Consider the following 485538-nt stretch of genomic DNA (forward strand, 5'->3'; position numbering starts at 1 on the left):
GGAGGCGGCGGGCACAGGGCCTGGCAGGCCCGGGGGGAGCCCTGGGGCGCGTTACCTCAGGGCGGGCGGTGGCGGCATCCCGGCCTCTGACCCCGGGGGATCCCACCCGTGAGCTGTGGGGTCGCTTATGTTATTATTTGTTAAGGCTGCTACTGGTGTATGTACAGCATTCAGAGTTATACAGGAGCCAGAGGTCTGGGCAGGCAATTGACTTCCTTCTGCTGACCACCCGAGAAGGACACGCTGAGGAGACTGCAGCTGGTTTCTTTCCCCTCCAGCTCGGTGTGTCCTGAGGGCATCTGCTTTTCTGTCATGCCTGCCTGAGAAGATGTGTGTTTCCTTCATAAAACTCCCCTGAAAGAGAAACAGAAGAAGTTAGGTCAGTTCGTGTCCTTCAGCCAGCTGCGTTTAGCCAGGCGGTTTCCTGTCCTGACCAGCAGCTTTTCCGGATTTACCCCTCTGGCAAAGCAGTAACCAGCATTGTCCCGCTCTTTGTCCTAATTGCTTCTGCAGGTTTTTATTTTTTTGTGAACTGTGGCTCAGTGGCCGAAATCAATCTTATCCTCCTTAACGTCATTAAAATACATTTATGTGAAAAATAAAGTTAATAGTAGGTGGCTTGATAAAATGTTGGTTTTATGGGGGGAAAAAGGGCCAAGAATATATTGTATGTTTTTAAATGGAACTGCTTTTGCTTCTAATGCAGTAAAATAAAAGATGGTCATTTAGTGAATTTAATAATCGTGCCAACTGTTTGTGTTTGTTTATACCATGACAGAACATTAAATGCATTAGACTTCAAATGGCCCAGCTGAATAAATTGCGCTAGTGGGTGGAGCAGAGCAGAGAACTGTAAAAGTGTGAAAAAAGAAAATAGTGAAAAAAGAGGAAAGGAGAAAGTTTGAAGAAACAGAGCTGCAGATGTTATTATAGGAACTACATTAAAGAGAAACTCTGCTTGGAGAAAGTAAGTACTAAGCAGATTTCTTAACCTTTGGGGGATTTTTGTAAAGTTCTCACAAGTAAGATGTTTGGTGATACCATGTGGATAGCAAAAACTTTGTCTTTCTCATTTCTTTTCATAAACCTGTGTCTATGTAAGTTTATTGTATTAAATAAGCATCTTGGCTACAATTATAATTCCTTAATAGTAATATTTGACAATAAATTTATAATAAATCAAAATTATAAAAATAAATAGACATACATTGTGTAGCTATATTAATATTATATGTGAATATATCATTAAATATAAATATACTTCAAGTTATAACTAGTAAATAAATTATATCATTATGAAGTAATAAGATATTAACTATTTAAAAATTCGGAAATGGCAGCATTAAGTCAGCACAAGTTTTGTTTGAACCCTCTTGCGAGTGCTTTTTGGTGTTACCTTTAGTGATTATTTTTCCCCAGGATCCTTCCTTCATTCAGAGGACAGAGTAGTAGCACAACAAGCATTCTAGGAGGAGCCTAGTCAGGAGTTGTTAGGAAGTGATACAGTTGTTTGTAGGGTGTAAGATATATGCAAATTGAGGTTTAGTAAAATAAGGGTTTGCATAAGGGCACATCAGGTCTTTGTAACTACAGGATGGGAAGGGCTGAGGAGCTTTGCAGAGAGGAGAGGGTAGAAACTGTCCAGTACTACATGCTGTGAAAGGAAAACGGATAGAATGATTTAACAGCTGGGATGGAGGGCAGGGAGTAGATATTTATCCTGGACATACTTCTGTCACCTCCAGCTGTGCTGGCTGTAGTTTATTTTGGAGCAAAATCCAGTATAATACAATGGCAGATTTCCAATCCTCTTATAGAACAGACAACATTGCAGTAAAAGGACTTCAATCATTTTTGCTATTAAAATGTTTTAAGATGTGTGTTCCTGTATGCAGCTGTATTTGCTTCATCTTAACTATGCCATTGCTGAGAATGTTTCATCAGAAACTGCTGTCTTTTATTTTTCACATTTTGTTGGCCCAGATTTTTTAAAAAAGTAATGAATGTGTAAATCTCAGCTTGGCACAGGTGGTACAGCCACTTGGTTGATGAATAGAAAAAATACACAGAATTTTAAACTACCTTAATGAAAGAAACTGAGCAGCTGAATTTGAGTCTGATTAATCAGTATGAAACATTTTGAGATATGCGTAATCTAGTTTGTCAGTTTAAATGTGAGAGATGTACTAAAGAGACCTCAACCAGTGGCATCAATGACAAAGCTAAAATCAAAAGTGATTTTAACTAATTGACAGTGCTTGTTGGGATTATCATATGTTGGGACTGCTTGTCACAATTGTTTCTTAGGTCGGTGACATCAGGTGTCCATTACATATGTCATGCTGAGTATTGGGTTTTTTGAGAATACAAATTGTAGAGAGCCACAAGGATAAAACTGTAGTCTTAGGAGTCCTACAGCACTAGGCCGTTTATTGCACCTTGCCAAAGGCATGTCCTATGTTCAAACACATGGTAAAAGAGTATAAAGATATATAAAGATATGAAGTAGAAAGAACTGCCAGGACTGCATCTTCAAAGGTAGGACACACAAGCCTCTATCTGTATCTTCAGACAGCTTTGGTTATAATTTAGTTAGGATCTTACCAAATCTATTCTAACAGCCTACCTATTTTATAGTGTTTATGTCTATCAATAATTTTGAATTAAGAGAAGCAAAATAGTCATTTCAGAGAAAGTTTGCGATAAAAAAGACAGTGTGATCTGGTAATCAGAAGTCAGTTGAGGGGGGCAGTCAGTTTCCCCCATAGAGCTCTATAAAAATGAGTTGCGCAAGAAAAATTCAGTCTTCAAAATGTTTTCATTGAGACACACTGTAAATGTGTAATTACACAAAATGTAAATTATTTTAATTTGTTCAGTTTGCAGAAATTTATAAAAAGAAAGAGATTTTTATTAAAAAAAGCAAACATGAAGCTAGTTATTTGGACAGTATATCCTCTTTATAAAAGCCTTATAGTGCTATAACAAAAGTGAATTTAATGTTAGAAGAAATGAGGTCTGTTTTGAAAAAAAAAATCTTTTCATTAAAAAGTAAAGCAACTACATCTCCTTCTGTGCTCTCTATTGAAAACACAGTGACTGACAGATACAGAGACCATGGAAAATTCTAAGCCTTTTTTAATTCTCTGTAAAATACAGAGATTAATGAAAGGATACAAATATCTCTGTGACATTTTGTGGTAAGTACCTGCGTATGCAAAGCTGTTAAAAATTCTGAAAACTCAGCAGTAACAAATCCCATCCTTTCAGGGGGTATTCACTGGGAACTGAGGTTGTTTAACCCGGAGAAAAGGAGGCTGAGCGGAGATCTTATCGGTCTCTTCTCCCAAATAACAACTGATAGGACAAGAGGAAACAGCCTCAAGTACAGAGAACATTTAGATTGGATATTAGGAAAAAATTCTTCACAGAAAGGGTTATCAAGCATTGGAACAGGCTGTCCAGGGAAGTGGTTGAGTCGCCACTCCGGACGTATTTAAAAGATGTGTAGATGTGGCGCTTAGGGACATGGGTTAGTGGTGAACTTGGCAGTGCTGTGTTAACGGTTGGACTCGATGATCTTAAAGGTCTTTTCCAAAGTAAATGATTCTATGACCTATTAGTATGTTTAGTAAAAAGGTGCATTTCTCTAGATTTAACATAACAGATCTAGCAGCAGCTCCAATCAGCCCCTTTACTGCAGGTGTCTTCATGGCAGGGGCCAGCGGAGGGTGCTGTTGTTACTTTTCTGTACCCGAGCAGCATGGAAAAAAACTGACAGTAACGTTGTAGTGGGAAAAGTACAGTGTGCCAGCATGGGGTCCTGCGGTCCCCCTCCCAGCATGGCCTGTGCAAACTCCCGCCCACCACAGCCTTGAAAACCTACGAAGCAGCTAATAACGGTTGACAGTGAGCACCATCTCCAGTCTGAAAGACAGGGTGTCTTAGCTACAGTGTGTCGGGGAGAGGTGGGGGAGCAGGAAGGGAACAGCTTCCCTTGAGAAAGAGTCTGCAAAAAGCTGAGTGGTAGGAGTCAGTTGTTTGTCTCACTTTCAATGTGTAAGGCTTGACACATGGGCAGGCAAGAGATTCTCATCAGTCACTGGATTCAGTCTGCCATGCTAAGTGTTTGAGTTTGTCTGGGCTTTGTTTCAATTTTGAAATTTCTCTGTGGAGCTGCACAACGTGTTTACCTCCTTTAGGATAACTTTTGGCTGCATAGGTACATCCTTTGTGGTGAGCCTTTGCTTCCCTTGTGATATCGTAGCTTCTTGGCTGTTTTCAAGATGCCAACTTGGAAAAGTCACCTTTTCATAGAATCATAGGGTTGGAAGGGACCTCTGGAGATCATCTAGTCCAACCCCCCTGCCAGAGCAGGGTCACCTAGAGCAGGTTGCACAGGAACGCGTTCAGGTGGGTTTTGAATGTCTCCAGAGTTGGAGACTCCACCACCTCTCTGGGCAGCCTGTTCCAGTGCTCTGCCACCCTCAAAGTAAAGAAGTTCTTCCTCAGTGTTTAGGTGAGGTTGCAAGTGTGTGCAATATTAAAAGTATTGTGTGTGAGGTTGCAAGGTGTGCGATATTAAAAGTATCACATACTGTGGCCTGTGCATGTTGAATAGCATATGCTTGGAACCTTTGCTGGTTGACTTCACAGGTGTGGGACCTCTGACAGGGGAAAATCTGCTGGGGCCCTCAGCTTCTGCTTCATTGTATTTTCAGTTTGCCAGATATCCTAAAGAGAAAGCCTTCAATGCCAAGAACTCTTTAACATGCACTGAATGGAGTCTAAAGACAGAAATTAGACATAGGAAGCAGGAGTCAATCTCAACAAGAAATAACTTACAAATACACTGTTTAAGCCTCTTGGTGCCTACTGTGTGCTGCTCTGTCTTTTTGGTTTGCACTAACTTCACCCAATTTTTGCTCTTTGGACAAGTACCAGTGCCTTTCTTGTGCCTAGCGAGTCAGGCGTGCCTTCCTTATTACTGAGTGGCAGCATTTCTCCTTTATTCAAACGCAGCAGGCACTCATTTAGAGAATTCACTCATCTCAGCTGGGAATTACTGAAGATAAGTGAGACCGTCAGTCAAAGAAGAGATCCATTTTTTCATGCAGGGTGCCAAGACCAGCAGGATCAGCAGACCTTGGGTGTCATTTGGTAGGGCTGGGAGTGCATGCATGGTTAGGCAGCAGTCTACTTCTTGCTTCTTTGCCTGCAGGATTGGATAGCCCAAGTTGTTTTCTTCTACTTGCTGTTACTATGTGATCAACCACCTTAAAGTGAATGGGACAATTTGCATGCACAACTGTCAGCAACGTCAGGGCTTATATTTGTATCCTCTGACTTAAAAAACTCAGGTTCTTTCTCTTTCCCACCATCCTTCTCTCTTCTGACTCCTTTTTGAAATCCAGTTTTCCCCCTCCCTGATTTATTCCTTCTCAATTGGAAAAAAGACATCCCAAAGTAAGGAGTGAGGTTACTGAAGCCAGTGGATGTTCAGCAGTTCTCAGTTCTGGGTCTGGCTCCAGTGCAGCCAGGAGCAGCTGAAAGCAGCTGGTTTGGGTGCTGGGGCAGTAACTGACTTGTTACTCTGCTGAAGCAACACAGGCAATAAATGTTTATATCTGGTACCAAGAGGGATAAAGCATGTTTGGTGAAGATGGGCTCTTTGGAGACGACAAAGGTCTCGTCCTTAGGCAAGGCTGAGCAATTTGGGGGGATTTCTGTTTAAGTCATTCTGAAAAGCCTGAGAAAACATTAGTGCACTGGAGGGAACATTCAGAAATCATAGAAACTAGAAAAATTGTGAGAGCTAGTGGCAGTGAAATAATAAGGGTAATGTATTTATAAGTTCTTCTGTATGTATAATATATATGATACTAAATACAAGTCCCAAGGTTGCAAATGCTCAGGCAGGAATGTTCCCAAGTTTTTGAGAATGCTTAGATGTATGAAATGTGCAGGGTATGCTGCTGAATATGTGAAAGTGAGCATCAGCAAACAGGAAAATTAAGGTAGTCTTTATCATAGTTTGCCATGTAAAATGGACATGATGCTGTGGAAACTTTAAAGGTAAGGTGTTATTCAGGCTAGAATCATTCCAGGCAGAAGTTCCTCTCTAATTCTCCTATCTTTGTACTTTGCTGTCTTTGGATAGAGGGTTATTTGAAAAATACTGCACAGTCAGGGGTGATTTGCTGCTGCTGTTGTGTTTAATTGGCCTGTTTGTTTTCCTTTACTCTGAAGCATACATCCTGTTTTCAAAGTGATGGCACAATTTATGGAGATCAGAAACAGCCTGCAGATATTTAAGACCAACCTTTTAGTTCCTCCACCACACAGATTGGAAGTGGTTGCAAAAGTTTTGTATGTTTCTCTGCTTGCTAAATTGTAATTTGTCAGTCCTAAGCCCCCCAGTAAGGCTGAATTTGGCAGCCAGCAACAGAATTCTTCTTTACGTATTCAACTTAGAAGAATGACTCTAAGTTTTCCTTTTGATTTTTCATTAATTTCTGCCATGTGGTAATCCCCTGAATATCTGAAGTTGGTGAGCTTTCTTGAGGCTTGTGAACGTTACGAGTAACTATACAGCTTCACATTCTGGATACCCACAGAGACAGTTATTACTTGAAACTGGCATTTGCCTTAGGAAGAAACATGATCTGGTCCACTTCAGAAAGCTACTTCTGGTTGTCAGGAAATCTCCACTGAGTTTCCCGTGTGTCTTCTGATTTGCCAGGTGGACAACCCATATTTCTTTGGTCCCTTAATTTTTCTATTTGTAAAGTGGAATAATAGTAAATGTTTCTTAAATCAACAAGAAAGGTTTTGAGATTTGACAGAGTAGTAGTGGAAAGTGTTGTTGAGACTACTATACATTGACTGCTGTATGAAAATCTGCTTTATGCTTCAGCACTACTGCAGGGAATAAGCTGCATAAAATAATTACATTTTCGATGAGGCGAAGTCCTGTGCTGAGTACTTAAATAACTGAATTGTATTTACTAATATGGAAGAAACAGAGGGCAGCAGATTTCCCTCAGGAAGAACACAATGCTCTCGTTTGTACAAATGTTGTGGCTCATTCTTCAGAAGTCAGATTCCTTCCTCAAATGATAAAAATGTAAATATCAGTAGATCCACAAAAATCAATTATCTTGTTAAAAGTGTAGGTCCAATGTAATACACATTTCCCCCCATTGTTTGTTGCCAATAATTGTACCTCCAACACATGGTGAATAGAGGTCTCTAAATGGCAATTTCATATTGTATTTAATGGCTCTAAAGATGGGTGGGATTGCTGGATCAGATCCTTGTTTTTAGGGACAACTGCATTAAATACATAAAATCTATAAATAAGAATTATTATATTTCAAGAAAAAATAGACACTTAAGGAACAGATTTAGGTGGTCTTATTTTGGAATATACTTTTTCTTTGTTAAGTCATTTCCTTAAGTTTAGTGGCCTTACTTGAAAATAAGAATAACCCATGCTGCCAGAACTGTGCTTTGAAAGATCTGTGCTGCTGGAAAACACTCAAATGTTTTTCATGCAGGAATTTTGAGAGAATCATAAAAGATTTGCAATTAAAGGAAAACAGACGTGAGTTTCTCTGAGAAAGAACTCAAGGAATGAGAACCGGTCAATGAGCCGTAAAGCGGGTCAGCCCTGAGATCCCAAAAGGTTAATAAAAAGCCTCTTCTGGAAAAAGACAAGGAAGGAAACTAGGAAGGACATAACCAGTACAGAGTTAAAGGCACTTGTGGGGAAAAGGTAAAGGAGAAGGATGTTAACGGTGAGTTCAGAGAGCTCAAGGGAGAGAAGACGTGATAAGAAAGATCATTTAGGTAGAAGTCCAATAGTGACTGTAGAGCAAGACCAAATAGTTACTTGAAAAGCGTTTTGGTAACTTTTCATTTCCAAGTGTAACTTTTCCAGTTGTAACACTCTTGCTGTCTCTCCCCCTTGAAAAACTTATAAATACACCTCTGACTGCAGATACACAATACGCATCTGTATTGCTAAATGAGGGAGGGACAGGGATCTCTCTCATGCACTGGACCCCTGAATATCCAAACTGCTTATGTGTTTAAGTGTTTAACTGCTTAAGATTTCCTGGCTGCCCCAAACAGGTCTTTCCAAGACAAAGCACAGGAGCGGTCTGGGGACAGTTTGCTCCAAGGACCACACTCTAAAGGCAGTCACAAGCTAGGACCAGCCTTTGTTCTTGGCCCTATCTAATCTTCCAAACCTAGCCCAAAGGCTTTGCAACTTCAAATACCTGCACATACCCTTGTGTCACAGGCTGTGGCAAGTGACATGTACCCTTAGTCTTGTGCTGTAACTAAAACACTGCTAGACTGCTTAACGGTTCACTTTATTTCAGACACTGTGAACTAGGGGGGGAAAAAACCCCACATTCCTGTCCTCGGGCTACAATAACCCAGCAGAGATCATGGGCTAAATGCTATGCAGTGCGGATACGGCCAGTGAGATCTAGGGGTTAGAAGTTTGGACGCAATCCAGTCCTTGCTACTTGGCCTCAGGGATCACACCCTGTCCCTCTTTTAATTGGGAGTGTAGACTACACACAGGGTTTGTTCTCAGCAGCCTCTTGCAGAAAAAAAAGAGAGTTCCTGCTTTTCTTGCTCCTACACTGTCACTTCTCCAATGAATAAGTTATTGCATCAGTCCTAGTGTTTGAAAATAATGCCTCTTTTTCCCAGGGGCAACATGATTGTTTCTGTGCAAGTTGCTTTAGTGCAGGTCTTCATGTTTTATTGTTACTCTGTGACAAAACTGCAGTGTTACATCTGAGGCTAAAACACTAAACTGTGTTTGGGAAGAAATGAGTGGGCTACTGTTTACATTAGTCTGCAGATTCCAAGTGGAGGGAACAGCAATACAAGTCCTTGGGTCAGGAAGAATAAATAGCTGTAATTCATTGAATTACTCCTGTTTTTTTGGATCTGGACTGTTTCAGGCCAAGGGAAAGTTCACAGTCTTTACACAGTTTTTAAAAAAGCAGGAGAGAAAAATCTTCTTTCAGCATTATAGATGCATGGTGTGTTACAGCCAACTAGATGCATTATTTCCAACTAATTTTAAACATAATTTATCTCCAAGTACATAAATTAGGCCTTTGGATTGAAAATGTACAATAGGTTCTTGAACTTATGCATGTCTAATCTAAGAATAAATTATTATATTTATAGCACTTCATAGCTACAGTTTCAACTCAAGGTACTAGAAATCTTGTGAAAAAAAAATAATAAAAAAATGTTGAAAATACTGAATTGTTACCCACCAGTTTTTAATAGCATTTTGTGTGGAATGATCAGCAGAATTATCACTCCAAAAATTTGCTTGTTGACAATGTTCTTGGAGTCTAAGTTTATGATTCAGGCAAACTTTTGAAAAAAAAAACATTTTAGTCTTTGAGCACACGTTTATATCCATCCCACTCAGCAAATTATCTTAAGCTCGCAAATAAATTTCAGTAACTCGTAGGAACTTTTGGTGTGTGCTGAATAGATTCCTGAAGGCAGAAAGCCTTTGAAGAGTTGACCAGGAGACATCAGGAAATACATCTTCTTTGTTTGGATGGGCGAATTTTCTTTCTGTCCTTCCAACAGGACTGGACAACCAGTAATTAAAATTCTTGGCCTTTGCTGCACCACAGCATCATCTACCCTGAATGAAAATCAGTTTTACCCACAGCTGCTCAAGGTAATGATATATTCTCCTGGGTAAATTTCACTAGCTTAGGCAATAGATTCCATTTCTGAAAATCAGTTTCAGAAATAAGTCTTTTTCCTTGTAAAAAAGATCATCCAATCATGATGGGGAAAAAAGAGTTAAATGTCTTCTCTAAATTTTCATGATTATTTAGACTCATCTGAGAAATCACATACTCTTTTTCTGAATGATGATTATTGCAAGTTGTATTATTCTATCAGACAGAGAATCTAGGCAGGGCCAAGCTCCACTAGGCTGGGTGCTCTATAGGCACAAGAAGCAGGTGTGAGATAGTAGCTTGGCTGTCACAGGAGATACTGTGCCAATGTTTCAGGCTTGATTAGCCCTTTTGAATGTTTGTAGAAAAGTTGAGGGGGAGCTTCTCTCGTAATCATTTGTTACGGAATTTCTAGCCACCGCTAACATCAGACCAGTGCTTGGCCTCTATTTTCTTATTGATTGTCATCTAGGAGCTTTGTTGCCGGGAGCCAATGCAACATCTTTTTTGTGTGTTCCGTGTACAACTGAAATTCACAGTTATTGCAGTCAAAGTCTGGATCCCGAGTAAAACAGAATACAAAATTTAGCAGTACTTTTGTTTGGGGTGCACATTCCGTCTGAAGTGATGATTTAACTTGAGATGCATTAAATACCATCTCATCACCAGACTGCAAGGGGTTGTGTTTTCCCTGTGTCTATTATTTCTGTTCTGAAAGCTGACACAGTAAGATATCAGTGGGTCAGAGTAGTTATTTCTTTAGTCTCAGGGTGGATAGGAGGTAAAAGATACCTTTTCCATATCTGCCTTCCTGTCCCATTCAAATTGCTTTTCCACATGCCATTCCCATTGTTTAAAAAACAATGTTTCTTCATATTGTAATTGTTTTTTGCATATACGAGAAACTGGTCATACATTCCTGACTCCTGTATGTTTTTTAAAAGTCTGAAGTCAGTTATTATTGTCTGTTTGGAGGCTTTTGTTGCACAAAGCTAAAACTTTTACATAATAACAAAACAGTAAGACTTGGAGTAGGTGTAGTAGTGCTGTGCTGAATATTTAAAGAGAAGATTTATCATATAACTTCTTGCCCTACTACAACTCTCTTACTGCAGAGAAGTCCTAGTATTCTTACTGGGTTAGACACTCTATTCTTAAGAGAACAAGCATTAGGATTTAAGAAGGATATTTTGATAAAATATAAAAAAGATAAAAAGCGACATGTTTTTCTTGTGACTGCATGGCAGATGAGAGGATTGTAAGGCTGCTTTATTTATCTAGCCAGTTTCCGTGATGCTGATATTTTTCTGTTCCATTTTCCGTTGCATTTTTCTTAAGTTATAAACTGGGGTGAAGAAGTGTTCATGCCTCTGTATAAGCATAACTTTACTGCGTAACTTCCTCCATGGTTATTTCTTTTCTGCCACTTATTAATATAGTCATCAGTTCTAATAATGAGACTTAGAAATAGATGAAGGTAACCCTAGAAATGTAAACAGTCCGTCCTTGCACCAGATGTAGGAAGGGCCTGAGAGATACTGTCTCTCCCATGCTGCTTGCCCTGCTCCAGGCAGTTACTAATCTGTTACTGCTGTGCACCATTTTATTGCAGCAGTGTATCTCTTCCATACCGAGCAGGTCATTGGCCAAGTGTTAACACATCCCCATTCTTGCCCGGCTGTTATCCAGAACAGGATATGAGTTCCCAAGGAGCTTGTCCTTTAGTTGCCCTGTAAGTTCTCCAAATGAGAGAAAAAGAAGGGATTCCATAGTCTTCTGTACCCTGCACTAATGCAGAGGGCGAGGTACAATATTGCCCTTCATGTGCATGTCTTTGCAAGAACATCTAAATGCTTTAAAATTAGTCTGTTTCTGTAGAGTTCTGCCGCAAACTTATGCTTTTTTGAAGTTGTTCCTGAGTCTTGTAACTTCCAAGTGATACAGGCTCATGTAGAGTTACAGAGGGAATCTCATCATGTTTCACTCTAATGAACAATGAACATTAAGTTCCAAGACAGAGTGATTTAAATTTATGATGCTCACTCCATGATCTTCCTGCAAGCCTTGCTTTTGCTTGTGACCCTCTGATTCCCATGACCTTGTCCCTCTAAAAAATGCGCTCCTTCTCAGCAGACCTCAGTCCTATTCTTTCCTGTCATTATCCCAAATGCTCAATTCTTTCCAGTTTGTTACCACATGGTTACTCTGTCGTTTGATGATCCATCCACTAGAATGCTTTGTCATCTTTGGACAGCAGATGATCATGAGGGGCCCAGGGCATTACTTTCCTTCCTCCAGTAATGCCAGCAAAGGGACACTAGCTCCCTGTTCCCTGTTCATAGAACCTCAGCAGGAGCTTGAGAAGGTCAGGAGAGTCACAGTATCTGCAATCCCCTTTTCCAAATCTCATGACATGTAGGCCGTAGAAGTTTTCAAATATATGTGTAACTGTGAGCTATTTTAGTACCATATAAACATAGAAACTCAGGTCAAAATCTGTTGGGCTGTCTTGTCCTATGATCAAATACAGAATTATTCCTTAAGGTCTGTTGTTTAGTAATCTGACCAACCTAGTGTTGGACTACCCAAAGCTTTCTGTCGTTCTGCTTCCACTATGCCTAATCTGTGATTTCTCTGAAAATAGACTCCATGCTAAGGAAGCATTTTCTGATACTTGGTTTCATGGCTTCTTTTAGTTGCTTTGATCTCCTACTTACCTGTACTCCTCAAGCTCACCCATATAATTCCTCATCTGTTTGGTAGCACTCATCAGATATTTGGATTGAAGGTACTTTGACGGAAGATGTTAATCAAATCTCCTCCCCATTATAATTTAGCCAAGTACACATGTTCTGTTCTTTAACAGTTCCTTATACATCACTCCCTCTGGTCCTCTGATCTTTTTTTTTTGTGTTTCACTCTGAATTGTCTCCAGTGGTGAATTTTCTGTGAGATGGCTGATCTCACAAGCAATTTCTGGAAAAGCAGTGTCATTAAATCCCTTTAGAAAATGTCACTACCTCCTTGTAACACAATAAAACCTGCTCATTTGTTGTACAGTGTCTCAGTGGCTGCTCTGGGGATGCTGATGCTTTGTAAAACGCTGTCATATCTGATATATGATCCATTGAAAATGTGATGTTCTTCTTGGCATTTACTAGCAATGTTCTGGAAGATTTTTCTCAATGGTGTGTTAGCTGGTGATATTCCAATTTGCATCTGAATGCATTTCTTCCCTTCCTAAGTCTTGCTGAAGAGTTTTGCGTTCTCCATTCTGGTTGGTGTTAGCAATTAAAGTCTCACAATTAATTACATTGTATGTAAGCATGCTTTTCCATTCCTTTTTCAGGACATTATTGAAAATGTTAGAAAGGACAACTAGAAATATTTTTTTAGTCTTACAACTAACAGTTCTCATTACTCCTCAACGTGGAGCTGCATACAAGGTAAACTTACTCAACTACAACAGAAACACTGCAATCCTCTTAAGGTAAAATAGACTAAACAATCACAATATACTGACTAATGGACAAAGGATTTACCATAACACAGCTATTACTCTGTGTTTTAAACATGCAGATGTAGATACTTAACTCTTAAGCCTTCAAATAGATTTCAGATTTCCTACAGCAATTTTCTGGTTTCCCAGTGGTCCTCATCCTCCAAATTCTGGACATAATACTAGGAAGACATGTGGATCTGACAGGAAAATATTATCCTCTCGGAGCTTTCTTCTTGTTGTGCTTGTATCTTCCTCTGGTTGAGGTTGACTTTTGTATTGAGGGAAAATGTGACCGTGGAAAACTTCAAGCCTAACAAAAATGAAATTTTTATGTTGTGAATGTGTATTTCTGGAGTGTGAATGTGGTTGTGGAGGTGTTATGGGGTTTAATGTAGGCTTTCTCTTGGTTGTGGAGCTGCATTGCACAAGCACATGTTGCCTTTAGGTTCTGCAGGTTTGGAAATAGGCTTATGCTGGAGAGGGGAGGTTGTAATGGGAGGATGATTTTGTTGTTGGTAGTACACCAATGTACACAATGTGGGGAAGAAGTTATGGTTTGCTTAACTGCTTGTAGTTTAAGTATCCATTTGTCAAACAAGGAGAAAGATATCTCAGCTGCGTACCTTGAGGCATCTTTGTGGACATGGCTGTGCTCAGATATGGTGGTGATCCAGCCAAGAGGCTACTTTTGTAGCAGTGGTTAGCCAGATATACCTGAATCCACCAGTTACTATTTGACAGGCTCTGAAAATATGGAAAGAAGTTGCAGGTGAAAATACAGCGAGATCTGAGTTGTGTGGAGAGAAGACTTGTCTTCCTCCCAGACCACCACCTCTCAGCGGCTGTTTTCACTGAAATATAGAAGTCAATTGTAAATAGTTGCTAGTGATAATAATCTAAAGGGGGCCTACAGGAAAGATGGGGAGGGACTCTTTATCAGGGAATGTAGTGATAGGATGAGGGGTAATGGTTTTAAACTGGAAGAGGGTAGATTAAATTAGGTATTAGGAAGAAATTATTTACAGTAAGGGTGGTGAGGCACTGGAACAGGTTGCCCAGGGAAGTTGTGGATGCCCCATCCCTGGAAGTGTTCAAGGCCAGGCTGGATGGGGCTTTGAGCAGCCTGGTCCAGTGGGAGGTGTCCCTGCCCAGGGCAGGGGTTGGGACTAAATGATCTTTAAGGTCCCTTCTAACCTAAACCATTCTATGATTCTATGAAGGGTGATTAGATATACAGATGTGTTTCTCTCTTTTTGATAGGCATGGTTATAGCTCTACCCCAGAATGTCTTGTGCACTTGCAATTTGCCAAATGCAAAATTATGTTTTCTTACCAAAAAAATGAGCTGGTGTTTAAAGAAAAGTAAAAGGCCATGTAAAAAGCATGTGGGTAGCATTTCAGCTGCCTTCCCTCAGATGATTTTCTGCCATATAAACATTCTGTGGAAATATCACAGCATACACTTTACTGGTCAAGATTTAATCCTTAAACACTGCTGTCTTCACTTGGAAGCTTTAGGAAAAATGTATGAAATATATCACTTGCTTCTGAGTGTTTCTTGGGAGCAGGACTAGGCTATAAAACAAGACATAGTCAGAAAGAATGTATCTGGCTATCCCATATTTCTTTTCTATGTATCTCATATAATCAGTAAGTTTTCATTTTACAGATTTGGTGGTTGTTTTTTTGGTTTTGGGGTTTTTTTTGTTGTTGTTGGTTTTTTGTTTGTTTGTTTTATTTTACAATCAAATGCAGCTCTGACATTGATGGTGTTAATTTATGAGAAACATTCAGATGTATTTCTTCATTTCCCCCCGGTAATAAGCACCTAGTGTCAAAATGATTTCAGAAGACAGCACAGAGATTCGTATTTTTGTTTCACATTGATTTTGGTACTTCGTTTCAGCACGTTACCCGTTGCCACGATGGCGGAAGATACTGCGTGGAAGAGTGCACATTTCCCAATGCCAGAAACCCCACCGCTCCTGGGAGGGAGCCGTACCTTTGAAAACATCTCTCGGACGCCTGCAGCCCCGCACCGATTTCGCTTCCCCGGATCCTCACCCCACAAGCGGTACGCTCTGATGCCCGAGGCGGATGGGTCTCCGGACAGCCCCCTGCGCCGCAGCTAACCCCGCTTCGCTCCCGGAGGCGGCGGGCCAAACCCCGAGCCGACATGGACACCCCCACCCCACCCCCCCCGCGGCTCCGGGCTGTGGGAGCGGGCCCCGGGGGTCCCGGCGGCGGGCGGGCGGGTTGGGGCGGAGCCGTGCCGGGGTCGCCCCGCCGTGGGGCGGCGGGTCCCGCTCGCCCCCCGCGCAGCCATTGGCCCGGCCCGGCCCGGCCGGCCCCGCTGCCCGTGTTTATAGCGGCGGGACGGCGCCGCCGTGGGGTCGGGAGCTGCCGGGATGCCCGCCGCGCAGAGCTGCCCGCGCTGGGTGCTGCTAGCCCTAGCACTGCCCCTGGCGCTGCCCGCCGAGCGGCTGTCGCTGCTGCCCCACGGGGAGGAGAGCGGCGACGCCGCGCTGGAAGCCGGGGACGATGCGCGCTCGGCGGCGCTGGAACTGAGCACGGCGCTGCACTTCTACGGCGCCGCCGTCCGCTCCCTCTACGTGAGTGCGGGACCGGGGAGGGCGCGGTGACCCGCTCCGGGCTGCAGGAGAGTCGGAAAGGCGGTTGTTGGGGGCTCACCGCGGGGGCTTGTCGCCTGTCGCCGCGGTGCTGCCTGGGTTTAGGTTGATGCGCTATGGTGCTTGTTGGGTTTCACGTCAGTTGTGTGAGCGCCGTGGTCAGAGGTCGGTCCAAAGCCCGTAATTGTTCCAGTTGCGTTCAGTCAGATATCGGGCCGTGTTAGTTCCTCTCTCACACTGTGGCTGTTGCTGTTTCTTTGCAATGCACGCAGTCTGAGGAGGCAATGCAACAGGCAGCAGGAGGGTAAAGAGAATATAATCGATTATCCAGAGTGAACACCATCCCCAGCCGTTTTCTGTGCTCCCGCATAGGGCGTATGTCCAGCTAAGAAACATCCTGGTCGTGGTTTATGTTTTGTGTGCTTCAGCATGCCAAAGTCACAAAACTGAAACTATGCATGTCTAGCCAGCAGCCTGACATGTCCAAGACTTGCACCTCTTAGCACTGAGAGGGCTATTCTGACCCTTAATGTCTTGGGCATTCTCAGATGCTCATTGCTGAAAGGTCTCTTGGGCAGGGGAAATCAGCCTCCAGAGCAATTGCAGGCTTTGAGCTCCAGGCAGACTGTGTGTGCGTGTCTCATAGCAGAATCTGCATCCCGGAGTTGCGCATGCATGTTTATAGCTAATGGAGGACGTTTGGTATATGAAGGTGGGATTGAAAACAGATTGTCTGTAGCAGAGCTGCTCAAAAGCAGACAGAAAAAATGTTTAAATGGCAGCATGTCTTCAGAATGCTGCAAGAGTACTGGCTGTTTTATCATTGCCTCTTTTCCCCTGAAGCCTCATCTACCCTGGCAGTTGAAGGCGCTAACTAGCGTATTTAGAAAGGTCTTAGTAGGGAAGGTGCAGCGTATTTAGTTTAGTATATTAATCTGATCGAATTAAAACCCACCTCCATGTCCAAATAAATCAATGTGCACCACGCATCTCACAAGCAACTTTGGGAACTAATCTACATGGAGACACTTGGGAAACTAGACCCCATGTGGCTGCAGTCATTCAAAATCTGATGTAGTTTCCATGTACTTGAGTTTGTTTTATGAGTATTCACTGAAGATTTGACATGCTTGCATTACACTGAATTATATTAGTTCTGCCACTTAAGTTGTGCTCTTTTTCATTGTCCACACTGCCCCTACCTAGATAAATCTTGAAATCACATCTGCAATCCAAAATTTTGAGGGATTCAGGTTATGCCTGGGTGTTGTTAACTTAGGCTGGCAATAAAGATTAAGTAATTCACAAGTACTAAGTGGAGTTCAGACTTCAGTTTGACCCTTAGTTCATTGTCTTGTCTTCCACACTCAAAGTTTGGTCACTGATTAGCCAACCCAAGTAAAAAATACACTTCTTGAAGCACAGACATATTCTCCAAAGTTAGCGGCCTGTGTATCTAGTCACTGAGAAGCAAAGATAACAAGTAACGTGTCAGATAAGTGACAGAAAGGGAACAGAGTTTTCAAGGAGCAGTAAATTGGTTAACAACACTAGGTTTCTTTAATTTAATGATCTTGTTACTTGCCCGTGCCATAAAACAGGAACGCTTCTAGTTAGTTTTCATCTGGAAGAATACTCACATAGAGGCTATTCAAGAATCGCTTTTAGAGCTGTTGCAGCATAATTACTCAGTACTATGGATGGGCAATTTTAATATAGGCGAAATCTGATAATGAATGGTATTTCAGTATCAGTCTACATAATATGCAGAGGCTTTTAACTTGCATTTAATCTGCCACAAGTATTGCAAAACAGAAGCACAGTACGAACTGTATGGGAGTAGTGAAAGGAGAAGTATACTTGTTAAGGAAAGGTATTGAGCAGTTTTAATGGCACTTTCAGAATACACAGTATTATTGTATATTGGCAGTGAGTCCTTATTAAGCTCTATGATGTTATTCAGTAAGCAGAATTTACCAAAGTATTGCTAGTTGATAGTAAATATTGTCAAGCTGATACTATTAACATGTGGTATCGGTGGAAATACATCATAATACTTCAAGGAATTCCTGGATCAGGTTTTGAGTTGTGATGAAATACATCTTTCTGTATGGTTCATCAGGATAATGTGATAAACTTATCTTAATTTGTGGGTATTTGATTTTTGCAAGTTTTGCCTTCAATCAGCTGAAGGCTGCCCAGGGAGGTGGTTGAATCACCATCCCTGAATGTGTTTAAGAGTTGTTTAGATGTGGTGTTGGGGGATATGGTGTAGGGGAGATTTTGTAGAGGGGGGTAGATGGTTGGACTCGATGATCCCAAGGGTCTTTTCCAACCTGAATGATTCTATGATTCTATGAAAATTTACATGAGTTCTCTATTTTTTACAACAGTTGAGAAGCTGAGTTGTTTGAGTTAGCTTTACACATGAATAAAAAGGCAAGGAGTTCTGAAGAACAATTGTTTAGTATCAACTTGTCATAAAATCCCTGGCAACAGAACATTTTTTTTTTCATAGACAGAAGAGAGAACTTTTATTTACTATAAGTGGAAACAGACTTCACATACTGTAATCTTCAATATGGTGTTTTCCTATGCAAGTTTTGTGACATTGAATCCTGTCATTAACCCATACTGATATATTTGTTTTAATAGCACACTTTTATTAAGTTTTTTTCAGTTTACACTAGGGCTCACAGATGTGGAAAATCTAAAGGATTAGGGGTTACTTCCTTTTAGGGAAGAATCAGAGTCCTTTAAGAGCTTGGATCAATTTGTTAATTGTTACTTTTATTAACTTCCTAAATTAATAGTTGATCATGTTTATATTAGAAAATTTTACTGCTTTAAGTCTAACTGGCACTTCATTATACAAATAAATTCAATTTTTCTAAACTCTCTTACTCAGAAATATTCAAGTCCTCAAAATGCCTAGTAATTGAACAGGGGAAAATACCTAATTTGTTGGAAACTTTAATTTTTGTTATACACAGCTACGCTTTTTCTTTCAATAGAAGTACTTTGTACTTCCTTCTCCTCACTTGTTTTTTCAGGGTGGACCCGTAATAGAGCATGTGTGATTTGTTCTGCTACAAGCCACAAATGTATGTTAACTATGTGTGTAATCCAGAAGTTTAACATGCTAAAAATACATTTGTGTTAGTTCCTGTCAAGTTAAATACTATTATACCCTAAAAGGAAAGATGTACAGTACAGCTGGTCTTTAGACAACGCCCACCTGAGGCTTTTTTTTTTTTTTTCTCTTTCCCTTTTGACAGGAACGATACTTTAATGACACCCAGTACTCACCCTAAATTACTTCTCCTTATTTTGGCTGTGTGACCTTAAAAAGAACAGGGTGAAGTTAAATCGTACTATTCACCATCTTTGTCAATATAAATGTATTCTTAAATCTGAAAATTAAACCCATTTTTTCTGTTTATGTTCTTTCTCTACACTAAAAATCTCTTCACAAAGTGAGCAGTTTGTGTATTTATTTTCATTTAATGGCTTGCAAATGTTTTCTGGGTGATAGAGTACTTGCAATCAAACAGTCTCTTAAGATTTAAAATTGAACTATCTATCTCATTTATAAACTACAAACAAATTAAAATGGGTTTGGCATTTTTGCATCTCCTTAATCAAAATATTTGTTGCATTTAAGCTTTTAGAAAGATAGGAAATTAATAGTCAGAAGCGTGCCCCTAATAGGTGAAAAGAGGAAGGCCAAATGGTAGGTCATTTCTCCTGGTATCTACTTTGTTCTGTAGTATTAACTAGTCCTGATTGTATTTTCTCTTAATGTTATTTTAATCTCCGCCATAAATGGCGGACCATGCAGCCGCAAAGTCTGCACACACCAAATCTGATGAAGAGCATGGAATTTGTTTAAAATACTTCAAACACCAGTCATCTCTCACAAGAGGATTTGGAGTGGGAGTAGGGGTGCTTGTGTACAAAATGCATAAGCAAGGAGAAGGAAGGGCAAACCTTTTAATTTACTCTAAATCTATTACTTGAAAGGTAGAGCACGTCTCCTTGCTAAAATGTCTTAATGCCCACCATACTCCCTACTGAAATCCAGTGGTGTAGTATAATTGGTGGCTTTTCATTTTTAGGGTAAATTTTAGCTTTGCTTTAGAGGAATATGAGGCATTTTCTAGTGTACAGATGTTATAGAAGTTCTGGGAACCTTTCTGGATGAGATCTCTGTTGCACATCTGCCTGCAACTGCAGGGTCTACACTGGGCTAACCCATGCTATCTTTTTAGTCCTGTGTTCCTAAAATTCATAGTTCACCTTAAGATCTGTAGCCACTGTTAAGTTAAAAATGATTAAAGGAAAAAAAAATCACAATATGCAGCTTCTCCCACCCTTTCTAACATGACCTGAATTCCCATCATGCTTGTGCAGATTATATACTGCTTATATATCTTAGATATATGTTCATGCATAAAGCCAACTTCCCATTTTTTACATGATCTTAACTTTTTTACTGTTTTTCAGCTGTAGCAGCTAATGAAATTATACATCTGCAGACAATACAGTCAGCATATGTCAAGCCATTTTTAAAGTAAATTCTGATATACTGTATGTACTATTTGTTAAGTTCAGCTAATGGTTCCTGCTAACCATTATCCAGTTATATACCAAGCTGACTGCCCACTAGCCTGTGGCAGGGGGCACGCTCTGACCCCCTGGGTAGCCAAAGGAGGGTTCAAGGTATAGGTGTGTGCTGTATGAAGGAGTGATTTGTAGTACAAGTTCCCATACTACACTTTTTCTGATTTGGTCTACATAGTGGTAGTAATGGTGGTCCAGAGTTTAAAGGATGTTGCCAAGATGTATGTAGCCAACACCCCTGGCAGGCTTGCACAGCCCACAGTTTCTTTGTGTCTTGAAGAATATACGTAGTACTGGCCTCCTTGTTTCCAAATGTATATAGTAGAAAAGCGGAATTAAAATTTGGAGAAGAGGAGAATGACCAGAGACAGGGAACAGCCCTTATACAGGGAGTACATGAATAGGCTTGGGGTCTTCATTCTGGAGAAGAAATTGCATAGGGGGAGAGAGCGGGCAGGATTTGACTGTACATCTCAAATACAAAAACTAGGGGCCATCAAATGAAGCTGAGAGCCAGACTGAAAACAAACAAAAGTAGGGGAGACCTCAGAGTATGAGTCACAGATCTGTGGATTTCCTTTTTAAGGGATTTTGTGGATGCATAAAGTTTATATGTGTTGAAGGGAAGACTTAACAAATATGTGAAGGAGATCCACTGAGGATGAATAAACAGTCAAACCACAGGGAGTCCCTCGAGCTGAATGTGGTTGGAGGCTGGTTGGAAGAGTACATGCAAGTCCTTCTCTTGTTCTGCTGAATCTGTAAGCTACCAGGTATGGTTGGGGACTGGCAACTGGGCTAGATGGCCTTGTGGTCTGAGTCACGGTGGCCATTCTGACCCTCTTCCAAACGTTCATAGATGTTCTGTAACGTTGTGAACACCTTGCCCATATGAAAAGATCCAGCAGCAGTTTGTTCTTCTTGGACTTGCAAGAATCCCTGTGAGTGAGATAAATCTCTGAGAGATTGTAGTTTTAGTTTCATAGCTTGTGGTGCCAGTTTTGGGACCTCTGTCCCTTTCTGAGTCATCTGCCTGTGTGGCAGCAACTCCAGAGTGGTGAGTGCCTGGCTGCCTGCAGGTAGTCAGATGTGTCCTGTTATCAGGTAGTCAAACTCTTGGAAATACACTTGTATGTGTCTGATTCATACAGTGACATACACGTCTGGAAGAAGGGCTCAGGACAAAAAGCTGTGTGTGGGCAGTTTATGTGTTCCCTCAAGACCTGACACGTATAGTCTTGCTTGCTGCTTCTGTGTGTGTGTGTGAGTCGGCTCCAGTTTGCCAAGGGAGTTTGGCTGTCACACTTGGATATGCCCTGGCATCTACCTGCATGTATCCATTTATGTCATTTTTAGTCAAAGGTGGTTGGCAGTGACTCACTGACCAGTTATATCTTGCTGAGCCAGTATATATGCATTTTCAGACCAAGAGATTCACCTATATGTTAACGCTTACTAATTACTTTTCAAGTAACAAAGCCAGTTTTCCGTAGGACTGTGTCAGGGCACTCAGCTGCAAGGGAATTTACAGGGTGGCCTATATCTACTGTAGAAATTCTGTCTCCTTGCCTTTATAGCCTGCGGTACAGGAGCTGTGCTCACAGCATATCTTAAGAGTGAGCAGCAGCTTGTTGCAGTCAACCTTGCACAGTAGCAGAGAAGTTACTAGGAGAATGGTTGTAGTGAAGTGAAAATTAGAGCAGTCCTGGCCAGGCAGAGAGAAATCTGTACATCTTCACAGAAGACTTTCACTCAAGCTATTAAAATATTTAAGCACAGAGCAGGTTTTTGTGGGGGCATCTATGTGTGGATTAGTTTGTTGCTCAGAAGTTCTATCAGCTTCAGGGGCGCTGCTGTAGTAGCAAGGAAAGCTCAACTGACCCGCTTGCATCCTGACGCCCTAACCAGGTTTTCATGGGAATGACATAGCCTGTTGTGTTGTGAGTGGCATGTGTCTGTGGCACAAGAGAGAGCTGTTCAGTTTCTCCTCCCTTCCGCGCTTCCCTCCCCCCCCCCCATTTTTTTTTCATCGACAGCAGTCTTTCTTAGGAATGGGCAGCTTTCTAAACTGTCCAGATTAAGCATCCTCCTCTGCCTTCATGGTAGAAGTCCATATTCCCAGGGGGTGTGCTATGACTTTGATACAACTTCTCCGTAATGCACTCTGCTTTAGACGTGGTAAGAATCTAGCTCACTGGTTAACTGAAAAAGTAACTGTTGCAAATACTTGTTTCATCCTTCCCATCCCCAGTCATGCTGTTGCAAAACTGGACTTTGTGAGAGTAACAGGTAAAAGAGAGAAGGGCTTTTTGGTCATCTGGGAGGGTCTGTACGCAATTCTTCACAGAACTCACAGAGGGGTTGTGCTGGTTCTTGGTCTAAGAAAGACTTGGAAACCTGTGAAATGTGGTAGTTATGTATATCTTTGTTAGAAGAGGCACTAAGCATCTGAAAATTAAATAGCTAAAATCTTTATCTAGGGAAAAAAGGTTGGTCTATCCATAAAGTAGTCCTCTGGTTTTGGGCAACGGAAATCCCAGGACTCCTGACATTGGATACAAAACAAAAACTTGGAAAAACTCAGTTACTTTACAAATAGAAGGCTGACTTTTGACTCAATTTCTTTTGGAAATGCAATGAAAATACTGTGATTTAGAGCACATAGGTGTGGGAGACAGCCATATGAACAGTATCTATTTTACAACTTTCACCTTTTTATTAGGTTGCCACTAATGGGATTATTGCAGTGAATGAACCTTCAAGTGAAGAAAAATATCTTGGTCAGTTCCCAGTCAGTTTTGGAGCTATTGCTCCTTTTATGGCTGACCTGGACACAACTGGTGGACGTGGAAATGTGTATTACAGAGAAGATTCATCCTCAGATGTCTTGCAACTTGCATCAGACTATATCAAAAGAGGTTTTCCCGGGACTACTTTTGATCCCAGCAGTGTTGTCATTGTTACCTGGAAGCTCGTGGGTCCTTACCAGGCACCGGGAGAACATCAAGCTTTGGAAGAAAAGGTGAATGTTAATCAGATCTTTAAGACATCTTAGACACATGTTCAGCTGAAATGTAACATCAGAACCTGTTGTTTTGAAGGCTTGAATTCCTTTGTGTTTAAGTGAGTCCTGTACAGTTAAGAACATATTTTGTTGTTGAAAAGGCTATGCAAAATAGGAGTTTCCAGAATTGTTACTTGGTTTTTATTTTACAGTATTTTATTCATTCAAAAGAAAATGCTTTAATCCACATAGATGATTTCTTTGTATTCCCTGACAACTCTTACTTTGAATGTTACGTGTGATGTGGCAGTAACTGAAATAATAGGGTATCTTGTCCTCTGTATAATATAATCCAGTTGGCTTGCATTTTTCTACAGATTCTTAAGTCATTTTGACATCAAACTATGCCTATCCCAAAATCTGGTAGGTCTATGGACTAATAGGAACTTCAGACCGTGAATCCCTTTTGGACAGATGACTTTGCATTCACAAAAGGGTCATGCTTTGTAGCTAGTATTGAATGAAGAAGCAGTTAGAGGTTATTTTTTTATATTGCTTGCAAACTATTTTTCCCTTTTTAAACCATGTTAGGTACTAACCTGCAAAGATATGTAATTTTATGCACCATAATTATCCCAGCTGATGAGCCTGCTCACAGAATATTAAACTTGAGAACATTACCACAACTTAGTAAATCTTATTTTGTCAAAGATTAATTTCTTATGCCTAAATTGACACAACTATTGTGTTCACAGTAATGATTCTGCACTCTGGTAGCAACGAATAGCTGATGTCTTGTTGTTTCCTACAGTATGTAGGAGTGTTGCTACAGGAAAAGACACTTGCAGTAACGTGAAACTTGAACTATTCTTTAAATATTCTGTTTACAGATTTTTTTTTCTGTGTAGTCTAGCATATCAGTCTTTTTATTTTAAGGAGATGATATAGCATCCTATGCATGTTACAGAACTCAGAATAGTTATGTTTTAGGCAGCTGCTCTGGCTATTTCCTAACAGATTAACTTACCATTGATAATGCTTGCTTTTTTAGTGTTTATGCATGCTAAAGTTAAAAATTCTGTAGCAAGACATAAGCTTGCATAATACTGATTTCTCCTAGGAAGTACATTATGCATTTTGTGTGATGGAAATGTGGATTTTGACTTTGTGTTTAAAAAAACGTTATTCAGTTGTCTATCTTGATTATTTTTCCATGAGTAAATGGATGTTAAATTTTTTCCACAGAGGAACACATTCCAGGCTGTTTTAGCCTCTTCTGACTCCAGTTCCTATGCTATTTTCCTTTATCCAGAAGATAGTTTGCAGTTTTATAGTACATACTCCAAGAATGATGATGGAAGGATCCCTGCTATGGTTGGCTTTAGTCAAGCCTCTACAAATTACTACTTTTGGGAAAAGCCAGGATCCTACAATGTCATTGCTAATGACGAAGACAGCATTAGAAACCTGCACAGGTATGCTTTTTAGTTTGTATAAACTCCTCAAGAAAACAACAAGGAGTTCCATGGTTTTTTTTTTAATTGTGGCATGAGTCAATGGGAAAAAATAAGATCCCTTTAGCCATTGCATGAGAAATATTTGTCAAAAGTCCATAGTTCCATTGTCACTGGTATGAGCTGCTGTATACTTAGCCCTTCTAAAAATAGGACCACTTAAGACTTTAACTGTTTTTATTTTGAAAGAAAAAGTGAAAAAGGAGGAAAGGGAATGACTTAGAAGGTTCTAGTAAGTGTTCACAAGATCTTTGTGGTTCAAAGATCTCCTTTTGTTCCCATCAGTTTGGAGACAAGAAGGCTAGAAACTCTCAAGAAGAGAGCTCTGGGTGTGGAGAAAAAATGCTATCCAAACTGTCAGGGGTGTTTATAGCTGAATAAACTGTACCTGTAGATAATTATGTAGATAAGATAATTTGACAGTTTTGTCTTGATATTTCTCAGTGAAGGGTAACATTTTGTGTAGGGTAGCAATACCACACAATTTGTCCTTGATCATTTTGATTTGGTGTGTGCTTCTCTTTGACAGAAGCAGCAATGCTGGGATACAGGGTGTCTGGGTGTTTGAGATTGGTAGCTCATCTGACAGTATTGTGCCTGCCAAGATCAACAATGTTTTGGAGAGCCTGGAGTCCAACGAACAAGACCAGGAGATGACTTCAAAACCATTTATGTCAGACTATGGCTCCACTGAAATAAGACAGCAGTATGTCACCAGTAGTACAGACAGCACAGAAGAGGATGAGCACCACGTTACGTACAGTGTTCCTCAGGTAGCTGCAGAAGACTTTCTGACTTCATACCAAGACGTAACAGGAACACCTTCGACTGAGTCTTTTTACAGTCATCAAGATTTCCCGACAGCAAAAGCTCCACCTCGCCAGTTCCATGTCCAGCAGTTCCCCCCACAGCAACCCCAAGTCATAGATGTGGAAGAATTTGATGAAACTGGTATAGGTAAGGTCTTTTGTACAGCTTGGATGCTTCTAAGATGAATAAGCTGCAAAAAAAGAGAGGTGTGCAAGAAATCGAACTACTAAAGGAATAATCTGTTCTGTTCTCACTACCTTCATATGTAAAAATCTGGACACGTGTAATAAATTTGTGTTATTCATCAAGGTAGTTAACTTGGATGTCACCTCAGATTCGGATCTCGCCAGTCTAGTAAACTGGTGCTCCAGTCAAGCTCACAGTAGAGCACATTTACTCTGTGTCTGTGGAACCTGAATCTCTCCTAAGGAGAGATTCCTATCGGGATAATTGTGTTCCTAAAGCTGATACATTCTTAGCAGCAACAGATTTCCCCCTCTCTTTTGTCCAGGACTACTGCTAAAGGTATGATCTTAAGTTTAGTAGCTGCATTAAGTGACTGCTCCTGGTAAGGATTTTATGATCAGTTCTACTGAAACCTAGCTTATTTCCTTTCATAGATACGTTACTGAATACAGGTGATTTAACAAAGGTTGGGAATAGTAACTGCTGTAAAAATTGTTGGCTAGGGTTTCATGGCCTTAAGTTTTACAAGGGTGGGATTAGGGATTCTAACTTCTGAGGAAGTGTTTGTAGAAAAGTCAGTGTGACTGACTTCCCAGATGTTAATTGTTCCTTGAAGCAGATGTGAGAATTGCTGTCTCCATGAAATTTAGGGTAAGCCACTTAGGATGACAGGGTGCATCAATCGGTGCATGGTCCTGGGTACTGTACTGATGAGTTTTGTTCTGAGATTGGAAAGGCTCTGTTTTGCTTTGGTTTGGAAACAAAGACAGGTTACAATTATTGTGTATTTGGTTTCACCAAGAGAGTTTAACTGATCTGTATTAACACAAATCTGCTGAAATCAGTAGAATTGAACAGTTTTCTAACATCTGAAGCCCTGATGTTTTCTGCAAAATAGTAGACTGTTACTTGCATATTGCAAGGTTAGCAAAAATCAGCTGCAATTGTTTGTTTTCCTTAAAGAGAAAATGAAAAAAACCTAATCAAGTTAGTCTAGAGATATTTTTAAACAAAACCAGGGATATGTGGATACTATAGTAGTTACACAAAGTGTTAAGCATCTGATCTTATTTTCTGCAGTGTTCCGCTACCACACAGATGTCCAAGAGACCTGTGCTAACAACCGCCACCAGTGCTCTGTTCATGCTATTTGCAAAGATTATCCCAACGGATTTTGTTGCAGTTGTATTCCGGGTTACAAAGGAAATGGCAAACAATGCGTAGCAGAAGGTAACTTTTTTGAAAATTTGGTACATATGCAGCAGTTACTCATTCTTGAATGAGGCAACGTGGTTAAATACTTCTTGCAAGATTCACCTTTCAATACATTGCAGTGATATTTAGAGCTATACTTTCTAAAGTGGTGTGGGTTTTTTGAATGAAGTAAACTGTTTTAGGTGGTCACTTGTAGGCATTATGCATTTTAACATGACTACCAGTGTTTATTGCTAGAATTAGTCATGAACATGTTATAATCTGACTTGGTCCCCACTCTAGAAATGGACAGTTCAAAGGGGAGGAACAAATTAACTTTGATCATCAAACTAAAGAGCTTGGCTCCTCTTTGTCTGACTCTTAACCTTCTTCACTATAGGGCTAATATGCCAGATTTTTGTTAGATACCCATTTAAACTTCGTTCCTGTGTAAAATCTATAAAGGAATTTCTTATGTATACATTTGTAATCCTCATAGTGACTTGACTCAAGAGTATAGATGCATTTCAACAACTAAAATAGCTGACTGCAGACTTCGTGTTTTATGAGGCAGGAAAGCAAAATTCACTACATAGCTTTCAGTTCATAAACTTGAATTTTCTAGAGAAAGAAAAAAAGGATCTAATGACAATGGAATTTGAATTTACACATGGGAAACTACATACAGAAGAAAACTAGCAATCCAAAGTAGCCACTTCTGTAAAACATGGACAGTCTTAAAATGGTCAATTGTTTTGAGTCAAGAAATAGAATAATTGACTTCTTATTCTAACCTATTCTAACACCTAATGGTATTAGCCTTCTAATAGGGGATGAACAAATTTACATCCAGTAGGTATTGGTATGAAGCGTGATCTTCAAAAGAAGTTTCTGTGTGCCACTTATTGTCAGAGAGACTGTAACATCTCAGTCTGTTTATGGAGTTATCCATGCAGACAAAATTGTTACTTAGGATAAAGGGCATCTCTTCAGGCAATCTTGGCCACTTAGTCATCTGTATAATGAAAACACACACACATGCACGCACATATGTATGTACGTAAGCAAATTAATACACTGTTTGTAGGCAGTTTCCTGTCCCTTGAATTCTGTGAGCATTTGTTTGCCATTTATTTCAACACTAGTATCTTTGAACACAGCGAACTCTCTGAACACGTTCCTTGGAGAGTATGTGAGAACAGTCATTTTGTTCTGATGCATTGTATTGATTTGCCAGGTTCTCCTCAGAGAGTCAACGGGAAGGTCAAAGGAAGAATCTTTGTAGGAAATAACCCCATTCCAGTTATATTTGAGAACACTGATCTCCACTCCTATGTTGTGATGAACCAAGGGCGTGCCTACACTGCTATCAGCACAATCCCAGAGACTTTGGGGTATTCCTTACTGCCTCTTGCCTCGATTGGAGGTATCATAGGATGGATGTTTGCTGTGGAACAGCAAGGATATAAAAATGGATTCAGCATTACTGGTAACTTTTAAATTAAAATAATGTTCAAATCCTCTGTCCTGAGAGAAAATAATTGTGTATTTAGAAGAAATATAGGATGAAAATATTCTGAGCTGGAAATTGTTTCTTTGTAATCAAACTTCTCACGATTTTTCTTGTTTACAATGTATAGATATTTGGCTTTTTAATTTACTGTTGGTGCACAAGCACGTAAGTCTGTTAGAAAGAAGAATGGCTGGCCAGTTCCTGTGCAAGAAAGAGATTATTAAAAATGATCTGATTTTTTGGTACTAGAGTGTACAGAGCTACTGAGAAAAGCTGCCCCTACATCTACAAGAGGTCTAACATGTTAATGGTACAAAAGATAAATGAAATCCTGATCTCATGAAGGTCTGAAATTCTTAACAGAAGCAATGAGACACAAATGATTCTGTTAACTTATTTGAGGGAAACCCCAGTTCACAGTTACAGCTTCTCATGAGAGTCTGAGGCCAAATCTGGTTGGTTGTGCACATGAATTCAAGCTGTAGATCCAATCTGTTCTAGGAGAACATATGTTTCTTTTTAAAATTTTATCTTTTACAGCCCTGTACTATGAATTTAGTTGAACATAACTTTTTTGGTTTGGGGTTTTCTTGGATTTGATGTGTTTGAAGTTTGTTCTGGAATTTACAAAGTATGTTTCACGTGATTTTGATTTGGAAACACGCATACTTGATTTTTTTTTTTAATTTTTTTTTTTAACTCACTGTATTCCTAATGGAGGTTTCCTCCATTAATGTGGAGGAATTAATGTGTGTGCATCTCCTTTGCATCTCCTAAGGAGATGTGCATCTCCTTTGCCATTTTAATAGGCAGGATAAGGCCTACTATTATTAGCTTTGTTGGAACTTTGTTTTTTTAATTAAAAAAAACCTTACTTCTTCAGACTTACTTGCAGTTTAGTGTGTTCAGTGCTTAATAAAAGATAGCTTCCTTGCAGTATCTAAGGATATTATCAGCATACCTCTGAAAGTCATTTCTGTAGAAATCCAAAACAGTAGCAATTATGCTGCATCAAAGCTTGCAGAAAATAGTAATTTATATTTTATCTACTAGAAGCAATACTTTGAATAGAAGGATTCAGAAATCACTGTTAAGTGGTTTAACTAATAACTGTTTCTTTAGGTGGCGAGTTTACACGTCAAACTGAAGTAACTTTTCTTGGCAACAATGAGAAGCTGGCTATAAAGCAGAAATTCAGTGGAATTGATGAGCATGGTCACCTTACCATCAGCACGGAAATGGAAGGCAGAATACCTGAGATTCCGTCTGGCGCATCAGTCCATATAGAACCATACACTGAACTCTATCACACTTCTAGTTCTGGTAAGGTTCCCGGAGAACGAAATGATAAGAAAGTATGCATTTCTCAGAGCAGAGAGTAGGACAATTTGAAAAATGTTATTTTATTCCCTTCTTAGTGAGAGTACTTAGGACCCTTTGATTTATAGAAAGTTGCTTTTTGCCTCTTAGGAACAGGTCCCAAAAGAAGGTGGATTTTGAGTGGGACAATTCAAATATTTGTAATCTTTTTTTTGAAAACAAAATGAGTTTATCTTTCTCTGAACTGATGTTTGCAAAAGGCTCTCAATTTCCCTTTCCATTGGCTGCCTTTACACTGCTGATGGCAGTCACACAAGTCTCTTGGTAGGAGCTGTACTGGTGTATACGTTTTTGTGGTTATGTCATGAAGTGGGCTTTCATCTTGTCCGATGAAACTGTGCAAACCATTTATTTACCAGCATGTATCATGTAAACTGCATTGCAATGACTGTGCCTTGTGTTAGTAACAAGAATTTGTCAGTATTATTTGAGCTGAATTTGAACAACTGACCAGAAAATTAGGAGCCTTTTAATTCCCTTATCCGTTTCTCCATTGTCTCTTCAGTACTTCTTTCCTCTCTCTCTCTCTCTCCCTTATCTCAGACTCTGAGATTTGGTAGAGAGTTGTTCTCCATTTCACTATTTACAGGGGAAACTTCTTTTGCTTTCCTGGATAAAACTGTGGGTGTTTCAACACAGCAAAACCAAAGTGAGGTTGAAGTGTTGCTGCTGGCCAGCCAGCCCAGCTGTAAAAGAGCAACAAAGAGGAAGCAGCCTGGGGTGCACCCAGGTGCACATGAATACTAGAGAGAGTACACTTTGCTCCAAGGGCGCACTTTGATTGCTAAAGATAGCTGAAAATGGTGTAGTTGCATCATCACTAACTTATATCTGCTAAGGTCTCGCTTTCGTAGCCAGTGATGAACCCTTCTTTCTGCTTTGCCTCTTGTTATGGACTGTGAGGAGATGGAGCTGGAAGCAGCAGGAAACTTCTGCTTTGTGCTGAAAAACTTCAGAGTTTTGGAGGAGTTGTTTGGGCAGTGTGTGCTCTGCAGAACACCTGCCTTCTCAGCAGAAATGCTGTACCCATGGAGGAAAAGTCAGGGGCTGGAAGGAGGCATCCTTCAGGCTGGATTTGATTTACCAGTACTCAAATAGTTATTCTTCTGCTGTCTTATGGCATATGTGATACACCATTACTTAGCAGAAATCCAGCTTTTGCCAACTGTTGCAAGTAGATTGGTACAGCTTTGTTCTGGTGTCCATATGAAGAATAGTGGAGTTCTAAGGAGCTTTCTGTTGGTGGGAGGAACTGCAAGCCCAGATCTGCTTTGAAGAGTTTTGGTCACAATTTTTCACAATGTAGAAAACTGTTGTGAAGCATATAAAAGCTCTCAGACATGCATCTTCTTCAGGACTCTGTCAAAATCCAAGGCCAATAGACTACAATGAACTAAAAGCGCATGTAGTTTGGTGCTGGTGAGGTGGCTCTTGCCCTTCTTAGCTTATAGATCTGTTATGTAAATTCATCTAAAGAAACTTATGAGTTTTTTGAGTTGAATTTCCCTTTCTTTACCTGGTGACCCACAAAGTAAAGTTAAATTTTTAAAATATGTCAAGAGAAATTACATGACTCATTCCTCAAGGCGATGATATCTGAGAACAGAGTAAGCCTAGTCAAATGCCTGGAAATACATCCACTTTTATAGCTTCTTGCCTTTGAAATTTCTACACTACTCAGCTTGTATCCCAAGTCTACAGAAAACATTGAGCAGCGTATTTTTGCTCTCTGTTCTGATCAGCGTGTTTGTTGCCATGTTGCAGTGATCACTTCATCGTCCACCAGGGAGTACACAGTGACAGAGCCAGAAAGGGATGGGGTTGCTTCCACGTACACGGGCGCCTATCAGTGGCGACAGACCATCTCGTTTGATGAATGTATTCATGATGACTCTCACCATGCTGCTTCTGCTACTCAGCAGCTCTCAGTGGACAGTGTGTTTGTCCTGTACAACCGAGATGAGCAGATTCTGCGATACGCTATGAGTAATTCCATTGGCCCCATCAGTGGTATGTATGAATTGGAAATCTTTCTTTTTCACTTTTGTGAGTAATTTAGAGCAGGCTTCTATATGGTTTTAGCCTGCCCTAGCTGGGTTAAATTAATGAGTTATATTAATTCATTGCATTAGTCAGTAGAAGTCCAGGTCCATCAATTAAGAAGAGAAATGGGACTGTTGAAATTTTTTTTTTTCACTTGGGGAGGAGTATTTAAGTTATTATCTCCTTTTGAAATTCAGTGGAGTTTGTGTCTAATTCCTTGAAATAATCTCCATACCGCCTTGAATCTATTGCTACTGAGATACGTGGAGTGTATCATTTATCTTTACCTAATTTATTGTTCCTCTATTAATGATTTTTTTTGTAATGTCAGAACAAAGGGCAAAAGAGGCGAATCAGATTTGCCATTGAAACAGCTAGTTTCTGTAATTTATCTTGAAACATGGCATTTTGTCTTTGGAAGGTTGGCAGCCTATGAAGTATATTTTTTTGGATCAGCTGTCCAACTTTGTCTGCTTGCACTAAAATAAAAAAAAGCAAAGGATCAATTTGAAAATGCACACCAGATGAGTACAAGAAAAGACTGCTCACTTTTGTTTGTTACAGAGATAAAGTTTTACTACTTAAAATGAACAAACCAAGCTGTTAAGAATTGCATTTTGAGTCTAATGTCAGTGGCTGGAAGTTGCATTATCTTTGTCAGTCTTGCTCTTTAGACAGTTTTTTGTGGCTTGTCTGTTTTTTAACTCATCAGTCCTTTGCACAAGTAACAAGGAATACACGTGCTATTGCCATGTCTGAGATTCATGTCCTCCATATCACCTGCAAGTCCCCTTCTTCCTGGTGCAGAAAGCATTCTCTTTCTTTGTTTCATGTGCACTAAAAGCAACCTCCTTCTGGGCCTTATCTGAATGCCATTACTTGGATAGAGTTGTCATGGCTAAATATGGTTTCTCTTGTCAGATGGTTCTGCTGATATTAATCGGAATCCTTGCTACACTGGAACCCATAACTGTGACACCAATGCAATATGTCGTGCAGGATCTGGAAATCGTTTCTTGTGTGAATGTTCGATTGGCTTCCGTGGAGATGGAAACGTTTGTTATGGTATCAGAAAACTTTCATTACAAAATGCCAGCTAATGTAGAATTTGTTTTGATTGGAATGTATTGACCTGCAGGACTAGCCATTCCAGCGAAACGAACTGTCCTGAGGCTGGTTTTGGGAAAGATAGGTTAAAGGGATGCTGGGGTAGCTGACATATCTCAATAATCAAAGTAAACAAGTTTGACTGTCTTGAAGGGTCAAATTTGGGTATGCTTTGCTAGCTTACAAAGCATCTTTCCTACTCAGTTCATCTTTTCATAAAACCTGTGGGGAATTTAGCTGTGAGAAATTTACTATAATGCAAGTTCTGGTTAAAATGAGTCAACTAGGTTAAAAGTTCTTGAGGGAGATGAGGAATGGCATATGCACGTGCATACAGAGCAGCGATACGTGGAACCCATTGAAATCATAAATTTTTTCAAGATCTGCTTTGAAAATCCCTTCTGTTCAAGGAAATTTTTATTTCCCAGCTCTGTATTCTTAGTGTGTTTGGGCACAAATACTTGTTTTCAAGAGGTGAAGGTCTGTATTAATGAAATATGCATCATCCCTATTAGTTAACTGAGTTGGTTTTTTAATAAAAAAAACCCAAACAAAACAAAACAGAACCCTCTTCCCACTCCAACCCTTAAATCAACTTCCAAATGAAACCAGCATCACACTGTTCCTCCCAGTCCTCTGGTGCTGTGAGTTGAGCGGCAGTGGATTAAAGATGTATATGGATAAGGAAATAGGAAGTCTTTCCTAAAGTTCATACTCCCCCAGTAGTCATGACTGCTTCTCATCAACTTGTAGGTTGCCTTTTCCTTTTCTCAGTGGCTCCTCCTTCCTCTCTGATTTCCTGTCGCTTCCCCTTATTACTCCATTATAGAACCTGTTCTGGGTTTTTTTTGGCGCAGATTAGCTGTGGACACAGTTACCTGAAAGCTTATTTTCAGGTTACTGTGATCCCTTAAGAGGTATGGTGTATCCAAGATTGTTTAAATATGCAAGCATGCTATTATTCAACAGCTGCAGTGTTTCTGTTTTTCTGACATCAGTATTAAAAGCATCTTTCTAAAAACTGAAATCCTTATAATATTCTAGATGTTGATGAATGTTCAGAGCAACCAGCTCTATGTGGCAGCAATGCAGTCTGCAATAACCAGCCGGGAACCTACCGCTGTGAGTGTGTTGAAGGATACCAGTTTGCAGCAGATGGGCGGACTTGTGTTGGTGAGTTTCATATTTCTTAAAAGCGCTGACCACCAGCTTTCAGGCTGGGATTCATCTCAGAGACAGAAAACAAAGCTCCTAGGATCTGCACTGACTTCTAATATGAATTGAATGTAGGAGTTCATGCTGCAGTTATTGATTACAATCCACTAGGTAACAGAAGAAGGTGCCTGAAGTACTTTCTTTTCATCTCATAAAATCTTCCCGTTCAGAATGTTTCCAAATAGAAAGTGGAAATAATTATTGAATGTTTCTGTCCTTTCTGTACCATTATTTAGCTGTAGATTTCACATGGAAGTAAAATTCAAATTTGTAAAAGAAGAAAAAATAAAGTGAGTAGTTATTAATTTGTTGTTATTTCACAGCCTCTCACTTTCAAGATGAAGTAGGATTTTTTCTGCATTTTCTGTAATCCTGTGCTTTTGGCTTTTGGGGGTTTTAGGTTTTGTTTCTTCATTATATTTAGTCCAGAATTAGATTTAACAGATTAGATTGTAGGTACAAATTCATCACTTGGACAAGGTGGTGCACAGATCTAAACCAGTGTGTCTTAGCTATTGCAGACTTATCCTTAAGTGATAGTTAATCATGCTGAAAAAGAGTTGTAGATAGAAATCATTTCACTGATAAAATCTTCGAGATTTGCAGGAAATCTACCTCATTTGTTAATGGACCATTAAAACTTCAATTTCAGTAGTTGTCACTGAATTAGTTATTTTTATGTAATTTAAAAACTGTTTTCTGAAGGACGCCTGACTTAATCTGTACTTGCCCTACTGAGGGTTATTTTTTCCTGCTTGTTCTGTTTTTCACTAAAGTTGTAGAAATTCTATTTGGTAGCTGGCAAAATTGATTGTGTGGGATGTGTATTGAAAATGAATTTTCCATTTAGAAAGAAAAACTATGAGCTTTAACCTTGAGAACATTAAGTTGATTCTTTTGGATGTCACTTATATTGCAAATATCAAAAGCTAAATAAAAAAATCTACAAATGGCAGACAGAAAAGGGGTAATTACTGCTATAGCTGCAACCGTCAGGATAGGATATAGGTTTAAGTATTAATATTTTTTTGGTTTTTTGATTTTTTTTTTTTAATTTTTAGAATTTTTTTCTTTGTTTGCAACCTAACAGTAATTCTGTACTGACAAAACCTGTACACACTCTTCCAGTACGGTTGGACCAGTTACTGTTTCTTTTAGAAATAACTGATAACAGCTGAGGATTACGTTTGCTTCTGTTGTGGCTGCTTTGTGGTGGAAGCTTAGTCACCCTGTGATCAGCTAATGTATTCAGGTCTTTCCTCAATATAGCCAAGACAGCTATTCAGCTAAGAACTGAGGAGCCTTCATCTTACAGCAGGAAGTTGCGTTACTTCCCTTAAGAGTGTGACTTTGCATGCTGTGTATAACATTCCATCATGAGCCCCATTTCTCTCCTCCAGTAAGAATTACTATTCATGTCTGCTCACAGTGCACCCCAAGTCTCCCCTTTGTTGCAGAACAGTTGGGAAAAAGCAACTACTTCTATCAGGACACTGAAAGGAATAGGGTGAGATGTAGAAGCGCAGCTTTATGTTCTTCCCATTATATCCACCACTGCCCTTATATCACTTGGACCTGAAAGGGAATGTTCTTCCCTCCAGCCATGACCTCTCTGGCTTCGCTCTACCAGTTTCCCATGAAGCTGATGTGTCGCACTTCTAACAAATGCTAAGTAATTTCTTGCTCAGCTTGAAGGACTTCATTTTGATCCCTTCCTTTAATCAAAATCAAACTTTGCATCCATAAGACTGAAGAGAGTGAAGATGAACTCTAGTTTCCCAATAAATGTCATGGTAATCTTGTTCCCCTTTCCACAGTGGAGGGTTTTATTACCCACAGGCAACCTGGACCCCAGAAAGGGCAACAGCTATCCTCTTCGTGATTTTACAGCTTGCTCTGTGATACCAGCTCTGACTCAGCTTTTCTGGAACTGCAGCTTTTTCATACCAGCTCTGTGACTCACTGGATAGCTTTAGAAGAGAGATGTAAATAAATCCTGTTCTCCTATTTCTAGGCTGAGGAATAGGAGGACTTGGGGACTCCCTTTGAGCTCCAACTCCAAATCTTATGCATTTATAAACCGGTTCTGAATAGGTTCTTTTGTAATCTAAAACTTCATCAAGCAGAACAGATATAAATGATCCTAACAATGATGTCATGTCCTCCAGAGAAATGGAAAAAACGGCTGTTTTCAGATCTGGCTCTGATGGCAGATTTTTATTATTTCTCTGCTGATACTCTGGTAGTTTCCATCTGTGTACTATGGTGAAAGGAACATTGTAGAGTCTCATCTTGGTCACCTGTCAACTCCTCGTAAGAACTGCATAAAGAAAGCCTCAGTGGACTCTCTGTTACAGCAGCTGGAAGCCTGTTCCTACTTGTACACACTGCAAACTCATCTGTTTTGAGGCACAGCATTTTTGTAGTATTTTGCCTCTTCCGATTTTAAATACCTGTCTTCTCTGACGTAACAGGTAAGCATAGGCAGGGATCCAACGACTGCCTGAAACAATTTGTGTGTGAAGCAGTGCAATGCCTTTGGAGTCACTGCTGTCAACAATGAGAAAGTTATGAAAAACTGCAGGACTGGTCCCAGCTTCCACAGTTGGTCAAAAATCTCTCCAATAGTTGACAAATGTGTTTATCTTACAATTGAGTCACAGCTCCTATCTGTTGCCAAGTGGCGACAGCCCTGGGTCAGTGCTAGGCTAGCGCAGCGGGATATCTAATAATTCCCAGTGCAGTGAACTGGCCACTTAGCTAGCATGTGAGATACCTCTGTGAGATGCCTTACATTCCTTCATCCAGGACCTCTTTTTATAAATAAAACTGTCATGGCTATTAGAATCTGTCACTGTGGTAGCCTTTCTGCCCTGTTCTATATTAACAAACATTTGTGAGGTGCTGAGAACAATCAGTTCCTTGTAAAACATTAAGAAGAAGATATAACACCAGTGAAAAGGGAGGTCTTGGCAAAAAAAACCAACCCCCAAAATGAAAAACTCAATTTCCTTGTTTCTTTCTCTTCTGTATGCTTTCACAGCTGTCTTTCTCTTCCTATAAACTTATTATGAGCTTTAGACTTTGCAGAGAAAAATTCAAATTTTCATCACCTCTGTTGTACATCTAACCTGCAGCTGTTGAGTACGTCGTAAACCATTGCCAGACAGGCACACACAACTGTGACATTCCTCAGCGTGCTCAGTGTGTGTACACTGGAGGGTCTGCCTACATCTGCACATGCCTCCCTGGCTTCTCTGGAGACGGGCGTGCCTGTGAGGGTGGGTAACACCACTTCTTGTGGGGTTTTTATACTCTTTATTGCACAACTTCGCTGATCATTGCAATGTCCTGTAGTTACTTGTGATTTAAAGTAGGAAATGGCATAGTTTAGGTCCCTCAGGCAGGCATTGCATTAAGCTTTTGTCTGTTCCTCCCCTCACTTTTGAATTCGCTCTTCAATATTTGAGCTACAGAAGGTCCAAGATGAGGTAAATGCAAAAATTGCAGTAGTTGTAATTAGCAGACCAGATCTTCATTTGCTGGAACTGTTTGCACTGTATTGATTTATATTTCTAAGGCGGTGACACATGATGCTCAGACTATGTAAAAAAAGTTATATTCCGTTTCATGTCATTTGGAGCACAGTGGGGAGCAACTTTACCTAACTACATGTTAGAAACCTTGCTGGCCAAATCCTTCTTCTCTTGATGTGTTAAGTCTTTTCCTTGAGAAACATAGGCATATATTTCTAAAATACTGTGCGAGTTAACAATGCTGGTTACCCATCGGAATAGCAGATTTGCTGGGAGTCAGAACCTAAAATACACGCATGCTTTTTTTTTCCCATTGCATTTCTGTATAGATGTTCTTCCAAAAGTCTCTAATTCTAATCAGATATCCCAAAATAGGTGCCCAAAAGTAATATAGTGGGTTTGCATTGTAATTCATCACTCTGATTTGTCTGTCAGGAGGAACACTTACCTGAGATTGATCTTTTCTTTTACAGATGTAGATGAATGTCAACAGGGCCACTGTCATCCAGATGCTTTCTGCTACAACACCCCTGGGTCGTTCAGCTGCCAGTGTAAGGCAGGTTATCGTGGTGACGGTTTCCGGTGTGTGTTAGGAGGTAAAATTTTATAGTTCTTGAAAGTTGCACCAGAAACATAATTTAGGAATTGGAGAATATGTGTTAACTTGGTTTCTCTCTGTAATAGGTTGTGTATTGTCTTATTAGGGTCTTTATTCTTTCTCAAGTCTTTCAAGTTTCGACCCTCACCAAGCTTGTATCAAAGTCTGTATCTTGACTGTTATCACTTTTCCGTGATATCCTGTTCAATGTCCTGTTTTATGTTTTGTTTGTTCTATCCTCAGCAGTTCTCAGCCTCAAGCTGATACTGTCTTTTGAAGTTTCTTTATGTAAAGGTTTGACCACAGATTGATTTGGTTTGCATAAACACTAGTCATTTATCATAAAACATCTGGAACTGGTGTCAATGTGAATGATTACAGGATTACAATTACAGGAGAAAAGTGAAGCATGAGACCACAGTACCTTCACTGCTGTCTTTGGTGAGATCTAGATACCTACATGCCACGTATAGCTGGCAAGAGTCCAGAAAGACTAATCCCTGTTTCTAACTAGCTCTTAGTTGTTTCTGTATTTACCCAGTTTGTTCTCTATTTAGCAGAAAGCTCTTCGCCCTCCCCCACTTCTTTTCTTTGATTGTAGTTTTGCCCTTGAAGTATGAAACTCCTGATCTTGAAGGTATGCTTGAAAAAAAGAAAGTAAGGAACACTGACACACAAAGTAGCATTGTTACAGTTACTTTAATTCAAAAGCATGTCAAACCTACGGGACAGCACTCAGGTTTTGCAGAATGGTGAATGCTTTCATCCAGGAAATAAAGCCTAACTTCTGAGTATATTCAAACCCAATTCTCCTGCTTCTAAGATTCTTGCTGTTGTGCAAAAGACCCTGCACCTCTCAACAAACAGAAACAAACTGTGCAGCCAAGACTAGGAAAGGTGTAGGGCCAAAGGAAAAGAAAGCAAGAAGCAATATGACTGAGGAGGGAGGCGGTCTTTATAATTCCGCTTCTGCACTGTGGTCTTAATGATGTCCAAAGTATTTGATGATTCAAAATTGGGGTGTTTTAGGTTTTTTTAATAGTGGATGTGCTGGCTTAAAAATGCTTGCCTACATGGCACAATATCACTACCTGATGCTTTGCTGAAACTTAATATTTTTCTTTTGCCACTATATTCCCTAATTCCGAAGTTCTGACTTTTTTCTTTTTTTTTCACAATTGGACGCTCACGTCTTAAAGTAAAAAGGCAAAGGACCTTTTACAGGAAAAGCATAAAAAAATCACAAGGTTTTTTCTGGTTTTAGATCATATTTACATGATTCTTCATCATGTGCTCAACAACATGTGTTATGTCAGATCAGCCAGTGCTTGTAGACTTTTCTATCACAGGTAAATTGTAGGAGGTTTTGCAGTGTTTAATTCTGAAGCCCTAGCTTTTGGCACTTTGTCAGTCTTTCAATACTATTTTTAACTGATTTTCCTTGCATGACTGCCCATGTATATTGTCATTTCAATGTCAGATGAATGAAGAACTACCTAGTGTTTCTGACCTGTGTCAAAATATTTAGATAACCAACCAGCTGATAAAACCAGGACTATTCCTCCTAAGGGATAAACTTGATGTGAATAACTTGCAGCAAAATCGAACCTTAAAGCTTACAGTTCTTCAGGAATAGTTAGCAGAAATATTGCTGTCATGTCTGGCACATCCCCTGTGTAGCTGAAACAGGTAGTCTGTTAGACTGATACTTGAATTCAACTTTGTTAGCAGGACGCAATTAATTTCTTTGGAGTATATGCGATAGCATATCTAAGTGGGGTTCTTTTGTTGAAAGCAACACCTTTTCACATTGTCATGATATAACCCCAGCTGGCAACTAAGCATCACACAGCTGCTCACTCACTCTCCCTCAGCAGGATAGGGCAGAGAATCAGAAGAGAAAAAGTGAGAAAACTCATGGATTGAGATAAAGACAGTTTACTAGATAAAGCAAAAGCTGCGCATGCAAGAAAAGCAAAACAAGGAATTCATTCACCACTTCTCATCAGCAGACAGGTGTTCAGCCATCTCCAGGAAATCAGGGCTCCATCATACCTAATGGTTACTTGGGAAGACAAATGCCATGACTCTGACCGTTCTCCCTCATCCTCCTTCCTCCCCCAGCTTTATATGCTGAGCATGACATCATATGGTATGGAATATCCTTTTGGTCAGTTGGGTAAACTGTTCCAGCTGTGTCCCCTCCCAACTTCTTGTGCACCCCCAGCCTACTCACTGGTAGGGTGGTGTGAGAAGCAGAAAAGGCCTTGACTCTGTGTAAGAACTGCTCAGCAATAACAAGAACATCCCTGTGTTATCAACACTGTTTTCAGCACAAATGCAAAATGTACCCTCATACAAGCTACTATGAAAAAATTAACTCTGTCCCAGCCAAAACCAGCACGCACATGCAGTGGTTAGTGTGTATACTAAACTGCTAAGCACAGTGTACTATTTCATTGTAGCTTTATGTCATTTTTTGCTGCTTATCCGGTACACTTCTTGACTTTCCATACTCAATACAATTGTATCTTGAATGGGGATCTTTCCATGTCACAGCTTTAACGGTAGTAACAAAATACTTTGGAGAGTTTTGTTGTATCTGCTGTTTTAGCAGGTGGGGATTTGCTGGGTTTTGTGAATCTTCATGTATGCCTCTCTGATTTATTTTTTTTTCATGCTCTTTTGTATTATCGGTAGAAAGACGTGCTTTAGAAACAATTGTAGCATTTGGTTCTGCTTGTGAAATGCTCTGAGCAGAAAAAAAAATCTGTGTAGGTAAGTCTCACTTTTGCTGAATCCTGACTGAAGTACAGAGTATATGTAATGCTCTGCTAGTCTGCAGCAATGGCAGCATTTACAACAAACTTAGCTACTCCTCCCTTCTTAAGGGAGTTAATAGAACAATAGCTGCCCTTGGGTTGTCATCTGTTGCTAAAGCTTTAGTACTTTTAAAATGGATATATCCAACAGTTAATCATTGCCAGGAGATAGAATCAAAATACGCTTTCTGAAGCCTAGTAAAAAGCAACTTAGTTTACTTTAGCACCCAATCTGTAAAGTAAGTTGCTTCAGAATGGAGGTTCCAGATGAGGCTGTATTGTATTCAGTTGTAATTAGAGACCCTTTCTTCCCCTTTTTACCCACTAAGGTTTTGATCTAATTAGCCTCAGTCAAGTCACTGAAGTCTTTCCTGGTTGATAATAGCATGGAAAATTTCATTCATCCAAATACTCAGTTCTTTTTGCTGTACCCTTTTCCAATCCATGTGCACAATTGCTTACTTGTTTCGTGTCTTTACTATTATATAAAACCTACTGTTGAATCTTACCACTGCTGAATGGCAACTCTTGAAACCAGTCGACTATCAAGTACGATGGATTTGAGTTACATACAAGGGAATGTCTGTAGGAGTGAACCAGCAGGCTAATGAAAGAGTTAATGATGCTGGAATGTCCCACTGCTCCCAGCTATTAAGAAAAGTCTGTACTTCATTATTTCCTCACGCTTCATTTTTCCATTTCAAAAAACCAGATGTCTGAGCGTTTCAACCCCTGCAGACCCCAGACGCTGTTTACTAAACAGAAACAAATCTAGATTCTTGGAACTAGGGATCTGACTGTTAAGAGCCCTTCTCTGGTCCTCTGTATACAATTTGTTTCACATGAGAAATGCACTTAACAGGGCAACACTGTAAGTGAAGTATTACAAAGGAAAATGAGGGGACAAAGGGAAGTGTTATTTTGTTTTGTGTTTTTTCCTCTTCTTTTTTGGCAATGTCTGAGAACAGCAATTAAAAATGTCGGTATAACTCCTTGTGATATGTGGAGAATAAAGTGATCCTCATAGGAAATTAAAAAGCACTCTCTGATTACATACTGATTCCGGACAGAGTTTTAAATCACTTCTGTCTTTAGCTTGTGAATGAAAACCTGTTTGAGTAGATCTTTAAAAATTTGTGAATGCTATGGCAGAACTAATTGAATTTGGTTTAGTGTATCAGACTGTAATCCCCCCTGCAAAATGGATGGGAAGAAGTCCATGTTTCTCATCCTGTTTTCTCAGCCTCCATCTTCTTTTGGAAAAGTCCGTAAATTATTTTCTGCAGTACTGCTGCAAGAACTTTCCTTTATGAGCAAAAAAGACTTTGAATGTTTGTATATGGCTTTAGGTTGTTTGTTTGTTTTTATTTTGTTTTGTTGTTTCTTTGTTTGTTTTTCCCTATTCTGTTTGTTTCTTTGCTTATGTGGGAAATGTGTATGTGTATGTTTTTCATCTGGCCCGCTTTCCATATCCATCCTATTTCCATTTCATTTTTTCAAGTTCCATGATATATTTCAGTGACTTTTAAATTCCAGATTGCTACTGGTAGTTTATGAAACACGTGAAAAAAAATATGTTTAAAACATCAAATACAAATTTATTTTTTCTGAGGAAGGGTATACATTTAGTTTGAGTTCAGGATGCATCATTCTATCTAGTCTGATTTGTGTGTACTGTGGTCCATGGAACATGAATTCTTCATCAGGCCTTTAATCTCTGCTCTGCACTACAGCTTCTCTCTTAGGACCTCTTTTCTGTACACTGGTTCAATTTTTCACTATCCTTTTGAACTGTGGTTACTGGAGTTGGACCCAGTATTCTCTGAATAATCTCCCCAATCCCACATTGCTTCTCTATACCTGTGTGATGTTCCTTGTGCATGTGCTGAATTCTTATTTATAACCCCTCACAATCCCTACAGCACTGAGCTGGGTGTTGGCAGCTTATCTGCTCGCAGTTATCTGCCGATATCTATGATCTGCTGATAGCTTTTTTTTGGTTTTTTTTGGGTTTTTTTGTGTTTTTTTTTTTTTTTTTGTTCTGGTTTCTAAGATGAGTCTATCTTTAGAGGCTGGTCTACACAGTGTATTCCAAGAAGCATAACTTTCCATTTGACTGTGTGAATCTACTTGTTGACTTTAATGAGCTCAGTTTACCTAGTGATGAGGTCCTGTCTTTCTCGTGTTTTGTGGTCTGTTTCTCTTCACAAATGATGCAACCTGTGGTTGTATATTTTCCTCAGGAATCCTAACGAAGGAATTAAATTTCTTAATAAGGACATTTACAACTAAGTAATATGGGAACTTAATAGAAATACTACTACTTCATGATGTTTGCCCACCGACTCATGTAATTCAGGTTTTAATCATTTATCAAATTAAGGTAGCCCACAGTATGGTGCTTTGTTTTGAAAGTAATAATGTCCCGTGGGCACAAGTGGAGTGCCCAGGGAAACACAAAGTTACTTGATCAATGTGTTACCTTCATCAGCCAAACATCAACTGCATCAAAACTCACTGAAAATGGATTTTTACTCAGTTTTATAACAAATGCTAATCAGTAATGTTTAAACATCGATACAGAAAAATACTGAAACTTGATCTTGCTGTTAATAAAAGGCTGTTGCCAAGTCCACTTTCCTGCACCACTGAAGATTACCCAGGTCTTGCTCTCACTGTTTGTTCCCTCTCTGACAGTATGAACTAATGCTAGTGCATGCCATTTTTCTCATCATTGAACTGATCATTTGACTTGACTTTCAAATGTGAGTTTCAAGAATAGTAAGTACCTCTGAAAATCAGGGCTGGTAACCCCTGGAAATGGAGCCTTGAAATAAGCAAGACTTATTTTCTATTTGCTATGATCAAGTATAGACGTATAGATGTAACAGCACTGTTACACCAGATAAGTCTTACTTGCTCTTAGCTCCACCCGTTGTAGTTAATGGTAGTTTTCTTGATACCAGTCAAGAGATCAGAGAACTCTACTAACGTAATTGTTCTGTATCTTTGAAGAGTCTTGACTGGATGAAATATTACTGTATTTGTATTAAAGGAAGAGCACTAAGAAACCTCACTTAGGCTGTTGTACTGAAGGAAAGGAAAGTTACAAGCCATAAAGTTTATGTCTGGAAGCTGGTTTACAAACTAGCCCGTGTACTACCTAAACGTGTGCTAATTCTTGTTATATGTTTTGTATAGCTTGTGCTGTTAGCTCATCAAGGCAGGGAATGTGCTTTATTTACTGTGTCAGTCTCATCTTTCACAGTCTGTCATAGCTAGCCTGTATGAAATGACAGTTAATTAATGCAATTTAAAACTTGCAAAATCAGGGCATCTTCTCTTAAGCACACTAAGTAAAATGTATGACTGTATAAGCAGTATAAACAGATTGTTTATCCCAACCAAATGTCATCTCTATCTAAGATTATTGTGCTTTCATTGCTGCATAGACTATGACACTGGACTGGGATTCATCTCACGTTTCTTTAGGTGTCTCTAAACTGTAAGCATATAGTAATCCTGCTTATGATTTGGAGATAAGGAGAGAAAAAATTCAGTATGGGTTCCAAGTGACTGGTTTGGACTCTCATAACTATTTTAGGGGCTCGTTTTGGTTTATAAATTTTAATATTGGCTAAATTCATGTTACTAAGTTGAAATGAGTTTAACGTTGAAAGAGAGGTTAAAATCATTGAATCAGCACAGATGAACATGGTAACACTGATTTTATTTCTTTTCAGAATGTTTCTCTAACATAGATTACTTATCACACTTGAGACTGTTAAAAAAGTTTGTCACAAATATAAGAGACTTTCACGAGCACAGAAGCAGTGAAATGCATACTTATTCCCAAAAGTGAGTGGCAATAGGGTATTTGACATCTTTTTATGCAACTGAAAAATCAGTGTTGATATAACATTTTTTAGAAAGAACAAATCATATTCTCTGCCTTCTAGAAACTGAGTACTAATTTTGAAAATTAATTTGTTTGACTAGCCTCTCGACTTTAGGGGGGCTAACGGCATAAGCAGGCCATTTGTGAGATTGGTCTTATCATTGCAATATAGGTACTCTTCAAAAATTCCATCAGTACTCCTGTATAAAATCTGCAGCTATAAATGTAAACATTGTTTTGAAATTAGAACTAGAAGTTAGTATTTTAAGTTACCAATAATACTGATATATTTTATGTATAACAGCTGGGTCTTTTCTGGGAGTCTGTATACACTCCTTTGTATAATTCGTATTTGCTAACTCATTTGCATAAAGTTGATCTAGTCTGTTGATTTAAAAAATTGTAAGCTGTTGGATACTCTCTAATTCTGGGAGTTTCAGGTGGGAAGGAAAAACAACCAGTTTCTACGTTTGTTTTAATATCCCACTGAGGAGGAGCTAATAGTGTCTCTCAAAGATGACATGAATGCAATGAAGATTTTGTTCTGCAATGAACAAAAGAAGAGTGGGTCAGTTTACCAATATTCTGTATTCCCCCTGCTTTCTCTCATGAGCAGTGCATATAATTAGAGCTTAAAAAAAAAAAAGTGTGGCAAAACTGTTCGGTTACTGGAATGAACATTTATTTTACCAGCATACTGCATAGTGCGTTGAATACATGCAAACAAAATTTGAGATAGATAACAGAGGCTTTCCTTCAGGGTCTGGTTTTGTAGGTTGATTCAAGACTCTCCACCACCCACATTAAAGCTGATGCCAAATATTTCAGTTGTTTAGAGTGAACTGTTCTCCAGACATTTATATTTCTCTAATTGTGTCCAGGTGCATGAAACATGTCCAAAGCTTTTGCTTACATAACTAGTTTAAGTAATAATAAAAAACTACCCTTCTTTTTTGTATTTGTGTGATTTACACCACAGTAGTCTGTGGGCGCGTGGGATTAGCTTTTTGCTCAGCTGGGCTGAGTCTAGTCTGAGCCACACATAGCTAATGCTGTCCACCAGGCAATCTAAAAACAAGGAAGAAATAAATGGCAGTGTAATGTTAAAGCTTCTTTAGCAGGCATTTTGTGATAAGTATTTCTAACTGTCTGTAGAAATCATTAACAGGGAAAAGATACTCCCTCATAATTAGAGTTCTTTCTCTCCCAATGCACAGAACCCTTCAGGAATCTCAAGTGTAAAGTAAAACTAAGGTGGATTTCTTTGTCTAGAGAAGGAAAAAGATTATTTTTATTTCATTCTTTTAATTTCATTATGTTGCTTTGCATCTAGAAGGATATATTGATTCAGATGATATTCCCTATTACATGACAGACAATGCCACAAGAAGATGTTAATTTTAGTCCAGACTACTTTGTAAAATTGAAACCAGAAGAACCAAATCCCTGATATCCTGATAATCTGGAAAATTAGTTTTTCCTCTGTAATCTCTACAGTAATACACATGCACATGGTGTACCATTGTACATTATATGTTTCTCTGCATGCATAGTAGTATTCCTGTTTTCTGTTTAGCCTTACTTATACGCTTTACCAGGGACTGGACAATCTGTCCCTGCAATTCCTTTCTTAGGTCTAAAAGTATCAAATGAGTGCTCAAACTTGATAACTGAACCCTAAAAACCTAACATACATCAAAGCAATTAGTTTTTTCACTTCCGAGGCTCTATAGAGAACTCAGCATCTGCCTCATGTTGTGTTTTTCTCTAGTGGCTCTGAAGGGAAACTCAACTTTTAGAATTACAAAAAAACTTTTATCCACTGTATGGCCTAGCTAATTAGTCACATTTTAAGGCCCATGAATAACTGCCAAATGAGTAGACATCCGTTCACAAGTCAGACAGAATGTTCTTGCTAATGTGCCTCGAGGAGAAAGACAGTGTTTTCCAGCTTCTGTTTAGGACGTTTCAGTGTAAGAAGCTGCAAGGGGGCTGTTTGTTCTGTTTTAAACTAGGCAGTGAAAGATAAAATGACATTAATTTAAGGCAAATGTATCATAGTTACACAGGGCAGACAGTTCCCGAAGGTGCACTGAAGGCATATGCCTTCAAGGTTTGTAACAGCGCCGTGTTCCTCCAGCAGTAAGAATTCTTGCATTGTACGTGGTCAGCATACACAAACTGTTAATGAAACATAGCAATTAATTAAAACAGAAATATTCACTGATCTGTTGGGTTTTTTGTTTTGTTTTGTTTTTCACAGAAGTCGAGAAGACCAAATGCCAGCGTGAACGAGAAGTAGCTCTTGGAAGTGGAGGCACTTTTTTCCCAAGGGACATAAGAGTTGTTCACTTCATTCCCCAGTGTGATGAGCATGGGAATTACCTACCCACTCAGTGCCATTCTAGCACTGGGTATTGTTGGTGCGTAGATAGGGATGGAAATGAGATTGACGGCACCAGAAGTGGCCCAGGAGTTCGACCACCATGTAAGTGGCTGAAGCGCTTGTGTCTTCTGGGTGTCTCTCCACCCAAGTGCACTGTTTCCCAAAGTGGGGCTTAGTCACGGCCCTGAGACACAGCACTGACTTGGAGCAATGCAGATCTTTGCTGTCCCAGTGATGATATGCCTCGTGCTGCAGCCCTTCGGTAACTCCAGCATACAATTTTCATTCAGCCAGGGCATCTGAACAACTGTGGTGAGCCTCTGAATAAGAATATGGTTTTCTAACTTCTTCCCTGCCTTGAAATTGTGAGGGGCCCCTATAGTTTCTGCCCTCTGGGAGGTGTGGCAAATCTGAATGTGTGGTAGCTGACTTTGCCTCAGGAAATGAAGGACGTTCCTTCCTACATCTTCCTCACTTCATCTGCAAAATAAGATAGGTTTTTCTAAACATTTGAAAGAAAGAGCAATTACAGAGCTGAACATGAAAAGACCTATTGTGTCAATTGCTCCTTCTCTGTCAGCCAAGGGGAAAAATTCAGGAACTTTCTGCATCTGATTATAGTTATTAGTGTCAGCTTATAGGGCTGTTTCCTTCTAAGAAGTCTGACTGTAATTGTGTCTCTGCAAATAACAAGGAGCCTTGTTATGCCGTACAAGCTGATTTTTTCCCCATCTGTTTCCTTCTCCATTAACAAGGTCTGAGCACAGCAGCTCCTCCTGTTGTTATTGGGCCCTCTGTTCGACCAGATACAGTACCTCTACCGCCAGGAACACACTTGCTCTTTGCCCAGAGTGGTAAAATTGAACATGTTCCACTAGAGGGAAACAATATGAAGAAAAATGGTGCAAAAGCATTATTGCATATTCCAGTAAGTAGCCTACTATACTAAGTCCATGTGTTTTTAGAAGACTTGTGACAAAGATGAGTGTTTACCTATGTAATTTGATAATTTACGTTCCAAACTCAATTTTTACTCTTGATTAAGATTTCAGCATCCCATCACTTTGTCACTGAAAATTCCTGATCTGACTAGTCAAAAAGCCTGAAACTGAGCTATAGAAAAAATTATTTGCCTTTAAAGGGTAGCTCATAAGACAAAAATCTAATATTTGTGATCTGACATGCCTCCAACAGCTCATCATATAAACTTTCCTGTACTCACACCTCCATTGGCTTTCTGACTGATATAAAAGTCTAGGAAACCTAGAAGAGCAATATGTGGAGAGACCTCTTTTTTTTCTCTCTTACTCCCTCAAAGTTTTTTCCTAAGTCTTGATCTCTTCCTGTTTTTCGGTCATTTATCTGCACTTCTTGCCTACAGATATATAGAGATTTTATTTTTTTAATTCTTTTTTGCTTCCTTCTCCCTGTGCAGGCCCAGTGGGTGGTAAATCTTTTTCCCACACCTCTTACTACTGTCTTGAGAATTTTTTTTCCTTGAAAATGAATCCCTGATGCTGAGAACCTATCTATCTCTTCCATCACCTGTGACACGCCAACTCTTCTTATTTTCAGTTGCATCACATTCGTTTTGCCCTAAGCCTGGGTTTTCTGTTTTCATTCCAGTGTTACTGTATTTATAATAGATAGCAATACCAGGCAGCATGCTGGCCTCTCTTTTACATTATGATGAATATTTGCTAGACCAAGCACTGACTAAATTACACAGATTCAGTTCAGTAAATAGTACCACAAACTGCTGTGATGCAAGGGCAAAATCAAGCTTTTGTCTCTTGTCTAAACTACTGCTGCAATAACATAAAAATGAAGTAAAATACTGGGTGCAAGATGGGGTAGTTCGGCCAATAGAGGCGTGATTCTGAATCCTTGTCAGCTAGTCTCATTGTTTACTTGATCTAGCTTAAATTAGAAGTATCTCCAGGAAAGAGCTTCCAAGAGGTAAAATGCAATGCTTCATTAAAACTTTCGGTTACAATGAAACTTTCAGTCTCTGCTAACAGTGTTGTCTCTGTGTTGTGTATTTGCAAAGTGACAGTGTTTAGCAGCACAGAGGTGTTCAGATTGTTTTGTAATTTACAGCATTAATGTATGCTGATGAATAAGTGCATCTGTTTTAATGCATGGCTTTGGACTATCTTTCTAAGAAGCTGCAAGTTACAAAAGCAGAAAGGCGATAGATCTGGGAATCCATATGAAATTATCATTTTACCCAGAAAGTCTCTTTAATTTGACTGGAAGAAAGAGTTTCAACTCTAAGTTCAAACACTAGTCTTGTCTTCTTCTGCCTGGAAAATTGCATATATATGTTCCTTGTCCCTGAGCGTGTTCTTTCCAGCAGAATGATTTATGGAGTATTTGTTTAAGATTTTTAAAAAAAAAAAAAACCAAAACTTACTTTGCTAGAACTTTTTTGAGTCACATGACTCTATGTAGGTAGCACTGCTGAAATGCAGACGTCATGCATGGGTTGATGAATATGCAGAACACAAGTCAGATTTGATAGAAGTTGTTATTCCTCCTTGAAGGGAAAGAATGAGAGAAAAAAGCACAGGAGGAATAACACAGTAAAATAAAAACATGAGCTTTCCTTAAAGAGATATGCAGGTGAAGTTGCAGAATTGAGACAAACTGTTCAGTAGTAATATCTACAGTGCTTCTTTGAAATAAGATAATTGGAAATGGTGTCTGCTAGTTAAAAGGGACTTATAATTGAAAGTATTTTTTGAAGCTATTCTACAATGATTGCTGCCCAATCATTTTCTCTGTCTGTCTTCCCCATCTCCCACCTTTTTTCAAGAATTTTGTTTTTTCAGGATTGAGTCTTAGATCCATAAGATAGTGCTGCTGGCAAATAATTGTTGTTTAGCATAAGCTGATGTAACTTGCTTGTTGACCAACAGGACAAAGTTGTTATTGGAGTTGCTTATGATTGCACGGACAAGATGGTATATTGGACAGACATCAGTGGCCCTTCGATCAGCAGGGCTAGCCTGCATGGTGGGGAGCCAACAACCATCATCAAAACAGGTAACGGCAAAAAATTCTTCCTCTTGCTACTCCCTAGGAATGGCATTAGAGACTTGAATTTAGTAATATATACTTCCCAGGTTTTGCCTGAACTTTAGCATCAAAAGTTGGTGTTATTTGGATAAAAATAACCAAAAAGTCTGAATAACATAAAATGGAAATAAAGATCTGTTCCCTATGCAATAGCCCGTCATTGCCTTTCCACTGCTGAGATAGGCAAAAAGTCATTTCTCTTTAAATAAAATAAGTTTAAGGCCAGAAGTGGGAGCAGTATGTCAGTGAGATGTTTCTGTCCTTACTTACAGTTGCAGGATACTGTATCTGTCTAACCATTGAATATCTTGTGAACATTGCTGGGGACATTTTAATTGAAGGCTGAGGGATTTGAAAAATGAATCAAGCTTCTGTGGTGCTTCTAAAGCATATCTCAAGGCACTAATGGATGCAGGGTTCAGAGCTTCACAGTCAGGGCCGTGTGTCTCAGCTCCTCTCAGAAATGTTTAGAGGATTTCTGTACCCAGTTACAGTCCTAGGCTGTGATTATATTCTTGCTGTGTTTAACAAAGGAAAAAAAACCCTCTTTGGATGCTATATCACTTCTGGGGAGGAATCTTGAGGTAGGCTTGAGGCCTTTACTGCTCTCTACCTGTGGTGGCATCCTTAGGGCTGCCACTATAGTGGGGCAGCACAGGTAGTACTGTCAGGGCAAATTCACAGGTCATGACATCCCAGATTTTTAAAGTGCACTCAAAACCTCACTTTCCTATGATGAGGATTGGCTGTGCTATGTTTTGCCCATCTTGGCAGCCTTTGTGTAGCCTACCTCTTTTAGACTTGTGTCTTGTCAACCATACTGATCAGAAAGGGTGGTTCAGCATCCTTCCTGAAAAGGTCTCATGTCCCTGGCCATGAGGAATGGAACACATAAGCAGGCTAAGCTCAGACTACTATAGATAGACATTATTCATGCAATGTCATGATGCAATGACTACAAGATGTAAATATGTGAGGAAGGACGGTTATCATTAAAACCTAGGTCATGTGCTGAGGTAGACCCACCATAGTTCAATGTATGTATGATCTGAAAATGGGATGATGGATTGTCAATTTGCTGTTGAATGGATATGGAACACAATCACAACTAAAGCAGACTGAAGAGTTGCATTTATATGTTCACATGGAATATCATCTGTGAGTGTCACTCCTTGATTTTTTTGTTCTCGCAAGCAAGGTAGGTAATCCACTGGCTAGCTGAGATTTGGTTATGTGTAGTCTTTTTCTCTCCTGTTTCTCTGCCTGTTAGCTGCCCGCTCTGCTGAGAAAGGACTGGTGAGCAGGGAGGTTGGAGAGGAGAATCCTTGCTCTCTGTTCCTGGTCTTGGGGATTAAACAGCTGAAAGGTGGTTAGGAGCTGTTTCAGCTGTGACTTTCCATGTCTCCCACTCAAGTTGTAAAATAAAAGTGAGTACAGCCACCTTGCTCAGTTTTTCACCCTTGCAATTGCTCAAGGTTTCAAGAATTGGACTAGAGGGTATTGTGGGGTTAGGGCTTTTACAGTTTATGTCCTGTTCCTGTACTCTTTCCCCCAAGACTCTGCTGCTCGCTGCAGTCCATGTTCAATTTAATTAGAAGGGTAACTGTCAGCCCATGCATCTTAGATATTAAAACCTTTTTTAAATGGAAAGGGTTAAAGGGAAGGACAGGTTTGGAGAACAGAGTGAATGTGGGGGCATTAAAAAGACAACAACAAAAGTAGCTGGAGGCACTTTTTGAATACTAGTGTCCTCAGGATCCTAGAACACCTGTGAAGTCAAGATACTGGAGGAGGTTGCCCTTGCTTTGGATCCTTTGCAGCTGTTGTCACAGAAACTTAGGAAATTATTTTAGCAAAATGATCAACAGGTTTTAAAACTTTGCAATAAACTTGCTTTAGTTTTCTTTGGATGTGTTGTGTATCTCTACCTGGAGTTTGTGCTTCAGAATAGCCACTTTGCTGGGACTCCATTCAGGCTCTTAGGGGCAGCAAAAAGATGGGGGTGGCTTGGATCCTACCATTGTCCTGGAAAGGGAAAAGGCAGCGCTTAAGGCCATCCCTAACCATTACAGCAATTATGGAGCTTCATATTTCTGTACAACTTAATGGCTGAGACATTTGTAAGACTTCTTTTTCATCCCAACATGTTTAATCTAAAAGTGACTCTAACCTGTGGTGGGCCCATACAAGCATATGCCTATACAACTACAAATTCTGTGGGGAAGTGACTTCCAATTTCTAATATTAAAGTATTTTCTTAGATTCTGCACTTTAGAAAGTGAGGCAAATTACTATTGCTAAAAATTTTATATGGCTATGAGTGTGTGTGTGCACATTAAAAATCCAGCAGTGTATAAAATATTTTACAGATATTTGTGAAGGCTTTCAACTGAATTTGATTATCCTAGGTAATTCAAGATGCTTCAATGCCACATGGAAACCTCATAATAAAAACATTATATGTGTAAAGGCATCTCATTTCTGCTGTCCTGTTCTTTGCATAGGCAATGAATGCCATTCCTGAAGAGATGTTGAGTGATGTTGCACTTTACTTTCTGTATATTAATTGCCTCTTTAATAAGGAGTCAGAACAAAATAAGGTTGAGTATTCAGTATTTGAATGGATGTCCTCTATGTTGGCCGAAACTGAAACTTTAAAATTTCAGGAAATAGGAATATGCCTCCCTCTCAGAAGACTCATGAGAATTCTTTGTTTTGTTTTGATCTTTGCCTTTTTCCTCCTGTGAGCTGCAGCTGTTTTCTTCAGTTCACATGTATTTTTGTGGAATGCACTCCTTTTTTATTTGCTAAAACTCTTGTGATCCAAGTTGCGTTGCTTTGCAGAAACATGTTATATTGTGGAGCCCTATCCAGTTTCATCTTTCCCTGCAGCTGTGTAGCCTGTGGAGGCTTTTCTGAGCTCTGCAGCTGTGGAGGCAGGTTGGGAAGGAGAGCTTTCCTCTTTGCTGTAGTTGTTTAAGTCATACCAGCCGTACATGTCTGTACGAGCCACTCCCCCCCCCCCCCCCCCCCGCCCAGGGACAGAGCCTATGACTTTATCAGGCCTGATGACAATATATCAGGAACACATTTGTGCCTTTGGAGAGGCTGGTGGTACATGAAGCCTATATATTCCCTTACCCCTCCATGGGGGTTAGTTTCTTCTGGCTCAATGTCAACCAGACAGGAAAGACACTTATTTTAGACTTCTTTAAATCTCCTGGCATATAGCTGAAGCAAGGAAACTAGTCAGGGAACAGGGGCTCCTGGGAATCAGTGGCAGCAGATCTTTTGCCTGCTACCTTCCTCTTTTTCCTAAAAGAGGCTGGGAGTTCCTCCACCACCATTTGGTCTGTGATTTTCTGATCCCAGAGACTGGCGATTGTCACCACCGTCACCTCAAAATGAGGCCAGGCTCAGCAGCCTCTGCAAGAAACGAAGTAGGAACATTTGAGGGTCTGAGCTAAATGTGAGGTTATTTCTTGCAGATGGCAGGTTTGTAGGCACTTGGAGAAATACAAATAGTAATATGAAGTCAGTGTAACTAAGTTAAAGTATGACCAAGTGCCCATGGGGGGAGTAAAAAGGTAACTGATTCACATTTACTTTCTCCCCCCCAACCTTCCCCCGTGTATGAGCTGTGAGTCAGAAGCAGTGAGATATATCTTAATTGTTCTTTACTGCCTCTGCATCAATGAATAGACATCCAAAATGTCACATGTCCAGGTTTAGTGTGGTAACGGTAATCCACCTGTGTGAGAGAGCAAAGGCTGTTTAGGCTGTTGTGCAACTATTATTCATAGAAAAGTCAGAGTAGCAAATTTTAGACAGCCCTACCCAGCGTTCCAGACCAAATGCCTTTTCTCCAGAAAGGTTGTTTTGTGTCACATACTGTTTGTTTAATGCCTATCAGTAAATAAACTTGAGAATTAATAGAAGGCTAGTGGGCCACATTCTGTCATTCTTGGATGTTTATGTGATGTGTGGATCTGCACTTGGAAGGTGTTTTTTTTCAACAGCTGACTGGTATGAAGAGTCACTTCACCTCTTTTTGGTAGTGACCACATACAATTCTTTCTTTTTCTTTTGGAACTTAAATTGGGCTAAAATTGATTTGTACCTGTCTTCAGCTTCACTGCATCCCACGCAGCCTGCCTGCTCTTTTTCAATGGATGTATGAACCTTGACGAGTATAGAGTGGTTTTTCATAGTGACTGAATTAAACCTTGGAGTGCTATATATTTATTCCTCATCCTTTATCTGAGTTAGAAATTACTAATGCTAAAGCAGTAAGGTCATTATCTGCTATTTCCTGTTGCTTTTGGAACAACTAACTGTCCAAGAAAAACTGTGCACATACAGTACTAAAACATGTTCCAAAAAGGATTGCTCTGCAAAAACAAAGAACTGGATTTAAATTCCATCAGTTAGCTAATGTCATTATCTCTAGTGCTTTGGAGCTTGATTATCTTTAAGCATTGCATTGGCTAAACTTAGCATAAATCCAGTCTTCAGAGGGGTGCCACATATGCCAATACCAATGAAGGGAAAATATTAAGGATTATAAAATCCATTCTAGATCTTGGCCTGCTAAGGAGAGTAGAATAAGATTCTGATAATCTCTACTGTTTATTTGTCTACTATCAACTCTTTTTCAGTGTCTACCGCCCAAGGAAAGCTTACATGCATGATGAGTTGTTTCCTCATAGAATTTGTCATTCTATGTATTTATGAAAGTTCTGTGCATTTAAATTTCATAAGGCAAAATGCATATTCCCCTTTCAACTGAGATGAAGTAGCTTTTGTTGGACCACAGCCAGAAAACTGAAGAAAATTTATCTCAGTTAAGAGTTATGCTTATAAGGCTGACATTATGTATTGGGAATAAATATAAATGCCTAGGCATGTTTTTCTCTCTTCTGCAGACTTGGGAAGCCCTGAAGGGATAGCTGTAGATCACCTAGGTCGCAATATCTTCTGGACTGACTCTCAACTGGATAGAATAGAAGTGGCTAGGCTGGATGGGCGCCAGCGTCGCATCCTTTTTGACACTGGTCTGGTGAACCCCAGAGCAATTGTTGCGGATCCTATGAGAGGGTATGGATATGTTGTCAAGAGATATGTGCCAAGCCTGATATTTATTTATTTATTTGTTTGTTTATTTATTTATTTATTTGACATAAGAGTATACTCTGAGTCCATGTTTTTAGGCTGTCTGTAGACAATAATAGAGTGATCTTTTCCTAAAACTAACAAACAGAAATGGAACAATCTACTTGTGTGCTGTGTCTGAGTGGTAGACGAGAAATAAAACTTGTAAAATGCCTGCTAGGTAATACTGTGATATTATGTTGAGAGGTTTGTCAAATTCTTACTTGTACCTTGCTTTCACTACACTGTTTGCAGAATGACAAGCGTCACCCTTACCTAATTTTTCTTTTTTGTTTGCAAGATTACTGGCCTGAAATATTAGAATAAGCAATCTTGTATTTTCATTTCTATCATGACAGTCCTTCTTCCTGTATGGTGTTCCTTCTTTGAAAACTCCCATGGTGTGTCTTCTGTCATCATTTTCACTTCTGTCATTCAGTTGCCTGAGAAGGTCCTATTGGGTTTCTATTTGAAGATGCAGACAACTACATGCTTTAAAAATGGAGCCTGTAAGCTGCCGTCACAGAAATAGCTAAGCAGAGTGTCAGCAGGAAAGCACAGACGTTTTGAAATTAAGGTTTCAGCCTGCAAAAACAGAAGTATATACATGCTTTTATGTAGTCTCTGATCTGTTGACGTTTTTTTCTCTCTGAATATTGGAAGAAATACAAGGAAAACTATATCTACTACAGAGTCCGTGGTAGTACTGCATGTCTATTCGTTAATGTCTGAACTTGCCTGCTATTGTCCTGGTGCAACTTTCTGTAGCATGGCCACTGCTGAGAGGAGAAGTGTCAGTTAAAATACTCAGAAGCACAGAAGCCAAGAGGCTTTATTTTCAGTCTTGAATTGTTGGAAAGCTCTACTAAATGCTTGCTTAATTGATATAATAGATATTTGGAATGCTCTTATGTGAGAAATCATTTATGAAACAAATTGCCATATTGCTCAGGGAGAGTTTTTTGGAAGATGCATCCTCATTCCAGATGTTTGCAAACAAGGCTTTTTAGTGAGAAAAGAATGCATGTGATCCATGAAAATTTGAGTGATAGAAAATTAAATTAAAAACTAATGGTATTGACTTCTCTAATTCCTTTAACATAAAATAAACTTTTACATAATAGTGGCATAATACTGGTGTCAAAACATCTGTGGATGTACATCAAGTAACAGCATCATAAGGAAAAACAAATGCATTTTATGGTGTGGGAGAGTGGGAGAGGCACAAGCGTAATCAGATTGAGGAGAGACCTCTGTTCCATGCAGAACCCCACTGATGGAGAACGGCTCTGTGTTCAGGTCAAGCAGCACAAACTTCTGCCTCTTGGTAGATTTTGTCTGTGTGCGCTAAGGAGTAAACAACAAAGGTGCTCGTGTTGAGGGGCCTTGAAAATTCTCAGCCATGGAAAGTGTATCCAGGGAAAAAGAACACCGCTAACAAATGACCGTTAATAATAAAGCATCAGGGAATTAATGGCCCTCTCTGGGGTTCTCCCCTGACCATAAACTACTCTGATTCCATTGTAAGTTGCTTACTTGCTGCACTGAAAAGAAAAATTTAGTTTTGAATGAATCCCACAAATGTATGCCAAATGCTCCTGCTGCTTAGCCTGAGCAGACGTGATGGGCAGTGAGGAGGAGAACTGTAGATGTACATTTTGAATGGTCCTCAGAACTGTTAAAATAGAGGTCTTTTTGCCTGCCATCTTGCACATAACCTAAATAAGGCAGAGAAAGCATTTCTTGTGTGTGCTTGCTCTTTTTGTTTTTAATGGAAGTGTAACATTTGCTACATCTTTACTATGCTTTTGTTACTTCTTTATCAGAGTGATGTGGTCCTTCTTATTTATTTAAATTGTTTAGGGTGTGTGCCATGTTACCCTGATGTCCTTAGCATTTTCCTTAATTACAGCAGTCCCTTGAGATCAGTCACTCTCTTAATTCTTGCCTTTTTCTTCCTCTTAAGAAACTTGTACTGGACTGACTGGAACAGAGAAGCTCCTAAAATTGAAACCTCATATATGGATGGCACAAACAGAAGAATTCTTGTTAAAGATGATCTTGGGTTACCAAATGGACTGACATTCGATCCTTATTCCTCAATGCTGTGCTGGGTAGATGCAGGTAAGGAGGTGCTAAAATCTTTCTTCATAATAGTAGTAGAATAAGTATGTCCAATCCTGAAATTATGCATAACCAATTAATAATGTTCATAGCTCTTTGGACTGCATTTTAGACTGCATGCCTTTCTTTTTGCTTTAATAATCTCTTAATTTATTTGTTGTTACTACCACTGTAGCATTCACATGAGACTGTGTTCACGCTGAAAGATTTCAATTCTGATCACAATACTTTCTAGGGGTGCAACAGGCTTTAGATTCACACTAGATTTAAAGATCAAGAAATGAAGGCTCTGCCACCAACCCATTGTTAGTTTTGTGTTAGTGTCTTACCAGTAAAAAAAAAAAAAAAAAAGAAAAAAGTGTGCTTTTAATTCTCATTTGAACTTTTTTTTTTTTTTTTAATCTTGCTATCTTTCTTGCTGTAGACTCTGCCAGAGACCTCCTCCTGTGGAGGTGCTTTTACTCTTCAAGTCACCTTTCAAGTTCTTGATAAATTAAAAAGATCAAGCTCCCTTTTTCACTGTAAGACACTTTCTGCAACCTTCAAATGTATCTCCTTGTGCTATCTTTCTTTACTTTTTCTTTCCTCCTCTCTTGTTCTCACATTTGTCTCTTTTCCTTTTTCCCTAATTTTGAAACCCACTATTTAAGAGAAACCTACAGGTGTTTACATTCACTAGCAGCATTCCCAATGTGTGTAGTAGCTTTATAGCTAGAACTTTTTACCCCCTATTTGCATCTACAAGATCAATGTTCTTCCTGCAGTCTTGCCTTCATGGGCCAACCCAGCAAGCATTTCAGGAACATACTCACCAAACTAACTTTGCAAAAATGTCCTCTAGAGAAGATGAAACTGGTTATTGGTTGAAGTATCCCTCCAAAATGGAGGAGACCACCTCTCAGCTTCGACACTAGCCTGAGGATGCTCGTTTCTGTAGCAGGAATTTCAGCTTGTGAGCAATGGCCATGGCTGCACTAGACATCCGTGTTCCTGTAAATTGGGTGGTGTATTGATTAGCATTAGTACCAAAGTACTTTTCCATCCAATCTTTGGCACACAGAGAGGTGTGGCGTGGGGAGGGCTTTGGTGAAGCAGCATACTGAAAGACTTCCAGGAAGTTTTACTCTGTTCATGTTTGCATGCTTCTGGTTGTCCGTCATCCCTCATGAGAACTCTCTTGCTCTGGTTCGAAGACTTAATTGTTTCACTACACCCAGGTACCAAGCGACTGGAATGCATGAACCCTAATCAGCTTGGTCGACGAAAGATTGTTGAAGGAATTCAGTATCCTTTTAGTGTTACAAGCTATGGGAAGAATTTATACTACACAGACTGGAGAAGGTATGTTATCTGCTAAGAAAGTTATGGAGTGCTTTAATTTGTTTTTCTCCCTGGTAGAAATTGAATTATATACTTCATTTCTCATGTCTGACCTCTCACACATTCCTGGTTTTTTGCTTTCCTGGCAATAGCTGATGCAGGGTGGAGTGTATCTGTAGAGTTGACCTATTCATGTTGCCAGTTAACTGAGTTTTCATTTTCAGCATACTGATTTGTCCGCTAAGAAAATGTTTTTAACACTGAACATTTTTGGGAAAGGAGTGGGAACTAACATGTTTCCCTTATGGCTGTACTTGCTGCATTGTAGAGGGCAGAAATTAGTCACTCATGGCTTTCTATGCCTTATAGTATCTGAATGTTCAACCATAAATAAAAAAAAATTTTTTTACAGTGTTGGTGACACTTTCTTTGTTGCAAAAGATCTAAAACACTGACATATTATCTAGCCTTTAGGGTTTACTATGTTTTCTAGAAAAAAATCTGTTTTTAAATATTTATTTTTCCTTGGCATAAATGGTTATGTGGGCTCTATCTGCAAACTCTTACTCAAATGACTCCATCAATTGCAGCAGGAAGAGCTATGATGTATGTAAAGATTTCCAAGATAGAACTTAACAGCTGTGAAATGCTATTCTAGAATAGGCTTGTATAAATGGGAAACAGTGTGTTACAGGTCTGTCAGTTGACTGGCCTTTTATTTTTAGGAAGAAAATATTGCTTATGACTAGCTGCATTCCTTCAGGCTTCACCTGAGATACAATATTGTCCATAATCATTATCCATAATAGCTGTAATGTCAGCTATACCACAGAAAACATCAGACAGGCAGAATATGGAGAATGTGTCAAAACTACTAGCAGATGTGTTCCTGCAGAGGGACATTGCCCTGTGTTGGAAGTACCTTCAAAATTAGTAAAATGGCTCCCTGCTAAATTTCTAAGCTGCCTAGAATTAAGTTTATGACACTTTTCAGTTTTTGAGGAAAGATGAGATCTTGGAGGATTTTGCTTCTGGCATTGCTTCCTAATTGTAAAAAAGAGGCAACTTCAGATTTCTTCTCTTGTTTGTTTTTTTTGTTTTGTTATGTTTTCCCTTGTACTTTCACCTTCATCTCACTTATGTATATTCTTTTCTGCATATGGCAGGGACGCTGTGGTAGCAGTGGATCGCACAATTTCAATAGAAAATGATAATTTCCAGCCTCACAAACGCTCCCGTCTCTATGGAATCACTACAGCCTTTGCTCAGTGCCCAGGAGGTAATCCAGATGATTCTCAAGTTTTTACAGCTGTGCAACACCTTAGTGTATAAACTAACTCAGTAGCAGCTCCCATTGGCAGTCTGCCAACTGATCTAGGTAGTTAGTAAAGAACTGGTTAGTGCTTAGATTTCTGTTTACTAAGAAGTTAAAAACCATTTAAATTTTTTTTACTAAAAGCAGTTGTTGTGGTTGCCATATGAAACCAGAATGGGGAGGGAAGAACGGGCTTGTTCTATCCTTTATGAAAGGACAAGCGTATGATCAAGATGAGGATCTGACATGGCAGAAGCTGCTATGTTGTCATCTTCTAAAATGAATGCTATATTAATGGCTAGGGCCTTATTTTTAAATTTAAACTACAGAAATATCATGGTCTTCCAGATGTCCTTAATGAGATCCAGTGTTTTTTAAAAAGCGAATGTTCAGAAGACAGCAGGTGGTAGGGTCGCTGGGCTGGTCTTTCTGCTCCATTGAATCTTAAGTTTTTCAGATGAGTTATTGAAAAGCCCCTTGTGATGCTTAGAAGAGAGGAAGTTGATACCCTTGAAATAACAATATCACTGTTCAGTTATGTTGATCTTAGCAAATCACAGTTAAGAGAAGAGTTCACTTTTTATTATTATAACGTGGATGGAATTATAGGAGTTGTGGTGTTTTTACTTTAGGCCTAAAAATACACAAACATAGTTTCTTTTCAAAGTATTCAATATATATAGAAAAAAAACATAACATAATTTAATTGAAAGCTTGGTTTAGAGCTTAAAAATGCATATAAATGTCATAATTAAGAAATCAGTTATGTTGTTATTACTAGTTAATTTACAGTTCTATTTTGGTAGGCAGGGTAAAACAACATTGTGTGCTCTGAGTAAATGCTTATGTTTATGGTATGCAGAACCTTGGTATCATTTCTTTCTCATCATATGTCTATTTCAAGTGTTCTTCTGGGACTGATGCCTCTCCCCTCAGATCCACTGCTTCTGAAATTGTATTCTCTTTCATTTTACCCTTCAACATTAACATGCTCCTCTCCACCCACACGATTTTTTTGTTTTCATGGGTCATTCCTCCATGTTTTTGTAATGGGCGGTATCCAGAGATGTTATTCTATAGCATTTTGGACTTTGTCCCCACGTGCTGTGCTTTCTGTATTTCCTCACTTACTGTCTCTTCATTCTAATGTCTGTGACTGCTTGGCCGATTTATGAAGGGCACTTCAGGAACAGCCCAGTTTTTTCATGTCGCCTCTGTCTGTCTTGACAACTTGATCTTTCTTTGAGGTGAATATCAGAAGCTGACACAAGGGATATGATGACTCTCATCTTCCCAAAGCATAGTTTTGTTTCACTCTCGATCTCGTTATGGCTTGTTTCTTTAGTATAGTCTTGAAATCTGCACTTCTCTTGTATCTATGTGTTTTGGATTTTATTGTGGTTTTCCTTTTGTTTTTCTTTAACATGTTACATCTCTGTTCTTTTCCAGGACATAACTACTGTGCAGTGAATAATGGCGGTTGTACTCACCTCTGCTTGGCTACCCCAGGAGGCCGTTCTTGCCGCTGCCCTGACAACACAGTTGGAGTGGATTGTATAGAAAGAAACTGAGCACTAAAATAAGCTTTAGAGCAGCAGACACCTTTTGAAAATGTGCTGTAAACAATTCACTCCTATCAACACAATCAGGTCCTAAAGATAAGTGCTCCATGCTGCTGACAGCAAGCCACAATGCGCATATGCAGACGCGCACACACACACACACACACACACACACACAGAGGCAATGACTGTTTTGTAGCAGTTAGGCAAGGCAGAGCTCCCCATATGGGGTCCAACTGCATCTTGTTCCTTGTAATATTATCTCCTTGCTTTTAAAGGTAAATGTAGGGGCTTTAGTTGCACCTGTGCTGGGCTAGGAAGAAGTGTCTCTTGGCAAAACTGAAGTAACAAATACCAAACTGAGTAAAGAGGATGGCATGACTCAGGTCCTGAGACTGGGTTGTACCTTGGAGCATGCAGCAGTTATCTGCAGAGTGGCATGCTTAGCCCGCGATATATGCAGCTAGGCCATACCTTTAACTGAGAAGCAACCAGGAGGTCCCAAGGATGAGTAGATGTGGGTGAGAACAACCAGTAATATCACAAATTTAATTCCTAACTGTATTCCTTTCCACTACCAGTCCTTCCACTTGCAAAACTTGAATTTCAACTTTTGACTCTTGTATTGTGGAAATACTTTATTCATGTGCTGTGAGGGTAGTTCTTGCCGCCCTGGCTCATGTGATCCTTTCCCACAGCATGTGATTTTTTTTTATAGATAATCAGCACTGCATAGTGGATGTATTTGAAGTTTTTGTGGGATTTTAAGAGATTTATTTTTCTTCTGTCTGAGGTGGATTCCTGGGTAGTTTCCTAAAATCCACTAAACGAACTTTAGCTATAGATATGAATTGCTGATAGTTCATCAAAGAATGGATGTTGATTCATTTGGAGGTGTTTGTTTGGTTTTAAGGAGACACACAGTCACCTCTGTTTCCTGAGGGCTTTTAAAATAATGTTTCTGTGTTTGATTCTGTAAGCCTGAAAGTGGTCTTTGAATCCTATCCTAGCCATCTTTCTTCTTTAGCAAACCATGCCGTGCCTTTTGTTAGACCACAAGAAACCATGGCAGTTGAAAATCTGATTTCCAGAAAGGTCACCTGTGTCTTGGTGCTTAAAAGAAACAAGATGGTGATGCCCTATTTGTGTGCCAGTGTTCAGTGTCCACGCAAAAAGGCGTGCTGAAAATCAAAGCAGAAAGTTTGGAATGGGGAGGGAAAATCAAAATGCATATTCTTATATGAAACTAGCAGTACAAACCTAGGAATGAAGTTTGGCTTCCGCACTGTGTGTTGGGAAGGAAGCTTATCCGCAAGCCAACCTGCAGCTGCAGAACAAAACAGGGCTTGTGAGCCTTCTGCCAGAACACATTTCACAATGTCGTGATCAGAGCAGTAAGCTAACATCCCCATTTCCTCACTCCCTCTTCAGACACTATAGTAACAGTTTTAAACAGAGCCAATTCTGAGTCTGTGTGACATTTTCCTCTTTAATTATATATTTATCATAAAATAACAAACAATATAAACATTTTAAAGATTTTTTTTAATAACTTTTTATAACTTTTAATTCATTTTATTCATACACTTAATCAGGTATGTCTTACTGTAAATATCAAAAATGTGTTGAAATGAAGGTGCTTGATAACTCTTTCTCCAGAATTATTCACTTATCTGGTGAAATATTAAAGTTTACACTCTGTACAGGTATCTACAGTACAGTCAATAAAATTTTTTGGTTTTTATTTTCTATAAAAAAAAAATTCATGCGTGCAGAACGAAGTGGCACATGGTGTCTCAAATCTCTCTTCCTGTTGACTCCTGGGTTTTCACTAACTGTCGTATCTAGTGATGGTATTTCTCTTCTAAGATGCAACACTGTACGGGAAGAACTGCTGTTGGAGCTTTCGTATTTTGAAACCAGTAGGACAATTTCATTCAAAACAAATAGGTGAGAGTGCTTGAGAGTGCTTGCTTCCTCTGTTTTGACACAGGCTTTTCACTGGTTGTTAACTCTTGTCTAACTTCGTCAGGTAAGCATAGTTCAGTTATACTTCAGACTTCTACATTGGTGGAAATACAGGGCAAGGACTCTACTACGCAGGGGACAGAATTTATCCCTCTGCTTGAAGATGCCCTGGTGCTGAGTTTTTAGGTGACAGGGTTCTTTGCTGCCTGGTACTACAGCACACAGGCTCTGTGTGGCTGCAGGTGTGCTGTGGCTGTAGGGCAAATTGCAAGCTAAGTGTGGCCTGTTGAAGGTGGGTGATGCTGAGATTTAAATTCAACTTCTACAGCTACAGCATGTCAGTGCCTCGGGGAGGGGGGTGGCAAAAGGCTCTGCAGTACTGTGTAGATGAATAGCTGGAGAACAGCATGCCTGTCAAGTGAGCCATTGGAAAAGTGGACGGTGGGGCAGCAAGGAGAGCTACTGGGATCTAAACGGTGGTGTGTGGAGTTACAGGAGGAGATTGGTGTTGATCCATGCTGTGGACTACACATGGAATTGGAAGGAATTTGGCCTTTACTTTGTCCTTTACTGTATGCTTTGATTTTATTTTTTTTTTATTCTGATCCTTTAAAATTGATGATTTACTGCTTTGTATTTGGACCAACACAATATTCCTCTTTGTGGATTGTGACAATTACTAATTATTGTCAATTACATTATGACAATTACTAATTTACTATACCCCAGTCAGCTAATTCTGTGCTAAGCAATGAGCAATGACAAAGATGTCAAGGAAAATATACTTCGGCAGAACTTCTAGTGTTAATGCGTGAGCTCCTATGTAGTCTGTAAGGCAAAGAGAGAAACTATATTGCTATGCACTGAGATATTAGACTGAGTGTCTCTCTGTTAACTCTGCCATCACGTCTGACAGTAGTTAGCACTAGATTAGGGGGAGCTTCAGCAGATCTGTGACAGCAGCGTAGGTGCGACAGTTTGCACAACTTTGAAGAAACCTTCAGCATTCCAGTCCCTAAAAATGAGGACAATGAGCTCAAACGTCAGGTTTTGTTTCTTAGCTAGCTTCAGCCGTTGTAACTTTACGTCAGAGTGCAGCAAGGGCAAAGCAGTTCCCTCAGGGAAAGGAGGCCAGCAGAAGCAGTGGCTTTGCCAGCAAGAGACGAGTCCTACCGTACCCCAAGTGAGGCAGGCAGTGCCAATAGTGACAGGTTAGGTGTTGTGGCACAGCTCGGGCAAGGACCGGGGTGAGAGCCTCAGCCTTTAAAGCAGCCTTGAGGGGAAAGAGGGTTCCTTTCACTGAGACCTCCCAACAGAGCTGTTTGAGGATGACCCTTTGCTGAAGTTCCTTCAAGTTTTCTTCATATCTTCTGTCAGCCGGCTGGCCTTGAACAGCCAGCCGGCTAAGCTGCTAGTGGTTGGAGTGTGCTGCAGGTCCTGACACTCTGGAGTCCTTTATTCCTGTACATGTTTGCTTTCTCATTGAATCTTGCTAAATCTTTGGCTCCTAAAATGATCTGTGGTGTTGAGTTCCTTATTTTATTCACAGTCTGGGCAGCAGTCTCATCCTTTAATGAGATTTGTCATTAGTCATTCCAGGATATCTGTCCTGTGTCTATCATATTTTTTCAGTTAAATGTTCACAAGTATTTTGAATGATAAAAATGTGAATTTTCTGTTTCCTTCTTCTAACCCTGGAGAGTCAGTGGCATATTTTTATAACATATGGTTTTCTCATGCAGATCTGTGTCTAATTCATCTACCCAATCCTTTCCCTCACTGTTGCTTGTTAGTGTCTGACTGTTTTAGTCTTGCTCGGGAGCCAGTAAATTTCAGATATATTTTTACATTGTGTTTTGGGTTAAAAAGTTAATGGAAAATGGCATGTGTTTTATTTCATTATTAACATTAATTTATTATTATTATAATAGGTTAGGCCTGATAATCATGTCAGTCTCTGGTTGAAGAAAAGATTCACCTTTTTTTGCTACAAGAAATAGTAGATTCCCAGGTTTTCGAGGAAAGGAGAACAATTGCTTCAATGGTTAAACAAAAGACAAAATACTTAGATTTATTCCAGAGGTAACTTAAATGTTTTCTTAAATGCTTCCATTCAGATCTTTCAGCACACACAAAAATATTTAATGGTAAGACCATTAGTGGTGTTTATCAATGATGTAAGAAGTTGCAAAAAAGTGAAATCTACTGAAAGTAGTGCTGGCTTCCTGATGACTTAATGGGGTGATTCAGCTACCTTTCAATCTGAAGGGTGTTTGAAACCCCCAACTTTACTTACTTTTTAAGAACTCTCTCCTCATAGCGAAAATGCAGTGTGGCTTTCTGAAACCAATGTCCTGTCCAGTGTTGTTCCAAGTTGGCAAACTGCTTACTCTGCAGTTCTCCAATTGCAGTTTTGTCACAACATATTAGATTTTTAACTTGCAGGCATATAATTGAGAATGACAGATGATTACTAGAGGATAATGGCCCCTCAATGGCAGTGTCACAATGCATCAGTTTAACCTATGGTTAAATGCAAACTATTTTTTGTGTAGTATTTCATAGCTTATTGCTTTGAGATCTTGATGGAGAAAAAAAAAACAGGATGTGAAACACACGTGGTTATAGAGAATATAGTTATGAGAAGCCCCCTGCTTGGCCTGTCTGTAAGAACTAAGTATTACCTCCAGAACCTGAGTCCCCAGCTGGGGATCTGGCAGCAGTTTGTTCATTAAGTGACTGAATCACCTCCTTTGTTTAAATTCTACTCCACTTGAAATCTGTTCTTTATCTTATAAATAAGTTTAGGACAGCATGTCAATAAAATAGGTGAAAGGTCAGTACATTGCATCCTACAAATGTACATATTGATGACTTTGTAGCTTTGCTTGACTAACAAAAGGCTCAGCGGCCAGTGGAATGCAGTGAGTGGGCTTCCCTGCTGCTTTGTGGCGAAGCAGATGGGGCTGCAGTAACTTAATGCTCTTCTTTTTTTTTTTTTTTTTTTTTTCCAGAAGGATTCTGGAGTTGATGAATAGGGACAGACAGCCCTTCCCACAAGGAGCCAAGATGGTGTATTTCAGCCTTTGGCTTCTTTCTTTTAATTATTCACCAAAGCCCATTCAGTTTGCGGTGGTATTGCTTGCTCTGGGCAGGCAGTGTTTCCTACCCGCTGGGGTGTCTAGAACACACAGGAAGCACACAGAGGAGCTGCATAGCGCAGGGCCTTCAATATGAGGAAAATGGCCTGCTGTACAGATGTTGGTGGGGCATGCCAAGTGGCGGCTGTGCATCTGACCCAGTAACTTGCACAGGAGCATGGGGTCTGCAGGAGCAGTGGAAATCTTCACAGCAGCTTAATGTAGGGTTATGGAGAAAGAGGAATTGTGGTGGAAGGCAACTGAAGAGGAAGAAGATGTGTGTGAAGTTTGGGAGGTGATGGGAGCAATTGGCATGATTGTTGCTGTACTGTGCTGTGGTCTTCAATTAGTTCAGTGTATGCTGCTGGGGATAGGGTGAGGGGGGACTAAGGTGCAGAGTTGCCCAGTTATAGTGGATTTTGGAAACCCATTCAGTCTCTTCCCTTCCCATTAGAACCAGAATATCTGATTGACCAGAGCACTCTCTTCAGGCACTGTGGGATAAACTGTGGGATCCCAGATCCAATTCTGTTTGAGGACAAAGCCCAAGAGCATGAGGTTTTGTTATTCCCACCCCTCTTTCCTGCTTTATGCAGGTAAGAAACCTAAGCAGATAAGCCAGAAGAGAGTATTAGTACGTTCCATCTGTCTTCCTACCAGAGGGAGGGCATGCTGCCGAGCATGACCATGCTGAGTGTGCCAGCATTTCATGGCACAGCTACTCTCCCAAGTTGGTACTCCCCAAACGGTTTCTCATCCCCACCTGCACCACCTTTTCCAGGATTAGATCCTCTTGCTATGACTTGCTGTGCACGTTAACTGCGCACCAAGTGTGTCACAGGGCTTTCTTTAATAATAAACAGTGACAAAGCACTAGCCTGCTAACAAGCTGCTAAACCTATCCAGCAGCTTGAATCCAAAGGTCCCTGATGACACATTTGTAAGCATGAGATTTTTTTTCCCTTGCAGTGTATTACAGGCCATGTTACTGGTTATTAACCTTTAAGCAGATGTATCTTGTGTATTTTTAAGTGATTGCATTGTAATTAATCATTTATCTCAGCAGCCTGTTGTCCTTTCAAACATATACGTATGGGGAAATGGCAAACCACACAGCTAATTTCATTCTCTTCCAGGCAGCATTATCCTTCTAGGCCCTTGGGTCCCAAGTGACAGTGCAACCATGACAGTGATTTCTTCAAAACAGTAAAAGTTCTGTGCTTATATGCCTTGTAATTCAACTGTCATGCTGACATGCCACACTGACATTTTTAGCTGACCTTAACCCGCAGAACCGATGGGTTTTTCTTTACAATTATTTCAGCCTAAACCCTGGCATGTCTGCTAGAACCTGTACTGTGTTACATCCAACTACTAAGGCAGAGCATGAAGTCTGATATGGCCTCTGTATCAATTAAATAAAATGTATTTGGTCCTGGGCAAAAAAATTCGGCATGATCTATCTTCTCCAGATAGATGTGTCCATGCTCTCTCAGGGCAGGAGCAACTTTCAGCAATGACAGATGCTGTGGTCTTCATGTGCTTTACCCTAGCTGTCGGTGACTTACACTCCTCTATCTCATAGATATTACTGACTAATTTTATAAACTTGAGAATCTGGACTTCACCAGTAAAGATGTTTTTAATGTTAGCCATTGATTAAGACAGAGAGGAGGAAATTGTTTCTCTTAGGGGAGGTGCTGCCACAGATTTATGTGCTCCCTGTGAAGGCTCAGTCCTCACTGGGTGTTCCCTGGAATCCAAACATTTCAAGAACAAGTTGGCAGTACTCATATTTGTCTGATTGTTTCTTGATTTGTCTGCTAGATTGGCTGCCTGTGAGAAATGACATTAGGGTCTGAAAACCTCTGTAAATTATACATTTGTTCTGATACAATATTTTATTGCTAGTGAAGCAAGAAAATTTAGCTTCATTTTTGTTCTGCAGTGCTGTGACAAATTTATGTTCCTGCAATTACGCAGTTTTATTTTTTTTTTATTTTCAGCTTGATTTTTACTTGAATGAAGAATTACAAAGGGAAGATGAGCATGTTCTTATATAAAAAACTCCTTAAGACATTGTTTTAATGATCAACAAGTGTACAACAGTTAAGGAACACACAATAAGAGTTTGTTCACAGATTTTTATTGAGAATAATATTTTCTTGTAAAGCCTCAGCTCTTATACACCACCCCCAATAATCTTGACTCCAAAAGTCAAATAAAAAGACCAACACCCATGATACTATTTTTTTCCCGAATGTATGTTAACTATATGCAGCCTTAGAAAATTCATACAGAAATTTAGATTGGAAGGAACCTCTGGCGTGTGTCAAGTCCAATGCCCTGCTCAAAGCTGGGACAACTTCCACGTAAGAACAGATTGCTCAGGACCTTGTCCACTAAACTTCTGAAATCTCCAACGATGGAGACGCTACAGCCTCTGCGGACAACACCTCAGTATGGAAACACTTTGGTGTTGAAGTCCTCAAGTCCAATGGGAACTTCCTTTGATGCAACTAGTGACCATTGCTTCTCAAACTTTCCTTGTGCACTGATGCAAAGGGTTTGGCTCTAGGTACTTTCTCCAGGTAGCAGAAGACAGCAGTTGTGTCATCCTTTCCTCAAATGCCATGTACTCCAGCCCTCTAGCCATCTTAGGCGTCTTCAGTGGACCTTCTCTGGTTTGTGAATATCTTTTTGCCCTGAATATCTTTTGGGGTCCTGTCACAATGCAGCTAAAAGACTTTTGGATATAGAAGGGCAGGAGCACTTGGAGAGACCTTCACTGGGAAGGGTGATATGAGACGGGCAAGGAAATATCTCATCTGAAGTTCTGCTGGGGCGTAAGCATTGGGAAGGGTCACGCTATAGAGCTGGGTACGCACCTGCTGAAATTTGGACTGTGTAGAAGGGGATGTGAGGGTTTCAATGCCACATCTATGATGAGTAGGACCGCTTCTGGGTCTGCTTCTCATGCCTTTTATGTGATTCACCCAACAATGATGGCTACTGGTGTCCTTCAGTGTTAAGGGGCCCTGTGCCAAATTACCACCTGCTTATAAGTATTTGGCATAAGGTGCTATCAGCAGCTTCAAAGTCACTAGTGGGATGTGAAAATTTCCAAACTTTAGGTGGTTAAAAGCAATATTATTAACATAAGAATCAGGTCAGCAACTCTGCTACCTGTCAGGCTGTAGTCTTAAACCATGAAGTTCAGGAGCACAGCCCGCAGGCTTCTCTGCAAAGATACATGTGCTGCAAATGAAGGCGGGGGGCCTAAGCATTTTCTCAAAAGATCAGTAGGGCAAGAAGGACCTGTATCTAACTGATTTATATTGTATTTAAGCGAAGTCAGGATTGATGCCATCACAGGAAAGGGAGCCTTGTGAAGCATGTTTAAATTAAAGATTCTGTCACTTCAATTGCTAACAAGGCAGAATGCAAACTAAATAATGATTCTAATACAGCAACTTGAAATATAAGAATGGGTTTGGAGAATGTGTAATTAGTCATGTGTCACAGAAGGCTATGTCAGAGGTGAGATCTTTCATTTTCTCTATCTGTCCGTATTTCAGATTCTGTGTTTGTTCCACTCTGAATTGCCATTGGTCTCGTGAATTCATGAGAAGTTTAAAAGACAGTCAGTCCAGTCACAAGATGTTGAAACATGCAGCAAAATACAGCTGAGTGCAATACACCTTCAGGCAAGTCAGAGTTTAATCCTTGATGTTAAGGTGTATCATCAAGTTGCATAACACAAACAATGCTTTAAAATATAAGTACTGTATTAGGTTCATCAGTTAAATAGCCACCTAACTACACAGTTTATCATCCTTGAGTTAGCCATAGTGTTCTATATAGATCGGGCATCATTTTCTTAACACAAATTTGCCCAATATCACTTAAGTTGTAGTGATTTCTGATTCAGTGTTTCAGGTGGCTGGGTAAATTAATAATTCCAAAGGGAGAGTATTCAAGTACAGTTTCCTTAGGCACTTGTCCATTTTCATGGTTTGAGAGGCTTCCCAGAGTTGTGCAAGAGAACAATCTTTTGTTCTTTGTATCTTGGATCAGTGTGCTGCCTGGAAGTCCAAGATGCATCCAGCTGCAGCTGCCTCAAATGGAAAATAGATTGGGCATTAGAGAAGGTTTTGGGTTGGGTTTTTTTTAGGCTTCTTGTAATTGTCTGGATCCCACAGCCCTGGAACTTTGCTGTGCAGTCCCCTTACAGCAGCTCAAATGGCTGTAATTCTAGTGTTTAATAGAAAAAAAGAAGAAAAATGAAAAAGAAGGTAATTCTGTAGAAAATGTGAGTTACTTTGAGTTAATCTGATTGTCAGGCAGCTGTTGAATGGTTTAGAGTAAGCTAGCAGTTACAAGCCCCAGGTCTGTAGGAGAAAGACTACATGTAACCTGACTGACATCAGTGAAATGCAGTGGGTGCACTGATTTGTAATACGCTTACAGAATAAGAATCTAATTTGTGCTTGTATGTGTAGGTATCGCTCTGAGGAAAAGCTGAAAGAGAACTCTCCAAAATTACAGCTAAACTCCCAAAGTCGTGAGTTTCGTCACTGACTTGACTTCTTTCCTAAACAGCATAGGTAGCTTTAAACACCTCTCATTACATATCACTAGAGCTGATCAAAAGGTCTCAAACGAATTCTTTTTTTATTCAGTTTTAAATCACTCCATCCCCCATTGTGATGCTGGTAAGTAAGGGTGTTTTGTTGTTTTTCCAACATGAAACTGTGCTTTCAGAGGTTTGCCATACAAACAGTAAAACTGAGTTCACGTCACATTTTCTAGTCATTTTACTGAAAATTTCTGCATAGATGAGCTTTAATGTTCCTTTTGTATTGCTCCTTCCTCGTTTGCCTTGCAGGCGTTGTTTTTACTTCTGCTAAATGAAGATTTTGAAGTGTATTAATTCAGCAAGTAAAGAGTTAATGTGCCCTGTTTTTCTTGCTAGTGAACGACTGAGGCCCCCTGGTGCCTTATTTGTTAGCAGAGCTGGGAACAGAGTGAAGCAGCGCAGCAATGGACTTTTCCGTTTGCCCTTGTGTTTAATTATACGGGTAAAAGGGGGAGTAAAGTCGAAGGAGAAAATGCTTTTTTCCAGTACACATTCGTGTCTAGATCCACATTTCTGTAATGTTCTCGCACCCTTTCTTTTTCTTGCAGTTTTCCTCACAACAGTATGGCTCTACGTTAGCTCTCAAATGAGAGGTAAAGGACAACATACCAAGCTCTGCAAAACACAGGAAGGGTTTAATTTTTTTCGGACTGGCTTTTATAATCTTTTTTGCTTGCTCGGTTGGACAGCGGTGGTGGTATTTGCTCTCTGGACTCTCCTTTGCATTTTTCGTTTCCCCCTTACTTTTAGAAAGAATATTTTGCAGTATTTCAACTCTGGCTCAGCAGTTAGGTGCTCTGTAGTTCGTTGCTTCTGTTTATGCAAGAATCCACATCAAAGGCTTCATCGTTCCCCATTTAAAAGACCATGCAGAGATCAAAAGTAAGACTTGAAAAGCCAAATCTCCCTGGAAAATAGCTTACCCAAAACGTCAGCAAAAGCTGTAAGAGCAAGCATTCAGCAATTCTGAATGTTATTTTTTGATTAGTGCAGGTGTTGGTTGCAGCTCATGTGACTGGACACCATCTAGTAGCAGAAGGTCAAAAATAATCAGATTACAATCATGTGTTGGTCCATTCTCTGGGGTTTATTCAAATGCTTATGGTGGGCAATATATTGCTGAAGCTTTTTCTGTGGTCACAGATCAAAGATCTATTTGTTGTAGTGATTCACAAACTCAGGAAATTAAGTCAGTTTCTTGTCAAATCATCTATTAATTGTTTGCAACCATCACCAGTGGTGGTGAGGCACTGGAACAGGTTGCCCAGGGAAGTTGTGGATGCCCCATCCCTGGAAGTGTTCAAGGCCAGGCTGGATGGGGCTTTGAGCAGCCTGGTCTAGTGGGAGGTGTCCCTGCCCAGGGCAGGGGGGTTGGAACTAGATTTTTAAGGTCCCTTCCAACCAGAACCATTCTGTGACCTATTATTTGAAATTTTTTTCCGACTATGATCAATCAGTATGTTGTTTAGGAGTAGTCTGATGTGTAGAATTAAGTAATGCATTTGAAATCAGTTGGTTCCTAGGTGTGCATGGGTTTTTTGTTTGAGTTGAGTTGGGGTTTGGGTTTTTTTATGCTCCAATTTAAAAGCATGAAGTATTTGAGTGCAGTGCTTAAAAACAACTTTGCAAGGAAAGTACTGCTTAGTATTTGCAATATGTGTTTTGCCTGGTATTTGCTTAAAACTTCAGTTTTTGGCATTCAGTTGTTCTGAGGTTGTTGAAGAGTACAGTGTCAAAAAAATGCAAAAGACAATTCAGTGTTTGGTTTGCATGTTGTTTATAAAAACAAACATTTGTTAAGGCTTTAGTGCCCTTTGCCCATTTTTTGTAAATAAGGTATTACTCTTTTTTTACTTATGTGCTGCAAACAGGGTGTTGTGTAACTTGTGTCGGCTAGCACAGCATGATGGGTGAGTTGTGGACGCTCTTAGCTGATAGTATGGATGTGTATTCCTTGTGTTGCTCTCTTCTTAGCAGGATAAAGCCAAATTTAAAATATTTGTCAAAAGAAGGTAAAACTGAAGAATAGTAAATTTGAAACTCGTCCCCTTCTCTAAAATGCATATTTCTTTCAAGCACAGGAAGCTGATACAGAGTTTACATTGTGCTCACTGGAGCTGTCTCTCAACACAAATAGATGTCACCTGTTAGCAATGTATTTCAATTTCTCTACTTCATTTTATGACAATCATTCATTCTTCAATAGTGAAGTGAAAGACAAGGTCACTGTTTTCAAGCCCAAATATCTTAAATTGGTATCTAATATCAGAGCTGCTGAGAACAAAAACGATCCGTCCCGAAGAACAGACCAGCTGTTAATTTACAGCATCCAAATAGGAAAGCGGAGTTTAGGAACTGTGAACTCTAGTCCAAACTCCAAGTTTGGAGAGGGTCTGAAATTCAAAACTTCACAGCTGGGTCTTACTCTCTTTTATGAAGAGACCCTTATATACTTTACCAGAGCCTTAGGCTATGTGCAGAAAACTTGAGACATGAACCTCTGTCTTGAAGTAAACGTGAGAAATCCCAGGAGATGTAGTCCTGCTTTATCCAGCATCTGTAATGAACCACATGAAAAGTAGAGATCCACATAACTACTGGAGTAAAATTAAAACCTTTACTTAGTATAGCTCAAGCATATTTTTACTAAAGAACTCTTAAAATATAGCCTCTACATTCTTTGGTAGGGGAAACGCAAATAGGTTACTTTAAATCCTGCTATTAATCAGTCCTATCACCACCAGGAAAAAATATCTGAAGCATCAAGTAGCAAAGAGCCCAATGCTGATACCATGCTCCCTTACTTTTTCCTTAGAGGCACCCACGAAAACCCATCCTCAGCCGGTCCTTGTGGGACCGACGAGCAGCCACTTCAACACTGCGCCCAGACTTGCTGCCAGCACTTCGAATTACCTTTTCTACCTTCTTCGGAAATGAGCATCAATACACCATCAGCCTTACACAGTCCCAACAGCTGCAGGTTTTCACCCACCCAGCAACCATCAGCTCTCTCTCCCTGGCCTGACATCAGGAAACTTGCCCCAGCCCCCTCCACCCTTCATCATCTCGCTGGCAGCTCGCCTGGTTTTGTGCAGCTCCGGCAAGTTGTCTTTGATGCTGCCTTCAGCTGAGGAACACGGTGAACAGACTGATCTGATAGAGAAATGAAATCACTGGTGTCCCTGTTGTTTGAAAGAAGTCAGATTAGTGGGAAGCTGTGATTTATTAGAGCAAACAGCTGGGGGGAAATAGTTTTAAGGCACAGGTGTGAAATAGAAGTAACCTACTTCAACTACAGATTAGAAGCAGCTGCTCTGAATTTAAAAGAGTATTTGGCACCTACTGAGCTGAGGTTGTTAGAGAGGAGAAAGGTGAGAGGTTTGGTGGTTAGTGCCTGTTAGGATGAGAGGTCAGGGTGTCACTGAGTTGGTTGAAGTTTTGTAGCGTTTGCTGGGGGTTGGCATAGGGGCCTGTCTGGTTTCTCTGCTTTGCTCTGTGGTCTTCTGTAAGTGCCTGTTCTGCTTGAATGCTGTGCATGGTAGAACTTTTACAGGCCTGAGAAGACATAATTGGCCATTTCAGAAATATTACGTGTCTTAGTGTAAGTCAAGTGTGGAAGAGAGCGCTGAGCAACCCATGTTCAAAGCTTGACCACAGGGCTCTGTGTTCAAACCTTTTCTGTTGGCAGTTTTGTGGCAGGAAGATAATGTGACTTGCTCAGTTCTTTTGCTTTAAAATCAGGGTGATAATAACTTCTCATCGTGTGGGTTTGCTGCCAGGATCAACTTTAGATCATGAGTATGAGAAAGCTTACAGAATTGCCTTTTGACAGAACCAGAGCAGATGCAGCCTCCGTCTAATGTGAGAATGTGGATGAGGAGGAAGGCTACGTAGGTCTGACCGCATTTGTTGCTCCACTGACAGGGGCAGCAGTGAGCCACAGCTCTGCTGGCCATTCAGTAATTCTGTCTGTTCCTCACGTCGCAGTGCAAGACCTTTACTCCTGTGTGCGCGCTGTTCACTAAGATATCCTAGGTTTGGGGGGTAAGGCCGGATTCATGGAGATGAAGGAGGGGCAGATGATGGAAATTTTGGGCCCTTTCGCATTTTTAAGTAAGTGGAACTCTTCACAACCCTTCTCTAAAGTAAAGATTGGAAAAATGCTTTGTCAGCATATCTTTACTACCTGTAAAAAAGGTTATCAAACTTAAGGCAATGAGGAGCTTTTTCTGATTTGGTTTAATTTAAGTTCTACCTCATGTGTATATGCATGTGGGAGAAAACAAATGCATCAGGAAAATGGCATGCCCATCCATGGAGGGTTACAGGATGAAACAAAATGTGTGATAGGTAGGTGAGCCCAAAGAGTGGGCTGAATCTGGGGCAAATTGGCAGAAACAGCCAGGTAAAAATTGTGTCCATAGGCCTTACTGCTTACCTCTATTATTGGGTTGGAGTTACCAGGGTGTGTTAGTGAAGGGCGTGCTTTTGAAGAGGAACTCCGTGGTGCACCAGTGGTGGGTTTTGTGACTTACAAGAGAAAGGTTTCTCTGGGGTAACATGGGAGGCAATGTGAAAGTGCAGGAAGAGAAGTAGAAAATCAGCCTTTTGCTAAGGTAGAACTACGCTGTGAAAGTTTTTGAGAAGAAAGGACAAGAAATCAGTAGCAGAGACAACAGGGAAGGGTTAAAGTTAAGGATGATGAGAGGAAAAATCAAGGAGACAATGCTTGACAGTTTGGACAACCCAGAAGAAGAGTCATCTGGATCAGCAAGGAGCAGATGAGTTGCCAAAGCAGGGCGTTAACAGGTTCAGATGACAAGTTTAGCAGCACCAATTATGGCCTTAAATGGTGACATAGCTGTCTGGAAGGAGTTTGACTGGACAGAAAAAAAAGGGGAGGTTTCAGAAGGAAGGTTGGGTCTTGTCTTCTGACCCTGTAGGACCCTGTGAAGGGGCTTAACAACTTCTCCGTAACTGATGTTTTGCTTTTTGTGTGAAGGTCTGCAGACATGGTTTTTGTAGTAGACAAGGTTACGTATTGTGGGATTACCTGAGTGCAACAGTAAAAATCACCTAAGCATCACTAAAGGAACTTAATGGAGTAGTCATACAAGTGGAGGAACAAAAGGCTCAAAAGACAACATACATAGTGGCCATGGGACAAAGGTGTAAGTAATAGGTCAGTCTAGAATCTTAAGTAATTTGTTTGCCATAATCCAGTATAAGTGACAGAGAAAGCTATCTGTTAATGTGCTTAGAATGCATTGTAATTAAAGTCAGTACAGCATTTCAAATGTGAAGTGCTGTTTCTTTTCTCCCCCGCTCCTGTGCAACCACTCTCTGGGAATTTGAAAAGGATTCACCTTTATAAAGGACGCCACAACTGGAAACCTTCCTACACAGTGTATGCAAAAGGCACTTCGTCAGTTTTAGAAGTACTTTACATAAAGAACTGCTAAACAATAATTGTCCCACGCTTCAGTACAATCCCCAAGTAGTGGGCTGTGATCCTTGGATGAAGGATGAAGAAAAATTGCCAAGTTGCAGAATCAGCTGAAACAAAATGTCAAGCGCATTTGCAAAGAATTCTCTACTTTCCTTTCAAGGAATGTTGAGGTTAGAGCTCTGTGCTATTGCATGTTTTCACCACATATTTCAGCTGGCGGGGGAGTTCACTAGCAAACAAAAAGCAAAGAGGATGAATTTTAGTCAAAGAGGAAATATTTAAGGCCAATACTCGCATGTCTCATCTCAGTAGTAAATGTGAGTGCTCTGCAGCTGTCTACTCACACTGATAAATCAGGGGAGCAGAATCTGATCTAATGTTTTGTGTTATTGTGACACTTATTTTTTGTGGGATGTTCTTCATTTCTGTATTTTGGGGTGGGGGGGCATTTTCATGCACCCCCTATTCTCTGGTTTCTCAGGGTCTGCACAGAATCAGAGTAATGGTTTGTAATGGTTAAAGTGTTACAGTGTCTTTAGCTTAACATGTCTAGAGATATAAAGGTGAATCCTTTTCAACAAAGAAGGAGCCCTTCTTCATTTCCTAGGTGCTTCCTAGTGTCTGCATTTGGCTTCTGAAGCTGGGTGTGTCGGTTTTGCAGACAGGGGCTGAAGAGTCCTGTTCCTGAGGGCAGGCACAGGTTGTCTGCCTGTGAAGCTGGTGGCCTCAGGTGTTCTGAAAGAACCAGAGTCACTTTGAAAGGTTGGATCTATCTTTCAGATCAACGGCCCAGCTGCCTGCTCAATCCTGGGAAGGGTGAGCTGAGCTCCAGACAGCAACACTTTCTACTGAGGCGGTACTTAAACACCTCTGCTCAAGCACAGATTTAGCCCTGTCTGCTCCAGGTCTATAACAGAAGGACTGATGGCTTGGGCAGAGCTCTCTGCGGGGCGGACAGCCAATTTGCAAAAAAGTGATGCTGCGAATCGATGCTCTTGTTCACGATGGCCTACTGAAAGAGCACTATCAGCAACAAAGCAGCATCCCGAAGGTGCTGCATGAGCAATGCCCGGCCACAGAATGAGCAATGATATTTCTCAGGACTTCGCCCTGAAACCTTGAGACAAATTTCAGGAGTCTGAGAACTCAGCATGCTACAGGGAATTTGTCCCATGGAAGCCTGGGTGAGAGCAGTACTTACCACTAGGTGGTAGTGTATCAACACCGCATGTCCTTTCCCCCCGGCCGTAAACTTGTCAAACATGAAGCGGGGCTGCCAGGGTGGGCTTGGGGCAGGGAGAGGCTGGGCAGGGTATGGACCTGCAGATCTTCCGCTGTCATGTCTAGACTACAAAGGAATATAACTTTGCAAGTTCTCTGCAAAGCCTATGGTGGCTGGGGATTTGAACGGTAGCACCAGGAAGTGCAGAAGGTTCAGAAAGTAAAATGTTAGTAGAAAATGGAACAGAAAAGATGAGCCGCCAGCCCTGGGAGTGGAACCCTTTTCCTCCCATTAAAAACAAAGGAGCAGAACAAACAGAGATGAGCTGTAGTCTGGCCAAACACGGAGAGGCTAACCCCTTGGGATGGCACTGTGCCAAACAGTCTTTCTGGGTTACTAGAAAACAGCTATTCTAAGGAAGTTGCTATCGTTTTATTAGATTATCTTAGAGCTCTTAGCTGCTATCATGCTGCTGAGATGACTCTGCATTAAGGCATCCAGGCCCTATGCAATCTTTAGTTTATGGGTCCCTGGACAAGTACTATGCTTCACAGCAAATCTCCCCAAAAGCTGCACTGAAATAAAGTTCATTTCTATCAGTAATATGTATCTCAGTAATTGCTGTCATTTTTCTTGAACAAAGGCATTGTGACTGCCAATGTTCAGGTTCAATTTGAGAGACTCAATCAGTGCAGGCAGAGAGAAGCTCAGACCTGCGAAATAACCTTAGTTCTGCTCTGTACTGGGGCTAGTCAGTGATCTTGTCATTAAACAATTCTCCATGGAAACAAAGCTCCAACAAAGCAACTTGTTGTGACAATGTTAATTCCAGTAACACATACAACAAACCCCAACAGGTTGATTTTTCTTCTAGCACACTCTTGGGCCTGTCAGTCAGACCATCTGCTTGCAATACAACTGGGACCAGCTGCCATGCCAGGCCGCCAGCGTCCTGGGTTATCACCATGCCCTACAGTCTTGATCAAGCAGAGACTACCCGGCCACTGGCCACCCCAGAGCACAGTGGAGCCATTGGAACAGACTGTGGGAAAAGGTCCAGATCTGTGACTCATTTGACATTGAATCTTTGCAAAAGGTACTTTTCACATGTAAAACCTCCTACCTCCAATTTTTTGTTCCAGTTCTGAAAAAAAAAAAAAAAAATTAAAATCCAAGACCTTCCTCAGGAGAGCAATTATGGTGCCTGTACAGGACTGACCAGCATGCTTATCAGGAAGCTGTTGTAATGAATACTCTCCCACCTTACATGGCCTTGGCTTTACAAGTCTCCCAAGATCTTCAGACGCGTTCCTCTATCAGGCAGGGATTGTAAGGCTATTGAAGTAGCTCAGCCAACTGAATGGGAATGTAGTTAAAGAAAATCAAAATTTGAAACTGTCTCTTTCTTCTAGAGAATCACCACTGGTCCTTGAGCCAGGGGCTGAGCAACACTGAGATAGCTGACCTATCTGTTTTTTCACTCCAGCATTTCAGGGAAAGGTTCCAAATTCTGAGTGTAGTACACTACCCCTGATTTAAAAGATATTTCCTATCGAGTAGTTCTGGGCATTACTGCATGCTTTATTAATTAAAGAATAAATAGACACATTCGTAGAAAAGGTTTTAAATGTTTTCTATTAAACCCACAAAATAATGATGGTAGTTACTATCACCTTGCCAAATAATAATGGAAGGATAAACTACAATAATAGGGTCATCTAAGTATCTGAAAATAAGGGAAGATACAAATGGAGAAAATCTGAGCTAATTCTGTCTCAACACTAATGTGCCATTCAATTTTCTTGTCTATGCTGAAGGCCTTTTATATATGTTGCTTTGAAAGGTCAATGTTTTTAAGCCAAGACATGAATTCAGTATACATTTCTGGGCCAAATACTGCATAGAGTTTAGTGGACTCAACATACTGTTTAGCAAGCATTCATAGCATGAGAAACTACTGACATATTTGTCTGGGAACTTAGTGCTTGGAGGGATCTTCTAGAACAGGGAGTCCGGTTGTCTGCGATTGCAGGCAGCCTTGTCCTATTATCCCTTTATCAGATTTATCAAGCTTCACCTTAAAACTGATTAGGCCTCTTGCAGCCACTGCTCCTGCCTGGAAGTCTTTTCCAGAGAATTACTTTATTGATGGGTAGAAATAGTCATCTAAATCAAGTCTAAATTTTTATGTGGCTGGTTCACAGCCATGTGTTCTTGTGCCAACATTATCCCGTTGCTTAAACTGCTCTTTCCCTTTCTGTTGTTTCTTTCCAGCTGTTTCAGTCTCCTCTTGTAAGATAGTTTTAGGTTCCCAACATCTCTCTCTGCATCCCTTCCAACATGAATTCCTTTTTTACTGAACATGGGCAGTCATGATGCTGCGCATTTTTCTGGAAAAACCTCATCCAGGCAATGCCTCACACCGTGGCAATCATGCACAGGGCTTTTCTGTGAGATTGCTGCAGTGCATGTGAGCTTTTGGAAACCAGTCCCATCATCCACCATCCCAGGCATGCCCAGCCCAGCTCAGCTGAGTGTCCTATGTCATTACATCCCTTCTGCTGAGAAAGCAAGCTGGAGGCAAAAAGGAGGAAAAAAAAAAAAAAAGAAATAAAAGAAATTAAAATTAAAAGAACTGGGACTGAAGGGGAAATTCAGATATAGGCATCTTCCCTTAGATGCCACATCAGACAATCCTTCGAGCAGTGTGAGTATGGACTCCATAATTTCTGAATTGGTCAAGCCATAATAAGAGGGTGTTTTTTCCTTTATTAAATGCTTCCATATCCCTGTTCTATAAATACAGTCACAAAATACTAGGTGCGGCCAGTGCTATATGTTTGATAGGACTTGGAGTTCTTCCAGTTTGGCTGGATAATGTCTGATGCCAATGCTTTTCCAGGTAATTTTGAGGCACGTGGATTGGGTAAGCAGTAACAAATATAACAAAGGTCTTACATCCCTGCTATCGAGTGCAGAATGAAATTTTCATTCTGGAATCCTTTTAAATTAGGACATTTTAGGCCTATTAATGCTATTTAAAGGAGAAAGCCAGATCTGAATTGTACCCAAACCTGCTCTAACCAGTGAGTTTCCTGGAACTGGGAAAAAACTTTTCTGTATTTGCTGAATTCTGAGTCTGTGACAAGATGGAAGTAGAGTGGAACTCTTACCCATGAACGGTGTTTGGAAGGACACCATAGTTCCTGTGTTAGAGATACTCTAAAGGTATATACAGCTACTGCTTTTTTGAATTTAATTCTGGTTTTGCCTATTCCAGTAAATATCCATTGATTTCTTTCGAGTAATTTCTCATTTACGCTAGTACATGGTCAGAATATAGGGATATAGGAAAGACTCCAAAGAGTCTTTGGACAAAACAAAAAAGAAATAGTGTATTTTGTTCAGTGCAGTGTTTTTTCAAGCTAACGTGGCTCAGTCTAAAGTGACCATCAGTAGAAGGTGGTATCCACAGCCATCTTGGTCCTTGACTGTATTTTCTGTTCCATTTAGGTACCAATTTCCAGTTTTGCTGCATTTCTTTCTTGAATTGTTTTGCTAATGTGTATAAGTCAATGAAGTGTTAAAAAGATAAAACTGTCCAGATGTTGAAGCTCATGATGACTAAATAGATCAGCTTGATTTTTTTTTTTTAATAGGTATTAAGCCAGTCAATCTGTTCTGTTGCCTTGCTCTGCTGAACGAGGACCACTTTGCATGTGTTAGGCTATACTTCCTAAAAGGCAAACTGTACAGGGGACAGGTACGTAGCTGCATCTTCCTCTGACACATTTTAAGGAAAGTAGATAAAAGGAGAGTCTGCCCAGAACAACTGACAGACTCAGAGAAATATTGTCAGCCTGGGAAAAATCATATAATCCCTATTCCCTTTTTAATTTTTTTTTGTTTAATATTTATTTGTAGTATTATTATTTATCCCCCATTGTCTGATACAAGATAATGAAGACAAGTGCAGGCATTTAACACAAGCATATTTTTCAGTAGGCTATAACTAGTGAGAGATGTGATTAATGTGATTACTTTGGTATGTTGCAAACCATATGGAGACAAGCAATTTCACATGACACCTTCTCACTCACCCAAGGAAAGTCCCTCAGGAGAAGGGACTTTTTGAGTATGAGGTACATAAATAACCACTAATGCAGAAAAATTCTGCTGCCAATCCCACAGTTTTGTTTTGGGATTAGGTGTTCTGCTTGAGATTTCCCCCCTCATTTTCTATCTCCCTGATTTCTGAAGTCCTTTTCCTTTTGCCTGCCTCTAGCTTCTCAATCCTTCTCCCGGAATAAGAAAATAAGAACAACCTTTTGTGTCTGTTCTATGTCCCTACTTCATAGGAGGAGAAAGTGCAAAAGAAGAGAAAATTTGGTGCCCTTCACTGCAGTTCCTTGAGGAAAGAGCTAAATGCTCCTAATTGTCATAGATCCTCTACCATTGCTAATGCTGGGACAGAAATCTCAGTTGCCTCATATATGAGGCACATGTTCAATATTTGATCAATAAAAGGATTTGATCACTCAACTTGATTAAATGACAAACAGACTCATGCTTTAAAGGTCCCAAATATGAACAAAAATACAAATAAGTCTTTGCAGACAGGACAGTTTGTAGTCATAAACTTGCTTTCCAGCCATGTTCAATTTTAGACCAATATACTTTTTAGTCTATAGAGTGCAACACACTAGCATTATCCTTAATAAAACCTCCTTTCTGTTCTACTGGCTTTATACAATCAAATTTTGTATTTCTCACCCGATTGAGTTCTGCTGAACAATTAGCTCTGGTGGAGTGTTTTGTTTTACGCAAGTCCAAGAGTGAAACCAGGCACCCTACAAGAGGTCCTAACTACGGCATAGTCCTATGGGGCACTGGAGATAAAATTAGCATAATTTTTAAAATACACATTTTACCTGAAAATAAGGTTGAAACCAAAGGTGCTTTAAGGACTTGCTCTCTTGCTCTTCACTTCTTTATTTTCACAATTAGTAGAAAATACCAAACCATGTCATTTAGGCTGACAGCTGTTCTGTTTCCTGAACTGGAGATAATGAAACAGTGGCAGGTGTTTATAAAACCTCTTCTGCAAGCTCGTTATGATATATGCAATAATTAGCTCTCCTGGGGATGTACTTCCCAGAAGCCTGCATGAGTGACTCACACTGACTTCAGTGGGAGCTCCATGCAGGGAACTGGGTCCCTTTATATAATCATGGGAAAGAAAAGCTCTGCCATCTTTACTTAAGGAATCTGTAGGTAGGCTATTTTTATGTCCTCCTCCCATTTTACTGACTGCCATTGAATTCTGCCTACTCCTAATATTCTGTCAGAGATTCTTTCCTCTCACCTCTCTCATGGTGTTTGATTTCCTCAGGCACCATAGCCCATGTTTTTCCTTTTAGGCGCATCACCCCACCCATGATGGTAGTACCACCCCAGAGATACAAAACCAAAACTGGTTCCTCTGACTCTGAGAGAGTCCTCTTGTTCTCTCCTAACGTCATACCAGTAAAAGGTATCAGTTCAGAATTTTTTCGCCCTCTTGCCTACTCCTGCTATACATTCCTGCAGCTGCGATAGTTTCAGCAGATCAAATCCTGGCATATGTTGGTGTGAGCAAGCTGACTGCCGCTTTGTGTTTTGTTTAAGCCTTACTGCCATGCCTGCACAGTGCAGCTTGTGAGCCTGACATTTTGTGCATTGTATAAGCTACGGATGAGTCACAGAGTCAAAGTATCATGGGAATCTTTCCATTAACTTCAGTGGGCTTTGACTCAAGCCTCCAGCACACCCTTGACTGAAGCAGATGGTGTGTCTGCAGGAAAGCAGGCAGCCCGATGGATGTCACTTACGGCTGTATGATGTCATTGACACGAATTTACGCCATTTGTTACTGAAACAATACTTCATACGTGTGCAAAGTCTTTCCTGAGAGTTGCCATACTGAAGCCAATCCTGTCGACCCCTTATTCTATTGTTCCACCCCTGACAGCGGGGGCTGTAGATGAAGAAGCAGCAATAGATAGTTGTGGCTTAGCCCATCTGTACTACAGTCTTCTCTCTTAAGCATTGGGAACTGGGATTAGTGTAGTCCTGGATGCACGTGGGGCTTTTTGACCTTTTCACATTTTAGCATTTAGTTTTAAAACATTCAATTTAAAGGGGGTGAAGTACTTTGCTAGAAATTGTCCACCTGTCAGTTCTACAGAGACAAATGGAAATGCTAACATTGACTTCGAAGGCAGTACAGTAAAAGTCTGTTTACCCACAGAACAACTTTTCTGAAGTCATCCTGTGGTAGAGGGCAGCAGCCTAAAATGTATACTTTGGGATACTGGAAAACCTTTAACAGTTGTGGAAGTATCACCAGATATTTCCTGTCTGTGTAGAAGTGAAACAACTCCTGTTATTAAAGTCTCATTCTAAGAGCTGAGGGAAGGTAAGTCACACAGCAATCTCTTTTGTTCTGAAGCATAAAGGAAGGGTACATCCTGTAAGGACCTATATCTCTAGGCAGTCTACAAGATACAGTTGCTGATTATCTTGGAAGAGACATGCCATGATCACTTCCTTTTTGCTGTCTTATTCTAATTGCATCTTTTCCAGTAAAATTCTGGAAAGGGTGATAAATTTCATCACTTCTTAGTCTGGACAGTGGAGGGTTCCCCTTGTTCTGGCTTTGTTGGCTTTGTCTGATGGAGCTACTGACACCCAGGGCAACATGATAGCAAATTCTCAGGAAGAAAATCCCAGAACATTTTTATTCCTACCACCTGGCAAGGATCAGAAAGCTCTTCTATTCCACCTTCTAAACTGTGGTGTTGTAGATAATTTATTGAGCTTGTAATTTTCAGCGAGAATGAAACTGGAGAACTTTCAGACCAAAAAATACAAGCAGCTGTTGGTCAAGATGTGGAAATGCAAGAGTGAAAACATAAATCTCTATATTTAAGTTTCTAAAAGTGAATGGAGGTATCAAACTAAAACTAAAACTGGTACTGAGCACCAAAAGGTAAGGTCTAGTTTAATGAAACGTTCATTGTGATCAACAACTTTCATATGGTTTCTTTTCTTCTTAAAACAACCACTTGCACGAGGAACTCCATCAGGCTCATGTTTTAGTTTTCCTCCTGGGGCAAAAAGTGGGGGAGAATCCTTCTTGTCAAGAGTACAAACTTAATCTCCAAATCAACAGAGATTCCATGACTCATCAGCTTTCTCCTCTAGTCAGGTCAGCCGCTGACAACAGCTTCCTCTCCTCCGCTTACAGCCTGCTCCACTGCAGCTAGGAGCGTGGACTGTTCATGTTGCAACCCACTGTCATGCTAACGATGAAAGAAGACAGAGAACTGTAAGATGTGATGAAAAAATTCAGAATTGCAGTCAACATCAGCTGTAGAAAGATAAGTTTTCAGAGATTCTTACATACTTTTAATATTTAAAAGAAATCAGATAACTTTTGCCCTGTACTCCCCCAAATATTAATAGATTGCTTATTATTTTTAGGGAGGAAAACAGTTAATGGTTTTTATTGGCTTTGGATGATTTTAACTAACTAGAGCTATTTAGAATTGGAGTTCACAACAAGTATCATATTTTTTCTATTTATTTTTCTTAGGGAAAGCAAGGAAATTGAACAGAAAACATTGGGTTTGAACAATACATATAACACATCTGTCTGCATATACCCTGTCAGATATGTTATATACGTGATAATGATGTACTGAATTGTACCAGGTTCTTTCCTTCATCTGTGTACGTCATTACAAATTTGGCTCAGTACCTTATGGGAAAACTTCGTTCTTGAATAGTATTGTGTTTTGCCAATTACAGAAGTTTTAGAATTCCCATACATTGCTTCAAATTTGGTTTATTGCTTCTGATCTAAAAAGTTACATTTCCTAAGATACTCATCTGAAACCTCAATTTTGAAATTGCTCTGCGTGCAAATCTACTTGCAGATAGCCAGGAAATGTCAGTGGTGTTATACACAGTTATGGGGCAAACAGAGAGAGGAAGAGTCACGCTATGTGAGCTCACACCTCTTCATTTCAAAAATGATGTTGGGTGATTTCTTCAGAAATACACTCTTATCTCAAGGCACAGTTTGCTTATAGTGGGTGGTAGGAGTTGGCTATATATATGTTCCCTCTTCCTGCTTTAGAGTGTAAGATCGTTTCTTCTGCTTCCTCTTGCGTCTGAAAACAAGCTGGCTCACGGATAGTCCAACTCTGCATTCCCACTAGTAGAGATAAAGGGTGAAAAGAAGTGGACTATTATCTGCTTCTTGCTGTTCAATGACATAAAACGAGTTAGTGGTTAATGTGCAGTTGTGCACACCACAGAAACTTTATGGCCAGAAGAAAACTACACAATAAACTCTACTTGAGCTGTTGCAGGCTTGTTGCTTGCCAGCAGAGGAGACCCTTGGCATCCCTTGAGGGGAGTTCTGCTGCAGCGTTCCTCTCTGCAAGAGACACTACGCTGCTCATCCTTTCTCTTGCTGTCTTGTGACTCTGCATTTGTAAAAGAAGGACTTTAGTGTCCAACTTCAGCAGGGATAGTTGGGCCAAGCTCTGTATGAAAAAACACAAAAGTGGCACCTTGCTGAAAAGTGCTTATTTCAGTCAACATCTAAGCAGTAATTAAGGCATGTGAAGCTCCACCTGCCAAATCATTAAGTCCCATGGCTTTTGCAGGGGACTCACAAGTGCAGCTGAGACCTTTGTAACCCACCTTTTTCTGCACACATGGCTGTCTCCCAGGTAACTGGAAGCAATCTGACCATCAGCTGGCAGAACTGCTGAGCAGCACAGCAAGACTTTTGGCACACAGAAACCTGAAGTGCCCTGGAAGGTGCCCTTGCATGCCATGCTCAGCTTCACTGTCTCTGTTGCATGGGTTAAAAGACTTACTGGGTCCAGGCAGGGATGGAGCACTGTCCTCTGGCTGTACTTCTCAATTTGGGCACCCCTAGCTAAGACCAGACAAATAACGGCCTCTTTAGCCCTTGAGACCTGTTCAGACCCTTCAGATTTCCTCTCCAGCTTCACTAGACCTTCTCACAGAAGTCCAGCTAAGTGGTACTCTGGGGTTATGTTTACGGGTATAACACATCACACATGTGGAAGCAGTGCCTTCTGAGCATTTCAAGGCTTCATTCATATTTTTTCAGCATTTTTGATTTTTTTTTTTTCTGTGTACATTGTAATGTATGGTAGAGAAGCTTGAAGAAGCTTTCTCTTGTTCTTCACTTGAGCCACGGCCCCTGTGTGCTTTCACCAGAGTAGAGAAACACTGATTTGGAATGGCCTGACTTTTGTCTAGTTGAGAAGAGACAGAAGGCAACTCTTAGGAGCCAGTGGTGGATTTCATGTATACTAAGGCTGTCTGGGTGATGATTTCACATGCCGTTCATAAATGAGCCATGCATAGAACCTATTCATTTTAGATGCAGGTCATGTTCTCCTATGCATGACAAGTTATATATGGTGCCATAGGTCATATATCATGATACTTTTCTCTTTTGCAACAATATGTATAATATTTTTAGTTCCAGTACATCTTGCAAAGAGATTCTTTTATAAAGTAGGAGTACAAAACTGCAGCCACTTCATACATAAAGGAAATTGAGCGATTAGCAGAATTGGGTTATTATTCTACTCCTTAAATGTTGTAACTACATAACTCCATTTATAGTGATCAGTCTGTGTCGAATAGTTTAATAGCATCAGCTACCATGAGCATTTAAGCAGGTGTTTTTTTCTGAAATCTTTGTAATTTGATTTAACAACGCTCAGGCTGTTAGGTGTAACTCATTTAATAGTATCATCTGTTGTGTAAAACCTGAAGAGTTAGTAGCCCACAGTAAAAAAAATAGAGCCCAAAGCCTGTGGATAAAGAAAATACTTTCCATAGAATACAGGAAGAGAATGAAGGAGTCTTAAGCTTTAATAAAATATGTGTACTCCTCACAGTGTACTTCATGCTCAAGAATGAAAGCTCAGTGATAGCACTGGAGTGCTTGCTTTCATTGCAGCACTAATTCAAATAAACTGCTGCACAAGCAAACTCATCTTGACTTAGCTTGACAAGTGTGAGTGTCAACACAATAAGACTCTAGAGCTGCGCAGAGTTACACTGCAGAGTAGCTAAGATTGTACTCTTATGTTACGAACACGTGGTGACAAATCTGCCTTAAAACATTCTCTCTCTCCCTGCTGCAGCTGATTCAACTGTTTGTGTGATTGGACTCTGAACTGTGTCTGAGAGAACCTGTATTGGTGACACAGCTTCACCTTCTAGAGGAGAGGAAGGGATGACTGTCTGGGTGTAGGAACCTCTTCAGCTGGGTCTCCTGGTGATGGAGTAGTACCATGGCACTACTGCCTGGTGCTTCAGTGAGGACAAAAATTTCTCACACCAGTTAATGCATACTGGGTTTTTTTTTTTGTTTGACTGCAAAATGTTTTCTTTCCTTGCAGAATATCCTATTTTGTGGACCGGGCTGGCAATTGGAAGCAAATGTGTTTCTAAAACAAACCCTAAACTCTGCTGAGTTTGTAACAGAAGCAAGTTCTATCAGAGCACATGAAAGAACTGTAATAACCCTGAGTCCTTCACAACAGAAAGTAGCAACAGTTTATGAAGCATTTTAGTTTAGTTTATTTCCCTTTTGAATAGAATGTAGGTCTCCTTCCTCTGCACTATTAACAAAAAATAATGGGACTGGAGATGAAGCAGTTGTTCTAGACAGTTTCAGGATCAGGACAGTCATCTACAGGGAGCCGGTCTATGGCTTTTCCCCATACAGAACAGGTGTATCTCAGGGTGTTTAATTTCAAGTAAACTGAAAATCCAGAATTGAAAACTCCAAGCAAATATGAAAGGCAGCGAAGTCCTAATTAGCTACTTTCCATTTTACAAAAACAGACTTGCAGATTTCATACAGTATCAGTGAAGACACCCAACATCATTACCTATAGAGCAACAGAAGGTAAAAGAGATCAAAACTGAATATTTATTTGCATTATTAGATCGGGATGCTAAATCTGTCAGGAACAGAATGTATAATAATGCTCACAGGTATTTCTGTTTTCTGTTTGAAAAGAATGGTATACTCAGCTCTTATAGCTTCATTACAAAATTTTTATACTAAAAACTACTACTTAAATATTTTTCAGCCTGTAGAATGAGTAATTTACAATGAAGAGTTAAAAAAAACCCCACAAATTGACAAGCTCTCTGAGCCTCTGATGTCAGTATAAAACAAATTAGATAATATCAGTAAATGTCAAACTCTTTCACAAGCTTGGTTTTAAAAGCTGGAGTTCCTAACTTTGGGGACAAAACATTATTCTTTTGATGCCAAAACACAGTTCTTTCTACCTTCTCTGTGATGAATGAGGAATGAATGGACATGTCTTCCCTGTGAAAGTTGTCACAGAAGTCAGGTCAGTGGTTAGGGTTGTGATTTTGGAACTTATTTTAGTTTCTAATGTGTTTACTGTATTCCAACCCTGCTTGTTAATTGAAGATGCTTGGAGTGAATGTGACTCATGGGTTGTATGGTCTTGCCTGAAGAGATTGGATTTCAGAATTTTTCAGCGGTTGATCTCCGGTTACAACTAAGGGGTGACATGAAAAAGATTTCCTGGAAACTGTGATCATGTGAAGGGAGGGAAGGTAGACTTGGATCTTATTATAGTGACTCATGTTCCCTCTGGAATAGACATAAGGACAATCTACGAGGAACTGCCTCCTGCACCAGCTAAGACATGAATGCCAGTATAGCATGAACAGACCACTTTTAAAATTACGTTAAAAGCAGCATACAATATCAGCATTGTGTGATTTACACTAGCTGGCTGTTGTTTTTTGACTGAAGTTACCACTTCCTCAACCGCAGTGTATGAAGGAATTGAATCAGTCACCCTCTATTCAAGGGAAAATGAAGTACGTTGTCCTTCAGAGGACCTCAGGTTTGAAACTTTCTTGGTTAAAAAGTCCTCCCAATCTAGGCAGTAGCACAGGTCTTAGAACCGGTCCTGTAGAGGTAGTAGCGGCATGAGAGCTGGTGTCTTAAGACAAAAAGGGAAATTGCAGTCAGTGGTATTAGTGGCTGTCTTCACTAGGAGCAGGAAGAAAGGCACAGTTAAAGATGTGCTATTTTCCTGTACAATTTTAACTAAGTAACTAGAGCCTAAGGTGGCATGTTCTTGCATGAATGTATTTGCTATGGATGGAAAAGCTACTGACACTTGCGTCTCCTTGAAATCAATAACATGGCTCCTGTTGTCTTCGGGGGGAACAGAGGCCAAAGCTGCAAATCCTGACGGATAATTATAAATGAAACAAAGAGTTGCAGTATGCAGTAAAACCCTGCATGGCTGTGGTCCAGGAAAGCACTCAGTGTTCTTTGTCAGGGTAGTAAATCATGTAGCAGCAGGAAATATTTTCGATGTTTTAAATGCTCCTCAGGAAAACTAAACGCAATTTTGACTGTGCAGGTTTATTTTTGTACTCCATACCTTCATGAAATTTTTCCACCTTTGAGGTTTTTTTGTTGGTTTGTTTTGGTTTTTTTTTTATCACAGAAAAGGTTCTTCCTTCTTTAATATGTTCCAATGTGCATTTGTTTACACAGCTGATCACTGAAACCCCAAGAAGGCAACAGCTGTTGTGAATGTATAATCAGATTGCCCAGCTAATTAGTGGTTTTAAATAGACTTGGGTGTGGTTTTTCCCCCTCTCCTTGTGATTTCAGTGTCAGTGACACTGTTAATAAAATCTAAATGAGGAAAAATGTTATATAAATGTTGGGTAAACTAGGTCTTTTTTTATATTTGAAGCATAGCACACAATTAAAATGTACCATGGATAGAATCATAGCTTCATTTAACTCATCTCAACCTACCCACTCAGCGCTGAAATGAATATATGCTGCTTTTCATTTGATGTGTCCTGTTGTGTTAAATGTACCATGCTGATCTAAAAGTGGCAAATTCTGTGGGTGCCCAGGGTAGTTATCAGAGCCAGATGCTGCACGCTTGCAAGACATGCCTCCACACAGCTCCTCTATTTAGAAGGAAAAGAAATGTGTAAAATGATCTCACTTGTCCTTTCAAAATGGATTTCTAATCCATTTTCTTGCAATGGAACCATTAAAAATACAATTTTCCCATTGAAGTCGATAATCTATTACTAATTTTTTCTGGAATGCTTCCTGGTTTGTTCATGGTATGATCACAGTTAATCAGGGAATAGTGGGGCAATCTGTAAGGAATTTTAAGAATTAGTTGTAAATCACGACTTTTAAAAAATGTTATTCAGGATCACTTCTCATCATTAATTTTCAAAGCATACTGATTTTTTTCAAGGATTTTCCCCCCAGATTGTGCAATTTTTAAAGAGGGAGTTATTTAAGAATCGCTAACCAGACCTTGAAATCTTCTGAAAGCATTCCTCTGATAACCTCTGCCAAGCAGTGCTGGCAAGTAGGGGGAAAAAAAATAGTAAAAGAAAATGGAAACCCTGGAGATTGTTAAAGCACAACTAAATGTTTAATAGTTTGAAGTGTAAATGAACTTAATTTTTTTCAGTAATGATGTGGAATTTTTAAGGAAATATATGTCTATGGTAAATTCTCATTTTTTAGAAAATGGGCATGTGTCATCAGCTCTCTTTCTGGTAAAAAGACTCCTGCTGTATTATGTGTGATGTTAACTGGCCTCAGAAAACAGAGAATTCTTTAGCTCCTGTCTACTGCTGGGGGAGGAGGGCTACGTAAGCTTCTGCTTATCATACCAGAGCCCCACAAGCCATGAATCGGTCTCCCTATAGAAAATAATTATATTCGCTTTAGAATTCATAATGTTTCTGAAGATACTAAATATTAATTTATTTTTTAGCCCTCTGTTTCCTGAGACTTTAGCACTTTCATTTTCCGTGCTTTGACCTTTAACTCTGAGGATGTGAGTAAATTTTAAAGGGGAAGTGGAGTTTCTTCAGTGACCACATAAATGCAAGAGCTGGGCTTTTATGAAAGATAATCCAATATTATGAAACTAATGGTGAACCCATCAGACTTGGCATGGCTGAGAGGACAGCCTTAGAGCATGAGAAGTACCAGGTGCTAATGAACAGAGTGAAGGGAAAATAAATAATTCTGAGCTCTGACATTGCATCCCAACAGCCAAGTACCCAGAGTTCAGCTTAATTGTTCCTTTTCCTTGCAGGCACCAAGCAAATGTTTTCCTACGTGCACCTTTTAAATATGGTCGGCTTGTCTATATTGCTGAGCAGAGATTTAGCTTATTTACCTAAGATGAGTCTACCTGATGATTTCTATCCACTTACCACCTCTACCCCCCTCGAAACTTTTCTTTTTATGGTCTTTTAGATAAATATTTGGTATTTATGTGTCTCTAACTCTAAGGTTGTATTTTCTTTACATATGCTGGTGGTGTGACAACGTGCTAAGTATATGCAGTAAAAAAGGTACATGCACTTCTGACCTATATGCAGGGGCCAGAGTTGTGGATCAGAAAGTTCCTTTCTTTTGGAAGTGATATCCCAACTGTTATCATTGCAAATGTTGGAGCAGTGCCTCTACGACTCAGTGGGTAATCCCTGCCAATCTATTAGCTAACTTATTTAGCATGGACTTTGATTAACTTTTGTTCAAATTTAACTTTCTCTTGGAAAAGCTAGCTGTTTGTTTTCTGTTGTTGCTACAGTTGTGGCTGATGTCTTGGGATCTACATTATAAAAATGAATAAATAAATTATTGTATTGATATGGATTTTTGTTTGGCATCAGCAAGCTATATTCATGACTGCCAACAGCTGAAGCAGCCAGATGTGTGTATACGTGCGTGGTTTTTCAACCACATGGGCTTTTGCACAATAAATCCATTAGTGCTGATTGCTTCCCTTTTTCTAAAAGGCCCTGCTTTTTCACTTCATTTTGCTATCTCTAACTCTAATTCAGCAAATAGCTTTTAGTAAAATCCTAAAGAGTAGGACATTCGTGAATTATAATTTAATGCATTAGTCACAAAATAGCAGATGAACTTGTTAAGGGTGAGTCATGACTTTATTGCCTGCATCTTCTAGATGTAAAATGGATCTTTGTGGCATTTTTTTTGCCTCCAACCTTCTTTATTCTGTTCTGAATGACAAATGCCTCGTCTGTTTTATGGCTAGGAAGTCATACTGTGTGAAAAAGGCACCTGCTTTCTCTCTGGGTTTAGTCTGCATTTTTAATTGTATTTGCTCATTACTACCTGTGAAACCAACCCTCTCTGTTTTTTTCTGAGCAAGTTATAAATCTGGCTTCCATATACATTATGTTTAACGCAAGAAGAGTCTTTTTTGGCATTTTTCAGCAGGTCTCACCTTGCAAAGTAGAGTGGGGGGTGCAGCTGCTGCTGGCGGCGCGTCAGAGCAGAGCTGGGGCTGGAAAGCATGTGTGGTATGGTCTCTCGGTGTCAGAACGCTTTTGTCTCTTGAAGGCATAATTTCAGTTTCTAAATTATAAGTCATTTTATGGAGGTTTATCACTTTGGGCTTGAAATGGAGCCCACAGCTTGAAAGTCAACCTTTTCTCACAACAACTCAATATGCTACTTTGGAGTGTGGCAGCCGAAGGCAGCTAGAGGGAGAAGTGATTTCCCTGTGACCCCGACTATTTATTTCATACATTTACCGATGTGTTTGTACTTTTCTCAGTACCCAAAGCTGCACGTTGTGACTAAGCTGTTACAACACCTCCCTGCCAGCAGAAAGAGAGGTCTTCCTTCCTCTCCACATCCCTCCCACTGCCCAGTCCCCAGCGCTCCCTTCCACCCACTGCTACTTATGGGACCAGTCAGGGAGCTGGGGCAGCCCCATGGCTTGGAAGCACAGGGCCAGAAGAGGATGACGGGAGAGAAGGCCGGGGCAGGGGAGAAGATACCATTCCCTTTTGATGGTTCTGAGATCAGCTCGTGCCAAAGCCATAAGGCATGTAGCTCCCCAAATAAGTTTCCCATCCCATGGGTGGTTAAGTGATGAGCCTTTCACATTGCCACACAATACAGAAAAACATTTTTTGAAGACTTGGGAAATGCAACTGGATGATAATGCGATTTGAGGGCATATGATAGGTTCCTCCTCAGGGAAGAAGTTGTCGCAATTTCTTCCCAAGATCCCAGCCTTTTTTACAGTCTCTCCAAATATACCCTAAAGCAAGGGCAACGTAGATTCTTCATGGAGTGGGTCCACCAGATCCCTCAAGACAAGGTCCATGAGTCAAGCTCTTACTCATTTCCATGGACATGCCAAGGAGGCTGTTTTTTAAGGCACATACCTTCCAGGCAAGTAGTGCTATCAGAAATAATTGTAGTGATGCAGCTCCCTCTTCAAAACAAGCCAGCATTTGTTAGTTTACTGAACATAGTTGGCAGAGTCCTTTGATTAAAGGGCTGAGTCAAAATTCAGATTATGCCTACAGATGCAGGAGTAGTCACGCAACAGGCTTTGCTTTTTGCAGGAAACATCTTGCTACTTTCTCTCCCTCTGTGTGCCCCTTCTTATGTATCTTTGCCTACTATGGCTGTGTCCTTTTAAAATTTTAATTACTGAAATTACTCCTCAGTTATCAAACCTTCTGTTATCTCCACCATGGTGCTCTTCCTTCAGGAAAACAGCTCATTCAGCTCTTGACAGATCGTTTCATACCAGCCTGCCCTGGCTACTGTTTGCCCACATTTCACTTTCAACAGTCAAGGCTAGTGATTAACTATTTTCTCACCTCTCCCCGGTCCAGCAGCATGCAGGAAGCTGGAGAAGCCCAAACATAGTTCATAAAAATAATATCTAAAGCCCCTTGTTCCTCACTGAGAGCTTATGTAGGGGTACAGAAGAGTTGTCCCAGGGCTCTTGAAGTTTTGCATAAAGCAAGGAGTTAAATATTTCCAGTTCACATGTGCAAATGGAACAACATTTCAGGAGTCTGCAACTCATCACCTGCATCCTTGAAGACCAGAGCCTGGTGTGCTGAGGGGAGGAAAGTTGCCCCGTGTGCTTGCATACACTTTATGGACTTTGTGAGGACTTTGTGAAAAGGGTGATTCTGTTAATGGTTAACCAAGTCAATAACAAGACTGGGAAAACTGTTAATGATATATGTCCCTGAGAGTTCAGCTAGAGCAATTTGTAAAATGATGCGTGATATCCACATGCATACACAGACATATCCCAAGCAGAAGTGGGCAGAGTATCACAAGCGGCGTGCAAGTCCTCCTGACTCGCTGCACAAATAATACAGTCAGGGGAGCATCACTTGGAATGATTCCTTCCAAAAAACAGTGTTATATAAGGACAAAATTCACTCCAGTTGTGGTAGGTCTGATTTCATCCTTGTCTGCCCACACTCGGGCTGAGAGCAGTAACTTGCGCCAGAGAGTCCTTGACTCAGGAACATCCAAGTCCCTGCGTGTTGTTGTGTTGACTGGACACTTTTGTTATGCAAACACTAAATCATGTGGAGTATAGGCAAAGAAAAGAACTGGTTTGCATTGGGATGTGGCCCTATGGCGTTCAGTCATTATCCCCATTTCAGCCCCACCTCTGAAGAAGGTGGCTGCTTTGCTTATGGCCACTGCCTAAATGCCAGTGGCTGTGTATTAATGCCCACTTTATTCCCTGTTTTGCATCAGAGAGGCAGATCAGCTTCTCAGAGACAGTCTCACTGTCTGTGCTGTGTTTGTGCTAGCCCTGCCACACTCTGTACATTACAGCAGTATTTCTGCTAGTCAGCAGGGCACGGTTTTGAGAGACCTCTGAATCACCGTGGGCATCCTCTTCTGCAGGCTGGGGAAGGGCTGCCGCTCTCTCCCATCTTTCACCGACTGTCTGTGGGCCCTGCTCAGCAACAGCAGCTGATGCTCTGTTCAAAGGGAGCTTTCACATCTGTCTGTAACCATAGTGACCGTCTTCATCCCAGTGTTTCAGGTTTCCAGGAGCTGGAAATGCAAGTGCATGTGTAATGTTTCTCTTCTGTGGCACCTTCCCCCTTTCCTGAAAATACCTGCACATTCTCCTCATACAATGGAGCAGTATGTGGATTTATGGAAAGTAGTTCCCCTTGTTATTTTTTAAATACTTTTAGAGCCTTTTTTTTTATTTCCAGAGGAGAATCACTTGGCTTATATTTTTAAAACAACATGACTTCTGTGACCATCTTTTATCCACTGGATTTATATCAATAGATTCAGTAAAAAAAATACACAAAGGATTACTAATACAATGCAAATCATCATCTTAAAAGGTATCTGTCTCTTCCTCCTTCTTGTATTACAAACAGGGGATTTGCTGGATAGTTTCCCTTTGCATTAAGGAGACTCAGTATTGCTGCTTGGCTTTCTGCCACTTTTCATTGCTTAACTCCTTTTGACAATTAGCAGCTCTTCTGTTTATTAGGTTTGTATCAGTTTAATGAGGCATCTCCATTGGGCACTGTTAAATCTGTCTCTCTTGAGCAGCACTCCTCATGCTTAGCGACTAGTTTCTCCTGTCTCTGCGATTCCATTTAGTGAAATCCCAAACATCTCAGCCTGAAGTGTAGCGCACAGTCAGTGTTACAACCAACCTAGAGAGAATTCTGTGATTCCATGCAATAGTGCAAGGAAGAGGAATGTCCTAGTCAGAGGTTGGCCCCACAGCCCACTACTTCCATACGTGAGTCCAGATCCCACAGTGTCACCTGTGCAGGTAAATGCTCATCCCAGCCACTGGAGGCTTTCCACACCCCTGGGGATCTGCAGGCATGGCAGCACACAAGTGAGCCCCAGCCTGAGACACACACTGACAAGAACCTTTTGAAGAGAAGCAACATAAAAGCACCAACTTCTTTGTAAACTATTTGCATAACAAAGTTAGAAAGTTACCAAGTATCGGAGTGACCAAAGGAGGTGATGTAAGTTCTGCTGGAGCCTGGAGAATTATTTTTGCTGCCTTTCGTGGTCTGTTTGGACTGTTAGGCTGACTATACCTAGTCTGTCATGTACACAGCTGCTGCAGGAGCACGTATGTAAATATTCACTAAAATAAATGCACCAGCTTTGATAAATGCACCTTTTCTTAATGAACACGACCCATTAGCACAAATCAGTGCAGATATTAAAGGCAGAGATAATAAGTAGAAATTTCTCCTTGTGTGTGTACAGTAGATGCCAGTAAACGTGTCACCTTTGCCATGATAGTGATATCTATACCGTAAGTGGTCTACAGGCAAACACACTGCCTGCACTGTGGAGATATAGGCAAGGAGGGCTTTCCTCAGGACAGTTAGACTTAAAAATGAGAATTTAATCCTTAAACAAGACAGACACGGCCTTGGATGTATTCAGTAATATTTCAGAGGCTAGAGTGCCTGGCACCTCCATTTATCTGCCATAGAAAGACAACGGGCTGCGGGAGTCATGGCCAGAGGCGTGTGTACCCAGTGCGTAGCTGTCACACAGGCAAAGCTCCTGCAGTCCTTGCAGTCCTGGGGCTCTGCAGCTCCTCGCTCCTTTCTCTCTCTAAGGCTTGGTATTACAAAGTGATGGAGCTATTCTGGCCATGCTGAAATCTCTCAGCTTCCATGGAAATTAACTGAAGTGGAAAGTGCTAAACACTTTCCAAGAGTTACTTGACACTCTGCAAGCTGAAGCTGTAGCAGTTTGTCATTTATTTATCTTTCATTTGCATGTTGGTCATCTTGCTGCATGGACCCTGGTGCGCACTTACACTAAGGCCTCTCTGAATTACTCCAGCATTAAGATGAGGTGATGACACCTCAGTCTAAATCAAGGTGCACCTGAGTAGTGGGCATATGGTCTGCAAAGCCCAAATTACTTTTTCTCGTTCTGAAAGGCTGGGGTCAAACCATCACATGCTGCACCTTTGCTGGAAGCTGTCAAATAATGCTGCACATGAAGTGACAAGCTAGAATTTACAATAAAATCTGATAAATGTAGGAAGGAGGCAAAAAAGAGCAAGCAACCTAATTACCTGCATACTGTAATTGGTCACTGGCATTCTTATGTTCCCTTCAGACAACTGAATCCTTTTAAAAGAAGATGTAAGGCTTATGATATCTGATGCTTGCCACAAACTGGAAAGTTTGGAAACTGAATCTCGGGGCCTGTGCCTACTGAAGTCTGACTAATGCTTTGTGTCTTTGTTACATTTACTTGATCCACGGTTCAAATTACAGCACAGAAACAGACCACATAATGTGATAAAAGAGAAGTTTATCTGTATCAGACAAAACCGTTGCATATCTTGTGCCTAGACTCTCTCTGGGTGAATCGGCATGGCTTGACAAGATGTGAATGAAAAAGGAAAGACACAATTTCCAAATCTTTTACCCATCCAAGAGACATCTTTGCTCAAACTTACCCTACTTCTTTTCCTTTTATTTTCTACCAACATTTGCAAAAGGGGTTTTCTTTTACTCACATTTCAAGGAGCTTTCTTTCACAGACCAGTTTTAGATAAACTCACAAGCAGGCTAGTGCATAGCAGAAATAACACATATGATTTAACCAATGAGTCACATGCAACAAATAATGAATTATGGATAGTAGAAGTCCAAAGAGGAGTCACAAGGCAAACGCAGCATTTAAATCCTGTTTACAACTTCAAATGAGGGCACTTAGATTCAGTTCTTTGCATATTTGCCTACAAATTGGCAACCTTTTGTGTTTCCATGAGACAGAAAGGAATGTCACTGATTTCCCTTTGCTAGTTCTTGCTCTCCATACCTTGCTCTCCAGCTTATGTAAAAAAGAAAAGAAAAACAGGAAGGCATAAGAGACAAAAAATCAATAAATGTCCTTTAGCTGAAACTTTAAAAAGAGCAGCCATTGGCCAACGCATGCTGTGGAGGCACTGCCAGAGCTGCCAGCAATTGTCACGTTTGCTGAAAGACTGGGCGCAGAGAAGAAGCAACATGTGCCTGTGAGCGGCAAACTGCTGCAGCACCTCCGCCCCCATGCTCCATGGCCCCCCGTAGCTAAGCGAGGCACACTAAAGGCCCTGCTTACACTGTGTCTTGTGGTTAAACGCACGGCTTTAGTTTCCAAAAGCCTCGCTTTGGTATTTCTCACAAGTCATCACACATAATAAATTCATATGTGGGCAAAAGTAGAAGAAACACAAAGTACATTTTGATTAGTTGCAGAAGAGTCTGAGGCTTGGAATAAAAGTATCACCACAGAATGAGTTATAATGCCACTTTGGGACCAAGATTGTCTCTTTTATATATAGCAATCAGCCAAAATACGTAGCTGTTTGCTTTGCACCTTCTGGCACAGAAATTGGTGTGATATTGATCTAACACAATCTTTCTCTTCAGGGTCATGCTGCTCAACATGTGCTCTGCACATACCAGCCTCTGTCTCTCTGCCACCAGAGGCAGAGCTGGCTGATGCAGGGAGTTCATTTAAGAAAAAGCAGGGAGGCAAAACAGGCTGACGTTGTGCTTGGACTGTGCTGTGTCCCTGGCTACCTGCTCTGCGGATCGGCTATCAAGCCAAACTCTCTGCCATCACTTCCTCCCAGTCCCTTCCCTTCCAGGCAGCTTCATTGCCTGTTCTTCCACTTGTCCTTTGTCCATGGTTTACCATCTTCAGCCTTTGTTTCCCGCTGTACTTCCTTTCCTCCCCCAGATAAAATTGCGATGGTCTGTTGTCTCCTCTCTCCTTCATCTTTTTATGAGCAGAGCTATCTGCAGCACAAGCCCGTTGGAACAAAGACTGACTTACTGTGAGTTTGCGCAGCCCCCACCACATGAAGTTCCCAATGCAATCTGAGCCCCCTTGGTGCTGCTGAACCAGACCAGCTCCCGTATAGGGCCAGCACTGCCCTCCCTCCCGCGTGGATGGAACAAGGTGATTTTGGCCCCTGCTGCAGATGCTGCCTCTGAAGGCCCAGCTGAAATCACAGTTCATACAGGAGCTGCCTGATGATGAGCATTCCCTTCAAGCAGTAATTAATTCTGTGACAACTCCCTTAAGTCTTCACCTCTCTCTTTTACCTGACCTCTGCTCTCCTGCAGCTCCATGGCTTTTTCATACCATACCTCCAAGAGCCAGTGGAGCAAGGCACTCTGTTTTCTTGCCCAAGCCTTTACGGGCTCGGTGGCAGCCCCAGGCATAATTTCCTGACATTCCTAGGACTGGTGATGCCAAAGTGGCATGGGAGGAGCAGGGAAGAGCCACCCTGTTTCTCACAAGCGAGCAGAGCTGTCCCAGGCTGGTGGCCTCTTTCTGCTCCAGCTCGTGAGGCTGTTGCCTGCTGCCTCCTCCCCTGCCAGAGGCGAGGGAGCCGCCTGCCTCCTTCAACAGCCCCGGCTGGCCCAGCCTGCCAGAGCAGGCTGCTGCTCATCGTCTGTCTGCAGGCTTCTGGGGCAAGACACAGGCTCGAGTGAGACTGATGTCAGCTGGTGCCAAGGGGATTTGGAGGCAGCCCCACGGCTGAAGAGACACTGAGCCACACTGTTGTGAGCAGAGCAGGGTCTCATTCACCCAGGCTCAGGAAGACAAAGCAGAGCAGTGTTTGGTGTCCATATAAATCTAAGCAAGATACAGTTTTCCTGCTAATACTCTGCTTATGTGCTGGGGCTTGGGGGGGGGGGCCTTACGGCAAAGAAAAATGCTGGGGATGGGTCCGTGAGAAATGGTCCCAGAAGGCTGATGTTCATGGAGAAGAGGCAGAAGGATGTCTCCTTCCCCGAGGTCCTTTCCAAAGCACCTTCCAGAGCACCTTGGTCCCTCCAAACATTTGCAGGGACCTTGCACCGACTTGTCATCCTGCCCCTGTAAGCAGCTGCCTAGCTTTTGCTGTTACCCTAGGATCTCCATCACTTCCCCTCCCTCAGTGTTGGGAGATCTGGGGTTTTTGAGGGGCGCTGGCACCTGTGTTTGCAAAAGCAACTCCTCCTGCCCTCTGCTCCGGACCAGCCAGCAACCAGAGGTAGCAAAGTTGTTCCCTTGTTGTAATGTGAGCCCTCTGCCTGTCTTGCACCTCTGCCACATGGTTGATTTTAATGATTCTGTACCTTTGTGGGGCAGAGAGTCTTGTCCCTGAGCTGCCCGTGCAGTCTGCTTGAACCCCTGGCTGAGAGCCACCCATCAAGGCACCTGCTTACAGAAATGCCATAGGAAAGTGAGGCTGTGTACCGCTCAGAAAGGCAGGCATTGCTGTAAGCAAACCATGCTTTATTTGTAGCGTTTGCTTTTACTCATGACATAACGTCACTCAGCCTGTGGCCTTCTTGGGTAGTTTAGGAAAATTAATACTTTTGGTCAGTACCAGCCAGCTGATCCATTCCTATTTGGAGGCAGATTTCATGCTGGAAAATGCGTGTGTGGTTACCTGACAGAAAGGGAACAGAGGCAAAGCTTTTTTATATTACACAGAACGATTTTGTTATTTAAAATGATGCAATTATAATGAGCCTGATTCATTAGCTCTCTCTAAAAAGTCATACACCTTCAGAGATAACGATTTTTTAAATTTTAATTCCGTTTCTAAGTGACTTGGTTTGGCCTGTTTTGCTAGAAATAGTAATCCTGCTCATGAATACCATCTGCCCATTCAGACTGCTCGCGTACCAAATAATATCTTCAAGGCTGGAGCTTACGGCTTTAACTATCACATGATACACAGTCCCATGGTTCTTAATCAGAGCATCAAGTGATTTGTTCAATGTGCTTTTTTATTTCCTGCCACAGCCTGCCCTCTCAGAAGTTTCCAACAGCTCGAGGCAGCCAGAATTCACTCTCAGGGCTGTCTCCGTTCTGACTGGCAATGCTTTTATAAGGAGCAGCCCTTTCCGCTTTAGCTTTCTGTATTTCTCTCCTTGTAAACTTCCCCCAAAATGGTGAACATTGTCAGATGGAGCATGTAATTCTGCAACGAATGCAGCAAGATCTCCCCTGCCTCCAAACATTGCAACCTGCTCCAAGGAAGGAGGTCGTTTATTTGTACCACACCTGGCACAATGGGACCCGGGACAGGCTAGCCTTTAGGCAGTACCGCAGTGGAAATGTTAATAGATTGACAAGATTGCATGAGTGAAACTACTTGGTGTTTCCATGTCACATTGCTATGGAAAAGCTCAGCCTGTAATGTATTTGGGAACTGGCACTGTTGTATTTACATGGCCATGACCTAAGAATGGCACCTCATAGGTGAGCATGTGTCAATCGGTATGACACTGAGTGCTTACTCCAAGCTTGCTTGCAAGATGAGCAGCCAGGGTGATTTAGATGCATACAGAGCATTCATTCAGTCAAGTTTTTTGCTGGAAATGTAACTAGACCTAGTTACCCAAAATTTGATCCAATCGCCAGACTTTAAATCCAGCATTTTTGATATCAAAAGTGCTCCTGACTTTTTGCAGCTCTACTGAAAGAACAATTCAAAAATCTATTCAAAGAAGAATTCGGCCAACGATGGAGGAATATTACAGAAAGTAGGGAAAAGCCAGAATGCTAGATCCCTAATTTTAAATGTTTGTTTTGTGTAGGACAGTGTGCAGTGACTTCTTACTTCACATCAGCTGTAGTTAAGGTTGATGCGCCAGACCCGCCTTTTAAGTGAAATTGCTGTTTGAGGGCAGCGCAGACTCACTGTGCGTACAGCAAGGGACCAGGCAGGGGTGGACAAGAGAGGATCCTGCATGATGGTGTATACGTTTCTTTGTAAGTTTGTGAACGAAACCTTGGAGGACAAGGGCATGTAGTGAAGGTAGAGCACTAACCCCAGTTCTGCCTTCTTCTAGGCATGAAGGACAGACAATGTCCAGTGAAGAGGACACCATGCCATGTTCCCATGGGAAACACGTGTCTCCAAACACATGGCAGGTCTTGGCTTAAGTGATCAGATTGACAACAGGCAATGACATTACACCACACTGACTCTAATGGTCTTCTGGATAGGTCCTGTATATAAACTGCATTTCCCTAGTGTTGATCACATCATGGCCTGTCTTCATCACCTCTGACACCAATTCTGGTGGTAGAATCACCAATGACTTTTCCACCAACTAATTCTTCTGGAACATCTGTGCCACAGTCAAAGAAAGACAGGCTTTCTTTTTCCCTTGAATCACTAACATACACAATTCTGCCTTTCATTTCTATGTTATATGCCTGCCTTTTCAGACCAAGGTGGTTTGTTTGTGAAAATTTTGCTTGTGAAATCAAGGGCCTTGCCACATTAAAGACTTGACATTGTGGACAGAGACTTTGAAAGCATTTTTTCGCATCTTAAAAGTTCTTACAATCCTGTAAGCTAAGGAAGCAGGTCATCCACTCTTTCCTAGGGCGAACAGAGACCAAAGCTATAAGGAACATTTTGAAAAGCTGAACGTTGATCTCCTGACTCGTAGCTTGCGACTATAATCACAAGACCATCCTTCCTCCCATTTTAGTAATAAAATGCAGCAACCAAAACCAGTATGAAATCAGACAAAAATGTCTCTCTCTCATTGGAAAATGCTTTAATAGTAAGATTAAGGATGTGGGTTGCTGATTGTTTTTAACTTAGGTCAGGGTGAAGTTAAGGAAGAGAACTTTCTTAGCATCTCCTTTCAAAATGGATATCTCCCTGAATGCACACGCTTTGATTCTGGCCATTTTATTGAAATTACAGCCTCCATCTGTGGCTGAGTTGCATTGTGTTTCTCTTACAGTCCTATGAGCAGAATATAGGAGCTGTTACCCTGTAGACAGGGTCAGGAGGGAGGCTGTTGCAAGAGCAGTGGAGTGTACAGCCAGGGATACCACCCCCAGCCTTAAATGTTGTTCTGCATTTATGTGTTTTAGGAGGAACGTCACGTTGGCACCGAAGAAGCAGAGCCCTCCGGGATGAGTCATTTGTGTATCCTGTGAGTGTGGTTTTGTTTATCAGCGTGCCAAGACAAAGATTAGCATCCTTCGAAGGATGACTAAAAATTGTCGTATGTTGCAGCTAAATCAGCATCAGCTGTCTATGTTAGTATTATCTTATAATTTTTGTAATCTCCCTCGTCCATCTCTTAGAGATTTTGAGTTAACAGAAACAAACATCTAGCTTTCTTAAAGGGCCTAGCATTACTATGAGTGGCCAGGACAGCATGAGTGATACTGAGGTGACACTTGTAACATCCAAAGTGTTAGAGCATGATTTCCTAAGTGTGTTCAGTACAAGTAGGACGTGCTAAAGCAGCTGGCATGCAGAATGCATGGCACAGTGGAGAGCATCTGGTCTCCAGTGTTGCCTTGTGAAAATATATATTCAAGAACTAACCTGGCAAGTCAGCACCGACGTAAGCAAAACTGACCTCGCTTATGCACTGCGACCACATTATTTCAGATGCAAGAGTCTTCCTTCTGTCTCCACAATGTTCATATGAATTCTGTCCATAGTCACGGTGACTTGGACACCAGTCCCAGCTACCTGAAGCAGTAGCTTCTTGTAAGTTTTCAAACGGGAGCCCTGTTGTAGTGTGGGAGAGGATGGAGTTCTATTATAATCTGCTGGGCTACTCCACTCAGTCCCTCCGTGCCAGCACCAGTTTAAAGCCCTTTTCTCAGAAGACAGATGAAGGCGAATGACCAGCTTTCATTTCCTGCTGGTCATGAATAGTTGAGAGATAACTGAGTTGATTTCAGGACGCACCAAAACTGTGTCAAGAGAGCCAGAGACTCAAAGAAAGATGGTTCCTGAAATTCATGATGCCTTTGTGAGAAACCTTCAAGTGGCAGCCTGAGGGGATGGCTCCAGCCTGCACCTGAAACAGATCTTTGCAACCTCTTTTAGATCCAGACTCTGACCATAAACTGATGTTCCTGAGTCACAAAATGAAGAATAGCAACCGCAGAACTACAGAATGGGGAAATGAGCGTATCTGTGTCCCCATCAGGAGCTTGGCACTACTGTACCACAGCTCTGCTGGTTTGAAAAGGAGCACAGTGATGGCCTCCTGGAAACTTCTATTTTCCCCGTGGCAGTATTGCTCAAACAGTGGCTTGCAGCTGGGAGATCTGCAGCGGACACTGCTGCAGCATTTGGAGGCAAAGGTGAGTGGAACAGCAGCGCTCCTGGGGAATGCAGGTAGGTGAGCTCCCAAGAAACCTCAACAGGAACTTAAAGAACCTGTTTGATCCTTTTCTCCTACAAACTCTGGAGAACCATAACTTATATCAATAAGTGATGGAGATGCAGATGCCAGAGGGCTATTGTGGAAAGGGCTAAGACATGAATATCACATGACTGGACACACTGCATACAATAACGGTCCATATTCTCTTTTTCCACTGAACTACACTGGAGCTTTTGTTTCCATCTTGCTGAGCATCTGACTGAGCATATACAACAAACGTTGATGAGAATTACTTTTGACCACTTGTGTAACGATGTATAATTTTACTTGTATTTTCAACTAACTCTCTTACCAGGATGAAAATTAGTAGAAAGTGCTGAAGTACATGGCTGAGTAAATCTTTGTAACGGACAATTGGTATCTGATACCAAGTTTTCCTCAGGAAAGGAGCTGGAATGCATGAGCTAAGTAAAAGTTACTTAGAACTATAATCACAAAAAGTGTAATGCCACACTCAGGAAATCAGTAGAGAGAATTCAGCAGCTTCTTAGGTAATGATAATTGTGTAGTGTGATATTTACAATTAATGCATTTAAAGGCAAATATTAATGGACTCCTCTGATAAAAGATCAACTTTATTTTTCAGTCAAAGCATAGACTTAGAAGCAGCATGAACCAAAATTATTTGTAGGTGTAATTAAGACACTTGTGGGAAACCCAAGAATTTTCTGTAATAAAGCTAGCCAACAAAATACCTAGTGGAACAAAAACTGATGAGCTATGTGATATTGTATAGTTCATTAATTTTTGGTAGATAGTCGTAGCTTCATTCAAAATGAGTAATATGCACTTTGTTTTCTATTTGTTGCCAGTGTAAAATACTTCAAAAGAAAATCCGGAATACCCTGGGCTGTGAAGTACGCACAGTGCGAAACTGAGCTAATGAGAACATCCTGCAACTAAAAAAAGAAAGAACAGTCTTCTGCACATCAGGAATAACAAAAGGAGCGAGAGCTATGATCATTATATTAAGCTATGCAGCCACTTACTAAGTGCTAATCAATAGAGACAGATTTAGAAACAAATTTAAGTCATTTCCAGTAACAGAAGTAAGCAGAGGGCTCGGAAATAGCATAGCAACAAACCTGCTCTGCCTGGAGGAAGCCATTTCCATCACTCAGGCTCCACTGCCGTCAGCGGTGACACACACAAGCCGTGGAGATGATACCGTTTCAGTGCTGAGTGCATGCCGTATTTAGGCTTTTCTGTTCCCAGATTACACATACTTGCAATCTGGTCTGAGCAGAAGTGTCTGTTTGAAATTGTACTCATGGTAAGATTTATGTCCTACCTGGACTGGAGCCAGCAAGTGACAAACTGACTTTGTACACCAGGCATACAGACTTGAAAGCCTGATGCCCTCACTCCCTGCCAGAAGAGCGTTTCCAGACTTTAAGGTACTGCAGACTGCCGGACCTTCATCAGGTGGTTGTGCTTTTCTCCCAGCTTCTTGGGCACACCTTCAGGCTGAGCAGGGTCTTAATTGCCCTGGCTTTGGACGTCTGCACTCCTGCTCAGTGTGTGGTTCCTTTGCCTGCAATAGTCACCTACCTGAGAGAGGAGACTACCCTTCCCACCCCGGTACAACTGCATGGGCCCTGGGACTTCCTGGTGGCCTAAGTACACCTTATCCCAGATCTCCAACCCTATGGACGCTCTGGTTTCCCATTCCATAGGCAAACAATAGATCCAGAAGTTAGAAGAAAGTAGGCTTGCACAAGTTTCTGTCAGGCCTGCGCGTAGCTTAGACAGCACCTGACACACACAGCTCTAGATTACCCTCACAGAGCACTTCAACCTCATGAATCTGGGTTTTCTTTGGTTCATATCACTCCTTTAGTGAGCCCAGGGGAGTTCTTTTCCTTCTTCAGTTTAAGGCAGTTGCCTTGGCTTCTTCTATCATCAGTGGAGAGAGAGGGAGAGGGGCATTTTCAGGGGCCAGTTCACCCCACTTATGCAGCATACCTGTATTAGGATGGACTGTTTTATCTTCTAGAGGTTCCTATTGCTCCCCACTGACCAGATAAGAATTTTGGTTTAGACTGTGTGTCTAATTTATTAGAAGTTAGATGAGACAAGATTCATGCCTCATCTGCCTATTGCAGATGACCAACTTCCAAGCAAAACTCTAAAGAGCCATCACAATTTTTATACATGCCTAGGCAGATGTACAAGCAGATTTCCTGATCATTTTATGACAGGGAAATACTACAGCTCCAATGCGGGAATTGTTTTAAGTTTCTGTGTCAGACAGAAAATTCCACTATAGTATTTCATAGCCTCCTGTGCCAGGCTTTGTCTCCTTGAAATTGAGAAGCAGCTTTCTCTTGGTATAAGAATAGGAAGGACTTTTACGTCTAGAGAATTTCCAAGAGCATAACAAAACTGAGAAGTCAAATTAAATAGTGATTACGTGTTTTCAGCAACATTGCACTGGCGATGGCCTGTATCTTATTCCTTCACACAAGCTGCTCCTTGCACAGAGATTGCCTGAATTACCCCTCAGACAACTCTCAATTTGGAGCAAATCCTCTGAAGTTAAGGTGCTGGAAGTCTGGTGACCATAAATGCAGAGTCAAGCACAGTACAACTGTGCTTAGCCAGCACCTGCGTTGTTCTGTGAGTGTATAGTAAACTTTGCCTTAATGGAGAGGCTTAAGAGACTGACATGCAGACTGAAATCAAAATGGATGGTGCTGCCCTTCATCTTGCAGGTGCATGTCCCCCTCCTCCCTTGTGTTGGCACAGTACTCGTGACTATGCCATCAAACAGGTCAGCAAGACGATCTGGTTGAAAACCTGCCCTAGAAAAATAGCAGATTGTTTTTCAGCTGGGTCAATGGGCTGATCCAGCTGACTGCAAGATCAGACAAGCACAAGCACTCCCTTTCCAGCACTTGGCCTTAGTGAAACTGTGCCCTGAGATGTAGCTGTGACTATGCAGAAAGTAAAAAATGAACTTAACCAACAAATATTTGAGGCAAATCCCAAGACCATGTTGTACTGACAGGAGAAGCCATAAAAGGTAATTCAGTATATTAAGACTAATGGGTAAATTGGCATAGTGATACTTGTCAGGGAAGCTCAAAGAAGCAGTCTAAACCAGCAATTCTTCATGAGAAACACAAAAATTGCTCAGTGCTCAGAGATGCGCATTGAGAGTGACTTCTCAGTTCTAGCTGTGCTTTTGGCACCTGGCTGAAGCCAGTACATTCACAGTGAAAGGCAGATCACTGTCTTAAAGGGTTCATGGTTCTGTATCTCTTCCCTTTTAGCTGAAACCAGCACACCAGCACTAGACATGAGAAAGTTTGTGTCTATGCAGCTGGGATCACTCACATTTAAGTCAAGTAATTTGGTCTTTTAGAACAAATACGATTTCTTTATTGTGACTAGACTAAGGAGATCCTGGCCTTGCTGTCCTTGCAGATGGAAATTCAAAGGAGGCATCTAAAATTGCAGGCTCAGAGATGTATGTGCAGATTTTGAATTGCATGGTTTGATCACCCTTTTGTTTTTCTATTGTGCTTAGAGAAATAACAACAATTGGAGACCAGAAACATTTTATTTTTAAATCAGCTCAGATTTGCTCATTGAAAGGGTTTTTTTTGGCAGCACAGGACAGAGTTTTGAGTTCTTCACAGAGTCATCTTAGTTCATGAATGTGGCCCTAAGGCTGAACTGTTCCCTTTTTACATGCCTACATACAATACCCAAGCAAACACAATGGAATGGCATATTGGAAAGCCTTTAGCCTCTTGCACCACTTAACGCAATCTCTTTAGCTGTCTGCATTGTTTACTCATCCTCCTGCACCACTGACAGTAAAAGCCTGCATGAGTTTCTTGTTGTCTTTCTTTCTTCCCCTTCCTTTTTTTCTTTTTTCTTCCCTCCGCCCGCCCCCCCCCCCCCCCCAGCAGCACTGCAGACACAGTAGCATAACTGACTCAAAGAAAAACAAACTAAAGCAACCTCCAATTTCCACATCTCTGCAGGACAGGCTGCTTGTGTGAAGCTGAAAAGGAGCCAGAGCATACCAGCAAGGAAGCTGTGATTTCATCCAGCAGCCTGACAGAAACTCTGAGACTTTACTGCAGCAGTTTGTGCAGACGCAGCAGCATCCCTCTGACTGGGTCCGTGTCAAACGCTAGCAGAGGAGTTCCCAGGAGGAGGATGCCCATGTAATTCTGTGTCACTACCCCCTTGCTTTTTAGTTGCAACTCTCTGAGGAAACCAGGTATGGTCCACAGGCTTTTAAATGTTTTTTATTCCTTAGGATGATGCCTAATTTCCAATGGAAGTGTAAGCTGCATGGAAATGGGGAAGATTGATGAGAGAAAGAAAGGTCCCCAAGGAGGGTCACTCCCCTCACCATGGAGTGGTGGTATTCAGGTTTCTTCCGGGAGGAGGTGCAGGAAAATTAGCCTGAATGGAGGTGGCTGGGCATTTGCCTGGGGTGCAGGCTGGCAGGGAGGTTTCTGGCGAGGTCTACAGCCCAGTGGTGGGGATCCTGAGAGGCTCCACTTTTGGCATAAGGGCATGAGGGCTCAGGGGTGAGTAGCAGCTGTCACACATGTTTTGGTGCTTGTCTGGGGACCGATCAGAACTGGGGACTGGTATTTGTGCTTTGGTATCCGTGCGTCAGGCTTGTGTGCCAGGTCATCAGGCAGTAGAGCGCTGCTGGCCAGGTTGGGGAGAAGGTTTAGGGCAGCGTGTGCTGGGTTGGGGAAACACTGACAATCATAGCAAACTCATCTGCACCAGTGAGACTCTGGGGTGGCACTGCTGAAAGCAATAGAGTGATGCAGACAAAACCGTGAATGGGATTTGGCCTTATAATGAGAAAATGAGAGGCTTTGGCAGAGGGCCTGGAGGGGTGCTGGGAGCTAGTCTCTGAATGTATAAATGCATGTGTTTCTAAAAAATTCTGTGCTGGTTGCTGGATAGATGTCTGAAGCCCTCCGAGCATGCATCACCTTTCATGGGAAACAAACAGGCTGTTGCATTTCAGACAGCCTCCCCACTGAATTATTCAATGCAACTAAATAGCTACGGAGCTCCACTGAGTTACATAAAACTGCAAAACTGGCTCCCTCCCTTGCCTTGAATCAGTGCTATTTTCTCTTTCCGAATGCTACGTTATAGCATCAAATGGGTGGCTTGGAGCAATGCTCAAGACACTTGGAAAAAGAACAGAAAACATAGTAAGGTGAGCATGAAGGGGAACTGATAAAGGTTCAGACTGAAGCCCAGACTGCTGCTGGTTGTGGGGAAATGGCAGCATCTGAAAGAGAGTGTGCTTTGTGCCCCGTTGTCTTTTCAGAGCTAGTGCCTGTCCAAAAATGCTAATCTGGGGACATGCTAATTTGGGGACAGCACCACCTAAAGAAAAGCAGAAAAGCACAAAGGCTGAGTGTTGTTACAGTGACTACTTCATGTGCTGGGTTTACCCCAAAGCAGGCGATGCAAACCCCGCATACCATCCACGTTGGCTCTCTTGCACCCTTTCATTTGCTCAGCCTCATCATTCTTCTTGTCAGAATCCGCCCACTGTGCCAGAGCTGAGGCTGGTATAGGTACCAACAGGGAACCAAATGTCTCTAAATTCCCATTCTCCGGAGCTGCCTGGGTGGAGGGGAGCAGTTTGTCCCCATTAGAGCAGCCCTAAGGAAATGTCCCATTTGCAATGCTGACACGAGCTCCCGGGAACCCCGTGACAGGTGGGACACATGCACTGAACCAGCCCCTCACCTCCCCCTGACAGCAGGCCAGTACAGGAGTATGGGGACACAGGCAGCCAGGAGCCCCCCAGCGCCGGGGGAGTGTTTGAGAGCAGCCCCATGATTGCTCGGTGTCTGCTCTATCAGCAGCTAAGGAGCACCCTGAATGTTCCTTAGCATTCCATGCATGGAGGTGGGTTACTGCTTCTGAAGACGGAGACATACAGTGCTCTAATCAGATAAAAAGCATTTGCAAACATTGAACATTTACCTTGGTTGAATTACGTTTCCTTTTCCAGCAAAGATAATTCACTAAGAAATCCATGGCTGGACTGGGAACAAAACTATTAGATTGCTAATCAGAAATCACAGGGAGAAACGCAATATGAGTCCCATGCAGGAGCAGTAATTTTTTAAACAGGTTGGTTTGTTTGTTGTTATGTAGAGTTAATATATTTGTAAAAATCATGGTCAGTTTGCCAGAAAATGATTCTGTTTATCTCATAATTTATTCACAGTGTTGTGACTAACAACTTTGTGTTGTTGGTCTGGCTTATATATTTTCCTTTTTTAAAAAAAAACAAAACAACAAAAAAACCCACAAAAAAACAAACACCAAAACCAGCAAAACCTAATCTGTACAGAGTGCCTTTTTTTTTTTTTGTTAAAGACAATGTTTTGCTGCTGAATCTTTCTAATGCTGCATTGACTATAACAAAACTCATGAAATTTACAAAGGCCAGGTTTTAAAAAAAAAAAGAAATACAGATTATCACAACAAAAGTTTTATGTTTATATTTTGATATCTGACCTGGAGTGATCATAAAGTATTGCAGAAACATTGAACAAATTGCTAGAAACTATAGTAGGTGATGTGATTAGCAAGAACAAATGTGATATAATGTGGAAAAATCAGTATAGCTTTTGCAGAAAAAAGTATCTGACAGCTCTACTGGAGTTTTTTGGGAGGAAGGAGGAGAAGGGAGTCGCCAGTGAAGTCTCAGAAATCTGTCCCTGGGCTTGTGTTGTTTGACATAGAAGTTATCTGGAAAAAGAAGTGCAGTTTGAGGTGAAAGAGTTTCCTGATGGTAAGTTACTCTAGGTAGCAAAAATGAAAGTCAGCTGGGAAAAGGATTTCAAGTTAGGAGTTATTGGGTTAAAATAGCAGAAAAAAATCAATGTTGACAACAGCAAAGGAATGCACCCCAGTCAAACAACCCTAACTTTGCACCCAGAGAGAGCAGTGCTGAATTTTCTCCTTGTGCTTTGGTAGAAGAGATCCCTGAGTGACAACACATAGTTTTATGAAGTTGTCAGCCCAGTGCTCAGTGATGGAAGAGGAAAGTGAGTATAACACTAGGAATTATTAATGAAAGAACAGAGAAGAAAACATAAGCATAGTAGCAGAAAATTTATGGAACTCACATCTTGAATATTGTCTGCAGCTCTATTTCTCTTATGCTAAAAAGGACAAGAAAAGATTCAAAGAAGGGTAAGAAAGCCAAAGCAACTGGTACACAGCAAATGATTAAATAGTCCAGGGCTCTTCAGAGCGGAACAAGAGGAGCAGTGGGGAGATTTGACAATGAATTTTGAAATCATGAGCAGCACAGAGAGAGGGACTAGAGAAACCAAGAGAAATGGGCAGGTAAAAGGTTCAAAACAAACAAAAAGAAGTACTTTTTAGCTAGCTGTGTAACTGAACTTTGGAACTTTGTGGGTGCCAAAGGCTTATGTGGACTCACACAGCTACTGGCCAAATCAGTGGAAGAAAAATTAATCAAATCAGGAGGGTGGCACATCTATCCCAGGAGGTTATTGAGCTGCAGACCACTGTGAGATGGAAGAGGTACTAAGTGTCACTGTACACTTGTCCTGGTTGTGTATCTTGACCTGGTTGTGGCCAGCAACCACAATGGATGCTGGGCTGAACGGCTCTGTGGTCCGACCCAGTCTGGCCATTTTTAAGACATGACTGGAATCCAGCAGGAAACTGAAACAGTGAAAAAGTCATGGAGGTATCCGCACTGAAACAAAACCATAAAGTGTCCCCTGTCAAACTAAATATCCATGAAGAAAGGTTAGCTGTCATAAGAATAATGAGAAGTATCAGACTGTTTCAACTGTGTCCAGGCAAAATGAGTAAAATGAGCTTGTTTTCTTGGAAAAGGGAAAAGGAGAGATATGCCAGGAGTGAGAGGAACAGGGTGAAAGGATTCAACAGGAAAGCTTGCCTAAGCTTTATCCACACAAATACAAACGACCATCTACCTACCACACAGTCAATGCCCTTTGGACGTGCAGCTCCCAGACCTACCACTCTGATGATATTCTCCTTTAAAAGGTAGATTGTTATCCTGAAAAATTTTTGGGGATAACCTTTAGTATGGTATGAATTGATGAGCAAGTTATGACAAAAACATGCATACAGCAACAAGGTCATTTTCAGGGGCTTTTGTTCTTTTGGGAACTGCCTGATTTTGGTTTTGCTTTCTCTTTATAAAATATCTACTGAATCTAAACTTTTTAGTCCAATTTTAATTTAATATTTTAAGAAGAGCAGGGCAAAAATTCAGAAATGGTGCATAAGAGGTGAAAATGAAAATCTACTAAGACTTTTCCTATGAAACAGTATTAATATGAAATTAAAAAAAAATACTTCTTTCTGTGAGTTAGCTTATTTCACAGTGTTTATCAGAAAAACATAAAGTATTTGTTATTGTGAACTGCAGATATGCTTTTTGCAGGGGATTAGGAAGATAGGGAGGTCTAGTATTTTCGCATGGGTAGTAGATCCAGCTAAAGACAATGACGGAACTAATAAGGAGACATGAAAACTGCAGCTTGACATGCCTTTATTGAGATTTCACCTCAGCTTCACCTCTTGAACTGACTCAGTTCAAGAGCACATCCTTTGCCTGATTATTTACTGTGGAACAGGGACAAACCTTTAGACATTGTTACAGACACATGACAATGTGTAACTGTAAGAGATTATGATCTGGTGCAATTCATACATTTGAAAGCCAGGAGAAGGTGGAAATTAAAGCTCAAAGTCCTGCATATAGGTTTTTATACCATTTGCATTTCTCGTTAGGCTTTTCTTATTCTTTGTAGTGGGAATTATTCTAGCTTCAATCATTTCTATAGAAATTGGTTTCAATCAAGTTTTGTTACCTCATCTAAACTCACTGCGCTAAAGGCAATTTAATTCTAGTTCAGCATACAGTGCAACCAGTGATTTACCTCAACTGGTTTTGAGGTAAATTCATCCATTTAAACTGGATGAATTCCTTCTAAATGGGAAAGCCAAGGCTGGTCAAAGTAGACTCACTGATTCAAAACTAGTAATGCGAGTCTTTTTGAATTCTTTCATCTAGATTTGCACAAATTTAGGGGCCATACAATGTGTGGCAGCCAGGCTATCCAGCTACCTGCTCTTCTGTTCTGGAAATGGGAACTAGAATCATCAGTAAATACTTCCTTACATCAGAGTGTGCTGACCAGGAATTACTGCAATGAAAAATCAAACGTCACTGGGAATCAAGCCCTGCTTGCAGTAGGCAAGCCTAAACAAGGATTACAAACAACTAGGGAAGGTTTCCCACAACTCTTGTGCTTTAAGCTCCATTTGGAAGCACTTAACCTCATTTAATTCCCTTTGCGTTATACCCACTACACTGAATGACGTTTTCCTTTTCTCTCTGGTCTTTCTGTACCACTGTAGTCAACTAGTCAAACATGAAGAACCCAGACATGAAATGTGGCCAGCCTGGATTTGTTTGTCCTTGAATTTGTTCAACAGTTATCTCCTCCAACATTGATCTGGAAGTGTAGCTGTTCACAGACTGTTTCTTCTCATGATATAGACAGACCCACATCACAACTAGCACATTAATTTAATGAATCCCTCAGACCATTCATTGATTCCCTAAGCGCAAAACTATTTCGCTATTTTACCCGCTCTTTCAGATGTTTTACAGTAGCATAGGGGAAAAAATGGAGTAATGTGCTTCCTTGGGAAAACAGACTGTTATTCATTCCCTGCTGAAAGACTGCTCATCTCAGCTGACAAAAGATGTCCTTTCCATGAACCTCTCCGATTTAAGACTGTGGATTCAAGACAGCTCAGATATTATATGTATTACTCCACAGTTTTTATTACTGACTTTATTATACCATTAAAACATAGGTAAATTTTCCTAGACAGGTAAATACTCATTTGAAAGGAGAGAGAGAGAATGAGACTGTAGAAATGGCCCACAAAATCTAAGACTTATGTTATCTTTGTAATGCTTTCATCTGAAACTTTGATGATAAGAGTAAGACAGTGCCTTACGAAAAATGTGTAGTGGGCACTTAAGAAGTTCTGGGAACGGACAGTGGCCCATTGACCCCTAAAATCTTGGAACCATTGATCTAAATCTACTGTCTGTGAATGTTAACACCACATACTGAAGAATTAGAGTACTGATGCAACCTGTGCAGGTCTCGGTGCTGAGGGCTTGTTCTCCTGGCCTAGAAAACAGTAGGGAAATGCCACTCATATTCTTTTCCATCTTATTACCTTCTGCATGTTGAACAGAGAATTATAGTAGAAATTCAGGAAGACTTCTGCTGAAAACCTTTATAAATTTCAAGTGAGATTCAGGTGCTGTTTGTAGAATTAGAGGGAGTTATCAATGAACCAAGAAAGAACCAGACTTGATTTAAAGTTATGCTGGCATGAACTGGTGTAATTCTACTCACTTTAGTGGAGCTGCTGCAAATTTATGTTGACATACATGAATTAATCATAGAATCATAGAATTGTTAGGGTTGGAAGGGACCTTAAAGATCATCTAGTTCCAACCCCCCTGCCATGGGCAGGGACACCTCCCACTAGATCAGGTTGCTCAGAGCCCCATCCAGCCTGGCCTTAAAAACTTCCAGGGATGGGGCTTACACCACCTCTCTGGGCAACCTGTTCCAGTGTCTCACCACCCTCATGGTGAAGAACTTCTTCCCGACGTCCAGTCTGAATCGACCCATCTCTAGTTTTGATCCATTCCCTCTGGTCCTACCATTACCCAACATCCTAAAAAGTCCCTCGCCAGCTTTCTTGTAGGCCTCCCTTAAGATACTGGTAGGCCACTAGAACATCTCCTCAGAGCCTTCTTTTCTCCAGACCAAACAACCCCAACTCCCTCAGTCTGTCCTCATAGGAGAGGTGCTCCAGTCCTCTGATCGTCCTCGTGGCCCTTCTCTGGGCGCGTTCCAGCACGTCCATATCTCTCTTGTAGTAGGGGCTCCAGAATTAGACGCAGTACTCCAGGTGGGGTCTCACGAGAGTGGAGTAGAGGGGGAGAATCACCTCCCTCGACCTGCTGGCCACACTTCTCCTGATGCAGCCCAGGACACGATTGGCTTTCTGGGCTGCTAGTGCACACTGACGGCTCAAGTTGAGCCTCTCGTCTACCAGCACCCCCAAGTCCTTTTCTTCAGGGCTGCTCTCAAATTCAGAAAGCATAGTACTTTACTGAAAAACTCAGATTTAAAACTGGACAACAGGCATGCTGTCATGTCTGTAGCAGGAGCTTTAATTACTATAATTAAAGAAAATCTGCATGAGCTGAAAGATAGGTTCCACTTTGAAACATTCAAGGGAGAACATTGCCATTCTGTTAAAATCTCTAATTGCACCTACTTACCTTTTGCAACCATTTTTTCAGTCTAAACAGTTTATAATCTTTTTTTAGCACACACATGACAACTGCTTCAGCGCATTTCAATTTAGGCTATGGCTAACTTCCAAAGATTTTAATAGATGCCTTGCAAAAATTCACTCAGATGTTTGTATGTGGTAGCCAATTCTCATCTGAAAACTCTAAGTTTCAGTAAAATTTACGTTCTCAATCTGAAACGCACCTATTCTTTGCCCTTTAAAAGTGAATATTCCAAGAGTGAGTTGATGTACTGATGGCCATTGACTTCGTTTTCATTGCTGCTGTTTCGGTTCTGCCATACAACTACACAAGGAAATGTACGGGCTACTTAGTTTCACTGGGCTCCTTGAGAAAAACATAGGCAATGTGTGAACATCAACCACCATGCTGGCTCTGCCCTACATCTGCTGCTGAGGAAAACTGGGCAACAGCTGACATATCAGCAAAGAGCCTTGGAGTTATTGGCAGGCAGGAGTTTCATGTCCCATGAGGCCAGTAGAAACCTCTGTCCTCCTGCCATGGCCAGCACTGAGGAGGGACACGTACATGTGGTCATCCTCCAGCAGCTGGAAGATCTGAAAGAATGATAAAATAGCACTTATCTCTTCCTTTTGGTAAACAGGAAGCCCTGGTTCGAGGTAAAAGAGACTTCTCTTTCTTCTCGGCTACAGGAAGTGGAGCAGCTTCATGCAAGTGTTAGGGAGTTTGCTTCAGAGCAAGAACTCCCCGAGCCCAGGGGTGGGGTGGGAATCTTGACTTACTTCCCTCTACAGTAGCTGAAGTGCCAGCTGGGATAGGCTGGACCAAATCCTACTACATTATCCACCAGTTTAAATTAAACTGGCTTAAAAGTAGGATTTAGTCTGCCTGAATTAGCAACTAACTGGCATCTAAACTCCAGGGCACCGAGTCTTCCCAAAGTCCCTAAGTTCTCTCTGTGGTCACTGAAGAGAGCTGGGTGCCCTTGAAGGCCACTTGTCTCTCTGAGCTGAGATCTGGCCTTCCCAAGGGTGGGCAACTAATGAGGGGCACGTGGTGCCACCAGGGCTCCCATGCCTGCTGCTCCATGGCTGTGCTGCGTAACCTCCTTCGGCAGCAGAGCAGTGCATTAGGCTCCTTGCCCTTCCTGGTTTTAGTGAAATACCGGCGTCAGTTGTCTAGGACTTTTTTTCAGGGATTTAAGACATTTCCAAGTGCAGAAGTGTTATCTAGGTGCCTACTTTCTAGAAAAAGGCTCTTTCTTGGGGTTTTCAAAGTGGGCCCTTGCAGGGAAGTTGCTCTCTTGGCTTGGACCAGAGGCTCTTTAGCCCAATACCCGTCTAACAGGGACAGGTTGCATGAGGACCATCACAAAAAACAGCCAAAAGTAAGTGCCGAGGGAAAAAAAATATGAAATATGGCCATAAACAGATGCCATGGGAAAGAGTACGAGAAGCAGGGTATACACGGGGAATACCCAGACAGATCGAAGTTTATATTTGCAAATGACTTAACTGCTGTTACCTCGTGTGTATCTAAACTTATTTTGGCAGGTGGGTCCTGGGATCCTGCTGCCTGAAGCATTCCCAAGATCTGGCTCCGTCCAGCCGTATAATCCTTGCAGGCAGCCTGGCTTAAGTTTTACAAACCCAGTATGCCACTGAGGTAGCCAGCAGGCTCTGGGATGGTGACTGAAAGGCAGTCACAGGGCTGAAGCAAGTCCTCCCCGGGAAAGGCAGCGGAGGTCAGGGAGCAGGAGGCCAATGGTCCGGAGAGAGGCGTAGGGATGTGAGAAGGATGCACCAAGGTAAGGACGCTTTGTGCACCCTGTGGACCTTTTTCTGTTTTCAAGAATCAGGAAGGCTATGCCAAACCTAGGCGTGTTATAACTGTATGAAGTGTGCGCTTTTTAACATGGCCTGTAATGTACTGCTGCCACTTTCAAAATATTAATAAGTGCCCTGGCTGCGCGAGGTGAACTCCTGGAGAGGGCGAGAGCAGTGGCAGGGAGTCAGGGCACATGACTGATTTATTTGCACGTGTGAACCTGCTCTGAGAGGGAGCATTCAGGGCAATCCTTTCTTCCAGGCCTCTCAGCCGAGTGCCAAAGCCCAGCTCCGGCAGCCCTGAATCTGCTCCAAGAATTTACTCGGAGCAAATACCAAAAGCAGAGCGCAACCTCTCCCGCTGCTTGCAAAGCCGTGAAATCCCCTCACCGTGAAACGAGTAACGCCATACAGCATCGCTCGGGAACGGGGTTGCAGGGGCCAGGCGGCACCGAGGTGCGCACTGGGTAGAAATACGCGACACCTACGTTAAGAGCCTTTTTAAATATTGAGGTTAAAGCTGGGGGGACTGGCGGTGGTGTGAAGGGGCCGAGCCCTCAGGTGGGGAGCACTCAGCCGGCGGGCTGCGGGCAGGCGGGCGGCCTGGCTGCCCATGTGGCACCCGGCGGGCGCAGGCGCTGTCACGACCCGACCCCAGGCACACCGCGGCCCTTCCCGCAGCGCCCTGCCGCCGCCGCCGCCGCCCCGGCCAGCCCGCTGCGGCAGCCGAGGGCCACCGTGAGACCGCCCGCAGCCCACCCACCCGCCGGTGCCGGTGGCGGCGGGAACGGCGGAGTCAGGCGGGGCGAGAGGCGGGGCTGGGGCGGGCGCTGCGTTGCCCGGGCGACGGGGGGCGGGCGGGCGCGGCGGGGCCGGGCCGGGCCGGGCCCTCCCGCCATGGGCTGCCGGGACGCTGTCAGCGGGATAAGAGCGGAGCGGAGCGGCCGGGCGCGCCGGCTCCGGTGGGGCGAGGAGCGGGTAAGGGCGGGGCGGCCACCGGGTTGCGGGAGAGGGCCCGCCTGGCGGTGCGGGGTCGGGTGGCAGGCAAGCAGGCAGCTCGGCGGGCACAGGCCCTGCTGCGGGATTCGGCGAGGGGGAGCCCCGCCGCGGGCGGAGGCGGGAGCCGCGGTGCGTGGGCCGGGGCGGGCTGTCACCCGGCAGCGTGAAGATGCCCGCTGAGGTAGGCTGAGGGCAGCCTGGCGGCCGCGGCGGCCAGAGCTGAGGGAGGCGGAAGGAGCGGCCACCGGTGGCGCAGGCGGGGCCCTGCCCGCCCCGGGGCTCCCCGGGGTAGGGGCCGGGCCGCGGCGGCGGGAGGGGCGGCTGCGCCCTCAGGGCCCGCGTGTTTCTGCGGGGCCGGCTCTGTGCGTTGGGTGGGTTTGCGTGAGGCCGTTTGTGGCCCGCAGCGCTTCTTGCGAGCCTGCGGCCGCCGCCTCTTACCGGGAGGCGGCACCGAGTGCTCCGTGTGCGCGTACCGGGTCGTTTTCCGCCCCTTCCCCCTTGCCGGCGGGGTGCTGCGGGCCCCGCGTTCCGGCGGGCCGGGCTTTGCCGGGCGTTTGTGCGGGGCTGGAGCGCAACGCCTGGTTGGCGACAAGGCGTGTGTTGATGATAGGAGATAACGAGCGAAGAAAAGCAAATGTGGGCCGTTCACGGAAACGCGATAACGTCGATGGATGTGGAATACAACAGTCGCAGCGCTTCGGCACCTGAACTGTGCTTGGTTTTTTTTATCCACTAAAAAGAGTGGACAGAGGAGAAATGAGAACTCTTCTGTATATTCCCTGAGTGTGGGCAGAATGTGTGAAGATGCTCTTCTGAGGGGAGGAAAAAAAAATCCCATAAATCTAAGAATTGGACATTACCTGGTATCCCCAAATGAACTAAAGAGCTGCCTTTTACTTACCTATACAGTGAGAGAGGAGGCAGGGGAAGCAGGTGCATCACTGGAAGTGAGAATAAAACTTCTTGTATAAGAGAAAGCAGAGCAATTGAAGAAACTCATAAGGAGGATCAGGTGATGGAATGTGGTGGCCTAGGAGTCAGAAAAGCATCTAATGTGGTTATAAACAGGAACTGGCTAGAGAAGAAAATCTGCATGGGAGACTTTTTTTTTCCTTTTTAGTTGTAGTGCCATATGTAAGACTTCAATATAAGAATCTAGGGACACTTGGAGTTAGTGACACAATCTTGTGTCAGTAACAGAATCATACCGTTGCCTGTGAGGTGGTGGGACAATCTTTGGCAGAAAAACCATCAAGGAGATTCGTTTTAGTCATGTGTATCATAATCTTGTGCTATGTACCAGAAAAGAAATGTCTGGAACACTTAACCCTTCCTGAAGGAAGGATCTGAATTTGCATGCTTGGTCAAGAGAGTGTGTCTGCATGGAGCTTTTATCATTATGGGGCTACAGTGTGGTAAGGAGTCAGGAAAATACTCCCGAGTCCCCTTTTTGCCTTTAACTGTAGGCTCACAGACCAATAGTGCAAAGAAGAAAGTATCCTCTCAGATACCTTAGAAAAATCTGTGGCTTAGTGGCTCTCACTTTCTGTTGAATGTTTAAAATACAGTGAATGAAGAATGAGAATGCTTTCATATATTGCTGTAGATAAGAAAAAAAGATGAGCTATTTCTCAAGTATTTTAATTTTATTCTTCTTTCTTTCTCATTGGACAGAGAATCTCGGAAGCTAAGAGCAAGTAGCTTTAATGCCTTGCTTCTAAAACCAGAGTTAGTAAATGAGACCTCAGGAAGTTAGTCATCAGTTGGTTTGTAAGATTGTATACGGATTTCTTAAGAGGAGCTTTTTTTTAACATCACTCCTTTCCTGCTTTCCCTCTCTCCTTCCCCCATTCGTTTTTTTACTGTACTCAAAGACAGCTTTCCATTAAAAATGTTTAATTCATTGTGAGAAGTTTTTCTGTTAGGTCGGTAACAGTTTAATTAAGATTCTTCTTAAATGCTTCTTTTGCTTCTTCCTTTCTCTTAGCCCCTGGTAGGTTTTTCCAAGTGCCTCCACATCAGTTTTTAGTGCAGTTTAAGACAATAAGAAAAGAGACTGTAAGCAGCTTGAACAATAGCATAGGATCTGTTGAAAAGTGAGACACTGAATATGTAAGCATTAGAAAAGAGAAACTATATTCTTAATACTTACTAAAAGTAAGTTGCTGCTCATACATAGTTCTCTTTACAGTTAAGCTCAAAGAATGTAAGCAAATCCTATGAAATATGAACAAACACTTCAGGAAGTTCTGTATTTTAATTGTCAGTGATTTCTTCAATAGACCATGGTGCATCCTTATTACTATACAGTTGTATGCCCTTGCAGCTTGTGTCTAATTCCCTTCATGTTTGAAGAATATTGCCATTGTTATGGTGGTCCCGTTTCAAATAAGGTAGTGTTGCACGTAGAGGATTTCTGAAGCAAAACTGGTTTTGATGCTTGTCTTTTGTGGGCAGAAGGGAGCAGAGGGAACGTAGGGTGAAATGATTATTTTGTAAGAGGATTCTGGCACGCCAGGAAGTGCTTGCTGTCCAGAACACACTTGCTTATCCTCTGCAGGTGAATTTAAGCGCTTTGGAGTGAACAACTATCATCTACAAGACCTTGCTAATATCTATTTTATTCTTTTTGAGGAGATGTCAGGCTCTGTGGGCTTCCTTAGTGAAGAACTGTAGTGTCTGTTGCCTGAGGTGTCACTATGTCAGATTGTTGATTCAACTTTAAGGTCATCTTTTATGTTTGGAAAACTGAATTACAATGTTGGAGAAGGACTGTAATATGCAGTGGAGGGAGGGCTCTATGTATATATGTCTGGCATTGCTTTGATTCTTTCTTTCTTTTCCAGTTCAGAGACAGTTGTCAGAATGTCATTTACTCTGGCAAATTATTGCTTGATGAAGATTCATAGGCCTTTAGATAGTATCAAGTAATTGAGCTGGTGTCATCAGAGCTATCAGCTCTTGCGATAGCACTGATCTAGAGATGATATGCCTTTTTTTAGACTGGTATCAGGTAGGAGAGACCTGTGGTTCCTTCTGTTCTGTCACCTGGATTGATTTGTCTGAGCTGGCTAAGCTGATCAAGCAGCTTGTTGCTGCAGAAGAGGGAGATCTCTTCCCTTTGCTGGCAGTGACAACTGCCTGATTCCTCAACATGGCAGTTCAACAATAACAAAAAAATCCAGCTGAAAAAACCTAATTTTCTACAAACCTGTGGAGATGAGTCACATCAAGAAGGAACTGGATGAACGCAATGCTGAAGGAAGAGAAAGGGAAGAATTGCTGGGGAGGAACAGAAACACCTTCTTGCTAGTCATGAGTTGTCAGGTGGGCTGAGCTGTCTTGTTTAACTGTACCCTAGCTGCTCCTCAGGAGGTGGGGGCTTTTGCTTCGACTCAACAGGGTGTCTGCTTCAGTTGTCATGGTCATTTCAGAACTAATAAAGCAGCACGGTAGGTACTAGATCCAGATTTTCTTTTCCTCTGCTCAGATTCAGGTCTTGCATTTGAACCTGTCTTTCAGTGACCTGTTGAGATTAGTGCATGGGAATGTCTTGCCTCCAGATAAAGCACTCTGTACAGAGGTGATACTGGAGTCTGTGAAGGGGAAGGGAAAGGAGAAAAAGATGCTATGTACAGTCTTGAGATTTTTCTTGTTACAAGCTATTAGCTCTTTATGGTTCATGTTTGCAGCCTGGGGTCTGATTAAAATCCCATTTTTCTGGGAAGTTGGGGTTTTTTGGTACTAAATATCAGAGTAGAAGCATGAGTCTTGCTAGTGTGATTTTTTCAGTAACTGTGTTTTGCTGTGTGTGAGGATATAGGTTAAATCTGATGCAGAGTGTGAGAGCAAGACAGAACAAAGTTAAACACAGGGTGGTGGACTAGGTGATCTCCAAAGGTCCCTTCCAACCCCTACCATTCTGTGTAATTCATTAGCTTACATATGTTGAAGAAGGGATGGGTATGTAATGCTGTGATTGATGTAGTGAAGTCCTGGAATGGTGCTATATCTTGGTACCTGTAAATGCTGAAACTTCTGTTGTATCTTTGTTACAGATACCTCTCTTAAGTTCCACTAGCTTTTTTAGTCACCACTGCACGTTTCATCTTTCATATTCTGTAACTGAGGTATTTTGTGGTTTTGGTGTGTTACAGAAGAGCAGGGCTTCCACTCTTCTGCTTCTCAGACTTTATTTCTTAGCCCTCTTCTCCATAAATAACTCACTACTGCTGGCTGTTACGGTGTGTGGGATTTTGCAGTGGCCACACAGTGGATAAGCACTGAAAGGGTTGTCTCCTGCACGTCTGAGCCTGTGTAGTTCACTGCAGGCATCTGGGGCTTGCCCAGTGGCACTTGAGTTTGTATGGGGGTTTTGAGCCATGTGAAGGTGAGGCACTGTGAGAATTACTCTTACATTGTGAAAGAGATTTTCTGCAATTTCTGGATAATTTGAAACGTGGGAAGTGGAGGGCGAAAGTGATGAATGATGGTTTGCGAAAGGTGGTGGAAGACTAGTGCCCATTAGACTGTGCCTGTGTTAGAGTGGTTGAGCAACTGTTTGACAATCTCAGCTAATCCTCACGTTTAGGCATTCTTTGCCCTCTTTTCTTAAAGAAAGTTGAGCTCCTTGATTTCAGTTGAAAGCATCACCATGCTCCATGGAAAAGTATGGGAGCATGAAGTACTAATTGTGAGGTGGGAGGAAGAGAGTTCCTGGTTCTTCGAACATGTGACAGTAGAGGAAAAACCTGCTTTCCCAAGAGAAAACTGGGAAGGTGAAATACCAGAAGGAATTACTGTCAGGTAGTGCCAAATGCAAGGCTTCTTTGGAAGCACTAAAACTGATGTTAACTTTGTCCATTTTAATCTCGGTAAATGCCTGACTTCGTCTATTCCTCTTTAGTATTGTGGAGGCACTTATTGAAGATTTATGTTTTTTGGGGAGGGGATAAATAGCAAAAAGCATCCAACTAGATCTGTTAACCTCAGTAAGCAACTGATTTGGTTAGGCTTTAGTGTATTAACTAAAAGATAAGGAATGAGTAACAGAAACAGCAGCCTGAAGGGATGAATAGTTCTCAATGTCTGAATTCTGGAAAAGAGCGAATTAATAAGGAAAATATTTGAGACTTAAGGAAATATTCCTGATAGTTCATAATTGTATTGCAGGAACTGATAAAAGTTCAGCAATATACTTTCATTATAATATTTGAAGAGTCTAAATTTGTCCAGTTTTGATTCAGTAATTCAAACAGACACTGAAATAGTCTTAAAATTAACCAAAGAGTGCAAGTCGTTCACTTTCCTGTTCTCTTTCTATTGGAAGGCAAGAGTGTTTAACAGTGCTAATTTCCAAGAATCGAGAGCAAACATTCTTATGACTTGCTATAGAAAAAAAAAAAGCTCCAAACTGTAAAAGTTTGTGTGCTACCTGAGGTATATATTTATCTTTGTATTACTTGCATCTTTCAATTATAAGGGGAGATTTGAATCACTGAAGAGTGTGCAGTTTCACTCTTGATTTGTAAGTTTCAATTAACAAAAGATCAAAGGAATGCAGAATTTCCTTTATGTGTCTGATGTATAGATGAAATGCTCTGTGGGGCCTTTTCAACTCCAGAAGGCACTCCTAATTAGTCTAAAATTATTTTTAGAAGCCTGAATTAATCAAATTGGCTTTGTAACTGAAGTATTGGAGTCCTGCTAAATCCTTAGCATTTGCAGAAGAAGTTGTCATATGATGATTGGTTACTGAAAATACTACTTGGCTGTGTATGTAGCCTTCATCTGACACACTTCATTCATCTCCCCAGCTATCTCTCAGCAGTGTGAAGCCTTGTTTCTGTGTGCACATGTGATAGACATCTATAGTTTGGGGACTTGTTAAATGTAAATTTGGATATTTTTTACATTGTGCATGAATTTAGGGTTTTCTCCAGTGCTTCAGGATTTTCTTAAACATTTGCCTATGTAGTAATAGGTATACTGGGAAACTTCATACTCTTAGTCGTTATTATGTGAAATTAAGTATAATTATTGATTATACTGCTTGACTAATTTTGAGCACTGTTTAAACTTCAAGAATAAAATAAAAATCCTAGCTGTTCCTTATCTGCATTCCCACTGGATAAAAAGCTACCTGAAGTGAGATGCTATGTGAGTCATTTTGCCTGTAGTTCTCATCATTGTTAACTGGGTCTTCTGGGGCCGGCTCAGTGCAAGAGGGGTCAGCACAGCTGGAACAAACACCTCTTTGCTGTAAAGCCTGGGGGAAGTGCAGGGTCTGCTTCCCGAAGGCATCCAAGGCTGTTGGCACTTTGTAAAGAAGCCGGCAGACTGAGCTTAATAGGAATAACAGTGTATGAAACTCAGATGTTTAGGTAAATGATTTTTTTTAAATACCACCTTCAGAATTGCTACCTGCTGTCTGTTTACTAATAGAAAATATGGACTTCACTGACCAGTTTAAAGTCCCAGAAGCAGAATTAGTGTTCTGCCCATTGGTGACCTTTATTTTTTTAATCCCGATCACTGACCTTTCCCTCTTATTTAATTGCTCTTAGTGGGTACTTTAGACACAATGCCAAAATGTATCTTAAGCACTTTACTTTCTAGTTTTAATCCTCTAACCTACTAAGCTTTCAGTTTCATAAACAGCTTTTACTCATTCATATCCCTTCAGCAAGAGTGTCTCAAGAAACTGCTCAGCAACTCTTGCTTCTTCGATCTCTCTGAGTATTGGTGCAATCAAAATGTGTACTCTTGTAAATTACAAAAAGATTTGTATGGTCCTCCAGATCATGAGTGGAACACTTGTTGTTTAAAATGTTCTCCAGGTAGATGCAGTGTGTCTGCATACTTGTAGTGTGATCACAACCGCAGCATTTGTCCCAGTTGTACCGTGGACAACACTATCTGTCATGCTGCAGTTTAATTTAAGAGGGTGTTTGCAAAGCCTGCCTGGTCTTGCAGGGCTGGTCTGTGTAGGGTCATGACTGGAGAGGCCCTCAACTGCTGACTTACCTTCTGTAGTGGATTGCTGCTTTCCTTTCACTCTACAGAGCCTGTGGAGGTTAGTCTTGATCTTTAGATTTAGTCATTAGTCATTACTGTGCAACCATGGCTGTCAAGGCTTGCTTTGTAGTCTGTTTTGGGAGTAAGTATCAAACCTAAAGCTTTGAAGAAGGTATTTAGGAGTATTACCTGTAGATTTTAATTTGGGTAAGAACTTGTTAGCACTCTTTGAGTAGGGTTCAGAACAAGGCTCACTTGGGAGCTATGCCATTTCAGCCTTTTTACTGCTGAATGTTTCACAGATCTTCATCCTTCAGGTTTCTTTTGGAAGAACTTACTGCTCTTTCATAGCTTCTTTTCTACATAGATTCTGTCTTGTGGTGGAACATTTGTCAATTTCTTTCTCTGGTGCCATGTGTTTCTTACAGGTGGTGTTCTCTGGCACTTCAGATAAGTTCTGGAATGGATCCTTGTGTTCAACTCTGCTAACAAAGCTTTTTTCTGGCATTTTCACGGTAATGATATCGGCTTGGTATTCTTCAGTGAATTTTATCTGTTTTCCATGATAGCAAGCATTTTTGTTTCTAACACAGTTAATGTTGCAATGATTATCTTTGAAGGCCCCCAGTTTTCCCCGTGCCTATTCTAAGGAATATTTATTCTCTGTGCATGCATGCACTGGTCTGAAATATGCAAATTTTAAATGAACTGGAATGGATTTAATGTGGCTAACAACTATATTGTAGTTACTGATTTAGGATACTATAAGACCACAAGCTAAGCATAAACTTGAGTCTAGCATATGTACAGGGTTAATGCATTACTTGAGTGTGGGTGGTTGTTTGAGAGCCTGTCTTTCATTAGTGCTGTACTTTTTATCTGGTAGATGAATCATCTCTCATCTTTTAACTTGATTTCAGGTTCAACAAGAATGCATTCACAGGTGTTTCACATTGTATGACTAAATAAAATTCCATGTTAAGTTGAGAAGCTGTCCCAAAGCACTTGTGTAAAATGTAGCTAGCCTGTGGGGTTCTTCACCATTAACTCTGTCTCGATGATATTTCATCCAGACTCAAAAGGAGGAAATTGTTGATAATCTGCTAACTCTTAAAGGGGATACAGATCTTCATAGCTCAAGGCAGAACCTGATAACCTGCTGAATTTTAGCAAGAAAAACTTTCCTAGCGTTGATTACCTAATCTCTGGTGCCTTCTTTGTAGCACCAGTTGACATTTCATTGCTCTGTTCCATTAGGATAGTCATTATTACAGTGAACACTTCTTAAAACATTGCACTAAAGACTCATAAAGATCTTAATCTGATCTAATGTTTTCTCCAAATAAGGGTCAGATATGTCAAGTAGATACTTATATGTGGAAAACCTAGGATGGTGTAAAACTAAAATATTAAAACATGCTATTTTTCTGCCAACAGATTTTCCCTTCCCCTTTCTTACATGATGGTACATGTAGTCAAAGTTTTTGATTGTGTGCTGTACAAGTAGACAGTTGGCATTTAATTCTAGTCCCCAGGGTAATAGTACTTTCCAAGAAGTATTAAGCATGAATAGGGTTTGCTGGTGCTATACATGTTAAGTTTAACAAATTCACTTTTTAAGCATCCTGAAATTACAGCAACAAAATAAACTCGACTTGTAAATGTCCTGTCATGAATTAAACAGGTAACACAAATTAGTTTTTTGCAAGTGGACTTTAAAATGATGAAGAACAAATCATGATGTGAATACTTCACAATCAAGTGGGACAAGAAGCTGTAGTTGAAGTTAAATGCTGATTAAATGCTGTTTGTGTTTCACTGCTGTGGATGATTCAGTAGCTTATGATGCGTCATAAAGCTCTATCAAAAGTTACCAAATTGACCTTAATGAGACATTCTTAAAAATGGATCTCCTGACAAAGTAGACCAATTAACTAAATTAAGTAAAGTTGCTATACAGAATTAGGCTAGGGAATTCATGTAAGATATGGAAAGCTGTTGTCCATGTTGCAGAAGGTATTAACGTTACAGACGTGGTGTGAGTGAGGACAACTAACGCTCACGAGGAGCTAGGATAAGAGAGGGATGTTAGCCTTCTCAATCTCTGAAGTTTGCTAGGTTTGAGTAATGTGCAGTTTGGCCTCTACCATACTCTAGTACAAACTTTGCCATGCATTGTCTCCCTGAATTCTGAGGCCCTGATAGGCTAGGGCTGTTACTGAAATCCTAGGTTTTGCCAGTAGCTTCATGATTGGTGTCAGAAGTAGAATATTCATTGTAATCATAATGATTATGGCTCTAACCTTTGTAATTACAGACCTCTAGAACATCATACAAACTGCACGTGCTCCACTTTATTTATAGATCTCTGGTGCATTGCTTGTAAGTGGAAAGGTCTGCTGTTAGTTTGTGTGAGCACTGGCTTCCTTTAGGGGCACTCAGATCCTGCATCACTTGCTCTTTTCTTGCCAAGTTCTCTCTTCTGGTTTTGGTAGTCCCTGTTTGGTCAGCCTCTTTAATGCAGTCTATTATATCTTAACGTTGTTCTTGCCTTTGTTTCCAGCTGTGTGCTGCTACTAGTTACAGTCCTTTTATAGTCAGTGGCAGCTAACAAATTAGAAACTTGCTGTTTTGAGTTGATAGTCTCCATTGGCCTTGTAGGACAATCTTATGCACTTCAGGGCTATTAGTAGGTTTTATGTTTAAGAGACTGACATATCTTTATCAGGTACACAGAATAATGAAATGACAGTGCACAGTGGGAATGCTAGGGATATAAATTAGGGTTCATTTAGTGGAAGTAATGTCCTAAGATCACACTTCAGAAACTGTTGAACAGGAAAACTGAATTGTGGGTAAATGGGACTTTTTTTTTAGTTGTATGTAAACAAGAATATTGTATATATGTTAATCTGTTATACCTTTCTGAGTTGTCCTTCTATGATTTGTTCAGAGCTGTTACCAATAATTATGCTAGAGAAAAGTGAGATTCTAGAAATAGTCACGTTGGGGAGAGCAGACTTAAACACTTACAGGTCAGAATATATCACAGGAACCAGATTAAACTCTAGCAAATACGTTTTAAGTTACTTTTGAAAAAATACACTGTCCAAGTTTGGGTAGTGTAGTCTGGAATAAACTTTGTGCCCAAAGAAATTACCCATGAGTTTAATTTCTAACTGTCAAAAAAACACTGAGGCCTGAAAATACATGGCAAATGATAATTTGGAGGTAAGGAAGGGTTTGGGTTTTCTTTTCTTCACTTACCTCACATTCGGTGTGGTGCACCGCAGGTCTGGGTCTTGATCAGAAGAATGACATCTCTGAAACTCTCTGAAGTTGACCTGTCTGTACGTGTGCATCTCTTGGTGCTTGTAGCCTTGGATATGTTTGCTAATTACAGGTTTTCTGACTTGTTTATATCTAATAGGTATTTTGGAAAGTGCCCGTTTCTTTTATTTATCTAAATCTAGCATAGCATTTATCTGATCTTGTTTGATTTTTCCCTTGGCATTCCTATTCTGCAACAGGAGTGGCTGGTTTAGGCATCCACGTCAGTGTTTCCTGACCATACACAATATGAAAAGAATATTTTTATTTCTTTAAGGAATATTTTTTCAGAAAGCACAGATGATACAATTCCTTAAAATTCTGTCTTTCAGTGTAAGATACAATGCTTTCACATCCACTTAGAGATAGAAAGTTTCTAATTTTCAGGTTGTATAAACACTGAGCTTCATGGATTAATTTTTGTTTTAATACCTAAGCAGCAGAACATAAGTAGACTACATACTTATAGGAGGCTTAAGATACTTGTAGAAGCAGGACTCTCAGACCTTGTGTATTGCAAAATGAGTATCCCACCTAGGTGAGGTAGGAGTTAAATATACTTTGATTTTGCATAAAAGTGGCATTAGTAAGATTATACATACATAAACACACTTGTATATACAGCAACACCACTACTCTGAAGGTCTCAACATAATTTTCAGTGTTTATTGAAACAACACTTGTTTACCATTTTGTGAACTTGACACACTTTTCCCTGTTTAGCTAAAAGTACAGTGCATGTGTTCTTTATCCAAAAGTACTAAGCATTTTTACTTTACACTTTTTTTATTTTGTGGAGAGAGACTCTAAATTACTTGTTTGGAAATAATATTGATCTAGTGGATTACACAGAGGACTAGAAGCTAGCTACTGAACTCCTTGATGAAATCAAGGACTTTGTCAGAAGTAGAACTGTGCCAAGAAAATTGATGTCTACCTGCAGTCTTATGATAAATTCTGTATGTTAAGAGGTTGCTTTTCATGGGCAGCCTAATGGCTGGAGCAACACTCCCTTAGTGTGCCTTAATAGGTTGTCTGCTTCTTCAACCCCAAATAGTTAATAAATAATAGCAAAGGACAGAGCAGAAAGGGGTTGGAAATGAAGAGTAAGGAGGAGATCTTCTGTGGAGCTGGAGTGTTGTCTGGTATGTCTGTTTTGAGAGTGAACTAAACCTGAAGTGTCATGTTTTTGCTCTTGTTTGCTCTTGTTTTTTGAATATCAGAGCTGTTGGATGCTTAGCAAGTGTTCACTGCCTTTTATAAGCTATGCTTTTGGCTGATTGCCTTGCATTGGTAAAACAAGGCATCAAAGCATATCAAGCTTTCTGTTGATGCTCTACTTGAATTGCAGGTTCCTGTTTTCTTAAGGGCTTGTGTGTTGCACCTGCTGTGTAGCCTATTTTGGCAATGTCAGCTGGGTATTTTTTCTAGCCTGTTTAAAGTTTTGAATGATATCAAAGGGACAGAAAAGAAAGAATGCTGATTTTGGCGACATGTTAGTTTGAGACTTTACTTGCATTTCATCACCAAGTACAGGCCTCAAGGCAGCACTGTAGGATATGTTCCAGTTTTGTTCCAGGCCATGCTAGATACATATTTCTCTATTGCACTCTCCTGTGCTTTATGTTCTGCTCCTTACCCAGTTTGTGCAACGGAGTTAATTGTAGCATTCCCTTAGTTTTATTGTTAACAAATTTCTTTGAATAGAAGGCAGTCAAATTTGGTGTCTGCTACTAATAAGATAAATTTAGTTTCTGTAATAAACCCAGCAATCTGTGCTACAACTGAAAAAGCCTATTATGGAGTGCCTTAATGTTAATAATGTGCCAGTGCTCTTCATCATGCCTGTTGTCCTCTGCTAACAGAAGGTTGAGCTTAAATTGAAAGTTTAACCTCAAGGTAAATCTGATTAAAATCACAGTTGATATAATCATATTAATGTTAAAATCATTGAAGAGGTCACAAGTATGTTTTCCAGCGCATAAATACTAAGTACAAGCAATGAGGGAGGGACAAGTATTTGCTAAATGGAGTGAATACTGTATAAAGTAAATGTTGCATCTGTTGGCTGGTGGTGACTCATATTCCCATATACTTTATTCTAGAGAATGGGTAAAAGGGCTATAAGTTTTGAACAGAAATAACTAGATTGTACAATGGCTTATAGAAACTACATTTTTTCAAAGCGTTAAATTTAATACCTACTAAAAAAATGCAGCAAAAGGATGTGCAGCCATGCTACGCCTGGTCAATGTTTATCTCTTACCTTAAACAGAAAACTAGGGAAGGTAAATAAATTAACTTAATGTAGCTATACATTCTCTACTCCTCTTTGCATGATCTGTATAATAGCTTCTCATAAGTTTATTTTTCTTATGGGACTGGCTGTCACTCCTTTAGTGCAGTAAGATGCTCATATAATCTGGTAGACAAGACTGCTTTTATTGGAGATAACATAGTGAGCTCTAGGAAATTATGGCTTGTATGTGGCTCGTATGTGTCATGCGTACCTTCCTAGGTATATTATCACTTTGTTTTACTCAGGCAGTCAAGCCTGACTATGCACCTGTATGAACAGCACTTGGTAGCATGTTCATTTTAGACTGATAACCACTATTTACTAATGAGTAATTTGAAGAAATTTATTGACTTCTACTTCACAACAAATAGAGGTGGTTTAAGTAGTTCCTTTTTTGCTAGTACTACAAAATTAACATTAAAAAAAAAAGGTTGTGGGGAGGTAAGTTTATTAGAGCACTAATTTGGGCTGTTGTGTGAACTGGAGACCACCAGCAAACTTTCTCCTTCTTTTACTCTTGCTGTAGCTGTTGGACAACAGTTACTGAAAGCAGTAATTCACATTAGTATTATGGGATTTTGACTTCATTTGGCTAGTACTGTATTTTATTACAATGCTGCTTTACTAATATAGTGATTACTACTTTTTATTGCATTTCTGGGCATTCCAGGCCTTTCTGGGCAATGCAGTGCTGAAAGCATAACCAAGTAAAAGACCCAGTTCACTCTCATATACAGAGTACTAACCCTGACCCTAAGCTTTTGTTGCACTTTCTTCATTCTCCAAGTTGCACTTATGTTAGAGATAATACCATCTAATCATTAGTACTATATAAAGCTAGTGTATTCAAGACTGATAAATTGATCTTCTCTTAAGTTCCATTGTTTAAATTATTTAAAGAACAGTTTTGGAATTTTCTTTTAAAGGCTTAAAGTCCACTGAAGTAAGTACAAGGCATTCCTATACTTTTAAGATGCTCAGCTGATCAGCAACTTCATAAAAATGAAAAGAAGTCCAGAGAAAATGTAAGTTTCAAGTGCAGGAAACAGATTTATACCACAACAGCAAATAGAAACTAAGTCCCTGGAGAGCTGGTGCAGGAAGGGGCCAAAGCGCAGACATGACATGGATTGAATTATGAGGATGATAGAAAGATGGGCATGAAGAGGGCAGATCATATGTGAATGTCAGATCATTCATGGTTAAGTGATTTATTTTTAAAAAAAACAACTTGTGGCCTCTTTACTTTTAGAAATAAATACTATCTAGTAGTGGCAGTTTTTATGAAATATGATAATCATATTCTTCTAGAGGGTGAAATGGAATTTGAGAATGATTATTTTTTTTAAGGGCCAGCTAGGTGAACTTCTGACACATTGTGTGTTCCGAAACTGAGTGTCCCATTGGGACTGTACACAGCGATGGTGAACTGACATTCTGGTAGGTTTTTCTGCTCTCTTAGGGCTTGGTTCATTTGTGATGTTTTAGGTTTCAGAGTTTTACTCTAGTTAAGGTGACCTCTGAAGTCTAAAGAGAGGTGAAGGCACTCTACTTCAGTACAGGTGTTTTGTGTAGCATCTGCTTCCATATTACCTGGCACCACAGCAGTTAAAGATGTGTCACTTAAAACAAAAGAGAAATTCTGCAGTAGAGTAGTTCCTGCTCAAAGCAAATTGTCTGGCGTACTTTCTTGGACTAAGATGAAATGCTATGCTGAGTAGGGAGTAGTATCAGTATGCCACCATCTGCAATAGAAAGAGAAGGTGACAAGCAAGCTGAAACCTTAGTAGGGGTGGATTTGTTGCTTTTTAAAAACAAAGCAAACCTGAAAAACACACCTCTGCAGAGTGTTTTCTGTTAGAGCATCAGCAGGGCAAGTTGTTCACCGAGTTCTTCTTTGAAAAGCAATGTGCTTTAAGTGCTCAAATCGCTTGTTGGGAAACAAATATGAAAGGAAAGAAGGTTGTCAGCTTTTTTTTTTGGAAACTTCTTAATTATTTCTCAGTTCTCCTTGTATTGTTCTTTGCCTCTACCTTCAAGATGGGATGAATAATGAAGTTGTATCTGAAACTGTTTCCGAAGGCATGTTTGTGCTGTCAGTCTGTTTCAGAACTTAATTGCAGAAAAATAAATAGGTACAACTGAGAAGTAGCTATCACTTGTTGGAATGAGTCCTTCTAAAAGTGCTTCATTACCCAGCGTGGTACCTCTTTACAATTTTTTCTGCATTGTAGAATGAGAGCATTTTAATTTCTTACCAATTATATATTCCATTCTTGCATTAAGACGACATGCTTGATGTCTCTTTGCATTAGCATCAACAAAATAGTACTTTATCTTATCACTGGCACTGAGAATTCACCCTTTTTGCTAGAATATGGCAATATATGTTTAATCCATGTAACAGCGCAAGCAATGCGGGAAACATGGAGATGGAAGTTTCAGATGGAAGGACACTAAAACACAACAGCTTATTTTTGCATCTTTTAATAGTCTGGTACAACTGCAAAACCACTAGCTGCTTAAGCTATTCAATTGTGATGAATTGTGAATGTTAGCTGTATGGATAGGTCAGTTTTCTGTGAGACTGGATGTGTTGTTCCCAAGCACTGGAAGGGGAGCCAATATTAGGAGCTTGCCTGGGGAACCCACAGTGTAAGGATGTCTTTCATGTAATGTTCATGCTTATCACAATTTTAAGTTTAAAGTTGAAATTTGTGTTTACTTACCACCTGAGAATACTGAAATAATGAATTTAGAATTAATTTAGTCTTTTTCTTTCTCTTTTCCTATCACCATCTCCTACCCCCCCAAAATTAATTGTGGATATGATAAACGTCTTCTGAGCACTCACTTAGAGACCTTTATAGTTGAATGGTTTTGAGGCTTTTCTTGGTTACTACCCTTCGCATTCCCATTGGTAGCAAATGCATTTTTGTCTCTTTACCATGTCTCAAGAATAAGGTTTTAACATTTAGACTAGCTTGAAACTGCAGCACCCCAATTTGTGGATGCTTCAGTAAATGTGGGTGTGCATGGTTCATCTCTGTATATGCCTGATGTACCTGTGGATGTAACTTCGGAGAATTTTAGGGTTTTGTTAAAAACTGGACTCAATTAAAATGTACTCAATGGCAGCAAACACAAATATTCTAATGCTAGTTTGAAAAAACAGAATTAACTATAAGGAAGACTGTTAAGGAAACCTGTTACCAGTAAATGGCTAAGTAATGTGCGAACCTCATGAGGTTCAACCAGGCCAAGTGCAAGGTCCTATACCTGGGTCATGGCAATTCCAGGCACAAATACAGGTTGGGCCGGAGAATGGCTTGAGAGCAGCCCTGAGGAGAAGGACTTGGGGGTGCTGGTGGACGAGAAGCTCAACATGAGCAGGCAATGCGCAATTGCAGCCCAGAAAGCCAATCGTATCCTGGGCTGCATCAGCAGAAGCGTGGCCAGCAGGTCGAGGGAGGTGATTCTGCCCCTCTACTCCACTCTGGTGAGACCCCACCTGGAGCACTGGTCCAGCTCTGGAGTCCTCAGCACAAGAAGGACATGGACCAGTTGGAAAGGGTCCAGCGGAGGGACACAAAGATGATCCGAGGGCTGGAGCACCTCTCCTATGAGGACAGGCTGAGGGAGTTGGGGTTGTTCTGCCTGGAGAAGAGAAGGCTCCAGGGAGACCTTATAGCAGCCTTCCAGTACCTAAAGGGGGCCTACAGGAAGCATGGGGAGGGACTCTTCATCAGGGGGTGTAATGATAGGACACGGGGTAACGGCCTCAAACTGAAAGAGGGTAGATTTAGATTAGATATCAGGAAGAAATTCTTTCCTGTGAGGGTGGTGAGGCACTGGAACAGGTTGCCCAGGGAAGTTGTGGATGCCCCATCCCTGGAAGTGTTCAAGGCCAGGCTGGATGGGGCTTTGAGCAGCCTGGTCTAGTGGGAGGTGTCCCTGCCCAGGGCAGGAGGGTTGGAACTAGATGATCTTTAAGGTTCCTTCTAATCTGAACCATTCTGTGATTCTGTGTAATTAGCATTTGTTCAACATTTGAAAACGGTAGCAAAAAAATGCTGAGAGGTTGCAGAAATAAATATTGAAATTATTTCTCGCTCCCTTCTAGGAAACAGCAGAGAAAGTATTCAGCCAGTCAGATGAAACCATACATTAGGATTTAAAGCATATTTAAGGAGCTCTTCAATCTTGTTTAAGTAAATAAGAGCATTATGGGAGGATTAGAACAACTTTTTCCTTTTCTTAGATTGAATACACTCCAAAGATGCAAGAGGAAGTGTGTTAAGTAGAAACTTAACAGATTTTATGAAAAATTAATAAACCCTTCCACAGTTTAGCTTAGAGCAAGGGATATGGCATGTTGGGGCTTTATGAATCTCTATAGCAGTCATTTTTCTTTTTGCTCTTTGTGTAGAGCTCACAAATACAGGGCTGGTGTATATGTTGTTTTGTTTTGACTTTTTTTGCTAAAGTGCATACTAAGGGTAACTGTCTTGCTATTTCTGGCCATTCTGGAGCAAACTGGGAGATTGCTTCTTCCTGTTGTTATCTTAGTCCTTTTTGCATTATGAATTACAACTAAAGTGGGTAGTTTAAAATACTCCTCTTGGAGTGGGGGGAAGCAATGTCCTGATCTTCTGTTAGGACTGGAGGGTGTTAAAGGGATAGGAGAGAAGTGACTCTTAAATTGCTTTAGCCATTTGTCTGTACAGAGCAGATACAGTACTGTTCCTTTCCAATTTTATTAACTAAACCTTCCCCAGTGCTTAATGTAATAAAGATTGGTTATATGTCATGACAAAATAGAAGGGCAGGCTTAAAATGCATTTACATCAGCACCTGATTGCACAATTCAGTTTCTTTTACTATCTGGCACTTGTACCTAGAGTTAAAGTGCTTCAAGTATTACGTATGCAGGTAGCGATCACTAAAATTCATCCTATTTCTAGAGGGAAATGTTTAAACCTTTGTACCTAGCTCATTTTACATTCTAAAAACTAATAAACTTTATTATGTTAACTTGCCTTATGTGCACCATTTACTTTCTCTGTAATAGGATTTGGGTTGTGCACAATTGTAAGCTAAAAAGAAAACTAGAGCTTTAAAGATCAAAAAATTTCAAATAGCTATCATAAAGTGAGTTTTAAAAGCAAAGAAATTGCATATTAACCATGATGTATTTTTCTGTTTTTAAAAACAGGTGAACCAGGGGTGATATTTCCAGAATATATTTGCTTTTACTTCCAGATAGAAGATAAATGTGTTAAGCTGGCAAAGTAATTGTGGTAAGAATTTTACTTTTACTTCTACAGTGAATGTCATTATATGTATAAGTACTCAGTCTGGCCACTGTAAGGAGCTTTCTGTACCATTAGTGCTATCAAACTTGCTCTTTCTTACAAGGTCTTATTTTTTATGTAATAATCGCATGTAGGTGTTTCTTGATCAAGCAGTACTAATCCACCTGTTATATTCAAATGTTATATTGGAAGTTACTTGGCTCTCTTTTTGCATGTTCTATGCTTGGAAATGATAAAAATATTTGACTTGCAAAAATATTTACTTCAGCTGTTTATACAGAAATAAAAGGAGTTAAATATGCCAGAGTATTCATTAACTGGGTTTTATGCAGATTAAATGTTCTTGTTTCTATAGTTGCCATCACCGATTCTTGTTTTTGTTCTGCCTTCCTCAGTGATCCTCTTGAGTTTTCTACAGCAGAGTCTTGCATTTCTTGCCTTGTTTGATTTAATCTTCAGTTTAAATGTTTGAACATGTACTAGGGCTGACCAACCAAAGAATGCTGTGGCATAAGAGAGCAAAAATTGTTTTTATAAGATAGAGGGAATAGATGAAGTGTATGAGTGCCTTGGGTGCATTATCTGAAGTAAAATTAATCAGTTTGGGCATCAGTACCAATGCTTTTGGTATTTTTTCCTGAACATGTGCAGTAGACTTGTATCTCGAATTAAGTATACCATAGTAGTGACTGCCACCCACTCAGTCTTGCTTGAAGGAAAACACCGTGAGAGCTGGTAAATCTAAAGCATTTTAATTTTGAAACTCCCATATTTACCTTAAGTCATTTTTTTCTTTTTTCTCCTTAAAATTTTCTCCTTGAAACAATCTGCGTACTGTTGGAATACCTAATATGGTAGAGGATAATGTATTCAAATAAACTTTTAAAGAACATGTGTTCTGTACAATGCTGTGTAAGAGCTGCCTGTTTTCTCCTTATGCTTCAGGTCAAATATCTTTTAGAAGCAGAGGAAGATTGAAGCTCACATCTAGTTTAGAAAGAAAAGCTGCAGCAAAGTCATTACCTTTAATTTATGCAGTGGGAGGGAATGTTGTGTATCATGGGCTTTTATCTGATAGACTATAAAGTGAGTGTTTGGGTTGTGGGCTGTTAGCTAAAGTTTCACCGAAATAAATGAAATTATCTTCTTCTACCCTAAACTAGTATATTGACTTCTCAGTGCTACAGACATCCTTTGGGGGATGGGATACAGGGAAGAAACAGTCCTCTCTTCCCCTAGTCTTTTTTCCATAAGGAATGTTATTTTTCTGATGGATTTAACTTCTGTGCTTCCCTCTACTTACAGCTCAGACATGAGCAGTGCCAGTAACTCACTGGCACGGGAATTCTTGACGGATGTCAACAGGCTGTGCAGTGCAGTGGTACAGAGGGCAGAGGCCAAGGAAGATGAAGAAGAAGAAACTCATATGGCAGCACTGGGACAATACTTGGTTCAAGGCCGTGGGTTTATTTTGCTTACCACACTGAACTCAACTATTGATCAGGTAGTAGTTTTTTCTTACCTGATTATAATTTCTGTATTGAGCTTTGACTGTGTGGATTTGCCTGGCTCATGTTCTTCTTTGTGCTGGTTTTCTTGCCTTTTTATGATAGAGTGGATGAGTTAATTGTGAAGACTAGAAGTTCAAAAGGATATGTTGCAGTTGCATTCCGTCCTTCAGCAAGAACAGAAGAAGAAAAAAAAATAATCGTATACGTGTTTGCCAGCTGATATTGATGGTTGCTAAACTTTTGACTAGTTAAGGCATGTGTGGAGCTCAAGTGCAATAGCTGGGTGGAACGAGGCAATAGGTCAGGATTTTTATGAGAAATAAGTGTTTACTGAACCTGCAATACAAAATGACAGTTTTTAACTTGAGAAGGTCCTCCTGGTTTAAGGCAATAAAATTAAAATATACACCTTTTTATTTTGTTTGTGGGACATGAGATATACTTTTGCTCTAACTTGCTCTTGAATATAATAGAAAGTAAATATTTTGTAACTTTAGCTCAAAAGAGAAAACATTTTAGGAGGTGATCAGTTTATACTATCTTTTTAATATAAAAAGTCTAGCACACGTCCCAGTAGCTGCAGATATCCATTTTCTTATCTTCTTTCTCTTCTCATTTCTCTTCAACGCTATTGGATATGTACTAAGCAATGGGTAGGATGAGATGTGCATTAAGTCTTTGCTTTGAAACTGCAGATCCCAGTGTTCAAAAATAATGAAGGAAGTGAATCCTGGTTGAGTTTATTCAGCCCTTGTTTTAAGAGAGGTCAGCTGTTAGTGCTGGTCAAATTCATCTTGGAGGTTTGCCTTTCCTTCATGAGGTGACTTGTGCTAGACTCTGGTCAGGTCTGCTGGTGTGGTTCTGGATTCCTGTAGGTGCACTGGCTAAACAGTAAACCCACAAGACTACAATTATATATAATTGCTGAGAAGAATCCTTAACTGCTTCTAGAGCTGTGAGTTTTTTAGATGTCACTTGGGTTCTGCATAGTTGCTGCTAATAGAGGCTTCAGGACTAGAGCTGTTGGAGAAACAGCTGGCTTTCATGTAAGAAAAAAATGGGGGATTCCATGTGCCTCCCCTCCAACAAAAAGAAGCTGCTGAAGTAGAAGGGGGAAAAAAGGTTGTGGCATTCTTCATGCAACATCAGCAATTATTTCCCAAGGAAATATGTTTTTTAAGAAGGTGGGGGGAAGAAATTGATTAATTGAGGAAAGTAAAATTCTGGAAGTATACCACTGAAATTTTGAGAAATTAATATTTTGATTTTTTTTTCCAGTCTTATTCTGCTTTGAATGTTGTATTGCTCTTTCCCATTCCTAATTAATGTATCTTGCTGAGAATACCTTTAGTATCAGAAAAAAGTTGGGAGAATGACTTTGAAAAAGCTTAGTTTTCAGGTGTAATTGTATTGTATCAATAGTTTTAGCTAGTTATTTTAATTTTTAATTTAAATTGATAGTGTCATCAGACAAATATTAACTATTTTTTATATAGCTCTATAACTATATATATATAACTGTATATATTTGTTATATATATAATTATGTAGGTTGCTTATCTCCATATGTTTTAATTTCATTGCTACCTTGAACTGTTGGAGAAGGACATTGCTTCAGCTACATATCCCTGAATGATGTTAACTGCCAAAATGCTTGTCAGCTTCTTGTGTTTGAAAATTTTTGATCTCTAGGACTGAAACCATTCTGATAGTGCTGCATAGCACCCAGTAAAGGAATTGTTTGAATTCTGTGTCTTCTACTGTTCCTCTCTGCATTGAAATTCTTAGTGCATAAGTTCTTAGAATTCCAGTAGGAGTGAGGGATTTTTATGGTTATTCTGTTTTGTTTAATTAAGAGTAACCTTCCCTCTTTCCTCCAATAAAACTTCACCTTTCTGTTGTGAGTCAATAACATCACTTGATAAATGTAAGCTCTTTTCATTCGCTTAAAGGTGTCATTTTCTAGAAAATATAAAGTTTCCCATAAAGTTATCTGAAGTTATGTTTTTGGAGCTACAGAAGTTCCAGACTTGTCTTGGGCTTCATATTGGCTTTGTTTAAATCAAAAAGTTACTTGCTTTTGACGTTTCTTGTTTTGTTCTTTGGGTGAAGAGTTCCTTCAACAAGAGGGATTAGGAGACCTTCATATAGAAACAGTTGCAGAGGTGTAGTAAATATCTTAGATGCTTTCTGATTGGCTCTAGTTAATGATTATAGCACTCTTTGCAATTAGGTAATTTTTTCAGTGCATAAAACAGCAGAATGGTCTAGGGAACGGAATGTTACATAGCTTTGTAAAATAAATTAGGGTAATCTATTTTTTTACAAGTACATAAACTTTTGTTTCTATTTTGTTTCTAACATAGGAGCTGACATGTCGAGAAGAACTTTTGACCCTCCTCCTGTCACTTCTGCCGTTGGTGTGGAAAATCCCGGTCCAAGAAGAAAAAGCAATAGGTATGTTTTATCACTTATGGTATTAAGGACCTAAAAGAAGTGGTTTGTGTGTTACAACAGAGCCTAGAACTCCCAACTAAATAGTTCATTGTAATACATATCCTCTTAACACAGAATGAGTATGTGGCTTCTGCAGAGTTTTAAAATTCACAACTACCATTGTTCTGTCAGCATATGAGGAAGATCAAAATTGTACAGAGAAGGTAAAGGCTCTTGGTCAGTGTGAACGGCAATGCTCACGTTACTGTGTAGCTGAACTTTGGCGGTGAGGTTTTTTCTTCTTTTCAGGTGATTTAGGGGGGGAAAGATATTCGAAAGATTATATGATATTTTTGCTAATGTGAAGTGTTTCATGATGAGTAGAAGGGGGAAACATACTGATTCTTTTTAAAACCAAAAAAAAGTGGTACATGCTGACACTAGAAACAGAATGAGACAGGCTTTTCTTCTGAAATTGAAGAAATGGGAAGTAGAAAAAAAGCTTAAAGCCAAACAATGGGTAACAGAGTATGAAAGAAGTGCAATGTTATCAGGGAGACAGGGCCTGAAAAATAGAATAATACTGGACGATTATGGACAGAACCAGGCTGCATTCCTTAGAAAATATGATGTTCTGTGTCAGAAACTGGTGTGCTAATTGAGGAATCAAATCACAAGGGTTCAACTGATGAAGAGTCAGTTTAAAGTGAAGTAAAGAAATGAAAGGGATGACACAAAATAGATTCTGTGCAAAAATTGAACCAGGAAATGGTAGCAGTTTGTTTGGTGTGTGTGGTTTTTTTTTTTGTTTTGGGGTCTTGCATTTGTCAGATACATTCTTTTCCCTATTAAAGGATAAAACAAAGAGGATGAAACAAATGAAGTTACCTGTCTGTTTGAGAGAGTTCCTAAGGATTCTCACCTGAAGCTCTCCCAATGTTTTTTGCTATTTTAAACTTGTGCAAATTGAAGGCTTTTGTTAATGTTTGTAGACTTGGAGTATTTAAAGTGCCAGTTTCATAGAAATTCTATATAATAAACTTTCCTGCTTGCTCAGTTGCATCATTCTTTCATGCTTCCATAAGCATGATTGAATTAAATAAACATTTTGCTTATCTTATGAGACCTTAGTGACTCTTCCAGGGCTAGTTTAAAATGCTGTTGTGTGAAGAGGTTTTAACGTGTTCTGATTTTGCACTCTGCATAGAGTACAGTTTTTGCTTCTACAAATTTCCCTCTCATGGTACTGATGCAGTAAACATGATGTGTACCCAGCACGTGTGCACTAAGAACTCTGGTTTTTTTTTTCTTGGACTGAAATAAATCCACCTGTATTAGGCAGCTTTTTTCTTTCTGTGCAGGAAATATCCTTTGTTTGATAAAGTATTTCCGGTTAATTTCCTCCCTCCAAAGCAGATTATGTTTCTTCCTTAAGCATCACGATTATGACTTTCTGAAACAGCAAGGCACAGTCATGCTTGCACATGGAAGCATGTTTTTCAGCTTGATTAATGATGGTATCTATTGCGTGGGGGCTGAGGAGGCCTGTTATTGTTAACTGTCACATTTTTCTAAATACTAAACTTACTGGATGGCTTTTTTTATACTAGGTATTTTACTAGCCAAAGCAAGCAGGTACAGTTCTGTCACTACTTAAAAATGACGATGGATTTTATCCAAGAACATACAGACTTTCTTCTCTGCCTTCTTTTTCAACAGTTAATGATCTGAGCTTACCATTGCAAATTAGCTGGTGGTACTCTCATTTTGTTCTTCAAAATTTTGTTGCCCGTTGAATCAAATTTAAACTTTATATTTGCTATTTTATACTGCCTGCTTGAAAGTTGCATTTTTTGGCTTGGCTTTTGTGGGGATATTATACACATTAAACATTATTCTTTTCCATCTCCCTCTTGTCCCTGTCTTTTAAAATCTACTACTCTTATTTCTACTTTTTGTGTTTGGAAGAATTAAAGCTAAAGTAAAGACTGAGGTCTGTATACTTGAATATCTACACTGTTTCCAAGAAGAAAAATTTGCTTTTTCTGTTACCACTAGTACGCTAACAATTTCTTCCTCGTGCATTCTAAGGGCACTGAGTAAATGCACCCAGTTCCTATAGCAGCTGAGTTGTGAAAAGTGACAGTGGGTTATCAAGTTGAAAAAGACCTCTTTTCCTTCACTTCGTTTTTCTTCACTTGTGGGATAGGGCCATTTGGCAATGCTTATACTGAGACTTCAAATATATCAAATGGTATACACAGGGCAAATGTAGCTTGAGTAACTAGCTAAAACTGCTTCCATAGCTAAGTAATAAAGGAGATATCAGAGTAGGTATCCTGTTGAATAATATCTTGTTTCTACTGTGTTAGTGTGTTTAACTTATGCAAATTCAAATTGAATATATCTAGAGGCTTGTGGCTATATTGTTCCTTTGTATGCTATCTATAAGAGGCCAAAAGATTTTCATACTAAGCTTTCTTCCCTTTGTTTACCAAAAAGTCCTTTCATCTACTTGATAACATCTTTTCTTAAGAGAATGGAATAGCTATGCCTACAAAAAACTTTTAGGAAACCCTCTAGCAAATTTTTGTCTAGCAAATTTTTGTCTAACCCTAGTTAGAAAATGAACTTATTTGTGTAGGTTTTGAAAGTAGCCAGTGTGGTTCCTTAATGTGAATTGCTGGTGACTTTATTTTATCCTGAAAATGTCAAACACAGCTATACGCAAAACCATGACCTATTAAGGTACAAATTTCTTTCATATTTTTAAGCTGAAAGTATTAAACTATAAAATTAAGAAAAATGCTTTACATATTACAATGTTGCTGAATGTTCCTTTGTTATCTTCCTGTTTCAACAGATTTTAAAATACCCTTTGCAGTAGACCTATGCCTGACCAAAGAGAACAATTCAAGTTCTGTGAAATCTACTCAGGAAAAACTAGGCTTAGATGGAAGCACTCGTTCATCTCTTCAGACTTCTGTAAAACTAAACCCTCGATCTCGAAAAAGTGGACGTCTGCGCAAAACCACCCATCGCTATTCTGTGCGAGATGCGAGAAGATCTCAGCTCTCCACTTCTGATTCAGAAGGCAATTCTGATGACAAGACTACTGTAATAACGAAACACAGACGCTCCCAGTTACTGCAGCCTTTTTTAACATATCCAGTTAGGGACAGCTACTTTGTAGATAGAAGTGATTGCTTACCTGCTGAAGTGGTACCAAATTCTAATCCTGATGCCCCTAATCCAGAAAATTCCAGCCAAATTAATCTAGCACACGATCTAAACCCAGAGACTTTGAATGAGCCAGCTGCAGGAATTGCTGAGAGCAACACAGATAACTCTCCTTTTGATTTATGCCATGTCTTATTGTCACTCCTAGAGAAAGTGTGCAAATTTGATATTGCTTTGAATCACAGTTCTGCTCTTTCAGCTAGTGTGGTGCCCACATTGACTGAGTTCTTATCAGGATTTGGAGACTGTTACAGTGTAAGTAGTAACACAGAAAATGAAGTAGTTTCTGCAGGGTGGACCGAAGAACCTGTGGCTCTGATCCAAAGGATGCTCTTCCGGTCAGTGCTGCATCTTATGTCTTTAGACATCAGCAATACAGAAACAATGCCTGACAATTTACGAAGAAACTTAATAGACTTACTTAAAGCAGCATTAAAAATCAGAATTTGCTTGGAAAAGCAACCTGATCCTTTTGCTCCAGGATACAAGAAAACACTACAGCAGCCGGTTCAGGATGACTTTGTATTTTCTAGATATCATCACAGAGCCTTGCTTCTACCTGAGGTTATAGAAGGGGTTTTGCAGATTTTGATTTGCTGCCTACAAAGTGCAGCCTCCAATCCATTCTACTTTAGCCAAGCTATAGATCTGGTTCATGAGTTCATACAGCATCAGGGATTTAAGCTGTTTGAAGTAACAGTGCTTCAAATGGAATGGCTTTGTATGAAGAATGAGGGAGTAACTGGGGAAGCCTCAGAGCATCTAAAAGCCCTGATCAACAGCATCATGAAAATAATTAATACTGTCAAAAAAGTGAAATCAGAGCAGCTACATCAATCAATGTGCACAAGAAAGCGGCACAGACGATGTGAGTACTCCCACTTCATGCATCACCACAGAGATCTCTCTGGGCTCCCTGTATCTGCTTTTAAAAACCAAGCTTCCAAAAACCCCTTTGAAACTGCTGATGGAGAAGTTCATTATCCCGACAGATGCTGCTGCATTGCTGTTTGTGCGCACCAGTGTTTGCACTTGTTGCAACAAGTTTCTTTGAGCAGTACTTGTGTTCAAATTCTCTCGGGTGTACATAATGTAGGAATATGTTGTTGTATGGATCCAAAGTCTGTGATTGTCCCATTGCTTCATGCTTCCAAGTTACCAATATTAAAAAACTTTCAACAGCACATATTGAACATCCTTAACAAGTTTATATTGGACCAACTGGGTGGAGCAGAAGTTTCTCCAAAAATTATGCAGGCATCATGCAATATATGTACTGTTGACTGTGATCAACTTGCTCAGCTGGAAGATGCCTTGCAGGGCAATTCTAGTGATGCTGGTCTTGCTTCTAGTTCCTCTTGCAGAGTTCAGGGAATTCTGCCGAGCAGTGGATCTGAAGATATGTTGTTGAGATGGGATGCGTTGGAGGCTTATCAGGACATTGTTTTTGAAGAAGACAAACTACGTGGCATGCAGATTGCCAGCCATATTTGCCACTTAATTCAAAAGGGAAATGCAGTGGTCCAATGGAAACTATATAACTGTATTTATAATCCCGTACTTCAGAAAGGGGTTGAGCTAGCCTGCCATGCTCAACAACTCGGACTAACTACAGCTGATAAACACACACGCAGTTACCATAACCAGTGTTTGCCTTCTGAAGTACTTCAGATTTATTTGCAGACGCTCCCTGTGTTGCTTAACTCCAGGTTGGTTGATTTTCTGTTTATTAATGGAAAGCATGCTAGTTATGTACAGAGCTTTGTATATTTGTTACTGATCAGGATCTAAGTTTTATTTGTACTGTACGCTGCACTTGGATATTGTAGGGGTCGCAACAAGATAAATGCTTGAGTAACATAAGATTTAATCCTAGATTCATAAACCATAGAAAGTGAGGGCGCTCTACCAATGAGTTATGGTCTTTAACAAGCCAAAGTGTGTGGAAATAAATAAAACCTTTGTCCAATGTGATATGCTCTTTGCCTCTTCATTCCTTATGCTAAAGTGAGTCAGGAATGTTGAACAGATTGACATATCACTTTGTGGGAATTAGACTACTTAGTTTCCTGAGCTGTTTCCCTTTTCCTTCTAGAATGGGCTTCATAGAAACCACCTTTCAAAAATAAGGATTGAAAGGCTTACTTGTCCTGAAATAACTGTTTCATAATGTATAAAATCTTGTTAACTTAAACATAGTTTTAAAGAACAAACAAAAAAGAACCAAAAAAACTAACCTACAAACATTCTTCCAAGGTGGGAAAGAGAAACTTTCCTATTTATTGTTGAATTGTTGAAATAGTTGTTTAATACAATACATGGAAGCTTATTCAGAATATGAACGTTTCCTTTCATCCAGGAAAGATTCTGATCTTTTATGTTGGAGTCCTGATAGGCTGAAGTGAATTTAGTAGATTTGAGACAATCACACAGAATAGACAAGTATTCCAGTTTCTATAAAGGAATGTCAAGTACACTTTTAATTTTTATCCTAACCCAAACTGTATCAGAAGATATTCGCTTTTGAAATTTCACTTAGTGGCAAAGAGGCAAGAGAAGTAAAGTTTAGATTAAAAAAAGTTTAAGATACCATATTTCCTACTGGCTTAAAGATGGGTATATACAAGTATGTACATGATTCCTTTGATTGTAGCGTATGTAACTCAGTTATAGTAAAAGCTGATTGTGGGGGAAGTAGATGGGAGGGTAAGGAAGGTGGATGTATACAAGCAAACATAGTACACTAAGAAGCTTACAGATCCTAACCCCGCCCGAATTCTCTATGAACTCAATGTAATACTTGGAGTAGAAAGAAGGAAAAAATATACTTGGAAACAGATATACTGAAAGGTTTTTCAACACTGGACATCCTGGCATAACAATGGCACAAAAAGTTGTGCTTAAAAGGTATTCCTGAATTCTATCTGACATACGTAGTCCATGCAACTAATAGACATAGCTAGTAAAATGTCTTAACACTTCAAGTTTGAGGTGGAATATCTACTTTCTGGTGAAGTCACAGAACTGAGAGAAATAGATATTTACTAGCTCCAATTGCTAATAAAAAGGTAGGGGAGGAAGTACAACTGAAAAGCAAATGTCATAAATAAAATCAAATACTTCTAATGTTTCGAGCATCATACATCTTTGTGGTCTACATTTTAGAGGTTAATCAATATTTCCTACATTATATCTTACCAAAATAATTGAATTTTCTACTACTAGATGAATGATGCTTACTTGAGATTCTAGAGTACTGCAAGCAAGTTCCTCCTCTCTTTAATATACAGTTTAGAGCAACTTATAGTAATTACTGTAAACATGATCAGTCCTTAGTGTTACTCAGGTGTGTAGAACAGAGGGTTATTTTTGGATAAGATGTGTCACCTGAACTACATGAATTTGTGGCTTGTTTATAAGGTAACTCTTTTGCTTTTTCTTGCAGGGTAATTAGAGACTTGTTTCTGAGTGGTAATGGAGTGAATCAAATGATTGAGTTAAATTACTTGGATACTTTAAGAAGCCATTCTTTGAAAGTGTTAGAGACTTTGATACTCTGTCTTGGTGATCAGCAGAAAGACCAAGCAATGCCAGAGCTGGAAGGCCTGAACAGTGGACAAAAGGAGTCTACGTCTGACTTGCCTGCTTCTCTTTGTAGCCAACATGCTGTTTCAGAAGTTCCTCAAAGCCTGAGCAAATTTTATGCTGGCTTGAAAGAGGCTTACCCAAAAAAGAAAAAGTTTGTGAGCCAAGACATTCATGTCAACACAATAAACCTGTTCCTCTGTGTTGCTTTTTTATGCGTAAGTAAAGAAGCAGATGGTGATCTGGATTCAGCTAATGACTCTGAAGATACGTCAGGATATGATAGTACAGCTAGTGAGCCATTAGGCCACAAATTGCCATATCTGTCACTGGAAAGCCTTACTTTACCCTCTGTGGAACATATTCACAGGGCTGCAGATATTTGGTCCATGTGTTGTTGCATATATTTGTATAGTTCAGTTTTTCAGAGACAGTTCCATAGACTTGGAGGCTTTGAAGCATGCCATAGATTACTAATCCTGATAATTCAGAAACTTGCAAAAAATAAGGAAAAAGAGCAAGAAAAGAAGGAGAGATTACTTAGTGAAAGCAGCAGAAGTTCACATGAGAGTCCTCGTGGTGAGCTTCTCAACAAGGATGACTCTGTTCAGTTGGCTAAAAGCAAGGAGGTGACACAGTCGGAGCTCGATAGTTCAGACAGCCTTGCTGGTGCAGAACAGCTGGTGCCTGAATGGGCCTCCTGTGACAGCTCTTTGAGTAGGGAACACACTTCAGTTACTTCAGTTGCCAATCTTGAAGGGATAAAGACTTCTCTAAGAGAAGAGACTGACTGGGCATTTCAAGGTATCAGACTTCTAGAAGCTCTGCTGACAATCTGTCTACACAGTGCAAGCACCATGCAGCAGAAGATGGAAGTGGAGATGTTTCACCAGGTACTGTGCAACTGCCCTTAGCTTACTTTACTCATATTTGTTACATTCAATATTACTTTAACAGTAATTTAGTCAAAAGATCTTTTAGAGGTGAAAAAAAGCTCATGCTGTTGTTGTGGTACTATATTTTTTGTGTAGTACTGAAACTATAGAGTTAAATGATGTGCTTAGTAGTCAGGGGTAGTGGTCAGCAGGCATGAAAGAATGGGAGTGGGTGGATGAACAAACTGGTAGTTGCTGTTTCTGAGGAGGTATCTTCCACGTGTCAGCTTGTCACTTCATATTCAGTAAGATGCTGGTAAGGACCCTGTACCCCTTTGCTTATTCTCCAACATGATCCTTTGTTTCCACTCTTTTGGGTTGGATCCCTATTAGTGCCAATTGCTTCTTTGAGGGCTGGGAGAGAGCCTTATATGGCAGGTTGATCCAGGCTGGATGAGATTTTTACCTTGCTCACTCTTTTGTACTGTATTTCTGGTTTATTTTTCATGTACTTGTTACAGTTTGGGTGAGCGTGGTCAATATGGCTAAGGGCGGAACTCGACATCAAATGCTTTTTTCTGGGTCAATGTATCTCAAGTCCCAGGGAAGGCTGTGATCCTGGCAGATGAATATTTTGGTTTTCTTTTTCTGCATAAAATGGCTCTGACTAGAGGAAAGGGACAGTTTTCCCGGACTACAAAGGTAGTAGTGGGTATTGACAACTATGAGTTGCTGGCTTGACTATGGCTGTAGCTGTTTTTGGTTTTTTTTCTAGTCAGTTATGGCCTCCTCTCTCTGTTTTTTTTTTCCCATTTAGTCCTTCTGTCCAGTCCCACATTCTCCAGAGGCTATTTGAGCTGATGGGATTTGAATGGTGGGAGAGACTTGTGCTTGGTTTGTTGTGGGGTTTTTTTAATGGTTATTCAGTGGAGAATGTGTGACAGAGGTGGTTTTGAAGGAGAGCTGCATAGACTAGACCTGGGCATTATATATAGTGGCTTACATGTGGTATTTTTGATGCCTGTTCCGAGCAGAGCATGGCGCTTGAGAAAGAGGAATATTAGAGGGCACAGGTACTGAAAGGACACCAGTAGAAACTGTCACTTAAGCCTTAGAGGTGAACTAATTCAGTGTTCTACAAAGTTGTTAATTCACAGAAGACACCTTGACTGTGCTTTAATGTTTTAATCGCTACCTTGAATTTTATTTGGCAGTTTGTTACAAAAGTAGGAGGCATGAGGTACAGGGGAGAACTGGAAACTGGAATTCTGTCTGGATCACGTGCTATTTTTGTGAACTTGGATATGTCACCCTCTGTCTTGTTAACCTTTCTAGTAATATTGTGGTGTGATCTGAATGCACTGTGTATTGAAACTGTTTCAGAGATGTTTATTTTTGAAACAGAGCTTTCACTTGCAATGTTTGGGGAAACAGCAAGTTGCCAGAGTTTTTTCAGTGTGCAGATTGCTTAACCAACTAAATCTCTGTCATGACTAACAGGATGAATCTTCCTTATTGCAAGAGACTGGATGAAGTCTGATGGCTTTAGCTGACAAGTGTAGGTGGAAGGGGAAGTTCTTAAATGAAAGTACTAGACCAGTTCTGTTAGCCAAAACAGAATAACATGAATCAAAATGTTTGTCTCCCCCAAAACACAGAATACTTGTGTGGATGACATCTTACTTCAAATAAGAGAGCAGCTTGCTCAATCAAAAGTGATAGAAACTGACTTGGCAAAGCCTCTGTTTGATTCACTGCTTCGTGTTGCGTTGGGCACTTTTTCTAATGATCTGGATCATTCTGAAGAAAAAATTGAAAAGGTATGAAACACCAACTAGGTAATCTAATTCTAAATACCACAAGGTTTGCTCAGTCAGATTTATGTTGTTTGGGTCTATTTTAAACTTGATAGGACATATTTAAATGTGTTTGGTTGTTGTGGCTGTTGATAATTCTCTGATTCTCCTATGTAAGCATGTAAGTTGAATGCTGGTTATTGATACGCTCCACACATTTACAGCTCAGAAATGAGTCATGCCCTGAAAAGGAGCAAGCTGTGTTATGCTTTACAGACATACCTGAAATCTGACGTTCTCTTTGCTCTTTCATACCCCAACAGAGTGTGACCAACTCTCAAAGGGATAGCTTTAAACAGGGATGTTGGCTGACCTTAGTGGCTGCATACATATCACGTGACATGAGTAAATGTCAAGGTGCATGCTTACGATGATAGTGATTTTTGGAAACAGTTATTCTTAATGCACTGGGTACCTGCTTACCAAAGCTTTGGTCAGGTAGTTAGTAAGAAAAATCCATCTTTGCAGAACCCATTTTCTATGTAAGAATGAAGTTATTAATAAAAAGTATCTCAAGTTTCTTGAAAGCGTTATGATTAGTTTGTTTCTTTTGCCAATGAGCTTGGAGAAAATAAGCTTCTGGAAGGTTCTAATTTAAATGCTTTTCTGACCAAAGGTGGTAAATTTGTTTGTGTTACACAGATGCATTACACTGAAAAGGAGGCTGTGTCACAACCTGAAGATATTTCTGAAGAAACTGAAGAATCACAGTGCTGCAGTCTTAAACTTTTTGCTGAAGAGGAAGGATATGAAGCAGATAGTGAAAGTAACCCTGATGATAGTGAAACCAAGAATGAAGGTAAATGAACTTTCTGACTATACAAAGCAGTCTTTCTGACATAGCAAGGCTTCCTTGTCTTTTGAGATGTGCAAAAATAGGGCGAGCATCGGAGACCTTTAACAGATAGAAATAGTTTAACTTTTTTACTTCCAGTAGGATGCCATTACAGATGGAGATATAATGAATATTCTTACTGAGTGTTACAGGAACTGTTCTGTCTTTGTTTTCTTGGTTTATGTGACTCTTGCTCTAAAGTTATGTTACTCAAATGTATTATTGTGGTCTAGAAGCAGTTTTCTCCAGAGATGCTTCTCTGTTAGTTTGCTCATCAGTAGTTTGTCTGAAAATCAATACCCAATTTCTTAGTATTGTAACAATCTGGTAAAAATTAGATAGTCTAATTATATCTCTTTATAGTCATTCAATATCTCTTTATATTCATTCAATGAATGTGCACATCTCATGCTGTATTCTGTTTGTGCAATTAATTTTGAACATGAATATGCTTTAATTTTTTTCCTTTGTGCTGAACATCTGCATGCTTACATTCTTGTGTACTGACATACTGCTCATGTCAGCATGAGCAGTAACAGCCTTTAATAGAACTGGATTCAATTGTTGCTGTTTACCTGTGTGACTAGGCTTTATCAATAGATATACAACATTTTAAAAGCATTTCTGAATTAAAAATTTAACCTGAAATATTTCCATGAAGCATTTGCATAAAAAGTGTGTCTGTACCAAATATTTAAGTAATGTGTTTTAAAGTCTCTCCAAGATGTGAGAGGACTAGAGGTTGGGGGTTTTTGCTTTTTTTTTTGATTCTCATGGATATACCGTCATGTACTGTCATGTGCATTTTCTAAATTAAATTACTAAACAACTGCTTTCCTTAACCTTTTAACATGAAATAAAATCATTTAAACTTATGTCCTTTCTTGGCAGGCTGACTTCTGTATGGAAGCTTGGGGCTCTGTTACAATGATTTTACTGTCATGTTTCATGAATTGCATATTTCATCATTAGTATGTGTGTCCTGTTTGCAGGAAATGAAGGCACGTAGTTTAAGAGCATGTAATGGATGAAATTAATCCTTGCCGTTCTGTATTGGCAGGAAAATATGAAAATCTGAAGCAGAATAGAAGATTGTACTAACTTCTGAAAACTGCTTATAAGCTAGTGACTATTTTTGTTTTGTACCTGTGAGAAAGTCTGTCTTTGGATGTCCTGTTTAAATCATTAAAACTGTATTCAGCTGAGTAAGTTTCAGTAAGACAAGTGTTTTCTTTCAGGAGCAGACACAAAGGCAGAACCAGGATGTACTGGTCCTTCAGGTTATTTTAATGACCTAACTGAAAGCATCAATCAAGGAGAATTAATGTATCCTGAGATCTGCATGTTAGAATTAAACTTGCTCTCAGCTGGTAATGCAAGTTTAGATGTGCTTGCTCATGTATTCCAAAGCTGCCTGAAAATTGTTGTCCAGAAGGAGAGAAATGCCACTGTACTTATAGAACAGGTAAAAATGTTATTAAACAAAGGCAACAGCTTAGCAGTTATATATCTTATTTTCTTCAGTTTTACAGTACCAGTATACCTAATAGAGTGATCTCAGAAATACTCTCACTTGTTATGGTATTTGATAAGAACTGAAATTATGTAAATGACTGATATTGCCAGCTGCATTGTGTTTAAGTTATCAGAAACTGTAGAAACTATAGTTAACTAATATATTGAAAGATATTTGACATACAAAGCTTTTGAGTTTAACGATTGCCTTATTTTATGAAGACTGTTCAATCACTAGAGCTATAGATACAGAGTTAATGACTGTCAGGCCACTAGAAAAAAAAAAACCAAAAAAAACCCCAAAAAAGCCAATAGCTTCTTGTATATGTATATATGTAAACATTTTAACTATATATGTATTCAATATGTACATTTAGAAACTTTCAGTGAGGTGCTTAAATATTTAATGCTTTTATTCTTCATAAGTTTATATTAGATGCCCTCATGATCCTTTGGGATGTCTGATGGTTGCTTAGTTTTTTGCTTTTTAATAACTAAATTCAGTATGCTTCTCTTGCAAAAGAGGAAAACATGGCTAAGTAATCTAAGCTTAAAGTGCTTGTTTATATAATCATTTGACTAAGAAGCATAGTCAGTGCTTTACATCTTAAACCAAAAGCAGGAAAGGAAAACACTGTTTTACTTCCGTACTCCAGTTGCTTGTGTGAATGATTAGCTTTAAATCACTAGCAGACATGTATTTTTTCTCTTCCGAACTTCAATGCATGAAATTACTTGTAATACAAAATGATCTCATTTTCATTACTCTTCAATATCGTTTAGAAAGAGCAATCCATTGAACTAATCAATTTAGAGATTTTGAATATCTCTAATTAGAGATTTTTCAAATTACCTGCATTTGTGAAGGATGCTCATAAGTAAATGGCTTTTATTATTTTTTTAATTACTCTTTAAAGTAATCCTGCATAAAAAGCTTGGGGAAAGGTTAAATTTGCTTTCAGTATTGCATCACTATGTAACAACATGCTGTATTTTGTCACAACCTGTCAAATCTTGTAATTCTGTTACAGGGGAGAAGACAAGGGAGATCTCAGCTACTGACATGATAATGTCTCAGGTTTCTTTCTAGAATAATTTGGATTTCAAAGTCTCTCTTCTGCAACTGAACTGTACAGAATATGAAAAAATGTTCATTAGCAAATATAAAAAAAAATCCATAATTTAAAGCAACTGGAATTGTCTTTAAAATCAATAGTAGACAAGAATTGATTGAAAGAAATTATTTTGTAGTTCTTTGAGCTGGTGTATATTCTTCATATATCAATTTCCCCTGTATTTTTTAACAGGGAGCTGTTAAACATCTTTTGGGAGGATTTTTGAACATACTGACACAAACAGAGTCTAGTTTTCATGGTGAGTTCAAGGTCTAAGTAACTTAAATATTGCTTTTCACAACTTAATGTATACACACTCAAAATTTTAGTTCACAATGCAAGTTCTTTGGCATGTGTGAATTTAGGCAGCTGCTTTAACTTGTGACAAGTATCTAATTTATGTGTAAATACAGGGTTATTTTCGAGCTAGTGGAAATCTGTTATTTAAACACATGCTGGCAGATCTGAAAATGATAGCTGAAATCATAAACCTAGAGTGACAGTGTTAACAAACATTGGTCGGAAAAATAGCAGTTATCTTACTGATTGAATGACTCCATCACAACATAAGTTTTTATTTCAAATTTCTTTGTAACCCAGGTCTTAGTGATGTTGTGTTTGAGTTTTATTTCTAACTGGAAAACAGCTGGGTAATCTAAGACCGTGGAAGCAAATTAAATGCTTGCCCTAAGGTAGCTTCCCATAAGGGGGCTGCTCCACAGCAGGAGGTGATGTAAACCCATCCCAGGACTTTGATCTCTGGCTTTGTGGGGAGAGCCTTTGCAATGTAGATGCCAGGTTCCCAGACTTTCAGACTCCACTTCGCAAACCCAGGACTAGACTTGCTGTAGCCATCGAGATTCGTTCAATGACATTTTCAATGATAGTGTCAGGAAGCGCTGTTAGATCTCTTTAGAATTCATCTTGTAATTGTTACTGCTTTCTGAATTTGAAATTTCACAAAACACTATGAATTCCATGTTAATCTTTCCTCATAATAGTATGGAATATGAATTTTTAAAGCTTTTAAAAAAATTCTTTTCAAGACTATTATTTTGTCTCCTTTTTTTAGCATGTCAGATGGTGCTGGTAGACCTGTTAGTTTCCTTGATGAGTTCACAGACATGTTCAGAAGAGCTAACTCTTCTTCTGAGGATATTTTTGGAGAAGACACCTTGTACGGTATGTATGGAGAAGAACACAGCAAAATTCAGAGGCCTAATGAGAAAAACGAAGCAAAAAGAATATCTTTTCCTGCCCAAGTATTATGGGAAATAAGGAGATTGTAACAGCAATATTCTAACTGATCAGAGCAAATAAAATTTGGTTGTTGAAATAATTCTTTCTCAAAACTTGAAAAGGAAATGGGAGACAAGAAAAGACAGGGTTTTGAAGCGAGTGTTAGAGTCCTGGGAACTCTGTTTAGCACAAGAAAAGAAGTTTTCTCTTGAGGAGACTGACATTGTGGTTATGGATGACAGAACACTAATACTGTAAAATTTGAAGTCATTCCTTTAAAATTATAAAGCATGTAGCTATTTGAGGAATGCTTTAAGCAGCAGAAATTAGTTTCAAAATTGTCTTAAGTTGGTTTGTATAATGCTGGAATCTACTGCCTGTGTGGGATATACTGCTGAAATACCTATCTGTTGGTTTGTGTGGGAGTTTGTAGGAAAAAAAACAAGTGGAAGGAAACAAAAAAAAAAATACTGTGGAGTCTGAAATAGTACCAAACCAAACAAGGAGACACCAGTCAATTTTTCAAAGGTAGCTTGCAATAATTGGCTAAGTAACTAGAGAAATTTTTGGCTTAAGGGCTCAGCTAGTTTTATTACTGATTATGCAACAACAAAGTGATGGCCCGTGTGTGCATTCTTAACGAGCCTCAAAAATGGGGTAAAAGGTGTGGTCTTTTGTTGAGCTATAAATCAATCTGTTAGCACGGTAACAAATGTGAGATAAGGTTGTGCAATGGCCACCTGCTGTGGTTCAGCAGATTCCTGAGGATGGTAACTTGAAGGTTGATCTGCTCTAAATCCTCAGAACCGTTGGGCCATAGGTGTTTAAGTTGCTACTTGCTGCTTTGTAAATGTGTGTCAGTTTGGATATGGAAGTACTACCTCTGTTGGGAAGACATGAATCCAAATTTAAATGAAGAGTGAGGTTCTGTTTAGTTAGATGACACTTGACTACATGGTGTAAACAGTTTGGTTTTTTTTTTTCCTCATTTGTTTGGTTTATTTCTTCTAGGAGATACTACTCAAGGGTGTGTTGAAGATTATAGAAAATAATATTTATATGAACCCATTACAGTACCTTGCCTTCCCTTTGCTACATGGCACAAATTTGAGTAGTAGTTCTTCACAAAAATCTGCTACCACTTCCAACAGCAAAACTGCTGGACTATTAAAAAGAGCAAAACTTTCACAGAGTAAGAAAGAGGCAGATGGTGAAAATTTGAGTCACCAACTGCTTTCTTCCTGGCATGTAGCCCCGATTCACTTGCCTTTAGTTGGACAAAACTGTTGGCCACACATGTCTGAAGGCTTCAGTGTCTCACTGTGGTTTCATCTGGAGTGTGCTCACGAAATGGAAAATTTAACAGAAAAGGGGAAAAAAATCAAGAGAAGAAGCCGACTGGTAGCTGTAAGAGAGAACAGCTTTGACAGCACAGGTGAGGATACAGTAATTCCTGTTCCTATTTAGATAGCACTGAAGGATTCTGGTTATAAGTATTACTAATTGATGTGCCATATATAAAAGGTTGGATTTTTTTCTTGTGATGGATATTAAACAGGAGTGGTAGTCTTCCTGATTTTTTTTTCAGTACTGTATCATATACTTGAAGATAAAACATTTCCAGACTTAGTCCTTAAGTTAGATTAACGCCTGTTTCCTTAGAATTTTAGTATTCTGATTGAATTTGTAACTTCAGTAAAAAGTCTTTGTATTACTTCTTGTTATTCTGAAGAAAATATGCTGAAAGGTTATGGGAAAAGGCTGCTCTCAAGTTTATTTGGTCCTGTGTATTGATGAAGCAAGTGGCTTTTGTGTTCTTTGTCTTTAATAGACAGCTAGTAAATCTTTGTGGTTTAGGAATTAAATATTTGAACTCGTAACTAAAAGATGCTCTGAATCCATCGAGTCTGAGGCTGAGTCAGTATAAATCCTTTAACTTTCCTTGTGTGTGCCATTGTAAATGTCAATAGCTGTACAAAATTTCTCTGTTTATACTTTTGTAGAGACCTACCTGCTTCCAAACTCTTTTGAGCAGACTGTAGGAGGAAAAATTCCTTAAGTTATTTAAAATGCATCCCAGTCACAACACTTAGAATATCTTTTACTCTACTTTTTTCTTTTTTTTTATTGTATTTGAATAAAAGGGGGGGAACCCAACCTTGAATCTTGGGACTCCCTAGGGCTGCTTTTGTTAGAAGGTCTGTGCTTTTCCTTGGTAAAGTAAAAATTATTGAATGCAAGATTATGCTTAAAGGGGGGGTAGTATGATTTGGGGAAAAAACCTAAAGATTTCTTGGTGCACAGTAAGACTGCCAGTTCAACATAGGAATGTAATACGGTATGGCATGTTGAGAGCATCATTTCATTAGTGATTGCATTAGTGTATTCATGCTTAGTGGGTTTACATGATTACAAAAACATGTGAAGTGCTGAGTTAATGTCAGGCTCCTCTCTTTCAGTATAAGACCTGGGTCTCTGAAGAGAATTGCACACATTAGTCAGCTCACTTTAAATAATAAAAAAAACCACCCCAAAAAAACCCCAACTAAATGAAAAACAATTTTTTAGTACCTGAACTATTTTTTCACACTTGATAGCTGGCAAGACGGGCATTGTTGTTTGTTATGTTGTATTGTAATTGTGTATAAACATGCTTATATTTCTAGAAGAAACTAAGTCCATAGGAATGGAGTACCTAAGCCTGGGAGATAAACTTGTTGAAGATGGCTGTATTCATATAATTTCACTGGGTTCCAAAGCACTGATGATACAAGTCTGGGCAGACTTGAACACCGGAGCATTCATATTTCGGTATGGTGTATTGGTCCAAAAGCAGTCTTGTGAACATGTGTATTGTTACTTCCAGTAGCAGCTTGCAGAGAACCAATTTCTATAGTAGAGTAATCTTGCACACTGATGGCAACATCAAGTTTATTGCACACAGATCTATAGGATTACTTGCTTAAAATGTTAGTGTCTGGTCTTGCATGTTTCATGTCATATATAAATAATTGCCCAAAGTAAGATGCAAGATCAGTCATAAGCATAATGTAATGCAAGGTAGCAGTTCAAGTATTAATGAAATGACACAATAAGTGTGTGAAGATAAGCAAAAGCTTTTGTAGCTGTAGATTTTCACACCTTAGGTGTCAAAATTGCTGTTACTTAATACTTACCACGGCAATCTTGGTCTTAATCATCTGAACACATTTTAGCCCTAATTCAGTTCTCATAAGTAATGCATCCTTAGAATGGGTCTAAAGCCGCAAATTTAGAACCCTTTATTTCACAGCATTCAAAGCACCTGCATTTTTTTCAATAAACTGAACTTAACTTGTCTGTAAACCAGAGATAATATTCTTATCTTAAATGTAAGCAGATGCGTGCAAACAGGTTAAGTAAGTTGAAACTGTAAAGTGAGGATTTTCCTAGCTTATGTTGGGCACTCTAAATATAGCATTGTGATAAGATTAAAAAAAAATTGTGTGAAAGTTAAGGAATGCAGTCTCACAGTAACTGAGGCCAAAAAATTCCAGATTTGGGGCTTAAAATGCAAATTTGGAAACAAACACACACACTTGTTTTTCCTTTTCTGTTGTTTTCATAGTATGTGCATGGATCCAAACGATGAGATGAAAGCTGGTCTGCTGGCACAGGCTGAATCTCCAGAGAATGTTTTCCATGTGGGCAGGTGGCAGCATTTGGCAATAACATATCTGCAGCAGCCAGAAGGCAAGAAAAATATCCATGGAAAGCTCTCACTGTGGGTTTCTGGTCAGAGGTAAAGTATACATTAGTTGCACTTAGATATTTGTCTTCTTAAAAAGATGTTCTCTGATAGGAAAACATCTGCACTATTCTGGTGCAAGCTGAAGTTATGGCTGAGTATTCTTCTGGGGGTAAGAGAGGGGTGGGGTGTCTTACAATGCTAGGAATTCCCTAGGAATATCCAGAATGATCTTGATTGCTCTGAGAATCTTCAGTTCCTAACACAGACCAATGCGGACATCAATGTTTTTCTTCATCATGAATAAGTGAAAGACTACACAATTTTGAGTAAGATCCAAAAAAAAGCTATGGCATGAAGTTAGCAGTAGGCTTAATGTCTTCTAGTTAAGAATCTGAATTAAGGAGGTATATTTCAGGTACTGGCAATATCGTTGAAAGTAGGAATGAAGAGGAGGTGGAGAATGTAGTCATTTTGCTCCACTGAGAGTAATGGAGAGGCGAGGAGTTAAAAAAGAAAAAAATAAAAAAAATACCACAAACTTCAGACAAGCTCTTAAATGGAAGTGGGAAGTATTACTTTTTCCCCTAAAAATTTAAGGTCCGTGCTCCTAAATGAGATACCTGACGCTAGGTTGGGTGTGCCTGCATCTGCATGAAATATTGGTTAAAGAAAAAGGAATTTATTAAATATCACAGTTTTTATCCTTTCTTCCTACACTTCAGACTATGAAGACTTTCTTTGTGTCCCAAATATGAAGCAGGTAGTCAAAAGGCTATCTTGTAAAACTGTTCGATGTATCACAAAAATTCTTTACTATTCCTCTAGAATTTGGTCAGTAAACAAGCAACATTATTAAAGACATTCTTAAAAATGTATCTAGGAAAAAAGCTGTTGCATGGGTTTTTCTTCCTGCAGTTAAACCTGGCATTGTAAAGTATAACACTTGTTTCACTTTGTTCTTGAACTACATGGAGTTAACTTTTAAATTTTAATTCCCCCCCCCTCATTGTTCAGTCTGCATGCTGATATGCAGTAAAGTCCAAATATGGAGATATAGAGGAAACTAAAAATACTACGATGTTCTGCTCGTGTGCAGTTAATGAGGTCACTCTATATATAGAGTTAGTTGCCAATTTGCTAATGGTTAGGCTCTTCCAGGAAGCTTCAGATGACCTTTACAGTCCAATTGGTCTGTTTATGTAAATGCATATAAGGTTAATTGGATGCTTTCTGAAAGCATCAGGCGTTTTGCCTGTGGCTGTACAGCACGCTAACTCTGGCAACGTTCCCTGGTATACGCAAATCCTCAATATGATATTTTCCAGCATATGTGAAGCACAGTTTTCATGATGTGCGTTAGCATATTCAAAGGCCTTGACTTTTTAGGAATAGTAGAAATTCTTGAAAAATTGTGATATTTTGTAAGTGCGTATAGTGTTATGCACAGTTTCTTCTTTGAGGTCAGAAGGAAAGAGGAAGGAAATTCAGACCTAGAAAATCTTGCCTGTATGGCAAGCCCAGCTGGGACTGTGTTCCTCTGTTCTGTGCAGTATTTGAATACATACATCATTATACCTTAGATAGCAACTATGATCACTTCTTAATATTTAAACTTGTTTCTTTATATGTATTTTTAGGAAATGTGAGATTAATTTAGATTACGCACTACCAAGGAAATCAAGCTTATCATCTGACAGTAATAAAACATTTTGTATGATTGGACATTGTACATCATCTCAAGAAGAATTGCTTCGATTGTCGGGTAGATGGGATCTTGGAAATCTGCTTCTATTTAATGGTACTTCTGTATGCTTTTTACTTGAATAAGTCTTTCCTCTTTCCTCTCCAAGATCAAAGGCTTTATTTGATATTTTTTTAACATGCCAAGCTTTTTCAGTAAAAGCAAAAATACATTCTTTACCAGTGTGACATATCAGGGAGAAAGCAGGAAAATATTTCAGTATTGGGTACTTCCTAATGTGTCCTTCTGCCACTATTCTCTTGCTTTCTTTTTAGTGCGTAGTTGGTAAATCCAGAATTCCATGTTTCTTTAAATTTCTTTAATTAATACCTTGGGGTAGGGGATGGAGAGATGGTGGTACTTGCTCTGTGTCTTTTTCGTAAAGCACTTAGGCTCTCCTAATGGAAAATTGATTTCTCTTACCTGCTTCTAAACTATTAGTTTCAAATTACTTAAAGCATATTAAAAAGTGAACAAAATCTGAACCACCAAATACTGAGTTATGCTTATTTCTGAAACTGTTGATGTTGCTTTGGGGTTCTCTTAGAGGTATAATTCTCCTTCCTTCTTGGAAAGTTTTGTCCAGGACTTCTGGGTCTTGGCTTAGTGCTGAAGGCTGTAATCCTGCTGGTCGTCATCTGGCATTTCTTCATGTGTGGTGGCCCAGTCAGCACTGCTACACAAGTGAAATCAGTTTGCCAGGGTGTGTGGTGTGTGCAGGTGTTGTGTGTGTAGATATAGTGTATCTGTGTGGGCCACAGGTGAGATGCTTGTCATAAATGTAAGCTCCACCTGGTGAATCTGCATGGTCTGATTGTTGTGTGGCTCCAGCCAGCATAATTGATATATCCAGAGAGCACTGAATTTACTGCTATACAGTTGTCATGCACTCGTACATCACAGACTTGGGCCCTTCTTGGATGCCTCTTCTGAATTTGCATTCTCACAAACAGATGACCTGAGATGTGCTGTACAGAAAGGGGAGGGATGTCCATCTGGCCTTCTACTTCCTGCGTATTTTTATTTTCCTCCCTGTCAGTCGTAGTGAGCTTTTATTGTTGTTGCATTCTTCTCAGTTGCTCTACCCAACTCTCCGTGATATTGTAGCATGTTGTTGCTATCTGTAATCTTGCTATGCTTTGAAAACTTTGAGGAGGCTTGGATAGATGACTCTTCAATGTAAAAAACTGTAATAGATTATTCAGAGCTGTTGGTCCTCAGTTCATGCAGATCATTTTCCTGACTTGGTTTCAGTTGCCTTTGCCACTGAATTGATCTGGTCTGTGATGTGTCAGAAGTCACTGATCTACCGTAGCTAATAGCAAGCATTGGACTGTACTGATTGGTCTTCTTCAGCAGGGCCTACAAAAAAACAGCCAGTGATCTTCGTTGTAAAGTCTCTGATGCAGCCAATGTATGAATTTTGTTTTATTGTATACTGAAGAGTTAACAGCTGCTTTTCCGGATTTTAGGTGCAAAGATTGGACCGGAGGAAGCATTTTACTTGTACACATGTGGGCCAGACTTCACGTCTGTAATGCCTTGTAAATATGGCAAAACATTGACTGATTGCTCTAAGTACATAAGTAAAGAGATTCTACAATGTGAACAAATTAAGGAGCTCTTCATGGCAAAAAAGGAGGTGGATGTTGGGCCTTTAATTGTAAGTTTCTACTTAAAAATGGTTTTTAATATCTTAGAACTGATTAAGAAACTGGGAACACATTTCCTGCTGTCTCCCAAAGTGCTTCGCTTTCTCAAAGCAGGCAGGAGCAAATCCAATTCTCATTAAAGTCACTGCAGGGTTCTTCCCAGTTATTTCAATGGCAGTTGAACTCCACACAGGGTGGCCATTTCATCTTGCTTTAGGTTCGATCCTGACAACACGTAGATGTTCCAGCATCTATAATACTGCATATTTAATCTATAAGATAAGCAGGCACCTCCAAATGCCCTAGGATGAATATGTAGCTCTTCTCTTCATTAGTGTGAAGGAAGCCAAGGAGAGCTTAGTTAACGTTTAACATTAAAACTGACAGGAGAGAAGAAAGGAGGATTTATCTGGCTTTAACAGGAGGCAAGACTTCATCCCAATTCTTTGAGGGTTTTGAGGGAGCAAGTTTGCATCAAGTTTTGCTGAAAAGTAATTTTCCATTTGGCAGATCTTAGCTTTTCTCATCTTTCCTGACTAAAACAGCCATGACAGGTGCAGGTGTAAATATAGTTACACTAGAAAAAGAATAAAATAAAACTTTCTTATCAGTGGAGCATGCTATATTTGGCAATTGCCTTCATGCACTTGTAATTCCTGCTGTATAAATTGTTTCCACTAGGGGGATTTTTCTGATCTTGTTCTACAGCAGCTCCGTAGCTGTTGGCAAAGGGTCTTTCTGTCTGGATGTGATCCTTGTAAACAACAGTACTAAATTTTGAATAGGTTAAGAAGGAATGAATGGAATAAGTAAAAAGCCTAACGAAATCAGTCATGCAACTTTTAAGCTTATTTTGCCTCACAAAACACTAAGTAACCAGAGAGAACTATGTGCTCAAGTGATGAATTCACCTCTGCGCTTTTGCGTAGAATGCAAGTGCCTTAAATGTAATTATTTGTCTATTTTAAATAACCTCACAAATATGACCATTTTACATTTTCTGTGAACATGAGTCGGTTACTTTCCATAGGAGCTTTGGTTTTGGTCTAAGTCTCTTCATCAGTAATGAAAAAACTTCTATTAAGATCCTTTTATAGCAAAGCTGATTAAAGGCTAGATGTGAAACAAAAAACTGGAGAAATTTTGAAAATAAATAGCAGGTAACTTTCTATTTTGGGCTCGCCACTTTAGAATGGGAAGCAATTTGCCCAATACCTCTGTATGCTCATTTTCTTTTAAATTTGTCAGTAACTGTGTTTTTATGCAAAATAGTTGTAATTCTTCTTCTGGTGATAAGAGGAGTATCCTTGGTGGATTTTTTTAGCTTTCTCTGCTGTAGCTATTGTGTACATTTGTGGAAATTTAGGAATCTTGTTGCTGCTTAGTGCACATGCATCCACTCGAAACTTAGAGTATGCTAATGGTAAAGTAGAAATGAACTGCCAAAGTTGCTGCTACTTGCTGTTACGTGGCTTTTGTGTGTGGCTTTTTGTGTTCTGGGGTGTTGGTTTTTTTTAACTTTCTCAAAAAAAATAAAATTATAAACTTCTCTTGTTTCAGGAGAGTCTTGCTGTTGTTTATACTACATGCTGCCCTGGTCAGTACACCATATATGAACCTGTTATTAGACTGAAAGGTCAAGTGAAAACTGTACCTTCTCAGAGACCTTTCAGTTCGAAAGAAGTTCAGAGCAATGTATTGGACTCACATCACCTGAAAACTCTTCAGCCTGTTGAATATAAAACTCTTCAGGGCATACTACATGAAATTGGAGGAACTGGTGCATTTGTTTTCCTCTTTGCTAGGGTAAGGGGGCTGGAGGAGGAGGGTGCGTGTATGTAATCTCCCCTATAAAATTTTCCTTGGATCTTGGGTAGAAAATCACATATTCAGCTGTCTTGCTTTAGTCTGCATGTGATTTCTTTTTTCTTAAAGAAAATTTGTGGAAAATACCTGTGGCATAACGCAGACTGCATCATGCAGGTTGTCTTAAGTTGGAAACTTAATTTTAATTCTATAATGTAATGTTTTTATAATATTGCTAGTATGTAAAATGCGGTGTTACGTTTGGATTTTAGAGAAGCTTCTAACTGACAAAAGAGATTATTTTTAAGAGTGTTGTAGAACTGATAGTATTTTTTGGTCTCTGATTTTTAAAGGCACTTAAACTAATTGCATATCTTTAACACTTTAAACAGAGGATATTCACAGTGCAAGTATGAGTACATGTAAAACTACATAGTGTGCAGAGCTTTAATTTTATCTAACAAATTGTGAGAGCTTTTTTCAGATAACTGTTCAACTGTGTTCAAAGGCTAAGAAAAATTGTCATTTCAAAAACATTAAGGCTATGAGCCTTACTACTTAACTGTGACCTTTACACGGAGGCTAATATTTGTGCTAGGAGTCCCTGAAGTACTACAGTTAATTCAAAATACTAATGTAGACCTAAAAGTTGTTTGTTTTATATGCCTCTGGTAATGGTAGTGTTCTTAAAGGTTCGTGGAGAGTAACCAATGCACATTAGACTACAGACAACCAGATGTTCAGATTTCTGGTTATGAAGACACTGCCTGCTGTAATTTTAACATTGATAGTCAAATCTGAGGAGAAAATCCTTGTTCATGTTATTTTATTGTGCAAATTCATGCTAAGTATGTGCTACAGATCCTACTGTAGACTCATCTGCATCAGTAAAGCAAGCAAACAATACATCAGCTGCCAGACAATACAAGTATACTTGTGTATAACTGTAAGTACAGCAGAATTAATGGGTATGCAGCAAGGGAACCTATAGGAACTGAAATTCTATTAATGTGAGACTTCTTTCTTGTACATTTTTGGTAAAAATACTATTTGCTCTTCCTTGGGATTCAAGAATTGTAGGAATCAAAGAGTGAAGAATGGTCCATGGTCTTCATCTATCAAATTGCTTGTCTCTTTATGGACAAAATAAAAGTTTAATGTTTGACATATCCAGGTAGAGATAGTCTAGAGCTTCAGAAACTTTAACTTAAAGCTTTCCTTAAAAGTTTATGAAACATACTTTTCCAGGGCAAATAACAGCATTTATTCTTATTAGTGGCTTATGTATTTCATGACCTCGTGGCTTTGTAGTATAGCAACAATAAATTGATGCTTAAATTTTATGTAGAACAGGTGGGTTTTTTCCTTAAAAAGGGATTCTTGTAATAGGACTTGTATTTTCTTAGCAGATCATAACTTACCACAGTAGGAATTATTACTTCAAATATAATATTTGAATGTATACACGTAGACAAAAATGAAGGTCAGGTACATAACCTCAAAATCCTTAAAACAGATTTAATCCAGAAGTTATGATTTAAGATTGCAACAAGGCATTTTTAAGACTTTCTTCTAAATGTTTCTCACTTGAACTATTTTATTAAATTTGCCTTTTCTTCAGGTTGTAGAGATTAGCAGCTGTGAAGACACTCAAGCTTTAGCACTACAACTTATATTATCTTTAACGAAATACAATCAACAGAGAATACAGGAGATGGACAACTGTAATGGTTATTCTATGATTCATCGAGTGTTGATAAAACCAAAATGCATTGTTGGATTTTGCATTCTGAAGGTAGAGTGGTCTTTAAACCTGATATTTTGTTCAATGTTAGTGCAAATTTATAAACTTCTTAATTCTACATTTGAAGCTGTCTTCACAAAGGTGGAACAGTGGTTTGAAGCAAGTTCGGTCTGGGAATGTTTTGCCTTGAACTAGAAACTCCTGATAGGTAAGGGGAGAAAAAGGAAGTGTTGAAAGACCCTGATTTCGGAGGAGAAGCGGGGGATCACGAAAAGCAATTTTGTTTCTCTGAGCAAAGATCTTTAAACTTAAACTCATAAGCAATTAATAAAAATATTTGAGTGCACTTAAATTTTTTTTTTTAATTTTGTACTGGCGTTATAAGAATTAAGCCCTTTAAATGCCTTCAGTGGGGTTACTAACTATTTTCAAAGTTTACCAGGTAGATACATACCTTCCCTATCAAGAGTTTGATGTATCTTTAAAGACTTTTTTGATAAATTGGATAGGACAACTGTACTGCTTGTGCTTATGACATTCAAAAAAATTTTCCCCCTCTTTAAGACCCTCCTTGAAGGATGCTGCAGTGATGAAATTCTCTATGTAAATGAAAATGGGCAATTCATGCTTGACACAGATTCTTCTGCAGTTATCCAAGATGTTCAATTGTTAGAAAAGCTGCTGCTTGACTGGAAGATATGGTCTAAAGCAAAGGTAATTACTTTCATTTTGGAAAGATTTTAAGTCTAAAAGTCACTCTTTTAAAAAAAGGCAATAAAATATTATGAGGTCTGAAATTAATTTCTCCAGTTAGATGTCAGTAAGTATTAAAATTTTCTAAAATTAATGGTCCTTATTTTCCTCTGAATAGCTAGTAGTAGCATCAAGCTCCCATGATCAATGATACAGGTAGCCTTAGTGTATTAAATTCTGTAAATGTAATATATGTAAATGACTTCTTATTGAATGGATTAATTCTATAGGGAATTTATGACTGAGGAAGGCCTGCTTCCCTCTGGAATTAAACTGTTGAAAATAACCATCCAGTGTTAATATAGCAAAGAGTATACAAAACTAGTTTTAAACAATAAATAACTTTTTGTAGCTTAATCATTAAAATATGCTTAATTTCGTATGAGCATAGCTTTTCTGATAGTTTTTAGTTCTTACCTGACCATTTGCAGTCATTCAGTCTTTTTCTTAGGTGCAAAACTAACTTGACTTGATTATGTTCCTAAACTGTTTAGTTCTTTTTATTCTCAGTGTGTAGACTCAGAAATGTAATTTTGAAGCCATGTTCCTGTTTTGTTTTGTTTTTTTCAGCAAGGTGTTTGGGAAACTCTATTAGCAGCTCTAGAAATCCTTATCAGAGCTAACCATCACCAACAGATGTTTAACATTAAACAGCTGTTGAAAGCGCAAGTGGTACATCACTTCCTGTTAACTTGTCAGGTTCTGCAGGTACTTTCTCTCTGAAATCCTACTTGGTGCTTGGTGAATACTCAGTTTTACTTGGGATGGTGGGGGGAGCAGGCAAAGAGACTAAATACTATGGGGAGGAAAAAAAACCTACTTCAGTAGACTGTCCTCTGTGCTTCCAGACCACTTTCATCTTCTTCAACAGGCATTGTTACTATAAACTCGTATAGTTCCCTACTGGGTGCTCTATTTACTGCTGGACAGGGCAAGACAGAAAGGACAAGAGATTTTTAACCATCTGGTACGATTTGAAAACCTGGGCACTAGGTTACTTGCACAACCCCTACATGAGTAGGAGCTGAAATGATCTGTGCCCCTTTTAAAAAGAGGGTCTGGGCTGTCTCTTACTAATTCAAGTCTTCATTACTGAAAAACAAAGATACTTGTGCAGGTAGCAGAAACTGTCTATCCTGTATTTCACTGAAGCTAATAGGGCAACCGGCCTGTAGCACTCAGTCTAAGCACTCCTCTCAACATTTTGATCCAGTAGTAGCTTCCTCCATGTCTAAAAAGGACTTTGGGGAAGTGCTTCAGCCCTTTGATAGACATTTCTTAGGAACATGATTTTGAAATGGTTTCCTGCTTATAGTACGTACCTGTTTGTTGAAAATATGTAGTGCAATTGCTTTTTTTCTACATTGTATTTTCTGTCTTACATTCCTCTTTATTCTGAGTTTCTCAGTCTAACACGTGAAATGCATTTATTGCTTTTCCCTCTTAATGATTTTTTAATGGCTTATAATCACTTTCATTGCTGTAAATTTTGAATTTCTTCATTTTTATGTGATATTCCTTACTTTTGGCACTTGTTTGTGGTATAGTTAACTTCTAACATTGCATATTAATGCAAATGCCTAGATACAGAACACTGCATAGTATTTTCTGTTTTGCACATGAGTACAAACACTAATGTACACTCCTCCTGGGGGAACAAATAATTTCTTAGTTTAAAAAAAACTATTCAAATTGTCCAGCAATGATTTGGCAATTTGTGGGGGAATGATGGAATGGAAGATAAAGCTATATGAACCATTCTCTTCGAAAACCTCACTTAACTTCATTTAGTATTCTCATACAGCAGTCTCAGTTAAGGTGCTTGGGTACCAAAAAGAGTTGAAATTTAGAGAAGTTAAAAACCATACTCGCCATACTCACATTACAGGGAGGTCTCCCACAAGTTTCTGAAGTCCTGTTCTAAAATCATTGTTCAGTTAATAGATAGGTTTTTTCAAATAGCCATTTTCAAACTATATAGAATGCTTGATCAAGCAGAAATTATAAATATAATTATCAATGAAATATCAAATGTGTATGTTTATAAAAATGGCTATTGAGGTGGAAATACAGAGGACCCAGTGTGGCACTGTTCAGAAAATTCTTAATATGTTTGAAAACTTAGTATCAGCAACTACTTTAATTTCTCTACAAATATGTAATACAATCACAGTAAACTACACTTTCAACGTCCTAAGGCTCCAGCATTTCAAGTCACAGCAGTACAGTATGCAGATGATGTTCATTTTCTAAAAATAAACTTGCATAATATCCTCAATATTTTGTTTGTGCCTAAGTTTTGAGTGCGCTGGGCTGGAGTAATATTGAGTAGGTACAGTAGCTCCTCTCAAAGTAAAGAATACAGGCTTTATTACTTAGCTTTTTTCTTGTCTGTTCTATCACAGCATGACTATTTTAAAAAAAAAAACCAAACAAACCACAAACCAGACAATTTCTGTCAAATTAAAAATACAAATAACTTACAGTTGTACTTTTCCTTTCTAGGAGCATAAAGAAGGGCACCTTGCATCCCTGCCTCGAGAGGTTTGCAGGTCATTTGTCAAAATAATTGAAGAAGTACTTGGATCTCCCCCAGACCTGGAATTGCTGACACTGGTCTTCAATTTCCTCTTGGCAGTTCACCCTCCCACTAATACATACGTTTGTCACAATCCCACCAACTTCTACTTTTCCCTGCACATAGGTAGATATAGTTTATTTCTGGTTAAATGTGACATAAGATAAAAATCTAGTCATAAATTAATATCTGAAGAAACCCTCTTTCACTCTTACATACTATTCTATGACTATATTCTTTGATTGCTATGTTGTAATAACTATGTATTAAAAAATGATTGAACTGTTGTGACTTACTGTAAACTACTTCTACTTTACTATTGAGAGACATTATACTAAGCTTTGTTTGCTAGGCTTACTTGGAGAACTTTCTTCTGTCTACAGCCATAGATAATCTCTCTGGTGGTTGTCTTTAACTTTCTTTAAGGTTTGATGCTGCTAAATGGAGTTCATAGCATTAGCTGCCCGTGTGGACACATTTGCCTGTGGGCAAACCTTAGAGGAAAAACGTTTAGAAATGTGTATATAGGCCTGTCTCCATATCTACTTTCTTGTTTCTTGTTCCTGAATTCCCAGAAAAATAAAAGTCCTGAGGACCATTTTTAGCAAATGATCAGTTTCACTCCAAGATGTTATTGGCAGGCACCATCAGCGCATTGCATACAAGTTACTGAAAGTACCTATGTGCTTTGAGGGATGCAGATCTAGGACAACAGCTGTCTTTAATATATCTGTACTGTGATGATCACTTTGGCAAAATGAGTGATAAGAGCTTTAAAAATTCTTTCTTGTTCTTTTAAAAAATGATGTATAGCAGATGTACAGTTCATGCTTTAATAGTAGCATTGTACAATCTTAACCATAACTTATGTAAACATGGAAAGCATCATCTGAGTTTGATGCTTTTCTCCTCTTGCAGATTCCTTGTGTACCTCCAGTTTTAGTCATCAGTTTCAAAGGCGATACAGTTGTGTTTATCTGTATCTGTCCTCTAATACTAATATATACAATTCTAAGTAAGAGTAGAATGTACTTTTTGATACTTTGCACCTTATTAGATGAATCTGCTCGAGAACAGTCACCTGGTTTTGACATGGCAAAAAGTAATTACTGCTTGTATGCCTGCAGGGACCATATTTAAATATAGTTACTTTTGAACATGATATTTTCAGTGTTCTGAAGTAAATTTTACAGATATATCACTAAAACGAAAAATTACTCTCAAATGCTTTTTCTGATTCTCGTGAGTCGAGCACTTCTCATTAGCCTCCAGTGATCAGCTTGAAATATAACCTGGCTACTATGAGTCTAAATATATCAAGAATGCAAACTTAAAAAGCTTTTATGGAACTCTTCTCCTTTTGTTTCTAGATGGCAAAATTTTTCAGGAGAAAGTTGAATCACTTATGTACCTGAGAAATTCCAGCAGTGGTGGGAAGTCAATAGACAGTTCTGCATTTGTGATTACAACTCCAACTGGATTTACAGCTTTACCACTGGAAGGTAAAACAATGCTGAAAAAACAAGGACATTAAGACACACTCGTTTTGCAAATGACCAGAGTTACTTAAAGAGTAACTTAGAGTTACTCTTCCACAGATATTTTTCACAAAGCTCCCCTTGCCCCTTGAAGCTTGATGCCTGAACAGCAGAGTAAGGAGGATTGAATTGAACATGCTACCAAAACTTCTCTTCATTGTCAAGTTGAGGCAAATTGCCACATTGATTGCTCAGGCAGTGATGTGGGCCAAACAGCTGAACAATTTCATTTGCTAAACGGACTTACTAGAGATGTATGAGAATGCCTTAATTAGGCAATAGGTGAAATAGTGAGCCATAAGCAGCTATCCGATCTGTGCAAAAAGGATTAAGCTGATACTTTTCTTTATTTGTGCATAATTCTTAACATCCATCTAAATATAGTATTAAAGTATTGGCATTTAGTTATACTGCAGGTCCACTTACTGTTCCTACATGATAGAGGATGGGAAAGTATATCTTATAAAGAACAACTTATATACCTTGGTTATATAAGTTAAAAATGAATAGAATTATGCCGTTAAATAAAATATGCAGTGATTTGTTATAAAAATTGAAGTAAAGCTTTAGTGCAAAATCGTTGGTGAATAGTATTTACATGTCCACTGAAACATGTTGGTAGATTGGACCTCTTCCACAAGAGCTCCAAATGCAGCAACCTGCTCTATTTGACCCTGCTTTGAGCAAGGAGGTTGGGCTAGACAATCTCCAGAGGTGCCTTCCACCCTCAGTGGTGGTTCCATGATTCTGTACAAATTCCCACTGAGGGTTAGTTGGGAGGTTCGTAATGTAAATCCAGAAACTCCAGTATATATGCAAAAATTATTTTTCATTTTGTGTCTCAGATTTGTGACTTGCTACGTATATGGCTGTGTAATAGCTTACTATCTCTACTTGATAGGCCAAATCTGAGCTATGCCTGGTGTTGAATCAGTTATACCACATAAAATTAGCCTGGGTCATCACTGTGTTAAATGTATGTGGAGCGTAACATCGACAGAAAAGCTTGTTTCTGGTGTAAAATGAATACTAAAGATATCCTTATTTCTCTAGAGAACACTTCCAAGGCTAGCGTGCAGCAGAAGATAAGCTCTCAGGCACCTAAAAGGCTTTGCAAAAGCTTACCAGCATCTCCTAATTCCTCACCTCAAGTTCATCGAAGAAGGCTAACTGAAAGAATGGGAAGGAGCATTGATGACCTGCAGATTATTGGCAAGCCTGACCACATTGATTTCCAGGGTAAAACTGGCTTTGTAGGAAGTTCTGAAACCATAAAGAGAGTACAAGAAGAACTCTTTCTTAGCAGCTGTGAATCTGCAAAAACAGTTTGTGACTCAGAGTTAACATCTGCTGAAACGTTTGAAGATATTGCAAAAGAAGAGTTATCTGAAAACACATTTGAGAGTAAAGAAGTAGATACGGACCTGAAATGTAATGAAGGTGGTGGTGCTGCAGCTGAGCCATTGCTACGTCGTCCAGACAATCTGAAAGGATTGCCTTCATTTCAGAAAAGTCAGAGTAATTTTGCAGGGTTGGGCTTAGCGTTTTCTGTTCATGGAGGATCATCAGCCATTGCTCGCTGGCCAAGCTTTGCTGACAAAAGTATACTTCCTGAAGACTGGGAGGGTCTTGCTTTTTCTTCAGCTAATGAGAATACCCAAAAAACATCTGAAAGCCCTGATGACAGGTAAGCAGATAAACAAAATAATAAATTAGCAGTAGCTCAGTTATATGAACTTTAATTTCACAGTCCTTGGTCTTGACGACTATTCTATAAAAATTAGAAGCCTGAAAATTGAGGGAATGTTTTCAATGGCTGTCGTAAACCAATTCATTAAGCTTTTAGTCTAGAATTGCATTGGTTCAATTTTTGCATTTTTAATATAGCAAACTTAAAAATCAGGAATTTTGCTATTTACAGTAAGCTTGGGAACTTATTATGCTAACTCACAAAAAATTCTCAAGCACGGTGTTCTGGTGAGATTATCTTTTTGCTTTCTGCCATCCAAAATTAAAATGTTAATGAAGAGTGGTAACAGGAGTATTGGAGAAACATTTGCCAGAGTTCTTCCTCTTCCTGCCCCCCAAGAGTGGCTAACAACTTTGTATTTTTAATGTTTCTTGTTGTAGACAAACTGTGGTAAAACATATTGTTCTGTTTTCAGATGTACAGAAGACTGTCTTGTGCTTATCTGTTGTGGATTATATGATCTCTTGCGTGGAGTTCTCCTAATCCTACCAGATATCATGCTAGAAGATGTGATGGACAAACTTATCCAACCTGATTATCTTATAGTTCTTGTGAACCACCCATCTCCTCTCATACAACAAGGAGTCATTAAAGTAGGCCTATATAAAATGCTTTCAGCTAAAATGTTGTGAGCTAGCGTAGTTAACATGTTGGAAACATAAAGCTTTGTTAATACTTCTTATTTTGTATTCTTCAATTTTCCAGACTTCTGAGTTTTAAGATATGCTTCTACCCCCACAAATTTAAAAAAAAAAAAAACCAAAACAACACAAACATAGAATCTTTCAATACATAGTCTATGATATAAGCCAGAGGCCTTAAGACCATATGACAGCATTACTGATGTAAATGGAAGCAACAATGCAGAAAGTTGGTGACCTTCTCTTCCATTTTAAACACATGATGCACTACATTAAATTAAGGTGCAAGCAAAGTTTTGACTTCTAACACTGTTGACTTTCAGTTATTCTGGAGAGTCATCCTACATATTTGTGGCCTTGAACATTTGAGGCTTCAAAATGTCTTCAGAGATTTCTATAGTGTTGACAAGGACAATGTTCCTGGATGGTGACGTTATGTAGATGAAAAGTCCTTGAGTAGACTTGTATTTTAATTTGAAGAAGAATAAGATTATATGGCTTCATTAAAAAAATGATCCAAAAAATCATATGTGCACTTGCATACACACTGAAGTGCAGGATTTAACAAGTATTAAAAGTTTGGATGTATTTATGTATGCATTCTATAACTGTTATGTTTGTGATTTCACCTCCCCCAAACTTGACTGGAAAACCTAAGAGTCTTCAGGTTAAAAGGATAGGTCAGCTGTTGGTTGTAACAAGGGCAGCGTAGGTTGCAGTTGCAATAATGCAATTGATGTTTTTAATCTGGAATTTTAAATTTTTCATTTCAAACTGTTCAAATCACAGACAATAACTTAGCTTTCAAGGGAGTTATATTAAATGTTTAAATCTTACATTGTAATTATGCATTTATTTTTAGCTGTTGGATGCATATTTCAACAGAGCAAGGAGGGAGCAGAAGGAGAAATTCTTAAAGAATCGTGGCTTCTCCTTGCTAGCCAACCAGCTGTACCTTCACCAGGGGACTCAGGAAGTTATAGAGTGCTTTTTGGAAATGCTCTTTGGACGCTCTGTTGGCTTGGATGAAGAGTAAGAAAGATTTAATCCTTTTAATTTTTGTGTCCTGTAACTTAATACTTGAACTACAAGCATCACACTTCGGAGGCAAGGATGTGATAGGTTTATAATTCCTATTCTCTTCCTAGTAGTCAACAATTATAAAAAAAAACAAACTTCAAAACTGTTTTGAAATGTTTTGCTTGTAGCTTTAACATTTAAATGCATTAAACTTCTTATGACTATTGTATGGCCCTTAAGCTGTTTGTAAGCAACTTCATCTGATAGGTGCTATCAACTGGGATCTTCTAAACCCTTACTGTTTCTGAGGGCCTCAGAGGCCTTTGCACTTTAAATGTCCTGTAATCAGTTTAACTCTTCCTGTTCTTTCTGATCCTACATGAAACTCTGATTTATATCCTCAGAAGTTTTTAGTAGTCACTAGACTTCTGATACTGGGTTTTGGTAGGTGATTAAGGAAAAAGCTTGATGCCCCTGCTGCCTCCCTGGCATGTCCCCAAATTTTAATCCGTATTTCCTTTAGGGAAAATCCCACAGATACACCGTTTCCTTGAACCAAAGAGCCACCTCATATTGACAGGAAAGGAGATTACCTTTTAGCAGAAAATAATCTAAGTAAATGATATTTTTTAGAATTAGTCTGACTACTTAATGATTGTACAGGGAGAACATGCATCTAAGTGTAGTCAGCAGCGCAAAAATCTTGCAAAAAGCTCCTTGGCAGGATTTGTAGCCAAGTTATTTCTGCCTGTTGGCCTGATCTTCACACCCCCCCGCCCCACCCCAAAAATATTCCTGTTTAACTGCAAACCTTTAACCGGGCTGCTTAACAGTTCTTTGCGTTGGGTTTAGTTATTTCCTTGGGATTGAATATGGGGCTGGAAAGGTGATTCTAATGACTCAGGCTTTTAGGATTGTATATAATAGTCATGTGATGGGCTGATAATCTTAAAATAGCAATCCAGTTTCTTCATGCACAAGTAATACAAGGTCTGAAGCACTGGTCTGACTTCTATGATTGCAATAAGCCAGCAGCTGCCAAACTGAATTAAACTTCAGCAGTAACGGATGTAGGATATCAAACCTGCTGTCAGTCAGTATATTATTATATTGATGCCAAGCTGTATCTGGTTTCTTGATAGCATCTGTGCCAGTTGTAATATTTATTACTGGAAAGATGGTGCATCTTTTTTTTCCTATGCTGATTAAAAAAACTCCTCTGTTTTCAGGAAATCTATATTGTAGACAGTTGGCAGTTAGCTGAAGCTTCGGATAGCCTTTTTCCTTATGGCTCCGAAGTGTTTATTTTGCTCTCATGTCATTTAGTAGACAGACATTGTTACTGCAGTGAAATGTAGGAAATTGCCATTGACATCTTTGCCAAAATACTGGCATGGATTGGTATTACAGTTGCATATACTACTTGTATATACCAGGTTGCTGCTTTAAGGATGTCACTCACTTATATTTATTTTAATAGATTTGATCTGGAGGATGTCAAGAATGTTGGACTCTTTCAAAAATGGTGTGTGATTCCTGTGCTGGGTCTTATAGAGAACTCTCTGTATGATAATGTTCTGCTGCATAACTGCTTCTGTCTCCTGCTGCAAATCATAAATTCCTGCTCAAAAGTTGCAGACCTACTGCTTGATAATGGTTTGCTCTACGTGTTGTGTAATACGCTGGCTGCTCTCAATGGACTGGAAACAAAGTGAGTATTGTATCAGTTGCTATAAAATAGTCCAGGTACAACCTTAAGCCTAGCAAAAATTACTGCATTGTATTTGTTCTACTTCCTCAAATGGTCAGAGAGCTTGTATACAAGTAACACTGGTTTAGAGGTTTTCAGCTTCAATTATACCTGTAAGTGAAAGTTAATCTTTAGATACCCAGTTCAAACAATGGAATATAAACTTTCAAGTGAAATGACATTTTAAAATGCAAGTTTGTCACACTGTGTCCACTTTGAATGCTTTTCCTAATAAAACTCACCTGAACAGTATGATAAAGGCCCAGGAGTTGGTAGTGTTCTATTGTACCTATAGCCAATGTCAAAACTTCAGGAAAACTCTCTCCTGTGTTGCCTGTGATTTAATATTTGAGATTTTGAGTAACTTAAATGACTTCATTTATTACAAACATTCTGTACTTTCAGAAAAGTTATACAGTGAAAGAAGGAGAGGTGAGGCTTTGTTAATTTATTTCATTAGTTTGTATGCTGAAGAAATAGACAGATTTCCTTTTTACTCCAGTGTAGTTTGTTCTGCATGGCTACAAATTGAGATATTATCCTGAATTTTTTTTGAGAAATACAGGATTTCAGACCTGTTCTTTAACTTAGAAAACTGATAATAATACATCATTGCTTTTCCAATAAAACTTTGTTACAATTATAACGTTAGAATGTCTCAAAGGTTTGCAGGCTTCCACAGGTTTGTTACTTCCTTCGGCAGTAACATTTCTATATGAAGTACAATATATTATTAGGTATGGTTGGCAGAAATAGCAAGGGGAATAGTAATGGGTCTTGTTATGGGTTACAATCTACTAGAATTGTCATGTTTCTGGTAACTCCAACTTTGTTTGCAGCATTCCCTTGAATGACTACAAGTTACTTGCATGCGATATACAACAGCTGCTGGTAGCAGTTGCAATTCATGCCTGCAGCTCCTCAGGTTCTCAATATTTTCGTGTTATTGAAGATCTCATTGTGCTGCTGGGTCATCTTCAAAATAGTAAAAATGCAAGGATGCAAAGTAAGTTACCTGCTTATTTTTGGGGTCATGGGACTGGAGAAGTAAATCCCTTCCCCATTGATTTTTTTTTTGTTGTTGTTGTTTAAATTAATATTCCTACTGAGGGAGAAGGGGGAGTTTTCTGGTGATGGATCTTCTTTCTCTTCTAAGTGGTTCTCAAAGTAGTAGTTTTCCTCAGGAGCCTGCCTTGTGGTAAAGAATTGTGTACTGCTAATCTGAACAAATGGCAACCGTAAAAGTTCATTAAGGGTATTTAAATGAAAATGTTCCATACAGTTTCATTTAGCTTATTTCAGAGTAATCAAATTCAATGGCTTTTCCATGAGAGCTCACTTGTGCACTGTCTGTATCTGTGGAATAGTGAGGTGGCTTTCTATGTGACTCTGTGGAATCAAGAGTTTTTTTACAGCTCTTGACACATTTTGTGTTCTTTTACTTTTTACAAGCATCTGGTAAAAATTCTTGAAGACGTGTAAAGAATGTCATATGTTCTTTGCATACCTCTCTCTGTAGATATGGCAGTTGTTCTGCAGTTAAGAGTTCTTCAAGCAGCTATTGAATTAATAAAAACTACAGCAAACCAAGATGCTCAGGAGCAGACTGCTTCAGTCCCATCGCCGTCTGCACCACATCGGGCAATGTTTCAAAAGCGTAAAGGCATTGCTGGTGAGTAGCAAAAGCGTAGTATTCTTGTATCTTCTCCTATATCTACTTTCAAAATGTAATTTCAGTGATACAACAAATGAGTCCTGTTGCTTTGCTTTTTCTGTGGATTTGCTTTATAAGTCAATATGTATATTTTTAGAATAGTGTAGCCTGTACCCATTTTGAACTTGTGGGGTTCTTACATTAGGAGGAGGGAGGGGGGAACAAAAATGAAACCTGGGACACCTTATTCTCACTGCAGTATCTAAAGCCAGATTTTACTTTCTTCTGGGATTCTCTTCAATTCACAAGTCGCTTAGTAAAGATGTTTTTAAAGTAATTCCTAGTGGTTTTTAATAGCCATCTTCACAGTAAGGAAATACCAAAGTAAGTTAGTGCTTGTAACTTTAACACAGCTGTGACATGGGAATTGCATTGTTGCACTACTTTTAATTAGTGATCATCCTGAAGTAAATACCCTGGCACTCCAAATTTATAGGTGGGAATTTGAGATTCCTAGATTCCACTGTGGATGTGCTTGTAAAATGTGCAGTTCTAGGTTTAACAGTGATACTTTCTCTGTATCTGATGGATTGTGATCACTCTGTTAAGGTGTTGGGGTCCTCTGGCTGGAAATGGATTTTGTATATCTCTCAAATAAAACTGCATTTAAGACTTTGTAGAAGATATAACTTAAAAACTGGACATGTATTTGAGGGTTTAAAAAAAAAAAACCAAACAACCAAAACAACAAAACAAACCACTATTACTCCTGTTTATTATGGGGAATGTTTCTCTTGATGTGGTCAGCTTTCGAGGTCCCTCTCCATCAGCCTAGTAAATATAGTGAAAATGTTTTTATATTAGAGAATCTGGTAAGGCACTAAAGATAAATAAAATAAAAGAAGTAGTTATTTCTGAAAGAAGCAGGTACAGTCAAGGCCCACCAGTTCATTTCAATAAAATTTTAAGGAATATTCCTATAAGTTAGAAATAGTACTTCTATCAAAGTTAGCGGAATTAGTGGCAATGGGTATGGTATGTGTTTGTTTATAAGCTGTTAATATAACTGATTCCTCATTTGTGCTGATAAAGCTACTTTTTAATATGCAATAATTTTTTGTTGTATCATTGATTTTTTTAATCCTTTATCCTAATTCTACAGTAAAAACAGGAATAAATAACTTTTTTTAGAATCTGCTTTACACAAAAATATGCAAGTTGTACAATAAATCAGATCTTGAGATTAACTCATTTCATGATACCACTTCTTGAATTTTATGTATTTATTTTCAAATAGAAAAGCTTTTAAAAGACAAACACCCAAATGACACCTATGTTCCCTTCAGTATTAATGTATTCCAAATCTTTTGTTTCCTCAAAAGATGTGAACTCTTTGGATGAAAGCAGTTGCTAAGTGATTAATTTCTTGTGCGTTTTAGTAGGATGCTATTAATGCTTCTCTACTTTAAGGCTCCAGAAAGTTTTCACTTGCTCAGTCTGATGCTCTGCTGATGAAAATGCGTTCACTAGCAACTGAGGAATTCAACATGATGATGCAGCGGAGAATGAGCCAAGAAAATCCTATCCAAGCCACTGAGACGGAGTTTGTGCAAAGGTTGCAGAGGCTGACTGTTCTAGCTGTTAACAGACTCATTTATTTAGGTAGGATTTCTTTTTTGTTCGTTTCTGTTTTGACAGAGCCAATGTAGTGCTATATGAAAAATGGGTTCTTGCTTTTGAAGTGTTGAAGTGTTTGAGAGGGAAGTAATACCATTGATGCTAGTTTAATGGATTTAAACATAAAACATCATTCTCTCAGTGATTTGTCTCACAGTATTATGTAACTGACAATCTGGATACAGTTTTTATCTGAATGAATGGAGCAAGTTATTTTAATTCTACATTAGTCCATTCATGTGTTAACTGCCTGAATTATTACCTGAAGATTTAACTCTGCCAAAGGGAGCATCTGTTCTCTTAAAATGCATCAGTTTGCATGTTTCTATGAAATGGCCACATTTATTAGCAAGACTTGATGACTTTGGGGGCTAGTTCAAATTCCACAGAAGCAAGAGAAAGAGTTTAGCATGTGGGACAAATAATTGAATGTCTCTGTGATCAACTGTAAATGCTGAATAAATTGGTTCATAGGGGAATTGAAATAAGGAATAGTTTTTGATATTTAAAAGTATGTTAAGTGTAGTAGTAAAGACAATGTTTGCTTTAATGCTAACTAAAGGATCATAGGATTTTCTTGCTTGAGATGGTACTGATCAATATGTGCCTTTTAAATTTGAAGCATCTACTGAAGAATGCCTTGATGTACTGGGTATAACGGAAACCGCAAGTCAAAGCAGACTTCCAGCATCCCAGCTGGAAGTTCCTGAAGAGGAAAGCCAGCAAGAACTACCTAACAGAACAAATCCTTTTCTTAAAGAAACGTTCAAAATGTTGGTGGAAGGAATCAAAGTATCCATTGTAAGTAATTAGGTGTTGTCCACACTAGAGTATATTCCATAAGTTTCCTTTATTAGGAACTTCTTATGCATGATGTCTTCTGCCCATAAATCCTTTCCTTACTGCCTCTCTCAATTCAGCTGTGGCATTAAAAACTCAGTTCAGCTTCCCAGTTATTCTGCAATTGTAAAATAATAAATGTATCTGCTCTGATTTTTACCTTGACACTTAGCAAACCTCTGCTTCTTGAACAAGCAGACAAAGGTTAAATAGATTTGTGTAGTCTGCAATTTTGCATTGTCTCTTAAACCTGTGTTTAAGTTTGCTGGAGCCTGTAAAGCAAGATCTGTTGTGCACCCACAGATGATGGAGAGTTTCTGAGCAATTTTTGTCTGTAATATATTTTAGAGTTGGTGATCTAATTGGGGGGGAAGGGGAACTTTCTCTTTTTTTAATTGTTGCCAAAGGGCTGAGAGGTTTCTCTTCTAGCATACAGGTGTTAGTTTGTCAACTTTTCCAAGGTGATCAGGTTTTGCTTGGGTGATTTGAAATGGCGTTATTGGAAAGCTTAACTTACTGCTTCTTACCTCTTTATTTCTCTTAGGCCATCTTTATAAAAAGTAATGCAACCTAATTTTCTCTCTAGCTCTGGAAAATTAATTTTGTTAGGTGTCTTATCTTTCCATCGTGCCATACTTATAGTACTTTTCAAAGATGGCAAGTTTATTCTTGTGAGTACAGGCACCTCAATCCAATGCCTGGTTTCTAATCTTTTGAGGTAATCCATTCATAAACTAGTGATTAATGAAGAAGGGCTATTCATTTAAAAAAAGCAAACAAAAAAAATTGACTTTTTTTTAAACCCTCTACATCACAATTCTCACTTCTTGGATTTCTGTGTAGTCTCTCTAACTGAATATCCAGTTTAGCTAGGACCTGCATTCCTAATATTGGCAGATTGAGAGGAAAAATGCTTATTTTACTAGAATGAACAAACCCTTCTTTCATTTTTAATAGAACGCCTTTTAACTCATAATAATAATCAGTAAACTAAAACACTACTTAGGTTGAAAAATCTTTATTGTCTTACATCTTGATCATATGAACTGTGTTTGCTTTGTAATGTGAAAACTTGGTAAAAGGAAGGCCTAACCCTGTAATATTAAAAAAATTGTCTCTCGTAGGGCACCAGCAGAATGAACGCACCGAAGCAGCAGTGGAAGAGAATCCTATTGTCATGTAAGGACACGTTCCGTACACAACTTGGCAGGCTTCTTGTGCACAACCTGTCTCCATCGAGGCCACTGCAAGAGAGAAAGCAGGCTTTGGAGATGGTACATGAAGTAAACCATCAAGAGATTATGCGTGACTGTCTTAGCCCAACTTTGCAAGTAAGCTTGAGAGAGAAGCTTGTAAAACCTGTATTCAATTTTTTTGTTTAAATTTTACCATTATTTAGAACTATACGTGGCTAAAGCTGTTCATTGTTGTTTTAGCACTGTTTGGTGCAATGACAAAGTCACGTCATACAAAATGCCTGTGTGTAGCTCTGCAATTGCGGTATTATCCTGAGGGTAGATAGTTTTGTAAGAGGCAAGACAGGATTACATCCCAGTGTGTTGACTCTGTAGCACATCAAACATCACATATCCTCTGTAGTGCAGAAACAAAAGGTAGTGCTAGTTTTAACATGAAGAATTTTACTGAGGATGCTTGAAATTAAGGTACCCTGAAAAAGCAGATTAATGAAGGAATTACCCTTGCCTTGGAACTCTAGCTATAGACTTCCTGAAATTTGTAAGAACTGATTGCCACGGTATTTCAAGAGGCAGACAGTCCTCAATCAAAGCAGTACTCTATACCTTCTTATTTAGCCTTTACTAATTCTTAAAGTGGGATTGTGTATTCTACATTCTTACCTCAAATAGCTGAACAGTTTCTCCCTGCTTTTCTGGGTTTGTCAGAAAAAAGCTTTTTTGATTGTACTCTGTTAGTGCAAGCTTGAGAGAAAGATTTTCTTAGAGCCATGGTCAGGAATCAGGTAGAAATGTGGCTGTTAGAGATCTTCAGGAGCTGCAAGAATGAAATAAATTATATAAGACATGCCACAGAGTCACTGTATACTAAGGAGAGAAAGTATGTATTAGATGAACCTATGACACTTCTGCATTTCTGCTCATGTGTACGTTATTTAATTAAGCTAATGCTTTCACCTGTAAGAAAAGAGATGATACATTAGCAGTGGCTTCTTTGGGGGAGTGTCATGTTGAGTGCATTTATGGCCTATGTCTGATTAACTTCATTATCTGTCAGCTCTAATTTGGTTAATCAAACAAGGTGTAGCATTCTTGGCATGTGAAATTAGGAGTCTCTGGCACATGTTTCCTGAAGTATAAACAAGGCTACGGGAGCTGAGTATTTGGAAAAGAAACTTAGCTTTTCTGTAAGCCATTTGAAAAGTCACAAGATGGTAGGGGAAGTTTTATCATGTGGAGGATGAAATTCAGCATGTTCTTTCTAGTTTTATAAAAGTTCGTCTTCAAATCTTAAAGCAGCCATTTTCTTTAAATCACAGAAAAATTAGAAGAAACCTGTTCAGGATAATAAGGGGAATAAAGTTGGAGGAAAACATTGTTGGCTGTTGTGTTGCAGAAATGAGAATGACCATACTTTTTTTTACTCTTCCTACCTTCTTTTCATCTTTTAGCATGGACCTAAATTAGTGCTCTATTTATTTGAGTTAATGCACAATCACAGCGATGAAATGACCAAAGAACAACAAAGAACAGCAGGAGACTTTGTGAATACTTTAAAATGTTGTGGCTATAAATGCATTCCCCTGAGCCCACGACCAAAACCAGATGTAATAAAAGCTTTGAAAGAGGTTTGTGAATAAAAACTTTACTCAAAACCTGGGTATATTTGAGACAATTGTCTATTGTGTGGGGTCAGAGTTTTACTGCAGACAGCTGTTTTGTTTGCTTGATGCACGGCTTATGCTTTTGGGGATTCTCTTTAAGTTCTGAATATTTCTGATACATATACTTGGCACTTCACAGCAAGCTCACATGTTAATGCTTCTTAGTTAAGCGTATTACTTAACCAAGCAAAAGTGAGAGCTCATAATAAGTTACTAGTATCTCTCACTGTCAGGGGAAAAAAAATAATTTTTATGGGTCCTTGCAAAAAAAAAAATAACACTATATCTAAATATAATAAGACTGTAGTAACTGAAATGAAGTTGTGATGGTTTTAAATGCTGTGAAGATATCAGCTGAACAGTTTTGTCAGTCTTCCTTTTTAAACTGGCATATCCTTTAGCCTCGGCATCCTTATTTTGTCCCTCTGAAGAAAAAAAAAAGTAACATATAAAACTTCCACTCAGGATCAGAAGAAATATGAGATGGAAGAAGGTGTAAACAAAGCTGCTTGGGAGAAGACAATGGCTAATAATCGGCAAAAGTAAGTGCCTTCTAAAAAGGGGGCTGCAAGAACTCCGTAAGAATATTCTCTGTTCAGCGTACCCCATTGCAAAATTGCCTATATGGTTATTATAGGTGCCTTTTTCACATTAACAGTACTGCTGGCTTTTAATTTTACAACAATTCAATTCTATACCTACGATTGTAGGTATATGCATTTTGATAGGCTGTATAATAAATGGCACTGTGTGAACTTCAGAATACTACATTATTTTTTGCACATTTGGCATTCCAGCCTTAGTTTTACAGCTGTTGTTTCTGTCCAGTCACCTCTCTTGTTGCCGTGATCTGTACAATTAAATGTAAGGCAAATGTCCCTGCAACTAACTCTGATTTTGAACAAATAAAATATAATTACATTCAGCATGGTGTTCATAAAAAGAACACTTGTGAGCTACAGAGACTGCTGCTAATTGGCGTACTGTAAACTTAGGTATTTTGTGGTAGATTAAGAGGTTCTTTCCATTAATTTATATTTCAGGCTCTGCCATAAAAATTAAATCTGAGATGCACACACAACATGCTTTAATGCAGGCAACTATAGCAGCTGTAAAGGTCAGCTTAGTCAAGTCTGTCTAGATAAGTGATAAGACTTTACCATGTTGAATAACTTAGAGATTTGAGCAGTGGTAAATTGCTGTTCTTCAAACGTTTATTGCAATGAGTATAGGTTAGCGAAGCATGCTGATATATAGCCATTGGTCTTCTGATTGGCTTGTCTTGTAATAGCTTTTTTTGAAGGCTTAGAAGCAGAAGGTATTCACAAATCTTGTGGAAAATTTTGTAGGCTAAGTTACTCTGCATCTGCTGTAAAAAGAACTATGGATATCTCCTGCGAAACTGATTGTATTTTATAAGTGGTTTTAGTGTTTTCCCTTCCCTTTTCAGTGTGTCTGTTTGACGTTTTAAAGCACATCTCTTGTTCCTCAGTCTCTTTCAACGTCTGGATACAAAATCTAAAGACATTTCTAAAATAGCTGGAGACATCACACAAGCTGTGTCTCTGTCACAAGGAATGGAAAGGAAGAAAGTGATCCAGCACATCAGGGGGATGTATAAGGCAGAGCTAAGTGCCAGCAGACATTGGCAGGAACTTGTTCAGCAGCTTACCCACGATCGGTAAGTTGTTCTCTTGTCTTGGTGGAAAAGCCAGAAAGGCTCAATGCCTGACATGCGCTTTTCACTCTGAGAGGCACATGAAATGTAGATGATATTATGATATTCAAATTAGAATTACTTTTCTAATCATCTGATGGTTAAAGATTTGTAAAATACTTGATTTGTTCTCCTGTTTTTTTAGAGTGAATAGCCAAGTAGTATTTCTGTGCCATTTAGACAGTTTGTTGTCAGATACATTTTGCTGTGCCTAATACAATGAAGAATGTAATAAAGTTTTCGTATCTCACATTACATTGATGACGTAACAAAACATGTTTTGGGTAATGTTATTAACATTAGCATCCAGATACTGTGTTTGCTAATCTGCATAGAGCAAAAGATGTTAAGTCTTGACAGGAAACCAAGCAATAGTATTTTTGCCACTGCAAAACTAGTGTTTTATCACATTTGCAGCAGCTGAGTTTTCAAAATACAGTATTGGGCACATTGTATTGCTGTTTTCATCACAATTAGTGACTTCAAGAGCAGTCTTAGAGTAGCTTATAAGTAGTCAGTGAGATAGCTCATGAAAATAAACTACAGAATTCAGTCTTTTGATACTCTTTCAGAAATAATTGCCCACTGTACTACTGGGAAACTTCTGCCGTTCTACTCGTTAAAAGAACAACAGAATGAATAAGCATATATACTGCCTCTGCTGTCAAACTCTAACATACTTCGGTTTTTTCAGAGCACTCTGGTATGACCCAGTCTATTACCCAACCTCTTGGCAACTGGATCCAACGGAGGGCCCAAACAGAGAGAGGCGCCGCTTGCAGAGGTGCTACCTAACTATTCCAAACAAGTACCTTCTCCCAGACAGGCAGAAGCAGGAAGGTAATTATAACATCTTCTAGGAGTATATCTGAATTGTAATGACTACTAGTGCTTTATTATTTGTGGGTTTTTTATAGGTGTGATAAAAACTCCATTATCTTATCTATTTGAAGACAAAACACATTCTTCTCACTCTTCTACTGTAAAGGACAAAGCTGCAAGTGAACATATAAGGTAAGGTTTGTGTAACATTCACCTCCCTTTCCCACCTTCTCCCATTCCAAAGAAACAGTCCTCCTCACTTTTTTGTCAAAATAAACGTTAAAAAAAAAACCCACAAGTGACATAAGTGTGTGCCAAAAGGTACATAAATCCATAAGCAATAATACACTTTAAATATTTCAGAGTTAATCGAAGATGTATAAGCGTAGCACCTTCTAGAGAGACTGCTGGTGAACTGTTGCTAGGTAAGTAGTATTTTTAGTCCTAAAACATCCTTTTTGTCTAAGATTCTGCTGTATGTATAAACATGGCTGACTTTTTTTATAAAGTAATTGAGCTGTTGCCTGACTTCTTATGGATTATATACATCAGTTTTGCCTTTCTTCCCTACTGTTAGCATGAGTGCTATTTGGACTGTAGTTAAGTTTAAAGTTGCAGACCACTGGCTAAAAGATGTGGAATGCTAAGTTCTGTTTTTGTCAACTGCTGTCTTGCCCAGGTAGTATTCTTAGTGTTCTTAACATCTGGACACTGTTCATATAACATTAAGATGCATTATACAAACAGTAATATCATGTACCTTTTTGTAACTATTTTTTCCTGCAGGAAAATGTGGCATGTATTTTGTTGAAGACAATGCTTCAGACACAATTGAAAATTCGGTAAGTATTACAGCATATTGTCCAGCTTTAATTTTTCCAAACTATGACCATGAGTAGCTTTTGCCTACTGTCACTGAGATTGCTGGAGTACTAGAGTTAGGCGTCTCTGGACTAGGCCAGCCAAATTGATTAGTTTGGATTCAGTGTTGCTTCTGTTGCCCCCGGCTGTGGAATCAGTGGTGACAGCAGAAAACAGGAAAGACGTGGGTCTGGGGCTGAGAGGAATGAGGGGGTGATGTGGGGAGGCTTCTGTGCCTTGCTGTCCATTGCTCTGAGTTCATCAGCATAAGCGTGCAGAGCTTGCTTTGGTCTACACCTTGCCTTACTGGAAGCTGGAGCACTAGGAAGTACAGAAACTCACAAGTGCATGAATTGTGCTGTACTCTAGTTCTTGAATTTTCCATTATATAGGATGTTCTAGCTCCCCCCTTATCCTATACAAGAGAGGACTGTTTCATGGAGGAAACAGGAACTGACCTAATCCTTCTGAGATATACAAAGGCTCTGTTGTATTAAGTTTATACATCCAACAGACATTTAAAAAAAAGATAATCAAGATGTGGGTTATACTGCTGAAAGTCTTAAATTATTTTATGGGAGCTCTTCCTTGCACCCACTAAGCACCCAGCTCCTGTGGTTTAAGATGTTACCAGCTATTTTGCTGCTTTGTCCTTCGTGGAACCGTCAGATTTATGGATTCATGGCAAAGCTTTGCTCGCTCTGGTTGGCTGTCCGATATTTTATCTTAAGAGCCAGTGAAAGCATGGCATTATGTGCTAGTGTTGGATAAGGAACTGGAGCAGCTGAGGGAAGCATGCATGATGTTCTGCCCGCTGCCTTGAGGATAGTGGAGGATGGGAAACATACATGAAGAAAATCACAACAATGTCTTAAAGCATCACAGCAAAATGATATGCTGTATGGTTATAAACTGGCCCCGTTGAAGGGTTTCTTGTTTGGAAAATCCACTACTTAAAATAATTTTTTTCAATCACAAATTCTGCAGAGTTTTCATGGAGAAACTGAACCAGCATCATTTTCTTGGACCTATGAGGAAATCAAGGAAGTTCATAAGCGCTGGTGGCAGTTAAGAGACAATGCTGTGGAAATATTCCTAACAAATGGCAGAACTTTACTCCTGGCTTTTGATAATACAAAGGTAATGTCACACTGATAGATAATAATAGATCAAAGCATTTTGCTGTGTCTTCATAACACTTACATTCATGCATTAGTTTTTAAGGAGACCTATTGCATGGACTAATTAAATTCTGCTTAATATCTTTGAAAAGACTTTGCTCAGCTAGACTTCTAGACAAACACAATCATGTTGTAAAACACATCTCTGATGTATTAAGACATTAAAGAATCTTAGTAATACTAAACATTATTCTATTACAGCAGAAATTTGTAAATTGAGAGAAACTAAGTAAGTCTTGGTAGTTTGAAGCTTTTTAAATCATACGATTAAATCTGTGGTATTTTCTTCTAGGTCCGTGATGATGTGTACCACAACATCTTAACTAACAATTTGCCTAACCTTTTGGAATACGGAAATATCACTGCTTTGACCCACCTGTGGTGCACAGGACAGATTACTAACTTTGAATATTTGACTCATTTAAACAAACATGCGGGCCGTTCCTTCAATGATCTCATGCAATATCCAGTATTTCCTTTTATACTTTCTGACTACACCAATGAAACGCTGGACCTAAATGATCCATCAGTATATAGGTAATATGAAATGCTCGGAACTGGTTATTTTCAAATACTTGAACTGATTGTCCAGTATAGCTTTTTAACTTTATTGTACTAAACTGCACACATATGTGGATGGAACTATTCAGGGACAAGCCTCATCCATAATAACTAGGGCTTTTTACAATAAGTGGCTGCTTCACCTCGGACATTTAAATCAAATGCATAGTATTATGAGCGCGTATATTCAAAGGATGCTATGAATTGGACTTCTATACTGTTGTAATACAATACGGACAGTCCACAGATTTAAATAAAAGCTGTATGTTAAAATTCATGTGATTAAAGACTTGCAGGCCAATTACCAACAATTAAATAAAAAGGAAATAATATTGTAAATTATTTGGCCAGTTACAAATCATGTTATCTTAATTGTGAATAGATTGAATTGTCCCACCCTAGTAAACTTCTGTTAAGCCAACTTCACATTCGTGTGCACAAAGTCTTTGCCTTCATATGATGCCTCTGATTTGAGAAGTGTTTTGCATTTGCTTGCCTGTTACTATGCTATAGGGTAGCCTGTAGATCTGAGTTTGCCTTTAGCACTAAATAAAAGTGGTCTTTTTATTTTCTGAACTCTCTTGTAAAGTGCTATTAAGTTTTGCTTGTCCTTTTATGATACTAAGGTGTTATTCTTAATAATGCATTATTGAATGGTGTGAACCAGCACCTTTATAAAAATGACAAGATATCAGTACTACTTCTGTTACAGAAATCTGGTCAAACCAATAGCTGTGCAGTCTAAAGAAAAAGAGGATCGTTATGTGGATACTTATAAGGTAATCTGGATAACTTTTGCTTCTTGCCTTTTTCTGGTGTATAAACGGTATGGATGCTCTAGTTTTCTTAACATATATTGATGAGGGGAAAAGAAACCACAAATCCAATATTTTATGTCTGGAATTTTCATTTCCAGTATGCTGCGTTTCCTGGGAATTGTTTTATAACATGCTTGGAACCTGCCTTTGTCTGTTCCCGTACCTGAAATCATAAATCAATTTAATCTTTCCAGGTGATACTGCTGAGGAGGTTAAATTGATATATTTTTACATATAAACATACATATATTTAAAGATTTCTAAAGATCAGGAAGATAGCTTAGTGCTGTTTATTTGAAATTACTCCAGTGGAACTTGTGGCTGTTCTTTCTTTTTGATAACAGAAAACCTGTTTTCCATCAAGTACTCGATTTTAAATGCTTTACTGTGATTACAATGCTTTTTAATTTTTGCCCTTTAGAATATTTTAAAGGCTGTAGGAAATAACATGCTGGGGATGGAAAGCATCTGTAGCTGGACCTTTAAGCTTACGTCTGTATCATCATGGTCTAGTGTATTCTTTGCAAATATGTTTTTTCCATTTAGTATTGAAAAGCCTGTATTTATTTTTATATATAAATATATATATATAACACTCTGCAGTGTTAGAAAACAAGAGGCAGGAGAGGAAAACCAAAAGTAATAAATAATGGAAAACAGGTCATTTATAGTGGCTTAAGACTTTCATACCAAACTGGATTGTGAAAGCAATCGCATGTCTTTAGACACTTTAAATGTATTTGATTCCAAATCACTTTTAAATGTTGCTCTAAAAGTTTAAGTTTTATTCCTAAACAATGCAGACAAGTTATTGTAAGGCAGACTAAGTCGGAGGCTTATGACTTATTTTTGTACTACTTTTCTAGTATTTGGAAGAAGAGTACCGTAAAGGAGCACGAGAAGATGATCCGATGCCCCCTGTACAACCATATCACTATGGATCTCATTATTCCAATAGTGGAACTGTGCTTCATTTCCTAGTTAGGCTGCCACCTTTTACTAAAATGTTTTTAGCCTATCAAGGTAAGGTTACTTCTGCTTGCACTTGTATATTTCACATCCGGGCCTTGTCCCAGTGATCCAGGAATGCTGTGTTACTCTGTTTAGCGTAGTTTATCAATTCCAAGTAGCTGAGTTCAGTAAAACTAAATCTGGTATGCTTTCACAGTAGGCCCATTTTGAAATTATCAAGCTAGACCATAAAGCATGTATGTAGAATAAAAAGGTCAACTATATTTGACTTGCAGTCCATGTGTAACACATAGTAATTGAGATAGAATTCTAAATGTTCTCAGCTAACTGGAGAGCAGTTAACTTGAAGTTGCAGATGTGCAACTGTTATTGTGTCCATCATCGATGTAACAAATTCAGTTTGGATTTCTTTACAGATCAAAGTTTTGACATCCCAGACAGAACTTTTCACTCTACCAATACAACTTGGCGACTCTCTTCGTATGAATCAATGACTGACGTAAAGGAACTTATCCCAGAATTTTTCTACCTTCCCGACTTTCTAGTTAACAGAGAAGGTATACTAAGAGGATACCAAAACTATATACCCAAAACAGCTGTATGGTTGAGCCTATGGGTTGAAACTGAGAACATTTATATCTCTTGACTGAGTATGCTAAGCAGTAGATATATGGGAGAAGCTTGCAGGATATGCTACAAGAGCTGTTCTGTAGGACTTAAGGGAAGTTTGTTTTTTTTATAACTGTCAGAGGTGCAAAGGAGTTTCCTGTTGTCTGATTTTTCCATTTGAATCAGTATGTACAGCTTGAATGTGTTTGGGGGGGACTTGTTAATGGTGCTGCTTTGTTGATCAGCAATCACTATGCTTAATAGTTAGCTTTAATAGAACCCTATGAAGACCTCCTCAAAGTTACTGTCAACTAAAATGCTGGAACACTTACTCCCCTGTTTCTAGGTTTTGATTTTGGAGTACGGCAAAATGGTGACAGAGTTAACCATGTCAATCTTCCACCCTGGGCTCGTAATGATCCTCGTCTATTCATCTTGATTCATCGTCAGGCTTTGGAATCTGACCATGTTTCCCAGACAATCTGTCACTGGATTGACTTGGTGTTTGGTTATAAGCAAAAAGGCAAGGCCTCTGTTCAGGCTATTAATGTCTTTCATCCTGCAGTAAGTATTTAAGCACTGTGTTTGTCCGTTGTACTTGGTAACTTAATGGGGGGAAGTTCAGTCTAACATGCTTGGAAAACATCCAGCATTGAAGCAAGATCCCTTGCTCATGAAGTGTTGAAAAATAAGAAAAGGCTTTAACCATTTCAGTGCAGAACTGCTAAGATCCCAGGGACTGTTGTGAGACTTTGGGAATTTGCGTTCATCTTTCTTGCCTTGAGATAGCTATGGGGTGATCAGATACAGAGTTTTTTGCAGTGGTATATGGGCATTGTGTTTGTATGTACCTGCTTCCATCTCATTCAAACAAGCAGCTTTCAATACAATTCAAATAGTTCAGTTTTTCCTGAGCTCATTATTTGTGGTGTTCCCTTCCTTTCTTGTAAATCTTGGTTTGTCCCTCTAGTTTCTCCTCCAGTAAATTTAATTTCCAATAAGTCTTCATTTAATGTAAAGACTTCCAGAGTTTCACTACTTAACATTAATATCTTAGACTGTATTCTTTAGCTTCAGTCCATACTACCACAAGGTTTGCGCAGCCAGGCAGTCCTGGTTTCAAATGCATTCAAATGTGTTCCTTCTGTTTAGTGTTCATTCTATAGCTGGAAGAGCTAATAAAACAGTGGTGGTTCTTTATTTTCAAGTAGCCATCCAAATGCTTTGTTTTTCCCTTTATTGTGCTTAAGTATTGATTTAGTTATTTACCTTAAATTTCAAATATTAAGTTTGGGTGAGCGTTCATTGTTTCTTAAAGTAGAAAGTCAAGGCCCTTGTCAGCGTGACTGAGGAAAAGCGTGTGGTACGCAATTAGAGACATGAAAAAGACAAGTAGAGGAAAGAAGTTCCACTCTCATGCAATATGAAGGTTCTTCCTCCCTCCCCACCCCAAACTAGGGCTTTAATACATTAATTAAGAGGAGATACAAAACCCAAACTTTTTCAATTTTTTGTTTATCATCAGCAACTACTCTGGTTTTGTACGGATTAGTAAAGGTCAACTAAGAAAACCTCTTTGACACAAATTAGTCATGGAATACATGTAGGAGCAGCTCACATGATAAATCTTAGTGGTATCTATCTCCAATAAAGAAGTGGTGACAAGGTTACTGTTCTCAGTGGCGCTTTAGTCAGCACAGCCGTTGTTGGGATGGCTTCTGGTCGAAGTCTTAACCAAACAACTGAAGAGTCTGCCTCTAAATTTGTGTGCGTGAGTTGAGAAATCTTTCTGAAAGACAAACTGGATCAGCTTATTCTTCTCTCTCCCTTTTTTTTCTCATCTCTAGACCTATTTTGGGATGGATGTTTCTGCTGTTGAGGATCCTGTTCAGAGAAGAGCCCTTGAAACAATGATAAAAACATATGGGCAAACCCCTCGCCAGCTGTTCCATGCAGCACATGTTAGCAGACCTGGATCCAGGCTTATCATGGAAGGAGAACTTCCTGCTGCCATGGGATTACTAGTGCAGTTTGCTTTCAGAGAAACCAGAGAACACACTAAAGAAATAATATATCCAGTATGTCATTTTGATTTGCAAGATGGTTTAATTAACTGTAATATGCTGTAATTATTGTATCCTTACGTTTACAGTTTCCTTCCTAAAACTGCAACTTACTGCCCATATTGTACTGTAAAGAAAATACACAAAACTAGTAAAGTGATAGTGAAAATCATTTTATGCATTTGTGATATATTTTGTGTCAACCTAGATAAATTCGTATCTTAGTTTATAGCAAATGGGTGTTGGAAAGCATTTCACTTAACCAGTTTTCTACTTCCAGTGATGAATTCTGGAATCTGAATGCAAACCTATAGTAGGTAAACACATACTGTGCTTTCTTCCATCCTAGACTTTTTCATTGTAGGACAGTTCAACTTTCTCCACTTCGAACACCTGCTTTCCGTAAAGTCCAGTGAGAAACTGAATCTCCCTGCATTTAAAGAAAGTGGTAGTTTTCACTACACTGCCTGAACTGCCAGCTTGCTATCTCAGCTTTTAAAGAAGTGGGAGACCTCTCTTAAAGCTAATGATTTAGCTGATGATAGTACAGTGCTTCATACTTGTCTTTCTAGTATTTTTAGAATACTTCAGCAGTCCTTACCATGTGATTGCTTATGGGAATGTGATATGAATTATTCTTCCTTACTAATGAAACAATGTTTTTCCAAAAACTTTTCACCCCCTTTTAATTTGAACCGTATTTGTGCTTCTTTTAGAGTCCATTACCATGGATAAAAGGCTTGAAGTGGGGAGAATATGTTGGTTCCCCAAGTGCTCCAGATCCTGTCGTCTGCTTTAGCCAGCCACATGGAGAAAGGTTTGGCTCTCTCCAGGCTTTGCCAACTAAAGCTATCTGTGGTTTGTCCCGCAAGTTCTGCCTTTTGATGATATATAGCAAGGAGCAAGGTATGAATTTGTGTTTATTCTCTACATGCACAATATGTGTGAAAATGAGCCATAAAAAAAACTAAATCTAATGCTACTATCATTCTTCAGCAAACTTCCCAAATGTGGTTACTTTTGCCAAAGATTGATTTTTATAAATCCGGTAACAGATTCCACATGGGTGGTATCTTTCCTGGAGGCTGGATTTTACTTGTAATTTTCAAAACTACATAGAGGCGTCCTGTAATTAAGTTGATATTTTTCATTAAAGTGACTGAAGCATGAGGATTTCATTTTAGAACTTGCCAGTAGATTCAGTCAAAGAACAGATGAACAGAACACGTCACAACAGGAGAATTAAAGGAATGGGGTTTTTTTAAAGGCAGAGAATGAGGAAAGTTATCAATAAAAAGCAGAGGTGAAGGATCTTCTGCTTTCAGATAAACTCCTTGGAGGGATTATTATTGATAATGTACAAACAGGTTCTCGTACTCTTCTTTTGTTTTCTTTGTAATGTGTACTAGTGAAGTTTTTTTTAAAAAGAAACAGTTTCACATTTAGTTAACAAAAATAAGTAACATTCTCCTTGAAATTATGAACAATCACTTCTCTAGCTGGCAAGTATTGTCAGCTGCTTCCCTGTTTCTCCACTATCAATAGATGCAACATTTCTTCAAAAAACTTTTGTCCAGGTTGCAAACTGTCTTTGGAGAACGCTGAATGTTTACGTAGTCTCTGAAAACTATGTTTGTTTATAGCACATTACAGAGAAAGCCATAGCCTAACAGAAGATACCTTATTTTGAAACTTTGGAATTTTTTTTACATTCTAGCTTGTGGTAAAACGTGAACCTGCGATTTTTATTGTTGACTATCAGTGATCACCTCTTTGGTTGCGTATGTGACACAATATTATGTCTTCCTTCAGGTGTGCGAAGCATGCACAGTACTGATATTCAGTGGTCAGCTATCCTGAGCTGGGGATATGCCGATAACATTTTACGACTGAAAAGCAAGCAAAGCGAACCTCCAGTAAATTTTATACAGAGCTCACAGTTCCATCAGGTAAAAAAAAAAATAAAATCAATCTCTTGTCTCCAATTTAATATTGCTAGTTAAATGGTGGCCTGACTTGGCAGTAGGCACTTCTGCTTTCATTTTTCTTGGAGATAAGCATCCAAACAGAACCATTTTTAATCTGTTTGATTCTCCTTTGGAACATGTCCCTCATTGCTCCAGTGTATCTTGCTCCTGGATGTGTTCCTGTACTAGGTAAAGATGCCTTTGGAATGCATGTGATTTTTGTAGCTTTGCCCTCTTATGGAATATTGGTGTGGGTTTCTAAAAGCTTACCTTCTGGGCCAAGAAAAATGAATACAAGAAAAAATTATAGATGCCTCACACTAGAAGCAGAACTCCACTACAGTTTAGGATTCCTCTGAAAAAAGATTGTCAGGGAACACTGCATAATCTCAGTTACGAGATTCTACCAAAGAGATTTTGGCTGATGTTGTGGCTGTAGATCTAGAAGTCTGCGGTGGTTCACCGTTCGTTAGCTGTGAATTCTAGGCTACATAGAATTTCCCTCTTTACCGTCGATTCTGAATTAATAGCAAATCTGACCTAAAGCGGCTATATTTTAACTCTTGGATTTCTTTAGCTTAGGTATTTTACGTGGCTTTCCTTAGGATAACCAATAAAGAATCAGTTTGACCAAATGCTGTGACATAATGAAAATAGCAGTTAGAATAGTTTCTGTTCTAATTTTTTCTGGCTTTGTTTTGTCTTTCCAAGGTAACAAGTTGTGCTTGGGTGCCAGACAGCTGTCAGCTGTTCACAGGTAGTAAATCTGGTGTCATCACAGCATATATGAACAGATTCACTAGCAATACGGTAAGTTCCATTGGACAGGATTTATATTTAAGGATTTAGCTAGATTCACTAGTACAGTCTTTTTTTAACAGGAAAAGTGAGAAAAGGGGAATATGTTGTATTCAGGACAATTGCTAAAAAGATTGAGTGCTTGTTTAGTATTTATTTTTGAAGGATCCTATTTGACATTGTTAAACAGATTTATCTCAGCATGTTTATTTGTGGGTCTTAAGCTGTTGTTCACATACTGCTAGCTTTTAGTCAGCCCTCATTATCTGGGTGCACAACTGATTACACATACAGCTCTGACTGTGTGCAGGCTAGGGCTTGGAACTGAACCCTTTTGGCACAATGAAGCTCCCTACATTAAGGAGTAACTTTTTCTGTGATGGAAACAGAGCCTTTCAAAGCCTTAACTGAAACTGAATGCATTTCCCCAAAGCAAATAACATTTCAAATGCAAAAGGCACTTACACTACAGAGAGCTGGGATGAAATCTCTGACAGTGTATATCTTAACAACTAAGCCTCTTCACTTTGTCATATTCCCCAAGGGGAAAAGCTGTGAGGAGGGAAGGGAGGAAAGTAACTTGCATTACTTAATGCATTAGTGGAAGATACTGAGATACCAGTAGAAATTGCCCTGACGCTATGTGGTTATAAGTATGGTAGGAAAACACAAATAGAACTCCAAATTCATCTTGTAGTTCGGACTGAGTTTTTGAGCTTCTGTCTGACCACTTCCAGCAGTAACTTCCACTCTTCATAGTTCTAACGAGTTTGTAACTTTCTTGACAGGTCATTTCAGGTGCCTACAGGATTGCCCCTGTTAGCAGTTAGCAACAACTAAACCGATTTCTCAAATTTAGCTTGATACAGATACAGGTATTGGCAGACACATTTGTAGTACTGTACTCTTGATGCTCTTGAATCACTGCATTAGCATGGGCTAGAGGGAACCTTGGTATGATCTGTTATGCCTACCCAGTTTCCTGTTTTCAATAGTGGCAAACAGCAGATGCTTTGACTGGGAAGAGCACAAACATACAGTGGTTTCTTCCTTCGCTTTCTTGCAGTTTCTGATGATTTGCCACTCAGACTTCCTGAGCTCAAGCAGCACTTTGAGTTTAAAAAATGAAGTAGAGCTTGAAGCCTACAAGCTTCAATCAGTTGGATCATAAGTCAGGCACCTTAACAGCTCACCAGAATAGTGAGCTTGTAAATAACCTGTACTGAGACTTGGATTCCAGTTAAGATTTTTTTGAGGTACTAAAACAGAAATTCAATATACCTGCCTTCTGCAATGCTAAAAAACTCTAGTAGAGTGGGGTTATGATTTAGTTCCCTGCATTTCCTAGAAAAAAGAGGTTTGGGGTTTTTTTTAGCTGCACAGATGTTGTCTTTGATACTATCTTTGCTGAATTTCTCAGGACTGACAGTTTTACGTGCCCCAGGCAGACTGACCTTGCGCCAATTTTGTAGCTCCTGTTGTTGAGTCAGTTACCCAAGTCAGAGCTGCAGGGAATGCAAATGTGCTTCCTAGCATCTGTTCTGTATGCATCTTGTCAGCTGTTCGGTGATAAAGTGAACAGGCTGTTATAATGCAGTACTTGAAATATGAATATTTTGCCCTGTTTCACATTTCTATAAATTCAATGCATAGGCATAAAACAGATATCATGTTGTTAATTGGATATGGGAATTTAAAGGCATGCTGTCAGAATACAAAAACACCTTGGTGTTGTGCTTCAGATGCTCTATTCTTCCTAGCCTTTAAGATGGTCAAAAAACCTAATGAAATACTGCTTTAGAACTATGATCTATCTTGACAATAAATCATACCTTCATGAAAACCTCAGCCAAGGTTTTCTGGTTGTACAAATTACTCCAGCCTTCACTTGCTGATTGTTAGACTTCTCTTACAAACAGAAAGAGAGCACTTTCATAATCTGGTTGAGTAAAAATGGGCAGTGATCACTTAAATTCTCCACTCAAGTGCTGTAGGTGATCATTTTGTGTAACCAACAGAAAGAACTGCTACTGAAAGGTAGATACATACCTGCATGTTTTTCCCATCTAGATACTGTTTTAGTGGTTGTCATCAAAAGCAAACAGGAAGTTAAAAAGGAATGGTATTTTAGGCGAGGTAATTATTTTATAATTTATTAGACCTTAATACAGTTGGTGCTAAAATTCCAGCTTGTCTCATTACAGTATTACTATTATAACCCAGTGAAGAATCAATAAACCATTCCTATTAGTGCTATAGAAGAAGCTGCTAAAGGTGAATCCTGTTTTCAGTTCAGGTGTTGAAATGCAGATCAACAGCAAACACTTGAAGGACATGGGAGGAGCACAGAAAAAGGGTTATCAAAATCGGTTGTTCTTCAGAAAGTCAGAAGTCTTGGTTGTTGCTGTTATGGAAAAAATGGGTATAATGTTTTTCTCTAAACTGAGTAATGGTTAAAGAAGGATCTGCATATGTGAGATACCACCCTGTTCTGAGAATGACAACTGGATACTTTCATACTTGTCTTACTTGGATGAGATGCTCAGTAGCAAGAGCACAATAGCAGGTCTTCCTTTTGTCAAAGTGTATTGACTTTCACAATATCACATAGATTATATTGTCCCTTGTAGTACAGAAAAGACACGTCATTTTTCTACAAACTAAGAGTTAAGCATACCTATACTTTTATCTTGTCTGTTTCTACTTTTGAGCTTTTTGTAGATATGCTGTATGCATCCTGTACCCTCATACAAAAATGCAGACAATGTGCTCTGACGTGTGAGGAAACAAGCAGAAAAATGTTCCTTTCTTCTACAAAAATTCTAATCTTTTTACATCAGGTTGTCATAATTAAAACATTAATATTCTGATTAAGCAGCTCCTTCAACTTAGCCAGTTTTCAGGAAGTCTGAATCATTTCAAATGACATAACTTGAATAAGAAGTGCCATTTCATGTTAAATTTGCTGCTTTAATTTTTATCTAGCAGTTTCTATATTTACACTTGACTTCCTGCATATTTTTCCAACTTGGTATCACTAAAGGACTTGGCACCAACTTGAGGAATTCCCAGTAATTTACTGTACACAGAGTGATAACTGCTGAGCTGGGTTTTCCTTCTATGTTTCCAAGTGCTTCGTCTAGGTGCTAAAATATTGAGGACTGTCATGTGGAAACAGCAGTCTTGCAGAAAACTAATCAGCTGATTTCAAGGTGTGTAACTGAGGCAGAGGTAGTACAATGGTTCTTCATTTTGATTCATTGGACTACATCAAAAATATTTGCTTAGACTAAAGCACCAGAAGCAAAAAGTTGAACGTTAACGATATGTATGGCTTATCACATTATAAAGCGTTAAACATAATAAAGCACTAACAACGTTGCTAAACAGATGACATTAAAAGCAATGGTAACCATTTTTTGAAATCTAAGAATTAAACTTGTCCCTAGGCTTATCCTTTTCACAAAAAGATATATTTTTTTTGTTTTTGTGGGAGTTCATGTTTTATTTCGCTGTTTTTCAGCCTTCAGAGATAGAAATGGAATCACAAGTTCATCTGTATGGTCACACAGCAGAAATAACAAGCTTGTTTGTGTGCAAACCATACAGTATAATGATAAGTGTCAGCAAAGATGGAACCTGCATCATATGGGATTTGAACAGGTACACGTATATATGTAACTTTTTTCCAATGTCTGTCTTCTAAATACCCATTTTGCAGCTTTTGGGTATCTTCACCCTTTTAAAGTTAACTGAATTTGCTTCATGTATATCTTAATGTGAAGTCATACCCCTACTGGTTTTTCTACGAAGGGAACTGGAATTCTAGAATGAATATGAAAAATACCATCATCGTGCAAAATGTTGATTGAAATTAATGTAACTCTTAAATATTTTCCTCAAAGAACCTTTTCTGCGTTTGAGTCTGAACTTTAGGCTTGTTCTCTTTATTTTCTTCAGGCTGTGCTACGTCCAGAGTCTGGCTGGACACAAGAGTCCTGTGACTGCAGTTTCGGCTAGCGAAACCACTGGTGATATTGCAACAGTTTGTGATTCAGGTATATTTGGCAGTCAAGAAAGCTGTTTTGACTTGCAAACCAAATAAATCATGAGAGTTGCTATTATAGTAGTTACTGAGTGTGTGTTAGTCATCCGAGTATGCATTTGGTCAAATAGGAGTGTTCTTTTTTTTTAATGTAGTAATGTATGAATTTCTCCAGAAATAATTAGCCAGGTGTTTGAGTAAAATGTCGAGATATAAAAGCTAACGGGTTGATCTCTTTACGAAAAGACTTGAAATTTCAACAGATTCCTGGGAGACCTAAATTCTATGAAACTGGCTGCTTTCATTTTAACAGGGGTTTGTTGTCAAAGGTACAGTTCTTCAGGGCAGTACAGTGTATTACACAGCAACAGAATTTTTGTTATCCACTCTATCACTTTAAATGCTTCCATATCCCCAGAAGCAAACAGATTTGCTTAGCTATTCACTAGTTTAAAGCAAAGAGTAATAACAGCTACACTAAAGCAGAAATAGTAGGTATTTATATTAGAGCTCCTACAGATTCTCCCCCATCTTATTTTTAAAGCAGGTTTTGTACTGTCATGTTTTCCACGTAATGCTCTTGTCCAGAAACAGTACTAAGACCTATTTGAGCAGTGGGGTCTTGAGTGTTTTATAAACCAGGGTGCTCATTGACTTGAAGACTGTGCTACAAGGCTGTGTATCAGTAAAGCAGGGCCAGGTCAGAGTCGTCACACCATTTTGCTGTCCCTAAGGACACCTGTATGTATTGTGTTTACTTGAGACTGAGGGGGAATAGGCTCCATCTAAATGACAGAATATTGTTCCATCGATCCAAGGAGGTACAGAATAAGAAGGAGGAGAGCTTAGCTTTGTTTATTCATATTGTTAGAATACAGTTATTGACCCAGTTCTCACTTGGGGCAAATTTTCTCTCTCTTCCCTTCAGTAAGATAGGTCTGAAGTATCTTTTAGCCACCTTCTCTTACTGTAGTCCTCCATAGACTGAACTGAAACTATTACTGTTCCAAATCTGGAGGGGAAAAGAAGAACAGGCAAAATAGCACACTCTATAGCACTAAAGGACAAGGGGAAATTATTCTAACAGTTTCAGAAACCTAATATTTAGGTTTTAAACTGATATGGAGACTTCTGACTGCATTTCTGTAGCTTGCAAACTTTTTCTTTCTGGAAAAGATTTTATTCTTTAATTGGTAAGGGACATGAGTTTCAATCCCTTTTAAGACAAAGCAGTAGCTGGGTTATTAGTTCTTTGATAGAATCAAATAATCCAAGATGACCAGGTAAGGCAACTGTACTTGCTACTTCTAAGTATTTTGCTTAAAATGCAAGCCATGGTACAAGAACTAGCTGTTCGAAGTAGATAGTATGAATTCCCGCTTAGTGCTTCCCTGTTAGTACAAGAAAATTCATCATTAAAAGTAAATTCACACAATGTTTTGTAAGTACAACGTTCCGTAAATACAAAGTGATGTCTTCTAAATCACTGCAGTGGCCTGGTGGTTTGCATGTTCCCTGTCACAAAAGGAGGGAAGAGTTAATTGTTCACTGCAGCACACATCACTCTGAGTCATTTAAATGTTCTGATCTTTCAAGAAGTTGAATTCTTTAACACTTAAAGATTCTGTTTCATAGATGTAGCTGTAGTCTAGGTTTATTTTTTTAATACCGCCATGCTATGTTCTGTTGCAGTTGGAGGGGGTAGTGATTTGAGACTTTGGACAGTTAATGGTGATCTCGTGGGACACGTACACTGCAGGGAAAGTATTTGCTCTGTTGCTTTCTCTAACCAGCCTGAAGGAGTGTCTGTCAACGTGATTGCAGGGGGGCTTGAAAATGGAGTTGTAAGGTAAGCATTTAACACTCTTATTTATTAAAATGCTTTATAACTTAAGCTCACAGTTTGAGAGCATGGAGCCAAATATCATGCGGATTTGGGGCTTTAAAGAATGTGAGCAAGCTGCTGTTCAGTTTCCAATCTTAGTTGCTAAACAGGTTATGTTTTTCACTGAAAAATTAAATGTAAAATTAGACGTGAAGAAAAATTAATCTTACTTTCAGACTGTGGAGTACGTGGGACTTGAAGCCAGTACGAGAAATCACATTTTCGAAGTCAGCCAAACCTATTGTAAGGTAAAAAGATTTTAAGTATAAATAAATGGATTTTTCTCTTGGGGGTGTGTCTGTGTGTGTGAAACAGCAACAAAACCCAAAAAAACTACAACAAAGTAGCCTTGAGTATTGAATATGGATTTGACACGAGAATAGGAGGTAAAGACCCATGTCTAAAAAGAGCAATGCAATCCTACTAATTATTCATGAAAGCAAAATGTGCACAAGTGTACTGTATTTGTAATGACAGTAATAACTAGGTTCTGCTGCTAGCAGATAGAAATTAGCAGGATTCCCTTGAGAACTGAACAATAGCTACTCTTCTTATTCTTAAGTTTAATATTTTCCCCAGAATATGTCTAAAAATCATGAGATAATACTAACTTTGTCAGACTCAGACAGACAGGTTTTTTTCTCCCTCGGAAATAAATGAAAACACTGTGTTTTCCCTGACCATTTTTTTTTTTCCTGATGCTGGAGGGGAGTGGTGGAGAAGGGAGCAAAGGAAACTCAGAGGAGCGTGGAAGCTGCCATTTTGGAGTGCTCGTGTAATTTTCTTTGAGTCCTCTTCATGATTTATATAAGCAGAATTATTCTCATGCCAAAGTGTTTTCAGAACATAGTCAAAGGATTCAGTCTTTGATATCCCCAGTGGTACAGTACCCTGCACAGAGGTCTTAGAATTATGCCAAAATTTTATCATCTTAATGTTAGCATAGTAACAAATTACTCTGAAAAATTTTGTTTTGACCATTGCTGAAGTATCATTCAAAACCTAAACCGCTGATCACCATTTTTAGAAACAAAAAACAGTGTCTGATAGCAGTTATTGTCTTTCTATTACCTCCTTTAAGAAGCATATTTCACAAAGGCTTGTTGATAATGATTTAGTGGCTATTGAATAATTTAAAGTTTCCTGCTTAAATGAGACAGAAAATGGATGCTGACCTTCACGCTCTCTAACATTACACGTGGCATAGCTGAAGGGCTTTACTACTGTTATAGCTTAAGAAATGCCCAGCTGAACAAAAGTCCTATGCTGTGCCATGAAATCTGATGGATTTAGTTTCTGCTTTTGTCAGCAAGCAAGTTCAGAGGGCACTGAGTTCTGTTGCTGAAAAGCCTTCCTTTCAGTAGAAGGGGCAGCCCAGGGAAAGAGTAGGATGCCGCTACTGATCCTACCCTTTTCTTTGGTGCTGCAAAGACATGAATACTAAACTGCATGGCATGTTGAAGTGCTGGACAAAGCTGTAGTTCAGCCTGTTTTGTTACAAAAATAAATAAGCAGGTATGTGCAGGCATATTACCATGTTAGTGTACTCACTGGGTCTTGCCTGAGAGCTAATCTTTGTTGGCTGTACTCTTATGGATTTTTAATGTCTTCTAGCATTTTAAATAGCCAAAGCTGATGTAAAAATAGATTGTCTTCTTGTTTTTCAGCCTTACATTTTCCTGTGATGGGCATCACTTGTTCACAGCTAATAGTGATGGAAATGTTATAGCTTGGTGTCGCAAGGACCAGCAGCGCTTGAAGTTACCTATGTTCTATTCATTCCTTAGCAGCTATGCGGCTGGGTGATGACTATTTTTGCTGCTAACTCATGTCTCTGATGCACTTTAAATCCAAAATAGATCATAGAATCTCATATTTAACTGGATTTTGAAGTCCTTTGAATGTCTCTAGAATGACTGAATCAGTTTTTTAAAAAGAGCAGTCTGAGGTGGTTGTAAAATTGCATATGTGCATGCACAAACCTGAAGCATATCCAGGTCACCAGGAAGCTCTGGTCATATACTCCAATACCAGCAAAGTGATTCATAAATGCTCTAACATACAAGTCAAAATGCTGCAATATAAAACATAATAGTATTTTTTAAATCACTTCTTGGACAGAAGTATTTAAAAAAATTGATAATGCTTATTCCCCTTGTGTTGTAAAATATCAGCAGTGTAAAGTTCTGTAAATATCTATTAAAATGTCAGCATATGTATATCTGATAAGTTGAGTGTGGTATAGTTAGCTCTGGGATAAGCAACCCAAAACTTAAAAATCCAAGACCACTTAAAATTGCTTTTTTTGAGAAGCAAAGAACTCAGTAGGTGATTTTTGCACCATCTTATGGTATTGTAATGCTAAAAAATGAACTTCTGTTATCTATTTGTAATTTTTGCCATCTTCTCTGTTAATGTAATAGTCTTTACAAAAGGCAAAAATAAAATACTTGTCTTAGTGATGGGTAGACACCTCATGGCATCACAAAGCAATAGTTAGATCATGTTTTGGTTTTGTTTTTTTTAAGGTAGTGTTAACTCCCTCAGTTTGAAACACTTAGCTATTGCTATTCTGTGGCAGAGTATATATTACGTACACACACAGCTTATCTTCCAGAGCTCTAAAAAAAGGTGTTAAAGAAGGCACAGATGTGCTCCTGTTCTAGTGTCATTGAAGTTCAATACACTGTAAAATGTTTGAATCTAACTGCTTGAATAATCAATGTTCATAGGCATCAGATGATTTGGAAAAGAGTTTACACAGATGCACTGTGCAAATATGTTATTTATTCCTAGGTGCTATTTTTGGGGCGGGGGGTGGGGGGGGAATAAGCTTCAATTGTGAAAGGCTTAAGGCTTAACAAATTTGAATTCTTAGGCCGTATCAAAAATTAACATTTCAGTTGACTGATCTGAAGACCTCTAAACCTGACACCATGAATGAGTGCCTACTAGTCATGCAAATAGTAAAACAAGAATGCTACGCAAGTCTGATGCAGTTACATTTTTCTTTTAAATTGCTTTGCCTTTCCATCATTGACATGTTCCGCTATTGCCATACAGACAAACTGCTATATCTTCTCATGTTTAAGGTTCATCTACCTTCAAAACACTTATATGAAACTGTCAATTTGTGATGAAGATGACATACACACAAGAAATCTTTATACTTCTTTTGAAAATTCCTGTCTTCAGAAATTCTTGCAACTTCCTGATTGAAGAACTTTTCAAACTAGAAAAACTTCAGAAAAATATTCTCATAGTCCATGACACAAAGGCTGATCTTTGAGTCAGTTAAGTAAGTGACTACATACTGTATGAATTGAATTTTAAACTGCGTATATTGCAGCACCATTGTATGGGATGGCTTTTGTCATGTTTGTCACTGTCTAGATGTTAATGTAAAGCCCAAATACAGACTGAAAAGCTTCCCGGCTCATGTTTAAGTGATGTGCTTTATTTAAGAGGAAAAAAATACAAATATTGTGGGTTTGGGGTGCTCTTGTGCTCCCTGGTTTGGGGTGTTGCCACAAAGGCTTATTTTTATAAAGTAGAATTCCACTTGTTACAAATCAATATGCAAAATTGCTGGCCTTGTAAAGAGTGCAATATTATATATTTTTATGTAAAAGTAAAAATGATTTTTTTGGAGCAAGGAATATTTATTCAGCTTAACATTCCGGAACTATTAAAATAACATTGCAATAGTAACTGTGCATGATGTACTGAAATTTCCTGTAAATGTCACATGCCACACTGTCTTTGTATATACACTGTCACATTGTTGGGTAATAAACAGATCTTTGTACCAAGTTGTTTGAGATCATTAGAAACATGGTTTTGGCTTAGTTTCACCTCTCTTTTGGCGGGGGGGGGGTGGGGTGGGACAGATCTCACATACCTTGCTCCAGATCAATTTCTGCTGGTTCTCATGTCTCATATTTTAAAAATCATGAAGTGGGGAAGTTCTGTTTATGGACTACATCACGTGTCTGTCAAACTGAATGAGAGGTATAAGGCTGGAAGTGGGGAAACCCTGGGCGTATCACTTGGCGCATGTGTCCTTCCTTCCCATAGGATGTGTGGCTACAATTCAGATGAAGTGATGGCTCTTAGAGACGTTCCTCCCTGAAAACTTAATTGAGCTAAGGAAAGGCAGAAAAGCAGCTCCACTATGGATTCTCTGGGCGAATAAAGAAAAGGTGCTGGGTGGAAATTGGAGACTGGCAGCTCTGGGAGGCTTCTGACACAGGATGCAAGGCTCTTCCCCTTGGAAGCCGGGAGCTGGGGAGAGGTTCACGCAACAAGGTCTATCTGATTCCCATTGCAGGATTCTGTGGTAAACACAGATCATTATGTTCTGAGTGTGGAGATACATGGTGAGAAAGCGAAGGGGAGGCAGTAGCCTGATAGTCACTTGTGGTGGGGAGAGGAGAGGGAATCTCCAAACCATTACTGAAAAAGGGAACCCTGATCTCAGGTTTGAGAATCCACTGTTTAGACAAGCCCATGACAATGGAGAGCAGAAACAAAACAAAATCAGTAGAGAACTGTATCTGTGAACTGAATTAAACATCATAGAATTTTCTGCAGGAAAAATGGTTTCTGTGGTAAAAACACCTTTCAACTTTGACTCTGCAACATCCACTTTAAGGATCATCTTTGCATTTAAACCACATCTATCTTTGGAGAAAGAGTTCCTTCATACTGAGCAAGAGCTTCCTCCCCTTCCAGGATTTCTTGATTTTTATGATGATTGCAGGATTTACTATGCACTTTGTGGACAGAACTCTAGAGAGCAGTGGGGGGGAAATATCATCTGGTTTAGCTACTAACAAACTTTTAGTTCTCTTCTTCATGCTTTGTTTTGTTTAAAGCTGTATTGGCTTATTTTTTTCTTTGTGCATATGCAAATAGAAGTCATTTCCATATGCTGCTACTCTATCACAAAAAATATAAAACAAACACTATTTGAAAGATCTGCTGGCCTTGAAAAATATCCACTGGAACATTAGTTAAGCTTCTAGAGGTACAGACAGCATGGTTTTCTTTGATACTGTAGTAACTTAAAAACTACTGACAAATGACCTCTGTGTAGAGATTTACTTGCCATTACTGCTCTGGAGTAGGGTCATAAAACCACTGATTTTGCATCTGGATTTCTGTAATAGGCTGTGGTGCGTATTTCACAATTTGGGCTGGTCACTTTTGAAAGGGGATTAAGACCTGTACGTGACTAGTCTGATGTAGCTATCCAGGGCAACCCAGCATAAAGTAGCTGCATAAAAACATGAGCTTGCTCACTGTTTCCAGCTTTGAGCCAGCATTCCCAGAAAAAAAATATTTAGAAAATCCACATACTCTAATGCAATTGAGTAAGGCCCATATAAGCCTCATTAGGGGCTAGTTCATGTAGATTCAAGGAACAGAAATTCATGGTAGGTGTTGCAATCAAGGTCTATAGGCCAACTCTGGTAGGGGACTCCTGATTGTGGTGGAACATGTGAGTTTCTGCAGACTAAAAGGAAAACATGTCTATATAATATATGATGAAAACACATTTTAAAACAACCATTTCCACCCTTATATTTTAGCTTAAAGAATAAAATTGTTAGAATACATTGGTAAAAATACTGTGTAAATCAGTGGTGATTGATTATTTGAACTGTCTAGTAAGTGCTCTTTGTCTAATAGCATGTAAATCCTTTGTCTGGTAAATAGAGTCTTTTGTAGAACAATAATACAATTAAATGTGAATCAAACAGCAGCAGTGCGGGCCAGTGAAGTTTCCCAACAAGTGTCTGGAACTCTAGCTAAGGTAAGCCTATAAACTTACCTATTTATATTCAGTAATGTTTACCTTCTTCCTGCTGCATTTACTTCTCCCAAGCCACAGCCCAAAAAAGCCAGTGACTCAGTCTTTGACGAGGCTGCCCTTGCTCCAAAGCACCTTTAACAACAGGGCTCTTCACTGTTCTCTTTTGTATAAAAAAATAAACGTGACTTGAAAATGCTTCTGCTCTGTTAAGATGGAATGAGAAAAAGTGCTGATAGCCAGGTAAGAGAAAAGGGTGACAAAAGTGCATCTTTCCAGAAGGAGCAGCCACCTTATTAGGGAACAAAATTAATGAGATTTTGGTGATGGTGCTCCTGGATGGTGCTTTTTCAGTTAAAAATGTTAATTGGCAGGTTAACTGCCACTGACCTTTATTATAGACTCTCAAAGTTGTAAGGGAGAAGTATCTAAAAATCGACCTATAAAGCTGTATCCCTTTATTCTGACATACTAGCTTTGACAAGGTCTTAGAGGCCTCTTTTCCACAGTGGTTCCTTTATTTTCACAATGGGCTTTTTTTTTAACTTTAACTTTATCGTTCCTTCGTTCGGTGTGAGGAAGGGGCAGGCAGTGTGGGCTCTTACCCAAAACCGTGGTGTCGTACGGGCTTTGCCCGTTCGATGTTTCAGAGATACCTGGGTGACCGTTCGATCCCTGTCGCCTGCCGGAACCGGGTCAGTAGGCGGCTGCAGCGGTACAAAGGAAGCAAGCGCTCGCCAGCGCGCTGCTGCCGGGTGCCGCTGCTCGGGACGGAGGAAGGTAACGCTGGAAGGCGGGACAGGACGGCGCGGGGTGCGGAGCCCTGCCGGCGTCTCAAGCGTCCCTCACGGCCAAACCCGCTTTCCCGCCCCGCGCTCCACGGGCTGTTAACGGCCGCGCCCGCCGCGCGTGGAGGCCCGCGCCGCGGGAGGCGCGAGGGCGGTGGCAGCCGTTGGCCGCGGCCGCCCCGCCCCGCCCGTCAGCGCCGGCCATGTGCCGCCGCCGGGCGCCGAGCCGGGCTGCCAGCAGCCTCCCTGCCTGCCTGCCGCCGCCTCCGCACGGTGAGTGCCCCGGCGGCGCCGGGCGAGACCCCGCAGCTGCGCGGGAGGCGGGGGGAAGGCGGCGTGTAGGGCGAGGCGGGGTGAGGGCCGCTGCACCGGCGGCGGCGGGCGGTGCGCAGGGCGGGGCGGGTCGGGTCGGGTCGGCCCTGGCCGGGGTGCCAGCCCGGCGGGCGGGTAGCGGCGCTTCCGTGCGGGGATTTCTCCTTCGCCGCGACGGTTCTGGTGTCCTGGGAAACCCGCGGCTGCCTCCGTTGGCTGTGGGTAAACAACGTCGCGCTCCGCCGGCGGTGGGGTGGCCGTGCCTTGTGGAGTTACCCGATTGTCCTCAAAAGTCGGCTTCGGGCTTTGGGTGCCGCCGTCGTTGTCTTCGGAGGGGAGGGGAGGGAAATCGTCCTTCTCCGAAAGATCTGCTTGGAGCCCAGGTACCTCTTTCCGCGGGCGGTGATGCGGGGTCTCTGCCCAGCGAGCTTGTGCCTCTGCCGTCAGCTGGCGGGTGTGAAGGCGCAAGAAAGTGGCTGCTTTTCCTGCCGGCTGGTTCGCACTGGTGGAGGGATAAATCTTACTGCCCAGCTGCTGCCGGCGGTAATTGTTAGTGTGCGGGGCCGTCAGCTGCTGCACAGCTAAACGCTAAAGATAGTGCAGCGAGACAGAAAACTGGGAATAACAACTTGAAAAACGTTTCTGTCCTGCAGGTAGTAAGGTGACAGGCTTCTCGGAGGCGTTTTCTCTACTTTAATATGTTACAATTCAGTTCAAATTCATTTTGAACAGGATTTAAGTGGAATAATCAAACTTCCCCATGCATTCCTTTAAAAGGTCACAACTATCTTTTAAAGTTATCTGAAGAGGTGAAATAGTAGGTAGGTCTCATCTTTCTGTCTCAGGCTTTCTGGAGCTTTGATGGTTTGCTGGGACTACTTGCACATAACCTGTATGCTGATGATAAACATATTGTGTAAAGGGATTGTCGTTGTGAAATGTCACATTGGTTCAGCCATTGTTTCCTTGGATTTTTAAACGTTGAGAAGCGAGATGATATTTTTTGGATCGAAGATTTGGGCATGGTGGCAAGAATTTTTTGAACTTGACAGTTGGACTGGGTGTAGTACCTGTGTTAGACAAAAACTGGGCTGTTGAAGTTTGTTTTGCAGTTACATGATCAGCAGTTATTTTTGAAGTCACCATATTTATGGAATGAAAATTATATTTTTTCCTTATTGTGAACAATAGTCTTGCCTTTAATCTAATAACTTGTGCTTGAACTACTAAGCTTCTCCTTAGTGGATGGAATATAAAATTGTAGTAACTTTCTATTATTTCATTGTGCAGCCATGAGATAGAGAAAGCAAAAGGATTCCTGAGCCTCCCTCTCTTTTTACAGAGCTACATCAGGTGTGATAAATCTTGGAATAAGAACTGAGATAGCAGGGGCAGTTGTTCCTATGCCCTTTGTGCCCTGCAGATGAAGGGGAATTTACCTGTGTTGTGTGGACAGTGATGCTATCTCAGATAGCTAGTGCTCTTAGTGCAGGGGTATTTCTTAAGTTTCTCTTACCTAAATAGCAACTGTAGAATTCCTTTTTTTTTTCTCTCACCCTTTTTTCTTTCCTTTTTTTCTCCCCCCCTCCCCATTTTCTTTTTTTGTTTTTTTCTCCTTCCCCCGAAATTCCTTTGATATGCCAGTTTGGCGTCAAACAGCTGTGAGGCTGTAAATTTTGCTGTTTATATTCCTGGTGTGTTTGCAAGTGGATAATGATATGTGGGGATCTTTCCACAATTTGGAATGTGATTTGCAGGTCGTTATTCAGGGTTGATTCCCACTAATGTCACTGGGATTTAGTTACATGATTGGATTAACTTTTCTATTGCACTGCATGGTCCAAGAAGTACAGAGTTTGTGTGGAAGGTGTTCTCCAGAGTCGTGAACCCGAGGTTCTCTACTGTAGTGATTTCAGGTCCATCCCTTTAGATTGCTGAAAGAAAACAGAAGACAACAATTGGGTTAAGGGCTTTTGAGATTGAATTTTACAGGTCACTCTTTTAGTATGGCGTTTTAAGCTTGTACTTGGAAGTGGAGGGGGGCGACATTTGCAGTGCAGCTTTTCATCCTTATTGGTTGTAGAAATCTGTGCTGAAGAGCTTGAAAATTATATTTTGCTTCTATGTAGTTCAAAATTTCAGACTTTTTCTGCATTTTACTAACAAGTATTTATATATAAAGCTTGGTAAACGTTGCACTCCTTACCCCTATGCAAGGTCAAGCTGTACCTGCAAATATTTATGCAACTCCCTGGGTTATCGTAAGATAAGTTGGCCTTTGAAGTGCTGTTGGGTACGATCTAATCTATTCTAAAAACAAATAAAGAAAAGTTGCTCTTCACCAGCATTTTTATGAGCCCTGGAGATTAAGATCTTTGTCACAAATGAGTTAACTTCAGCCAGAAAAAAGATGAAGTTCATGGGAGGTAAAAAACACCAAACCCCCAGAAAATTCAGCTGGCTGGGAGGCTGTCGCTCTGCAGCTTTCAGGAGCAATGCTTTAGGAAACGGCTGGCTAGCGCGGTGTGCCAGTCAGCAGAAACTACTTGGCTGAAAAAGGCCATGTAGCTGCTGTCAATATTCTTTGTTAACGTGATCAGCGTTCCCCTTAAGAAAAGAGTCACAGAGACTAGATTAATGAGCTCAGCGCGCTGCATAAAAATACGCTGGATAAATGAGCTCCTATATAATCTAGGTCCGCTGGCATGCATCAGTAACATGTAGACTGCACGTAGACTGATCACTAACATAGTTACTGTAACTACGGTGATTATCAGGACTTGTGTACCTGTGTATTGATCTAACCTGATAGGGGGCTGCTGGAAAAATAACCAGGAATGACCATTAGTGAACCCAGCTGAGTAGTTTCTAGTTCAAGGCTTTTAAGGTAATTTAAAAGATGGGGACAAGTTATTCCTTTTGAGCATCAAAAGCAGCATGGCCAGCAGGTTGAGGGAGGTGATTCTGCCCCTCTACTCCACTCTCATGAGACCCCACCTGGAGTACAGCATCCAGTTCTGGGGCCCCCAATTTAAGAAGGACAAGAACCTGTTAGAGCAGGCCCAGAGAAGGGACACAAAAATGATCAGAGGGCTGGAGCTGGAGCTATGAGGACAGGCCGAGAGGGTTGGGATTATTCAGCCTGAAGAAGAGAAGGCTCCTGGGAGAAGCTTAGAGCAGCCTTCCCGTACCTAAAGGGGGTCTAGAGGAAAGATGAGGACAAACATTTTAGTAGGGCCTGTTGTGATAGGACAAGGGGTAATGGTTTTAAACTAAAAGAGGGTAGATTTAAACTAAATATACTCTGAGGGTGGTGAAACACTGGACCAGGTTGTCGAGAGGTGGTGGTAGATGCCCCATCCCTGGAAACATTTAAGGTCAGGTTGGACGGGGCTCTGAGCAACCTGATCTAGTGAAGATGTCCCTGCTCATTGCAGGGGGGTTGGACTAGATGACCTTTAAAGGCCCTTTCCAGGTTCTATGATCCTGTAGACTGCCCCCCAGATACAATACAAAGCTAATTGTGCCTTCCCAGGGTCAAAAGGCCTTGAGAACACTTGGCTGTTTAAAAGGAGTTGTTGTAGGAGAGAGGGTTGGAGCCATTTGTTAGGCTGCAGCCTTCAAGGAAACACCAAGAGAGATCCCATGAGAGGGTCACTGAAGGAGGAGGCTTCCTCACGTTCCAGGGGATGGTCATTCAGGGAGAGGGTGTGTAATAGACTCTCCTGTTATTAAAATTTCTTTTCTCTCCAGAGCTTTATTTCTAAGTAACAATATTATTTCATTAAAGAGTATTAAACTTAAGGTTAATAAAGAATATCACAGGTCCTAAGGAGAGCCAAACCAGGTCATAGCCAAAGCTTTGTCTGCAAAGAGGACCAGTTCATCGCAGCCTGGTTTGAAAATGAGTACAATTCTCATTGTCAACATCACTTCCTATGTAATAGGGTCTTAACTAATGCGCAAATATGTACTGTATTTGCAGAGAGTGAGAGAAGGCAAACGTGTATGCAGCTTGGTAAGTGAAATGGGAGAAATCCATCTTATGAAGTTCTGGAACCAGAACTGTCTATATGAAAAAAAGAGATGAGATACTTAAATGGATGCCAGGCACTTCGAGAAATACAGTAGTTAAATATTTAAATGTGTGTAAAGGCCAGGGTAGGAGCAGGATTTGGAACAGAACAAATGTTTGTGCTTCAGAGTATAGATAAACCTCTTACTCAGGACAAGTAGAAATTTTCACCAGTGACTGAAACACCTAGTACCAGACTTTTTTCTTTTTTAAAGTTCTTTTTATGAAACCTTTTATTCTGATTGTTTTCTGATATTGGGAAATAGTTTACCAGAGAGGATACATGTGTTCTTTTTTAAATTTTCCCCCATTTGCTGTTTCAGAATATAGTTAAGGACATGCTGTGTTTGTGGCATTGTTTTGGAAACATGGTTTGGATTTTTAAATAATTTTTGTGCCTAATAGCCTTTTCAAAATTCCGTTGTGGTCTTAACTCAAACTCTTATTCAGTAGATACTTAAAAACTAGTTGCAAGTACTAGAAACGGTGTTCTTGCCAACTTCTTCACAGGAAGTGGCAGTTCAAATTGTCTAGCTCTAATGTTTGTAACTTTTACAGTTTGAGTGAATGAATTGCCAGAAAAGCTTGGGAGATCTGGAATTCTTGGGACTGTTCATGGAGTTTTGATTGCTTAATTCAGTTTTATTTAGATGTATTATTCAAAATTAAATTTCTAATTTGCCTCTGGACTTGGGCTGTGGCAAATGTAGAAATGTCTCTGTGACTTTATTTAGCTTCGACTTTTTTGGCTCTGTGGTCATTAGTAATCTAGCTGTGGAGATGATAACAAAATTTAAATGATTCATACATATGGGGGTATCATTTTGTAAACAAAGATAAATGTGGTTATTCTTATCTTAATGGATATCTCAAGACTTAAAAGCTAGGGGGTTGGGTCAAACAAAAAAGTCCAGAGATGAGCTGTAATTCAAAACCTCCTGCTCTTGTGAATGTCTCGTGTCCTTTCTGCTTGTCCACTGCAAGTCAAAACACACCTGAAAATCGTTCGGTTAGTTGTGGTGTTTTGTACCGTACATGGCATTTTATGCGAATCCAGTTCCTCCACATGCATTTAATCCTGTGCCTTGTGAGGAATACAAGTTAAAAGATTGTAAACAAAGACAAAGACAGCAACAACAAAAAAAGCTGCTGTGTTCTGACACGACTTCAGTTCATAGGAGTGCATGCAAGGAGGAAACTTGTGTTCCATTTGAATGACACACATGTGTACAGAAAACCTGTTCTTTGTTGGCATATATTAAAGCTCTTGTTTTATTTGGCACAATTAATATATTTTAAGGTAGCATTTCCCCTTCCTAGACTTATACAAGTGCTGAAGAAGATTGTTTTGCTTCTTCGGATATGCGTTGAGCGTGGTTCACCATTGTATTTGTAGAACTTGAGAAGAAACCGCTATCTTTGCCTTGTCTTTGAACATCTGTGTTTTGAGAAATCAAAGCAGTTAAAAAGTTATTCCTCCATTCTCTTTGTGCTCTGGCTTGTGTACTTCTATCAACTGTAAAATGCTTACGACATTGCATATACAATTATTTTTACAAGAGCATTTCCTGTGTCCTACTTAATTTCCTCTTTGTATCTCATATCGCAGCGTCTGGATCAGGTAAGCTCTTGAGGTTCAAGAACGCAAATTTGTGTAGTTTTAGGTGTTCACTTCTTGTCTAGATATAAGCTGGAAGTATTAATTTTGAAAGACTTGAGCCTGAAACTCTTTCGGCAGCAATGCCTCCTTTTGTGTGTTTTCTCCTGTGTCCCACCTGCTTCTCACACCGTGTGTCCTTTGCATTGCCTAACTTTGTATTGGTTTCTAACACTTAGTGCTAGACTAATCTTGCTTCAGGTGCCGCTTGTGGCATGCCATGTATACAGGACCATACCTGAGTGTTTTGGCTGATTGAAACCTCAGCACCTAGCCTTACTAGGTAGCATAACTAGTCCAGGACCTGTCTAGGTCATCTGTAGCCTATTCTTTCCACGTGGGCTTAGCCCAACTTCCAGGGACTTCAAGATAGTAACTATTACTTGTGCTGGACCAGCGCTGCATAATGGTGCCAGCACAAGGTCTCCTAACATGCAGACCACCTAGGGCATACACGTTGTAAGTTTATTCAAGGTTTGAATGTAGTCATCTTGACTAATCTGATGACAGTGCTGAGAACTGCACGATAACAAGGTTGACTTACCCTTAAGCCGTCAGGGAGTAACAATGCAAGAAAACCAAACACTGACGTACCGTAATTAGATGTCCCTTCCCAAGGGCTGCAGATCTCTTGAAAATAATGCATTCCTGTACTGTATAGTATACTCTCCTGGTTTTTAGTCATCTTTAGACTTCACTGGAGATGTGTAAGCAGGGAGTTGGAAACCACTGTGTTATTTCTTCTTAGTATGTTACTTCATTCCTAAACTCCTTAAATCTATAGTCAGAGTTGTGACTTGTTCTCTGTCTTAAAACGTCGCTCTTTCTGGTGCTTGATGAGAGCAGTGCGGCATTCATTTCCATTGTGGGCGTTTCTGGATTTGTTTTCACGTTACTAGGTGTAACTGGGGTGTGGAGCCAAACTGTGCAATGGCTGCAAGGGCTGTGAACAACTGTTCTGCGTTGGCAATCTGAACACAGGGCAACCATTTCTACACTGAAATAATGGCCATGTACTCTGCGTTTGTATGTTGTTTGCAGAATTCAGACTGAATACTGGCAGTTGAGGACACAAATATGTAATGCAATGAGGTGCTATTGAACAAGAGAACAGATATAAAAGGTGTCTGATTTGTATTTGTGACCTGCAGCCTAGCAGTGTCAATGTGGTGGGCGAGGGTTGGTTAGATTTCAGATAACTGTCTTCTCACTATTAGCTGTATTTGCTATCTTTGCTTTTAAATTGACTCAACTTTGTCTCTTCTAGGAAAAACAAAATGAAGGAACTAGTGTCAAACAGTACAACCAATATATCTCAAGCCAGGAAAGCTGTGGAGCAATTAAAAATGGAAGCATACATGGATAGGATGAAGGTAAACTTAGACTTATTGTTGATATTTTGAATTCACTCACTAGTTTGTGGTACAGACTCCCTTTAATATTGCAGAAAGACTCGATCAGCTGAAATCAAAATTCTGTGTTGAGCTACGAAACAGTATTCGGTACGGTGAATTAGTTACGTACTAACTGCTTGGCTTTAGTGAAGCAATTTTCACAGACTGGCTTCTCTTCTGCTTCTGTATGAGCGCCGTTTACCTCTGTTAAAATGGTGTTTTGTGGAATATTTAAAATCAGCTGGCAGATGCACATTCTTTTTCACCTGTTGCTGAATATAAGCGCAGCTCAGGTTTCTCAGTGGTAGGGTAAGCTGTCCTTTAAGAACTGGAATAAATCTTTAAGATATTGATATAGTTTTGAATAATGATGAGATTAATTGCTTTCATTTGTTTTAGCACAGATGTCATTGCACAAAAAATATGTATGATTGCAATGTTCAGTTATGATTCTTCAAATGTGAAGACTTGGTTTTATCATGCCTCTAAATGTATGTGGATTAAATGTTTTAACTAAAAGCATGATTAAACAGAGGTTCTCAACGTTTTTAACCAGAAAAGCCTGTGGGATTATTCCTCCCTGTCATTCTGCATTTTTACAAGTCTAAAATTTTGTGAATAAATCGAATGCCTAAAAACTAATAATGCCATAAAAAGTTTTAAGAAAGCAGTGCTGATGTCTTTTGTGCATGCATGCGCGCTCTCTCTTTCTCTGCCTCTGAAAATAGGGAATAATTATTTGGATGAAAAATCCAGCTTCTACAAGTGAGAAGAGTTTAGAGATGGAAAGACTAGAAAAAGGAATGCATTTAAATGATCAGTTTTTCTACAGACAACTGTAACTGAGTTGTTAAAAGCTGTAACTGAGGTAACAAACTCAGTAAGAGAGTTTAGAAATGTCGTACATTAAATTCTTCACGTAGTCTTAACTCAGTCTGTTTGTCCATCCATCCTGTGTGCTGAAATCCTGCATGTAGTCAGCATGGAAGCAATAGTATATAATTACAATTTTAAAATAGTATCAGATCATAAACTCACTGATTAGTATTTATAATTCAGAAATATTAATGCATTTCACATCTTGCTTATATGAAAATACAAATTTCACTTGTTTCATTTTGTTGCAGTTTATAGCAACGTCTTGTAAGATCACTGAATTTGCATAGCTATAGTTTCTGTCGTGTATAATGTCTTGACAAATTCATCACATAGTAGATGCTTGTTCACAGGGACAGGTATTTCTGTTTCCCTCAGTAAGGAAAGATCTGCCTTTTCAGTGTTCAATGCGGTTAGTTTCCTGATTCAGGTTGTATTGCAGCTGCACAAACAACAAAACGGAGAAGAAGGAGTGGGTGCGCACGAGCGGCAGAGGAAAGGCTTGGAAAAATATGGCCCGGTTTATTGGAATTTGAAATTGTTGATACTTAGTAGATTGTCTTAAAGTTGTTTTTATAAAATCAGTGATAACTGTCACATACCATGTTGTTAGTCAGTTACGCAGATAGCTTCATTAGTTAGATGTATAAAGTTTTTAATTACATATGTAAGAAAGACATAGGTTATTTTTACAGTTAGTTTAATTAAAAAGAACACGGTTATTAGCAACTGTGGCAGACCTAAAAACCAGATAGCTTGAGGGTGCAATTATTTCACCTTTCAAAACAGCTTGGGACCAAAAAGGCACCAAAGAAAATCTAATGTGTTTCAATATTCTGAGAGTTCCTATACTAACATAAACCAACTATGATTTGAAAAAGGTTGACTTAATTTCTAGATCCTCTTTGAACAATTATAAAAAGGATTGTGAGAAGAGATTGGCTGGCTTTTTATTCCCTCAAGATCTGCTTTGCCTTTTATTCTTGGAAACAGTTAAGTGTGTTTTTCAGTGTAGTCAGATTTTACCAAGAGACTTTCAAGTGGTTTCAACAGGAGATTTTGAGTTCCCAGATCATAGCTGTAAAGGTAGAGAAATGAACTTACTTCCTTTTTCTCTGGTGTTTTGCATTTGCTTAAACTAGTTAGGCACATTTAACAGAAGATCACTGCTTTCCAAATAATTTAATTAAGCACTGGTTTGCAAGTAGCTATAACCAAGTGGTTATTCCTATAATAGACAAGACCACATTGTTAACATTAACAAGGAAATTTTCAAGGTGCCTGCATTATTGACTAGGAAATCAGAAGTTCCAGCTCATTTTTCTCCTACAAAGGCATTTTCTTTTCCTTGCATAGTAGATGCTGTAACCAGCGAGAGTTAGGTCGGCTCAATTAAAATCTTGTAGTTAGAAGTATGTTGATAATTGCCCATTCCATGCTGTGTTACGGATTTTTCAGCTGATTTAAAAATCAAGTCCTATAACCAGTCAGAGCAGCAAGCAATGCAGTGTTTTGAGATTCCACAAAGACAACTCACTGTTGAGGTGTGAAAGAAACAGGACAATTTAAAAGGGGAGGATGAAGTTATTGGTGTATTGATCGGTAGTTGGAAGAAGTATTACTGTGGTGGGTTTTTGTAAACCATAAGAATCCCAGAAGGATCGCAAATTGAACCTGTCTTAGTCCCCACAGAGGGGACGGCTAGAATTACAATGGAGAAGTCAATAGAAAGCAGGAAGTGCAGATTTCAAGCTAAGAAACATCAAATGAAATCAGATGATCAGTGGCCTCATGACTAGTAGAATAATATGTCTTCCAAAGATGCTAGCAGTAAAGTTGAAAAGGCAAAGATAATATTGGTGCTTTATCACAGTTGTCCCCAGTATAAAGCACTATTTAGTCTTCTCTTTGCAAGCAGAAAAGCAAGAAGGAGTATTCTGACATTTAAGAATCGTGGGGTATCAGTTATTACTCCATTTTCTTTTTTCTTAAGAAGGTAGAAAATATTCCTAACTGTTTCTGAATAGTGTTGGGAGATAAGCAGTGGCATTGCCAATAAATGCGTGTGAATCTCTTTGTTTTAGATGTAACGGATAAGCAGAGTGGGTGTCATAGCAAGGATGGTAATTAGTCACAATCCATGACAAGACAGATGACATAGTAATTGCAGCATTTTGCCCTGTCATTGAAGCTTATAATTATTAGTGCAGCTAACAGGATTATGTTCTAACTTTGGCTAGTTTTATCACCTCTGTTGTTCTGAAATATAATGGTAAAATTCCACACTCCTCCTGAGACTAATTCTTTAAAGCATGAGGGTTATGAGGGTTGAGTATTTTGTTGTTGGGTTTTTAGGGTTTTGTTTGTTTGTGTTTTTTTTTTTATTTTGGTAATTTGACAACCAGATGTATTTTTCACTACACAGCATAAAAATAATTGTATAAAATGTGAGAGCGGTGTGATACATATATTCTCCATCGGCTCTATCTATGCACTTTAAAAGATTAAAAAAAATGAAATGTTGACTTTCTGTTAGAATTCATCAATCAAACTGGAGTCTGATCTTTTTCTTTAGCCACTCCTGCAGTATGTATAAATCACTTTGAATCTGCAGACCAAGCTGTATTGCGTAGGAGAGCTGAAATGATAAATGTGCTAACTTAATTTGAATATTCAAATTGCATGCATTTATTTTAATTCTTGATAAAAGCTATTCTGGAATTGTCCAGCAGCATTCATCTACAAATAAACCTAAAGGTGAGTAAAAGCTATGATAGAGTGGCCTTCATTTCGCTTCCTCCGTGACACAAATAGGATGATGAGCACATTATTTTGTATAGTAACAAACCACAGTATTGGCCATTAGGCAACCTCTGCATGCTGACATAGGCTAAAGCAGCCGTCTCTGCTGTAGCCTTAATGTGATGCTCAGTGCAGAGGTCTTCCACCACTGTTGTTCTGAATAATAATGCTGAGCAGGAAACTTGCTGGAGGCAACACTGTATTTTGCTCTTTTTTTGGCCACAGTTCTGACTTTGCCAACACTGCTCATAGCCGCAGGAACCGATGTTTTCATCGCTCCTAGAATGAGAATCAGCTAGCAGCTCCCCTTAGCAAATGGTCATCATTCCACTGCATGAGCCTGAGTTACTCCAGTTTAAGTGAAGAAATGGCCATAATTCAGTTTTGTAACCACTGTAGTCCCAATGGGAGGCTTTCTCCTCTCCAAACCTTTTATTTTTTTAAAGGATGAAAATACATGGCCTAGTACAGGCTGGGAAGTTTAGTTAGTGATAATGTGCTGAGATGTGATCATGTTCCTCAGTTCCTTTTTGCAGGTTTGTTTGCTACTAAATTGTACTATGTGTTATGGTTTGTCTAAAAGCAAACTAATTTGTGAATTAAACACTGTGATGTTGAATAAAGTGCTCTGCTTCATGATATTTGGCATTCCTACCAGCACATTAGAGGACAAGTTAGATTCAAAAATGTATGTTGTGCTTTTGCTAGTGAAAATCCTTTTTATTGTTACATGAAGTCAAAGCACAGTAATAGGTAGAGAAACAGAAAATTATATTACTGGGTTTATTTCTTCTAAGAGTGATGATTGAAATTGTACTTCTCTTCCATTGAACGAAAAGCAATATACTCGGGCTGATGCTGCTTATCCATACGTGAAACAAACAAGATAGCTATGGGAAGGTCAGTCTGTTGAAGTCCAGCATTGGTTCTCTGCTCCTGTAGGGTCAGTCTACTTCAAAAGATTGTTGGTTTCATGAACAAAATAACTTACTCAGTAGCTTAATAATGGAAGATGAAACGTGCTGGGCATCATTAATAAACCCTGTCTCTGGGACCCAGAGAATTAGAGTAGCTCTCCTTTAGGTTTTATGGCAGTAATGCTTTTTATGACATAGCACTGAAAATGTCATTGAGCTTTTTGTAGGCACCTGTGGCTCTGAGTTTGACTTTCTCTGTTTGAATGCAAGAGTTCAGGAGCAGCTAATAAATTAATTAGAGCACAGAACTGCCTTAATTTGAGAGACACTGCTGAGCTTGAAGGACAAAAGAAAAGTAAAAATGTGTATGTTAGGTAGTTATGAATGTACTGGTGATTGTCATTACTTGAAAGTACTTCTCCAAAATGTTGTGGTGATACGTTCCTCCTAATGTTACTGGAAACATGCTAACCTCCTCTTTTGTGGGTGCACTCTATGCTAGCTTATACTTTGCTGAAGTATAGTGTAGGTCATTAACAAAGAAGAGTATGTTTGCTGTCTTTTGATCTTTCTTGGGCTTGATAGGAATTTCATAGTTTGTCTACATTGTGTCTCTCTTTGGAGAATCTGCTTTTTAAAAGTTTACAAGTAAATTTAAATGAAAATTGGGAACATGATAGGATTCCTAAGTTTTGTGTTTGGCCATTACAGTTCTACACGTCTACTCAAGACAGTGCTCTCCCACCCTAAGCCTCATTCTTTTGTCAGTGCTTAAGCAAGTAATTAATTGAAGTATATCTTAAAATAACTACAGTCCTTTCTTTGTACTCAAAGTCTGTCATTTTCCACAGATTCCTATTTGACCTGCTTCTCTTTTGAGAAGCACTGGTCCTTCTGAATATCTCTGCTGATCTGCTCAGTTTAGTGCTCAGTCTTCCGCTCTGCATTGGCCCAGCAATCGGTTGTTCATGTGCAGTGTCTTTGCCCACCCTTTTGTCTTACAGCCCAATTCAAAGGCAAACTAATTTTGGGTAACCTAAATGCCCTTTCTGCCTCTGCTAGGAGGACAGTCTATGCTGGAATGCCAACCATAGGTACTTCATGGGTTTAAGCATTCTACAAAGCCATGTTTTGGTGGATATTTAAAAAATAAAAAGTCAGTTATTTTCTTCCAGAAGTTAATTTAAATTTCAGGTAAATCCTCATTCAACACCCATTGACTTCATAGGTCTAGTCTGAAACCTACTACAGGCTGGACTCATGCCAAAGCAAGCAGAGTGTGGGGAAGCTAAAGCTAAAAGTGATGACACACCTGCTAGAAAAATACCAGAAATCCAATTTGCTTTTCTTCTTTACTATAGTTGTGCAAACATGCTGACCTCAGTGTTTGACTCTGGAGAAACTGTCATGGTGCTCAGAGAAAAGGCTTTTTTGTAAAGACTTCCTGTCTCACTTTCTCAACTCTATCATAATATTGAAAACACGGTAATTAAACAAAGCAAAGAGAGAGAGATAGTTGTAAATATCTTGTTAACCGAGCAGAACAAAAATATTTCATATGTACATTTTAAATTCTTGAAAAAATAAATGAGTCACAGTGGCCTAATGTCACCAATATTCTTATGGCACAAAGCTGGTTTCAGCTACAGCTGAAATGGTTTAATATTTCATTTTTCACTTCATGCAAAGTATCTTGTATGCCAGCACATTTCTTCCAGTTACATTTCTGTAGGACTTTTCAGTAAGCATAAACCAACGTTCTGAATTTGTAGACTTCAGAATTGTTCATTTTAGAAGTATAAAAGCACTTGAGGTAATGCTCAAGTTTAAATTAATGCTATGAATAAAGTACTACTTATAAGAACTTGCTAAGCAGAAGATGTTAGTCTGACTTCATTGAAAAGAGCAATATTTAGCTTAAATGAGAGGTATGAGACATGATGATCAAGTTTTGCTTCTGATTTATTATCTCTTTTTAATCCCTTGATCATGTGCCTAAAGAACTTTTTCCTTGTTTGTTTGTTTTGCATCCAGAGGAGCAAACGGTAGAGAGAGTGTTTGTGGAAAACCCTACAGCCTTGCTGCTGTAATGCCTGGGAATAAGAGCTGAAGCAGGCAGGCTCTACAGAAATGCACGCTTCAAGGAGAATCCCTATTGCTTATGGGCCATTAGCATATACATGTTTTAATGAGTGTATGCTCCTGACCTTCCTTCTGATGGAGAGGAACAGCTGAACACAACTCATATAAATTGATACCATCTCCTGTCACTATGTTAAATAAAATGTATATAAGGATTACTAGCCCTACTAAGAGCAAATTCAGAGTTACGGGCTCTAGTAATCCAAAGGATCTCTTTTATGATAGCCTCCCTTATCATATGTTATATGAAGAATATTTATGCAATGCTGATTGGTTCAGAATTAAGTGTTACAGTAGTTCTCTCTTCTCTTCTATTAGGTATCCAAGGCTGCAGCAGATTTATTGGCATATTGTGATGCTCATATTGGAGAAGATCCCCTAATTATTCCTGTGCCTGCATCTGAAAATCCCTTTAGGGAGAAGAAACTCTTTTGTACTATCCTTTGAGTCAGTTTTCAATTAAAAATGTCTTCTGCTACAATTTGGTACCTGTGTTGCATGCTTTTAGTTTTAGCATTTTTCTCTTCAGATATCAATACTTAGCCTATAACTACAATATTTTTAGAAGGTAGTACATTTTCTGGTAAAAAAAAAAAAAAGAAACAAATCCTAAAAAATTCAAGGTAATCCTTGTCTTTCAGACCAATGTACAAGTTTAATTTCAGTTCTTCAGAAAGATTCTTCTGGTCTTAATGAAAGTATTGAGTACAATATCAAATTGTAGATATCTTTGCCAGTCATAGATTTTTCTGAGACCTAAATGAGTCATACCGATTCTGAAGCTATTTTTAACATTCTTACTTTCTTTGGAAGGTGAATTTAATTCACTTGCTTTTGCAAATTTTTATCTAAAAGGAGTAGTGTGACCTTTCCTCAAGAAGCACTATTTAGGAAAAAATGCCAGTGATTTACGATGTTTGGAACAATCAGTCTTATACAGTAAGTGGTGTTTATAAATATGTTTTGTGAAGACTGTAATAAACTTGACTACAGAAACAATCTTGCTGTAAAGCAACATTGTAACTACAAGCAAAATGAAGATGTATAGTTACACACCAGGACTGCATTAATAAAACTGCAGAAAAACACGGCTGCTTGTATCTTGTTTTGAATTATAATGATCTAAATTATTTTAGAAAGTAAACTGAACTGTAATATGTCAGCTGTTCCTGAGGGTCTTAGTGGAGGGTGTAAATCTGCCCTAATCAGTACAGGGCGGGGGATTACACTTTCCAAGCAGCTCTCTACATACTTTTGCCCATGAGAGCAAGGCTTTGTGGGGATGGAGAGTAATGGTAAATGAAATGTTTGTTCTAGAATACGCAGCGAGACCACTGTGCCATCAACAGCCATTAAGTTTTTATATTTTGAAGCCACAGATTATTCATGAGATAAGTTACCAGCAAGTAATTTGTGGAGGTTCTGGGAGGTTTTTTGTTTTGACTTTGTTTAAAGTGCAGCGAGAGGAAAAGACATGAGGTATGAAATATGACTGATCTGTGGTCTTTATTAAGTAAAATTAAGCTCAATCAAGGCATCTGATGGAAGCAACTGTTATACCATTGACTTGTTTTAAAAAAAAAAAAAAAATTAAAAAAAATCTTCTTCAAAATAAAAAGAAAGCTCCTCTCTGGTCTGATTTGTTAGTAGAGTTCCCTCACTGCAGTACTTTGTCTGTAGAGTGTGTCAGTGCACTGGAAATGTCACTCCTTGGAAATGGCTGGGAAGTCAGCCCCATGTGTAAGGCAGGGGACAGTTTTGTTGGAGAACTGCACTCGTCTGAGTTGAGGCTGTGAACAGCCGCCCATAATGCTGCACGCTTCCTCTGCACAAACTTGGATTCCAGGAGCATCTTAAATACCTGCAAGGCAAAGACTAGCTGAGGAACTGGGGACCTTGGGATATACTTAAATGCTGAATTTAGGTGCTAAAAAAGGGCAGTTTGGTGAATGAATGAAGCTGTTTGCATTTAGCCCAAAGTGCACGTACCTGCTCCAGCTTATTTTTAGCAGTTTCCATCAATGCTTGTTGTACTGTTTTGTGCAGTGGAAATACAAGATGTCTACATTGTACAAGTCCTGTTTTCTTTGCCAGTGAACTTGGATAATGTGTCGCACCCAGCTGCATTCAGCTACCAATCTAGTCACAGGAGACGGGTGGCTTTGGACTGTGGTTCTGCTGCCGGCTAGCTTATTCACCGCATCTGCCTAACACGGAACCACCGTGTTAATTTACTTCCTGTAATATTATTGTAAAAAAAATTATATTCCTTCTAACCAACAGGTCTTTGGGATGTCTTTCATTTAAAGGTTTGGTTTTTAATTTGGCAGCTGAAGACATCCGTAATCTAGTAGACAGAGAGCTGCTTCCCAGTACCTATTCTGAAAAACAATCAAATGTCCTGACTGGGTCTTGTCTTGACCAGGTTCATCCTTGGTTCCTATTTTGAAGTTTTCAGCTTAAGCTTCCCATTCCTAACTTCTAACAAGAACGTTTCTTAATGCACGGTGTGTTCAGCTTTATTTTGGGGGGGTGAGAAACAGGCTTCAGCTAACTGAGTAGCTATTTTACTGACAGCGAAATAAAAATCGCTTTCTGAAAATATTTGTTAAAAAGGAGCAACAAATGCTTAATAAGGTTCTTTAGGGAATCCTTCCTACACTGTACATGATTCGGTAACTGCTCTGATCGCCATGGCAACATTTTCATTTGTCCTTCCGCATGTATGGTTTTAACTGGAACAGCAAGGGAGGGGAATATAGGGCATACAGCTTTACTCTCAAAGGCTTTGTAACAACTTGCATTTGTGGCTCATCATTAACATTCCCATCTAAAATAACGAAATTGCCACAGCTTATTACAGTATTGCAAACAGCTTGCTTTCTGTTTCCAATTAACATTAGCATCTGAGGTCCTGAGATTGAAACATTTCACAGTAGTTTTGAGCATCGCTAGTTACAAGAGCTGCTTTTACAAAAATCCAGTATTATTTTTCAGAAGAGGTGAATGTCATCGTTTCGGACTTAAGGTTTTTCTCCAAAATCTTCCTGAAGTAGTGAAAGTGTTGGACCTCTTATGTTTTTAATAGCTGACTCCCATATTTGTGGTTTCCTTCATCAGTTTATAACTTAATCAGGTAAAAAAAGAAAAAGTATCTATTAAGATTGTTTCATGCTTCTAGTTTTAAAAGAGGAAGCGCACAAAGTACTGTAAATTGCATATTTATTTTAGCAGCTGTCTATAATGGACATCTGAAGAGGTTAAACAGTATAAGCATAACTCCTTAGTGGAAACAGTACAACTTTCTCCAATATCACTGGGCCTTATTTACCAGTTCCTTGAATGACTATATACTACTGGCAAATTATTAACTTGAAGGGGGCTTAAAAAAAAGGAGGGGGGCCCACACCTGGAAGATCATGAGTTCAAAATATTTGTAACACCTTTGGATCACATAAGAATATATGACTTTATTCAAGAACACCATCAAAGTACTGACTCTCTGAAGGGAATGGCATCATTTGGGTTTTTTATGCCAGCTTGATCCATAAATCAATGTTTAAAAGAATGTCTTTTCCTCCAGTCCCTCTAAACCATAAAATGACTTTGTCATTATTGTATCTTTTGTTGCTTGGACCTTTGAGGTGGTTTAGATAATCTGTTACTGATAGTTGAGTTTCACGCTCAAACATTTTGCCTCAAACTCTGCACAAAAATATCTGAAAATACTTGGACTTTTCTAAAAGTAAATACATATTTTATCACGAAGTATAGCATGATTTAAAAAAAAAAAAGCCCTCCAAGATGTGGCTTTGTCTCACAGCAAGGAATCCTGTAGGCTGAAGCAATGAGTTTTTATTTTCGTCAGACTGCCTGCTTTGATTCCCACTAACTTCAGTGAGAACAAGACCGGGCCTGTTAGGCTCCTAGCATTGTACTCATCTCTCTCTCAGTTTTATGTCATATGCCATTAAGCTTGTCACTTTTTATTTCAGGCCCAGAAAATGATGCACGCTCACTGCTAGCTGTGTGAGTTGGTGCTGTCATCTCACGGAATGAGAACTTCGGAACAGGAGTTGCATTCAAGAAGTTTTTGACATATTATTAGCAATTGTTTCTTCATATCCTAGTGCTTGCTGCTCTGATGAAATGAGAGGTCCCAGTGGTGGATTAATGGTAAATTGTAATGTATCAGTAGCACTTGCGGGGCCAGCTGTTTTGCATTCCTCAGATTAATCTCCTTGGTTTACCTTTCATTTAAAATGTTATCATTTCAATACTGAAAACTATTTCCCTCCTCTCTATTATGTACAAAATTACCTTTCTTTGCTTCCTATGCCGTGCGTTAAATTAGTAGCAGTGTGCTTGGCTGGTGCCAATAGGCAAGATTTTTACGCTAGCCTCTACAAAATTGTGGTCAAAAACAGGGAGAAAATGGAAGGAAGTTTAAATTAAGCTATTCTAGGTCACACCATGGATTAAAATAAATACTGACTTCGCTGTTAGTGACACAAAGGTAAATACAGGAGGTGTTGCCAACTGATTTGGAAGGACATCGTAACAAAGCATTTTTGCGGTGATTTACAATAGGATCAGCTCCAGCAGAAGGAAAGAACACTTTAAGAATGACGGTCTGTAAAGGTGTGTATTAAAGCCTGGAACTTTAATATAGCAGTCATCTGTCCAGTTGGATTTCTCATATGAAAGGAGTAACAAAAGATGTACTTTGGGAGCACCCGGTTATGTAGTTTTTCTTATCTCTTCATTGTATAGGGGTAAAAACAAGTATACGTAATTGTACTAGAAAATGCCATCGTTATGACTCTCCTTTGGGTCTGCATCAGAATCTGTATTTGTGTCTTCAAGGAGACTAAAGAAAAGTTGGGGGGGGAGTGGTTCCTAAGAAACAGAGGTTTCTTGTACTGAAAGCTAACAATACTTAAAGTCATTAGACTGACTTAAATAGTACTGAAATGTGTGAAAAATAGTGGGCAAAATTACCAGAATAAGTGCTATATCAAATGTTACAGGCACCCACATATTTAATCTTTAGGGAGAATGATATTTGGAATAAATATTGTACATTTGCATCTAATTGAATTCAGCTTTATAGCACTATTAAATTAAGCACAGCCATAAATACCAGCACTGGTATGGGAACAAATTTTCTGTCTGTTAGAGGAAGATGTATGTCTGAGTTTGCCAATACATTTACACCACTTGCACTTGTGAACAAGCAAAACGATCAGCTTTACCCTAGGATAGGGTCTTTTCTTTCCCAAATTCCTGTTACAGTAGGATTTGCACAGGATCGTCTATTACTGCCACCTACTGATAAAGTGATAAACAGACGACTGAAACAGAAAAAAATATCGTCAACTAGAAATGACCTCAAAGGGAGATTTTCAGTTAACACCCGTTCTTAGAGCGCCAGCACTTCTGTTTTCATGGTCTGCATTGTGTAAGGTGTCGCCTGTCACCGTGATACTGCTGGGGTGTGGTGCAGCCTCGCGCTTCAGTTCCAGGTTTCTCAGTTTAGAAAAAGACAAAAGTCAAATACACGATTTGGTTAAATAGGTCGGGTGTCTAGCTAAAAAAACACTTTAAAAGTTGTGGAAATCTTTGGGTTTATCAGTTGGAGTTGCTGCGTACTCCCTTCTTGAATTTCACTTTCCAGTTTCACATGTAACTCGGATGCCCGTTCCTCATTGCCACCAGTTGTGTCACCACTTATGCTTTTGCCTTTTGCTGCCTTGAGCAGGTGATGTGACCGCAAAGGGCACTAATGCCCGGCTCTAGAGCCAAGCGGGCCCCCACTGCAGAGAGCTGCTAATTATCTCTCCTATTTGCCTTCCTCCTTGCAGAGCCGTGCAACAGCTTTCATGTCACTGACAGCCACGCTATTCCTTCACACTCAAGCTTTGCTCCTGACTGCTGGGTTTTTCTTTTCGGGGTGGGGTTTTTTTCCCCAGTTATTGGAGTCTATGCCAAATACTTTCTCGTATGCCACAGCATAAGTATACAGGCAGAACACAGCTTAGGCCACTGCTTACACTTAGAATAGCATTTTATAGAAAATGCACTAGACATGGCATAAGGATGTTTCAAAAGACCACCCATCCCACAAAATCTATTTGTTGTGTAGCCTCTCTCTGTACCATATCCTGCCGTGCCTTTGAACTTCAGGCTGCGTGCTTGAGCCCTTCATTCTTTCTACAGCATGCTCTAAAGAGATGCACTTTTTTCAGTAAAAGAAAGGAACGAGCCAAACTTTATAGAAAAGAGCCATTGTGACTTTTTAAAAACCTTTCAAGTAGTAGTGACTTTAAAGATCTTTACAGTGTAATGGCCTCTCTCTGGCAAGTGTGGCTCATGTGACTTTTTGCTGTAAAATTACTCTTAACTTTCTTGTTGCAAAGACTGTTCACTACCGTGGTTCTTGTACTGATTCTTGTCTGAGAGGTTTCCCCCTGGAGCGCACACCAGCTTTTATCCTCATCAGAACACAACACACAGATTTCCAATGTATATATATCTGCAGTGCTGATATGAATATATTAGTCATATCCTTAAAAGATCAGGTGAAAAAACTTCAGGTGCTAAGAATCTCATGAAAAAATACCGAACAGAAACTTTGAGAATATAAAGAATGTTATAGATAATAGAATCATAGAATTTCTCAGGCCTTTTTTTCTTTCTCAAGACAGCACGTGTCTTGTCTTGTTCTGGGAGTTTGCTGCAGACTCTGGAACGTAACTACAGAGAGCAACTATGACATATCTATTCATGAGAAATTAGCAGTCTGTAAAAGTGATTATATTTCTTTACAGTTCTGCCCATACCAGCTAAACAAATACTTGCAACAAGGATGTGAGCACATTTGAGGCTATTTAAATAGAATCTGAATAAATGCAAAAAATACATTAAAAGATACTCATTTAAGAAATGTCAGAGTTAAATTTGCTTACGCATCTTCCATTTGCCTCTCTCATTTGTATGCACTACTCTTCCAGATTGTCATTGCAGGAATTCCCACAAGGCACAGTATAGGCAATGCTCTGTTAATGAGCAGTTACTCGATACTATTTTGGTGTCTTTATTCATTGTGCAGCCCCGGGCCTGATTTACTCACAAATTTCTGCTTTCAATGTAGAGCTATTCCCTGATGAGCTTCTCATCACGGATTGCTTCACAAAGTATCTCTACAGTATCCTGGAGGAATGCGAGGGTGGAACTATTCCCATCGTACAGTGGGAAGCTGAGACAAAGCCTGAACAGAACGGGTGAGATTGTCTGTACCTGCCTTTTCAGAGCACTTGGCTCTTTCAATGTCTCAAACGATGTTCCCATTTGCTCAGGCTTCAGCTCCAAATCCTCAACTCTACAAACTGGAGTGACTCTTGCAAGTCAAATGCCCAGAAACTAAGGGAAAAAAAGCAACATGAAATGTTTTTCATTATTTTCCTGGTATCACACAATGACAGAACCCAGTTTTCCCCAGCAGCAATGACCCTTAGCCTTGTAATGTTGTGGTTCCGCCTCATTCAGCTCGTGTCTTCTGCAACAAACGAAGCAGCCATCTGGTGCATTCTCCAGCATAGCATGTCCATCCTAAAGCAAGGTAAGCACCACGAGGGGAAAATAGCACCAAGTCATGTAATTTTTTTTTAATGAAACATAGCCTGAATATTATCTATCCAGTGATCGATTATAGTGAAATGATAAGTAATATGTGGCCAATCTACTTTGTAATTCCCCCAGCAGTTTAACTCTCTTCCAGGCATATGATTAAAAAGTGTATTTGCTGTCCTAGGTCTCATCACGACTTCCTATAAACCTTATTCTCTTCTGTAGCTGCATCCTGAAGTCTTCATGCCACTTGTTAAACATAACTGTCTATTAGCTGCACATGAAGTGGCTCACCCCACCAGCTGGCTGTTGCCTGATGGTTGGATGTTTGCTGTTGTCCCACATCTGTGCAAGACATTCCCCTGTTCGCTCTCTGAGATGTGCCTGTCAAGATTTAGCTCCTACCATATAGGTAGTTTTGAATCCATTTCTATTTTTAATTGTCACGAACATGACAAGGAGTCAACTGAGACTGTGAACTTTATTCTTGTTGTATTGGTACGTTTGGATGACTGTGATGTCCTGCAAGGCAATTTTGTATGGTAGTTAATCAACTCTTGTGCAGGTTAGGCGGTGTCTGATTAAAGAAAAAAAAGTGCAACTGAACAACACCTTCTTTCCAGAAGATGACGAAGATATTCTAATTTACCCCTCTCTAGAATAAGGGGTGGTGACTTGGGCATCCACCCGGATGCTCATGTGACCACTTTGCAAGAAGACGTGAAATGTGAAGCTCCACTTTTCCATAAAAGAAAGTGAGTTGAGGAAAGTTGGGTTATCTTTGCCTGAATACAATGCCAGAGCTCTTTGGTTGATAGGTTCTTGCAATGCCAGTGAAAGGAAGACCCTACAGAATAGTCCTGGACCTCAGAGAAATTGGTCTAACCGTGCCTTCTGCCACAAATCAGACCCATGTGCTGAAACTGTTAAAACTTCTGTGTAAAAACCATCAGGGAAGAAGAGCAAGTTACAATGCTGTTTTGCTGACATAATTCATCAAAACTTAAGGCCACTGCTCCAAATGCATGAGGATACTAAAGCTTCATTAAAAAAAAGGTCAGCAAAATAATAAATAATTTTAAACAAAACAAGTAGATTTTTTTCTTAATGTTCTTAGTTAACTTCTTTAACTTTTCAGAAATTATTACATTATTTTAGCTGAAACTTACAGAACGTTGCAGTGTGATACAGATCATTACTGTTCATTGCAACCCTCATCATACAGAATTTCTTCTTTATATCTAATCTAAATCTACCCTCTTTTACTTTCAAACTGTTACCCTTTGTCCTATCACTACAGGCGCCCTGGTAAAAAGTCTCACTCCATCTCTCTTACAAGCCCCCTTTAAGTATTGAAAAGCCACAATAAGGTCTCCCCGGAGCCTTCTCTTCTCTTCTCCAGGCTGAACAACCCCAACTCTCTCAGCTGCTTTTTGTAGGAGAGGTGCTCCAGGCCTCTGACCATTTTCATGGCCCTCCTCTGGACCTGCTCCAACAGGTCCATGTCTTTTTTCTGTTGGGGACCCAGAGCTGGACGCAGTACTCCAGGTGGGGTCTCATTAGAGAGGAATGGAGGGGGAGAATCACCTCCCTTAACTTGACAGCCACACTTCTTTTGATGCAGCCCAGGATACGATTGACTTCCTGGGCTGTGAGCTCATATTGCTAGCTCATATCTAATTTTTCATCTACCAGTACCCCCAGGCCCTTCTCTGCAGGGCTGCTCTCAATCCCTTCATCCGCCAGGCTGTACTGATGATGGGGATTGCCCTGACCCAGGTGCAGCACCTTGCACTTGGCCTTGTTGAACCTCATGAGGTTCACACTGGCCCACATTTTATGTTGGTTTCACATTGGTTCACATTTTATGATCAACCAGTATGAAGGGGTTGCAAGATTTAGTTCCATTGCAACCATGCCCTGAAGCATTTAACCAACATGATGGAAAGAGTCAAATCAATGTGGTTTCTCTAAAGGAAATACAGCCTCTTTGACCTTTTCAGTTCTTTGAATTTCTTAATAAAGGAGAACGTAGTCATGCCATATCTGGATTTTTTTTAAGGAAGACTAGTAAGTCTCCCTTAAGAGACCATTAAGGAAGATAGCCATGTGCAAAATCTTGTTAGATTCTTGCCTCCATTCAGTATACAAATGAGCACAGGCCTCGCGCCGCACCGGCTGCACGCTGTGTGCTGCCCAAACTTGTGTCTGGTCACAAGTGGTGTCCCCCAGGGCTCGGTGCTGGGGCCGGTTCTCTTTAATATCTTTATCAATGATCTGGATGAAGGGATCGAATGCACCCTCAGTAAGTTCGCAGATGACACTAAACTGGGCGGGCGTGTTGATCTGCTTGAGGGTAGGTTGGCTCTGCAGAGGGATCTGGACAGGCTGGACCGATGGGCTGAGACCAATGGTATGAGGTTCAACAAGGCCAAGTGCCAGGTCCTGCACTTGGGTCACAACAACCCCATGCAGCGCTACAGGATTGGGGCAGAGTGGCTCGAAAGCAGCCCGGCAGAAAAGGACCTGGGGGTGGTGGTTGACAGCCGGCTGAATATGAGCCAGCAGTGTGCCCAGGTGGCCAGGAAGGCCAACAGCATCCTAGCCTGTACCAGGAATAGTGTGGTGAGCCGGACTAGGGAAGTGATCATCTCCCTGTACTCGGCACTGGTGAGGCCCCACCTCGAGTACTGCGTTCAGTTTTGGGCCCCTCGCTACAAGAGGGACATTGAGGTGTTGGAGCGTGTCCAGAGAAGGGCTACAAAGCTGGTGAGGGGTCTGGAGGACAAACCTTATGAAGAACGACTGAGGGAGCTGGGCATGTTTAGCTTGGAGAAGAGGAGGCTGAGGGGAGACCTCATCACCCTCTACAACTACCTGAAAGGAGGTTGTAGAGAGATGGGGGCTGACCTCTTCCCCCTGGTGACAAGTGATAGGACGAGAGGGAACGGGTTCAAGTTCTGTCAGGGGAGGTTTAGATTGGATATTAGGAGACATTTTTTCACTGAAAGGGTTATTAAACATTGGAATAGGCTGTCCAGGGAGGTGGTGGATCCACCATCCCTGGAGGTGTTTAAAAAAAGGGTAGGTGGGGCACTTAGGGACATGGTTTAGAAGTGGCTTTTGTCAGGGTAGGTTAAAGGTTGGACTCGATGATCTTAAAGGTCCCTTCCAACCTCAGCAATTCTATGATTCTATGATTCTAATATCGTCTCTCTTCATGCCTGTCCATCACGGTCCTTAGAGCTGGCTGGTCCCATACCATTGACTTTTCTTTGCTGCTGCTAATGATATGAGCTGTCAGGCCTGTCAGCAAGACAGCCTGTTTTCGAGAGATCAGGTTTTGCAGGATTCCTTTGTCTGTCCTCAGGAGACCCCAGTGACACTGACAGCTTTAATAGCCCAAGCCAAGGAATCTGGGAACTCCGCTGCATCTGCACTTCGCTGCATCTGCACTTCGTCTGGATCGGAAAGACGAAAGGGGAGGCAGGGAGACATCTATTCTGTTTGGTAAAATAAACAAAACCTATTTCTTCTAAAGATCCCAAGGAAGGTAAGAAAGGCTCAATAATTCCTCAATACAGACACTGAACCTCCTTAGGTTATGAACACTGTGAAAAAAATAAGACACACTCTTGGGATGCAAATTTACAACCCACTAAACTCTAATAAAATCCTTTGTACCCTGAATTGTAATCTCTTTTAATATTTTGTCTTTAAGTAACTGAAGGTTATTTAGATCATCAGATAATACACTGCAAGGTGTGAGGAAAGTTAAGGCCCAAAATCCCCAACATGGAATCTCTCACCAGTCCTTCCTCTGCTTTCAGATGGAGCACACAGAGATCAATAAAACACACAACGCCCTAGGGACAAACTCTGCTAAAACGCACACAGCTCTACCCTGCTCCTTGCTCTTTTCATCTGCTGCTAGTGTCCTAAAAAAAACCCCAGTCACCCACTTGGGGCAATAATTAGGCAAACAAACATTAAAAAAATGAATGCTATGGACTGGCTAGCTGTGGTACATAACTACGGCTCTGGTATTCATCAAGGCACACATGTCTCCTCCATGTCAGACAGGAGATGCTATCCAGAGACATTATGCAAATTTAAAAGCAGCATCTTAAATTTGCAAGCAGCCTGGGGACAAAAATTTGTCTCTTCTGTCTCCAGCTCTTGTGCCCAGTATATTGTGCCTGTACCTTGCTTTGTGTGCCAGAGCTACAACCTGAGTCTGCAATGTCAGAAGAGTAAATCTGCTCAGAAAGCGCAGAATGAAAATGGTGTATTTTTGGTAAATGATACCTAGAATTGGCATAAACCAAACCAACATTTGCTGTCTTCCAGGAAAATAGTTTGACATTATCTAGAAGTTATATTCCAGGTCCATTTGTATTTTCATAGTTTCATGATTCTAAAATCTCTGGAAAAATCTAATTTTTATATAGGCCAAGACTTTTCAAAAAGTGTGCCTAAAACTCGGTACCTTGCATCCATGTTTAGACACTCCAAATCAGCTTGCTTTCCCCAAATACTAGTCCTCATAAAAGCATTCCAGAATGCAAACTGAGACTGCTTCGTTAATGGGAACTTCTGAAAACCAGGTTAATGGTTGGGTCTCATCATCTCACCGTTTATACACAGGGGCACACTTTCAATGTTATCGACAACATGAGAAGTGCCACTGCTTGCATCTTCCACAGATGATGAAGTTGGGAGGCTTAGGTTACATCTTTGGCTTTAAAAGTCTTGCAGAGAATCTGACAGAAAATTGAGTAGGAAAGTCGAGTCCTCTACAACTATCCTCTACAAGTAAACTGCATTTTTAATCATTTCCTGCATGACTAACAAAAAATGCATATATATTTTATCCTTTTGACCAGGACACCCTGTTTCTGTAATGTGGAAGATCAAAGAAGGAAGAGCTTTCTCCTGTTGCGTACATTTTATATTCCTTTATCCTTGAGCATGGTAAGTATACCGCTGTATAGAAAGCAAGATAATTAAGGAACTGGGTCCTCTGTTTTGTCTGCAAGGAAGTAATCACTCCCAGACATGTTTATAAGGTGCCCATCAGTTCATCTGGCCTGGGGTAAGGCGTGGGGAGAGAACCTAACATATTGACTACAAGGAAAATAGGCAAATAAAGACTAATATTAGCAGTTGGAGCAGTTTCTATTTCTGGAGCTGAACCTGCTGAAAGGCAAGTCAAATGTAAATAGTGATTAATAACAATAGCATTTTTGTGTAAGTACTTTTCCTAGCACTATTATTTACTGACAAGTACACACTCAATTGCATATTCAATATGTTTAAGTACGCAAACAAACTAAAGAGGATGTATTTCCAAAACATTTTCCTTTTGCTGTTTAAACCCAATATATACAGGTTAAAGTCATTGGTTTTCCTTTAAATATCTCACTCCAGTTGATGAAAAATGAATCTTAATTAAGCTGTCTGGAAGGACTTTAAGCATTTTCCAAGCACTTTTCACGGCTTGGGGATTTTCAGAAGCAGATTTTAGTCCTCTTTTCTTAAAAACTCAATCCTTCTTTTCAATTATACTTCATAGTATCAGGTTCTTTTACTAAATTATGTGTTTCTGATAGAATAGCATCAGCAAGCATTAATTTAAGCCCTACATCTCTTAAACATAAACTTCTAGTTTATACATTAGCTTCTGAGAAGCCTCTGATTATTTATCCACATCCCTTTTTTTTTTCATTCACCCAACAGGAGTGCAGGAAACATTTGTTATCTGTGTTTAGAGGGACCAGAGACTAATAACTTCTCAAGGTGCTGATAATCTTACGCTCTCCTCCATCCAGTCCTGTTTAAACCTCTTTGGCCAGCGTGGTGCTCTGCAGACGGTTGCCCTCTTGGCAGGTTGGTCCGTAGCCACCCGACTTGTCAAAGTGGCAGCTGTAGGTAAGATGCGAAGCTGAGCTCGGACTGTTAACATCTCATAACGTACTTCTGCAAGAACAAGAATGCTACCGTCAATTCTTGGCCGCGGTTAAGGACACTTTGACTGTCTAAAATCCTCCCTGGAATTTAATGTCAGGCGACATGTTCTTTGCTGGAATAAAACGCTCCAGAAGCAGCTTTCAATGCCGCTGCAGTTCTTGGCCAAAGCAAAGCACCCCGACTCTTTCCTAGATTGGTAAGGGATTACTCTGGAACGCTATTTTGTTACTATACGATGGCTTTTAATTTTAGAAGGGGCATTCAACAGCAGTGTTGCACAAACAAAGACTAACCGGGGAAGGGTTTCCCCCGCTCCCCCGGCCGGTGCCCCCGCCTCCGCCCGCCGTCCCGGCGGGAGGCCGGCGGCTGGGCCCGCGGGCCGCCCGGGCGGCAAGGGGGGAAGCCCCGCGGCTCCCCGCAGGAGATCAGTCACCAAGGGCACCGTGCTGCTGCTGCCGCCGCCCCCGGCGACTCTCCCCCTGCCGTGTCAAACGTGAGGTAAAGCCGCGCTCCCTCGGCGTTTCCCGCGGGGGAGCACGCTCCACTCGGCTCTGCTCGGCTCTCCGCCCCCGCCGTGCGCGGCAGACCCGGGCCCCGCTCGCCTCAGCCTCCCGGGGCCGCGCCGCGCCGCCCCGCGGCATTGTGGGGGCTGTAGGCGGCCGCCGCTGCCGCCCGCGCCGCCGCTGCCCGCCGGGGCTGGGGCGGGACTGCAGCTCCCGTCGGCCGCGGGGCAGCGGAGCTCGGCCCGGCCGAGCGGCGGCGGCGGCAGCGCGGGGAGGAGCCGCGGGCGGCCGAGTCGGCCCGTCGCCCCGGCGCCGCTGGGAGAGGCCGGCGCGGAGGGGAAGGGGCTGGCTGCGGCGGCCAATGCGAAACTGGCTGGTGCTGCTGTGCCCCTGTGCGGTCGGGGTCGCGCTGCACCTCTGGCTGCTGCTCGGCGGCCCCGGGAGGCACCCGGCAGGTAGGGGAAGGGGCGGGCGGCGGCGGCGGGGCGAGGGGGCACTGCCCGGACCATAGGCAGCCCCGGGCGGGCAGGGCTCCCCCACCGCCGGGAGCCTGGTGAGGAGCGGTTGGGGGCCGGGGGAAGCGGGCGCCTCGGCGGGGCGGGGGAGTTTAACGGGGCCGCGAGGCGAGGGGAAGGGGGGTGTGTGTGTGCTGGGGGGACGCGTTGTGGCCGTTAAACGGTCGGGCGGGGACGTCCCCCTGCTGCGTAACGCCGCGGCGGTGCCCGAGTCTCCGGCGTTTCTGTGGCTGCGGGCAGCGCTTCTACGGGCGGGTCGGGCTGAGGGGAGGGCGGGGGGCAGCCCGCCGGCCCGCTCCCCGCCGGCCGGGGAAGGGCGCCCGGGTGGGTTCATGGCGGGTAACGGCTGGTGAGGGTGGGCGGTGGGGAGCGGTTTGAGCCGGAGGTACCGGCGGTGGTTCGCGGGGGTGCGTCGCGGCTGTCTGTGGGGCACCAGCTCCTTCGGGACGGTCCCGCCCCGGCTGGGGTGCGTGGGGAAGGAATCCCCGCCGATGTCACTCGTGTCGCGCCATCCCCAGGAACGTCCCTCTGCCGCCTTTGCCTTGGCGGTCCTGAAAACCTCGTCGGTGGGGGAAAAAAAAGCTGTGCACGGGATCGGGTGTGATCCGACACGAGTGAAGTCAGACCCCGAAGGGCTTACCTTGGGCCCCTCGGAAACCGAGTTGCAGTTTTCAGGCCACAAATAGCTGCGTGCCGGGTAGAAACAGGCATCTGATAGAACAGAAACTTTTGTCAGCTACCCAGAGGTGCTGTTTGGGAACATTAAGAAATCTGGACATCTGGAAAAAAAACGGTGCTTTTTTACTTGAGGTCTGCTTAGAACTCTGTTTAGCGACCCAGTAGCCCGTTCACCAAGAAAGATGCGTTTTGCAACCAGGGCCTGTTCCCTGTGCAGGGTGTACGCAGCTGTGAGGAAACGAGAGTCTGCGGATTTCCAGTGGTAATTAATAATGCAGGTGTGAAAGGAGCAAGGTCAGTGCGTTGCACAGTCTGAAGGCCGCAGAGTTGTGTGCGTGTCTCTGTGGCTGTATTCTGGCAACTGTATATGAAATGAGCAGTGGCCCCACTTGCATTATAAAAGAACGGGATTTCTAGCTGTTAGCCCAAAGTGTTTGAATTGTCTGGTTGGTTTTTTTCCTCCTCTTTCATGGTGCTGCTTTTGTAACTTCAGTGCGTTAATTTGGAGTTGGAAGTGGCAATGTGGAATCTCATGATGACCTTTCCTGCAGAAATGGGTTTTCCACTAACGAACATTTCTAAAGAAAATCCAGAAGTTTCTCAGTTGGGGAGGGAGGGAAGAAGCCGTGCTCTTCAGAGATTCACTGTTTCGAGCAGTAATTATTGGATTTTGATTTTGTTACTGTGAAACTGTTGCATTGGATAATGTTAGGATAACTAGGATAAAAAAATCAGTGCATTTTTAAATACTGAAAGAGGAAGTATACATTTTGTTTGTGCAAGGGTTATTTAGCTGTAATGTATTCACACTGAGGAGAGAAAAACTGATGCCTCTTCTAAAAAGAGAACTATCATCTGTAGGAAAATGCTTAATAACGTACATGTACTGTCTCTTTGTAGGCCTGATCCTTGCATGATAGTTTAAGGAAGAGTCTGCCTCTTAGCCTTCAAAGTACTCCGAAATGTACAAGCTGTAGGTATGGCTGCCTTGGCAGAGGAAAGAAGGATGAGCTAAGGGACCTCCTTTGTCTCTGATGTCTTCTTTGTTATATTTTTTTTTTTATTACTCAGAGTGTTTTAGGAACATTAATGAATTCACATACAAGAGTAAGAAATGTCCCTATTTATTAAAAAGCATCTTGAATTTGAAACAATTTAAGAGGATCTGGTACTGCCTGATAAAGCCAGTCTTGTTTCATTTGAGTATTGAGTAATTTTTAATTTTTTTTCTTGTTTACTGCTCCAGCTGCTCTTTATTACCTACTACCTGGAATCACTGATATGAATAAAAATGAAATCTGATCATGGGACGGTGTTTTACAATGGCTGTGGCATAAAAATATTTTGTTTGTGTATTCTTTGGTATTTCTGGGTAGCGTTTGTGTGTCTCCATAGTTGTGTAGTGTCTCAACAGTTGCAAAATGAGCTACCAGTTGAGGTCAAAGGCAGAGTCAACAGCAATTCTATTTTTTGAGGAGTTTAATTCGCCTCTCAATAGTCATTGTGCACATGTACACAAATGGAAATTTCTTAAAAAGTTAAATCTCTTTTAGTGATTATTTACCTTGATGTCACTGACTTGCTAACATAAGACTGGAATAGACATCTCCGTCCACCAATTCTGCTTACTTTTTCTAATAATCGACTCTTGATCTCTGCCTTAAAATGGCATCTGGGCAGTTTACATTTATTTAGTGAAGGGTTGAGGTGGCTTTTTGCTTATTCACTTGGATTCCTAGCAGTCTTAGGAAAAGGCTGTTCCAGAAGCTTGTTCTCCTGATTAGAAACATTTTCTCATTTCTGGCCTAAACTTACTTGCAACTGGTTTATGCCCTTCTGTTCTCAAGCCTTTCAGTTAAAAGGGTCTTTCTGCTCCTTCAAGTACACCTCCATCATGTAACCACAGAGTTCAAAGGTACCTGTTTTAAACCTTTGTTTGCTTAAGCTGAGCAATTCAGGGACTTCGACTGGAAAAACAGGCCTTCCATTTCTGGAAAGAGGTTCATTTTTGTTGTCTGCAGGTCAGATGACTTTAAATGCAAATAGCATTCCAGTCTTCACTCATTCCATCTACTTCTCTTCCTCTATTGGAAGTACGTCCTTTAATAAAACCTACTTCTTAACTACCCCATGTGAAAGGCCTGTAGTCTGCCTGCATGCTTTGGCCCTCGGTTCTGTCTTTCCCTGTGTAGTATTCCGACTTTCTCTATGTTCGTGATCATTTTCACCTTGGTGTCACAGAAGATACAGTAGCTATCTTGTAGGCAGTACTCATTAATTGGAAAAAAATAAATAGAATCAGTTCTGAGACCAAAGGCACTGGCCTTTGCTTCAGTGTCGTGACTTTGGTGGCTCCCCACTTTCTTTTTATTCATCAGTTAATGGGACTGTAATTGATATTTCTGAGCAAAACTTGTGCAAGAACATGCTTTTAGGTTTAATTGAAGTCCTTGTCTAGCTGGTTACAAACAAGTGTTATCCAAAGGAAGTTTGTGGGTAGGAAGCCTTTGTTAATTTTTGTAAAAATCTTAGATAAATGCTAATTATAAAATGACCTCAGAAACTTGAGAAAGAACAGACAGACCTTCTTTTAGCACTCCAGGTGGATTCATTGCTAATTGTGTGTTTTAATTGATGGCACAAGTCTATTGAGTAGGAAATTACTCACTGTAGGGCTTCAGTTACAGTGCCTAATCAGAAAGCCCCACACATTCGATGTAATATGCTGCTACTTTGCTGATGCTAATGCCCTTTACGACGTTATTCCTGTTACATTTCTGGGGGTGTGTGGCAGCTAAGAATGGGCCCTTTTGGTTTTGTTAGAGTCAGTCTTCTACTAGTGAATAATTATGCAACAGATTAAAAAACATGATTTTCTAGAAACTGCTTGTATGCCATCTGTTGTCCTGTGGTTCAGCACGTACTTCTTCTGGCACTGGCCTAATGGAACCGTATATGGGGTTGGTTAGGCTGGCACGTAGTGATCTGCCTTGCAGAATTAGGGCTGTCCCCCTCACAGACTAGCCTGTGTACATAACAGAGAGAAGGACGGAGAGCTTAGCCTGCTTTTGGCTTTTCAGTACTGAAATAACAAAATGTAGAAACAACCTCTGAGGTTCTGAGTGATGCTGTGCTCTGTAAAGAGAAATTCTGCCAAGATGTGATACTTTCTCAAGAAAAGGTGTTGTTTGAAATCTGTTAGGTCTGTCTGGGAATAGTATGCTTGGTCACAACGGTACTTCATCTTTTGTAGGCATGTCAAGACTAATAGGCTGGTGGCCTTGGAAACTGAAACCTTCCATCAACAGGTCAGATTTGGCATTGACAGTAGCTGTGCTGTTCTGCCTAAAATGCAAGTTGTTCCCCAGCCTTCGTCTATGAGATCTTACTATAACATTGTTTTCCAGGGATGGGCCATCCCCAACAAAATCAATCCCCTTACCTTTGATGGGCATGAAACAATTGTCAAAGAATCCACAACAAAGCTCACAGTATTTTCCAACTGAATTGGGATTTTTTTTTTTTTTTGAGTTTGCAATTATTCTGTGGGCTAATATCTGAGACAGTGCAAACTACTAATGAGCAGCACTGGAGCAGGGGGCAAAGAGTACCAGTTCTGCCGGAGTTGGAGAGCAAGGTGCGTGGCTGAAGGGAGCTCTTCACCAGCTGTCTTCTAAACTGCCCACTGAGTATAACAGCCAGAAGGGAGCAAGTAGTCTTCCCCAGGAGTAGGCTTTTGTTCCATGGCATCAGGGATTGGTAACTACTTCTCAAAGGATAAAGGTGCTGTGCTTCCCCCCTGCCCCACTTCCCCCCACGCTCCCCCCAAAAAAAAAAATAAGGAGGGGGGGGCATCAGTTTCAGTGTTGCAAACAGGATTTGCTTTATTCCTTTCGTGTCTGTGCTTCTCATGCTTTGGCCATTGTTCCCAGATTTATCTAGAAGTGTGGAAGTGCTGTATCATTAATGGTGTTTAGAGCACCATCATCCCATCAGTATTACTACTGTCACTTTGCAACTCAGAAGGACCCTGCTGTCCCATTTCTTTAAGGGAATGCCATTGATGTTAAAAAAAAAAAAAAAAGGACACCAAAAAAACCCCAAACAGGAAAAGATAACTGTCTACAGACGTTTTCCTCTTTGAATCTGTAAAGCTTTCTTAAAAGCTTGTCTAAAGGCTTGTCTGTCTCGAGGAGTACCGTGCTCCTGCAGAAACCAGGGGTGCACATCTTTGAGATTTTTAGCTCTGGTATAAAGTAGGTACTGCAGGGGGGTCATGTAGCTCTGCTTGCACAGAAACCTGTAATGCAGATGAGCTATACCAGATTACTCTAAGTGAAGAAGATTAGAAAGGGGGAAAAAGCTGCATTTGCTCTATGGTTTATTCTTTTTCTGCGTGTGTCAGCATTCTGTGAATACAAACCTTCTTTATATTCAGTTAATTCCTTCCTTCGTGTTTGTTTGTATCTTTCACAAAGCAGCACAAAAGAGAAGGGCATTAAAAACCAGAAACATGGTTGCAAAGTCGCAAGAATAGGCAGAGATAACAACCTGGAATGTGTGGTGGTTTTTTGTAGAAGGGGTGTTGTTCCTTTTTAGTCTTATCTTATGAAGTGGATTATTTGAGAATATTCTAAATAATTTCTGCCTAGTCTACTTAGTTGCATTCATTGATATTTTTTTTTTTTAATTAAAAAAAAAAAAAAGGAAAAGGTAGCTGCATGAGTAGCAGAACATACAAAGCCCAGTATTCTATGGAGCTCACTTATTCTAGCAGTCTCCAGTGGAGGTTCTCTTGTGCCTGACAGTGCAGGTAAGCCTACACTGCTGTTTTTCTCAGTGCAGGCACTAATCATGAGTCTTTTTCTCTGCCCAGTCCAGTTCCATGAAACATGGGAACTGAATCACTGCGCACCACGTTGAACTTGACTGGAAATGACTGGCAAATTTACTAGTTGGTTGGGGATTCATCAGTAGAGATATGTGCAGCAAGATCATATTTACCTTGTTTGTTGACAAAATCAAGCTAAATGATCTCTCAATCTTTTCATCTCCCTATAATGACAGTAAATATAATTAACAGCTTGACATTTTGCTTGAGAATCAGTCTCACAGGAAGAAGAGATGCATGTTAATCTTTGTAGTTTGGGGTTTTGAAAAACTTAAAGAGCTGTTGACTGCTGCCGAGGCAGTTAAAATCTGGCTAGGGCTAGCAGACTGCCTGTCAGCAGTGACCTCTTTCCATGGCCAACTTGGCAGGAGACACATCTCTGCATCTTTAGCCTTGTCTTGTAAGGGTACAGCTTCGTGCTCTATATATGTACTTGTTTACCTTTTCCTGCATCTCTCCCTAACTTTGATCTGTTGGTAGTTCTCAGTCAAGCTTGACAGACAGGTGGAGGTCCCAAAGACCAGTGTTTTCACCGAGTTTCATGAAAATTTGTGACCGAGAATCCTGTGAAAGATTACTGCAGCTCATACTGAGGTGAAAAACTATACTAATAGAAATAAATGTATGGTCAGACATCAGAGAATTGTGCCGGAGCCTGTCCTTACAAATATCACAGCCTAAGAAAGCTTCAGTAGGAGCTTGTTATTCACCATGTGACACAAGATTCTGGCAGACTGGACTTCAGTAGTCTTAGAGCTGACAGAAGTACTCCTTACAGTTGCTGTACAGAATTAAATGGATCTCAGCAGCTGAGAGAGGGCTGCTGCCTTTCATGTTTTTGTAGCTTTTGCTGTGTGCTAACAGCCTCAAGCTAAACAGCAAAATGAAAGTAATTTTGTTCCTGATGCTAAAAGAGTCTAGGGTAGGCCTTGCACATTTGGCTACTTTGTTCCACCGAGAAGTCTTGGGCTGCATGATGCAACTGAGATGCGGCTTAAACAGAGTAAGAATTCAAAAGCAAGGCAACTAGTGATAGTGTTGTCTTTGAATTGGAAAGGCTTCCTCTCCTTCTGCATCCCTCCAGTTAGCAACACTTTTGGGGTTTATTGTGGAATTTGATATGCAGTTCTCCTCCCGCCCCTTCACAAACCACAAAATTTACAGGTTGGTTTTTTTTTTTTTTTGTTTTTGTAATTGGAAAATTTAAAGGCTTAATTATCTCGCACAACCAGTTCAAGGCAAAAGCAATATGGTATGTATTTTTTAAGCCTATTACCAACACTTAAAATTTTGGCCTAAGAGTGCACAAAAATAGAACATAAGATAAATAAGTTTGGTCCCCAGTAGCAAGTATTGATTGCTTGTACAAATTGTTATTATTCACTTGGAGGTCAGCAATGTTTTCTCTTAAATTATGCTGCATCAGAGCATATATATGTACATATCTGAATTGTCTTTATAAATAAATAATAGTTAATAGTCTTTTTTTTTTTCCTCTGTGCCTCTCACTTTATCTTCCTTTTTTTTTAAATAGTGCTAGTTCAGAGAGAGACATATGAATCTTTTCCTGAAAGTTTAGCAAGTGTTGTTCCTACTTTTCCACAGGAGGTAGAAACCTTTGCTAACAAGCAGAAAGCTTATTGATTAGGTTTTTGTGAAAGTAAGCTTTCTTTTTTTTTTCCATTTTCAGTGGTTTTAAAAGTAAAATGGCATAACCCTTGGGACAGAGAAGACAATCTTCTGAATATAGACCACTGTAATGCTGCTACCTTACTAAGGCTGAAGATGGCCTAAAACAAGAAAGAGCTGTCTGTTCTAAAAACAGTAGGATGTTAATTCGGAAGCATCTGTTACATTAACGTTGTTCCCACGTGAATGGTTCATAAGGAAAAGCTTCACTCATTTTAAAATATAAACTAATTAAAAGTATGTATATTTGATTTGAGTAGCTTATTTTTAGGTTGTTTTCTTTTAATTGATTTAAGCCAGTTTATGCTATTCTCAGTCAAGTCAGTCCATAGACTTCTGCTCTTAATTTTTCTTTAATTTTGATTTAATGAAATGGTTCCACTTCTAATTAAAAGCGATATCTTTAAAAAAAAAACACATCTGTGTAAACAACACCTCATGTGCAGTCTACAAACACATTAGTCCTCCTATGAGATTGATATTGGAAGGCTCGTGGTTAAGGCTGCTGAGGCTGTTTAAAGAATAATCAAAGGATGGAACAAGCAAAAGGAAAGAAAAGGGATGTGTGAGAAGGAATTATGAGACTACAGAGGAATTTGCTATAATGTTGTAGTCTTATAAATGTGTGGCTGTCTCATGTACCCCTGCTGTCGTGGAGACCTGGCAGATCTTGGCTATGTAATGACCTCTGAAGACATACAAAGCATCTGGATAGTTGGTATTTACCAGCATAAAGGAAAACTAAAATTGTATTCGGGTTGAGCAATGCATTTGATTTACAAGTTTCTTCAGATGTAATATAGGGCAGTACGTTTGTTGCTCTGTCAGCAAACAAATCATATCCCGGAACCTTACCACCAGTTCAGTGTATGGTTGTTATAATAGATCTAACAGTTGACTTCAGTGAAAAACTGCGGAATGGAACTAGTGGCTTGCTGCTTGGGTTTTTAGGTCATTCTGAGCATACATTGGTGTAAACTTCTAGGTTAATGTTCAGCTTAAGTTATTGATAAGCTTGTAGCTGTAAGTACAGATTCATTTAAATAACTGTGGAACTTAATTTTTTTCTAGAAAATCAGTGTTTGCATGCTTAGAACTAAAATATTTAGTGGGAAAGGTTTGCTTGTGGAAACATCACTCTGTACTTCCCCTGCTCTTGTACTGTTCTGAGAATCAATTGCAGAGCACTGTTTTGTTTGGTTTTGGGACTAGGGAGTCACATGCAAGCCATTATCAGTAGCCCCTACGCAAAAAAAAAAAACACTTCAGAAGTCTCTTGGTGTTGATTCAGCACAGAGCAGAGCCAAGGCCTTTCCACTGCAGTCTGCACACTGAAGATTGAGTATAAGGCTAGGTGGATGTCTGGCATGATTTGGCACAGCAGTTCTTGTGGCGGGTGCTGTGAGGTCCTAGGTTAGTGAGCAGCTGTAACAAGACCCATCTATCTTCCCAGTTTCAAAGTGAAGAAAGGGGATGCGGATTATAATTCAACTCTTTCTAGTGGGATTACACAGTACAGACTTGGCGATATTTTTGGTCTCTCTAACATCAGATTTAAAAAAGAACTTGTCTATGCTATATGCAGTAGTTTAGAGGGTCCTCACATTTGTATTTGTTTTCTTTATCTGCAGCCTAATGAAAAAAAAAAGTAATATAGTGAGATGAGAGGAAAGCAATCCTTTGCTAAAGCTAAATATAAATCTCTCTTAACTCTAGAATGTCTGATAAATTAAACTTTGCAAATTCACTTTAGTTACTTGCCTGACTGTTTGCAGGCTCTAAGTCAGAGCTTCTCGGATCTCTATCTGGTCACAATCTTGCTTGAAACCACGTCCAGCTTTTGTGATCTCTAAATTAGAACAGCACAAGCAAAATCATGGATTACAAGTATTGGCGGTGACATCCAGCAATGAATAAAGCCAGAGCATTCTCCTGTGTAGGGATGTAATACCCTGTGTGAAGGCAGAGTTGTGTTCAGTTTCAAATGGCTAGAAACGTTTAGTTTTGATATGCTAGATTGACATGGTGAGGCAAAAAGGTGGTCCAGCATTTTTGAAAAGAAGGGGGGAAATGGGCATATTTCTGAATCTGTCAAGCCTTGTTTAAATCTTTTTTTTTTTCTAGGTAGAATAATGGTGAATTCTAATGGTGAAGGCCTGGTGCCTGTGATGACAAGCCCCCAGGCTTTAGGATAAATCGTGCTGGAGGAGGTATCAGTGATCAAGCAGAGGGTCCAGACTGTCTCAGGAGTTTTGCAGAGGGAACAGTGGGACCTCGTGTCTTGCCCACAAGGTTTCTGATGGCTGATAGGAAAGAGAAGCCCATCAAGAACATGTTCTCAGGGGGCAGTTTGCTCCTAAGACAGGCAGGCAAATATTTAAAGAATGGAAGATGCTGTCAGTCAAAAACAAGGCTTATGTTCTTACCTGCTTTGTGAGTCAGAGGTTCTTAGTTTTGTTTACCTGCAGTGACTTGCTTAGTTCATTGCAGTTTTCCTAGATTGCTAGTGAAGGTTTTGCCATGTTGAAAATGTTTCCCTGATTCTGAACTAAGAATGCAATAGTAATTCTGCTTCTTGTTTTCAGTGTTTCAGGTTCCCAGTACTCTTGCTTTTGAGATGTGTTTTAATTATTGCTTGCAACTCAGGCTAGTGGTAATATGTTCATATAATAAATCTTTGTCACTTTATATTTCTAGGTCCACTGGCCTTCTTTCCTCAGTGGAAGCCAAAACATTATGATGTTATCGTAGGTGTTTTGTCAGCTCGACACAATCATGAACTGCGCAGTGTTATCAGGAACACTTGGTTCAAGCACCTGAAACAACATCCTGCACTGAGTCAACGGTAATCTCTAGTGCTTTGTAATTTGGGGCTTGGAGGGAGGACTGTAATGCTTAAATATCTTGCTTTTATCCTTTTTTTTTTTTTAAGTATTTGCTTTTTTTGCTTTATTTGTGAGCATCTGTACTCTGATTTTTTTTTTTTTAATCTACTTAGTAATATATAAGAATACTTCTTGTTCTGGGCTGTAACTATTTATTATACAAAAAATAAAATGCCATTGTTTGACTGTTCACTGCTGTTTGGTTTTGCAATTAGTTGCCACTGTTCATTACCGACATATAAGACTTTCCCTCTTTTGTGTTGCAATGTATGCTTTGTACAGTATGCAACGTGAAATGCTTAGTAATTCAGGACACGTGAAAGCAGGCAGGATTGCATTTGGTGAGAGAACCACAAAAAACTCTTACAACAGCCTCAACTGTAAAGTTCAGGTTTATTTCCCACTGAACCAGGCGCTCCAAACTGCTGCAGTGTGAGTGACCAGCAGAACCCTTCCTGATTGCTTGCCTAGACCTGACAGTCTAGAGACAGCGCTGTTCTTGCTGAGAAAGTTCTGCTGCAGTTCATTCCAAGAAACATTGTCATTTTGATAGGCCTCACATCTTGGTACCTGCCTTACACTGAAAGCCATTTAACATTCACACATCTGGTGTAAGCATGCAGTTTGGAGTGAAGAGTAGCTACTTCAGTCATCTAAAAATGTGATGCTTCATAGTTTGTATGGAGTTGCAGGAGGTTATTTAGCTGCCAGGTGAAAGATTAGGCTAAGGTGAATCCTCTTACTCTTTGGACTCCTTGTTGTCTTCTGACTGTGGCACAACCACGATTGGGGCTGAAAAGAGCAACCTGTTGTTGTGCTACAACCCAAAATTGAGACATTTCATTGTAAGGGATAGCCTGGAGTCCTTCCTCCTTTGATGCTATGTGGCTTTTTTCTTCTTATTATTTTATTTTCATTGCCTTTTGAATGCAGAATATTTAAATAATCTTGAATTAAGTAACAAAGGCAGGGAAAGGCAGGTCTTCAGGATCCTTCAGCTTTGTCTTGGGTCTTTTTCTGTTTAGTGTGATAGTTGTCTTGAATCCCATTCCTAGTTGCCAACCTTCCTGCGTCCTCATTATGAAACGTAAAAGCTAATGTGGGTTTGGAATTGAGCCCCTATGAGGGGATTCACGTGGTTACTCTACATACAGACTTTCATTGCTGATTTTTAAGGGGTTCAAAGTCTTAATCCTGTGAGAGACAGGCTATTGTGATGAAACAAGTTTATTGAAGATGGAGGGAGGAGGGGATAGAACTGGTGTTAATAAAACCAAATTATTTTAGTGTCCTTGTGAAGTTTATAATAGGTGCGTATGGTTGTGCTGTGCCAGTGGAGGACAGAGAAGACCCCTACTCCTGCAAACTTCTGAACATCAGTAACCCAGGTATAGAAGTTAACTTTTAAAAATTCTATGATCTGAACTAGAGCTAATCATCTTTTCTGAGAGCAGTTTGGGGTGCTTAACTGAGACAGCCAGTCTTGAAAATAAATGTCGCCTAGAACTTGCTGTCTTAACAGTTGCATAATCTTCCTGTATATACCATATGCAGGATTGAAAGGGAGAGATCTTCGGGGGTGTGAAGGAGAGGCCATTGACTTCTAATGGATTTGCATTTTCCTTGTGTCGGGGGACAGTCTCTCCCATGTAATGTGCGTTTTCACTTGATCCCTGTGTAAAATGAAGTTGGAGAGAGATGGAATTGACCCAGTCTAGCATCATATGTGAAGAAAGTAGCAAGGCACCAGAATCTCACCAAAATCTCAAGTGACAGATGGATTTCTCTGGTGACAAAGTGAATGCTAAGCAAGTCTGGCCAATAAGGTTTTCAGATTCCGCTCTAGAGAGAGAACAATTAAGAAATGTACCATGGTGAAAAAACAAAATGCTGCCATACGAAGATTCCTAACAAAAATTGTAAATTCTTCCTGTCACCTCTTTTTTTTTCCTATTTATTTTTTTCTGTTTAATTGCAACTTAACTAAGGACTGCTTGGCACTTACACCAATGAAACTTTTCTTACTTTCTCTTTGAATGGCAACATCCACTGCTTAACCCATCTCCCAAGAATAAATGGTACTCCAGGGCTTAGGGAGGCAATCAAGACAAAAAGCAGGCAGCCAAATTCAGTGGAGGTGTATGCCATATTGATATGTGAATAATTATTTTAATATGGTAATATACAGATATTCATGCAGTCAGATAGCATTTCTGTCTTCGGTCTGTGGATTTATTGTGTTTCGAGTCTTTTCCCTGTGGATACGTAGGCATTGACTTGCAGTTGCTGGTAGCCTGCAGATTGCTGCATCATTCTGAGTTTCTCCTTGCTGCAGTCTGCAGACAGTTGTGTTTTCTTCTCCTCCAGCATTTGATTATCCTTGTGTGCTTGTGAGCTGTGCTAATTAATCAGAATGCTTTGTGTGTATCCAGTGTGCTTTGAGCATACCCCATTCAAGAACTATGAAGTCTTCTCGCATTACCTCTGTCCTTTCTTTTTCATACAGTTTTGAATCAGGAAATTGAAGCATTCGGTCTCCCTGAGGAGGTACCTTCTGTGCTATCTGAAGACAGAATTGTCAGTGTGAACTTTCGTGTACTTTACCCCATTGTCATTACCAGTCTTGGGGTATTTTATGAGGCTGATGGGGTGGGATTCCAGAGGAACATCACTGTAAAACTGTACCAGGCAGAACACGAGGTAGAGTATTGTAATCTTTTAACAGTGGACTAAAGCATGTTGTCTCTTCATTGTGGATTAAGTTCTTACAGAAAGCGACATGCTGTGTTGATGATCTAGAAGGAAAGTACTTAACTGACACGCATATGAATTATATTTTTCTTCTTTTGCATTGTAAATTCTTATTTCACAGATACATATATATATATACACACACATATATCCCGGATGAGGAAAAGATGAAATTCACAAAGGGCTATGAGTTAATTTAAATGCCCTTTTGAAAGACCACTTATATCTAATTCCAAGACACAATTTTGATTGCATTTGAGGTTCTGAAGTATTGATAGGTATTAAGGAATAAAAAATAAACTGTTGAATATATTTATAACACATGCAGAAATACACATTTGGTGCCTTCAGGCAGAGAGATGTAGGACAGCTGTAACTTTTTCTTGTCTGTCTTCTGACAAGATGTTTTGAGATTTCTAGAAACTGGTAGTTACAGGTAATAATCAAACTTCAGTGATAATTTCCCCCACTCACAAGCTGTTATGGGTTTGATAGAATAGCTTAGTGCTAACTTAGAGGAAAAAAAATCATTGAGCATGATTGTTGCATTTGGTATATTGCATTTATTTCTACCAATACTTTGATAGGCCAATTTCAAGACTTCTGGCTTTGCTACAATAGAAAGAATTTTAAATTTGAGTTAATAATTAAAATTAAGTACAGAAAATACACTGAAGTATGGCTTTTATGATGAACTTTCAAAGACTTGGGTTTATAATAGCAAAAAAAAAAAGTATACTGGTAATCAGGTTTATGTTTGATAAATGGTAGAATTCTAAATGTTGAGATCCTAATAACTTGATCAGCATTAGCTTTTTACTTCCAGTGAAGGAGAAAAACTAATATCATTGGAGTGCTTGGAGACTGTTTTCTGAAGATTGAGAATCTGGCAATGCAGCATCTTTATGTTGTTATTATCCAAGAGCCATTTGGTGGCCTATGTAATATAGTAGCAACTAAGTTTTACAGGGTCAGCATCCTCTGTTGCAATTAATAGATTAATAGTAGTCAGCCATTTAAACAGAAGATAGAAAGTCTGTAAAATGGGAGATGAGTCTGAGTCTTCCAGATGATGTGCTCTGTTGGTTGGATTCTAGTTGAACTCACACTCTTGTTCTGTTGTTGCTTGCTTCCACCGTACCAATCCAACACTTGAGTTCTGTGGAGACTGAGAGCGTTGTGAGAATAAAACTTTCACTAAGCTTTATACAATCAATAAGCCTCTTTCCGTTGTAACTAACTGAGATGATCAAGATTTGCATAATCTCACAGCACTTTTAACGTGTGTTTTGTTGTTTGTTTATTTTAATTTTTTTTCTCTTCTGTTGTTCACAGGAAGCTCTCTTCAGTGCTCGCTTTAGTCCACCAAGCTGTGGAGTGCAAGTGAACAGATTGTGGTACAAGCCAGTAGAGCAGTTCATTTTGCCAGAGGTAAGTGCAGGATCAGGGCTGCCTGCAGTTCTCCTGAGTCAGCTGGAGAGACTGACTGATAGAACTGGGCTTTGCTTGAGGCAGAAAAGGGCAAGTGAAAACCTCTAGAATATTAGTTGAGGGGATATGCTGATATCTAGAATTTCTTTTCCACCATCTCATTATCACCAGTAGTTATAAAACAAAAGCCCAAAAAATAGAAATGAATTTAAAATTACATTTACAAATAGTAGCAATTTCAGAAAGCTTTTCGGTTTCTGTGTGAAAATTGTAGCTGCTTCAGTTCTGTGGGAGCGTTTACCAGAGAATGGTACACTTCTTTCTTCCTCCTGCTTTTTCAGACATTAGTACACAAGATAGGGAGGGGAGGATTTCTAGGGAATAGCTGGAAAAGTCATTTCTGCTTCTGATGTGTTGGACATAACAGCAAGATCTTGTGTGTTACATTTTCAATTACAGTATTAGTTGAATAGTTGTAATTGAGAAGCTCTTACGGAGGGCTACTGAAATTTTGGTTATTCCTTTTCTGGCAGTACTAGTGAGGAATTTTTTGTTCATTGAACCATGCAAAGAAACAAGAATTAGAGCTTCAGGAAGATCTTTAGTAGTGTCTGTAATTTACTAGATGGAGTATGTGTTGCATAGAAGACTGACATTTGGGTTTTTAAAACCTGTTGACATCTTACTGCAGAAGATTTTTTTTTCGTTTGTTTCCTTGTTTTTGTTTTTTTTAAATGGGCACCCCACCCAGAAATTTGGGACAAGAACTACTTTTTGGACAGTAATGGGTGTTAGTGTTCTTGCTTGTCCTGAGATACAAATAATTAAGCTTAACAAGGCAGGTTCTAAAGTCTTTTTCTTTTCTTTTTCTTTTTTTTTTTTAAATCCTCTTTGGGATTGGGGGTGCGGTCCAAGTGTAGTGTTTTGGTATAGGGATATAGAATCTACTTGTGGCTGCTTAGGAAGGAAGGTGATTAAACACAGAGGAACAGAATATAGGTAGGGAAAAAACTGATATTGTTACAGTGAAGGTTTATTGAATGCAGGTTGACTCGGAATGAGAATTCTAGTTTAGCAGACCCTCCTAGGCATACGGAATTGTTCCTGGTGGACCAGTCGTCTCTCACTAGATACGTCAGCTGCCATTTTAGGCTGTTTCCCTTCATTTAAATATTCTCCTATATGACTGGACCCATGCTGCTATTTCTGTAAATTGTCTTTAGTTCTGAGTTGTTTTGTTATGCAAGAAATTAAGTGTTTTAGGAAAGAATGGAGCAAGAGAACACTGGAGGGGGAAGAGAGGACATTTGGGGCCAGTTTAATCCCCGAGTTATTCCCCTGGCTCTATTAGAATGAATGCATTTGGAAACCCGCTCTTTTAAGGGGAATCTGCAGCTGATTAATTAGTTTATCATCTTAAACAGTTTTTACTGAATACTATGCAAGTTTGTTATGCTGGCAGGAGACCTTTCGGGTGAGCAGATCTCTTGCAGTATTTTGTGCATGTGTTTTGACAATCTAATTTTATATCAAAACGATTCAGGGTTTTTTACTTTTTAAAAAAGAGTATTGGTTACAGAGTAATTTGGTAGTATAACATGTAAGCCTTTTCCCTGTAAGACTTTGTTCTGAGATACTAAAATCCTTGGCAGTTGTAATTTTGCTAGAAATAATTGCATTTTTCCTGAGAGGCAGATGGGAAGTATTTCATTTAGAAAGGGGATATTAGTATTCATATATTTCTTTGTGTGGGCTTCCTTAATCTGATAGATGTCATGCGCTGAATGCTTACAGGATAACATGGTGTTTCTAATGTAGATTAATAGGGTTTATGCACAGCATGTAGTCTCCTGTGATACTTCGGATGCTGAACCATATAAGATGATTCAGAGGAGATAGAACGCCCACATGTTCCTATCTGCTTGTTTGAGAGCAGTAAATTTAGTGAACTGTTTAATTGTCACAAGATGGTTTCTGAGACAGTATCTATTCTCTGCATTACCACCTTCAAGAAGTAATGGATTGTACAGTCTGCTGAAGAGCTTCATTCATCTTCCAGCTGAAGTGCTGCTCTTTCTGCTTGTCTTGGGGAAAGGGAAGCAAATGCAGCATTAGAATAAGCACCTGGCAGGCCAGATTGTCAAAGACAGTATCGATCATTCAGCTTTGGAACAACTGAAAGCGCAGAAGAGCAGAACCACTAGCAGATAATGAAAACACACAGGGGTTCTTACAGCCAAGTCTTAGCAATGCACTTGTTTTGTCAAAAAGCACGGGCTGCTTACATGAAAATGGGACTCCATACTATGCATATTCTGTATTACTAATGGGGAGTAGCTGGAGAAACAAAAAGCACAGCACTGTTTAACGTTAGGAGAGGAGTTTGGCAGGGCTGCATTATGTCAGTACACCTGTTCGGTATTCACTGTAAATGCCACTGCGCTCTGGCAGCCACAAGGCTGGAATTTAAATGGGAAAAAACAGATGATGTAGTCTCAGGTGTGCCGCTAATGTTTTGCTTTCAGCATTTTCAGGCCTCAGCTTTCATTAAGCGGCTTAGAGTAAGAATAACTGAAGGCTAAAGTCATTAGAAAATTTGCTTACAAGTCTCTCAACCTGGAAAATAATGATAGTTTGCAGCTTTAGGACACCTTGCACTGAGGTTCACTGGTAATAACTCTTACTACATGTTTGAAGTCAGTAGTCGTCAGTGGTGAGAATTTTAATGTTGCTGAGAAGTGAAAGGACTCCGAGGCTCACTAAACAACTTACCAAAGGTTGTGTCTGTAAACAACACACAGAAGTGGGATTTACAGGAAAAAACACTGGAATGGGAGATGACGCCTACTGCAAACAGGGAAATTGAGCACATGGGGTTTACTGTACAGGGTGTTCAGGAGTCCTGCAGCTAAAAAAAGTCTTAGTAGCAGTCCATTTGTTTTGACAGGTAATTAAACAAACAAGGAGAAGGTATTGAGCATGCAAGTCAGGCTTGAATAAACACTGACTGGCTCCACTACTAGATTATAAACCTGGCATTATACATAATAGATGTGAGACTTCTGAAATACGCAGCTGTCATTAAATACCAAGACTTCTGCAGATGTTACGAGCTACTTCTGGAGGAAAGCAAAGGATTGACCTGAACTCTAAGCTAGACATAATGGTGTCAGTAACTGGAGAGTTTCTGGAGAAGGTTTCTGAAGTACAAGGAAGCTAAAATGGGGAAGAGCAGAGAGGCTAGTACAAGTAAACAGACTTTTTACAGCAACAGAGATGCATCTACAAATACTTGAAAGAAGTTGTTTAAGGTCCACACTAGCTACTAGTGTCTTTCCTATGAAACTGGGAGAAACAAAACGGAATATGCTCATCTAGCAGTCAGGAGTATAATAATCTTACAACTACTTTATACTACCTTATCACAAGGGTAAAGAGCTTTAAAAAAAATAAAAAATATAATACTACAGGTACTCTTACCTGTACAACATACCACTTGTCCCTTTGCATGTTCTTAGGGGTCTTCAGGAAAGTCTTATATAAAATGGGTAATAGTTGTACTGTTAGGTGGATTGGTTTCAAGTTGAGATGAAATGCTTTAAATGCAAGCATTTACACACACACATATATATCAACCATGGAGTGACATAACGTAAATTGACAGTTAAAACCAGAAAACTTTAAAGATATTCACTTATCTTTCTCCTCCTTTCCCTACCAGCCAAGATGTGAGGTCAGAGTTCTGTGACTCTCCTACGGTAGCTTGTTACAGCTTTGCCGGGATAAAGGTGGCTGTATTTTCCTTTGAGTTTTGCTGATGTCAGGATTGAGTCTCTGATCTCTGGTTTTGGCAGATAACTAAAAAGCAGCACTTATTTCCAAATCTGTTTTAACGTATTCTCTTTGTAATGCAGAATTTTATAGTTGATTTTAAAAATTCACTTCACTCTAAATGCCATCTTAATGATGTTAGGAAGCCAAAGCCTTTTACACTAGAATACTGTTAAAAGTTTAATGTTCCTAATATAGAGATTCATGATTAGTCTTAAAAGCATGATTACGTGTTACTGAGTTTCACAGATGTATTTCTTTTATGTGTAACTCATTGCTATTGAAGTGTAAGTGAAACATCTGTGTTGTGCATTCAAACTATACGTTGTGTGAAGTTGATATTTTAAAATAAAACCCCCCCAAACTGTTTTATTTTCATCCTTTGAAGTCTTTGAATACCTGCCTAACAGCGTTTTGCTCTCTTACCAGAGTTTTGAAGGTACCATTGTGTGGGAAAGCCAGGATCTTCAGGGTCTTGTTTCAAGAAACCTTGATAAAGTGATGGTGAATGATGGAGGGGGCGTTTTCAGAGTCATTACAGTGAGTGACCTCACCTTCCCTTCCACCATGTTTCTACTTTTCCTATAAGTCTTGGGTATTTAGTGTTTTGCTTTCCTGTGTTTCTCTGTAAATTGTTAATTCAGTTGGGCTTCTCCTGTTGTCTCAGAGGAGAAGTTTAGTTTGCCTGGGAAAAGCACAAGGGCATACAAAAAATGATGCTAGTAAGTGGCACTTTCTTTTATTTTGAAGGGAGTAAAGTTCACCTATTGTCTTTGTCAGGTGTGAAGCAGCATCAGTATATCAGAGATGGCAAAATGTGCGTCAAAAATCCTGTGCTAAAATCCCAATCAATGGGATTAAACCTGTTTTTCGCAGTTCAGCAGCATCTCTTTTCCTCAAAACGTTGCTGCTTAAGCAGCATGCTGTCCTGTTGTAGTTTAGCCAGAATAACTTCATGTTTTGCTCTCAACTTTGAAAGTATTTTTCTAAAAGTTTCCCTGGTACCACTAGTATTAGGTGAAACTTCAAAAAATGCCCCAAAACTTTACAGTTAAAAATCTTAGTCTTAGTCTTTCATTATGCAGGTACCTAAACCAGAAGAGCTTTAAATTAATTTCTTTCTCAGTTGCCAGAAAACTTCACACCTTAGAATCGTAGGGAAAAACACATCCATAATGAAAGATGAACTAATTTATTTCTTTCCATTAATCTGTCTCTAGCAGGCAGGGGAAGGGTCACTGCCACATGAACTCACAGAAGGTGTGGAGGGAATAGCAGGTGGTTTTATCTACACTATTCAAGGTAAGTCTGCAAAACGTAGCATCACATTTGATGTTATGATAAAACAGGAACTTTAAACTACATTTCTGAGGTAAAATTTGTGCTATCTCTATGGACTTCATCACCTTAAGTTGCCTTTTAGTAGAAACAATTAATTTCTTTTGTGTTTTTTTATGCCTAACGTCAATGTCTTGACGTGGTTTCTTTGCTTGCCCTTTGTCAGCTGCTCCAATTGATTTGCATCCCTTTTTCTTTTTATTAACAGAAGTACCTTTTTTATCTAGACTGTCTTCTCTGCCCTTGTTTTTTGTTGCCCAAACACAAGTTAAAAAACGTGCAATGAAATCGTCCCCTGATAACTTTCACTTTTTTTTCCCCAGTCCTGCTACTGTTAGAAGTGCTGTGTCATGATATTTAATATTAACTACTGACAAACAGTGACCACTTGCCGTAGCCTGCTTTTCCACCCTTGTTGCTATTTTATACCTATTTCCATAGAGTGTTCAGGGACTCTATAGGAACCCTTTCCAATGTCTAAGATTTCAGCCACACAGCACTAGAGTTGATGTATTCTTACCAGTCAATCATAGCCAACATAAGTAGTGACTTTCAGAGTGTTATTCCTGGGTTTTTTGCAGCTTGGCCTGGCAGATATAATTGGGTAGTCCTGTTGTCTTGTTATCTGTGTAGGAGCCTAAACTTGGGAGCGCTGAAACCCTTTTTTAGCTTTTACTTGGAGTCAGTTATGTGATGTGGGTCAGCAGGGACCACCTATGCTACCTCAAAGCAATGCCAGTTTGATTATATTTAGCATAGGAAGTTTTTTGTTTCTTTTGGGGTTTATTTTTTTTTTTTATGCTTAGGAGTAGCCTTTTTACTCTACCAGTAAGTGTCATAGTAAAGTCCCAGACAGCTCTTTATATTAAAGAATCTTAAAAAGTTGAATCCTTTTATTACTGACAAGTAAGAGAATACTTTTTTTACTGTAATCTTTTTGTATCAGACCTTATGCAAAAATATATTTCTTTGTTGTCCTGCAACTTTTAACTTTTTATAGAAATTTTAAATTAATTGTAGGGATTTTCATAGCCCCATTGAGTTGAACACTTCTTCAGATTAATTTTGTCAGTATGTTGTGTATGACCCAAGAGAAACATGTGAAATAGCGTGTAGGTATGCATCTTTGTTTAATGATGGATGCTGTTTCTTTCAGAAGGTGATGCTCTTTTAAAAAGCCTCCATACTCGCCCAGAAAGGTTTACAAGTCACATAAAAAATCTTGAAAAAGAAGATGCTTTGTTGAAGGAAGAAAGCAGTACCTATGATGATATTGTTTTTGTAGATGTTATTGACACTTACAGAAATGTCCCAGCCAAACTGCTGAACTTCTACCGATGGTAAGTTGAAAAGAAAGTATTTTCTCTTAGGAATGTTGTTTCTAGTGCAAGGTGATCCAGCATGTTACAATATCTGACAGGTTACACGAAACACATAGCTTATGTGATTTACTTCATTAAGTTGTATTTCGCTCTCACAATTCTGGGGGCATGTACTGAGTACAATAACAGGGATCTATATTTCTTGAATGCTGACCCTTGGTGCCTCAAATAAGCACGAGCTGGCAAGGCAGGCTTCTGCTCCAAGAGTCCATGTGTGGAAATTTTCATATCTCCTTGTAATTTCATTTAATTTGCTTCTGACTGAAAACTAGCAGCTTTAGTCTTTTAAAGGATGGGTTTTGGCCAGCTTGTACACTTAGTCAGTGGCCACAAACTGAAAAACTTTTGTCCTGTCACTGGGCACCACTGAAAAATGCCTGTCTGTGTCTCTTTACACCCTCCCTTCAGGTATTCATATACATTGATGAGCTCCCCCCAAGCCTTCTCTTCCTCAGGCTCAACAGTCCCAGCTCTCTCAGCCTCTTGTCATAGGAGAGATCCTCCAGTCCCTTCATCGTCTTGGTGGCCCTTTGCTGGACTCTCCATCCAGTATGTCCCCGTCTCCCTTGTACTGAGGAGCCTAAGACTGTGCACTGTACTCCAGATGTGACCTCACCAGTGCCGAATAGAGGGGAAGGATAGGAAGCTTGTGTTCAGGGAGGACAGCAGGTTGAGAGGAAGAATTCTCATGGTGCATTGCATTGTCTGTGGTGAATCTAATACGTTATTACCTCTAATTTGCAATTCTTTCCATTACGCTGAGACAACTGTTTCAGTTAATTGATGTTGCTGTGGACTAAGAAATACAATTGATAGTTCTAGTTGCTTGCTAGATTATGCACTTATTTGATAAATTTCATGATTATGAATGTAACTGAAAAATTGAATCACGCTTTCAGTTCTAAAAAGGGAGTTTAAATGTCAAGACTTAGATCTTTGTGATCATTTCTAACAGGTTAGCAAATTTTTCAAGATTTAGTAATGAAAGGCTTAAGGAAAATGCCTTTCTTATTAAGAGAAAAAAACGATGTTTGCTAATCAACCCAGGAATAATCCTTAGAAACTTAAGCTGCTTTGGTTATTTTACAAGTGACAGATATTCAACTATTTCAGACAGTTAAAGATTACTTTTTTCATATCTGAAGGGCGCTTTATGGAGGAAGAGTAAGCTACCAGGCTGTTTCCACAGATGTTTTTTTATGGCCTTCTACAGTTGTATTGCCCTTGCACTGACTGTCTCATCCTGAAGAGTAGGCTACTGACATGTAGCCACTGGTTTTTAACAGCTGTGCTGCCATCATCATCAGGGATTCATATCCTTCTGAGGTCAATACTGTTTAAGATGGTTTCCTTAGTAAATCCACCATCTGTCCTGGAGAAAAAAACTTTGTTTTCTTCAGCTTATACACAAATCCACATTGTAAGATCATCATAGGATGCAGCTGCATCTCCTTTCTGTAGGACAAGCAGCCAGCCTTGGTCAATAGGAAAAACATTTAAAAGTCAAGGGTAGGAAAGACATTCCTTCCATTTTCCTTCCCCCTCTGCTTCCCAAAAAACCCCTTGCAGTGTTCTGTTGCATAACTGTAGTTTGTGGGCTGCAGCTCAGCATCTCATCACTTTTCTTTTTGGCCACAGGACAGTTGAATCAACAAGTTTTGATTTGTTGCTGAAGACAGACGATGACTGTTACATTGATTTGGAGGCTGTTTTTAACAGGATAACGCAGAAAAAATTGGACAGGCCAAACATTTGGTGGGGAAAGTGAGTTGTTTTGGGTTTTTTTTTTTTGATTTGTCTTTAATGGGTACTGTGTCTTTAGTGAATGGTTTACTGCTTTAAGTCTGTTTTCATGTGGGTTCCCCTTTTCTGCCTATGGAAACTGGTTATAAAAAGCAGGACTTTTGTATGTGTAGAACTTTGAATCTCAATATATAGAGATTATCCATTACAATACATTTCCAGAGTGTGCCTTTACAATAAGTTGAACTTGCTAAATATCTTGCCTAGTTGTAAAATGTGTTGTATATGTCTTTGTTGTGGTACTTCCGTAAATAAGAGTTGGACAAAATGAAATCTTTTCTGTATGTCTGTGGAGAACTTTATGTAGGGGTGACATCTTCAAGTGTAAATTCTCTAACAGTCACAGTCTTCACGTAAGGCAAGTGTGAGGTATTCTGTTTATACAGAAGTATACAATGCCTAGCAGAGCAGGTGCCCCTCAGTCTGGAGGGGGTTGCACCCTTACAGCCGTGACTCACCAGAGTGGAGATACTGAGTCCAAGGTGAATTCAGGTATCAGATGTGACTTGTATCCACTTGGTGCTTTAAATTGTCAACTTTATCTGTGAATGTGTGGAGTCTGATAACAGATCTGCCACTCAGCTGTAATTCCTCCCTTATGGGGCTGTTGTCTGAGGTGACAATTCTTAGTAGCTCACTAAAGCTTTTAGCTGCTTCTGCTCATGACTGAAACCATTTGCAAAAAGGGGGAGAACCTGCTGCATTGGCATAGTTATGCCACTTAGCAGCGAGTACGTGAAGTACCTGTGAGAGGAGTGTAACACCAGCCTTGTCCTGAAGAGGAAAAGCAGGGCGTTTCTCACTGCCTTGACACACCAGTTTAACAGGGTGCGTAGTGCTGCATGGTGTGGCAGCGTGTTAAAGCTAGCTGTGCCACGCTGCCTGGGGATGGGAGTCAGCGCCGAGAGATTCTGCAGAGCGAGAACCGCTGCCTTTCTGCAGGCCTCTAGTAGTAAGTACGATCTTCCTTAGAGAAGATGACTGCCAGGAAGTTGTTGGGGTTTTTTTTGTAATTCACTGGTGGCAGCCTTTGAACATCTGCTTTGCTGAGTTTCATGTGGAAAACAGCTTAGAGAAGGTAGATAAAAAAACCCAGTACTTCGCCTTGCTTCCTGGTTTTTAAGCAGCCACCAGTTTTATCAGGAGAAGGGGTTGTGTAACATCACTGTAACTGCACACCTGCTGGAGGCACTGACTTTGCATCATGTTGATTAACCGAAGGGGGTTGGACACAGATGTGCCTGTTACGGAACACAGGTAAGGACACTTGCGCTTACCTGGATCAAAACCCAGCAGCAGGTGCAGACACGCTGAAGACTGTCAGTGTTGCATTTGTTTCTGTTCTGAGAACTTTCTCTTATTGCCCAAGATTGAGATCAAACAATAGTTACGCTTTCAGCTGTTGTGTTCAATTAGAATCGTGCCCTAGAGAAGTAAGGCTAGGAACTATAATTAGGATCACCTTCTACTTCTTCCTCAATATTGTTTATGATCAGTGTTACTTCAGTTAGCAGTGTTCATAGGTTTCCCTGAGGGTTTTGTATAAACATCTCACATCTAACATGGTCTTCAGTTTCAGACTAAATTGGGCAGTTGATCGAACTGGGAAGTGGCAAGAGCTGGAGTACCCAAGTCCTGCGTATCCAGCCTTTGCTTGTGGGTCCGGCTATGTCATCTCCAAAGACATTGTTCAGTGGCTGGCAAGCAACTCTGAAAGATTAAAGACGTACCAGGTAGTAAAACGTTGGTTCAGTTTTTCCATCTTAAACTGGTCTGGGGCACAGCACGTGTACTGGATGAGTTGGAAAGAACATTGCTCAAGTGTTGGTGTTGGGTTCTCCTGGTTAATGTTTTTTTGCAGTGCTTTTGGTCGCTACACTTAGTGTCTCTTCTAGGTCCAAAGCAGAACTGTTTTGGACTGAGAACCTCTGGAACTGTAATCTTGGTTTTTGTACTCTCTTCTTTAAGAACAATGTATTACCATAGGAAAGCTGGGAGGATTAATTTAACACCTCTAAAATTGTCAGACATAGTTTTTTGTAGTTACCACTTTTTACTTCTGGTACATGATGCAACTTATTCTAGTTCAAATTCATGCTTCATGCTTTCCTGCTGCTAATACCTGTATTTTTTTTTTTTTTAATGTGTTGTCTCAGGGTGAAGATGTGAGTATGGGCATCTGGATGGCAGCTGTAGGACCCAAGCGATATCAAGTAAGTCTGAAGAAATTCTCTGATCTTATGGAAAGAGAACATGCCTGTTGCTCCAAGTAGCATAAAAGAGGGGAAATGTTTTTTCTTTAGAAAAAGAATAAATTGAAACAGCCATTGGATTAAAATCCAGAAAAAACTTGTTAAGATGTATTTAAAAGAAAATATACAAACCCCCCACAAACCAACCCCCCTATCCCAGCAGCTCTCATCCCCACCCCGAAGTTCTCTCAATAGGTCAAGCAGATCAGAGAGGGACATATACCTCTAATTGGTGACCTTTGTGTGGAGAGTTTGTTGCCAGAAAAAATGAAAACCTGATTCTTGGAAGTAAAAATTGTTTGATGACTAAAGTCTTTGTGAGAAAAACTACTGAAATGGTTCTCTATCTAAACAGGATAGTCTCTGGTTGTGTGAGAAGACGTGTGAGAGTGGCATGCTGTCTTCCCCCCAGTATTCTCCACAGGAACTGAGAGAGCTCTGGAGATTAAAGGAGCTGTGTGGAGACCCTTGTAGATGTGAGGAAAGATGATGGACTTGCCTTGGAAAACAGGGTAGCATATAATGATCACAGGAAAGTGTACAGTTGGATTCATTCTTGGAACAATAAGGAATGTTAAGGTATCTTTTAATGTTGGGTTTCAACTAAAGCATAACAATATTTGCACATCCCTTTTGATAATTACAAGTGGACTGATACTATTCATTTTCTATAGTATGGATGTTGATCTGACAAAAACCAAAATGTTTAAGATAAAAAATTTCCTTTTTATATAAAATCAAAGACCTACTTGTAATTAATAAATGCACATAAGAATGCCAACTAGCCTGTCTTTTGTAAATTAAAGTACTACTGATTAACTCAGTATAGAGCCGTACCAGGATCCAGTGGAGAGCTGTGCTCAGCACCAGGGCATCTGGTAAGTGTCGCTGCAGCAGGTTCTGAGCCGTCCGAGGGGTTGCCCTCATCTGCGCAGGGGCTGGGACAGCTCGGGGTTGGGATTTTGTGTTTAGTTTGTTTATACCATTGTCATTTTAGATAAAAACAGTATCAAAGTTTGCTTATACCAAATCTTGAAGTACTGCAAACTTGGCCTGATTAAGAGGGATTTCTGATAGTTCGATGTGTTATTAGATATGAATCTGAAGGTACACAAGTGAAAGTAAAATAAGATTGAGGAACCGCACGCTAAAGAATGTAAAACAAAAAGCAATGCCTTGCAGTATGCTGAGAACTTATTTATACTGTGGTATGTTAACGCTGTAGGGTAGAATAAAGGGATGTCAGATTTTGACCTTGCATAGTCTAAGGCTGTGTAGAGACTTCTACCTTTACTGCTGTTTTACTTTGGTTTGCTTTAAGGTCTTTGGAAGTAGGCGAAAACAAAAAGAGCAAGTAGCCTCTTTCAGTGCAGCACTAATTTTGTCCTGTTATACGCAAAGAGATCACACCTAAATCATGTACTCAGTGCGGTAAAACAAATTCTCACCACTGCAGTGGGAAGGTAGTATGAAATCTCGGCAAAAGGCTTACCTTCAGTTTTATTAAATGAAGCATTTAAGCACTATTTGGTATCTCTCAAGTAAGACAATTCAGCCAAAAGCAAACGCTTTCATGGAGACTGACGATTAAGCGTAGGAGCTGAAAGTATTGTTGTGTAGCCCTCTGGTGCCCCGTATGAAATTCGCATTCTCCCATACGTGCGTTCAGGCACAGTCCGTACTGTCTGTGGGCAGCCTGTAACTCTTCTGCAGTTCCAGGGTTGGCTTTTCCTTCAGTCTATCAAGAGAGTCCCTTCTTACCACCGTACTAACACACAGTCTCCATTTTCTATTGAGTAAAACTGCAAAGGCTTTAAGTCGTTGTCTAGTTCAACTTCTTTTCCTTCCAGCTAGAATAAGAAAGGAAAAAAAACTGATCAGACTTAAACTGAAATCTGTTCATGTAAACCAAATACAGATCAGGCAGCTGCAGTCGGGGAGGATCTGCCATATTAGAGAAATGCAATTAGGTCCTAAATTACAGCATGAAGACTGCCCTCCTTGAGTGAAATCAATTTCATTAGGTAGGATTTTAGAACGAGCGACTGACCTCTAGCAGTATGCAGTATTTTATTGTTGAATTACCCATTTTTAACTCACTTTGGAACTTTCGTAGGACAGTTTCAGTTCTGAACCAGGAATTTTAAGTAGGCGATACAGCAATCCTTTGACCCTCTGAATAGTCATAGACTCTGTCAAGGGGAGAGAAAGAAAAGTTATTAGAAAAATGCTGCTACTACTGAGCTGTAGCGGAGTACTAGTGTTTCCACTATACTTGCTTAGAGCAACAGTGAAAGGCTGTATTGCTGCTTCAGTTCTAACACTGCAATAATGTCTTCTGTACCTGAAACCATAACTGCTAATAGCAAATTGAAAATGGTTTAATCTCTGGTGGCTAGGACAGGATATGCTACTAGGGTTTAAGCGCTTTGATCCCACATACCAAATTAAAGTGTTACGGCTTCATAATTTACCTTTCTTGAGTTTGTATTTACTATGTGCTAAACTAAGTGACCTTTGGGACACATACCAGTCAGGTTCTGACTACTTGCATCTGGCGACTGTCCCTCGAAGTTTTCATTACCAGAAATTGGCTTTCCCGGCACAAATAAATGAATGTTAGGGTGGAACTAGTTAACATAATACCGTTTCTAAGAATGGCACTAGTCCCAACCAAACTGCCAGCAGAGTTGTCGAGTGGTTTATATTATGAAGTCAGTTACACGAAGGGATATTTTTTGTAATGGATCTTGAATGAGTAAATGTAGTTTGTTCCAGGGGTGATACCGGTGTTTGCAATAGATATACTCGATATTTTGGTTGAACTTTCACTTCTTTTGAAGCTTTATCTAAAGGCACAGCAATAGTGAGTTATTCCTGTAATACCACACATTGTACTTAGACAAATATTTTTCTATCAAACATTTTTGTAAAAGCTGTATCTATCTGATTTTATGCAACTTGTGATAATAAATGTGATTTTTATTTTAGAATAAAGCTTGAGTAAGTCTTTTCTCTTAGAATCCATTCTGACACATCCTTCCAAAACATCAGTTTGATTTAGAACAAAGTCTATTAATTCTGGTCTCACTACAGGCACTAAAACTTCAAAAGACTAACTTGATACAGGTCAGAATTAGATTTCTAACTTAACGTATTAGATACTAGACCTCAATATCTAGAACTGCAGATATTGATGAGCTTTTGTAGTTGGCTCTTACAACTTCACGTTCTTGTTATTTGGGTAACACATCCACTAGATTTCATACCAGTTAATTAGCCTTTGATTGCCTCAGACACATTAAGCTTGAAACCAGCAGCAGAGACACAGCATAAGACAAGCATCAACTTTTAATCTTCAAGCTGGACTGAAAGTAAGTACGAAGATCAGAAAAATAATGACGACTTCAAACAATTTCTACCTTTGTCATTTCTTTATATGATAGTCTTCAGGGGAGAATCTTCAGGAGCTGACAAAGCCAGAGGCAACTGCTGTTCTTTAATACAGTTATTTGAAAAGGAGCTACAAATCAACTGCTTAAACACAAGCCAAGACTTCTTACCTGGTAGCTTTTTCTCTACGGGCTTCTGTTCAGGGTTCTCGGGACATTTAATTGTCAAAGCTTAAGGAAGAAGGGGGAGGCATTAGTGAATGAAGGTTAAACCCTGTCCCGCCAGGAGCACGGAGTCTTGCTAGTCTGTTTCTGTTATAGGTTGTTTCCCCTAGCTCAGCCTGATCTTCTGCAAAAGTTAGGATAATAGCCTGTATCTGGGCAGTTAAGATAGCATTTAGTCATCCTCTGCAAAATTAAAGGTAATTTTATTAAAATAATCAAGTTTTTATTCATCTTTGGTAAATTAGGGGAAATATTTTAAAAGTGACTCCCTAATTCTTAACACCTTTGTTTGGTCAAAAGGAGCATTTACTTAAAAACACTTAATTTCTAGTTAACTTTTTAAAATAACCTACAGTAGAATGGAAACTGCTTACTCAGTTTAAAGCAGGTTTTTGACCCTCAATGGCTCAAAAGCACATTTTAAGGAAGTTATTAGCCTAATTCTTTTACAGAGGTTACAAGACTCATCTTAAAAAAGGTTTCTATTACATCTAGCCAACTAGATTTTGTTCTATTTAGTCTTCCACCTAAATGCATTACAATGTAATGCCTTAAAATACTCTTTTGCTCTTAGAGTAAGAAAAGGTTCAATTCTTCTATCAACTGGGAAACAAATCAACTGTAAGGCTGCACTGTAACCTACTTTAAATATGTAGACAGGCCCAAATACCAAAGCTACCCATAGTTGTGACTGTCCTAAAGTTAAGCAGCTACTAAAAAAAAATAAATAAATCTGAAAACAGTGCAGCTATTATGGTTAAAATCTCAAATGTCTTCTGTAGAGAAGCCATTCACAGTGTCAGAATGGAGTACTGATTACCTCTATTCTCCATTAAGTCTTTATGAAGAAAATCATTCTGCGTGGGTTGAGGGGGGGAGGAGATAAGAGTATGCAGAAGCAGGTATCTGGTCAAACTCATTGATACACACAGGTCAGAGACACAGAATTACAAGCTGGAACTCTGTGATGTCTCAAAGGCTTTTGAACCTTCTGTTCTCCATAAACACCCAGGAAACACTATGCTCATAAAACATTTTAAATGCAGAAGGAAAAATTTTGACCATTTCTGGCCCCTTACTCAGAAGCTGATTTTTCAGAGTCAAAGGCTGTCGTCCCTTCAGTTCTCCTTCTTCAGGTGCCCCATATTCTGTGTGAAGGAAAGGGCATGTAGCCGTGAACCCTTCAAAGACTAAAACTCAGCGGTAGCCCTGAGCGCACTGTGGTGTTGGATGAGGTCCAAGCCTGCTGCCTCAGTTCCCTGGGCAGCTAGGCCACTGAGCATAGAAGGCGGTAGGCTCCTGCAACCCTAAGTGCTGCAGACGTGAGCCTCGAGCAACTGCTAGAGCATTTTGGAGGGTGCGCAGGCACCCCACGCAGGGATGGGGTGGAGTAGGTGACAGGCACATGGAGGCGCTGCTCGACGTTCCCCCTTTAAAAAAGCCCCCGTTGGAGAAGCTGCTGCCCGCTCACCAGTAGGGTTATGGGGCAGATGCCCCTGGGGGTCATCCCTGAGGCAATGAGCCCAAGCTCCTGAAGCAGCGGTGCCTGGAAGGGCGCAGTACTATGCAGATGCCCTGCAGAAGGAAAAGCCGCTTGCTCTGCCAACGTGTGGGCTCTCCTAAGGCAGGAGAAGCACATGGAAAAAGCATCAAGGGGAAGGGGAAACTGAAGAGAGACTGAACCAGTGCTACCACAATGCCAGAAGTGGGGAAATGCTAATTTTACCATACGTGTACTTACTAAGACAAAGCGATGGGTATCTGGGATGGGCAGCAAGAAATTCTTCACTTGGTTTGTTCTTCTCTGGGTTCCAATTCCCACCAGCTGCTAACCAGTCATTTCCAAATATTTTTCGATAATCAAGCTCTGCTCCTTTTCTTTCAGCAGGAAGGATCTGTACTGACACAGAAATGGCACATAATATAATTACACAACTTTCCAGAGAAGAAAATCTAATTAACGACACTGCCTCCTTGCTTTTACTTCAGTATGTTTTAATGCTACCAAGAATCTTACAAACCCTATGTCCAAGTACTGACTAATCCATATATTTAGTACATTATAAAGCTATTAAGAATCTTGCAACCCCTACTTCCAGGTACTGACTGATCCATAAATGAATATCTAAGCAAAGACATTACTGTATATGATGACGTGAGGATGTTTTTTTTGTAGCTATGGAACACGTGCTGCTTCTGCTCTCTTTTATGATAAACATTTGCTGAAAGTTTGATTTGGTTTAGATAATGCTATTTTCCTATTACAGAAGGTTAATGCCTGCATTACTGTCACTGAAACAGATACAACTATGCTGCCTTTTCTTTATTTTTGGCCAGAGTATGGTTTTCATTAACAGTCCTGCAACTTCAACGTGTCTCAGGCACTTGGAAAAAAACCACCATTGCTCCATCTTGCCCTAGTCCCTGGTGAGCTCGCAGCCTTCACAAACAGGGCAGGATCTTGTCGCCCTACTGAGTACCCCAGTGACCAGGTGATACAATAGTCGGCACTTTATTTTTCCTACACCCAAACTAACACGAATCTTAAAAGAAATTGAAAACAATTCCTCAGGCAACGATTTAAGCGTTTTCCCCAGATTCATGCAATTTGTTGAAATATCACGTACCTCAGACTTGTTCAAAACCTCCAGTTGACTTATCTTGGCAATAATTAGCTGTCTCAGGGTCTCTGGGTTCTTCTCTGTGTCCATGAAAGGGTTGTTGTGACACTGCAGTGACCGCAAACTTGGCAGTTTATCAAGCTCATTGATAGATGACCACTGAAATGGAAGGGAACAGTCTTTAGAGGAAACATAAAACTTACTTCATTTCAGAACAATACACAGTAAGATTGACTTTTCCTGTACAGTGACCATGACTGAAACTATTCTTTTGGACGGCAGAACCAAGTGCTTTCATCCTGTTCATCTAGCTAAGGAAAAAAAATGCATTACATTTAAGTAAATTAAAAAAACCCCAACAAACAAATGAGGAACTACTCAGCATTTTAGATCATTAGAATTCTGCGAGAGGAATGAGGTAGCAGAGGGATATGACTAGCTACTGTAAACATGTTTAAGTGAGGCACTAAGAAATGTTTTTAAATTATGCCTCTGTGTTGATCAAAGTATTCAATAGTTGCCTCAGGATCTTACACGTACAATCAAAGAAGTTTCAAAAAAGCGAAGTGCAAGTTACTCTTAAACAAAGATACGTGTATTTACAAAATGTGGAACTACCACAGTCAAACCTACCTGGGATATTTTATTGTCATTTATTGCAAGGCGTTTTAGTGAAGGAAACATTTTAGTCTTGCATCCTAGGAAAAAGAGTACATTTACAAGACAATAGTGAAAACTTTAAACAAACAGAATTATAAAGCTATAAATACATTACTTCTTTTACATACCAAATCCAGCATCGGGAAAGTGTATAGAAGATATTCCAGTGTTTCTAAGTATTAGCTGTTCTAATCTGAAATTTAATCGATATGATGATTACTGTACATGGCATGCAAAGTTTTTCGTAAAGAAATATTGTCCCAAAGCTACCTCAATTTTTTTTTAAACAAAGATCTAGTGAACTTTTGACATGATGTATGATCACTGACAAATGAACAGCAACTTCACAGACAGTACCCAGACTTCAGCAGAGTGTTCAAGGAATAAGCTTTTCAGAGAATAAGTGCAATAATTTCAAGTTTTCAGAATGGCTCCTGGATTTAAATGGTGTGATTTTCCAAATTATTTTTTTAAATAGCTTGTGGCTATTTAAAATCATGGCTGCTATTTTGGTGTAGAGTGCAAGATAATAATTTGACAAATTAGCAAAACTATTGTATTAGTCCCACAGTTTTCCAGTCGCTGTAATTGAAGAGCTTAAGGAACACACACCTCCTTTCCCTGGATGGTGACGCCAAAGCAAGGAGTCACAGCTCAGGCCTGTAACTACCATAAAGACGTTGCTATTGAGAGTGCAGTAAACCAGACGAATCTGTGTTAATCAAGCCATTAATCAAGTGCAGATGAGAGAGACATGGAAGAATCATCACCACCCTTTTTTACCTCCCTCCAACCCCTCTTTGTTTTGCTCTCTTTACAAAGGACAAGTAAGCAGGTGGCACGGGTGTGTAAAGTGCTCATGGCAAGCGTCCATCACCAGCGATCTTTAGTGTGTCAGCCTCAGGAGTAACACCTTCCGACAAACTGCCCCCAACAGCTCTCTGCAGGCTCCAGCGATCCCGAGCTGGCTGTGCAGCTACTGAGGAACCTGCATTACACTGTCATGGTCAGAAAACTGTTCCTAAGAAACCACTTCCATAGCTCCTTTGCTTTGCCACTCCACACAAACTACAGTCCTGTCACCTCGGATAAAACCCTGTGCATACTAATATATAAAGAACTTCGTAATGTGATAAATCACTTTCGTTTCATAACTATATAATGAAAACCTAGTAACATACAGCTTAAGAATGTGTTACTATACAACAAAAATAAGATTATACTGAAATAGCTCAATTAAATGATTCAGTTTCTCTCCTGAAGAGGGCAAAATGCCTCTATTTCAAGATACCACAAATCTTCCATGCAACATCCAATACCATCATATTTCAGTCAACAAAGACTAGGGAGATGAATATCCAGGACAAAGAATTCCCATCAAATTTGTTTAACGGCTACCTGGGGAGATGTGCTATTAGATGCAGCTGATTTCCATCCAGTAACTGGTTGTCTGAAAGGTCTAACAGCTTCAGGGTCTGCAGGACATTATCAGGCCTGACACATTGGGAAGAAACAAACACAAACACAGAACATTTAAAGTTATTTGTTAATGAAAACACTAATTTTCTAAGTATAAAACTGCATGCAAATAATTGTGTACATTTATAAATGTTGTGAAGTACATCACGTGAAGTTTGCATCATTTATTTTACAATTATGGCATGGTGATGTAAACGTTACAGGAACGTAACTTTATCTGCTATATAACTTTGCAGTGCATCAGTCACACGCGACTGACTTATGTTACTCCTCTTACCTTTCCAAAACTGTAATATTATTAGAAGTAAGGTACAATTCTTCAAGTGCTGGCCATCCTGGAGCACAAAGAAGAACCTAAGGGCAAAACTTCATTTAATATAACAAAAGTTGGGATAAACTATTCCAGAAATTATACTTTATGCAGATTTCCTCAGAACGTGTTTAGAACAAGCCATAGGTCCCAAAAACAGAGAAACAAGTATTACGGATTGCCTGGCCCTCCCTTTCTTCCAGCTGGCTCTTTCCTGTGTCTGGATCTACCAGCACAGATGACATCAGAGGGGAACTGAGGTCCAGGCTTGAGGCTGGGAGCTGCCAGACCTCAGACTGGGTGACCTGGAAACTGAGTTTATTTTATTCAATAAGGTTGGGAGAGATCAGATTTTCCCTACAATGAGGTAAGGAAATGGCAGGATATACTCGACTGCTGAAGTTCTAGAACTACTGCACATGTCATCAGGTCTGACAGACTTTTTAAATGTCTTAATTTATCAGAGCTTGAAGACTTCTTTGTCATGGGACTGTGCCAGCACATGAAACCACTAAAAACTTAGAATTGCATTAAGTCAGCACATATCCTGAAGTTTTCAAGTACTCTAAAGAAAAGAAATTAATTCAAAAAGGCTACAAATCAAACAAAGATCCATTTGTTCTAAATCTTATGTCCTGAAATTACATTAAAAAATATTCTTTTACTTTATAAAGATTTATTTTTTGCAAACATCTATAGCAGATAACTTTTAAAAATAGACGCTTATTACAAAGCGATAGAAATTGCTGGCATAAACCCCAGTTTTGCAATTGTGACAGTGTCAAAAACTTTGCAGTTCTAGCAGACAGAGTTCCATAAGCACTGGAACTGACTGGTTTTCTACAGCTTTGTGCCTGTGAGTCGCAATTTATTTTTTTTGCTGAGGTTTTTCTTGTGTGTATTCTCCAGAGTTAAATTAAGCGTGAGCTCATCCTGCTACTCCTTCCTTGGTTACGAAACTTAGAGGGCCTCTTTCCTCCACCTACATTCCTATTTTCTTGGAACTCGTAGGTAATACATTATTTTTAAGGCCCCACCTCTTTTCAAAACGCGTCTGAAATTGGTTAGTGGATTCAAAGTTTTTGAGATGCAAGAGCACAGACATATGCCCGCACAGCGTAATGGCCCAAAAGTTTGTTTTTACAGGAGGTTATAAAGGTTACAAAGCAGTAAAGTTCAGAGATCTGCACAATCAAATTCAATTGGTTATGTATACAGCTAACTGATTCTCCTATAAATATCCACTCTCCTAGACACCAAAAAGCCTCCTTTCATCAACTATTCTTCATTCTCTCTGTTACAGCTGTATGAAGTTATACAGCTGGATGTATACATAACTGTTTCATTATATATACAATACGAAATATTAACACTGAGATCTCTTCAAGTAGCGGCATATGATTTGGGGCTCAACTGCTTCACACCCAAAAATATGAAACATCACCCTGCTGCCATATCCGGAACACAGGGAAACATACAAACTCAGATGTAACAACTTTTCCTGCTCCAGAGCACCAGTGGGAAACACCAATATTTTCTCTCTTTAATTTGTATACTGTTTCCCTATGTCAACAAGAAAGACCAAAATAGTTTATCTATTAGCGATGAGGAAGCATGAAAAGAAGGCTGCAGAGTCAAGAGAAATTAGGTGCACCTTCACTACAGAGAACCTTTGGGGGATTCCCCCACAAAAGCCCTGCGTTGTGATGGATGGAAGAAAAAAACCTGCACAAAACTGAAGCATGAGATGACTTTGCAACAGACTGACCAAATGACTGGAAAATTGCCAAACCAAATGCCAGTCACAGAACAATTATGAGAAACTCAAATTGCCGAATTTTTAACTATCACTTAAACCAGCTTCCATACAGAAACAAAAATTCACAGATCTGACACCGAATTAACACTAAGGAAAGGCCGGGGGCTTGTTGGGGATAGCTGGTGGGGAGGCTGGGAGGAATAGCCAGTGGAGTAGCCACTGCTGATCAAAAGAGAAAAATGTAAGTCCAAGACCTATTGCAAAAGAAATAAAGACAACAAGAAACAACTGTCACCATCTAAGTCCCTGACGTTCCTCTGTTTTCAGTCTCTTTATCCCAGGAAGCAAATAATATACATGGGAAAGGCACAAAGAAGCTTAACAAGAATCATCAAAGCTATGAAACAGAGAATAGCTGTTCTCAGTTACTTGCATATAAAATATTGGGAATTATTAAATGAAATTATCAGGCAGCAAGATCAAAACCAAAAAGGGTATCTTTTCATACAGCACATAATTAAACTGATGTTAAAAGATGACGATATAAAATTTTTCACATGGGTTCTTAATACAGTTAGATAAATCATGAAACAAAAAATCCACGAAGATTAATTAAATGCAGATATGTAGTCTCCAGCTCAGGAAGCCCCAGAATTCCAGATTACTCTATACCATATGCTCTTACCATATGCCTGCCTTTTGCCTAGAATTTTTCCTAACTACCTGCTACTTGGCCAGCGTCAGAAACATGACCCTGCACCTCTGTTCTAACCCAGATTTTTCTTTCACCCTGTACAATAGTAGATTATTTTATGAATATAAGATCTTAGTTTGAAAACAGAATGACAAATATAATGCTATGATCTAAATGCTGAATAAGAAAAAATGTTTTTGGAGCCATAAATGTGAATTCATTACTCTCAAATGCATGAATTCCATTTCTAAGTCAATGGCTTCTAACTGTAAGATATTTCACAGGACATGTTTCCCCCTTGAAGATTTTATGTTATATTTTGAATATTAATTGACAATTATACAGTAATAAGCTCTTTTACTGATATATTAATAGAAATCTCAGATGTATTTAGATATATGCATATACTATACTAAGGAAAGAACTTCTATTATACTCCAGCTGCTTCATCTTCACTTGATAATTTACAGATGTAGATGAAGTTAAATGTTTCTTATTAGACTCCTGGGCCAATGGAACTTCCTACATTATGTAGGACTGCGTTAGTTACTAAACAATTAACACAGTTACACCACAGCACCTTTTCTAAGGATAATTACATTTCAGTAGAATAATATAATGCATAAATGTTTATTGTGCTTTACTTGCCTCAAAAACCTAACAATATAAATAAAAACAAAACCAGGAAAGGCTATTACCTCTGCCCACGTTATCTCAGTTTGATTAAGTGCCAGAATCCTCAATTTTGAAAATGCACCGGATACAGAAGTTGATGTAGACGGAAATTTCATTTTGTTTTCACTGTGTAAAAAGAATAATTATTAGCATAATGAAAAATTGCATTTATTTAAGTCACTAATTTGAAATTATGTATTAAAGACAAAACCAATTTGCACAAAAAAATTTAAAAAGTCACTGCCAAGGTATCACATATTTTAAAATATTATAAAATATCCTTCTAGTTATGTTCAAACGTACTCTTTCTGAATTTACTTTCCTATTTCATTAATGCGTATTTATTCATCTGTGGCTTCCTTCCTCCCTTTTATTCCCCTAAGTTTTGAATATGAAAAGAATGATTTTCATTAATATTAAATGAAACAAAGTCAGATTTTGGGCTTAAACTCCTTAGTGTTGATTGGAAATAAAGAAAGAGCCTACATGACTATCCAGACCCCACTAAAGCAAAAGGATGTAAATTCCACTCTCAATAGCAAAATATCACTATAAAATAGTTAAAAGATTCTCAAATCTGCAGTCTTCAAATTAGTTTTCATTACTCACCCCCAAACAAAAGTGTTTATTTCTCTCCTAAGGTATGATCAACCTGCATATATTTCTCAGTGTAGTTTCACTTACATACTTAGGGGTTAAATTTCCCCATTTAAACAAGCTCTTCGAAAGCTGCTGGATGGCTAATCACTTTCATTCCTCTTCCAAGTTTCCTTGCACAAAAAATTCAGTAACAGACTTAGCTGCTAATGCCTTTCTTTTTTAAAGTAAACAGAAGGTCAAAACAATAAAAAATGAATTCAGACTATTTCAGTTTGTAGTCATAAGTGTCAGATTCCAACATCAATCCCATTTTGCTTTCCAATTTTATCACAAATAACTTCTGAAAACCCTTCAGTCTAGACTACACTTCTCAACAATGAAAAACTGAAAAAAAATATTCTAGGTCAATTAAAATAAATTCTCTGTGTTTTCATGCATTCTGATAATAAATCATGACAACATATGCTCTAGACAAAGTTAGATTTACAAATAGCACCCAGGTTGCAAACGGCTGTTCAGTGCTAAATATTGAAGAAAATGGAACACCTACAGCTATTTAAAAAATGCATTTTTGTCACGTTAACTATAAGAACAAATACAAAAACTGGGGTCACTTTGTTACTAAATTAACTTGGTATTTATTTCAATTTAGCTTACATCACTTTCAATTGTTGTAGCTATATTGTGTGTACTGTACAACGAAGGCTTTGGAAGCTGCTAATCTCAGCACAGATGTCCAAGACTTTAAAAAACAAACAAACAAAAAGCTGTATTTTGGGTTTCTACCTTCAGTCCTATTGCCCTGCTGCTATCTTCAATGACTAGTATGACTTCCAAAACAGCTGAACAAATCTGCTTAAACAGACAGCAGTCAAGGTGTTAACCTTGACAATAAAATAAACTTCCTAAAGTTGCAGCTATAACATTAACTTCTCAAAATTAGTGGTTTAGGCTGCTACCTATTTACGAACTTTAATCCATGGTGTTAGTTCACACCAGAAAATTATTCTGACATGTGCCAGCTACAGTGTATAGCTGTGTACTAGAAATGTTCTTTATTTCGAAATTATTTTGTGAATTATTTCTTGTTTTGATGGAATTGCAGCTTTATGTAACAACGTCCTCCCTCCTTTTCCAATGTCATCACTGTACAAGAGATTTTCCCCTAGATTTGTCACCACGATCCACAATTCTTATCAGCATCATTTCAGGACAGGAATAGAACAGGTCTTGGGATATTTAAGGTTTGATTAAAGAATTATGGATCTTTCAGTTTGGTGTCAAGACGCTGTTGGTAAAGCATAATTCTTAAACAAAAGCGGGCTCCTACATAAAGACTTGCTTGGGCAGTCAGAATATATCAAGAATAACGAAAACCAGAGATAAAGTCTTAAGACACTTGGAATGACTTCAAAAGAAAATGAAAATATATTTACTCTACAGTTTTTCTACGTAGAAAAAAATTTCTAAGCTCATGTGAAAAACCCAAACAGGTTTGCAAACCCAGAAGGCAAACAGATAGCTACTGCTAAACCTAACTAAAAAACGCTAAGCAAGATTTTTAAGTGATAAGGACGTGTTACTAGTGCTTTCACAGACAGGCTGCAAACTCCTGCAGCAAAGCCACCTCAAGGTCTTGGCTTCTTCTGAGGGGCCCATCTGGCAGCAGAGTCCCCACGCCCTGCAGTGCCACGCAGACCCTACGCACAAGTATCCAGCGTGTCTGACCTGCTACACACGGACACGGCAAATTGGGCTACGTCTGCTGTGAAGCTGGTGTCCTTGCTGCAAACCAGACTCACGGCACACACGCAATGTGAATGCGCACACACGTCAAGCCAGTTCTGCCTTGAGGCAAACTAAGCTTTAAAATCAAGAGAATTAATCGTCTTAGACGTCACAGAAGTGTTTAAGGGCATCTTATGATGCTGCAAAGCTAAGTTTCTATACTCCCTGCAAAGCTAAGTTTCTATACTCCCTGTTTCCTTATTTCTATAAAAGTACTCTTGAGAAATTTTTTTTTACCTTCAATCTAACTGCTTAAAAAAAGTCTACAGCACCCTATAAAAATCTATAACGCATTTTAATCCAGTCTCCCTAGCCAACAAGCCAATTTGCATAAAAATTATGAGATCTGTTATTTAGAAACTTTGACAAATGCTTAAATTCCTGTAAATGTTTAATGGCTGAAATTTGTATTCTATTTTTCATGCAACTGTGATTTTTGTAATTTTACAAAACTCTTGTCAACATCCATCTGTCCCAAGCACTTCTCCAGACTTAAGTTTTACATAGATGCTAAACTCCAAGGGTTCTAGTCTTTCCTTGACATCAGATGTCTGAAAAATACAGCACGCACACAAGTTGTTTAAGGACAAGATTTAAATAAAAAAAAAAGTATTTAAAAACTTATCTCCCATTAAAATGAGTATTGAGGCAACCAGTTACCTTTAGAAAGCTGACCCATATCTAAAAGAGCCTCTTCTTTTTTGTCCCTACCCCAAAGGAACAGAAACCCAAATATGAATATTTATACCTGATATTAAGTGTTTCCAGATTTTGAACTTGAGAAGCAATAGCTGTTACTGTCTCCCAAGATGATATCAGATTTTTTGACAGATTTATATGCCTGATATCTGAATTTTCACATTAAGAAAAATAAACTTATCTCAAATCTGAACTTCTGTTTTCAGAAATTAGAATTAGAGTTTGCCTTTGAATCAAATAAAGAGAAATAGATTACACTTTTTTGGGCTAAGATATGCTACTGCTCAGTTACAGCAAATTTTATTTTGATCTGTAGTATAGAAATAGCTTATAGTTTTATAAAAGAGCTTAACTTTACAAATCCTAAACTGAATTAATTTCTGTATAGACAGGAACTCTTATCTGTCCATATAAATTAACAAATACCATCTGCTTTGTATTTCCGTAACATCACTACAACATGCAATATATTGAATACATTATTTATTATACATTGGAAACCTCTGGTGCCTACAGAACGTCAATTGTATTTTTATGGTGTTATCTATTCTAGAGTCAAATTTTAAAAAAAAAAACACCACCATTGCTGGAGCCTTCTGAAATTGCAGTCACAGTAGCAACCTATGACAATATTTCTAATTTTATCCACAGTTTGCATTCCCTATCAAAAACTGCAGGCATCTACTTTTTAACTGTGTAAACATTGCATTAAGCTTCTAAATATAAACTGCAGGTTTAAACATTTTTTTAATAAAAGGATACAAATATAATTCACTGAAGTGAACACTTGGAATGCTAAAATATGTACTTTACTTGTGGTATCATGCAATATAGCAAAAAAGGATACTAGCACATGTTCTGCTGATTTCCTCTTTCTGACCAGCATGGCTCACTGCACACTCACGCACGGAGATATCCACCAGTTGGTTCAGCTGGCTAAACGAGAAAGAACATTCTGTTAAGTAATCTTCAAACAGAAATAGGTACATTACATAAATACCTGGTTGTTACAACTAAATATCCTTTTCATACATATCGTCCCCTTTAGAAATAGCAATGTGCAGACTGCTACATTGCAGTGTCTTTCTTACTCAAACCCAGACATTTCTCCTCTATTTTTTGTCTTTACATTGCTACTACAAAATAGGTCTGGTTGAACCACAACTCCCACCCCCCCAAAAAAAACCAACCGACCTTCAAACAGACAAAATATAGCTATGCAAACTGGAATTTAATTAGAGATTGCAAGTTAAACAGATCTCTTGTAATACTTTTTGCAAGGGATTCTAAGTCATTTGGTCATTCTTTGTATCAATTATCAAAAAAGACAAAAGAGTATTTTTGACTGCTTAGTATGCTCTGGGAGACAAAGGGAGAATAGCTGTGGAACATCATCTCAGAAGGAGACTGCCACCTGCTGAGCTGATACCTCCCTACTGCTGCAGGTCATTAAAACTCGAATCTATTACACATCATTAAGTTTCTTTCTTTCTTTCTTACCCTTCCAGGTAAACGAACATGACAAACTGACTGAAAGACTTCTTCACTAGCAGTACAGTGACGTTCTGCCTTCCCTCTCTTAGTTACAAAGTCAATACTGATATGAGTAAACAAAGATGAAATAATACAGTACAATACTAAGAAAATATTAAAATACATCTATTTTAAAAGGATCATGCCTGTGTATAATGACTGTCAATATCACAATAATTTATCTCACTCGTTCCTCCCCAAGTATCATCACCTCCTACTTTATGAAATCAAAATGAAGACTGTGAGCACTCAAACATGACATAATCTCAGTTCCTACCTGTAAAACCGGTAAACTACAAAACCACAATAGGGAGATTTCTTGTCTCTTTCACTATAGTGCAGTTTGGCTTATTTTTAGAGATATGACAATATTATATGCAAAGCAGCTACCTTCCTTTCCTTCCAGTTGAACTACTACTTGACTAATTAATCACTAAGAGTGTTTCTTAGATTTTCATATATTACACTTGCCTTTGTTGTTCTGCAATAGAATCCATGCCAACAAATTCCACAGTCTTCTTTCCAAATACTAATGTATTCTCTGTCCCATGTTGAACATCTCGCTCATCATTCAATGCGTACCGATCCTTTACTGCAGTAAGAAAATCTACTCCAAAATTTGCCTTGTTTGGCCGGATAAATGATCCTCCTTTAGGATGCCTAGAACAGAGCAGTCAGGAAAAGGTGAAATATGAAAAGTTGACTTATGACTAGTCTCAAATGTACCAATTATTACTTTTTTAAAATACTGGGAACTAAAGCAGACAAGGCAATTCTACGGGTTCATTTTAGACATCACTGTTCCCAGTCAGTGAGACCAGGTAAGACTTGCAAAGTATCTTTGATAGTACTTGACCCAACAAGTTCACATTGTAAGATGCTACGAGGACTGAAGCACCAGATCTCTAAGTGTACTTACACATCAAAATTACTATGTCAGTGCAATTATTAGAAATAACTGTTCTTCTGTTTTCAAACTCATTATGAACTCAGTTTTTGCAGAAAATTAAGTTTCTACCTATTGATAGACACAAAGTTAAATAAATCATACAACAAATGTGTCTGGAGTCTTACCACAGCCTAAAGCCTGTAAGAATACTCAGAACAGTCATTGCCTAATTATATTTGACTAGAATAATTCACTTGTAATTTTAAGAGAATGCAGCCCCATCCTTCCATCCACAAAATGACACAAGATGCAAACTGTACCACTTGGAACTCTTACACAAAATCAAACTTTTAAAAATTCTGATACTAACTCGGTAACAATTTTGAAACTGTAACATTCAACAGACTTATCCAGCTAACGTATGTTCTACATAGTATTATGAAGTTTCTTAGTTTTTCTTGAGCACTGAAAAAACTTTATTGCATGACAATTTCTTGCCGTGCAATTGCTTTGACAATTTCTATCAAAGTTAGCAAGTAAACACAGTATCTAGGAAGAAGTGGCAGAGGTAAGTTGTGGGAATGGTCTCACAGAGCAGATGGAGGATCTGATAGGAGGATGAGCCAGAAAACAGCAGGAAGAAAATTGGTAGTTATGATTACCTAGCTGCCTTCCAGCTGAGAAGAGTACAGACTTTGGTTGGGAAGTACCCAGGAGGAAGAAATCACTTATGTAAATAAAACTCCTCTTTTCAAAAGAGCATGTAAACATCAAATGGCTAATTAGCAAACTGTAACACAAACCACTAATGCTACAGAGTTCAAAATTCTCTCAGAAAAATGGTAACTAGAGACCCTGAATCCTATGGACCTATTACAAGTAGATGGAATAGCTTGGGTACTATATATTCATATTTTTATTAAAAAAAATCAGTACTGGAAATTGCCTGTGCCAGTTTCATTCATTAACATTTCTAATACTTATTTAAGTACTCTCACATACTAAAGAAGGATCTGGGTAGAAACTAGGTATTATTTGCTTTAAAAATATTTTCAGTCTAGTTTTGCAGTTAACTAAGTTTAGAGCACAATGATTACAAAACAAGCAGAAAAGCATCCTCTTAGAGAATGTAAATCTAGCGTGTACTTTCATGTTCAATAAGCATTTTCAATTATCTACATTTTTAATACAGTAACCTTCTCTTAAGTCTTTCCTTCCATTCCTTTGAAGTTCTTCATAGCTTGCAAACATTTGGCTAGGTGAAATGTTAAACTTCCTCAAATGTAAAAATTATGTGACTCTTTCTTAACTTAAACACTCCTTAAAACAGTAAATGACGTTTTTACCATCCCAACTGTAACTTCTCTTGCCTGCAAAGTATATCACTTTTGCATTTAATTAAGTCAAACAGCTTCATAGATGGCAGATAGTGCAGGATTCTACTTGGGACTCTGGAAAGAAAAACTTGTACTCTTGCCTATCTGTAGCTTACCCTAGGTCCTGCTTTATATTTATTCTGACATCTCTTGTCCTTTTTCCTATCACCTTGATTCTCTCCATTTTGTCATCGCTATCCCCTCTGCACTCAATAGTTCTGCTGGTTTTCTTCCTCTGCTCTCTCCAACCCTCTCACCAGAGCTAATCTAGGACGCCCATGTCTGCATCCCTCCTGTCATGCCATTTATCCCTGGCATAGCCAAGCCCTTTAGGTCTCTCCATCACCACACCCATTCCTAGGCCCATTTCTGTTCTCACAGATCACCGTTTCTATTGGTACCTCCTTCCTCACTGTCTTTGCAAGAGCCATTTTGCAAGAACTTGCAAGAACTTTGCAAGTTCTATCCCTAGAAAAAATGCAAAGGAAACTAACTCCTTGCCCCTTGTCATTGGAAGCTACAGGAAAAGTATGGTGCGCTTGTCTCTCGACACTTCTGGTTTTTATTTTGATCATAGCAAGATCGTAGGGTTTCTCCCTCCTGTTCCTATGACTTCCAAGTACTATGCATGCTATCTTAGCTAACGTATACTCAAATTCATTCCACGGCCTAAGTTTGTTTTTCAGTTCCATTCTATTAATTTGATCTACTTTTTCAAGAACTGTCACAGAGAAGGACAGAAAAGGAGACTGCAATAGGAACCTATTTTCAGGCAAAATGATTGTATGTTCGAGGAGAGAAGTCACTTACCTGTAACTTGTTTTCCCTAAAATACACTGCCTGTATTAATTTTCACACTAGGGAATATGAACTGTGCAGTCCCTATGTACATATCAAACAACTAATGTACAGCACCTGTACCCATGAAAAAGCACACCTATTAGCAATCAGTCTCCATAACTGTGAACTAAACACATAAATCCTAATCCAAAGAGTCACCCAGCATGCGTACCACGAGATGGAAGAACCTGCAGACTGCTGATCAACCTGATTTAAGCTGAACATGCAGAAGTCTGAGAACAGGGATTTTGCTCCCACGTGCGTAAAATGTCCTGCAGCCAGGACAACGCACTGTGCAGAAATGAAGTGGTAGGAGACGTGCCCCAATTTCCTTAAGAAGAAAATGTGGAATATGCCCAAGTGGGGCTCTGACAATCAGCTGGCTCTGGTTACTACTGACACTTCTTACTGACTTTTAAAATAGAGAGGCTGACCACAGCCTCAGGAGTCAGCTTGTAGGACACTTCCAATTCACGATTCAGTAGCCTGAAGCAATACAGCCCATCTGGTAGCATGCCAAGGCCCTTGAAAGATATTCATTAAAATTTAGATTAGCTATAAGCTTCCAGTGTCTAACCATTTCCCTGAATAAAGATGAAATTTGGCATCATTCTTCTTTGCTAACGTAAAACAAAGTGGTGGAACTGCTCATTATTACAGGTACCTGGTGGTTCTTCATTTGCTAGGGAAACGTCACACACATACACTTCTCAGTACCTGAAGAATAATGCAGTAGCACACAAACTGTGTTCTGCCAACAGTTACACACTTGAACTGTCTGACTGCAGAAGCAAACTTCTGAGCCAAGGAGAGAGATCTCAGCTTTATCAGGCTAGATAGTAAAGGTGGCTTCTTTGCCCAGTACTGGCTGTTTACCATGATTATCTCAAGGCAATTATCATCATGACTGGGGCATACACACTACAAAGCTCATAAGGTGTCATAAAATACAGCCAGTTGAATCCAGCCACTTCTTTTCTAGATAGGGGAAGGTGCTCAACAGACCAGACTTCTTTTAGAAGAATCTATACACACTGCACTAAAGAAAACCTTTCAAGTTTTAGAACAGTCTGTGGCAGCTGTGGCATCAAACAACGCCTGTAAGTGACACCTAACACTAATCTGCAATGGTGTATCAAATTCCTGACTGCACAGCAGAAGCTCTGCAAACACTGGCAGGTACTTGAAGTTCTTGCAAGTTTACCTCAGTCAAACAGACATGACAGCTGAGCCTGAGCTTTCACAAAACAAGGAAAGACAGACGGACATCTGCAGTCCCAGATGCTGTTTTAAGGTTCTGCTGGTGCACAGGACATGTTTGAACAGTGGTCAGGGACAACAGTATTGTTTCAACGGTGTTCCATTGACAGCACAGAGCAGAAGTCACTGATGGGTACAGTGACACACAGTGAAACAATCAAAACTTCCTAACCAAGACCTTCTGAGGCTAAAAGGAATCTTCGTAATGCACTCCCTCCTTACTAAACAGCCATCGCTTTTTCTTCATAGATGCTAAAATGATATTGACATCTTCCTGTATTTGAAGAGTTTGTTTGTGCTCTATGTAAGCCTGTGCTCTGTCATTCTTGAGGGAGAGAGAGTCTAATTTAATACAAACATGTTGTCTTTAGGGCAGGAACATAAATTTCATGCAAACAGTAACATCTGATTGGTCACACCTGCTGTCTGTAAACTTAAAAACACATCCATATGCAACCCTTAAAACTCAGTGAAGAAGGAAAAACTGAACACATGTAATGACTTTGCCAAGGTAACACGGCATTTCAGGACTACGCAAATATAGAAAAATCAAAGTTCCCACTGGAAGAATACTTAACACAAAGGGTGAAAAAAGGCCACAAAGATCTGAGAAGCAATTGCAATTCTGCTAGGCAGAAAACATCACAGAAACAAGCTTTACTATACTTCCCTCTGTTTCTCTGGCTTGCTGTGAAAGTTAAACATGGGGAAACGGATTACAATTTAATAGTCAATACTACCAGTAACAGTATCTGCTGAAATATCAAAATTCCTCTGGAAAGTGATCTGGGAAGAACAAAATGTATTCTCTAGCAGGGGGAGGGAGATGTGTTCCTTTCAATTATGACTCAAAGTACTCTAAAAGTGTGATGCAGCAGAATGTTACTCCCATCTTGTAAGGTAAGCAGAGAAGTATGTTACCTACTGTTGGGGAATCCACACATCTCTCCCAGAAAAATGGCAAGGATAAAACCAGCTGCTAAAATAGCAATGCCTGCGCAAACACCATGGATGAATGGAATACCCAAAACTGAGAGGAGGGCTAAGGAGGAAGATGACCCTTCCACCAGATTAAAATGGGGGGGGAACCTGGGGACGGGATGGGGGGATGGGACGGGGATGTGTCTCCACTGGACAGGACACATAAAAGAAGTTTGAACATCTGTAACTGTGGGGAGAAAGAAGAGTGTATCAGAGCAGCAGTCAAAACCTGTTTTGATGCCATCAAAACTCACCCCACAAGCAGCACACCCCTGCCCAGGCCAGACAGAGCTGCCTCCTGGTCAGATGCCAAGGTGAGCCTGTGCCCAGCAAGGACAGACATCGTGGGGAGCAACAAATACACCCCACATCTCAGTGTACATGTGTGGCCTTGGGGGTGCTTTCTACCAGCATGTTAATAGACTGGAGGAAGCGGCACAGGGACACAGAAGCTGGAGCACCCATATCTCCCACTCGCATTCCCAGGGGAGGTGCGTGTGCTTGTAAGGCACATCTCTCAGGGGAGCACGTGCATGTAACTGTGTGAATGGGTTGCGGGATAAGAACTTATTTGAAATCATGTACATAAATTTTAACACTTTTAAGGCTTGATTACTCCTCATTTCTCTTGAAGGACTGTAGAACATAGCTTATTTTAATTACGTGATACACTACTGCAACTGACAGCTAAAATAATAGCTTCCTCAGTTATTAGGAAACAGGACTTTATTATCAGGAAAAAAAATTCACAAAAATGCCACTAGAGTATGCATTGCCTTTTCCAGCTAATCCACAGCTGATGAACATACTCATGATGTCAGCATATTTTGAAGTATGGCTGTTTTTCTTCTTTGGTTCTCATATTCTTAAGAAGCTTAATTAGCACCACATAATATACGACCCAGATAAATGTACTGACATGAAACATAAAAGTTTAGGTCATATTGCTAAAAAACTTACTACAAAGACCACATACAGCTGTAAGCAGGCCTACTGATTTACCCAAGTAAGGACTACAAAGATGATCCTCTGGTAATGAGAATCTCGAGTTCAGTTTCATTTTTCTCTTATGATCTCATTTTCAATTGTCACTCTGAAAGATTTATTTTTTTTAAAAAAGCATTCTTTTCAAAATTACCTTAAAAAGAATTTTAAAATGTCCTTCCGTTGCATTTGTTTACAGTACTAGCTACTCCATCAGCTGCTTCTGCTTATCAGAATTCAGGGAGTGAGCAAAGTAGGCTTGTAAGCAAAGGATACTACCGATAAGGTTTGAGGAAAAAAAGATATAGAAATTTTATTTATTCTGTATGTATATATATATTATATAGAGAAACATAATTTCCCCCACATACAGTAGTAGTAAAGAGGTGACATTTTAGGTTGTGGGGTGGTTGTTTTATTTTTAGCATCTTTTTGATAAAATAAGGTAGCCATTTTTACTTACATTTGCCTACATCTTCACAATTGGTACATGAACTACAAACCAGTCTGCACACAGAAAGTTATGTCTGTGAGTCATGGCTGACTGCTAGAACTATTATTTATTCTCTTAGACTCCAGACGGACTTTCTCTGATTGGAACAAAGCAGAATACAAAGAACAGATATTGTAAGAACAACATATTTAAAGATCACTATGTTTAAATTTGTTATGGGTATATGTAGTTTCACTCAAAAAGTTGATTCTTACAACAACAGTTGAGATCACTATCTGAGATCTCATCTCCTGGGAGCACACTAATGGTTGCTAGAAAAGCAAGAGTCTATACACATGTATATAAATATTATACACACACAAAGGTAAAGCACTCAAGTTTCTGAAAAAACATCCACAACACATTCAATTGCTTCTTCTGTCCAGAGAGATTCAGAATGGCCAGCCAATTGCTTTTATTATTTCTCCTACAGCAGAATATAACTAGCTTCAACTTGGAAACTGCTTCAATTAAATTCAAAGCATTTAAGAAGCAACTTCTGCTAATACATTCATTCAGAAGACATGGTTGCGCTGAGACCATAGTTTCCAATTCTTTAGCTAAGAAAAACCCAGCAACGTTGAATTTTTTCTTGCATTAAGTGTGCTTATCCTCCTTAAGCATTATTATTATTATTAGATACAACAGAAAAAATATCCAGTCCTCACAGGTGGGATTTTTTCCCCTTTATTTATTTTTCTAAAGAACAAATTTTGTTTTATCATCTTATTTTCTGATAATAAGGTCTCTAGGGCTTCTACCTTACACAAATGTAGAAGTTAAGAAGATCCAGACTAAGAATTCCAATTTGCACTACTGAGCATAGTCTACTCCTTTCCTGTTTTTGCCTGTTTGGCTACAGAAAAGATTTCAAAGTAGCTACTTTTAAATTTTGAATTATTTAATAGATAAATTCTTCCGCTGATTTAGTCTGAGGCCAAACGGCTCTAGTTGCTAGCTGGAGAACAACATTGATTTGAACCGATAATGAAGTATCTTCTTTAACAAACCCTGAACTGCTGTCAGGTGTCAGTACAAATACAGCATCCTCCTTTGCTATCTCAGGGAATTACATTTATCTCCAGAAGACCTTTTGGCAGATACAACACTAGATCTACTTTCCCCACAATATAGAAATAATCATTTTAATATCTCTCTTTTTTTTTCCCTATGTAGCATTTTACAGCAACTGTTCTAAATCCCTTCCATATCATATTCCTATATTCAGACAGCAGAAAGTGAGAAGACTCATCTGCTCATAAAAATGAAAACGATCACAATTTTCACAAGCTGAAAACACATGCTCAAAGGTTAGTAAACACATGCACTGTTACTACATGCTTTTAATGATTCTTTTGGAGGAAATTCTGATAACATTTTCTCTGTTGAATCATCCACTGAGAGCATGTACAAATACACCACTTCTGGCTCTGGAAAAGTCTTTGAACTATGACTAGCTAAAACTAGTGAGACTCTGGAAAACTGTCACAATGTACTTTTCTTGTTCTTTTACACTTCTACAGTCATCTGCTCATAGCCAATGTCAGAGGCAGGAAACTAAGCAAGACAAATCTTTGGACTGACTTCATCCAGCAATTCTTACAACTTTCATTTACATGCAAGTTGAAAAAAGAAGATGATTTGCTTATCCTCTCATTGATAGCTTCAACTTTCTCAAGATAATTAACATGAGGGATTAATTTCAGAGAAAAGTCTCCTTACATTTTCCAACAAACCAAAGCAAACACACATACAAAAGCAAGACCACAGACAACTAATTTATTTTCTTGTTTTGTCACTTTCTTTCATGTTTTCAAAAGTCTTCCATTAATTCTGAGTGCTTGCTGTCACAAGAGTTGTTTTATATTAGATTCATTTAATGAATGACCACTTGAACAGTTTGGAACAGACTGTAATCAAACTGCCCTTTTACAGTTGTTACCATCCTTGGAAAGCAGGAAGTGGAAAAAGACCTAGAAATGTCCATTTCATCTCATTAACATAAGACTGGCAGTGATAGAGTGGTCAAAACACACATCTGTGTAATGTCACGTCCTTCCTCCAAAAGGTGCCAGTAGAAAATAGTTGAGAAAAATATGATAACAGGGCAAGTATTTTAATGATAGAGCCACCAAATATTCTCTCATCCTTCACCACTTCAATGCTCAGGAACTTACTGAGCTAGCAGCCCTCAGTATTTAGGAAAAGTGACTTTTCCTCTATGAATTTGTCTACTTATTTTTTTTAACTCGCAAACTTTTAGCTGCTGCAGTGTCCTCTGACATGGAAATCAACAGCTTGTTGCTGTTAGCATCAACCCTAGAGTCCTGTATCCCCCAATTTCAAACATGTTAAAGGCTCAAGTCTTTAAACTTAAATGTAATGCATATATATACTTTTAAAAAACTCATACGGCTACACTGTGTTTTGCATGTATTAAATGCAAGTGAATAAACTTAACAACTTCTCAGTGATACAAATATAATCCAAATCATTACCAGGAACTTGGTATTTTCCGTTAACAAGATACGTGCAAGTCATCTGAAGTCCAAACCTAAACTATATTTGAGACAATTAATATAGACCAATATTTCACTTCAGAATTACTTAAGGAAGCTAAGCTGGACATACTGATTTCCTTACTAAAGTAGAAAGTCTAAACCTACTAAAGGTAACATTAATAACATCCGAAAGTCACATTTTATTACATACCTCTGAAAACATGATTTGTATTTTCTAAGTATTTACCATACTCTAACCCTGTAACTGGATTAATAACAATGCAACAGCCTTTATGGCATAGCTAGTCACAGCCAGATGTATTATCTTTTTAATATCAGACAACTGATAACAAAAGGGTTTGGCCTAAAAATTGCAAAAAGGCGTCTTCCCACGACCATCTTGTCATTGTCAATACGCGTGATGTGCCACACTGTGAATTAACTCACCTGCACTTAAAATACTGTGTCCCTTCATAGGTACCGTCATGCTTTCCTCTCTGAGGATCATCCCATTCCACGCCAAGCCAAATGCCTGAAAAATATAGCAGATGATAGATTTTCAAATTTATGGCATCATAGCCATAGAAAACATGGTTGGAAAGAACCTCTGAAGTTCATCTAGCCTAACCCTCTTTCTCAAAGCAGGAGGTTATCACCAGCACTAAAACAGGTTAGCCAGGTAAGTCTTTACCTAGCCAGATCTTGAAAATCTCCAAAGAGAGAAAGATTCCCAACTTATCTGGGCAGCCTATTCCAGCGCTGCATTACTTCCGTAGAGAAAAAGATTCTCCTGCTGTCCAATTTGAACATTTCCAGAGTCAGTTTGTGGCCGTTGTCCCTTATTACATAATCTAATCCTAGTAAGAAGAATTTGGCTCTGTCATCTTTGTAACCATCTGTCAAACAGCTGCAGGCAGCTATTAGACGCTGCTTAATCTTCTCTTCACCACACTAACCAAGCCCAGATCCCTCAACCTCTCTTCACAACACACACACGTGGGTCTATGCCCTCGACCATGTTGGCAGCCCTCCACTGGATCCTCCTGAGTTTATCCACATCCCTCTTGAATTGGGATGGTCCCAAATCAGATACATTATTCCAAGCATAACCTTATCAAGAATCACAGCCCCCAGAGGGGGCTAACAGCTTCCTTTGATTTGTTTGCCATGTTCATCATTCTAAGGTAACCCAGTACAACACATATCGTGCTTGTGACAAGAGCTCACTGTTAGCTCATATTCATGACAATATCCACCTTAACTCCCAACTCCTTTACAACAGACCCTGTGAGTTGCTAGTGCTTCCCAGCCTGTACTGACACATGGGTTTATTTCACACTACATGTGGAAATTTATCCTTCTAGAATCTCTTAGGCCCAAACCTAAAGTTCATAAAGCTTGCTCTGGATTGCAATTCTACTTTTTGTCACATCAGGGAGTTGAGAGGGAACACTGTTCGTAATCTGAGAAACTGATGATTATGTTAAACAATACAGACCCCAGCATTTATTTCTCTGGTACTCATGCGTTACCAGATACCAAGTCATTAATTACCACTTTTCCACTTGACAGACTTGCAGACTTTCGACCCACTTAACAGTCCATTCATCCGGCTTGTATTTCTCCAGCTTCCAAATAAGATTCTTTATAGAGACACTGTTAAAAGACTTATTAAAGTCAAGGAATATTACATCCCCCATTCTCCCTTTGTCCACATTCCCAGTCATATCATCACAGAAGGTAATTAGGTTTGCCAAGCACAACTTGTTCTTCTTTACAAGTACCAAGTATTCCAAACTACCACCTTCTCCTTCATAGGCTTGAAAATGGACTCCCAGGGAACATGCTACATGATCTTTCCAGGAACTGAAGTGAGGCTGATGAGTCTACAGTTCCCTGTTCATCCTTCTTGCCTCTTCTACAACTGTATGCAAGGCTAGTCTTCTTCCAAGCATCAGCAATCTCCCCACCCTGTCACCACAATTTTTCAAAGGGGACATAGCGCTCTCACAATCAGACTGATCTTTCAGCAAGCAGGGCTGAGTCTTATTTGACCCCATGCATTTGAATATGTTATCAAAGGAGCACCTAGTTTGTTGATCTGCTGCTGCTGCCTGACTCCCTCCTTCCCAGACTATGCCAGTACACAGAAATCAGACTGTTCACGAAAACTAGTGGAAAAAGGAAAGCATTAAGATCTTTCCGCTGTAAGAAAAAGCATAACCAGTTTCAACCAAAAGTACTTCTTACGCTCCTTTTGACAACTATGACTTCTAAAAAAACCCAACAATTTATCTGGGTTAGAAGTTGCCATATTTACATAGGAACGATGAGGAAAAAAACTACTTGTAAATTGCCACATTCTACTTGACAAATATATATATATTTTTTTTTTTTAATTAAGAGGGGCATAATTAGGATTCTGAATGTAAGTTTACTACTGCGATGTTTACCTGCTGTAGGAGGAACGCTGCCAACGTAGCGCACGGTTCCGTACTCCGTGCCACACAAGAGCCTTCGACCCAGCGCATCGGAAGGCACCCAGGCAGCCATCCCGGGACGGCCGAGGCCCGAGCTACTCGCAGGCCTGCGGAGACAGAAGCGACACCCTCAACACGCACAAGTCACCGCCTTCATTCCCCCCCTCCCCGAGCTGCCTTTTCACCGCCCAGCAGCACGCCGGACCCCCGAAGCTACGGCCTGCCCTCCCAGCGCTGCCGCCGGCCGCTCCCACATACCCCCAGCACTCCCCCGCCCCGCTGCCGCTGCCAGAGCGACCCCCATGAGGGAGCAGCCTCCTCTGGCGGCGCTTTCCACCGCCCTCTCGGCCGGGGGCGAAGCGGCGGCAGGCAGCTCACGCACTGGGCGGGAGGAAGTAGAGGAGGAGGAGGAGGGGGTGGAGGAGGAGCCGCCCCGGGCCGGTCCCACACGCCGGTCCCTCTCCGCACCCGCGCCTGGGGACCAACCGCCACTACCAACGGCTCCAAGCACAACCGGCCCCACCGACCCCTCTTCCGTCCTGCGCGGATTGACAGCTGTCGCCCCGCCCCGGCTAGCCTACCGGCGCGCTCCCATTGGCTCTGAGGCCCCAGCACCGCCCTAGCTTGTCCGCTATTGGCCTACCCCCATCTTCGACCCCGCTCAAGTCACCGCCTTCACGGGCAACGGACGCGGGGCGTCGCCGCTGTAGAGCTTTCTGGGTAGTGCAGTTCGCCGAGGCCGCCACGCCGCGCGGACCCGCGGTCCCTGGACTACAACTCCCAAGATGCAGCGGGGCGAGAAGAGCGCGCTCTGATTGGGCGACCAGGACATGAAGGCCGCCCGCGGCGGGGCTGGGAGGCGTGGCTGCGCAGTGCGACCTCCCCCGGCGGGGCGTCCCGGCCGGGCCGCTATGGGGAATCAAACCGCCCGTTTGCTCGACTCCACTAACGCCGGTGAAATCCGACTGGCTTAACGTGCATTTTTCTGCCTAACTGCAAGCCGTGCGTTGAGCAAGGGCGGCCAGGCGGCAGCTGAAGGCTGGGCCGCTCCCCCGGCAGACGGCAGCTAAGGAGAAGAGGGGCGTCCCGGGGAGCGGCAGCGAGTTCCCCAGCGCGCTGCCAGGTTTTACAGCAGTAAGCACACAGAACAGGAAGGTATATGAGCTCAGGGTTGGGAGCTGCGTTTATTGCAACATCCACTCATTGAGAAAAATAGCAATTAACTGGAAGAGGATCCAGAGAAGAGTCCTAACAATGGGAGAACACACCTTACAAAAAAAAAAAAAAGAATTGAAGTGCCCAATATGTGTAGATTAACAGCAAAAACACTCGACTGTAGTCTTTTAAGTAGCAATTTCTGGGGAACAGAAATTCATTTAAGAGCTTTTCAGTTTCATAGAGAGTGCTGTGACAAGATGCAATAGCTTTCACGCAGTTCTGCAGCTATAAAATCAAAGCGTTTCCCCCCTTTGTTCATCTCTGATGTGCTTCATATTTCAAAAGTATCATAAACAATTAATTCAAACAGTATCATTTGAATTTTGGGACAACAAAGACTGAAACAATTGGCGTAGTAAGTAGCCAAGAAGCTCTTTCATCTCCACTTCCAATACATTAAGTAATTCTGTACATTCTTTTGGCAGGCAGCATGCTCATAGTCTTTGCTCTGATTCTGTGACACTGATTACAGAAATCAAGTACAGGTATTTGGTAACATTAGTATATAGTATATTCCAGTCCAAGTAATCTGGATAATATATAAATTCTTTGGCATGCTGAGGGCTTGCATCTTCAAGCAACAGGCTTTGAGGGTGTGCTTTGCTGTCTGGCATAAAGCAGCTGCTCCCCAAAGGGGCGTTCCAGTGAAGATCTCTTTGTTTTACCTTAGAGTCTTGCCAAAGGTAAGGCATTTTCTTAGGCCGACGACTGTCTTTGGAGAAAAACAGATACCCTAGTCCTTCTTCCACATCTTTGGTGGCATTGCTGTCTCATCTGTGCCCCTGAACCCATTTCATCTCCCACTGAGGGCACCCTCCAAACAATCTGTTCCAGTTCTGAATGATGCTGAAGCTACACAGATAGTGGTACAAGCATGACAGCAGTAACAATGGCAGTAAGCCCTCTTGCTCTCCTTTTCTGATTCATTCACTGTTCCCCTAGTACAAAACTGAGAGCACGCTCCACTTCATTTGACTGCATGTCAGGAAAGATGCTGAAAACAAGTAAATACTTTTCAGTATCTTTCTGACCCCAGCAGCATGTTTGATAGGTAATTCAGCCAGAGTCTTACATGTACGTTGTTGAATTTACGTATTTAGTATTTCTAAAGTGATAATGAGAATAGCATAACTTACTGTTTATTCTATTATTTGAATTTGTTTCTTCTGTTTTAGCATTGTAATCAACAAATAACTATAATTCATCCAACGTACTTGACAAGAAACACAACAGTCCCAATACCAATAAAACTAGAGCCATTTAACATTTTCATCTCGTTACCTAGAATTGCAACTTCTGCATTTTATAAGCACCTAAGTGAAAAAGGATTTAACTTCAGAATTCATTAACATTCACTTTGGTTAGCGTAAAATACAAGAGATTATATTTATAGGACTCTCTTACATTTCTGGGAATAGCAATGACAATTCCATCATATTGTTTTTACTTTCACTCGTACACCCCATCCCGCTCCCAAAAAGAAGAGAGCATAGGTAGCAATAGGTTCTTCAGTTAAAGCCACAGAAAAACTGTAGGAGTTAGTTCCATGCTTCACATGTTAACTCTGCAATTATCTGAAATTCTATTTGTAAAGAGCTTCATGTTTTTTTTCCTTGCAAACACTTCTATTTTTTTTTTCCTTTTAATCTGTTCACATGGCCTTGGCATCAGCCTGATTTTAACAACTAACAGAAGTTGTTATGCCTTCCTCAGTTAACAGAAGTTCACTGCAGAATAACAACATAGACTAGATTACAGCATGAGAACAAGCCAGTTTTTATGTGTATTTCAAAACAGCATAATCAAAGTGTATGGCTTTACCATTGTTCCTTTTTACAGATTTCAGTAACTACTTTACTGAGTGATTAAGTAACTTATACCATATGGTCTAAAAATAACAACGAAAACATTATGAAGAGAGTGAAAATGATCTACTGTGATCAAGAAAAGATGCAACTGCTTACCGACAGCATATAATTCTTATACCAACAGAGCAGAGTATTTTCATGGATTGTTGTGAAGTTCAAAAGCAGAAAATTATCTAGAATTTCCCTTCACAGAGCTAGTCTTCCACACAAACTGATGTCAGGTTTTGCAGCGCACTCCCTGGAGGTGTCACGTTCGGCCTTCTTGGGGTATCTCCCACAGTTCTCTATGCTGTAGTAAACCAAGATGCTCAGCAAGTGCCTTTCAATGAGTTAAGTGAGAACTTACTTGTTCCGTAGGGCATACAGGTGAGGAACACTATCAGGATTCATGTGGTTTTACCTGCATCTTTACAATAAATTTTGTAGATAATATGCTTGAATGAAATTCAATTAATGAATCATGGATTACTCCTAGTCACATCTCACAAAGGTGCATTCTGAAGTTATTTTACAAAAAAATGCTGCAGGAAAGATAAACACTAGTGCTCAGCTATGACAACAGTTATTCAGGAAGGATGTTAATGTGAGGTAACAACCAAGTCAAGCAGGCACATAGATTATTTTTAACAATTTTTCTATTCTTGAAGCCAGGGAAACATACAGTAATGAAACAGTGTACTCTTTGTTTTATCTATAATCAAAACCTTAAGACAATATATGTAATTTATATAAATAACTATCAGAATAAATAATTTTTAACTTGAATATCTCTTACACTCTATTTCGAAAGCAAGAAGGAAAGCTGAGGTAAACTAACCACACTCTTCAGCCTTTCCTAACAAAGTGAAGGAGATGCGGTAAGACAAGGCAGCCTCAGGAGCCTGAAATGGGTTTTCTTATTCTCTAAAATCCTTTCCCCAGCTCTGCTCTTGCCTCTGTCCACCTGCCAGATCCAGCATTCATCAGGCTCTTGCTGAGTGGAATAATTCATTAACCCAGACAAAAATTAACTCCTCTCCCCCAGGGCTAGTGAGTTAAGTTGTTTCACAGAAAGGCCTAATGAGCACTACCACCACAGCAAAATAGGAATTAAAAGCAAATGGGTAGCAGAGGGAAAGGAGCTCCAGCTACATGGGACAAAAATAATTTATGGCAATATGAAAATATGTTACAGGCTTTAGCTTCTTGGGAAAAAGTTTCTGGCATTTCAAGATTGCGGAAAATCTTGGATTACTTTTGTGAAGGCAGACAATGAGCCAAGATTTAACATTTCAAAAGCAGACTAAGACTATCTTGTTTGTCCAGGATGGTATTGTGTGTGCTATGGTCTTAGTAGCAGAATAGAAATATAGCTGAAAAAGAAAAGAATTACAATGAAAGTACTGAGCAAATACTAGAAAGAACATAGTAAATATCAAACCAAAACATAAAATGATAAGATTAAGACAGATCAAAGAGGAGCAATAGACACCCATACAGCTCTTGCACATGAATAAAAGCGCGGCCCAATTCAGCGCTAAAGACTCAGTAAGAGTTCAAACCAGTTTTATAAGGTGAAAAAATACACAAATCCCATTTTTTGTGTATTTAGCATTTTAACAATAACTGGGGAAAGAGGCCATTAATATAGGCAATTTCCACAGCACATGAAGGCATTTAGGTATTTCACAATTAGCAAAATCAACCACAAAGTTGAAGGCAAAAGGTATCAACAGCTACCTTGCCATCACAATGAACATTTTTAGGCTGTTTGTATCAACTACTGGCCAATACATACAAAGTTGCTCTTAGTGGTTACCTGAACAGCCTAAGCTCAAAGGGAGAGGTGGAATATAAGCTATCTCCTCAGGAAGGCCTGAAATGATGCACTTTTCCCTAAAATTGATGGGGATAACATCAGCCTTTGAAGAAGCAGAGGCAGATGCCCCATCCAATAGCTGGCCACTCAACAACAGGTGACAACATTCATTTACACCCAAGCAAGCACATGATCAGAAAACAGACTGAGGTAGGGGGAAACACTGCAGACTTACAAGTATTTGCATTTCTCTTTATACACACTGCAAGAGCGAAACCCCCAAGAAATGCACTGGTAACCTGATCAAAGTAGAAATTGTTGGCAATGGTAGAAAAGTAATAAGGGAAACAGCTCTGGCTCAAAGGGACTGACATTGAAACTAGCATCCCCTTTATTTCCCCATGTGCATTTCCACTTGCAACTCATACTTCCATTCCCCAGCAATGCATTTCTTGTGAAAAATCGGGGGGGGGGGGGGGGAGGGGGGGGGAACCCCCTCTGCTCCCTGTGTTGTGGGAGGTGTAGGAACAGAGAGCAGCACTTACGCAGCTACACTAAACTAATTCTGTAGCCACAGGAACTCCCATGCTGCTTTAAGGAAGTGATTCACCTAACACGGCTAAACACCAGGAGCTTGTACCAGAGCCAACATTGGTGAACACCAATAAGAATGCACAGTCTCATCTTATGGCACCAAATATAAAATCTGCCTTGACTGTGGAGCATCATCACTGCTGACAATTAACAATTAAAGGTGCTCTACCTGCTTAACAGATGAAGGGAAAAGACACCAGCCTCTTCCAACTCCTGAATACATCAACAAAACCTTCAGAGGCTTCAGTTCATCCCAACAAAAGCAAAGCACAATGATACTCTGCTTCTGGGCCTTTTAAGACATACCTTCAGGATATGCTTTAAACACTGGTATCAAAAGCCTTGAAGGCAGAAGAGTAAGCACAGTATGCTTTCTTGTTGGTGCAGCTTTTTCCCGGGATACTTTTCACTCCTTATCCATTTGTGGTTTAAAGAGCCTGCAGCTGGAAAGCTTCCAACGTACTTTCTCTTAAGTCAATGGAGGCACATTCTACAAGATATGGTATTAGAATAAATACTGGGGTAAGTCGCTAGAATGAACCAAATGTGATGACATAGCAGAAGTCTCGGATAGTAGAGAAGTTTTATACAAAAATAAGAAGAGTTACCTCATTAGGAAAGCTTGATTATGGAAAACTATTTAAATCCAGCAACTGAGAAGACAAGAAATGGCACTAAGTGCACTTTGCATTATATATAATACTTACAATATCCCAACAGGCACAAGGATATCTTTTAAAGTAAGACTAGGAGATTCTCCTGACAACAATAGTTTTCCCAGTTTTTCAACATCAGCTGCAACAGTGCTTAGAAACTCACAAGACGTGGCACAAAAGCGTTGTAATTTGCTGCAGACAGTATTTTCTCATAAAACATTAAAAACTTACAAGCTTAGTACTAAGCACTGCAAGTTATAAAGAAGGAATTACAATCCACTGTCATTAACATTAAAGAAAAGATACCTTTCACCAACTGTAAGCTATTCAGTCCTGGCAACCAAGTCCACTCAGTGAAAAGGCTATTATTCTGTGCCTAATCACAGAGCAGACAAAGATTCCTCTTCAGCATGAGGTAAAAGGGACAGGCTATCATCCATAACTCCATAATGTCTCTGAAGGAAAGCAGTCATCCTGAATTTTTTCATGCTTGATCACTTTCAGAAGAGTCTTAAGGCTGCCCAGGAAAGACATTACAGCAACCTTCTTCAGTTAGTTTTCTCCATGGGTTGAGACCCTGCTTTCCAGGGATAGTAAATTAACATGTTCATAAAACTATCCTTCAGCTGTTGGAAGCCAAGTACCTCTGGCCACTTCCGTTGAGAGTATGCTTGAGCTAACACCACCACCAATAGCACCAGTCCTATCTTTGATCCAAACCATTACTTCCCTACACCAAAGCAAAGCTTTATGTGTCTGTGAAGACCAACATAACTGAACCTGATTAAAGCCAGCCCAGACAAGATGACAGAAACATCTCTGCTTATGATTGTTTCACCTTTATATATAGATGAGTAGAGGGTTTTATCAATCAGCCCTCCCCCCTCAATCTAGCTCTCAGTTCCAGTTTTATTTCAGTACATCTGTGTACATAATTTTAAAGCGCTATTTAAGCAATTAACCAAACCATAGTGGTATTATAACTTGTAGAACAAGACGCTGTACTTTGTTTTAGCAAAAAGAAAATATTACAGAACTTGTCTCTCTGGAGATATCTACAACATGCCTCCAGATAGCAATTCAGAGCAGGAATGCAGTATGAATTATGAGTCAACTCCTGGAGAAGCCCCTCTCAATTATAAGCAGAGATTAAAGAGATCTGCATCAATTATGGTGTCCTGAAGTTACCTGGTATAAGTCCCATTCCATTTCTAGTAGCAACTTACTATGTTGCTTTTTACAGCTACATGTATGAGCTCTCGTGCTTAGATTTAAGTCCCTGGCTACAAAATACTTGACAGTTTCAAAATCTAAAATGAGGCAACTAGAACTATTCACTGCAGAGCTGGCATCAGCAGCAAGTTTAGGCTTTGCTGATGCGATGGAATCTTTTCTCTAAAGTACTTAGAAATCTTTAAAAAGCCACAATTTCACACTAAACATTATTCTTATTTGCATATAGAATACTATCTTTCGTAATTTGTATTCCCCTGGAAAATATTCCCAGCAGCTAGATGTGATATTCACTTTAGAACTCTGTACATTGAACCATCTGATCTTCCTAAGTCTAACTTAGAAATATCACGTAACAGTTTTATGTGCATTGTGGTTGCAAGTATCTTTTGTTATTTAACACTGTACATTGATTTACTAGAGCATCATTTGAAAATGCACAATACACTCACATAAACCTGAGTTAATTTAACACAGAATTTCAGCCAGAAACCTACAACAGCCTGGTTAAAGATGAGAGTTTTAAGCCTGAAATAATGATGATGATTGTGTAAAGATGACCACATTTAGATTCAAAACTTGTTTCAATTCTAGTACCTCTGCTTTAACAAAGTCACCTGTAAGCAGTTACAGTTAAGACTGTATAGATAATAGGGTATATATTTCAATACTCAGAGACAAATTGTTTTTAACAGTAAGTTCTGTAACATGGCTACAAGAAGAAGTTTTAAGTGAGACTGATGACCACACCTTTCAGATAGTCTGGTTATTTCCCCATTTTAAAGTTTTAATACACCTCCAGGAGTTACATCTTTAATTTTCAGTTTCTTTGAACATTTTGCTCAGCTGTTCAACCAGCGCTACAAGCTCAGGGTTTCCCCCAAGTGATTCAATTTGTTTATAGGCTTCAGATTCAAGCTCTTTCAATGTATTCCGAGTGTACTCAAAGGAACCCACATTTTCAAGGTAATGTACACAGTATTTTTTTATATCTATGTTCTCTGTCCTTTGACGTAAAATGTTTTGCACCTGAGTACTTTCAGGTCTTGACCAAATTGCATGAATGGTTGGGAACGAGAACTTGCCCTCAGTTAAGTCTTCACAAAAACTCTTGTTTTCACTATATTCTTTGGAGTGCAAGTTGGCATAGTCATCTCTTATTTGGAAGAAGAGGCCAAGTGTGTTAAGAAGCGGCTTTAGGTCTTTTTTATAATTAGAGAACAGCTGCATGAGGCCTACAGCTAATCCAAAGAGACCGCCTGTCTTTTGCAGTACCATAGCTTTATATTCAGCTTCTGTAGGACAGGTGTAAGTATCCCTCCAGTAAATATCCAAGCCTTGACCTTTATGGAGTTCCAGAAGTTGACGGGTAAAAACTTTAACAGCATCTGGATGATCAAGGGTTAAAACCTTCTCTAAACCAAGGAAATACACATAATTAGCACAGTTGATTACAGACGGAATTCCATAGATACTGTGTGCCACTGGAAAGCCTCGCCGTAGCTTTGAGTTATCTTCAATATCATCCACAAGCAGGCTTGCATTGTGCAACATCTCTGTCACTTCAATGATAACCTATTACAAGAAGAGAAAATTATTAAGTCTCCCATTGTAATTTCACCTCCAGATTTGCAAGACCCTATTTAAAATAGGTAAGGTTTTAAAGAATTATATTTTCTATCACTAAGGTTCCCTTACAGACCACTTGCCTTTACTATTAATACAGATTTATGATTCTCTTCATCAGCCAATTCGCTGTAAGTCCTGGATTACATGGTCTGTCTTTTGTGTAAAGTCTTCAGATTCAAAGTGAACTTACTCCCTGAAGTGTTTCCACTTGCATGCTCCTCTTCACTGCTGGTACAGTTCTAAAATATGCCATTGTCTAGGAGTCATGCAGTAACTATTATTAGAAACATGACTAGAAGAAAAAAAAAAAGGCAACACAATGTTGTGACAAGTTTAGATTCACTAACCTGAGATCTCCCAAAGTCAGTTCTTGAGAGTGTCAGGTATCATCCATTAACACATTTGTCTTGTAAACTCTGGTTTTGGTAAGTGGAGAGTTCATCTTTCTTTCCCCACACCTTGTGTAGTTATCTTCAGTACTGAGCTCTTAAAGGACAGACTATTCTCTCTGAAACATCATTTGGAAAATTCTTGGCAGAAAGGCAATAGCTACTACTTCTTTCTGGAGGCTTCCTACACACTTACTATTTGTTACTAGGTAGACCAATACCATACTTCACCTGAGGTATGCAATAACTGTTCAGAACATCAAGCTTGGAGCTGACTACATTTGCGTAAAAGCAAACCTTAACAATTCCAAAGCAGGACAACTCAACAAGAAATGAAGTGTTTTAACACTATATACTGTGGTTTTTTATTGCACAGCTGCTATGCAAACAACCATATTCAGCATCTGCTTCAGTGGAAATAAATTTAAGCAGGTAAAACTGCATGCTGTATGAACTCACTGCAAAACATATCTGGTTAAGATATGATTTTAAAGCTAATGAACCAATTACACTTCCTAGCTACAAACACTGCACTCAGTCAACATTCACCAAAATAACTGCTTCTAAAAAAATACTAAGGCCACCACTAAATAGTGGCAAGTACCTAGTACATTCCTATTTGGTGGGTGCTATAGGAAAAAGAGGGACTTCGCCACAAGCATTTTCTCATGCAGCAAGCCACCTAGTGTTCAGTGACCATCCCAAACATTAAAACCCAAATCCCAGCAATCTAATAGTTTGCCCAAGATAAGACTGCAAGAACAACCTACTTAAGAAGCACTAATGACTCATCTGCCGGTTAGAAGTGAGTCCTACTTTGACCTGTGAAGGTACCTGTTGCCCATTGACTTTAAATCAGAGGACAGAGTACTTACTAAAAGCAACTTTGCATACCTATTTGTCTAGAGTATTCTTTTAAATCCATTGTGTCATTCTCAGTCTCACTACTATCAGGAATGTTTCCCTGTATTCTGTGAGTTCCTTGGATAAGCCTATACTAGCATTTCTCTTGCTAATCTCTTTCATATCACAGTTCCATAAACTTCTGTAGCTTCTAGACATTTAAGGTTAATTGAAATAGTGCTTCATAACTCTGTGTTTGAATCAAGTCATCTTATGAACTTAAGACAGTGTCAAAAATGCTTCAAAGTTGAAAGTAAGGACAAAAAAAAAATCAGACAGCAGAAGAGGTTTATTTTAGAAGACATCAGGAAGTAGTCTGAGGAAGTGAAAAGACTGCTCTTCATAGTAAAAACTGAAGAACCAGTACAGAGTGTTATGGTTTCTTACAACCTAAACCTACCTAATCTGTGGCTGGTGTACTATCACTCCAACAAATAGTGCATGAGAGAAGACTGACCCCTGCTGTGACGGTTGCTCAGCAAAAGGGCAAGAGGCAACAGTTACAATGCAGCATAAGAAATCCCAATTAGAGAGAATGGAAGAGTTTGTTAACATGGAAGGAGTTCAGGCACAGGATGATAGGCCCAGAGAGGCTGCAGTCTACATCCTCAGATGTTCAAAACTCAGCAAGGACCCCAGAAGCCTAAAGTAGCTACAAAGCAAGCCCTGCTTCTCATTAGGGAGTAAGGACTCTAGACTGCATGATAAGACTACTAGTTTTAGGTCCAGAACATGAAGTGGTTTATAAAGTTGATTTAAATGCTGTGTTTGTCATTTTTGTATCAAAATCATAAGACTTTTTTATTCCAACCACTGTATTTGTATAGTTTACAAGGCAAATGTCTAGCTTCTTTCATAAGTCACTGAAAATTCAGTGTTAATAACTGAGTTATGTTAAGTAGGTAACAATGGTAACTGCTTTTCTACAACTTAAAAGGTTGAGCACACTTGGAAATAAGTAACTATTCTACAGAAGACAAGTTATAGAAGCAATTTCTTTAGTGTTATACCACAGTCAAAGCTTTGCACTAAAGTTGTTTTCCTGAAAGTTTACTTTAATATATTGAGAAACTAGTGTGTTTAAGATTTCTGATAATTTAGGCTATGTAAGAATCATCTGTTATCAGTCATCTTGGAAGAAAGGTAACAGCCCTCTAAAAATAATTAGCCAGTACCTGTATTTTGTCTTCTGGAACATTCAGCCAGTGATTAAAGGCCTGTGACAGTTTGGTTCTCACTTGCTTACCTACAATACAAATATTATAGGCATTTATAGAAAAAAATAATCACATGAAGTTCATTATTAGGGACAACAGTTTCTCTTAACAACTATAGCTGATTTGAGTTGTGTAAGCAGGTAAGTGTGATCACCTGAAAGCAGAAAATATATCATAGTAAGTGTGTAGCTTGTTCCCTCATTGTATGAACATCACAATTACCAGCAGCTTCAGTTTTAAACTTTTCACAGTAATATGCAAAGCACATATTTACAGGTTTTGTATTTGGTTTTGGCAGTTTAGTTAGAAAGTGATCCTGAGTATGCCAGTAACACGCACAGATCAGTTTACTACCTCTGAAAATAAGCCCTAGTTTACCAAGCATGTTCATTTTTGTGTCTGTAACAGATTTAAGAAGTTTAAAATATGATGCATTATTAGTTGAAGATACGGATATTCGTTGAATATCTATTTCTCTCCATTTTTAGGTTTTTCTCCTGTAGTACTCTACACTCGCTATTGAAAATTTGTAAAACAGGAGAGTGACATTTGACATACTTACTAAATAACTCTAAACAAAAATCTGAACAGAATTTTCCAGGAATTCAGACATATATCTTATACCTGTGAAGTCTACCTATGAACAATAGGATTTGTTCTGTTTTGGCTAAATCTAGTTTGGTGGAGCCAAGTAGTCACCCTGTTTCACAGGGATGAAAGATAAGATCAAAAGTACAAGTTTAGTATTAAAATAAGCACTACTATTCAATCCAGATACATTTTACATGAGAGCTAATTTTAATAAAAGTTAACCTACATGCATAAAATCGATGCCAGCTTGCTGTAATAAATTGCCAGAAGTCATGTACAAATATTTATTCAATGTCTACTGATGATCAATATGAAATAAAGTCACCCCCTACCCACACTGAGACAATAGTGCTCTGAACTTTGAGAAGCTCAGCTATGTATAAGAACTTTGAATAACCAAAAGACAGGTTTAGACAAACGACTCTGCATATGTAGCTCACATCAAAACAAGGCCTTTGGAAAAAGTTTTAAATAAACTTCAAAGCAGTGCAACCTAGACTGTGGGTTCCATACTACTCATCTCAAGATCTACTGAGACACATAACTTCATGATTCTGCAATATTAGTCCTCATGTTGATGATGCCACCTTGACCATAGTACTGAAGAAATTTCAACATTTGAATCTCTCTCTAAGGCTTCTCTATTGCTGTGTGACCAGCACATAGAGAACAGAATAATAAAAGTGGGTAGATTCACTTGCAGTGATATACCCTGGAGAAATTGGACTGAGGATTTTTCCTCTTCTAATTAAGTCACCACCAGGTAAGGCACTTCTTCCCTCTCCCCACCAACAACTTTGTCCTCTGGCTCTGTCCTGTGTGAAAGGGGACTTTCCCCTGGACATACGCTGTCATTGGCTTCCGTTCTCCATTTTTGTTTTCTGTGCTCAGTTTTAAACACTAATAGCTTTGTGCAGGAGGGAGGGAGGGATTGTTTTGTCCCTCAAACAGCAGAACAGATATTTTAAGCTCCCCATGCCAGGCCTGCTCTCTATCAGGAAAGTACATAGCTGGTTCTAAATTATTTTTTAAAAGCCTGCTTATTTAAAACCAATATTTTGCTGACTTAGAAGTTCATTATTTTAACACAGGCAACTAGAGCTCAAATTTAAATACAAAATTAGAGTAGTACCCAAGAGTTTAAGAAACTCTCACATTAACTAAGCACCACCACTAATTCAAGTTAGACCTGCTTTTGACAGCATCTCCTACAAATTCTAAGGATTTGAAACACTTCAAACACTCAAGACTTCCCTCCTTTTCCCCATGTGGTTAGATCAGATTTTGGCCAGAATGATTCCTTGATCTGACTCACTACACACTTGTGACCACCAGTACTGCGCATGGGAGGGTCAAAATGCCCTGCATCAGAGGTTTAATAGTTTATTTTAAAATAGTTGCATGAGTTAACCGAGGAGAAAAGATTACTCAAAATTATTGAGAGTAACTGCTACAAACCTCTGCCAAACCGTATGGCTTGCCAGTTAAGTATTAATAAATATTTCAGTACCTCCATAAAGAACACTACTCAGAGATAATATCACATTAAGGAAGTGTACCTTATCTACAGCTGTTTATTCAGTTCTAAATTACATTGATACAGACAACACCTACCTTTTTTACATTAGGCAGCTAATTCTGGTTTTCTGAATGTTTCCTAGAAAGCGTGCTTTTGGAATGCTGGACATTCAGCAACAAGTGTTATCTCATCATGAGGAACATAACTATCAGCATACACCAAATGGATTATTAACGTGCACAATGGATTTAGCCACTTCAGTTCCTTAGTACAGGCAGCATTTGAATTGTTAGACTTGTCTACCTTGACTAGCAAGGCTGTCTAGACATTGACTATTCTAGGAAAAACCACTATCTGTATAGCGAAGCATTCACCTTTCCTTTTATAAGTACAAATTCGCTTTGTGAGCCCCTTTAAAGGAACATTATTGTTACATAAATGCTATTTTATCTTGTTCTGAAGTCGATGCTACCCAGTCTATGTGATATTACAGCAATTTTCTGTATGTATGTTTTATGCTTACAGCCATGCTATGATGGCAAAAACCCAAACCCCTCTAATAATGGTCACAAAAGCCTACATGCAGAAGCCTGCATTCCTTGCCACACCTCCCCAGACTAGACAAGACAACAATCCAGGGACATTAGGACAAGATTAAAAACAGTAAAACTTAACACTGGCAGAATTACCCAATTTCTTCACTGCCACATGTCACTGCTCTATTATTCTAAGCAGGCTATGGTAAAACTGAAGAACAGAGGTCTAACTTTCAAAATCAGAAGCTCTACCTACTGTATAGAGCTATAATAATTGACATTACTGCACCAAGCTTTTATCAAAATTATGCTAAATACATTCCGTTTAATCTGCTTAAGATCCCAAATATTACCCAAATCAAAGAGCAACTACAGAAAGCTTTTCTCCTTAGTATTGCTGTATGGAAAAGGTGAGGAAGAAAAAAAGTATTTGGAACATAACAGATTGATGAAATTTCTTCTAGAGGGAAAAATGTAAAACCTTTATCCTTGAAACAAAGATCAAGTGAAAGATGTTGTATTGAGGACAATCCCTCCCCACCTCTTCAGACAGATGAGATGCTTCTCTAAAAAAAAAGAGAAAAGAGTTAGCCTGACGTATACACTCTATGTACACAATTGTTCTTGTGACAGGGTACAGACCCAAAACCTACACACCTCCAGCTCTGGACAGGCTCCTCATTAGTGTTTCTTCACTCTTGCTGTATTAAAGTGACCCAAAACTATGCCCTTAGGGCAGTACCCCACTTACAGTGAGGGTACATAAATGGGCTAGAACAGCACGGGGAAAAAGCAGAGGGACTATTAACCTAGCCCTCATTACAGCCTCACTGAGCTGATCAACTCATTACCCCAGCACAAAACTGTCTGCTTTTTGCTAGGTTAGCTTTCTGCCTGCTTTACATACTGAGTCAGCTTATGAAGTGGGTCTGCCAGAGTTATTACAGGGTAAGGAGCAGATGCTGAGAGCCAGGGAAAGGGGGCACTGCCCTTCTGAAGGAAGCAAGCTCCAATATTACCTCAGCTATACCGTACACTTTCATGTTTAGCTCTGTCTTTTGATGGATTAGTGTTAAATACATAAATTCCCCAAGCAGACCTCCCCACACAGCTACAAGAACACTATAGCCAGCATACGCAGCAGGAAACCAGGCAAAGACAGCAGGCCTACACACTCTGAAACCTCGGCAGCCACTTGTGACAGATCAAGGTCACTGTAGAATTGTCTAGCTTAACTCCTCTGTTCAAAATAGGGTTAACTAGTCTGTAGTTGTGATCCTAATTTTTGCCTTGTTTATTCTTCTCAGGATCCCGAATGCCACCATCCCATGGTCACTGCAGCCAAGGTTGTCCCCAGTCTTCATGTCCTAACCAATTCTTCCTTGTTTCTAAGCGTGAGGTCCAGCAAAATGCCTTCCTTCATCAGCTCCTTGATTATCTGTGTTAGCAAGCGATCATCAGTGCATCCCAGAAAACTCCTGGATTGCCTGTGCCCTGCTGTGTTGCTGCTTCTACCAGATACTGAAGTAGCTGGAATCTCTCATGAGGACCAGGGCCTATAAATATGAGGGAGGCATCTTCCGGTTGCCTTAAGGCCTCATCTACTTCAGCCTGCTCAGGTAGTCTGTAGCAAAGACCCACTATAGTGTCACCCCTATTGATCTGCCCTCTAATCTTAACCCATAAGATCTCAACAGGCTTATCACCTGACTGAAGGCAGAGCTCCATGCAGTTCTTCTGCTCTTTCACATAAAAGCCAACACGCTCTTTGCTATCCCAGACTGCCTCCCCAGGCAGTCCATATCAACCCATTGCAGCCCTCTAGCTATGCAAGCTATCCCACATCAGATATCCCAATAAAACTGCAGCTTTGTAACTGCACACAGACCTCTAACTCCTCCCATTTACTCCCCATACTGTATGCATTTATGTAGAGGCACTTCAGAGGTGCAACCAGTCCTGCGGATTTCCCAGAAAAACTGAGAGCTTCCCCCATCATATTGTCCTGTTCATACTTTCCTATTTGAGTGCATACACCCAGGATGGGCTGCCTTCAGCTCTGCTCTGTTGATTACAGCTGTCTCTTGTCCACATCAGCCTACACCCTTTGTTTGCACATTCACCATTTCCTTACTCAACTGTGGGGTAGTCATTCTCCTCTATTGTAATTTCTAGTTTAATTCCCTTCTCACCTTCTGTTGGCAGAGACACTTCTGCCCTGACCTGGGTAGGTGGATGCTATCTCCTCCTCATAGTCCTTGATCTACAGAGGGAGTCCCACAGTCATAAAACTCAAATTTCTGCTATCAGTATCAGCTGTGCAACTAACTAGCTGTCAACATGTAGGATCTGTCTGTTCCTCTCGATGGAGAGGGGAAGGGGATTTAGGATCATGGAGAAAAGCTACCTGGCTTCCTATGCCATTGGCCTTTATTCCAAACACCACATAGTCACACTTGATAAACTCCAGGTAACCCCTTGCTCTATCTACTAGTGCTTAAGTGGAAGAGCTGCAGGGTTAAGTAGTCTGAGGGTGAAACACACCTTGGCAGTCCCGCCATAATATCCCTGATCAGAACTACACAGAAGTAGTAAACCTCCCTAAGACAGAAGCTCAGATGGACGCCCCTGTCCCCTGCAGGAGTCACTGTCCCCACTACTGTCTGCAGGTGCTAGTTTGCTAACTTATTTAGCAATTGCACATGAATCCTTCTCCTGTTGCCAGAAGCCACCAACTCCCAGCCCTCGCTGTTGTGAGGGTATCCACTTCCCAATCTGATATGCACAGACTGTTCATGCCTCTCCTTCAATATACTTGGGGGTTTCAGGCTCTTGAACCTGTAGGGTTCTTCCTCTTTTTGTTATTTCTGATGCTGTGCAGTCTGCTGACCCCCTTCCCTTCCACTGCTCCTTTGCTTGGTGGCACACATTTTGCACAACTGCACACCTTTTAGGGGCAGGGACATCACTTTCTTCCGGACCGGTGAGGGCCCAGGCATCCCTGCAGCTCAGAGCCTGGAGAGCTACAGCTTCTCTCAGGAACTTGGCCCAAGTTGAGGCCTCTGATGTGCCAGGTGTAGCTGTGCCAGCGGTAGGGATCATGCTCTGTGATGCTTAACTCCTTCACCAAGCTGGTCATATTCAACAGCCCAGCAGAAAAAGCTGATGAACAAAAGCCAGTCTTGATTGCTTAGCTTGCTAAACAAGCCCAGCAAAGACTGCAGCCAAGACCAGCGCAATGCACATGAAAGGAAAGATGCAGAGTCATGAATGGGATCAGAATCTACCTCTTTCAATAGCAAGCTGTTAACCACATCAGTTCTACTGCAACTGAAACTCCATGTACTCCTTAGTGCTGCAAAAACAGCTACTGCTGTTAACTACGTCACTCAGAGATAAAAGATTCATCTGTCTGGAACAGGTCATTTTTGAGACAAACCACACTGGAATTTGTGAAAGTTAATCCTGTTCATTACGCTTTGTTCATGAGACTAAAGGACAGAATACTAGATTACGCAGAACACCACTATAAACAAGGATGGCAATATTATTCTACAATGAGATTTTACAAGAAAAGTTACTGCTTCAGAATGTATGTTCTCCCAAGCACTATATTCTGCTAATGAAGGAATAAGGATTAATTACCATACTAGCAGTTAAAATAGCAACATAGTAAAAACCCATAAGCCTAGTTGTTTCTCTATCCTAGTGCTGTTAAAGTCAAAGAAATAGACAAGCATATTTTAAGTATCACCCCCAAACTGTTACCATTCAAAGTCCTATTTCATTAATGGGAAGCAGAATAATCAGCTTCTTGTATTGAGGGATTAATCCTCAGCAGTTATAAAAAAAGGTGTGTTCTTGCAGTATAGACATTAGCAGATACTTTTTTTTTTAAACAACCTTAATATTGTTACACAATCTCCTTTTATGTAAACAAAGTTTGATATGTATCTAAATGCATTCAAGTTCTCATAGGTTACTAAATCGTTTGGAGAGTTTGTTTTTAAACTAGTCTTAAAAGTTAAGCAATTGGACTATAGCAGAGCCATGAATGTACATATTTGACAAGCAGCCAAGCTTTCCGCAAAAGCCCCTCAGAACTCAAGATGATCCAACACAGGAACAGCTCCTTGTCCCCACCCTTGCACCAGCTTACTAACAAGACAAGAGAAGATTAATCAGGCAAGTTTTTAACAGGTGAGGTGATCGATACTACCTAATCATTTGGTTAGCAAGCTGAGAACTGGCACAAGTTAACTAGCAGGAGAATACTGCCAGAAGCTAAAGAGGATGGAATGAAACTGCCTCTTTCAGCAAGAGCTTTTTAGATTAGCTCAGGGTGGAGCCCAAATGAGATGCCTAATTGTGAAGGGCTAGCACACACCTAATTTTTCCCACTCACCAAGCATTGGTGCTCATACTGGTTCCAAGGTTCACACAAGTAACCACCACCTACTGATCTATACTTGAATAGCTGACTTCGGGGAAAGCCACAGCATTTCAAAAACAGTAAACATCCAGCTATATGATTGTGAACTCTCACTGCTTCACCTGTTACTTCTACCTGCCTAGTTTAAGAGAAGTCTGTCCTTTTGAATCATGCCACCATTTCTGCATAGAGAGAAGTGTATCTTGTTTCTCACCTGCTCCAAAAATTAAACTAAATTCACAAGAGATCAACATGTTAAAGTGGACAATCAGATTTATGATACTTTAGCAGGATAAGATACAAAATGCTTTCACTGTCAGTAAGTATAACATTATATAAGCCATCAGCATAGACTGATCAGGGTTGATCTCACTCACAAGAAAGTATAGGAAGTCAAGGTGGGAAGGTTAAGTATATATCCTAGCTGCATCATTTAAAGTGAAAGCTAACTGAAGAGCTATTAGTCAAGCACTTTTGCCTATGGAAGATTTTTTGTGGCACTTTTTGTCTGTTGTATATTTCCTACTAGGAAGCTGAGCTTTTTTTGCTGGTATCTACAATACCTTAAAAAATAATCAGCAGCTAAAGATGCAAAGGTGTTACAATATACCTTGGTTATGTGAGATAATATAACCAAACAAAAAGCACAGTTAAAGATGGTCTTAGAGGAAAGTAAATTTCTTCAAGACCAGCTCTTAGAAAGATCTCTGTAACATTGTAGACTCATTCTCAAGGTAGTTCTCTAACAAAAACCAACACCCAGCTCAGCATGCCCAAGTGGAATATACCGTGAGGAAATGGGAAATGAGCTTTCTGGCATTAAAAGGGCATGTTACTGCCAAATTCTTTCCTTTTCTTATTTTTCAACTCAAGTAGTGCTAACTGCCAAGCCAAATGAAATCATTTATGTAGACAAGACAATCCTGGATATTTGTAGAGATTAATAATGAAATTCATTATATACAGGTATAATGAATTAGGACCCACAGGATTCACCCTGCTGATATACAGGTCTTTTTGCAGATGTGCAAAAGCCACTTACTACTGTGCCTATGATTCATTATGCTACTTGGCTAGACAGGTCTTCTACCCCAAGTCAGATATAATTTTGGTCAGGATTATTTTCCTTAATCTTTACCATATTTTGTATCTTCCTTTACTCCACCAGTATGCAATATAAAATGGACAGAAGGCAATCCTGCAACAGTCCCAGTGACAAAGTAGTTTCCCACCACTATTTTTTACAAAGTTAGTTACATTGATAGCTTGTACTGTCCTCCTTTCACTTTAGGTGTACAAGCAAAAGCCACAGCAAACAATCTGATTGTTTAGTCAAAGAGGCTTTGAAAGTCATATCCATACAGTAGTAGTATTCTATCAAACTGCCTCCTGAATTCTGCTAAAACAGGTACTGTTCAAGACTGAAAACTTCATCTGAATGTGTTTCTAGTGACCTGATACCACACAAGGACTGGCTGATCCTCTGAAAAGTGAGGCAATCCAGGGACAGCCAAAATTTGCCATAAGAACACCTGGTTCTACACATATCAGGAAGAAGTTACACAAAAGAAACAGGCTATTTAAAAAACCCCAACAAATCACAACCCGCTAAGTCTACTACAGCAAGCAGATAAAGAAAAAAAACACGTTGTCAACCCTGAGTTTAAGAATGGGATCAAGTCATAGCAGAATTACTTACCTAATTATTCATGTTTTATGTAAAAGTCATGAGTTAATGTAACTTTCTATAAAAAGATAATCAGGAAAGAACAGAGCATAGGTATTACCTTAAGTGCATTGGGCCTGGCTGTTTCATTCATGTGTTAATACACATGATGCAGTTGTGCCAGATGTGGGGAGGGTGGCAAGAGGAGGAAGGCAAGGGAAAGAAGTTAAATAATACACAAAACCCCACAAAAACTTTGTTACTTGCCCTTATCAGTTTAAAAGAGTAGCAAGTCAGCTACTCTGAGTGGAGAGCAGAGTAACTGAAATACTACTTGCACTGCAACAGACTCAGTTTTTGTACGTCTCACCAAAAAGGGTGGTTCTACAACAGGAAGAAAAGAACAAATATTGAAAAATGTTACCTTTAATCACTCTTAAATCCACAAATCAAGAATGGATAAGCTTATTTTCTTACACTTCCTGAGACAAAAGTTGCTATAAAACCAATTTTGATATTTAAAAATACCACATTACAAAGAAACTTGCCTGGTAGTTGAAGTAAATACTGGTATGGCTCTAGGATTCTTTTAGATGTTTCATCCATCCCATCCATTTCTTTATTTCATAAGAGGTAGTTCACTGTTAAAGAAAGTGTTATTGACACTATTTAGATCAAAAATTAGGGAAGTAAAAAAACAGATGGATACAATTAATAAAAAGTCAAGGTTAGGTGCGAATACTCCAATTTTGAACATGACACCTTCAGTTAATACTACCTTCACTACATAAAAAAGTTTTCCAGATGTCATTTAGAAAAGAAACAGCCATATGTGTTAAACGGTAGTTTAAGCCAACTCCTAGACTTTGCTCTGATTTGATATGTATTAGAGGACTTAGACAATAGAGAAGTATTTAAAACATCAACATTCACAACAATGAAGCTCCACTGTAAGTCTTTAGAGAAGACACTCAAGCCCATACAAAACCTTGTATGACTGATCTGATTAGACCTCCCTAAACGCTTTCCCTATACAAAAAGCAGAGATGCCCAAGAGCAGAAAAATATACCTTACACCAAGGCAATCTAAACAAGCTGAACACCAGCTTCAGCCTTCTGATTGAATTCTTCAGTCCCCTGTTTAAGCATACAGACATCTTTGCACACTTTCCCATATACTATATGCATCACAGACTCTTACAAGAAATCTTTTAGGATCCATTCCCTACATAGCTCAACAATTTTCTATTGATTATGTTTCAGTTTACATACCTTTGGTCATCTGTATCCACTTTTTTTTCAGACTGTTTTCTATAACGGATTTTCTGTCCTTTCACCTCTAGCCTTCCTTACTGCACTGCAGACGCCGCAGCTCAAAACAATTCTTCTAATGTCATTTTAAGACAGGAACTGCAGCAGTAGCATAAAGTCTCATTCTACTTCAGCATCATTTCTCAGCTATTTAGCTAGCATCCTGGAAATGGTGTACTTCTTGCACCTGGAGCAACTGAATAGTTATCCATAAAAACGACTATTTTAAAGTGGTATTTATAAGTATGGAGTGATGCATTTTTAACATGTGTACAGTAAGAGGAGTGGTTAACACAAGTGGAAAAAACTATGTTCCACACTTGCTCAAAATAATCCAGCAATACTTTCACAACAAAACCTCAAAAGATCAGCATTAAGATCACTGCTTCCTCTTAAGCTATCTGGACAAACTGGTATTCCTCAATACTCACGACCTTTCCCTTTCAGTACAGCTCAATCAGTTCCTGTCTACTCCCATTCCCAGCCTGAAAACCCACGAGGATTTGTAGCAGTCCAAACTTGGGACCTGATCTGTATTAATAACTTTTCCAACCTTAGGCTTGGATCAGTTCCTTTATTTGCTTCACTGCATATGTTGATCAAATGTATCAGCACTTCAGGGGCAAGAAAGGCTATTTAAGCAAACACAGCTGCCAACAAAACACTTGTAAGACTGCACCTTTTGGGAAAGCTTTGCATAGTTTCTTAGCAGTAATGCCACAATAAGCAGTACAGCATTTCCATCCTATCCCACGGTGTGGCAGCTAGCAGTCAGGCTGCACAGTAATCTAAATCATATTTGACACCCTCAGTTTCCTATTTTGTTTTCAGCTTGTTGGTATAACTGAAGGGATAGGAACTGCTTTTAAACCAGCACTGACACAGAGTCAGCTGTCAAACTGTACCCTTACATATCAAGGATAACTCTCAAAGGACTTTAGTGAGGAAGTGAAATCAAGAAGATTATCACAGTCCACCCCCAGATGTTTTAAGCAGAAAGAAGCTGGTAGAGATGGATGTAAGGAGACACTATCAATTTGACAACTCTCCTGCAACTACTATTTGTCAAAAAGCCACACAGATGGTTTAGAATTGAAAGTGCCTAGCTATCCAACAGAGCTGGGAAAAGTTAGGGTTGGAATTGATTCTCTGTAAAAGTTTCTGCTTAAAAGTAGATCTTAAAGTTTCTCCTCTTCCCTCAGGGAATTAGTATCTTACAGACAGGCAAGAAATCTCCTAAGATAATATTCAGAATCCCCAACTAACTTGAAGTTTGCTAGTATTATACAGTACCAAACTAAATATTTGCATCTTTTGGCACAAAACTAGTAAGATTCCACCTAAAATACTGCTTATCAGCAAAAAATTAGTCAGGCACTTCCACAAGTGCCAAGATTTTATTTTTTTTTTAAATAAAAGAGGCAAAAAAGCTCTAAGAGACAAAGAAGATACGGTAACTTATCTTAAATCACTATAGTTCAACTTTTCTAGACTGCCATGCTACCTTTAAATGAAGTGATAAGTAATCTGCGCTAAGGAAAAAAGACACAGTCTGATTATTCATCAGACAGATACATACCTAATACACCCACTGAAACAAGAACAGCAGCAGAACATCCCCCAAGCTTATACAAAGACAGGGCACTTCATAAAGAAATATGTAAAAGAAGATGCTTATAAATGCTTGTATAATGACATATAAATGCCACAATAAGAGACTTGTAATATTATTGCTGTTTCCACAAAGTTAAACATGACCAGCAGAAGTAGGGAGGTGATTGCCCCCCTGTACTCAGCACTGGTGAGGCCACACTTTGAGTATTGTGTCCCGTTTTGGGCACCTCAATACGAGAGAGATATCGAGGTGCTGGAGCGAGTGCAGAGGAGGGCAACGAAGCTGGTGAAGGGCCTGCAGAATAAATCTTATGAGGAGCGACTGAAGGAGCTGGGACTGTTTAGTTTGAGGAAGAGGAGGCTGAGGGGAGACCTCATCACTCTCTACAACTACTTGAAAGGACACTGTAGAGAGGTTGGTGCTGGTCTCTTCCCACAGGTAATTAGTGATAGAACAAGAGGGAATGGGTTCAAGCTGCAGCAGGGTAGGTTTAGGCTGGACATTAGGAAAAAAGAGAAAGAGTGGTCAGACACTGGAATAGGCTGCCCAGGGAGGCGGTGGAGTCACCATCCCTGAATGTGTTTAAGAGTCATTTAGATGTGGTGTTGGGGGATATGGTGTAAGGGAGAACTTTGTAGAGTGGAGTTGATGGTTGGACTCGATGATCCCAAGGGTCTTTTCCAACCTAAATGATTCTATGATTCTAAAGTTATCATATTTGACACAATTGGGAAATGCTTGATGTTAAGCGTTTCCTTCCTAGGCAACTGACCAATTTACTACGGAAGTTACACTGCTGCAGAAAGTCTTCTCAATGAAGACATTTAGAGACAAGATCTCAGTCAGCACCTCCTAGTAGAAAGTAAAATTGCCAGGAGTTAAACAATAAATGAACATGAATACAAAGTCTTTTCTTAGTGAAAGTGCAAAAACTGACTTCATGTATACTTATTCAAAAGATTAAGGAAGTTAAGGTCATTTTACTTTTTAAATCAGTTTCCTTTTAAACCAGTACACAGACTTGCTGCATTTCAATTCATGAATGACTAAGTTATTTTTCCAGTTATTTCTCAGTATCCCCACATAAGCCTATAGAGCAGGTGTTATGGGCACAGGCCATGCAATCTCAACAGAGACCTCACAGAACTGCCTCTTGGACTGCAACAAACCTTACCTCTAATGATCTCTTTGAAAACACACAAGACACTCAAATAAGATGGCGACATGTGCTTCCATAAGTTAGAACTACGCTCAAACTATACTTGAAGCTGTGATCTGCATCTAGGAGCTTTCTAGAGAAGATGCAAGTAATATTAATTCTAACTCACATGTTAAGAAAAGTCTTCACTTTGAAACTTTGTAAAACAGCTCCTTGCCCCATCCCTTCCATCCCATTCTACAGAATATTCTCCCCCTCCTCCAAATGACCTAATATGGTCACTGAAATAAGTCCAGGTTAAATATATAGACAGTATTTTTAAAAGCATCATCATCTCAGTGTTTCCAATCACAGTACAGTTACATGGAAAATAAGAGAGAAGCACCAAAGGAGCAGAGAGCTGTGGAGCAAAAGGAACCATCCAGAAAGTTCTTAGACCTGCTCCATCACGGAACTTAGTGCACCAAGACACTGGTTTCATTGTAACCAATAAAAAAAAAAAGCCTCAAACAGGGAGATGTAGGAGTGAGGAGGTCTGTTTCAGAAGGAACACACAGAAACTGTAGTGAATGTGTATTGTTTCAAAGAGGCTATCAAGGCTCTTAACCCAAAGGTAATTGAGACAGGATGCTTCTCACCCTAGTCCGCATTCTCATTCTAATTAGCAGAGTCCTCTTTACAACCCCTCTTAGGCTGATACCGAACAAAGCCTTGTGTTCAACTTAAGGGTAGGCAGCTCCCCACAGGTGGGAGGATAGACACACACCTTGCCTCCAGAGGCGGCTAAGCAAACAAGCACCTTTCCACACCTGCAGCTTCAACGCTAACGCCACAACAGCAAGAACACACTGTTGCTGGAATCGTGCTTCGATTTTAATAGGATTTCCAGATATAATGGAACACGAACGCCTCAGAAGCCGGACACCACCTGGGCTGTCAAAGCCCTCGCTCGGTGCTGTGACGGCGCAGGGACAGGAAGGGGTTTTGAGCTGCGGGCTCACCCGAAGACAGAAAACGAGTCGGCAGAAGCCGCGACTACTTCTGAATCGCGTCTCAGGCTAAAATTCACATTTCACAGGGAACACGGAGCCGTTACCCAGCTTACCGATGCCTAACTCCCGCGCAAAGCATCACAGTCAAAACAAAAGAAATACGGCTTGTTTTTCGGAGTTCACTGTAAGAGATGTAAAGGCGAGGGGAGGCGGCAGAGCCTCTCTGGCGGCTGCCACAGCGCAAAGGCAAGCGGCCCAGCCTCGCCAGCGCCATCTTAGATAAAGCGAGACCGAGCGCCGAGGACTCCTCGCTCCCCCTACCCGCCGTCCACCCCCATTTTCTGATCGGCGCTGACGGCAGCCGGGCTCAGCCGCCGGGGAGCGAAGCGCCGCCCGCCCGCCGAAGCCCCGGCCCCCGAGAGCGCTCAGTCAGTCAGCCCGCCCGCCCCGCCGACAGCGCCGCCGCCCGCCCGGCGCCGCCCTGCGCTAACGGCGGCCGCCGGCTCCGGCCCCGCTTCCCCTCAGCCCCTTCCCGGCCCCCTTCCGGGCCGCCCGCCAGCCCCTCCTGGGCGGGGCGGCGGCGGCGCCCGCTACCCCCACCCGCCACCCGACCCAGCGCGGAGGGAAAGGGCCGAGTCCTTCGGGGAGCACGCCCCACTCCCCCGCCGGACCCCACCGGCAACGGCCGGATAACGGGCAGGCGGCACGGGGCAGCCCCGCGCCCTGGGCCTTAGAGCGGACGGGCGGCCATCGCTCACCTCGCCTCGCCGCCGCCACCGCCACCTCCAGCCGGAGCCGCGCCCCGCGCTCTCCCAAGCAGTCTCCGCTCCCAGAGTGGCGGCAGCAGCAACGGCAGCGCTCGTAGCACCACCCCCTTCCGCTCTGCCGGGCGCCACCTTCCCCTCTTGGGGGAAAATGCGCCACCAGCGCCCCAGCGCGCAGGCGCCAGCACCGCCCCCTCCGCTCATTAGCATTCAGCGAGGGCCCCGGCCCCCGGCGGTTGCTGTGCGCGGTGCACTCTGGGAGATGTAGTCCACCCCTCCGCGCGGAGCCGCTTCTGGAGGCGGGAGCAGCGGCGAGCGAGAACTGCGTCACCCATGAGCACCCCGGGAGCCCAGCCTCAGTTTCCATAGAAGTGGAGAAAAATGATGTCAGTATTTCCGATGCGGCAGCCAATGGGGCTGAGGGAAGGGCGGGCTCTGCGCGCCGGGGCCCAATGGAGGAGGCGGGGAGAGGGGCGTGCCTCGGCCCGTCCGTCAGTCAGTCAGTCAGTCGGTGTGGGAGGGGGAGGGGGACCGAGAGGCTCCGAGCCGAGCAGTCGCCGCCGCCGCCACCGCCGGGGCCGCGCAGGACGGATCGGCCCCGCCGCGCGGAGCCGCCGCGAGCAGAGCCGTTGCCGGAGCGTTAAGCGGGGGCTGAGGCCGGCCGAAGGGGGCCCGGAGCTGAGAGGAGGTTTCGCCCCGTTCCCTTCCTCCCCCCCCCACCTCGGGTCGGGGGAGTAGCGGGCGGGCGCCGCGGAACAAAGGTAACGGCACCGAGGCGGAGAAGGGAGCCCCCCGGCCCTGTCGTCGGCGGGTGGGGAGGCGGCGCGGGGCCCCGTGGGGGGGGCGCGAGGCCGGGCGGCGGCGGCGGGGCGTGCGTGCGGGGGGGAGGGGGGCGGTTGTTTTTCTCCTCGCAGCGAGACTGCGGCGGGACTCGTCGATCCTCCTTCTCCTTCCCCCCCCTACTTCTCCCCCCAAAACACCCAGCGGCGGGGCGGGAGGGGGGGGGATCGGGTGCCGCTTGCATGCGGGAGGGACCGACGGCTTCTTCAGCCGCCTCCGCCAGGAGAGGACGGAGCCCCCTCCTCCACACACACACACACGCTCCGTGTCCCCGCCGAGCAGGTCGGGCCCCTTTCTCCCCGCCCCCCTCCCTCCCTCCCTCCCTCCCCGTCCCCACTCCCTTCTTTTCTTCTTCTTCCTTTTCTTCCCCTCCGCCGCCTCCCGCCCGCCCGCCCTCCCTTTCTCCCCCTCTCCCCCCGCCCGGACCCGCTGCGCCCAGCCGGGGAGTTGCGGCTGTTGCTGCTGAAACTCCTGCCGCGGAGTCAGCGCTTTCCTTTATTTGAGAGGGGGGGGGAAGGAGGAGGAGCCGCCGCGATCCGGAGCCGCAGCCCCTACAAAAGCGTGTGTGTGTGTGGTGTATGTCGCTGGGGGGGGAGGGGGGGGCTGCTACCGACACCCCGCTCCCCCGCCGCACACACGGGCACTCTTCCTCGTACAATGGAGGAAGAGCCTCCCTTCCTCTCTCCCCCTTCCTTCTCTCCGGTTCCCCGCGGTAAAGTGGGGAGGGGGGGGTTGTCCCCAGGGCTGGGACCCCCCACGGGTCCCCTCCCGCCGCTTGGTGCCTGGGGAGGGGGCGCTGCGCCCCGGGGAGGCGGCCGGGGACGCCTCCCCCCCCCGCCCCGCGGCAGCCGGAGAGGCTGAGGGTGGGTTGTTGTTGTGGCAAGTTTCTCCTCCTCTGACAGAAATGGCGTCAATGGCAGCGAGTGTAGGGGAAGCCGCGGTGTGGGGGAGCTGGAGGGGAAGCAGCGGCCGAAGAAAGAGGGGAGGGGGATAACCGGGGAGAAAAGGGGGATCCGGGGAAGGAAAAGGGGAGTTTCGTGAGGAGCCCGGCGCCCCTACCCCGATCCCTGCCTCCCCTCCCCCCGCCCGATGCGAGCGGCTGGTGCGGGTGCCTTAGCGCTTTGTTTTAAATTCCAGGTCCAGCCTCGGCCGCTCAGCCCCTATCGAGGCTTTTACCGCAGCCTGAGCTCATCATGAAGGTAAAACACTCGCGTGTGTGGCTGGGAGGGGAAAGAAGGGAGGATCGCATGAAGAAATGCTGTCCTATCTGTCAGTCCGTCTGTCCCGACCCCGGTGCGGGGCTCGGTGCTGGTGCAGATGCAGACTGCGGGCTGCTTCGCCCCCGCTGCTGTGTTTCGGTGCCTTCCCTCGCTTGCTGACGGTGGGGCAGGCTTTTGCTCCACCGCGTTATGCTGGGGGAAACTGTAAGTTCGCTGAGCGGGGGTTGTTCTCCTTCAGAAACATTGTTTGTAGGAGAATAAGGACATGGCTGCCTGGACTGAGCTTGCTTCATGGAGGAGCAGGGGACAGTCACCCTGCTTGAGAAAGTAACGTTGCAGGGGAAATGCTGGCTATACAACCGTGTTTACTTGAATAGAGGTTACGTGGTAGATTTACTTACTTTCTATTTGTTAATAGGAGTTTTGTTGAGTGAATAATCTTGATATGATCAGGAAAGGTGCATGTAAGAGATTCTCTGCAGTGAAATGACTGCTGTAAGGTGCAGAAAGATTTTCAAACAGGTTCTAGTTTTCTTCTCAGTGCCATGTAGTATTCATATACCTCATTGTTGCTTATTTTTCTTCTTATAGGCCTTTCTAGACTATTTATTTTCAATATATTATGCAAGTTTTATAGAAAAAAATTGTATTGCTGTGTGACAAAGATCCGTGCACATAGAATTGGTTTTTAACAACTGAGCTTGCTATTTTTTACCATTTTGCTGATGATGTCTTGCTCAAACTGCCATTTATGTTATCATGACCCCCTGTGTAATTCAGCTCCTGGTCCTGCTGGGCTGCCGTAAATCTCATTTCAAAATACTGTAAATCTTACAAAAAGTAATTGTTACAAACCTGTCATACATCAGCTCTTTGGTATTTATGAATCAGAGAGAGAGGTCTGTACGTGGGATCTTGCAGTATCAGAGTTGTGCCTTCTGTCTGTGAATGAGTATTATGTAAAATGTGTACTTAGCACTGTATTCACTGCTGGAAATGGTAAATTATACGGACTGTGTTAATTTCTAGATTGATCTGAGTTGCTGAGCAGCAAACAGTCTTTGTCTATAGCATTTAAAGGTTTAGCGTATTTTTTTTTACTTTGGTGACTTAACAGTATCTTTTTAAAAATCATGTTTTAATTGCCCTCCCTATGATCTTTCTTTAACAAGTGTTAAGATCTAAAATACTGCACACGTCTTGTTCATTAAAGTAAACTATTTATGTATTTGTAACAACAGGCTGTTGAAGTAGTATGATATGGAGCTTCATTGCCGGGTGGAGATTCAGGAGATGGAAGCAAGAGAAATAGGAGGCAGTATAGGCAGCTGTTTTCCCCCAGAAGGAAAAACACTTATTTAAATGACAGCTAAATTTACATACGTTTCTAATATTCTTTTTCCATGTAAACAAATCTTACCGTTACCATAGAGATTAGGTTCAGATGCTGTGGTTACAGAGCCATATAAATATGTAGATAGACAGTTGGGAGGATGAGGAGGTCGGATCACAAGTGGAATGCAAAGTTCTCCGTGAAATAGAGACCCAGTTCAGGCAGAATTGAACATATAACAAATGTTTAAATTTAAAGTACCAGACACAGAAACTTGCTAATAGAGCCATATTTTAAAAAAAGCGTCCAGCTTATTCTTTGATAAAATTTGTGCTAGTATTGCATTTTTATTTCTTTTTTAAATCTGGATTAATTCTGCCAGGGCGTTCATATGCTAAGTTTAAGTCTTGAATTTTTGCAATTTGTGTGTGTGTAGCGTTAAATTTACATATGCTTGAGATAACTCCTAGTACTTTATTTACTGTGCCCTGTAATGTTAAGTGAGGTTAATCTGTAAGTCATTACATTGAAGCTTCAGTTGTTACAGTGAAACTTTTAACAGAATTGTAGTTCAACAGAAATTTCTGAAATTCAACAGTGTAAACAAGACTGTTTTTTAAGATTTAAGGAGTAATACAGTGCGTCAGTCTTTCTGCCTGGCTTAAGGTTGTAATTTATGTTCTAAGTTTACAAGGATACAAATTGATCCAAGAGAAGCAGTAAGGATTGTGTTTAAGAAAAATATTAGCTTTCTGTTTGTATCATTGCAAGGTAACATTGACTGTACAGATTGAGATACTGTTTAAATATGACTGTATATTTATTTGCATTTATTTTGTAAGTTATTGAAAGACTATGCCTCAAGGACAATTCAGCATGTAGAGGATGTAATGCTTTAAGGCCTAGACTTACTTTAAGTTTGCTGACTGGAGACTTGCTGCTGACTGCACAATTCAGGCCTTTGATGTGATTTATGCCTCGGTCATTCCTTCAGGTGCAGAGGGTTGTGTATTCTGGTGCGTGGAGCATTAGAACTGGATTCCTTGTTGGTAACTTTGTCCCTTTGGGTGAATTTGAACAACTTATTTAGCTTTACTCATTTTTCCCTTCTGTGTAGTATGGATAGAATGTTTATCATTCTTTGTAAAACGCAGTGAGGGATATTTAGGAGGAGCGCCAAGTTGTATTGATAGAAAGCTGTAAGTCACTCATGCTCTTGCATTTTGGAACCCTCTGAGACAAGAGAGGTGTGCTGCCTGCTAAGAGATTACCACCTCCAAAGCTGTTGGCGTAATTGTTGTCCCCGCAATAACCCAACTTAATCCAAGTAAATAAAGTCCCTTGTATAAACTAGTAACTTTAGCCTATTAAGCGGTCCTCCCATGGACTGCAAAGAACACTTGAAGGCAGTCTTGAAATACTGAAATATGTCTTACAAGAACTATTGAAATCTTGACAAAATTGTGCTCATTATTGTGATGTTCTACTAAATCAGGCTTTTTCCTGTGTTGAATGACCTCTGATAGTAGTCAATACAGTTGTACAGGTAATGGCTAGGATGATTCTCATGTTGTAGTTACGCTTTTTTGTTTGTTTGTTTAACTTGGGCACCTTCTACATAAGGTCTTTTTGCATTAAGTATGCTTCAGAAGCATGTAGAATCTGTTTGATTATTTAAAAACTAATTGCGTGCCATCAAATTACTACCTACTAAGTAGGTAGCAATATATATAAAAATATTTTTATAGTTTGTTTTTATTTTTTCCTTAAAGTCAGGAAATTAACTCCAGGAAAGCAGAGTCTCTGCTTTTAAAGAAAGAAATAAACACAAGCTCAGTTTCACCAATGATTTGTACTACGAACTGTTGTAAATGCTCCTGAGATTTTTAGTATGTATCATGGCGTGTGCTTGATATTTAAATATGTGAATGAAGGTAATGCGCCCACAGCAGTTAAAAAGTTCACTGCTGATGGGAGATAAAAACAGTGGATATCCCAGAAGCTAGAGCAATGCGCTATGAATTAAGTGATCTGAAATGATTGTTTAAGTGTCTTGATGCTATTTGCATGTTAATATTTTTCAGATATTTCTATTTGGTAGCACTACATGTTCCTGAGTGCTTACTCAAAGCTGCCACACTAACAAATAAAGGAAGCCATGTGGTACAGTTTATGATCGATTTTTGTTTTGGTTTCATTCATCTTGAATTTACATTTTGGTTTCACTAATCTTTCCTAGTGATGTCTCTAGCTCTCCACAGAGATCACTCGTGCACACTGATGCTGTGACTGCTTTCCCTTAAAGCCCATCAGTCTGTTGCTCGTATTCTCTGCCAGTATGGCAGGGGACAAAAGTGAAATATCCAGTAAACTTTTCAGTGACTAATTTCCAACTTCGAGCACAAGTCAGCTGAAAGTCCTGTTGCTCTTATGCAGGCTGGAAACCGGTCATGGAATGTAGTGACCTTTCACTTTCTGGTTAACTATTTGAATTACAGCAGAAATGGAGATTTATAGAGGAATAGATGAAGAGTACCATTAGAGTAGTTTTTGTGCTGGAGGTAGGAGAACAGGTAAGTCTTAAGAGGCGGTTTTCCCCTGTCATTTGTTTTTTGCATTATGAAAAATGATTTTCTTAAATTCTGTCCTGATATTTCAGTTTGAACATGTGATCAGAGGCAATTATTGACTTCCTCATGCTTGCACAATTATGTAGATAGGAAAGCAAACACCACTTGCACCAAGCAATTACAAGTCATGTTGGAACAATCTGTGTTATTTTGAAACTGGTTGTTTGCACTTTTGAAATGCTAATCTTAGTATATTTTACAGTGGCTAAACAACATGGAAGTCTTGAACTCAAATCTGCATGTTTAGTATGTGACTGTTCAGTAGTTGAGTGTGTCGATAAGGATTCAAAGTTAATTAGACCACCTAGTGGAAAAAAGGCTATATTAGACTGGGAAGACTTAAGTTGTAATAAACTATGAGCATTAGAAAAGTTAAGTTGCCTGTATTATTATCATCAAAGTTGGTGAAGGATTTTTGGATCAACACACTCACAGCAGCATGACTATTGTATCAGGATAGTCTAAGAAAAATGTTAGTAGACAGAACCATGAATATGCATATTTTCACTAGAACACTGAGATGGTTATTCAGTTCACTTTGTAATCTGAAACCAGTACGTAGTGCAGAAGCATGTTGCGATGCGCGTTGTGTGTCTGTGTTTTCAAGGAAATTTTGCATTGTAGTTGAGAAGTCTTTCAAAACAAAATGCAGTGGTTTTGAAGTATTAAGCTTTACAGTCATTGTCAAATACTTAAACTGAGTGCTTCAATGGTTATGTAAACTAATAAAAAAAAGGGCTGACTTCAGAAAAGATGGAAACGATACTGTTGTCGCAAATTGGTTTCAAATTTTTGTTTAAATCCTATAGATACATACTTTTGAGAAATACATGCTTTTATAATAGGATGAAAACTAATACATGCTTTTATAATAGGATGAAAACTAAAAATAAAGGGAATTTGAGTTTTCCTCATTGAAAAACATAACAAAGTTTATAGAAAAAAAATTATTGCTGAAATTTACTTTGCACCCTAATGTGATACAGAGCCATCCAAATGCTAGATTATTGGTCAGTTTGTACTTACCTGAAAGTAGTTAATGTGTTGTGAAATGCTCTAGTAGGTTCTCTGCAGTTCTGTTTACTGTAGTAGGCACTTCAGCTATTTTACAGAAATGTACAAAACTGATTAAACAGGGATTTTGAACTGTTTTTTGCCGTACATATGATTCAGGTCAGAGTTGAGAAATGTTGGTAAGTCAGGGCTTGTATAGCTGCTTGCTCTTTAGTTGGCGTGCTTCAGTAACAAATACTTCTTTTCTGCTTTCCTGTGTAGCACTTCCAGTCTTGTCCAGTTACTGTACTTACTGCCACTTGCTGGATATAAGCTTGTCTGTGCATGGAATGGATTTTTAAAGATTTCTAGAAGATTTCAAAAGGCCTGCAGGGAGCTAAGGCAAATTGTTTAGCCCTATGCACAAACTAAATGTTAGTGATTTAATATGTGTTTTAATAATTATTTTAAAATGTTTAGATGGAAAGTCATAAATCTGGGTATTTGGAGGGGTTTTTTTGTTCTTTTTTTTTGTTAACATGGGGTGACCAGATGAGAGGGTATTTCAGGGAATTCATGTATGGAAAAGAGCAAGCCACTTTGATATTCTATACTTGACAAGACATCTATTTTCCTTCTGAAGATTAGTTTGAACCAGGGAGTAAATTCAATAAAGCACTATTATGCTTTTTTTTTTTTTTTTTTTTTTTGGCTTGGAAGGTGGCATGTAAAGCAGTCATGACCTGTTTAGCAAGAAGTGTTTTCATAAGCAAGCTTTGGAAAGGCAGCTGTGTGAGACTGTCAGAGCAGGGTGGTGGAGGGTGTTGCTGAGTTACCTGTAGAAAACCTAGCACTGAGGTGACCCACCTGCTTTATGTGCAACCAAGGGTGACAGTGACTTCCTTAGTGAGTGTATATTAATTAATTGAACGTGGAGTAATATTTTGGGGGTTCCTGAACGTGTGGGGCAGCATCATAAAGAACATTTTTCTTAAGAGCTAAGCAGAAACATTGTACTACCTTATATGAGAAGGCATTTTCCTTACTGTGAGCAATAGCAAGAGTAATCTCCAGTTAACCTGGAGTTACTTGCCCCCATTGCTGTTGTCTTTAAGCCTGCATGTTGTCTGGAGTGAAGAGGGTAGTCAGTACGCCAAAAGCATCCAGAATTCCCATATTACGTAGTATTTGATTGTGACTTTGGCAGACCACCTTAAGGAGTACGCTGTTTAGAGACAGCTTTCATCAGTCATTCAAGCTAAGTGTTGGGCGGCAGATCACCCAGCTTGGACTACCTGGTGAATAACAATTCTCTTGGGCAGAAGAGCAAGTTTGCTGTTGTTCTTAGTGTTTAATCAGTTGGTTTGTGCTCCAACAACCTACAGCAAAGGATTTGGTTTCATAAGTAGTTTGTCAAATTAAGCTTGTATGGTCATGGAAGAATGCAGTCTTGTCTCCCTCTTTCATTCCTGGCTGTTTATTTTTGTTGTCTTTTGTGTCAGCAGTACATTTGTGTGGTCCCAGGGTGGACTGAATCAAACTGAAATTAACTCAACAACAATAAAACATATATGCTCTTCAGTTGCAGCCAGTCCCTGACCTGGCTGATCCCTACCATTGGGATGGAGAAAACAAGGAAAGGAAAGAAGTAGTGCACTGGGACTGATTTGGATTGGTTTAAACTGCTTCTGAACACACCTTCTTCACAGTCCCTCTGCCAAGTTAGCAGTTTGCAGTCATTAGGCTAAACATTTTGTAAACTGTCTACATGTGAACTTGCCATAGAGGTTTTTCTAGGCTTGCTTACTAGTTAGAATGCTGCACTTTTCTATAGGTTTGAAGTCCATGTTTTCTAGAGTGTGTTGAGTGAAAAGATTAAATGGAATTGATGTGCCTTGACGATGATGAATAAAGTTTAGCTTTTGATAGGATAAACATTGATTTCAAGTTCAAAAAATAGACAGGTTTTAAAGAAGAGATAGTATTAGACACAAAAAAGAAAGTATTTAAAGTATTTTTTAAGGAGGCCAACATAAGCTTTGCTTCTCCCACTCCCCTCAAGTTCTTATTCAACACTTGGAAAGAATGCCATTAATAATAATAATAATAATGTCGTTTTCCCCCCAAAGTAGATAAATGGTTGGTATTATATTTTTCTGCAGAAGAGTATTTACAAATACTAGATTCCTATTCTGTAAAGGTTGCAATCTTCATGTAACTAATATTTATGTTAATACATTCTGACAATATGTATTTTTACCGTTGAGTGGAAGAATTAAGGAATTGTGCTACCTTTATTCCAAATCAAAACAGTTGGAAACAATAATTTGGGGATAAATTACATCATTCTTACTTTGATATGGAAATCGAAGGGAAGAGAAGTCAAGCTTTTGATTCTTTGTATGTTAAGAAAGCCCATGTATTTATGGGTAGATCAGTGCAGATGCAGAGACAGTCAGGAGTTATGGCAGTTGGAGATGGTAATGTGTACGATACTTTCTGCTTGTTAACAGAAACTTAATGCAAAAATTTGGATGACATTTGTTATCTTCCTGTCCAAGAGCTGGGGTTCTTACTGAGCTTTCGTCTGGGATCCATTCCCTTTTCCCTCTTAGGTGACCTTCTAACTTACTACTGTTCATTGTTTACACCATCTTTCTAAGGGCAGGGAAATGGGATGTGTATCTGAAGCAAGGTTTCGTCTGGTAATAAATAATGTAATAGGGAGTAATTTTTTGTGTGTGTTTTTTCACATTCTCTTCTGATCTGAAAAAAGTGTTTCAGTTTGTGGCAGGGCAGCCTGATCCACTGTGATAGTTTTTTTCCTTCAGAGTTTCAGCTATCCTCTCAACAGCAGACTGCAGGTGCTAAATGTCTTATTTGTACATTTAAAATAGTCCCCTTCATGTTTTCTTAAAGTAGCATTCTTGAATTCAAAAATTCTTAGGAATGCAGAATGCATTCTTCTAAGATCACAAAAAATGTTTTAAATTAATTTATAATGGTGAAAGATAGACTTTCCAATATCCTGTACGTGTGTTTAAGTGAAAGAGTGTTAGCTTAATCTTTTTGTTAGTACTGTGACACTTAGGTTAATGTAACTTCTTCTCCTGGGAGAAATAGTAAGGAGTTGAGATGTTTTGGAAACGAGTACATGTTACACCAGCATTTCAGAATTCAGGAATTTCTGATGGAATAAATATGCTTTCACTTTTTAAGTTCTTCTGCACTGCTTATTGAAAGATAGATGGTTGCTATAATATTAAATCAGTGTTACCTCAAATTAAATCACTAAACTTGAAACAAAATATATATAATTCTTAATCTTTGTGCTTCCATAAATATAAAAGCGTTTTTGAAAACATAGCAATAATTTTATAAATTTCTACTTTAATTTCTTTAGAAGGTTTTCATGCTAGATGTGCATCAAGGGAGATAGTGAAGCGCTTTAGCATAAATAAAACTGTGCTATAGTTTAAAAATCAGAGTATAATATGTACCAATACCTTGCTGCCTGGAACAGAGACAAAAATGGAGACAATAATTAAAATTTAAGTGATTTCCATTTTTTGAATGCAGATTTATTCTGAGGTGCTCTTCCAGAACTTTTTAATGACAATCCACATACATTTACCCATAGAACATGATTTGGGTAACAGTGCAGTGTTGCCATCTTTATGGGAATTTCATGCCTATTTTCCTCCGATATTGGACAATGTAAAAGACATTAAAGCTTGGCTTCATTCCTTTACTTACAGATTACTAGTGCAGCTTTTACATTTCTAAAAATTAAGTACTACAAAAGATGTCACCTCATGGTGGGCGGTATTGGATGCATGGGCTGGAACCTGCAGAGTCACACTTCAAATATATTCTACTATTCTTGATACATTTCGGAATTGGGCTGCTGAGGCTGCTGTTTTAACTGTGTTTCCTGTGATAATTTAACATTAAGTTGCAGAAAGTATTAGTATGTATATTAGGTGTATGTCTGCAGTAATTCAGTTTTTCTCTGTTGGTAATTGTTTGACTATTGAGCTAATACTCTGATTTCAGTTTACTTTGCTTGATGGTAGCCAAAATGTTTGGATTGAGAAGTTAAACATACTTCACTGTATTAAAATAAATCTTCTATTTCATACATTGACTTTTCTCAGATAATAGAGAGTATATATTTATATGTATACCTACTAGTGTAGGGTGATTCAGGTTTTGAGAGGCAAGTAAAGTGAATGAGTTGCTTTTGTTACATTCTATATAGTAAGAAAAATTCTCTTTTGATCACAGGGTAATAATAGTATATCAGTGATAGAGAGATAGGTGCATGTCCCCCTATGACAGACTTTTTTCACTGGTAATGTACATGGCATCGGTAGCATCTAGATAACAACTAAAGTGGTAGCAGGTCAGCTTTAAATGAGTGGACTATTTTTATTTATATATCTTTAGTAGCTCTGATTTCAGTTCAGTAAAATTATACTTTATTTTGCATTAAAATAGAGAACAATCCTGTCTGTTTCTGGCTGGAAGAACTTGTTGTGCAAGAGCACTTAATTGAACATTTGAAATGGTGTAATAAAATCTTAATTATGGTCTGACAATAAATATCAAACATAGCATCTATTATGTGGATTAAAAATCACTCGTGATACTTAAGCTGGCGTCATCAAGTTTCTCTAGTTGTGTATACTGTGTTTACTTAGTTGGAATTTTGAGGAAGCAAATCAGCTTTTATGATCTTCATAGAAATATATTTAAAAAAAAAAGGAAGATGGTATACTTCAGGTGCTTGATTCCAGACAGATCCAGATACAGTTCCAGAACTTTGCTGTCTTATTGCTGTAGCTGGATATCCTTACTACGCTTGCTCAGAATTAAACTTGGAAAGGAAAAAAATACACTGCAATACTCGAATGCCATCTGCAATTGGCGCTACCCTTTGTTTATGGGAAAACTCTTTAGTCTTAAAGGAACTGCAACATCTTTTCTTTAGCCTGGCAGTTTCTCTTACTACAGCTTTTGTGCCCACTGAAATGACATTCCAGCCAAGTACAGGAACAAGTATGTGGGCACACCTCAACTGCTTAGAAGGGCCAGCGTGAACTCTTTAGCTGAGTGTTTTACTTCTAGCGGTGATGATGCATGATATTTCTGTGAAAGCAAATATTATAGTGAGCTAACCAGTCACGTTGTAGTATTGGGAGGTTTATTCTTTAAGCTGTGTATTTCAGAATTTTGCTTCAATTAATCATTTTAGGCTTAGGGAAAAATGTTAGTCACAAAAATATAATTAATTAGAATTTCAGTGACATGTAGTTGATGCTGTAACCTGCTGATATGACGGAGACACTGATATTTTATGAGTAGGCATTGTGAGAATGCTGCATTGTCGGGTACCGAAGACCTCTTGGGATGCCTCTTGTTGAACTTTTCAGAACAGAATGAGGTTTCACATGGAAAGTAACAGTAGAATTGTTGACATACAGAAGACGATCAAGTAAAACTTAGATTTTTTTTCTCTTTCACTTTAGTAATCCCAAATGTTACTTTTTGAAAAGAGGCTAAAAAAAATTGAGGTTTTAATATAAGAGGCTTAAAGACTTTTAAGAAAAAAAAAAAGGGTTTTACAGAATAGCTTCAGCACACTTGAAAGCAGTGAATAGAGTCTTATATTACCTATGCAACTTCAAAAATTTTACTCTCTGTTCTTTAACACGTTGAAGAGTTTTGTGGAATCACAGCAAGGATCTTTCCTTAAATAGCCACTCCCTGGAAATGGCTGCCATTAGTCACAGGCTAAGCCAGCTGAAGATGTTTTGGAAACAGGTGCAGCAATGAGTAGCCAAAGAAACTGATGCATTCTGGGTAGTTAAATTGGATAAAAGGTATGAAACAAGTAGTTTAGGTTCTTTAATTCCTTAACCTTTGAAGAGAACTTTAACCTAGCTGAATACTAGCTGCTTCTCTATTGTTCTTATTCCCTATAGTGCTATGGTGGCATTTTTATTTTGTGTGTAGCACACAGCTAAAATATGTTAAAACTATTCATAATTACGCAGCACTTGATAAATCTCCTCTTAAACTCGTCTTCAACTGGTTATTTTTCTTAATATCTGTGTTAATTCTAATGCTTGCATTCTTGGTTTGCTACAGGTATTTTCTGATGGAAAATTCTTGGAAGCATTTTCAAATAGTAGAACTTAGTTGAACAGGAAAGGCTTGCATCTCTTCTTTGAGTAATTGCCATATTGATTATATTTAGCTTTTTTCCCCAAACCTCTTTTCACAAGCCTAAAGCTTAAATAGTGAACTCTTACATTTAGGTAGAGAAGAACTCTGGAAGACAAATGTTGGAATGCCATGCAGGAATATTTGGTCTGTAGTATTCTCAGAAAATGTGTTGAGATGAGAGAGGAGTTTGTATGTGTGCTGATAGTAGATTTCAACAAGTTATGAATTGTGTTCCTACAAGTTAGGAAACTTGTGAAATTAGCTCATAGAAGAATATTCTTAGAGGAACACTGTAGTTTTTGTGAAGACAAAAGGCAAAAAATAAAAACTATGGACTTAAGATTTCAGTCATAACTTTTTTTAAAATCCATGTAAAACTGTACTGAGTTACACATGACTTCCTTCAGAAGACATGGCGCTGGCATTTCTTTCTGTTAATCTGGGGAAAGTGTGATATGCAGAAAAGCTGTTCACTTTTTACAACTTGGAGAACGGGGGGAGGAATTACAATTTACTTAACAGTTTGAGGAACTTGTCTGTCTGAAAGAAAAGGGCACTGTGAAAAATAATTGCATTTTTCTGGCAGAAGATTACACTAGTGAAAACAAAGTTTACTCAGTAGAATGTTCTGACACAGCAAGACTCTTTAAATTTAACATCACCTGTAGTAGCTCAACTGGAAGTTGATTTAAGGCATGGGTTGCCTTGTGCTATGATTTGGGAAAGCAGCATTGTGATTTTTGTTAGGATAACTTCAGGTTCACTTACTTGCTGCTTCTCTTGGGATGTTTACAGTGCAATGTTGTGCAGAGATACCTGTGCCAATATGGAAGTAGTCAGCTTGTCAGAGTACAAAGCTCAGCATGAGTTATAATTTACTGTAGTTTTTTCAGGTAAATTGCTCCCTTAGCTATCAAGGGTCCAGCTTAGTTAAGGTATCTATATTCTGCAAGGTTGTCGATATATGTCAATAGTGGCCCAACAGGTGCTGGTAAGAAAACACCAGTAGATTTAACAGAAAATAATGTTATTTTCTCTTCCAGGCTCAGATAATTGATTATGTGAATTATATAGCTACAGTCTTAACCGATCTACTCTCTGCTCTTCTTGACTGGGAGCTTGCTGTAGTCTTAACCAACCATTTTATAGTAGTGTCAGACTAAACTTAATTTGAATCTGTTTTAGTGCTGCTTGGATGCTTCTGCATAGTGCAAGTATGTGTGTAGTCATGCTAATACTTCACTTCCTTTAACCTTGCTGACTCCAAAAGCTGTCTTCTGAGTGTCTTCAATGCACTGGTTTTCAACCAGTGATCTGCAGGTGCTGTGGGTTCTATAGCTTGCTTCTAAGGAGATCTGAAGATATAATTAAGACAAGCAAGCTTGTTGTTGATAGGTCTGTTCATTATTCAGGGACCCATAGCTCCACTAGAATTTTAGGGGAAAATCAGTACATTGAAAAGTTTGAAAAAAACTTTGTATAATGCAACTGTCCTTTTGCAATTATGTGTATTTGCATGTATATAGTTTTTTTGCACATATAATAGGTACCTTAAATTCCTGTGGGGTTTTTTGCCCTTGCATTTTTTTACTGTTAGAGAAAGCTGAAGAATTTTTTTACTATTTTTAAAGTGTAATATTTTTGCAACACAGAAAGATAGTATGTAGTTATATATTTGTATTGTAGTAGGACTTACAGGCAGTTCAAGGATGGTAAGAGTGTACTCCGGCCATCATAAAAAGATGCAGGTAAAGATGCATGCATAAGAAGCCTAAGGTACTACTGATGTTTTGCATGTGTATGGTTATTGTATGCTATTTGTATCTTAATGAATGTAATGCTAAATAATTGTTTGTTAGGAAGAAGAATCCTATTAATAGGAAGTTTGGAGAGAAAAATGCTGACTTACTGTAAAATGGAGAAAACATAGGAAAGGATAATCTGCAGGACACTGAAAAATATTTCTAGATGTGTCATGCCAAGTACATTGCAAAGAGACCAGTATAGGAAAACATATAAAGCATAATACTTCTAATCTCTACTTTCCAAAATTTATGCTGCAAAAGTAATAGTGGTCAGGTTGACACGTATTTATATACACCCTCCTCAAACACATATGTATGTATTTTAGTATCTAGAAATTATCTACAGTTCTTTAAAAGGTTCAGTTTGTTGGTTGCCTTTGAATTTAATTCCAGTTTTATATTCCTGATATATTAGCTGTTTCAATTGCATAATTGTGGCATAGGGAATTCCAGGAAAGCCAAATATAAGGGCTAACTATTTTTAAGCCAGAATATTGCACTCTTAGTGTATTAGTTGTTTTATCCGAATGAGACGTGTTTTGTTAGCTCTTGTGTAATGTTTTCCCCTGGAGCCTAAAGAATAGCAGGTTACCAACTAGGAATAAAAGGGTAGTTTAGACCAGGAATGAAGATCTGCCAAAATGTTCCAAATAAGGATTCGCTTACACTAAAACCTAAAGAAAAGTCTAGGGATTAGTGTATGCATCTAGTTGAATTCAAAGATCATCCAAAACCCAAAATAAATGGAAAATGTTTGATTTTGGCTGGTTTGCAAAATGAGAATCTTAAAAGTTATTGCTGGCGCTGAGCTAGAAAGGAAGAAAGACTTTTGGTCTGTGTATGCTAAATCTGCTGAAGCCAGTGGAGAAGCCTGAGGACAGTTCTGCAGAGCAAGCAGAGAAAGCGAAGGAGAGCCTGGTTTGACTGTTCTTAAGTGCGTCTTCAAGTTCTGTTACACGTGTTTGGATCTTGGTGAATCTGAGATGAAAACAACCTGTTTGGAAAAGCAAAAGGCAAGTTGGTGGAGAGAACAGAACTCTTTTTTTTCTGTAGGTAAGATACCTTTGTGCTATATGCTTTTAATTTAATATAGTCTGAAAAGGGGACTTAGATTACTATATCTTCACAAAGTCTGAATTCTGCAGAAGAAACTAGATGCTAGAGGTGTAATTGACTGAAATTATCTTTGTAGTGATAGTTCGCCTTCCTTTAGTTGACTTTTTTAATAGCAACGACAGTCTCTGTGAAGGAGGGAAGAAGTCTGCGTAGCCATATTCCTGTAACTGTAGTGTGTCCTTGAGTGCATGTGCTGTGTCAAACGGTGCGAATGGGCTCCCCAGGTTAAATCCACACAAGACCACGAGACTACTGAAAGAATATATTGTCTCGTATTTGGATCTCTTTGCCATTATGGATGTAAGCATTATGTATCAAGTTTTCTGGATCCAGTGCGTTTTAGTGTCTGCCTCTGCTATTAAACTCAATGTAGTTAAGATTTATCCTTTCCTGTGCGTGGCAGTGACTTGTTCTGAGGAATCTTGCTTGTACAGCTGTATGGTTTTGGAGACTTTTCTTGTTCTACTGTAGATCTCTGCTCCTTGAAGGCCTTTTAAATATTGTCTCAACACTGGCTCGTTGTCTTGGTACACGTTCTCTGTAGTCTGGTCATTAAATGTCACACTTTCTGGAATGTCAAACCCAACATACTGTTATTTTTGACAGGACCGATCCCATTTATAAATTTAATTAAGCCAAGTTTCTATTTTGTGGGAAATTCTGAAATTTTTGAAATTCATCCTGAAATTAGTTCCTAAGTTTAAGATTAGACTTATTTTACAAAAACAGATTAATAAAAAAAATCCACCTATTTTGGTTTGTTCTGTAATATAGCAGTAATGGTGCTTTGCTAGTTTCCTATTAAAAACAACACTCAGTCTATTCCTACAGAATGCTCAGTCAAATCAATATTTTTTTCATCTGAAAAAAATGTTTCACCGGAAAAGCTAATACCTGCTTTGTTTGCAAATAGTGTGCAGTGGATATAAAACTTAACATAAACTGTTTTTTTGAGTGCTATCCAAGTAGATTAGGCTTTGAATACAAACTTGCATTTGACCTTGCATATACTCCAGTACTGAAGTGCTTTCAGACAGTTTAAAGCCACTTCAGGGATTTAGTGGAGATGTTGGACTGAAAGCTGTTTGTTAGATGCCCAGATCTCTGACTTACATTCAGAGATGAAACTCAGTTTAGAGGATCATTTGAAGAAGAGAGAGTTAGCTTGATTATCTAGTTATTTAAAAAAAATAAAAACACAATTAGTGTGGTAAATGTCATCTTCCTCATCCAGCTAGGGGCTTCATACATTTAATTTTTAGAATTTAGTAAAAAAGAAGTTAGAAATCTAGAGTGTGAAAAGGTAAATCTAGAAAATGCTATCACATACACACAGGAAATGGTGGGGAAGAGGAATATTTTCTAGTTTTTGAAATTTCTGTATTTTTTTGCAAGAACATTACAAATTCTAAACAATGATTATGGAGTGCTACTTCATGTTTTAGTTTGAGGCAGACTGCTAGTTTACCCATTGATTTCTCCTCTTCTACTTTGTTAACTCTGGTGTTTGATCTTACAGTGAAATGATTCAATTCACTAAAGTGGAAGAAAACTAGTTTAGCAAAAGTAACAGAAACAAATAGCTATTTGTTGAATTGGTGAGTGGAATCACTTTAGCCTTTAATCAAAGGCATGCCAGAACGGATGCAAAAGGGAGGATGGAAAAGGAGAGGTGTCATTCATGTACATTTGAATTTGGAGGACCAAGGCTTTCCCCTTTTGCACTTGTGAGTTGTTAATTCAGCTCACAAAAGAAACATGAAAGAACGCACCATTTCTTTAACTGGTGGTGGTGATCCTGTAGCAGCACACCCCCCCACACTCCCCAAGTTTCAGAAAGAAGTACTGTTTACAGTAGGTAGTGTCTGTCACCAGCTTTGATTGTTTAAACACATTTTATTTGATTTTTGATGGCTACATATTTTTTTTGTTTTCTGCAGGTAGACAGATCTTAGAATACGTATCATAGCATTCCTGGCTTTATTCTTAAAGGACTGAATTGGTTCAGCCCTTTTTATTAGACTGGTCTTCTAACTTCGCATAATGATCAAAACTGCATCTTGATGATCATTCAAAGTTACCAGGAAGAAACAAGTGAATCATAGAATCACAATCGTAGAATCATAGAATGGTTTGGGTTGGAAGGGACCTTAAAGATCATCTAGTTCCAATTCCCCTGCAGGGACATCTCCCACTAGACCAGGTTGCCCAACGAGTGAATGAATGTGACGCATTTGGAGCAGTTCTGTTTGATTAGATTTCTAATGTAAGGAGGCCATATACTTACTTTTGTACCAGTCAGGTCTTAAAGCACTTAAGTTTTTAGAAGTTTCCTGTCAGTTCTGTAGTATTCAGGGCTGTTGTGATAACTGCTTGCTATTTATTTTGTCAGCTTGTAGACAAATTCATATTTTTATTCTTACACAAATAGCCATGTATTTTAGGTTGTGAATACAGCAGAAACTGTGTATGCTAGTAATTTCTTACTTAAAATCAGATTATTTTTTCTTAAATAGCCCCCATTTTTTTTCCTCTCCTCCTGACTTTAACTAAAGGCCCTATTCCATCTGTTCCTTTTAATAGATAAAGCATTATGAATATTGCCATTTCAGAAATCTAATAAGCAACTGTATTAACTACAAGTTATGTTACCAGGTTTTTTCTAAGTACTAAGAAAAATGCATTATGAAATTCTAATCCATTACAATGGGATGCCTTTGAGGCTAAAAAAACCACAGCTGTAATAGCCACAAGATTGCAGGATTTCAGAGCAATGAATATGAGGACAAGGCAGCCAGCTTTGGCCTAGATAATTTGTTGAGAGGAAGTGGGGACTGACTGCAGCAGTTGAGCTTTTAAAACTAAAGAAGCGAACAGATTGTTGCTGAGCGGAGTTGTGTACAGTGGATTTTTAAAATTAGTATTATGATAAGTAAGTTGAGCTCTAACCAGAGATGAAACCATGTGCATACTTCCTGTCTGTCTGAGACATCGCACAAGTGCTTGGGGGTGGAAGAATGAGTTTTGACACACATCGGCACATATCAGAAGTGGTAAAGCTGGTATTTCTTTTTCTGGAAAAGGATAGAGTGGTTTTCCTGGTCACTTCAATTGGCTGTTTAGTACATTGGGTAATTCACAGAATCTCGAAAAGCACAGATAACTCTTCAGAAGTCTTTCCTGTTCTGTAGCTGCCTTTATCACAATATTTTGTTTTAACTGTGGGAATTCCTCATTGATACAGAATTTGAGTGTGAATACCTATAGCCAGATTAGGCTTAGTCTGAACTACTACTTCCAATTTTGCTTGATCATTCCTTTAATGTGTATTTAGTAAGACTGTTGTTTTAAGCCTTGAAGAGATGGAATACTTATTTCATCCCTTATGATCTCAAGTAACTAGTTACACATAATATTAACATCCTTTTTTTTAAACCTAAAAGCTCTGTTCATCCTGAAGCTATGGGCTTTTTTAATGCCCTAGGCTGCATGAATAAACAATTTTGCAGTATTGCCTCTTTCTTATGCAATGAAAGAGTACTTTAGCCTTGCACTATAGGCCAAATCCAGTGAAGGACTGTAGCCAGATAACCTGTGGGTGTTTGTGATACTTCTCAGTATGAGTGAGGGCACTGCATAGGTCTCCTTTGTATTATGAACATGCAGGCATCTGGCACTGGATGCTCTGTCTGCTGGGCAGAAGGAGAATTAGTCAGGTAAGAGCGCTTCACAAAGTAGGGTAGAATCTGTTGGATGGATCGCACAGGATTTATCTGCAAGCACCTATGGCTCATTCAGGCATCCCATTTCCTTTAAGGTGGTTCATCTCACGGATTTGCATTAGTCAAGATCCTCTGGAGGAGTGAGCTGGGTGCTTTATTCAATAAGCCAAGATTCTCAGGACACAAAATCCAGAGTTTGCGCTAGCTGCCTTTTAATCTGAGGTTTTAGCATCTGGGATTGAAGACAGCTAAAAGGCTAGACTGGGGAGCCATCAGCACTCACCACACTTGCTAGGGTTTCATGGTATGGTATGTGCCACATTAACAGTTTACTGCTATTGAAAATGGAACGTTCTGTATGCTATTTCCTCCTCCCCTGGGGGGCAGTTCTTGGGGAAAAACAGCCAAAAAATAAACGGAACATGAGGCAATGTCATAGTTGTGCCAAAAAGGCACAATGCTGGAATGTTAAAATATTATTTGAAAATTGTGTGAAATAATCTGTTTGCTTCTTTTGCGATCAATTAGGTGATACCCGTGTCCATTTTTGTGCACCAACTTGAAGAAATATGTGAGGTAATTAAATCAAACTCCAAAGGACAGCAATTAGAAATACAGGGTGTCTTAAAAATATGGCCTATAGGTAAAATTTATAAAATAACTTGTTTTGTGGGTTTTTTTTAATTATTTTTTTTATTTTAGAGATGAGATTACTCTAAGGAGTTGCAGCTCTTGAAAGCTGTAAAGCAGAAGCACACTGGTCTCCATGTGCAGTATTGATAAGACAAGAAATAACAGCAGCAGGGAATATTTAGATAAGATATTATGGAAAACTGTGTAAGCACTGGAATATGTTGCGTGCAGAGAGTGTGGAATATTCACTCCAGAATTTAATAATAGATATGACAGACATCTGTTATGAATAATACAGCTCAAATGATCTTACTGAGAGGAATGGCCTTGATAACTTTTATGTGTAATTAAGTTTTTGTTTGTTTTTTCCAGGAATCTCATCCATCCTAATTGAATCTTCGATAAAGTGGTTATATTAAGTTATTTCAGTCTTTATGTAGGTATTTTCTAAACTCATTTTCATAGTTCTTTCTGAATGTTTTGTCCCCAGCAGTTTTACACTGAATGACTAGGCAGCAGTTGAGGCAGCATGGCAGAGTTAAAAATCCCATCTCCTGTCTAAAAATTTCTTGTGTTGCTGTATGGCGTTAGCCACTTTATATTACTGTGCTTTCGATAGACTCTTGTGTACAGTTGGCTATCTGCTACAAACACATTCTGTCTCTAGAACCATGGTGCTCACGTTCTTAGTTCCTGAATGCTTAGATTTGTGCATAGCTTTGATGTGTTGTGCTTTATTTACTAAACAATCTGCCTTTAGGAGGGAGTGATTCTTTATCGTTAAGAAAAATGCTGTATTTTCACTTTGTTTTTTATTTACATTTTTTTCTGTTTCATATTGTTTGACAGTGGAATGTAGTTTTGACATAATTTTTGGTACTCCCCCATTGTTCTAGTTAGCAGTGGCAAAAACCAAATCCAAAGGCTACACGTGATTTTTTACCAGAGTAATTACATAATTTAATGTGTTATCCTGTTATAAATCCTTTATATTAAATTACAGATCAGCTACAGTCCTGATTTCATACAAATATACAACATAACATCTTAAATGCTTAGAATTTCAGAATATTATTTTATGAATACATATTTAAACGTTATAAGACTAAGAAAATGATAGCTGCTGTTAGTGAATTGACTTGGATCAATGTTTCAGAAACCTCATTCTGCTGCGAGGTTTTGAATTAGTACATCATCCCTTCTGCTTTTCCCTTTCTGTTATAATATAGGAATAAAAATAAATCCTCCCCCTTTTTCCTTCTCAATAATTAGTTTAGAAAGTGTTGTACTAAGTATGGAAATAAACCAAGGCAAGAAATTTTTTTGTATTTGCAGAAAAAGCAGTCATGGTTTATGGTTTGTTTTGTTTTTGTTTTTTAAGGTTCTGTTTCTCGACTTGGTATGAATTTGCTTCTGAAGTTTTACACAATAGAAAATAGTTTTTATAATAGATGAAAATAAACATAAGCTTAATATGCTACAATGTCAGTGCAAAAACCCAACATTCTTAGATAATGATCTGATTTTCATTTCTATTCACCATTCCTGTTCTTGCTATCGGTTTTTGTATCTAAAAATATTGTTATTTTTTCTGTCAACCAAAATGACAGTATTTTTATCAGTTATCTAGAATAGATTTGCTGTAGAATACAAACAATTCCTTTTAGATATATTTATTTTCCTGTTCTGTTTACTGTTACATTGATTTTTATTTTTTTTAGAACCAACTTATTAAAAAGAGAACAATCATTAAATTATCTTTGACTGGAACTAGAAATACTGCCAAAGAATTATCAAATTGTTTTAAAAACAGTGTTGTTTTTTTTTCTCTTGCAATTTCATTGACTGTTGATTTTTCAGACTTCACATAGTCCTATATTAGTCACTTCATTATTTTGCTTAGCAACAGCCTGGACTGGTTTGTTTGATTAAACTATCAAATAATCTTTGTTCCAATCCATTTGGAACGCAAGCATATCATTATCATATCATTCTTTTCAGTGCTTTGAAACATCGCAAGTTTTTCATAGCATAAGCAGTATCTGTAGGCAGAATTGTAGCACATTTTTAAAACTGAGGCAAGTTATCGAGAGCTAATAATTTAAATAATGCTCCTAAGCATTATCTGAAGCTTTTAGTTGAAAAATAATGTTTGTCAAGAGAAAGACTTAATCTAACTTATTTTCAAGTGCAAAACTGGTGGTGAGGACATTCTTTTTACTAAATCATTTTATCCTCTAGTAACAAACGCATTATTGAATACTTCCTTTTTTTTGACTTAAAATTCTTCAAACTCGAATGCATTTTGGCTCTTGCACTAAACATGAAATCTGAAAGAAGTCTTCAAATACCTGACAAAAAGAGAAGTCTTCATGTAGAAGCTCCTTAATTTCAAGTTAATCCTTTTTAAAATTTTTTTTGTACATATGTAGTAACTCAGTGTTCATACTTCACTTGTAACATGCAAAAGTCTGACCGAAATCAATGAAGTTGCACAGTTCGAGATCCTAAAGTATAATGCTAAATAGTTTGAGTATTTGGTTAAACCTTACAGAAAAATTGCAAACTCTTAGCTATGACAATGATTGATTTCAAAAAAGATTTTATATTCAGAGGGATAAACAGTGAGAGCAGGCATTCAAAATATCTTTCCTTCATGTGGTCTTTCAGCAATACAGAACAAGAAAAGACACCTACAGAAAGAATTGTAAAGAACTGGCATTATTTTAGAGAGACTGATCAGCAGTTCTGGAGTGTTTGATTAAATAAAACATTTTATAGAGTGATATGCTATATTGATAGAAAGAACACAGATTTCCATTCTTAGGTTTCAAAGTACTAGAGAAACATCAAATGCCTACTCGCCTTTGGGTAAGATATTCATTAGCCCCGTTCTGCAGACTTGATAGTTGGTACATGCCTGCTGGGTCGTATTGTTGTGCAGGAAGTCTGTGACCAAATTTGGAACAGAATCAAAATTCAGTGGGTTTTATTCAGTGTGGCAGGAGAAAAAAAAAATCTAAATACTCTGGGTTTTTTTTAAGCATAGTCACTGTTCTGGATTTGCTGTTTTGAATGGGAAATTAGGTAATTACAGTGTGAATGTTTGGAAATTACACTACTCAGTAGATTTCTGGATGGAGAATCAAACTGCTCTTTGCCAATGATTAGGATAGACTCACTTCTAAATCTTTTCTTTGAATTTTTCTCATTTTCTGAGTAAAGTAGAGTTGAAATAACTTTATAATTCTGTATCCATCAACTTAGCATAGTTCCAAACCCTAACAGAAGTAAAGGGATTACTAGTTCCATGGAAATTCAACTTTACACAGATAGTAAAGTAAAAAATAATGAAAATACATTTTGCATTTAAAACAGATACATTAAATAAAGGAAGTATTACCTGTGGTTACTGAATTGAACCTCTTGTTTTGGATCTCTTGGTGCTTCATAATCTCAGGGCCTGTAAATCCTTTCTACATAGCTCATTTTTATTCAGAGAGGAAACCCATCTTTTGTCCCTTTTCAGGACTTTAAGAACTTTAAATAAAGCTAGACATTGAACTGATCTAACTGAATAATTTGAAATAAAGAAAATATCCTCTTTGGACCTGTAGAGAATGCTAAAGCTGTCAGAAGTTGGTTTAGTACTTCCAGACATCTGTCCACTAGGTTCTGTCCTTCCATCTTCCAGACATCTGTCCACAACTTCCAACTTGGAGAGGGGAAGAGAGAGAGGGGGAAAAGGGGAAAAAAAAATATCTTTTTGCCACAATTATACGCTGTATAATGTTTGCTTACAAGACTGGTGAGGTGTTACTTGAAACTTCATGTAGATTTTCAATTGAAACTTGAAATAGGTTTCAGTACAAGAAGGACCCCCCTCCATTTTAATTTAGAAATGTTCAGTTTAATCATGATGTTCCTACTGTAATTTTTATTTGTGGGCAAAATGTTGATAACATTAAACCATTTTCCTTCAGAAATTTCAAAATTGTTAATTTTTACTTTCTCTGAAATGTACAACAGTAACAAAACAAAAAATCAAGCTGAAATCTGATTTTCATCCCAAAGCACACTCTTACTCTTCATCTTTCATGTGCTAGCCTTTTCCTATGAAAAACATCACTGCCCTTCATTCTGTGTTGTACTTTGCAAGTTTCCAGAAAAATCCCTCCTGTTTCCTGTTCTGGTGTTCTTATTTCTGGGAGATGGAGGATGGGGCAATGGATATACTTTTTTAAAGGAGTTTTTTATCTTCTGTGCTTCAGTCTTTGTTTCATATGTTGCGTTTGTCTCTAAGGAGTTATGTGCCTCAGTTTGTAGAAGTTTGTAGAAAGGTTTTAGAAGTTTCTCATCTTTGTCGCTCTGAAAATACATGAGGAATGTATTTGTAATCAACTATAGATATGTTATCTGACAAATTGAGTACATTATATGTGCTATACTGTTAGTTTTTTCCTGAAGATATCTGCTATTACTGTAAAGTTGAGTGTCCTCCTAACCACAGCAGGTTGAGCTGTAAGCAAACTCTTGCATTCTCAATTACGCTCGGTAATTTTGTTTATTAAGAGATTGATTCTGCAGTGTGTGGGTAGTTCTCTGCTATTGGGTAGAATTTACTGCAGTTTGAAAATATTTAAGGTAATAATCTTTATTTAAGTATCTTAGTAATTGGAGAGAAAGTTTTTTAATGGTTTCTTTGTGGGTTGTTTCACCTGTTGTCATGAAAACAGTTCTTCACAACTTGTCTAGGAGATGCTGAGTTTACTCCTTTTCCAAAAAATGACACTATTTTTGAAAATTGAGACTTTTCAAGCCTTCATTGCCCCAAATGCTTCTGAAACCCTATTGAATGACTTTGGGGTGGCTGCTAATTCTGCAGGGTAGAACGGGAGTTTAAGTTACCAGCTATGTGAAACTTTTGCCTTTCATTAGAAGACTTAAGGATCTATAGACAGTGGGATCAGGTGCATCCTCAGCAAGTTTGCAGATGACCCCAAGCTGAGTGGAGCAGTCAACATGCTGGAGGGATAGGATGCCATCCAGAGGGACCTGGACAAGCTTGAGAAGTGGGCCCATGTGAACCTCATGAGGTTCAACGAGGCCAAGTGCAGCATCCTGCGCCTGGGTTGGGGCAACCCCCAGTATCAATACAGGCTGGGGGAGAAGGGTTTGAGAGCAGCCCTGCCAAGGAGGACTCGGGGTTACTGGTGGATAGAAAGCTGGACGTGAGCTGACAATGTGTACTTGCAGCCCAGAAGGCCAACTGCATCCTGGTCTGCATCAAAAGAAACGTGGCCAGCAGGTTGAGGGAGGTGATTCTGCCCCTCTACTCCACTCTGGTGAGACCCCACCTGCATCCAGCTCTGGGGCCACCAACATAAGAAGGACATGGACCTGTTGGAGCGGGTCCAGAGGAGGGCCACAAAAATGATCAGAGGGCTGGAGCACCTCTCCTTTGAGGACAGGCTGAAAGGTTTGGGGTAGTTTAGCCTGGAGAAGAGAATGCTCCGGGGAGACCTTATTGTGGCCTTTCAGTACTTAAAGGGTGCTTATAAGAAAGATGGGGACAAACTTTTTAGTAGAGCGTTTTGTGACAGGACAAGGGGTAATGATTTTAAACTAAAAGAACACAGATTTAGACTAGATGGAAGGAAGAAATTTTTTAAAGTGAGGGTGGTGAAACACTGGACTGCGTTGCCCAGAGATGCCCCATCCTTGTAAACATTCGAGGTCAGGTCGGACAGGGCTCTGAGCAATCTGACATGGTTGAAGATGTCCTTGCTCATTGCCGGCGGAGTGGACTAGATAACCTTTAAGGATCCCTTCCAACCCAAACCATTCTATGATCTTAAATTATGGAAGATGTGCAAACCATGAGAAAGTCATCTTCTCATGGAAAGATAACTTCAAAATACCATACACAGTAGAAAAAAGTTCTGCCACTGTTTGTCTTGCTTAATATGGATGAGAAAAAAACTAGATGTTGAGCGTTACGATGTTTCTTTTTTAAACTCGATAATTAATTTGGATGCCTGGTGGGGGTGGGGGTTGTCTTGAATCTTTAACAAGCTTTTTCTGAACTTTGGTTATTAAAAATAAACAGGTGTTAAATTTCCAGTTAAAAAGTAAAACCTAAAATTAGTCCTTTCTTTTCAGTAGTTGCGGGATTGTTGGAGTTTTTTTGGCTGCGTGAAAACGTTTCACTAGTTTCTCAACTCAAGAGTCTTGTAGAGTAGATAAACGCTGAATTTTGAATGTTTAATAGAAGCTCAAATCCTGGCTTTTCATGAAAAATAAAGGGAAGGTACAGACCCAGTTTTCTCTCTCCATATTTATCTGAAAGCAGTCCTGCAGGCATTCCTACTAAGCATGTCTGCTCTGTTTCTAGATTGAATGCTTAATCTTGTTTTCATGTAGTTTACTTGGAACATCCTGTGCATAGTGCAGAGGAATACAGATTAGGAGATAGAAATAATATATTCAGGGACACTGTATTAGACGTGCTTATAGGCAGAGGACAACATAAAGGAATTTTATCGGCTGCTGTAGGACATGACAGATTTTACAAAGGAATTTGAATATAGTAATGCAGCACAGTTGAAAGAGGTGATGTGAGGACGATTTCATCCCATGTAGATGGAAAATGTCTAAATCTCTAGAAAAACTGGAAAACTGACCTCTTTAACAGCCTTAAAAGGTATGTAAAAGTGTGATGCTACTACCATTTTAGATTGCAATGTTAAAATATTTTTTCCAAGGCGCTCTGGAGGGATGTTTTTCCTCCCTCACACTTGGAAGACCAGAACTATTAATACCAATGTAAATGTCCAAATTCAGAAGATGTGCAGGTTGTTTTATGATGTGGGCATCTAGCCATTTATCAGTCCTTCCAAGGATAATCAGCTTGAAGGCTGGAGCGGAACCCTTCCAGCAGCCCGCTTTGCTTGCCAAAGAAAATTCAGCCATTGAATTGGTGGAAATTGCTGACTGGTCACCTTAGAGACTGCTCCTTATTTAAGTGGTAAACCAGGTTTTCAGCCACGGCAGCCTGTGCTGCATATAGAAAAACCTGTCCCTACGCAGCAGTTGTGAACTGAGATAGCAAAGAAACTATTCATCCAATTTCCATTAATAAAACAATGTTAAGTAGTAGTAGCATGGTGGTTGCCCGTTAGTTCGGATTTCCTAGTGGAAAGCGCAAAACTGCAGGAAATCCTTTTCTTTTTTATGCCTTTTTGCACACCCAAGGGAATGCCAGAAATTATCGAAGTTGTTACTTGACTGTTGCTTTAGGAAGCACACCAGTGCCGTACCCGCAGCGGCGGCGGGCAGGGTGTCGGGTCCCCCCGGCAGTGCCGGTGCCGCGCTGAGGGAGCCCGCAGCCCCCGGCCCCGCCGCCGCCGGGTTCCCGCCGGGAGGGAGCGGTACCAGGCGGCCCCCGGGCGCCGGCCCCGCCGGTGCTCGGTAGGCGGCGGAGCCCGGCGCCTGCAGCGGCCGGCTCCCGGGGAGCCTTGCGTGCAGCTTTACCCGGCAATCGCCTTACGGGGACAAATTTAGCGTAACGGCAATCCGCGATTAATCTGCCGGCGCCGCGGGGGAGCGCGGGCGGGCGGCAGCGCTCGGCGCTGGCTCCAGCGGCCAGAAACTTCTGGCAGCTTCCTGGCCCGGGCCCCTCCTCTTAAAGCGGCAGGGCTCGCCGCCGGGCTGGCTGGTCGCCTGTGCCCTGCGGCGGGCAGGCAGGTCCCCCGAGAAACGCTGGTGCCCGTCTGCTCTTCTGCCGTCCCTAAGGAGCTCATCAAAATCACCCGGGCTCTGCGTCCCTCCGGCAGCCTTGTCGAAGCTAGAGCATCGAACCGGCCCCCTGCCGCTCGTTGGGGAGCCGCGCAAACCGCTGGTAACATTCGGCTTTCAGTAGTCAGCATCCCACTGCAGCGACAGGCAGGGAAGGTCTCGCCCCAGTCTCTTGCCGAAACAGCCCTTCCGTGTCCCCAGCCTGGCTGCATCCCCAAACTGCCGGGGGAGCGAGGCCTTGGATACATACAGCCATCCACCGGTTTCCATTTGGAGAAGGATGGCCATCTCTCGTTGTCACCCACCAGACCCTGCTCCCCTTCTGGTAGCCTCGCCTCAGACATTAATGCAAACAAAATAGTGATGCCACATGTAAGCGCCTGGTTGGTGGATAGTTTCAGTGAGGATCTTAAATACCAATCTTCTGCCAATAGTTACAAAAAAAAAAAAAAAAGCCAAATTTAGAGATTACCATCAGCTTCACTTTTCCCTTTCGTCTTCCTCCTGTTTGAACTGAAAGATGTGTGGAGAGAGTATAGAGACGTAGAAACATTGGGAGAGTTGAGAGGGAGGAAATCTGGAAGTTGCTGTGGATGAAAGAAGTTCACGATCTCATTATAAATGAATGATGGTGTGTGCTGGGTATACTTTTCAGTTTTCCTGTTGAGCAAAAAGTTTATTGATGGGTTTATGTATGATATGCTACTGAAAAGGTGATTCTTATCTATGAATTATAAAGTGCAAGAGATTATGTTCACATATAAAATGTAAATGCAAATTCAGGTTACCTTAAATTTTAAAATAAAATTAAGGCAGAGACTTCAGCCTTTGGAGACAGCAACATATGAGACTAGTAGAGTTGTCTCAAAATGAAATCTTTAATAATTTTAAGAAGCCAACCTTGTGTCTCCCCCTTCCCCTTAAAGACCGTTGCAGTGCTCCTTGTTAAGATAATTTCAATATGCTCATAATACCTTTTCCAAGATTACTGAATCGTGTCGTCAGATTTTAGCTGTATTTTAACATACTGTTTTTTTCTGGTAACCTGTACTGAAAAGCAAAGAAAGAACAAAAACAAATACTGCCAAAGCACGTCAGAACTAAGTAGTCAAAGATATGTTCACTCTGAGTGTAAGAACGTCTGTTAAGTGGTGTAAGCACAAAGCAGAGAAAGGAGAACAGAAAGGAAAAAATAGCTGTATACTTATTTTTAATCTCTATCTAATTTGGTGGAATTGAATAAAACCTGCTTGAGAACAGGCGAGTCATTTAGAGTTTGTGAAAATGACAAAGTCATGGTAAGGATAATCTGAAATTAATGCCAGACTTTGGTCATCACTGTTTACTTTTCTAGTTTTCATTCTCTATGATGCATCACATCTTGCTAGTTGTTTTAACTAATCACTTCCAAATGATACTATCAGTGAGAATGAGGGAAGCATTTTGAAATTTTCGGTTAAGTGATTTGGGGAAAAAAAGCCCACATAATTTGTGTTTCAATGGAATAGTAAAATGGAAGAAAATCTTCCTATATGTATCCACTGAAGATTTCACATGGTTATTTAAAAATGTATAATGATTCATAGTGGTAATTAAAGAAATGCATTTCATCAGTATGAATTTTCCTCTCAAAGGCCACTCTGGTGCGGTATTTTTAGTAAACATACGTACAGTGGTAAGCAAATAGTCCATATGTTTGCTATTCATTGAAATTACTTTATTTACAATGGTAACTAATTCCAGTGAAAGGAGTTAGCTATTGTAAAAGTAAGTTCAGGAAATTTAGGCTAGGAACTCAAATTAACTTGTGTGGTAGTAACAGAAATCAGTTCTTACAGGTGTTTTTCAAATGAATATTCTTTTTGGAAGAAGCTTTTAAAAATAAGCCACAGTCGTGATAAACTTAATCACTAATATTAGTGATTTTTCTCTTAGTAAGAATTTAAGATCCTGTTTTAAAATTTGATTGTCGGCTTGCCTGTTCCTCTGCCATAAACTTCTAAATAGTCAAAGACCAAAGCTTCAGATTGTCTTGGTTCACAGTACTGCAGACCTTTTTTCTTTTTTTTTAATGTTCAGTAGTAGTGAAGAAAAAGTGTTCTTTATTTTCTGCAAGTTAAACTTAACGTTATGAGTTGGTCTTTGAAACAATTTGTTTGTCTGTATAGGGAGGTATAAACTAATACTGACAGAACCAACTTCAGAAGTGTTTGTAGGAGGATTCTAGCTATGTGCATTTGTGTGGACCCATCTGGGATCTGTCTGTCTTGTTAAAGTAATCTCAATACTCCACGCTTTCTATTAAGTTTGGAAGATCAGCTGGCGTGAAAGACTATCAACATTGTAGTGCTGAAAGAGTTTCTTCGCTAGAGAGTGGGGAGAGCAGGAGGCATGCGACCCTCTTAAAGCTTTACTGACTCTGCAAGAGAATACATCGCTACTTTCCCCTGTTCAGATTTATATTGTGTGAAGCAGCCACTACCTGGTACACTCTACTGAGAGTAGTACTAAGCAAAATCAAGTTATCGCCATCGGAGTCCCTGTTTCCAGCATCCTTCCAAGTGCAGTAAGAGAAAAACATTGCAGCCTGCCTTGAAGGCAAGTACATTTACACTGTTAGACAAGCAAGGAGGAATGAATTTCAGAATCCCGACACTCTTAACAGATACCTCGTTAGTCTCAGTTGTGTTTTATTGTTGTCTGGAATAAGAATAAATATATGTTCACGGTTATACTACTACCAGAGCAGTATATCCTACTACTCTGCATGTAGTCGACACCATGCGTGCAGAGAGAGAGAGGGAGCGACTCATTAGAGCATTCATATTTCTGATGATCTTAACGAGTGCAGATTGGTAACACTTTTCTAGTACTCTGAAATATATTCTGTTACCTGATAATGAGAGGTAGACTTGAAGAGAGTCAAGGTGAAACATCATTAATACACAGTTAACACTGTAGCATCTCACGTCTCTGAATTTCAAAATGTAAATTTCTGAAAAGTCATGCATTGAAGCATTCAGTATGCTTTTACTTCTTATGTATTGGAGCTGAAAACAGCCAGTGGGAATTACCTGATGGTGAGTGCAAGCACCTCACTATCAAATAGTAGCTCTGAGATCTGTGAAGGAGATAATCTCTACATTCTTTCCACAGAGAGCCTGCACGTGCCAGAGTTGCCTCTTGTAAGCTGTGTTTGAATCTATAGGGGTGCAGAAGCATGATGTGGTCTTAGACAAGGGCTAAGATCTCTGTTCACAGCTCTTGTTTGGGGCTGGATGGAGGCTTGCAGCTCTTGGAAACATACCTCACTGCTGTTGCTTGCCACCTTCTGCCTTCTACACACATTCTATGAAATGATAGTGAGGTGGTTCAGATACCTGGAATCTCCTCCCCCAGATTACACTGGGAGAGGTTGAGTGAGAGAAGATGGACGTCCTTTGAAGGAACAGAGCCTTTATGAGTTTACTCCGCATACTAATTGAACCCATGTTCTCCTCCTACTCCCCAAACCACTTATTTCCCTCCTCTTCTATTTCTTCTTTCCCTATTTGGGTGTCACCTGTTCCTCTTGCATGTTACAGAACCTTGTCTTTTGTCTGGGCCCTTCACCTTCATTGTGCATTTATCCCACTGTTATTCTCCTACTGTATGCTGCCCCTCGGGCTGCTCTTCTGCTAAGCACCCACATTATATAATTTACTTTATTCAAAAGTGAAAAAGCAAAATCTCTTCAGAGTTGTTCTACCTACTAATGAAAAATGAACCTTAATTAATTGAGGGAGATAAACACCAGTTTCTTCATGAAACTCGTCAGATCTTGAGGCAATTAAAGGAGAAGGTAGAACACTTGGTTGTGCTTCACCATTGCAGCAGAACTGGCCATCTGTTGCGTCTTCAGTTGGTGCGGAGTTTGGAGGCTTATGTGGTGCTTTTTGCAGACAACTGTGGTATCAGTTTATTGTATTTATGGTAGTCATTGTATGAGCGTAGAGTTGCATTCTGTGTTTCTACTGCTGTGATATACATATGCTGTCAAGTTAAGTTTTATTTGTCTGTTTTGTAATGCTCTGTCCACAACAGCTAGCAAGACCATGTCAGCTATATCGCCAGCGGCCAGTAATTAAAACCCAGTTGTTTTCCTTTCTGTTTCAGGCCATTGATGAGCCTCCCTATCTCACAGTGGGCACTGATGTGAGTGCAAAGTATAGAGGAGCCTTCTGTGAAGCCAAGATCAAGACAGCAAAAAGACTTGTCAAAGTCAAGGTATGTGATTTTCCTGCAAACACTTTTTTTGGGAAAAAGGTTATCAATGTTCAAAATAGCACAACATGAAACTTCTTTATAGTCTCAAGACAATTAAGAACCTGTCCTTTTCTTGGAGGCTGGCAATGCAGTCTTTGAAATAACAGGAAGCTCATTTTTGTTGGGAGGGGAGGGGTTCCCCCCACCCACTAATTACTGTGTAATTAGATGCATTCTGTTTCTTTCACTGCTTTGTCATCTGCTTGCATCCACTGCTTGTGGCCTTCAATGCCATAGGCTGACCTTAAAGTAATGGATCAGAATTTGACAAATGTAGGTATATGTATGGGAAAATGTTATCAGAAAATAGCTAAAACTCCTCAAAGTAGGCTTAATACGGTTTCTTTTACTTCAGAAGCACAGGTCACTGCCATTTAGCAGTGTCAACTAGATAATGCATCAGGTATAAGATTAAACCCTGCTGTCTTCCAACAAAGACTTGGCATATTGAGGCCTACAGAATAGCAAGCAGGGGATCTCACAAGATCTTTATGATTAGTTAATGACTGAATGAATCAATATAAGCTATATGCAGTACAAATAAAAATTGTGGCGAGGGAATACAAGAGACACATTTTAACATCCTGTGGAAATTTAAAATATCATTTCTAGAAATAGAGAGTACAATGTTCGGCCTTGTTTTTATTACATAGTAAGTCTACACTGCAAAATGGCCTTATTTCTGTTTGGATAATGTTGCCCTAAAAGCTTCTAATCTGGGAGCAGGTACTATTTTTTTGCTCTGCCTCTTAACCTCATACAGAAATGTAACACAGCAAGGATCAAAAGCACTTACAAAAAATAAATTAGATTGTTGCTCTGCAATGGAGTTATGGCGGCAGAATATTTTTTCTTATATTTACTGTAAATACAAGTGAAAATGTGTGAGTGGTGATAACCTGTTATCAAAGAGCTTCTGTTATAAAACTGTCATGCGTTGCTTGAATCTACCCTCACGCTATGGCTGATTTTGCCTATAGTATGTATGAGGCAGAGAGCAGGCTATCTCCAAAAGCCCTGTTGCGAAGGACTGTTGTCACTTCTTTGATAATAATGTTAACTATATCAAGAAGATGTTAGTCTTAAATCTGACATCTTTAAAAAGCCTTTAGAACAAATTAGTGGCCCTTTCATTTCATTAGTCATAACTCTTAACAGCATCAGCTGGTCTATGCTTTACAGCATCATTGAGTTTAAGCGACTAGGTATTGGTATTTAAGCTGTTAAGTATCAGTATTGAAGTACAGGAATCGTGTTGTGCCTAGATCAGTGAAATCTTAACTCCTTTCAGCTCTTTAGAGGGCTTTCAGCCCACAGTCTTAGATGGCCACTTGCACTTAAGGTTTTGTTTTTAATTGAGAAGTGTTTTCTTACGGGTTTATTATTTGCAGTTTGGTTACTGCAATGTTTGCAGAAAGATCTTGAAATGAAATGGATTAGCATTTTTTACTGTAAGTTGTTTGTGGAGGCTGTGCCTAAAGCCCTGTGGATTCAAGTTCCTGTGTGTGTCTTCGCTGTTACTGTGTAGCTTAGGGCAGTTAAGCCCTTGCTTTGTAGAATAACGAGGTTTGTGGTTGAGGTTTTTTGTGTGTGTGTGAGTGCAATAACAATATCTGGTTATATTGTCTTTCCTCCACCAGGAACATACATTCCCTAAACTTAACAGTGACCCCTTGATTTTCTTTAAAAATCTTTTCAGCTCTTTCTGGCACGTGCAGACTTTCCCCAGTACTAGCTCTAACCAATATTCTTATTATCAGGTGTACTTTGGCTAGAATTTTGATAGTTTATCTGCTGCATTTATTTTCCACTTGTTTAACAGTTTCTTCTGGCCCCAGTATATTTTATGCCCCAGTCTCCTAGAACTACTGAACGAAAAGTCAGTTAACTTCATAACATCAATTTTAGTTTGAAGCTTTTACTTAAGTTTTGTAACTAGATGCTCTATTGAGAAAGGAGAATGACAACAACATTTTCAATATGGAGTATGTCATCTTCAGGCAAGTAAAATACATGTAACTGTGTCTCCTTTTACCTGCTTTCTTCTGTTGAATTCTGCTTCCTATAATATTTTGAGGCATACCTTCGTAATAACTTTTCCATCATCAGTATAACTTAATAACTTTATTCAATTTAATGCAAGTGCTATGTATTTATTATTTCAGTATCAATAGGTAGTGTATTTCATGGTTTAGCAGTCTTTGGCAGGTACTGTACACGGTACAGAATTTTACATTAACAATGTGACTACATTACACGCTTTGTCATGGAAAGCAGTAAAACCGAAGTTTTGCCTGAACTTGTGAAAAGTCTTGAAGGCAGTACAAATTTGACTAAAGGGCAAGACTTCTAGTATTAGAAGAGTGGCAGTCCATCTTCATAGGATCTGTTACATACAGCTTTTCTTAGAGAGCTGTTTAAGCCAGTTTATTTTGACAGTGTCTCCTAAAACAATAAGCACCATCATCAATGCCCAATTATATTTGGGCACCCTCCACAGAAGTTTCAGAAGAAACTGTTTTCTATGTAGGTCTTAATTAGTGAAGCATCTGCTGTATAAAGCCAACCAGGACTGTCTTTTCAGGATGGTGAAGAAAAGGGAAAATTTCAACTGAATCTAAACAGGTTGATGATGTGCTGAATGTCTTAATCTTTTTGCCTGAGACAGAAAAGATCCACACTGACAAATACCATGGGATTTAAAACCCACACTAACAAATACTGACATCACTTTTCGCAGCTTCAAGAAAGGGCAGTGCTGTCACACTGAGTTTGTATTTTGAATATTTCTGTTAATAACCAGTATTTCTTTGAGTACATATGAATATCTCAAGAAGCAAAAACTGTTGGCATCAAAAATCTTTTCCTCTAAAAGAGTCAAAAAGCCCTAAGGCATCCATAAAAAGAAAAGCCATTCAGGAATACACAATAGCAATTTGCTTTGTTTACCTTTCATCATAGTACATTGTGGCTGGCTCATGGTTTTGGACAGAGTTCCTTTTTGCTGTAAAATACATTTAAGATAATTGCAGAAAGTAAATAAAAACAGATGTCTCTAATCAGAATTGAAATAATGGCTATTTCATATGAGCCAATGGTGACCACAGGTTTCAGGTTACTTTGTCTCTGAACCGAACTTTTGATTCCTAGATATTGGTGCTAAACCTGTTTGATTTCAGAGCATTGAAATATAAATGTTTCTTCAAAATTATTCATGCTCAGAACTCTTGAAACTTTCTTGGTGTGGTACTAGAGCAGCACAATTCAAATCATTAAGAGAGCTGCAGAGATTGTTTTGAGCCATTAAACATTGTTGGTAAACTGTTGTGTGTCACTTCCTGTAGATGTAATGGTTCTCTTCTGAAAGATAAAAAATATTTTAAACGTTTTGATGACTGAGAAATTGTCTCCTCATATTTCTAAAATACATGAATGAAACACAGTTTTCATCAAGTGGAATGATTATGGTGACTAACTGTACGACGAGAGTAAAAGAAGGGCTGTTGACATCTGCATGTGCTTCTGCTGCTCAATTGTATCAAGTGATTGTCAGTTGAATTATATTTTTTAGGTAACTTTTAGACATGATTCTTCAACAGTGGAAGTGCAGGATGACCACATAAAGGGTCCCTTAAAGGTAATAAATTTGTATTGTGTCTTCCTAACACTTTGAAAAGCATTCTTTTTCAGTACTTGACATAAATGTGTATATGCAGTATGGGGTGAAAGTGGAATGTTCAATTTATTACACAGGCCAGATAGGATCACGAAGCATAAAAGGTAGTGCAGCAAAGCTAGAGATAGTACACTCTTCATGTTAACTTTTTCCTTTGTAGTTAAAGGGGATGCAGCATACAGGCTGATGCAAGCCTCTGTTCTTTTTGGCCTTAAAGCTGTAAGTTTGGCTGTCTCTGATTTTTAGTCACTGTTGCTTTGGAAAACTCAGCTGGAAGATTTGATGGGCAAGCTCTTATACAAGAGAATGACATCACTCAGATTGGTTCTTGTTCCCCACCTGCTGGCAGGAAATAATCAGCTCAGTTAGTTTGCTTACTTTAGAGGAATGAAAGAAAGAAGTTTTGAGGGATACAAATATATTCTGGAATATATATGCTGGAAAAGTATGGTATATTTAACATAGAAATAAGTTAGAAATTAACTCTGCTAAATACAAAGTGCTAACTTCATTGCCTGTTTTAGAAGCTCTCAAGTGCTAAGTGGCTTTTGTATTTTAGGTAGGAACTGTTGTGGAAGTGAAGAATCCAGATGGAACATACCAGGAAGCAGTTATCAACAAATTAACAGATGCAAGCTGGTACACTGTAGGTAAGAGAAGGAGTTATGTACTTAAATAAAACCCATGACTTAAAAATAAGCCTGGGACCTGGACATGTCTTAAGCATGGTGACAGATGTTTTTTGGAGATGCTTAGGTATTCAAAGTTTGTATTAAAAGAAACCCAAACTAAACTACTTATTTTGTGTTTTTATAAGAAACTGTACCCCTCACAATGTGAAATTAGGACCCCAAATAAAGACCTAGTGAATTGCTCTGTAATTGGTAACTGCTGCTCAGATATTTACTATACTATTGCTAAACATTCTGAAGCAAAGCATCCTGTCATCCTTCCTTAAAAAAGAAAAAGAAGTGCTTTTAAAACACAAGTTGCAATACTTAAGTAGGATTTCGTTGTTTTGAAATACGTGGGGTTGTTATTGATGAAGTGATGTTGAACAACCAGGGAAAGACTAACCTTCCCTAGTCATAGTCCTTCTAGAAAGGAAAAGAGCTGCAAGTTTAGATAAGACCTTCCAGATAAGTGTTGCAGAAAATATATTTTCTTTTTGGAGAGAGGTAGAATGTATGAGTAAAGGAGAGACCAGGAGAGGATGGGGTGAAACATGAGGTATAAAGACAAGAATTAACTTTATAAATAATGTTTTGGTAATTAATGTAGAAATTAATCAGATACAACAGCTTTTAAGAGCAAAATGGTATAGCTAGTGTTAGAACTATGTTGTATGTATATGTTTATGCTTCTGAGAAGGTGTATGATTAGCAGTTCACAAGAAGAGTAAGATAGGAGTCCATCCAGATTAAATTTTGAAGGTAGGTGTCATGGAGTCGCAGTCTGTAAATCAAAGTAGATGTCTATCAAAAATCCTGAACTTGAGAAATAGGAAGAGGAGATGTAAGAGTTGAGATTGAAAACCATATTTTGTAGATAAAAGTGGACAAAAGCATGTTGACCTTGCAGAATCAGTAAAAGTAACGCAGCTGCTGGCTGTGTAATGCACTTTGAGAGAGAAGTGACTCTAGCAGTGGATGATTAGAATAATCTTTGTCAGGAGGGTGAGTGGAATGAGACTGAAATTATCTTTACAGACAGTGATGACTGCAGATCTGAGTGAAAGTCCTACTTCAAGGGTTAGTTGCCATGTATCAGATTTCAGAATTAGCCACATCCTAACCAGCAGAGTTATCTAATGTTGTTCCAGCACTTGTTGAGAAGTATCTAGTTACTTGTATTGTTAATGATTTTGTGAATAAAATTACTATGATTTGGTCAAAAACTTTGTGAAGGGACAGATAGATCTGAAGTAGTACCTTTCCAGAAGTTGTTATTTAAGACCATTTATGCCACTGCAGCAGTAGCATGTAGAATTTAGAGTAATAACCGTTTTGGGGCTGCTTGAGAACTCTTTTATCACTAAAGTATGGACAAGGTTGCTTTAAGAGCATCCCTGTCTATCTTATAAGGTGTTATTTCAATAGAAATTGTACTTCACTTTGTTTATATGTCTTGTTTGATGCTACTACTTTCCTACCAAAGGAAGATAGGAACTAAATTAAATTAAAAAAATCCCAACTGGTATAACCTTTAAAATTTGTATAGCACAGTTATAAAAATACATGAAGTGCCCATACTTTATTTGCCTGTCCTATAAAAATTCCTCAAAAAGCTCAAAAGTATTCCAGTCCTGGTAAACAGATACTCTTTCGTCATTCATATAAATTAATCAAATTTAAGTGGTATTGTTAACATTTAACTTTGTTTACTGTGAGGGAAAAAAAACAACCATAGGATTGTTTGCTTTACTAAATATGCAGAATTGTGCATGTTCAAAACTAGTCTTATCCCCACCTGCACTTTTTCTGTCATTACATTGCTTTTTCTCAGAATTCAAAGTGGTTTTATTTGCATTAAGTTTCCTCTTTTCTCCTTTTCTGTGCAGTTTCAGAGTAGGTGTTTTTAAATGCATTACACTCCTGTATGTCTGTTCAGTAGGTTGTTTTGAGGATGTTTGATTAGATCAGTAGGTTGTTTTGAGGATGTTCATATAGATCATATGCATTACAGGCGTATGTGCTATGCTGGCCATACAAGTCTTTCAGGAAGGTGAAGCTTTTCCTCTGAATGTGTTAATGTTATGGAACAAGATTAAGAATCTCTCTGGCAAGGAAGAGGCCGCAAGCAGATTACCATGTAGGATACATAACGTGTCTACCTGCCTAGCTCTGAATAGGTTTACCTCTGTTGTAGTCAGCTTATCCCTTGAAGTGGATAGATTTTTTTATTTTTATTTTTAATCTCTCATTATGTAAGGAGGACTGTTACGTTAATTAACACAAACTGAATTAGGAACCTACTGCCTTCTACTTCATTTCACTGGCGGGGGGGGGGGCTTAATTAGGAACATTTGAGATGCAGCTCCACATCTATGTGTTTTCTTGTGCAGTTCTTGCCTTTGATACCTTTCAACAAATTTTGAAGTGACAGATGTGCATCTATAACTGAAATTTTATCACTAAACAGTACTCAACAATTACTGTACTATAAAACACAGACTGGCGAATGGTAGTCACAAGGGGAAGTTTGTTCATCAACAGTACTGAACTTAAAATGAAAAATTGTCAGAACTAGGTAAAAGTTACTTTCATATCAAATAAATACTATTCAGTAATTTTGATATAGCTTGTTGCTTTTTGTATTTTTTTATTTCAATTACTAGATGTTGAAAATAGGGTATGGCACCTACTATCTGAAAGTCAGCCATGGTTGAAATCTCTCCAGTCTTGCCAGGCATCTTTTGCCGGTTTACAGCTATTCTCCTAATACTGTTATTTTGACTCCTGTTTGTGAAAGCGTTTACATATTTTTAGGTTTGTACCACATGATTGAATTCTAATGAGGCTGACAGAATCAGGCTCGGCAGTACTGTTGATGGGCAGAAGAGAAGATTTGAAGGAAGGTGAAAGAGACATGTTAAGAAATTACCGAAACTTTTAACTTTTAATGTAATATTTGAATCTACTCTTGGGGTTATTTCCCTTCCCACAAAAGTCTTCAAGGTCACTGCAGTGTGGGGACAAGAATATAATTGTTATCACTGTTGGGGAAGGGAGAGGAGGTCAGTTCTTGTCTCACTGAACAATGCAAGCATAGCCCAAGAGTTAAAACACATCACCAGGTTTTCATCTGTTAAGTACCTGTAGAAGACTTGACAAAACCTTACTTTTTATATGATCAGTTTACCAGCTTCTGAAGATCCCACCTTGAATATGTGCGCTGCATTTCAGGATTCAAAAGGGTAAAGTATGTAGCTGAAGCCAACTGTATTATGAACTTGTTTCCAGTTGACCTAGTGATAGTAGGGGTAGTGGAAAGTCTGGAAACTGGGAGTTCCACAGTTCTCTCACTACAGCTGGTTTTGATGATTGTCTGCACTTTAACAACTGTCATCTTCCTTAGGCTGATATCACTGTTGTTTTATAGCATAGTTGAATGAAGTCAATAGAGAAAGATGTTGAACTTTCATATAACAGTAAACGGTAACTTTTTTCTCAAAATATGCATTTATGTTTCCTCATAGTTAGCATAGCTTCCATTTGAATATTGTAGGAATTCTGGTTATCCAATAAGTTCTGTATAAATAGAAAATGCTTGAAGAATAGTTTTTCAATTCTAGCTTGTGTTGATTGTTAATTTTATGTCCTGATCCATGAATTGTCTGCTCAACTATTGATTGCTTAATATTCCGTTTAACATATGCCAGGATGGAGTAGCTGTGGTGAGACAGCAGCTTGTGTATTTGGTCGATCTGTGCAAATGCTTTACTGGATATGCAGCAGTATCCAGGCACAGCTTTGTTTTAAGGACTGGCTTCAGGAATATATATTTCATTCTTTCTGACACCTAAATCAATCACTTACTGATATCCTTATTTTTTTTATTTTTTTTTTCTTGCCTTTCTTCTTACCTGCTGACAGTGTTTGATGATGGTGATGAGAAGACTCTTAGACGCTCTTCCCTGTGTTTAAAAGGAGAAAGACATTTTGCTGAAAGCGAGGTAACTTAAGAATTTTTTTACACAACTTTTCATTTAGAAAAACTTAAAATTTATATTTTTAGTACCTCAGTCTTCAGTATGTTATATACATCCATGCTGCTAAAACTGGGGATTATGTAAAATACAGTCTACAGGGTCTGGCTTATTCTTTTTTAAAATCAAGAAATACAAGTAAATTTCACCAAATTGTGTAAGTTAAGAAACAAAATCAGCGTTTCATATTTTCAATTTTTATGTTATTAATGGTCACGTAAAACCATATATTCTGGGTCACTCAAAAGACTGCGATCACACAACTACTTTGTTTTATATAAAAAAATTACCCGTATGTATTCATTGGAAAAAAATCAAAACGTGATACATGGAAAAAATTAATGTACATCTTTGGACATAATTAAGTTCTGCTGGATTTTAGGTAGATGATCAAGTCTAAATTTTAATAGCTGATAAACTTGAAAGATCAGTACTTTTCTTTTAAAAGGCAAACTATTAGTTGCTGTTACCCGTTAATTTGAAGACAGTTACCAGTATTTTGAAGCTGGTTCATGTCTTAAAGGTGACTTGCATATTAAAAGTATGTAGATGTTTGTAGCAAATTTCAAATAGCTGAAATTTCAGAATGAGGGTTATTCCTTCTTATTATGTAAGACAGTCTGGACTGATGGGCAGATTTATGTAAACATGTTCGCTTATTGGAAAGCTACTGAAGACAGGTGGTTTTTTGCTCTACATAAATACGCTTTATTATTGTAGTCAGCTGAGCTTGTTGCCTGCTTACTGCATTCTTGTGAAGGTTCAGATACCTTCTAGAATCCTAAATCAGGATTACATACATGTAAAAAGCAGGGCCTAATTAGATGCCTAAATCTGGATTCAGATATAAATACCATAATTTTAAAAATGGTGTTGTTCCTTTGATTATCTTTTTGTTATTAATGATAAGCACTCCTGAAAATTAAATTGCTTCTGTTCCATAAATACTATTTTAATGTGGCTTCAGAAGTATTACTTTATAGTAAGCAAGTTGAAAATTTTAGTCTATATATATTGCTTTGCGACCTGTTTGGCTGAACAAGAGTATTTTCAGATTATTTTGTCAGATTCAAAGAAACCTTACATTCAGGTGACTCCTACTTAGTATTTTATCATCAATTCTTATTGTCTTAACTTTTGATGTCTTGCCAAAAGTCACTAATATGCAATTCATTGTCACAAGCACTCAATGAAACGCATGTTGTGCATTTCTAATCACCTCATGTTTGCATAGCTACTCAGCAGGGAAAATTGCATCTCCGGTTTCTTCTGTAATTAGACCAGTGCCACACGATTGTCCTGTTCTTATGTTGCTTTAGCTTCATCTCTGAATTCCCAAGCGTGTGGATCTTTTAGGGTGTCCACCACACTTGGAAGTAAGCATGCATTTACTTTTAAGATTTAAAAAGCCACTTTTATTATCTGTATGTCCAGCTCTGTCTGACATGGAATACTTTTGGGGTTCTTGTTGGTGTTTCACATTTAAAAATTCAGACATGACTCAAAAGTGTAATTCAGAGGACCACGTTTACTTTGGAAGGCTTTTGCCTTCTTTCAAAGAACAAGAATAAGTGCCTGTACAAAAAACTCTGTGTACCAGGAGCCTTCAAATTTGGAATGCTTATAATTTAAACAGATAACAGCAGTCTTAGGGAAAGAAGATACCGCATATCCGTGAAGTCCTTCTGTTGATGTTTTAGCATTCTCCCTGAACGGAGAAAGTTCTTTCTTTCACTCCTTCTCTTTTTGTTCTGATGTTAATATAGTATCGATTAGTACCCTCTCAAATATATTGATATTTGATAGCAACCTCTTTAAAATTGTTTTAGAATCTTTCTCTGCCATATCAAATTATGAATTACTAACAAAAATACAATTAACTTGTCATGTTTGCTGCTACTGTGTTATCTTGCAGTTTCATTTCATAGGAGACCTTTGTTCATTTATAAATAGATGATTGGGTGTTCAGTCTGATGATAGGACAGGCAGGAAATTCGTTCTGTAGAGATGGAGTATCTCAGGTCAGCAGAATACCTGATACTTAATTCTCTGTGTTTGAATGGTCCAAAGGCAGGACTGCTGGGAAGAATTGTCTATGTGTGTTGGATAAAAGTTAATTATTCAGAGGTGGGGAGAAAGTGTGGAAGAAAACTCAAAAAACCCCACATTACTTTTTAAAATTAAAGCAGTGATGTCTCTGCTGTACTTCTGTATTTCTTTTGTAATGAGAAAGTCTCTCTACTGACAAAAATTACTTTAACCAGATTATACAAAGTTACGGTTTGGAGAATAATTTATGCCAGGTTTTTTATATGTGTATCTATATTATTTTGTTATTTCAACAGACATTAGATCAGCTTCCACTCACAAATCCTGAACACTTTGGGACTCCTGTTATAGGAAAGAAAACAAACAGAGGAAGGAGATCCAATCATATGTAAGTTTAACATCTTTATATCTGTGTTGTCTGTATTCAATTCTGAAGCTTTCAGTGTGTGCGGAGTTTTATTATTTTATTAGTCCAGGCTTCTCTTGTTCAAAAACCAGGAAGCTATATGTAAAATGTTGTTTAGCACTCAGACTGAAAGTCAAGTTTTACGTGTGTTGTTGCATGCAAGAATTACAAGAAGTCTTCAGGTAATCAATGTTTAGAGTAGTACCAGGTATAGGCAGGAGGTTTTTTCTTGTTTTTGTTTTTTAAGTATAAAAAAAGAAAGTGGCTTACCAAGTGGTAATGTGTTTTTAAGCTGTGTTCAGAAGCTTCTCTGTAGTAGAATATTAGTATTATAAGTGTGTTGGACTCAAACTAAAACCATTGCAATGCAGTCTTTGTCCAGCTGATAGGAAATCTTTGTAGAAGCTACTAGAATCCTCATGTAGACCTTTAGTTTCTCACTACAAGGTCTCTGAAGAGCTTTTAGAAATAAGATAACGGTATTATGGTTTGCAGCAAAGCTTATTGATAGAGAAACAAAGTTCAAGAGTAGTGACTTGATTTCCTAGGTGCCAAAATTCTTGTTGGTTGTGAAGTTGAAAAACAGTGTTAAATACTCCATCAACTCTTCTTCTTTGATATTTGTACATGGAGTTGTTTTTGTGGTTATTTTTGGGGGAGGGCAGGATGTTTGGTTTTGGGTTTTTGTTTTTAAATCTTGAGGTGGTGTGGCTTGGGTTACCCATTCATGCTCTCTATCTTTTTGACAGCTTGAAATAAATATTGTCCTGTATATGTAGAGGTATTATGAATTTAGTCAGTTATTGATTTACTAATTTGTGATGTATTGAAGGAAAAAGATGGACAGCAATGGCATATACCACAGAGAATGCGATTGCAGCATCCTTGGTGTCTGTGACTTGGTTGTTGTCTTCTCTGTTTCCCTAACTGTACCGGACATTATTATGGCAGAAACAACACACCTTATCTTATGATTAGTACTGAATGAAATGAGTGAAAAGACAAATTGCAAAGATAGTGGTATAACTGAGCTAGGTTGTAGTCTCTCTAAAATAGTCCTGTCTTGCTTTCTAGTCCTTGACATTTTTCTCTTCCCACAAGAGATTCTCAAACCCCAGAAAGAATCTTTAATACTGTATTTTAAAAGAAATCACTACTTATAAAAAGGATGTGGGGGGAAAAAAACCTAATGCTTTATCAGCTCTTCAAATGATGACATAAAATTAGGGTGGAGAAAAGGAAACATAGTTCACCTAAGACTGTACATTAGCTGTCTTCTGTTACACAAATGCTAACTGTGAGTCTTCTGCTAATATCAAACTTTGTAATCAAAGGTTGTTATGTGAAAAATGGAAGATAGCTTTTAAAATTCGGCTCCTTGTCGTTGAACACACTGTATTTTCTGAGAATTAACCTTCAAAGTGACTATCAAAATGTAAAAATATATCTAGAGAGAGTCAGGAGTACTGATTTTTTTATTTCTATTTTTTTTTATCAGTTGCAGGTAATTTTGGTTGAAGTAGTTCTGTACATTTAGACTCCCCCATAAGGTTAAAAACAGGTGCACCTTTGTACTGGAACAGTCAAAATAAAGAGCCAGAACCTTTTTTAATCAAAATGTATTTGCACCTTTGCCTATCTACTTACATTCCAACACTTCATTCAATGTGAAATTGAAGCAGTCATTGAAATGCTTCACTGCACATCTTTAAAGAACTCTTTCAGGATAAATAGACTTCTTTTTCTCTTTGCTATTCATCTTCATAGCTGATGTTTCTTCTTCAGAGATGATTCCTCTCTCAAAATAGCTTCTTATTTTCTATGTCTGTTAAAGTAAAAGCATAGAGAGATTAAGAGGAAAAACAAAATAGTTTAGCTTAATGTTGGTCCAAAACTACAACAGAATTTTTGAGCAGTGCTTCACTAGGGCAACTTCCTTTTCATGTCCTGACAGTGCATTTTTATTCCTCCATGTGGATGCATGGTGGTGTTTTGCTTGGATTTTGCATGTATTACATGTAGATGTGTGTAGTGGTTTAATCCCAGCCAGCAACTAGGACCATGCAGCCTCTCACTCACCTCTTTTCCCCCACAGAAGGGTAGGGAGAAGGGGGAGAAAAGGAGGTGAAAGGGTAAAAAACCCCATGGGTTGAGATAAAGACAGTTTAATAGAACAATAACAGCAAAGGAAAATAACAATAATAGTAATGGTAAAAGAGTATACAAGACACAAGTTACTCTCACCAGCATGGTGAATTAATTTCCCAGCCAGGCTGGAGCAGTCATCACAGGTTACACACACCCCTGGCCAACACACACATGCTCACCCTGGCCAACCACAATTTATATACCAAGCATGATGTCTATGGTACAGAATTTTCCATTGGCCATTTTATTGGCTGAAAAAAGCCCTTGACTAAACCAATATGCATTATTGACATTCTTTTCATGCCAAATCTGAAACACAGCAACCACTAGAAAGAAAATAAACCCTATCTCAACTGAAACTAGGACAATGTGCATTTCTGAGTTTGTAATGTTTGAGTTGTTATTATAATATCTTTATAAATGTGTCTATTCATTTCTATCATGAAACACTTAACAGGCAATTCAAGTCACTGTTACTTATGCCTCTTTGACAATTGGCTTTGGATCTCCTGTAATTATAACAAGCAAGTTTTGAATAGTTGAGTTTTAAGTCTTTCTCTGTTGTTTAGTCCTGAAGAAGAATCTTCATCCTCTTCCAGCGATGAAGATGAAGATGATAGGAAACAAAGTGATGAGTTATTAGGAAAAGTTGTGTGCGTGGACTGCTTCAGTGTGGATAAAAAGAAAGCGCTGTGGTTTCCAGCCTTGGTAAGAGTTTCATCTTTATTTTAATTTTGTAAAGTTTCATTCATTTTCTAAGCACTGAAGAAAAGTGGTTGTTTTCTTGTTTTGCTTTTAATTTTTGGTGGATTAATCTATATTTTTATTAGAATTTAATGTTTCTTCAAGTCAGACGATATCATAATAGTCAAATGAAATATTATATGTGTAAATATATTTGTTTACAAAAAGTGATTGCTGACATGGCTTTAGGTTTTCCAAACAGCCAGAGCTTGTTGACCTAATTCCACCTCAACAGTGTGTGTAGTACCATTGAACTAAAATTTCAGGGCTTTTTTCCTAGGCTATAGCATGTCATTTTTCTGAACTACCCAGTTTTATCAAGGAAGAAATTATAATGAAGTACAAAGAGAGGGGAAGCTTAGTGATTACATAGATATTATTTTTCTAGGTTCAATATAAACACGCTTGAGAATAAAATCAAATGTTTGGAGTTTTTTTGTTGCTATGGCAGTTAGTAGAGAATTGCCAATAATTTTCCTTTAAAATAACATTATAGTCTTTTAGTACAAATATTTTCTTTCTTTATTCTGGTTTAAAGTAACTTTTTTACAAATCAACTTGTAACAAAATATCACTGTTAGTCTTAAGGATTGCATATAGACTGACTAATACATTTGAAAATTAACATACTTCTATATGTGGTGCTGTCTAGTACCGTGCTTTTTAATTTTTATTTTATTATTAGTAGTAAATATTTGAATCGTTTCTCCCTGGCAATGAAAGCTTAAAACATCTAGTTTCAGGAAGAATAGTGGTCTGCTTTTGGAAAGACTCCATACAGTAACATTTAGCTGTTCTTAACGTGTACAGTAGCTCTCAGTAGCAACTTTTTACTTGTCACCTCCTGTGTCGTGTAATGCAGTCCAGCAGCTTTCCAGCAGGACTTCTTTTGGAAAGAAAATGATAGAGAATATGTCATGGAAGCCTTTTTTTCAAGAAGGGAGAGGGTGGAATATACAGCAAGGAGACACCATGTTAATGACAGATAGCTTTAAGAGAGGTTTTCAGTAATAGATAAGAAAATAGACCTATTTCTTTATTGAAAGCTGTCATCAAGATTTATGTAATATTGCCAACCTCACAGTTGTGCTCTGAGAAGTGGTCGGTTAGACTGGTTTAGGCTATTTTATGTCACGCTGCTGGGTTAGCCCTTCTGGTCATGCACACGACAGATAGCAGTTTCTGTGGCAGCCTTTCTGTAAGGTATTGGACTTGTATGTGACTAATGTAGTGTTGCTTGGGGTAGCTGTGGGTCAGACCTTGAAGATTAACTGAATTGTTGCTTATGCTCTCAAGTTGTATTAAAGATACAGGCTGTTATTTCTTTGCCTTTTGTTTGGAGATCGGAATAGCTCATTCTTCATGGAAAGCTTCCTGCAGTGAATGAGAAGCAGTAGGGGGATAAAGTTTGAGGGTGGAGCTCGTTAACTCTGAAATAGCTTATCCTAGATTAACTGTTATTTTAGTAATCAGGTTTATAGCTCTGCAAATAAACATATTGCATTTAACCTGAAAGGTTGTGCCAAAGAATAGATTTATGCACCAAATAGCTTGCTTTTTTTTTTTAATCCCTTCTCCTGTAGCTGTGCGTCTCCATTCTTTTACCTTGTAAGCAAGTTGCATCTATTATATCAACAGTCATTTTATCTTATTACTGATAATTTTTGCTTTAACTTTGTATTATGCTAATTGTAATTATGAATAATAAAATGAAAATTCAAGTTTAATATGCTGAAGAATTTGTATCCCAGAATTACTTTTTTATTATCTATATTGTGTACAGATACATTTTGTGTATAAGCACAAAGCACATTGTGCAAGTATATTATGTGAAAAGAAGTTTAGGGATTAGTCTAAGCCTTTACAGCAAATAACAGTTAAGATTAGTTGTTGAAACTGATTACTTTGGATATCAGTCCTATAACCAGATAGCCTGGCACTTATAAATGTAAAACTGTCTAAATTTTGTAAAAATTATTCTGAGGACTCAGTGATTGACTACATTGTTTTAATCCTACACTCATGGGGTGTGGTGTTTCTTCAGTTTTTTTGTTTGGTTGGTTTGTTTTGTTCTGTTTCATTTGGTTGGTTTTTTTGTTGGTTTGGTTTGGTTTTGTTGTGTTGCGTTTTTTTGGGGAGGGTGGGTGGGTTGAGAGCAATGGCTAATTGTAATTGTAAAAAGGCCTGGCCATTGCTCCTTATGTCAGAGATTGTGATTTAGTAAGCCTTATAACATTGCTTAGTTTTAATGTGTACTTAAAGGCTTTTGGAAGGTGCAGTGAGGAAATCTGCTTGCAGCGTTTTCAGAAAATTGAGTTTACATAGGATCATCTCTCTCATCCTCCTGTGACTCTAGTGGAGTTTGTTTTGCTAGGAAATCAAGAAAACTTGATTCAGGCAAAATTGAAGTGATGTTGCTTGATCTAAAGACACTAGATGAGATTGTGGTAAGCTGTTTTCCAGCCTCTGAATGGATTTCTGGCTGCTAAAATCTTGATGCTTCTGGAAAACCAATAGCTAAAACCAGAAGGGCCTTTCTCCATCTTTACAGAGCTAGGAGATTGCACCTGTCTGTTTCAAATAGGGGGATAATCACCGTCTTTCACCCTGATATTAAAACACTGTTGCAAACTATATCTCAAACTGCATTTTAATTAGTAAGTTGTAGTTTTGTGAAGTAATTTCTTTGGAGACTGCACAATGCATTGAATTTGGAGACTTAGGCTGTTAAGTTTTATTTTTCTTGAGAAACATGTTTAGCCTATGCTCTGTGATACACAACAACTCTGTTTCCAAATCAGGTGGAGCTTTTGGCTTTACCTTCTAAAATGCTACATGGCTGGTGACCTATGTAAGGAGGAAGAACAATGTTTGTCATGCAGTATCTTTGTGAGTTTGGTGGAAAAAGTAAGACTGAAAGCAGTTGGTATAAGAGAAGAGGTATTTAGCAGGGCTAAATTAGGGCTGCAGTCATTTGCTGCTCCTTGAGGTTTCATAGGAGCCAGAATTTTCTTAACTTTCAGGGAACTACACATGTTGTGAAAGAAGAGAGATGAGCGATGGAGAGGGTTGCTTTTCTGTTCTGTAACTCTGGAAATTTAATATGTACTTTAAAAATTAAATTAATGCAGTTTTTTAACTAGTGACTTGTATACTGGTTTAACAAGACTTGAATAGCTTTTAAAATTGCAACAAATAATTAATATGTTGTCTCAGTGATAAACTTGATTAGTCTACTTCTTGAATTAAAGAACCTATCATAATACTGGTACTGGAGGCACTCTCCTAGGTAGGTAACTTACGAATCATCCATTATAAAATTGCATTTCATAAATCCTGTATGCCTTTGTTTTTGAAAATGTGTGTGATCGCATCCTTGCAATTTCTGGAAGTTTTTCAGAAGAGGTCCCTAACTCAGGTGGCAGTACTTGGTGGAAGTTCTGTCTTTTTAGGATGAGGAGTAGAATAAGCTGTAGCAGCATGACAGGTACTTAACTTTTGCAAGAATGCTGTTCTTACTTATGTCTCTGGCAGCAGCTGTCAGTTCCCTCCAGGAAGCAAGCATGAACTCATACATTCAGTAATTTCAGGAGGTCATCACTCCTGTGTTTTGAGGGATTTCAGTTGCTCTCATGTCAGTGATGTTGAAGAGGAATGAGCTCAAGAGGTTTTTGAAAAGCATTGGTATATACTATTACTCTCTTGTTTTTATTTCTTCTCTCTAAACTTCGTATTTGTACTGTCTTTGCAGGTGGTTTGTCCAGATTGTAGTGATGATATTGCAGTGAAAAAAGACAATATTCTCGTTCGCTCTTTCAAGGATGGCAAATTGTGAGTAGGAATGTAGAGACTGATAATAGAATGAAATCTGTACCAGTCAGGTGAAATATAGTATGAGATGTGCTGGGTAAAGCATTAATAACATCACTAAGCTCAGTAAGTTTCTGCCAAGATTTTTCTAATGTTCAGAAAACTTTTAGCCTACATTGTGATGAAATTAGCCTTGAGCTTTGTTATTATTAATAATGGGATGCATAAATCTGTCTTGTCTTAGTTTTAATTCCATTGTTACAGTGATGGCAAACAAAGCAGTATTTCATGACTTCGAGAATGGCCCTGAGAGTCTTTCCAGCTCTGGCTGGAATAGAGCACTGCTTTCCAGACATGTGGCCATAAGCTTATCCAGCTATAGAAAGGGGTGGGTGGGGGTGGGTGTGCATGCACGTACACCACATGCACACACAGAAATTCTTTTTCTGAGGTAGTAAGGCATATGTTTATCTCAGTCTAGGCTACAACTGCATATTATCATGTTCTTTGAAAAGAGCTGTAGTACTACTTGAAGTAGGAATGAAAATAGAGAAACGTAGAAAACCAGGCTGTATGGTATTTGTGATAGAATAAGGAGCTTTGTGTTCTTAAACTCATGTTGGTCGGGGCAGGGGAGTTGATGGATGACAATGGAATTCTTTTTTCTAGGTTTTAGTTTTAGTTTAAAAAGTTGCAGCTATTTATTGTGCTTGGTTCAATTTAACAATGCTTTTGCAGAAAGGATATTGAAATATTTAACAGTTTAATTACTTACTAAGTCTGATGTATTGCTTTACCATTTGATAGTTATTCAGGCATCAGTACACGTCACTGGAGAAACACACATAAGCATGTGCCCACACAAGCACATACCTCCCACCCCCCAAATCTGCAGTTCAGATTTGCTTCCCTGGATATAGCCACAGTAGAAATTAAAAAGTGATTTGTTCTTTCAATTTGGAAGTCTTTCATTTCATACTGACAGTTTATACTAATACTCATGTATGTTTTAAGCAAGGCAGGGTTTTGCTGTTTGTGAGTGAATAGTTACTTGCTGAATTAACACAAGGTTTTTGTTAAGTAGTATGTATTTGGGAGATTCCAGAAACTACCTATTAGTGCAAGAAGAATGCTTTCTTTAATATGCAGTGAATGCATATGGGTGATCTAACCAAATTAATGTAGACGTTTTGTTTATAATCCACTAGCTGACTAATACTGTACCAGACTAACACTATAGAAATATCAAGATATAATTCATATGCTTCTTCTGTATGTTTAGTAAGTGTGTTATAGTCTTAGTGACAGCTCTGTATTACACTGTTAATTTGGCTTTAAAATATTTAAAAATATTATTTTTCTTTTTTACACTGTAAAATCATCTAGCGTTTCTGTGCCAAGAAAAGATGTTCGGGAGATTAGTGAAACTTCACCAAAGCCTGACGCTTTGTTAAAACAAGGTAAAAATAACTGTCTGTGAGAAAACACACGTGCACGTATTTACTTTGTTATGTAAATTGGAACAAACTTACGGTAGATTGGTTCATGTCTTAAAAATGGTGAAATACAGGATCTTTTACTGTAGCTTAATATATTGAAGGAGAACACTTCTGAAAATCTAGAGGAACTTTTGTTTTAAAAAAAACCAAACAACCCCAACCAAAAAAATCCCACCTGCAAATGACCATTCTGCCGCACTTGTTTTAAATGTAGGCATGCCAAACAAAGGATATAATCATCCAGCGTACATTGGCTTTTTAGGTTATTTCCTATTCAGCGTTTTGCATTAGATCTGTATAGAGTTATTCTCACCATAGTACCCTTAATAGTTATAAGGAAGTTGCCTTTATGCACCCTCAAGAAACTGGAATTGTGGATTCATTTGAAAGTTTAAGTTTGTGTGATCAAACTGTTAGAATTAGCTTGGGCTTATTTCTTCTTCCTCCTCTTCCCTGTTCTATATATGTAAACCACAGTGTAAACCTGTGGGGTAGGGGTTCTCTCAATTAAATTGTCACATGTGCCCTAATATAGGAGATCCTTATTTGTGTCTACAGACAGTAACATGGTAATAATCCTAATAATAGCTCTGAATAATTTGATGTGCAGAGAACACTAGGCCAGACAAATAAGGATGGACAACACGGGATTGTTGTTGACGTTCTTTGAGTTTTGGGGGTAAAATTGTTAATTAGCAGTCTTCCCTTCTTCTTTTCGATTTAAACATTTGGTCAAACTGATACTTCCTGCTGTGCTAACAAATGCTGGTCCTTTTACAGCTTTTGACCAAGCCCTTGAATTCCGTAAAAACAGAACTGTTCCTAGTAACTGGAAAACAGAATTGAAAGAAGACAGCTCCAGCAGTGAAGCTGAAGAAGAGGAAGAGGATGAAAAAGAAAAAGAGGACAACAGCAGCGAGGAAGAGGCAAGTGAAGTTAGTACAGGGCACAGATACACAGCTGATAAAAATTAGCAAGACTGTAATGTTTAAGTAGGTGGTCTTAACATTTGGGAACATTTAACATGTTAACATAGGCAACATTATTGCCCCTCAGCTTTCAAAAATATTAGTCAACAAAAATCAGCTAACGTGAATATATCAACTTTAAAATCTAACAAATATCTTCGAGTCACTAAGCAAAAAACATGTAGTCAATGACTGAGTCATTAAGGACTAGTGAAAAATAGAAATGAAAACTCAAAAGAAGATCCTGTTTTAGAATCTTTCCCATGCTGATCATAACGCAGTGGCAGAAGGAGTTGCGGTACCTACTAGGGACTGAGCAGGATGATGAAGGGTAAATATTGGCATCTGCTATCAATGCATATTGTTTTTTCTAAAAGAAAAAAAGTTCCCTTTACTTGTATTTGTGTTTCTAAATGGAACTTACCTGCTAGCTGTTACAGGTCTGCCTGTCTTCTAACTGGGAAGAGCTAAAAAAACGTTTAAGGTGTTTCTGAAAAAGGACATGTGGTGCTTAAATTATTTTTGATAACTTTAAAACAAAGATCTCTTTCTGTTTGCTTTGAAAACATCACCAATTATGTCTTGCAACTGTATGTAAATCCAGACTGTCCTTTACTTTGCAAATGCTGTTTCAGTATTGGAAGGCAAAGTTTTGTGTTTTTTTTTTTACTTATGAAGAACTTCGGGTTTCTTAGGGTAATATTAATTCCTGGGCTATAATGTCATAGAATAGAATCATAGAATTGCTGAGGTTGGAAGGGACCTTTTAAGATCATCGAGTCCAACCTTTAACCTACCCTGACAAAAGCCACTTCTAAACCATGTCCCTAAGTGCCCCATCTACCCTTTTTTTTAAACACCTCCAGGGATGGTGGATCCACCACCTCCCTGGGCAGCCTATTCCAATGTTTAATAACCCTTTCAGTGAAAAAATGTTTCCTAATATCCAATCTAAACCTCCCCTGACGTAACTTGAACCCGTTTCCTCTCGTCCTATCACTTGTCACCAGGGAGAAGAGGTCAGCCCCCATCTCTCTACAACCTCCTTTCAGGTAGTTGTAGAGGGTGATGAGGTCTCCCCTCAGCCTCCTCTTCTCCAAGCTAAACATGCCCAGCTCCCTCAGTCGTTCTTCACAAGGTTTGTCCTCCAGACCCCTCACCAGCTTTGTAGCCCTTCTCTGGACACGCTCCAAACACCTCAATGTCCCTCTTGTAGCGAGGGGCCCAAAACTGAACACAGTACTCGAGGTGGGGCCTCACCAGTGCCGAGTACAGGGAGATGATCGCTTCCCTAGTCCGGCTCACCACACTATTCCCGGTACAGGCTAGGATGCTATTGGCCTTCCTGGCCACCTGGGCACACTGCTGGCTCATATTCAGCCGGCTGTCAACCAGCACCCCCAGGTCCTTTTTTGACGGGCTGCTTTCGAGCCACTCTGCCCCAATCCTGTAGTGCTGCATGGGGTTGTTGTGACCCAAGTGCAGGACCCGGCACTTGGCCTTGTTGAACCTCATACCATTGGTCTCAGCCCATCGGTCCAGCCTGTCCAGATCCCTCTGCAGAGCCAACCTACCCTCAAGCAGATCAACACGCCCGCCCAGCTTAGTGTCATCTGCGAACTTACTGAGGGTGCATTTGATCCCTTCATCCAGATCATTGATAAAGATCTGGATGAGATCTTTATCAATGGATAAAGAGATAAAGAGAACCGGCCCCAGCACCGAGCCCTGGGGGACACCACTTGTGACCGGACACCAACTGGATTTAACTCCATTTACCACCACTCTCTGGGCACGGCCATCCAGCCAGTTTTTTACCCAGCGAAGAGTACACCTGGCCAGGCCATGAGCAGCCAGTTTCTCCAGGAGAATGCTGTGGGAAACAGTGTCAAAAGCTTTGCAAAAATCCAAGTAGATAACATCCACAGCTTTTCCCTCATCCACTAAGTGGGTCACCTTATCATAGATGGATATTAGGTTTGATAGGCATGACCTGCCCTTCACAAACCCATGCTGACTGGGCCTGATCACCCTGTTCTCCTGCATGTGCCGTGTAATGGCACTGAGGAGGATCTGTTCCATGACCTTCCCAGGCACCGAGGTCAGACTGACTGGCCTGTAGTTCCCCGGATCCTCCTTCCGGCCCTTCTTGTGGATGGGTGTCACATTTGCTAACCTCCAGTCAGCTGGGACCTCCCCGGTTGTCCAGGACTGCTCGTAAATGATGCAAAGTGGCCTGGCGAGCACTTCCGCCAGCTCTTTCAATACCCTTGGGTGGATCCCATCCGGCCCCATAGATTTGTGCACCTCCAGGTGCTGAAGCAGGTCCCTCACCGTTTCCCTTTGGATTACAGGGGCTTCATTCTGCTCCCCATCCCTGTCTTCTAGCTCAGGGGGCTGGGTACTCAGGGAACAACTGGTCCTACTGCTGAAGACTGAGGCAAAGACTTCATTAAGTACCTCAGCCTTTTCCTCATCCTTGGTCACTATGTTGCTGGCCCCATCTACTAGAGGACAGATATAATCCTTAGTCCTCTTCTTATTGCTAATAGATTTATAGAAACTTTTTTTGTTGTCCTTGACAACAGAAGCCAGGTTTAGTTCTAGCTGGGCTTTGGCCCTCCTGATTTTTTCCATACGTGTCAGTCATGTCCCAGATGTGTTTCCAGTTTGTAGTTCACTGTCACTGCAGATAAACAGTTGTTTGCCTTTCTATAATAATGCAGTGTGTTGTGGTGTGCAGAAGGGTGTAGTTTCCCTCTGTAGGTTGTCTTGCATCTGTTTTATTGTATGATATGACCGTGTTGATTTATTTTCCCCTTTGTGGCCATGGAATGAGTTCTGTGCGTGCTAAAATAATGCTAATGTAAATAGCTGCTCACATAAATGGTGATAAACTTTTCTCCTGGCTGTAGAGCTGTTACCCCAGACATACCCATGACTTACCACTAATTCCAAGCCACAGAAGTTTGCTGCCTTTTACACAGGAGCTCCAGCTGAGGAGCCACCTCTAAACTGTTACTGACCTGTGTTCTTGACATATTTGAAAAATAAACCAAACTAGGCTGGCATGGCTCTGCTGTTGTCTCCTCCTCCCTTGTGCCTATGTCACCCTGTCCTCCTTCCCCTTCTGCCTTACCCTTTCCTGTCCCCAAATTGCTGTGCTAGGCCTACAGCTGTAGGTCCCCTTATAAAGCAGATATTGCAAGTAGTTCACACTGTTCTTTCCCTGCTTCTAGCTGTAGACAATGGAGTTTACTGGTTTTGGAGTGGTGAAAAGTAAGAGATTTTGAAACCTTTAGATAATTACCAAGAAATCTGAGTTCTTGTAGCTCTCTTTTATCCTGGTCTACTGAAAAATTGCTTCCCTACAAGTTATCTCTCTGGCTACCCTGATGTAAAGAAGCAAAAGAGCTTTCAATTAAGGCATTAACCAATGCACTCCTCTTCCACTCTTTTCTCTTTTGTCTTGGAAGTATGGAGCCCTACCTCATGGCTTGGTTTTCTGATTACCTGTTCTTTCCTCCCAGCCTCCTGTCCAGAAAAAAATGAAGACAAAGAGGAAAGGAGAAAATGAATAGAAAAAAACTTTATTTTACAGCTGGCTGTGAGGCTGGAAGAGGGGCTTTTGAATCTTTTACTTCCTCTCTACCTTCTGGTGGTTTTCAAAATCTTTGTCTGCCCATTACCACTTTTTCTCTCACTAAGGTTTGAGAGCTGTTCTCTAATTTATTATGCAAGTGCCAATAATGCAGTAGACTTAAATTCCTATCAATAGTGTAATTGGAGAAACTGAACTGGTTTGGGTCTTAAATGGGTTTATGGTCTTTCTCTCAGTACATCCTCCCTGGAGATTGTGGCTCTGGCATACTAGAAGATGGCGTTCCATCTTTTATTCATTCATTTCTTTATTTTAAGATTTGTTGGGAGACTGCAAAGGTGTGAAGTAAAAATGCTGCCACCTCTCCATGCTCATGAGTTGATTCTGCCTCTTCTTCAAGCTCAGAGGAGGCTATCCAGCTCTGATCAGAAGTTATAAAGCCCACTTTGCAAGGGGCTATAGTCTGCTTAGTATTTTGAGAAGCAAGGAGGACTTCCTTGGGCTCATCACAATTCGTGAACTTTCAGAGCAGGTTCTTGGGCATGATGAATGTGTATGGATTTGTACCTATGCAGGCTGGCACACAATCTTTATATAGTCATCATTCCCTCGCTACTTTTAGTTGAAAAATTCACAGTCTAGCTACAGCATTTGTAAATATTTGACCTTGTACCCCTTTTTACATCTTCTCTCTAGCTCCTCTTAGTTGCCTGTGATGTTGTATAAGCTAGTATTTTTGTGTGCTAGATATGAAGATCTCATCTCAGGCAAATATTTGAGGATTTACTGTGACATCTCTTGTGATAATTTCTTCTCCAGTATTCAATGTTTCAGTCACCTGCTGAACTATGAGGTTTCTAAAACAGAGGCAAAATATTTTTTTTTTTCTTTTTTTTTTCTTCTGTCTCCTCAGGGTTCAATGGCATGCATGCCTTCTGTCCACCCCCTTCTGAGTAGTTTCTGCAGCCTCATCTCTTTTTTATTTATTAGTTTGTGCCTGTAACCTCCTGGCTATCAAGCAGCATCTCTTCTCAGTCAGGACCTGTGGGCCTGCTCTTGGGACTTTGTTATCCACCTGCAAATTGTTCTAGTGCTTTCCAGGACAGGAAAAATTTTCACTGGTAGCCCTCACTGGTACCCATGAACAAGAACAAAAGCAGACCAATACAAAACTCCTATATATGTCATTGCAGGCTTCATCTATAGACGCTCTAATCCTATTTACACACACTCCTATAGATATATAGATGCTCCTACATAAATATATCATATATGTATATAGATGCTCCTGTCCTATATAGGTAGGAGTTTTCATGCAAATTCTCTCTACTTCTCCTTTAAGAAGAGAAGATGTGTTGCCTTTTTCTCCCCCCCCGGAAATGGAAGAGACTGGAAAACTGCCTTCCTTTCCTTTACTAAATCTGATGGTAGATAAAAGACCCTCTCTTCTAGTGCTGGGCTGTAATACTATGTGAATTTTATATGTTGCAAAAAGCATGTTGCTGCTTTTCTGGATTTCATTATTGTACATATAAGTCACTTTCTTTTACCTTTGTGACATGGACAGATACATCAGAAACTGCAGAGTGACCTGCTAGCACTGTGGTTGTCTAACTTAGAAATAAGCAAAGATGGCAGATTATGATATGCCTGCTTCAATCCACTTGCAATTCTGGCATTGCTTTGGATTATTGCGTTTGAGACTTAAGAGTACGCTTCAGGCATTGGATCTTACGGTGAGAAAGTAGTGACAGTGTTTTATTCAGCCTGTTCATCACCTTTACTTTAGTTCCCCTAGTATCCTTTACTTTAGTTCCCCTAGTATTTAAAAAGCATACATTCCTTCTTAAAATCTTTGTTAGGTTTCATGAAGATTTAGTTCAATGACTGCCCCGCCACCACCACCAAATGCTGTGTGGGACTATTTTGTTATGGCAAGTGTTCTCTTGTTAGTGAGGAACATGAGAAACCCAAGTAGGCGCTCATGATCTCTTTGCTACGATCCAGCATGTGATGGTAAAAGCCCTTTCCAAGTACCTGTCATGTGAGAGTAAAACAAACAAAAATAAACTCCAAAATTGTAGTGATTCTTCTCAAGTCATTTGTTCTCTATGGTCACATTCAAGTTTTACAATTGCAAGCTGAATCTTTTGCTTGCTATCAGTGTTTCCTTTACTACCTTTGCCTGTGAAATGTGAATGTTCTTAACCAGGCGTTTGTCTGTACTATATGCAGGGCTGCAGCATCACCTCATACCTAGGTGCTATTTGCTAATTGGTAGATGTGCCTGATTTCTGATGCCCCCAGCCTGTGAGGGTGTATCTAGTATATTGATTGCAGTTCTCTACCCAGCCTGTTCTTCCTGCTCATTGAAGTTGCCTGCTCTGAGGTCTGTTGGTATACTGGGTTATCAGATAGACGCTCGTCGCGTAATGCCCCTTGCAGAGACTTTCCTCTTGTATTGCTTTTGCAAGACCGTGGAATACTTCCATTGCATTTCTGCTGATAATTATACCTAAATGACAAGTGTTTCAGCATATTGTGAATACCAGTTCTTAATTTTTTGCCTGTTTGCTCTGATATGTCCTCCAAGTGCATTTAATGGAGAAGAGAAAGTATAGAATGAGAAAACCCTACTCACTGGTAATAGTTACAGCCTTCCTTGACCTTATTTCCAGCCATCCATCTCTTTACTAAATAGCTTCAGCAGATGTTGTGGGGGTTTTGGGTTTTTGTTTGTTCTTTTTTTTTCTTTTTTTTTCTCTTTTTTTTCTTCTGTTGTGTTTAATAATGGTATTCTGTTTCTATTGATTTCTCAACTGTCTTGCTATAACTTTAAAGACAATATGTTTTGTCTCCTTGCTTCAGGGTAGGCGAAGCGTTAATATTTAGTACAAGGAGACTGTTGAAGAATGTAAAAGAAAAACATGGAATGAAAATACACTAAAGAAAAATAGTTGATTTTAGATACACTGAATAACTTCTATTATTTTTGTAAACTTTACAGGTAGTATTAAAAAAAGTATGCAAAAAATTATCAATTTATATTTGGCATACTGTTTTGAAGTAGCTTAGTCATCAGAATTTCTAAGAATTCTGATTATATTAATATCTTACAGCTACCGGTTGTGGCAAGTCACATTTCCTGTAGAAATTATGAGATGTTACAAAATAAGCCATAGTGCTTTGTTATGAAACTCCACTGTTTATTAATCTAAGTAAATCTAATACAAAAGTTTATTAGTACAATGAACTAAGCATCCAAAACATCCATCGTAATTTCAGTTCTGGGATTGATCCTGCTCACCGTGCGTTCAGCCGGTACCCATGGCAGTATGCATGCAGTGCCATTGGCTGCGGTTTGCCAGTACTGTGGATTAGAACTCCGAAGAAAGTGCAAGCACCATTTCCTCTTTCACTTCATCCCTGCAAGTGATACAGCGTATCCAGGCATCAAGGAGTCACTTAACTGCAGGAGAAATAGACCTGAGATTTTGGATATAATCTCTGGGTAGTTAGTCGTGGAGTCTCCCAGACTTTCTGCGTAAATGGACAAAATTGAGAGTGCGTCTTGATTTATGGTATCACTTACGATACTTCAATGACCAATCAAAAATCCAATTTCAATGTGTCTTGACAGTTATTTTACCACTTTAGAAAAACTGTTTGTAGTTTATAAAAGGTACTTCCATGTGGCATAACACTGAGAGCATGTGTCTCTTGGTATAGTATCCTGCTGCTGACTGCAGTAAAACAAACTTGAACATTTGAACTTAAATTATTATGCTGTATGTTTCTTAATGAAGAACTGTAACTGAAAATGTTGATAATTTTCTTATGCGCATTACTTTAAACAGGAGGAAATAGAGCCATTTCCCGAGGAACGAGAGAACTTTCTTCAGCAGTTATACAAGTTCATGGAAGACAGAGGTAGGCATTTTAATCTTTGACTTGTAGAAGCTGAAGATAGATGTATTGCTTAGCAGTAGTTTAAAGAATTGAGCCTGTAAACTAGTAGCGCTTTGCCGTTCAGTTTTGAAAACAATGAGACTGTATTCATCACTTCTGACTTCCCCACTATTTAGAAGATAAGTCTGTCACTTGACTCTTCTAAAATACAGTCACTTATTCCTGCTTTCAGAAATAAATGGGTAGTACCTCCTATATCCTAGTATATTTTCTACTTTGTACTTATAGTGTGTATAATCAAACATTTAATATCCTCAATCATATTGATGTATATGCTCAGTTTAATAACTTTAAAATACTTCAGTAAAATAAAAATTAACCACCCTTCCACTTCTTAGGATTATGGAAAAAGCGTTTACTTTGTGCTAATTTTCTTACGTGAATCCTGATCACTTAGATGCATGAGCATTGTCGGTAAGGTAGACTGAAATGTTTTTAAAAGGAAATGCCATTTATTATATTAAATCTTTACCAGGTATTTATACACTGCAAGAAAAGTACAGTGTCTGTGGAGGCAGAGGTGAAGGTTTTTTATATTTAAATGAGTATTATAACTAGTTAAACGAGTATCTTTTTAATTACATGTGAAGATGAGTTAAGGAACTGTTTACAAGTGATGACAATGTGGTAGCTACTGCTAGTACAGTAGCATAGGAAGTTTCATTTCTTTGAAGCATTGTGGGATTGTAGTGAAAGGCGTATGCTGGTATTTTTAGATGTAACTGTTTCAGCAGGTAAAATAAAAATACGTATAATATAGGTATCAAGAAAAGTTGCATCATTTGTGCATGTTCAGTAATATGTGGAAGAATGCATAAGTATGAATTAAATTACAGTACTGAACTACAAGAAAAATGGGTTATTAAAGACTCCTGAGTTTGTTTAGTTTCATGAAGAGAAAGTACCAGATGCCCTGAAGCGGTCAGAGGCTGGGGTTTACAATACTGTATTAATAGTGTAGTAGTGCATATGATGTGGATTTCATGTTACTCTGAAAAAAATACTTCAAAACACTGTAATAACTGTCTGTTCACAGGTACTCCTATCAACAAACGACCTGTATTAGGATATAGAAATTTGAATCTCTTCAAATTATTCAGACTTGTACACAAGCTTGGAGGATTTGATAACGTGAGTATTAGTACAATGAGTATTCCAGAGCCATAAAAATCTGAGGATGCTGTTTATTTTTGTTACACATCTACTTAGTATGTTTCATTATTGCTGCATAAAATCATCCAGCATGTGTGTTTTTGTGATATTTCAAAAAATGTTTGGCTGATAAAGTTGTTACCTCAGAAAGTGAAAAGAGTCACTGCTCAATAAAATCTCAAAGACAAGTAATATGGTTTAAGGTCTGATGTGAGGCCCTTAAATCCTATCTATTCTGGGCAGTATATAGAAGAATGTGCTGGCTGGCATTAGTGGGATTGGTCTTGCAGCAGTAATTGAAACATATGGAATTCATGGCCAAGCAGATTCTGTTATTGCTTTGGACTGCTTCCCATGGATTTAGCTTGTCGGTTGAGGAGGTATGTTTGTGCAGTGACACCTTTCTGATATACAGGAGAGGATCTTGTACTTGGGTATTGCAGTACATCTGCTTTACCTTCACAGATGGTTAGAAATGAGCATATCACACTGTCGCAAAACTTTTGACATCAAAGGGCATGTTAAGGACATAATGAAAGACTGGTAGCCACTGTATCTGTGCAATACTGGCAGGGCTGAGTATTGTTAATGTTTTGTATGAATTTTTTCTTTCCTATTTAATTAAAATTCTAGCTCTGATAGTTAAGAATTACTTTAAATATAAAATAAAAATTATTGTACTGATGTACAATACGTACTGATTTTTTTCATCCTTGTATTTTCTTTCGTTTTATTACCACCTGGAGAGGAGAGCCTGCTCCGGCTTACTGAAATGCAGAAATGCTAAATTGCTTAAAGTAGTTACATTAGACTACAGTTTGCATTACAGTGAAGTAACTGTGTGTGTGATAGTTATTTTATAGATCAGAGGAAATGTCTTATAATTATTTTCCAAAGTTGTAAACGTTGACGAATTAGTCCCTTTTGTGTCAGTGAGTTAATTCAAAAAGCATGGCTTCATTTTCTTTAACAGATTGAAAGTGGAGCAGTGTGGAAGCAAGTTTATCAAGATCTTGGAATCCCTGTCTTGAATTCAGCTGCAGGATATAATGTTAAATGTGCATACAAGAAGTAAGTAATAAAACCATGAAGTTCGTGCTAAAACAGCATGAGAATGAACTGATGTGATGCTGTGGTAGTGGTAATATGCATAAAGTCCATAACTTTTTAGTTATAATGCAGCTTTTTAGGTTTTAAACATACTGCTCATGTTTAGCTTCGGCTAGGTGGCATGTTCTTTCTTGAAACAAACTTGCTTATCCCAAGCAATTTTTTTCTTTTAGATATCTCTATGGTTTTGAAGAGTATTGTACATCAGCTAACATTGAATTTCAAATGGCATTGCCAGAGAAAGTCACAAGCAAACCTTGTAAAGACTGTGAAAAAGAAAAAGAACTGAAGACACGTGAAGAACCAGAGCAGGATGTAAAAGAAAAAAAAGTGGATAAGGAGGAGCGCAAGCAGGAGGAAGTAACACTAGTACAACAAGAAGAAAAAAAGTTAGCTGAGAATGATAATGAAAGTAAAGAAAATGATAAGCCCTCTGTTCTGGTAAAATATTTTAATGTTCATATTATAGCCTGTTTAAAAAGTTAGGTGGTGTGTTGATAACCTTGAGTTCATGTCAAGATTGACATGTCCATAATGGATTTAAAACAAGACAAAAACGTGCTGTAAACCAAACTCAAACCAACACATTTGAGCCATATTTATCCCTAGGTGCCTGTTTTAGGGGATCATGATGTCAAAATGTCTGATTTGCTAGGAAGCAGCTGCAACATTCCACTAGTTTGAGGGCCTCCCAGGTCAAATGGAGACTAATTAGTGTGCAGCTTTATCCTGACCTGGGTAATGCACGCTCACAGCTAACTACAGTGCTGATGCTTTTATTTTGCATTTAGCCGTGTTTTTAAGCCCTCATAAAACTTGCGTTTATTTCTTTGCTCCAGTGAAACCAGTGAAGCTCTACAAAGACCTGGGCCATATGATGTACACAGTCATCTAATGTAGTTCAGTGGTCTAGAGAGACAAAGGTTTATAGCTTTGCAAAATCCAGTGTTGACGCAGTGGTTTTAGCAAAGGAAGTGCAGGGCAGTAAGCTGAAGTGCTGCGCTGTGCAGGCTTAGAAGTTTGCTCTGGAAGCAGTGCGGCTCCTCGGGTCAGTGTTGCAACACAACTGTAATGCTTCTGCCTAACAGTGGCAGCCAGCGCACGTCTGTCTGCTGGGACTAACTCCGGGGTGAATACTGGGTGGTATTCACTGATATCTCTGAATCCTCAGTGAAAACATACCCTGTGAAGTGTTGGCCTTAGGGATTGCTTTGTCGTTCAGGTCTAAGAGCAGCATGCCTATATCATTGTGACAAAACTAGCTAGGACAGTGGCTGCAACTTCAAAGTCTGTTATGTTTAGCTTGAGATTTTCAGAAGGAAAAATAGCGGAGGTGCTGTAATTTTAGAACAAGCCCCAGACTCTAGATTTTTTTTCTCATATAACTTCAGTGTGTTTTGTCTGCCTCTTCTTAAATCCTTTGTATTTTTATTTCATCTTGGAAGTTAACTAAAGCTTTTATTATCCTAGGGAAACAAAAAAAATTTGCCAGATTCTGTGTATACTCAGCCGGATCAAGAAAAGGACTTAAATGTAATCAAAACTGAAGATGAAACCAAATTAGAAGATAAAGAGGAGGAGAAGATTAAAGAAATGGAAAATCCTACTGTAAATGCAGATGCTGAAGAAAAAGAAAAATCTGGGTAAGTTACACTGCTTATAATCAGCAAAGGCATCTGAAGTGTGTTCATTAAATTTTACTGTTGTAATTTGAACTTCAAATCAGACATCCCTGTTGTGAATTAGATTAGTATCTTCCAGACACCTGTATGTTCCTAACTTTGTCATGGGTAGGGCCATTGAAGTTCGTGGATCTTATTTGCGGGGTTGGCGGGAGGGAAAGGCATCTTAATAAGCTGAGTGAGGAAAAGATCGTATAAAGCATAGGTGACTATTTGATTTAAGACAAAAATATTGCAGCCATTGCCAGTAGTATTTGTCTACTTAATTTTGGTACAAGTATATCACAAACTTGCAGTTTCCACTTTTTGCTGTTGGACAGTGGTGTGTTGTGGGTAACATGGGAAAAGATGGAAGTACCTTGTGCTGCTTATTAACAGCTTTGCCATTAAGTAGGCATGATTCTGGCAGGAGTTTTGGAAGTAGGAGATTGAAGTAATAGGGATGCTCAGGGCCATGTAATCAATGGATGTGTGCAGGTGATCTCCCATTTCCTTTATGGAATGGGCAGGTTTTCCTGTTTCAGTGCAGAAAAACCCAAGTGTTTTTTGGCAGCCACGCAAAAAATTATGAAGTTTAAAACAGTATATAGTCCCCACTAATCCCCAGTGTGTTAACAATTTATATTCTTGCAATTAGGACCTTCATACAGTATGATTTCAAGTGATAAGAACACAAAAATGGCCATTACAGGTCAGATTGAAGGTCTCTTAAAACAGTATCTTGTCTTCAACAAAACCCAGTAACAGACGTTTAAGGGAGAAGCTATTACAAGAGGGAAAGCAGATAATGACACCTCCTTATACTTTCATGGCAATCTGTATATCAGGGATGAGGTTTTTTTTGTACTTAATACCAGCTGTTGCCTGACCACTAATTCCCTTGTTCATTCCAGCAATCTTTGCTATTTAGTTGATCAGCTGTCTTAATTTTCTGTCTAAATATCATTAACTCTTAATGCTTTTTCTGGCCCTTATTAAGAGTTGCGACAGACTGATGTAGTTCAGTATATTGATTCCTGATTCATTGGTAATAGTTCTTTTTTATTTTATTAAGGGTTTTGATTTCCATATAACAGATTCTGGAAGGATCCTTCTGTAAAATTTTTTTGTCTTCCTAAATGTTTTCAGTGAGATTACATTGGCAATTTCTGTAACTCAGAAATGCAGAATACAGAAAAATCAAATTTGTCTGAACTCAGTTAGAAGAGCCCATTCTCTATGGATGTGATTTCACTTGTATCGTATGTGAATTTTTCTTTTCTAAAAGACCAGTTGCTGGAATTTATTACATTTGCCAGTTTTAAGGTGAACTAGGTGAGTTGTAATGTAACAGGTTTGCTAGAATTTCGGAATTACTGAGGACTGATTTTGCAATGATACTTTCAAAGTATATAACTAAAAAAACTTTGCAGTGCTTAGAGAGTAGCAGTTTTTTTTAAAGTTCCCTAAATTGTATATTTGTATATGCTTATATTTGTGACATTACTTCGTGTTTATTTATATACTTGGAAAGTACAGTGGCTTAATACTTACCATGCTGCTATAGTGAGTGGTACGTAAAATTATAAGCTGCATTTGCTTTTCAGTAATCATTTATTATGGGTTTGTTCTTTTTTTTTTAAATACTGATTCATGTCCACTTGGGTTATTTGTGACATTAAAAATGTTATGAGTTTTCTTACTTTTTATTTACGAAAACCACAAAAACCTGTAGAAAATACTGTTTCCTCTTAATTTTACCCAATTCATCTGATTGTAATTGAGTGAGGAGTTCTCTCTCTACTTCACTCATCCAGTAAAAACTTCTAACTAGTATTTTGCTATTGTGATTCATGAAAGATTGTAACGAGTTGCTTAGAATAGAAAGTGTAGCTCTAAAAATAGAGGTAGGTGGTGATGTGGTCATTGCTGGGGATATGCTTCAAGTAATAATTTAACAAAAATGAAACATTTGTAGCAGTTAATAGTCTGTAAGCATTTATAAGTAGTAGTAGTGTAGTAGTGCTGCTAGTACGATTCCATACTTCCCTCAGAGATTGAGACGAAGTACAAAATGCACTTGTATCAGCTTTAAAAGTTTTTTTAATATATCACTGTCATGCTAAATGCTAAAAAAATGTTTTTAGTATTTATACCATAAAGGCATAAAGGGTTTTGTGAGCCTGGTGTGCTGGTGGGGACGTTGTACTAGACGTTGTACTCCCCCTGTTGCCAGCTGTATGGGTTAGAAGTGGAAAAGGTTATACAGAGGTGGAAATGCTGTAGTTTCAGTTTTTTGTTGAACTGAAATGCAAAATGAAAAATGCATTTTTGGAGGTGGAAAACTAATCTCACACACACACAAAATACCCCAAATACAATCAAAATAGGTCACCATGGACTGAATTTTTGTCAGTGTATTTAAAATATATTCCTGCAACTTTTTTTAAGCTATGGACTAACTGTCTTTCACAGTTCTAATCGGTTAGCCAAACAAATGAAATCTACTATTATATAAGGCAAACTTGTAGAGTTTGCTGTTTGAATTTATGTCTATAGGACTTAAGGCATCTTCATGTAGCTTATTTGTGTATAGACACAAGGAACCAAGAGGACAGAAAAACTGGGTTTCTTCTTGCTGAATTTCTGTTGGGTGGATTGAATCTAGTTCCCAGCTTCCAGATCTCGGGAAGTACTACTGGAAGCCAGCGTTGTTTATTTTCCACAGGTTTTATTTGTCTGTGCAATCCCATGTGTCTCAACTCTTTGAGATTGCTATCACTTGAATCCTGTGGTCCCTTCTGCACAGACTTTAACAATATGATGAAGAGGAAGAAACGCTGAATATGGTTCTCATCCTTCCTTCCCCAGAGTGCCTGTTTCTTGCCTGCTTTTGTATCCGTGAACACTGAGAATAGAAATTCAAAGGCGGCTTGCCCCTTATTCTCTACATGCTTTTCTTGTTTTTTCTGTGGCTAGTGGGAGATGCATATGCTAGATACAGTTTTGGGCAACTTGTAGTCATAAAAACAGTTTTAAAAAGCCAGTAATGTGTTATTTCTCACTGGCCTGTCCCAGAGAGATCTTTACAAAAATGGCTTTGTAAACCCATGCTTTTCCCTAATGTACAAGAGTATTCGTTCTTAGTCAATGAATAAACAAGAAAGTTTAAAATCCTCCTTATTTTGAAGTTCCTGCTAACTTCGTGCTGTAGAAGTAATGGTCTTCAAATGTAGCATTGCATAGTTGGTAAAATTTCCCTTTGTAGCATCTAACATTAGCTGTTGTAACTATTTAAAGACTTGAGTCAAAGCCAACAAATTGAGAACAGAGGGGCTTTTTGACACAGTGAACAATGGAGACAGTTGAACATGTTCCCAAGAGACTGAGGCCAGGAGCCTAGCAGAATTTTTAAAAGGTGTGGGGGTTTTAATATAAGGTAATAAAATAAAAAGTAAGTCTTTAAAAATTTCATAATAGATACAGTTTGTGAACTGAAGTGTAGGTTAATTGCTAGTTAACCAATACTAGTAATTTATTTTTTTTCCTCCAGATGATTAATGCAACGCCAAGGGTTTTTCGTTGGTTTGCTGTTTGTTCAGCTTTTTTTCTTTTTTTAACACTTTGCTCTAAAGCACCTGGGACAGGCCACTGCCAAGAACTTCATACTGGACTGAAAGATTAAGTGCTCAGAATCCAGATAATAATTTTTGCTTGCAAACAAAAATATGCATCAGAGTTGCATATTGGTAGTATTTAGATTTTTGGAGGTGACCAGGCAGAATACTTTGAAGTAATCCCAGTTACAGTTCAGAAAGATTGCAAGAGGCTTTATTCTTGTGTTTTCCTTTTTTTTTGGCTGAGGTGCTGCCTTAACCCTAACCCCAGGAGGGGCTGCCATCTCTGGATCCTTACCTTGCCCTTTCTCACCAGGCTGTCATTTTCAGTACTCACGAGTGGTTCTTACTTGGTCTTATAAAACTTCTTGGATTTTTTTCTTTTCTTCTTGAAAACTGCCCGCTTTTTTATTTCCTCCAAGGAACGCATGAACAAATGGTCTTAAAGAATACTTTAGAAATCTAAACGTTTCTGGTTGTCTCATACTGCCAGTTTCCGTCTTCATGGTATGGTTTTCTGGGAATTGGTACTGTCATATTTTGACAGTATCAAAAGGAGAAAATGCTACACCTCTTTGGCTAATAATCTTGAATGGAGTTAAACCATTCATTCACGTGCAAGGGAAAAATCTTAATCTTAGAGCTGTTGTATACATTGTTACGTGCAGTAATTGCATTTCACCTCCTATAAGCAGTAGGGGGGAGCTGGGAATAATAAAAACAGTAGTTGAGAACTAGGTTAAGATGGGCATTGTTTCGCATCAAGGGTTTTACTAGCGTTTATTACCCTTGTAGGGTAGGGTGACTACCTGCTGTGCCTGTGTTTGCAATGGCTTCTATTTGTACAAGAGTTAAATTTTCTGGAAGCACTTGATGGGGATTTTCTGAAAGCAGTTTACAACGGGATTATGTAATAGACAGAAGCTCCATTTCACATATGGGAGATAACAGATTGGTAGAGGCAATGTTTTCTTCAGTTCCTTATCTGTTAAAATGACATATCAAAGCTTATGGTGGTGAATCTAAAATGGTAGCCGGAAGGTTAAAATGTTTTGGAGTGAAGGAGATTTGATACACAAGGCATATCTTCTAGCTTCTGGATTAGTGTTGAGAGCTATATATTGAGATAGCTTTCTCCAGCCTGATTCAGGTTTATGTGGAATTGATTAGATTGGGAGAAGGGAGAGAAGTATGTCGTGTTCATTGCACAGTTGGTGTGAACATCTGCTCTGAATCTTAGACTGTTGGTGTATATGAAAAAAAAAAAAAAAAAAAGATTTTTAAGAAACGTACTTAGGTAGTTTCATTTACAGGATCGTATTTCTATGCTCTTATTTGTGATGTGTGTTCTATTTATATATTCCAGCTGCCTTTGTATTGGGAGGGAAGTTCTTCTATAGTCACGTTTTCAGAAACAGTCTAATCAATTTACTTTTTTCTTAATACAGAACATGCACTGATACATAGATAGACGTGTGGATTGCTTTTCATACAGCAATAAGCTGCTAATCACACAGTAATAAAGTGTAGAGTGGCAGTGTAAATGTACCAGTCCTGTGTGTGCATCACGTTGAATGGAAGGGAGTCATCTTTGATGTGGAAAAAGTGGTTCTGTCATCACGTTTTACATAGCTCATGGTCACTACCGTGGTTAACAACCATGGTAGCTGTCACTGAGACTTATGTGCCTGGGTGAGCCCTTAAACATTCATCCAATACTAGATGTTTTCAGGCTGAGTGTGAACCAGTGCCATAAAAATGAAAAGTGCTGTACTCCTCAGGCAGACTTCTGAACCATCCCTTATCCTTTTGAGGAATGTTTCCAAATACTTAAAAAAATAATAATTGTCTGAATGATTAGAAGCAATAACATGAGGTCCTTTCATTTGTCTTCTCCGTAGCAGCAGAGGAAAACACTGGGTACATGCTTCCGTGGTTGAAGTGTACTGCACTACCCTGAGATGGGATTCAAATCAAGTTAGTGCCTTTCCCCTTCCCTCAGAATGATGGACCATAACTGTGCATTTATTCAGATTTTCTGTGTGTGTAGGCAGAAGTCTTTGGAGCTTTTATTTTTAGGTCTTCTTTGCAACTTCAGAGAGAAGACAAACACTGGTGTATTTTGGGGGTTTTGTCATTTTATTTAACTACAGATGAGATTTTAGTGTCTTGGCATAAATATAGATCTTAATGGCCTCTCTGCCTTAAAACTTAAGGGAATCTTAATACAGCTGTGATTGAGAAAGTGAGGCTATGAAGGAGACTTGACATCTTCTGTATTATGTGAAGCAGAGGTTAAATAATGCTCTAGGATGAGAAAAAGGGAAAAAGGAGGGAAACAAAAATAGAAGCTAATTGCTAAACTTGAAGTGTCAATTACACTGGCGTTTATTTCTGCTAGTGGTTCAATTAACTGTAATGACTTAATTGAACCAATAATTGAAATAATCTTGCTTCCTCAAGTTTTAGAATAACCCCTGAAAAAAAATAATCTTGCATTTGCCATCTCACCTGCTGTGCGTGCCAGCATGGTGTGTCAGGGGAAGTGTATTGGAGTAGGGTTAGGTTTGCTGCAGAACAGGGATCCTAGGAACCAGACCTAATGCTCCACATCACAACCCGTCTCAGGTGTCACCCGGGCTTTGTGACAACGGGTGTGTTTAGTGCCAGAGACTGTGGGTTGAAAGGCGTTTGCATGATACTGCAGTTCCTTTAGTAGTGTAACAGCATGCACTGTCTCATCTGTTAACAACATCTATTCATTGATACACTTACCCTTATTATGGGCTTGTTGGTGTTAAATCTTTATATTGACTGAGAATTGCCTGCCCTAAATGTATTTTTGAACACTTGCGGTATTTTCAGCCTTTTAATGATTTCACAATGTCCTTTGTAACTAATGATAAGTAATATTTGTATGATCTGAACGTTTTAATGGTTTTACTTCATTAACAGATATTTCTGCATTTAAATTCGTTAATTTCCTGCTTCTGAAGGTTTCTGTTCCCATTGTGTGGGAGATGGTGGGAGGACATTCTTTAGTCTGCAGTTATCATTGGAAATGCTTTAGAATCCTCGTGATAAGCTTTCTGGTGGTGCTTTGGTTTCTGGAACACAGTTACACTTGTATTGCTGTGTCTCCTGTACAGTGTGCACGCACATCTGCTGCTGTCTTGTTTCATCAGCTGCTGCTTGGGTTGTTCAGGTTGTTGCAGCTTTGTGGCAAATATTGGTTGGTACTGTTTTTAAGTTAACAGTTATTATCTGCTACCAAGAGGCTTGTTTGTTTATTTATTTCTTCCCCTGCCCCCAGTGGGATTTTGACTAAACAGCATTAAAGGAAATCCGATGTTCTCATGCATTGGATGTGGACAAATGAGGTTATGACTGTGCATGCTGGCTGGCTACAATCACAATTTTCTCTTACAAACCTCCATTACATGGCAGTTATGGCTTCTCTTCATCTTCACTGCCAGGTTTGAGCTTATTTTATGGCCTTGTAAAATAATATCTTTTCTTCCTTGCAATCACTGGAATATGTTTCGGGTTTGGTTTGTGGGACTTGTTTGGGTTTTTTGTTTGTTTGATTGGTTTTTTTGTTCAGGAGCTATACGAGTATGTTGGAGTTTTTTCTGCTTGAAAATGCTGAATGTTCTCTGCTTTTGTTTGGTTTCCTAAAATCTCCGGCTTATGATTGCTAAACAAATTGCTCCTTAGAACATTTTTTAATTGCAGCCTCCTCTACTTCCATTTTGCTTTTGCTTCCTGACATTCCCTCCGTGTACAGTCTGCTCTTCACATCTACTTGTCCATCCAAGTTACTCAACTTCCCAATGAGGGTTTTACACCTGTCTTCCAGAGAAGTTCTGGTATTGTCATGGTGTCTTTGTAGAATATCTGTTGGGACACCAAGAAAGCCATAAAGTGATTAAAGTGACAGACTCCAAACTTGGTCGGTTTCTAAAGAGCCACTGGCACCATAATTGCCAGTGTGTGGAAAATCCTGCATCTCCCTTATAGGCATGCTTTTCTTTGCAGACAGCGTTCAAGGACTGTGACAGTAGTTCTTGGGGGGGCGGGGGGGAAATCTGGCCAAATTTGGTTCTTCACAGTTTTGAAAACTCTTGTTAGTAATGGCAAATCACAAGCTCATCTTGTTCTCAGAGCAGTGGTGGCTCTGCTCTAAAAAAACCTTGCCATCAAGTTTTTGTATGGTAATAACTGTTAAGCTGAAGTTAGCTAGGAGTTTCGATTTAGTGCAGCAGAGAGTATAATTTAAATTACTGGTTGGTGCTTTCTGTTGTTAGCTGTGGAATTCTGTTCAGGAAGTTTGCATCTGAGTCTTTGGGGACCTTTACTCGTGATTTCTTTGGGAAGTGAGTTTTGCCATATGATGTATAGTGGAGATGAAGTGAGTTCATTCATTTATGTTGCATTTTTAAATCTGGTGGTTTTAACTTCACTAGCAAAGTAGCCCACTGAAAGTATATGCTAAATGGAAAATCTTAGCCTTCCAGAACAAAACTGTCTGGTCCATGCCATGTATACCTGAATAGATGTATCTTCTGTGATTGATTTGATTTAGTTAATATACCAACAGAGGGAATTTTTAGCATTTATCTTGTGCTGTATGCACACATATATATGTATTTATATATTTTTGTGTGCATGTGTATATATATGTGGCAACATTCATTCCTGAAGTAATTTTATTAAATCAGTTGTGTTTACACTACAGTTGAATTTAGATTATTGTTGTGAATCCTCTTTTGCCAGCTAATTAGGTAATAATACTGCAGTTTTATTTCTACAAAGAAGCATTTGAATAATTAAAATGACATTTGATCCTTTCTCAGAGATAAAGTAGCTTGGTTTATCTGCGTTTTTTTTCTACTGAAAATTTCGTGGAAAAATTTAGATTATTAATACAGACTTTTGTATTTGTGGGGTTAACTTAAATATTGGTGTGAATCAGACTTGGAGCAGCACTTCTCTTTTCTTACTCAGTCTGTAATACATCCAAACGCATCTGTTCCACATCTCAGTTTTTTAAATTATTAGTGGTCTGTGGTTATTGTGAATTTACTAAGTGGGCCTACTCTGTTCTGTATTGCACGGTGTGGGATTAGAATGATGTGAGGGCCATTAATACTGTTTTGTAAAGCTATTTAAGATTAAAAGGTATATTTTCCCTATTAACTTTTGTAATGTAGGTCTGCCCCTTTAATCTAGTTGGAGAGAATTTTCAGAACACCGAGCAGCCTATAGCTGCCATTGACTCAGACTAGCAAGATTTGTGGATTCTGAATGCTTCTGAAAATTGCTCCAAATATATAAAAATGTATTCAAAATTAGCTTCTGAAAACAGTGAACACCTGCTTGTGTATTTATATAATAATTAAATGCAAGTTTCACTTATATTTAGAAGACTTTTAGCATAATTGGCAAGGAGTGACAAGGTCATAAATCAGCACAGGTTGCTTGATTTGCTAAATAATCTCACATAAGGTCGGTTGTCTTTGCCTAAAATCTGGTTTTGTTTGCAGTCGTTTCAAGGTGTTGAGATAAAGATTATTTTTTTAGAATAAAGGAAGGATCTTTCGGGGAAGTGAGTTTCAAGAAGCACTTGTAAAACTTGTAGTTTGAAAAATGGAATTCGGGAAACTTTATTGAGAAGGATGAGTTTGAACTGAAAAAATGATATTTAAACAAAGGGACTGCATGAAAAAATCATATAAAGATGAGTTTGAACAACTTCTGCTCATACAGATTTTGATGGATTATTTTTTTTTCTTTTAGTCAAGTCATTTTTGCACCTTACGTACAGTCACTGGATTTTGTGTGTATTGCTATATCCTATTTTGCTGATATTACTCGGCCGTAGTGCAGTTTCACATATTTGGAGCCTGCTGTTTCCCAGTCTCTAATGCATCCACAATATTTATCAATATATGTGGTTTGGAACTGAAAAGCTTATGAAGTATCTCGTATTAACTCTACAATTTTTTAAACCTTTCAAGAGATGACACGAATAAGGAAGAAGATGAAGATGAAGAAGAAGCAGAGGAGGAGGAAGAGGAGGAGGAGGAGGAAGAAGACAACAATAACAATGAGGAAGAAGAGTTCGAATGCTATCCACCAGGCATGAAAGTCCAAGTGCGGTATGGAAGAGGGAAAAATCAAAAAATGTATGAAGCTAGTATTAAAGATTCTGACATCGAAGGTGGAGAAGTCCTTTACTTGGTGCACTACTGTGGATGGAACGTGAGGTAACTTGAGTTTTAGTTAGTGATTACTTCTTGAATTACTTCTAAAATACACTTGTGTATTTTAAAAACTAAATGAATAGCCATCTGGAGTCCTAAACTTTCAGTATTGGTGTTCCGTGAAGGTCATTGAACTGTATGAAACTATTAGATTTTTAACACTATATACATGCAGTACTTAAGTTACTTAGAAAATCATCTTAAATGACTTGTTCAAAGAAGGCTTCCTTCATTCCCCATCTTATTTTTAGATCTCTCCATACGACAAGTGATAGCTCACTCTCTCTCAAATTCCTCCTCTGGCTCTCTTAAGCCAATTTTATTTCGTACAATATTTGAATAGTGCACTTAGCTGAGTCTATATACACACTCTTCTCAGCAAAGCAGAGGGTGCACTAGCAGTATGGTATTTAACAAGAGAAGCACAAGATTCTTAGTGGCAAATTAGCGCCCAGCAGATAATTGCATTTCATTCAGATCCGATTTCCACCCCTCCCTGCCCCTCCTTCCCCCCATGGCTGCTTCAGGCTTCCAAACAAGACTCTTCTTAGCCTAGTGGCATCTTATGCTTTTCTTAATATTTGCAGAAGTATATGCTTTTTATTGTCTTTAACACAGCATTAATAGAAGTATTAATATATTTTTGCCATTTCAGACCACTTTTTTTGCATTTTAAAACTTGAAGCAACTCTGAAAACAGTACAGAAAACTAAAGCTTCTGAGTGGCTTTTAAGCCAATTACGAAGTCTCCTGCTTTTTTCTTCAGTTTCAATTTACCTGCTCATTGTCCTCAGCTGTCATCTTTTAAGCTTTATTACTGTGTTTATAGATACTAGAAAAAAAAAAAAATCTGAGGCTAATATGTTGTATTTTTTATTTAGTTATTTTTCCTCTTCTGGAAAATCTGAGGCTCTTGTGACCTTCTGTCATCTGGATTTAGATTATCATCCTATCTCTGACCAAGAGGGCAGGACAAATCCCATTTATTCAGTGTTAGCAAGATCTGCTAGCAAAGGTCACAATTACAGAAGCATGATACTTCTCTCCCTCCCTTGAATAGACCTCTTTGCATCTAGGCATGGTGATTTCTAGGACCACCTAAGTTGCGGTTGAGGAGGAACATCTTGATATTGCTGGTTTTGATATCGATCTTTTGTAGAATTTTATTCTACATATATGTTGATCTACAGGAATATGATCTTTCACATAAACTGTCTTCAGACAACATTTGTAAGCGTAATGGGCTTACGAAGTCAAGATACTAGGGGAGAAGCAGTCTGCTCAAGGTGGTATTTGGAATGTGACTGACGTTTTGATCATTATTGGGGAAGACTTCTTTAGGAGCTTAAGTGGCTGAAGTTTGCATCCCACTTGCTGAGGATTACTGTGTACCGTCTCAAGAGGTTTCTTGCTTGTAGACTCTTGTTTTGGAATTCACATATAAACATGCAAGTTATTTTCTTTTTGAGTAAATATTATGCTATTATACGTGCTGTGAAGTGAGATGATCAGAGTTTTATCTAAGCAATACCACTTTAAATCTGAAGAAATGAAAAGTCAAAAATGAGCCTTCACCTTGGAGATCCCAGCACCCTCGTTCTTAAAGGAGAAATCAAGATTCTGTTTTTCGAATTCTGCATTTTAAACAAATATGTGAACTGATATCAGAGGCATTTTTTCAGTGACTAGGATATATTTGATAAGAAAATAATTTTTAGCAAACTTGCACTCATTTGAGAGCTGAGGGGAGTGGTTTGATCTTTCTGGCAGCAGGACTTGCATTTATATTCTTATTTGGTGCTTCAAAAGAGCCCTCTGAAAGGGGCTGGAAGAGTAGCGTTCTTCACTGAAAAAGATAGCAGTGATTGAGATTTAGCTATGGGACTGCGTGTGGACTCTGCAAAATGTAGATATTTTTTTAAAATTCAAGTAAAATTACTTAAGTTTTTTGATTTGACAGTAAGACTGGCTAAGCCTGAGCTTAAGGTGGCATCTAAATGCTTTGATATTTTAGTGTTGTGAAGACAAGTCATGTATTATGTAGTAACTTGATTTGGCTTTTAGTCAGTTACAACCTGGAAAAATAACTGCTTTGTTTGGATAGGTAGCAATTCCCTCCTCTCCCCATTCATTGTAGCTTACTTGTAGTGTTTAGCAGGGACCTGATGTTACAGGTCCCTGTAGCATCAGGTCATGGGATGCACTGAACTAGGATTTTCTAACCATCTAGGATTTTTTTAATTCTGTCATTCTCCCACCCCTTAAAGTTGACTTTCTTGTTTCCCATTTTGGTCAGTACCCTATTTAGTGGCCTGTTCTTTAAACTCGTAAGTCTGAGCAGGAATCCTAAATAACTACTAATGTTTCTTATTGCAAGGTAACTTCAGTATCGGTCTGGGATTCAGAATAATAGTGTGTGTGTGTGCGCGCGCGCATGCACACACGCTTTGGGTACTTTATATGGAATTTAGTAAACTTGGTATTCATCTTTGTAGTTTCTTTTAAATGCTCTGGAACAAGTGACACTAACCACTGTGGAACTTTTTTTTTTTTTAAACAGTAAATAGAAAATACAGAAATGGAAGTGTTCAAGACCAGGCTGGATGGGGCTTTGAGCAGCCTGGTCTAGTGGAAGGTGTACCTGCCCATGGCAGGGGATTGGAACTAGATGATGTTCAAGGTCGCTTCCAGCCCAAACCATTATACAATTCTGTGATTCTTAACAGCATTGTACAGCTGCAATACTTTATGGTATAGGATCTTATTGTTAGCTCCTGAGATTCAGGTGATATGTGTCTGACAAAAGTAACAAATTGTAGTGTTCAGTGGAGCCTGACTTGTAGTGAAAAGGAATGGTAAAAATCTCTACCCTGTTAAAGAGAAATGTTTTTAAGTTACCACATGTTAACCAGAAAAAGCTTATGAGAGAAAATGTATTTCTTCTAACAGGACAGTCATATTCTGAATTATGTATGCTTTATATGAAACTAAAACTTCCCTGGGCCCTACAGTGCTATCTCCTTCTGTCATAATTTTAATTTTCAGCTGCCAGTGCAAAGAAAAGTTCATTATTAAGTGTTTGAGGTGAATTTCTTCTGCGGTATGTTGCCAGTAATTAAAGACAGAGGGTGCATATTCAAAAAGAGTTTAGGTTGTTTTAACTCTGTGTGTTGTATGGTACAATATCACAAGACATGTTATTCTTGAATGTTTCAAGCGCTTAAAACTAAGATGTATTATTTTCAACATTACTTTCTTCAGAAATCTGAATGTGGAAGTGCTAATTTCTGTCTCTGTTGAAGCTTTAAGAATATACAAATTTTGTACTTCGCAGTCAACCACTGAAATTAAAGGAACATGGCTAGCCAAATTTCAGGTTCTTGACTGTAGCATATGTCGTGGGTGGGAGAATTTTTAAAAACTAAATTAAAAAAAAATCAGAGTCCTCATCTAATGTTCCAATATTTAGTTATAAGACTAAATCTCCTCCTTTCTTTGATCACAGCCAAACAAAACATTTTATTTTTCCTTGTTAGCAGATACAGACAGTATACTGGAGCTTTTCAGTGAATTTGCCAAGGCTTGCTAGTTCCTTGAGGTCACTTACCTTCCTGAGAAAGTGCGGTACCTTTGCTAGTATAAATCTAGAGACTGGAAAAGTACACTTTCTTTCTTCTTTCCCCTCTGGTACTTCTGTGGAGGGTCAAGTATGCAATTTCTGAGAGGATGTTGTGTTTTATTTTAGCTTGGAATCAGTACATATGGATGTAATAGAATCAGTACATGCTCTTATGCAAAGTCCCAGTTATTTTTTCTACTATGTAGCTATTCATATAATTCTTCCTCTTTTCCTTTATTCCTTCCTTCCAGTTCATATCCACCTTTCTGGCAGGCATTCATTTTAACCAGTGAGGCAGAAAAGCGTCTCTCTGGGTTATCTTTGTCTTCATTTTGTTAAGGCAAAGGGGATGTTTCTTCTGAAGGCATTCCAGGTTTTCACATGAAACCTTTTTTAAAAAATAGGTAAATAATAGCTTCTTACTAAATCCTTCCTCTTGGTTCTCAAACAAGTCTGTGCAAACTCTTTTAGGAGCACTTCCGCATCGTACCTCCTTCTTCTCCACACCCAGCTGCTTGCTTTAGGGAGTTGAGGACAGCAAGTGTGGAAGATGGTGCAGCAGTGAAACGAACCAGGCCTTCTAGAAGAACATACTACTTGTAATGAGAGCTGAAGAATTTATTTCGTAATGTTTTTAGTTTTCTTTTGTTTTGTGAACAGGCTGTCTAAAGCAAGATTAGTGATGAAGTAAGTTTTTCTATTTTAATAAGGTGCAGTTCTATAAAGAAAGGCTCTAGTCTGAGTCATACAGACTGTTGAGATGCAGTTTGGCATCTGGTGCACCGAACAGCTTTCAGGGCGCTTCTCTGTCATGCGGTAGAGGAGAATGTAATTTAGGGTCAGGTTGTCAGCTGCGGCTTGGGATGTACCGCTTTTACAGGATCTTTTTCAGTCTGGGGTCCAAATGTCACAGGTTTAGGCATCTGATGTGTGAGTAGTGAAAGGAACTGTACCATGCAAAGATGTGAAGTGTGGGCATCTCATTCCCTGGAGAAGATCCAAGATTTCTGTGATGCTGGGCCTCCTTGCGGGGTCTGACTGCTGTTACAGGTGCAGTCAGGAGTAGAGCAGGATTTGTTCCAGCCAGGAACTGTGTGTCACACATAGGTTTTCAGTTTGTGCTCCTTGAGATGAGGACTTGTGACCACTGCTGCTGATATGTAACATTTGTTAAGGCAAATGCCCTGTGGCATCTACAGATACTCTCTTAAGATTCTGTATGTCCTCTGTCCTTCAGTACAGTATGTCCCCTAGTCTTATCAGCTGTCGCCCCAATGGGCACTGTGATTACCTTGAATCACAGACAGTATGTACACTGCACAGACTTTGCATAAGGGGAAGATTGTTTTCTTACTGGAAATGGGTAGAATGAGTGAATACAAATTCTGTGTTATAGCAACATGCTTGAGGCAGAAAGGACACTGTCAAAATAATTGATTTGCACCGTGTATTTGTCCAGTCCTAATGCTGTTTTCCTGCATGCTTTTAGACCTAATGAAATATGTGGGTTGCAAAGTCCATTTGGCAGTCTACTTAGTGGTATTTCTTTTGGAAAGCATGACTTTGACTTGTAGAAAGATTACTTCAAATAGGGTTTCCCATAGTCTCACAGAATATGGGATTTTTCCATATTGGAAAACTCTGCAGAGTTTTATTTCAGGGTTGGAGAGAAATCTGAGCCTGTTCACCTACATGTCACCTGATAATAGTACAATTACAGCTGTATCTGCAGCAGTATAGGTAATCTTGGCATATTGTAGTCTGCACGGTCTGCTACTAGACTTTGATTTTTATTGTCACTTGGAGGGGAAAAAACATCAATAAATTGTTTTTGAAAACTATTTTTCAGAGACTACTGCTACTCATTTTTCACTATATTATTATGTGAAATTTAAGTTAATAAAATACAGTATTTAGCTTCTGGAATCCCTTGCATAGATCTTAACTTAGAGTATACAAGAAAGCAAGTTAGAAACCTGGATGTTTTGCTCTAGTGCTGTTTAATTTATGTGTCAATATTGTAGATATAATTGGTAGTAGTTGCAAAGAAGCTGAATTGGGACTGTATCAGCTGTTGTTGTGTATATCAAAATGGTAGTCAAGTAAGCCCAGCTGGAAAGCCAGCATGGTCATGAGTGTATTGTGCTCAGCTCCATCTTGTACTAGTTCTCTCGGTATGTGTGGTTTGGGGGTTTTTTTGTTGATTTTTGTTGTGTTTTTTTTTTTTTTCTGAAGTTGGTTTCTTCCCCTCTGTTTTCCTGTTTACCCAGGGGGATCAGAATTTTTGTGGCTGTACATTGAGGCAAAAGTTAATACATACTAATTTTTAACTGACCTATTTCTTATTCAGGCAGTTCTTGAATTCACAGTTGAAGTAGGACAGCAGATTATGCTTATTGGGAGTAAAAAAATTGTTCTAATTGATTCTTGAGTGTTTTTTTTTTAATATACAATGAAACTGTCAAGTACAATACCATAGTTACAGTATATTCTTACTAAGAATGTACTTCTCTTTGGATTTGTATTTAACAGGTCTAGCCTTGGATAAGACGACACCTGTTGTTAATATCTTGGTGCTATTTAGTATGTTTTTGTGTAGTATCATTTTGATATAAAATGGAAACCTTTAACTGAAAAGAAGTTGAAAAGTGTTAGTGTTAAGTTAGTGACTGATTTTGCAGACGCTCAGGCTTGAAAGATTTTACTTTTGTTAACTGGTCACATCTTATGTAGTTATGAGAATTTATTTTATTGTTACAAAGTATACCTCTTGGAGACCCATACCAAATTATCATTCTGATAGGTTGTTTTACCTGTATATGTGGATTTCCTGCTGTTCAGTGCAGACTGGAAAAATACCAGCTTTCACTTTTACGCATCAGTGTAAAAAAGCCTTCATCCTATATTTCACAGCATATGAAGAATTGAACCTTAGCTGAAACTTCACATACTGAAAAGTACACAAATGACTTCTTTATTCAAATTCCAATTCAGTTTTATATGGCTAATAATTTTCATTTTCCTCCATTAATTTCTCTTATGATGTTGTGATTTTCTGCCTAAACCATAAATGTGTACAATTTTTTTTTTGCTTTTAGGTATGATGAATGGATAAAGGCAGACAAGATAGTGAGACCAGCTGATAAAAATGTACCAAAAATTAAGCATCGAAAGAAAATAAAGGTAGTTTCTAAACCTTCTTCTCCTTTGTTCCCCCCAAGTTTGGCTTAATATATTCTTAAGTACTCCCCCCTCCCCTTTGATTGGCCTATAAATGCCTGCCAGTAAAAGTGAGTTCCTAGCCTTTTGGAAACTAAAACTTTTTCCATCATGTTTTTGTTTTTGTTTGTTTTTTCGCCTCAGGGTGGGGAGGGGAAGCTTCTCTTTCCTTCTTCTCAGTATTTTTTAATGTAATTTATGTACGCGTTTATAGAAAACAAATGAGAAGGATCCATTTTATCATCAGTGGTGGGAGCCACCTCGGGCTGTGTGTGAAATTTGGGAGCACCCTCTGCTGATTCTGGAGGGTGAACCTGTGACTAGTCCATATGTGTGTGACTAGCATTTCATAGCATTTCTTTCAGAATTCATTCTTTTAAAACTGATATTTAGGCTTAGGTTATGATACATTCCTTGGGCAATGGGATGCAAGGAAGCTTTCCTTTCTGCCACAGATGTCAGCACTCTTCCTGTCGTAGTCGTACCCACCCCCCCCACACCCCACACCCCCCCCCGTGGTACCTCTGGAACTGGAGTTTTGTTCTAGAGCTCCCTGCACAGGGTGTCATAGCGCTGCCCTGCCACCGCTGAGCCTGGCATCCTGCAGTGCCACTGCTCCTACAGCGCCAGCTGTGTTTGCTTTCCCTTGTGTTTTAGTGTTAACAAAGTTCCTGTCTTCGGTATAAATGTCTTGGCATGGACTGTAGAAAAGCATTGGTAATCTTTTAAACAAAGAGGAAAGCTTTCCTTTACTGGTTGAATGCTTAAGATAACTGTAAGCATTGCTTAATTGTAATCTATGTTAAGATGTATGCTCAAATGAGAAGAATTTTTAATCTTTCCTTTCACAGAATAAAACTGACAAAGAGAAGGAAGAGAAGTATTCTCCTAAAAACTGTAAATTGCGACGCTTGTCAAAACCACCCTTTCACACCAGCACATCACCAGAGACTGGGTCCAAACTTGACAGCACTGAAGCCAAAAATACTGAACAAGCTCCAGTTAAATCAATAGAAATTACTTCTATCATTAATGGGCTACAAGGTATCGTACTTAAACTTTTTCTAATTCTGGAAATGGCCTTTAAACAGTAGTAAATGACAGTGTATAACAACTGTACACTTGAGGCTGTCTGGCTAATTATAACATTGTCTTCAAAAATAACTGTTGAACAAAAGCATTATTCATAGTGGATTCAGTGTATGTTAACAGTCATAAAAATTACATCCTTTGTTTTGCCATCCTTTTTTTGGTTTGATAGAAAGCAAAGCATTTTTGCTTCCTATCTTATTTCTGAATTTTTAATTCTTGATTTGTGTAACTTTTGGGACCCATGATATTGGTTTGGGGTTTTTTTGCCTTGAAAAACAGAATTAATAAAGCTAGGTTTCCTGTCAGCATATTTGTTCCTAATATTGTTTTCCCCTTCCCATACATTTACAGCAGCATTATAATAACTATCTTCATGCTTAGTTTAGTGCGTGCCTCCAGAAAAATAAATCATCTGTGGTGTAGGTAGTTTGGGTAACCACCAGTTTTTGTGAAAATTGTATGAATTTAATAGTCTTCCAAACTTGGATGACATTGGCCACTGGGTTCCAAATTTGTAGGTAGAAAAACAGTCAACATAACCTATTAAGCTTCGTTTCCTTAGGAAATGAGAAACAAAAAAGCAATTAGTGGTGATGATAATGACACTACTATTAGTGCTATAATTAATCTGTAATTAAGTTCTGATTACAAAAGCACAATTTGAGATATACCCTCTACTACTGTGGAAAGCTAAATGTTTTCCATATTACGTAATTAATTTCCAGAAATGCTTTTAATTGTATGCAGTCCTTTTATCATTTAAGTCCATTTAGATTCATGCTGGGGATTAACTTTTTTTTTCTGGTACTTGTGGGTTTTTGTTTTTAAGTATGAAAGGCTCTAATGTTTTAGTTGTTTTTCCTCTAGTTTTAGAGCTGCTTGCTCAAAACTTTTTATAGGTCTTTTTTCCTAAACTGGAATGATTAATGCTATTGTATTCAACTTTCCTTTGAAGGGGATAGCAAAGTAAATAGGTTGAGAGCAAAACTTGATGGACCTGATTTTTTGGTTGTTTATTTAAATGTGATATTTTTGGCCTTTATTTCAAATGAGAAATTTTGATGCCAATATGAGAAAGACAAGTTTTAGAAGTCCATTTTAAGTGATAGAGTTCTTGGAACTGTACACCAAAATGTCTACCATAAATGTTAAATTACAAAAAAGTAAATGACGCTGAAAGGGTTCTGGAAAACTTGCTTTCCAATTGAGTCTAAGAGTAGAATTTAAGAACCTGCCTATCTTAAATAAAGGAAGAAAAAATCCTGAGGCAACATTTCTTAAGGTATTTTGTTCTGTACACCTCTTCTGTCTGTTATTGTGCTCTTCTCTAAGTTCATCGTATTTCAGTAAACCATTTTTGAAAAAGTTAATTCAACTTTGATCATTTCAGTGAATTCCGTTGACAGTATTGCTTTCTCTGTGGTTGGTTGCATGATCATCTTTAATGAGGTGGTGAGTTCTAGTGAGGAACTGAGAATCACAGATGGGAAGTAGGATAAGAAGGGTTAAACTAACTACGCCAACCAAAATTGGATGAGTTACAAATCGAGGAGTTACTCATATATTTGAGGCAATTCTCATTGTTTCTCCTTGTATCCATATCTTTTCCCATTGAATGGGCTTGTTGTTGATTCCTTCTCCATTATGTCTTTGTTCTTCTTTTCTCAGTTTCTTTCTTCTTACTTCTCAGTTACTTCTTCTTACTGTAGGAAAACAGTAAGAATTTTCTTACTGTTGTCCTACACTCTTACTGTTCGTATATTTCTCCAAGTGCCTTTCCTTATTGCTTTCACTTCCTTTTTCCAGGCTGGTCATCAGGTTGGTTTATTAAAGATTATCCAGTGTCTGTGTTGTTGTTCTGTCCTTTTAGACTGTGGATTCTCCAGGGAAAATACTCTCTCTGTTCTGGGTTTCGAAAAAAGGGCAGATAATGGTAGTATTTGTAATCCATAAGAAGTATTTGGAGTTTTTGTATTAAGCACATCTCTCAGTTTCTGTTTTGGTTAATTATACAGAAGTTTCTATTTTATGGATTGATGCACTCTATGCTTTCTCCACCTCTTCAGAAGTCCCTGGAGATGTACTGTATAATATAGAATTTTTCTAGTTCCTAATTTAGCCATTATACCTTCTAAGCTAACAGGAAATAAATTTTTTAAGTCTTCAGGAGGTACCATTAAAAATATATATATTAGAGATCCGTGTAGCATGGGTTCATATTGATACAGTTTTCTTTAGCTGTTTTTTTTTTTTAAGAATTCTTTGTAACCAGAATCAAGACAAACTTTTCTTGTGTTGTTTTGTTTTGTTTTGTTTTTGATCTCTTTTTAATTAGCTTCTGAAAGTTCTGATGATAGTGAGCAGGAAGATGACCAAAGTGCCCCGAATGTACATGCTGAAGGCAAAGAGGAGTCTCAACATGAAGCTGTAAGCCAAGATAAAAACGAACTCTGTATAAAAGAAGAACACAGCAGTTCATCCCTCCCGGAAGAAACTAAATCTCTGACAGATATAGTAGTACCCAAGTCGGGATCCAAGTCTCCTGAAAGATTGCGAAAAGAGGTGGAAGAGTTATCTGAAGATACCGACTCCGATGGAGAAGATGAAGCCACGAAAAAGAGAAAGGATGTGAAAAAGGAGGTAGTGGATAAAACAGCAAAACCGCAGGTAAAACGTGGTAAGCGAAGATACTGCGTTGCAGAGGAATCTTTAAAGACTGTGTCACCTAATAGAAAGGATGAGAAGTCCAAAAACAAAGACACCCTTAGTTTAGAAAACAGCAGTAACAGCTCCTCGGATGAAGATGAAGAAGACAAATCTAAACTGAAAGTCACTCCAACTAAAAAGTACAATGGACTGGAGGAGAAAAGGAAGTCTTTACGGACAAGTACTTTCTACTCAGGATTTTCTGAAGTGGGAGAGAAAAGAATAAAGCTTCTAAATAACTCTGATGAAAGACTTCAGAACACCAGAGCGAAGGATCGAAAAGATGTCTGGTCAAGTATTCAGGGACAATGGCCGAAGAAAACGCTGAAGGAACTGTTCTCGGACTCTGACACTGAAGCTGCTGCCTCCCCTCCACATGCTGCTCCGGAGGATGCCGCAGCAGAGGAGCAGCTTCAGACTCTTGCAGAAGAAGACATTTCTTTGCCTAGCTCGGAACTTGAAAAATCTTTGCCAGCTAGTGTGGACGTTAAACCTGTTGAGGAGAAACCGACTGAAGTGGGTGAAAAGAAAGTTGAATTTCCAAGCAGTGGCAGTAATTCAGTGCTAAATACTCCTCCTACAACTCCTGAATCGCCTTCATCTGTAACCGTAACTGAGTCCAGTAGACATCAGTCCAGTGTCACTGTCTCTGAGACGCTGCCACCAAATCAAGAAGAGATACGAAGCATTAAAAGCGAAACAGATAGCACAATAGAGGTGGACAGTGTTGCAGGGGAGCTGCAAGACCTCCAGTCTGAGGGAAATATTTCTCCAACTGGGTTTGATGCCAGCGTCAGCTCCAGTAGTAGTAATCAACCAGAGCCAGAGCATACTGAAAAAGGTAAAGGAAAGGGTAAACAGAGCTGTCTTCAATCTAACCAGCTCTCATTTTAGCATTACTTGATGTATTTTCATTCTGTTATGGTTACAGTGCTGGAAAGTTAGTTGTTGGAGGAAGTAATAGCCTGCTGTCTACTTTAAACGTGTGGAAATGGCATACTCATCTAGTGAATAATATAGTGAATATAATCCGCCAGGAAGTTTCTTGGCCTTTCATTAGGAATTTTGATTGTTTCAATGAGGAATTAAGTATATAAGAATAAAGTTTATACTGGACTTGGCAAGAAAAGCCCAGAGCAAACTGTAATACATTGTATGAGGAATACTTAACTGTAGCAAGACAGATACATTTTGAGTACTTTGCTTACAAGTAGATGGTACTGTTTCTTACATAAAATTCTAATTCTCTGTAAGCTGTTTATTTGGGGGAAGAAAGGGCCAATTATTGCATGCTTAGGCAACCATTCAAACTTGCATCTTATGAAATTAATACTTAAAAAAAAAAAAAAAAAATAGGTCAAGCTGATAACAAATACTTGACCGTATTAGCTATGTTTAACTTTCAGATGTGATTTTGCAGGTTGAAGTTCCTATCCTGAGACCACTAGAGAATAGGGTGTTATAAACACGGCCAACACTTGCGCATGTGGTATCAGTGTACTGCTGCCTGCTTTTTAATTGTTTGCAAGGCTGGATCCAAAAGTTTTTTTGTGAAAGTCACTGGCTCTTTTACAATTCCATCGAAAGTACAGCTACTTTCATTGTCTTAAAGTGTCTAAAAAATCATTGATACAAAAGAAAATCCTGAGATGACAGAAGTGGTTTCTTCATCTCAACAGATTTCAATTAATTGAATTTTTCAAAATGCCGTTAAGGGCATTTACCTTCATCATTCTGTTTGAATTGTTCTTTTTGAAAGAATGCAAGAAAGTGTTTCCTTAAACAAAGGGGAGAGTTTGGCAGGGGTGAACATGTAGCCCTCAATAAATACACCTGTATTGCTTTGTTAGTTATAGATGTGTAGGTTTAGAACTTAATTTGTTTGCTTTTTTTATATAAAAGGAAATTCTTGCTACATGTAAAAAGTTTTACACTATTGCACAATATTACTTTTACATGCATTAGTCTTTAACTTCTTCTCTGATTTTGTCAGCATGCTGCCTGTTGTAGAGAATTGGGTTTCTTCACTTAAATGGTTTTGTTACAGGAGTCATTTTTAATCTATAAGACAGGTGGCTGTGGAACAACATTGGAACAGCTCCTGAAATTTGCTCTTTTAACAGGTGTACTAGAATTCTCTTATCTTCCTTTTCAACTTTTTCCCCTTGATAGCCAAATACCAGTAGACTTTTTCCTTGGGTTTTTTTTTTGTTTGCCTTCTTTTTTGTTGCTTGTTTTTTAATATTATCTAAGATTTTTTTAATATTACAATTAATGTAATTACTGATCGCAAGTGATAGTTTCAGTTTTTTCTCGCAGCTTCCAAGTCCAACAGGCTTTTTGAACACTTTCCAGTTCCAGTAGTTCTTGATAAGTTTTTCAAATAAATGCATTCTTATTTAATTTACAGTATTAAAAAAATTAAAATGCTTGTGGTTGAAGAGAAATTCTGGTGATGCATACAGGAAAGTTACTTGCAATCATCTTTCATGTGCACTCTAACCAACAAACTTTGTCTGCCTTCCATCCTCCTTCACCTCCTCCTGTCGATATAAGTAGAAGGCTGAGCCATGTTAAGGCCAGGCAGGATCAGATACATTGTTGTCTACAGAATTAAGCTCTCAAGAGGGGTTTTTTGAGACTTTGAGAAAAACACAGAGAAGCGCAAGTATTTAATTTCTGTTTCTTTCCTTTTCCTTTTTCTTTTTTTTTTCCCAATTATAGTCTGTACAGGCCAAAAAAGACTTAAAGATGCTCAGGGAGGAGGCAGCTCCTCAAAAAAGCAGAAAAGAAGCCACAAAACATCTGTGAACAACAAAAAGAAGAGTAAAAGTAAGTACAGCAGCTCAGTGTGAAATGAAATGTGTGAAAGTACTGTGTAATTTGTTTGAATGATTGTAGGAGATGAAGTCTGGAAATAAAAAATGTATTAGAACAAAATGTTCTCATCAGGGAATTCTTAATACTGTTTAAATGAAGAAACTACTCTTGCTGAATGCCGAAGCGTTTTTAAATGTCTTGTGTTATTTCTGTGCCTGTTTCTAAGAGGTCCTTAATATCGTGTCATTCAGGAAGACTAAGAAGACAGAGTATTTCACACTTGGTAGAGTTGGGCATGATAGCTGCATGTTTTAGAGGGGACCTGGATGAAATTATATGTTGTATTTTCTGCAAGATGAATTTTTAGAGGTTAATATATCTTCCAGTAGCAAATACGAGAATAATTCCAGAAAAATATAGGCTCTGTTTTCTTCCTCTGTCATCTGTTACATCTTCAGTAAATAATGTAGCTTCTGCAGCTTTTTTGTAGTTATAGAAGCTAATTAGAATAGAAACCACAGTACTGGGGAAGAGAAGCTTAATAAAAGCAGAGGTGTATTAGAGAGACACGTGCACACGTGTTCAGGAGACAGCAAAGTCAATTACTACCTCATCTCACTGTTAATAAAAAATACCAGGAACAATCAGCTGGAGAGTGAAGTTGGGAGGATAGCTGTAAAAAACTCAGTTAAAGCAAGGATGGAAAGCATATGCTATGCCTTTTTTCTTCTCTCTTCCTCCCCCCACTGCCTTTTCTTCGTTTTAACAGCTCTTATTAAAAGTCTGTACTTCTGGTCTGGTATTTGCTTTCACCCCATCACATTCATTGATGTCCTCTTCACATTCTCTCGTCCTTTTTCATTCCATTTCACTAATCTCCTTCTAACATAATCCTTATTCCTTCCCTCACCCCAGGAATTAAAGTAACAAAACAAACTAAATTTGCAGAACTAATACACCATTTTTAGGCTTGCTGTTGTTCCCTTTGATTTGGTGAATTTATCCGTTTTTCTCAACCTATCCCTCTTTCTCATCTCTCTTCATCAGGATGCAAGGCACTTCAAATCTAGAATTGTTTCTGGTACTGTGAACAGTCCTTGGTGTGTATGCACTCTTTTTGGTAGACTTCAGGCACGGCTGTATGTAATAGGGGCAATAAATAGATAAAATGTGGAGTCAGTTGTGAGTAAAAAATGCTTTTTGCAAAATTCAGGTATACGACTTAAAACAGCTTTTGTAGCGGCTTCAACTCTTGCATTTGGATTAAGCCAGCGGAGTGGCAGCTCTGCAGCCAGCTGAGTTCTTTCGTACCACATGTATCTTGGTGTTTGGTTTCTCCAGTGTAGATCGCCAGATCATAAAGACCAGAACCAAAAGAGACTTTCAGAGTTCATTTTGTCAACACCTAGGGCAGGTACAACTGAGGCATGAGTTTCTCGTGATAAATATTAATTGAATGTGTTTTTAAAAACAACTCTAATGATGGAGATTCTCAGTTTCCCTAGGCATTTTATTCCAGTGCTTCACTAGACTTCTGTTGAAGTCTTGCCCCTGCTTCCAGGCGTTTTATTTTTGTAATGCTAAACAAGCTTCATCCTTGGAATAATTACTCATAAATCATGTTTCTTAAATTATTTTCTTACTTTCCTTTGGGGGTTTGATTAGAAAACTGTGTTCAGCCAGTTGCTTTATAGTTAAAGTTATTTCACTGTGAGGTGAAGTTCTTCTGTTTTGGGTAAGCTGAACATGTTTTTCTGCAATTAAAGAATTTTATCATCATGCCTGAGGATCTTTGTAGATGATGTCACCCAAATTCAGATTACTGCTAGTCATTTTAGCAGAGAAAACCTGAAATAAGTAAAGGAGATGTAAGGCTAATAAAAAGGCCAATTGTTTACTCTGATTTCTGCTACACGTGTTGTAGGAGCACATTGAAAAGCTTATCTGTAACTAGTACCTGTAAAACAGCACAGAGGTTTGTATATATTGAATGCTGTATTAGAAGTTAATATTAAAAAAGATAAACAGGAGGTAGAACACAACAATCAGTCTTGCTAACTGTTTTAGAAAAAGTATAGTCCCCAAACCAAAAATGTTATAGCCCCAAAAGCAGAAAAACATGGATAATTTTTGCACCTATGTTGACACATGGACTCCCTCTTCGCCTTATTTTCTAACGTAGGCCATTAATTTATGGATATAGTTCTAAAGCAACAAGTGTCTTGAACCATTCAGAGAGTAGAGTGCACCTTTCCTGTATGGACCTTGAGCAGTTGTGTTGTATTCAAGAAGTGAATACTCCTTACAAGAAGTGTGTCCCCACCCCATTATTTCTTGCACACACACTTTCAGCAGTATCAGTATTCAGGATGGGCTGTGGAGGCATAGTCTGGGACTGCTACTCGCCCTCAAGCTCTGTTTGGTTCCCGTTGGTCCACATAACAGCTATGAATCTACCTGCACAGCAACTAACCGGGGGGTGTTTCCAGTGCAAGGTCTCCCTTTCACAGTACGTCAGAATTAGAGGGGCCCCTCTATATATACCTGGTTTGTGGCCCTGTCTTTAGGCACTAGTGATGTGCCTAGCACAAGCTTCTATACCAGGAGGGATTATATCATTTTAGCGTAAAAGGATTTTGGTCAAATAAACTCCTGTTATATGAAAATAAGCACAGGTGTAGCTTCTAATAAGCTTTGGTTTGGGCAGGAAGGTTGCTTTGTTTTGTAACAATATGTCTTCGTGTTTCTTCAGCAAACAGCAGTGACAGTGAAGAACTATCTGCTGGTGAAAGTGTGTCCAAGTCTCAGTCTGCAAAATCGGTTTCTACTGGCATGAAATCTCACCAAACCAAATCACCTGCAAGAACACAATCTCCAGGAAAATGTGGGAAAAATGGAGAGAAGGAGTCTGATCTCAAAGAACAGAATAATCGTTTGCCCAAAGTTTACAAATGGAGTTTTCAAATGTGTAAGTATTTTCTTCAAAACACGCTTACCATGGTTTTGCGGTGTAGTGTAAAGTCTTTTTAAATTGTGTGTATTTTGTTTTTTTCCCCTTAAATTATTCTATCCTCAGTTTGCTTAATTTTGTGATAAATCCTGATTTAAAAAAAAAATAAAAAATACTTTTTTTGCAATTGCAGTGCAGGAAACTGCCTGTATCACACCCTTCCAATACTGTTTTTAGCTATGGCTCCTGCGCTGACTTGCTGTTCTTGCCATCCTGTGCATTCTAGCATCAGTGTTATCCGCTATCTGTACTTCTTGTGTTGATATTTTCTTGCTGTTTTACTCCTCATGCTGTAGTTATTATTCAGACACAACGTAGCCACTGACTGATTTGTAGCCTTTGCCCCTTCCATTTTGCCTGGGTGAACCAGGACATGTTTACTATTTCTGGTAATACGAACTCTCAGTGCATTTGGGTCAGTCAGCTATGGGTACATGTATAGCAGGGGTGAGCAGTGTTGAAAGGATCATGCATTTGCCTATCTGAAAAACAGTTCAGTAGCTTATTAATGCCTCAATATTAATGCAACTTCTTAATTACCTCTGTATGTGTTTATGCTATTGCAGCATTATTTGCAGTGGGGAGAAAAGTAAGATAAAATATTAGATGACTGAAGCCTTCTTCCTCAATATGACAATAAGCAAACAATTGAAAATAATTATTTAAAAACAAAAACTTGCTATTTTTAGTCCCCTCTCTTACATTGTGTGGTTATTTAATTGTCTAGTCAGCAATACGTTGTTGTCCTTAGTACCAACCCTGGATGTATGGCATTGCATTAGTTGCTTTCTATTTGCTTTTAAAGGTCAAAATGAAACTGTGTGGTGGGCCTGATTTAAATTACTTCTTAAAGTAATCCATAGTATCTCATTCAGTATTCACAGATTACCTTAGTGTATGTCAAGTTTCTGAAGTTCTCAGAGCATTATGCTTCGTGCTTTTCTGTGCTCTGTCCCAGGCTGTTTGAAGGCTGCTGTTCCTCGCGTAAAGCAGAACAGGAAAAAACTGGCACAGCACACTCTGCAGACACAGCTGCTGAATTATTTTTTTATATATTTTTTTTTAAATTTTTTTTTTGCCAGCAGCATTCTTTCATGCCCAGGGAATTCTCCACTTAGCCAGGTGTTTCTGTGGTGAGAGAATCTGACCCTGCACGTTTTTTCTCTCCGGCCCTGAATCTCAGTGTTACTCTACTTTAAGAGCTTTTTTTTTTTTTTTATTCCTAGTACTTCTTCACAGTCAAGTTAGATTCTGCTGCTCTTCAGGACTGTGTAATGTAATAGGTCTTTATTGTCACTCACTGGCCTGCTGAGATTCATTGGGCAGATTTCGGGTGCAACACATTTGAAGAGGTTTTGCTACTTCCTTTCTTTCTACCTTGGCTACATTGCACCTGATAAATGTGCTTGGCAGAAGTTGGACTTTGGAGCTCTATTTAACACATTTCCTGCTGTTGCAGAGGTCTAAGACACTTGCAATGTCTCTGAGCTTTCCTCATCTTCCCACAGCCTAATATAGCTGTGGCTTTTGGTCCTTCGGTACTACCATCGTTATAGGTTGGTGAAGTGCATTCTGCACCCCACGCTAGTTGAAATGATTGTTAAATTTCTTCAAATGAAGTGTCTCCAGTGTGGCTTACCTGTGGCTGAAAGGGTCTGAACCAAAATAATTCCTTCTGCCTGTGGCCCCCACCAAGCTGTGTGCCGCACTGTGGGGAGCTCCAGCTGGAAGCAGCCAGGGGGGCAGCTCCTGTGCTGGCCGTGTCCCATTGACATCCCTGTGTGGGATGCCACTGAGGAGGTCCTGTATAGTTAGTTATACCTTACGGCCCATATGCCATGGGCTCGATTAGAGCCACCTCACAGATACTCAGATTCCTGTTGTAACCTACTTGTTTTTTTACAACCAAGTTGAGTTGGGCAAGACTGACCTTCCTGGTGTATGAGGCCAAACAGAGCTCTAGCAAGGACTCAAAACAACAGGCTCAAAGCTGGTTTTGGCCCCTATGTTTTAACCTGTTGTCTTAAGATTTTTATTTTTTTTTAACTTTTCTTCCTATGTGGAGGGGAATGCGTGCATTTTCTTTTTCTCCCACTGTCGTGGTTTGATCCCAGGGCAACTAGGACCTCACAGTTGCTTACACACACATGGCCAAGGTACAGAATATTCCTTTGGTCGTTCTCTTGTTCTGTCTACATTCCTTATCAGCTTCTATGGGAAGCTGAAGAGAGTCCTTGAGAAGTATAAACATCGCCTAGCAACAACTAAACCAATATGCATTGTTGACATTCCTTTCTTGCAATCCCTAGAAAGAAAACTAACTCTTTCTCAAGATGAAACCAGAACACAAAAAAAGGTGTATCTATGGTGGTATCTTTTAAAAAATAATAAAAAATGAACAAAGTTTGTGATAATAAACAGCAGCTGCTGTTGCTGTGTTTCTTGGCTTTGCTGTCTGCTACTTCAAAGCACATCACTAAGATTTGAGTACTTCCCACTTCACTGAAATTCAGAAGTCTTTGGGAATGCTGCAATACAATAATTAACATAGATATTTTTTTAACTTGCAGCTGACTTGGAAAATTTGACTAGCGCCGAGCGCATAACAGTTCTCCAAGAAAAATTGCAGGAAATCAGGAAACATTACCTGTCCTTGAAATCTGAGGTGGCTTCCATTGACCGAAGAAGAAAGCGCTTAAAGAAGAAAGAGCGGGAAAGTAAGTGCTGGGAACTAAATTCTGCTTTTAGAGGGCTAAATTGCATTTCATGTTATTAAGGTGTTAAGAATTGGATCATTTTTAGGGAGATGTATGCCATTAGGAGAGTGGGGTGGGTTTTGTTTTTTTTTTTTAAATGCTGTATACAGTTATTTGATGATCTTTAGAAGGTATGGTTCACATATCCATTAACTATGTAAGGGGAAAACATTAAAAAGGCATGCAATCCTTTTAATTCTGTTCAGGCAGAACTACTTTATACAGAAAAAAAAATACAGAAAAATAAAATTCTAAGCAGTGAACAAAGTATCTAAGGTTATTAATAACTTATACCTTTTCTTCAAGTTACACAATAATTTACTATAGTATTGCTTGTGTGTCTAGTTAGTGCTTTCCCCTTGACGTAAGCGATTTATTTTATGAGTTTCAGGGAGACCATCAATTATATCTCTCATTTCCCTGAAGCTGCTTTACCTGTTGCTGTAAGGAAAGTTCTAGTGTGCCTGCTTCTAGCGGCATTAAAAGGATTATTTTCTCCATGTCTTGTGTATCGACACATTTAAGAATTCACTGAGTATAAGAATGAAGACTGAAGTCACACGTGTAGTAAGATTTTTATGTCTGCAGCCATCACACGGCAACTGCAGTTGCTCCTCGGTTGCCAGAGCAGGGTGTATGTGCAGATTCGGTGCTGGGACAAGGCCCTGCCTGTGCTGATTCCCACAGGAAGGAAAGGGAAGACTTGACTGTGCTTGCGGGTCGGGAATAAGCCCTGGCATCCTGGGCCCTTGCATCGAGTGAACCGGGGCTGCAGGGGGCAATGCCATCCTGTCTCGCACATGGCGGAAGCTGACTCTCGGAGTATTTCCCACAAAAACTAGGGAATGGGGGCTTTTTTCTTTTTAATTACTTGACATTAGTTGCTGGCATCAGTATACACCAATGCTTGTTGAATCGGAAAGCATTTCTATTGCTTAATTTGTAAATGTTTATAACCTGTGTTTTCCTCTTCCTGTGCAGGTGCTGCTACCACATCATCTTCCTCCTCATCACCTTCCTCTAGTTCCATTACAGCTGCAGTTATGTTAACTTTAGCAGAACCATCTATGTCAAGTTCATCACAGAATGGAATGTCAGTTGAGTGCAGGTGACAGCAGGACTTGCCAAAGCACTTTGCACTTAATGGCTGCTGAGGGCCACTCTTTTTTTTTTTTTCTTTTTTTTTTTTATACTGCACAGTGGCACAAAATTCAGACAAGCACTATTTTGTATTTAAAGTTGTTTCTTGACAAGCTAACTTTGCACTTAAGTGCACTTTTATGAAGAAAAAGTACAACAAACTGCTTTTCCTCAAGCAATAATTGTTTCCAACTTGTCTGGGAATTGTAAGTCCAGTGACTCGAAGGCCTCCCACTGTGGCAAACGGAGGCTGTTCACTGCCTGTAGAGACAGTACAATAAGCATATAGTTGTTGGGTTGATCTAAGTAAATGTGGTAAGGCTTACTGTATTCCCTGGTATTTTGTTAAAGCTGGAACATTTGATATTTTTCCATTTATTTATGACAAATATTGAACCTATTTTCATTTGTACAAGCTAATTGTTTTTTAACTGCTAAGTCACCTTATAGTGGCTTTAATTGTATACGTCAAGCACATGTATTCAATTCAGAACCTGCAGTGAGTAGGATGTTTGACATCGGTCCTGATAACCAAATATGAGGATTCCTTTAAAAAACAAAAAAAGACTGACTAATGTTTACAGGTTTGAATTAGGCTTAAATAGGTTACTCTGGGTTTTAAGAACCCATTAATTGGAATGAAACTACTGTACTTTGCCATTTTTCTATAAAACAGTATTTTTTTTTTTAATTTTGATAAAATACATTATGAAAAAGAAAGAAAATGGCTAACAAACTGTATTAAATCTTAATGTATAAAGATTGTATTTAGCCAGTTTAAAGTGTATATTTATTCATAATGGATTATAACAGTTATATTTTTGTGTTTTCTTGTAAATGTTTCTTTTCCCTTAAAGCAACAAATATTTCATTTGTAATGCTTATTTTATTACGAGCTTCAAGGAGAGGACTTCAAGACAGAGTAAGGTGTGAGGTTATAATTTGTGGTTGCTGATATGAACACTGCCACAAAAGGGTAGTTGTTTTTAAAATAAATAGCTAGCTGAGTGGTAGACATTTAATTTTTTAAATGCCTTGTACAAATTCCCAAACCAACTTCAAACTGTTTTCACTTGTATTGATTTTATGTTGTATGGATCCCAAGCTCTCTCCTGTTAATTATATACCTTTGTAAGACATTTGTATATTGCGGAAGTGTTCATTCAAGCTATTTAATACCTGGCACTGTTAATACACAGTACTTTATTGTACAGATTGTTTTACTGTTTTAATTGTAGTTCTGTGTACTTCTTTTGCCTGGGGAAATAGGGGCTGGCATGTTTTTCTTTGTTTTCTGGCAATCCAACATGTAAGAATTCAAAGCATTTTGTTTGTAGATGCTAGAGTGTCAGAATCCTTTACATTTGACTTTTCTAAGAAAAGCATTTTCAGTCTTCGTAGTGTGTGCTTAAGGTTAACTGATTTTATTGAAAATGGTTTCAAAGTATTCAGAATTGTACAGGACTGTAAAAATTTGTTGACAAACATTGAAGGAAAAGCTTATAGAAAAAAGCTATAAAATATATATTAGGTTCTGCAGAAAATGGAGAATTATGTAATATATTGTACAAATGTAAGCAAAGGCCTCTGAAATAAAATGCCATAGTTTGTGAATCCCTGATTTTGTTTCTAACAGTTTAATTAACCATGCTGTGTTCATTAAAATGACATCAAGCTGCAGAATCAGTTTAGCAAATGACCTTTGATATGGTGTAATAGGCATATAAAGGTAAGCTAGAGCAGGTACATGGGACTAATTTTCCTCTTAGCAGTTAATTCAGATTCATTCTCTTTTTCAGCAAAATGAGAAGGCTTGAGCCACTGAGATCATTAAAGCAACGCCGATTGAAAAAAAGATGAATTTTGATTGACGTTAATTCAGGTAGTTTGAGAATGTAGAAGCAAGTTCCCGAAGATATTTGCTGACTTCTGATATCGACTGCCTCAAGTTCAGATTCAGTAGAAGTGAAACTGGAATAAAACTTTTAGTGTTACCTGCTTACATCATGTCTGGCTATAGTTCAGTTGACCAAAATACTGTTACACCTGCAAAATGATAGATTACTGATGAGACTGGTAGATAACAAATGATAACAAGCTTTGGAAACATTGACTGTGTTAATAATTACCAGGGATCTGAGACTGACAGGAGTAATTTTAATAATTCCAGTGTGGCTACTCAGAGGATATTTAGATATGTTTAATTTTAAGCAGAACAAGGGTTGTAATAGTTCAGTTCTGCCTTTCAGTCTCAGTAAGCGTGACTGGTATCGATTTAACTGAGAACTACACCTGGGCAAGCAAGAGCAAATTCAGCTCTCCACTCAGTACTAGCTCTTGATCAGCTCTCAGTTTTAGTGACAACGATTTTGCTTTGGTGTGACAATTGTTGACTCATGTTCTGTGAGAGGATTTGTTTACTTGTTTAAAACAGGGGTCATTAGTCACCTCCCCGCTCCCAAATTGAGTTTTTGCATAAATAGGATTTTTGCTATTCTTTAATACAGAGATTATTTAATTTTTGTTGTACTTATCCAGTTTAATGACTAATCTGTTCTGGAATTTTTTTATATTGCACCTCTCCCATGCAGTGTGGCTGTAAATGGTACTCTCCAGGTTCACGTTACTTGTGTCCCAGTGGTTACAAAGGAAAGGTACCTTTGGCAAACTTGTTAGCCAGGCAATTTCATCCCATGTTTCAGTGAGTCCAATCTGACCTTCTTTTCAGGTTACATACTGTAAAGCAACTTTAAACATGGGTGTGCTCCCTGCTGGGCATGCACACTGTGCTTACACCTGGGAATGGTTCCCTCTAGCAGTGATTGCTGGGCTCTGCTCGCACTCCTGCATACCTGCTCCAACTGTGACCTGAAAGGTGAAGTGAGACAAACCACCCTTTATCCTTCACACCTTGTCTGAGTGACAGAATCAGTTTTGTGTGTCTTGTGTTTGATGGTGTTGAGAACAGCTGAGAGGACGGCCTATCTGCATATGCTGAGACAAAGCACGCCTTGCTTGCGGGCTGGCTGCGTTGCTCCCAACTCCTGTTACTTCCAGTCTCCACTGATGCTTGTACGTACTTGTTACTGTGTCGTTTCCATCACGCCGTGAAGTTTCCCTGTCGCCACGAGGCTCAAACTCTCTCTAGCAGAGTTCCTGGAGGCCGTATGCCTTTTGTTTGAGCTTCGGCAATTACAAATCTCTGGAATCATCCAGCCGAACACTTGTCCAATGTAGTTTTGATGTATTTTGGTGGTTCAGCCTGTTCTGCCCCAGCTGTGTCACCCACAAAACTGCTCTGTTGTGTGAAGGTAGATTGGAAAAGCCAATACAAGTAGTGCAGCAGCCACCTGCCAGTTTTTAAGAATTCGTGCCTTCTCTTGGGCTGACCCTATCAATGAGGGTCCCTGCCTTTCCCGGCATCCAGAAGGCCAGGCACGGAATGCCTGGTGCATGTGTCAAGACTAACGCTTTACTTTTCTTCCATAGCTGGATTACTTGTTTTGCCTTCAGTTGGACGTTGGTACCAACACAACTGCTAACACTGGCAGTTCAAAAAGAGCATTAAATATTACAACAGAGGAGCTGTTTGTATTTGCTTCAGTCTTTAAGTGCCTGGTAATTTTCTATGCCTTTCCAATTATTATCACACCATCTAGGATTTAAGATTACTTTCCTGTACAGGCTGGTCTAAAAGGAGATTCCAATTAGGTGCCTAATTTCTGAGAGTTAGTAACAGATCAAACTTCCTTATGCATGAGCTGTACTGTGGCCTGGGTTGGAAAATGATCTCTTTGAGAATTAACCTAAGAAAAAAGGGTCTCTTCCAGTTGGATCAGTTATCCAGCCCTATCCGTGTAGCTGCAGCAGCAAGATGATCCAGAGCACTTCTCTCTACTGGCTACAGAGCGAAGCCAGGGGGAGGAGGTACAAGAGGTTCCTCCTTTTCCTGTCCTCCAGGTTACAGTCCTCAAATGCCCTGAGAAGCACTGTGTTTCAGGAATTTTTCATCAGAAAAATTCTTACATGTTTTCAAAGCCTGCTGCGGATCTCAGGTACAGATGAAACAATCCCGACGGAAACTGGCTGCCCAAATGATGCTTTGGGATGGTGTCTCTGGTGGTCCAGTAACTTAAGACGGTTTAAGCAGTAACTACTTGTGGCTCTGCGCTCTTCCTGTAACCCAGTCTTGTTTGTAAGGAGTATGCAGTCAGAAACCATTCCTTTTTCGGTGTTCTTTACGCTCCTCCCCTCCTTGCATTTTTCTAACCCTTTCCCAGGTTTGTCTCCAGGTGAACCGCTACAGAAGGGGCTGCGGGAGCGCCAGGAGGATGTTTGCTGCCCCTGAGCTTCAGTGTGAGGCCACCCACCCTGGCGATGCCCATCTCGGTGGGGTGGCCCTTCAGGCAGCCCCTGTCCAAGGGCTTCAGTCTTTCAGCAGCAGTGCTGGCGGGCACAGGCCAAACTTCTTCTTGATGGTGTCTGTTTAATCTGCGCTCGAGGGCATGGAGGACATCCCCCACAGACTCTAGCTGGGGGCTTGGGAGGTTAGTCTTTTGTTTGGTTGGGTTTTTTTTTAACTTCATCCTGGCTGTGAGCTGGGTGGCGATGGTGGAGATCGATTCAGGCAAAAGAAGGGGGGATGCTCTAAGAAGTACTTCCACAGTGACGTGAGGCAAAGTTAGTTATTTTTTCTGTAGACAACAGCACTCTTGTTTTTCAACCATTTGAGGCTTCAGTGAGTTTAAGCACAGACAGCTCGAGAAGACAGAAGTCATCACAGAATAATTTCCGTCTCCCACCTCAGAGGGAGCTGAGCACAGCAGGCTTGGAGCGGAGAGTTTTTCCCGCCAAAACCCGCGTGTAACAGCCACATCTGACGTCGTTTGCTTTCATGCAGCGACCAGGCCCGCCGTGGCGGTGCTGGGGCCGCGTCGGGCGCCGTGAGGGGGTGGGCGGCAGCTCCGCGCCCGCTGCCCGGCCCCTCACGGAGCGCTGTGAGGGCCGCCCCGCCCCGGGCGCGCCGGAAGTGACGCGCCGCGAGTGCGTTCTCTCACCCCCGTAGCAGCCATGGCGGCCCGGCGGCGGGTGCAGGGCCCGGCGGCAGCTCGGGGGCGCGGCGGGGAGGGGTACGCGGTGGGGCAGGTGGCGGACAGCCTCGGACCGGGCGGGGCGGCCGCCGCGCCCCTCGCCAGCCTCTTCAGCGCCGCCGCCGCCCCGCCGGTGCTGGTGGCCGTCAGGGGGGTAGGTGCCGCGGCGGCGCCTGGGAGGGCGTGAGGCGGGAGGGAGGGACGAGGAGGACAGCGGGGTGGTCGCGGCAGAGCCGGGTGGCTCTGGGCACCTCTCCGTGCCGCTGCTGGCTTCCGTTAGTGGCGCTGCAAATAAATCGCAGCATATAACATAATTGTAGGAGGTTTCTGGAGTTTTGGGGTTTTTTTTCCGAAGTTAATTTAATTCATTTATTTATTTATTTTAAAAGGAAAGTAAGAAAAGAAAGCGTACTGAAGAAGCAGAGAAAGTGTCAGAAGACCAGAGCTCATCTGTCGTTCAGGAACCTCCTGTAAAAGCAAAGAAATCTAGAAAGAAGGAACTTTCAAAAGCAGAGAAAAACTTGGGAAAAAAGTGAGTAGATGATATGTCTTTATAGTAAGATTAAAAAAAAAACAGCATCTGAATTAATCATAAGATTATGAGTTCAGTGAAACAATAAAATTCTATCCTACTATTTGTCTTGAACCTTGTGTTTAAGAAGATGATTTTTAAGAAGAATATGAACATTTTCTGTAGTTCACCCCAGAGGGTAGGAAATACTTCTAACTGCTTGAAGTTCTAGGTCCGTGAAGCGCAAATCCCCTGTTAGAGAGCTGTCAGGTGGAGAGGCTGTAGACTTGGACACAGAGTTGTCTCTGGCGCGGGGTGGTGCTTTCTGGTTGTAGCTGGCTTCACCCAGCAGAGCTGCAGTTGGGGGAGCAGGGGCAAACCAGGCAGAGGGAGTTGTCCTCAGGTCGCTGGTCCTCTGCTGCGACACAGAACTGCTCTGCTGTGCGGCTGCCCCTTCCCTCACACGCGCAGGGGTGTGCCAAGATGCTGTTGGTGCAGGCAGGAAGCTGGTTTCTGTGCAGTGAAGTTTGCATACAAAGTTTGCGTGATTTGGGCTCGATGGTAACGTCATGTCCCCTCTCTGGCACTGTGCGTTGTTGCATCTTCCGTGCCTGTGAAACTTTTTTTTGCTGTCTTGGTGTCGGTAGCCTTCCAGAGGGTTCTTTGGGTCCGCTTGTTGTGCATGCTAGTATGGCAAGTTCGGATAGATAGAGATTTGTTAGTGTACAGATGGATCCCAGAAGATAGTCTGTGGTCAGTGCCCTGGATACTGGGAAGAATTAAACCTCTTGTAAGTTCTAGCATGCGAAGACTAATTTCCCCACCCCACCCCCTTCAATTTTAGAGGATATTAGATGATTTACTTCTGAATTCTTTTCTTTATTGCACCTACTAAATAGTGAATGCAATGTCCTGGGGACAGCAAATAGTTTTCCATGTTACAGAATGGTGGTATGTGTTTGTTTAATGCATAATAAGCAAAAATAACATTTGAAATTTTATGTCGAACATAACTTAAAATATAAGTAAAAATATTTATCTTGGAAGCTTCAAGTCTTTGACCTCAAGAGCACTACTTTTTTCCCATCAATTATCATTTACTTGTCTTTTTCTGGTAAGGGAGAGCACTTTGGAGCGGGCAGATGAAGAGGAGGAGCAAAAACTGTCTCAAAACAAAGCGAAGCAAAAAAAGGGGCCTTCTCAGGCCGTCACCAAACGTGTTGTTAACTCAGATACAGGCACTACGGTCAAACAACAAAAGGCAGAAAAGGTGGCTGATGAATCGGTAGACAGAAGAACAGTGTTTGTTGGAAACTTGCCTGTCAGCTGTACTGTTCAGGTACGTGAGTGGATTCTGTCAGCTAAAGGAATTAAAAGAATTACAGCAGTCCTTAGTTTGAGGGCATGTTTCTAGCTGAGAAGTCACACATATTTGTGACTGAAACTGCTTTTTGTGAAAGCAGGAGATAACACTCGTTACCAAAAACTGTTAGAGGCGATCTCTTTTGTTTTACCATAGCTTTTTACAGCAGTTGCTTTTTCTTTAGTAAAATTGGTTAGTTTCTTTTTCAGTGAAAAATGACTAAATAAGTGAGAGCTACAGTTGCAAAGCTAGAAAGTGCTTCTAACTGAATTGAATGCAAATAATACTTCAGACTGATGCATAAAATACACTATATTTTTACTTCCATAGTAAGGGGTATGAATTCAGTTTTGGCAATCTGTAGAATAATAAGCTGCCACAAGAAGCACAGAAACAGTTATAAATTACTTGTGTGTTTTTTGTAGCCCTTTAACAGGCCTTGTATAAGTAAAATGAAAATGGTGTGAAAAAAAAAATCTTACTAATAAATATTCAACATTAATTGTTATTACCAGGATGCAAAAATGTATTTGAATATTTGTGATATCTTCTGTTTAGGCGCTGAAATCTCTTTTTAAAGAGTATGGACAAATAAAATCCATTCGATTCCGGTCTCTGGTAGGTTATTTCCTCTAATTATGTTTCTGATCTTATAGATCATTGGTTCAGAAGTGGGTCTGGGTGTGTATTTTTTGCCATTAGAAGAATCCTTGGAGATTTTACCACAGAGGTACCACAGATGCATCTTTTATGTATCACATTTTACTCTTCCCATACCAGCAGTTGAGACTATCACAGCTGTATTTTCACTCTAATAAGAATGCTTTTATTATTGCTCGTTTAGCTAAGATATTACTTACCTGTTTTTAAATCACAGTAGCAAAGACACAGTGATTGTATATCAGTGTGCTCTGTAAAATAGTTGAATAGAACAGTCTTAGAACTCAAGAAACGCAACAGATGAAGTCAGAGCAAGCTATCTAATTCTGAGGTCTTTCTAGATCATCTCTCGGAATAGCCAGTTACATCATTTGCTCACTGTACTGGCCACATTGCTTTGGGTGGGAATGGTACCTGTTTGAATACCTCTTTGTCTTCAAAAACAAATATTTGAGATAAATTGACAGTAGGCTCACTTAACTAAAGCTCTTTTTATCTTAAAGGTTCCAGCAGAAGATACTTTATCCAAAAAATTAGCAGCAATAAAGTAGGTTCCTCTTGTGAATTTTGTGCTTTATTTTTCGAGGCAAAAACAATTTTTAAGTGTTAGTTGTTACATATTTGGGTATATTAATTTTTTAATTTTGTGGGGTTTTGACTTTTGTAGTTACCTTTGCATGTATGTAAGTTTTCTTGACAAGTGCATAATTATGTGCCCAGTATACTAGTATGTAATTCACTATCTTAGGTTTCATTTCCTGTATTTTAGGAAGGAGGAAGATGCCGATAGTCCTTAATTCCTTTGGATGTTTTTATGAGTTGAGGAAGATTGATCAGGGTGCATATATGGACTGTGTAAGATGCACAGTGAGACTCCCTTGGACAGCTAGCTGACCTTTAAGAGAAATTAAGTTGTTAACTGTGCACAAAACAAGAGAAGGCATAGATGTGTTTAACAAGAAGTGCTTGTGCGCTGCACACCACCAGAATGATTTAAACAACATGTGTCTTTTTCACATTCCAGGCATAAGGTGCACCCTAATGCGAAGTTCGTTAATGCTTATGTTGTATTTAAGAAAGAATGTGACGCCATTAAGGCTCTAAAGGAGTAAGTCTTAGTTTTGTTCCTCATTCCCTGTTGAAGAGGTAGATTCACAGAGTGTTAAAAGATAAATTTAAACTACCTCCTCTCTTTTGCTTGAATCAGAATAAAATACTGGGGTGGTTTTTTTTCAAACTTAAAGAGTAAATTTGCTTTTGGAATGATGCTATGCAGTGACATTGTAAATTAAGTAACAGTTATTCATTTTGTTTTTAAAACTTTTTGCTTTTGGCTACAAAAGAAATGGAACAGAATTTGCTAGTGGATTTCACATCAGGGTCGACATTGCATCAAAAACCAGTTCGGTAAGTAAGATGTGTGAGTAGAAAAACCCTTTTCTGTTTTTGTTTGGTTGGTTTTTTTCTGTAGCAAATAACTTACTGTGTTATATCTCTTGTTTTCTTTAGCATGACAATAAACGATCAATATTCTTGGGAAATCTCTCATATGGTGAGTCTAAAATGGATTGTTATGCATCATTACTTAATGTTTACAGAACATGTTGACATTAGGGTTTTTTTATTTATTGGTGTTTAGGTAGCTAAATATCTTTTGCTGGAATTAATTTTTTTAATACCAGTTCTATTTTTTTAACTGAAACACCAAAAGGGGTTGTAAGTTCTGCAGATTAATTGTTTTCTTTATGGTAGCTAGAACTGCAAGCGCTTTTAGTTCTTGTTGTCACTTCGTGTTTTTTTAAATAAATATGACTGAACTGTATAGTCCGTAGCTTTCTAAACTGCTAGAGGTGTTCTGGTACCTGTTTGTGAACTACTTCCAAGTGATGCACGGGTGATGGCTTCTCGTTTTGATGCTGTCTGTGAGCCACTGTCCAGGCAGCTATTGGCAATCGGTTGTTACCTGTGTGGAGGTGCTGACTGTGTAGTGGAGGTCACTGCTTGATGAATATTCAGCCGAGTAGACTGGAGAGTAGGTGGAGGGATCGCCGTCAGGTGTGGTCCATATGAGGGTATTAATGGAGCCAGGGTGCTTGGGACAAGCATCTTGTGTGGGGGAGTGGTGTGGATGCGTGAATAGGCAGGAAGGAGGCATGCCCTGTGGCTGTGGCCTGACACAGAGCCAGTGTCACATACTGCTGACATTAATGCTGAAACACACGGGCTTGAGACTTTAGCCTAAAACTTGACCTGTCTGAAAAATCTGGGTAGGTGACAAATCTGATTGTGGTGACGTTACTAATGCCTGTTGTGTAGAGCTTGTGTCAGCACTGTATGTTCCTCTGTGCATCCTGCAGAAAAAGCAGTTTGGACATTTGCAGTGCTCTGAAAATTACTTCAGCAGCTCAAACCTTCCTCAGCACATCTAAGTCCCATTGCTGTAATTAAAACTGTACTGTTAAATTCAGCTCCACCCCCTTTCGGGCAAAGGGGCAAATTCGGCAAAGGGATGTACCATAGTATGACTCATGCCTGTACAGAAAAGAGAATAACTTATATTTTTGTGTTGGAACATCACACTTGTCTGTTTGCATAGGCATGAGACAGACAAAGCCTCACGTATCTGGCTGTTATCACAATAATCGTGTAGCAACTATGGTTGGAAACTGTAAATCCCTTCTCCCCCATTCAGTTAAAACTCAGGGTTCAGTCAATGAGCACTAGACTTCAAGAACTACCAACACAAGCTCGTTATCATCAGCATTAATTCTTAACAAGAGATCCTGGCATAAGAAGGAGCTACAACAATGTAGCGCAAATTTTAATTTCCACTATGTTCAAGCCATAAATGAAAGGAAATGGCCACAGAAAGGAAACGGGGGAGCTGGTGACAAGTGATATGGAGAAGGCCAAGGTTCTCAATGACTTCCTTTCCTCGGTCTTCACTGGCAAGGGCTCCAGCCACACTCCCGGAGTCACAGAAGAGAATGGCAGGGGGTGGACAGAACTGCCCATCAGAAGTGAAGATCAGGTTCGTGACCATCTGATGAACCTGAAATTGAACATGTCCATGGGACCTGATGGGTTGCACCCACGGGTACTGAAGGATTTGGTGGATGAGGTTGCTAAACTGCTTTCTATTATGTTCCAAAAGTCATGGCAGTCTGGTGAAGTCCCCACTGACTGGAAAAGGGGAAACGTAATCCCCATTTTCAAAAAGGGAAAGAAGGAGGAACCAGGGAACTATAGGCCAGTCAGTCTCACCTCCATGCCTGGTAAGGTTATGGAGCAGATCCTCCTGGAGGCACTGCTGAGGCAGAAGTATAACAAAGAGGTGATTGGGTACAATCAACACGGCTTCACCAAGGGCAAATCGTGCCTGACAAACCTGGTGGCCTTTTATGAGAAGGTCACAACATCAATAGACAAGGGGAGAGCCTTTGACACTGTTCCGCATGACATCCTGGTCTCCAAGCTGATAAAATATGGGTTTGATGGACTGACAATTCTGTGGATAAAGAACTGGCTTGACGGCCACACCCAAAGAGTGGCTGTCAATGGGTCCATGTCCAAGTGGAGGCCAGTGATAATTGGAGTCCCTCAAAGATCAGTACTGGGACCGGTCTTGTTTAACATCTTTGTCAGCGACACGGGCAGTGGCATAGAGTGCACCCTCAGCAAGTTTGCCGACGACACCAAGCTGTGTGGGGTGGCTGACATGCTGGAGGGAAGGGATGCCATCCAGAGGGACCTTGACAGGCTGGAGAGGTGGGCCCATGCCAACCTCGTGAAGTTCAACAAGACCAAGTGCAAGGTCCTCCGTCTGGGTCAGGGCAATCCCAAGCACCGATATAGGCTGGGCAGTGACTGGCTTGAGAGCAGCCCTGAAGAAAAGGACTTGGGGGTGCTGGTGGACAAGAAGCTCAACATGAGCCGTCAGTATGCGCTAGCAGCCCAGAAAGCCAATCGTATCCTGGGCCGCATCAGGAGAAGCGTGGCCAGCAGGTCGAGGGAGGTGATTTTCCCCCTCTACTCCACTCTCGTGAGACCCCACCTGGAGTACTGCGTCCAATTCTGGAGCCCCTACTACAAGAGAGATATGGATGTGCTGGAACGTGTCCAGAGAAGGGCCACGAGGACGATCAGAGGGCTGGAGCACCTCTCCTATGAGGACAGACTGAGGGAGTTGGGGTTGTTCAGTCTGGAGAAAAGAAGGCGCTGAGGAGACCTTCTAGTGGCCTACCAGTATCTTAAGGGGGCTACAAGAAAGCTGGTGAGGGACTTTTTAGGATGTCGGGTAATGGTAGGACTAGAGGGAATGGATCAAAACTAGAGATGGGTCGATTCAGACTGGATGTCAGGAAGAAGTTCTTCACCATGAGGGTGGTGAGACACTGGAACAGGTTGCCCAGAGAGGTGGTGTAAGCCCCATCCCTGGAAGTTTTTAAGGCCAGGCTGGACGGGGCTCTGAGCAACCTGCTCTAGTGGGAGGTGTCCCTGCCCATGGCAGGGGGGTTGGAACTAGATGATCTTTAAGGTCCCTTCCAACCCTAACAATTCTATGATTCTATGAAATTATTTGAAAAAATTTATTTTGGTCTTTGCCTTTGTTCTTCTTTGTGATTTATCTTGCAGTCCTCAAAGCTAGGGAATCGGTAACTGTCAAAGGAAATAGCCTTTTATAAAGTTTCCATTGTTAACTTGCTGAAATTTTTCTGAACCACTAATATATCTATATTTATATATTTAGATATATATGTTTGTGTACCTGAATTGGTAAATACAAAATATTTGGATTTGGGCCAGGCTTCTAAAACCGTGTGTCTGACTGAAGCATTGTGCTTGCCCACAGACATCAGCGATGATGCTGTGCGAGAACACTTTTCTGTCTGTGGAGGTGTAGTAGCGGTGCGAATTGTGAGAGACGGAAAGACCGGCTTGGGTAAAGGCTTCGGCTATGTTCTCTTTGAGGTATGTATGAATGGCATGCTTCAGGACACTGGGAATTCTTCAAAATCTGAATTAGGATTTGCCTTTTATGGCCTTTTAAAATTTTTTTGGGTGTGTATATGTGTATTAAATGGTAGCATTGTTGTGTATGTTAAAAGCAGCTTGGAAGACCAGTTCTGTGGAAGCAGATACAAAGCAAATTATTTTAGGTTGTATACAAAAAAAAAGCTGTACAACTTTGGGGTGAAAGAAATTAATTTCAAGGGAAAGACTTAGAGGAAGGACAGATGAGTTTGCTTGGTATAACTGCAATGTTCTCCCATTTCTTTTGTGTCAAAATATGAGTGGAATTCTTGCCTGCAGCTGGTTTGCTTACTGGCTCTCCCTGTTTCGGGTTCAGTACAGCTTGCTTTTGCATGGCAGTCTCCCAGCCTCATCTTTCTTTGTTTGTTTCCTGCAGCCCAATACCTTTTTTTTCCCCCCCAGTTTCTCCTTCATCTCTCTGCCTCTGTCTTTCACGTCTCACGTAAGCTGTTTTATAGCCCATTTTGAAGTATCTGTGCCTCGATGTGTGGGCTGTGTGGGTGTGCTGGTGTTTCTGAGCAGAGCAGAGGTGGTGTGTCATTCAACAAGTAGAGCATTTTGAGTGCTTTTTATTGTAAGATCTTGCTTACAACAATTAAAGAAAGGCGACTTTTTATTTGAAAGCAACCAGTTGGAAGTAATGTTGCTTTTAACCTGAATGTCTGTTCTTGTAGAATACGGATGCTGTACATCTTGCTCTGAAACTCAACGACTCTGTTCTGGTGGGAAGAAAGATACGAGTGAAGCGGTGTGGAGAGAAGTGGAAAGCACCACAGAAACATCCAAATCAGTCTCGTGTTCCTAAGGACAGAGTTGGTACCAAATTAAAAAACAACAAGTGCTCTAAGGATTCATTTGTTGGCGAAAAAGCAAACGCGCTAAAAAAGAGCACTAAACAAAAAAGACTAAAAACTATTCCCAGAAATAAAGCTGGGAAAAACAAAAAGTCTTTTGATAAAAATCAAACGTATAACGGTGTTCGCTGTTCTTATAAAAACTGATGTATACAAGAGTTTTCTGTCATAAATTTTGTTTGCTAATACAGCTGTAGTCGTTCTCAGTGTTTGCCCCGGGGTGTTTGGCTTCTCCTGGAGGCAGGACGAGGTGCGTCCCTGTACGCCGCTGGCTGTGCCAGTGCTGCCTGTGTTTGTTGCTGTATTCCAGGGCTGGATCTCGTCCGGCTGAGGCCCCACTGTGGAGGTTAATGCAATTCTTTCTTTCGGAGTGGTGTGGAATTACTCAAAACGGCTACAGAAGGGGCGGCTCATCTGCAGACTTGGCCTGTGACGATATGCAAATCATTACCTTAATAGTTTGGTGGTGTTTTTTTTTTAACTGTTAAGCTGCTGTTTACAAGACTGACACTGCATCCTGGGCTGCATCGAAGAAGCATGGCCATCAGGGCCAGGGAGGTGATTCTGCCCCTCTGCTCCACTCCGGTGAGACCCCCCCTGGAGTACTGTGTCCAGCTCTGGAGCCCTCAGCACAAGGACACGGACCTGTTGGAGTGGGTCCAGCAGAGGGCCACGAAGATGATCCGAGGGCTGGAGCACCTCTCCTATGAGGACAGGCTGAGAGAGTTGGGGTTGTTCAGCCTGGAGAAGAGAAGGCTCCAGGGAGACCTTATAGCAGCCTTCCAGTACCTGAAGGGGGCCTACAGGAGAGATGGGGAGGGACTGTTTGTCAGGGAGCGTAGCAACAGGATGAGGTTTTAAACTGAAAGAGGGTGGATTTCGATTAGGTATCAGGAAGAAATTCTTTTCCTGTGAGGGTGGTGAGGCACTGGAACAGGTTGCCCAGAGAAGCTGTGGATGCCCCATCCCTGGAGGTGTCCAAGGCCAGGCTGGATGGGGCTTTGAGCAGCCTGGTCTAGTGGGAGGTGTCCCTGCCCAGGGCAGGGGTTGGAACTAGATGATTTTTAAGGTCCCTTCCAACCCGAACCACTCTGATTTTGAGCGACGCAGACAGTGCCTGAGGGGGCGCGAGGCGGCGGGGGTGGGCGGAGCGCCCCGGCTCTCGGCCGGCCTCTCTCCCCCGCAGGCAACGGAGGAGGCGCCCTCTGCCGCCGCCGGCTGATGACGCCAGCGGAAGCGCGGCGGGGTCCTTTCTGGCTGCCCGCTCGCCCCAAGGTGCCTGCGGAGCTCGGCGCCGGCCGCGCGGCGGGAGGGTGGGAGGGGGCGGGCGGGGGGCGGCGGCGCGGCGGGACGGGAGCGCAGCGGAGCGGAGCTTCCCCTCGTCGCCGGGCACCATGATGGTGGGCAAGACCAGCGCCATCGCGGCGGGCCTCTGCGGCGCCCTTTTCATCGGCTACTGCATCTACTTCGACCGCAAGAGACGGAGCGACCCCAATTTCAAGAACCGGCTGCGGGAGCGTGAGTGTCCGCTGGGCCGCGCCCCGCCCCCCGCCACCACCCCTCTCCTCACCGTCCCTCACGGCGGCCGCCCTCCAACCGCCGCCCCCACAGCGCCTGGCCGGCACGTGGCGCCTCCGCAGCGCCCTCCCGCTCCCGGGCCCGGCCGGGCCTCGGACCCGCCGCCGCCTCCCCCACTTCCCTGGCCTCCCCGGCCTTCTTCCTGCGGGGAAACGGTCCTCAGCCCCCGCCTCAGCCCGCCCTGCCGCGGGTACCGGGCGGGAAGGGCACCAGGAGGGGTCGGGAGGCTGCGTCGGGGCCCGCCGGGACGGGCCGGGGTCTGGCGGGCGGCATTCGCCCCGCTGCGCTTGTGCGGGGCGGGGCCTGAGCCCCCGCCGTTTGTGGCCTCTCCTCGTCTCTTTGCCTAAAGGTGGGGGACGGGGCGTCTTGCCGGGGGGGTGTTTTCGGCAATTTGTGTAGTTACTGAGTAACCTGAGGTTTTCGCATCGGAAGCTTGGCTTCGAAATAATTCACCTCTCTCTCGTTTTTTTTTTTTTTTAAATCTTGTTATCCGACACGCTCAGCCATACTGTTATCGCCACTGCATTTACGCGGTGAGCTTAATTTTTTTGATTTTGGAAGACCATCGGATAAAGCGACACAGGCTCTTATAGGGAAGCTGTTGCTGTGGTAGCAGGCCTCAGGTATTTCATCTGCTGCATTCTTAACCCTCCTGGCAGCTCTGTTATTAGCTTCCAGGATAAGAATGAATGCCAGAGAAAACTGTTGATTAATCCAAAATGCAGAGCTCTTCTCCCATGGCTCTTCATTATTTCACATCTTCAACACTTATTTAAATGCCTTAATAAGTAGTGAAGGTTTCAAATGCAACTGTAAGTGCAAGTACCCAAGGTACTCAAGTGAATCACAAGAAATAAGCTGATATTTGTTATGCTGGGTTGTTTCTATCATGGGAGTATGTATAGTATGCTGTTCATAACTAATCTGAAGGTGAGAAATTACCATCAAGGTAGACTTTCCCATCAAGTAAACAGAATGTGATCATCAGTTTAGTGGATGGAAGAGTCAATAACTAGATGGGTTAAAAATGAGTATTTACGTGAAGATGTTTAAACATAACTTAAATGCTTTGGTTCTGCCGTAATGTATTGAATTTGTTGAGTGACCAGTGTTGACACTTAATGGCATATTCATTCCGCTTTCTGTAAGCTCTTCCACAGCAAATTATGTCTTTTGAATACTTTATCATCAGGCCCTTGCTCATGTATGTAGGATCTTAGACATATACTTCTTGTGTATCTTCCAGGTAGTTTTTGCCCTCCAGTGCAAGTCATTCATAGGGAATTTTTAGTATAGTAAACTGGTATGTGCTTGTCTTGAAGAAGCAAACGCGATTTTGGGGTGTAAAATCAGCCATGTTCTTTTTATAATGTTAAATATGTAGTAGAGGAAATACTGGGTTATGTAAGATTTTTGCAGATGCACTAAAAATTATTTTTGCATCCCATTGTTTTCCTTATCTGAGCTTCTCTCCAGTAATGCTCTGAATAAACCTTAGGCTTGCTCTGGTTAAGAATTAACATTTTCTTTAAAGTGGAAAAAATCCATTGTGCTCTGATAGGGCATGGCTGCTGTCATTTGGAGGACGTCGCTGTCTGACTTATGATCCTTGGACGTGATACACTGGGCTGCTTTTAGTTATAAGGCTTTAGATAATGTTAAGGAATTTGTTTTTATTTTTATCTTTTAGTACTGTAATCGATTTTTTTAGTATGGATGCTGCTGTAGTGATGCCAGTGATCTGATTATTACAGCATTTTTACTGTTGGATAGTAAGGCTTGGGTTATGAAATATCTGACCAAAAAAGACCCAATGCAGCAGCCGGTTGCGGTTCTTTAAATGAAGATATACTGTTTGCAGGGCAACAGTAGGGGGTATTTGATGAAAAACTTGTAGATACCACCTTTACAGCAGATCTTTTCCACTAACGTTTTTAGGATAAGATTGTTTTTCAGGCTCTATGATGCAATGTCACCAAAATTTGGAAAGGACAGGAGATCTGATATGTCAGTGTATTGCCTGTTACATTTGGTCAAGCACATGCTGGCAAATGAAGAAGCAATTTATTTTTTTTTGCCATTTGACATTGTGTTTTTTTAAGGTTTTGGTGTTGCTGGTTTAGGGAGGCATGTCCATATTTAATCTTGGGACCAAAAAATAGCAAAGCTATAAACATCTGGAGCTACTTAGCTTCCACAGCTATATTTTAAGATTTTAGATGCATTTTCTATTTGTGTTCTTGAATATATAAACCAGAATTGCTCTGTATGCAAGTACAGACAGTAATCTCTTCGTTCAGAGACAGCCAGAATTTTTGACCATGCTGAGCTCTGCCTCGGAGCGACAGCTGAGTGAGAGGAGAGCAGTAGGCAGCCTTCACCGATGGGAGCTGAAGATGTGAATGGCTCTTTGGTGGTTCTCCTCCTTGGTGGGACTGGTTGTGAAGCTGCTGGGGCGACTCGGGGATTTCTGGAACCCGTGCCAGTGCGTCAGGTTATCCATTGGTTCACATTTGAAACTTACTCCCTGTGTACAAGAGCTGTGCCTGAAGGACCTGCAAGTCACCTGCAGTTTGAGAGTTGCAGTTTAGCTCTCTGTTTTGGATGGATGCACATGCATTTCTGTGTTAATTAAGATTCCTTCTGTGAAAGATTACCCTTCCCTTTTTTAAATATGATGTCTTTAGAAAAGAGGGAAGGTTTTCATTTTCTTGGAGGCCCCTGAGGGAGAACAAAATATATTTTTTTTAAGGTAGAGTTTTTTGTTGTTTGTTGTGTTTTTTTTTTTTTTTTTTCCCAAACCTATTGCTTTTTGCTTGTTGTATTACAAATGTAACGTTTGGCTGCTGTTGCAAAGATACTTTTGTATCTTTGATACTTTTGATCTTCTGTGTATGATGATGTTAGATAACGTACACAGGTCGATAAGTTTTAGAAATTCAGGTGCTCAGGTTATTAAGGTATCGTAGAAGGTAAAAGGGTGATCCTTCTAGTTAGAATGTGACCTCACTTTATATAAAGAACACTTGATCTTGTCCTTAAATTTCACATGTTGCATTATCTACTACTAGGAAATAGTATTCCTAAATGTCTTCGTCATGTGGACAATCACAAATTTTTAACTCATTGCCATTAAAACTGGTAGTCATATTTGGAAGTATTTCCAGCTTGTAAAATTGTCTCAAAAGACAAATCAGGCCTCTGTGGAAGATGTTCTTTGACAACATAGATGGTCACAAAGTAGGCAGTGAGGACAAGTAGTAGGAGTACAGTTATTTAACCATAGGCTGTACTTAAAAGTTATATTGGTATAACTATTTCAGTTGATGAACTGATGACTTACAAAAATGATTATTGTAAGGAAATCACCAGTATTACTGTAATTATTCTTATATGGATAGGTGCTATTATAAAATATCTTTATACTTGCCTAATTTCATTAAAAATTTGCTATATATCATTTTAATTATGCTAGTTTTGCTGCAGTGGGACAGCTTTATGTTGCAGACCAACTTTATGGCTTTAGGTTGGGCAATTGAATCTGTAAATGTTTGTTCCATCTGTAAATATTTGCTTTCCTCAGATTTCAGAAATGTGTGCTTTAATATTGCTCTTGCTGTGGGATGATGAGATACTGCCACCTATTTAACGGGTTCCCAAGTCTTTGCTATAAAACAGCTGGGAAAGTACACTTACGTACTATGACCTGTGAAAGTTCCTGTTGGTGGTGCACCATATAGTTCAAAATTAGCCTTGACTCCTAGGCAGTTCTTCTGTGGCTTATCACTGTCAGAAATCATGTAGAGAAATCCTGTATTACTCTGATTCTCTTTCCTTCTTCATGCCTCTAGTGCATGGGGTATGCTCTGCTCCAGGTCCAGTAGGTCCAGTAATTGCCATTTTTGGTTGGTATTCTACTGCCAGCCCTTACTAGACCTCTAAATGATATTCTGTTGCTGAGAGTGGGTCCTGTGTTCAGTCTTCAATATTTGGAACACATTACCAGTTTGTTATGTTGAACATAACTTTGATTGTTCATGGTTTTGAATTATAATCTGAAGGCTTTTTTAATAGCAAATTAAAAACGTAAGACGTTTTTATTCTTACAGGAAGGAAGAAACAGAAGCTTGCCAAAGAGAGAGCAGGGCTTTCCAAGGTAACACTGTGTTCAATAATGCGGTGCTATTTTGAAAGATGTTTCATTTATGTTATTTGTAAGATTTGTTTAAAGATCTGTTTTGATTACAGCATTACAGACACTTCTGCAAATATGCAGTCTTTAGGTTTTTTTAATGCTCACACATAACCATATGAAATGGTTGTTCCTTTTTTGTGTCAGATTGAGGCCTTGTACTAGAAAGTACATAATTTACTGTGTGACTTGATAGTATTTTCCTCTTTGTAGTATGTGCAAGGACTTTTCAGACTTAAAAATCATTGATGTGATATACCTATAACTGAACTTGATAGGGTTTTTGCTATAAGCATTTAATTTCTCTTTCCTTATCATCAATGGATCCTGGAAGAAAAGATAGATTTATCTTAACCAATTGTAATAAATATACTTGTGATAAACATGACACACATTAGAATTTATATTTGCTACAAATTTGTGTGCTTAATAAACTTAATAGAGGTATTTCAGGCTCTGTTGCTCTACAGATTTGTGATGCAATGATATGAGACCTGAGTCTGATTTTCAAAAAAATTCTGTGTACGTTTAACTTAGTGGTGATGTTTTAAATTCTTTTTGCCAGTTTCGATATAACCATATGCTTGTGTATGTGTTTGATTTCAGTTGAGAAAGTTTTCTGTTAACTTGTTTATTAACTGATGTTTAAGGGCCAGCTTCAGTTTTACTGTGTGTGTTGTAGTTGCCTGATTTGAAAGATGCTGAAGCAGTTCAGAAGTTTTTCCTTGAGGAGATTCAGCTTGGCGAGGAACTACTAGCTCAAGGTAATAGCATAATTTTTTTTTTTGAAGGGTAAGGGGGTAAAATAATTCTGCTTTACCTTTGCTATAAGATGATTTTTATATACTAATATCTTTTGGGGAGTCAGATTCACCTAGGAAAATCTGTTTACTTGTTTCTGACTTTCTGTGTTCAGAAGATCCAGCAAGGGAGGAAGAAAGAAAAGTGTGGGTTGATTCTCAGTAATTTAATCCACTGTTGATGGATGTTTTATGTAAATACTTTACAGTGTGGAAGAAGGTTGATTTCAAAACATTATGATTTCTCATACAGGTGAATATGAGAAAGGTGTTGATCATTTGACCAATGCCATTGCTGTGTGTGGACAGCCGCAGCAGCTGCTACAAGTTCTACAGCAGACACTTCCACCACCAGTGTTTCAAATGCTTCTAACTAAGCTCCCTACAATAAGCCAGGTATGTAAAATGTTCCCTGTTGTTTTGGTTTGAAAATAATTGAACTACTTCTCTTACCCATTACATCAGTCCCAAGTATTGTTTTTTTTAGTGTGTTTTTTGTATATGTTCTTTTAGATTAAGAGAAACCTTTTTTTTCACCTGAAGCATTAAAAAGTGTATATGAAAAGTATTGTGTAGCATTAATAGCAAACAGGGCAAAATAGAAATACGAAACTTCTGTCATGTAGGGTATGCTAAGCTCTTCTAAAGTAGAGACATCTGACTGCAGCTCTGATATGATAAGCGGATCCACTGTTTCCCAAATCCAAGTTGGGGGATCAGAAAAGTGGTAACTTTCTTGCACTGTGTCTTGAGTTTTATTTTGTTTTAATTGTATTACTACAAGTGTCTGTAAGTGCTATAGAAGTCCATTAGAACTAATCTGTTGCTTTTGCTAGCCTGTTGCTTCTGGGCCAGCTATAAACACAAAGTGTTAACTAGCACCAGAACACATCACAGTTTGGGAAGCTTGGGGGTTTCCGTGATGATAAAAGTGTTTCTAGCTCTGTGTATAAAATGCCCTCCCTTTTTAGCCTGAGTACTGTGCGGGTAACATTGGTAATACGCTAGCAGGTGAGTCTATTGTAAAATAAATAATATGGTTTACATTCTTGGAAATGCAAGTGTACTCCCTAGTGGTATTACCTCACATAAAGCAGAGACTCAGTGCTGTGCATTAGTCAGCTCTCTTTACAACTCAGGTTTCAGTTTAAGGTCCATATAGTTAGTAAAAACACTAAAAAGTGTCAGGTACGCAAGATGTAAAGGTCTGGGGAAACAACGGAGCAAAAATGTTTTCTTAGAGGACAGTGCCAAAAACCACACAGAGGTCATCACTTGAGGCTGACAGAATATTATTTATCTGACTTTGGCTTTGTTAGGCATTGCACAGTACATAAGCTTTTGAAGTCAGTTCTGCAGGAATTATGTCGAATAGATTACCATTTTTAACAATAATCAGTTTGCTCAGTAATTACGCTGGTTAATGATCAGTGTAAAATTACATTGCTTGATAATCAGTTGCCTCCTGTCAATTTTATGTAATTGTGAATGAGTTTTTCTCCTTCTTACAGAGAATTGTAAGTGCACAGTGCTTGGCTGAAGATGATGTTGAATGAGGTCACACCACCACAGGGGGGAAAAATGTTTTCTTACCCCAGAAGATGAGCATCACTAGGGGGATAAAGGGGCAAACATAGTAGTTAATGGACTGTGTACCACATCGGGTTCTACCAGAGTTAAAATTAACTTTGTGTAGGTGGGTTTCACAGGATTTTATTTATTATCCCAGTGAAAAGTGTATTTTGATAAGAATTCATTTTATAAATACACTGTGTTGAGTTATCAAAGTATCACTAACTTCATTATTATTAAAATATGCAGTTGTAATGTTGTACATATAAAGACATAAAACTACGACCTATTAAAAACCCAATGCTCATTTTTGAAAAACAAAGTTATGGCAATAAAGATTTATCTGCACTTGTGTGTCCCTATAGTACTACTTTAAATTCCAGAACATTTGGGTGTCAGAGCAAATGATCTGAAAATGACTTAACATTAAAATTTATTTTTAATGTTATGGCTGGTCTTCCAATGCTTTTAATTAAGTTTAAAACCTTGTGTCGTTTCCTGAGAAAATGGATGTGATCATTTAAACAGTAAGTGATCACCTTAGAAAGAGATGCAAATCAGAATGGTAATAGATGACTGGCTGCAGAAAGAATGACAAATCCATTTCTGTCAGGAACAATAACATCTAAAGCGATGCAAGTCAAAACTGTGCCTGTCAAACATGAAAGCTCCGTTAATGCAGGTGTCTGAAATAAAGCTGTTTGGAATAGAAGCCGGGGCAGATTGTAAGAGCACAAAGGTTGGTTTTTTGGAAAGCTTGAAACCTTTTTGCAAGATAGGCAGTTAACATTTCAGTTTCTAGTCTTCAAGACCATGGAAAATGGTTGTCAGCTGTCTTTGGTATTTGCCTAAAAAAAAAAAATTGCACTGGTAAGGTAAGACAATGATATCCCCAGGCTAAACTAGCTAAAGCTAATGGAACTGGGAAGATGGTGTAAAATTTTGGTATGGTGTGATGCTGTAAACTTGATTTTAGGTAAGGTTTCCTTTGCTAGTGAAAAGGAGGCAAATAATACACAGACTCAAGTGAGTATCAGAAGTGTACTTCTGAAAGCAGGTTTCCATGGATAGGATGTTCTAAATGTCAAACCAGTTTGGCTTCTACTGTTCTCTGGTTTTGTGCTATCACCACTCAGGTGGCAGAAGAAACAAAAATGTAGCTTTATATTTTTGGTGTGGTGACTTGTTTTAACGTAAGGAGAAGAAAGCAGGAGAACGCTTGAAGGTGTCTTGCCTTTCAGACCAGCTGAAAGTTTGTGCTAACGTTGTTGGTGTGTAAGGTAGTACCTGACATAATCCAAGTAGAAGTGACATACTGTGATCCCATTTATCTAATTTCTGCCTGGTGTAAGTTTCTGTAAAGGCAGATTCTTCCAAACCATAGGGCTCACTGTTTCAGAAGTTGCCTCACACAGAATTTTTGAGAGGTGAAGTGGATAGTTCATGGTCACCTAGCAGTCAAATGCCTGAGTTTGGGAATGGAAATGGCTCTTACTGAGTCAGTCGGCTTAGATGGTTTGCCATGGAAGACATATTTCCCCCTTAACTCCTTGAAAACACAATTTCCCAAGATTTGAGGTGCCTTTGACTCTTTCTGTAATGCAGCAAATACCGAAGTTAATGGCTGGTACGAACAAAAATTTCCTGAACAGCTGGCTGTAGTTTAGTCTATTTGTTGTGCTTGAATTGTTCAGGTAGCGTAAGGTAAAAGTAAAACTTCGTAGCCATAATGTTCAGGTGACAATGGCTGGCTTGCTCTTTTCCTTTCAGTTTATTTTAGAGGGACAAAGTTATTTGGCACCTAGAATACTTAATACAAATATTTTGAAATTGCAGAAGGTTTTATTTTTAATGAGTACAGTGAGGCTTTTTGGAAGAGTTTTTCTTCTCCTTTGTAACCCTTAAAAGGAAAAACTAAGAATTCGTACATTACACTGACAGAACTGTTAGCGTGTTTACCTGCTGTCCTTGCTGGTGGTGGTCACTTCAGTGTGATATCTTTTTGGTTCAGCTTTTAACGACGTCTTAAGTTAAACTCTTCCACCCTGCCTTGAAAAACAAATCCAAACAGCATGAGGAAAGTGGCACCCTTCTTTCAAACCTGAACAACTTTCTGTGCTCTTTGGTGTAATGATGACAATTTGAATTCACAATTTAGCTTACAGCAAAGCTCTCCTGAACTAAGTATGTTTCAGCAAACCTCGGTGTCAATTCTTCTGATTTTGATGGAAGACTTGTCGAGAGTCTGATTATGTCTACAAACGGTCATTGCTTTAATAAACACCATAGACATATATATTACTCTAACCCTTTTTAGTTTTCTTGAGCCTGAAAAGTTAGATGCAAACAAAATTTTAGATAGCATAGGTTTAATTGAAGCCTTAAGTTAGTTGTCATATTTGATAACCCAGAAGTACCTGGTTAGTATGCTGAAGCAAGCTCTGATACCTGTTTTGAGTGCCTTGGCCAATAGGGTGGGAATGATGAATCCTTTTTACAAGGCTTAAGATTTATTTTTTTTTCCCCAAAATCTGATGAAACTAATACCGTAGAAACTGTGAAGACTTGGAGGTACTGTCTAGAATGGGAATTTGCTGTTGCTCCAACAATGGCAGGCTGACACTGGTGCAGCTAGCACGCACCGCCCACAGATGTAGGAGGTTGTAATTTAGAACCGGTTTCAGACGTAAGCAAAGTGCAGGTCATCGCAAGTGCAGTGGTAGCAGTGCCATTGTATTAGCTGTGCACTGCATAGCACCATATTTTTTTCCACCTGTGCAGATTAAAAAAAGGTGGAAGCGAGTCATTCCCGTTGTGGATTTTGCTGCTGCTGAGCTCACAGCTGCTGGTGAATAAGATCTGTAATCTTATTTTACTGCAGGTAAAACTGCTAACATTTCTCCCAGAAAGCCATCTTGCCTTCTGTGGTGCACAACACTAAGAATTTCTCATTAAAAAAATCAGAGATCTGCTAGTTTTGTGTTGGGAAGTCTCCTGTCGTCAGTTATGAGCTTCTCGGGCAGCTTTTTTAGAAAAAAAAAAACCAGCTAGTTTCCTGATCATGCAGGACTACCTTTGATGTCTCACCATTAAGTGATAATGGAATCAAATCCAAACCCAGGGTGATCAGGCATACACGGAATCATCTGGCACTGATTTCCTTACCCTGGGGGATGACAGAATATTATTGTTGCCCTTAACTTGAAAAATGGAGAAGTCCCAACCCTGCTGTGTAGGAGGCCAGCCAGCCATCATCAAAGTAAAGCTCCAGCTATTTATGCACCCGGAAGAACCTTCTGTCTAAAGTTTCGTTTGTACATCTGTTGATGGTGTGTTTAAAGTCCATTAGGCTGAACAGGGGCCCTACATGACCGTTGTGTTAAAATTAACATGAGTTAAAACTTCAAGGGAATCTTTGAAGTGGTCACTAAGTGCTTTTAGCGAGTGTTTCAAAGGCATGTTGTACTGTACATCCATGCTTCTGCGTTTTTAAACATATGGACATGAAAAGGGCTGATGTGAAAAAAAATAATAATTTCTTCAAGGCTTGGTTTGCTTTTTAATTTGTGTGTTTACACCAACCAGTATAGCTTATAGTCTCCTTCGTGCAGTGACCAAAAAAAGCCTGTCAGCACAGCAGTCAAATCTGACCAAAAGCCTGTTGCAAAGAGATGAAGCTTGTGCGTACTTCACGAGGACTGGGCTAGCTTTCATCAGAGGCACTCCAGAAACTGAGCTTCTGGTGCGGGTAACAGTACTTGTTTTCTGCATTTGTACCAAAACAGAGCTTCCCAAAGGAGAAGATGTGGACATCCGATGCTGTTCTCGGAGGGCAGAATTTGTCACGTCCTGTGTATGAATGTGTGAGTGATGCCGTGGAAAAGAGCTGACCCTTCTGTGATGTTTCTGTACCAAACTGTCCAGCGTATTGGCACTGGATAATGGGCGGCTTTTTCAAAAAGTACAGTGGTTTCCATATGTTCTTGAAAAGAAAATCCAAGCTCTCACTTTTTTCCCTGCAGTAGGGGCTTACAGGTACCAAGTTTACAGAATATTTACTGGACATCTTTTCATAAGGTTGCTACTCTGTTTTCCGGTCGCTGCTGTAAACTAATAATCACGAAGGCCTCCGTGCTGTAGGCTTCTGACTCCAGGCGTATAGTTCCAGTTTCTGTTTTGTAAAGGTCAGGCCTTGATTTAACGGGTTGCCAGATGCATGTCCTCCTGCAGCGCTCGCTCACAATTACCATCGTTTCCCTGACACCCTGGGGATGTTCTTGACTCATCTTTGGGGTGAGAGGATGTCCATTGGTGCTCACCCGCTGCGTGATAGTTTCTGAATGGAGTGTTGTTGCACAATGTTGCTAGCAGAACGTTGCCACAGCCTGCAAATCCCTCCGGATGGTCCGTGCTGCAAGACAGTTATGGGTGGCCGCCTTGTATGAAGTTTCTACTGTGCATGGAGGCAGAAAACGGCTGAAGTCAGATAGCTCTGCCTCTTACGACTTGGACCCTTACAATTTAAAAACTGATTTGGTCTCACTGTCATTTATTTGAGCAGGTCTTAATCTAAACAGCAGAGGGCAGTTTTGTACACAGGTTCTGTGCAAGCTCATCCTGCAAAATCCTAATTTTTAGAATCTTCCTGTCTGGTGAGGTGATGCAATGCAGCATTTTGTCCAGACAAATTTGGTACAGTGTATAAGACAGGATCAGTGGGGCAGCAGTGGCATGTGTTTCTACTGATACCTAGTTTTGGCTTTTTAAATCCTGTGTGTTTGGTGTGTTGCGATGACATGATTAGAAGGATTTCCCTTTTCTTTCTCTCCATCCCTTAACACAAACCAGGTATGTAGATAAGCCAGCTGCATTGTACAACTTAAACTCTGCAACAAAATGCAACTGAATCTCATTCCCAGGCAGGCAAGAGAAGAGTTTTCCCCTGCCCAGCTGTGAGTTTTTCTGGATGAGCTTTGCTAGCTGGACTGAAAGGAGAGCACCTGTTAACTGCAGTAGGGCTGGAAGAGAAATCTGCATCTTGAGACTCTGCCGGGAGTTGGACTCTGGCTGTGACGGCCCCTGTGAGGAGGGCCAACCGAAAAATAAAAAAAAAAGGGCAAGATTTTATAGGTTGGTGGGAGGCTGCAGTTTTGTTGCTGGTTGGATTTCAGCTTAAGGTGTCAAAATCTCACCCTGTTGCAAACCTGTAGCTGACCTGAAGTGAGCTGGTGGGGTCTCTCTCCTGCCTTGGAGGCAGCTATTTGTGTGGTAGCGGCACCCTGGCTCGTGACCAAATCTTAACTACTCCTGCACCTCAGAGGTGGTTTTTTTTCTCTGCTTCCTGGGCTATGCTTGCAGAGGGAAAGTGTATGTTTATGCCATACAAGTAAATGGAAATTTTCAGCCCTTGTAGCTGTCGATCAGCATTTTTCCAAACATTCAACTTGTTAGTAAGAAATTCTTCAATGTCTGCTTAAAACATGGCAAGTATCTAGAGAGAGCGAGCTGTTTAATAAAAGATACTGTCACTGCAAACCACGCTGCTTCTCCTTCCTTAGGTCAATCTGGATATGTTACACCCTGTAAGATAGCCTGGAAGATACAGAAATTTGCTGTAACAAACCAATCTTTGCCTGTTTTGGCACGTATGTAAAAGAGCGTTTCCTGGAGCTCTGAAACAACCTGGTTAGCATCTTTTGTTGTATTTAATTTTATTTAATGAGAAGGAATGTACATTCAGCTTTGATGATTAAAATTACAATGATTATTGCATGAATTTGTTAATTATAATGCAATGACTAATTAAATGGAGAAATGGAGAAAAGGGATTCTTGAGCAAGCATGTTCTTTGAGAAACTCTCCTCTGGTCTTTTTAATTGATAGTACGTGCCTAATCAATTCATAGCAGTGTCTCATTATTGGCGGGAACAGTCTGATTTTGATGGAAATTTACTTTCACCACACATTGACCTGGTATAATGTAATTGCTTGTATTTCTGTAATTCGTGTAAGTTTCCGCAATGAAGACTACCAACTCCTAAATTTAAGGAGGTGGAAGTTTTTGCCGATATAAAGAAGAGAAGCCCCATCTGACCCCAGGTTGCAGCCTCCATGTTTATTGAGCTCTTCTAGTTCGGGTGTTTGCTGTAATGACACCCAGCTGAATTTGCATAACCATGACGGGTTGCTATTTGGTTTACATTTCATTTTCTTTTATCTCTCCATCTAAAGCTTTGATCTTTAACATCAGGCCCCTTGGCTTATGTTAGAAGTTATGGCTGACAGAACTAAGGGCCCTTTTTTACTTCTCTGTAGGGATGTTATCTACTGGCCATTGGCACTGGCAGAATTCTTAGCATGAAATTATTATTATTACTTCTGTATCAGCAGAGATGTGTGTGGCACTCTGAAGAATCTGTCAAGATGAAGCCTCTGCTTCTGCAAGCGCACAGCCTGCGGTCCTGATCCTGTAATTTACTCTGCATGGTCCTTTCCTCATGGAAACCTAAGCAGTCAAGAGCAGGACATTGGGACAGTGACACAGGAAGGGAGAAGGTAAGGTTTAGGATAGTATGATTGTTTTGGTAGTTATTGGGTGGGTGTTTTGTTTATCTGAATTATGTATGAAGCTCTAAAGCTTGCTCCTTTTCTACATCACATTATTTCTAGACTGCTTGGCAGTGCTAGTTACTAGTATTATGAGGAAAAATCAGACCTCAACCAACCTGCTTATAAATCATGAAACCTAGCAAAAGGAAAAAAAAAAGTATGAAAGACACTCTCTATAACTGAAAAGATTTGAAGCACAGTTCCCCTCAAACTAAAATCAAAGGATATGAACTGTCGAGCACTGGGTTAATTACTCTGCTGGCAGTCCTGCAGTTCATAAGTGGCTTCTGCATTGTAAATGTAAGAAGCAATCTTTCAGAAATCAGGCTTGCTGTTGATAGCAACTTTAAAAGGAACTCTGACTGTTCTGTCAAAACTTAGTAATCAGCCTACACCATAGTACCGGAAATTCGGTGACACCGTCATGCAAATAGGAAAGCTGGGACATAGGTATTAAGCAGGCATAAATAAAGCAAACAGCTTAAAAAGCAATGCAGTGAGTCAGCGTCCGTCATAGATGTTGGATTGCAAACTGTGAATACATAACAACCTGATAAAACAGTTGCAAACTGGAGAGGTAGTTTACTGAGAGAAAGTTGTAGCCCAGTTACAGACAGTTGACCCATCCTTAAAAACAACGTGGCCTTCTAAAGCTTGCCTCTGACACTCAAAGTCCTCATGGTTAGAGCAGATGTTATCTGTTGACCAGGTGTTGCGGGCGGAGTGATTAACTTCACTTGTAAGAGAGAAGTAGTGATAAACATAAAACAGTGATTTAACAAAGTTAGTAGTGAATGCGACAGTGTTTTACGAGATTCGATGGCAGGGTACACTTGGTTATTTACTGCATAGAGGCCAGGGTCAGACAAGCTGTCAGGGAGACCCTCTTGTTGAGTCACGAGGTTCAGAAAGCAAGGGGGTCTTGCTTTCTAAACTCCTTCTCAGAGGGGAGTCTAGGTGCGGCTGGATCCAATCCTATTCCCAGACTTGGTCAATGGTTTATGTCTAAAGGATTATATATGCGCAATCAATCCTTATATCACTTAGCTAAGATTTCAAAGTTTAGCATGCGATTAGTCATTTACCGAGAATCTGTTGCAGCAAGGAATCTCTCAACCTCGAGGAGCAGAACCTTAAGCGAGCATCCCCACTCAAGGGGAGATCCTGTCGTGCAGCCCACTGCCGTGCAGGAGAGCTCAAAGGGCTCTTGGGCTGTCCACTATTTGCAGAGTAAGATAATTGACCTATAGTCATACTCGCATGGGAACAAGATACCCAGGTCCCCACTCCAGGCAGTGTTTTGACTACGTTGCCAGCCATCCCCCGTAGTTCAAGTGCAACTCATAACAACTCCCGCCGATGGCCATGGCTTGAGCAGGAGCCGGGGAGGGAAAGGGGGACAAGGGGAGAGCACACCGCCACACCAGGATGGCTCCATCCTTCTTTTCTGCTTTGGAGCCAGTATCTGGAAAGGAGAAGAGGATATGCCTGGAAGGAGCAGGCTACGTGTTAGCCATATATCCAGAAGGTCAGATGATCAGACTGGTGTGTCCTGCCACCCTCAAGAACCAACAGGCTGTCTGGTTCTTAGTGGGAGCTTGAGCTAATACTAGGGCACCTTGGTGTCTCTGGGCAACCATGGAAGTAAGTGCTGGTAAGTTAAATTGGTTTTCTAAAGGGCACAAAGATCCTGGGATGGAATGTATTGATATTGGGGCAGCGCTCTCCCCGTGCTTTTTGTCATAAAATGTGAAGCAGGGAAAACAATTGGCTCCTGTGTAGAATCCCTCCCTTCGTTTTTGACTGTTTGCAGGATAGTGTTTGTTATGAGACTCTGCCAAGGTCGGGAGCAGTGTTTTCTCTGCTGGGTTGCTCTCAAAAATTTTCAGCAGACCTGATAATGCTTGTCATTAGACTGTAGATCTTTCACAGATGGATGTCTCCTACCTTGGGCAGCATATTTGCAATAAAACCAGTGATCTCGCCCTGATTTTAAAGAAAAAAATTAAGATTGCAGTCTGGCAGAACCAGCAATGGCTCAGACTCAGGATCCTTCACAGCCTTTCCTTTTTTTCAATCTTACTGTTCAAATTCTGCCTCCCCAACTCCTGGTAATGCTGCAAATGTTGTGCGCTTGGTCTCCACCTGTGACAACACAAGCTTTGTTGTTGATTGATACAGCAGGGATTTTGTAAATTCAAAGTATTCATAGTATTGTAGTATTTGTAGTCGCCAAAGTATTTGTGGATGTCATTACTCTGTGCTTTTGAAGAAATGCTGCTGTAAGACTGATTCACTGGAGCAGCATAGATTATCTTCAGTTTGGGGAACTTAACTGCATTTTCCTTTCTTCTTGGAAGACCACATTATTTTTGCTACTATCAAATAATACCACAAGGCTGTTTAGGGCCCATGCAGTGCAGCTGTGCTCTTCTGAAGCTTCACCAGACTCAGGGACCAAAGACATGGAGCTAATGATTAGCTAGACATGCCGTCCTTTGCACCAGGCCCAAATGCAGTCTGCTGCTAATCACCTTTCATTGCCTGTAAGGTGTGAGAGTGGTCATTTATTTCCAGTGGGAAGTGCACGAACAGGAAGCACTTTGCCACGAGGCAGAGCTTTGTGGGCAGTCTTGGGTGCCTGATGCAAGGCTTCTTCCATTACTTCCCAAAATGATTGTCTCTTCTGGCAGAGTTCAGGCACTGGGAGTGGTTTTGTTTTCTGGCTAAATAGAAGTCTGCTGCAGCCAGGACCTTCCAATTTAACATCTTTCAATGAATGTCAGGATTCGCATATACCAAAGCTCTTTTTTCTTTTTAACTCGGTGTGTGAAGGTCATACAAAATAATTCATTCGCTGCCCTTTGCTGGGTGTCTTCCAAAGGTAGAGTGCCTGTCTTTTGCTATCTAAGGGGATTAGCATTCTGGCTTTTCTTTTTTTTTTCCAGTGTTGAAAGGTTAACATTTGTATTCTTTTCGGAATACAAAGGAAATGTGTCATTGCAGAGGCACATAGCGGAGTTAAGTTTTCAGGGGTGGCACTGCAGATAGCATCTGGGCACGCAGGTACTGAGGCCAATTGGGAACGGGGCATCAGCTCTAGATTTCAGGCCTGTCTCCTCGGGACAAGGTAGCGCTCGCTGGTCCTGCCAGCCCATCATTTTGCCGTAGACGTCCATGGGACAGTCGCCGAACGTGCCGAGGCTGCGGTAGCTTTGTGCGCAGCAGCAATGAAAGCTGTGAATCTGCGGCCCTCAGCTGAAAACACCAGCTTTTCCCAGCAAAGACTAGTTTGTCCTAAACTTCCTTTTGGTGGATTTTCTTTCCCTTTTCCCCTTGCCTTCTGACACCCGTCTTTCACAGACCAAGCGGCGTGCAGTTGTCAAGCTTGGCTGTAAAGCGCTGAAAGGAAACTGTCCCCCGTGTTCGGGCAGCAGTGCCCGCTGCCCCGGGGGCGGGCACCGGCGGGGGCCCTGCAGAGCCCCGGGGCTTCTGGCTTCCCGGAGCCGGTGCCACTAGATGGCAATGTGGTTCTCCTGCAGCTGGGACTCCCCTCTTCTTTCCTGTAAAATTTCGTGCTTTTTCTGTATTTATCTCTGCCAAACTGATGATTGCACCCACCACCCCGGCAAGAGAACAGAACAAAATCATTTCATAGAACATTACAGCTGTTGTGCCTTTTTCTTTTCTGTCTTTTTTCCTTCCCCCCCCCCCCCGAGTTCTTTGTCCCACAGCAGGGTGCAGAGGTTTAAAAACCTTCTTTCTTAATCGCTCTCCTTCTAAAAACAGAGAAAACACAGCCTCTTGGGAGCAATTAGCTGTGAGAAAAGCATTTCTCAAACAATTGCCAGGAAATATTGTCTTGACCGATATTCCTGATGTAACGCTGTCGTTCTCAGTACTGTTATTCTAAGATACTCGACTGCAAAAACAGCAGGGTACAGATCTGTAATGTACGATCTGCAGCTTACCACCTACCTTTACCTTTTTATATCCGTTTACTTTCAGTTTGTGTCCTCCCCACACCCCCTGTAGCTATTCTGTTTAGGAGAGTGAAGGATTATTTGTGACTCCCCTCTTGTGACTAGTGTATCAGGCCAAGGCTGTGACAAGACACGGCTGAAAATTAAGGTTATGCCTCTGCTGCCCGGGTTCCTGATTGAAATTCAGTGGCAGTGTGTTGCGGAGGAGGTCAGGCTGCACGCTTACAGCGATCCCTCCCAGCCTTAAAACCCAGCAGCCTGAGAGTACGTGAGGTTGCTGAAGCCCGAATTTCAGTGGGAGCAGCTGGAGAGCAGGTATACATGAAGCAGGCAGAGAGGCACACTGAGAGGGGGGTCTCAACCCTGAAGGCTGTCTCCCCAGCGTTGTATTCATGGAAGACAGACCTGGCTGTAGGGTGGGGAGAGGCTGGAGGAGCCGGTGTTAGCAGTGGCTAGGAACTGCTGCTGGCTAGCCAGCTAGCTCGGTGGACACTCATGCATGCCCGTTTGCATGCACAACCATAGCTGTTTGTATTGTGCGGTTCAAATTTTGTCCCTCTTTACATAAATTCATGGAGATTTGAGAAGCAAGCCTCGCTCTGTGGGACAGGGTGTGAACTGAAGCACCTTCTGGAAGACAGACAGCAGTGTAATCCTTTCATTCAACCCTGTCTGCAGCTGCTTTTTATAAACTTGGCATAAATACGTACTCAGTGAGGCCAGGCCTGTGTAGCTGGAAAATATTTTCCACCATCCAAAAAAACAGAAGATTGGAAAAAGAGCCCAGAAATTGTGCATAACATGGAATGGCCTCGCTTGTGGTTTTTTTCCATGACTTCCTCAGCTCATTTTTCTGCTGCCAATTTTAGAAGCCCATAAGTCATACTTGTTAAACTTTCTCAGTTAAAATGTAACTCTAAGAACAAAGTCATATGATATGTTACAGCCAAATAATCCTTCCAGAGCCTCCGACTGGAGAAAAGCTACCCTGATCTGGCCAGCTTGCCAACCTACATGGGCTCCTGTCCCAGGAGAGGCATGGCTGAGGGGGCAGGTTGGCAGCCTGTGCCCCAGCCCCATTGCCCCCCCCCCCACGTGAAGGCTTCTCTGTGGACTTCATCAATCCTTTCTCCCTGCTTTTCAGCAATCCTTTCTCCCTGCTTTTGCTAGCGTAGGCAGGCCCATGGTGGGTTATGTTGCAGGACGGTCCTTGCAGAAATTCCAGCTCCTCCTCTGGAAGGACTTCAAGCAGGAGGTGAAGCGGAGGAGGGAGCTCAGGGGCTGGTGGGGTCGGGCAATGGAGGACTGAGATGCCATTGTAGGAAGGTCCCGCTGCCCGAGGGGTGAAGGAGCCGAGGGGTGAGGAGGCAGCAGGTTGCCAAGAGCGAAAGTCAATTTGCTGGAGGATTTGAAGAAAGGGCATCCTCACTTGAGTGCATTTTTAAGCATTGAATCGATATGGAAGTAGTCGCATGCCAGGAGCAATATTTTTGTTTGCCCGTTTTGCTCTCTTTTATCAAGTGATTGTGCTTACACCAGGCCCCAGGTGGTTGTCTTGAAGCGCCATCCCTTGTCCAGGTTCCGCTCTGTCCCCTTGCACACAACAAGTCCTGGTCACCACTGCAGGGATGTCACTCTAAATTTAAACTGGGACAGTGTCCGAGAGCAGGATTTGGCCATCAGCCCTGCTGGCAGTGGTGCCACAGCCGCCACCTCCCTGCTGCAGTGTGGCCCCGGGGATGGCAGTCCCGGCCTGGGCTCCGGCGACATGGTGGTTTGGGAAGGCGGAGAGTGGTGGTCTCCCACCAGGGTGGCCTTGGGCAGCCTCTGTGCGAGTCCGGCAGGGCACGAGGGACCAGAGCAGGCAGGGGAGAGGAGGGAGTGGAGCCATGAGGGGCTTCTTTCTTGGTCCACTCACGCTTCCAGCCCTGCCACCCCCTCATGCCGGGGGTGGAGCAGCATGGAGAATCTCCATCTGGAAAAAAAAATAATATAAAAAATAAGAAAATACCTATTTTTTTCCCCCTAAAAATCAGCTTTTGAGTTTCGTTCTGGCCCTCGGCGTAAACTGGGAGAGCGTCTGGAGGAAGCCGGGGGAATCACGCTGCTGCAGAGCGGCTGCCAGAGCAGCGGGCCCCAGAGACGGGCTTTCTGCGGCAGGGCAAAACGCCCTCGCGAAGCCTGTGTGGTCTTCACGGGAAGGGAGGAACTGAGCAAACCCACTGGAAACCGGCAAGGGTGTTGTAATGTTTTTTGGACAGCCGGTTTCAAAAACCAGCGACTGCCTCTCTCTCCCTCTCTCTCTCTCTCTCTCCCCCCCCATCTCCCCTGGCAGCCGCTTCCCGTGCCATGACATGGAGGGAGGTGGTGGTGACTGATGTAACCGCGGCCGGGGAGAGTCACTTGCCCAATGCTTGGAGGCTGGCCGCCGGCCAGAGAAATTTGCTAAGGCCAGGTTTTCTCACAAGGGGCTCCCTGTCCCTGCGCGCATACCTGTAACTGGGCCAGGTGCTTGGCACGGCCGCCTCCATGGCCCAGCACACCAGGCGGCGGGGCGACCCGAGCCAGGAGGAGGAGGAGAAGAAGAAGAAAAGGAAGAAAATTTTTTGCTCTTGCCCCGCGTGAATGCAGACCCGCATAACGTCCCTAGGCACGCGTTGTTTGTGTCACCATATTGTAATTAATAACGATGGCTGTTCGCTGAAGCCAGCTGTTCTTTGTGCTAATGGTGGGAGGCATGGGAGGAGAGGGTGAGGAGAGGCCTGGCAGTATATTTTTTTTTTGCTGGATCACCACCTTTAAGTTATTGTGACAGACCTTTAAAAGGATGCCTTTGTATGAACCGGAATATAATGCTCAGCTGGGCTGCAAAATTCTGGCTCTGTTGAGAAGAGAGATCCTTTCATATCGATTGTCATTTTGTATGCAGTTCAGGCACCGACTTGTAGAAAATCTGGGCCAGGAGAGATATCATTAGGTATTTATGGGGGTTTGGTTGGCTCAGCAGTCAGTTTTTCCATTGTCATGCCGTGACAGTAGTGCATTACATACACCCTCAGGAGACATCCTTCTGCTTCCACAACAATAAAGGACTTTTTTTCTTTTTCTGACTCATCTTCAGCTTGAAGGAAAAAAAACCCAACCAAAACACCACCAGTAAATACAATTAGCAACAGGCAGATATACTGTATGTAGCTTTCAGAACCCATTGGGATAGTTCCTGTTAAAATGTACGCTCGCAGTTGCTCACCCCCATGCTTAGATGTCCTGACGTTTTCCTCCAGCTGCATTCCTGATTATACTTAGATGTTTTAACATAGCCTGGTGATGTTGCAGGCTGAGGAGCCATTTCTAGTTTGGATAAAGAGGAGGAATACATTTAACGCTGGGATTGTCTTTCATGCACGCACAGGAGGTTTGGCCAGGCTCGCAGCTCACGAGGCAGAGGAGTACAAATGGCTGCGCCGCGCGGGATGCGGGGTCCCCTTAGCTCTTTATCCTGCCTCTGACAGGGGCCAGCAGCAGATGCTGCAGGACGGAGGACAAGAAACAGAGCAAGTCTAGACTGATCCTGCCCCAGTGTGCCCTCCTGGCTCCCAGCACAGCTATTCTCGCTCACTGAGGGGCAAGGGAAGAGGCAACTACTGCCTTAGTCCTGTTCCCCAGCCTCTTTGTGTCCCCACTGTTTGCTTTGCTTCCCAGACGTGGCTCTGCATGGGATGGAAAGCAGACCCAGGTCTGCTCTGCTTCGCTTTGGATCCACACGGTCACGTGAGGATTTCTGGGTTAAACGCGTCCTGTCCCCCTCAGTGTTTCCCTTATGTAAGTGCGATGGAGCCGGGAGCAGGTGGCGTGCAGCTGGGCTCTGCTCTCTGCCAGGTGGGTGTTCCCTTACATCGCAAGCCGAAGTCCACTCCGTCCCAGTTAGGGGCTGCCTCCCGTCCCGTCTGTGCCATTGGAGCACAGCGAAGCCGGGACCTAAACTTTGGGTCCCTATTTCACCTCGGGGCGAAGGATGACGCCAGTCACATGGCTGCGAGCGGGCCGACTGCGAGATTAGTACGGCTTTGTTTATTTATTTATTTTAACCTGTGACTAAGATGGGGGAGTATTTGGACGGGAGCTGCTCCTCCCAGAAAAGTGCTGTTTATATTTCAGTCTCCCGAGCAGGGTCAGTCGGATCGGCAGTGCTCACAACCCGGCAGTGGCATGTGGGCTCTGCTGGCATGTCCTCACGTAACCTGGCGTTCACGCTGCCGGACAGAGTGTGGGCTGGGTGTTTGCTCATCCCGAGCGCAAACGGCCAGAAATTTTCCTCTGTATTCCTGATGGCTGAACTCAGAAGGGTGGAGGAGAGGAAGAGCAAGCTTTCATCTGGAAGTGGCCGGGCGTTGCGTAGGGCCGTATCGGGGCTAACACCGGGGAAAAACGTGACCGTGTGGGTGGGGTGATGGCTCTATAGCCACAGACAATATTGCAGGGCTCACCAGTGCAGCATGTGTTTAGCACAGTCACTAGTAACACTGCTGTGTGTGTAAGCGAGTCAGTACCTGCTGCCATGTGATCAAAAGGAGAGATGCTTTTAGAAACACGCGAGGGTGGCGTGAATAAACAAGTCAGCTGAAGTATCCTTAGCTTGTAGGGCACCTGTGGGCTAGTAGACACCAGTGAAACAGTGCACAGAAAATCCTCAAATATCGAGCTGGTGTTTATTTCCATTATCTCTACCTAATTCCACCTGTGTAAGCTACTTATTTCTTGGAGATCTTGTCAATTCAAGACCCTGGGTGTAGGCATACCTAATCCCTGGGGGAAGGGCAGAGCTCAGCCAACTTTGAGGGAAAATGATTTCCCAAAGTGAGGGTCTTGTTCCCTATGGCAGGGCAGAGGGCAATACATAGCCAAGAAGCATTTAAAGCCTAGAGCTTTAAATAGCACCTGACTAGGTGGCTGGCGAACTAATGATATATGGGCAAAGAGGATTTTGTATTCTTGAGCTAAGGAGCAAAGCTTGGAGAATTCTGTCCCCATATGTCATCACTTGCTAAAACAAGTCTCCTGGAAATGTAAAAAAGTCTGTCTCTGTCCACTCCTTGCCCTTTAGCAATATAAGTAGCACAACTTCATCTGAGTTTTGTGATAAATAAATGAGTAATCCTGCCTCCAAGGCTGTCTGGGACTTCTGCACCACATCCTTGCTCCAGCTTGTACCACAGTACAGTATTTTACAATGTCTGGGATGGAGAAGATTTCTGTGTAGCGTGCTGTGGTATGTTCACTGGTCACAGCATTGTCTGTGTGGTGAGAAATAGGGCAAGACTCCTCTCAAGCCGTTGGTCTTGGGCATTTTGTGTTTTAGCACTCTAATTCTTCATCGAATCGCCTGGGCAGCTGACGACTGAGGTCAGGCCTGTTGGCCTTTAGATGGCAAACTAAAACCTGGGGGTTTTTTTTGATACGAGTTAGTAAACGAGGTATAGGCCAAAAATTCTTTTAGGCTCTCATGGCACGGCCTAGAAAACGGGAAGAAACCAATGCCAGCCCTTATGCAGTATATGCTGAGGGTGGTTTTTTTTCCAGCAGGGAGGACTTTAACATCCTAAACCAGCAGCTCAGCCATGGCAGCGCAGCTGAAACCCTCTGGAGAAAGGGGACTGTGGAAACTTTCCATTGTGTTGGTGATACCTCCTGGTCAGGGCCTGGCAGCTGTGGGACTGCAGGGAAAGTTTGTGTGGTGCGTGCTCATGTGTTTAGTGAAGGATCTGCAGGCTACAAGCTGCCAGCGCCCTCCTTTCATGAGCTTCTTAAACTGTATCTTAAAATATCATAAAGATGGGGTATTTCCCAAGGAGGCAACTGTGCAAAACCGGTGTAAATGAGACCAGGCTTATGGGGTTCTGTTCTCCAAATGAGTTTTATATTGAGGTTAGTGGAGGCAAAGGTGTGTCAGTCTTCAAGTGGATGGGTTTTTTTTGCCGCTGCTTGATCACAATGGGGAACCCCGGGGACGCCTTCCTCAATGAGTTGGCTACCTGTACCTTGTCTGATTTACGTCCCTCTGGCTCGCGCTGACGCACAGCCTGGCGTCGGCAAGCTTTCTCGGTGTCTAGAGCGCTGCTTCCATTTGGTTAAAGCAAGTAAAGTGTCTTTCAGAGAGAAGGAATGGGGTTAGGAAGAGGAAGCTGTGTGAGTCTTGGTTTGCCTTACTGAATCAGCCGGGCTTGGTTTGGTAATTCCCTCTCTCTAGGCCCAGAGTTTCAGTGGTTTCAGGTTCCAGCCCAGCGCAGCATCAATAAGTTCATTCTTCCAGGAAGGTCAAATTTAACTTTCACTCCATGCCTCCCCTTCTCCCTGGGAGAGTAAGGCTGTTTAACGGCAGCAAGGGTTCAGGGTACAGCCTGAGCCGGGGGAAGCACCTTTGCTGTCTCTTGTCCTTGTGCAAGCAGGCAGGGACGGCTCTCGCTTTCCCCCACGTAACCACCGAAGTGTCCAGCTGCCCCTACGAGAATTCAGCTGCCTGCACCTCGAACAGAGGCCGAGGCCAGTTGCAAGTGCTTGGGACCTCCCAGGATCGTCCCTCGGCTTAGTTTTCCCCCTGGCCCCACCGGCTCAGGAGGAGCCCCGTGCAGTAGCGATAGATTTGGAGGACGTGCTTTTACTGACAGTGGCTAAAGAGAACCTGAGGTGTCTGATGACAGCCTATTTGTGTCTTAAAGCTGCTCTGTGGTATTGAAGGGCAATTATTGAAATGAATAAATAAATGGACCGAAATAAAATTCAGGAAAGAAAACAGCTCAACAGGAAAGTTATGAACGTAGCCGTCAGCCTGGTTTCGTTCATTTTGGGATGGGTGACAGTCGCAGGCACAGAATTCAGTGACATTCAAACCTTTCTCTACAGGTGAAGGGACACAAAATGGGATCTAATTTGTTCGTCATGGGGCATCACTTTCTGGCATTCTTTTTTTTCCTTGGCAAGAAACTGTGGGTAATTTATGTCAATGTCATCAAAGACACATTCTTGTTCCTCTCACAACTGTGACCTTGTATCCAGCTAAAAGAGTTATAGTGGGTAACCAGTGAGATGCTCAGCTTCTCCACAGGGCAGATTTTCCAAGCAGCAGCTCTGCTGGCAGGGCTACCTGCCATGCTGTCCGGTGGCCAAGTGATTCTGGGAAAACGCGGGCAGTGACGCCACAGACCAGTAAGGACGGAGGTGAATTCCTGGAAGACGCCTACCAAGAGCAAGCAGCCCATGGTGTGGCGTACCGTGGGATGCGCTACTGTAGGGACAACTGAAACGTGGTAGGAGGGGTCAGACCAGTCGCACCGGCACGTCGCAGCGTGCTGTCCGCACAGCGGGCAGCAACCTTACTGAACCAGTCGCAGAAAATTGGCTGCCTTGGCCAGGAGGAAACAGCTTAGCTGTCACAGCTTTCACTCAGAATTAGCTATGAGCTGGCCAGGCATAAATTGCTTTTAGAGTTAGTCCTGCCAGCTGCATTACCAACAAAGCAAAAATTGTCTGAGGAACAAGGCTCGGGTTCACACGCTTAAACCCTACCTGTCATAAGGTTGCTAAACTTTTCCCTAGGGCTGGTACTCCAATATTTACTGTATTGGCAGGCTGTCTCTTCTGCTCGACTGCTGCATGATCATATTATAACGTGTCCTGGTGACAAGGGCTAAACTCAGATTGAACTGCGTAAAGAGATAACTGTGGTCTTGATCGCTCCACGGTGAAAGCAGAGTAAATTACTGGATGCCAAATGAGTTATTGCCTGTTTATTTCAGATTAAACAAGCTTAGAATCTGGCCTTCAGATCATGTTATTTCTCTAATTCAATTGGGTCTTATTTATAAATTCATATAGTGGTCAAAATGATCCAATAAATGCCAGCACACAATCCCAGCACTTGAAAAACATTGATTGTATATATTGGCACTTTTCCTATTTGCTGACTGCAGGACAAATAGGTTTCGTATTGGGACATCAAAGTCTGTTTCAGCAACTGGGTGCATGACAAAGCCACGTTATAATCTGGGTACTGATTACGGCATTGAAACATGTTGGCTCAGCACATTGGTAGATTTGGATACGTGGATAGATCAACTTTTTAGTGGCCTATGGCTTGATTTCAGCCTGGAGAAGGTTGTCAGCATATTTGTGCTAATTAAGGAAACAGCATGGGAAACTCCTTTCCACTGCAGATACAGCCAGAGCTCCGGAAATGTCATTGCTCCTCGGTGTTTTTTGTAACAGCCAGTTTGTCTTGAAGTAGAGAAGCAGCTTTGTGTCTTTACTCATTTCTAAACCATGCTGAAGCTTGTTTGGGTCTTGTCCAAGTCTTGTGTTTTTACCTGTTTCTGGAGGACGGATTGAACGGCTGGGTCACAAACACATTAAAAGAGCGTTTCAGCTGTATTTGGGGCTGGCAGCGCAAGGGTAGGTTCTCTGCCTTGATTGGGTTTATTTGTAACGCTGACAGTAACTGAACACCAAGAAATGTCACAACCAAAAGTCTGTGCTCACGCTTTGCTGGAAGAACTTCCTTGCTGCTGAAAATAACGCTTTTGCCCAACAGTGACTCTTTTCTTTCATTCAGGCAGTGTTTTGGATATGTTATGCTACTTATGTTATGCTACTCTTAACGTATTCCCATGTGCAAGTTCCCGAGAAGGCAGGCCGAAACGGTGCCAACTCAATTAAGTTCTTTCTGTTACACTGAGTCAGCTACTGTGATTTTACCTTTGCTCTTGGTCGAAGTATTACACTCTATTATCTTTTTGTTCTTGTTTTAAACATAAGAAATTGCAATACAAGTGTTTGTTCCGTGTGCCCACATTTCCTCCTACTTCAATGACAAAACCAGCACATTACTTTTATTATTAATAAGACAGGTACACCTAGAAGCCCTTGATGTTTTCCCAAGGGATTCACAGCCCAAACATAAAGGACAAACAAAAATGGGAGAAATTAAGTGCCTTTATTTGCATTTATGAACAGGGAGCTGAGGTAACCACAATTAAAGGGGCACTTAGTTCCTTCTTATTGGAAGGCCAAGCAAAGGAGTCTTCAGCGAGGCTAAAAATAGACCCAGGACCAGCAGGTCTCTGTTCTGCAGGCGGCTCTGGACACGGTTCTGCTCACCGGCCCCAGCAGTGCCCGGTCCAGCACAGCCATATGTCCACGTGCCCCTCCGCCTGAGCTCAGGCCAGCAGCCCAGGTCTTTGCCAGCACCTTCACTAGGTCAGCACGGTTCTCCTGTTCCCAGTGCAAGGTGCTCCCAGAGCTGCTGGCCTTCTGCCCCCTCCGCCTTAATAAGAGTTCTTGCTGAATCAACGCCTGCAGGGAGGGCTTGTGGTGGCTGCTCGTCTTGACCATTGAAGGCCTCCAGAATGGCAGCTGCTGAGAAACGGGTGCTGCGTGTAGAAGGTCATGGCAGACCTTCCCCAGGTTCCAGTCCAGTTTTGCAGCTCTTGCAAGCTGAAGGTGGAGCCAGCTATAACCTGACTTACCTTCCTTGGCATTTTGAAGTCTGGTGAAACATGATGCATAATGACACTTATTCTGCCTTTGCAAGTAGGAGACTGCCTTTATGCCGAAGTGTCTCATCGGTGAACCTCACCTCAGTGCAGAATGCTTATTCAGATGTAACCACGAAAATGAGGGCTGGCTAAATAATGCCTCCGACTGAAAGGATCCACTGAAGCTCATTATAATGATCTTAATGACTTCCAATTCAGCAGTGTCTGTGATAGCAGAGTGCAAAGGTAATTATGGAAGTGCTAAATACTATTATTATTTGATATTAGTGACAGGGTGGGGGTGAGACCTGGTGAGTCCTTCCCCCCTCTGGCCTGGAGAGGAATGAGGGTTGCCCCCTTCCCTCCACCCCTCTTGAGGCCTGGGAAGGAAGGACTGTGCAGGCAGGGTGGAGCCAGGACTGCTTCCTCTTCCAGCTGTGGCAACCTTGTCTCTTACTTTGCCTCCGTGGTGTCAGGAGGTGGCTCCTTTGCACAGCAGGAGCTTTGGTGCACGTGCGGCCAACTGGGAGAAAAGAGAAATGCCCCCACACCACCCTTCCTGCTTCCGTCTTGGCAGCAGAGGAAGCAAACATGCCGTCTCTCTCTGTCCCCCGCTGGTTTTGCTGGTCTTTTCCTCATTTTACTCTGTCTCTGCTGTGGCCCTTTAGTACTACCTGATGTTGCTGGATTTTGCTTTCATGCTCTCTCCTCACCTGTTTGATCTCAGCTGGCCCCCACCAGCACAAGTGCTCCTTGTCTTGCACGGGATTTCCGTTTCCTCTGTGTTGGCGGCTCAGACTCTGAGCACGAGGAGAGGAGCATTCAAACCTGGATTTTTAGGGGTCCCGGACCAGTTAACCTCCTGAAGGTCCCTTCCAGCCTCCATTATTCTGTGATTTGGAGACCCTGGCTCGCTACTGACGTTGTTCTAGCCCGGGAAAGTGCTAACCCTTTGACCCATGAGGAGTTTTTAAGGAAACAGTGATAACTTACATGGTTAACAATTTGCTGCCTGACTTTTGTGGGGGGCCCAAGAGACCACATGATCTGTGGGAACCCTCCGTGCTGCCAACGTCCATATGGCAAAGCCGCAAGCACCATCCTGGCAGGTCCTCCCCCGTCATGGGTGAAATGGTGAGAGCGCATTCGACTGGCTCTGCTCACTGACCATGCCAGCCTGCGCCAGGAGAAACCTGTGCGGAGATGATTCAGACTCAAATGATTACTTGACCCAAAGGAAGGCTTGATGATACACTGAGGCAGGGACACACCAGCAGTGATTATAAAATGATTCACTGCCTGTGCTCTGCCATTCAAAACATCCTCTGTATTGCACAGGCAGGGCCATTCACAGAGGCTGCAATGAGGAAGTGATATTTGCACCTTTAGCTGCCACCTTCTCACCGAACCTTTCAGCCACTGCCTCTGGCGTGACGTAGAGCTTGTCTCCCTCTGGTCACGCTGACACCGGAGAGGTTTGCTGACAGGGAGCATCTCCCTGACACTGCCGTGTGGCTACAGCCTGCTGATAACGTCCATCCTTGCCCCAAGAGGGTTTGGCCAAAAGTCTACCGCAGCCACACATCCCAGTGTCCCCACGACACCATCCTGTGCAGTGTGGAAGCACTTAATTAGTCTGTAATGCTAAACTGAGGGGCAGCTGGGAACCCGCAGTCAAAGTCCTGTAATTCTCTGTGCTCCAGCCTGTAATTTGCGCATCATTCTTCAAAACCCTCATAATTCTTTGCACTGCTGTTCCCACTTCCATTTTTCCTGCTGTCAGAAACGTGGAGCTCACACAGACCAGACTGCTTCTGTGTTTCCTTTATAGACGGGCACATAGCCTGCTGTCTCTCTTAATTTCTCACGCCGCTCTCTATACTTTCTTTCTTCCTTCCTGTTCCTCCCACCTTCTTGTCCTTCACTCTTCCTCTCTTCCAGATTTTCTCCTGACAGATACATGCACTCATATGGTTTCACCAGTGTGGTCTGAGTGCACCGACATCATCTGTCTTGTCCTGATAAATGCTTCCCGAAGCGCTGATATTACTGCATGGAGAGCAGGGAAGTCCTCAGCGCCTGGCAAGTAGCATTTCTCCTGACCTGGGAACTGATACTGCTTGTGGCAGTTTGCTGGAGGCACTGCTACGATCTGAGGCATGGAAAGTTTACTCACGTTGGCTGGGACTCACAAACGTGTTGGGGCTAATAACGCACATGGCTTGTATTGTGCTTTCCCTGAAGCTAAGTTGAGCAACATGTTAGTTAACAAGCTAGGCATTACTCAGAGCTCCTAAACCTCGTGTTTTGCCAGTGACAAACTTGCAAACTTGTAGTACAACACTCCTGACATTTTCTGTGTAGTGTAATGGCCAAGTTCCAGCGGAGTTGTGCTCCATCCTCTCCGTCTTACGGTTCTGCCTGGACTTTTTTCAAATTTAAGGCTTCAGCTGTCATGCGCTCTTGCCAGCTACCCTATATGTCTAAATAACTAGGTGAACTATCTCTGGAAAATAATCTATCTATCTGATGAATTTAGCCCTTTCTTCCTGTGAGTGAACTGCCTTCAGACTGTCTTCCAAATGTATTTTACGTGCAGTAGTATTATTTGTGCTTTGTCTAAACGTGTGCTAGCTATGGATTCTCAGTGTGCTCCTGGATATATCTGTGGTTTTAAGTACCCACCAGTGGTTATTCATAGCGCACATTTAGTCATTTAACAAACATGGTATTAGTTCTGCTCTCTAAGTGGATGACTAATACTCTTATAAATAGGAGGAATGTGATCTGAAAGGTCACGTGAATGTTCCCAGTGTGAACATATCCCTAAACTATGAGACTTCTCATTCCAGGAGCATGCTTGCAAAAAAGAAAATGCTCATTATAAGGAAGGAGGAAAAGGATTCAAAACCCATTCAAGCAATTTCTCTGCTTTAACTCAAAGAATTTGCAATTGTTTGTTGAGTTTTGCATTGCAAAATGTTTTTGCAATGTTTGCTTTTCTCTGCAATCTCTCCTGACCTGCTTGGGAACATAGGAATTTCCCCACTGGAACAGTCCTGATCTCTCTCATGTGCCAGGACCTGAATGTTTCTTAAGTAGATATAAAAAACACCCTTTAAGTTTCTTCCTAACCTCTTTCACATCCCATTGGAAAGCAGCACAACACCTAACACTGGATTCCAAAGGAAATGAGGAGAGTGAACAGTAGGGGTTTCTGTACTGTTCTGTACTGCCTGTGAAATGCCGACTTTCCTCAGCTCAGTGCCGTGGAGAGAAGATGCTGTGCTGCACAGGCGGTGGAAGAGGAACGGGGGGTGCTGCCTCCTGAGGTGGGGTGCTTGCTAATGCAGCCTCCTGAGAAGCCGGGTTTCTCTGTCGGAGAACGCAGGAGAGGATGCAGAGGATCCTCTCTGTGCAGAGAGGATGCAGAGGATGCAGAGGATTAGCTATGCACGCACCCTCATCTTTTCATTTTTATCAAATGAAAACAAAGTAACGGAATGCCTCTGCTCTCCTGCCATTGCAAGGTTTGATTTATATTCACAGGAATAGAAGGCTAAGAAAGGAAGGATTGGTGGCCTCGGGACATCCAGCTTTTTTTGATGGCTGTGCCACAAACTTGCTGAGGGTATGTCTGTAGCGTATGCTTAGCCCGGGTTTGAGCCCAGTCTGTCTTCATGCACTGCATGTTTGGGCAATTAAACTCCTTGGCTGGCCTCCACCACACCTGTAGTCAAGTCTGAGGCCCTCCTTGGCTGGAGCAGTGAGGGGAGGGCCATCATGTTGGGGCCGGGGCAGGAGGGTCCTGTGGGGGCCACGTGCCAGGGATTGGGCTGCTGCTGCCGCCGCTGTGATGCCAGCCCAGTGAAGCACCTCTTCTGCTTGCTGCGGTGCGAAGTCAAGATGAAGCCCTTCCAGTGGAGAAACAGGCAACCACGGCACCATCTTCCCCCCTCCCTTTCTACAGCTCAGGTATGCCCAGGTGCTCACCTGCTGGGCTTTGGGTTGGTGGAGCAAAGCAGGGTGAGATGCTTCTGGGGGCAGGTTCAACGCCCAGCTGGGAGGTGGTGCTGGCTGCATCAACGCTTCTCCGCTCAGTGTCAAATGTGATGGTTTGAGCCACCTGTAGTCAAAGTTAGTTCAACTTCGCACTGTATCAAAGTGGAAGAGAGGACTTGGACGGACGGCTCAGAGATGTGTCCTGATCAAAAGAAAGCCCGAGACACAAGCCCGTGTGGCATGTGGCTATGTCTGTGCTAACAAATTGGGCAGGGGCAGGAGCTTCGCTTTGCTTTGTGAATGGGTTACACTGTCTGGCTATGGTGTGACAGATAAACCCTTTTGCCTTTCAAAACCACGTGGCCACATGCAAGCTACCTGTTGGGAACAGTCCTGGCCCATGCTAACTCCTAGACTGTACTTGGGAATGGTTTGGGAGAGCACTGGTTGGCCTGAGCCAAAACTGTGCCCAGGACTGCACTAAGAGCTGGAGGGATGGATGGTTGAGATCCCCTGCTCGTGCCCTGATGCACTGCCTTGATTTTCAGCTCTAGGTGCTGCCAGCCTGGCTGGTGTCAAGCAAGTTACCTAATGCATGATGTAAGAAAGAGAAGACTCTTCCAGCTTCATTTCTAGCCTTTGTCCCTTCGTGCCCTCTCTCACACAGGGGTAAGAGTGCATCCTTACCTACAGAGTAGTGAGACTGCCAGAATTTAATCCATTGGGAAAGAGGGGTGTGGCACAGATGAAAGTCCAAATTCACTGCAGTGGTTTATAGAAATTTGATTCAGTGAAGAGTTGGGCCTATGGTATACACATGCCATAAAGATGGTATTCGCAGTTCACAGACCTATCATAATTTTCTCCATGCTTATTATGCAGTTACAGAAATGCATTAGCATTAAAGTGCATGGGCTAAAAGCAGTCAGTTGTGTCCTGTATTCTCCTCCTGCCAGCCTTTGTCTTGACTTTAGGTTGCAGATTAGAAAGGACAGCTGAGGATCTGGGTCCCCCCAAGCAGTCTATACACAGTCAAGAAGTCCCAGAGATTTGATAGACTATACATGATGTTTCTTTCTGAGCACACGACGTGTTTCCTAACTTCAGCAGTCTCAGAGGTTTGATTTCAGTGGGAGATGGTATATATAAATGATACTTGACTGAGAAGTGCATATGCAGGGCTTATGAAGCAGTGTGCATGTCTGCATGTATGTGCATTAAAAATAACAGGGCAAAAGTGACTGCAATATATTATTTACCTGCTGGATGAGATTTATTTGCCTACCTTAGAGACTCCTGGCTCTTGACTCTCAGATTTTGTTCCTAGAGAAAATTTCGGTGCAAAGAACTGTGAAGGTGCTCTCATATGGCTAGCATCGGGGGGCTGAGGGGTACATTCAAACTGAAATCAAATGTTCCACTCGGGTTATTTTGGGTGTGCTGACATTTGCTTGTTTGTGGGTGCATCTGGATTTCTCCTCTCACTTGGTCAGTAGCAGAAGCATTTTTCCTATTGATGGCAAGTAGATAGTAGTGGTGGGGCAGGTCTTGTTTGTGGCTACTGGCTAGCTGACAGTGGACAGTGATAAAAAACACAGAAAAAGATGGGAAGAAAGGAAAGGATAGTGTAGTTCCACCTGATGAGGATCATCACAACACTACATGTGCTATACGCATATTTGAAACCTACACCCATAAGCACAAAAAAGAGAACATTCAGGACGTGGAATCAGGTTCTTCCACAGAGCAGCCACAATTTACCTAAAGAAGGAAAAAAGGATTTTTTATACTGTGGTGCTGGCAGTCAGCCTCCCCTCTGACTGCGCCTGGGAGAAGAGTGTGTTAAGTGTGAGCAGAATAAATGATGCGTTCGCAGCCAGCACGGCAGACACCTGCGTAGCACCTCGCTGCAGCACCTTCCTGTGCCGGCTGGGTGTCAGGGGCAGGCATCGCAACTAGTCAAATCAAACCTGGTCACAGTAGATCTTGAGCAAGATCCTCAGAGGTGGCTGTTGGAAAAATGCACCTCCACGTTCCAGATAGATCTTTTTGCAGCGCTGTTCAAATCTTGCTCTCTACACTTGGACGCGTGCAGACCTGGTTTTGCATGTTGCGGGGCAGTTGCGCTTCTGAGCGGGAGCCATTTTGCAAAGGAGGAAGGAGCAGCACCCACCCTACTCCTGAGCTGCCATCTCTCTCCTGGGGTTCGAGAAAACCAGAAAGCAAGCCCCCCCCAAAACGTTCTCCTTTTCCACAGTGACACAGCAGAACAAAATAGGATTTCCTTTGAAGCAGTAACAGGACAGGCTTTGCAGCATTCTTACGAGGGTGAATTTAGATGCCAGAGAGTGGAATTTCCAAATGCGTTTCCCTTCCTACACTTTTCTTTTTCATCTTCATAAATCTGTGTCAATTTTTAAAGAACCTATTTTTGGGGGAGGGAAAGGGGACAGAACAAGTGATGAGCTATTCAGAGCTAAAGGAAGAGATTCGTGCTGCCAGAGGTAAGACGGCAGAAAAATGTGTCAGTGTAGCAGATGATAGTTCTTCTCTCTTAATGCCTCTCCTGAAGCATCAAGGTATACGTGTTTCTCAAAGGAGCTGTACATCTCAGAGGTAGTCTATGAACTGCATGTTGAAATGGTTGCCATGGCAGTGACTGAGTATGAGTTACAAAGCGTGATTAGCCAGAGTTGGCCTAAATAGCTGAAGGGAAGGAAAAAAGAAAGAAAGGGAAAAAAAGGCCAAGGACTTTCTGTTATTCCTAATACAGATCCATCAGCATTAGACCATGCCAGGAAGAGGGAGCGGCACTGATGGAGAGGAGCTCGCTGGGGCGTGCTCCACACCCCAGCCCCAGCTGAGGTACCACCAGCAGCACAGGCTGCCAGGGTTCCTTTGCCCCTCACAACCTGCCAGCAGCTTGGCGCTGGGGAGGGACCATTCGTACAGACCAGTCCTGTCAGCGTTGATTCAGCGAAATGCTACTTCTCCAGAGTCCGAGGCTTGGCCTTCAGCAACCCAGAGGGCACGGTCACTGCGTTCTCCTGGCTGATGCCTAGCGTGGCCACATTAGAAAGTGGGAGACTGGCCTGCAGGGAGGTTGCCCCAAGCGGCACAGAGGGCTGCGAGCCTGGGTGGGGTGTTGACCGGTGAACTCCCTGTCCCTAGAGCCATTCCTGTTCTTCTAGTGTGCCTCTGAAAGGTATCCTATCCTCATTTGGAGCCTGCAAATTGGAGAACACAGCCCTTTTTCTTAATTCATTGCAGTGGTTAATCACGCTTGCTCGTTAAAAAAATAATTGCACCTTATATCTAATTTAAATGTGTATGGTATTAGCATTCAGTCTCTGGTGCATGCTGTGTTCTTCTCTGCTATATTTAAAAAAAAGAAGAAATCACTTCTTGACATCCTGTGGGCTTTTGCTGTGAAGGTTTCTTATGCACTAGAGTAAGTTTTGAGCTTGTTTTTTGAGAAGTAAAGATGCAGAATTTTTTCTCTCAAAGGGTTTTCTTTTAGCTCTTCTCAGGGAAAAGTGCAAGACTGGGAGACCAAGGTGAAGACATCTCAATACCAGGTCTGGATGGAAAAACATCCTCTCTAGGAGCTGTAGGGTGCCACGTTAGGGGGCCAGATGCCCAGTGTAAAATCAACAGAAGAGATTTATGCAAGCTGAGAGTATGCAGGTAGGTGTTTGCAGGAGCAGCACCTGTTAGCCCAATTCTCTTCTCTCATTGCTTTCTAAAATAGAGAAGTTGAATTTACATTAGCCTGGAGTGCTTCTGCTACTTAGTCCTCTGAGTGAAACAAGATATGAATCTACTCAGGCCAATCCATAACATTTGACCACTTACCAAGGATATTTTTCTCCCCTCCTGTCCTAAGGGATCTGTAGGTTCTTCCTTTAAGAGGAGTACATAGTACTTACTGTGGTTAATGGGTGTCTGTTTTGGCTGGCAGAGCTGGGGTGAGAGACATCATATGGCCTGCGCTTTAGGAGAAGGAGAAGAAAAACCCACAAGACACCTATTTGCCCTGTATGTCAGACTGGCTTTTGCAATTATTTGCAGGAGTCTTTTCTACTTCTTGAACCTCCTAAATTCTTGTCATCCAAGTTTGAAAGCTGGGACTATCTTCTTTAGCACTAAGTCAACAATACATTTTTTAACACCAGCAGCCATTCATATTTTACATTAGTGTTCCACTCTGTTCCTTTCAAGCAATAATCATAAATATCAGCTTTCATTCCTAGAGCGCCTTTCAGCCTGGGGGCTCCCAAAGCACTCTCCAAGCTTAAGAAGCTATTGTAGAGTACTCCTTTAGAAAGTGTGAGGCTTGCTTCCCATTAAAGCCTGATTTTGAGAAGAAAAACCCCGAATTATAATGTCTTCAATACACAAGGGAGCCTTTGCAGCTGTTATTTACTGTACATGTTCCCTTACCAAAAAAGATTGCTTCTTGCTCCTCCATCCCCCATCTTCCCCAGCTTAATCCAGCAGTGCTCAGTTACCTGGGGGAGGAGAGTGCAAGTAATGAGAGATGATCGTCCCCTGTGATCCGAGGAAGTGCTTTTTTTTTCTGGGATCCTATTGCTGCCCTCAACAGTTTCTTCTGGCAATTCTGTTTCCATGCAGTCTATTTTCTCTTTATCAGGGCAAATGTCCTAGGGCAGAGTTGAATGTCCTGTGGCTTTAGCCAGAGAGGTCACCGTCCACAGTTGGGCTATGCTAAGGATCATGTGAGAAACTGAAGTCCTCTTCAGGACAAAGTCAGCTGGCCTAATTTAAGTCACATTTCCCTGCAATCAAAGCAAAGCCAGTTGCTTTGCACTGAAATGAATCACGGCCTTTCAAATGGTCCTTTATTTGGCTCATCTGTGGGAGCAGGAAGCCCAGAAGAGAAGATTGTTGCTGGTAATTTCTGAACTCAAGAATTTGTTTCCCAATTAATCATATGATTAATTTTAGGGCAATGTGAATCTGACCAGTGTCAATTTGTTTTCATAGCTTTCAAGAGGACTCAGTATGGCGAGACATGTCCATCTCATGATGCACAGAGCTTTCTTCCATGCCGGCTGTGTGGGAAAGTGGTCTCTCCTCTGCTTGGCTGAGAGAGGCCCAGGTGAGGCACACCAACTCCCGTTGCTTCTCCAAGGACACACCGAGAGCATGTGGTAGAAGGGGGAACAAAATCCCTATCTCTGATTCAGTGCTTCAGCCACACAAACATAATTTATCAATATAAATAGCTTTAGATGAAAGATACATCAAAGCACATTTTTGGCTGCTGCCTTCAGAGGTAGTACTAAATCTCCTGGGGGAATGCAAGCAGTGAGATATGATCCAGATATTAAAATCCCCATCTTCTTACTGTCTCTCCTTCTCTCATACTGGTTGGGTTCACAGGGAAGCCCTTCCTTGGGGTTGTTATGTCATCTATTACCATCAGTAGATCTTGGTTCAGAAATGCATTTTCATTCTTTTCCAACAAAACGCTGCCTATTTCAACACTAACTCTGAAGATCTGTGAATTGGCAAAGGATCCAAAAAGAGTAATGAACCAGCAGTTACTGTTTGCATTGGCCCCCTTGTATAAGTGCTGATATTAGCATTTCTGAAAGGATTCATTCATCACTGAAAAAAAGTTTGTACCTGTGAATAAGAGTGTGCTTGGGAGGGCCTGTGTGCTTCCTTTCCTCTATCAACAAAGCTTATGAAAGTCAAGAGATGGTTTTGCAATGGATGTTAATGCATACCTATTATTTCAGGATGAGAACAAGCCACTGAAAATATTCCGTGCCTATTTCTGATGGTGCAATGATAGCAGCAGTAAATTTAAAGAAAAATATTATTTATTTTCATGTGTCTTATTTGTTTATTTATTTATTTAGAGACCTGAGTATATATATTGAAAGTGGCTCTCTTGGGCATTTTTTAAAACTAAAATCCTGTGACACAACCTCAAGCCCATTGATTAGTTCTCATGTCATGGAAAAGCAAGTAGACCTGCACTAGAAAGAGCAATGGCTCTTGAAAATATTTTGCCTTTTCCAGACTGTGGCATACTTTTGTGAAGTACCCTTAAGTCTTCCTTACCTCCTGCTGTTTGTCATGCTTGTTGCAATTTGCGTTAAGCTAGTTGCCTTCACACCGAGGTATGTGCTGCTCTTTTGCTTAATAAGAGAGGTTTGTATGTTCCGCACTGGCCCAGCTGGCACACCATGACCCATGGCTCAAAGGTGGAACAGGTCCTCTGCACAGCCAGCAGCCAGCGTTTGTTCCATCTTCATACTGCACCTCAGGGGTCTCAGCAATGGAGGACACACAACAGCAGCGTTTGTGTGGGAGACACAAATGTTCAGTATGTGTGGGATGCCTACATTTTGACTAGGATTCCTTGGGATTCTGTAGGGTAAAGATCAAACTCTTTTTCAGGTACGTTGTTCTGTTATAACCTCTAATATACCATTTTTCTTTCAACCTTTTGACTGCTTCACTTTTAGGCTGGAAGCAGCTGAGGGCTAGGGCTCTTCCTGGGCACTCACACAGCTCCCGGCATGGTACGGCTTCAGTTCTGGCAGGTGACTTAGGCCATTGCCGCAATCCGAACTCACATTTTTTTAAAAAATGAAATGTCTGGAAGCAAGCGCCCCTTTCATGTTAAAGATGATGCTTTGTGAGCACTGTGTTTATAAAACAGAGGAAGAAAGCAAGTGTGAATGAAATGAGAGACCAATGACCAGCCCACTGCCTTCTGTGGGAAGTTCTCTTGGAGGGGCACGGATCTCTGAGACTTCCCTGGCGGAGTTTCTTCTCAACCCTTTAAATTGTTGGGCGGTGGAAGCTGGGCTGATGGCTGACAAGGAACCATGAGGGTCACTCCCCAACCCAGAGAGGTAACACTCTCTGCCTCTCGGAAGCCGTGGTTTCAGCGTGCAGCTCTGCTGCATGGAGGGAGCAGGAATAACGCCGGAAATCTCTAAAGGGGTGAGGGGGGCCAGAGGTGCACATAAAGGATTTCATTTTGAGCGGTCAGAGAGGAGATGCCTGCTCTACAACAGGCAAACACCTCTGCACAGAACCAGGATAATTTCCCTTCAATGCGGGGTGGATTGCCAGCAGTCTCAAATGTAATCCTCACGGTATTATTTCCAAAGATGAAACAAGGGTATTACGGGCACTGCCACTGAGGCAGGTAATCTTTAAATGTAGCTGCAAATTGCCTGGTTTAATGCTAACGAACCCTAATGGTGAGAGAGACAAGACAGGTAGCAGCACTGATACAGCATAATATAATGCGATGGCTTGATATAAATGTGACTCATTCTAGCCAGAGGCTTTAGTATAGGAAGTCGGATAAAAGATATAAAAACAAATCTGATTTTTTTTTCCTTCCCAGTGAAGGTCACTGCCAGGAATAGCATGGGAAATAATTAATGGAGGAAGAAATGTTCCCCTTCAAATTAGAAGTATTGTCTTGCTTCACAGTTTTGTTCTCCTCTTTGGGCTCCTGTCAACAAACACCAGCAAACACGCAGGGCCTTTCTCCCTGAAGCCGCTGACGGATATCCCACCCGGCGGGTAGTGAATGCGAGGGACTGGCTGTGCAAAGCTCATGGTGTCTGTTACTGGGTGTCTGCTGCCCTGGCAGTCCACCCACCAGCAAGGCGCTGAATGGGCCGGGGAGCCTGAATGGGGCTCTGCGCAACGGCGGCCAATTTTCCAGGTCAACACGGCGGCGCAGTGCCAGGGCTGTGTGTGAGAGCCCGTGCAGTCTGCTGCTGAGGGAGGGGGTTTCACCCCTTCCCCTCCGCTCCCGAGCCCAGGGGAGGTGGGTTTCTTTCCAGCCCCAGCACAGGTCCTGCTTCCTCATTCCCTGTGCTTCGCGTGGGAGGACTTGGATGACACAGGGGCCATTGCACTTGCAATGGCACGGGCTGTTCTCTGCTCATCCCCCAGAGCCCTGGGAGGCTCCGGGCTGCTTGTTTGCTCTCTGTGATCGGCATTGCTCTTACCCAAGTGCAAGGGCAAGGGGAAGCCATGCGGCCGTGCCTGCAACGCTATCTGGAGCAAGAGCAGTCCACAGTGTGTCCCACCTGCCGCACAGGAATGTGATGCTGCAAGTTAATTCTCTCTGCACAGAGTGCTCTTTGAGTGGGGACGGGCGAAGAAAGGATTGAGCACCCTGCAGGCTGGAAATGGGTGCAGCCATGGGGTCCGAGGGGCTGCTGCTCCCCTGGGCACTGCTTTGTTTTCTTCCAGGCAGCTGTAGCAAGGAGGAGTGCTGGTGAGAAGCCCTGAGCTTCACACTTCCAACTAAAATCTCCTGCATGTGCCTCTGTCCCTTCTGCCACCAAGGACTGTCCACATTTTCCATTCTTGACTCCATATGGCTGCTCTGAACATCCCAGGTTATCTGCACGCAAACCAGCTGCCTTTCCCACAGCTCTTGACAGCTCACCAGGCTTTCTTCACTGCTCAGCACCCACGTGCCGGGGCCTTAAGGCAGTTAGCATAGTGTTAGGATGCATTCGTTTTCGGAGGGCTTTTCTTTCGGGAATCCGGGAAGTGAGAGTTCAGATCGTCCCTCCCTCAGCAGGCTCCCGACCCTGCAGGGGCCTGTCAGAGGTAGAAGCGCTGCAGAAGTCCTGAGTGCCCGGGAGCTTCCATATAGCACAGGAAAAACATATGACGGGAAAGCTGCTAATAGCAGAGGTGAAGTCTTACGCGCATTTTCCACTGGTGTTATAGACTCTGGAGAATCAGATTGTTTCGTCCAGGTTCCCAAATTGCTTTTTGGTGTTTATCCAAAACAAGCCTGTGCGTTGAGGTTTCCTATCCCAAAATTGTCTAACCAAATGAAAGGAATGACCTCAGTTGCACGGATGCTCCTCCATTTGGTCCTACAACTAGACTGGGGCCAGGACATAACCCCAGATTGACTCCACTCTTCTCCCCCAAAAGGCCCTGTTTGAAGATGTTGGAGTTCAGTCCAGATCTGACTTTCCCAGCTGGCCCCTCTCTGTGTAGCAGTAAAATCCTAATGCAGAAAGCTTTAAGGCAGTTCAGAAATGTGGCTGTGCATAAATGCTGGGCGTTTTGCTGGTAATGCTCATAATGCTGTTCAGTCTGGAGTATTTGGGGAACAAAGATTAATCCCGTAAGAGTGATCTGTTACTTGCATTTCTTCATGTTGACTGGAAGTTTGTCCCTTTCATTCTGCTTGCTTTCTCACCTTCCAAGGCACGTGTGTTGCTCTTCTAGCCATTTCCTTGTGGTCATGAGATTTGGGGTCACACATTCTCTTATCTGGGGTTTTCACAGCTGCTGCTCCTTGACATGGCTGCAAGGGATGCTGGGTTAGGTGGGATGACCTGTCGCTCTCAGGTTTATTTCTTTATAGCATCTCTATCAAGAAAGACTGTAAGACTAATATCATTCAAATACTTCTAGATCACCATAGTCTCCTTGTGCATGTGGGGTTTGTGAGCTGTTTTACCACAGCTTTTATCCTCTTTTTGGTGAAAAAAGAAGTTATGTAATTCAATTCCTCTTTTTTGCGCTCAGATTTACCATATTTGCAGATAGACTGTGCCTGTGTTAGCAGCTGGTGTGGCGTAGAGGGAGCAGATCCATCGAGGTGGCTGTTTGGTGTTGAAGACTCGATATGTTGGGTGATTTATATCATATTTCTTCTGTTCTGGTTCTCAGGGATGGGATGCTCATTTGTGGTTGGAGTGCAGGAGATGCGCTCCTGGAGTCCATCTTCTGGTTTCCTTTCACTCAAAAGGAATCCAGTTAAAAAAATTGCTCCCTGATGTAAATTGAAACATGGCAAGTGGGGACAAATGGGACATTTGCCTCATAAACTCACTCTTGATGCAAACAAAAACAAAAGATCTGTCAAAAGACCACGGTCAAGAGACCAAGTCTAGAGACATTGCTTTACCTTGAGGTTCCACATGGTTTGAACGTGTGGCAAACGGGTCACTTATCGGGCTAGTGAAACAGCTGTTTAGCTTGGCTGAGTAGCTCTCTCATTCTTTCTTCGATACAGCTGCTAATCTATTCTTCCACTCTCTTACACTTCCCCAACCTTCCCCTTTTCCAAACCCTCACTAAGCATATACATTATACACATATATTATATATATATATATGTGTGTGTGTGCGTAGGCAGTTGTGTCGGCTGCCGGGATTTCCTCCCAAACAATACCTGTTGTGCTGGCCACAGCGGTTCTCTTGGTTCCCATGCTCAGAGCAGTTTGAGTTTCCTGCTGGCTCAGCAGCAAGACTTTCAGGGCTTTTTATACTTATTCTTCTCCGGGAGCCAAGCGGAGGAGCGCAGTTTGCCTGTGAATAGCGAGCTGGCTGGGCAGGCGGCAGGAAGCTTGCATACTAAACCGTGTGAACTTTGAGGAGGGGAGGAAGGGGGCCGGGGGCCGCTGGCTGGGCTTTGTGAGGCGTTTGCTGCAGCCCTCTGCCTTATAAACTCATCATCTCAGCACAGGGGTGCTCCCCTCAAAGGAACAAAAATATCTGTAAAATAGGAGTGGAAAGAAGCGAGGGAGCTGAAAATGGAATTAGAGAAGGCACGCGGGGAGGGCTCGGAGAATAGAGAAGAGTGAGGAGGCTTGGGTTTTAATTATTTGCGTGAAGCCCTGTGCATGGTTTCCCCACACGGAATGGTGCCACAGCACCTCGTGCTGCATTGCCCCTCGCTGCCCCCGCAGTGGCCGCACTGGCTTCCTTGGGTAGCTTTTCTGGATTGCCCAGGCAAAATCAGTAACTCAGAAATGAAGACACACTTCTCTCTTCCCCTCTGCACTCTCCCCCTCTAATCCTTGCTGTTGCCGTCAGCAAAAATTAATAAATAAGCGGGTTCCCATTTGCAAGGATGGCACATCATGGGGTAGCTATGAAAGAAGTGTTTGAGGAGCAGCACCACGAAACGTCCCTGCTCGTTGGTCACAGGTGAAGCTGCCTCTGGAGCAGGGAGAGGGGCGATTTGGCAGGTACGGTGGCTCTGCTGCAGGCTGGAAGCATCCTTGGAAATAGGTGGGAGGTGAGAGGAAGGAAGGAAGGATGGGCTGAGCCCGTCTGCCTGCAGACCACCTACCTGCCTCCTGCTGGTGTCTGCACAACAAACGAGGAAGAGGCTTTGCCTGTGCTTTCAAAGTGAGGTGGCAGAGGATTGCACATGCTGGGCAGATGCTTCCTCAGCAAGAGTGGCCCAAGGTGGGCACGGCACTGTGGCGCTCGGTGGGCACTGCCGGAGGGGTGGCAGGGGCTGCAGCGTAGGCAGAAGCACCATGAGTGTCTGTAGGATCTATTTTTAGGGTGATGGCGTGATGAAGAGACCCGGTGGGGAGTGGAAATGCTCAGCAGAGTGACAGACTGGGAAACGAGGTGCAGCAAGGCATGGTTGGTGATGCCGTAGCATCGTTGCAAAGTGATGCAACCTTCCTGGCCTGATCTGAAAAAACAACCCACAGCTTTCCCTCCTCTATTTGGCAGCACCTTTCTCTGAGGGTTTTCTAAGGAGCCAATTACTCCAGGCTCTAAATAATCCACAAATACACAGTAAATCCAAGAAGCCGAAGCCCTTGCTCCCCTGCCCAGCTCAGCGGCACGCTGTGTCTAGCTTGTAAGTGAGCACCAAGCAAGGCAACACGTCTGCTTAGCACCTGCATCCCCCTGGTGTCCCCCCAGAACAAGTAGCCTTGCCCAGAGGTCCTCGAGCGCTGGGGAGATGGGGAGATATCGCTCTGGGTCCCAGAGTGGGCTTGCGGGGAGCCAGTGGAGGTCCCTGGGGAGGGCCATCTGCTGAGCTCGTCTAGATCCCAAACAGTCTCTGCCTAGGCAGCTTGTGGCAGGTACAGGCACCTTGGAAGGTAACCGGTGCCTTCACCGTGGTCTTCTTATGAAATACAAAGGCAGGCCCAAATCTGGGGAATTTACCATCAGATTTGTGCATTTTCTGTTCATCTCCACTCCTGGCTCAGCAGAAGCTCAGTTTAAATTGCATGTAATTGGTGACTTTGGTGCCTCTGTGTTTTTAAGGCAATCCAACATTTCTTATAAGACCAAATGTTTCGTTGCCTGTAACCCCTGCAAACTTTAACTGTTTACCACTTAGCTGTTTTTTTCTGTGCTGGGTATCTGTCTTATGCTGCATGCATCTGTGAAGCTTCAGCAAAAAATGTTTTTCTTGCTTACAAGAAAGAGACGAGAGAAACAATTTTTTTTCTTCGTATTCAAACGTGTTCTTAAAATGATCTGTTGAGAAACTCTAGCACTTTCTGCCTTTGGAGGAGAGGCTTGAAATTTGGCAGATATCAGGAATGCGCCTTTGGTTGTTCTTCATGGGGAAAAAAACGGTTGAACTAAGAAACCTTAAGAAAAAAAAAAGCCTCAGATCTCAGGCACTCAACAGAAACTTCTTAAGAGTTAGAAGCTGAATTCTCTGAAGGCACTTGCTCAGTGGAGACTTGTTCAAGTCTGGCGGCTAAATCACAGATGAGAGTGCGGCAGGCACACTGCAGCCTCCTGCTGCAGGTGTAGAGCAGCAGCTCTTTGAAATTGTTTTTCAACAATTTCAGGGACACCGTGGTGCGGAGGACCAGAGCCTGGAGATGCTCTCGGACATGGTCCTTTGCTGATTCTTAGGCCAACACATGGGAAGGCTGATGTTGACTAGGGCAAGGACCTAACCGAGGGAGGGAGGGAGGGAGCCTTACTGCAGTGCAAAGGCTGAGGACCCCCTGCCGGTGGAGGGGGACTGATGTCAGATGTGGAGCTGGACATGGGAGCAGAAGCAAGGCAGAAGACAGGTTGGAAGGACCAGGAAACACAGGAGGAATCACATTTGAGAGTATCTCTTCCCAATGGATCATACCTCCCACAGAACCTGGGATTCAGCAGACCCAGGGATTTCTGCCATGCAGTAGTTGTCCTTTGTCAGCAAATATGTGGGGAAGCCGTTGGCACAGGCTGTGACTCATTCCTGCCTGCTCCCTCAGCAGAGACTGATGGACTATTAGTACTCCCAGTTATTCTGCTTTTCAAGCACGATGGAATTAACATCTGAGAATAAGAGCCAGTCCTGCCGGTGAGTCATGCGGTGGCTGGTTGATGCCACATGATGGGATTCCTGCAGTTTTTCTTCAGTTTGCCATCTGCAAATCAAGGAAATGACACAAACCCAACGTAGATTGAAAGTATGGGAAGTCTGTAGGGTCAAGCACCCAGCAGTTAGATAATGCTTGATTTATCACTACCCTTGCCATGTGAGTGCAGCTCCCACCTGCACACGAATTGTGATAGTGTTGCTTTTAGCTGCAGGATCAAACGCATATGTAAATGTTTTTTTTTTCTCACAACAACTCTACCTCTTTTAATGCCCAGGGCATGCGGTTCTTGGCAGGTGAGTGGAGGCTGTGCAGGGAAGGGTCCTCATCCTGCCTCATTACAGCTGGGCACAAGAGGATCCCTGCCTGCCTTCACACCACAGTGGACTCCAGCCCTCGGCGATGGCAGTGGCAGCCAGCGTCTTTCTCTGCTCTGCAAGACCAAAACAGATGGAGTCCTCTGATAAATTATCTGCCAAACTCAAACAAGCCCCCATTGGGCATGTGCAGAGTGAAGTTTTGTGTAACTTGTAACTTGACCACAGGTGGGAAAACTTCGGATCCTTGCAAAGGCACATTCATTCCCCTTCCCTGGCTGCTTACACTGGTGCCAGCCTCTGAAGACAGAGGCGCTTAATCTCTCAATTTGAACAGAACAAGCTAACATGTATTTTGCTAATCTTATTCTAGGAGACAGTTGAATTATTTTAACTAAAAATTACCAAAAGAGTCTGCCTGAGGCAGACATCCAACACAAGAGTATTTGGGCTCGAGCAGCTGAGCTTTGGCAAAGCTATGTGTAGCGGAAAGCAGTCATTAATGGGAAGTGTTAAGCAACTTTAACTCCAGACAGTGCTCAGAGGGGGAGATGAGAAACTTTGGCTCTGGGGATGGCCCCACCAGAAAAGACATATGTGTGTGCGTGAAATCCTGCCGCTATGCATTCGGTTAGCCCATCGCTACAGGCAAATCCTGACCTGCGTTTGTAATATGGCATTTGCAGGCTCTAGGGATGGACTTGCTGTTTTGTTACTGGTTACTTCGTGGTTTGCTGTTGAATGAAATGCTGAGGAGAAATGGTATTTTAGTGATGGTAAAGCATGCGGGGAAACACGTGGGATTTCACTCTGCCCATGGGAGGAGGAGGCACAGGGGAAGGGGGATGTTGGCCCCGTCCCTGCTGGCCCGTGGCACACATGGCGTGTGTGGCAGGTTGCTTTGTGATAAGGTCTCGTCATCGTGGCTGTGAGCGGTTCTGGGGACTCCTCCCTGCTCGGCTGACAACCTCTGCGCCTGCGGAGGCTTTGGTAGGGGCTTGAGAGGGCTGCGAGGGTTAGTGTTGGGGCGCTTGCAGCTCTTATTGCCAGCCTGCATTTTCCTTTTCTGCAGGAACAGGTATTTTCCTTTCTTGTTATGCTTCATCTAGAGCTGTGTAAATAGCACTCTCTCCTTGATCTTGACACCTTCAAATGATTTTATCTCCCTTTGAGGGATTTATTTACCCAAACTGTACTATTTAGTTATTTAATCTTCCCTTTAGTTGGTTGATTGTTGTTCATTACTGAATTATTTCCAATATGCCAACATCTCCTTGGCACATGAGTGCCTGCAGTTGCTTTCTCTGTTTAGAGGATGGCTCAGTCCCAGCAGCGCACTGCAGAGAGAAGCCATCATCCTTCTGCTCTATTATCTGATGCTCTTCACCTCTCTGCAGGTCTAAATCAGGCCCTCTTATTTTACAAACCAGCATCTAGTTTGCTACTCACTCTTACCCCTGTGTTAGACCCTTTTCAGAGCTGCTACAATTTATTTTTCCAAATATGTTTCCTTGCATTGCCCATGTCCCAGGCAGGAGCTGTTAGATGATGTTTTTCTTCCCACTCCCCTGTCTCAGAAACATTTTTGGTTTTGATCTTGAAATCATAATGAGAAACTGAAGCTCATGCACTCTTCTCTTCCTCATTACTAAATCAAAAACGAGCCTTTTTTTTTAAAAAAAAAAAAAAAATAAATACTTTACAGGTTTGTAATTCTCCAGCCTGCGAAACAATTCCTTCCCATTGACAGCGGCATTGTGCACTCCCTGGGGACCAGGCAGGCAGACGGGGCAGTTTGGTTACACGGAAAGGAAGGGCCACTAAAATGGTGAGCAAGGCTCTTCTGGAGAAGGACAGGCCAGAGCTGTCTCAGTCCAACCCTTGCTTATTCTGGGCACTAATGCATTCTGCCGAAACTTGAGCAGAGGTTTTAAGAGCTGTTTGTTTGGATAGGTAAAAGCTTTGGAATGATATATGCAGTTTGTATGTGCAGGTGACGCTTCATTTTTATATTCAAAGTGCATTAGGACATGAAAGGAGCCACTTTCAATCTAGTCTGCAAATGACACCTAAGCCCAGCCTGGGAAACATGCGCTACCTGAAGAGCATTTACTGGGATGTCGATGCAGATTTCATTTTTCTTCCCTGCAGGCATTAGAGGTGGAAATAGGATAGGTTTGGACCTAACCTCACAATCAGGGAAAGGAGAGAGGCAATGGGCTTTGTCTGGGTAGCTCCCCAGTACCATTGCGTTAAACCGGCGGTGAACTTCTCCAAAGCTTCTCCAAAGCTGTGGGAGCCAAATGTCCCACCCCGTTTGCCTGTGGCTGCTGGGTTAATTTTTCTCTTTTTGAGGTCTGAACCCTTCAAAGCTTTGTTTTGTGTGGGTGAATAAAAACTAGCTACAGCCTATGGAGAGAGCTGGAAACTATTTGGTGCAGAAAGACCATGGGACTCTGAGAATGAATGCAGACTTCTTTTTAGCTGAAAATAATATATACATTTAAAGAGCAGAACATGCAAATACATTCATAATGGCCACTATCAGGAGCTACTGGCAGTTTCTCTGAGCAGAAAAGTCCTTGTCTTGGAGATTTCTGCTACCCCTCAGGCTTCTGTCCATTTCTATGTTGTTACTTGCAGTGTTTAAGCCCCATTAAGTTTAAGTGCATAAATTTTCTTTGGCTATTCAACCCCAGCCACTTTTGGGAAGGAATTGGCCAGAATCCCTGAACCTAAAATAATCAAACGTCTGTCTTTCCATTAAAAAGGCTGCCATTTATCTGACAAGCAGTGCAAAACGGAATAGGTAGCTCAGTACAATCATCCTCTGAGAAACCTGTTGTTGCAAAACCAGGCAAGTGGCTTGTATATAAGCAGCTAAGGTGCCTTTACCAATACCCAGGTTGTTGCATGGCATGGCAGTATATTTTGTTTCATAACAGGTGTTACTTTTATTATCAGCCTCTTGGTTTCTACCACTCACTTTAGAAATATTCCAGCCACAACTTGTAACCTTTACAGGCTCATCCAAGGAGCGTGGCCTTTCAGCCACTCCTTCCGTGAGCATTTGTTGTGCTCCGGGAGAGGATGTCTTTGTTTTAGGATTGTTCTGGGCATGAGAAATAAATATCAAAATGGAGGTGGTGGCCAGCGCAGAGAACCAACCGAAGTAATTTTAATGAATTTCTTTCCATACCTGCCAATCCACCCTCCCCTGCAGGAAAAACAACTCTTAGACGAATAAAGCATATGGCACGGAAGATGGAGTACTGATGCCAAGTTTGTCTTTGTCTTAGCAGAACTCTCTGCAAAATGCTGAATCTGCAGATCTTCTCCTGGAACATGCTCTTCAAGAGAAAGGGGGAGGCATATTCCCATCGCCTTTTTAGCTGGGCTTGTGTGCTCTCACTGTTTGAATTCTCAATGGGTAGGACATTATTGGGCAGATGCACAGTACTACGTTCAAACTAGCTGCTGGGGATAGCCGTGCATGTGGCAGCAGCAAAGAAAACCCATCAATGAGGTTGGCTAAATATTTGAGAAGGATCTGAAGGCCACACTAACCTGCCTTCTGCATGCATGTGGGCTAACTAGCTGTGACAACTGCCATTTCGGCAAGCAGGCATGCCTGCTGCCATGTGGTTAGACACCCGGTTCCTGGCCATGTTTTTTTATCCAGTTGGTGTTTATGTTGCTGGGAATATTTGAGGACACGACCATATCTGAGCTGTCCAGAAGTGAGGCATTCAGTGTTAAGTCCTTCCACCATGACTTGCTCTACAGTGGGTAGAGAAACAGCCACCCCCAGAGGTTATTTATCCTGAAATAGTTGTGGAGTAGCATGAGAGGGTGCCTCTTGCTCTCCATAAGCTCAGAGAAAACCCTCAATGCCAGCTCAGCCTGTGGCCAGCCATTACAGGTGACTCTGCTGCCAGCTCAGCCCCATCAAGTGAGGCTCCGGGAGGACACATTGCTGGTGGGTCCTGATGTGGCACATAGGACCTCATCATCACCCTGCTTCAGCTGTCTTCTGAATGATGTAGGATGCTGGAGGAACTTTAAGAGCCTCTCAGCGGTATGCCTCTCCACGGTTGGGTGACATCTGAAAAGGAGGTTTGAGTGTCTAAATTTAGAAGTTAGGCATCTAAGGCCTTTATTGGACCTATCTCTGCAGGGACTGAAACTGAGCAGACTTATATAAAAGGAAAAAATCCCGTGCTGAGTTACTTTAATCTTCCAGATAGCTATGGAAATATTTGTGTTGTGTACTCTTACAGACATGTTTCTTCTATAGGCGCTCTCAGACCTGAGAGATGAGGCCATCATTTTACCTGGACACGTGCCATGGGGGGACACCATGGGTTAGGCAAGGGGTGCTGCTCACCCAGGACCTCTTGCAGCACTTTGGCTTGGAGATGTTTCGTAAGGCAGGAGGTAAAGTCCCCACCTTTGAACCCACACGTCAGGAAAGCCTCCCACTGTGGGTAAGCGACACCTCTCTTTCCAGAAAGTAGAAGATACCCGTCAGTGTGATGAAATTAATGGGCCGGGGAGATGCTTTGTTTAAATGAATGCTGGGAGAGGCGGGGGGAGGCTTGATTTTTCACATGGTTAATGTTCCCAATCCTCTTTTTAGTCCTCTCATGGCAACCTGTGTACTTTGCAGTTCAAAGTCACATGAATCTCTGCTCAGCAGAAATGTAAATGTTTTGATAAAGCTGTTCTTAACAAGTTTGATTCATTTAATCAGCTTGATTAACTGCAGAGCTTTATGGTCTTTAATTGGGAAGGATTTACTATAAATTACCATTTTTTTAAATTTTGTGAAGAACGTGGCGGTGCGTGGGATCCTGCTGCCTTTGCAGCGGCGTGGGAGGTGCCTGTCTCTGGCACCCGGCCGTTCCCCTGTGTCTTCACGTGTTTCAGAGCCCTGGAGACCTTCGGCTGCTGAGCCTCCCCGCGAGGGCAGGCAGATGCTGGGCGAGAGGCAGGATGGAAATTCAACTGGAAGTGTCTCGATAGACCCTATTTCTTTTCTCTTGTGTTTGCATCTCCTAGATGATTAATCTCCCCTCCCAGTAAAAACGCAGCATGCTGCTTCTTCTGACAGGTCCCACAAGAAAGGAAGCACGGTCATCCATAACAGCCCTCTCCTTGTTTTGGTTCATAACCAGCCTCAGCCTGCACTGGGTTTTCAAAGGCTGGCTGAACAAAATCCCCAAGCTTACCAGTAGAAAGAGGAAAATAGTCTTGATCAGAAAATCTCGGCTTGGGTACACGTCACAACTGGTCTTTCCTCTCTTCCATGTAACGTGGCAGACTGACAGGCTGTAAAATACATCCAGCTGGAAAGAGGATAAGTTTGTTTTACTCTGCCCAGCCTCATTTTTCAGAGCTGAATATCCAGTCGTATAGGTGTGTGAAACCTCCAAGGCCCTGGAGGCTTCATGCAGCAATGTTTGGGTTTTTTTTAATAGACAGTTTATTGTCCACATTATATTTCCCTGTGCCTTTTGGTCAATATCCCAGACTAGAGAAACCAAGGAGAGACTGAAAACAAATCAACTCTCCCCTTAAATTTAGAGCCTGCCCAAAGCACCAGCGCAACCGGAGCATTGACACGGTCTCTGCACCAGCGGGTTTGCTATTTGCTCAGCAAGGACCACTCTCCCATCGCAGTGCCGTGCTGCAGAGCCGCTGCTCCGGGGGTGTCGGGGGGTCTCGTCATCAAAATGCACAGGCAACATGGTTCCGCAGCTCTCTTCCAACAGCTTTGCACTTTTACTCCCGCCTGACTCTGAAGTGGAATTGCCCCTGAGACGACAGCGTATTTCATAAGAAAGGAATGTTTTTGATCCTTCCCTAGCACTTCCACGGTTCTTCTGCATGTACCGCTCTCCCAGGCCAGCATGATGCAGGAGGAGACATTTCTAACCTGGTTCCTCTTTCACCTTTGACATTTCTACGTGTTACAAAAAGCTCTTGGCCGTTCCCCAAAAGTTAGGATTCGACGCTTTTTTGGCCTTTCTCTTTTTTTTTTACACAGATTAAACATTTGCACGTCACATCCTTTACGAGCAGTTGTTTGAATGGATGCGCTGCCAAGGAAGACACTTGGGTTTAAGTGGCTGATCCTTTGCGACTGTAACGGCTCTTAATTAAAGGTTATATCTTTGCAAGGCCAAAATGTTCTTTATCCAGCTTTGGCTTTGAAAGAAACACTGCAAATGTTTTTGGATTAGATGTGAAATGTTGTGTAAATTCTGTAATACCAAGGTGGAAAATCTGTCCTTTCTTTGTTAATAGACTGTATATCAAAACTGGGAGGCTTAAAGCCTAGTTGGTTTTATACACTATGAGTTCATCAGAGTTTTACATCCCCATCAAGGGGGATATCTAAAACCAGAATAAATGTGTAAAAATAAATTAAATATGAACCTAAAGAAATATTTGTGTGTGTTTTGTGTTTTAACTTTTCCTTTCAGCTTCTCTTCTCTGGAGCTGCTTGCACTTTGGGGCTGTGCATCCTGACCTCCCGGAGGGCTCTGTCAGGAGCTGGCAGGGACACAGGAGCCCCGAATGATTCTTCACAAAGGCAGAGATTCAGAGCTGTCCTTCAAACTGATTTCACTTCATGCTGCAGCGTCTGCGGCATGTGTTTGAGGCTGAGGAGGCCACAGCTTAGTGGTGCAGTCAGAGGAAACGGCGAGAAGCTCCATCGGTGTTCAGGATGCAGCATGGTTTGGGCGGCTTGGAAAAAGAAAGTCTTATCGCCGGTTACTTGCTCCAAGGAGAAAGTAGCTACGTGTTGCTGATTACCTCCTGGGAGAAATAGCACATGACTGATAACTTTTAAATTGCTCTTTCATCGTGCCGTGTGAACTGCACATGGGGACTGGAGCTGCACTGGAGGCTGTTGCATCACAGATCGTGCTTTCAGCAGAGCTTTGCAGAAAAAAAATGAAAGTAAACGGTGTTATTTTCAGCCTGAACAGTGAGCAAGTTCTCAGTATCTAAATGAGAGCCCTTGAAGTAAGCTCCAGGTGTTGCAGGAAGTGGTGGAGGTGACTCAGTAAATGTCACACTTCCCTCCAAGTCAGTTCTGAAGTGGTGTCCAAAAATAACATTTCATGGGCATCTGGCTGTTTGAGATGGCTCTGCTTTTTCATGAAACTCAAAACCAGTGCTACCTGGCACATTCCTGGTTTTACACCACCTTTTTTGTCACAAGTGTTTGCCTTTATCTTCCTGTCTTTGTTCTTCCCTATAAAGCCAAAGATATGACAAGTTAAGTCCTGTAGGTCTCTAAAAACAAGCATTAACCCCTTTCATCCTCATTGCATTGCTTTGATGCATTTTCTTAAATATTTATGCCCCTTGACCAACCGATATTTCCTCCACTGTTTTAGTCCAACATGTTTTTCTTTGCAACTGCCCTTTGCAAGCATTGATGGGGGTGACTAAACAGCTGCCGGCTTCAAGCAGGCAGAGAGTGGTGCAATGGAAAAGAAAAATCTTTTGTGTCTAGCTGCATGGACATTCACTTGCCAGTTTGTGTTATATGCAGGCAGTGGGAGAGGACAACCGCACCCCACAGCCTCTGAGATGGGGTTGAGGGCAGCCAGCCCACCCCAGCCCACCTCCTCAGTGGTAAGCAAGTGGCTGGTTACTGTCATGTCAGGCTCTGGTCATCACAGCTCTCCGTGTGTCCGTAGACGTGCTGGTGGGCAGATGCTTCATGCTCATCCAGCGGCTTGGTGACGTGGGAGCTTTCGCAGCACTGCCAAATGTTAATCCATGGCCCAAGGGTTGACCCTTTCCCTGGGGAAAAAGCAGGGTGGATCATCAGGGGTAGGAATGTCTGGCTCCTTAGTGGTTACACTGGAGACTAAGAGGTCCCAGGAAGAAAGGGGAAGGGAAGCTGGAGTACAAAGAAATCCTAAAGGTTGTGTTAGGGTAGAAGAGAAAGTGTAGGCACATCATTCCAAATCCCCTCTCCCTGAATCCAGACCTAGGAAACTGGGTGACACGTGGAGGGGGATGCATCAGCTATTTGTGCATGGGCATTGCAGGCTGTGGGTGCCAGGCAGTCAGAGGCATCAAGATCTTTGTTATTCTTCATGGACAAGTAAGATAAACTTCTGTAACCACTGTCTAGGTTAGATTTTGTAAACTAGCACTTCTGTTTTTATCTGAGCCTCATCTGAGAGTGATTTTAAGGTAGTTGTCTAACCACAGGGTGTCTGCTCCTGCAGCTACAGCAATGCTTTACACCAGGTACTGGTACCTCCTCAAAGTTAATCTTAATGCACTACTACAATGAAGGATCTCAACCCCAAACCACCCCAGCCCTGAAAGAGTTGTCTTGCAGCAGTGGGTTAGGTGCTGGGTCCTGGAGATGGCCTTGGCTACGCTGTTAGCTGCCCTGGCTGGTGGAGATGGACAACACTCCTGGAGGCTTGCTGTGGCCGCTATGGCAGGGGAGAGCTCTGTGGAGGTGCAGCATGGCAGGCAGGCTGCCTGGCAGGCCTCCTGGGCAGCACACAGTGAACTGCATCTCATGCCAGCAGTAAAATCACCCCAGAGCCCCTTGCCTTAGCATGAACCATCACCTCCTGCTTTCACAATGACGAGGTTTCATATCCTTCTTACATCAGCTCTTTTCTGGAGCTGCCTGGGCTGTGAGCCAGCCCGCGCAACCGCCTTCTCCTGGTGGGGGCTGGGGCTGAGCTGGATGCCCCTGTTCCACCACCTCCACCCCTGTGGCCAGGCCTTTGCACAGCTGTGGGGCAAGCGCTCGGGTTTGAGGAGCACCTCCATCCTCCGCCGCTTCAGCCTGCAGAAGCACAGTGTGGCCTGGGAATGGAGATGGGGATGGGATGGCAGGGAAAAACCCTGTCCTATCCTGCAGGATCCCAGTGTGCACAGGCAGGAACCGTCCCTCTGTGTCCATCCTCCTCTGCAGCATTATCAAGCACGTTGTCCTAAACACGTTCCCCCTCCTTCCCCTTCTCAGACAGTGCCTTCTGTGCTTGTGCCTGTGTCAGCGTGCCTGGATCCACCTGGGCTGCTTGTATGAGTCAGTCAGTATCTGGTGACCAGTGGTGCTGGGGCTCTTCTGCCTCTGTGCCCAGGGCAGATGGATGGGCTGGAAGGGCCTGAGTTACTGGCTCAGTTCAGGCAGGGAATGCCCTTTGGAGAAAACCTCCTGGTTGCTCCCACACACTCTGCTTCTGTTCACCTTGTGGGGTGGCCTTGGAGTGCATAGACTGGGTGCCTTATGGAGGAGGCTACACTGGAAGGTGCTCTCCAGGAGCACCCCTTCCACTTCCCAGTTCAGTCCATACAGACAAACTGCAGCTAGTATGATGTAACGCGCCACTAAAGTGTGTGTTACGTGGATGTCATATCCTCAGCCCTGAGTGCTTTGCCCAACAGAGCTGCTCCTATTTGACTGCATCTCATAGCTGCAGCCCTTGTGACTGCTGCTGGGATAAATGAGCAAACCTGAGCTCTCTTGGTAGTGGCCGTGGTCCAGCCTTCTGGGACGTGATGGTACACTGAAATTGGCATCAGGCAACTTTGACACATCAAAGTGTGAGAAGTAGCAGTTCAGCTGAAACCCACATTGCCCGGGCAAGGCAGATACATGGGATGGGAACCGCCACAGTTGTCCTAAAGCAAGACTTTGGTGTCTTTGTCTTCAGTTCTCTGCTGCAAATGGCGGGGGGCGGTTGTGTCACAACATTTCTGTACCTGACAGGGGTGAGACAGGGGTCAGAGGGATCTTGCAGTCCTTGAAAGACCCAGGGGCACTGCAGAAGCACTTGGGTGGCAGAACCCCCTCAGCCATGTTCCTGTGCCGTGCCTGCCGTCCCCAGACGGGATGCAGAGGTGCGGGAGGGCAGGCAAAAGGCACAGAGACCAAGGGATAGATTTTGTTTCTGAACACTTGTACATCACAGGCAGTAAAGTTTTTGTCTGCAGGTCATTTTAACCCCATAAGAACAGAAAATAGGGGCTGTTTTGCTTCTCAGTTCTACTGAGGGGATTGTGCCTCTGTGCGTCCCCATTATGCATTGCATTTTCCAGCACAAAGAGCAAATTTTCAGGGCTTCTGTTGTTCTGCTTCAAAAAATCCTACCTTTTTGTTGACTTAGATGAAGGAACCCTTTAGAGAATGATGTCACCTGCGTCTCAAATGCTGAGAAGTTTTTGATCATGAGTTTTGGATGGCTTCAGGGTCAGGCTCACTGATTTACAAAGCATATACACCTGCTCTTCAAAACTTGTAAAATATGGAAGCAATTTGTGTATGGTTGGGAGAGGTGCTCACATGCTTGAAGTTTTGGTTTTGGTTTTCTTTTTTTTTGCTGTGTCTTTACAAATTCTGAGCCCCTGGGGCTTTTTACTGTTTCTTTCAAGGAGACCCAAACGGCTTACGAGGAGCCCAAGGCTTTGGCCCTTTCAGTGCAGGAGCAGGGAGCTCTGGGAAGTGGTCAGCCCTAAAAGCAGCTTCTTGTGCGGACCCTTCTCAGTTTTCTCTGGGAAGGAGCCAGCGCAGAGCACCCTGCCCATCTGAGACTGAAGGTTTTCAAACTGTTGTATTAACAGGACCGCATCTGTACCCTTTCACAAGCAGCGATGGCAGCCGTTGTCACGGGAAGATGGCAGCTGGGCCTGCAGGTCCAGAAGCCCCCCGAGCAGTAGGGGCAGGCTGGGCCTCTCTGACCTTTCGAGTGGGCTCAGCCCTGACCATCCTCCCGGCCCCGCTCCCTCTCTGCCGGGGCTGCGAGGGGGACACAGCCTCCAGACGTCCAGGCGGGTTTCCCTGAAAAGGTCAAAGCAGTGCAGCTCGGTGGTGCTGGCAAGGGAATGGTGGAGGGGGATTTCGGCCTCATTCCTGGGACGACAGCTGTGGGGTGGGAGCTCACCCCGGCCCCTGGCGCTAGCTGTGGGGGGACGCTGGCTGCTACCCATCCCGGCAGTGGCATCTGTGGGTCTGTAGGACCACCCCGGCATGCCGTGTGGCTTGCTCGGTATCTGGCAGACATGGATTCCTGCCAGGGCAGGCGGCCATTGCAGGGGATAATCCAGAGCTGCTCCACAGGGCAGCAGCTTTCCCATGGGGGAGCACAGGCTCAGGATTTACATCAATCCCTCCAAAATCCACGGAGCCCTTGGATGTGCTGTCCCCCACCGGGTGCCTGCAAAGCATCCCCAAGCGTTTCTGCCAGGCGTGAGCAGAGCTGTCGGCTGTGGGCGATATGGCTGTGCCTGCTGCCCTCTTTACAGGTACGATGCTACTTCGCAGGACTTTGCGTAATTTCTCGAAGGGAAGGATTTGGCAAGATGGAAAAGAGGAAATGCAAATTTTTTTCCTTTATTTTCATAAGCCACAGCCTTACGAAGTCACCATTCATTTTAGCAGCCGAGGCAGCTGCACACAGCAGATTCGGTGACCGGATGCTGCGGTCTGGTAGTGTATGTAGTCGATGCAAAGCTTGGAAAATAATAAACACAAACTTCCCCGAGCAGGGCATGTCCGTTATTGCGTGCACGCTGTAATTCAGGAACTAGCAGATGTCTGAGCTTCGTGCCCAGCCTGACAGAGACACCAGAAGGGAACTGGTTCAGGGCTTGTGCACAGCTGCGCCGGTCAGATGACTCTGTCAGCTGAACCAGCCCCCAAACCAGCCCTGATTTATCATAGCAGGGACTCTGACCTTTGTTTGGTCACAAAAATACCATCTTGGAAAGCTCTCTGAAGGCTTTGTAAAGAAGGAGAGTGGTGGTAATAATAGTCCCTGTAAAGGACCCTTTGCCTGCCGGCTGAGATGCACAGCCCTCTCCCTCGGCATGCCTCTCACCAGCGCTGGGCAGAGGCAATCACAGAAGACATTTTCGAGGGACCTGGCTCAGAGGATGGTTAACATTTTCGCTTGCATTTGTCCGGGGGTGACAGGGCATTGCTCTGCCTGGTGGTCTTGTTCCCACCTTTAGGCAAGTGGTGCAGCCTTTCCTGCAGCGTGGGTGGCTCAGACCCACCACCAGCCTGTGGCTGTTCGGTGGCCAGGGCGACATGAGTTGGCAGCTGCCATCGGATCCTGTGCCACGAAACCAATATAAGCAGGGAACCTCAGCCCAAGCTGAGCAAGCCCAGCTGTGTTTCTCACCGTCAGGGCCTCCTTGCTTGGAACTTAAAACCTGGGCTCAAGCTCTGCTCCCACGTGGTGGGGTGGCCAAAGGCTGTCTGAAGCCAGGTCTGCAGATTGGTGTGGCCAGGACTTGACCACATCTCCAAACATAGCTGAAAAAGAGAACCGGAGAAGCCTGTGTATTTCCTTTCAACCTCATCTGCCGTGGCTGGGCACATGGTGCTGCAGGCCGTTGCGGCCACAGCTGAGTTGTTAAAAAGCTCGATTGGAGAGCCTGCAGCTGTGTAGGCAGGGTGCTGGGGTGCCTTTCCTACGCTTCGGTGAGACTGTGGAAGAAAGCCTTGGCTGCACCTCTTGGGTGTGAAAATGGGAGTTTTCTTTTTAAAAGAAAGTGCTGCTTAGCAGTTACATATTCTCCAACGCTCCTTTTCTTTCAAAGTCCAGAGGGTAATCGTCTTTGCCAACTGTGTAAAGCGATGGGGACTTTCCATTTGCAGGAAGAAGGGAGCATAGGTTGGTGGCTAAAACTCAGGAGTGGCAACTTGGAGCTATGAGCTCCATTAACCTGCAGGCACTGCCACGCTGAGTCGCAATTACGCATAGCTATTAATCCCTTCCATTTTTTTTCTCCAAAATGCACTGATGAATGTTGCGAATGAATCCTGAAAGACACTGTTGTCAAAGGGATGTCAGCAGGCAACTCTGCAGAGAAGGCTAACGTTGTGCAACATTTATCTGTAAGAATCCGAGACTCGTTCCCCGAAGGCGGGCGCACCAGGAGGCACGGTGTTTGCAGCAAAGCCCAGTCTGTAGCTGTGGCCCCGAGGGAATCGTAGCTACTCCTGCCAAATATGACTTGGTTCAAGACCTTTTCCTCAACCTTTACAGCAGCATGTTAAGTTTCACAGCTTAACTTTCACCAAGCAGCACAAACCACCCCTCAAAACAGCAGGTGGGATGCCACCAGCTTGCATGGGTGACCATAAGGAACTCGGGAGATCAGGATATGGAAGGACAAAAAGAATGTGCCAAAGTCAGTGATCACATAATTTGTTTGCAATGAGTCATGGTCTTCCACTTTCACACATTGCCCTCAGCCTCCTGCAAAATGATGTAGTGTGTGTCTTTGTGGTGTTTTGTGAAACGACCGTGTCTCTCGGCTTTCCTGGACCGTCCTTTTTTCCCTTTCCTGCCCCGGTGATCCTGCAACTCGACAACGCCTGCAGTATTATTTCATTAACACATCTGATTTTTAAATGCTTCAGGGATATTTACTCAAGTCCTGTGGCCACACTGAGGAAAAAATTGCTCCTTTTACCAAGCGGAGCCTAATGGAAAGGGTGTTTCATGAAAGGAACAAAAGTTTGGGAAGAGGGGAAAAGTCAAATGAGTGTAAACACTGATCAAAGCTGTTCTCTTGCTCAAAACGAATACTAAGAAAACTTGCTCAGTGGGTCACGATGAGCTCATTTAGTCCACTCGATTACTGGAAAAATCTTCCACTTTGAGAAGTATGCATGTGTCTGTGTTGAGTCAGAACCTGGCACAGCAGCTTCAGTACACATTTTTGTTACAAAAAAGTCCCCTTTGTCTTTTGCAACCCTAAAAAAATTCTGGCCTGAACACTTTCTGTGTTTCATGTTTTTTACATAGAAAATGTGGGCACCATAGTGTTATGTTTTGCCTGGAAGGTGATATCTTTGGGCCTAGGGTGGGTCCGTTTTCCTACCTGCAACACTTCAGCCTTGTGCATCCTTTTATTTGCTGTCCAACCGCCTCTTATTTAGTATAGAAATAACAATGTATGAGAAGGTTGCAAGTGCACACCTGCATGTACTCATACGCAGAAATCCCATTTTGAAAAGTTTGCGTAGCAAAATTTTTCTGCTGAACTTCTTGGCATATTTTCAATGCAAAACTGGCAGCTACTGTATAACGCCTCCAGCCTGCAGCACCGGGGCCTCGGAGAAAATGGTGTGTTTGGTGAGACGGAGAAAACACGGTCACGGACACCACAGAGCTATGCTGGGATGGGCACAGCAGTTGTGGGGAGGGGTCATGGTCAAATATGCTATTTCAAGCAAAATCTGAGATGAGGATGTGTTCTTAGCCACAGGAAGAGCGTTGCCTTAGTCAGAACGGTTAATCATGCAACGTGAAGAGAAATACGTACTGTAAGTCTTCACGATTTCTGTTTCCAACAGCTTTTTTTCCTCCTCTGAAATGACTTGCATATATTTTGGTGCTGCTCATTCGCAATATGGTAGCATCTGCGCGCTGGCTTTGTTGATGGAAAGCTGGAGCTTCTCCGGGTGGTATGAGCCATGCTTCTGTCACAGAGCTAACCTCCATGTGCCTCTTTTCGGGAGGCAGGCAGGCAGAGAGAAAGAGAGGGGAAAAAAAATGTCCTGCTGACGTCAATGAAGACCACACTCTACTGGATAATATTACTGTGTACCTCAACCACCCACTCCCTTTAATTTACTAGAAACTAAGCAAGCTGTTTTGAAACCCATCGCTTCCAGCGTGTTTGCACTGTTCTCCCTAGACCAAAGGCTATTAATTGCCAGGAGCTTGAAAGCTACCTGATTCCTTGTTCAAAGCACCGAGACAGAGGGGATTTCCATGAGTAATAATTTCAGTCTGTGCCTGAGCAGCGCACCGTAGGCTAGAGTAAATTGATCCAGCTGCTTGCAAGGCTAGATGGAAAAGTGCCCGGGGGGGCCGGGAGAACATCACCAGATGGAGCTGGATGCTGTTGTCATCACGTGGGGCTCCCCAGCTGCTGGGCATGCTCGGGCCCGACTTCCACCATGAGCAGGGAGC

General features: G+C 40.5%; 9 protein-coding genes, 1 long non-coding RNA gene and 1 other non-coding gene across 38 annotated transcripts; 9 read left to right on the forward strand and 2 right to left on the reverse strand.

The window, feature by feature from the left end:
- Nucleotides 1-15525: 15525 nt before the first annotated feature.
- NID1 (nidogen 1) lies at nucleotides 15526-63983 on the forward strand. Its single transcript, XM_063328984.1, has 20 exons — nucleotides 15526-15854; nucleotides 23218-23517; nucleotides 24745-24974; nucleotides 25543-25970; nucleotides 27090-27239; nucleotides 28441-28692; nucleotides 29839-30039; nucleotides 31861-32106; nucleotides 33061-33204; nucleotides 34291-34419; nucleotides 37599-37742; nucleotides 38471-38593; nucleotides 47579-47803; nucleotides 48457-48629; nucleotides 50623-50749; nucleotides 55708-55879; nucleotides 57900-58057; nucleotides 59275-59398; nucleotides 60544-60656; nucleotides 62142-63983. Exons 1-20 carry the CDS (start codon nucleotides 15651-15653, stop codon nucleotides 62261-62263), a joined length of 3765 nt encoding a protein of 1254 aa, XP_063185054.1. The 5' UTR covers nucleotides 15526-15650; the 3' UTR covers nucleotides 62264-63983.
- A 56011-nt stretch (nucleotides 63984-119994) lies between these two features.
- On the forward strand, nucleotides 119995-206103 carry LYST (lysosomal trafficking regulator). 2 transcript variants are annotated; one of them, XM_063328985.1, is made up of 53 exons: nucleotides 119995-120081; nucleotides 137964-138048; nucleotides 139369-139567; nucleotides 141941-142031; nucleotides 144874-146959; nucleotides 148696-149728; nucleotides 151369-151530; nucleotides 152209-152365; nucleotides 153640-153866; nucleotides 155224-155290; nucleotides 156104-156213; nucleotides 157282-157705; nucleotides 158937-159081; nucleotides 159878-160051; nucleotides 161638-161798; nucleotides 163214-163404; nucleotides 164954-165199; nucleotides 166821-166994; nucleotides 167508-167657; nucleotides 168267-168404; nucleotides 170202-170400; nucleotides 171645-171776; nucleotides 172866-173499; nucleotides 173978-174155; nucleotides 175066-175235; nucleotides 176704-176934; nucleotides 177813-177979; nucleotides 178493-178645; nucleotides 180098-180289; nucleotides 180927-181105; nucleotides 182269-182475; nucleotides 183792-183968; nucleotides 184470-184546; nucleotides 185497-185685; nucleotides 186416-186561; nucleotides 186639-186735; nucleotides 186907-186968; nucleotides 187330-187385; nucleotides 188392-188544; nucleotides 188878-189122; nucleotides 189859-189925; nucleotides 190831-190987; nucleotides 191353-191493; nucleotides 191892-192109; nucleotides 193393-193623; nucleotides 194325-194514; nucleotides 195421-195557; nucleotides 196287-196385; nucleotides 199897-200036; nucleotides 200334-200431; nucleotides 202111-202267; nucleotides 202480-202551; nucleotides 203971-206103. In XM_063328985.1, the coding sequence occupies exons 3-53, from the start codon at nucleotides 139376-139378 to the stop codon at nucleotides 204107-204109; spliced, it is 11418 nt and encodes a 3805-aa protein (XP_063185055.1). In that variant the 5' UTR covers nucleotides 119995-120081; nucleotides 137964-138048; nucleotides 139369-139375; the 3' UTR covers nucleotides 204110-206103. The 2 variants fall into 2 exon arrangements, with proteins under 2 accessions (XP_063185055.1, XP_063185056.1); XM_063328986.1 differs by lacking the exon at nucleotides 191353-191493.
- A 2772-nt stretch (nucleotides 206104-208875) lies between these two features.
- On the forward strand, nucleotides 208876-224625 carry GNG4 (G protein subunit gamma 4). Of its 4 annotated transcripts, none has more exons than XM_063331021.1 (3): nucleotides 208876-209179; nucleotides 216218-216323; nucleotides 223400-224625. In XM_063331021.1, the coding sequence occupies exons 2-3, from the start codon at nucleotides 216228-216230 to the stop codon at nucleotides 223526-223528; spliced, it is 225 nt and encodes a 74-aa protein (XP_063187091.1). In that variant the 5' UTR covers nucleotides 208876-209179; nucleotides 216218-216227; the 3' UTR covers nucleotides 223529-224625. The 4 variants fall into 4 exon arrangements, with proteins under 4 accessions (XP_063187091.1, XP_063187092.1, XP_063187094.1 ...); XM_063331022.1 differs by lacking the exon at nucleotides 208876-209179 and adding an exon at nucleotides 209314-209440; XM_063331024.1 differs by lacking the exon at nucleotides 208876-209179 and adding an exon at nucleotides 209320-209601.
- A 9338-nt stretch (nucleotides 224626-233963) lies between these two features.
- On the forward strand, nucleotides 233964-236906 carry LOC134513852 (uncharacterized). The gene is made up of 3 exons (XR_010070524.1): nucleotides 233964-234263; nucleotides 235597-235684; nucleotides 236450-236906. It is a non-coding gene; the product is annotated as an uncharacterized LOC134513852 (long non-coding RNA).
- A 507-nt stretch (nucleotides 236907-237413) lies between these two features.
- Nucleotides 237414-263451, forward strand: B3GALNT2 (beta-1,3-N-acetylgalactosaminyltransferase 2). Of its 4 annotated transcripts, none has more exons than XM_063328998.1 (12): nucleotides 237414-237638; nucleotides 247654-247801; nucleotides 249129-249229; nucleotides 250348-250541; nucleotides 251928-252023; nucleotides 256284-256394; nucleotides 257075-257156; nucleotides 258352-258532; nucleotides 260213-260338; nucleotides 261951-262110; nucleotides 262534-262590; nucleotides 262985-263451. In XM_063328998.1, the coding sequence occupies exons 1-12, from the start codon at nucleotides 237545-237547 to the stop codon at nucleotides 263117-263119; spliced, it is 1485 nt and encodes a 494-aa protein (XP_063185068.1). In that variant the 5' UTR covers nucleotides 237414-237544; the 3' UTR covers nucleotides 263120-263451. The 4 variants fall into 4 exon arrangements, with proteins under 4 accessions (XP_063185068.1, XP_063185069.1, XP_063185065.1 ...); XM_063328999.1 differs by having other exon boundaries at nucleotides 257078-257156; XM_063328995.1 differs by having other exon boundaries at nucleotides 237416-237638; nucleotides 258349-258532.
- Nucleotides 263452-264340: 889 nt separating this feature from the next.
- Nucleotides 264341-317077, reverse strand: TBCE (tubulin folding cofactor E). 8 transcript variants are annotated; one of them, XM_063328992.1, is made up of 17 exons: nucleotides 316953-317077; nucleotides 290842-290975; nucleotides 288836-288920; nucleotides 279536-279724; nucleotides 278379-278467; nucleotides 277581-277680; nucleotides 274468-274570; nucleotides 271284-271360; nucleotides 270926-271021; nucleotides 269656-269720; nucleotides 269501-269565; nucleotides 268874-269026; nucleotides 267988-268141; nucleotides 267326-267394; nucleotides 266193-266252; nucleotides 264730-264821; nucleotides 264341-264479 (listed from the first exon to the last, which is right to left on the reverse strand). In XM_063328992.1, the coding sequence occupies exons 2-17, from the start codon at nucleotides 290939-290941 to the stop codon at nucleotides 264387-264389; spliced, it is 1590 nt and encodes a 529-aa protein (XP_063185062.1). In that variant the 5' UTR covers nucleotides 290942-290975; nucleotides 316953-317077; the 3' UTR covers nucleotides 264341-264386. The 8 variants fall into 8 exon arrangements, with proteins under 8 accessions (XP_063185062.1, XP_063185063.1, XP_063185059.1 ...); XM_063328993.1 differs by lacking the exon at nucleotides 316953-317077 and adding an exon at nucleotides 291396-291480; XM_063328989.1 differs by lacking the exon at nucleotides 316953-317077 and adding an exon at nucleotides 291355-291411.
- Nucleotides 296240-317096, reverse strand: GGPS1 (geranylgeranyl diphosphate synthase 1). Of its 13 annotated transcripts, none has more exons than XM_063329004.1 (5): nucleotides 311151-311167; nucleotides 305501-305585; nucleotides 302332-302402; nucleotides 300055-300156; nucleotides 296240-299810 (listed from the first exon to the last, which is right to left on the reverse strand). In XM_063329004.1, the coding sequence occupies exons 4-5, from the start codon at nucleotides 300115-300117 to the stop codon at nucleotides 299049-299051; spliced, it is 825 nt and encodes a 274-aa protein (XP_063185074.1). In that variant the 5' UTR covers nucleotides 300118-300156; nucleotides 302332-302402; nucleotides 305501-305585; nucleotides 311151-311167; the 3' UTR covers nucleotides 296240-299048. The 13 variants fall into 13 exon arrangements, with proteins under 13 accessions (XP_063185074.1, XP_063185082.1, XP_063185070.1 ...); XM_063329012.1 differs by lacking the exon at nucleotides 300055-300156 and adding an exon at nucleotides 300212-300372; XM_063329000.1 differs by lacking the exons at nucleotides 300055-300156; nucleotides 305501-305585; nucleotides 311151-311167 and adding exons at nucleotides 311666-311758; nucleotides 316953-317096.
- A 361-nt stretch (nucleotides 317097-317457) lies between these two features.
- Nucleotides 317458-412950, forward strand: ARID4B (AT-rich interaction domain 4B). 2 transcript variants are annotated; one of them, XM_063329014.1, is made up of 24 exons: nucleotides 317458-317719; nucleotides 318936-318997; nucleotides 349434-349544; nucleotides 353155-353220; nucleotides 353819-353909; nucleotides 357855-357934; nucleotides 360313-360404; nucleotides 363140-363278; nucleotides 367066-367145; nucleotides 368511-368584; nucleotides 369404-369549; nucleotides 377050-377122; nucleotides 378198-378292; nucleotides 379287-379384; nucleotides 379597-379864; nucleotides 380894-381066; nucleotides 390722-390970; nucleotides 397685-397769; nucleotides 398657-398849; nucleotides 401233-402444; nucleotides 404328-404435; nucleotides 407176-407391; nucleotides 410004-410150; nucleotides 411171-412950. In XM_063329014.1, exons 2-24 carry the CDS (start codon nucleotides 318992-318994, stop codon nucleotides 411299-411301), a joined length of 3933 nt encoding a protein of 1310 aa, XP_063185084.1. In that variant the 5' UTR covers nucleotides 317458-317719; nucleotides 318936-318991; the 3' UTR covers nucleotides 411302-412950. The 2 variants fall into 2 exon arrangements, with proteins under 2 accessions (XP_063185084.1, XP_063185085.1); XM_063329015.1 differs by lacking the exon at nucleotides 390722-390970.
- Nucleotides 412951-416385: 3435 nt separating this feature from the next.
- RBM34 (RNA binding motif protein 34) lies at nucleotides 416386-425029 on the forward strand. The gene is made up of 10 exons (XM_063329017.1): nucleotides 416386-416573; nucleotides 416809-416951; nucleotides 418050-418269; nucleotides 418852-418911; nucleotides 419457-419500; nucleotides 419978-420061; nucleotides 420297-420360; nucleotides 420463-420505; nucleotides 423806-423924; nucleotides 424662-425029. Exons 1-10 carry the CDS (start codon nucleotides 416400-416402, stop codon nucleotides 424986-424988), a joined length of 1278 nt encoding a protein of 425 aa, XP_063185087.1. The 5' UTR covers nucleotides 416386-416399; the 3' UTR covers nucleotides 424989-425029.
- Nucleotides 425030-426121: 1092 nt separating this feature from the next.
- On the forward strand, nucleotides 426122-433331 carry TOMM20 (translocase of outer mitochondrial membrane 20). Its single transcript, XM_063329018.1, has 5 exons — nucleotides 426122-426359; nucleotides 430529-430575; nucleotides 431294-431375; nucleotides 431665-431807; nucleotides 432923-433331. Exons 1-5 carry the CDS (start codon nucleotides 426236-426238, stop codon nucleotides 432965-432967), a joined length of 441 nt encoding a protein of 146 aa, XP_063185088.1. The 5' UTR covers nucleotides 426122-426235; the 3' UTR covers nucleotides 432968-433331.
- On the forward strand, nucleotides 427055-427189 carry LOC134514029 (small nucleolar RNA SNORA14). Its single transcript, XR_010070616.1, has one exon. It is a non-coding gene; the product is annotated as a small nucleolar RNA SNORA14 (small nucleolar RNA).
- Nucleotides 433332-485538: the final 52207 nt, after the last annotated feature.

Source organism: Chroicocephalus ridibundus, chromosome 3, assembly GCF_963924245.1.
Source record: "Chroicocephalus ridibundus chromosome 3, bChrRid1.1, whole genome shotgun sequence".
Classification (NCBI taxonomy): Eukaryota; Metazoa; Chordata; class Aves; order Charadriiformes; family Laridae; genus Chroicocephalus; species Chroicocephalus ridibundus.

Excerpts from the sequence above, each read along its gene's own strand:
- NID1 (XM_063328984.1), top strand. The coding sequence starts at position 15,651 with ATGCCCGCCGCGCAGAGCTGCCCGCGCTGGGTGCTGCTAGCCCTAGCA. Across the intron at positions 24,975-25,542 it reads AGCATTAGAAACCTGCACAG|AAGCAGCAATGCTGGGATAC; the intron begins GTATGCTTTTTA and ends TCTCTTTGACAG. Across the intron at positions 25,971-27,089 it reads ATTTGATGAAACTGGTATAG|TGTTCCGCTACCACACAGAT; the intron begins GTAAGGTCTTTT and ends TATTTTCTGCAG.
- LYST (XM_063328985.1), top strand. The coding sequence starts at position 139,376 with ATGAGCAGTGCCAGTAACTCACTGGCACGGGAATTCTTGACGGATGTC. Across the intron at positions 149,729-151,368 it reads AAGTGGAGATGTTTCACCAG|AATACTTGTGTGGATGACAT; the intron begins GTACTGTGCAAC and ends CCCAAAACACAG. Across the intron at positions 155,291-156,103 it reads AACAGAGTCTAGTTTTCATG|CATGTCAGATGGTGCTGGTA; the intron begins GTGAGTTCAAGG and ends TCCTTTTTTTAG.
- GNG4 (XM_063331021.1), top strand. The coding sequence starts at position 216,228 with ATGAAGGAACTAGTGTCAAACAGTACAACCAATATATCTCAAGCCAGG. Across the intron at positions 216,324-223,399 it reads CATACATGGATAGGATGAAG|GTATCCAAGGCTGCAGCAGA; the intron begins GTAAACTTAGAC and ends CTCTTCTATTAG.
- B3GALNT2 (XM_063328995.1), top strand. The coding sequence starts at position 237,545 with ATGCGAAACTGGCTGGTGCTGCTGTGCCCCTGTGCGGTCGGGGTCGCG. Across the intron at positions 250,542-251,927 it reads TGTACCAGGCAGAACACGAG|GAAGCTCTCTTCAGTGCTCG; the intron begins GTAGAGTATTGT and ends TGTTGTTCACAG. Across the intron at positions 260,339-261,950 it reads CCAAACATTTGGTGGGGAAA|TTTCAGACTAAATTGGGCAG; the intron begins GTGAGTTGTTTT and ends CATGGTCTTCAG.
- TBCE (XM_063328992.1), bottom strand. The coding sequence starts at position 290,941 with ATGGCTGCCTGGGTGCCTTCCGATGCGCTGGGTCGAAGGCTCTTGTGT. Across the intron at positions 274,571-277,580 it reads CTGGAAACACTTAATATCAG|TGAAAACAAAATGAAATTTC; the intron begins GTATAAATATTC and ends CTTTTTACACAG. Across the intron at positions 271,361-274,467 it reads CTGAGATAACGTGGGCAGAG|GTTCTTCTTTGTGCTCCAGG; the intron begins GTAATAGCCTTT and ends TTTTGCCCTTAG.
- GGPS1 (XM_063329000.1), bottom strand. The coding sequence starts at position 311,732 with ATGGATGGGATGGATGAAACATCTAAAAGAATCCTAGAGCCATACCAG. Across the intron at positions 302,403-311,665 it reads GTATTTACTTCAACTACCAG|GTAAGCAAGTGAGAACCAAA; the intron begins GCAAGTTTCTTT and ends TTTGTATTGTAG. Across the intron at positions 299,811-302,331 it reads TTCCAGAAGACAAAATACAG|GTTATCATTGAAGTGACAGA; the intron begins GTACTGGCTAAT and ends TTCTTGTAATAG.
- ARID4B (XM_063329014.1), top strand. Across the intron at positions 377,123-378,197 it reads CAAGTTCATGGAAGACAGAG|GTACTCCTATCAACAAACGA; the intron begins GTAGGCATTTTA and ends GTCTGTTCACAG. Across the intron at positions 407,392-410,003 it reads CAAATGGAGTTTTCAAATGT|CTGACTTGGAAAATTTGACT; the intron begins GTAAGTATTTTC and ends TTTAACTTGCAG.
- RBM34 (XM_063329017.1), top strand. The coding sequence starts at position 416,400 with ATGGCGGCCCGGCGGCGGGTGCAGGGCCCGGCGGCAGCTCGGGGGCGC. Across the intron at positions 416,952-418,049 it reads GAGAAAAACTTGGGAAAAAA|GGAGAGCACTTTGGAGCGGG; the intron begins GTGAGTAGATGA and ends TTTTCTGGTAAG. Across the intron at positions 418,912-419,456 it reads CCATTCGATTCCGGTCTCTG|GTTCCAGCAGAAGATACTTT; the intron begins GTAGGTTATTTC and ends TTTATCTTAAAG.
- TOMM20 (XM_063329018.1), top strand. The coding sequence starts at position 426,236 with ATGATGGTGGGCAAGACCAGCGCCATCGCGGCGGGCCTCTGCGGCGCC. Across the intron at positions 426,360-430,528 it reads CAAGAACCGGCTGCGGGAGC|GAAGGAAGAAACAGAAGCTT; the intron begins GTGAGTGTCCGC and ends TTATTCTTACAG. Across the intron at positions 431,808-432,922 it reads AGCTCCCTACAATAAGCCAG|AGAATTGTAAGTGCACAGTG; the intron begins GTATGTAAAATG and ends TCCTTCTTACAG.